General features: G+C 38.3%; 20 protein-coding genes and 2 long non-coding RNA genes across 40 annotated transcripts; 12 read left to right on the forward strand and 10 right to left on the reverse strand.

Moving 5' to 3' along the window:
* Positions 1–613: 613 nt before the first annotated feature.
* On the forward strand, positions 614–15,017 carry myzap (myocardial zonula adherens protein). Of its 2 annotated transcripts, none has more exons than XM_028014831.1 (14): positions 614–1,054; positions 1,930–1,998; positions 9,200–9,292; positions 10,931–11,095; positions 11,195–11,287; positions 11,370–11,483; positions 11,574–11,726; positions 12,037–12,162; positions 12,364–12,492; positions 12,563–12,657; positions 12,780–12,885; positions 13,738–13,821; positions 14,094–14,155; positions 14,249–15,017. In XM_028014831.1, exons 1-14 carry the CDS (start codon positions 980–982, stop codon positions 14,805–14,807), a joined length of 1,923 nt encoding a protein of 640 aa, XP_027870632.1. In that variant the 5' UTR covers positions 614–979; the 3' UTR covers positions 14,808–15,017. The 2 variants fall into 2 exon arrangements, with proteins under 2 accessions (XP_027870632.1, XP_027870631.1); XM_028014830.1 differs by having other exon boundaries at positions 615–1,054; positions 14,049–14,155.
* A 4,218-nt stretch (positions 15,018–19,235) lies between these two features.
* polr2m (RNA polymerase II subunit M) lies at positions 19,236–23,522 on the forward strand. Its single transcript, XM_028014832.1, has 4 exons — positions 19,236–19,619; positions 21,542–22,054; positions 22,137–22,359; positions 22,974–23,522. Exons 1-4 carry the CDS (start codon positions 19,510–19,512, stop codon positions 23,115–23,117), a joined length of 990 nt encoding a protein of 329 aa, XP_027870633.1. The 5' UTR covers positions 19,236–19,509; the 3' UTR covers positions 23,118–23,522.
* A 20,821-nt stretch (positions 23,523–44,343) lies between these two features.
* LOC114142692 (uncharacterized) lies at positions 44,344–48,525 on the reverse strand. The gene is made up of 3 exons (XR_003595095.1): positions 48,391–48,525; positions 48,186–48,305; positions 44,344–44,538 (listed from the first exon to the last, which is right to left on the reverse strand). It is a non-coding gene; the product is annotated as an uncharacterized LOC114142692 (long non-coding RNA).
* Positions 48,526–48,869: 344 nt separating this feature from the next.
* On the reverse strand, positions 48,870–58,707 carry LOC114143350 (uncharacterized). Its single transcript, XR_003595232.1, has 2 exons — positions 58,477–58,707; positions 48,870–49,151 (listed from the first exon to the last, which is right to left on the reverse strand). It is a non-coding gene; the product is annotated as an uncharacterized LOC114143350 (long non-coding RNA).
* A 10,121-nt stretch (positions 58,708–68,828) lies between these two features.
* aldh1a2 (aldehyde dehydrogenase 1 family, member A2) lies at positions 68,829–102,344 on the reverse strand. Its single transcript, XM_028014556.1, has 13 exons — positions 102,043–102,344; positions 91,796–91,900; positions 90,704–90,844; positions 90,232–90,361; positions 88,247–88,308; positions 87,484–87,612; positions 84,181–84,294; positions 76,611–76,713; positions 74,295–74,479; positions 74,021–74,185; positions 72,867–73,024; positions 71,962–72,036; positions 68,829–70,046 (listed from the first exon to the last, which is right to left on the reverse strand). Exons 1-13 carry the CDS (start codon positions 102,157–102,159, stop codon positions 69,974–69,976), a joined length of 1,557 nt encoding a protein of 518 aa, XP_027870357.1. The 5' UTR covers positions 102,160–102,344; the 3' UTR covers positions 68,829–69,973.
* A 4,673-nt stretch (positions 102,345–107,017) lies between these two features.
* Positions 107,018–120,756, forward strand: aqp9b (aquaporin 9b). Its single transcript, XM_028015882.1, has 6 exons — positions 107,018–107,212; positions 107,865–107,991; positions 112,301–112,438; positions 112,847–112,965; positions 114,997–115,214; positions 119,503–120,756. Exons 1-6 carry the CDS (start codon positions 107,111–107,113, stop codon positions 119,663–119,665), a joined length of 867 nt encoding a protein of 288 aa, XP_027871683.1. The 5' UTR covers positions 107,018–107,110; the 3' UTR covers positions 119,666–120,756.
* Positions 120,757–123,658: 2,902 nt separating this feature from the next.
* lipca (lipase, hepatic a) lies at positions 123,659–133,589 on the forward strand. The gene is made up of 9 exons (XM_028015880.1): positions 123,659–123,922; positions 126,243–126,421; positions 127,338–127,517; positions 127,586–127,703; positions 129,035–129,268; positions 130,950–131,192; positions 132,370–132,484; positions 132,811–133,029; positions 133,182–133,589. The coding sequence occupies exons 1-9, from the start codon at positions 123,841–123,843 to the stop codon at positions 133,312–133,314; spliced, it is 1,503 nt and encodes a 500-aa protein (XP_027871681.1). The 5' UTR covers positions 123,659–123,840; the 3' UTR covers positions 133,315–133,589.
* Positions 133,590–144,040: 10,451 nt separating this feature from the next.
* On the reverse strand, positions 144,041–171,778 carry adam10a (ADAM metallopeptidase domain 10a). Of its 2 annotated transcripts, XM_028014476.1 has the most exons (16): positions 171,417–171,774; positions 164,922–165,072; positions 158,272–158,390; positions 156,124–156,282; positions 153,000–153,100; positions 152,605–152,763; positions 151,749–151,841; positions 151,428–151,611; positions 148,908–149,071; positions 148,643–148,826; positions 148,409–148,559; positions 148,127–148,310; positions 147,534–147,645; positions 147,063–147,283; positions 146,832–146,958; positions 144,041–146,236 (listed from the first exon to the last, which is right to left on the reverse strand). In XM_028014476.1, exons 1-16 carry the CDS (start codon positions 171,466–171,468, stop codon positions 146,121–146,123), a joined length of 2,277 nt encoding a protein of 758 aa, XP_027870277.1. In that variant the 5' UTR covers positions 171,469–171,774; the 3' UTR covers positions 144,041–146,120. The 2 variants fall into 2 exon arrangements, with proteins under 2 accessions (XP_027870277.1, XP_027870278.1); XM_028014477.1 differs by lacking the exons at positions 144,041–146,236; positions 146,832–146,958 and having other exon boundaries at positions 147,113–147,283; positions 147,530–147,645; positions 171,417–171,778.
* A 1,827-nt stretch (positions 171,779–173,605) lies between these two features.
* mindy2 (MINDY lysine 48 deubiquitinase 2) lies at positions 173,606–191,336 on the forward strand. The gene is made up of 10 exons (XM_028013736.1): positions 173,606–174,730; positions 174,943–175,000; positions 177,159–177,223; positions 181,937–182,095; positions 182,765–182,867; positions 183,916–184,058; positions 185,094–185,267; positions 185,692–185,889; positions 186,273–186,399; positions 186,517–191,336. Exons 1-10 carry the CDS (start codon positions 173,861–173,863, stop codon positions 186,597–186,599), a joined length of 1,980 nt encoding a protein of 659 aa, XP_027869537.1. The 5' UTR covers positions 173,606–173,860; the 3' UTR covers positions 186,600–191,336.
* Positions 191,337–193,272: 1,936 nt separating this feature from the next.
* sltm (SAFB-like, transcription modulator) lies at positions 193,273–205,778 on the reverse strand. The gene is made up of 20 exons (XM_028013735.1): positions 205,614–205,778; positions 204,625–204,712; positions 204,463–204,518; positions 203,428–203,455; positions 201,693–202,254; positions 201,042–201,085; positions 200,856–200,950; positions 200,093–200,242; positions 199,894–200,003; positions 199,661–199,800; positions 199,490–199,587; positions 199,346–199,402; positions 199,105–199,250; positions 198,821–199,001; positions 197,982–198,106; positions 197,236–197,406; positions 196,011–196,292; positions 195,838–195,931; positions 194,463–194,611; positions 193,273–194,374 (listed from the first exon to the last, which is right to left on the reverse strand). Exons 1-20 carry the CDS (start codon positions 205,746–205,748, stop codon positions 194,266–194,268), a joined length of 2,820 nt encoding a protein of 939 aa, XP_027869536.1. The 5' UTR covers positions 205,749–205,778; the 3' UTR covers positions 193,273–194,265.
* A 4,576-nt stretch (positions 205,779–210,354) lies between these two features.
* rnf111 (ring finger protein 111) lies at positions 210,355–244,301 on the forward strand. 3 transcript variants are annotated; one of them, XM_028014513.1, is made up of 15 exons: positions 210,355–210,843; positions 215,500–216,448; positions 221,311–221,443; positions 227,089–227,243; positions 229,117–229,314; positions 230,431–230,795; positions 231,417–231,663; positions 233,571–233,928; positions 234,007–234,132; positions 234,238–234,355; positions 235,370–235,453; positions 240,388–240,483; positions 240,740–240,826; positions 241,238–241,341; positions 242,735–244,301. In XM_028014513.1, the coding sequence occupies exons 2-15, from the start codon at positions 215,572–215,574 to the stop codon at positions 242,850–242,852; spliced, it is 3,066 nt and encodes a 1,021-aa protein (XP_027870314.1). In that variant the 5' UTR covers positions 210,355–210,843; positions 215,500–215,571; the 3' UTR covers positions 242,853–244,301. The 3 variants fall into 3 exon arrangements, with proteins under 3 accessions (XP_027870314.1, XP_027870316.1, XP_027870315.1); XM_028014514.1 differs by lacking the exon at positions 210,355–210,843 and adding an exon at positions 212,706–214,183; XM_028014515.1 differs by lacking the exon at positions 240,740–240,826.
* A 2,732-nt stretch (positions 244,302–247,033) lies between these two features.
* myo1ea (myosin IEa) lies at positions 247,034–299,875 on the reverse strand. 2 transcript variants are annotated; one of them, XM_028014756.1, is made up of 29 exons: positions 299,596–299,875; positions 283,679–283,822; positions 281,809–281,898; positions 280,168–280,262; positions 276,090–276,177; positions 273,965–274,054; positions 272,991–273,122; positions 272,566–272,700; positions 272,318–272,450; positions 266,891–267,087; positions 266,718–266,798; positions 266,355–266,441; positions 266,179–266,262; positions 264,288–264,455; positions 263,601–263,686; positions 261,838–261,919; positions 260,491–260,597; positions 258,802–258,900; positions 258,528–258,672; positions 254,695–254,809; positions 254,427–254,596; positions 254,197–254,342; positions 252,426–252,572; positions 251,630–251,790; positions 251,389–251,475; positions 251,102–251,309; positions 250,438–250,473; positions 248,424–248,593; positions 247,034–248,340 (listed from the first exon to the last, which is right to left on the reverse strand). In XM_028014756.1, the coding sequence occupies exons 1-29, from the start codon at positions 299,596–299,598 to the stop codon at positions 248,264–248,266; spliced, it is 3,363 nt and encodes a 1,120-aa protein (XP_027870557.1). In that variant the 5' UTR covers positions 299,599–299,875; the 3' UTR covers positions 247,034–248,263. The 2 variants fall into 2 exon arrangements, with proteins under 2 accessions (XP_027870557.1, XP_027870558.1); XM_028014757.1 differs by lacking the exon at positions 250,438–250,473 and having other exon boundaries at positions 299,596–299,874.
* Positions 299,876–303,200: 3,325 nt separating this feature from the next.
* Positions 303,201–328,701, forward strand: mtmr10 (myotubularin related protein 10). The gene is made up of 16 exons (XM_028014708.1): positions 303,201–303,795; positions 305,363–305,420; positions 308,744–308,883; positions 309,235–309,307; positions 309,856–309,998; positions 313,099–313,192; positions 313,281–313,428; positions 314,031–314,118; positions 314,283–314,371; positions 314,677–314,807; positions 314,955–315,024; positions 315,290–315,360; positions 315,470–315,642; positions 315,735–315,905; positions 324,139–324,321; positions 325,974–328,701. The coding sequence occupies exons 1-16, from the start codon at positions 303,739–303,741 to the stop codon at positions 326,577–326,579; spliced, it is 2,295 nt and encodes a 764-aa protein (XP_027870509.1). The 5' UTR covers positions 303,201–303,738; the 3' UTR covers positions 326,580–328,701.
* On the reverse strand, positions 317,104–324,132 carry LOC114143015 (titin homolog). Its single transcript, XM_028014707.1, has one exon. The coding sequence runs from the start codon at positions 323,028–323,030 to the stop codon at positions 317,445–317,447; it is 5,586 nt and encodes a 1,861-aa protein (XP_027870508.1). The 5' UTR covers positions 323,031–324,132; the 3' UTR covers positions 317,104–317,444.
* A 4,320-nt stretch (positions 328,702–333,021) lies between the features above and the next one.
* atxn1l (ataxin 1-like) lies at positions 333,022–342,224 on the forward strand. The gene is made up of 3 exons (XM_028015727.1): positions 333,022–333,190; positions 335,344–336,506; positions 337,013–342,224. Exons 2-3 carry the CDS (start codon positions 335,466–335,468, stop codon positions 338,426–338,428), a joined length of 2,457 nt encoding a protein of 818 aa, XP_027871528.1. The 5' UTR covers positions 333,022–333,190; positions 335,344–335,465; the 3' UTR covers positions 338,429–342,224.
* A 1,827-nt stretch (positions 342,225–344,051) lies between these two features.
* znf821 (zinc finger protein 821) lies at positions 344,052–359,495 on the reverse strand. Of its 4 annotated transcripts, none has more exons than XM_028015371.1 (6): positions 359,394–359,495; positions 351,966–352,097; positions 351,720–351,838; positions 350,105–350,203; positions 348,848–349,014; positions 344,052–347,741 (listed from the first exon to the last, which is right to left on the reverse strand). In XM_028015371.1, exons 1-6 carry the CDS (start codon positions 359,395–359,397, stop codon positions 346,769–346,771), a joined length of 1,494 nt encoding a protein of 497 aa, XP_027871172.1. In that variant the 5' UTR covers positions 359,398–359,495; the 3' UTR covers positions 344,052–346,768. The 4 variants fall into 4 exon arrangements, with proteins under 4 accessions (XP_027871172.1, XP_027871171.1, XP_027871169.1 ...); XM_028015370.1 differs by lacking the exon at positions 359,394–359,495 and adding an exon at positions 357,167–359,376 and having other exon boundaries at positions 351,720–351,835; XM_028015368.1 differs by lacking the exon at positions 359,394–359,495 and adding an exon at positions 357,167–359,375.
* A 665-nt stretch (positions 359,496–360,160) lies between these two features.
* Positions 360,161–379,852, forward strand: ap1g1 (adaptor related protein complex 1 subunit gamma 1). Of its 2 annotated transcripts, XM_028014693.1 has the most exons (24): positions 360,161–360,281; positions 365,468–365,671; positions 365,778–365,902; positions 366,164–366,305; positions 366,431–366,527; positions 368,225–368,301; positions 368,688–368,696; positions 370,049–370,144; positions 370,366–370,446; positions 370,537–370,635; positions 370,752–370,807; positions 370,909–371,022; positions 371,112–371,252; positions 371,564–371,618; positions 371,705–371,827; positions 371,952–372,041; positions 372,124–372,248; positions 373,039–373,143; positions 373,647–373,788; positions 374,003–374,129; positions 374,431–374,535; positions 374,699–374,859; positions 375,681–375,779; positions 375,898–379,852. In XM_028014693.1, the coding sequence occupies exons 2-24, from the start codon at positions 365,471–365,473 to the stop codon at positions 375,997–375,999; spliced, it is 2,472 nt and encodes an 823-aa protein (XP_027870494.1). In that variant the 5' UTR covers positions 360,161–360,281; positions 365,468–365,470; the 3' UTR covers positions 376,000–379,852. The 2 variants fall into 2 exon arrangements, with proteins under 2 accessions (XP_027870494.1, XP_027870495.1); XM_028014694.1 differs by lacking the exon at positions 368,688–368,696.
* Positions 379,853–381,928: 2,076 nt separating this feature from the next.
* phlpp2 (PH domain and leucine rich repeat protein phosphatase 2) lies at positions 381,929–425,549 on the forward strand. Its single transcript, XM_028014549.1, has 19 exons — positions 381,929–382,320; positions 385,380–385,660; positions 388,737–388,870; positions 398,876–399,066; positions 400,628–400,753; positions 404,041–404,195; positions 405,901–406,047; positions 407,347–407,577; positions 409,055–409,257; positions 409,407–409,467; positions 414,382–414,477; positions 415,260–415,415; positions 417,055–417,255; positions 417,403–417,565; positions 417,666–417,796; positions 418,103–418,216; positions 419,144–419,338; positions 419,411–419,642; positions 419,728–425,549. The coding sequence occupies exons 1-19, from the start codon at positions 382,105–382,107 to the stop codon at positions 420,997–420,999; spliced, it is 4,305 nt and encodes a 1,434-aa protein (XP_027870350.1). The 5' UTR covers positions 381,929–382,104; the 3' UTR covers positions 421,000–425,549.
* Positions 425,373–430,201, reverse strand: marveld3 (MARVEL domain containing 3). Of its 5 annotated transcripts, XM_028014553.1 has the most exons (5): positions 430,040–430,201; positions 429,809–429,956; positions 428,293–428,550; positions 428,107–428,198; positions 425,373–427,690 (listed from the first exon to the last, which is right to left on the reverse strand). In XM_028014553.1, the coding sequence occupies exons 3-5, from the start codon at positions 428,535–428,537 to the stop codon at positions 427,080–427,082; spliced, it is 948 nt and encodes a 315-aa protein (XP_027870354.1). In that variant the 5' UTR covers positions 428,538–428,550; positions 429,809–429,956; positions 430,040–430,201; the 3' UTR covers positions 425,373–427,079. The 5 variants fall into 5 exon arrangements, with proteins under 5 accessions (XP_027870354.1, XP_027870353.1, XP_027870351.1 ...); XM_028014552.1 differs by having other exon boundaries at positions 429,809–430,201; XM_028014550.1 differs by lacking the exon at positions 430,040–430,201 and having other exon boundaries at positions 429,732–429,821.
* Positions 430,202–431,655: 1,454 nt separating this feature from the next.
* usp10 (ubiquitin specific peptidase 10) lies at positions 431,656–453,973 on the forward strand. 4 transcript variants are annotated; one of them, XM_028014557.1, is made up of 15 exons: positions 431,656–431,905; positions 437,285–437,353; positions 437,515–437,560; positions 437,925–437,984; positions 440,014–441,240; positions 444,560–444,651; positions 444,763–444,872; positions 444,972–445,030; positions 445,123–445,226; positions 445,586–445,685; positions 447,465–447,645; positions 448,309–448,474; positions 449,345–449,489; positions 449,641–449,706; positions 450,992–453,973. In XM_028014557.1, exons 1-15 carry the CDS (start codon positions 431,885–431,887, stop codon positions 451,177–451,179), a joined length of 2,634 nt encoding a protein of 877 aa, XP_027870358.1. In that variant the 5' UTR covers positions 431,656–431,884; the 3' UTR covers positions 451,180–453,973. The 4 variants fall into 4 exon arrangements, with proteins under 4 accessions (XP_027870358.1, XP_027870359.1, XP_027870360.1 ...); XM_028014558.1 differs by having other exon boundaries at positions 440,017–441,240; XM_028014559.1 differs by lacking the exon at positions 437,925–437,984.
* Positions 453,974–458,193: 4,220 nt separating this feature from the next.
* Positions 458,194–474,658, forward strand: crispld2 (cysteine-rich secretory protein LCCL domain containing 2). The gene is made up of 15 exons (XM_028014561.1): positions 458,194–458,753; positions 462,014–462,335; positions 463,271–463,389; positions 465,436–465,568; positions 467,380–467,495; positions 467,737–467,837; positions 468,550–468,732; positions 468,830–468,890; positions 468,987–469,053; positions 469,142–469,272; positions 469,548–469,591; positions 469,713–469,785; positions 470,037–470,112; positions 470,597–470,727; positions 473,054–474,658. Exons 2-15 carry the CDS (start codon positions 462,066–462,068, stop codon positions 473,103–473,105), a joined length of 1,557 nt encoding a protein of 518 aa, XP_027870362.1. The 5' UTR covers positions 458,194–458,753; positions 462,014–462,065; the 3' UTR covers positions 473,106–474,658.
* A 10,267-nt stretch (positions 474,659–484,925) lies between these two features.
* On the reverse strand, positions 484,926–498,749 carry hnf4b (hepatic nuclear factor 4, beta). 3 transcript variants are annotated; one of them, XR_003595014.1, is made up of 10 exons: positions 498,441–498,749; positions 496,288–496,459; positions 495,138–495,232; positions 492,780–492,886; positions 491,353–491,484; positions 491,099–491,186; positions 490,871–491,023; positions 488,820–489,077; positions 488,639–488,716; positions 484,926–488,445 (listed from the first exon to the last, which is right to left on the reverse strand). XR_003595014.1 is itself a non-coding variant. In XM_028013732.1 (10 exons), coding segments are annotated over exons 1-10 (1,101 nt in total). In that variant the 5' UTR covers positions 498,529–498,748; the 3' UTR covers positions 484,926–488,444. The 3 variants fall into 3 exon arrangements, 2 of the variants coding, with proteins under 2 accessions (XP_027869533.1, XP_027869532.1); XM_028013732.1 differs by having other exon boundaries at positions 488,639–488,720; positions 496,288–496,384; positions 498,441–498,748; XM_028013731.1 differs by having other exon boundaries at positions 488,639–488,720; positions 498,441–498,748.
* Between the last annotated feature and the right edge of the window lie 77,967 nt (positions 498,750–576,716).

Raw genomic sequence — 576,716 nt, forward strand, 5'->3', positions numbered from 1 at the left:
AATTCTATGTTCTCACGTAATAAGTCACGTTTCCTAGACTTATGTTAAAAGTTGTGTCCGAATTCAGGGTCTGCATCCGGGTCCTTCGAAGACCGCGAATATCGACGACTGGAAGAGAGAAGCTATGACTTCCGGCAGGTTTATCGATATTCATATCTATGGGCTAAAGTCTTTCCCCTACCTCCCCCAGAATGCTGTGCGGTTCTAAGTTCAGTGAAATTATTGAATATTTTATCTATATTCTACTATCTATTGATGTGGATCACGTGTCTATCGCAGTATATATTGTTGTTGATTTATTGTCCAGCCCTAATGTGAGTAAATTTACATATTTACTTGTATTAGACTGATCTGATTATGTACTTCTGGATCTCTTCGACTCATAAAGTGAGGTAACATTAGATTTGTTGCTGCTATTTAGATGAACACAACTGGAATAAATTGAAAATATGTTGATACTTTTTGTTCTAGTACATGTGCGACTCAGAATAAGTTTTCCAATAATAAGGTTAAAGGCTCCACCGCCACTTCAGCCCCTCCTGCTGGCCACTAGTGTCTGACAAGCGCCGCTCCACCTGCCCCAGCCCCGGGGAGGAGGACCCGCCCTGTGAAAGTCCAGCTCTGGGGGCAGGAGGAGCGCAGCAGAGGGAGGCAGGTGAAATGTGGCCCGACAGGTTCTGATGGGAACACAGACACGCTGCCAGACAGAGGCAGGGGAGGTGACTGACGCGCAGTCACAGCAGCAGACATTAACTAACACAGGGTGGATCTGGCGCAGAGGTAGCGGACCTTTGGACCTCGGGGCCCCGTGGACTCCCAGCAGCAGGCTCGACTGAGTGGAATTTCCCTCCTCTCCGCTGCCTGGAGCCGGGGGCAGATGGTCGGACTGAGAGCCTGAGCGGAACTCAGGAAGGAGAGTGAGAGGAAGGGTGGGAGAGAGGGAGACGAAGACAGGCGAGGACCGGAGAGTAGAGGAGACATGCTTCACTACGGTTCAAGACCAAGGGTTACCACCACCACCACCACAGAGGACTCTGCAACTCCTTCCAGCGAGGTAAGAAAGATGAAACTCTCCCTCTGTTCTTCAGTTTTCTGCGCTTTTCTCCTTCCTCCTGGTTGAGTCTCTCTCAGCTGACATCTGCAGCCCCCTGACTCTCAGGGTTGGTGGGTTATGGTTTGCTGCTGGATGTGCTCAGTTGCACAAGCCTGTAATGGGAGCACAGTGGGCAGGAGGCAGGGGTGTCATGTTTATTTCAACGCCTCTTGGATAAAATAAGCCAGTTTTTAATTTCTACACTGCAAAAACACTAAATCCTACTCTGTGTTTTCGGTCTAATTTGCTGTACAAATAGCTCAGTACACTTGAAATAAGACAAAGCTAGTTTACAAGTAAAGTTTGGCTCTAGTTTTAAGTCAGTAATTCCTTAATATTGATGAACAAGTATTTATTCCACTCGCAGAATGTTTCACTTAAAACATGAGAAAAATATCTTATTATAAGTGAAATAAGTTCATACTTTTTTATCAATATTAAGGCTTAAAACAAGCTCCCATATCTTGCTGAAACATTACTAATAAGTTAGTTTTGTCTTGTTTCAAGTGTACTACATTTGCAGTAAAATACTTGGTGAGACTTTATGTTTTTGCAGTGTAATCTAAATGCTACATGCTGCGGGGTTTTTTTTATCATTGCAAAAATAACAAGGATTAACTGCTAAACTTTTAGCTTGGAAATTAACCATAACAGAGCATTTACTGTGCTGTACGTGGCATAACAGATGTTGCTTTTTCACAATTTCACATCATTTACATAAACTTTGTTTGCCGTTCATCATCTATAAATAAACTGCAGAGATGTCGGTGACTCTGGATTGTTTCAAGCTAACATTTTCTCACTGCAGTGTGTTTCTGAATGTCTTTTCTTTCCAGAGGAGGGTCCTCAGGTTGACTCTGCTTGCAGGAAATGGTGGAAAAAAGGAGGAAAAAACTGCAGACACAGTAAGTCTGAAGCTTCTCACAGTGACATTCCACAATAAGGCGCACCGGTCCTACTCAGGCAGCTCAAGCTTTATTAAATCAAGTTAAGTTAAACCTATAATTCAAGAAAACTAAATTACTGTAACTGGGAAGCCCCTTCAATCTTTCCACATTTTGATTCTTTAGCTCCAAGATGAAGAGTCTGAGATTTATGCCTTTTATCATCAGGTCCAGTTATGCAATCATGACCGAAGGGCGTGTGGATTTAATAATACACAAACATCTGCTTCACATTTGCTTCAAAGATAACGTCAGAGTGTTCTGCCGATCCAGGAGGAAATACTCAGAAACACACACCGGCCGAGCAGAGACACACGGCCACTAAGAAAAGCCCATAAAATTATTAGCTTGCTGAAAGGCAGCAGACATTTTTAAAGGTGACAGTGTGAATTACGGTCGCTGCAGGCTGTGTGGGTGTTTGCTGTAGGTGGCTCTTACACAGGCTTTGTTTGTGTTGTGGATCTGGTCCTAAGTGCGACAGTGAGAGCGTGAGAACGGAGAACTTTCCTCTGCTTGCTTTTTGCCTCTCAAGAGGTTTGCTTTTGCCGTGCAGCAGCCTGACTGCATTACTGTGGCATGCTTTGAGTGAACCTTGGCCAGAGAGCAGAGCGGTCATCTCGCTGCCACACCTCCACACTGATATGTCGGAGTAATCTCTGAACGTGCTTTGGTTTGGGAGGGTGGGACCGTGACGGTTCACACAAAGGAAGGTGTTTATTTCTGTTTGGAGCGATCATTTACAACCCCTTAAGCAATAGAGAATTTTACATTTCTGCAAATAAGCTTATTAATAAATATGTAAAATGTCTCAGTCATGTAAAACTAATGACTTTTACCTATTTTTAAACCAACCAGAACTTGTTTTCAGATGTTTTGCTGGGTTTTGTTGCTCAACATAAACAGGAAATGCAGCAGGGCAGAAGCTGCAGAACTGTTTACGTAAAATATTTACTGTAGAACAATGTGAAAAAAGTTTATTTGTTACCAAATGTCCATAAATAAAAAAAAAAACACTTTAAAGTAACTCTGATAAAGTTAAGCTGTGATACGTTTTTATGGCTCTGGTTCTGGTAGGTGTAAAGTTTTCTTGGCAGCAAAGCCAAATCTAACAGCATGACTGTAGTGAATATTGCACATATTAGATAATTTGTACCTTTAATGCAACCTTTATTGTGCACATAAATATAATTTTTATACATTTATTGAGCTGTGGTCAACTGGTGGCAGTTCTTGCCCCTCCTTTTCCAAGAAAACCATGTTAATATATGCACTATACTGCAAACACATTGAGTCACCAGCTTCACCTCTTTAAGGAAGCCTTTATGCAAGCTTTAATAGTTTGCATGGAAATGTTTGACCATTCTACCAGAAAGCAAAGGTCATTCCTTATTTCTGAGGTCAGACTCTGATGTTGGATCAGAAGGCCTGGATCATAATCTCTGCCCTAAATGATCTTAAAAATTGGGACTCTTTTCAGTTTTATTAAAGTATTATGGACCTTGCTTTGTGCGCTGGTCATGTTACAGAAAGAGTGAAATACAGCTGTTGAAATATTAGGAATTTGTTTAGCTGGAACTGATCCAGAAGGAGAGCTCCACATTATGACTCCATCTGCAGCCAGCTAAACGTAAATGCAGTCAGAAAAGAGTTGCTCTTCTGGCAGCTGCAACATCCAGACTTGTCAGTTTGATCATCAGACAGAAATATGATTTGTTCCTCCAGAGAAGGCTGTCGTCCAGCGGTGACATCATTTACAACACTTAGTGACGTAAGGCTGGAGTGCAGCTGTTCAGCCCTGGAAACCCAATGAAGCTCTGCACACACTCTTCATGATCTAAACCAAGGAACAGCTAAAAACTGGAGGACTGACTCTGTGCTCTGTGGAAGATTTAGTTGCAGCTTAGATGTGTGACCTTATGCAGCTGTAATGCTTACAACACCTGAAGCATCTCGAACAGATTCGAGATGCAGTGCCTGTATAATATTATGGGGTTCATTAGATGAAAGTGAGAATCTCATTATTTTGTTGTTTGTTTTTCTCAAATATTGCCAAATCTAGAAATGTGTTTTAAAGAGTCTCTGTCTAATGAAGGAGCTGAAGTTGAGATGTTCAACTAAAAGCAGTTTAGATTCAAATAAATAGTAAAATATTGTTTTAGATGCCAACTACAGAGTAAAATACAACCTTCAATCATTAGAAAACTCATTCGAGGTACAACTGACAAAAAACCTTTTTCAGTTTTCTAGTTTTCACTTGAGCTGTCCTCCACACACGGGAGTGTAAAAAAAAACTACTACTAGGTAAAAACATTTTGGCTAAACTCCACATGGAGAGTTGTATTTGGGCTGCAGATGTGGTGTTTAGATTCCAGTCAAATCTCAGCCTGGTCGTTTCTGAGAAACGTTTTAAGGTGATCTTTTTTTAGGCACAGAGCTGTTTCTCTAACTACGGTATAAAGAGAAAAAGGTGATAAAATGCATGAATGTATGTTGCTAGCAGGATGTAGCTCAAGTAATAAATCATGTTACATGCCTTTTGGCTTCTTTTTTGTGTCGTAGTGAATCTCTACAGCCTAAATGCTTTACCTCACCTATTTGTCCAACTATCCAAGTAATTGGGATGCGTGGGTATAAATGCACATTTATAGTATTTAAGGTTAATCTTTCTAGAACAAAAAAGCAGAAGTTACAGAGACGTACCTCTGTTTCTTGCTGTGTAGGGAAACACATCAAGAGATGAAGCAGTCACATCCGTGTTTGGGATTTCTCCTGTATTTTAAGTTGTTAGAGTGCAAAATGAGAAGACAGAGATCAGACCGACTCCAGGAAACACAAACTGGAGGGAATCACACCCGCTTGGCACTCGACCTGTAACGGTAATAAATTGTGCTGGATGATCAATTGTGCCAGAAGTTATTGCAATAAATGATCATTTTGTTGTTTTCAGACAATTTCAGAGTAATGTAATAATGCAAGAACACATTCTCAGATAAATAAACTTTGCATTTTAATGAGCATTTAACAATGGAAGTGGGAGACATTTTATATAAAACATATGACCAAAACAACAAATAAGAAGAGGCATAATGTCTCTGTAAACTAAAGTTTCCTTCAAAGGAAGGAGCTAATTTAGACCAAAGCACCAGACTGAAGGTTTTTGTCATTTAATCTTTGGTAAAATGTTGAGCTTGTTTTATTTTATCACACTATAAATTGATTTATTGCGACAGCCCTGTGAAGGAGACTGAGCTGTACCTCGATGCGTTTGCTGCAGCTCTGAAACGCCAACCAGGGTTCGGTCAGCTTGACAAACACCAGCAGGCCTGAGAACCGGGCATCTGTTTTCACCTGCGATCTCTCTGAGGATTTTTCTGAAGGAGTGGGAAGGAACCTGTTGAATGAATAAAATAGTACATTTAAATTAAAAACTAAAAGTCCATGAAAGAACAAGAGTTTTGTGGTCTTGTTGTTGTCTGCCTCTAATAAGAGACTGACAAATGGTAAAGAAAAAGATGCCTGACAGTTTAACAATCCGTTTATGAGGCGCCACTGACACAACAAAGACTTTTAGATTGAAGGGAAAAAATCTGAAAATGTTACAGGGTGCCGTAGTCAAAATGCTCGAAATAATTTCATCACTGGAAGTTGGAACAGTGTTGACTTGTGGAAGTTGCGACATCTGTTTGCACAGTTTTCATATCGTTAAAAAGTGTAAAAAAACAAACAAACTTCCAAACGTCTCCTCATCGCCCCTGGCTAAAACAAGCAAAGTGTTCTGTTGATTGCCGTTTCTTTTTGTTTAGGAGATAAAGATCAGAAGAGTGTTTTGAGCAAAAATCTGCTTCATCATGAGAAGAATGAGGCCATCAGGCCATGAGTTCACAAGATAACTCTTAGGTTTCTGCAGATAGGAATAAAAGCTGAAGGAGTTTCTTTATCTGCACAGGTTTGTGCTCAGGCTTTATCTGAACCTTGAAGGTTCACAGTGCTACAAAGCCTCATACTTTCTCTTTACTATCAATGATCTTTGGCATAATCACCACAGAGTTCAAATCTAGGTCTGTCCGGCTGTGATAAAAGGAAGTTATGAAGTTAATCAAGGAGGAAGGAAATGACCAAAATACTCTGAGAGGGGGAGATGCATGTTTGGACAGAAACACACACTGAAGCAGCTTTACATTGTAAAATTAGAAAGGGTGTGGCCCGCAGCTTGACTCATTGTGGACACAATCCAGAACTGTGACTTTGTGATCTAATGCATCATCATTGTATTTCACAGACTAAAGTAGCTCCACAAAAATGTTGCTAAACCTGCAGAGTTAGGGTTTGGGTTTTGCCTCCTTTACGGCTCACAGTGTCTCCAAACGATTCTGCTCCATCAGCTTCATCTCAGGGTCTTTGTGTTGTGAAGTCAAATGAGACTTTGATGTTTGTGCTGGAAATCAGCAGCTTTCTCCTTCAGAAAGCAGTCATGTGACTCCCAGCTCAGCCAGATTTAGATGTTTAACTATGCGCCGCATGAGTAGTTTACAACGGCGTTGATGTAATTCAGGTCAGCCTTGGCTTCTCCAGGCATGAAAACAAAGGAAACCTGTTCACCACCTGAACTGTATGGATGCAGCTATAAAACCCAGGTAAACATTACCCCACTTTGTGGACAAACACCGTCAAATTCAAAGCTGAATTCAAAGCCATCTTTATGCTACCAGCGCATAAAGATGCAGCTTTTCCTCCCTCATATTTGCTGGAATTCACATCCCCACCAATCAGCGCGCCGTCGCCGTTTCTCAACGCCGCCTCGTCTTCTGTAGATGAAGTGGTGATGAAATGTGAGGCCCTGCGCCGTCCAAGAGACAACACTGGCGTCTTTGTCCTTGCTCCTCTTCATTCTAATCTCTGCGAAACTGTCGCCTCTTTCTCCAGCTACTTTGTAAGTTTTATTAATTCGGCTCGTCTTGAAACAAAAGATTAAAAGTTGTGTAATATGTTGTAGATGTTTTTAGATGGCAGGAGCTTTTCCAAACTTTAATCAGTCATTTTGCTCCCACTTCTGAGCCCGAATTTCTTTAATTCAGAGTTTTCCAAAAGTATTCACATTCCATTCATCCCTTTTCATATCTTGGCACTTTTTAAAATGACAAATAAAACACTGAAGTTTGGTGTCTGTCTGTTCAGTTTGCAATGGATCTTCACGTCTTTTGGTGTCACTAGCAGCTTTACACATCCAGAGAGAAATTTATATCGGTTCTTCAAAACAAAATTGCTAAAGCTCAATCAGACTGGATAGAAAGTGTCTGGACAACAGTGATCTCATTCATTATTGAGTTTCGCTGCAGTTAGTTTCACCATGACACTGAATGTTGTATTTAGATATTTATCTTTAAAATATGAAAAAGCCAGGCATCGTATTCTCTCCACTTTACTGTGAATGAGCAGTGAATGTTGACTGGTCACATCTTAAACCTAAAATGCCTAAAAAATGTATTGCTCATCTGTCTCACTAAAAATGCATCAACTCTTAAATTCAGTCTACTTTAATTAAAGGTAAGGTAATTTTGTTTATACAGCCCATTTTCAACAACAAGGCAGTTCAAAGTGCTTTACATGAATTAGAAGGAAATACAACAAAACAACAAACCAAAGGAAAAGAAAATAAAAAACATGGGGAATTAGTTCCCCATGTTTAAGAATAAGTAGTCTGTAATTTATAAACTAGCAGGGGTTTCTCTGGATTCTTGTTCTGATAAAACTATATGGTACTTTCTGAATTTGTTCTAATTTGTAAACTAACAGGAGTTCCTCCAGGTCTTATTCCGATATGAAAAGTTTAATGATAAATGTTGAGTGAGTAGTTTCTCTAGATTAACTAGTAGGAGTTTCTCTGGCAGTTTCTTCTAGTTCCTGCTCCCGGTTGAGTGAAAACATTTGCTGATAAATGTCAAAATAAAACAAAATAGAAATTAAATACAGGCTTTATTGTGCTAATGTGTAACAAAAGGAAAAACACAGAAGTCAAAGCCTGAAGGGATTAAATTGAGGAAGCAGTGTTTGATCTAAGGACAATAAATGTACTAAATTATTAAAAAAATAAAGTGAATTCAAACATAAACTGATAATAAAATCTTCTCTTTATATATAAAAGCTAAATTAAGGAAAGAGTAATTGTATTTTTGACCAATTTCAGTCACTAAATGTCCCTTTTCTTTGGACATTCAGATTTATTTCCTTAAAACTTTAATCCCAATAGATGGTCAGATCAGTTACTGAAGGGAAGAAATAACTGGTGCAGATTTGCTCACTGGTCAGCAGCCTTACTGGAATCTGGACTGAATTAGACATTACCGTCATTAAGGCATGAAATGAATACGACAGAAAGTATGTTTAACATTTTGAGTGTCTGTGAAAAGAGATGAATGCTGATCCAGGGTTTTGGTGGATAATTGCCCCAGAGTGGTGGTCAGATTATTGGGTTCAGAGGTTTGGCGAACATTGTTCATGAACACAGATGATCTTTTTGTTCCGTCTCTGATCTAATGCTACCCTATCTGCAAACAGAGCTCCAAATATTTGTTCAATTTAAACCGCAGGGACAATAACGGCTCCGCTACAGAAACAAACACATGAAGACGTTATTACAGATCATCAGGACAAATATAACTTGATATTTACATCCTGCACCATTGAGCCCAAGAGTTTATTTGCTTGTGGTCTGGTTGTGAAAACATCTTTCTCAGGCTGTGTTGCATAATGACGGTCTAAAGTGCAATGTTGCCTCTCTGAACTTTCAGATTATGCAGAGAAGACCAAAATGAAGATTACGATCAGTCATGATCGAATAATTGGGATTATTGTGTGTTATTTGCTTACTTTTAAAGTTCAAATTATAAGGATATTATAATATATTATGACATTTCTTGATTTCTTGATGCAATCTGAGCAATAAGCATAACACAGCAAACATAAACAACAGCTAGAGGTGACATTTAATGACAGCATAAACATTTGCTTCCTGTAAAAGAGTCATGACAAAAGTACATTTTGCTCAGAAATTTGTGCATCCTTTGTGTTTTCACAGCACTGTATTTGACCCCAAATTGTTCACAAAGCCTATGAAAAATCACCCATAGAGTCAGTTTTTAATTTAAATGTTTTCTGTCCGCAGGCTGAGGCAGAGAATCCTATCAAGGAAACATGGAAGAAGAAGAACGGGTTGATCCGCAGAGAGCGGCCGGCTGGCATGGAGTCGCCTCAGCAGGTAGACGCAACAAAAGCCACCGTGACTCAAGTTCCTGATGCCCTACAAACACATTTCTCTGCACGACTCTCAGGATGTCGTTAATATCTTCCCACCCATTCTCCGGGAACAATAGACAACAGCAGCAGTTCATTTCTGTTCACATTGGAAGACGGTCGAGATTTCTTTGACCATTCAGCAGCTCTGTTTTTGCTACAGGATGTCAGAAAAGCAACAAATAAAATCATGTTTTAATGTAATATCTAGTCAATCTGTCATTAGAACATGATTTAATTAAAAATGCCCAAAAAAGTTAATTAAATTTGGATATACTTTTCATATTGGTGCTCTTGTCTGTTTTGCTTTTGCTTATTTTGAAATCAGTTCCTCTACATGAAGGAGCAAAGATGTTTGTGTTTATTTAAATGCAGCTTAGTGTCTCTTTTTATTGTGAAGGAATCTAAAATGTGAACTTTGACCAGGGGCTGTCGTCGTTTAAATACCTGAGGTATGGCTTCCTCTTTAGAGGAGATTAAATGTTTATTTGTTGATGAATAGTTGTTTCAGACATTGCATATGGAACAAAATTATTAAAATAGGATTAAATGATAACTATACTGCAAAATAACTTTAAACTTTTGGCCCATTGGATCCTCTGTCAAACAATTCTTAAAACACACAAAATGTCTTTTTAATCTCCTAAAATGATAAGCGCAGGAAGATTTATGTGATTAATCTTTGTCTTTTCCGTGCTATATAAACATCAGAGTTTTTGTCTGGTGGCTTTTTGGCTCCTATTCCTGCCAAAAAAACAAAACAAAACACTGAACCAGAGGTTCTTTCGGAAGAAAACGAGTTCTGATCTTTGCCCCGGGTGTGTGGCCATTTTTAAATCAAACAATAATTTTATTGTTTACAGTTAGTTGTAAACATGCTTTAATGAGCGCCTCATGTATTTAGGACCTTTTATTTTAGCACAAAAACATTTCTGATATTCTTGTTCTTCTGTGCAGTGATGTTGTTGCTCTACGAAATCTGCAAGTGTTGCAGTATGAATGTTTATGAATCTGACTGCACTAAACTCAATAAGAGCAAATAACTTACAGTAGAATATTGCATTTAACTAAAAATTTTTAATTGCTCTCTACTGTGAATCTTTTTTTAGTGCATTTTGGACTTCACTCTGTTTAAAGGACTAGGAGTCCCAAAACAATTTCTCTTTCAAACAACCTATACAATATTCATTGAAACATGATCTGACTCACAGTTTGGTAATTTATCTGCACCAATCACTATTGTTATTTAGTTATGTCGACGTTCCTGTGCCATGCTGTGCCTGTGCGTCTGTTTTCATTGGCTGATTGAGGGACAATAGGCAGAAACGGCAGAAGCTCATGTTCTGGGTTGCAGAAACCTGACACCGTCTGTGCACTCTGCTCTGCACCCCTTTTAGCTGCTTGTTACCAGCCTCCTGCTTCTCACCAGCAGCAGTGCTGCAAACGCCTAATCAAGCTCACACATATGCGCATCCAAATGCAGACACATAAACCTGAAAGTGTGCATGTCCACACATTAAACCCTGAGTTCAAAGACTGTAGAAGTCAGCCTGAGTGGAGGTTGGGGGCAGAAACCTGACCGGTGTGATCCTGTCTCCCTCAGCACCTCAGAGACACAACCAATGGGGCGCCGGCGAGCTCGCCGCAGCATCATGGGCCCAAGGTGTACGGCGTAGTGCAGAGGACGAGCACGGACAGACGGCAGGAGCTGATGGCACGTGAATGGACCGTCGACCACCTTCATGATGAGATGAGGTACATCCGGGAGGTGAGTGGACAGAAGCAGAGCGGCCTCCACTTCATAAGGTTGAGGAAGTTTAGGTTTCTGTGCTGATAACATCTGTATGTTCTTGGTTTCTGCAAACAGGTGAGGGACTCTCTGGAAAAAGTGAGAGAACGGATGTACGGGCAGTTTGGAGGAATGCAGCAATCCATGGAGAAGCTTTCACGAGAAATCAGGGTAGAGGATCGTAAAAGAAACATGTTATTAAACTGATTCATCAAACTCTTGAACAATAATAAAAAAGCCTGCGTCTCTCCAGGCTGCCAATGCACACCGGAAAACGTTGGAGTCTGAGGTGAAGGTTCGTACCGCAGCCATGGAGAACTTTGATCAGATGAACAGCTCCCTTATATCTGCAAACATCAGCCTGCAGGTAACAAATGAGGGTCATGTGAGGATTTTTATTTATTTGACAGCTGCATGCTGCTACAGAAACCATATGTGTTTTTTTTTCCCTTCACAGAAATCCCTCTTGGAGAACTGTCAGAACAGAGTGGACGTGAAAGACGAGGTGAAGAGTTTGCGAAGCACCTATGAGAAAACTCAAGAAAAGCTCAGGGACAAGGAGCGGGAGCTCGCCGCAGCGCAGGCAGAGAACCAAACGCTCAGACTTCAGGTGATCCTGCAAATCCACGCATGTCCAAAGACCTTCAAACATCTGCTGCAGCTGATGTGCGAAGCTGGCACCCCGATGAGAGGGTGCATGCCAGCTGCCAAACACACAGATGCTTCACATGTGGAGTTTCTCTGCATGAGTTTACAGAAAATCAAACTCACCATCAAAATAACTCCCCAAACCTCAGCTAGCAGTATTTTTCTGCACAGCAGAGCTGAGATTTGAGCCACACCTGCTTCTCCCAGTGCAGTTTCAATATGTTCCCGTCTGCTGAGAGCGGTCTTAATGTGTTGTGCTTTGGGTTGTCCAGGTGGAGTCTTCACAGGAGGCAAACACCCGCGTTGTGCAGGATCTCACCGCAAAGCTCCAGAGAGAGTACGAGGAAAAACTGCAGAGCGAACAACAGAAACACAGAGAAGAGATAGAAAACCTACAGGTTTGCATTCTTTGCTGCTTATGCTCACCAAAGTCTGTTTTCAGAGATAACCGGGGAAAAAAACCTTTACCACCAGGACAGAAGTACAGCGTGACGTTTACTCCAGACACTTCAAATGCTTTGATTTTTATCACATTTTGCTGATGATCAAACAGAATCAATCACATGAGCAGAGCATCAGCAGGGTTTCTGCTCACACAGGCCCAGCTGGATGAATACATCAGGCGGCTGGAGGAAGCAGAGATGAACCTCAGGACTGCAGAGGCGAAGATTGCTGAGCGAGACCAGCGGATCGTTGAAGTAGAGCGTCTCCTGAGCTGCATGGGGATGGTGAGACGCGGTTTTGGTTTTGGTTTCTATTTGAAATCTTTTTTGACATAAAACCTAAAATATTTCACAGGAGAAAAGTCAACTCCAGCAGAAGCTGCAGGAGTGCGAACAGCGTATCCGTTTGTTAGAGCTGACGGACCAAACAGACGCAGCCGCAGCCAAAAAGTACAAATTAAATTCCTCCTCTTCGTCAGTCTCAACCTTTTCAACATTATTCTGATTTTTCTCCAAACAACAAACTTTCTAACTTGGAAAAGATCATCACAAATCCTTAATGTTTGTTTTAGGTCAAAGCAGCTGCAGGAAGAAGCCGTGGATCTGCGTGAGCGAATCAAGCACTTGAACGACATGGTGTTCTGCCAGCAGAGGAAAGTCAAGGGAATGATCGAGGAAGTGAGGAAGACCTCTTGTCACTTTCATTACATTCCAGCAGCATAAAAAGGCATTCTGATCCTCTTTCTGCTGACATGGCATAGCAAACAAAAACACTCACCTGACACTTTATTAGGTACACCTGTTCAGTTTCACTCTGCCGATCTGTGCCAAAATGTTTGATGTAGTATTAAATCCAGAAGAATCCAACCCTGATCTAATCTGCAGCAGGTGAGCTTTTGTGCATCAGAAAATCTGCACCTTAATTCAACCTCCGATGAAGGAAATAGAAAGTATTTTCTACTTTTAAGGTTATTAGTTGCCTTCTAGAGCACTGGAAATGTGCTTAAATGCCAGAGCTTTGAAATAAATTCAGGAGCAGCATCTCATTATAATGAGGGTGAAAAACTGTCTTGTTTTAACGAGAAAAGTTTTATATTTCATTCTAACAACAGATAAAATATGCTCCTCTGACAGATTACGACTTTTTTTTAAAGGCATAAATTGCTACGATTCTCCTTCTTCTCACCTATAACTTCTAAAAATCCCAGGAGGTGTTGCTATTTTACTGTTATGACCTTTCTTACTCAAAAGAGGAGATATTTTGGTTTTAATGAGACATAAATCTCTTAAAATCTTGTTAAAATAAGAAAGATTTCTTGTTTCATCAAGAAATAAAACAAACATTTCTGGATAAGTGAGATTAAAGACGTCCAAACATTGTCACGAGGTCAGCTATAGCTATAGGTCAGAGGTTAAAGCTATCAGGAGTTTATGCCAAATTTAAATCATCTTCTAAGAAGGAGATTTTCTTTGAAATTTAGAAACCCCTGCCAAGCATTTGGAAGTGTCTAACAGTGCTGTTTTGTGCAGGTTGAATCTCTGCGAGCTCAGGTTGCTCAGAAGGACATGTTCATTTCAGAGCTTCTTGACAGAATCGCAATAGTGGAGTGTGAGGTAAGACTGTGAGGAATAAAATGTGTGTTTAAATTAAGGTGGGGCTTCCTTCTGCATGGCTACAGATGATTTGTTGACCTGATGAGCGCAGGATATCCCGGTCTTTCAGCGATGTGTGTGTGTGTTCCCACTTCTCCCGTCAAATCGCCTTTTTTCCATGTAAAGTGACTTCCGTCCTTTGCATGATGCTGACCTGATGGTGCTGTTTCCTGTTTCCCTTTTCCTAGAATAATGAATTAGAAGACAAGCTGAAGTATTTTATGTCCACACAGAATAGGCCTCAAGAGATTTTGGAAAGACGAGACGTAGGAGTAGGCTGCGATCTGCTCCCCAGGTAGGAGTCGGCGACTGGATTGGCGACTAGATTGTGTTTGGTGCTTTGTTTCAAACTGGTTTCTAATTCTCACGTTACTTCATGTAACTACAGACATGAAGTGCAGAAGCACGATGTTGAATCTGTCCATCTTCATTCCACCCCACCTACATCACCTACATCACCTACATCACCTGTCCAACCTTCATCACCAGTTAACGCTACATCACCCACTCAACCTCTGTCACCGTCAGAACCTTCATCGCCCACACCTTGGGCTCCATCTTCTTCACGGCCTTCGTACCTATCATCCTTCCAGTACCCATCGTTCAGACTAACAACGCCCATCCAGCCACGGACATACAGTTCGACTAACCCTCCACCCAGCAGGCTGGAGACCAGTTTGTTAAAGTACTCTCCTGGTCAGTACAGCCAATACCTGCAGTCCAGCAACCCGGCGATGAACGGTGTGTCCTCTGAGTCCGACCCCGTTGTGAGTCCGGTCCCGTCCGGAAGAGACGAGGTGGACGCAGAACCGGAAACAGACACTACTACACAAACCAAACCACAGGTGGCCACGTCTTCCACCTCGTCTTCTCGGCCGAGATCAAGGCTACAGGTTTCCTCACCCTTCATGAAACTGATTGGACACAACCTGAAGGACAAGCACTGATTGATTTAAAGGGTTCAAAATTTAGGAAATTCTAAATAAACATTACATTTATTTTGTTCTTTTTTTTTATTGTTTGATTTTTATTTTTTCTGGTTTATCAGATCTTGTGGACACTTTCAGGAGAAAATATGCAACTTTCTGAGTCGAGTCATTTACAGTTAAACCCAAAGTTGTTCATATCCCTCAGTGTAGGGCTGGACGATTGTAGCTGAAAAACTTAAGCGTTTTATATTTTTGTTTTAAATATCTAAAATATTGCCAAATTGGTTGCAGGACCTTTCTTGTTTTATTTTCAGTTTTCATTCCATGTTCGTTTGTTAAATAGGCTCGTTTCCGGTGAGAGTTGGACTCCGCCAGGGCTGCCCTTTGTCACCGATTCTGTTCATCACTTTCATGGACAGAATTTCTAGGCGCAGCCAAGGTGTTGAGGGGATCCGATTTGGTGGCCTTAGGATCTCATCTCTGCTTTTCGCAGACGATGTGGTCCTTTTGGCTTCATCAGGTCATGATCTGCAGCTCTCGCTGGATCGGTTCGCAGCCGAGTGTGAAGCGGCCGGGATGGGGATCAGTGCCTCCAAATCCGAGGCCATGGTCTTGAGCCGGAAAAGGGTAGAGTGCCTTCTCCGGGTCAGGGGGGGTGTCCTGCCCCAAGTGGAGGAGTTTAAGTATCTCGGGATCTTGTTCACGAATGGGGGAAGAAGGGAGCGGGAGATAGACAGGCGGACTGGCGCAGCGTCTGCTGTCAAGCGGGCGCTGTACCGGTCCGTCGTGGTGAAGAGAGAGCTGAGCCAAAAAGCGAAGCTCTCGATTTACCGGTCGATCTACGTTCCCACCCTCATCTATGGTCATGAGCTTTGGGTCATGACCGAAAGAACGAGATCGCGGATACAAGCGGCCGAAATGGGTTTTCTCCGTAGGGTGGCTGGGCTCTCCCTTAGAGATAGGGTGAGAAGCCCAGTCATCCGGGAGGGACTCAGAGTAGAGCCGCTGCTCCTTCACATCGAGAGGAGCCAGTTGAGGTGGCTTGGGCATCTGGTCAGGATGCCTCCTGGACGCCTCCCTGGTGAGGTGTTCCGGGCACGTCCCACCGGGAGGAGGCCCCGGGGAAGACCCAGGACACGCTGGAGGGACTATGTCTCTCGGCTGGCCTGGGAACGCCTCGGGATTCCCCCGGAGGAGCTGGAAGAAGTGGCTGGGGAGAGGGAAGTCTGGGCCTCCCTTCTGAAGCTGCTACCCCCGCGACCCGACCTCGGATAAGCGGAAGAAGATGGATGGATGGATGGATGGATCATTCCATGTTGTTGTTGTTTTTAATTTTTATTTTTCAGCAGCTGTGAGTGGTGAAACCTTGAACTGCTGCTGCTTAAGTTACTCAACAGGTCGTTGCTAGGTGACCAAAGAAGGAATGAGTTGCTAGGTAACCAAAGAGTGGCTAAAACCTTCCTCTAAATGCATCTCCCAGAATGCTGTGCGGCACTGGCTCTGAATTCAGTGAATATTCAATTTATCGAATATTGAATATTCTGTCAGATGTATTATCTATTGATATTGAGAATGTGGGCCGTGATATATATTGCTTTTGATTTAATATCCAGCTCTACCTCAGTGGCAGATTTATATATGAAGTGACCTTTAATTGTACCATCATGTTTCTTCCGACAATAAGTAATGTTTTGCAGTGGCCCAGTCAAAGTCTCAGCTATAACCTGAGTGTGGGACTTGAGTCTGGGAGGCCTTGCAACCTTAAAAACACAAACATAAATTGTCAAACTACCAGTGAAAACATGCCCAAACCTGCTCAGTAATTATAAAAAGCTTGTCATAAAAAGTGTTTCTATTAATTATTGGAAATGGTGTTGATCATTTTCAGAGTGCCGTTTTTCAAATAAATGTAAATAGAAACTTTTATTTTCAACTTAATACTCTTCTTAAAGTGTTTTCCAACTGGAAACAAACTTCTGGTTTAAATTAAATTAACTTTAAATCTAAATCCGTCTGGAGTATGGACACCTGTGGGCTTAACTGTAATTCATTTGGATTTAAAATGAAATTGTACTGCTTATCGTTCTCATTTACAGTGGATAAAGCTTTTACAAACCGATTTGCACAGGTAAACATGAAGTTTATGAAACACATTAATGAATCTTTGTTACCCCCTGGTGAACTTTTGTCACTTTTTCTGTTTTTTAATCACAATGGTGAAAGTTAAAATCATAATACATCTTATTGTCTCTGCCAGGCACGATGGAAAAGAGTGTTATTGGTGATGTATGAAGTCAGCAGCTTTTGTAATAATACATGTAGCTCTTAGTGGGATGTAATAAACTGAATTAATTTTTTAATGTGTTTTTATATGTAGCCCATTTTCCACGCTTATTGAGCTAAAAAATATCTGTCCTGGTTAGGGATTGATATGGTTAGTGGTTGTATTTCTAAATGTTTTTTATTTGTATATATTAAATGATATTTTTTGCTATTGTTCATGCCCTGTAAATAATATTTATTAACTAGCATTGTACCTTTGTGTACATATCCTACTGTCTCATATTGGTGGTGGGAATAAATATCTGTATTGACAACAGGGTTATCGGACATTTTGAGTACTAAGACTTTGCAGTTGTGCTTTTGTTAATAATAAAGTAACTGCCATTACTGAGCCACAAGCATTGCTTTCCACCTTCTGTGCCATAACAGACTGATTGTGACTGAGAGTACTTTTATAGATGATTTTAAAAAAGACACAAAGATTGTGTCGAAAATACATAAATGCTCATGCTAAATATGGACAGAAAAAAACATTTTGGAAGTGATTTAAATGATAATTTACACAAACCAACTAAATGCATGGTTCTTACAGGAAAGATGTGTATGTAAATAAATTCTTAATAACCTTAATAATACATTCAAACTTCAAGATTTCATCAAAAACAATCCAAATAAATTTGAATCAAAATCTGGTTGACTGGATGGGGTAGCATCAAAGTTTTAAACTACCCGGTCGAATTTATAATTTCATTAATAAGCATATTGATACTGAATTTTGTAAATACGTAATAGAAATAAAGTCTGCTGGTTTTTGTTTTTGTATAACTTTGCAGCGGTGTGAGAAAGTAAGAAAAAACAGACCCTCATTTCAACAGATTTTGACCTTTGACACTGGCTGTGAGGGACACAGCTGTAACTTCTCGGTTAAAGTGTGGGCCATTGTCTGCTGAGCTAAATGAGAAATGGTTCGGTTCAGTGGTAGGAAAACATCCGGACAGGAAATGCAGCTGTGGAAAATCTGAAGCCGCGAAGCTGGAAAAGTTCAGACTGGTTTCACTGGTGGTCAGCCAACAAGAAATATCTAAACACCAACATCCCACTGAACATGTGAGATACTTTACAACCTGCAATAGGAGTACATTTGATCACATATCAACAAACCTTAATGTTCTATCAGAACTTTGTGTGATAGACAAACACAAGGTAGTGCACAACAGTGAAGAAAAGTGGCTGTTTTCATAATATCCTCTGATCTACTGTATTCATTGTAGCTCAGGCTTTATGTTTATTTTCATTTTCCTGCTAGAGGTACAACCTTCACCACAGACCCCTTTAAAATTTTAACAGATTTTCTTCCAAGATTGTCCTGTTTTTTTGCTCCAGTGTCGTCTTCCCATTAACTCAACAAAAACATCCTCACAGCATTGTTTCTCCACCACCATGTTTCACTGAGTGATTTGCTTGACTGGTTTTAGTTTGAATGTAGGACAGAAAGTTCAGTTTTGGTGTCACCTAATCAGAGCATTCTCTACCTTTACTAAGTATCATTTTTGGATGAGCGACAATAGTTGCTCTGTGAGATGTTTAAGTACATGACACATTTTTATGATTGAATCCTGTTGACCTTTTAATTATGTTTTTTGGCATTTCCTCAGTCTTAATGACAGTCTTCTGGACATCTGTCCAGTCACCAGTCTTCCCAATGATTGTGCATCCCACGACATCTGTATGCCACAATCACAAATAAATAAATAAATAAATAAATAAATGGCTTGAAATATTTCACTGACTGTAATAAATTGATATAATGTATGAGTTCCACTTTTGGAAATAAGAGACAAGAAATATTCAACCATCATAATATTTGGAATAAAGAAAAACATCTAACTTTTATAGAGGAAAAAATTAGACCAGTTCAAAGAGGGTTTTTTTTCTCCAAAATGTACGTATAATAAAGAAAAGAAAGTAGACAATTTGAAACAATGGAGCACATCATTTGTAATAGAATAAGATGAAATACTTGTATATCAGTGTCTGAAAAAAACCCGCTAATATTGCATAAAATCATTCATAAAATCTCAATTGTGGTGCTGCTAACCAAATTTGGCCGGACGAGGGCAGCAAATACGCTTCTTTTGCTTCCATGGAAACGACGTACTTACGAATGTCAAACGGTGGGGGCGATAGAGCGCAGTTTGTGACATTTCACTTCCTCAAACGAAGAAGAAAACGGACTCTACTTTCAAATACTGTTGTGTCATGTGTGGTTTGGAGTGAGACCTCCTTCTCAGGCAGTTTTTATGGCTTTTTAATGATTAAGAATCTGCATTCTAGTAGCTGTGGGTTCTTTTTTTTTTAGATTTAGTACATGTTGATGTTAACCTTTCAACCGGAGCTGCCTCTGTTAGCGAATGGCTGTCAGTAGCTAAGAGCAGCGATGTCCTCACCGTGGACAGAGCGGCAGGGACAGGTTGGAGACCTGAGGGGCCACAGCTTAGAGGAGCTCCAGGAGCTGCTGCTCCGGCAAGAAAAGATCCTATCTAATAAGTGAGTACAGTAAAACACAATGAAGCTGCGATTATATTCGCTTTCTCTCTCCAATTGTAGCTTTTGTGTTTACTCTCAGACTAGCTAAATATGGATTACTGAACTCATACAAGTGTGTTTTCTTTAGATATCAGAGGGATACATGACTGTTAATAATGCCTTTGTAGCACGTTTTTGTTGAGCTCCACTTGGAAAAAGTAATTATATTATGTTCAGGGTTCCGTCTCAGTTTGGTAAAGTAATGTATACTTTCCAGCTGTGGAAAATAATGTGTTTATGTATTCATCCATCACATAATCAATTTATCTGTTTTTTTTTTTTACAGGTTCTATATTTAAAGTTTATTCACTGTACACACAAAATGACATGTTTGTATTTATATCTCATAAAAGATTACAAGGATTGACAACTCTGGAAATTAGAGCCTTTAAAGACATTGAATTTTGGCATAAAACGTGTAAGAAAAAGGCTTCATATGTAGTTGGCTGTATGTGTTGAAGCTGTATGCAGGCCTGAATCAATGGGATCAAGCTGAAGTGAGGCAGGGCAACCATATCAACTGGCTGATGCAGCATATGTTCTTAAAAGTGTGATTAGGTCTGCAGGTTACTAATAGATCAGACTCAGGAGGAAGGCCTTAGACCTGTCAATCATGCATTCTCCTCCAACGTAACATTGTTTTCCCAATACAACTGTTTATCTGCTGTGATTAGTGGCCTTGCTAATTAGCTTAGGCAGTCATGACAGGCTCTGTTGTTGGTGTGAGTGGTATACACAAGAATGATTGACAGCGCTAAGTCCCCCCTCTTGACTCTGATTGGTTGTTTCTGACTGAGCTGTGTATGTTGTGTATTTGCACTGGGAGAAGGCAGAGGAGCTCGATATTATTTTTCCACAGATTATTTGTCTTTTACCATACTGTCACGACAGTTTTAACGAATATATAATAAAACTTTTTTTTTAAAGGCACATACTTCAGGTTTAACTTCTTTTCTATTTGTTTTATGTTGTGTACATGCAACTTTTTATAAGTAGAGGGCACTATCGTACCGCTGTTGGTCTGCTGGGGAGGTTGTAGTTTGTGGCTCTGGGCATGCGCAGTTCAGAATAAACGAGCTCTGGCTCGTCACGGTAATAGTTGTCACCTCTGTGGTTCACAAGTACAATAAAAGGCAAATCTTACAAACTAAAAATGATTTACAATGTAATGTAAATATATTGAAATTATTTTTGTAGTATTCCAAGCGACTTGTGATATGTGTAATTCGGACCGTTATTTTGTAGTTAGCATTTGTCTGTATTCGGTAGATTGCATTTTTCCGTCGTGTATTGTGATTATAGATGCATTTAACTGACATATTCAGTCACAGCTGTTACGCCTGTATTTAAATATTGTTACACTGTTGACATGTTAGTATATTTTGTGGTAATTATTAGTCATGAATGTGTTTATTGCCGCAACTTCCGCGTCGTTAGTAACTGCCGTAGCGTTCGTAAATGACGTTCGTAACTGCCGTAACGTTCGTAAATGACGTTCGTAACTGCCGTAACGTTCGTAAATGACGTTCGTAACTGCCGTTCATATTCACCGCTATTATTGAACATAATGCTTTTCTCTGGTTATTTTAATTTCAAATCAGTTTTCTTTTTGTAAATAACTTTTTTTATATTGTTAATTCATTTATCTTCTGTTAAAAAAAAAGTGGATTTTTTTTTTCTTTATTTTTTTGTGCAGGATTCATTTTCTTTCATTGCAAGTACTCAAGACATTGTTGATTGTATATTTGTGTATGATTTGTATTTTGTGTTGAAAATGCAGGCAAAACAGAAATTGCTGCATAGTGGCATCTGTAACATATGTTATCAATGTACATATATTGTTTGATTAAGATAAAGCATAACAGATTTTTCTTGTTATGCAGGCGGTTCTTGCAGACTCTTTCTGACAAAGGGAAGAAAATCCGAGACTTTGCAGAGAAAGTGCGTCTTGCCATTGAACAGTGCAGTGAGGAGGAGAGGAGCCAGAGCTTGATGTCTGCAGCCAGAGCAGAGTTACAGTCCAAGTATCACCAAGCTTTCTCTTACCAGCACCGTGCTGCACCCTTGACATCAGCAGCTTCACCCCTGAATGAAGAGAATGAGGGTGCTGCAGGCGATGGTATACAGGACACATCTTTGGACAAGCATCAGGACCAGCGTGTCTCCACAGCAGAGACAGCTGCAGTGAACACCAAAGAAAGTGAACTTGTGGTTGCCTTGGACAGAGTTACTCTGTCTGAAGCGAGAGCTGATGAATTTAATGAACAATTAAACAGCAAGGCAAAAGATAACTACTTTCTTGTTAAGCAGCCAGCTAAAAAGCCTCACTATATGACTGTCCTAGAAAAAACCGAGAGGTCTGCAGCTCCCAAGAGGCAAAAATTCAAACCAAATCAGTAAGAGCACATCGTTTCATGAGTATCATTCTCTTGTTTCAATGTTCTCTCACTTTTTAATGAGTACCATCTTCTCCTCCAGACTTCCCCACAGAAATGACGGCTCTCCATCAGGGTCTTTGTCTCCTGGGCGTTCCTCTGCAACTGTGTCGCTGCTCTCCGCTCTGGACAGGAAGGAGCGCGACAGGAAACACCTGGATGACATCACTGCAGCCAGACTCCCTCCTCTTCATCACAGTCCAGCACAGCTTCTATCTTTAGAAGAGTCGGCCGTTCTCGTCAGAGAACAGACAAAGAAACAGCAGGTTGGTGCAGCCTATATTATGTCTTTCTCTCAATAACTACAACTCCACAACTTTATCTGTTTGTTGTCTGCTGTGTTTTCTGGTTTTATGATGCTATTTCTTCACTTGTTCTCTGACAAACCTCTCAGATATTTGAAGAAGAGTCCAGAGTTGTATTATTTTCATAAATGTGACAACTTCCAAAGGCAATTGGTTGTACTCAGTTTTATTTGGGAGCATCAAAGTAAAAAGGCTGAATAAAGGTTCATGCCATACTTTTCAGATTTATATTTGTAAAAAAACAACAGCCATGTTGTTGTTTTTCATACTCAAGGGGTCTGAATACTTTTGCAAAGCACTGTAGTGGCTAATTCACATTTTTTGCCGTTTATAATAATTGAGTCGACTTTAGTTCTTTTCCATCACCACTAGAGGGCAGCATCCAGTTGCTGGTTGTCACAGCCAGACTCATGAGCCAAACTCCTGTGCTGCTGCTGCTGCTGCTCCTTCTGGCTCCAAGTGGAGCTCTTTACCATTCATACTTAAAGGTTTTAACACCACTAGCTTTACTGCTGGTTCTCTGTTTACCAACCTTTTCATGTCAGCTGTCTTTCTGTCTTTTGGTTTATTTTCAGGAGCTGCAGGCCAAACTGGCCGCCCAGAAACTGTCTGAAGGACTGAAGATCTCTATGGGGAGCTACACTCCTGACGGTGGCCCCCTGGCCGCCTACAGAGAGGTTCACGATGAAGGATCCCACCTCTCATCTGAGGAGGACTGATTTTGGATGGACAGCTTGGGAAAACGGTGTAACCTTGGCCTCTGACAGAAAGAGGCTTTGGACCTCATGGTTCAGGGTTTTCCATTTCAAGACCAGAGAGAAAACCAGTCCTTCCTCACTGTGAATAGCTTTTAACCGTCAAACACTGAAGGAAACTGATTGTCACTAAATTTATGTTTGGACCAGTTGTTGCAAAGTCTTGCCAGTATAAAAGTACATTGAGGTGACGATGAGTCTTAAAATTATCAGTAATATTATAACATTCTGAGTCTGGTGTGGTTTATGTGAAGCTTCAGCAGCAGACACTATGCAACAATTAATTCACACCTTTACATGTTTTTGTCAGACCTGAGGGCTACAAGATGTCAAACGAAACTTAATAAAAGCTTCATTTTGAGCTTCTCACTGGCTTTGTCTTTACTGATCTACAAGTACAAGACATGAATGAGACATGTTTTGCTGCGTTTTTGTTCTTTTCTTTATTTTCTGTCTTTATGACAACACATTTGCTCCGTTGTGGGGTTCTTAAAGTCATGGCCAGGTAGACTTGTTTAATCCTGTTAATTAACATTTGTGTTCGGGCTTTACAGACATTTGTAGAACAGTTACAATTGCAGTTTTTGTCTATCAGTATATTTTAAAAAAGTATTACAGAAAAAGTAAATTTTTACATTACGTAAAATTTGAAAGTCAAACCTTCAAAGGGATTTAAAATAAGCTGTTGTTGACAGATCTTGCTTCCGTGTGAGCAAAGTGCTCTTGGGCACCCCCTGCTGGACTGGGGGTCTATACACTACCTTAGCTTGCTAAGCTTGCTATACTTTGGTCAGTTCTCAAACGTGATAAATCATATTTATACCAGTAAATATAACATATATTTTCAGTTACATACCATTCAATTCAGGTGTAAATGTAATTAATCAAATTCATTCAGTTAGTAAAATGTTATTTATTAGGAAGCCCAGCTGGTTGTGTACAGTTGGTGACTTTTAAAAGTGGGAAAATACACTTTGATGTAAATATCGCTTAGATTTATTTTACTTCACCTTCTACTACTTGTATATTAAACCTGAGAAAACTGGCAATGTAAAAATGATTTTCTGGCCTATTTCTTTTATAATTGAATGCATGGTATGACCTGCAGAAAGTCCCATCTAAAGAAAATACAGACCCCATAAACCATAGAGATGTGATTAACTACCACACTTGAGTTATGTGGAATATTTCCTAGATGTAGATAAGGAAACGTCAAGGAAAATATATTTCAAAAAATCCTTCTCATTTATCACCTTCAGTCTGTAATTCCAGCATTTCTATAAATAAACAGCATTGAGATGGAAATCTAAGTGGTCAAATAATAGAAGAATAGTTTTTTTATTTGGATAAATTAAAAATATCAAATATATTTTAGCTTTTTTAGGAGTGAGGAGGAGGGGGAGGACGGTGGCTACCAGTCAGCTCGCAGTAAAGCTGTGGTCAGCTGCAGGAACTTATATTTTTGAAGCGCTGTGAGATGTTATCAGACAGGAATCCATCACACGCTTGATAAGATTAATGTGGGGTAGTGAGTTATTAAGGCTTGATGGCTCAGACATCTGGACTGCATTTGGATCATGTTTTTGCTGGGAATGGCAGGCGATGACGGGACGGCAGCAGCCTAATGGAATATGGCAAACCCCATTTCTCAGCTGCTAATATATGGTAGATAAGAAATGCCAGCATCTTTCCAATCTGCCTTTCCTTTCCCGTCATCTGTCTCGCAGCTCTGCTAACTTTCCATATTTAAAGGGCCTGAAATGGGGGAGTAATAAGGAGGAAATAAGGCACTGAGGCACCTTTTGAGGGGAAGTGAGGGTGGGTTTCTGCAGGTCACAGTTTGGTGACAGATGCCCCTTGATAACCTTTAGTAATTGTGGCTGAAGTAAGAGAGGAAGATGTTTTGAAGAGAGAAAGGAAACATGGAATGGCTGGGTATTTAGAAACTGTATCTGATGGGCCCACGGTGACGTTAGATAACTAATACATGATCACGCTCTGCAGAGGATCCTCTCTGCGCTGGGATTAATTACACGATACCTTGCTTACATACACTTGCAGACTGTTCTCAATTATGGCGCATATTTCTGCTGCAGCCCTTCTCTGCGCTCTCTGGCATGGCACTTGTTTCTAAATATCTGTAGAGGTTGTGAGGTGGAACTTAGCAGAAAGCCTTTTTTTCTAGGTTGTTTATACTTCAGATCCCAGACCCCTTGACTCAGATTAATAAGCTCCTCATGAAGTCGTCTGCAAGTGATTTGCTCCAACTCAGGGTCCGAAATCACACGTCCTGCGGGAGTAGAAATAATTTGCTGTTTGGGAGGGGAAACTGGAATGTGATTTCAAAACTTCGTCTTCAAAGAGCCGTCTGCTCAGCCTTAAATTAGATATACAGTATGATGTATAGACTGGCGTTTAATGTGAGTTAGTCCCTCAGCACAATGATTTGATTATGTCTGCCAGGTTGCAAAGTCTGAGCTCATTCTTTTTCCATTCTCTGATGTCTGTGTAATTTTTTCAGGGCATATAAGGAGATTAAATAATGCAGCACACGGCAGCTTTCTGCAGAGATGATTACAGCCAATCTCCACCAAACCCAGCGTCTGCACACCCAGGTTAAATCATCAGACTTTTGTGAGTTGAAACATTTGATGACAATAATAATAAATATGGTTTGGATTTACAGGGATGCTGACAAATAACTTCCCTATTTATCTTCAGCTTTTTAGCAGACACATGACAATTTTAGTCTAAACTGATTTGCATTTGGAGCTTTTTATTATTTTATTCCAGATCATGATGCTGCCACCACCATGCTTCACTGTGAATGTGATGTTATTTTGGTTTAACAATGTAAAGTTTTATTGACTATTACATTGTTTTACCTAAGGGTGCACCAATGTATCGGCCAGCCAATGGTTTCCTTAATTTTAGGAGATCAGTGATCATGTCTGCATGTTTGCAGTTATCAATAGTCACCCCACTTTTGCTAACTCAGTGACTTTCTTGCTATATTTAGCAATTATTCAGACAAAAATATTGGTGCCTGCCATAATTGGCATTGGCAGGTTTGGCTTTTTCAAGATTGGTGAACAGAAATCGGCCAGAAAACTGCAATTGGTGCATCTGGGACGTGCACTGAAAACTAGCTAAAGCCATAAATGTTACAGTGTTCAGTGTTGGTTTACACTTTGTTCCTATACAAATAGATAATAAATAAAAAAGAAGGTGGTGCTGTCTTTGTGTCAGACTTAGCTTTGTGTTTTCACATATAGAAAACAAGTTGTATTAATCAGAAATGTCTGAACTTCTTTTAGTGTGAGTCTGACTTTTAGCCTGGAGAAACGTCCATCTTTAGTCATGTAAATGTTGTTTTACATTTTCTATAATGATGGATGACAGGGTACATATGCAGTGATGTTTTTGTGCTCTTGTCCCGATGATGCCTTTTGGTACAATCAAATCATTTTAATTCTTGTAACTTCTCTTCCAGCCATGTCTTTCACTAAAGGTTAAGATGAACCAGAGCAGCTGTGTGCTTCAGCAAAGTCTTTGTTTTTTATCGGTTTCCTGGAACATATTTTTGTTTGGTTTTCAGATTATTAATACCAAAAATTTAAAATTTTTAAAAAGAAAATTACTTTTTTACATGTCAAATATTAATTATGGCTGTGTGTAGACATTTTATAAACTATGAAACCAGCTAAGTTAGAGATTTGTTTACTTGGACGTGTATGTTCCTCAATAAAAGCAAAACAAAGCAAAAAAGAACTGAAGGAAACTTGTTTGCTCCAACATTACAGTGCTGAATATGTCTACGGGAAACAAAAAATAAAGAGCTTGTCGGTTTTAACTCATGCAAAATGAAAAAAAGAAAAAAACAATTAATATGCAAATGAGATGAGCTGCAAATGAGAAACAAACATCTGTGACTTTGCGCTGGTAGGTGTCTGTGTTCTCCTGACAGGCCGACGAGGAAAGCAAATACTTTCCTGACAGGACGGAGGTGCCGGGCGCTCCAGTTATCTCACCGTGAAACGAGTGTGTGTGAGTGTGAGGGTGTGTGTGTGTGTGTGTGTGTGACGGTGAGCCAGCTCATAGTTCATGTCATGTTTGTTGGCTGCCTCAGGAAGCATGATATGTGGCTGCAACACTCACAAGGGTCCTGCAGCTGTCTCATAGAGAATGTGGACGGGAAAATAATGCCTGACTGCAGGGTTGATCTGTTAAGAAGAAGATGGTGTTTGGAAGTGAGTGCTGGTTTTTAAAAATAGTCAGAGGGATGATTTATTGCAATCTTATATTCTCAAGATGTTCTTAGCATCCATAAGAAGGCTAGACTGTTCAATGAGAATCTACTCAGAGCTTTTTCTGTGAATATTTTTGTTAAATGTGGCTCACAGACGCTGAAATCAAGCTGGAATCTGATAATAATGTTAAAAGATACCATCACAAATGCAACGTCTGTGATTAATGTTTTGTTTTTTACTAAGTACTTTGAACAACATATAAGAATATGACTGGTGGTTTTTATCTAAGCAACTTTAAATGTGTTTTTAAAATCTAAAGGTATTTAAAAAAAAGTCTAAGAAAAGGCATTTTAGTTAAGAAGAACTTTAATCTACTGTACCATAAACCAGGAGTAAAGATAATGTTATAAAGCTCTAATATTTCTTCATTAATCTTTTTTCACAAACATAATCATTGATTTTAGGTTTAGTCCTCCTAGGAAAGCAATATTTCAGCAGCTGTTTGGGATTTATGCATCTGTCTGGATGATCTTTCTTATCATGTAGAAACTAACATCAGTTTTCCAAAAAGACAGCAGAAATGTGGATCCATCTGATTACAGAACATCAATGTGCAATCTGTCAAAAACAAAAAACTAAAATACCTTTTGCTTTAGTTCTGCTTTATAAATATGGAGAAGTTGAAGCAGGTTACTGACATTATAAAAAGACCAAAACATTACAAATGTTGGAGATGACAAGTGTTACAATGGACAAGGATTTCCTCTGTGGAGAAAAATGAAGCAAGTCAAAATAATCAAGCAATATTTTCACCTGTGTTTCTTATTTTATTCACATTTAAACTTTTGTCTCTGGTCCTTTTGAGCTTGTGGTGATTTCTAACCAGTTACTTTTACCTGTTAGTGCTTTCAAATGTCAGGTTTTTGGTTGTAGGTCTGGGATTAGTTGCACCTTTCACATTATATTTTTATCATTTCAAATGCTATTTTAACAGTAGAGCCAGTTTTCTGCAATTAATAATGCAACAAATGCTCTAAATCCTTCTGTTAATCTTCATCCTCTTATCATAATTTGGATTTAATAAGTGTAATCAATAACAAATTATTATTTTAGTTAGACGTTTGTGTTTCAGATAAACACATCTGCTTCTAATAGAGTGATGAAATACAGATGTTATTTTACTATACATACGCTGCTAGTTTTTTTTTTTTTTATAATGTTGGACTGTTTTTTTCCCCATTAGGGTATTTCTTTGCCAAATAATTAGCAGGTTTAATGTAAAAGTAGTTAAACAACCCACAGTATTTCTGTAGGACTCGAATGTCACAACACATGCCTTATGTTTCTTTTTTCTTGGAATAATGTTTACAGTGGAGAAGCCATAAAACTCACCACAAATGGAAAAGGCATGGTGTGGCTGTAATGAGTTATCCATGTTGCTGCTCTGCAGGCGCAGTACTCTCAAGTCACCACAGGATGGCAGTGGTGGATCTTCTGTCTGCTTTGGTTTGTCACGTTTACGCCATGATTTGCTTTTAAAAAACCACCAGTTCTGAGAATTAACTAAGTAGTTACACATTTGATCAAAGTCGTCTAGCTTTGAGGAGCAAATGTGAGGCCAGAACCTTTTGGGTATTCTGAATGATCAACATCTGTTTGAGCCAAATTCACCTCTTGATTCCAGGTAATGAGCCTCAGAGATGGGGATCCTTCTCCAGGACGGGCTCCAGCCTTTCCATCCGTCACAGAGCAGATAAGAGCTCACAGTCTGAACTCGTGTCTCTCACCATGACGGGAGATCGTACAAATATGATCCGGACACATGTGTGCTTGACAGCCCTCCCACACTCTCTGCTTGGCCAGCTTTGCATAACAATCCTGAGGCCCTAGGAAGAAAGGATGGAGAAAGTGAGGAGGAGGAGGAGGAGGGGTGAAATGGGTTGAGGCCCGTGATGCGGAGCGTGGGCCAAGAAGCTGCCAGGATCCCAGCCGCTCCATGTCTGCCCTGGCACAGCATTAAGCAGGCTGTTTTGGGGCCTGTCAAAAGCTCATCATGGCAAGGAAGCCGTCTCTGTGGGGGGGAAGCGGGGGGCCAGGACCCGGTAGGGGGCAGAAACCAGAGAGCCGGCCTGGCAGCCTGGTCTTACGGACCAGGATCACTCTTATTCTTGTACTCTCATTAATGTTACAACAACAATGAACTCACATCCAACTTCTTTAAAATGTTTTTTACACTCCTCTTTCGGTTTATATGCTCTCTTTGTCTTGAATTTTGTGGTCTGAAGTGACGGGGTGTTTTTAATGCTCTGGAAGCATCTCCTCTATAAAATTCAACAAAACACCAAGCCTGTTGCATAACAAATTCTGCTAGATGATAAATTATAGTATTGTTGTTTTGAGACAATTTTCGAGTAATACATTGGTCATGGCATAATAATGCAAGAACACATTCTCATAGATCAATAAACTTTAAATTTTATTTAACATTTAACGCTGGAGGTGGAAGACATTTTAAATATCCAAAATAAATAAACAAAACAACAAATAAAATGAATCATGAAGTCTTTGGGCAGATTTCTGTTGTCCAGTTTGTGGTAGAAAAAGAGGAAAACGACAAATCAAGGAAATGAAAATTCCTGAATTTGTTTTCATTTATCGTGCCATTAATTGATCTGTTGATTATTGCGACAGGCCTACACAACAGCTCACAATGCTTTTCTACATGCTTTTATGTTTTAATATTGTCCAACATGAGCCAGCTCAAAGTGTAAGAAAACGTTGAGAGCGCTCAGATTTACAGAGAACAGGTATGCGAATGCACCACTTGCAAACATCCTAAGGAAAATGTTTCACACTATAAATGTCTGTCGATCAATAAGTAAGGTCATTTTTTTCTTAATATGCACCTAAAAGTTGTCTGTTGTCCAGAATTGGATTATTTTTATTTCAATCTGCCCAGACAAAGTTGTCAAAAACTCAAAAATGTGATGTTTTTTTCAGTCAGTGAACCCAACGGGCTGCGGTAATGACACTCAAACTGACCTGTGTTGGCATTTAAACAGAAAAATGACACACCAGGACAAGTTGAAACATGTAGGCTGCAAGAGAGTGAGAGAGAGCAAGACTTTCAGCGTAAACTTTCAAAGTAAAGCAAACGTTCCCTGTTTTATGCTTTTGAGGTTTTAGTCTCTGGATTTGGACAAGTTTCACTTCACTTTACGTCACTTATTGGATTTAAGCAGCATGCCAGTGTATTTGCGCTCAGCTAGACTTGGTGTTATCCAGGGAGTATCACAATTAAAGTTAATGCAACCTTGCTTGGGAGTGTCCCAATTACAAAACACTACAAGTTTGCTATTAATTCAGTATTTTGCTTTTGCTTTCCTGAAAATACACTGGCCAAATCCTGCTCATGCTTCAGTCTGCATACTAAAAATCTGCTCTAGTAACACTTTATTTCCCATACCAGCGTTTCACATCTGTGGAGTGTCAGTGCTGTGCAGATCTTTGAGAAGGAACTTACTATTTGTTTTGCAAAATTATGATCATAAAGCCTGCATTGGGCGTTTCAAATTGGCCCCGGGTCTAATGTGCTACAACAACAGTAAAACTACGCAATAAAAACACAACAATTTGAAATCCTCCTCTGTCCAACAATTATGCGGGCTATATGGAGCGGCTGGCTCGTTCCTGAGCTGTAATGTTGTGACCATTCCAAGCCCCGAGGCCAGGTGTTTTTGATTGCAATATAGCATGTTGGAGTGCACACTCTGCAGAACAGCTCTGGATTTCTGATAAACCAGATGAGACTGAGTGGGAGTGGGAGGCCCTTATTTATTCATTAATGTTCTGTTTTCTCAGAGAGAGAGCCTGACAGAGAGGCAGGCAGCTACACCCTCTTTTCAGATGACATCCTTTGCTGAGTAATTACATTCCAGCTGATATACAACATTTCAGTGAGCAAAGTGTTTTTGGGGTAAACACCTACGGACACAGACAGATTTTATAGTTTAAAGAGGCAACGAGTGAGCATAGAAGAAAAAGAGACAACAATTACTTCACTTTTATTCCATCAAACCTTTCTTGTTGTGGATGTTCTGCAGCTGTTTCTGAGACATTCAGGATCTTGAAAGGAAACTTTCATAACACAAAAATACAAAACATATTGACATTTGTGAATATATTCAGCTCTGGAAAGAAATGAAGAGACCACTGCACTGAACTCCATTGAAAACCTTGTTGTTATTCCACCAAATACTGATTTCTGAAAACACCAGTGTTGTTGTTTCAACATGAATATGAACTTGTTTTCTCTGCATTATTTGAGGTCTGAAAGCACTCCATCTTTTTCGTTTTTCCTACATGTAGGATGTAGCAACTAAATCCTACATTTTTGCTTGGAATTTCGGAGACATGTTGTCAGTAGTTCATAGAATAAAAGAACAATGTTCATTTTACTCAAACATATCTACAAAAAGTAAAATAAGAGAAACTGGTCATTTAAAGTGACCTCTTAATTTTTTCTAGAGCTGTATGTAAAATTCAGTTATGAAAATGTCAGTCTTAGCTGCTGTAAAGATGACTTTAGTTACATCTGAATAAGCTAAAAAGGTCATAACCCCCGTTTTTTATTTTGAAAACAAGTCACCGAATGCGTCAGGGGAAATACGTAATTTTGCTGGAGCCTTTAACCAATCGTTATTGTCTTGTAGGTCTGAGTTACTCCCAGTTTTCCATTAGTAAATGTGACTGGCAGTTGAATTTCCCAGTTCAGAGTAAAACTTGAATGCAGCATAAGCGACATCTTTGATGTTGGCCATTTGCAGTTGAAAACAAGAGAAGAAGGAACGCATTAAAGCAGGATGATGTTAGGATGCTGTTACACATGGGAGTAAAACAACTTAACATACTGACAGGCAGGAGTGGCCTTTAAACAAAACAAAAAACAAAATGCACTTTCCACATATCTGGTCACATTGCTGTCAAATAACAAAACTCAGAACATCTACACCCAGCTTAAGTTTCCCTTAGCCATAACAAGAGTAATGTATTTCCAGGATCTGACAGTGGAGTCTAATTCCTGCAGTGTGTGTACTGTCATCTCCGTAGTCCCTAAACTAAACTCATAAAAGCTGTCTTCCTGTTCTTTCTTAGCTGTCAGCACAGAGCAGAACAACATGACAAAGATGGTCATGACCAATGAAGAATTTATTAAACTCTGACAAGCATTTACAAGCTGCATCTGGTCCTGATTCTCCTGTGTATACATCTCTGTGTCAGCCCCTGCAGGTGCCACTGCGCTGGTTAACAGGCCAGTTCTGGATGCACTGCAGACAGGATAAAGAGAGCGCGCTCACGTCGGCCTCCTGCATGTTTTCTGCAGATAATAGTAAGATGATAATGGCTGTGCAACTGCGGCATCTACCATAATTCCTTTCAAAGCTTATTATTAATGAGAACAAAGTATTCCAGGGGAAATACAGTGCCTATAAAAGTACTAATCCACTTGGATGTTTTACCCTTTTATTACTTTTGCAAATCAATCGTGATCAAAAGAAATTTCAAATAAAAGAAAAAACCTCTCTTTAATGTTGAAGTAAATACTGATTTCTGCAAAAATAATGACAACTAATATATGTCTCAATCAGATATTTTCCTAAACTCACGTTTAGGAAGTCACAATCGTTTCAAGGATTTAATAGCAATAGATTTAATAAAGAAGTGTGTTTTAGTGTATCTAATATTTATGACACAAAGTGCCTCCCTCAATGAAGTGATAGTCGTATATAAGAGTCCATGACTGGTGTGTTTATTCAGCTGAATCTGTAAGCGCTCTCTTCATTAATCTCCCGACAGATGCATTGATGCACCGCAGCCTTTCACCTGTGCACATGGTAAAAGTGATGTATTTAACGTCTGACATATGCTGGGAAAAAGCAGTGAACATGACGTGACTCAGCTGCGTAATTCTCTTTGTTGTTTTGAAATAACCACTACAAAGCCGGGACTCTTTTTGATGTGGTGTTCTTATTATTTTGCTTCTCTGTAACTTACAGAAACGTCTGCAGTGTAATTTCTCTTAAGCGGGTTTTTTTAAGGACCTCATGGGAGGTAAAAAACAAAATAACTTTTTTTAGAGGGAAAGATGCAGTGTTGTGTGTTAAACTGTCCTCCTGCTGATTATATCCAGGTTTGATTCCATCTATGATTTGGAGGAGTACAAACTTATAGAAAACTGATGAGCAAGCTTATAAATTAAAGCACAAATTTCAAGTATTTCTTTGGATTAATCTAGAATAAGAAACAGTAATTACTTTAATAATCCATAATATGTACAGATGTTTATTTTTATTACTATTTAACGTAGGAACTGCTCATTTCAAAATGAGCTTGCCATAACTTTTAGCTCAGGAATGTCAAACTCCTTTTGGGCCTATCAAAAATCCGAATGTTCTTAAAGGGCCGGTTGTGTCAGAATGTTTTAATAAAACCCATTTAACTGTTAAAATATCAATTAATAGCAGTCCTTCAAGGATTTTGTGATTGTTTTTATGGGTTTGGAATCAAAATCCTATATTTTGGATGCTAATTTTGTGCTAATGTATGATGGTAAAAGTGACTTTTTATTACTTGCCGTATCGATCACGGACTATAACTTGACATCAAGTAAGGCTGAGGCAGCAGTCAATTAAAATTTAATTTGTGGTAACACGTTACTTGACAGGGTGTGCATAATATGGATATTGTCATAAATCTGTCATAAATATGACATAACATCTGTTATAAACATGGAGTCTTTATGAATTCTATGACATGTCATTTGGTAAATAATGACATTTTTAATGCAAAGTTGCTCTAAAAGTTGCATTGAAAGTACATTAAAAGTGCCAACTTTGCATTAAAGTTTCATTATTTATCAAATGACACTTTATGACAACAGTCATAAACATTCATGTTCATGACAGGTGTTATGTCAGTCTTATGCACAGCCTGTCAAATAAAGTGTTACCAAATTTGCAGTAAAATCTGAAATAATGTGGGGATTTGTTGTCTTTGTGTGAATTTTGAGGATCTGTGAAAAACTGGAGGGACTTATTGATTTGGAGTCCAGAGGGCCACATAAAAAGCTACGTCGGGCCAGATTTGGCCCCCGGGCCTTGAGTTTGACACGTCTGCTTTAAATGCAGACAAAGAAGCTTCTTTTTCCCACTTGTGGACTCTGCAGGATGTGATGGCTTTCATGACCTCAACGTTTTATGTTCAACAAAGGTTTTGTCAGAAATCCTGCCAAACTACGTATTACACTATTTGTTAAAGTTCTCTCATGTGAATTATCTTATTTTGGTTCATTTCAAAGTTCAGGAACCTTTGAAGTAATTTATGATTACTCCAACCCCTGAAAATGATTTTGGCTTTTTGTTCAATGGAATAACTAAACGCTTGAGATGTTGTGTCATGGAAAAATTTTTTTTTATTTTTGATATTTTTGGCCTAAAGAATTTGGTTTGAAGTAAATCAGAGCTGTCCAAACTTTCTGGAGCCACAACTGTGAAGTTAAAAGTAGCTGTGGGTCACAAAAGTTTAATCTCTTTTGTTATTAAAAATAGAGAAACAATTCTTTTGTAAAAAACAAATTAAATATGCAATATTGTAATGAAATGTACTAGCCTGATAAATAATTTTAGATTTATTCTAGGCTACAAATAACATACTAGACTCTTTCTAAATGTTTTTTTGGTCTATTTTAATAGATTTTACTTTAAAGTAAAAGTTACTTGATGTTTTTATTATCTGTCAGTAGTTTAAATGAAAGGACAAAATGTGGCTGCTAAAAAGAAATAGTTTCTAACTTTTGCTTGTGTTTTCTTTTTTAATATTGTTTTAATTATTTCTTTTCCTTTTGTTCAGAGAAAATTTAATTTTAGTTTGTTTTAAGCGTTTCACCATCAACAGTCTGGCAAAATAAATTTGTGATACTTTTGAATCATGGACAAGGGCCGCACAGAATCATTCGAAGGGCCGCAAAAGGCCCCCAGGCTGCACTTTGGAGACCCCTGGAGTTAATGATAGAATATAGTGGCACCCGAACATTTTTCTTTGGTGCCGCTTTGTGACAGAGCCTGTAGTGGATTCTGATATAAAATGTACGGGTGGTGTGAAAGGGGTGGAACAAACCAATCAACAATTAAACTTATTTTTTGTTGAATAAAACGATCATTTAATCATTTAAATGATTAAACTTATTACTTGTTTCCTGAACAAGTTTTCTGGTGCTTTTATTCATGTGCAGGCTATGGAAAGTTGGCACCTGAGATAAAGGCGTGTTTGTTGTCCTACAGGAAGTAAGGCACAAGTTATTCTGTGAATTGTATAGCGTGACTGAGCAATACCTCTAGTTATGCTCAACTAGCAAATTTGAAGGAATTGTTTATCCACGAACTGGGAACATTTCTGTGGATGTTTGTATTATGCAAACAACCATGAAAGGAAGATAATAGTTGTGGGAGTAATGGCAGAAGGAAGGTGTTACCCAGGGTGGCGTCCATGCAGGAACCACCACTATAAAAAAGACTGTACGTCATCAGAAGTCCACCTACGTTTTGTGTGACCCTGTCCGTATGAGATGGCACCTCACTACTACCGAAGACTCTGCTTTGTGTTTTGAGTGTTGTTGTTGGAATGAAGTTTGAGGCAGGAGGAGTCAAAACACACGGAGGTTAAAGTCGTGGTTTAGACCGTTACGTTAATTCGGCTCACTTAACAGCGGCTTCACCTTCTGAACCACAAAGCAACACTGCGTGTTAACATAACCCCCATTAATTTTTCCAAATACAGTCCAGATTAAAAAAAAGAAAAACTACACAAAACTAAATACTCAGTCATTAAACCTAATATTAGGCTATAGTAAGGTCAGTGTTGCTAACCTTACGAACCACAAGCAAACACTGACCGTTACACCGCCGGGCTCGCCGTAGCAGAAGCCAAAATACGGTGTTCATTAAAGGACATACTGCCAGATCCCAAAGAACAATGTTGGTGGCTTCTGCAGACACAGTTAAGACACTACCCTACATTTGACTGGAGTACAGGTAAGAGATTCTGATAGAAACTCTTTGTTTTGTTTTCTGTCCACACCTTGGACACAACCCAGCTCTGAAAGTGAGAAACCACCAAATCAGAGTATGAACTATTGTCCTGTTTTGGCAGTTCTGGTGCTGGAAACGGTCAGATGAATGAGCTCTGAGACTGTTTTTCACTTCACCTTCCTCTGTTTTTAATTTACCCTCACAGTATTGGCACTCAGCAAGGCCTCTTTATTTAAACTGGGAGACCCTTTTGATGAATGATTTGATTTTTGGTCAGTTTATTTTATATGTTTTATGTTCGGTTTTCGAGTTATAAAAGTTTAATTTTACCCATTTAGTTTTTGTGTTCATTTGTTTGTGCATTTTTTGTAACTTAATTAATCTAATTCAAGGACAATTAGTTTGGTGTTCATCCTAAGTTAGTCTTGATCTTTAGAAGAATACATAAATGACTCTCAAAGAATGTAAAACAAATCCTCCTTCAAACTGATTTTTGACAGATCAGAAGACTAATTTATTTATGAACATTAAGATAATTTAATGCAACTTAGTGGCCAACAAGGGGTTTTGTGCCTATAGGGATGCATTTAATTTTTCCCACAAATATTTGAAAAATCTAGCTTATCATGTTTTAACATTTGGTAAAAACACAGAAGAGCTTAAATGTGCCAATTACCAGAAACTGTTCATTTAAAATAATTTCTTAAGAGATTTTTTTTGAAGCTGAAACAGCTGTTTTTGTTTTCTGTTTAGGAAAGAGTTTCAGTCAAAAGGGCTAAAAATGAAGATGTCAGCATTTTTGGTAATTTTCAATCACAGTTTATGAGGGCCAAAAATATCCACACAAAACCTTTCTAAATATCTTTTCACTGATTAGATTAATGTAGTTATTGTTGTGTTGTTAATACCTGAGTGTAATTCATAACATAATTATGTCCAGAAGGTTTGCTTTAAATTAAATTAAACCTCAGACTTACCTTGTTTAATTGCTGTGGGGCTCTGGTTACCGTTTGGCCAAGCAGGATTTGCGCTCACCATCAGTCTGCCATACCTCATATAACATCTCACAGTGGGTTTGGACTCGGGCTGCAAGGTAATTGTAATTTTAACTATGTTATCTAAGTGGGATGAAAGCAGGCCAGGCCGTCTGAACTCTCATTTTACGTTAGACCTGCATTTTAAGTGAGGCTGGTACGTGCTTGGAACAGCTCTAGACTATAAACAAGAGATCCAGCAATCTGCAGTTTCATTTCGACAGCACACCAGAGTGTCTGAAGCAATTATATTTCTTTCCTTCCTTGGTGGAAATTTAAAATAGGAGCACACCTTTGTGGTTATTAAATAAGAGAGTGATATTGTTTACTATGGAAAAGATTTCCGAGCTGTCAGATTGTTCCTCAGTTATCTTTTTGACATATAAATGGGAAATATTACAGTCGGTAATTTTATCCATTGTCCTGATGCCACATGGAAACATTCATCATTCTCTTATTATTCAGAAAATGTTTCTCACAGCATTTCGAGCAGCCAGAACATTAATGCTGGCTGTTTTTCATGTGGTCGCTCCTCTGCCAGGCCCAGGCCTCCACTATTGTGCATATTTGGCTCCCTGTCGTGGCTTACTGGGCCACCGAAGTGGGACAGAGCCATCATTAAAGTTATTAGTTACACCTGACAGGTGAAACCTACTGCTGTGGGAAACATCTCTATCAGAAGATGTCTTTTAATAACTAAATGAAAAATCTAGAAAGAGATCTGCTCATCCTTATTTAAGAGACATAATATTGAAAAAACTAATAGGTGCTTCAAATAAAACTAATTTTATTGATAGGTCACTACAGAGTTGAGTAGCAACTAGTTACAGTTATATATACGATAGTAACGTTTTTGAAAAAATTAACTCTTAGGATTTTAGAAAACATGTTTTAATCAAAAATTCTCCAGACACAGACACATATCTTTTTTGTTAAAGTTTCACAGGTTTTTTTTATTGAATAAAACTAATTTGGAAACATTTTCTTTTGTCTTTGTTATAATTATTATTTTCATCCTTAAAATACCTAAATTTCCACTAGCTTTATATTTTGGTCCATCTGATGATGTAATTTTTACAGATTAAATGACTGATAATTTGGTCAGTTGCTCATTTCTTGAGACAAAAATCCATAAAACAAAGTTTTTATGAGACAGATTGGACACATAGCCTCAGTAATACATCCCTGCATTCAGAAAACTCTAATCTGAACCTAAAGTTTCCTCGTCAGCGATGGAGTTTTCTGTCTGAGGCCTCTGATCTCGTTGTGATACCTGTGCAAAAAAACTATGAAGGTTTGTTGGCAAACTGCAGAAAATGTACAGATCAAAGTAATGACATCATGTTTTGAATTGTACTGAAGTCAAATTAAAACCAAATGATTGGTGGATGCAATTTTCCCATTTTCCATTTGGAGCGTTAACCTACCGAAGAATTGGACACAGTGTGGAGCACTTAAGAATAATTTGTTGGGCGGATTACAAACGCCGATCCATCATCAATCATCATGCAACATAGACAAACATATTTATTAGAATTTTCTAACCATGTAATCCATGTTGGCGAACAGTTTGACTGAATCCAAGAAAAAAAAAAATTCAACCCAGGTGAAACGTAAAGATAGGGAAAGTGTATTTTATTTAAATAAATAAATAAATTGCTACAGAGAGAAGAGTGACTAAATATTCATCCATTCATAAATACAGCTTCTAATTTTCTTTTTGTATCAATGAAATACTGTTGTATATAAGGAAAGTGGATTTAAGTGTTACCTATAATTTTTCATTGAACAAGTTAGCTATACAAAACACGTTCATTATCTTTTTTGAACAAAATCTTTCAGTTTGGCCTATTTTAGGGCCACTTGTCACTTTAAATCTAAATAAGATTCTGTTGCTCACGCCCTCCAACTAAACATTCGCACATGACAATGGGTGCAATTATACTACCATACATCTTTGAAAAGCATTAGTAGAGCCTCCTGCAGGAAGTGGTTTCTGAATAATAAGTCAACCACAAAACACTTGTCTTTTCCAGAAGCTTCTGCTTGAGTTGCTAGGTAACAGGGCTGGGTTTTGCTGGGGTTGCTAGGTAACGGGGCAGTGCCTGCTGATTTGTTACATTCCGGAGGTTTTTGAAACGGCTAATTTTTCATAAAAATATTATTGCCAGAAGTTGTCTCTGTGTTTTTTTTAAAGCACTTGTACTGTTTTTAGAAGCCAAAGCTAGACCTAAATGAAAGTACAAAAAACATGCGAAATGTAAATTTTGCACAATACGTCGCCTTTAAAGTAAATTAATGGCTATGAAACCTTTGACAAACTGAAACTATGTGCATAATTTTAGAAAAGTTATGGCAAAACTCCCCGTACTTTTGTTTCAGCCCTCCAGAGGACGACCTTTGGTCCGGCCCGGCACTGGTACTACAAGGCCTTCACACTAAACACAAAACAAATACTGTAGCCATAAAGGACCTGGCAAAAGGAGAGCAGCAGCTGCGGCTGCGTCTGTGGCCCAAAGTCCTTTGAGAGTATTCTTTAATCCTGACACCTGCAAGCCATTTTATCATGATTTACAGTGGGGGGGGGATGCTGGCTGGGGGCAGACAGGACCGACCAGAGGAACTGTTTTCACAACAATCGATGAAAAACACAGCACTGCTCCGGCCAGGGATTTGTAGTTTGTTGTGCAGAACGATAACATGCTGAACTTAATTTGAGGAGGAAAGCTTTGATAGAAAGTCATGCTCTGATTTACAGAGAGAGCAGAAGAGGGAATGAATGAATGAATGAATGTTTTTGTGTCTCTGCGTGAAACCAGCTGAAGATAAATTGGCCGGAGGTTTTGGGACAGGATAGGGAGTTCACTTAAATGATCATTAGCGGGATCTCTGAAGGCCAGTTTAAAGTCGCTCAGCTGCTCGGCCATCGCGCCTTGATGCTGCGCTGTTGTTCACATCCATTCACCACCTCGTGCATCATTACTTTTGTGTGTGGGTGTGTGTGTGTGTGTGTGTGTGTGTGAGTTCACCACATGCTGGATTACTTTGGGCTTGGACATACTGAATCTGTTTGTCTGTGTCATCAAGCAGCTGTAATTGTCTGTGACAAACGGTCCTCATTTGTGGTGCAGCTGAATCTGAGTTGGTGAGGTTTTTTTTTTTAAGCGCATCTTGCTTGGATCAGAAACAAAGGTTACAATGCAAATTATAGAGATGACAGGAAGGGTCACAATAAAAAAAAAAAAAAAAAAGATAAATTCAAAATGAATGATTCATTTATTCTGAATGAATCCTTTTTTTTTTTTACCCTCAGTTGTGTTTCTTTTAGACGCTGAAGCCAGGAATGAGCTGAATTTGCTGACGTGTTTTTCTTATCAGATTTCTCAGACTCCACTGCTCCAAAAACGCACTTATTCAGCTCCAAAAATAACACATTCAATTTAGCTAAGAAATTAAATTGTTGTCTGCTGCAATTAGCAAGACCTTCTGAGAAGTATAACTTTTCATTTCAGTGAGCAGAATGAGCAAAATGTTGGATTAAAAACTGTCAGCAACAGATTTTTTTAAAACCTGAAGTGTCTGGAAACTGAGCATAAGGAAAAATCACACTTTAAAACCTGGTTTACATTGTCCTTTTAATTTTTGCAAGAGAAACCAGACTGCAGTGGTGTCTCTTTAAATTTAAACTTCCTGCCTATTCTGGGAAACTGTTCTGTTTCTTGGCATTTGAAAGCTGGACTCTACCTCTGTCTCCTCTTCTGTGGCGAAAGCACATGGCTTAGGATTTATCCAGTATATGGTAAATTATAAAGGTGCTGTAGTGCAACTGAAAAATACAGTGTAAAGAAAATTTATGCTATAAAAGGGGACCATGTCCAACAGCCTGAAGTTATAATACTTCTGGTAAAGATGTGCAAATACTCTTAAAATTAATGAATCCTTCATTTTAGTCGTATAACATCACTGAATAGGAGTCAAACCCCTCTTTTATTCTTAGTTTGAATAAATTTTCGGTGAGTTTAACAAAAATAATAACTGCTGGTCTAATACTTCTAAGAGTTTCTATTAATTTAATGTATTTTAAGTGATGTGTAAGAAGATTTAATTTGGCGTTCCTTTAGTAATGACTTCACAAACAAGACAATTTCTAGTCTTTCTTCAAAATACAAAAATCTTATTTTACGTATAACAGAAATGTCCTGATTTTTAAAAATCAGGGAATAACTACACGATAACAACTACTCACCTAAACCCGTCTATCTTGATATGCAAAGCAACAGTAAAAAAGTTTAAAACTAGTTTAACTTTGAGAAAAAATGTTAATGAAAAAATAATCTCCATCAACTCCGTTAGCAGTCAGTGTTGCAACAAATCTGAAGGGGCCTCTGACTGAAGACAGTTGCTGTCATGGTAACGCCTCAATTTCTGGGCAGCAGAGGCCACAATAACATGTAACAGTAACTGAATGATACCGTCAGTTGTTTGGGAAACACTGCTAATCCACTCCATTTGTTTTTGCTACTCCTCTTTAAATCTCTGAACGGTTATAAAGTTGAGTGGAGAGACATTAGAGTTTGGGATTTGATCCTTGACCACCATGATCGATGGAAAAGACTGTTTGAACTCCCTCCTTCTCTCTGGTCCATGAGGCCTCCATCTCAACTCCTCTGGGATTCGGGGTCAGAGGTCAGCTATTATTTGATCTTTTTAGATGCTGATCAGCTGCTCTCAGTTGTAAAAACAATACCTTGTTGCCACGGTTCTGCATCACAACAACTGTCAAAAAATAAAAAATCAGAGCAAAAATCCTTCCAGCTGCACAGCTTTCAAAACCAGAGGGAATAATTATCCAAAAGTTAATACCTTAAATAAATAAAATACAAACAAAAGTTCACAAAGAGAACAAATCACAACCGATCTTTTTCACAAAACCATTTTCCCAATTAGAATTGAGTTTTTCCCAACCATGTTTTCCTTTTTTTCCCCCCCAATATGTAACATTTCTTAAATATCCTTAAGTTTTATTGAAGATTTTAAAAAATATATAACTGGCTTCCCAATTCAACCTTAAATGCTCAAGTAGAGCTGTCCTATCATTCATCATACTTTCCATTAAAGCAGTCAGATTTTTGTAATGTTTAACTGGAAATTGTTGTTCACTGGTTGCAAATCTTTATTGAAAGCACATTGAGAAACTTCACTAAGGTACAGAAAAAAACTCTTTAGGTGAGTTGCTCTAAATGATAAATCTACACTTTATTAAAATGATACAATACTTCAAAAGTCGATATGATGTATGTAATCAAATATTGTGTATTTTAGCGCAATTAAATGCATTTTGACACTTTTTATATTTGCTGGAAAAATAAATTCAGAGTTCAGATATGGGAGGAAATCTGAGTTGCCATTTAGTTGCATAATGAAACTTTTCTCTTTAAGCAAAGTGGTGCAGTAAGTTATGTTGGGAGGAAAATGACACCAATATTCTCCAGATCTGGACTTTTCAGCTCATCATAATATCAGTGTTATCTATGTGTGTTGCTCAAGCTGTGACCTTTTCTGTTTCCTCCTCTGACCTTTTGAACAAGATGAGTCAAACACACACATATCTTCTTGACCTTTGTTTATACAGGTTGCCTTATTGAGATCCAAGATCTTATTTGCATGAGAGACCTGTAAATTTCTTGTAAAAGTATTCACACGCTTGGATGTTTTATAAGAGTCACATACTGCAACTTTAAAGAGGATTCATATTTATATTAATTTGTCAGCATTTTGTATTAGTTAGTTTGTAGTTTTTCTTATAAAACAAAGCTAAATTTTATTCATCGTGATTGATTTATAAAGCAACAAGAAGGGTAAAACATCCAAGTCTGCTGAGTACTTCTCATTGTATAACAGCGCCATCGCCACACATATGAAGGTTGCGCCAAATGCGTTTATGATTGCAGTATTCCTCTGACTGCTGATAGTTTGTGTTGTTGTGTGGGCAGCCGTCCCCACAGGCCGAGCGTACCTCAGCTGCGGTAATGAGAGAACAGCTTTTCATCACAACGCTGCAGCTCAGATGCAGAGCCAAACAATCAACATGCTCTGCAGATCATTTATTTCCACCACTTTCCATTATTTCATGTAGTGTTGCGTAAATCACGGAGGCGGACTGGCTGAGCCACCCAACGCACTTCCCTAACGCAAAACATGCTGAGGACATCGGATACCTACCATGTGACCTCCAGATCTTTATCTCTCAGATTCCACATGAGCAGGTTATTTAATATCCATCAACTAAGTCCTAAATCAAGCTGAGACATCTATAAAGAGCAGAACATACGTTGGATCCCGGCAAAAACTTCGGTTTTTTGAGGCAATCAATGATCATAAATCTGTTGTAACATATTCTATTTATTCTTGGATAGAAGTTTTATGGCTTCACTGTAAACTTTTAGATGATTCATAGTTATTCTGAGGCTCTGGATCCCAGTAAAGTCAGGATTAATAACAATTGCCTAAGCAACTGGTTGCTGTTTTTGGCATTTAGCAACAAGTCATTTGAAATTTTTATTGCCACATAACTTTTCTGTTTCTCTTGTTTTGTTTAAAAGCAAAATTGGGGGATTTATCTCGGCAGTACATGATTGTCTTCATCATCTCGTTTATTCAAAGCTCTGCTAAAGCAAAAGAGAGGAACAATAATGGTTGAATTTGTTCAAAATGCACAAGGAAAGTGTAATCTATAGCATTTATTTATAGCATTGCAGTGAGAACAGAGAGGCATAATAAAACACCTTGCAGCATCATAAAACAGACACTCAGCTTCTATTCAAACACTTTTTTGTCTGCCTTTTCTCTCCTCTGAGCTCCATTCCCAGAGATGACACTGTCATATTTTGAAACATCTCTTTCTTTCCCTCTCGGCTGGCATCGGTACGCTTTCCTCCGTTTCCCTGTTTCTGTTTTGTTTAGGACCACACAGAGGGATGACATGTTGGAGGCAGATCCAGGCTGGGTGGCCCGGCTGCAGGAAAAATGTGGGTGACAGGATCAGCCTTCAGCAGACTATGGCAGTAATGCGTGCAGACAGTGTAAAACCAGTCCTTTGGAGACCTGGAGAAAGAGCAACGCTTGCAATTCTGAATAAATGCAGTTTGAAAACAGAAGGAGGGGGTTCTGTTTGGGTCTCTGGACTCTCCTGCACTACTAATGTCTTTAAACATGCTTGGCAATAAAAACAACTCTGAAGTATCAAATGGGAATTTCCCACCTGCTGTGAAAGGAATGTCGCTTATGGAGAAGAATTGGAAATTAAAATTTTACTTCAGTGGAAATATTATACAAAAAATGCCTTTGGTGAAGTATTCAGCCACCAGAATCAGATTTTGCATCATTTCTGTGTTTCAGGCAGATTAGACAGCATGAATCCAGTGAGAAAATGGTAATTTGTTCAGTCATTAGAGATTTGAGACTTGACTTGTTCTTGTTTCAAAATAATATTCAAAATGTCATTTGAATATCTCTGTAAACATGTACTACCAGCAAAGCATGTAAAACATTTCCAGTTGACAGAGAAGTAAAGCTGTGTAAAAATTAATTTTTGCCGTTTACCCCAAAATCTGACAGGAAATGCTTAGATTCTAGTGCAATCACCTCCTTCTCTGTAAATAACCATCCAATGCAAAGGTGATAACAGGTTTTTAACGGTTCGTTTCAGAGCATAAACAAAAATTACCAGACATTTTTTAGACCGGATGTTTCTAAGTTATTAGAAGTTGACGTTGAAATTGTCTCCTCTGATTAGCCGTTAGCTTCAGCGATCTAATCCGGATTTATTCAAAAGGAAGAAGATGAGAATTATCTGCTTCTGGCAAATTATTAACAGGTTTTAACCCGTTTACAGCACAACGTTTGAATTATCCCTTTAATATTGAAGAAGCGTTAAATAAGAATAAGATTTCTTTGACTCCTCCCGTATTAATTTAAAGTCCATATCAATAACACACAGATCGACTCTGTTTTGGGACTTGCTGTTTAGCTCGTTAAAAGCAATGAGCTGCTACTAATCTGTTGCAGCCCTTGAAACAGTTCAAGCTGAAGTTTCCCCTTTTTAAACACTCTGGCTTTGCAGAAACCAGAGACGGCTCTTTTCCTGATAATCAGCTTGTTGCATTTAGCAAGTACTTAACAAAACAAATGGCCGACTGTGTGTTTTTGTGAGTGTGTGTGTCTCAGGGAGGAAGAGGGAACTCCACTGATGCTGGATTTTGTCAAGCCTGAAGAGCAGAGAAAATAGAGCAGAAGTGTCATCACAAACAAGCCCCTGGATCCTGGCGGCCCCCACATTCTTCCTCTGGATGAAGAATGGTGCGACTCACAGTTGTTTATTTTGTTTTCTATCTTGTCTTAGCAACCTCGTTTTAATGAGAGGGAGTAATTCCACATTGAGGTCTGCTCTCTATTCGCTCCCTGCTTACTTCTTCAGAGACAACTCTTTATTTTGTTGTATCGCCACAGCTGCATAAACGTGGCAAGCTGGGAATCTTACACAATGAACTGATACAGAAACTCATTACATTAGTTCAGTTTGCTAGTCGGTCTAAAGGTCTGTTGAACAGACGCAATTAAACAAAAACAAGAGAAACAGAAAAGTTGTGTGGCAATAAAAATTTCAAATGACTTGACTGCAGAGATAGAGGGAGTTATGAATATATCCAGAGTAAACAAATCAATACGTTTACCTGACGCAGAGTGCTGGGAAAATAGTTTTGGTTTTTTTTCCATTTTTTTCTCCGAAGAGTTTTTGTGGCGCTAGTGGCTCGTATTTTTTGCAACAGTAGGCAGACAGGAAAGAGGGCGAAGACATGAGGCAAAGGTCGTCGGGACCGGGAGTCGAACCTGCGACGTCCGCGTCGAGGACCAAGGCCTCCAAACGTGGGGCGTGCTAACCCCCTGCCACCACAGCACGCCCCGGGAAAATAGTTTTTAATCGGTTTTTGATTTTTTTTTTCATACTTAAATGTTTCAGATTATCAAACGACTTAGAGTTAATGCAACCTGTGGGACCTGTTTGACAACACGAAGTGGGTTAAGCCAGGTATCTGAAACAGCAACACATCATTTTTCGCTCAGTGTATTATAAGCCTGGCGGGCCACCAGGCTTTACTTGTGCCCTCACCAGGCTTAGCATTGTTAATTTATTAGTTGTTGGTTTTTTTAATGACTGCCTTTTTTTAAGACTTAATAGTTTGCCTTTAGGTATTAATCTTCTAGTCCAAAAATGCATAACTATCAAATGATATTTAAAAATTTCCTGTCAACTTTAAACCTTTTTTAACTCAAAAACACGGTGGGTGGCTGCATGACTGCTGTAGCGCCCTGAGCACCAGGCTTAGCAAGTTTTCTGGGGGAAACTCTGTAGCTGTTATGTTAAATTTTTGTTCCTCCAGTTTGACCTGTACTGCTTCTAAAAGCACCACCCAGCTCTTTTTTGGCAATAACTTAATGTTTTTTGGTGTCTTGAAAATGAGCCGTTTCAAAAACCTCCTGATTGTTAAGTCACATTCCTTGGGCATTGCACCGTTACCTAGCAACCCCAGCCAAGCCCAGACCCGTTACCTAGCAACCCTTGTGGAACTCTAGGACATTTGCTTAGCTAGTTTTTAATGCTGTATGCACTGTACAATGTCTCCTGGAAAAGACAAGTGTTTTGTTGCTGAATTACCTTCCAGAAACCACCTGCTGCAGGAGGCTCTACTAATGCTTTTCAAACATGTACGGTTGTATAACTGCGCATCTGTTTGCAGCCATTTTTATGTGCGAGTGTAAACATTGAGTTGGGGGCGTGGCCAGCAGCAGCTTTTTGGGATTTAAAGTGAAGAGATGCCCTACAACAAAATAGGCAGAACTGATTATCTAAGAATGATTTTGTACAAAACAATTTAATGAACATGTTTTGTTTAGCCAATAGATCTATCCTCGCCTGTTCAAGGAAGCATAGTAAGTGCATAATTAATTTTCTTAAGGGGATTTAGTTGTTTGTTCAAGAGACAGGATACTGAAATCAACAGGTAATTTGTAGTTATTTGGTAGTTACTTAAAAAAGGAAAGTAAAGAAGGTAAGAATTTGCTTATCCTGCTCTCTGTCAAACATGTAATGTTGACATTGTTGCTTTCTTTTCCATTCTTTCTTTCCTTCTTTGTTTGTTTGAATAAATTCTTACTAAATGCAACTTAATTTTCTTTGAGTAAAGAGCCAGGTTGGTTTAATTGCTTTTTTCTCTCTTAATAGACAGAATTATTATTTAAAATGTGACTATCTGACACATTTAAGTGGCAAAAAAAGCATAAACTGAAGCAAATACTTTTTAAAGTCACAGCGAATTATGAGCATTAAAGAGTATAAAAATATTACACCAGAAAGACCAACAAACCAAAGAGTAAGTAGATTTAATAAATCTGCATAATTAATGGTGGCTAACAGATTGAATGTTTCAAACAGCACCGAGGGAGACGTTTCAGATAATGCTCTGAGCAGGAACCAGAGAGGTGTGACAAACTACAGCCTGTTACACATTACCGTGATTGTGGTTTTGTGTGTCAAAGTGGAATAAAGCATGTTAACTTGCTCCATAGAGAGGGGAGGAGATGTAAAGAAACTTTCAAACAAACCTGCTGTCAGAGGACAGATAAAGACACAATCAGCAGTTTGTGTGCGCGTTCCCAAGCACCAGCGGGCCGTCAGGTGGTCCTCGGTCCTCTCCAGTCACCAGCCCACCAACCTCCACGGCGCTATTGTGCAGAAAAGACGCTGCATGACTGATGCAACAAAGGAGGAGACATTGATCTTCTGAGACAAGCTCTACTCTCTGCATACTGCGCTAAAGGAAATGAGCTGATCCTCCTCAGTGGTCTGCAGCTAAGCCTTGCTTTTGAACATCGTAGCTCTTAATCTACAGCATCAGGATGACCAACGACTCAGGATTTTGTGTTGCAGCCCTTGTTGGGTCTGGGAAGAAAGAAAAAAAACTCCCAGAAACTTTCAACTAAAATTAATTCAGGAAACAGGAATAGAAATCTCAGAGGCTAGATTATATGTTTTGGTAAAATAATTTAATTCCCACACACATATAATGTTTCTCAGAGCAAACTCCCACAGAGCATGCAGCACTGGCAGGTGCTGCATTTCTAGTGTACCCTTGAGCAGGGCACTTCAAATCACTTATCACGGCTTAATTCAATTGCTCCAATAAAACTATCCAGCTGCATAAACACATTACCGGACGTGTGAAATCAAAAACACAGAGCATCTTTAAAGCTCTCTGGATAGCGCTGTCCACTACAGGGGACAATAAATCATTTTACACAGTAATTTAATGATTTAAGAGCTCAGTATTTGTCACACTGTCATGTGGCACCAAGCCGGGATGAGGTGTCAGGCTCCCATGAGTCCATTAAAGTCCACTTTCCCAAATGGCAGAACGTGAGACCCCATTTGGGGCGGCTGGTAGAAGCCGTGACAGCATGAATCTGTGGAGAAGGCTTTGGGTTTTACACCTGTGTGTGACGCAGGGGAGGTTCGGCAGTGAGTGGGAGAATCAGCCAGCTGTGCTCTCTTGTGGTGACTCTGGGGATAGCCTGGAAAATGGCAGAAAGGATTTAACCAGCTATTATTGATCTTTTTACTGCAGTTGAACATTAGCTGCTGACGGTCTTGTAGAAATGAAAGACATGAAAATATTTGATGATATGATAATATAAATTTCCTAAATCGTTTTGTTCCTCAACGCTCTGTAAAAGTATAAATATGGTTCTTATTCCCCGTTTGTTCATGTGTGAACTAGTCAACTAAATATCCACTGCTGCTAAACTAAATATGTATTTCTAAGATATAAAATGGAAAAAAAAATTGATCCTGATTCACCGGGAAATTCAGGAAAAATAGTATGTACAACTCTGAATAGCCCAGCAAAGCTTGTCCGAATAAAAATTAATAATTAGGTAGACTGACATTTTTTTTATATTTTGGAGAAAACGATGCCCTTTTTTTCCCCATGTAGAGATTTCTGAAATGACAAACTGACTGTATTTGGAGCATTAAAATCAGAAATCGAAACAAAGTCTTTAAATATGCACTAAGCAATCTGTGTTGAGTGCAGCATTGTTTTGCTGGATGTTAGCCAGTTGAAATATATGTGATTTTGAGCTGCAGATCATCCAATTTAACCCAAAGTTTAATCCCCCCCCCCCCCCAAAAAAAAACACTGAAATAGCCCTTTACTAATGCAGCTAATGATAAGATGTGAAGCAGCTCCAGGGATTATTTCTCCAGGGATTACATCAGTATGCTAATTAAGTTTCACGACTTTACAGCCACAGAAATGTGGTGAATTATGTTTTCAGACGGTCGGATGTAACCAAAACCAGGGCTCCTCTCGTTTTCACTCTCCTGCAGAGATTTTTAAAATATCCATTCTAGCTACAGATTTCCACACAGTTTACAGTGGCAGTGGTTTTAAAACCAAAACCTCTATAAAACAATCAGAGAAGTATTGATCCGATTGCACACTTTTCTTTGCCAAAAATAGAAGAAAAACAAAAACAATATCAGCAGAAGGAGAGCCTCTCTTGTCGGAAATGCAGTTTTTAATCTAAATCTCCGATTTGCTTTAGTTTTCTGGGTGTAAAAGTTATGTAACGTTTTAGTGAATCAGGACCTAAACTTTCTATTTTAGTATTGAATCAATGTGCTTTCCTTTCCCTGCTTTTTAATTGTTTTTCCAAACAGACGTTTCTTAATGTTAGGTCTGTTTGGTGTATTTTTAGAGGCAATGCTGTAATGGAAACTTTAGAAAGGAGACAGAGTGTGACCTGAGGGTGTCCAAACTTTTTGTCACGTATTCAAAATTGTCGAGTCAAAAAGTGCATGCAGGCCAAGAAAGTAAAATAAAAAATCTGGCAAATAAAGTAGTTTTGATTTTCTTTTGAAGAAATCTGATGTTATTCACTGTAGAACCAAAACTTAAAAATCATTTTGCACGTTTGCTATATTAACAGAAAGAAATTTAGTTTTCAATTTCTTTTGGGCCTGACTGAACACTTTTATTCTCAGGTATAAGAAACAGGATTTAGGTAACTTTTTATTCTAATCGCTTGTTGTATTCAGATGAGTTTAAAGGGGCAGCATTACGTTAAATTGACTTCTTTGAGCTTTATATCATGTGATGTTATTTCCTCATCAGGAACATATCTGGAGAGTTACTTTGATTCTTTCATGCATATTTAGCTAATGTTTTAGTCTCCCACGGCAACCATTCAGTTGTACAAAACGCCTGGATGGACCTAGCTCCGCCTTCGAGGCGCAGCTCCTCCTCTGAGCTGCAGTTTCCAAGCGCCAGAGTTTCAGCCTCACATAGCAGCTCTCCCTGAATCAGATCCTCCAGACTAGCCAGCAGCAATTAGCAAACACCTGGTGGAGCTGCACATCTGCTGAGCTTCTTCTCAGTGGAACGCTGGTGAAATCGTTGTTAAAGGGTTAATAGAAGAGCAACGCTGCGATTATTTCCTGAAGGCAAAGTTTCAGAAAGAGCAGGAGTTGTACAAGAGGAGTTTATTAAAGAGACAAAGGCCCAATTTTAAGATGTTAAATAAGGAAGTAAAATTTCTTTTAGGTCATATTTGATATCATTTTCACAGGTGAAGTTAACATAACTTCTCAATTGTGCTACAAAATGACACAATGTGGCTGGAAAACACATAACACTGCCCCCTTAATGATCAGTTTTGAGTGTGGAAACTTCAACTCTTGAAAAACTCCCAACTTGTCTGGATTTCCAGATTTTTCGAGGGGTGGTCATATCTGTAGGATTGGGGAGAGGCTAGTTTCTTTGGTAGATGTGGGTTCCTTCTTGTATCAGTGCTAGCAGATATAAATGCTCTCTACAGGGCCGTCTCTCATGGGGGGTCAGCGGCCTCTCGGTGCGGGCCTGCACATCGTCCTCTCCATCACTCGGAGCGGGCCAACATGTACAGTGTACACGTCTCCCAGGACGTCTTCAGCATTTGCTTCATCAGGACTGATTACTGGAGACATTCCTCTCCCATGCAGCCATAAATTCACCTGATGTGAAGCAGACCTGCATCCTCCACTTCCACTGAGGCGTGGAGAATTAGGGGAGAAGCTTCACCGTCAAATTCAGCAACACACTTTGCTGAAACGGCTGAATAAAACTTTGGAATCAGCAATCAGTGATAACCACCCTGAAATTACATCATAAACGCAACAAAAACCCTCCAAACGCTTTCTGAGTCCAAAGTTACTCAGAACGTGTTTGGATGATTTTCTTTTTACACAAAATGTAAAGTTGCTGTAGTTTTAATTAAAGAGAATTTATTTCATCTCAAGGGGGGAAAAAATCTTTATTTATGACCCCATCATTGACATAAGAATAGGTTCAAGCTTCTCTCCATCTGTTTGCAATTCCAGTGTAATGCTATCATCACCTGTTTCCACGGTCCCAGTCACATCTGGCTTACATTACAACAGAAAAAAAATTACATAAGGTGCATTTTTCTCTCTCTCTCTCTCTTTCTCTTCTTTCCTTAACTTTAGTATTTGGCTCGAATTTCAGAAATAGACAAATTAAGCCCAAGTTATGAGACGTGAAAAACAAAACAGCAATTGGCTTTTCAATTTTAGATGCTTTAGTAGTTTTAAACAAAAGAGTTTAAAGGCTTTGTAAGGTTTGCTGGAGAATTAAACCAGTTTAAACCAATAAAAGAAAGTCCAGCTCTCAAATCTGGCAAAGAAATCTTCCAGTTTGGTTGTTAGAGAATCCATTGAGGTCACAATTAAGTAAGTTTTATACATTCGAACGCCTTTTGAAGGCAAGGCACCACTGCTAATAGTGACTCAGCCAATGTATTTAGGATCTATGATGGCAGAGTAATCTGCATTGTGGATAGGTAAAAGTGCTCCAATTTAAATCTAACTCAGTATACGGTACCGTTTAAAAACTTTAGTGGTTTTAGTCACTCGATTAAAAGAAAACTTTTATTTTACAAATGAAAAAGCTTTTATGATTACAATAATAATTTCCATTGCATTTCTTTAATTTTACTTACTTGTTCTCACATTAAGTTAACTAGTACAACACTGGCTGTGTGGATTTTATTTCAGCTTCTTGTGATTCAAAGTTCAGTGAAAAAGTTTTTGGCGCCTTTCTTCTGTTTACACTTCTGTTTTCTTGTTTTTCTGTGTTTTTCTCAAATGCTTCAGATTATTAAACCTTTTTAAAATTCCAACAAAGAAACAAAGATGATAATGCTGTGCACATCTTTTGGAAAGCTGAGTTTCATTTCCATCCCAGGACTGTCGGGCTAACCAAAATTACTCCAGGTGTTTATCAACAATTCATCCAGAACAATCTCTAACGCTTTGCAAGACTCATTAAGGTCGGAGTTCTTGATTCAACAATAAAAAAGAGAGACAGGGTAAAAATGGCAACAATGGGAAAATTGCAAGGCCAAAAAATTAGTAAAATAAGAAAATAGTGAGGCTTCTTGGATATCGTGCATCCTGTTACATCCAGTTTAAAACTCGCACAAGCATTTAGAGCAACAGAATGTCATACTGACGTTGACACCAAGGTTATTATAGTTAACTAAAACTAACTAACTAACCAAACTTAACTGAAATAAATAAAAACTGCAATTAATGCGGAAAACCTACAACTGACTTGAAGTATATTGTGGGTTTATGAAACTAAAAACTAAACAATATTTAACTAATAAAAACTAGCAAACACTCTAAAAACTAATTAAAGCTAACTGAATTCAACAAACGAAATAAAACCAAAAAACTATTATAACCCTGGTTCACACGCACTTCCTCCTAGTTATGGAGGTAGTGTGATGATCTGGGTCGGCTTTGCTGCTTTAGCAAATGGGCGACTTGCTGTAATTGATGCTCTGCCAGAAAACTCTGAAGAAGAACTTCTCACCATCGGTTCTTTGAGCTTAAACACAATCTGCAGAATAATAACTAGCCAAACATCTGAATGGCTCATAAGTACCGTATTTTTCGGACTATAAGACGCGCCGGATTATAAGGCGCATAAAGCGAAACAAAATACGGTAGTCGGATCGGTCAGACTTTATTCAATAACAATAACTGTCAATATTACACAAAAAAGTACACTACACTCACTTTTTCAATCATTCATCTACGAATCCATCAAATTCCTCGTCTTCGGTGTCGGAATTTAACAGTTGGGCGATAGCGGCATCAAGCAAGCCCGGATCCCTCTCATCATCATCCGATTCAGTCTCATTGCTGTTGCTTGGCTGTTCATTGATGATTCTGGCAATCGTGAAAGCTCAGACGAGACCGATACCTTAGCCCAGGCATCAACGATCCATTGGCAGATAGTGGCGTAACTAGCCCGGCGTTGCCCATTTGTCTTGGTAAATGTGTGCTCACCTTCTGTCATCCATTGCTCCCATGCGGCTCGCAATTTAGCCTTGAACGCCCTGTTGACACCAACATCTAGCGGTTGGAGCTCTTTGGTTAATTCTCCAGGAATGATGGCAAGCTCCGAATTGGTTTTCTTCACTTGGTTTTTGACAGTTTCAGTGAGATGAGCGAACATGGAGTCGTAGATCAATAAGGCCGGAGACGTGTGGAAAAAGCCATCCGGTGTCCTGACGTAAACTTCTCTCAGCCAGTAGCTCATTTTCTCCTCGTCCATCCAGCCAGGGTTGACCTTGACGATGATCCCAACAGGAAACGTTTCTTTTGGCAAAGTCTTCCTCTTAAAAATGACCATGGGTGGTAGTTTCTGGCCATTAGCCTGGCAACCGAGAGCTACAGTGAAGGATGATTTCTCATTCCCTGTGGTGTGTATAGATACAGTAGACGTCCCTGTTTTTTCTACGGTATGGTTCATGGGGATGTCAAAGGTGAGAGGGACCTCGTCCATGTTTGTGATGTGGTCTAGCTGGATCTTCTTTCCGATGATCTTGTCCTTGCAGTAAGTGCAGAAGATGGCCATCTTTTCTTCGTAATCCTTTGGCAGTTGCTGCGAAGTGGTAGTTCTTGTCAGCCTTTTCATAAAACGGAAGCACCAAGAAGGACCTCTTTGAAAGTCGTTGATCTCCATATCACATGCCATCGCTGTTGCCTTAAGTCGAATGGAGACTGTAGAGACGCTTCTACCTGCTGTTCACTGTTCAGTAATCCACTGCTCAATTTTGTCCTCTAATTGTGGCCATCTTGCCTTGTTCCCTCAGAAACTCTTCATCTTCTTTACTTGACGCAGGTCATCTTCCTGTTTCCTCCACTTCCGTATCATTGATTCATTAAGGTTAAATTGTTTCGCAGCTGCTCTATTCCCATGTTGTACTGCGTAGCTGATGGCCTTGAGTTTGAAATCCGCATCATAAGCATGTCTCTTAACAGGTGCCATTTTGGGGTCCTTAATTACCGGATGTTGAAGCACCGTACGTATCAGGAAAAGTGGTTCGCCACCCCAAAACAAGTCTGTCTAGACAGCATAGAAAGCTGACTCCACAAGGTTTCTGACCAGCAGCAATTATGCTTCGACAATCAAGGGGAGTGGCTTCGTCGCTTACCAAAGTCGTAATAAAACACACTGTTCATACATACGGCGCACCGGAATATAAGGCGCATTGCCGATTTTTTTTCAAATATAGGGATTTTATGTGCGCCTTATAGTTCAAAAAATTACGGTAAGCTTTCAACGTGGCTTAAGCAAGCTTTTCCTGCTAATAGGAGTGTGCTTTTTTCTCGCTGGGCTATGCTGCTGTGGGTCATTTTTTTCCTGAATAAACTGAATCATTCGTTGAAAGCCGTATTTTGTTTTCACTCTGCCTATCTGAATGCAAAATTACATTTTAGTTCACAATCTAAAATGCAAGTGTGACATAAAAGCAAAAAAACCTTTCTGCAGCACTGTGAGTTTTATGACCTTGAAACATTTGCGGAGTATTTAAGTCCTGAGCTGCAACGTTATACACACTTTTGATGGATGTTGTGCAGGTTTCATGTCGGTGGTTTAGAAGGAAATAACATTTGTGGTTACAACTCAAAGCATAGTATACTATTAGAAAACTCTTGCCCCAGGAATTATATTTCCCCACCTCATAACAGTCTGGAATTTGTGTATCCGCTCCGTCTCTCCCATGGACACCAGCTGTGCAGCTGGTGCGCGCTGGAAACTGCAGTTAGCCTGTAGCCATGTGGGATTTTTAACTCGGCTCTCCCATGTGCGTTTAAGGAAGCAGTAATGTCATGCAATCGGGGCCTGTGTTATCATTGTGCAGATCCTGGAGAGTGATGTCAGAGGAAAAGGGAAACTAGCAAACTCCCAAACCAAGGGAGCAAAGGTTTGAAGCTGGCTGGCAGAGACCCAGATCAGCTTAAAGACTTTCCTTATTCTTTCCTTCCATCCAAACGGCTCGACAGGATGTTGCTTCCCTTGGCATATGTGATTATGAGCAGTGATGTCTTTAATAAATGAAAGGTGTTTGCATTGATAAAACTCGCTTTTGTAAATGGGATCAACGTAAAAAAAAAAAGGCTCAGCGGGAAAAACGAGTACATCCGCTACATCAATGTGAGCTTTTAATCCTCGGTAATGAATGATTAACACCGCCTAATCAATTAAAGAGAGATCATTAAGTGTCCTTCAATAGATCCTGTTTTATGGCTCCAGTGGAGCGAGGGATCAAAGCTGACTCTTTAATGCACCTGAAAGAATTAAACACAGTGAAATTAGTTAAATGTCACTGCAGAAAACTCTGGTAATTTATCACAGAAAGCCTGCGACAAAGACTTTTAGCCTCTCGCATTGTTAAGACAGTGATTCATCCATAGAAGAGCTTTCATAACACCTGCTGTATTAGTTGTGTTACACGCAGTGGAAAAAAGTATTCATATCCTTTGAACTTTGTCCGATTTCATACCAATAACAATATGTGAATATTAGGAAGTGGAAGGAAATTGTACAATTTTAAAACGATTATATAATTTTGAATAAATTAAATTATTTCTTTAGAAGTAGAAATCTGAAAAGTGCGGTTTCTATGATACATCAGAAAAATAGTATGGCACATCTACAAACTGGCATTTTGCTCAGGCAGGAACATTTATCAAAAAAATCAACTAAAAGGCCATGCTACCTTTAGATGAGTTTCAAAACGAAAGCTATTATTAACCGTCAGAAAGCCAATTGAATTGTTGTTGCAGTGAATTACTGGGATGCAGCAAACATGTGAAATAGGCACTCAACTCAGATGAAACCTAAATTAAACTCTTTAGCTTATGTTACATTAAAATAACACTGCACTTCATCCTGAACACATTATTCCAGTGGTGAAAGCAAATCATGTGCAGATGTTTATCTTCAACAAGGAGAAGGAAGACAGTACGAGTTAATGGGCAGACAGATGGAGACTTCAGACTGGTAAGAGATTCACCTTCAAGGACAATGACCATAAACATAGAGCTAGAGTTAACAGAATGGTTAATAAACATATTCATGAGCTACAATGGACCAGTCAAAGTCCAGATCTGATCTGAGCTTTTGCGAATCCTTCCCAGCAAAAGGCATTTTTACATTATATTGAGTTAGCTGGGCTAAATACAAATATGCAGTACACTTTTCACACTTCTATTTGACAAAAACGTCTTTTCCACATGTGATGTCACACGTCTGCAAACTTTGTTACTGAAAGCCAACTTGGCAGGCAGTTGCTATGACAACAATATACAAGCAACAAGCTTATAAGGAGTTACTAACTCTCCCCTCTTTCCTAACTTATAAACAATAAGTACATTACACCCATTACTAGATTACACTTTTTGAGTACGCTATAGTAAGATAAATACCAGTGACATTTACTGTAGCACTTACTGCAGAACTAGCAAAATTAGCTTAGGTAATGTGGTTTTTATCTACAAACTAAGATACGGACATGTAGCCTACAAGTATGTGAGTGCATGTACTTACTCAGCCAGTCACCAGGGGCCTCATGCATAAAAGAGTGCGCAGTTTTCACACTAAAACTTTGCGTACGAAAAATTTAGAAAGTGCGGCGCTCAAAAACAATCAGATGCATAAAGTCGTGGCCGCGCCGCTCCTTTCCTTTTATAAATCCTAATTTGCGGGAAATAGAGAACAGCTGCTGGTCCGCCCTGTGGCCTCTATAAATACATATGTAAATTAGTATAAATACCCGGAAGTCTGCCACCACGTGAAGCAGTAACCATGGCAACGTCCTTGTTCGAAGCAGTATAAGTATTTATAATAATAATATTTATATATTTTTATTTAAAAGGTGCGTTGAGAACACATAATGTCACCTCACAAAAATAAAAATACATTTTAAATAAAAAAAAAATCCAAATTAAAAGAATAATAAAAAAAAAAAAGTGCAAATGCCTGAAGAGTAGCGCGTTTAGCCGGGATCTAAAGACAGACAGCGAGTCCTTTGAGTGGGCAATGTGGACGTTTACTCTAAATACTACAATGTTTTATGTCCATAAGGCGCATTCACAAAGCGGGCGACTCGACTGAAGGATGACTGCAGCTGGACCGGTACCGGTACCGCACGGCTCCAGGATGATCAGTCTGGATTAATCTAAATGCTCATAAACCATCATCAACATTTCCCAGCAGATCAATATGATCAATCGCTCCCTCTGAATCCTTCCATTGGCGATGTTCTCCATCAGAGCCAAACCGCTCCACAGTTACGCGGCTCACCTTTGCGCACTTTTTCCACAAATTTTCACGCCAGCGAAAAAGTGCGTATATTTACGCAAACTCTGACGCAAAGTACATTTTTATACATGCCGACTTGTGCTTAAAATATGGCGCCGCACATTTTTTTGGTGCGCACGCACGCTTTATGCATGAGACCCCAGAACATTTTTATTCACCTGAAGGATTCGTATGTCCTTTAGAAAAAAGCCGCTGACACTCTGACTGTACGCGTCCGTGGATTTGAGGCCGTGAAGTTCCTCCGTGGTGTTTCACTAGGGAGGTAACTATGTTGTAGATCTGAGGCAATTTGACCACGTCGTCTTATATCTTCCTTCTCCGTCTCATGCGGGTCGATCCCGACAGCGGCGAGTTTGTTCACATATCTTTTTCTCGCACATTCTTTTTGTTGCCATGGGTCCGTTGTGTATTGCGCATGCGCTTGCCAACTAATATTGCGCGGATTACTTCCGGTTCTGACTGGTGGGACATAAGATTGCAATAAAATACACCACTGCTTGTTTTGCTTTGTTTGAAAATGTGAAACGGTTTAAGGCATGCGTGCTTTTGCAGGGCACTTTTTAATCTCTGTTGCAAAATAATGAAAAAGTTAAGCTATCATTTGTGCCTGGTGAACAGTTTATCATTTGACAACAGAAACAAACTCTTCTGTAAATTTATTAAATAAAAAGATACTTCTTCACTCTCTTAGCGAGCAGCACATACTAGAACCCATTTGTTTGCTGAACTTCGTATCTATGGGAAATAAAAACGGGACTGAATGTGTGTCCTTGGAGGTAATTTATGACAGTTAAAAGTTTTTCCTCTTTAGTAGAGGAGAAGCAGCTGTGTTGCATTGGCTGCGTGTTTTTGCTCTTACAACCAGGACTGGACTGTTGACAGAACCAGGTGTAGGCTGGCTGTGTTTCTACAACACAAGGTTCTTTTTTTATTACAGGCAACTCTGCTTTCGAAACGCAATATCAGCTGGAGAAAGCAGTAATACTTCCTTTCACAGGTGACTTATGTTACGTTGTTTTAGTGTGGATTTAGAACATGTTTTGGGAGTCCATTCCCAAAAAGGCTTTTTGTTTCTGTAATTAATGTTATGACAAAGTGCAGGAATTGCAGATCTTTTCTGTGGCTCTGCAGAGCCTCATAACATGATTTAGTGTAAAGCTATGATTATTCTCAGCTTGTACTTGGTTTGATTTTAGTTGGACCCAAGAGCAGGCAGAATCAGAGGCAGAGGGATGAAGTGAAGAGTTTCAGTGATGAAAATGAAGACTTACAAAACAAGAAGAGGACAATGACCCGAACATAGCTTTGAACAATCCAAACCAGCCAGCTTAAGTACTAAGGCAGAGGTGGAAAATGACAATCCGGTGAGCTGGTAAAGGGATCTGGGGCAGAAGAAGAACAGGAAAACTGAGGGAGGGAGACTAATTAACGCAGAGGGAAATTAACTCAAAAGATTCAAAAGGATCTACAAACTAAAAGGGGAGATCCCAGAAATAAAATAAATTCATAGAAGAAAGAAGAGAAAAAACTGAACAGAAAAGATTTAACTAATATAGCAGCACTGTAATGGCAATAATAAGCAGAGAGGAATGAGCTGAACCTAACTGGTAGTGACTCAGCAGGTTAGGAGTTCGTCCTGTAACCAGAGAGTTGCCAGTTCAAACACCTGGTCTGCTGGTGTTGGTCAGAGGTGCTGATTGTATGGCAGCCTTGATTCTATCCGGGCAGCTGTGGCTATTATGTAGCTTGCCAGCATCAGTGTGTGAATGGGTGAATGACTGAGTGTGCACAGCGCTTTGGAGTCCTCTGGACTAGACAAAGCGCTCTGCAAGTACAGGCCATTTCCCATTTACAAAAGGAAACCAAAACACAAACACTCGTGGATCATGGCAGCTTGTTCTTGTGCTGCTCTGTCTCCTCAGGCAACAGGGAAGTAAGACACGTTTTTCAAAGGATCATTTTCCCCATTGGACAACTAAAAACCAGACATAAATAAAATCACTCAAGACAAACTATTTTTCTTTAAAGATCACTTAAATTTCCAAATAGTTTCTGTCTGTCCTTTATTATAGCCTCTCACAGAGCATTGTGGTACAAGCAGAAAAAAATCCAGTATGTTGCAACATTCAAGTAGAGTGGAGAGAGTTCAGTGTTTGTTTACTTTACTATATTTAAATAGTTGAAAATGAAAGATTTATTTCTGTTCAGCTCACAATTTTGACATGGCTATAAATATATCTTTCTGTGTATGTTTCCCCAACAACAAAGCTCACAAGACAAGTGTTTATTAAATGTAGGCTGAAGTTGTTTTTTTGTTGTTTTTAATGAAGAACTATTTGTTTAGAACAGCAAATAATCCCGGAAAAACAGCAGGACTTTTACTGAAACACTCCCAGTTTAAGAAATGTAAGACACAGCTTTAAAAGACAGATCTGTTTTGACTTTCAGTTTTACGTGTGCGAGCGTGTGGATAAGTATTAATATTTGTTTAGTTAAGAGCACATTAACTCTGGTTACTGTGGGAGCTTTTTGCAAAAGAAATGTGGCATAAGGAGCAACCTATGATTTAATTTCATGCAAAAACTCTTAGTTTTAAAGATAAAATATCAAGCTTTTGCTAAGGTGATGTTATTTTACCTTATATTGCTAAAATCTGTATGTGTTTGCATGATTGTCTGTCCTGTGTGCCTCTATGTTTCCCTCTGATGGACTGGTGACCAGTCCAGGGTGTTTCTTTTACCAAATAGTCCCTGGAGACAGGCACCAGTTCCCTGCAAGGATAAACGGGTATAAAACATTTAAAGATAAATGATGTTCTAGTTTGTTTAGTTGCATGTGTAGAAAATTTTTTTTGAAACCTATAACTCACTGGACTGATGGAAAATATGTGAATATTTTTCATATTTGACCGTTTTTTAAAAAATGGTGATGGAAAAATCTGAAGGCTGTCTTTCATTTTGACAGATTGCAGTTCCAACGCCTGACCACTTTTTAACTTTATGCACAGAGTACATAAAAAATTACCATCTGAATATCATTTCTGACCTGCACACTGAACTCAATGCGTCTTGCTGTCCATGAGCTGACAGCACGTTGAAGAGTTATGGAGGTTTTGAAGCCCTCCTGGTGCAGCTGAGCCACTGCTGCAGGATTTCCTCCTGCTGAAGTGGGATCAGGAAATCCTCTACTTCAGAGTCTTGCCATCTTCTGATGACTTCCATCGTAGGAATGTTCCCTGATTTCAAAACTTTGACTGAAGCGGTGCTTGTAATTCCGGGCAGCGTGGCAGCAGAGCACGGATTCAAACGGCATCACAACCTCAATGGTACGTTCACACCACGCGCCTTACGCGCGTCAAAAAACGCGTCCAACGCTTCACGTTTTGACGCCTGTGGACTTTGAATGCAGACGCTTGACATTTTGCTCTACACTTAGGATTTTGCGCGTCTGGTTTACGTTCAAAGTCTAAGTGGAGGCGCGTAGAGGGCGCGTCAGACACGCCGACTATAGCCGTTGTTTTCCGTTGGACGCTCTTGACGTGTCAAATGCTCGAAACGCTCCAAACGGTTCAAATCTCAACGCGTCAGACGCCTGAAACGCGCCGCAACGGCCCTCGACGCACGTCAACATAGACTTTGAATGTAAACCAGACACGCCTGACGCCCAACACGCGTTTGGTGTGAACGAACCACACCAACAAACCAACGAACCATCAGATATTTGATTATCCAATTCATGTAGATATGGACCAGGAAGAAGTTGTGTGATTACACATTGAGGTGAATCATTCATAATTTCAGTGTAGTCATTTGGATTAATTGGTTATATGTAGATTTGAGACGCAATGAACAGCTTTTGTAACTGTGAAAAAAAAATTGCATATATTCATCTGCTTGATATGTGATGGAACAGTGTGAATTTTCAGTCCGTTAATTAAACCAAATGAAAATTTAATGAAGCGAAATATGTCATTGGTATAATTTCAAAAATGATGGGTAAAAATATATTATGACTAGTTTTTAGTTTTTTTTACCACTTCCTTCAAATGACAGACGATGAAAAGCCTAGCAGAAGAAAACATTGAGATAATGTATCACAATCATAATGTGTTAATTTTACGTTCGAAAATTAGATTAGCTGGAGGTTTTACTACTTCAACATCTTTTCCAAATTGTTTAAGAAGGTTCAACATATAAAATGTATTTACCTTAATACCTAAAAGCATTTTTCAAAATCAATCAAACCTCCACAGCTAAAAAGAAACTTCCACCAAGTCAGTCAGGCAGGTGTCCTTTCTTCGCACATTTAAATATCATCAAGCCTGACTATAGACACATCAAGCTGATATTTTATAATGACATTCATAGCTGCAGTGTCCCTGCCTCATTTAGGTCCTGACAGCACAAATGAATAAATTCAATAGTTCCAGATAAAATTTGGCACACCATGGATAACCCATAGATCATCGAGCAATTCTTTTCTTTAAAAAGTTATTTCTCACAGGTTGAATCAGAGAAATCTGTGCAGCGAAATGTAACCTCTGAAGCTAATGAGCAGACTGAGGGATTAGCATACGAATGGCTCCCATAGCTCATCCTTCTGAGCATAGGGTAATGGCAGGTGAATGATACTTATCAAGCTTCATAAGTGCTCCTTCCAATAAATACATAGTCCAGGTCATTTGTACTGGGATTCAAGAGTTGATGGATATAGGATTACCACTTAACCTTGGAGTAATTCCAAGACGTTGCTTAAATCATCTAATACACTATCTATCCCATAACAGCTTGACCGGTCTTTAAGGATATCACTTCATAAGGCAAAATATGTTTTATGAGATAGATTTAACAAAAGGTGTTAGTGACTTATGAATCATATAGATGCAGTCATGACACAGCACCAACAAGCTTGTGTTTTTAAGAGATTGTTCCTGAATCTGACTTTGATAGATTCCCTGCATGATTGCTTTTATTTTTATTCTTCCCTCATACTATGCTTTGTTGACATGAAGGCATTCCACAATGAAAATCTTGCATCACTGCAGTGAGCATAATATTTACTCCTGAGAAGTCTCTGAAACAGGTCTGATCTTCATCAGGTTTAGACCTCACTTCTATCCAAGATCATGTGATCCTCGCTGAAGCCTGGCTCTCGTTTTGAATCAAACACTTGACCCTGACCTTGTCTGCCACCATTAAATCTGAAGATATTCACTCCCCACATTTCTCAGGAGGGAGAAAGTTAGTGGTTTTTATGTAAATGTTTGCAGCACATTCTTACTTTAACTTCCCACTGAAATTAGATTCCCTGTTTCTATCTTAAAAATGTTTTATGCTGCCTGACATTTCTCTCAAACTGCAGGTGAAGGTCAAGCAAACAGCTCCTCATAAGCAGCTTCAAAAAATCTAAAAGTTCTGCTTTAAAGGAAAGACCACTCCTGATTACAGGATAAACTATTCATAATCATTTCAGCCACCCATCCTTTTCCTATACCGTTTTATAGAATCCTCTGCTATGCTATGCTACACTATTTTATGCTAAGCTAAGCTATACGATGCTATGCTATTATATTCTATGCTATACTATATTATTCAGTGATATGTTACTTTATGTTATGCAAAGCTATTCAATTCTATGGTATGCTATACTATACCATACTGTGCTATACTGCACCATGCTATGCTATACTATGCTATGCTATGCTATACCATGCTATGCTATACTATACTATGCTGTAATACAGTATATAATTACTCATAATAATATATGTAATATATACAGCATTATATTGTACTATATGATACTATACTATACCATGCTATGCTATACCATGCTATGCTATACTATACTATGCTATGCTATACTATACCATGCTATGCTATACTATACTATGCTACAGTATATTATGCTGCAGTGTGCTGCACTGTACCATGTTATACTATTCTGCAGTGGTCAGACAAATTCTGGGTTTTATGTCTGCTTATTTGCAAAGCCAAAAACTGCAACTCATTAAATTTGCAAGCGACTTTAGAAATAAAAAAGAAAAGCCCACAAGCCCAAAGCTGCTTATAATAATCGGACTTGGCGAGCGAAACTCAAAATACTTCCTGTTTTTCCAGCAACAAAATGCGTATCTCCCTCTTCCCTCCATTGTTTATGTTTCTGTCGCTGCTGATACTGTCGCATAAAAACGGCGATCACTTGACAAGACACGTAGAGGAAATAAAATTAAATTACAAAAGAAAATAGTAACCAAAGTGATTTCGATAAGTAACTGTAGTCTGACTACTTGAATAGCTACGCGTTATGCATTACTCCTTACTGAAAAAAGTGATCCGACGTCAGTAGCGCCACTGACATCACTGGAAATATCCCATAGCTGATTTTACAGAGAACATTTCAGAATAGAAAAACCTACATCCTTAAATACAAACTCAACATTTCCCTTGTTTTGTCAAAAATAAAAAGTAAATTTTCACACACAGTAAGAGAGTTTTGAGGCCAAAGTCAGATTCTGCACCACCAGATCTGATGTGCTTTTATCTGTAGATATAAAAACAATACTTATGTTGACAAAAAATATCTTTATTCTCTTAATCCACTGAATTGATGATTAGCAGCTTGTAGGAATCAGGAAAAAGGTGGAGCGATGACTCTTACTTTCCCTACAGATCTTTGTTGGGAAACGTGAGATTTATTGTAGGATACAGATGACTTCATGTTTCTCAGAAGGGTGCCATGCTGTTAGATCTCCAAACTGCTGCTGTTTTACAGCATTTCAACTAATCGCCTCCTCTTCTCTGGACAAATAAATCTTCACATTTGTGCTTTCAGTCTTCACAGCAACTTATTGTCATTTTTATTTGTCAGCTATTTGGCTGCCTTGTTCTCAGTTTCTTTTATGCTTTTAAGCATATTTCCTAACTTGGAAATGAATAACCTTTGTGATCTATAAGCCTGCACACACTTTGAATTTACCTCAACCAACCTGTGTGTTTTTGGAGCAGCTCAATGAAGACTTAACCTAATTAAAATGAGTAATACATTTCCTCTGGTTACCCCACAACGGTCCTTTTGATAGCTTTCCGTTCAACCTTTTTTTCCGCTGTTAAAACGTGCTCTTCATGCCTTTGCACAGAAAGCACATAAACACACTTCCAAGACAAAGATTAGGGTAGCAGCTATTTTCGGTAATGTTTAGCAGACATTGCCATCTTCATTTTTACGGAGACATTAACTCAAAATAGCATCACTGCGAGGAGGAGTGTCTGACTCTCACTACCCTGGAATGAGAAGCATGTACAGAAACGGTTGCACAACGTCTCAGTGAGAAGAGTCAGATCCAATCACACACTGAGCATCGCTACTATGCTGCTGAGCTGTTGAATTACCCCTGTCTGTGATTATGAGGATTCTTTCTTCATAAGAATCGTAGAGTGAGAAACGAAGAGCTCCTTTTTAACAAATACTGGACAGACCCTGGCAGACGTTCCTGGGTGTTTGGTGAGTCATGTGAGAAAATATCCTGAGAGAGCTGATGAAAGGGAAACCAGCACGGCCTTTCTGGAATATTAACTAAATCCATAAAGTTTTGGAAGGATAAGTGTGCATCTGGACAAAGGGTGAATGTCCCCGACAGTGTGTGGTCTTTTTAACAAGCTCATGTCCCTGACTCTGGGGTTAGGCCTACTCACTCTAAAAAGTAGAGCTTTTCAAAGGGTTCTTCTTACTAAAAGTAAATGAAATCTGATATATTTTTATCTGAATAAAAGCTCCAACATTTAATATCATTTAGTCTCCCACACAATACTTAAGAAAATGACGTTTGCCATTGATTGTTCGTTGATGGAGCAATCAATAGATGTTGAAAAATAAAATAAAAAGCAAAATTTGCATGGCCATGAGACACTAAATTAATTCAGGTAAGGTAGGGTAATTTTATTTATATAGCACATTTTCAACATCAAGGCAATTCAAAGTGAATTAGAGGAAATACAATCAAAATAAGAGAAAGAAAAACAAGAAGTACTCCACAATTTATAAACTAATAGTTTCTCTGCATAAACTAATCGAAAAGTAAGTAGTCTGTAATTTATAAACTAGTAGGGGTTTCTCTGGATTCTTGTTCTGATGAAACTAAATGTTGGTTCTCCATGTTTGGTTTTATATTTTCTAAGTTTTTTCTATTCAATGTTTATAAATCCATCAGTTTTATATTGAATCAGAATTCAAGATTGAATTAGTTTTAGAACCAATGCTTAATTAACACCTCAAACAAGATTTTAGTAAAAATAAATGAGCTAATCACTAATCAAAAATTAATTAAACAGCTTAATATAAACCCCCAATAAATAAAAACCTGACACAAACGATCGTCCTATCTAAACTTTCATTTGCTTCCAACCTGTGACTGAGCTACTGTTGGTATTCCCTGTTGTGTTAATAAAGTGATCCAATAAGTAGGCCACTTTTTCATTTTCACTTCCCAAGGCTGCAGATACCAGCTGAGAGAGGAACTGTGGGAAAAAGCAAACAAATAATTCAACAAGTTATTTGACAAAGGAAAGTTTCCGTGCACCGTCAAGTCTGCTGCAGCATAAAATCAACTTTTTTTTTATTGGGTTAAAGTGACGTGTAGTTTTGGCCAAACGTAAATCCCATGTAAATAAACACCGAAGTGGAAGAGCTCAAAAAATGTCTAAATGAAAAATTAGGTAATTTTCTAAAGAAGAGGATAAGGCCCACTGAAAAATAAAACATTTTGACTTTAAATATCTTATTATTTTATTTATTTATCTGTTATGTTTTTTAATTAAGATTTAAAAGGACAAATAATATCACCAACTTTTCCCCATCTTCTCTGCACGTTTTAAAGCAGGAAAAACTTTTATTTTATGTTACACTGTGCAATCACTTTCACTTCCTCAGTTTCTCTTAAGAAACCATGAAATGAGGCCAACTCAGCTGGACATTAATTTGGCAACTTGTCGCCTTTAAGGTTACATGTAGCGCCCTTTCCCGTTTTAAAGGTCATGACTGACACAAGACTGGATGACGCCGGTCAACGACGACGACTGTGGATGTGTAAAATCTGCTGTAGGTTCGGTAAAAGTTCAACTTTTCTGCATGACCTTAATGTTCTTCCTCTTTTTGACTTTTAATCAGAAATCTTTGCAACGGCGTCAGAAATGCAGCCACACTGAAACTGAATGTTCTCCTATTTTGACACCATAAGTGAGATAACGTAAAACTACCTTTAAATGTTATTTATCGGTGTGTTATTGATAATTCATTGGATATTATCACTGAAGAAATTCTTACATATCTTTTTATCTCATTGTTAACAAACAGATTTGGAAAACTTGCAAATCATACATTTTATTACTGTATTTCTTTTTAACTTAGCCTTTATTTTTAGAAAAGGTTTCAAGCAGCACACAGTTTCTAACTCTGAATTTGAAAATGTAGAAATTTTCTTGTAGTTTAGAATATTAAAAAATAGCATATTTAGCATACAAGTGAGTTGTATGAGTTGCATACAACTAAATGGTGATTATTATTTGCATGATGTAGCATATATTGTATGGTTATTGTGTTAAACTGTGGAAAATTGACACTTTGCTTCAGCATGCCCTACACTGTTGTGCCATTTATTTTATTGGTGTAGCGTATTGCACAAAAATATACCAACAAACCAAACTCTCGCAGAAAGGTCAGAGGTGAGTCTATAGAGGGGTGGAGCAGCATGAGTCGTGGCTGCTGCACGCTGAAAGCTGTGGTTGCTTTGCATACTTCTTCCAAGGATGGAAATCTTTAATGTTCATTTCAAAGCAGTGAATTTAACAAATCAATCTCAGCCTGATAGTTTGAAATTATGTTTTGCATTTTAGTTTTACATGTAGGAAGAGGCAAAGTTGTAATGCAAGGCAGATAAAATGCAATAAGAACTGTAAAATAGGGCTTCAATTACTATTTTGATTTATTGTTGCAATGCCCTCCAGTACTAACTAATGGAGTCGATATTTGCACAATATTTAACTCGTGTTCTTGTCATTCCAGACTCCAATTCCCTTAATGAGCTGAAAGTCTTGTAAATATGTAGCCAGGCCTAAAAATACTCACATACCTCTACACGACTATCAGATGAAGGGAGATAAAAATTAGAGATGATTTTGAAAAAAATGTCAAAACCACTGGAGGAGAGACATGCATAAACTTACCAGCAGTTTTCATTTATTGAGAAGGATTTAAATAATTTCTGACATGTTAAAAAGGTAATTTAAAATATTATTCCTCTTGTTAAGTTTCTTCACATTTGCTGGGAGATATCTGTGTTATTTCCAACCACAAACCTCTTGATGGACTAAAAATAAACCCTGAAGTTAATCTGACAGCTGTTATGTAAATCTCTGCAGTTAGGAGAACAAAAATAGTTTGATAGTGTGTAATATTCTCATTGAAGTGCAAAGATATATGCCTTTAATTAATTTCTAAATTACTTCACTAGTAATCTGATTACTACATGCTTTTATTGATTTATTCCAGTTAGCTCATCACTTAGCAATGAGGGAAATTGATATTTCACATACGGCCAGGTTGGATTGGACATCATTTATTCCCATAATATATAAGTTATTATACTTTTATTATATTTAAAATGTTTTTTGATGAACTGGAACATTTAAGTGTGAGAAAAACAGAACACAGAAGAAATTTGTCGGGGTTTAAGTAATTGTTTACAGCACTTTAGTTTGTTAAAGGTTCATCAGGCAGATTAGTTTAATGATAAAGAAATTGTTGATAAGATTAAAGACAGCATGACCTCCTGAGATACAAAGCTCTAAAAAAACTAACTTTTTACAGCAAAAGAAAAATGATTTACTGCAAAAGAACATAACTACAGTCATTTTATAATTTTATAGCATACGATTGTATAAACATAAACATACATAGACATCAATGATAGTTACAAAAGTTTAAAATACACCTACTCTGCTTTTTTTTCCTTTCTTTTTTTAAAACAAGTGAGTGTAAAATGCTTTTTAAGAGTTTAACAACTTTACGTCAGTCAAAGGTTTACATACAGTGTTAGGTCATATGAGCTAATATATAAACAAAGACAATTAGGAGTCAATTTAAATTCTGAATCAACATTTCATCCGTTCATGTGTGAGGCTGACGGAAACATCAGTGGTCTCGAACGAGCCGGAGCGCGCCGGTAAATCCTAACCAAGACGAGGAAGAATGAGGTTTTGACAATCATGCCGCACAGCAGAAAGAAAACTCCCAACACGCAACAAGTAGCTAGTAAAGGGCTTATTGCAAGTGCAGCGACCGAGTCTCTGAGCATCCAGCATGTGGAGAGGGACGGGGGGCAGCGGGGAGCGACGGTGTTGGACGGCGCAGTCAGAGCAGCCGCCCTAATCATCTCTGAGTGCTTTAGTGTCGTTAGTGGAGGAGGAGGTAAACAGTGCGGGGGTGGGGTCAGTGGTTGCCAGTGGAGACCTGGAGATAGATGGGGGGGCCGCCAGGTCGGGTTAATGTGGGTGGAGAGGCTGAGTTTAACCATGGAGAGAGCTAGTTTGGACGGCCGGCGTGGTCTGCTGCTGTGGACAGTGTGAGGATGACGATGGAGAGGAAGACGCGTGTCCACCTTTAAGAGTTTTTGGAGGCCATCTTTATTGTGATGGTCTTCTGCTCTGTGTACTCCCTCAGGCCACTTTCTCCCCTGCAACAGGAAGCAGCTCTGATCACTTAAATAGATAATACACACTGAAACCAGATGTCCACACAAATAACCTTTTATTATCTCGCTCTGGCATTACGTGGCATTACGTATTCTACTGTTTATGGTTAGTTAGGATAACCAAAATTATTTCTGGTTGCTAAATTCCAGGACTATATATATATATATATATATATTTTACAATATTTTTCTGTCTTTAAACTCAGAAGTTTGCATACATGTCCTGTTTGTTAGCACTGCCTTCACTGCACAAACACAATCTTACCAAGTATTTTGTCTAGTTTCTAGTACAAATATCATAATACTCTTGAAATAAGACAAAACTAACTCCAGAGTAACTTATCAGCAAGACATAGGAGCTTGTTTTAAGTAAATAATTCCTTGAGATTAATGGCAAATTATTTCACATGTGGGTGCTGTGGTGGTGAAGGGGTTAAGCACAACCCACATAAGGAGGCCTTAGTCGCAGGTTCGATTCCTGACCTGGTGACCTTTGCTGCATGTCTTCTCCCTCTCTCATCACCTACTTTCATGTGATGACACTTTCAAATAAAGGCCACTAGAGACAAAAACCTTTAAAAAAAATTATTTCATGTGTAACATGGGGAAATTGTCTTGCTATAAGTAAACATATCTGCCAATGGAACCTGTTCTTTTCATCAATAAAAATGAATTATTTACTTAAAACAAGCTTCTATGTCTTGTTGAAAAGACACTTGTAAGTTAGTTTTGTCTTATTTCAAGTGTAATAAGATATTTCACTAGAAACTAGACAAAAATACAGTAATATTTTCTGTTTTTGCCATGTTTGAACTGTACGACACAATAATTTGCTGGAATAATTTGCCCATTCCTCCTGGTAAAAATGCCGTAACTGAGTCAGATTTGAAAGCCCTTCTTGTTCACATGTTCATTTTTATCTCTGCCCAAAACATTTCCACGGTTTTAAGTCAGTTTGTAACAGATTTGGTGCTATTGTTGGGAGCTTTTCCATTTGGGAGACCTGTTCATGCCCAGACTTTGGTTTCCTGTCTCATACTTTGAAAATCAGCTTTAATGTATTTACATGCCCCTTTCCTCATAATGAAACCTGTTTTGTAAAGTGCACCAGTTCCTCCTGCAGAAAAAAAACTACAACAAAATGCTTCCTGTGTTTGAGGTGATGTCTTAAAATTCATCCACATTCTTCCTCTGATGAACTCAAACATTGTGAATTAACCCTGAACAAGCTTAAACTGCAAAAACACAAAATCTTACCAAGTCTTTTTGTTCTAGTTTTCAGTGCAAATATCTTAATACACTTGAAATAAGACAAAACTAACTTACAAGTAACTTCTCAGCAAGATATATGATGTTGTTTTAAATCAGCAATTTATTAACATTGATGAAAAATACCAGTTCAACTGGCAGATTATTTAACTTTAATAAGACATTCATTTTTAAGAGATCATTTACTTAAACCAAACTCATATAACTTAGTTTTGTCTTATTTCAAGTGTACTAAGATATTTGCACTAAAAACTAGAACAAAAATACTTGGTAAGAGTTTGTGTTTTTGCAGTGATGTCTTTATCTTTCCCCAAATGTACACTAACTTTATGTAAACATATTTTAAGAAAAGGATTTTTTTTAAAAAAACTGTAAAGATCTATTTTGGTAATTTTAAGAGAGGAAACTTTAAGTCAATTTTAATATTCGACTGTGAGAAATAACAGGTTGTGCAGCTATTAAAAACTGGACGTCGGAAGAGACGCATAAAGAAAGAAACATTTCAATATCCTTTTAAAAAAGATTTATTTGAGGTTAATAAATGTTGTTTTGAAACATGAAGTCATTGTTAGTGATATTGCGGTTACGTTGTGTATATGTAGAGGGCATAAAACCAAACCGTACTCACAATTCACGTCCATTGCCAGACATTTTGTATCCTCCGAACGGACACTGTGTGCTCAGAGCATTGAAGCAGTTTATCCTGGGAAATACACAAAGCATGGATCAGTCTGATGCATTTGACTCCTGTGGTTTGCTTCAAAGTTGAGGACAATTGTAAGCTGCATTAAGGAGGACAGATCTAGAATATACCACCGTCATCACTGCAGGTTGTTTTTACAATCTGCTGAACCCCGTCAAATAATTCTGACTCGCTGCGTGAGTGAGTTTAACTACAGCTGGCTGGGAAAAAACTGCTAAAAGGAAATGGGATGGAGACAACTGTGGTCAGTTTAAATGAAGAAAAGCTGAGTTTGTGGGAAAATAAAGGTAAAAATGCATAGAAATAAAAGCTCAAGAGGTGTTTTCTTTAAAAAGATGTTCTTGTGAGTTTTGTTTTGGGAAGATTTTGACAAATTATGCCTTGTTTGTGTGATGGTGGATGGTGGTGAGTGAGTAATTGTGACACGTGAAAACTGAAGGACAAAGCTGTAATATAAACGTTTGTTTAGCTACCAGACCGCTGTGGTACAGGCAGCGAAATGTTTCTGGCAGATGCTGCGTGTTAGCTCCACTCCTGCTCTTACTCATAACCATCTGAAGGTAATTACAAATGAAACCAAACAACTCAGAGAACTCAACAAGTGGTTGTGTTATTCCTGCACACACACCAGATTACACCGAATCCTGTTCTCACAAATTTCATCTCACATTTCTGGGAGTTGTGTGGGGGGAAAAACACAAGAGAAGCTGGTTGCAGAGTGTGTAATAATAGTTGAGATAGTGTGGTGTCAGCTTACAGGCTCTGGACGGCTGAAATGTTTAATATTTCCCACATGAAAAATGAAGCTTGTTACAGGAAACTGAACTCACCACACCGTGCCGGCCTGCAAGGCTGTGGTTACGGTCATGGCTTTGTTGATGTCGCTGGTGAAAACGGCAGCAACCAGACCGTAGTCCGAGTTGTTGGCTCTTTCGATCACTTCTTCAATCGTTTTGAACTTCATAATCTGCTGGACTGGCCCAAAAATCTGCAGAAATAATAAATCAGAATTCAGAATAGACATTTAGCGAACAAACGTATATTATTTCGTTGTGTGTTTCTGCTTTGTATGGACTGTGTCTTATTCACAGATCATTTTTCTTTATTTTCATGTTCCTAACTTTTGTTTCTGCATTTTATTGTCTATCCTGTTAGATTTCATAGATACTGACTAACTTTTTAATTGCTGAAGGACATTCAGGATGAGGAATTAGCAGATTATTGGTGGTGTAGTATGAAGAGGTTTTAAAAATTATGATTTGAAAACAGTTTGTCTTATCATTCCTGCGACTTAAGTTTTATTTCAAGTTTCACAAACAACTTGAAATAAAGTTGCACCTGGTTCTGGTTCTGGTTTGCTCTGCCTCCCTAGAACCAGAACCAAACATGGAGAAGCAGCATTCAGCTTCTATGCACCACAAATCTGGAACAAACTTCCATAAAACTGCTCTTAACACCTAGTTCCTTTAAATCTAGACTAAAAACCCACATGTTTCCTTTGAAACATAATAAACACAAATTGATGTTTGATGTGTTTTGATTATTTTAATGGAGGCACATGACAAAATGTCACTGGTTTTCATAACTGTTGACTGTGTGACAAGTTTATGAAGCATTTGTGTTTTTGTGACGTAAAGCACTTAGAAATGCCTTGTTGCTGAAATGTGCTATACAAATAAACTTGATTGATTTATTGATTAATTTAATCATGTGTTAGAAAAATTGTGTGAATGATTCTGTATGGACTGTATTCTTCAAATGTACTTATTTGAAATGAAAGAAACTTAAAGCCATGGTGCAGCTTTCATCACTATTAGCTGTGAATATGAAATAATAATAGAATATCAAAAATGAATAATCTTTTTTGGACAAGTAATGAAAAAACTGATTGTATAGTTTGAATTTTTGTGCTTCTTTTTAGGTAGAAATAATGTTTCATCAGTTTCACTGAAAAATGTTGAATTACTACGTAGGTTTCCTGTACCTCTTCTCTGGCGATGCGCATGTCGTCCGTCACGTTTGAGAACACGGTGGGCTCGATGAAGAACCCTTTCAGGCCCAGAGCTTTGCCTCCACACTCCAGCTTGGCTCCTTCACTGACGCCGCTCTGGATAAACTCCAGCACACGGTTCTGATGCTCCCGACTGATCTGTGGAGGTAAAGGACAGGCATGGATTAGGACACGAAGAACAGAATAATTTAGATTACTTATTTTTTTAAAAAAAGGAAGGTGGAAATTAAAAGCGAAATCGTCTCACCTGTGGACCCTGCTCAGTCGTGGGGTCGAAGGGGCTGCCGACTGTCCTCCTCCTGGCTCGTTCCACGCTCCTTTGGACAAACTCGTCATGAATGGAGTCCTCCACAAATATGCGGGAACCCGCTGTGCAGCACTGGCCCGCATTGAAGAACACGCCCTGGTGGGCTTGTTCAACCGCAACATCCACTGTGAACAAAAAGAGCTTTTAGCTAATCAGTACAGAGATTAAAGTACTTATTCTGTAGAAGAAAACCTTTGATTACCTTCAGTATGAAACGTTTTTCTATGATTCAAGGCTCAGTGTTGGCATGAAATGATGTGAGAAAGACATCTTTGGTGAAGCCAATCTGACACCAGCAGGATGGATCCCGCTCTCCCCAGAAAGGGTTAATGGACCCCGGTGATTTATGAAGCACCCGACTGAGTCAGGGTCCATTCTCCTGATTTACAGGCCCCAACCAGCCCCTCTTACGCCTGTTGAAAGCATTTGAAAACACTGTGTGCCCCCAGTTTGGTCGGGCACCTTAAGGTTATACGAAACTCATCCAACCAGAACTTTTCAAAGCACAAAAAGGCTTTAAAGCTTTGAGGTATAGTCTTTTAATTAAATAAAATTCAGACATAGGCAGATCTGCTTCTTAGATAAATAGAAAACAAATCGATGTTCGCTCCCTGTCATGGAGTTTTGTGGAAGATGAGGTTTCATTTATACACGTTCCTTTTCATTTCAAGTGAGAATAATCACATCATATGAGGAAATGTTGCACACATTTGGCTAAGGGCGTTGGAAACAATTTCATTATTAACTTTAAAATAGTCAGTGTAACTCGATGATTCCCAAGTTGTGCATTGTTGTTTTGAAGACAGTGTAAACTCTCACCTGGTTCGTTCACCTTTTAGGAAGCAATACCTTTTAGACAAGAAAAGGTATAAAAGGTAACCAAAGTTTGGTTACTAATGTTTCCAAACTTTGTATCTTTATTTCTTTAAAAATCTAAATAGTTTGAATGAGACTTATCTACATGTAACATATATTTCAAGTATCATCAGGGTTTAGAAATATTTTATACCACTAAATCGCCCAAAGGCACTGACCCATTCTTCCACAACAAAATATACATTATACATTTTTACCTAGTTGGTAAAAATGTACAAAAGTTTTTAGAATTAATACATTTTAGTAAAAAGAGGAAGAAATTATTGTTTTCAGCTACCATTAGTACTGCTGTCTTTAAAGCTTTGCACTATTGTAACAGGGTTTTATTTTAACAATATTATCAATTTAAAGTTTGTCAAAATTTATTTGAATTCATTTTGTTTAGTCAACAAGTTGTTTCTCCAGACATTTATTGGTGTTTTAAGTTCTATTCTTGGCAGTTGGTGGTTACCATAGTAACCGGTAACTGACAGCTCCTCCCCCTTTTTTCTGTTGCCGTCGGTAACCGTGGTATGCATCAGAATGAGCTGTGTTTTCTTTACAAGTTTTAAATTTTAAAATATATGTTGGACAAATTTGATATTGTACAAATTTCACAGATGAAATCTGAGTAAATTTGTTATGTTTTGTGTTTGTTTCTAAATGTTATCATTGTTAATGTTGCCCATTTTAGCTACAAATGTTAACTTCTGCTAACTTCTCATTGGGATATATTGTTTATGGTTTATTCTGGGTTATTAATTATATTTTACTTATTGTATAGAGGCAGAAGCTGCTGGATTGATGTTAACCACCAACTTGATTTTCTCTTTTCTTGGAATAAATACAGTGAACCTGAATGTGTCTGTTGTGAAGTCGACCTACTGCACCTGAGATGAATATAGAAGGGTTACACTATTAATGCCCTTTCTAAAACTACACAAACTTCAGCAACAACATTTTACACATTTAAAGCATTCAGTGATTTTCTTGTCACAGTTCTGATTGTTTTAAACTTTACATTTTTGCTTTATCTTACTTGAATGGCATGTTTTTTCTATTTTTCCCATTTTGAGGAGTGGCTTAGAGAGAAAAATAGCCCCTTGTCTCATTATATTTGAGGAAAAAGTGGATTTTCCAAAACCCAATAAGAGTGAAGCTCACTTATACGTGTGAACAGATCTATTTAATCCAGAAGATGGAGTCAAACTGAGGTCAATAGGTCAAGAGGGGTGCATCTATGTGACAAACATGACCACTCTTAATACCACTGGGTGGCGCTGTGAGAATAACACAATATGCATGTGTTCACCAATTCGTATGTGTATCCAAAGTTTTATAAGTTTTCAGACTTATTGCATAAACTCCTGGTGGAATATCTCTGATTACTTTGTAACTCACAATCTGCATCTGCAAAAATGATGTTGGGATTCTTCCCTCCCAGCTCCAGCGTTATTCTCTTCAGGTTACTCTTCCCCGCCGCCTCTTGGATCAGCTTGCCAACCTGGCGGAGAGAACAGATCCAGGGTTTACTAAGAGAGATAGGCCTGCAGCCAGATCGGTAAATCAACCCGAGCCATTAAATATCTTAAAGAAGCTGCTTAGCTCCAAACAAGGAATGCAGCAGTCGGCCAGCTGCATGAAACATGAGTTCTGCAAACACACAGAATGAATATCTATTACGGGTTTTTTGGAGAGAGCGGCAGGAAAACAAAATGATGTTTCAGCCTGGAACACCATCTGATATGTAGCGAGGGGCAGGAAGAGGCAACCACAAGGTGTGTGGGTGGTGTCCTGTGATCCAGCCAACTGTGGGACGTTTTGTTTGCAGTGAAACGGGTCCGGTGTTCTGATATGAAAAAACCCAGTGGGGATTTGCCTGTGGCTTTTCTCTTATCTTCCTATTATCCCCATTTCCTCTCTGGCCCTCAGCGTCGCAGATGATATCACAAAACCAAAACTGGAGAACAATAAATAAAGCATTCAAGATCCACATTCCTTGTGAATACTTGAGGGAAAACCCTCTTTGGTCAGGAAAATCTACCGTGTAATTCATTTTAAAAAAGCATGTTTTAGTTTTACAAGCACAAATCACCTGATTTTACAGTCTCACCGATTTCTGATCCACGCTGTGTGTTTTCACATACTTTAACTTGAGTTTTGTTGATTTATTGTTGAAGATATAAGTTAGACGTTTGTAATTTATTCATCCAAGGCTTAGCATGGAGCAACTAAAGCAGAGTTTAAAGGGTTCACATATTGGAAATGTTAAATAAAAACTCAAAAAAAATTTAACTGAGGCAGATTTTAATCCCTTTGGGATTTTCATAAAAAAATATCTATATTTTTGCAAAGAGCTGTATTTCAACTATTTGGAAAGTTTGTAAATCACCGTTTTAGATGAGTGGACTGATCATTTCCCGTTGTGATGGACTGAGAGCGGACAGATAAGAAGCCTGTGAAATCCCCCCGCAGCTCCCTCACAATCCTACACCCTGAGCAAGTATTCGTCTTTCCTGTTACTCACACAGCCTGTTTTATTTTCCAAGGGAACTGACAAGATCAAGTGGAAAATTACCCTCCAAGTGTCCAACCTAAAATACCCCGCCTCCAGCATGGAAAAGGCTCATCTTCTCTCAGTATCTTGCTGCCTGAACTGATGAAGATAAGAGCGGAGTCGACGCCTGCCTCTTGAGCTGAATAAAAACAACGCAACACTCCGCTTGGCTCTAGAGTTTATGATCTAATTTGTCCGTCTTTGATCAGAAACTCGAAGTGGCTGACTCAGTGGATGTTCGCGTGTGCTTTTACCAGCGTAAAGGAAAACATGATGGGAATTCAGAGTAACACAGTGGTGTGAGTCAGTGAGATTTTTCCCCCTAAAATCCACCTGTAGCTGTTCAGACTCTTAGGGATGCTTATATCTTTCACTATTGCTGGTGACTCACTGTCTGGGCATCAGATGTCTGACAGCAGCGGCTCATTCACTCTAATTAACTCCAGATAATGCAGAATAAATAACAGGGAAACGAGTAAAAATAAACCAGAGACATAATCAGGATTTATGTTTCTGTGCTAAAAATCTGAAAGGAATATTTTACTCATATTTCTGTATTGATGATTTCATTTTGGTTAGTTTTGATAATTTGTGAAAATAACACGACTCAACCAAAACTAAAGACAACTGAAAAACTGCTTTGTAACCGAGCATTAGGTCGTTTTTGTTTTGTATTTTAGATAAAACAGATCAATAAAAATGACAGCAGTAAAAGATTATCCAGAACTTAAATAAAAATGACAACAGCAAAACAACAAAATCATAATGTATGTTTATAAATCTGCTTCATTGCCCTTTGAAGGTGATTAACTGTCTCAGATATGCAGTCTGGGACAAAGTACTCAACTCTAGTACTTGAGTAAAAGTATTGATACTCATGGTCAAATGTTGATCAGTCGCAAGTAAAAGTTGTTTGACCAAAAGTTTACTCACGTTAAAGTACTTTAGTACTTATTTTTGAAAAGACTTAAAGTATTCAAAAGTAAAAATTTAATTTTCCAATATCAGTACATTGCTGTACTGTTTTCTGAGTGCTTTTACCGACCCGAGTAACTTATTCAAACCACCTGATCGCAATGTTTTCATGAGGTAATTCCAATCACACGTCTGAGTGTCGACTGTGCAAACTAAGGCAGGTTAAAGTGTTTGTATTTAATGATTAAAGATGGCTACTCAAAAATCAATGATGGTTTAGACAAAACAAGGACTAGCTAAGCAGCAATTGCTTTGAAAAGAAACAAAGGGAAAATTACTCTTTCAAAACATAAAAGATTAATTGAATAAAGCTTTATTTACTCTGTCATTAGTGAAAAAAAAAACTTTATCAAATGTGTTTTGGTGACACATTAGAATCTAAGGTGTCAAACTCGAGGCCTGAGGGCCAAATCCAGCCTGCTGTAGCTTTTTATGTGGCCCTCTAGACTCTAAAGGGGCATATAAATAAAACCGTCAAGATAACAGTATGCTTACATATTATTTTATCAATCAATTATCAAGCAGTTTTTTAAATCTATTTACTGCATCAATTTGTCCTTCCAGTTTCTTGTGAATTATTGTGGAAATTCACGCAAAATTAAAAATTGCTTAACTTTTTCACACTACTACATAATTGTGAGTTTATTGCAGATTTTTGCAAAAATGGTAAAAAAATATTGGATCTCAGTGACGGCTAAGTATTTCTTACTTCTACTAAACAGCCTCCTCAGCCTTACTTAATGTTGAGTTATGATCCGAAATGATGCAGCAAGTCATAAAAAGTCACATTTACTATCATACATAAGCGCAAATATTTCTAAATTAGTACCACAAACACTTCTATATTACAACAACAACAAAAAAAAATCACAAAATCCTGAAAAGATGTTCAATATTATTTAATTTCAATTATCTATTTAATATTTAACAGTTTAACGGGTTTTATCAATACATTCTGGCACAACCGGCCCAAAGGGAAAATGGGTTTGACGCTCCTGCCTTAGCCGTTAACCACATTGTGGAGTCATTGCCCCAAAACTGTTGCAAAAACAACTCAAATGTCACAGCAATGATCCAATCATTGGGTTACTTAAATTAAATCTACACTCTGCACAAGTTGTGTCTGCACTGATGAAGATTCACTGACCTTTGCAGGCCACGTAATTGAAGTGGCTCCAACTGATACATGACCTACTTTCTGATCGTTTGGCTAATACGACGTTAATTCAGAGACTCGGAACAACAACGCTAAACTTTCAACATTGTGTTGTCACGATAAAATTAAGATATCAGTCCTAATGCAGTAGGAACCTTCATCCCATTATGAAAACACACAAAACGGGCATCAAAACCAACAAATACTTCAAGGACACAACAGGACTTTGTGTTCCAGAACATTTTATTCTGCTTAGACCAAAGTGACACTTGTTTTCAATGTGTCAACATACATGACAAGATAGAAATAATGTTCACAATGGGAACAGATATCTTTGGGCTCCATTGAAGGAGTCATCAGATGAGTTATTAGATTATCCAAAGAAACCAAAGCAGGAAAAAATGGATGTGTCTCAATTTAATCAGTTAATGAATAGCAAAGAACTCTGTATTTATGAAATTAGATCCCGGTCAGTTTGCCACACGTATCCTCATTTTAGACTTACACATTACTTTGTCATTTCCTGCCACTATTTTTCAGAAATTATGGGAAAATGTTGTAATAAAAGATCCTCAAATCTCACTTGTAACTTCAAAATATTGACTGGAAACAGCACAGGCCATTTTATGGTTCTGTAACGCATGACAGATGCTTAAAAATTACATAATCATATGGACGAAAATATAAAGTTAAGTGGAAATTTTGGTATTTTAGGTATGAAAATGACAATAATTCATATAAGTAACAAAAAATAACAAAATCAGGCAATTTCTTTCTTATTTTCCAAAATCAGTTTCTTTCAATAAGAACAAACTTTAACAAAAACTACATGTGTGTGTAATTGAGTAAATGTAACTAGTTACTACCAAACTCAGCCGCCCGCCCAGCCAGAGCAAACACACTGGTGGTGGAATCGCTCTGCTGAAAACGCTGGACCGTAAAACAGCTAACCGACCCGCAGCAACCCGCGCCGCATCGCTCAGTGGAAATGAGGCACAAGCGACTTCCTGCTGGCACGAATTATTTATCGGAAACCTATAATCACATTTCCTTATGTTAGCCTGAGGATAATATAAAAAAAAAAAAAAAAAAGAAACGGACAAGCTGCTTTAAGACATGAGGCGATTGAGCTTTTTCTGTTTTCACCCCAAATTTTGGAATATGTTGCTGTTCAATATTAGACTGGCATCTTCACTTCCTGTTTTAAAAGGCACATTTTTTCTATGGTGTTTGGCCCAATATGAGTTGGTAAGTTTATTTTATTGTCTTTGTTTGACATTAAGTGTATTTTAAAACGTGAATGTTTTTTAAAATGGTTCAAGTCTTGACTTTTATTCTTTGATTTGCACTTTTGCTTTTAAATGTGCTTTGTAAATAACTTAGATTTTGATTTGTTGATGAACAGTTGAAACTTTCTTTGTTCCTCGTCCACAAATGGGAAATTAACTTATAGAATCGAACAAAAATAAAATGCAAGTTAAGAATTAAAAGAAATTGAAGTTCTGGTGACATTTTTTCTCATCCTCTTTTCATTATAAAGTAAAACGTCAATGAACATGGTTAACTCCCAAACATTTTCAATCAAAAATAACTCTTTTATGGTCATATTTGTGTAAGGAAATCTGTGAATTGTGGTCCTTCAAACCTGATTTTCTTCTTGCTTTTAGTTTAGGAGCTACAAGAAAATCTTGACAGGATGCAATAATTCAAATTCAGAAATACGTTATTGATCCCACAGGGAGATTAAATGTTGTTTTAACTCATTAATTCAAAGTCTTTAAAGAGTTAATGCAAACAAAATGACCTTCAGCGTGGATGCTGTTTGAGTCAGTAACTTAAATGAAACTTTAACTGCAGTGAGGTTTTCAACATTTATTTGCCTCTGGTCGGCTGAATTTCAATTTCACTGTCTATGTGGCTCCAGACAGTGAAGTATTATGTCTGAGCCTGCGGGAGCTTATCAGATGCTGCTTACAGCAACAACATAAATGAGTCACAGGAAGCTTTGTTCACTTTCCAGAGAGACTTGTTAAAAACATCTTGTTATATATTCTGCTTTTGCTTTGCTGCGAATGGTTGGAACAGAGGAGGTAAATGACAGATGTTTATAAATGATCTGCAGAGAGGTTATTTGGTGTCTCTCTGCTGTCTGCCGCAGGAATGCGTTCAGACCACAACACTCAACACCTAAAATGGTATGCGTCCTTTTGCTTTGTTTTAGCCGCTTCCCGGATCTGCAAGGCAAGCTGAGCTTTATGTGCTTTAGATCCAGCTAGATAAAGAAAAAAGATGTTAACATGAAAGAGACTGGAGAACAGAAACATGTTTGTATTCTTATGAAAATGCAATAACAGATATTCACATACTATATAAAGAAAGACATATAGATCACTTTTCCCTCACTAAATCAGACGCAACGTTTCCTGTTATGGGTGTAAAGTTATTTATATTTATGAAATGCCAGAGCAGTGAGCAGCAGAGCTTTTAAATATCTTTTTTACTATCTTCTTCAAGTTCAGAAGTTGACTTGGAGTAATTCACAACATTGACACCTATGAATGAATTTTACTGCAACCACCTCAACACTTCCTTGTGTGACATGAGAGGATCTAAAGGAAATTGCAAAGATATCAGAAAGACATTTTGTCCGAGTCACATTCATAGCCAAATAATTAGATACATGCATAAACAAAAATGAAAATCCCCAATAATCATAGGGTTCAGAAAAGATACAAGTTCTCTGTCCCAGAGTTGTTTTGGTTTAAATCTGCATATCGATCAAATAACAAATGCAAAGAAATTTTTGAAGATGCTGGCTGAAGTTTTTGTCAGAGAGAGTCATCGAGAAATAAGAAGTGAAATGGACTGGAAGATCGACCCACTACCTCAAAAACAATAGAAGAATCTTGATTGAGGTTTGCAAATGTACTCGTTGACAAAGAAATATATCTCTGAAGAGTTTTCTGGTGAAGCAAAAATTGAAGGAAAGACAATAATTGTTGTCATTACATTTGAAGAAGACAGAAGGAAGCTCCCAATCCTGGGAATACTGCTCCAAATGTAAAGTAGGGAGTGGCAGCATCATGTTGTGTTGTTAATTTACTATCAGAGCTACTGGTGCACTTCACAAAATATATGCAGTTATTAGGGAACAAATATTCAGAACTACTGAATCAAAACCTTCAGTAGTTGTACAAATGGTTTTCCAAATGGACCAGAATCATATCGCCAAATAAAAAGTCAATATTGTAATCAGGGTTTCCCTCAGAGTGTCATAAGCCTGGCGGGCCACCAGGCTTTACTTGAGTTCCCACCAGGCTAAGCATCATTTGTTTATGTATTAGTTTTTTTTCTCTGCATCAGTAACAGTGTTAAAGGGTCTTTCAGGTGAAATGGTTGGAATCACATGGTCATTATGTGATCACATAGAGAGGTGCCGATTTTACTGACCATCTTTACCGGTCAAATAAAGCGGCACTTAAATTAGGATGAAACAACTGTAGTGCAAAAAATTTGTATTTATTTATGTTTGTCTTTTTGTTTTATTTTAAGGTTGATGTTCCTGTATTGTTAATAATGACTTACAACAGCACATATTTACTGAGTCATATTCTCAAATTTCCTGTCAACTTTAAACATTTATAACTCAAAAACACAGAAGGTTGCCGGATGATGGCCCTACTCCAACTACCACTGGGTAAAGCAAGTTATCCGGGGGAAACTCTGTTGGAGTAAACATTACAAAGCCTCTGTCTTAGTCCCACAGAAACTTTTTCGGCCGAGCAGAAAAGGTGTGTATGATCAAGGTGGCCTGCACACCTGACTCAGCAATAGCAGCGGTCAGAAGGAAATGTGTCTGAATTTCTGACTTCCAAGAAAGTTTTAAAAATGTTCAAAAAGTTCTCTCTCTTATTCACTCTGATTATTCTTGTATTTAGAAAAAAAATTTAAATACTATCTTTCTTCCTAACTATCCAAAAATGGAAAACGTTTAGTCTGACAGCAGGAAAAACAACGTAAGGTGACTTTTTATACAGCGTATGTAAATATATCTGGTTTTAACTATACGTGCATGTGTGATAGATAAAATCAAAGCCTTGTCACGGGGATTAATGACAGGCCATACAACTTATGTAAGCCCCCATTTGTTTGTTATTAAGACTATGCACACAACATCCCCTAATTACCCAGCTTGCTCCTTATGCTCTGCACATGTTGGTCACTGTGTCACTTGTTCTCCGTGACAAAAGCAAGCAGCAGCTGCAGATCTGACAAACACGTACCTCGGTTGATCCCGTGAAAGCCACTTTGTCTATGCCCATGTGCGAAGCAATCGCAGCTCCTGCTGTTGGACCATATCCTGGCAAAATATTGATGACTCCCGGTGGAAACCCGGCCTGTCAAAACAATATGACAGGAAACAAGCATTAGCGGAGATGACAGCAGAGCCAAGCAAAACTGCAGGCGGTGTGGGGGGAATCCAGGCCCGGCCCAACCTGCCTGTAACTAGAAAACAGGGGGAGCATCACAGAGAAGAGGGCCACAGACAGATAGTCTCCAGAAAGCGGCGCAGCCATGGAGGACACACTGGAAACAAGAGCGGATGTGGACACTTACATTTGCACATAACTGAGTGGAACTGGATCGTAATGTGAGCCTGCATTGTTCCTGTGCTGTTTAACTTACACACGTGTTTATTTCTATTCTGTCCAGACGGCTCAGAAGATTGAATCTGAAAAGCAGGAAAATATCTGCACAGCTGCACTCTGCAACGCACTGCAGCCCGTTTACCACACACTACTGGTTTAAAATGAAAAACACATTTGTTAGTGTTCCTAATCATTCTTTCTGTTGACTCAACTCTCTTTGCAGAACTGAGAGTATTACAATGAGATAACACTTTAGATCTTTTATTTGGTATGTCAGCGCTTTCGTGTGAACTGTCAGCATTTATATTACGCCAGACTTCTGGTTAAATCTGCGAAATAACAAGCAGGTTTCCAAATTAATTTCCTTTTAAGCTAAGTAATCATCTCTCTTTGCAATTAAAGCGAGGTGATTATTTACACCTCGATATTTTTATTTTGCTTCCAAACTTTCTAATCTTCTGTTAAAATACTATAAATATGTAGTTCTCCAGACCTTTTGGAAGCTTTGGGTGTTTTTCTTTGGACATTGTCTCTTCGTTTACTTTGTTTTCTGTTCCATTTCTGAATAATGGTCAGATAAATGTTTGCCAAGTCAGTTAACTCTGAACTATCATTCAGGCATATAAAGACTCCTCAAGTTGATAGATAAACAATTGTTGTGCCTAAAAATACAACAACTTAGCAAAGATTTTGTATTAAATTGGACTTTTTATTTTTGCAACCTGATTATGATATGCCAACTATAGATAAAACCATTCATACCTTAGTTTGCTGCAAATTCAGTAGAAGATGAACTAAAGGAGGATAATCTTTGCAGTATTTGTTCAGTTCATCTACTGTTTAAAGTTTTAAGTCTAATCTCCACTTTCTAACTAACTTTTAAACTCTGTAGAGAATATTGTTATTGTCAGAATGACCAACAGGAAGTAAAAAGACGAACCAGCTAAAATCTGATCAAACGTTTTGACACAGCCTTAAGAGAGCGTCAACAGCTTTAAGTAAACTTGAATCAAACGACTACAAGAAAGTTATAGGAGGTAAATACTAAATAAATTTGGAATGGATCAATACTTTTTCACAGTACTTATATGAGAAAATAACAATTTCTTCTGTTCTTGAAAATGTTCATTTGAGCATACAGCCAGTTGTTGTTCAAAAACTCCAATACAGAACAACTTTAGCTGAGTTTTTGAGTCTCCACAGTCTGTAAGTCTAAATTAGAAATTTACAGAGAGGTATTTCACCGTGTTTAACGTTTGAAATTTATAAAACTAGTGACTCTAAGCAAATATGTTTCAAGAGCCTTAGTAATGGAGCTATTGCAATTTACCCTCATAGTATTCGTTACAGTCTTCAATAACTGTTCCTTGATCACATTTTTCTTCCTTCCACTAAACTTTGTATTAAAATCCTTGAATTCCCAGACAACTCTGCACCAGTACAGCACACTTGAATACACCAATATCTTCACAGACATGTAAAAATAACAAATTTGTACAGTCAGTGCAATTAGGAGTACAACAGCTAATGTCAAAACAGACAGTAAAGAAAAAGAAACTGACAAAGATCAACTATGTAAAAATAAACTACAACAAACCTTCTTTCAAATGGTTCAGAAAGTGCAATTAGGAACAATGAATATAATGTAAAATAAATAAAAAAGCATGAATTAGACCGAGTAGATCTGCCCTTGTGGATTGGGCACGTCATAATAATACCCAATATATAATTTTTTTCCAATAATGGGACAGCCATAGTAGTGAGTATACAGCAGTTAAACAAGCTTAAGCCAAATCTGCTAGAGTTCGCCTCGTTGCTATAACAGGGCTGGTCTGGCTGGGGTTGCTAGGTTACGGGGCACTGCCCGTAGAATGTGACTTAGGTCCCGTTTACATGACAACGATCCAACGAAAATGGAATTTTTGTTTCGTTTCTGTTAACACTTTACATGAATTCTAATTACAATATTTGTTTACACGGTACACATCGAAAAGGTGTAATGCCCTCGCCAAGCCACTAGTTGGTGCTAGGTTCTTTGAAACGAAGTGCGCAAGTGTTTAAAAAAAAAAAAAGCTCTACTTAAAGGCACGTCGATTCGCGTTCCCCGATCAGGTACCATTCCCCCAGATACTGGGGGAAAACACGTACTACTGTATGTCTGATTAGGGTGCAGTTGGAAAAAAAGTGGGATAACTTCGCTGAAACACGTTGTTTGAGCTTTCACGGTGTCCGTAGTTCTCTAGATAAGAGCGCTGAACAAGCGCGTGCTTGTTATGATCGCCGTACAAGCACGCGAGCGGTGCGGAGCGGTGAATGGACGCTGGGGGAACGGGGAACCGTACCTAATGGGGGAACCGTACCTGATGGGGGAACCGTACCTGATGGGGGGAACCGTACCTGATGGGGGAACACGAACTGTGGTAACACCAGCATTGTCAGTAGTTTTTTCTTCTGTGGATTGTGGGAAGCAGCTATGTTTTGCGTCATACTATTAGCATGAGCTAGGGATTCCCTGACAGAAAAGATCAATTTATTCTGTTTACAGGACACCAGACACCGGTACGTTTTAGAACCTTTGTACTCTGGAACCGGTTCTCAAACTGTGCCGTTGTCAGAGGAAACATTCGGTGGTTTCATGTAAATGTACACTACAAACACAACAAAACTCTTCCATTTTCACCAGAAATTGTTGTCGTGTAAACAGGGCCTTAACAAACAGCAGCTTTTAGGAAACAGCTTGTTTTCCTGACACCAAAAAACATTAACGTATTTTGTATAGTGCCCTCCCCCCCTCAAAAAAAAAAAACAGCTGGATGTTTTTTTGGGGGTTTTTTTTAAGCACTTGGAATGTCTTCAGTAAGAGTTGAGACCAAAATGGACAAACAAAAATAAGCAAAATGTGAGTTTTACACATAATAGAAGCCCTGTCAGATTTACCTCCTTGGTGAGAGCCGCTATGTAGAGGCAGGTGAGCGGCGTCTGCTCGGCTGGTTTTAGGACGACGGTGTTTCCACAGGCGACCGCCGGGGCCAGCTTCCACGCCGTCATCATCAGTGGGAAGTTCCACTGCGTGCGCGCACACAAGTGGGGAAAATCATGCAACTGACACAGTGGGTGGTCACAAGTCAAGCTCAATAACTCATCGCTCTTAAGTCACTTACTCTCATTTTCATTCTGTCTAAACATAGTCAAGTGAGAAAATGTTCTAGGCACTGGTACAGTGTTTTCTCTTCCCACAGCATTCTGAGAAAGTTGGGAAATTGCAACACATGTGCGACGGAGCCGTATCGCTGTACGACACGCAGGCCTGTGTTATTTCTGCCTTACAGAGGAGCCCATGGGGTTGGGGGGCAGAACCGCAGGCTTTCTGCTCTCTTGCACAATGAGCAGTGTCTCTTTCTCCTTCATCTTTGCCTCCTTTCTCATCACTCTCTCTCCCAACACGTGAAATCCCTTCCCTTCTCACTTCTCATTTATCATTACTCAACCTCACTGGCACAGTCATCGTGAGGGGAGCAGGGGGCTCACTGAGTGGGTTTAACCCAAATAAACAATGACTGTCAGGGAATTACTGGAAAATCAGAACGTAATCCAATAAACCATCCAGTTTCTCTTTCATACCGAGCCAGCTCTTTCTTATCTGCCTTTTTTTCTTTTTGTTCTTGTTGTGTATGTCACTTGAAGAAAGGCTTGTACTCACGGGGATAATTTGTCCACAAACTCCTATGGGTTCATATCTGGTGAATGTCAGATACTCTCCATCTGGGAAGGAAAACACGTGCAGACATTTTCAGGGAAATCTGCGTTTCTAATTCCAAATGTTGAAAAGTAACTCAAACTCATGTTAAACATTCACCACCCAACACCACCGCTGTTGTCGACTCAACATGCTAATTTGTAAATGAATCCACACTGAGCATTCCTGCTTCCTTTACCCTGGTGAGAGATTACGTTTCGAGCCCTCTGTGTGTGTGTGTGTGTGTGTGTGTTTTAGGTCATACAGATGGGTGTTATGCTGGAAAGGTTCTCTCATTCCTCTTGCATTAGTTGAGTTAAAGGAGGTTGTTACGGAGGGTGTGCCATGCTTGTTCACGCTCCACAAAAACAATTCATGTTGAGAAATGTGTGTATGAATTTATTACCACAGCGGTCAGCTGATTATTGCCTAATGTTGCATTTGGACAGAGTGATCAGAGGACGATAACAAGCCAAATGCTCTCTTTTCTTTCTGTGGGAAACAGTAGAAGCTTGTAAACAGCGGAGAAACTTCCCATATGCTTATCGTTTCATTTTACTCTGGACCGTTTAAAGCTGCTTGCTGAGATTTTCAGCAGAAACTCGAGTGTCTGCAAGGCTCATGTGAAACTATGACGCCGACAATCGACTTGGATTTCAATTTGGAACGAGCAATGTAAACGATACCAAACTGTGTAGCCAAAGGTGCTCTACATAATGACACTCCCTATTCATGTCACGCTGCCTGTGATACAAATTTAATACCGCAAGCCCGGCTTAACAAGCCAGACAAACAGAGGGGGCTGTTGATGGTGGGTGTACTGCACCATATCCTGACAGGTGAACAAACACGGCTCCTTACATCATGCAGGTTACAGGAATATCCCCGCTTATTTAAGGTGAAAGCCCACAAGAGGAGCGAAGCTCGGAGCGCAGCCCTGGGAAAACGCGCAGTGCGGCCGGTCTGGCAGCGCTGAATAACAGGAGCTTTGAGAGGAACAATGCGGTGGTATCAACAGGTTTCTCATGTCCTCACTCTCATTCTTTTCTCTCCTTCCTGTTGAAATCGACAGCCGACCTCTTCAAACAGCAAATTTTAACTGTGTCAGGGGGACGAAACCGGTGGCTGCAACCTTAGAACGGTGAATGGAAAACAAGGGTTTGGATTATGCACCAATTTGTTGTCTTTCTTTACCAAGCATGAGAACACCAGTTGTTGCACAATCTAAGTAAAAGCTGCAATTTTATAGTGAACAAGCTACAGAGATTTAAAAACGTCAGAGGTTAAGTGGCAAATTCAATGTTTCATTTTGCTATATTTTTATTAGTTTGTATAAATTTGATAAACTATCTGCTCAAACTTCACATATAAACTCAGTCGCATCCATCCATGGCTGTCATCCAGATATCTTACTATATTTAAAGAGTGATTCATGTGAATTAGCAATTTAAAGTTTGTTTAAAACAATAACACAAAAAATAAATTTTTTTAATTATGAAAGAAATTGTGACTAATGTCAGATTTTTATGCTTTTGTGTTTTCTTTTATGTTTGTTTACCAATGAAACTCGCACATTAGATTAATGCTGTATGCAGTTTCTCAAGGTCATGATATTATTTTTTTTAAATAAAACACATAAAGGAACTTTACAGAAGAGCAATAGGGTCACTGAAAAAAAACAACTACTTTTTTCTCAAAAGATTAAAATCAAATTCTGAAAAAATGTCAATTTTTTTCCAGTGGACCTAAATATCTTTTGCAGAACTTTGAAAAACACACAAAAATTCAAATTAAGCAATTACCGTTTGCTTTTTCATAATTAATTACCAGAAATAAGCTTCAGTTTTAGTCGCACTCCCAATAAAACTACAACATTCATCTGAAAAGTCCTACTTTTCACCAGACTGATTTCATTAAAACTGCTGCAGTGACTCAGAGGAAGCTCTCACCCATCGGGATGGAGGTCCCATGGATCTTGTCTGCGTATCCAGCGAAGTATCTAAGAGTCTTTATCGTTGCCTGGAGATCCACAAACAGGGTGGGCAGGAAAGGCTTCCCACTGTTCAGCGACTCAATAGTCTGAGGGGAGAGGAAGTGGGGGACATTTTGGGAAAAATGTGATATAACCTTGTGATCTTCACATAATTCTGAACCAGTTCATCCTTTACACTCACCCGCAGGTGAAAAGTGACACCAAGATAACATTAAACTACAAATACAGCCCCTCAGTTCTCTTTAAGGCAAGGCAAATATTTGTATTTGCGAAAGGAGACCGAGGCAGATTTGCAGGAGGAAATAAAACGCACCGGATAAGTTAGGGGATAAAAACTGGAAGAAACAAACTGATGGATTAAATAAACTCTTGGACCAGATCACGGATTAGTTTATACAGATTAAAAAGTTTAATTTTCATTCACTTACTGCTAAATAGACGCTGTCTCGCTCCACCAGGTCGGCCAGTTTGGCCAGCAGGCGTCCGCGCTCAGACGCATCCATCTTTCTCCAAACCGAGCCCAAAGAGAAGGCGAGGCGAGCAGCCTGCACCGCCTTATCAACATCCGCCTGCAAAACACGATAATTATATCAAGTAGATATTAAACGTTTGACTCTATTGTTATTTTCAGACTTTATCTGCTGCCTGACAATAGTTTGATCTTTGGGTAAAAATCTCACTTGAACATATAAGAGATAAGAACATAATCTCCGTTTTGACTGTCATGAAAAATATCAAAGTACATCTACTCATCCTATTAATAATTCAGGTATTTATGCTACTTTTATATTAGGAATTAAAGCTCTGTCTGTGGATTTATACATTTATATTCCTTGTGAGTTTCTCCTCAGACCAAACAAGATTAGCAAATATTTCTATTTCCAGCATGACAGAACAGTGACAAAGGTCAGTTTAGAGATTATTTCCCTCAAATTCATAAGTTCACACACACAGTGACCTTTTTAAGTCTTTTTGGGAAGTCCAGATGATGATGTCACGGCTTTGTCAGATCTTGATTTACTTCTACTTTTACAACGTGGGAAAATTAGAAAAATGTCAATGTTGTGAACTTGAAAAAGAAATGGATGTCTTTCATTATTCTGGCATTTAACAAGTAAAAGGTTGACAGGAAAAGTTTAATCTTATCTAGTGTGGAAAACAAGGCAGTGTGTATGTAAATATCTCAAAACAATGAATCCTAGTAAAAAAGATTCTTGGTCTTTATGGTAGGAAATCCTCATCGCCGTTGCTCCAACATTTAGCTCTGATCAAATTAACTGATTATAAATATTTCCTATTTACTTGAACATACTGGGGATATCATTTATATACTAACTTTATTTCAAAATACTATAAATATTGCACTCATACCAATGTCCAATCATTTTAAACTGTTTAATTTCCAGCATTATGGAGGTTGTACTTGCAGTAAGTCTAATTCTATGAGTAGATTTGTAATTTTGAGAGCTTTTATAGCCATAATGTCAGGCTGTTTCCTCCAGTCCTCATTCTGGACTCACCTTGTCCGCCTCCTGGACCTCACAGATCTGCTCTCCGGTCGCCGGGTTGTACACGGCGAAGGCCTTCCCACTAACGGAGTCATGCCACTCGTTATTGATGAAAATCTGCAGGGAAAATACATTTTCACTCTTCAGCCACACTTAAAGCTGAGCCACTTCGGCTTTCTGATACAACGCAGCAGCGAGTGGAAAGAATGATTGCTGCTGCTGATGTTGCATATTTGTGTTGCTGCTTTAAGTAAGCTGGTTGCTGCAGCAGAGCCTGTGAAAGAGTAACGGCTCTCAGGCTGCGGGCCCAGCATGTCCAGCCTCTCATGTAAGCGATATGGGAGAATCTCTGGAAATCTGGACAGAGATTCCTGTGTGTCCAGCATTGCTCTCTGGGGAGTGCTCCACCATGCAGACAAAGGGGGTGGGTGAGTGTGAGACGGTGTGTGCAGGTGGGGCCGGAGGGTGAGTGGAGGAGGGGGGGGGATAAATCCCTATCAGACACCCAAGACCCCCAAGCACAGAAACACACGTTTCACAACATCGCCGCTCATTTACGAGATCATAAAACACGCGCTGCGCTTGGTTTCTGTGAAGCGTTAAAGCAAGTCTTCCGTTAAACAACCGGCCGGGATTCCAAACACGGCATCTTTAACGTCTATAAAGACCAAAAGAAAAATTAATGTTTAGACAACGGCGCAAAGTGAGAACTGTGTCTGCAAAGAGGAGTTTTGGGGCTCCAGATGAAAAGCGCAACAAAACGTGAGGTGTGTCTATTGAACGAGACATGTTTAGATTCATTAGGAGGAACGCTCACGGTCTGTTTTTAATGGCTGTCAGTCCTTCTGATAGATGGAGTGCAAGGAGAACATCTGCTGGCACAAATCCCTCTGTGTATACATGTGCTCTTACCATCCTTCTCCGACGCTCTGAGAGCAAACCTGAGAGGCAGGGTTCAAGTATCCCACCGGCCGGAGCCCTCCTAAACTCTCCAACATGTTTACCCCAATAAACGCCGCCTGTCAAGGACTTTTTAATTGGCTGCAAACCTCTTTTTCTGTTTACGCTCAGGCTGCTTTGACACCCAGCTTACTGACTGATAGTGCAGACTCAGTTATGGATGAACTCCAGAGGAGATACAGCTCTGGAAAATATTAAGGGACCCCTTAAAATGATCAGTTTCTCTGATTTTACTCTATATAGGTTTATGTTTGAGTAAAATTAACATTGTTCTTTTCTTCTATGAACTACTGACAACATGTCTCTGAAATTACAAGCAGAAAATGAGAAGTGGTCAAAAGATGCAGAGCTTTCAGACCTCAAGAAAACAAGTGCATAATCATTTAGAAACAATAATACTAATGTTTTAACTCAGGATGTGTTCAGCGATCAATATTTGGTGGATAAACCAGGAGTTTTTCCAATGTGGTTCAGTGAAGTGGTCTTTCTCTTAGTTTCCAGAGCTGTATTTAAGATGTACCATCCTCCAGACAATGAAACACACACATACACTGCAAAAACACAAAATGTCACCAAGTATTTCTGGTCTAACATCTAGTGCAGATATCTTAGTACACTTGGAATAAGGCAACACCAACTAACAAGTAACTTTTCAGCAGATATAGGAGCTTGTTTTAAGTCAATTACTGCTTAATATTGATAAAAAGAAGGAATAGTTCAATTGGCAGATTATTTAATTTGTAACAAGACATTTTTCCCATGTTGTAAGTTAATTATTTACCTAAAATAAGCTCCTGTGTCTCACTGAGAAACTCCTTCTAGGTTAGTTTTGTCTTATCTCAAGTCTACTGACATATTTACTCTGGAAACCAAAATGAAGATTTTATGTTTTGCAGTGAAGTTTCTTCTCTATTTTCTAGCACGTTTTCTTCTACGCCACCTTTAATCTGCTGCTCATTAAGAGCACTTCATAAAATTGTCAGTAACTATAAGGCAAAGAGGGCCCTATGCAAAAAAACAAAAAGTCCTGCAGAGCGCTGAATTAGTTTTTAAATTTATAGGGGCCACTGAAGTGGGGCGCCCTAAATCAGAGGAGCCCCCCTGACAGCCTCAACAGCCTGGGCAAGAATGCGGACCATGGGTAGCTTTATCCGTGGCGTAACCCCTCTGGTTGGATGCCACTAAAGGAGAAGGGATAAAGCACAAAAAAACGCCATGGAGCAGGCCCCACCTAAATCACGGCGAGAAAAGGACGACTGTCAGATGCCGCTTGGCTCGGCTGTCTTGCTGGGCTCAGGCTGGTGCGAGACTTTTGTCCCCGTTCCATTGAGAAGCATGATTAAGATGACAGGCCCGGGTTGTAAATCAACTCTCAAGGTTTCTTAAAATTACTTTTTAGGATCATTTCGGACAAGAGGGCAAAGAACGCAAGGATAAAAAAAAAAAAAACAGAGCAAGGGCGCACATTTTCAAATGACTAATGGTGTTTTCTTTTCCCCTCTCCCTGCGGGGTCTTTGCTATCGCTTCACATAATGGGTCTGTGTTTATGAAAGTTTGAGCTGCCATCCAGAAAGTGCAGTAAAACGTCTCCTTTTATTACTAGAAACTACATTTGTTTGTTCTTTCTTAACAACCCTTTGAATTGTTAACTTTTGCGACGTTGCGATATAAAGAGGCTTTCCAAAACTAATCATACTCTCAGTAGGAGAACTGCTCCACATTTTGAAATGTTGCAACCACAAACAACAACGCAGTTTATTAGCATTCATCAGATAGTCTGACATGAAGTTGAACATAATTTTGTACTGGCAGGAAACGGTTATTTAAAGTCTTCACAAATAAAATCTGAAACCGTTGAGTGCAATTGTATTTCCCCCACTAAATCAGTGAAAATTTGAGTCTACAACAATTAGAGACTGAGATTCTCATCTGTTTTTTCTTTGTAAAATGAAACAAAGTTAAATTAAGAGCAGCTGTAAGTTTACAGTCGTCCGGCAGGATGATGAAGTTTTTCCAGGATTGCACTGGATTTAGCCATCTTCCTTCCCATCACTTTCCTTTTCCCTGCCAATAAAAGCTTTCACCACAGCATGACACTTCCATCGCCATGTTTTACCATGAAGGCTGATTTGTGAGTTACTTTTCCGAGTCCGACCCTTTTGCACGTCGGAAAAGTAACCTGCTGGCAGCGGCTCAAGCTAGAGTCATTAAGGTTCTTTTTCAGATCCCTTTCCATAAAGACCAAATTTGTCCAAAACATTATTAATAAATCTCGCATCAATAGTTTTCACGACAGAGCTATGGATCCATGCAGCTCCTCCAGAGTCACCATTACAGTATTAGCAGAACAGCTACATTTACACTAGCGGTGCAAATATTTCAGTATGTAATGATTTGATTCTGATTTTTAGGGATACAGTTTGATTCTGAGACTATTTTTAAGTCAGAAACTAATTTTTTTTATTAAAACGGTCTAGAGTTTCTGCTTAATTTATGTGGCTAACAAGAGGAAAAGACCGTAAATATTTAAAATGTTTATTTAAAACTACTCAATAAGGTGCAATCAAACTCCAAAAGCTTAAATATGTAAAAAAAAAAAAAAAAAATGTGTTTGTGCATACAGTTCTTGAATTACCAGTATTAGGTTAGCTTTAGCTGCCTGGCCTTTTTAAAATATAAACAAACAAATGGTGGCCGAGTGGACGCGTAACGCAACATGCAGATCTGTGAGCATTTTGAAATGATTCAAAATTAAAAATGCAGTTCTTAATAGGATCAATTTTCTAGTTTAGGTTACAATTAAATTGCACAAGTGGACTCTATTTAACTAGAACGAAGGAAACTGGTTCCAAACTGTGTTTTATTTTATGTTCAATCAACGTAAAGCAAGCTGGATGCATTTTGTTTTGGAAATTTTTCTAAATGTTGCATCTTTTTCCCTTCCCAATCACAGTTATGAACTACTTTGTGTTGGTCCAGCACACAAAATCCAAACGCACTGAAGCCATAAAACTGAAGTACTCATCCTACTGGTCAATAATAATCCAGGAAAAGTAGAAGTAAAAATAACTTGTGTTATCACACAAGTTAAACTACTAGAGTGTGTACTTTCAAAAATACTTAAGTATTGAAAGTTTTTTTTAATGTAGTCAAGAATAATTTCTACTAAACTGGACAGATTACAGATCATCAGTAATAAGGACACCTTATTTTCACGCATTATTAATTTACGTCACTATTTATAAGCTAACACAAGTGGGACAAAAATCATTCTTCTTCTCTCATCTGGTTTAAAGCTCCATATTGCCACCTACAGTATAGGGGTGTAATTTTACTGCGTGTCGGTGGAACAAAACTACACAAACAGAGCCAAGTAAGAAAAGTCAATAGAGAAATGTAGCGTAGTGAAAGTATTAACTTTTCGCAACAAATGCCACTCAAGTAAAACTCAGATTCTCAAGAACTGTGCGTATAAGTACAATAAATTTACTTCGTTACTGCCCACCTCTGCACGAAGGTGTTGATACTTTTGCAAGGCAGTGTGTGATGGACGCCTGAGCAAAGCATACAGGCCAAGAATGTCTGCACAGGTCACAGGGCAGCTGCAAATATTTAGCAGCGCTCGTGCTTTTCACTGAAAGCTGTCAGTCCCATCATCTTAACCTGAAGACAGGACACGTTTTACAATTATTACACACTTTCAATCAGCAACAAATTGCTTCCTTCGTCATTTCAGACAATGGCTTTACCTTAAAGAAACGTTTTTCATGACCATTAATTTTTTTAAGTGCCCTGTTATAGGAAGTAGGAGAAGCCAAAATACTTTCCGCTGCCAACAAAACATGTGTTTGGCTCTCTGCTTCCTCTCACGGCTCAGATGCTGGCAGGCCAGAGGAATGTTTGAAGCCCCTCGTCTTTTCTCTCTGAAGCAGGGAGGGTGGTGGCCGGATTAAGGACGTGTGTGTGTTTATGCGCGACACCACGAGCTCCCGCAGCCCAGACGTGTCCTACGGGCTCCGAAAACGGCTCGTCTGAGCAGGAAGTTTCATATCCTCCCCTATCGCAGGACCTCTGCTTCCTCTCTGCGTCTGGATGGGTTTCAGGAGTCTTTATAATTACTACTGTTACAAGTGAGGAGAGCATGTGAAAGGGGAGAGCAGCCGGTGGGTTTTCTTTTCTTTTCCTGTTCCTGCTTCTCTTCACATGTTTGACACCATGGAGCCGTCATGTTTTTCACGCACACTCCCAGAGACAATGCCACCCCGCACTCCTGCGTTTCTGAGGGGGCGACCCCACTGCCGCTCACTGGCAAGCGTCTTTTTCTTGTCATCGTGTGTGTGTGTGTGTGTGTGTGTGTGTGTCTGTCGACTCCAAAATGGACTCAAGCAGCGTTTTTAAAATCAACTCTGCTTAGTAAGTTTGATTTATTTCGTAAGCGTCATTTTTTTAAGCGCCTAATAATAATACTGAATTTATTTCTGAACATTTTGGAGGGTAATCAGTTCAATCTGCTTTGAATTGAGCAAATGTGTTGCTAAATTAATATATGAATATCTAAAAATATTAATAAAAACTATGAAAAAAACCACTAAATTTTTTAAGACAAACCATCTCTTATTTTTGGTTGGTGAAGATAACTAAAATTATTGTTCATTCCTAAATGCAACCAAAAAAACAACTACATTGTCTAACAGACTTTTTTTGTACTTTCTATACCCTTTATGGTGTAAATTTAAAATCTCCACCTGGATAGTTTTGCTTATTTTAATTGTACACAGTTCTTTAAATGTTTTGTGAGTAAAAATATATTTGCCCGTATATCCATAACAACTGGAACATTCAATATCTAGCAAGTTATTTTAGCAATTTACCGTCTATTAATCAAGAGTTTCATCAGATTAATTTTACTCCCTGCTTCGGTCGCGGTGAAATTACCGTAATAACCCGATATTGGCTGGAAAGCGCAACGTTCTTCTTTTGTCCTTAAGATACTTTATAATTAATTTGGCCGTATGCTTTGGGTCATCGTCAATATTTTCCCCAATCTTTAACTTCCTAACTGATCTCTTCAGTATTTCAACATAACTTTCTTTCTACAGGATGTCACATATTTTGTGAAATGCACCAAAACGCCCCCAAAAGAGGATGCTGCCATTCCTGTTCTTCAGAGTTGTGATGATGTTCTTAGGCTTGAAATCTTACCGCCGTTTCCTCTAAATGTGACGACAAGAACATGTTTGATCCATCAGATTATAGGCCACGTTTTGTTGATTTGTCCCAGGATTCATTTGAAATCTGTAATCTGGGTTTTGACCTTCCTCTTGGAGTGATGACCTCTCCCTCGACCTTTCCGGCCTCGTTTTGCTGTGGATCATAAGCGTCTCTTGGCTTCATCCGGCTTCTTTACACTGAAATATCTTCATCACACAGAGTCCGTCCAGTAACGAATCAGGTTTTTCGAAATCCACAAATCTCTTGTTGATTTTTTGGATCATTTCCTTAGATTTTTTTCCATCATGTCACAGTGTGGCTAAAATCCATCCTCACGCGTTTCTCCAATTAACTCAGATGTTGTTAATTATTCTTTTTAAGTAACATTTTTTATAGCAGGTTTAAAACACATGGTAAACTTCTAAAATTAAAGAAAGTAATAAAAACTTTCTGTGATATTTTGCAAATAGAAACAACTTTGATGCTCCAAACTTGCGCTAAAGTTTAGCTTAACTTTAGGGCAAGTTTCCCTACAAGTTTAAGCTAAAGGAAGTTTATTTTATTTTAAATACAAACGATTGATATCCTGCTTTCAGATGTATTTTACACGTTGTTTGTAAAAGCTGTTTAGTCTGTGAATGCACCTGAAATCGCTCAGTTTGGCTGTGATATCTGAATGACAGTGAAAGCGTCACATATTAAAAAACCGGGCTGTTAAAAAATGTTTTTAAAGCTCAGTAAGACAAAATCTGAATCCTCCTGTGAAGGGTTAATGAAGGAGAGAAATACGGCAGATTCATTTCCATGCATCAGCAATGAAAACTGACCTCCTTGCTCTGATTACTGAGGCTTTGACGTGTTTCCTGTGTACTTTACAGTTCTTCAAAAGTCAAGTCAAGGGAGTGTTAAAAGAAAATTTTTGCATAGTTTCACTCTTGGGATCAGTAGACAGAGAGGAAGTAATTTATAAAGAAACGTCCTGCTCTTTCACAGACAAACACAGAGGAAGGTTTTGGGGGGTTTTCTGTGCGCACACTAAAGGAAAAGTTTAGTGCAACAGATTTATGAAGCCAAGTGTTTTCTATAATGACACAGCGAGGATTTACACGTTGAACAAAGAACGAAGAGGAAGTTAAAGGGGTAACCTCGCCGTCACTCGTCTCCCTTCAGCTGTGATTAAGAGACGAGGGGACGCGATGCTGACGTCTGAGCCCGGACCGTAATTTACAGTTGCTGCACAAGTGGGCATTTCACACCGAAGGACACATTGATGGCGCTGCACACTTAGCCTGTCAGGGCCAAAGAGATGTGCGCCGCGGAGCCTGGCGGCCATGTGATGTTGTGTAAGCGGAGGGAAGGGAGAAGGGAGAGAGGAGGCTCTCGCTGTGCTCGTCGTGATAAATCATCGTATCCCCCAACTTTGGGCTGCGTTTGATCTCGATCGCGGTAAGATGGAGGTTTTGAAGTGAAAAACTCCAGGACTGCAGGTCAGGCCGTGGCGAGGCGGGGCCGCTAACCCACACAGTGAGGCAGGGTCATAATTTACACCCCGGTGGACAGCAGCAGCGCATCGGGGAGCCCCCGAGCCTCCATCTGTACTATCTCAATCAGTGACAGATTGATGGAGCCTCCTCTTCATGCAAACCAAAGAGGACGTCGCTGCATTGGATGCTTTACAAACACACAAGCCCTCAGCAGGCGGACTCAGAGCAGGTTCCTATGGTGAAAAGTGCACTTATGCCACCATGAGCAAAGCAACAAAGAAAATTTATCACTTTTGATTGGATTAGGAGATCTGTAACTCACACACTGAACAAGGCTAATGAGCTCTAGCAGCTTTTAAGTTCTCCAGATTTGTGGCACAGGTCATTATCCAATTACAGCCTCAATAAAACCAACGAGGACATTTAAAAAACAAAGCAACAACAACAACAAAAAGTCAAAATAAAGCTGTTATGAAACTGTTTTTTAAAGTTTTCAGATTTTACCACGTACTGGATTTATTTATCACGGGCTGAAAAACGTAAAAAGAAAACAACAACAACAACAACAAAGCAGGAAAGGCCCCAGCTTTTACTCCCCCTTTCTGTTAAATTCGTCCCACCGAGTGTCTGGTTTAACAACTCATTATCACTAACCTGTGTGAAAAATCACAAAGACCAGAGGTATCACCTGCTGAAGGGAGAATAACCTCAACAATCTCACTTTTCCTCCCTTCTGCTACAAGTGGAAAAGCACAAAACATCAGTAAATATTAACCATCACTCTCTTATTCTTCCTATTTAAACTATTTCTGCCAAGTAAAGGTGAGAGTAAGGGACTAATTCAAGTGAAATGTAAGTAAAATTACTTATGCATGTTGGATTATCCCAGATTTGCACACAAAAGGAGACGTCCAATGCAATTACACAATGTGAGATTGAAAGGTGAGCAGTTCATGACTCGGTGAAGGGACCGGGGGCAACAACCTTTTTTTAATCACAAGCTTCTCTCTTCTACAGGAGATCTGTCAGGGCAGAATAATCTATCAGCCATATCTCAATTTACAGGCACGTCTGAATGTAATGTTAAGTTATGGAAAATTGAATGTTCACATCTCTAAACGGTCAGTTTCGAGGAAATCTTTCCAGCGCAGGGTGGAGTTCAGGAACCGGGTGTGAGGAGAGCCCACATCAGGGGTGCCCATAAATCAGAGCCCTTCTGCCCCCTGGTCCGCCGGGCCAACAGGGACTGGATGATCCAAATTCCTGGGGGTTAATTCACCAAGTCGCTCCCTGAATTTCCTCCAGTGCTCCATCGTTTCCACCTCTTCAGCGCCGTGAGGGGGAAAGGAAAGCACGCGGCTCGACCTGCAACGTGCACCATCCTCCCCTACATGCAGCCGCGTGGCCTTTGCTCTCAAAACACTGGCGACGTGTTAACACAAAGCAGTTCCTCCCACATTATCGTCAGTCTGTCCCTCCATAGACGCCCTTTTGTCTTGCAATCATAAAAACACTTGTTCTGCAGGAGGAGCGCTCAAGAGGCCAGAAACTGGAGCAGGCTGCTCACAACCTGACCAGACCTCCATCTACACATTCCTGCTGGGATCCGTCCAAAACGCCTCGCTTTTCTATGAAGTGCCACAATTTATATCAGAAATCACATTTTACTAGATCCACTTCTCGTTTTCTCAGTTTGTTTCTGCATCTCCCAATAAAATAAAATAAAAATAAAGACATATTTTCAGCAAAGCAGCCCAGCTGCAACAAGACACAGATTTCACCTCCAAACTATTCACCCTCTGAACAAACTCCAGGTCAGTAAAGACTAAATCTCTCACCGAAGTCGTAACATTGAGCTACTACTTGGATTTGAGCTTTAGGTGTTTTGCCATTATAAACTCGACTAAAAGCAAATACTGCAAGTCGTTGGTATGTGCTTGAATTTATCTCAATTCCACTGAGGCCTAATTTCACTGTGAGCTATTATAATGTAAATTGAGGGACTAGAAAAAAAAAAATCATAAAAGCTTCATGATGAGAATTAAATGAGAAACAGAGAGGCTTTTTGTTCCAATTTTTGCTGTTTTCTATAAAATTTTAATAGCCCCATAAAAATGCAGTTTATAAATTGGTTTCCCGCAGCGAAGTGAAATAATGTAATAACGTCTGCAGTCCAGGTGAAATAAAAAATGAAACAACATGACAGGAAGAGCATGACTGGTTGTAAATTTTTAGCAGCGTCTAAAACTCAGCGCACGCTTTTTTTTTTTTTTAATTATTGCCTCATCAAATACTTTCAATTTAATTTGGCCTCTTTAAGCAAATCAATTACGAGACTTTATCATAATCTTAGGGGCGCAAGTAAAATGTGTTTTTCTTAAATGTGTAATTTATTGAGAGCGTGTGCGAGCGAAATTAGAAATATTAAGTGCGCCTCCCGTCGTAGGGAGGATGTCTCCTCTCATTTGGGACTTTAGATAATAATTAATAAATAACAAAGCTGTGACGTTCTGTCCGTGAAACTCCGCGCAAACTCTGGAGAAAGTCCAGACCTCGGAGCTGAGAGCGCAGCCGAAAGTGTCCGCGGGAGGACGGGAACAGACCTTGGTGTGCTTGATCTCCGGGTTGGGCACCGGGGAGGGCATCAGCTGGAGGGATGCCATGAGAGCAGCCGGGTCGCTCTTCACCTCTCCGGGCATCTCGATCTTACTCGAAGTCATCACGGCTGGTCGCTCCGCTCGTCTTCCTGCTTCCCTGCTCACTGCGCCTTCCTCCGGTTTTTCCTCCTTCCAGCTGGTTTCTGATTAGAGCTCTGGGTTCCTTCCTGGGTTTATAGCCAGGTGTCGGCTGCGGTTCGTTTTCATTGGGCGACGGGAGAAGGGGGAAAGGGCCGTCCTTTTGAAAATTAAATCCGAGCATTTACATAAATGACCTCAAGCCATGCGCGCTGAGGAGGAGGAACACACGCACCCCACCCACCTCGCACTCACTGTCCTCAGTCGCTTTCACTCCGCAACAGTTGGAGCCTTTACATACTTATTCATAGTTTTACATACACAAATATCACGCTCACGGAGCCTGCGGCGAGTTATCACTGAGGCCTGGAACTGATTATCTCATAAGTGCGCAGAGCGCTGATAATAACTCCGCATGTTAAGGTTGCGGCTGTTTTAAGTTGCAGAGGGGAAAACAAGAAAATAGGTCCCAGATCTGAGCCGTAATATATATATATGAAGTTTTCTGGTTTCTATGTGTTAAGATTTGGTTTAGTTTAGCAGTAAAAGTCGCTCCAATAAGGTCGTCAGTAACAATTTCCTGCATAGGTGACATGAAAGTGTCACCCTGCCTTTCGGCTCGCTCTCACCCTGTGGGCTGATTTGCCTAACACAACCTCCCCACCGCCGGCGCTGTCATGTAAATCGCGGGCTGCAGGGATTGCTGCAGCTCGCCGGGGTGCTGTGGGCACAGATTTGTCCTGCAGGTGATAATTCCTCCCAGAGTCTCCTTTCAAAAGCGCCCAATAAACATCCGCACATCGCTGCACTTGTGTTTCGCCCCTTGCAGATTAAAATAGATGTCCATATAAGATGAAGTTAATCCAAGTAAATAAAAGAGCAGAGTTACTAGAACCAACCCCGTGTGTTGAGCTGCAATTGCCTCCTAATGTAGTAACTGATTTAGTTGCTGGCAGCAACTGGTTTCAAACCATTTGAGAACTGGTAGTGAGTGTTTTAGTTTGTCCCACTCTGCTTTGCAGAATGAATTTAATCCGGACACATCACCAGAGAGTTCACACTCTACAGAGTCTCTATTAGATGTGAGTCCAGACTTTGACCGCTTTTTCTGTTTAGAGGCTTTTAGAGGCTGGCTTGTTGGTGAGCTTTAACTCTCACACTGATGGTTGGACGTTCTGCTGGATTTTATGGTAGAAAACAAACAGAACTTGTGGTTTCATCAATTAAATCAAGTCTCCTAAGCAGCGAGCCATCACCAAGAACCCTACTTTTGACTGTTCACCATGTCTGAATGTCGACTGTAGTGGGACCAAAATGTTCACCTTTGTCTCGCAAACCTGCAGAATGTTTTCCAAAATCATCATCAAAATGTTTTGAGCCATTGCGTTCTTTCAAGTCCAAACGGGTTTTCGGTTTGTGAATCTGAGGAAACCGAGGCCTTCGGCACTTTCAGACGTTGGTCTGTCTTTTTCGTAAGAGCAAATTTGTTCGACTGGTTCATCACGGTTTCCTGTCTTCTGCTGCATTATGGGAGATCCAAAGCGTCAGAAATGGCTTCAACCTCTTCAGACTTTCTGCATTGGGATGAAGCTGTTACTTTAGGAGATGTTTTAGGGTAATTTATGTGGCCAGTTAGGTTCAGTTTCAGTGATTCGGTAGAGATCACGCAGCTGAACTCGGCCTTCTAAACGATGTGACTGTTCACAGTTAATTTCTGATGTCATGGAGGAAGTTGCTTTTTCAGCGGCTTGCCTTCAGGAATGAGCTCAACATTTTTTTATTCTGGTTGTCTCTGACTGACTTTAAAGTTTTAGGTAAAGTTCAAATGCGTGTCTCCTTTCCAAAGAAATGCATTTGTAGCTCGGTGAAGGCGCTCAACAGAAGAAGAAGAAGAAGAAGAAGAAGAAGAAGAAGAAGTTGTTTCAGGATTAACAGAGACCTTACTTGTGTTTGAAATGCACATCATCAGACAAAAATGAGGGGGGAGAAAAATGACTTTTTCTGTTTTATCAAAGTCTCAACATGCAGGTTTGCCAGCTCAGCTTCTTGACAGGACAAAGAAGAGGTTTGGAGACAGATGTAGCTCCATCATTTGCAAACCCCGGAGTGGGTGCTTTTCCTCCATCAGCACATCAGTGCTTTTTCACAGCCTGGGCGACACTCTCCAAAGTGTCTGTTTCACATCAAAGAGGACATGCCTGCAGCCGTGACGTTGATTAATGGATTCAAAAACATCCCGTCCTCCGCCTGTCGCCTCACCTTTTCTTTTTTCACACAGCCCAGCAAACTGAAGATAAGACATACCGGAGCAGAAGCTGCGAGCAGCGCTTCAAACGCATTCATAGAGCGCCCTCTGTTGGAAGAAACGAGTTCTCCATGTGTTGATGCCTGTAAAACGCTGCAGGCGCTGAGGTGGCGACGAGCGCAAAAAAAAAATGAATAAAAAAGAAACGTGGAGAAATGACAAATGGGATGAGAGGGGGGATTTGTGTTGGCTTCCAGCTGCATGAGGAAAGAAACGATAAATAAATTGTGACAGGTTAAAATGAGGTTGACTTGGATAAGCTCGAATGGCTCTGAAGGATTGGTAAATGATGCGTGGCTGATTATTTCAAAACCGTAAAACTCGCAGAAATAATGTCCAATTATTTATTTTCCAAGCGTTGAAATGTTTGCGCGAGTGTTTGTTCACGTGACGAGAAAAGTCAAAAGCGTGAACCGTGTCGCTCACACTGCTGGGTATTTTATAGGTTAAACACTTTTAGTTGCCCTTAATTTATTTTCTCGTAAACATTTTTCCAGTATGTGTTTATTTTGTTTGTTTTCAATTCTTCTTCTAAAAAAAAATTATAATCGGAACATGTCACATTCCTGGTTTTTAATATAAAATTATAATGAAAAAATAAAAACTATTTATTTTTAATTTTATAATTATGACGCAGTTTATCTTTACCCAAACAACAGTGCATACTCCACAGATTTTTTTTTTTTAACAAAACGGTTTTTGTTAAAACATTATGGAGATAAAAGTGTGTTTGTTCACACTGTAAACAATGTTTGTTGTTTTAAGTGTAAATCACTGTTTTTAAAACAGGACTTTACTACAGACAATATGCAGAATGTGACTGTATGGTTTGTGTTTTTACTGTGAAATAAATATTATTATTAATAATTAGCAGTATTGCCTTGTATAATCCGTTTACATGATGTTATTGTAGATTTGTATTGCATGCTGGGAAAATTCAAAAATCTGAAGCTTAGTTAGTTCTAATAAAAATAGTTTAGAGTTGCTGACTCTTGATTACTGTAAAATGTTAATTTTTACATGATTTAAAACTACTTATTTGCTAACATAAACCACTTAAAGCTGTTTTAACCAAACATCTGTAATTTGTTTTTACAGTAAAAATGTTTTATAGTGTTAGTTGTGATAATTTAATAACATTTTTTCCAGTAAAATAAAATAAATTAGAAGAGATGCTTGATTATTGTTGTCACTAAAGTTAAAGTGAGTTATTTTTAGGGCTGTTATATACAAATATTTTAGTAATTGTGTCATCTATCAATTATTCTTATGATTAATCAAGTAATCGGATAAAAATCTTTATAAAATAAAATATTGGTAAATCTGACATAACACCGGTGTTGCTATCGGTTACTAGCATCAGTCCACTTTTAAAATATTTGAGCATCTCTAACAGTTATTTTTTTGTAGTTTAGAAAACTAACCTGTAACAATAATAGCTCACTTTCTAAGTTAACCTGAAGAAAAGTTATACAAAGATCTGAAATTATATTCAATTTAATAATAAAGAGGGAGGCTCATAAATACGCTTATGAAAATGTCTTCAGCTTTTAGTTTATGTAATCATATTCAGTGAGTTTAACAGATGAATTCTCACCTTGCCCCGTACCTGTCGAGCTTTGGGTTTGAGGATACGGGAATGTCGTCTGGACTGGGGGATGGGGGAGGTGAGGGGCAGGAGAACGAACGTAAGAACGGGGGAGGGGGAGCAATACTGGATATTTACGGCACCTTCATTCGTCACACTCAGAAACTCATCTAGCCATGTGCCGCCACGATGATTTCCGCCACCCGTTTGTTGAGACTGGGATGATATGAAATGTATTGTGCGGTTCGTCCGTAAAGCTACACTTACACTGTAAGCATCAGCTACTCAGCCGCCTGCCGTCTTCAGTCTATCCGCTCACATGTATGAATACTCCTGCGGCGCTCTCACTCGCTCTGAACCAGCAGCTCCCGGAGGAGAAAAGCTGCCGTACTCCAGGCATCGCGCCAGTCATTTTAAGGATGCTTATTGGTCCTCCGAAAACGATGAAAACTAGGGTATTATCACCAACTTGAAAATTGGACGTTATGATGGTAACACTTTGTTTTCGTCAACAACTCAGGCGGACGTAAGAGCTCCGCGCAACGCAAATAATGTCCCGACAGAAACACGTTGGCTAAATAATTAACTCAAGGAGGAATTTTAATAATCGAGGTACTCGAATCATTCGAGGAACCGTTTCAGCCCTAGTTATTTTAGCAATAACCTATTTACAGTTTAATAAATATTCCTATTTGCCTCTAAAAGCAAAAACAAATCTGACAAATTAAGTTGAGATTTTGTTTCCTTTTTCTTATTTATTGTAAAACTAATATTTCTTGAGTAGAGGAACTTGAATGTGTCTTGTTTGGGTCTGAATTGCGCTGATCCAGATATTATTATTGTAATAATAATTATATCTTTTAAAGTGGACCTCTTGTGGTTGTCCCAGGAAACAGAAGCAGGGAGCTTAGCGCGTCCGGCAGTGGGAGGCGACAGCCTGCGCTCTCAGCTCCGCACTGCCTCCATCAGAGCTGTTGGCTGTTTGTTGTGATCGGAGGAAGGCATCAAATAGTCCCAGAAAACAACATTGACAGTAATAAAGCATGGAAGAAGAGAGCAGGAGGAAGATGAAGGAGAAATTTGGCCTGAGGCGGGACATGTCCAAGGAGTTCCTGGCGGAGTTTCTGGGGATTTTTGTCCTGATCGTGAGTATTATTCCTCCCTCCCTCTGCACCTGTCATCCTGCTTAAACCTCCGCTTTAAAGCTGCTAATAAGAGTCTCTGCGGACTGACCGCTGTCCCTCAAATGCCTCTGCTAGCAGATAATTGGAGGCTCTCTGAGGAGAAGATGGAACTAATGTGATTTTTTATGGCTTTCTCCTCACACATAATGTGTTTCTTAAAGCTACAAGGTTGTAAAAAGTAGATAATGATTGAAGTTTATCAAATAATATGCAGAGCAGCACTGTGTTATCTTCCAGTAGAGTTCCAGCCTCCACCTGAAACCCTCTGAGCTGCAGCTGTCACCTCAAAGAGAAGAAAAAAGTCTGCTTTAATGTCTGGGACGGCCCATCAGAGGGTTGATGCATCTTCCACAACAACCCTCTTTATTTGTGGATGACTGCTTTCGCCTCAACCCCCCCCCCCCCAACCCTCTAAATTACTTGTGCATTTTACCTAATAAGTGAGGGATTAATTATTGTTTTGAGCTCCAGCTTGGACAAATTGTCTGTGGCAGTCAGAGGCTGTTTGTGGACAAGAGGGCTAGTGTAAATGGTGATCTTAATTGGAATGATTAGAAACAATGAGGCTTTTCTAGCTGCGCTCTTTGTGTTTTTGTTCTTGTCTGTGTCCCAGCTCTTTGGATGCGGTTCAGTGGCCCAGACGGTGCTGAGTAAAGGGGCTCTGGGAGAGCCGCTCACCATCCACGTCGGTTTCACCCTGGGAGTCATGATGGCCGTCTACATGGCGGGGGGAGTGTCAGGTAAGAGACGCTCACACGTTGGATTCAGACCGGTTTTCTCCAGGTCGACTTTGATTCCTGATTGGCAGGTCAAATATAGAAAAAAAATATTACAATTCTTCCATTTTCTCAACCAAAACTGTGCACTTTCCCCAGTTAAATCGATAAATTGATGTCACTTTGTGTCGTACACCTGGAGAAAAAGCTGCGCTCACTTAAACCGTTTCTGATTTGCTTACTCATATTATTTTAACAATATATGTAGATTTTTTTTTCTTGTATTATTTCTCTTTTTCTTGTCATCAAGTTATTTTATTATTGTTTTTGTGCAGTTTTAAACTGGTTTTTAAAGTGGTATATAAATAAATTTGACTCTGACATGTAAAAGTTTGTTGATGTTTTTTTAAACGTTTCCTCCAAAAAGCTGAATGATTTCCAAGCCAAATATTCTTTCAATATGATTAGGAAATAATTAATCAGACTGTTAGTTTCTGCAGTGATGCAAGTGATAAATCCTTTAGTTTATAATGACAAAAACAGGCAAAATAATGTAATATGATAATTGGAAAAAAAAAGTACTCTAGTAAAAAAAAACAACAACAACCAATTAGCGGATATTTAAGATAGTCTAGGTTTTGTTTGTGATATTTAAAAAATTACTTTACTCGTTTTTACATTTGTTAATTCATGCAGTAATTTGCGATTTAAGACCCAAAGAAGCACATATCCAGGTATAAATATCAGGCAGGATCAAATGTAATGGTGCAGTTCAAATTAATTATGTCCCTTTTTGATCCTGCAAACATTTCAGTTTTTGAGTTTTTACTTTCTGGCAGTGAGAAGGAACGCTTTAATGTTTTGACTTTAAAAAATGTTTAATTATCCTCAAAGTACCTTTGCTGCAAACTTACGTGAACACTACAAAAAGTAATTTCAGAGGTTATTAAATGTTAGAAATTGAAATTATTACACATTTAATCAAGCATATTAGTTTGTAAATCCCAAATTTAATTTTGATTATAATCTAATTTCAGTATATTTAACCTTTACCAAGTCCATAAATCTTTTGCTTTTTTGAAACAAAGCAGATTATCAAAATGATGACCAATAATTTGTTTGAATTGAGGTGTTTAGTTGCGCAAATACATTTATTCAATTAATTGTAATTTGACTAATTTGGTTTTTACACTCACATAATTTCAATTCAGAAATGTGGATTAATTCTGCAGCAGCAAAAAGCATCTTCATCCTGAGACAGACAACGGTGGTGAGAAAAATATTTATTCTTTATTCAGACGGGTTACTGGCTGTCTCTAGCAAAGCAAAAAAAAAAATTTAAAAATCACTTTAATCTATTTGTTATTAATGGCTGTGTAGAGATAACTGTATAATTATTTGTACTCCTGTCAGCTTTACATGTAATGTTGCTGCCATTAGACCAAGAAGTTTATTTCTGTCACTGAGATAAAAATGTCTCTCAAAAGTGATAAAACATAAAAAGAAATTGTGTGTGTATTTACATTTATACACATATAAAAAGAAATTCAATGTCATAAATTGATTCTAAGCTTCTCAAATATCAACTAAGAGGAGTTGCAACACTCCAACCATGCTTGTTTTTGCTGAGCAGCATCTCTGCAGGTCTCCACTGTTATTTTAGCAACTTGTCTTTGGTGATGAAGCTGAAGTCTTTCAGACCGGAAGGCCTCTGTGCCATCATCCTAATCTTTCACTCAGGATTCTGTCTGAGTTGCTTCAAAATGTTGTTGCTTCTTCCAGTCGGAAAAATAAAAAACCTTTTTACCTAAATCTCTCAGGTTTGTCAGCAGTCATATTTTCTCAACTAAAGCTGAATATTCTGCAACAGAATATACAGCTTTAGCAGCAAAAACATGTGGCGTATTTTTAAATTAGTTGGAGTATTTCCAGTATGTTGGCTCTTATTTGTTTTTGTAGTAAACTTTTAATACTTTTTTTTTGTTTGAGACGTTGCATGTTTGGACAATTTTTCTGTCTGGTTTGGGAAGCTGTGAAGCTGAGTGGTCTGAGGATGCGTAACCATAGCAACAAGGTGGTTTCTTTTTACAACTTGGAGCATCTTATTAGCATCGCAAAAGATCCAATAATATCTAAACTACAACGTATATATATATATATAAATATATAGTTTCAATATTAAACAATATTATGAATCTATTCAGACTTTAATACACTTATAAAATATATTATGATTATTACTATCATAGTCAGCCTATAGCCACATAAAAATGTTTCTTTTTCTAGGTATATGTTTCAGTAAAATTAACATTGTTCTTTTACTCTATGAACTACTGACAACGTGTCTCTGGAATTCAAAGCAAAACTTTAGTATTTATTTTCAGAAAAAGAGTTCAGAAATCAACATTTGGTGGAATAACCAGGAGGTTTTCAATGGGGTTCAGTGCAGTGGACTCTTAGTTTTTTCAGAGCTGTGCAGCAAACCCATATATGTCAGTCCTGTGGTATAAAAATCATTAGCCAGCATGGCTAACGCTGGTCAATGCACACCTGGTTAGTCTGTGCAACAGCATCAGAATAATAATGACTATTATGTCTTTTTTGTGAGGTAAAATCAAGGTAATAAAAAAAAATCTACTTGAACAAGTAGAAAATAAAATTTTCCTCCACTTTCAGGACGGTTCTGTATTTTACAGAATCATTTATGACTTTTACGGTTGGTGTATGTTTCTCTCTTTGGAGTAAACCTTCAGATTAACAGAAGATTAAGCCATGAATCGACGCTAGAGACGAATGTTGTGATTTTTCAACAATCGGCTCCCTATTAAGAGCAGCTTGGAGACTTCAGAAGAATAGCAGAAAAGCCAGAGGACAGAGAGGTTAATATATGGAAAGCTTTTGCTGCATGACTGGGCCATTTGGTCCGCAGCTTGGTGGGAAGCTTCTGTCCAACGACATCTCTGAAGATGATCGTAGGTATTGGACTAATGAGCTTTACAGGGGCATGGGTCTGTGGAGATGAGGGGGGTCAGGTGTGACAAGCCCGGCTCTCTGGGCTTCCCTGGCAGAGCGGCCCCATAGGAGAAGAAAACTCAATTGGTATCACTTTGTAGTCTGCAAATTTTAGCTGACAGTGTATGGTAAGTGTGACACATCATGGTCACTCTAATGACCTGCAGTCTACGTGTGCCTTAAGCAGATTCAGGCAGATTATGTCAGAAGCAATTCGGGCAGGCCGGGCCGGCTGCTTGTCGTGGCCGGTGTTTGTGAACAGGATGGGGAGATTAACAATGAGCGCATGGCTGATACCCCCCAGTGGTGTTACCCCAGAGAGGTCAAAGCCAAGATCCCAGAGTGTTAAATAAATGACCCCACACTTGGTAACAATTGGCTGGAATGTGCTCAACACTTCGCTTCAGGACAAAATATGGGAAAACAGATCTGAGGGAGCACAAACCCAGAAGAGTGAGCCGGAAAGTGTTGGCTGAATGGAAGAGGTTTGGTGATCACTGCATGAATCTGCAGGCCACTGAGGTTTGATCTGCAAAACGTCTTGAATTTCAATTGTGCAAAACCTAAGAGAAAGTCAAAATGGAAGAGCTGGTGGGGGAAAAAACGATGTCCTGCATGCAAGAATAAAAGCAGATTTTATAAAAAAATAGCTACATTTACTCAGTTACATTGAAAAATGTAACTTTTAGGAATATATTTTTTGCGCTGTTCTGTTTACTTTTACTAGGACTCTCCACCCACTGAGCGTAATTTCACTGGATGATGAAGAAGCATATTTTAACCAGAAAGACACACACACACACACCTGCAGTTTCATATTGATTTTTTTCCCCTTTTTTTGTTATTTATATGAATTACTTTCAATTTGACCTTTAAAATTTCCATTTATTTTATATTTTGTTCCGTCTAATGTTATTTTTACATATTAAATAATTTGTTTTCACAAGTTACTCAGTTCTTGAGTAGCTTTTTTACTCAAAAATCTAAATAATTTTTTAGATTTCTAGTTTTTACTTCTACTTAGTAATAATATGTATAAGTAGTGCTACTCTTACTTGGTAACTCCGATTATAAGTGCATCAAATTGGGAAATATGTTTTCTTAAAGTTAAAGGCAGTAAAAGTAGAAAAAATCTCAAACGTTTTGATGTCAGTATTACTTTAGCTTTTAAATACAACAAAAAAGTCTGTAGAAAAATCACTTAAAATGAGCAAATATGGTTTTTTTGTGACTTTTTGTTGTATAAAAATATAAGTAGTTTTAAAAACCTTTTAATTTTTCGCTGTCACTCTAAGATGTTGACGTTTCTTGATTTCTCCAGGAGCCCATGTGAACCCGGCTGTGTCTTTGGCCATGGTGATTCTGGGGAAGCTGCCTCTGAAGAAGTTCCCCGTCTACGTGGTGGCGCAGTTCCTCGGAGCATTCGCCGGTTCCTGTGCCGTCTTTGGGTTGTATTACGGTGAGCTTAAATGTAGAAAGTGTGGCAAAACAAAGAGCAGAGAAATGTCCAGGGTTTCCCCCAGTGTATTACAAGCCTGGCGGGCCACCAGGCTTTACTTCTGCCCTCACCAGACTAAACATTGCTTATTTATTGAGGTCTTTTTAAAATGTTTGCATTTTTTAAGACTTTATGGTTGGTGTTCAGGTATTAATATTCCAATCTTTTAACAACACATAATTATCAAGTCATATTTTCAAATTTCCTGTGAACTTTAAGCATTTTTTAACTCAGGAACACGACAGGCTGCTGGATGAACGACTGTCCCAGCATTCAACCGCCAGGCGTAGCAAGTTTTCTGGGGAAACTTTTAAGCCTTTTTTTTTTTTTTTTTTTTATACATCTGGTGGTTAATTTTTCTCTCCTCAGATGCTTTGATGGACTACACCGGTGGAGATCTTGCAGTTACTGGTGAAAATGCAACAGCCAACATATTTGCATCTTATCCTGCAAAACATCTGTCAGTGCTAAACGGGTTTGTTGACCAGGTGAAGTTCAAAATTTATATTTCTGATCGTGACCGTCTCAGATATATATATCTTAAAGAAATTTATGATAATGTTTTTTTGAATTACACAGGTTTGAAGTGAATATTTAGGTTTTACCTCAAACTTATCATGGTGTTATGTCTGTGGGATAATTTATAAAAACTGGATAAGCTGACAAACTCGAGTTAAGTTAATCTGCTATTTTAAAGAAAAGTGTTCTAGATTTGATTAAAAATATGTTTGACTGGCTTTTAGATACCAAAAGATCCAATTAAACAATAAAAATATTAGAAATAACTAAGACAAAACAGGTTTTTTTTTAGAAAATAGTCAATTCAAGTTAAAGTGCCCTTTCCATTCTGTAATATTTCTGGTAAAATTGAGTACAAACGCTAAAAACAAATTTATTTTTTTGTTTTGACATATTCACACAGTGAGATACTTTTGACTTTTGTTTGTTTTTAAAAAATAAAATAAAATACTGATGCCACACTTGTTGGTCATTTTAACTCCTGCAGGTGTTTCCAGCTCTTCGGGTTAAAAATAATTTATTTTAATATTTTATTTCAAAACTGAACCTACCCATTATGGACAGGTTTCAAGTCCTGCTGGAAAGTTAAAATATTTAGAAGCTATTAGAAATACTCTCATATTTTTTGGTAGATGACTTTGGATGGTAATTAGTGAGGAGAAAAAATGTCCAAAAGTTAAATATGTAGTTAAAGGGATTTTTTTCAGTGTAAAGACAATATTACTATGGTAAATATATATTTACCTGAAGGCTTTTTACACATCTTTATCAGGTTGGACGCAGATTTAATGTGTACAAATGTTTTTGAGATGTTTTGTGCAGGTGACATTATATTTAAATTATTTCAAAACCTGCAGCAGAAGACCAGATCATTTAAAAGTTAAAACCCTGGATTTGGCACAGACCTGAGAAAGATTTTAGTGTCTCCAATCAAAATACAGAACTGTAACAGTTTAGTTGTTTGAATTAAGGTTCCTTTAGGTGAGACGCAAAAATAATTTCCTTTGTACTCATGTTATAAATGTTTGAATTATTTTGCTAATTAATCTTTCACATGTTTTCTGGAGTTGGAGCTTCTGAAATTTGGTGTGATGTGACGAGAAAAAATCCAGAAAATCTTCATTTATATTGATAAAAGAAAAATTAAACGTGAAGATTTAGCTTTTAACAGATTTTATATTTAACAATATACAATTGATGCAGATAGTGTAACAAATACATAAATATATTGTAAAATATATTTTTAGCTTTATATCATGTTACAAGGTTACTCCCTCATCAAAACATACCTGGAGTTTTGATTTGATTCTTTCATGCATGTTTGAGAAATCCTTTAATCTCCATGGCAACCATTCAGCTGTGCGAAACGCCTGGGTGGACCAAGAACCGCCTCTTCCACTCAGATCCTTCAGACTAGCCAGCAGCAATTAGCAAACACTTGGTGGAACTGTGCATCTGCTCATTAAATGAGATGCTTCTCAGAGTAACGCTGGTAAAAATGTCGTTAAAGGGTTAATAGAGGAGTCATGACTTCTTGAAGGCGAAGTGTCAGAGAGTTTTTAAAGAGACAGAGACCTAATTTCAAGACATCAAATCAGGAACTCAAATTTCTTTTAAGTCAATTTTGATTCTATAACATCTTAAAGTAACATAGTTACTTGACTGTGCCATAAAATGACACTACGTGGCAGGAAAATCCATGATTGTGCCCCTTGAAGCCGTCTCACGCACCGTGAAACAGGAATAGAGACCCCCTAATAGGCTTAGAGAAACACAGATCAGAGGTCATTGCAGCAGATGAGAGGACTCAAAAACTTCCTCTCAAGAAGCAAATTCAGCAGCTAAAGCAAACCCAAGGGCAAGGATGGGGGAGCATCCTGCTCCAAAGCCTGCGCCAGAGCCCCGGTCGATCAAAAGACCCAAAACAAATTCATTGTCCTTTCCTTTCCTGATATTCAGAACAATGTTTTAATAATTATTCGATGCTTCTGCTTCGAAAGGTTATTGCCACTGGAGCGCTGGTCCTGTGCATCCTGGCCATCACTGACAGGAAGAACATCGGCGCCCCAAAAGGCATGGAGCCGCTCTGCATCGGCCTGACCATCATGGCCATCGGCGTCTCCATGGGTCTGAACTGCGGCTATCCCATAAACCCGGCTCGAGATCTCGGCCCGAGGCTCTTCACCGCTGTGGCTGGCTGGGGGATGGAGGTGTTCAGGTAATTTAGGTCTTTATTAGTGAGAAAAAGCTTCAAAACTAATAGAAACTGGTGAAAATCTGGTCTCTGGCCTTCTCTATGGAGAGCTTCCAGCACTGTTTCTGTTCCTGTCCAATCTGAATTAATATTTTAAACACTATACATGTTTAAAAGGAACAGTTTCTCCCACATATAAATATGAAATATTTAAAAGTTTATTTCAAAAATAGAACCACTGTATGTTCCTTAGACTCGAATGTCAAAGCTGCACGCAACATCTTATGTCTTCAACTTAAATATTAATAAGCCAAAGTTCAAAAAATGAAAAATAAATACAGCTCGCTAATGTAATTTTGTTACAGCCGAATTTTAGAGATACTGCATGGTTCCAGGACTGGGACGAGGTTTTATACATGAGGTGCACAAAGAAGCAATGGTTTCTGTTTTAGATGCTTCTCAACAGTCACAGGCATGAAAAGCAAGTTTAAAATGGAGAAGATGTCTAAAAACTAACTTTACAATGCAGTGGATTCAAAATATTTAATCAAATTTAAATAATTATTATAAATATTACAGTAATAATAATTTCTTGAAATGAACAAACTGATCAGTTCATTACAGCAGACATCGGGTACAAGAAAAATGTCCAAGCTGTGACCACAAATTTAAAAGAAAATCCGTGCAGAGATCCTAAGTTTGTTTCTGAAATACTAAAATATTGCTTTTTAAGGTTCTGTGATGTTTTTCCAGCTTTAAAAACGCCGCTGAGTTGTTGGTTTTTTTTGTTTTAGTTTCCCTGAACACATTCTCAGTCTGGGCACAATGATTTAGGTTTTAATTCAAAGCCAAATTGGTGTGATCGACACATTCCTGCGGCCGCCTCGTCGGGCTCGGTGTTCGGATGGTTGGTAAATACGTCTGTGCCTTTGCCCTCGGCGGCCGTCATCCTTGACCCCGCTCTGGACCAATCTGTTTAACCCCTGCCCCTGAAAGCGTCTGTGCATGTCGCTGCTTAAAGGCATTGAGACTGACTGCTATGGTTGTCAAACGAAGAACAAAACGCTGCTGGGGTAAAAATGTCTAGAAAGTCCAGACCGGTGCAGTAATAAGGCTGCTCAGTTAATCTCAGGGTGTGTGAAAGCAACTTTTTTTAAAAAAAAATCTAGTTTGAAAATGATACTGAAATCTAAATACAATATGGGAGATGTTGCTCCAGATGTGGATCCTTCAGCTATAAATGGATTTACAGATGTAAAATGTTTGAATTTCATGCATTTAAAGCATCCTGCCGAGTTTGTTACAGTTAAATAAAACTAACAAAATAACAAAACTGAAAATGAGAAACATTTTTGTTAACTGAAAAGAATAAAACCAGAAAATAAAACTAATGCTAAAATACTAAAATTATAGATATAACATTCTTTGTTTTAATGTTTATGAATCTACTTATTAGCCTTTTGAACTGATGTGAAATTGGTTTATTTTTTGCCCCACAAAAGCAGTTTATGTCATCATTACGTTACTTCACGCTCCCCCTGGTGGCGCTGTACGATGGCAGCAAAAGTTTGGAGAAAACGTTTTGTTCAACAATAATTTCATACGTTTTTTGAAAATTGTATCTTCTGTTATGCAACCGATGCATACGTAATCACAATACTTTGAAATTTTGTCCACAGTCTTGAATTCTGCACCTGAAAATTAACCAAATTTAGAAAACAAAAAATACTCTAATTTCTACTATATCTAATAAAACCCAAGCTGAAACTAAACAATATTTAACTAATAAAAACTAGAAACAAAAACTCTCCATGAAATAAAACTGAAATATAATGAAAATATTACATCCCTGTCTCCTACCATGATAATTTCAGTACATTTGTTTTTCTTTGCTCAGTTGTGACCCAGAGAGAGTCCATCTCCTGAGCTGATCAGCAGATATAAGTCTCTAATCCAGACGTCTGCCACCTCCAGCTTCCTGACGGAGAGACTCAGTCTAATTCAGACGACTGTTTACGTCTGTCCATCTATCCTTTTACCTCCATGGACCTTACCACAGGGGCCACTTTTCATTGGCTGATGCCCATTTTACGTAGTAGAGCGGCTACAACGTGCTTGGCCATCTCACAAACAAACACACGCTTCCCATTAGCTAAGTACAGCATAATGGCAGTACTGATACACCTTGAAGCCTGTCTGCTACACAGTCTTACGTTAGCTAAACAGATCAATATGCAATGTGTCTGTATCTGACATACACTAAAGGTTTTATTTTAGCAGAAAAGGCTTTGGACTAAACTGTTACTGGTGTTAGCCACTCTAGCACCAAGTACAGTGTATCAGGCCTAGACACACTCAAACATTTGCCAACAAACCACAGGAATCACCCACTGATTTCAAAAGTAACCTACAAAACGATGAATGCCCGACTTATCCAGCCTTGCAAGAACAATAGGCATCAGTGATCTTGTCCGCAGCTATATTGATGTAGAGGGTGTGTGGATCTGTCTTTTTCCTCATCGAGCGAAAGCATTTTGCTGTGACGTGCACACCTTGCTCGAACACCTTGATCTCATCCAAAAAAGATGACCTGAACTTCTTAGTTCCTCAGTCCATTGTAGTAGCTGATATATTGTGAAAATTCGGTAGTAATGATGCACTAATCGAGTCAGAAATACACTGCAGAGAATCAGTCGAAGTGGAAGACGCCATGTTGACATAGAAACAACGCGCCAAGAGGCTTTGTTTGTGAGACTTGAAGCCACGTGGGATTTTCTAGGTCAGCTGTGGGCGGAGTTTGGTAAGGTCCATTAACGGCCCACACCATGACACTGACCTGCCATACTCTGTAATCTCAGTAAACCAGTTCAAAGGGACTCAGAATAAGAGCGAGGACACAACAACAAGCAGAGGACTGTTCTGTAATCCACAATAAATGGGTGGTTACACCAGACTGAATAAACAATGTGTGTTTTTGTTTTTTTTATGTGGATTTTTATTTTATATAGTATTGGATGAATTACCACAATTTTCGGCCTATAAGCCGCTACTTTAACCCCCACGCTTTGAATCATGCAGCTCATAGCCCGGTGCTGCTTTTCTGTGGATTTTTCTTCAACCACCAGGGGGCTCTGTAGCAGGAAGTGAATCATTGGAAGTCAAAATTGGAAATCAAAGAAGAAAGTGCTGAGTTTCAAGCACATGCTGGCAGCAGGCACGACTGAGAAATGTTTTCAAACTCATACCCCCTCATCATGGAAACCACACGAAGAAGTTTTTAAGTTGAAGGCTATCGATCTTTCAGTACAGATTGATAGCCGCTGCACGTACGAATCCATGGCTCGGCGTTATAGACGCAGGGCTGCGTCCTTTAATAGCAGATGTATTCAGGACACAGTCCTCTGCTGCGTCCTTGTGGAAAACCGAGAGCGGCGGAGAGACCAGCGGTTTATAGCCTGGTGGGGCTTATATTTGTACGTCTCCAGTTTTCTTTCTTTCTTTTCTTAACTTTGTGGGTGAGGCTTATAGTGAGGTGCGCTCTACAGTCCGGAAAATACGGTAGAAGAAAATGACTGATCTATTAAGAAACTGATCAGAATCTCAGCGTATCCTGATAAACCCAACTTGCTCCGTAAATCTGCGTAGTGGTATCAACCTTCCAGACCGCTCAGGTCTTCTGGTTCTGCATCCCCAAAACCAGAACCAGTGTAAAGATAAAATTAATGAACATTTAAAATAAGGAAAACAACAAGAATTGACGTAAAACAACAAGACATAAATAAATAAAGCAAAAGCCGAGGAATAAAAATTTATTTTAAGGAGTTTTTCCAAACAACCAGAGTTATAATTGGAAGGTTTACAACAACACATATTCATGAGCTACAAGGGCCCAGTCAAAGTCCACAGCCAAATACAATACAAATACTGGAGCAAAACTATAGATGTTAATGGCTATTCTCCATACAATCTCACTGAGATTTAATTATTTTAGAGAGAAGAGAAATCAAAAATATCCCTAACTAGATGTGAAACAGCAAAGTATTATTGTTGGAGAACTTAAGTACTTTAACACCAAACCATTTATACGTTTCCTTGTTTTATTCACAATTCATTTATACGTTTCCTTGTTTTATTCACAAGTTTGACTGTCAAAGTGTTTAGTTTAATAGACTTTTATGATTTGACAAAATTCTGCCAGAGACAAAAGTAAAACTCTTTTAGCATAGAATAAAGTTTACAGAACGGTGAGCATCAGGAAGTTAAATAGTTTGCTGGATTTAGCCGTAGCTTAATGATGGTGTCCTGTGTGCAGAGCTGGAGGCTGCTGGTGGTGGATCCCTGTGGCCGGGCCCATGGTGGGCGGAGCGGTCGGAGCCGGGATTTACTTTCTCTTCATCGACTTGCACCAACCTGAGCCGCAGAAACAGGACGACAACAATGTTCAGGACAAATACGAAATCATTGCCATGACTTAAAGGGAGTCAAAGGAAACAAACTGAGCATCAATTTCTTAATAAAAGCAGGAAAGAAATATCCAAAATATCTTTCACTAGTTGGAGTCATGACTCTCATTAATGACAAAATGATGCACATTCCAGGTGTTTTTTTTAAAGTAATTGGCTAAAATATATTTTCCTGCTGAACATTTTGTATTCGGATAAACAATAGCCATGCAATATAAACACAAAATGTAGTAGTGAAATGTGAACATTTACTGTGAAAATTTAGCTTTTTACACTTTTTCATGAACTTTCTTGTGGGGAAGAAGAGTGACTTTCTTCTTTTTTACTTCTGCATGCTTGTAAAAATGTGCTTTGGTTTGAAGTATTAGAGCTTTTATACAATCTACAGACAATCCAGCCTTAAATAATTTGCGTAGTATTACTTAATGTTTAACATAGTGTCATTGTATTGCTTTACAGATCCAGGGCACATTTCTATTTCAGGCCATCATTGCATGCATCTTACCTGATTGGGAAGAGGATGTGGATTTAGGGTCTGATTTACTGAAGTCAGCAGGTTTAAAATCACTGATTGAACAACGACAAGAGCAGGAACACCGTTTGAAAGAGTAAAAACAGGAAATAAATTTGTGCTTCTTGATGAAAATGTGATATAAAGACTGCTACAACAAACCTGGGCATGAATTTGTTATACCAGAAAGCACTTAGTGTGATTTTACAGCAGCCCAGAGGTTGGCTAATGCACAACAGCATTTAATTTTAAGAGTTTGTTCTGACTTCAGATCACGACTTGGATGTTCTTTCTTAAAGCACATTAAATATTTCCATATTTGGTCTGTTTATTGTAAAGAAATTTAAAGTTTGGGGTCTTTAAAGAAGTTGAGTATATTCCTTTTTAATTACCTCAGTGAAACATTGTTTTTAATTCACCATATCTTTGCTTGAACTTTGTTTTAGATAACTGATTTGGACCAAGTTTCATTGTCTTGTAAACAGGAGAAAACAGGAAGTAAAGTTTGTTGTGAACAAAAATATGTGGCATGTTAATAGAAGTAAGTTTTGTAGTCGATCTGTGCAGAATAAAGTTATTTTTTTCACTTAAATGGTTTTATTTTTCTTCATTTATATGAAAATAAAATGTAAAAAGTAAGAGGTCAAAACAGTTGGGATTTTTTTTTTACAAAATAAATCAGCTCTGACTTTTAAATCCACATTTAAAAAATTGTAAACACTTTCAAATTCGTTCCCAACAAATGGTTTAAACTTTACACACACTTTCATACCTGTCAGGAGTTTCTTCAGCATGCAACCATTTTTCTTTGGGCACCAAGTCTACAAGTAAAATGTGTCACATAATCATCTGTTTGCACAAGTAGAAACCAACATAGAGGATTGAATAGCTACAAAAGCGTGGAAAAATGGACATAACTTTTATAACATCCTACAGGCAGTTTTAATGCTGCGTTAACTTTTTATGTTTAGATCAAGTTACAAACGTTAACATTTGGGCACTTCCATTAGAAATAGTTTTAAATAAATAAATTCAGTCTGTTTTTTATTCCTACCCAAGCCTTCGTCTCCCAAAAGCAGATGTTGTTTCCTAGCACTTTCTTTCTGGCTGTGGTTTAAATAAAAGATAGAAAGAGGGAAAACTTATGTAACTTCCCGGAGAATGGACGAAGATGGTTTGTGGTTCAGAGGCTTTCCTTTCATGAACCTGCAGGGAGCGTCAGATGTGTATTTTTCCACATTCATGTTAGCATCTCTCATTCTAAACCAAATTTGTGATTTAAGCTTTGTGTTTCAGCTGCGTACACGTTGGAGTTTAACACTTTCTAACGCCGTTACACCCACAGAAAATAGTTAGAAAAGACAGTAAGGTCATCTGGGTCACGCAAAATGAGCATTTAAGAGCATCATTTATCCTAAAGTCTCAAAGACAGGAGGCTTGTGTAAGATGAAATATGTCTGGACTTTGACTGGTCCACACATGAACATGCTTTGAACCTGTATCTGCATTGATCTGAATTGCAGCTCTTGCTGTACATTTAGGGTCATTGTCCTGCTGGAGGATGATCCCAGTCTAAAGTCTTTTTCTGCCTCCAGCATGTTTTCCACTGGGACTGAAATATATTAAGCTCAATCAGTTTTAAGCTCCTCCGTCTCCTACAAAAAAGGTTTTTAAAAAACGCAGCATGACAACATGGCCACCATGTTGAATGTTGTGTTCAGGTTGATGTGCGTGTTTAGGTTTGGACCACATGTGGCATCTAACAAAAAACTGCATAAAATGCCTTTTTTGACATGACGATGTTTTTAAAAGACCAAATAAATCGATGATTTATAAACTCCTTTGTTCTTGTTTGCTAAGGCTGTAAGTTTAAACGACCACATCCTGGTTTGCATCACTTTCAAATGATGAACTCAGCAGAGCCTTCCTGAGATGCTAAAAGTTGGAAACATTCTTTTCTAACTTGGCGCTTCGTTAAAACCTCTCCAGGACTTTTCCCCACAGACAGGTGTGTTTTTCCTAACAAAAAAAAAAAAAAACACACCTGTCTGTGTTTTTTGTGGTCTTCACTGCAAAAAATACAACGTATTACCAAGTAATTTTGGTGTAAATTTTAGTGTAAATATCTTAAGACTTGAAATAAGACAAAACTAACTTACAGGTAACTTTTAGAAAACTATAGGTGCGTGGTTTTAAGTTAAAAATGAAATGGTAATTGTTACATTGGCAGATTATTTCGCTTAAAGTGGAATTTTCCCACAATGTTGCGTCACGTTTACTAAAATGTACCTGGCTCAGGCTGAAGGGGATCATAAGATTGAGAGTAACCAGGCAATGAAGCAACATTGTTGCTCCAAGCAGGACTTTGGTTTGTTGTTCCCATTTGTTGTCATTTCCAATGTTGGGCCTTAAAAAAAAGCACCTGTTTATTCTCAACATGCAGCTTCAGTGCAGTGATTGTGAGAACCACAAGGGCGTGTTTTGTACAACAGTCCAGCAGAAACAGCAGTTCAAACGATCAATTACGTTTAAAAACATATCAGAAATTAAAGAGGCGTCCAGCTGTCTTGCTGTGTTTTCAGAGCAGTGAATTAACGACCTTTTCCCTGGACTGGTTTCAGGTATCAGCCTGACTGAGGTCAATGCTGTGAGCAGGTTCAGTACACAGACAGGGTTAATGATCACACTGCGGTCAGACAGACCCCAACATCTCAGTAGCTTTCAACCCAAAAACGCCTCTTTACTTTTCTCTCAAGTGAGGATAAGAAATTAGGAAGAAGTTTTATGTTAATCCTTTATAAATTACATAAAACATTTAACGAATTGTCACCAGGTTACAAAAAAATATTCTCTGTAAGTTGTCTATGTATTTTTTTCAACTGAATTATTTAGGTTAACATCCATTTTTCTCAACCCGGTCAGGTTTTTATTCTAATTTGATTTAGAGAAATCCGATCTTCTGACTAAATCGATTACATTTTTGTGACATCGTCAGTTCATTTCTCATCCAAAAACGACTCGTCACTCATTGATCCCAGATTCTCAGGAAACCGACCCAGATGTGAGACCAAGTCATGCATTTTGATACTGCTGTTTCTGCTGGACTGTTGTACAAAACACGCCCATGTGGTTCTCACAATCACTGCACCGAAGCTGCATGTTGAGGATAAACAGGTGCTTTTTTTTAAGGCCCAACATTGGAAATAACAAATGGGAACAACAAACCAAAGTCCTGCTTGGAGCAACAATGTTGCTTCATTGCCTGGTTACTCTCAATCTTATGATCCCCTTCAGCCTGAGCCAGGTACATTTTAGTAAACGTGACGCAACATTGTGGGAAAATTCCACTTTAAGGACTCTTATTTTAATGACTGGTGTAATGCTTGATGGATGAGTGTGTTGAGGGTTTCGTCTGCAGCAGGTTTCAGCCATGTTCTCTTTCTGCCCATACCTTCAGTCTTTCACAACGTGTTGAAAGTACACGGCGACACCTCAACCAATCAGGTCAGCACTGAAACCACCTGATGTCTGAACCAGGACTTCACCTTTCTGTCCGTTCAGAGCGGTACGATGATCTCACCTCAGATTTCTGGACAGCTATGATGCTTCTCTGACACAGCTTCAAAACCCTTCAGGTCTAAACGCCCGGTTCTGAGGAAATATCAACCGTGAAGTCATGTCTGCGCTCAGACTCTTGTGCTGTTTGCTGATAGCATGTTGCCTCAGTGAGGGGAAGAGAACTAAAGGAAGCAGAGAAAGTAAGTATCAATTGACTGAAAAATGTGACATAAAAGACATTTTTGTTGCTTTATCTTAAATGGAAAATTCATAAAGACAGAACTGATATTGTGAGTAGTTCTAGTTTATATTTGCACTGGTCCACAAAGTCCTTAAATACATCTTGTACTTTATTATATAAATGACATAAAATTTAAACTAACTCAACCAGATATACAGAGTTTTATTTCAGCACAACACAAGAAATTAAATGACCACTTAAAACGATCAGTTTCTCTGATTTTACCCTTTATTGATATATGTTTGAGTAAAATGAACATTGTTCTTTTATTCTATGAACTACTGACAGCATGTCTCTGAAAATCAAAGCAAAACTTTAGTATTTATTTGCAGAAAAAGAGAAATGGTCAAAATAAGAGATGCAGTGATACCAGACCTCAAATAATGCTAAGAAAACATTATTTTCATTTAGAAATAACAATACTAATGTTTTAACTCAGAAATCAATGTTTGGTGGAATAACCAGAAGGTTTTCAATGGGGTTTAGTCCAGCGGACTCTTCATTTTTTCCAGATTTTTATATTTTAAACAAATTTCCAAGTCGCTTGGTGCAAAAGTGCTCAGATTTTACTTGTTCTATTGAAAATGTTGCCACTTTTACCCATTTTTTGATTCCTAATTTTGATTTAAACCATCTTTGAAATGTTTTTTGTTCATCTGTACAGTCTGTAAACTTCTAATATCAAACAAACAAACTGGAAAAAATGTTTTTTGAACCACCTTAAAATTTTCAACCAAATCAGAATGATAGCTTGAGCAAAACTGGTAAATTAAAGTAATTTTTCAAAGACGGCTCAAAGAAATATTTGTTCAGTGCAGTTCAAACCAATAAGAATAATTAATCAAATCAGGACGGCGCTTTATCTATCATTATAATCTTCACATGTGGTTACGGTTGTTGTTTGTAGCTCCTGGCAAGCAAACGGATCCATCTGTTTAAGCTTATGTATATTTGAAAACTTTATATACACGGCATGTTTATTTATGCCAAAATGTGGCAACAAAAGTCAGCAAATCATGTCTTTAAAAATCTGAATTCGTTTTAGTTTTATATGTGGACATGGATAATCCAGTGTTGCAGTGAAGAGACCAAAGAAAGAAAAAGCAAATCAAAGAGAGTCCATATCTGCTCAGAAGGTTTAATAGTTAACTTCAGATTGAGCAGCAAAAAGGAACTTGATCTTTGATGTGAATATCAAAAGAGTGAAAACCAACAAATGTCGTGAGAGATATTTTGGTCAGAATCTGCAGGATTTCGTTCCTATTCCAAGAGAAACTCTTTTTTTATGCTTAGAAAACAATGACGAGTTGATGGGGGAAATGTTTTGCCTAAATTAACCAAAAGAGAGATTAATCTTGCTGAGGCATCTGTGCATGTCTGCCAACAAATCTGTGTAACTTGACAATCAAAACAAAATGTCGAAAGCAAGCGATTAATCAAAAAATCTCACTTTACTGTTTTATGTGTTTAAGTTCCTGTGGAGATCTGGGGAAATATTTACAGAGGTTTGTCACAAACACTTCATTCATTGCCAAAAAAAAAAAAAAAGAGCTGCTGGGATGAAACATTGGCTCATTTTGTGAACAACAAACAAACTTTTTTTTAAAAAATTCAAAGAACCTGTTTATTGAACTCAAGACTGTTTGCGTATTTTTTGTGAGTGTTTTTAATAAAAATTATTTCTGGAATGGAGAGAGGCGTTTTAATGCCATTAACATTAAATTAAAGCTGCACGGTATTTGGACAACCAAGGGCTTTTCTATGTCCTTTTGTTGAGTAAAATCATCAAAACAGTTGAAACGCATGATTGAAATAATGTCCAAATGTTTACATTATATCCATAAGGTACACAGTTTTATCTGGGTTTAAATTACAGGTTATATCACTGCTGTTTAGTTAAATGCTTGTGAGATTTACATTATTTTGTGCGTGCATTAGTTTATATCTCAAATAGACATTATTGAACTCTCTTTAGCGTAGAATAGACATGGATAATTTTAATAATTTAAACCAGATTTGATGTTATTTATATTGAAATATTTGGTGTATAACAAATTAGTGAAGACATTTTCTGATTGTTAAAGTCCAGCTATGAAATCATTTGTTTTGTAAATCAAGTTACTAGTTGGATATACTTTCAAGCGTTGCACATAAATTAAAACTAAAGTGAATTTTAGTGAAATGCAATGTTCACCTCCTAAACCTACATAGTAAACATCCTGATTTCACTGCAACTAAGACAAAAGCATAACGAGCAGCGCCTCTGTTTGCGCTCTGAGGTGCGACGCACCCAGAGGACGTCGTCAGGCTGAAGGAGCCCCATGTCAGCGGTTCCGTGTTCAGGCTGTTTTTGGGAGGTGAGGACACCTGCATGCTGGACCCTCTGCAGCTGCACACTCTCACCTCCTGTGGTTTCAACAGCAGTAATCCCCTCATCATCATCACTCACGGGTGGTCGGTAAGGTCATCTCCTGCTTTCTGCGCACTTCACTGAACACAAAAACTCAGAACCAAGAGAAGAAACGTGTTCAAAAAGGATTACACGCAACGACTACTGCCGTTTGCACATTCAAAAATGTGTTTCAACATTTTTGCTTTGCTACACTGCAAAAACAAAAGATCTTGCCAAGTATTTTTGGTCTTGTTTATAGTGAAAATATCTTAGTACACCTGAAATGCGATAAAATTAATTCATAACTTTTCAGCAAAATATAAAAGCTTATTTTAAGTATCTAATTCCTTAATATTGAGGAAAAAACACATTCCCTCTTATAACATGGGAAAATGTGTTGTCATAAGTGAAATAATTATTTTTTTTCCCATCCATATTAAGGAATTATTGACTTAAAACAAGTTCCTATATCTTGCTAGTTACTTTTAAGTTAGTTTTGTCGGTAACACTATTTGAAGGGGGACATGTTGTGAACATGAATGAGTATTTATGCTTATATCTGTCATCATGAAGTATCATTTAGTAAATAATGACACTTTTAATGCGAAGTTGACCTTTAATTTACTTTTAATGCCAGTTTTAATTGAAAGTGTCATTATTTGATGAATAATGCAAAGTTGACGCTTTAAATGAACTTTCAATGCAACTTTTAGAGCACCTTTGCATTAAAGGTGTCGTTATTTACTGAATGACATGTCATGACAACAGTCGTAAACAATTATTTAGCGTCATTCATGTCGTTGAGTGATGTTATGTCACGTTTATGACAGTCGCATGTCATCAGAAAAAGTGTTACCGTTTTGTCTCATTTCAAGATATTTCCTCTAGAAATTAGACCAAAATTACTTGGTAAGATTTTTGGTTTTTGCACTGTAGGAAAATGAGATTCCAACTTTATGATTTCTTGTTTTTCTCGTTCAAGGTGGACGGTATGTTGGAGAGCTGGGTGGTCCGGATGGCCACAATCCTGAAGAGGAACCTTGTGGATGTTAATGTGGTGATGACTGACTGGCTGCGTCTGGCCCATCAACATTACCCCTTGGCTGTGCAGAGCACTCGCACCGTGGGCAAAGATATAGCTCATCTGCTGCAGTCACTCCAGGTCAGATTCACTAACCAACGTGCAAAAATGTGGAAAAGATGTATTTAAATGTAATAACTCCCAAACAGAGAGAGTACCGGTACCCAGTGAGAAAAGTTCATCTGATCGGATACAGCCTGGGAGCTCACATATCCGGATTCGCTGGAAGCTTCCTGCGGGGTGCCGAGAAGATTGGGAGGATTACTGGTGAGTTTATTTTCTCTTACTGCCTCTCTTCTGACAGATCCAGAAAGGAGAAAGAAAAAGATTGGTGCACAAAACGCAGTAATAACAAAGATAAAATATTGCATACAAATCTGAAATTATGGATCTGGGGAGAGAAAACATCTGGCTGAGGACAGAAGCCGTTTCAGATTTTAGAAATGTGACTCTCCACCAGTTCAGCATTATGTTCAGCATTAGCATTGAAAAAATGATGCCATTTCTAAACACTGTAAGAAAACATACACCATGGTATGAAACTTCTGATTTAATGTTGAACTAAGCAGCCTCTATGTTTAAGACATTTTAAAATACATTTGATAATTTCCAAAGCTCAAAAATTTTAATTTATAACTTTAAATAACTATGGTTGTGTGCCATCATTTTTGTAACCCGTCTTAATCTGAGCCACTGACTGTCTTGAAGGACAGATTTTAAATCAAGAAGAGCTTAAAGGTGAAATATTTCAGCAATCTGGACAGGGTGTGTAATTCTGTAAAACAGACTGAGCAAATCTAAATATAACAATATCTACTAGTAAGGATAAAATGTAAAATACAACATTAAAAACAAACCAAAGTCCAGCAAAACCACAAAAATAAAATAAAAAGTCTTTTGTCATAATATGCACAATTAAGAAAAAATAAATAAATTAAAGAAAATCCATTTTAAAAAATGCATTTGCTATAAAAAGTCAATTAAATGGCTTCTAATTTTTTCATTTAATGTAATTCCAAGCAGTCTGAAAAACAAACAAACCATTTAATCTTTACGTTTACTTTCTAGGGGCAGGTAGGTTTTGTGGATCATTGATACAGGAAGAAAGGAAAATCTCTTAACTCTCAAAAACTGACAATGGAAGAAACTTTGAGGAACATTTATCCAATATTTTTATTTGTTAGAATTGATTGTGCAAATTAAGGTTGAGAGTTTGTTGTGATCCAAAGTGTTACTTTGTTCTAAATGCAGCAGAATAGCTGCATCCTATACAAACACACTGAAATGATTCAGTTTTGATAAAACAGAAAAAAAAAATACTTAAAAACAATATACAGAGCGCCATTCACAAGCTCAATTTCTGAATGAAATCAGGATTTACTGGCACATCTGTAAAGTATCTATTAATAATGACACAAGCAGCCACTTAATCACATTTAAAATTTCTAAACAACTTTAAAAACTTTTCTTTTTTATCAATGTGTTTGTGCTATTTTGGGTTTTTGCATATTTGTAAACTAATGCTCATTATTCTCATTTCTTTTTGCATTCTTTTGGAGAAGTGTCGTTCCTGTTTAAAACATTTCCTGTCCCCGCAGGCCTCGATCCGGCAGGGCCGCTGTTTGAGGGCATGTCTCCCACAGAGAGGCTTTCTCCTGATGATGCGGAGTTCGTCGACGCCATCCACACTTTCACACACGAACGTTTGGGCCTCAGCGTGGGCATCAAGCAAGCTGTGGCGCATTACGACTTCTACCCCAACGGAGGAGACTTCCAGCCCGGATGCAACTTTCATAACATTTATGAACACATAAGCGACTACGGGATCCTTGGTAGGACGAGTAGCACTGAAAACAATTTTAAAATACTGACTTTTAGCTTCTTATTCTCTCAGAAACAAGAGTAGCATAAGTCTCGATGGTTCACTATTTGGATGGAACATTTTATTTCTTTCAAAACCATATTTTTGCTGGAATAAACGTAAAACTGGATTACAGTATTTAGAGAGTCTTGTGAAAGTATTCACACCACTCTCCCTTTTCAGCTCTCATTGTGTTACAATATACTTCCAAGTAATGCTTAAAGGTGAAGTGAACAAAAGGTGCAGGGTTTGCAAAGAATAAAATAAACTGAGAATAGTGGCATGTACCGCTCTGGAAAACATTAATAGTCCACTGCACTGAACCCCTTTTAAAACTTCCTAGTTATTCCACCAAATGTTGATTTCTGAACTCTCCCCGAGTTAAAACATTGGTATTGTTGTTCCTAAATGAATATGAACTTGTTTTCTTTGCATTATTTGAGGTCTGAAAAGCACTGCAGCTTTTTTGTTATTTCGACCATTTCTCATTTTATGCAAATAAAAACGACACTTTTGCTTGGAATTTCAGAGACAAGTTGTCAGTAGTTCATAGAATAAAAGAACAATGTTTATTTAAATCAAACATATAACTATAGAGTAAAATCAGAGAAACAGAACATTTTAAGTGGTCTCTTAATTTTTTCTAGAGCTGCATATATTCAGCACCCCTTACTCTGATCCATCACAGGTCACCTTATTACTGTTTTTAGAGGTTTATTATACATCATTATTTAAAAAACAGCATCATGGAAAAAACAGGAAACACACCAGGGAGGTCAGACTAAAGTTGCCGGAGACGTTTAATGCATAATTAGATTAAATCATCGAGTTCTCTGTCAAGCCGCCATCTGAAAATAGAACGTATGAAGCGACTACGAGCCTACCAAACCAAGCTGTGAACCATAAAACATGCTGGGCAAGAAGATTATTAACCTGAGATGCAACAAGATCTCCGTGGTAAATCTGGAGGAGCTGCAGAGATCATTTTTTGACAGTTCAAATAAAAGTCCCACACCCAAATCTGCTCTTTATGGAGGTATGAGAGGACAAAGGTCACTGATTTTCTTCACGTTTCAGACTTTTAGATGGAAAAAAGAAATGAAAGAAATACTGAAACCCAATAATCGATTTACATCCACTTCCAAATTACACACTACTTTGACCCCCATGTGTCATTTTCAAACCACTGCATGTGGCACAGTGTGTTCAGCTGCTCCAAAATATTTCTGGTTAGTTGCTCTCTGTGCTCTACCATAACATTTTAATTCCTTAATTGCTCTTTCCAAATCAAAACATTGGTGGTTTGGAAGCCACATCTTGGGCAGCAGTTCATCTTTTTGCTTGCCGACGGTTTGATTTTGATGCATTTAATTCCCTCCGGTCCCACAGATGCTGTTCTGGAAACTGTGGTGCCCTTCAATTGAAAACACATCTGCGTAATCTGACAGCGATAGCCACATTAAAGCGACTGTCATCCTTAGGAGCTAATCGGCAACATGTGCCGCTTTGTCCGTGAGCTGCCCCCAGGCGGCAATCAACAATCAGCGCAGAGCTGAGATAAATACAGCGAGAAGATGTGACAGAAAGATGCCACTATTGTATGATCCGACCCTCACAGTAATGTGTGCTGTTTTGTCCTGCTTTCCTCACAGGCTTTGAACAGACGGTGAAGTGCGCTCATGAGCGCTCCGTCCATCTGTTCATGGACTCGCTGCTGAATGAAGACAAGCAGAGCATGGCCTACAGGTGCAGCGACAACAGCGCTTTCGTCAGGGGCATCTGCTTGGACTGCCGGAAAAACCGCTGCAACACCCTGGGCTACAACATCAAGAAGGTCCGAACAGCGAGGAGCAAGAAGCTCTACCTGAAAACAAGATCCCGGATGCCTTACAAACGTGAGAATGAACTCTGAGAATAATGAGAATTTATACATATCATTATTATTTGTCTGTAATTATTGAGGTAAACAAAAATATTGTTCTTTTGAGGCCATTTTCAGGTGATAATGGCATAAAAATGCAAGTTCACCATTTTAAAGACTAATAAGATTTAAACTTGTAAAGAACACTTCACATCAGGATTTTAATAAAACCCAACAACCAAAAACAATAAATAAAAACAGATAAAGTCACTGTAAGCAAAACAGCTGGTCCAATTTTTTTTTAATCACAATTAAAATGATCAAGTTCACCTTAATTCATCATACAGTTAATTGATTGCTGATTGAAACAGGCTTACTTAACACTTTTTTCATATTACGCCATGTTACAACCTCAACCTTCAGTGTTTTTAAGTGAGACTTTATGTGACAGATCAACTCAAAATAGTGCATGATTATGAAGCTGAATGAAAACAGTTCATGCACTGCAAAAACAAAATCTTACCAAGTATTCTGGGTCCGGTTATAGTGCAAATATCTCAGTTCACTTGAAATAAGGGAAAACTAACTTACATGCAACTTCTCAGCAACACAGAAAAACTCGTTTTAAGAAAATAATTCCTTAATGTCGATGAAAAAGTACTAGTTCCACTGGCAGATTATTTCACTTATAACATGGGAAAAATATCTTGCTACAAGTTAAATAATCTGCCAACGGAACCAGTACTTTTACATAAATATTACAGAATTATTGACTTAAACCCAGCTCATATTTCTTGCTGAGAAGTTATATGCAAGTTAATTTTGTCTCATTTCAAGTGTACTGGGTTATTTGCACTAGAAACTGGACCAAAAATACTTGGTAAGATTTTTTGTTTTTGCAGTGTGATTTTCTGCAATTACGTTTAAAAAATTCTGAAAAGTGTGGCGTGCATATATACTTAGTTCCCTTTAATCGTATACTGCCAAACAAAAAAAATAAATTCGGTGCAATCAAAAGCCTTCAAGTTCAGCTGTGTGTAATTTAATCTTTAACATAAAGATCAAATTAATATAAATGCAGCTGGTCTAGTGGGAGCTTTCAAATGTGGAAAAAGTAAGATGTGTGAATACTTTTTCAAGGCATGGTGGTGTCTGTGTGTTTTCCACGAATCAAAAGCTGTTTGGTTAGTTTCTCGCTCTTTTTTCTGCAGTCTATCATTACCAGTTCAGGATCCAGTTTGTTAATCAGACGGAGGAAATCAAGCCGACCCTCATCATCTCCCTCCAAGGAACTGAGAATGAGAGCGGAGAGTTGTTCATCACAATGTGAGTACTGCAGCAGATCTGGTGCAGCGCGCATCTGTGCTTTCAGAGAGAAAAACCAACTTAACAACAGCAGCTGACAAACAAACTGCTGCATGACAGAAAACATGAATACGAATTGAATAAATTACTACAGCAGGACATGATTCATTCACAGTTATGCTGTGTTTATGCTATGTGCATCAAAGAGCTTTAAACAAACCACTGCCTGCAGAAAAAAACTCAACTGATTTCCTGCTGTGGGCCTTCGCGTCAGCAAGCCGTCACTCTCCAACAACAACATGAGGATTAAACGATAGCCTTGTTTTTATTTACTCCCCTCGATGCAGAGATGAAGGCATTCGTGAAAACACAACTCTTTCCTTCCTGATTACGCTGGACAAAGACTTGGGGGAGCTGATGATGCTGAAGCTGAGTTGGGAAGTGTCTGATATGTGGAAGAACGTGTGGACTCGCATGCAGAGCATCTTTCTGTGGGGCGGCCAGGAGAGCAAACCTCAGATGATGTTGGGAAAAATCAGCGTCAAAGCAGGAGAGACACAGGACAGGTACAGCGCACCGTACTGAAATTTCAAATCGTAGTTCCACATCTGACAGTGGAAAGCATCTGGGCTTTTGATGCCATCTAGTGGACACTTCATCGGTATTTAAGCTTTTATCTTACAGTGTAACCACATTGTAATGTTTTGGTTTTTTTCAGGACATCATTTTGTTCCATGAATAATGATGGACAACAAATCGAAGTTGCTCAAGATAAAGTGTTTGTGCGCTGCAAAGAGGATGAACCGGCGCGCCACAGGAGAAAGCACAGCAGACTGGTTCAAATTAATTAATCCGCTCAACAGACTAAATGATACCTAATGGTCTCTTCATGATGAAGCTTTGCATAGTAAGAAATCAGCAAAAAATAAATAATTGAGGGGGAAAATTAACTGAGAAGTTTGTCTGGAAGTTAAAAACAAGCAACCTGTTGACACTGTGTTTACAATGAAGTGTGATGAATGATGGGTTGATTAATAAACTACATCTTTTTCAGTTGACAACATAAGTTAGGATAAGTCTGTAGGTTTTATAAACCATGTTCATTACATTGTTTGCACAAAATCATTCCCAAACACTGGAGATTTCACCAGCTCAGTTCTGCTTATTTTGAGCTCCTTTCAGTGTGAGCTGTTTTAGAGAATCTTGTTATTTTAAACATCAACATCTACACTCGCACATAAAAATGGCAGAATCAGTAGAAACATAGCCTCCTGACCAAAAATGCAGAAGTGGTTTCTGGTCAACAACTAAACATTTGTCATTTCCAGCAGCCATTGTATAGCGCATACAGCGGTAAGACCAGCTGACCAAACCTGCTGGTCTTCAAATAATAATAACTATTGACAGACAAGATATCAGAGCAACAATGAGCATCTCCATTAATTAACAGCCGTTACAGCACTGGATTCTCTTTGACCTGCTTCAAAATAAATACCAACAACCTGGCACAAACAAATTATGAAACCTTAGCTCACTTCAAGGAAGCAAACACTTGTAGCAGCACTATTCTCTAAGTGCTGCTAGTTTACTGAAACTAACAAATATTTGATTTATTTCAAACAGGTCTTTAAAAACAAGCAATATGTAGGACAAAATAAAATCATGCATACATAACCAAGAACAAAAATAATTAGCTTACCACTCCTTTTCTGTTTAAAAATGAGTGGTAAGAACACTTAATTAATCCTATCCTTTATCTCAATTTAATTACTTACAATGCCCTAATTATAAAATATTTGTAATTAAAACCATGTTATAATGTTCATGTTCGATGTACTGTGCTAAATAGTCAAATAAACTGCATCACATAAACAAAATGACTACAAACTCATAAGACAAGAAAATCTACGGATACATAATAATGACAATTTAAATAACAATCTGACATAAAGCCATAGAATAATTACCAACTCCTTGCCAATGTACACAGATACATTCTTAATTTGTGTTTTAATTATGACACTCTGGGATAAACGGCCAATTTTTACTGAAATAAATAGCAAAATACCTGCAGCATTCCTTAAGGAAGATTGCTAAGAAAGTTTCAAGTCAAAATGGAGAACAATCAGGAAGCGTCACCTGGAAAAGCTTTCAGGGTTTCCTCCAGAAAACCTGCTGAGCCCAGTGGAAGAGCTGCTGGGCTCGTCCATCAGCGGTCTGCTGCGTGTTTGAGTTAAAAAATGTCAAGTTACAGAAAGTCTGAGGTGCAGGATCAGGCATCAAAACTCAGAAACAACAGCGTGTGAAGCCAACGGGAAACTGAAGGGACAGCACAATTGGTTCACAACTCCTCAGTCAGTTCAATGTTTCAAATATAAACCTTTACTTTAATCTGTATTTACCGTCACTGGTGGAAAAATTCCCCATTTAAAATAACAGTCCATAGCCTGGTGGCCCGCCAGGCTGATAAGACACTGGGAGAAACTCTGACTTCTGTCTATAGCTCTGGTTGTAAGCGGGAACCCTGTCTATATTTCTATGTCTAAATAGGAACATTCTGTTTATATTTCTAAGTGATCTCTGGGCTGCTCTTGGTCCTATCCCTCACCTAGGACCAGTTTGTCCTGGCAGACCCGACCCAAATAGAGCCATGAAGCCTCCGATGGCTCCTAGGATCACTGGGACACTCAAACCCCTCCACCACGATAAGGTGGCAGCCCACGGAGGGGAAAAAACAAAGACAGAAACAGTTCCATTCTCTGACCTGAACTGATCTGGAGAGAGGCCAGAAGGTGGCGCTCTGGTGTTTCTAACTAAACAACCAGCTTAGTTAGAAACAAAATATTTTCTAACTAAAAAGTATAGTTAGAAACTAAGCTTCTTGTTTGCTCAGTTATTTTTCTCTCCACAGAAGCTACACCTGGTCTGGCGTTCATTAGCTGTGGTTGGTTCCTGGAAAAGGTCATTGGCTGACATGATGCTGCCATCACCTAACCGTTCTCCCTCTCCTTTTCATTTCCATGAACATGGAAAGTTCTCCTGATCAGTTGACCTGTTGTGTCTCTGCTCTGTCTTCTCTCAGCTCCAGTCGGTCATGGCAGATGGCTGCTGGTACTGAGCCCGGTTCTGGTTCTGCTGGAGGTTTCTTCCTGGTAGAGGGGAGTTCTTCTTCTCCTCTGTCGCTACATGCATGTTCTGTATGAGGGACTGCTGTAAAGTGAACAACTCGACACAAGCGATATGCTGTCACCATGCTGGTCAGATGGAGTGAATGCTGTAAGTAATGACTCTACAATCTGCTGGGCTTTATTTGGTACAACTTTTTAAATTACTTTATAACTAAATTAGCCTATGAATTGATAACTTGGATCAATAGTAATCTGACTAAATTGAAATGACTTTTCATAAAATGCATTGATAACATTGTTGTGAATTAGCATTATAATTATAAGCTTTTAACCTTTTGCTATCTACTTTTATTATTTTGAATGTTTTGGTATCTACTTTTATTATTTTGAATGTTTTGGCATCTACTTTTATTATTTTGAATGTTTTGGTATCTAATTTTATGGTTTTGAATATTTTGGTATCTATTTTGGGGGTTTTGAACTTTCTTGATTTGTTTATTGGGGTTTTTGTTTGTTTTTTTATATTGTTTTTTGGTGGGGATCATTTGTTAGTTCGAAAGTTCAATTTTATATATTGCCAATTCACAACAAATGTCATCTCAATGCACTTTGAAGTAACTGTAGTTCAATCACATATACTCCAATTTCTAGGACAATAAGCTCAGTTGATTATTAAAGTAGTTTAAAAAGTTGTACCACAACAGGTCAACTGATCAGGAGAACTTTCCATGTTCGTGGAAATGAAAAGGAGAGGGAGAACGGTTAGGTGATGGCAACATCATGTCAGCCAATGACCTTTTCCAGGAACCAACCACAGCTAATCAACGCCAGACCAGGTGTAGCTTCTGTGGAGAGAAAAATGACTGAGAAAACAAAAGCAGTTGAAATAAATAATGCAGCAGAAATAGACAATGACAAACGGCAGCATAAATACAGACAGATCACAATAAACGCCACAACCATGGTAACGCTAAAATGATGCAAGAACACATCCTCAAAAATCAATATACATTAAATTCTAACATTTAACACAGAAGTTGGAAGATATTTTACATATCTAAAATAAATAAACAAAACAAAATTAATAATGAAATCTCTAAACAAAATTGTCCATAAAAAAAAGAAAGAAACAATGGCTGGATGAGGCCAAAGTACCAAACTGAAGACTTATCCAGTTTTTGGTAGGAAGAAAAAAATAAACAGATAAACTGAAGTCGTTTTGATAAATGTTTTAAGTTCAGCCATTTTCCTCTGTCGGCCGATGGGGAGCGATGAAGGGCGAAATCCGAGACAAAAAAGATGATCCAGGAGGATTCCTGAAGGACAACAAGACAGAAAGACAACAAGACAGAAAGACAACAAGACCTGTGCAGGTTTAAGGTTAATCCCTTTAACTCTGAAATTGTCACTTTTCAAAAACTCGAGACTTCTTAAATTACCTTCTTAGTAACCTTTATAATGGATTCCATACACATATTTGACTGAAGAATAAAGTTTGGTTGGTTAGTTTTTACACCTTTACCCGTTGGTAGGGTTCATCTTCACACAAACCCGACCGAAAGGCAACTAACCCCTTACCCGTTGGTAGGGTTCGTCTTCACACAAACCCGACCGAAAGGCAACTAAGCCGTTCCCCGTCGGGAGGGTTCGTCATCACACAAACCCGACCGAAGGGCAACTAACCCCTTACCCGTCGGTAGGGTTCGTCTTCACACAAACCCGACCGAAAGGCAACTAACCCCTTACCCGTCGGGAGGGTTCGTCTTCACACAAGCCCGACTGAAGGACAACTAACCCCTTACCCATCGGTAGGGTTCGTTATCACACAAACCCGACCGAAGGGCAACTAACCCGTTCCCCGTCGGGAGGGTTCGTTATCACACAAACCCGACCGAAGGGCAACTAACCCCTTACCCATCGGTAGGGTTCGTTATCACACAAACCCGACCGAAGGGCAACTAAGCCGTTCCCCGTCGGGAGGGTTCGTTATCACACAAACCCGACCGAAGGGCAACTAAGCCGTTTCCTGTCGGGAGGGCTCGTTATCACACAAACCCGACCGAAGGGCAACTAACCCCTTACCCGTCGGTAGGGTTCGTCTTCACACAAACCTGACCGAAAGGCAACTAAGCCGTTCCCCGTCGGTAGGGTTCATCTTCACACAAACCTGACCGAAAGGCAACTAAGCCGTTCCCCGTCGGTAGGGTTCATCTTCACACAAACCCGACCGAAAGGCAACTAAGCCGTTCCCCGTCGGGAGGGTTCGTTTTCATACAAACCCGACCGAAGGGTAATCCTAACCCTTTGGAACTGCGTGTGAAAACAAACACCGAACACACAACCTTTTATTACCCTCGGTAACAAAAGATTACCAAGGATATCCACTGTTGGTTAACCAAAAAGATCTTTGTAACCAAGATCAGAACTCCTACATTTCAAATGACCTACCGTGTTTTTCTTGCATGGAGTATTGTGCATGGAATGGATGGACCCCTTCGTTGTACTCGTTAGTTACTAAATTTCTTGAACTCATCTGATGACTTCATAGCCTTGAGGAGTGGCTACCGGAAGTACCAAACCACATTTCCTGGCCTTGTATTCACAATCCGAGGCCATCTGGTGTCTTCGGAGTAATCGTTCCATCTCAACAAAAAGTGTTGATCGGCTTCCATATCATGTCCATATACCATAGCTTCCTGGTCCATATACCATAGCTTCCCGGTCCATATCATGTCCATATACCATAGCTTCCCGGTCTATATACCACAGCTTCCAAAAGTCTAATTTTGGAATACTTTCCAAAATGAGACCAACACTGCACCAATTATACCATGTGGTTTTAAGGCCTTAAATTCTCTATGAGCTCAAAACTACCATCCACCGCCATAGACATTGGGGATGCATGTGGTTACCAAAAAAAAAGAAAAAAGCCGCAGCTATCCAACATTGATTAAAAGTTATGCAAGTTGAAGCAGAGACTCATACTGAAGATGTATGCTGTGACAGTGGATAGGAAAAACTTCCCTTTAAGAGGAAGACTTTCCAAAAAGACTTCCCTTTAACAGGAAGACTTTGCCAAAAAAAGTTAACAATGCACCAAGTAAGTAAGTTTAAGCAATGCCTCCTACTGAGGAGCCACATAAGACTTCCCAAAATAAGGTTTATATGGCACCTTATTTAAATTGGTTAGAGGTTAAGCAATGAGTCATACTGAGGACCCCATCTGGTGACAGTGGAGAGGAAAAACGTCCCTTTAACAGGAAGATTTTCAAAAAGAAATAATTCCCTCTAACAGGAAGATTTTCCAAAAATAAAACCTTCCCTTTAACAGGAAGACTTCCAGCAAAATGAACACTACACCAATTACATAAATTCATTATAAATAAGCTTAAGCATAAGCAATGCCTCCTACTGAGGATCTAAGTGGTAAGAATGGAAAAACTGCCCTTTAACAGGAAGATTTTCAAAAAGAAATGCTTCCCTTTAACAGGAAGACTTTCCAAAATAAGGTTGATAATACACCAATTATTTAAATTGGTTAATTATTTAAATTGTTAAAAGTTAAGACTTCCCTTTAACAGGAAGACTTTTCAAAATGAGGCTAACACAGCACCAATTATTTTAATTGGTTAACAGTTAAGTAAGCTAAATCAATGCCTCATATTTAAGATGCATGTAGTGACAGTGGAGAGGATAAACTTCCCTTTAACAGGAAGAACCCTCCAGCAGAACCAGAAGTTGGCTCTGTATGAAAGGTATGAAAGGCCATCTGTCACTACCCCCGGGGGATTTGAAAGGACAGAATAAAGAGAGAGACAGAAAAAGAAAAAGAGCTGCTCCAGGAGTACAGAATAAAGAGAGAAACAGAAGAAAAAGAGCTGCTCCAGGAGTACAGAATAAAGAGAGAGACAGAAAAAGAAAAAGAGCTGCTCCAGGAGTACAGAATAAAGAGAGAGACAGAAAAAGAAAAAGAGCTGCTCCAGGAGTACAGAATAAAGAGAGAAACAGAAGAAAAAGAGCTGCTCCAGGAGTATTTCTATAGGAGAAAAGAGTGTTAGTTATAGTAGAAGCTACTTTGGTGGCTTCATCTATGAGAAAAAAAAAGCTATTTGCAACAAAAGGTCCTCCAGTTGCTTAGTCTAGGAGAAAAAATGGGTTAAAACAAACTTAAACACTGAAGGACAGGTCCCAGTCGATCCTCTCCAGATGGTAAACATGGAGCTCAGCTGAAAACCTGTAAATAAGAGATGGTGGATTACAGTGTGAACATTACCTCTGGGACCTCCGGCCTGCAGCTCCAGGAGATCTCTCCGTTGTCCATCCTCGTCCAGACGAAATGAAGTCAAATGTTTCGGCGCAAAAACTAATCGGTTTTCGCATTTGAATTGAACGTAAATTAAATTTGTTTGAGTTTTTGAATTATTAAAGTATGGAACTAAATATTAAATAGGTACAAAAAAATATAAAATTATGCATGTTAAAATATAAAGACCTCACCTTCACCCAAAAACATATTTGATATTCATTGGAAAGATAAATATTATCCTGGAGCTATACTAATGTCAATATAGACACATTATATTAGTACTAATAAGTAGGTATGTTGTCAAGGTTTATTATAGTGATATATACAAAGCCTAAGCTGAATCACTTCTTACAGTCTCTAAACTGTATTTGCCAAGTTCTTGGCAGCCTTCTTTCTTTCACATCACAACTGACTTTAAGCCAGGAACTTCAGATTGTAGACATCAGATTCTAGTTGCACCTAAACCTAAAAAGGTCACAAGACCACAACAACTGCTTCAAACACTAAAAATCCAAAGACGGAAGGATTTACAGCAGCAGAATCCTTCTCAGCTCATTGACTCTCAGCAGAGAATCAAACCAAACCAGCACACCATGAGGCCTAGCGTTGGCCTTCAACATTAGCAGCGTAGCAAAACCCGCAACAGCTCCTACCCTGAGATGTCTTCTGGACCCGCCATTGGAACAGTTCTTTGACTTAACCAACCTTTGATGGGTCGGGCGGATCCGCCAGGCACCTTGTAGGGAATCCTCAGCTTGACGGAAGCGATCCTCAGCTTGATTGAAGGGAATCCTCAGCTTGATTGAAGGGAATCCTCAGCTTGATTGTAGTATATCCAGAATCGATCAACTGCTAGCTCCAGACGCCATTATATCACCTCAGATGTTTCAGGGACGCCAGCAACCAAACTGCCGCTGAGAGGCCATGGTCGGGTCTCTCCTTGTGTGCTGCTCTGTTTAGACACAAAAAATGCCCTCACTAACGTCATCGATGGAAAAAGACAAAAAACTGGGAAAAATAACTTACCGAATAACCAACGCAGCGATTTCAAACGTGGCTCTCCCGCGGCCTACTTGGCATCACTGCGGCCTGCTCGTAGGTCAAGTACAAGGCCCCAAACTAGGCCTCGATAAACACTGACACGATTTCAATCGCATCCACAAAAGTTTCAGTCATAAGTCTGGGCGTCCGCTCGGATTCCGCTTCTTGGGAGATCAGAAAATATCATTTTTAATCCAGGTCGTCCCAAAATTCATGAATATCAGACCGTTAGTTCCGTGTCTCGTGCAGCCAGGTGCTAGCCGCATCTTTTTAAAAAAAACGCTCCACCTAGAAGCTGCGTCATATTTCTATCCAGCATGGCGCATGCGCGTCACGCTCATTAATAACAAAATGGCGCCATTAGCCACTGTGGTTAGATTTGGCATTTTCCAGTCCAAACACAGGGTAAAAGTAAAACTAAACCTGTAAAACCTGCCCAACTGCAAAGAAACAGTGCAGATCTAAACCTCTAATAAAATTCATGTTAATAGCACTATAGGTTTTATTCATAAGCTATTCCTAATATATTTTTACAAATAATTTAGGGAAACAGCTAAATTTTATATTTATTTTGTATTGAGTAGGACTAAAGAATTTTTTAAAAGAACAAACTAATACAGTTTTTAGAAAAAATTTGATTAACAATAAGAATAAAAAATTAAAATAATATATATATATATATATATATATATATATATATATATATATATATATATATGTTCATAGCTTTTAACCCTAAAACTACATGAGGGATAAATGTGTTTTTATATTTTCAGAGCTTAACACCAAACTGCTGCTCCAGTATGTCCCGACTCTTATGGAGAGTGAAGAGTGTCAAATTACAATAAATAACCTATGTAATAATTATTTAAGTGTGCTATTAATTTATCAAAACTCTTCATTCTCCATAGATCTGTATTTTTTATCTGTCTTTAAATAAGTTTATTCATAAATTGCTTCTTTAAAAATGTACAATAAAGTTTTGTAAAATAATTTTTTTTTATCTTTGATTTTTTATTTTGCAAATATAAGTAAACAGATCTTAATTAAATGTTCAGCTTGGATTTAATTTAAATGTAAATCTTGAACTTCTTGTTGTTTTGATGTTCCTGAACTAAATAAACTTTATTTACTGGTCAGAATCCAGAGCTGCGCAGTGCAGATTATTACCAACTTCAACTGTGATCCCTACAGAAACAGAGATGCTTGGCCTTCAGCGAAACCACCAGCCAGATCCACTTTTCTGTTGAAAATCCATCTAGTTACAACCATATTTATTATCTTTCAAGCCCCTTACTTAACTACGAACCATTTACTTTAAAAAAAGTTGTAAAATTGCAAATTGAAAGCAGAATTTTCCACCACTTTTCAATTTTCTCTAATGTGTTTTAAAAAAAATAATAATTCAACTTAAAATAGCAGTAAAGCTGAACTGATAATGTGCAGTTGTTGCATAAAACAACATAATGATCAAATTGTGTATTAAGACAACAGATCAGTGTGGCTACACCCCCTAAGATCTTTCTGTCATCTGTTATCCTGAATTATGTCACAGCATCATGGCAGCACAGTGCTTCCTGTACATGGAGGGGAAGAAATCATAGCAGTCTCTCAGTCCATTGAACAATACAAAATATAAGTAAGCAAAGAGCTTATTTATTATATTTTTATACAATCATAAGCCACAAATAGTGTTAAAATGTACATTTTCTGTGTGTAACTAATGTCACATATTTTCTACATTATACTAAAACAATAACTATGATTGGGTTTAATTCTCTTTCAAGTCTTTAGTGTAAGACAGTTCAGGACGCCACCTTGAGGATTTAAATAATCCTCTCACTCCTTTCAGAGATTTATTGCTGCTGTGTTTTTCAGAGAAGAAGACATTTAAAACCCATTAATTTAGAGCAGTAAACTGTCATGTAACAGAAGCATGTTTTCTGATTGCTGGTTCAATACAAACACAAGTTTCAGACTAAATGGAAAGATTTCTGAATTAAAAGCTCCCGTTTCATCAATTTTCCGCAGGTAAATCTGTAAATGCATCCACCAAAAGCCAAATAAACTCATATCATATTTAAACATTCAAAATGCACATTTCACTTTACGCTGACCCAAAAGAAGAGCTGTTAAATATAGTTATTTCCGACTGTGAGCCGATCTCATTTATTTTGCAACATTTTTCTAATATATTAAGGAGCAAAAAAAAAAAAATCTTATGAGCCGTTTTGGAGACGAAAGAGCCGACTCTTTTTAGTGATCCGAAGCAAACGAGCAGGCAAAAGAGCACAGATGGTTAGAACACCGGTGCAGTGTCCGGTGATTTTGACTCAATAATTGGGATATTTATGAAACGGCTGCTTTTCCAGACACAAAGTTATAAGTTACAAACTTATAACTTAAAAAAATGTAAAGCATTTGGACTTTTTCCAGAAAGAGCCGAGATCCAAATGGAGCAAAAATGTTCAAAAATGAATTTTGAATAATACGTCCCCTTTAAGCTTCCTAGCATCAGTCTACTGTGCTTTACCCACCCCTAACAAGTTTTAAAAGGTTAAGGATCACTTTCCTGTTAGAACACCCAGTTTGGTCCAGGTTTCAAGCAAGTTGATGTAAATGTATTAAGTTGAAGAATGTATAAGTTTTTTTCCTCTTCTCAGTATGACTAGCAGTAAAGTAGACCCTCGCCATGATGCCACCACCACCGTGCTTGAAAACTTTAACAATGTTCTTAAGTGTAAAAGTCTCATCTCAACTTCCCCGAACATATTTTCCAATGCAGACTTTGACTGGATCATTAACTTTCTGAGCAAGTTCAGCAGCCAGTTTGAGACTCAAAGGTCCAACAGTAAATACAGATTTCAGGTGGAGAAAAAATTAACGAGCTATAAAAGCTTCACAGGTGACAGATTACTGAAACAGAAGAATGAAATGGCTCTTACTTAATCACCTTGTGATTTCTTGGTAACTTGAGTCAGCAGCTCCCTCTAGTGGCCAACAGTCATTGTTGAACTGTGACACATTGAATACTTCTCTAATATAAAAAACGTGTATACAATTTAATCACACTTTTTTTTCTTTCAAACACATCAAAAAGCATTTTGATTAGTTTTAGTTTATTACTTTATTTCAAGTAGTTGTAAAGAAATTAGGTTTTTGCACATTTCTTGCAACTTTGTAAAATGTTCAAAGTAAGCCAGACGGGATACGGAACAAGAAGAACTGCACTGAAACGTGGTATAAAAAGACAAGAGGCATTAAAATCAGACCACAGCTCTGAATCTTTACCTTTGTTGGATTCGGTTGCTTTTCACATCACAAGGAATAAACACATTTCCCAGAGACATCAACTCACTGAGGATCACCCATATCATACTGCTTTAACATAGGGAAAAAAAAAAGAATACACCCATAAAAGTTAGAATATAATAATAAAAAAAAACACCATCAGCACCAAAAGCTAGGCAGTAAGTTAAAAAAAAAAAAGTTTTTTGTCGACTTGTAAGCTTTTTTTTTCCAACGTCTGTATGAAAACCTTTCATGTGTTCTGATTTGGGAGGAAACATAGAAGGCATTTCTCTGTGATGAGGCCAGCTTGTTCACTGATGAACTCTGATTCTCTGCATAGGCTGATCAGTGAGAACCTGGCTCTTTGCATACGAGAAACAACTTTGGGTTGCAGCAGTTCTCCGGACAGCAACGCTCTTTACGTTTCAGCCCCACCTCAAACCAAAGATTCAGCCATTTTCAGTGGCCTCGCTCATCTCTTTAAAGGCGATATGAAGTACATCCTGAATGAGGACCACTGAAGTTCAACTTGGGATTTAAAATGACGTTACAAGAGAATCTGAAACTCAAAAGGAGTTAAAGATTTGGCTAAAAAAAAAAAAAAAAGCATATGTATACCACGTTCTCAAATATTTTCAAACCTTTGAATTTCAGCAGTTCATGTTTAGCAGTCATGCAACTTTAGTCATGCTGCTTAACGTAGGCACATTTTCAAGCAGTTACACAAACCAAGACGGTGCAAAGAGGACAATAAAGCTTTTCAGATGAAAACCGCAGAGTAAAGCAGAAAAAAACAAAAGGAGATTAGCAGAAGACATACTGATTGTTCGCTCTCACATAACAGCAGCGCCAAAGCGATTAAGATTCACAATCTACCCCCTATCAGACTCAGTTCGTCCATATGTACAAAGTCATCTGAACTGCAATATATTTCACTAAAAGAAAGAAAAATTCTCATTTACATTCAAACCAAAGAGCTGAACCGACTGGTTTCAGGTGGTTTTATTTGGCCTTTTTCTTTAACAGCTGACTAACTTACTAGAGATGAATGATGGATTTACTATGATTTAGTAAAACCGTGGAACAATCTGTTGAATAAAAAACAAGTTTCTCAAACTATTTCAGTTCTGTGTACAAAAGCAAGTGCAAAACAGGCTCCAAAGTCTAACCCTCAGATTATAGGCGACTCCATGTTTTCATGCAACTTTTTCTAAAATTTGCATGCAACCATCTTTACACTTGAGCGCTATTAGTAATCCTGAGAAAGTGAATTAGAACAGTAGACAACTTAGATCCCCTAAGAAATATTTTTTCTCGGAAATAAGGGGAAAAAACTCTACACCAAACAATTAAGATGCTTGCATTAGAAATCAAATGTATTTGGTTTGAAAGAAAGAAATCCTCCAGCAATGATGTCAATACGATTATTTTAAACCGGCAGGTAAAACTCATGTACCGACATTCAGCTGCCATCATGCTGAGGATGGAAAAGATGCAGGACAGACACAATTGCAGACCGGCGAGAAAAAAAACATACAAAAAAAAATCAAGGCCACACTAACAAAATCATATTCTCATAACCATCTGTTCTCATAAAAGATGAGAAAAAAATCTTTCAAAGAAACAAAGCAAGATAATTAAGACCATGTGGAAAAACAACGGCAAACTTCCCCATGTCCCTCCTTGAAAGATTAGTTTCCTATAAAAGCTTTGTGAACCATTATTAAACTGGCTCTCAGAGTGGAGGAGGGGGAAGACGGCAGCCCCCACAATAAAACATCTTCGGTTCAAAGTTCTTGGAAATTTTATTTTTTGTGGTGAAGGTAACTCTTTGGAGTAAAGTGCTCCTGTTGTAGGCACTAAGAACAAAGGCAAAGAGCAGAGCGTCGTCTCAGCACCTCAGCGGTTGCATCAGAACCTGATCTCCGGACCCTTGCTGGTAAAGCTGACTTCGAGGTGGCCGTTGCCGTTGCTGTTGTCGTTGACCTCTGTTTATTCTTAGTGTATCTGCAAGATTCATGTCAGAGAGACTCAATATAAATGACTCAGTAAAACGAGGATTTACAGGTAGTAATGTCATAAAACAAACAAGTAGTACAAGTATTTTAGCACAAACGTAACTTATTTGGGTATTTTTTACTCATCAGAAGCCATAAACATCACAAAAGTATATCTTTTTGGCACTCTTAGCAAACATTTGTAAAAAGCCTTAAGATAAATTCTTCCTTCGCTGCAGCAGAAACATCCCACACTGAAAATGTAAGAAAAATTCATCACTTGTTTAATTAGTGAGGGGGAAAATAAATCACAGCCTTTATAATCATTGCCAACATTAATACTTTTCCTTTGTAAGTTGATGAGTTTCTAGAAACTTTAAATTAGTAAGCCACAATTTTCTGTCTCCCTCTGTGAAATTTCTCAGTTTTTGCATGAACTGCACCCAGAGCTGCACCAAAACGCAGGAAATCATCTGAACTCATCCTATTCTTCCGACGTCCATCATGGCGCCTCGAATGATTAAGTGACGTAGTTGCAAAGGGTCAATGCGTCATTTATGTTGCTGATTAAACACTGTTCAAGGATACCGCCCAACATTTTGTACCTGTGAGGTGTTTATGTTCAGGAAGTTTGGGGTTGTTGCTGGGTGTGTGAACACTGCAGATCTTGATGAAACCCGCCATCAGCATAATGAGAGCAATTCCCATCAATAGCACAGCCCACCAGTGAGCCTGAACAGCAGGAAATATAAAACATGTCAAAGGGTCGATGTTTTCTTTATTGGAAATTTGTCTGCATTTCTTATATACTAGACAGGTCTGCTGCAGACACTCACCACAATCCAATCTGCGATGTTCTCATACAGCTCTGGGTTTAAAAACGCTTTCTTCAGCCTGGCCAGCGGCCCGTCGGCGTCCACCAGTCGGCACTTCTTGAAGACGTCACAGTATCCTTTAAAGTCGTTGCAGGGTGAGCCGGGCTGCAGCGTTTTCACTTCCTTATTAAAGAATTTAGCCCATCTATCTGAACCGGTGCTGCTGCAGGTGCTGGCATCGTCTGGGTGAAATAAAGTCAAAGTAAAACCTCACAACATGTTCAAATGAGAAAGAAAACTACACCAACAACGAAACTGGTTTATTAAAGTGATTTGAGCTATTCTAATTAGTGTCTCTCATTAATTAGAATAGCACTGAGTAGTGCTATTCTAATTAATTTTCAAGTTGTGATACAACAAATACGTCCGACTGAGTATTACTACTGAAATTGTACATGTTAGATGTAATCTAGAGGCAGCAGATCTACTCACTTTTTTCCTGGCAGCAAACATGGCAGAGCTCAGCTGCTTGGTTCTTGTCGTCTTTGCTGGCGCAGGTGCACACTTCCAGATCGTACTTCATACAAATAGAACCAGAGCAGATCTAATACACAAAAAGGTAAGAAAAATAAAAATAATGAATCAACAGAATACAAAGAGTATTGCTCCTATTTTTACTTGTAGTCATGTAGTTCCTTTTGGAAGCACCTTTATTCATCTTAACATATGCGTGTCAGGTCACTGTCGGTGTTTATGTGCATTTAAAGGTTAGAGATGAAGAATGATTTGGTCAGAAAGTTGAAAAATTAACATGTGCTTCTGCATTTGCTGCTTGAAATGGGTTTTCCTTAGTTTTACTTTTGCCAAAAGAGTTAAAAATATGAGCAATTAAGCAGTTTAAATGTAAAATAAGTGTAAAAAAATGCAATGTAGTAATATCACTGATTGACATGTTCTAGTTTCAAACTCATTTTAGAAGTGTCTGTACTTCAAATACGTTGTCAGTAGAATAAACATTGTCAGTTTTTTTACATCAAGTACTACTTATACTACACAGAGAAGTACATTAGAAATTAATTGTGTACCCCATTGATGCAAACTTGTGTTTCCTCATGGCAGGTGGTTTTGTTTTCCTTTGGCTCTGAGGTTGGACACACTGCAGTGCGTCCATTGCAAAAGCCTGTTTTAGCACATTCAGATTCCGTTCTGCAACTCTCACTGGAACCCTTAAACACACATTTGGTTGTACAACACGGGCCTTGGCTTGGACTGGGGGAGAAAAACATTACACACATGCAATCAGAAGTGGAAAAAGTTAGGCCATGACAACGTTGTTTGTTTGATATTGTACTCTAAGAAAAACATACCTGCAGATTTTGTCAGGTTTAAGTTTGCACTTTTTCCCCACCTCTTCGTCGGCATTATAGCAGCACTCGTCCTTACAGTCATTGCGGTAGCCGCAGTCGCACTGCTCTCCCTCTTCCACCAGTCCATTACCACAGATAGGCTGACCAGACTCTGAGCAGAGATACATGATTAAAACAAAATCTACCTCAAACACACAAAAAGATTTTCAACATGGTTAAACATAGAAAGCTTACCAACAAAGCAGGAATCTTTCTTCTTCAACAGAACTGCACTTATATTCCGAATACTGCAGATGGAGAACCTGTTATTGTTTAGTTTGTCCCCAGATGTGGCTCTGGCATACATGATGAAGTTTCCCGACTCCTTCTTAATCTTCTCCTTGGATTCTCCAGGGGTGCACTCATTCCCAGAGTCATGCTGTAAAACAGTAAGCACTTAAATTACCTGCAGGACGCATAGAGGAGCTTTGAGTGAGCCGTAGTGTTTCGACTAGCTTACGGGAGAGCCAAAGTTGTGTCCAACTTCATGTGCGAAGGTGATGTGTGACACTTTAGGCGGGACATGTGAAGCATAGTTCTGCACAGTGATGATACCGGTGTTGAGAGATTTCATCTTCCCATCAGAGTAGTGCTTGCTTTTTTCACAAATGCCTCCAGAGCTTCCTGTTGAGTGGCAATAAAAAACAAAAAACAAAAACAATACAGGGCTGTAAGATAACATTAATGTGAGCAATGTTCCAGAAGAATTTGATTAAATGTCTTTTTATCAGCTTAGTAACATAAAAAAAACAGCTAATAGTTTGTTGATAAAGTCCCAAATGACTAAATCTGACAGGACTATGTAAAAGAAAAAGCAACCGCACCCAGTGAAGACTGAAACTGTGCAAACATATGGTTTGCACAGATAATTGCTGGGTCTATCTAAACAAAACTACCATTTTGCAGAAGTGCCTGCAAAAAATCTCAGAGATGAGATGACTCCCCTTCTGCCAGTCGCTCTGTCTGAGTTTCTTTTCTGCTCTTATGATCAGAAACTCCTGAACGCGGGTTTCACTCTACAGAGCAGAAAATGGCAGATAAGCCTTTGAACTATCATTAGCTTTCTCTGTGAATGGCTGCAATTATAAAGGAGAGAGTATTTGGGAGAAGATTAGAGAACTTTGAGGTGAATCTTGACTATGAAACTTCTTAAAATTAAACTCTTCCTGCATTATCTATGACATGAAGGACGTGTGTGTGCCAAAGGTTAAAACAAACTGTATAGACACCTAGAAATATACAAGCAATGTGTAAGATTGTGATTGCCTAACCTGTTAGGGAACTATAATTATGTGCATTTTCATGCCTCTTAAGGTATTTTATTCAATAACTGTTTAACATTTTTAATTAGATGCTTATGGATCAGATGTAGAATAAGAGAAAAAGATTTAAAAATTCCTTTCAGAGAACAAGAAACTGCTCTTACATAAAAATACCGCTGAGTGAAAATTGTTATTCCCTCCTCATCATAAACTGTAATTGTACTGCATGTAGTAGCCAACGTTTATGGTTTATATGTGCTTTGACATGAAAAGCAACACTTTTTTTCTTTCCCTCTGATGTTCCAAATATAATTCTGCTTTGGCATTTGAGGTAAAGTTTATTAAAAAGACAGCAGAATCTACTGAACAGATCTGAACTTTGCCTGTGGGTTTTCATGTTCTTTGATCGCTGTGCATGCAGAGCCTGTTTTTAGTTGGAAAGAGAAGAAAAATAGATGCTACCTGGAGTATTTCAATAATCCAGAGCATTTACTGTAACAGCCTCTTAAGCAGCTGTTTAAAACAGTGCTATAAATGTTCCTCTTTTATATTTAAGATCGGTCTCAGTTTTATAAATACTTCAAATATCAAAGAGGCTCTTCCAATTTTGCTATAACATGTGCTATGGCTCGGACACTTATTCAGAAATTATTTGATTTCAGGGCTGGAATTGATGGCTTTATTACCATTAATATTAATCCATTGACTAATGTTTCTCCAAATATCAAAAATTACTTTTTTAGTTTCTTTTTATTTATTATGCAACAAAAATAGATAAGGAAAGACTGAAAAGGCAAAGCTGGCAACTTAAATATGACCAAAAAATTTATAAAATGTAAAAAAATATATATTTTATACTATATATTTAGAAACAAAAAAAGCTTGAGTAATCAAAATGTGACATGCAAAGAGATGAAACAGAAAAGGCACATTTTAGAAATGACAATTGGTTTCCTTTAAATCCTTTATTCATAAATATTTATATATTATTTAAATAAAGACCAATATAAAAATAATTCATATAACTAGAATAATTAGGACAGGAGTAAATCAAGTACACAACATTTTTCCTAATCAATTTCTTTAAATATAAAATTTCAGAAAGTGTAACTTTATTGAATAATGAGTAGCGATACTTCATAAGGAAATTACTCAAGTAAAAGTAAAGAATACAGCAAAGTAAAAATACTCCTAAATGTACATTCCTTCAAAAAAGTTAATAAAGTGAATGTAACTGGGTAAATGTAACTAGATACTACACAAATTTACCCAAAATAACACAACTAATCTGTCAGTGAGGTAAATGCTACATCCACCATGATCGTTCTGAAAAAGATAATTTCAAATTATGGTGGATTACTACGGCTAAACCACACAAACGCACAGGGCCGTGTGAAGAAAAGAAGTTATTTTTGTGGAAAAGTATGAGGAAAAAATAAATAAATAAAAATTATTTGTCGGCCACAAATATTGATGTTGACGGATAATTATTTGACATACATCGTCAGATATCGTGACTGGTCAGAGCAGAAAGAACCTTAAGCATCTTAGGCATCCACATGTTCTGTGAAAAGCCACAGTACGCAGGATGAAACTGTTTCTAACCAAAGTGGAGCAGATAAACATGTAAAAGCAGCACATAACACTTATGAAGAGAAAAATGTTTATAAAGTTCACTGGAGAAAAAACAAGAAACAGCTTCTGGCTGTGATACGGACCTGAAGGAGCGCCGACCCAAGCCAACCCGAGCACGCCATCATCAAAGTCCCTGTCGGTGAAGAGGTAGGCCAGGCAGTAGTCGTCGTGGTTCTGCTCAGAGTTCAGCTCCAGAAATTTTTCCACGCCAATATTAGAAAAGCGAAATGGATTAGTGGTTTCCTTGGTATCGGCTGTGGTATTGATCTAGACGAGGTCAACAATTAGAAATTGAAAATTCAGAAGAGAAAGCTTCATTGTACTACAGGCTCCTGAAATACTATCTGCTTCATCTGTTCTCAGTTCAGTTTATTTTAAACCAACTCTACCAAAGTTCAACTCACCCTGATCCTTTTAACCATGAAGTTGATGTTTCGGATGCCCAAGAAGTCTGTGTCCTGGTAAATGGAGTCAATAGCCTTCACATGGCTGGAGATCTATAGAAAATGTAATTAATTAGATAAGCAGTAAAAGCACAAACAGAAGCTAATAAAATGCCTTTAATTAATCCATATTACATCATTCCACTGCAAAGGGGAAGACCAGGTTTTTATTTGCATAACATGAACCTGAAACAGTGGAATAGTGAAGTGGAAATTCAGGAGAGGGGAAGGGGGATTTTGAGAAATAAAATACCGTTTGCATGTTGACAGAAAAACCCAAATCTCTGAGTTTACTCAGCTTAAAGCTACCAGTTAGTACTATAACTCACCAGATTTTCCAACTAGGCTTTTAAAAGATTTTTATGTTCTTGTAGGTCAAGAACACGCTATATTTTGTACAAGACTTTTAATCCACTTCCTAATATTTTTTGGGATGTGTTGTGATGTGTGACTCCTCAGTTCATCCAGTTTCTCACAGCACCAGTATACTTGCAGACGCCAGAAGTTCTGCAATGTTTTTGTTGCAAGTCCATGTGGGGCTAATGTTAGCTCTCGACTCATTAGCCCCTCATCCATGGCGTCTATGAGGACCAAATGTGGCACTGGGTCACTTCGAGCCATGCTGATACCGACACCAATCTGTTTCTGTGACTGGAATGAATTGAATTTATTTCTGTATATAAATTGGATCTGTTTGTCTTGAAAGGTTTTTTTGGAATTGAGAGTCACTGCTATATAAATAAAATCAACAGAATTCAACTGATTTATAATAACATGCTTTTACAAACATGATGTTACTGTTTCTGTGTGCGGCTACCTGGGCAATGACGGCCTCCCTGGAGCCGTAGTAAGCATGGAAGAAGTGGTCAGTCTGGATGTAGAGCTGGCAGGTGTTTTTGTCCTTCCCAGCTGCCCTCTTTTTCCTCAGAATAACTGGACCATAAGCGTCATCGTCTTCTGTCACCCTGCTTACATCCTGTGAAAAACACAAAACAAACATATCAGGTCAGTTCTGATTGTTTTATTCTGTTAAATAACACAATCCATGTCTAGAGAGAGAGAGAGAAAAAAAAAATCAAAGATAAGGAACAGTTTCTGCTCTGAAACGCAAAAGAAACTCCAAAGAAAAAACAAATTAAACAAAGTTCACTCGTCCACCATCCTTGCCCAGATGTGCTTTTAGGCCGGGTTTGTTGTGATGTTGGCACTTACATTGCTCGGCTCTTCGACTGCAGACGCCTGGTACTTCTTCATCCTTTCAAACACAGAGTGGTCAGCACAGCCTCCCTCTGAGCCGTACTTATGAGGATAATCTGGCAGACAGAGTGGAGATACGGGAATGACTTTGAAATGCTTAAGGAACATGATGTATCCGTTTTGATACGAGAGCTGATTAGTGGAAGAATGGAGCAGCTGGATTTAATAAAAGCTTTAGTGTAAGTGACATGATGCATCATGATATTAGAGTCAAAGTTTCACAACAGCATTGGCACCAAAATGTTAATGAAAAATGTACAAAATGACACTAATGCTTGTATTTAAAAGGGAAAAGCAAAACATTTTGCTATTGCTGCTAAAAAGTAACAACTGACCTTTAAAGTGTTATTAAAAAGTATCTTATTCATTGTTTTTTAATCTTTAAAAATGCACTAAAGCAGAAAGATGTGCTGGTATTTCTGATGTGCTTAAGATTTATTGTATCTTTCTGTCTGACTGGAACTCAGCTGAAGCTTTTCTTGTTCATATGTAGGAGGTTGCACATGTAAAGTAAGTTTGGATGACACTTATTGTGATCTAAATAAACTAAATGAGCTACCCTGAGTACCTAGAAGTTGATATTAGGCTGCTGGCCTGCAGTCAGCTAACCGTTTTTATCTGTTCACTCTGAAGTCAACTCATCTTGGTTCTCCTTCAGTTTCCAATCCATGACTGTTTGTGTTTCTCGGAGCAAAAATAATGTGCAAGCAGCTGATTTTGTCGAAAAACGTAGCAGCTGATTGACAGTGAGCAGCAACAGGTGCCAAAAGGAATACGTTGGCCTCAAGTTCATGTTTTATAAAACTGGAGAAAACTCTGGTTGCTATGATGGAAAATATTTGTGGTTTTGAAAATGTGACCTTGTTAAGGCCTCAGAATATGATGCATTATTTGAACAAATAAACTTACCAATTAACTAATTTTTCTAACTCTAATATCAGCGAAAAGCAGAGCAAAGAAAGGCAGATATCATCACTAATACATCTCAAACAAGATTTTCTTCTCTGTTCATTTATGTACATATACAGTACAAAAGCTGAATAAAGAAAAAATGTAAAGGAAATCATTTCCATTGCAGTTGCACTACTTAGAAAGCTACCACCAATTATAATTACATTTTCCAGTAAATCTTACATAAAGTGCTATATGCTATTTAATCAGGGTATAAGTAACTGAACATGAATAAAATCACAAAGCCTCACATAAAGGTTATTTTAAAAGCAAGATGGCTGTAAAGCAGCAGTGAGATGTGAAACTATGCTGACCTTTACATCAAAATGAAAACATTCCCCTCCATTATTCTCTAGCAGCTGACTAAACCGGTGAAACTGACACACACTGCAGGAACAGATTCAAGCTCTGACAATGTGTTTTTTTGGTGTTTTGTCGGAAAAAGATGTCTTTGTTCTTATGAAAGAGGTCTTGTACAACTGCTGATCAAAAGGCCTTTGACTTGTGGGCAGAAGTACAAAGAAAAACATTAAATGATGGATTTTCTATATTTCTCACATCAAATGTCCTTTCACTATCTACAAGTTTACAGTAAATGTACTGGGAGCATTGTGAAGTGAAGTTCAAAATGTCCGGTTTGTACAAAATTTGAAGAATTACAGTCTGAAGGCAGAAATTGTTTATAATGTGAAATTTCTTTTCCAAACTAATCCAGACAAACAGCAAAATCCAATTTGCTATTTATCAAATTGGAATTTGACAAATTAGTCAAATTCCAATTTGACAATTTGTCAAATTTGACACAAATTGCTTTAGCATAGCAATACTTCATAGTACTAGTGACACACGCAAACATTTAAGGAACATTTCATCAGGATTTAAAACCACATTTGGTTCTAGAAGAATAAAAAACATACAGTTAAAATTAGCTCATACCTCAACAAAGTACATCTAAAAATCTAGAATATTGAAATCGATAATGATTATGGTTTGCGTCTAAATTCAGTGTTTCAGAAAATAAAATCAGCATCTCCACATGATATAAAATGTCATGGTAAACGTCTGTTAGTGGAAAAACAGTGGACCAACACCAGTAGATGACTTGGCACCTAAAACCATTACTGACTGTCATACATTCACTCTGGAATTCAAGCAACATGGATTCTGTGCCTCTCAACTCTTCCTCCAGACGTTGAAACCACTGATTTCCAAATGAAATGAGCAATTTGTTTAGAAAAGAGGATTTTGAACCACTGATCAGCAGTCCAGTCTGGTTTAGGAGGAGCTTGACATGAGGAATGCAACGTTTGTCAGTGCAACGTGGCTCTTGATGTTCTGATTTCAACTTCAATCCAGTCATATTGAAGCTCCTCCAAATATTTGAATGAATTTTTCCTGACAATCCTCTCAAGGTCGTGGTTCTCCCTGCTGCTGCTGTGTGGTAGGAAGCTTTTCCTACCACACAACTTTCTGCGAATATGCTTGGACACCACTATATGAACGCCCAGCTTCTTAAGCAATTAGCTGATTATCAAAAGTTTCCAGTATTTCCACTTTTTAACCATATTTAAATCTGAGACAGAATTATAATATCTGTACACCATAATCATCAGAACTACTAAGAATTAAAGGCGTGACATATGTCACTCTATGTGTTATGAACCTATATTATGAGTTTCACTTTCTGAAATTATAAAGACTAAAAAGAAGTTGGACTTTATCCATAATATTCAAATTTTTTGAGATGTACCTGTATACATTGAATATTTGGTAACACTTTAACTGTGTCATTCGGTAATTAATGACAGTTCTAATGGAGTTTTAAAGCAAATTTTAATAGAACTTTGATTTAAAAGGGTCATTATTGACCAAATAATGAAAAGTTGACACTTTTAATTAACTTTTAATGCAACATTTAGTCCAACTGTGCATTAAAAGTGTCATTATTTACCGAATGACACTTTGTGACAACATGTCGTAACCATTCATGAAGACTCCTTTGAGTTCATAACATGTGTTGCGCCATGTTTTTGATAGTGTCATGCCAGTCTTATGCACACCCCTTCAAATAAAGTGTTAGCAAATATTTTTACTTCATTCCGTAACATTGGTTTTAATCAGTACTTACGAATATCATCTTCATGATAGATGACGGAGTGGAACGGCACATTGCTGTGCTCCAGATACCTCTCTGAGGGTTCAACATAAAACGTTCCTTGGTGGGTTTTAATAAATCCTTCAAATCGTCCGTCAACCACCGAGCCGTGAGTCAGAGTCCCCTGTTCACCTGCCAAACAAAGGAAAGAGCAGCAAAAAAATCTAGATCACGTCCTGCTAAACAGATAATCTCAGTTATAAGATGCCCCCAGACGACGTTCCCAGGCACAAAAACATAATGGCATAAACTTCCCATTTCACCTTTTGTTTAAGACAATAAAAGCCCCTTTCCTGATGTTTATGTGAACTTACGAGGAGACATGCAGCAGGAAGAAGAGGAAAGGAAATTAAAATATGTCGGGGGATGGGGTGGAAGAAAACTGGATTTACAATACTCACTGGGTGTATTTATATATATTTATCTGGTAAAATACAACTCAGATGACGCAGACTAATCTGTAGTATGAAAATATAATAAATGAGGCAGAGACCTTGACTTTTGTAGCATCACACAACCTTTTTATCTCCAAAGGGAATTGCTTTCCTCTTGATTTAAAATGCCCTCATAGATTTTACTATGAAGTTAAAATTGTGTCTTAGTATAGAGAAAACAAAGCATTACATTTGTTTCTCAAAATAGTGTTTTACTGACTTTCCACATTGGGTTGTAGGTTTTGTTTTTATAAAACCACATGAAGCTACTCTTGGTTCCTTAAAAACGTACGGTCACGAGGGTTCCTCAGTTTATTCTCTTTTATTTCCAATAATTCTTAATAAACATCAAATTCAATGCTGAATGCTCAAATGTCAAAATGTTAAAAGTATGCAACTGCTCTTATTTTACGAAGTTATTTAATCTCTTTAAGTCAGGGTTCCTAATTTTCATGAATAAATTCCTGACTTCTAAGACTTTTATTTCCTTTATGCTGATTTTAAAACGCACAAAACAGAAAGTAAGGAAGTAAAAACACAACTAAAGAAAGGAAGGACACAATGACAGTCAGGAGGAAATGCACAGTGAATGAAAGAAAAAAGGAGAAAGAAAATGAAGGAGCATAAGGTATGATCGAACTAAATACGTGTGAAAGGAAATGAAAACGGTCACAAGAAAGCAGAGAAGGATACAAGGAAAGGATGGAAGGAATACAAAAGACAAGAAGAAGAGAAGGACAGAAGGAGAAAAGCAAGAGTACAAATATTAAAGAGCCGAATGAAGAGGAGTGGGAATGAAGAATATGTAGACATGTTGTTTAGCAGAACGTTTTTGCTAAAAGAGATACTATTGTGAAGACGCATTTATACTCACTTATTCTGATTGGATAGCAACAGGGATTACCCACGTTGCTCAAAAGCCTGGTTTTAATTGCTTGATCAACCCTGGCTGGCAGAGTCCAGGCTGAACGCTCTGAACGTCATGAAAAAAGTTTTGTTCAAACAAATCCACACTCTGGTGGTGTTGGGTTGGATAATGGTTGGTTTTCTTTTTTTTTTTTTTATCGCCCCTCAAGGGGTCTTTTTTGTGGGCTCTAGTGTCCCTTTTTCAAAGTATTCTGACAGGAAAGAGGGAAGACATGCGGTAAAAGTCGTCGGGTCCGGGAATCGAACCCGCGACAGCCACGTCGAGGCCACGTTGCCTCTGAATGTGGGTCGCGCTAATCCCTCCACCACCACGGCACATGGTTGGTTTTCTATCGCCACATCAAGATGTTTATTTCAGGGTAAAGAATTGCAAGATGCAATGTTGATATTTTTCACTCATCTCAAAAGTAAATCTCAAAGTAAAAGATTTCCAGGAATCCAAACCAGACCCAGAAAAAACCCGGCCAGGTTGAACCCAACTTGCTCATTTCCTTTTTGCCCTCAGTGAGTTCTCTAACAGCATCGGGCACCCGAAACCATTTTTTAACTGTTTTTTTCCTCCATTGTTTTTGTTGGGTGAAAAAGGAACAAAAAAAAGGGAAATGTTTTAAAAATAATTATACTGATAGGTTAAGAGCCCTATTTGATTTTGACAATCAGTAAGACTTGTGGAGTTATTTACAATAAATCATTTAAAAGAGACAGACAGACAATGAAGAAACTGTAAACAGGAAATGATGTGAGGAAAGCGCGGCCTTACCGAAGATTTCTCCACTATAAATATGTGATGTGTCGATGGGTTCCTCTTGTCCTGACACCTCAATGACGAGATCTGGAGAAAAGAGCTTTGTATCTCTCTTTAGCCGCAAGTTAAAATGTCTAAAGAGAGAAAAAAAAGGAAAATTAGCTTCAGCAATAAACAATAAGCATCCAAACTTATCTCACAAAATAAAGTCTGTGCTGAAAAACACAGATTCACAACGAAAACCTCAGGGCTGCAGATCAAACAACCACAATGAAAGCTTTGTCACTTTGTTCTGCAGGCTGTTGCCTAAAGATTTTCTCTATAACAGTGATGTCGAAAGAATAGAATAAAAAAAGAAACTCATCGCTGATATAATCCCATATGAGCCACTAGCTTACCAGAAACTTGCAGCGATGTTTGAAACACTTCAAACGATGAGAAATATCCATGCTTAACATAATTCTTATGCAATCACACGACTGTGAAGGTTCTTCCACATGACTCAACTCTGAATCACCACTGCTTCTTACTCACTCGGACCCTGTGAGTTCAGCCATTTTGGCTTCATCATGTTGGTAAAATGGGGGTACTTTAATATCTTAGCTGTATTTCTCCCCCATTATATTTGTTTGTTCAGATGTATAATATAACTTAGTCGTGCTTCGATGCAGTTGGCAGTGCTGCAGGATAAATAATGAGTTCTCTGTGAGAAATAGCAATGAGTTCTGACAGGTCTTACAGAGAGCAGCTCTGACATTACAACATGCTATTCATTTTTTCTCATTCTTTTTTTTTTAATTACAAAGCCACATATTTGCTTGGAATGTCGTCTCACCTGATTTCTACTCAGCATCAGACACTGATAAATTCCATATTAGTAAAAATCAAGTTTCTAAATACTAAAAAAAATCTGTTCACAGTTAAAAACTAGCGACCAAGCCCGATATCTGGGTGTAGTGATGGACTCTGACCTAAACATTCAGAGCCACATAAAGACAGTTACAAAGTCGGCCTTCTATCACCTGAAGAACATTTCTAGCATTAGAGCACTAATGAATCAGTGAGATCTAGAGAAACTTATCCATGCGTTTATCTCCAGTCGCATTGATTACTGCAACAGTGTCTTCACAGATCAATCAAACAGCAGCTGATACAGAATGCTGCTGCTCGCATCCTGGCTAAAACCAGGAAGATAGATCACATCACCTCAAAATCCCTACACTGGCTCCCTGTAGTTCAGAGAATAGACTTTATCAGTTTATAAATCACTGAACGGTTTAGCACCACAAAAGATTAAATATCTGCTGTTGTATCAACCGCTCAGGTTTTCTGGTTTTGCTCTGCATCCCCAGAAACAGAACCAAAAATGGGTAAGCAGCATTCAGTTTCTATGCACCACAAATCTGGAACAAACTTCCAGAAAACTGCAAAACTGCTGAAACGCTGAGTGCCTTTAAATCTAGACTAAAAACCCTCCTGGTTCAAGTTGCCTTTGAAGCATAATCGATTAAGAATTTAACGATGGCGCCTGACTAAATGTAATGTTTCAATTGGTGATTCTATGTTGCATGACTTTGTGTTTTTTGTGTTTTTATGATGTAAAGCACTTCGAAATGCCTTGTTACTTAAATGTGTTGTACAAATAAAATTTGTTTGATTGATTGAAAAGAAATTTTTCAAAAATGTGAACAGGAATGTAATTGAAAGTCTAGCAGCGTTACAAAGTGAACAGCGTTTTGAGGGTCAGACAGAGAGCAGGATTTCCCTCTGCAGGATGAACCTTTGACCTGTTCAAGCATTCACATTTGAGGACATTTGCTGTAAACTGTAAAAAGATGCAGTTTACAGCATCTTTCAGGCAGGTTTGGTTTTATTTTTTATATACAGAAACCAAAAACATCAACAAAAAAAGGTCAACATAGCCACCCAACTAGATTAATGTAACTGGTAATGGTACAAATGAGGTCAAAGACTAAATCAAATGCATTTTTTCTTTAATCACAGCATGTCCAGTCTGTGCATGTAAAGGCTCTAATACAGAAGCACAGGTGAAGCTGTTTGCTCTCCAAGCGGGACACTGGTGTTATTTGTGGGAATGGGTGTGGCTACCACTGATATAGACAAAGAACAAACAGGCAAACAGGAAACAGCCAACTGTATCAAAGGTGACGTCTGTCACTGACACCATGAATGAAAGCACATCCAAATGATCCACAACAGCAGCCCAAATAGCTGGTCTTTCAACTAACTGGTAACCAGTAAGATTATAGAAAACACTCAAGTTTACAACGATTAAAAAAACTACTACCAAGGATTTTTTCCATGTTGGTGTACAGTGGACTTGTACAATGCATCTTTATTTTTTCCACTTTATGTTATGTTACAGCCTTTTTCCAATTTGTATTCAATTACTCTCTTTGCTCAAAATTCTAATTATTATACATCAGCATGTATATTTTAAGGCTCTTTGAATGAAATAGGCAATACATTTGAGCATTCAATTCAATTCAGAGAAATAATTACATTTCGAAATCTGAACAAAATTACAACTCTTGCTATAGCATAGACATAGTACATAATATTACTAAAGGTAATAGTTTTTATAATTTGACTTCAACTGGTTCTTTTACCTGTGATGATTTAGAAAATGCTTGGTGATTTTTTACACACTATTCTCTTTATCTGGACACAAATATTAATGTGAGTGGGAATCACAAATAATGCTTTTCAAACGTTATAAAGATTCAAAGGCCTCTGCTCTGGTTAAGCACAAAGTGAGGACTATTTATCTTTTTATCTCAACTCTTTTTCGTGACTTCTTTAAGGACCTAATGTGGTTTTGAATAACTTCAGATATCTTAGATAATTGATAAAGGATTTTATAAATGTCACTTGTAGCATCTGTGGTATATTACTTCAGCTACAAATAGTCTAGTGAGAAAGTACAACCTCTCAACAGAACAAATAGTCTATATTAAAACTCCATTAATACAACACAGCTAAAAGACCTGAATAGTAATAATAATATTCTAATCCCTGAGGAAGGCAGATGTAAAGATAGTCATACTGGTACATCCCAACACATTACAATACCACCAGGAAATCTATATATTTCAGTAATTCACTTCAAAACGTGAAAGTAATTTAGATTACACACATGAACGCAGTATTTTTGTGCTTCACTGGCGATTTAAACCCCCAAAGAGCAGGAGTCCAACTCCAGTCCTGGAGATCCAGTGTTCTGCAACTTTTAGATACATTTCTTGTTGAGCATTACTGAATCTAAAAGCTGAAATGTTTACTCAGCAATGACTTATTTTGGGGGGTTTTTAAAACAGAAACAAATCTAGAAGTTGCAGGAAATCGGTTGTCATGAACTAGTTTGACACCTGTGTCATAGAGATGATAAGGCAGTAAATAAGACAATCAGACATCCAACCCAACGATGAGCTGAAAGCTGCTATTAAAGCAAGCAGGGCTTCCTTAACCCTCAGTAAAGTCACAGGGCTGACTGCCTCCATTGCGCGATGCATCGATGTAGTGAATAATGCAAAAGGAGCTGAATAGCTAAACTGAATGGCATACATCTTAATAAAAATTCATCTTTTTATATTGGTCTTATGTAAAGCTATACATCTGAAAAGAAATCAATGTTTAACAATATATAAAATAAAATAACTTCAATATTTTAGTTTTGATATGATGCACCTGGTTTCTGGAATGAAAAAATTGATTTGGATATCAATGAGAGATATGACTGGGCAATAAATCAATAACAATATATATATAGCGAAAGACGTGATCAATATCACTGAATTCCCACCAGAAACGCACAACATTCTGGGGGACGTAGGCAGAGGAAAGGCTTTAGCTCTTCAACCTCTCAAGGTTGATGGCATCAACTAACTCACTCTCTCACTCTTTGGTTACCTAGCAACTCACTTGCTCTTTGGTTACCTAGCAACAACCTGATGACTAACTTACGCAGCAGCAGTTTCAGGTTTTACCACAGTGCCTCGAAGCTGCGCTGTGGTAAAACTTCTTGTGGTAAAATGCTTCTTTGGGGGGCGTGCTGTGGTGGCGCAGGGGCTTAGCACGCCCCACGTTTGGAGGCCTTAGTCCTCGACGCGGACGTCGCGGGTTCGACTCCCGGTCCCGACGACCTTTGCCGCATGTCTTCCCCCCTCTCCTCACCCTCCTTCCTGTCTGCCTACTGTGGAAAAAATACGAGCCACTAGCGCCGCAAAAACTCTTTGGAGAAAAAAAAAAATGCTTCTTTGGTTACCGAGCAACCAAATAGGCAAGAGCACTGTCAGGTTTCACCACAGCGCCACAAAACTGCTTAAAGTGAAGGAAGAAAATGATCACCATATATATTGGCTGATATGAAACTCTGGTATCGTGTTACTTTTTAAAAAAATATATTCTAGTCTGGATGAGAGAAAATCAAACCCTATGAAGACTGTTTTAAACTTAGATGTTTACATAGATGTGTGAAAATATTGAGTTGTGTGTCCATACTGTCGCTCTATACAGAGCACCGAGACCTCAGCAGAAAAAGATTACATTTCAACAGATATTCCACAGAAAACAGGTTTCTAAAACATAATTGGAACTTGCATTCTTGCACAATGTGGCTTTGGAATGTTCACCTTGATTTTCTTTGCATTTTAAAACTCAAAATGAATGAACGTATGGAGGAACTTTTGTCAAAGGCCGGCTATGACTAAGGTGTTCAAGAATGTGAAGAACCTGTAACCGTCAATTATAACACTGTGGGCCAAAGGGAAATCCAGTTTGCATAAGCCTCATAACTGTAAGAACTGGTTTAAAGTTTGCTTGACACTTGTTTTTAATACACATTCTGATTTCTGTAGCTTAACAAATCAGGCAAAAATCTAAAAATAAGAGATTCACAGTCTCACGATCACCATGCAGCACTGAAAGGTGAAGGAGAGACAACCAAAATAAAAGCTAGACCTCTATCTAAGACATCCTCTTTGCTGATAAAGATGAATACATAATCAACACGGAAATACTAAAAGAAATGTTGCAAAATCAATAACAATAAAAGCAGATCACATTTCTCCATAGACAACACAAGCAAAATGTTAAGACATTCTGCTTTACATGTCCCTAAAAGCAGCTTATGATTCTGTGTACAACTAAATTATTCAAATGAAATCTACAAAATGTGCATACATGTGTTTTCATTTGGACTGTGGATGCCATTACAAAACAGTAAGCCTTTAACAAACAACCATCCAAGAGCAAAGCGACATTGAATAACCCAGCAGTTCAGATTTTGCATGAAGCACTGTAAACCTTTTTTCCTTCTGGTAGACTTGACACTCATTAACGTGGCTCATCTGTCTAATTTTCCAAGCTTCTGCATCAAGGGTACAGTTGCTGCTGTTCACTCCAGGTAAGTCACAGATGCGTGATATTATAAAAACATGCAACATGCAATATTATTGTGAATATTTCTTTTCCACCATCAAAATCTCCCCCATCACTCTGTATTAGTGTCAATGTCTTGGTCACTAAAATCTATAGCTAAATCTAGGAGAGCAGATTCTGAATGGCAAATGGTAATTTCCTTCTAAATACTGCATTCAAGTAGTTTTTCTGCTTCTGCAATATTGAGCAAACTGCTTAGGGCTGAAAGGATTAATCAGATTAATTGATTATTGAAATAATCATCAACTAATGTAATAATTGATTAATTGTTAACTGAATTACACAGCCTCAAAAAGAGGCTATTTACTGAAAAAACATGTTACTCAGAACTATAACTAAAACCGAACAAAAACTACAGACATATCAAATTTAAGATGAAAAAAACTTATCTTAAAAGATTTAAAAGACAAAACAAACTTATCTTAAAAAAAGGTTCTATTATGAACTCCTCAAGTGACATACTTTGTAAAAATAAAAGCCTTTTAAGCACATTTTGCTATCCAATAATCAATTTCTTAATCCAGTGATGAACTCTATGCTGCATTGATGCCAAGTCAAGCAGAAATAGCTGAGCTGTTATTGTATTTTAGGAAATAAAATGCTTATTTAAAATGAATTAATTATTTCTATATTGCATTTTTCAAGGTATTCCAAAAGTCTATAGAAAAAAATCCCTAAGTGGTTAAATGAAAAATCTGCAGAATGTGGCCAATTTTTTTATCCATCAATAGAAAAGTTGATTACTAAAATAATCGTTAGCTGCAGCCCTAAAATTGAAAATGCAATGCCAACGGTGATCTAATATATTGAGAAGCTCAAGTACAGACTAATCACTGGGATTTCCCATAACTCCACTCGGAAAAAAAAGAAAAGAAAAAAAGCTTTGTGGGTTTCTCCTTTGCTTGTTAAATTCCTACTTCCAAAGAGAAACCACGTGCAACAAAAATGGGAAGTGTTCCAACTTAGCTGTCTACATTATTGTGCAAAGAGCAAGATATTAAATGACATAATAACATCTGCATTTTTGAAACTTTAAACTGCATTGGTACATGTTGGGCAATCTTTTCTGTTCCAGAAAGGAGTGACATAAAGCAGATAAAGGATCCAAATTTCCGCTGCAGATTAGTAAGATTTCAGCAAGGAAGGGTGTGGGGGAGGGTGGGGGGTGGATGTGTGTGTGTGTGTGTGTTTTGAATTGAACTGACCTCCCATGAGCCTTGAAGTCCAAGTGAACCGTCTTGTCTTGCGGATGAAGTGCCCTTTTGGCTCTCTGATGACTGCTGTGCAGAGCTTCTGTGTCATATGACAAACCCTCATAATGGCGAATATATTTGTTCAACGGCTTTTCAAACTGGCCTGAAAGACAATTCAATGACACAATGAGGCAAACTTTGTTTAAAAAAAGTCAGATGCAACATAATTTCTCTGATTTCTGGGACAAAACAAAACATTTGAATGAGCAGTCATCGAACGAGTCACGCTAGAAAATGTTAGGAATGTCTCCAAAACTGAGCAGGGTAAATCTGTCACTCCCAGCACAAGTGTAAAAGGCTTATTCATTTTAACGCCTCAAACCCACAGAGTTCTTCCAACCATCTTTCATTCTAACTGCTTCCTTTGTTCTTTTATCAAAAAACACTGAGTCCTCAGTTTAACACAAGGGGAGCAGAGCACATGATGCACATCAGGTGACTGGGGGTCTGTTTCCACAGAATAGCCTGTCTCAATGCCAGTGAATGAAATTGCTGAAGGCTGCTGTAGTAGTAAGAAGCTCCATTAAAAGGAAACACTGGATGCCATTTAAATACTAGTTTCTGTTTATGTTGTCACGGCAGTTTTCAAAATAATGGCATTTACAGTTGACAATTTATTATTAAGCAGAGAACTTAAGTCATTGTTTTAGCTCCATTAACCTTCATGAAAGTATTAAAGTGCAAAACACAAATGGTGGAATAAATAGATGACAATTAATGTTGTTATTCTCAATAAAACCAATTTATTGACAACACTAGAGGAACCAAAGAAACATAACAGAATATATAAATGCACCGATCAGGCTTGAAATACCAATTTCTGGTTTGCTTCAGCAGAAAATGACAAAATAACATTTTCCCCATTTATGAATGAAATTGTTCCTTTTGGTTTTAATGACTTCACAACAAAGTGCATAAATGAACCAATGTTTGCTGGTATTTACCTGGGTGGGGAGGATCATTTGTTGTTTAATGTTTTAGTCAATTTCACTCCTTTTCTTTTTTGTAGCTACATGAAAAACTCATTAAATGCTGCTGTTAAAAAAACAACAAAATGGTACAAGACTGAGTGAGTCAAACTCAATCAGTTAACGGTTGTAACTATAAGGAAATATGATTTATTTCTGTCATGCTCACACAGAATTCTGATACAAACGGAAAAACACTATGCAGGTGTGTTTATCTGAAATATTTGAGGTTATAGTGCCTTACTTTTATAGTGGTAAAGCACTATAATAGTAAGAAAATGAAGGTCAGAGACATTTGGTCTGAAACACCAAATGTTTTTATTTTTCCACCCCACTGTTTTGCTCTGTAAAGTGGGAGTCACAACTCCCCAAACAGGGAGGAAGAGGCTGTACCAGCAACTTGTTCATGACTGCACATGAAGCAACTTGTTCATGACTGCACATAGGAAACAGCAACAATCTGCTGCTCTCATCTATTTCTAAAATCACAATAATGTAAACAAACTAAGACAGGCAAAAACCAGGCTTAGGGATGCCTGGACGGGCTTAGAGTGAAGGTGGCGGGTGTTTTTCTAATCAAGGAATGTAGATTTAGTACTAAAATAAATATCGCTATCCCAGTTTGCAAGATCTCCTCCCTCAGGAGGATGTGGAAACTTTATTGATGTTTAATATTGACACTGAGTAGCCATTACATGGGTAATTCTGGGTCTAACACAGCAATTATTTTTTAAATTTTTTTTTAAAAGGAAAAAAAGGGATTTTGTCCACACTCGGTAAATAAAACTTGCCTATAGCCATAAAACCCAAATCATTCTCTTAAAAGGATAATTTATAAAGCATAATAAATGACTACTGTGTAAATGTATTTGTTTTATGGTTATATTAAAGAAACACTGCTTTATTTCTACTTTGAGGTTTAGGAACAAAGACAAAAAAAAATTAACTATTACAGCAAAGCAAATCCAAATGACTTTTATGCAGTTTTCAACCTTAAGCTCCTAAAATATAGAGCTGCTGCTAAGATTGTGCAGCCTGTATAATTACACTTATTTTAGATGTTTTATTCTATTTTTTTAATCCGTCTAATTTTTTTTACAATAATCTTTAAAGATTCTTATTTTAAAATCATGTGCTACTAGTGAAACAACAAGATTTAATAAGAAAGAAATGCACTGAATGAAAAATTCTATTTTTATGTTAAGTGAAAAAAAGAATGTAGTTTGCAGCAGTTTCTTAAAATTCTCAAAATGGTCATGAAAGCTCATCAACGATTAGTTAAAATTAACCTCTTATCTCATTTAGTTTGCTTATAATCAGATGTTTAGTTGACTTCAAAGATGTGCATGGCACAACCGCATGAGATTTGCATCTACACAAATACATTCCACACCTGAGTTACTTGAAGTCTCGGTGGGTGATCAAGCACAAACCCGGTCAAAATAATAACAATTCTGTTTTTTTGTTCTGGAACAGCCCAGTCTCACTCCTAACTTTTTACACAAGGATTAATGGTTAGTAATTAATACTAAAGGAGAAGTAATTCAAACATTTTTTTACAGTTTCACTGCTGCTGCACATCTTCAGGATTGCAGAGCAAAGTGTTTCGAGTGCCTTTGCAAAGAGCAGCTGTTGACAGAAAGGAAACTGTTTTGCTGACAAGAAGCGAGGAAGTGGTAACAGCATGGATTCAACTCTTCTGGGCTTTGCAAGCGAGTTGATAGTTTGACAACAAAACCAAAACTGGCAACTCCACGGTCTGCACTTAACTATGGATATAGCTGTGCATCCCACAGTGAAGAACAAACAAACCTGAGATTTTGTTGTAACCTGGAAAAACCAAATCCTTAAATAAATACTCTTAAGGATCAACAACAATGAAATTAAGAAAACAAATCTTAAACTGACTCAGGCTCTTTTTACCTAAGTGACATCAACAAAATTATGCCAGACAAATAACCAAACATGACTTAACAAAGCACTGTTGGGCTGGAGTACAGGAACTTCATGCCATCACAATATGGTTTGTGAAAGCAGCAGTGTGGTGAAGCTGTTGGACTCAGCCTGCTATTGTTTTGAAAGTGTCTGGTCCAAGTTGTTTGCTCCGATTTTATGCTAACATTGACACAAACTGACACAGTTGTTGCAGATGATTTAGTTCACCTCCTTCTGCTGCTATTCTTTAGACATGAGAAAGTCCTGCTAAGAAATTTGAAAAGGATCTTGTAGAAATTATTAGAGTTGACCCTCGCCTACTCGCAACTTAGTATTTGTGAATTTTTCTGCAAAACATAACTCCAAAGTATTTGTGATTTATCCTTAGAGACCATTTTAAACAAATAAAAACATCTGTATTCCCTTTTTCGCACTTATTGTCTTTGTTTTATTTGTATAATATATGGCTGACTTCTGGTTTTTGATTTGATGCTTTTATTTTGATAAGATAACTTTCCCTGAATATATTATAGAACGGCAGTTTAATGACAGAAAGTAAAGGAAGAAAGGTTGCAACAACATTAAGTGTATCTTATTATATTTGATAGAGGCACAAGGTATGTTTATTTTGTAAAAAATGATATTTCTAATATTGATTGGTTGAAATTGTGAATTTGTTTTATTGTACTGTATACAAACACTAGGTATAGCTTTTGAATTAGAGTTGACATTTTTAGTTGTGAACATTATTGTTAGTTCAAACGTTATGGTTGTAAGAGCATGGTTTTGTCCCTTACACTGTCTTTTTCTTGTGTGTTTGTACATACAGCTCCTCCTTCAGTGAAACTCAGGGTTTATTTCTAATAAACCTCACTGTTCTTCAGTAAAGCCTAAATCCTTCATTGGGCCTGGGGGGGGGGTGTCTGCTACACATATGTTCAGTCATCACATAATTAATTATAATTTCCTTTTTTGGCATTTGCTATAAATTCTCAACAAAACTTAAAGCAGCTTTAATCCAGATTGTACATGAACCCCCTCCTCTCTGACATCAGCAGCAGTAATTGTGTGTGGGCCTTTAACGCAGCCATGTTGGGCTCCAGCCATCTTGGATTTCATAAAGCGCTTCCAGAGTGATATTAAGGTGTCTTTTTGCCTTTTCAATGTATTTTGTGAAAGGACAGATGGTAGATGTGGCAGAAGTGAGCCAGCCTCTATTCTGCTGCTGACTCAACAGTGGAGGACATCACAGCTTCATCAGCTGACTCGTATAAGGGCAAGCAGGCTTTTTGGTGGAGGGAGCGATGTAGAGATGACATATGGTTTGTGCAACCACCCACTCACAAGTTGCACAATCAGGTTCTTTTGTGATAGAGGCTATTGGCTGGCTCTATCTACAGTAGACTACTGTGTGAGAAAAAAACATGCCAGATAGGGCTTCCTTTTACTCCCTAAAGACGGTAGATTACTAAAGATCCCCTCCTCCCAAAAAACAAAGTGCTTAAGTGTTATTTAAAGCTGTTGAATGTACTATAGTCAGAGGAGAGACAAGTCATCTATCTGCTATGCTTTCCCTGTAATTTTGACTTAATTAGCTACCTGTCTGTGCCTGTATGTTAATGGGCAGACTTCTTCCTGAAGATCATATTACTTTTCTTCATCCATTTCAAATCACATTGAACTGAATGTGAATATCTAATTTAATCAAACATTTTTCATGGTGTATAAACAATCATCTCATTTTGAATGTGAACAAAACAAAAGATTGTAGATTTCCAGAGAAACAGGGTTAGATCATTATCCATTATCTGTTGTCATACAACAATGTCTTCAGTCAGAGGCTTCTTCACAACCACTGTAACACAGACATCTACAGGACTCCCTGTAGCCGTCTACCATTACTTCTTGAAGAACCTTGAATAATATGAGTTGCAACAAAGAATTTTTTTTAAATTTAACTGAAACAGGGACAAATTTCTAAATAAGCTAAACATAGTTGTATTACATTTTAACTAAAAAAGTGTAATATAAATATGTTTTTCTTTGGAACTGCACTATGAAATGAACTTAGATCTATTTTTATGTTTTCAGTTCCGTCTCATACTTTTGTAAATAAATTTAAACAATGCCACATTCACCCAAATGCGCTCACAAATGCGCAATAAGTGGGCAACTTGGGGGTAAATGCCATGCCTAGGGGCACATCGACATGTGACACGATAAAGCTGGAATCAAACCCACAACGTTCAGATTAAAAGACAATTACACCTCCCAATAAGCTACAGTCACCGATAAGCAAATACATAAACAATAAAGGTCTTATTTTATTTATTTATGCAGGAGTTTGCCATATATATTCAACATTAAATATATTCTTTAATTATTAAATTAATCAAAGAGAGTTGCATTATTTGTGAGTGGCAGCCCAAAATGACACCAGTTTTAGATACCCATGAAGTAACTATGTCTATAACAGAGGCACACCGACCAATAGGCCAGACTTGGGAATCAGACAAAGTTTCATTAATCAGCTCTGACGAGTGATCAACAGACCAAATGCTGAAATATCTGACACTTTTCTAACTAACAAACTAACTAACAGTGACAAAATGTCCTGGATATTTTAGATGTTTCCCTGATTTAACACACCGTTGCGCAAAAGCCAGTTAATCAACCATAAATTGAAACATGTAAAGCATCCCAGGCAGTGTGCCTTGAGGAGCTGGGTTGGCAAACACTGACAGATGCAATTAGAAGCACTTTTATTCCTGTGAGCCTCTAAAGACATGTGCTTTGATCAATAAGTAGGAAAATCTTGTAAATCCTTCACTTTCAGCCAGTTCTAATACTGCCTTGATCAAGAGGCGTGAAGCACATTTTTCTCCTTTCTGCATCAGAAAAAAAACTGGTACTGGCAGGTCTGACTTCACAGAAAACTTTAGGTTCGGTTTATTTTGAAGACTTTCAACACTTGGATTTTTTTTTAGATCTTAAAACAATGGATGTCCCACTGGATTTATTTTAAATTGTGGCTTTCAAAAACACAACACAATGCTTACAAGTGAAACAGTGAAACTTTAATTAACTTGATAACTGAATTAGCTGCATGATCTGGGCTGAAACTACAAAATAGCTGACATTTACCTTTGAACAGCTTTGTCTTTTGTAGATGTAACTATGAGTTGAGCTAAGTTTAGAGAACCTTTTTGCAATATTTCCAGCACTAGTGAATGTTTCCTCCTCCTGTCTGTGTAGACTTGGCTAACTGTCCGCCCTAAGAGCTCCTGCCCGTAGACACAACATGAGTTTTCCCACTCAAGAACTGTCAAAAAGCTTCTATTTACCTCGACCGTGTCGGGTTTAATTATTCAACCTGACACCAGCGCTAATTTTGTCACGCTTGGGACCGACTCGTGTTCAGGCACAACTCTTAACATGAACATTAGCCACCTAGCTAGCAAGTTAGAAAGCCAGAGTGCAACTGTTAGATCCGATTAGCGCCACCACTGAACACTTTCCCGGTGCGAGTGAATGGAAAACTTACCTCTAATATCTCGCAGGTAGCAAAAAATGATAAATAATTTGAAAAATATCATATCCGACAGACGTTTAGTACTAGTGAACTAAGCTAAAATACACATAAAAACCCGTGAAGCGCCTCTCGTTTCGTTTCGTTGTGTTGGTTGGAGCTGGTCGTCGCCCTCTTCCTAGTTCGCTGCCATAACAAACACCGGCGGCTCGGATCCGAAGTCACAAGCAGACAGGCTCCCCTCCCTTCCGGTGTGTACTGCCAAGAGAGCGTAGACACACCCATTCAGTTACCAAAGCACAACACGAAATCACCTCTAAACAACTATTCACTTTACAGTAGGATAGTAAAACTCTGTCTCAATCCTCTGCAACGACTCTAACACCCGACGATATTGTTCATGGCAAGTTTTTTGCCTCTATTTACATTTGCTTTCTTATGAAAAAAAAGACTTCCGGGTTCACTTACTGGGCCTTTCAATGTACAGTACTCTTTTGAGGGGAAGGAAATGAAATCTGGACAATGTTTTATGTGAAATATGGTTAAAATGAAGAACAAATATTACTAATTAGTCGTATCCCGTATTATATAGAGATTAAAGTGGACATTAAGATTTTATTTGCTGTGTTTATTATTTATTTAATAAAAAATTTAAATAATGCAAAAAGTAGACAGTACAGTGCATTGAAAAGCATTCATATTTCTTTAACTCTCCTACATTTTGTCACATTATATTGCAATATATTTTTTGAGCTGCAAGGGTACAATTTACAGGATTTTCACATTTTTCATAAATAATTACTAAGACTTTCGAAAACTTCACAGTATATTAACTTTCTCTGCTGTAAGGCTCCTCAATAAAAAGCTTACAATTTATTTTGTGTCAGATGACAGAATAATCAAAGTTTGTTTTGTTTTTACTTGTTCCTTTTTGTCTTGATACTTATATTTTTATTTATTTATGTGCACAGTTGTGTGTGTGATGCAGTTTTTATTGACTGCACCTCATATGAGAGGTACTCTTAATTTCATTTCACTAAACATTGACAATAAAATATTCATTCATTAGAAGTGTGGCATGCAACTGTATTCAACATATAAATTCTCCCATTATAACTGTTAGCAGTTATATAACGGGAGATTATTAAAAAAATAATTATATTACATAAAATAATTACATTATAAAAAATTTTATTATTTACCTAAAATTAAAGCATAAACATTTATTTATTATTATTATTATTATTTTTCATTTAAAATAATAGTATCCTTGTTTGGCTTTAGTAGGTTTATTTTAAAGGAAATCAAACCCAACTAAAATGTTCCCAAACCTTTCTATAACTCTAATTGTCACATTTTTAAAGAGAATTAAAGTATGAAATTTACATAAAGGAGCAAGTCTATAAGTCTAGATATATAACATTAAAATGTTTTATTTCTTGATTAAATTGTGCCTGTTTTTTATTTGAATAATAAGATCATTTGTATCACTTTGTCTACTGTTGAATAAACAATTACACTGTCAAGTCTTTTCTGTATTTTTGTACACTTGATGATCCAGGAGGTCAATTTAAGTCTTTACAACCTCACAATCTCAGTTAGGCCCCTTACAGTCTTCAAAATAGCATTCAACAAAATGTCAACAAAATGATATGTCTGTCAAAAGTAAGAAAAATCCCTCAGAGAGAATCTTCTGTTTCACAGAGTCTTTGCTACCCCCTACTGGTTATAAGAGGATACTGGAAGTTAATTTAGCTGCCAGGCTGTACAGCTCTCTGGACCTTTGTTCGCTTGGTGGTCTGTTCATTTTTCGAGCTGTAGACATCAAAGCGAAATATGAATTCAACTGAACCGCCGAGCCAAAAAATATCTGGCTCCTGAATTGTAAGGCTGAGTTCAAGTTCAGAATAATGCACGTTTAATGGTTAATAGGGTTAAGTATATGGGTTAGGCCACAAGTAGATGTCAAAGCAACATCCCAGTAATACTGTGCATGAGTGTGCATGTCCTATACATTCAGGGAAGCTCTTTTCATTCAGTCTACGCTTGAGTTGCTTGCCACTATTTTTGCTTCACATGCAACCAGTGAACTTGAACAGCACACGAAGCTCCTGTAATGTCGCGTTAGAGTGGAGTCACAAAATGGGTACATCATATTCTTCAGCATGCAGCCAACAGCTTTAATGGGCCGACACGTGGCTAATGAGACCTCATACTTTAACATCATATTTCTGTTTGAAAATAACACATCGAAACGTAACACATTTGTTTAGAGTTTACACGAACTAACAGTAGCGAGTTTGCAGAATACGAGCGGAACTGAACGCATCACCCAGCCGTTGGTTTTCTACTCTGATGACGTCACTTGAAGAGTTGTCATGGCGTCGTCGAGGCTGAAGCTACCGTTGCAGTGTTGCTAAAAAAATATATATATATCTGTCGACTGCCTTTAAACCGAAATGGAGAAAAATGCAAACCTGCATCGAGACACTGAGGTGACCTCTGTGTGCGGCTCTATTGCGGGCGAAATGGGCGACGCCACGGTCGCGGGCGACGTGAAAGGAGCAGTCGACAAATTAAAGAATAGTGAAGCGCCTCTCAGTACTTTGGATAACGCTCCTTGTGATACCAGCGCCTCAAATGCTAGTTCTCCGAGCTGCGATGGATGTGTTCAGAGCGCAGTGCCGGAGGTTATCGAGGATCCGGAGGAGAACGCCAAGGCGAGCCCGTCGCTGTTGAGGTGCGAGGATCAGGTCAGTAACGGGATGGACCAGGACTCGGAGCAGGCAGCAGAAGACAGCCAGGGAGGTGCCTCAAAGTTAGTAAACAACAAAGCCGGCAGCCTGTCCTCATCTCCCGCTGGAGACAGCATACATGTAAAGGCTGAGCTTCCAGCCTGCGGAGAAAGTGAGCAGACAAAACTTGCCAAACCGACTGCTCTGTGTCCGGACAGCGCAAACGCAGCGGACCGCAAATCTGGACAGTCCGGCGATCACACCTTATCGGAAGGACTGCCGAGTGGGAGTGACCCCGACCCGAGCCTCGGTGGAGAGTCTCGGAGCATAGATTCACTCGAGTCGTTCTCCAACCTCAACTCGTGTCCAAGCTCAGAGGGGCTGGATGACAGGGGACTGGCCTTGGCCTTGCAGAGCGAGTACGCTTCCGACGGGACAAAGACCTCCTGCGCTAAGGACCGAGCCGCTGGCCAGTCCATCTACCACATTAAGTGGATCAAATGGAGGGAGGAAAACACGCCGATCATCACTCAAAACGAGAATGGACCCTGTCCATTACTGGCAATCATGAATGTCCTTCTGCTTGCTTGGAAGGTAAACGCTCAGATTTGTTCTGTCAAGCACTCCACACATCGACACCAGATCACGTTTTATTACAACATGTCAATACAGGATGTATGCATTCAGCACGTGTGTATTTGGTGCAATTTCGCCCAGCAAAACGTATTTGGGTTAGTCTTTTAGGCGAGTTTTTTATCTAAGGTGTAGGAAATCATGGACAGCTGGTGTACATTCTTCTCTTTCAGGTTAAAATACCACCTATGATGGAAATTATAACTGCTGAGCAACTGATGGAGTATCTTGGTAAGTGTTTGCAGCTATGTTACTCAAGATCAACACATTTGTTGCTCCAAAGAAGAAGAAAAAAATGCCTCGTTGAATCTTTTATGTAGAGATGCGCCAGTCTACCCCCCCCCAGAGGTCAGAGTTGGCCAGTTTTCTCTTGATCATCTCTGATCAGTGATTGGCAGGTCAAGTAGTGTGAAATCAGAAACCGGGCCATCCTCAGCTCCTTAACGAGATGAAGCACAATTTTAAATGGGAAGATCTGTACATAACTTGTCAACTATGTAGCGCAAACAGTAGAGATGTACCAAAATTAGTGTGAGGATCAGCCACTTGATTGGCAGGTCAAATACTGAGAATTCAGATTGTACTGAATTTTTTGTATGTTTTATTTGTATTCATTTTAAGAGGAAACAAAAATTGCAATCAGTCGAACTTAGAATTGGCATTGCAGACCACTTAGAAATCGTAAATCGCTTACCTGCCCAGAAAAGTCTGATTGGTGCATCTCTACTTTTTAATCCAGGTAACGGCACTGAAACTGGGCTTATTCTGTTTGCCCTGTGCAAAATGTCTTTGAAGAACATTTTGTACAATTAGCTCACTGTAGTTTTTTGGGGGCCAAAGTGTAGTCTGCACAATCACATACTTGTATTCACAGTTGTCCATGAACTCCCTGCCAGTAGGTTTCAACATCCTGGTGAACATTCTCGTGTTTCATGCTCACACTAGTCGGCGGTTATTTTAAAGGCACAAGTTGGTCATCTGACTCAACTATGTATGTATTTATTGACGTATCCTCACTGTCCATCCAGAGGAACAACTTTATTCCCTGCAGGGAATATTAAGGAGTCGCACAGTTCAATATTCCAGAGTCAACAGAGGAAGCGACCACAGCGGGGGAATCCCCCCATGAACGTCTTCTGCTGCTGTAAGGGAAATAGGAGCTATGTCTTCTGCCTGGCTGTGTCCTGCCCCTCTTTACTAAAACAGTTTTCGGTGTCCAGGAGTCGTGTCTAAACAGCTGCATTTCTGCCAGTGTTTTCTTCCAGCTCTGTCAGGGATTTACACAACTCACCTGTGTTAGGAGTACAATATAATTTAATAAATGAAGCGTTTTTAATAATTCAGCAGCATATTTTTCCCTGACTTGTTTGTGTCCTTCAGCTAACATGACTCATCTCTATGAATCTCCCTGGAGAAAACTGGTGTGATTGTGGAGAGCTGTCCGTGGTTTTAATTTCTCCCCCAAATGTCAGGATTTGTTTTTGCAACAGGGCGGAACAGTTTGTTTTGTATTTGCATTTATTTACTTCACACAAAGACTTTAGTAGCTTTCAGAAACTTCTGGACTACCTCTATCCTCTCCTGTCATCCCAGAGACTCACCAGAAAGGGAGATAATTCTCCCCTAATAAAATCTGTATCTTTGATGACGGCTTGAAGTAAGACGAGTCCGTGGGTCTGTTCAAACATCTTGTGAAATAAAAGCTCCTGTTGCTTAACACAGCTAGAGTTCATTAGCTTTACTGATGCACCAGATTTATTTCTGTTTAGTTGGTGATGTGCAAGTTTGACTCTGTTGAAGTAAGTAGCCTCTCTTTCCGTATTGGTTGCTACTCTCAGGGTACTCTTCTCCTTCCAGGTGCCGAGTGAAATTCCAATGTTAGCGATTCTTTCCACGCATGGATGTTTTCGCCCATGTGGATTTGATGACTGGAGGTTGATGGTATTCATCTGAGTAATTCTCTGGAAAAGCATGAGTTGACAGTGCAGCGTGATGCTTTTGCCAACTCCTAATTAAATTAATGACTCTCAGTGAGATGTCATGAAGCATGCTCACACCAGACTTTTGAAAGGAGCTGGCTTTTTGTGCAATACTAGAAATGAAGCAATGTGAAAGGATATTCTCTAAGATGACTGTGTGCTACTGTTAGCTAGGTGATCTCGTGGAAATTACCAATGTAAAAGCCATCCTGACACAAAGCTTAACTGATATAGCTCTATAGGGAACCGAAAGGCATTTGAGCCTGCATACTTTCTTGGGAAACAGCTGTGTAATGCGACATACGCATGATAAACAATCCGAAGCATCAAAAAAATTCTGCTTCTAAACAAATGATTTTCTTGAGTGTCAGTCAAGAGTGAATCAGCATCTGTTGACATTTCTTTTGCAGGCGACTACATCCTGGAAACCAAACCTAAGGAGATATCAGAGGTTCAGCGGCTGAACTATGAACAAGTAAGATCTGCCTTATAACTGCAGTTTGTGCAGAGACACACAGGTGAAGCGTTTCCTGAATGGATCAAGTTCAATTTTGATCCATTCAGATTTTTTTTTCTAAAAATTATAATACAAAAAAGAAAAAAACATACTGTGAGTTCTTTAATAGAGGTAGTAGTTATAAATCTAACACAACAAAAACGAATTACAACATTTTGCCCATTTTATGCTTCGAAGCATAAACCCTAACTGTCATCTGATTTATATTTAAGTCTTCTAAGTACATAATGTTTTTTGTTGCATTTATTGACTAAAAATAGTGGAGATTATTAGTTTTGATGCATTTATTGAATAGGGAAAAGTAATTTAGTATTTGACTAAAAAAGCTGTTTTTAAGGCTGATGTTGGTGCATCTCCAGCTGTTTTGTTTTTGTCTAGTGTCACTGATGCACTCAGAATATACCAGCTATTTTCATGTTCTACATAAATATTTCCCTATGCGTACAAAGTGATTGATCCGATGTAGCTGTATGGTCAAAAGAATGCGGGTCTGCACATTTGCATGGAGCGAACCTGGGTCAGCGGCCGCTCAGTAACAGGGAATTAAGCAGGGAGCTGATTGGAAGCCGTGTGAAGCTGCAGCGGAGTGTCTTCCTGCTCCTCTGCAGGTTACATAAGACGACTCTTGCAAGTCTCTGGGAACAACAGGGGTTAGTAGTGTCAGATTGCGTTGTTTCACATAGTGGTGGATGCTTGGAGACGCATGGCTGGGTTCAGCTACCAGCTATTACTGAGAGTGTGTGTGTGTGTGCTTGTGTGTGTGGCTTACCATGAAAGGCACTTAGAGATGGAGCTCCAGCCTCTCGCTTCCTCCCATCTCCGCGGTGGCCTGCCTACGGTGTGGGAGGGGCCCCGCCTTTTCCCCCTCTTGCGTGGCAGCGTTGGAGCACATCTGTGAATGATTTCAAGCCCGTCAGTTACAGACGACTAAAAGTAATGTGCAGTTTCCTCGTGGAAGCTCGGGGTTTCTAAATTTAAGCCGAGGTGGAACGGAATTTCTTAAATAAATCGGCGGTGGCCCTCAGCATGCGGAGCTATAGTGAGGGAGGGGCCTGACTTCGGGCTGCCTTGTTATTATGGTTGTCTAATGACGGGTCGGTGAGCTGTTTTACATGTGGGTGTCGTCATGTCCGTTCGCCATCTGTCAGTGGTGTGGTTAGTTCACACAGAGCATTCGGACAGCGCTGCGGCCAGACCTCAGGGAAACGGGAATGTTGGTCAAACAAATTGGATTATCTTCCTAACATGTCGGGCGGGAATATTTTGTGACTTTCTAATGAGCTGTAAAACACAAGTTTTCACTCTTCTGTGGAAAAGCAAACACTGTAGCAGAAGTAGTTCTATTTATAACTTCAGCTTGAAAAAAAATCTCATCTGTCACGTGACTGCATTTGGATTAAAATAGCAGTTGCCTGGTTGCTCTTTAGCTTTTGTTAAATATTTACCGAGGAGAGCAGAGGAAGTGAGCGTGTAGTTTAGTTCGGCTTTTGTCTCACTGGACCCAGCTCAACAAGGTGATTCATCCATGATGACTGTTCAGTCACTGGAAGAAACAGGCTAACGTATTTAGGAAAAAGTGTTTTTCTTGTATTCCCAGTGTTTAATCGCTCCTTGCAATGTGGAGTTTTGCACACAACTGTTAAATGATCCTGCTTTTTATTTCAAAATACACGATATCCCACCATTTGTGTCAAAGTGAGTTCACGGATGGGGGCGGGGGTTATGCTAATACACAACGAGAATCATGGAAGGGAAAACTTTAAAGATTCACTAAAAAGAATAAAAGCAGCATCGTTCATCAAATCCATATGAAGGAACAGTTCTCTGTGTGGAGGGAAACGGTTTGATCTGTTGTTGGAGTCGGGTTCATGGTGTGCACGAGCAGTTTTACATAAACTATTACAATAAACTTGACTATAAAAATTCAGAATATACTGGAAATGGTCCAGCTGCATGGAAATTTAGTTATATCAACTTCAAATGCATGGAATTAGATTGACGTATTGATGTGTGAAAAATGCTAAATGTAGTAACAACACACTCACAGCAGTAACTAAGTCAAAATTTTAAAAAAATCTATACATTTTGCATTTAAGATAAAAAAAACCTTCTTTGTCTGTAAAAATGTTTTACTAGAAACGCCTCAAAAAGCCTAGATTTTGCTTCATCTGGTTTAAATTATGTAAAAAAATCAACATATATCAGCCCTACACTATAGCTACGGTTAGGCATAGTGAAAGAAAGGGCCGAGCTTTTCACATGTTGATGTCAGAAGTATTGTTTAGCTGAAGATGCATCCTTTGCTACAAATGATCAAGCGTCCATTACAGGAATGCTATTTTGCCGCATTTTAAGCAATAAAATGACATTTTCTTATTTTAAAAATTAATAAATTATGTGGTTATTTAAATTTAATGAAAAATCTACAGCATATGCCAATTTGTTTTATCTGAATAATTGATCAAATAATCTGTGACAAAAAAAAAATCATTAGTTACAGCCATCATGTATTCCACAAAACAGTGAAAGTTTCTAATGTTTGACGGTGAGAAGTTGACTCTCACAACGCTGTAAACACGCCGATCATCACTCAAAACGAGAATGGACCCTGTCCATTACTGGCAATCATGAATGTCCTGCTTGCTTGGAAGGTAAACACTCAGATTTGTTCTGTCAAGCACTCCACACTTCGGCACCAGATGACGTTTTATTACAACATATCAATACAGGATGTATGCATTCAAGACGTTGGTGCAATTTCGCCCAGCAAAACGTATTTGGGTTAGTCTTTTAAGCCAGTTTTTGATCTAATGTTCTTTTCAGCTGATAATGAGATGCTATCCCATTACAGTATTGATCAGTATTGATCAAAAGTGGTCCAAGGAAGGAAATAGTGGACCGGTAACAGGGTAATGGTCAGAGCTAATTCTGCTAGTCTAATTGATACATACGGGAAGCAACGTTGGGCTCAGGTTGCTGAAGTAGTTAATGCTGGTTCTGTCACAAAGCTGTGAGAATACACAGTTCATCTCAAGCTTGTTGAATATGGGGGACAAACCCTCCGAGCACTGAGGGTGGATGACAGCTTTGGCCTTTTGCTTGGAAGCTAATTCTCCCTGACACAAAGCAAAAACAGTTCAGGAATAGTCTGAGGAGCACAACGAGTTTGACATGTTGACTTGACCTCCAAATTCCCCGTGCATCAATCCAATCGAGCATCTGGGGAATGTGCCGGATAAACAAGTCCGACCCATCGCTGCTCCACCTCACATCTCTCATGATTTAAAGGATCTGCTGCTGACATCTTGGACCCAGATATAACTGCACACATTCAGGGGGGTTCGTTCAGTTCATGTCGCGACTACAGCTGTTTTTGCTGCAAAACAGGGAGACTAAGAGGCATGTGGTCATAACTGTGTGCTCTTTTATAAGTGATGATTTAATGTGAGAACTGATGCTCAGTTTACACGGGATTGTTTTAACTAGGACAATTATGATCAAAAAAGCAGGTATTGTAGAAAATGTCACTGGAAACTTACCGTAGTTGCTTCTCCTTCATTTTAGGATAAAAGTTAAGAAACATGATGGGGAGTAGGGCCTTGACTTTCCAACAGGAGAAGAACCTGAGAAAGCTTTAGGTGCTAATATAACAGTGATGAAGTGCGTCCATGTTGAGCTGGGATGATTCAGAACTAATCAGCTGATATCTTAAAACTAGAAAATAGAAAAAAAATCCGGAATATAAGCTCTATATACTGTATATCAAGATGGGATCTCTGTCTGGAGAATTAAAGATTGAAATTCACAGCAGGGTTATTTCAAACCGCCTGATGCTTCTGAGCTAAATATGAAATATTAGTTAATGAGCCTGTGTTTCAGAAAATATCTGTTTGAAACATCATTTAAATAAGCTCACAATCATATAAGACTCATTAAACTCAATCACATTTTAGTTGGACAAAAAGTTAAGTAACACTTCTATTACTAATTTATGATGATTTTGTAAGAAGCTTCAAAAACTTAGTATTTCTCAATTTTTATTGTACAAAACTATATAATGACTAATCTGTTTCATCCATCTTAAAAGCCAGACATACTTTCTGCATACTTGAGGCGTAGGGGTCATTCCTCTTCGGTGTGTCTTCTCTAAAGTTGAACCAGTGGACACTGCGGTGTCAGGGCTCAGCTGCAGGCCCGGTCTCCACCTCGGGGTTCAGCAGAGCGTTGGACCCAGCTGGGACACTTTGCTCTGGGCGTGAAAACAACAATGAGTTGGTTTCTGTGGGTTCTCAGGTGTGATGCTTTTATGTTTGCAGATCACTGATATCTGCTAAAATTTGGTATTCTAAATAAATAAGAAATAAGGGATTCAAGTTAAATTCAAGTTAAATGTAAAGTGTTTGGATTTAGCCACTAATTAAAAAGGATATATTTTCCTCAAATATGTTTTAATGTGCTTGGTAGCAAGAGCAAATATTGAGAAAAGACTAAAAAAAAAAACTTAACTGAAAAATCCTTCCTTACTTCCTCCTTTACAAGTTGTACTTTTTAATTTCTGCAAATTATTTAGATTTCAAAGACTTTTATGTGTAAATTTCACTTTGTCTAGTTAATATACCTGCTTTTGGAAATCTTTATTAATTTCTGTTCTTTTTTCTTTGTCTTTTTCAGAACATGAGTGACGCCATGGCAGTGCTGCACAAGCTGCAGACGGGTCTGGACGTAAACGTGAAGTTCACAGGCGTGCGAGTGTTTGAGTACACCCCAGAATGCATTGTGTTCGACCTTCTCGACATCCCTCTTTACCACGGCTGGCTTGTTGACCCCCAGGTACGGCCGAACGTTTTGCTCCTGAACTCCAACCCAAGGACCTCTGGGTATTCTTCAAGATCTAGTGCACTGATAATGAGTTAATGTTGAATTGCTCACGACAATAAAAAATGAAGAGGGAAAAGAAAATGTTAACACGGAGCACCAGATCTTTAAAAAGTGAACACTGAAGCAAATCATTAGCAATTAATAATAGAGTGTCATCATGGAGGATTTGTAGAAATGCATTGCCTGAAGTCATGTTCTTAAGAGATAACTCACAGGCTGCACATTATCCACATTTTTCTTGACTTCAAGCTAAATCTGCCATTGAAATACAAAGTTAAAGGTTAAACATACTCCAAAAGAATCTAGTTCAAACCAGATGCTAATCTGAATTCATGTACTTTTCTTCCCTAACAAGTTACCTTATATCCTAACAATTCTCTATTAAAACACCAGTGGGTTTTAACATCACCTACAGCGTCTATAGCTAGATAAAATAAAAGCCGTCAGGAGTAAATAAGTAAAGTTTGAAGTTCTCAGAGAGTAAAAACATTTAAGCGTTTGTTTAATCTTTCTTTCCTAAATCTTCCATAAAGCAGCTTTTTAATGCCTGTTGGTTGGCGTCCTTGTTTTTGCTGAAGGTCTTTTTTCACGTTTTTAAAATTTTTTTATCTCTGTTTGCAGATGCACGACATTGTGAAGGCAGTGGGCAACTGCAGCTACAACCAGCTGGTGGAGAAGATAATATCCTGCAAACAGTCAGACAACAGCGAGCTGGCAGGGGAAGGTGAACGCTTGCTTCCTGGCCACTTTCTGACTCTCTATTGCTTGGCTTTACTCCACGCAGAAACACTCTGCATAGAAGTATAGGCCTAATGTAATAGATCCAAGGCATTTATTCTAATATTTCTTTTGCTCTTTGTTTTCTTTACCAATATCAGAACTTTTCTACCAGATACGTATTTGCTCATTCAGCTCAAGTAGCTCCCAGCAGGACTGAAAGAAAACATTTTGATGCTTAGTCAACGATGTACTGATAAAAGATGCTTCCTCTTTGCTGTTGTTGTTCCACATTTCTGACCCTTCCTTTGATGACTAATGTAGCACTGAAGGTACCCATCACTTAACCTTCAACAAATCCCTTTGAATGGGATTATAGCAACTCGTAGCGAATGTTTCTTTGCTGACTGGGTTCCACACAAGTAAAAGATTTGGTTGTAGCAAACAGGCTGTGGGGTTTTTTTTTTCATGGCCATTTGCAGGTCATTTCTGTAGAGGGTTCCTATTCAGTTTGGAAACTTGAATCTTAAAGTATTTTGAAATACAGTCCACATCAGTGGTGTCCAAAGTCGGTCCAGCATCCCGCAGGTTTTAGTTCTCTCCCTGGTTTAACACCTGGATCAAATGATGGCTCATTAGAAGGCCTAAGAAGAACACTGACATGTTGGGGAGGCTGTTACTACCGGCACGGAGAGAACTAAAACAGGCAGGATGGTCTAGATAAATATAGAAAAGGAAAATAGAGTATGGAAAAGTATTGTATTTGTTCATTTCTGTGTTCATATTTGTTGCCTCTATATATTGTTTAAATAAATGTCTTTGTGTTCTGTAAATTTGCACTGCTGTCACTATGAAGTGTTTATTAATAACTAAGGATTGCTTAATTGGGCTGTGTGTGTAGAGTAGTCTGCTATATCATTTCAAATGATCAAAACAAAAATATCTTAACATATTACAGATTTCTTGTGATTTTTAAGACTGTCTGTGTCTCGTAAAACAAGCAGGTCCATGTTTGTGTTTCAGCCATGTGTGTTTTCCTCCGTGTTTTGTCACAGGCATCGTGGCAGAGCAGTTTCTGAGCAGTACGGCCACTCAGCTGACGTACCACGGCTTATGTGAGCTCACCTCCACTGTGCAGGAGGGAGAGCTCTGTGTCTTTTTCAGGAACAACCACTTCAGCACCATGATCAAATACAAGGTAAACCAGTGCTAACAACTTATTTGGATACAGTCTGTGGTAACAATTTGGCATTTGGGTTGGGATTAGTGGACTGCTAAACTTACACAACATAATAGGTCAAAGTGTGTGTTTTCTTTCCCTTTAAGCAGCAATGCTTAGGACCTCTATGGTTTGTATTGTATTTTCCACATGTTTCAAATCAAGATATATTTTAATATTAGACTAAAGTAACCAGAATAAATTAATTACAGTAAGTTAGTAGGAAAACGTGGGTGGCACAACCAGTTTAGGGGCAGTTACTTAGTTTGGATACATTACTACCCTTAATAAATTAGCTTAGCATTTATAAACAACATTTTGCTTTTACTCAAGTTAGCATTGTCTGACAATAAATTTTCTTCATGCTCTGAAACTTTTTCACAGTACTGTAGGTCAGACTTATGATGGTTTGTTCAGGTTGGTTCAATTGTGTTGTGCCTTTTCCCGGTTTGTCATGTGGATATTTGTAAACGTTAATTTTTCAGCTCACCTCATCACTTTGTCAGTGTAATAAAAATTTATCCATCTGCACTGATAATTAAAGCCTTATTTAGGAGGCTTCTGTTGGATGTGTTGTGTAAGTTAGCAAGTTTTCCTCCTTCTTATTTTTCTTTCTTCCACTGAAGTTGTCTAGTATTTTATCAGTAGTACTATAAATTGTGAAAGTAATGCATGTCATGCTCTGATGTGCAGCTGGGATCCAGAGAGTGACTAATATTTAGACCAATTTCCAGAAACATGTGTCCCATCTGTAACAATTCCCAGCTAGCTTGACACATCTGCAGTTGGAACAGACCTTTCCTGTTATCTACAGGAGGGAAGTGGGTCTGCAGTTGTTTCCAGCGCAAGCAAAGCACTGTGTGTGTTACGATAACAGTCACACAAAGCTTCAGGACCGCTTTGTGCTCTTCTAATCACTTTTTGGAAACTGTATGTGTCTGTACAGTCAGTAAAAAAGTAAATTTTTAGATATTTAGAGTATTTCTCACTGCTTTGACTCCAATTTCTTCCCAGGGTCAGCTGTACCTTCTGGTTACAGACCAGGGTTTCCTGACGGAGGAGAAGGTCGTCTGGGAGAGTCTGCACAACGTCGATGGAGACGGAAACTTCTGCGATTCAGAGTTCAGGTTGCGGCCTCCGTCCGATCCAGAGACAGTGTACCGTGGACAGCAGGATCAGATAGACCAGGTCTGATCGGTTCTAGCCCAACTTGTAAAAACCTAACCAGGAGTTTGTCAAAGATTTACAAGTACAACAGAGTAAAAACTTGAATTCTGAATCAGTAGCAAACCAACAGTATTCAGAGACAGAAATAAACAAAGACTGTGAAATGAAGGATCATTACACAAACATAAGTAACATGTAGGATCTGCAGTTCTACTATCATGTAGGACCCATAACTACTGGCTATTCAATGCATTTCCTAATAAATACATACAATAAATAAGTCACGGAAAATAAAAATATGAAATATTTGTTCATTATTGCCCTATTACTTTCCAAAAGAAACAATGGGATCAAAAATCTTTTGTGACACAGATGTGACACAGATGTGACACATTACACATTGTATTTGTAGAAAACATAAAGTAAGTTTTTGTTTGTTTTTTAGGACTATCTGATGGCGCTCTCCCTGCAGCAGGAGCAGCAAAGCCAGGACCTGCAGTGGGAGCAGCTCCCCGAAGGCATCAGTGACTTGGAGCTGGCCAAAAAGCTTCAAGAGGAGGAGGACCGACGAGCGTCGCAATACTACCAGGAGCAAGAGCAGGAGCAAGCAGCGGCTGCAGCGGCTGCACAGGCTCAAGCACAGGTAGAGATGGCAGGAGGTGGAGACTCCAGGGAGACGGAAAAGGGAGGGAGGAACTGATGGAGCTTCAGCGAATGTGGGATTTAATTATCTTACTGTTGGGTTTTTGAGTCTAGCTCCATGTTTGTATCAAAGATTTTGATTTTGGATTATAAGCAGTGAGTTGTCAGTGTGAACAGATGTGTAACGTATGAATTAGATGCTTGTAGTTTCATAATTTAAAATGTGTTGAGAATTAAAAAACACATTTTAGATTATCTATAGTGTGCTTTTGGATTATTCTCCTAATCTATAACCTAAGTTTTCTTGAGCTTAAAAGTCTTTTTCATTAAGTTAAATTAAATCTGCTTCTAAAGCTGTAAACCTGCGCTCTCCTGTCTGCGCAGGAGCCGGTTGAAGGAAGTGAGGTGGACAGAGGAGGAGCCCCAGCAAGCTCAGCTGCAGCAGCAGCATCTGGGGCCGGGGCCTCACCTGCAAGCGGGGCCACATCCAGCCCGGGAAAACAGCCATCAGGTGGGGAGCGCAAAGCCAAGAAGGAATCGAAAGAAAAAGACAAGTGTGTTATTTTGTAACACACAGCATGTGGGGGTGCGTATGTGTGCTGTGTGCGTTTTCTTATATGTGTGAAAGAGACACCACCGGTCTCCCTGCGAACTGGACAGATGGCGTGCGGCCGCCGCAGGACGACGACGACAACGGAGAGACGTTACTGACAGAGGACTGGCTGTTCCCAAAAACCACTGGTGCCTGTTTTCTTCAATCCTCAGTGGAGCCTGAGCGTCGGAGGAAGGGACACTACAGCTACAGCAACTGGTCTTACATAGAGCCGGCCAAACTTTGTTACAAGTCACTCGCTGCACTGCAGATACGTGCCGTGGGTTGAAATTTACCTGGGGCGGTGTGTTTTATAGAAAAGGATAAAAATCCACACTTGTTTTCTGTTGTTTTTTTCAAACGCAACTTATTTCATTTTGTTTTTCACTCGTGCAGCTTATAAGCTTTTTGTAGGCAGCAATATTTACAAAACATAGTTTGAAAGATTTGCTTTTTTTATTATTAAGTCAGCTGTTAATGCCAAGATACAAGTTTTGTTTATCAGTTACACAGGTAGCTTTTCGGGAGTATTTTTTGTTTTGAAAGCCGAAAAGGGATTTCATTTTCATCTTGCCTGTTGGAAATCAGCTTACACTACTTGTGTCCCTTCTGAAACACTACACACTAAGGGTTAATGATGCCAGATTGTTGCCAGACACTGTAGCTTTGTAATAAGACTTTATGACCACTGCTCGCTCTGTTCAGATTTGCCTTACCAGAGTATGGCATCGTTGTTTTCTGCTCTGTCCGAATGTGAACGAGTGCTTGATTAGGTGGAGTACTTTGCGTGATGCGACAGTGTGTGGCGTGCGTTCACTAAGCACCATGGTTCTGACAAGTTTCAGTTTGGATTTACTCCGTTTTGTTGTAGGTAAGCTACAAATTTGTTGTGATTCTGTTAGGCACGACCGTTTTTTGCAGATTAGATTTTAGTTTTTAGTTTGAGTGCAAAAGGCTCTTCTCATTTTTCTGTCAGGATGTCAGCATTTCTGATGAGATGCTGGGCCTTTCCTGATAATGCTGACCGATAACGAAATGATCCTGCTGTTTCCTCCGGGCCCCATTAATCAGTCAGTACAAAGAATCTAATTACTTACAGTAATTATGCTTTTTTTAAAATAAAAAAGTATCACATAATCTTTTTTCTACAAGTACAAAACTGTGACCCTTGCAGAAAAGTTTCTATCATCAGAGCAACAAACAATCTCAAAGGATTAATGATTATAGATCATTTTTTATATCAGTAATGTAATTCAAAACTTAAACTCATGTATTATCTAGGTTTATTACACAAATGTGACATATTATAAGATTTTATTTTTTGTTAAATTTGATCATTTTGGCTTCCATCCAGTGAAAACCCGATCCTCAGTTTCTCAATAACTGATCATTTCACGTAGGAACAATAAACATATGTTCTTATTACAGAGACATTTTTATATAGACTTATATTTCTTGCTTTAGTTCTGGTGCTGCTCTGCAACCAGGCTGTGAAAAAGAATCAGCAAAATAGAGTAACCGAAATGCTGTATTTTTCTAAATTATTACAATTAATGTTGTAATTTGTGGACATTAGTGAAACAAACCCACATTTAAATCCAGATGTGTGACTGGATCAGGCAGACGTTTAAGCTCAGACTGCAGTGCTGACAGCCGGCTCGGTTTCATGCTGAAGCTGTGCAAATTCATCCAGCTGGCTTTGTGTCAAATTTCCTCTTCTTTGCATAACTTTGCTCTGCAGCATTTCTGAGGACTGAATATGTGTAATATTTGTAGAGTTTAGGCCTAAGTGTTGGAATTCACAAACAGAGCAGCCATGGAGGAACGGGGTGCGCAATTCTTGACGCTGAAATTCTTTGCTATCGCGTTTCAGTTTCTAAGCATTTCTCTGCAACACTGAGCATGCAACCACGTGATGTACATATTTAACCTGTTGCATTCTTATGACGGGGTTTAGCTGGTTGTTTGTGCCATTATTGTACCGTGGGACTGCCTCCAGAGACATTTTTCTATCTATACATTCCAGCTGGATGCCTTGACACGAGCGCTCAGTCGTCACAGAGGGTCTTTGCAGTACTTGTGAAACGGTCTCTGTTACTTTCTTGATTGAAAACAAATTCTCTATTAGGACAAGAGGATTAGACGGAGGCAGCAGGCGACCCGACTGTGTGGGGTAACCTTTGTTTTGTTTTTTTTATGAGCTCTGTGTGGTGGCACGCGGTTGGCTGTGTTTCTGAGACAATCCATACATATTTTCCACAACAGAACTACTCTCAGGCCCTTTTTTATGAAGGGACATATCCTCACGTGTCTTTTCTAGCGCGTATGCTTTTTAACGGCACAGTTCCTCGGCCTGCAGTCGCTTTCTCAGTCACGGCTTTTTAGTACTTGTATACGTATAAACGCAGAACGTTTGACACTTTAAAGAATTTTAAAGAACATGTCACTCTTAAGTTTTGATCCACACCCTAAAACCAATGAACTGGCTGCCCAAATAAAGACAGGGTTAAATAACATTAGGTGTGCGCACCTTTCATACAAGTTTCTTTTTTTTTTTGTGCAAACGTAATTGTTTTGAGGTTATTTTTTTTTACTTCGTGTGTGTTGGCCAATTAGCTGAACATGTTATTAAACATTCCAGTAGGTTTAGAGCAATGAAACAAGACTAAGGGAAATCTGGATTGTTTTATGTTGGTTTGAATGTGTGAAGTGACATGCCACCGCTTATTACTAACATACTTCCTTGCTTTAGCTTGATATTCCTGGTCACTATTACCTGAATCTGATGTTTCAAGTGTTTGCTTCATCCTGGGTTCTTATGATGAAATAATCAGAGGGATATTGTGTGTTCTGTGTCTCATAGTGGGTTCTTGTATGCTTTGTAAAAGTGATGGTGGGGTAAATGCTGTAAAGTTAGTATTTTGACAAGGTGATCGTGGAACATATGTATAGATTTTTTTGCGATTGGTTTTGCACTGTTACATTAATATGCACTAACACGAAAAGAAACATACCTCATTTTCTATTGAACATTAATTGTGCAAGAGTGCTATTGTTTTTTTTTTGTGGGGTACCTTTAAAGAACAAAATAAGATGTAAAAGAAAAACAACAAGGCCAGTTTATTTCTAATGTTGCTTACAGCTGGTCTTAAGCCAGCTGCGTAACTATTAATTGTAAAAGTCTGAAAAGGGCTCTTTTGGCTCAGACGAGAAGGTTTGTCAGAAAGGTAGCACCAGTTCAACACAACTTGCTGCAATTTAATACACTACTCAGGTTAGTGGTACATCTGTCTTAAGGCTACCAATGTACACGATTGAGTAGCAACACAACGCTTATAGATAATGAGTTTTGTATCATAAGGAAGTAGAGAAAAGATGTTGAAGGTAAAAATCTAGAGCTTGATTCTATTAGCGAGAAAAAAAAATAGTTAAAGGGCAAGTGTCATCACATTTGCAAATAAAAAAGTGAGCACTGAAGAGTAGGCATGATGTTATGTTTAGGCCAAACTTGGGCATAACTCAAAGTTCTCCCCAAAAAGTAATGACAGCAAAGTTTAAGCTTATAACGTCAAGTTTTATCTTGTGAGGAGTCAGTAGAAATGTTGTCTGAGAGCAGTGGATTGAAGACCTAACCAGCTGGCATACTATGGAGGGATTTAAAAGCACTCTGTCAGAAGCTCAACCTGCCTGTAATAAACAGCAGCAAATTACCACCTGTGATAAGGCCTGTAGTTGGAAACACTAAAATTCTGCCCACATTCAGATGTTGTACTTTCTGCTCCAATTCTGACCAACATTGCTTATCTCTAGAATAGCCTACTTTAACTTAATAAGTGCAGTGATTGTCCAAGTTCCTCTTTGCTCCACACACAGGCTGTGTGACTCGTTAAGTTGTTAAACGTTATTCTGAATCTTTAACTCTGTCTGCATTACGTTTTCCTATGGAAACATGTTGTTTGGCCCTAAAAATTCACTTCAAGCTAATGCTAACCTTTAGATGGAAAGAAAGTTATAATACTAATATACAGACAGGCTGTAGTTACACTTAAACACTTCTTGATTTCGTGTAATAAGAAACTAATTAGCATAACTACAGCTAATTATAGTGGCTAAATCTACATGTGGAGAACACAAAAAAGCTGAATTGATCAACTTTATGCTCACAAACAACAGCTTGAAACACATCAGCTGTCTGGCTGTAGAGGCTATTATGACTCTAAAATATGATGATATTTGCCCTTTAAAAAGTCGGTAGGTGTACTTCTAATTTAGGTAGTAATGTTTCAAGCCTGGTCCATAATTACACTACATAATGTTCTCATAGAAGAGTGATATGCTTAAACTAAAATGCAGAACGGGAAAGGTTTGCTTTTTAACGACTGAGTGTTACTGTAGCAGAGGAAGCTGTTCATTCATTTGGTATGAGACGCATCCAGAGGGCTGCAACAATCTAATAGAGATTCTTTCTTTCTTTTCTTTGATGCAATATCAGACTCCCAGATTTAACTTTGTGAAGCATGTGTAAGTGGGGGAATGAAATCTTAGGCACAAGGATATTTTATTATTTACCACCGTTAACTCCGCTGTCTATTCTGTTATGTTTGAGTGTCACATAAACAAGCAAAACGACTTTGTTTGAAAATAGGGGAGGTTACTCATTGTTGTCAATTTCATTGATCATTATTTACTTAAATGACCAAATAATGTATGTAGCCTTTCACATTACAGTCACATATTGTATATGGTGATGTGTGTGTATATATATAAATATAAATATATATAACAAAATGCCTTATAGACGAGGGACATTCAACCTGATTAGAAGTTACCTGGATAATAAAAAAAAATTAAGATCATCAAGTGGTTTGAGGTCTTTATGTCCAAGAAGACCTTAATTTATTTATTGTTCCTTTGAAAACGTGAAGCATAATCTCTCATCTTTTCTCACAGGATGATGGAACCAAACCAAGACAAATGACAGCTGCACTATTTTCTAGTAGATCTCCATATTACAGTTTGCAACATGACAGATCTGCTAGCCGGTAACTGAACCTAAATGTCCTTGGATTGTTTCCAAGAACAGACTTTTCATCTGACGACGGTGTAAATGTCAGACTGCTCAGATGACTGCAAATGTCAGAAGAATTTACATGAGGCACCATGGGCTCCGTCTCTGATATATGTTCTCAAAGTTGCGTCGTAACGTCAACTTCAGAGTTCACTTGAAACCTGGACAAGTTTATATATTATAGAACGTAAGGTGCTTTTTAGCCATTTTCTAAAAATCCTGTAAATTTACTATACATTTACTTTAGGAAATTAGACTATTAAATGTTAGTTACAAAACAAGAAACTCCAAAGAAAAAATAATAATGCACACTGACAAATTTCAAGAGCTTATTTCTTTTGATAAAACACCAAAATTAATTTTCTAAAAATGATGTTAATTTGCTTCCAATTCAATTCAATTAAAAAAAACACGTTATTGATCCCAAAGTGAAATTAAATCATTTATAAAAGAATTGAGTTTTGTTAAAAGGTCTCACTGTGTTAAAGATATGAAACACACAAATGTTCTCGCTGTCATGGGGAGACTTGAGTTCGTCCACAGAGGTTAACCCACATAAGCTAAATGAGCTAGCAGTTTAGAGTCCAGTCGTTTTACTGGAGGATTTAGTGAAAGAATAATGTATGGTATAAAAAAGGAGCAACCTTGAGAGAATTGTGAAAGATTATTTAATGGTTTGGGAGAAATTTACAAGATGTGAATTGTGACTAGAACCAAATTACATCAGAGATTTTGTATCGGCTAAAGGGAAAAATTATGACGCTGTTGTCCAATAAGTGAACTTTGGTTTATGATCCTCTTTAGGTTGTGTTTGCTACTTGAGTATGTTTTTCTATCACACTTTTTCCTTCCACTTACCTTCCCATTAACATGCTTGGATTAAACACTCTGATCATGACTTTTATGGAGGGTCACAATGACTGCTCGATTAAAAATCTTATTTTCTTGAGTAAAATGTAATTTGAAAAGTGAATTTAAGTTTTTCCATTTATTGAGCCACAATCATCTCAATCTACATTTATAGTTTAAATCTTCAAATATTTCACTGAGTTTTACTTTCTGAACTGATTTACAGAAGAGATGCACCTAAATTTACCAGACTTTCAGTAAAGCAATTAAAGTAATTATTACAGTGAGAACATAATTACTGTCACCGGTGACAGAGTTGAAAAGCAGTTTGTAGTCCTGGTTTGTTGCCTAGACACATATATATATATATATATATATATATATATATATAAACAGGATTCAGTGATGGCAAATATATTATGGTTTTAACCAAACCAAGATGAATAAAATCTAACCTCAAGTGTACAAAAACTGTCATTACACAAAGTTAAAATCTTACAACTTTCTGTGCAAAAGGGGCATCCTTGCTGCTTCAATAACAACATTGGTGCTGCTAATTAATTTAAAACCTTCTCACTTAGTTTTGTCCAGTTTCTACTCTAGAGCATTAGAACATTATCGCCTGGTGGCAGAAAACCAGACAAGACAGTTGCATAATTTCCATCTGAGCAAATTCAACCTAAAGTAAAAGGTTGTGAAGAGCTAAAGACAACTGAATAATTGGTTTTATTTTATTAATAACTATGTGCAATTGGTTGTTTTATGTAAATAATTTCAAAAGCAGATTATTTTCATGTCATTATGTAAAGTTCAGGAACTAAAAGGTGCATTTACTCTTTTTTTTATAACCCTGATTACATACACAGAGCAGCACATTAACGGGTAAAAAGCCACTTCACTTATTTTGTTTTCTAATCAAGGTTTAATAACCAATAACATCCGGTGTGTGGTTAAGGTTACAAACATGACATCCAAAGTGGCGACTGGTGCAACTGAAAGGATAAAGCTTTGAAATGACAAAAGCAGTGAAATAACAGGAATCCCTCCACATGATGGCCTAGTCAAAGCAGTGCCCTCTTCACTTTAGTAGCAGCCTAGAGCTTTTTCAAGCTTCAGACTGATTTTTTATTGTGCCAAACCTTCCAGATTCAAACCTTCAATAGAGGAACTGTTCCGTTTACAGACAAGGTAAAAAATTTTAAAAAATTAAAAAAAACTCCATGAAGATGAAAACTGATACTCAAATTATATTTGTAAAATGTCCACAGTTGAATTATGAACAGAAACAGATTTCCTCTCGCCGTTTCTTAGCAACACCTGAACATGATTCAGTCCTCACTGAATCCAGTCCATCACAGATTTAACTTTACACAGCCTTATCCTGTTCAAGCAGATTAGTACATCTTTACAATAATTTGACACCTTCATTAAAGTACAACTTCCAAACAAAATAAAAAAAGTATAAATAAAAAAAAAAGAAAAAAAAAGAGGACCGTCATCCATTTCAATGAAACATCCAGATCCAGCAGTTATTTTGAGTTCTATAATACACTGAAATAAAACATTTCACAGGAAACAGAGCAACACTACGCTAATGAAAATATACAAACACTTGAGAGAAGTTCTATGTCATAACTGGAAAACTTGTTACAAAGACGCTGGGCTGTGCAGCAACTTCAGAAATATTAAAACGTGCACAGGGGTGTTTTGTGGTACCAGCAGAACTGAGGTCAACACTGTCCGTACAGATTAAAACAAGGGACTAAACCTCAAGGCTGCTAATGTTCCACCCAAAACAGTTACTTTAAAAATAAAGTGTTCAGGAAAATCTTCAAATATCCAACTCTTTAAAGCGTCTCTACTCGGTGTTAGAACGGCCGCGATGCTCCTTTGAAAGCCTTGAATCCGCCCACGGTGCCGCTGGAAATGGAGTTGTTGGTGATCTGTACGATCCGGCCCAGTCCTGACGAAGAGTGGCTGCAAAACGGACAACATATCCGTCACGACTGTGACAAAGACGTTTCTTTAGGACTTCGATCATCAGCACTGCGTCTAATCTGTTTACCTGGAGGAAGCCATCATGCCGCCGCGACCGTCTCCCATCCTGCGGTTGTCAGAAAACACCTGAGAGCCTGAGCCGCCGTGCCACTCCTTCCTCAGTCCTTGATCCCGACTGTGACGCTCCACCACAACCTGGCGCCCCGAGCTGAACGGCTGCAACCACAGACGAGTCAGGAGTCACTCAGTGTGCGACAGCAGGAGCAAAATCCAAAGACTTTTCACAATGCAAATTTAATCTTTTTATTTTAAGTCAGCTGAATTAATCATGATAGAGAATTTAGTCAATTCAAAGGGCATAATGAAAAATGCACATTTGGTATGTGGTGATTTTTCCACAACCAGGAAGCATTTATTAGAGTCGCAACAAGACTGGGCTTAAGATCTGTCACAATAACTAATTTTGCTGGATGATAAATTGTCCCAAAGATTATTGCGATAAACAAGGATGTTAATGTTTTGAGACCATTTTTAAGAAGTAGCATAATGCAAGTTCACCCTCTTAAAAACAAATTTTGATTTCTAATAAACATTTAAACACTGGATCTGGAAGACATTTTAAATATTAAAAATAAATAAGACAGAACTAAATAAAAATAATTATGAAGTCTCTGTAAACAAAATTGGGTTTAGTTGAGATCAAAGCACCAGACTGAAGAAACAGAGAAAAATGATAATTATGCAAAAAGAAATCAAACTTGTTTTAATTTGTCATGCGATTAATCTATTGCGACAGGCCCATCTAGACTAGATTTCAGTTCAACTACTTAAATAAAACAGTCTAAGAAATGTGTTTAATTTTCTTTATTGTTTAAACCAGATTTAGGTTGGAAGTACTTTTTTTAACATGTTTGTTTTAAAAAAATATTTGAGAGGCCTAGTCAAAGTCCTGGCTTTAATCTGATAGTGAATCAGATGAAGGAGCTAAAGATTAGGGTGATGGCAAGCAGCTCCTCCAACCTCAAGCTCATAAAAATACCAGTGGAAATATGACAAAGCTGCTAAGCAGTTACAAAGAGCAATCTAACAAGCGATTAATCTTTCCCAGACACAAACTTCTTAGCTAAATGAAAATTGAAAGATTCAAAATCTGTAACTGTTTGCTTCCACTTCCACAGACATACAGAATTTAAATTATGTGTTCATATTGAATAGGATAAGCTCATATTTAGTCCAACTAACTTTAAATTAAATTCACAGTGTTCAAATTTTAAATTTCCTTCAGTCTCATCTACATCAACATGAATCATTTCTATTTTTTAGGTTTTATTGTACTGTTTATACAGATACAGGCTCACTTCATTAACCAAAGAATATGTTTCTATTAAAATATTTAGTGTTTTAATAATAAAAAAAGAACTGAACTGTCTTTAGAAACTCACCTGCTCATTCATCCCCATGGGTTGACCTCTGTTATTAAAGCCGCTTCTCCCAGCGTCTCTGCCAGGACGATCGTCACGCATACGCATCGGCCCTCTGCACGAAGCACAGGTTTTATGAGGCGCAGCTTCCAAAAGCTGCTGAATGAACTGCAGCTTCATTAACAGCTTCTCACCTCATGTCCCCCTTGCTGGAATTCATTCCTCCCTCATTCTTCCATCCTGCGGCGCCGTCCCTCGGCGGGCGGTTGTGCGACATGGCAGGGATCGGAGGTCTTGCTCCCAGGGGCGGCGGGCGCCGCTCGTCCCTGTCCCTCCGGTCTGTGTCCCCACGTGGGGGAGGCTCGGGTCTGTGGACGGCGTCGTAGTTCTTGGGGTATCTATCGAAGCCAGAACCCTCTCTGTGAGGAGCTGGCCGACTCTTCTTTGCCTCTGGTTCGCCCTCGAATCTATTACGTCTTGGAAAAGAAATGGCAATATTGGATTCATCAGAAACTAACAAGCAAAAAACAAAGCAGGAAGAGGCGCCAATTTACCCTTTGGTTGGAGAGCAACATTAAAAGTGACGTAATGTGCTTCCTTGAATTGGTAAAAATTCGACGATGGGTTTTCACAAAACATGTTTGTTGCACCTTTTGCACAGAATAATTCTTGGACAAAGAGAATCTAGTCTGCTCAATTTGCCAATTTGGAGCCTCTTTTCACTTTAAATCCAAATAAGCTTCTGCTGGCCACGCCCCCATTTCAGCGTTTGAACTTGGATATGAATATGGCTGCAAACAAATCTTTGAAAAGCAGAAGTGGAGCCTCCTGCACAAGTACAGCAAGTGGTTTCTGGATGTTATGTCAACAACAAAACACTTGTCTTTTCCAGCAGCCATTGTACAGCAGTAAAACCAGCAGTAAGACCAAACCTGCTGGAAGTCCTGAGGTTGCTAGGTAACGGTGCAGTGCTGTCAAATGTAGCACTTTGGGATTTTTTTTTTAGGGTCCAAACTAATTCCATTAACTACAATAAGTCAAATAACGGAGTGCTTCTGTTGAACTTTAAACATTACATTTAGCAGAAACTTTTACTGACATATACTTAAAGAGCTGATGAGGAGGGATCATCAGGAATAGATACAAGAATATGATCAGCTTGATATACACTTCTTAGCCAGAAAAGCCTTTAGTTTAACCATTCAAAAATAGTAAATGTTAATATTTAGTGTTTCAGGTCATTTAGTCCACGTACAGTTACTTTTGCATGTTGACTGGAGATTTTGTTTGAAGGAATATGAACTTTCAACAGCACATGCACAGATTTGCTCATTATGGAAACAATTCCTCAGACCCATAACCATATGGGACTGAGAACAAAGTTACAGTTCTACTCCAAAAACTACTGGAGTCACATACCTGTCAAACGTGTTGGGCTGCTGGCCAGCGTCTGGAAAACGGCCCCTCTCCCGAGGATTTGTGTTGGGGAAGCGGTTCTGCTGCCGGTTGTAATTGGAGCCCTGGTTCAGACGGACCTCCGACTCGGGATGCATTTTTTTGTTGCCATTCCAGTAGGGATCGTCCCGCCGACTGAAACAGGAAGCACAGATCAATCCTACATGACAGATATGTGAACTCAAGGAATGATAAGAGTTAAATCCATGAAGAAATTATGAATGATCTGGAAAAGTACTAGTAGCTACTTACAGGATTACAAAATATTAAAAATAAAATCTCATGAATAGCATGACACTTTATACAGTTTATAAATTTAGTAATCACGCAGTATAGCAGTCCTCTAATATGGCGATTATATAGGTTAATGTCACAATAACTACATAAAAAAGGTGCGACAAATTTATAAAGGAATGAAAGGAATTTATTAATGCAAAGCGTTTTGCAAGCCTTTTAATGAGGCTGAAATATAAACACTGGAAGTTATTCTTTTAATGTCTGTTCAGGTTTTCTAATGTGTTTACAATAACCTTTTTTTTGTTAATGGACAATTCTGCTCAGTTGTAATCCAACTTTGATTAGCAACATCTCGCCTTTCCTGGTTTTCATACCATCAGAGATCTGACTTGGATTTTCTCAAATCTCATGCATAAAACTCAGTTCAAAACTCCAAACAAATTAAAAACGAGGGTGAACAAAACGATAAATACCCGTGTTCCACCTCACGTCCTCTCTTCAGATTATTTCTCTTCTCTTGCTCAAAGCGGAGCTGCTCCTGCTGCCGCCGAAGCTCCTCTCGTTCACGCGCCATGCGCTCGGCTTCTTTACGGCGCTCCTTTAAAATAAAAAATTAATTTGTTTGGATTTGACTCAAATGCCAACATGAACACTGTCTTCTGTTTTGAACTAATGCAAGTTCAAAAATGCCACTTCTTGATCCTGATAGTTTGTTCATTGCAATAATGGCACCGACAGCTTGATGGAAGATGAGCACTCAGCTGTGTCCAGAAAAATTTGTATTAAAGCATTATTTACCTTCATTCTCTTATGTTAGTCGTGTATTTAGCAAAGTGAGCTTCCTCTACATTTGTATCCTGTGTGCTTAAAACTGTGCAAGTTCCATCAACTTCCATCTAGGAAGGAAAGAATGATTTTTATGGTTTGTTCAAAAGTTTCTCAGTGTTTAGGAATGTTTTTCTTTAAGAGGAAGCTAAAAAGTTGTTCGACATAAAATTTTAAAATGTTGAATCCCCTGCATGAATATCTGCTCATTTCTAATGTGTCAGGTTTTTGAGTGAACTACAGAGGAAGATATGAGGCACTGCACGCAGTTCAACAGCAGTAAATACGTTGAAAAGAAAAAGAGCCAAAGTGAAATGGTGTGTCCAATACGTTTCAGCATCAGCTAAATCTCAACCACTCAGTGTGAAACCCCATTGTTCCTTCAATCTATTGTTAAACCCGCTGCACAGTGTTTTCCTGTACCCAGTTTGAGCCATGAAGCTCAAACTGGGTACAAACTGGGCGAATTGGTTCACGCTCCTTTTACCTGCTCGATGCGAATCCTCTCCCTCTCAAGCCTTTCCCTCTCCAGCCGCTCGCGTTCCAGTTTCTGTCTCTCCATTTCCAGTCTCTGGCGCTCCCGGAGCAGAATCTCCCGTTCTTCTCGCTCACGCATCAGACGGACTCGCTCGCGTTCCCGCCGTTCTTGCTCTGCAATTTCACGCCGCCTGCACAGTAGGAAAAGTACATTTTAATCTCAGTATTCAAGTTTTTTTTTATTAAAGATATTTTATTTGTTATAAATGCGAGTCATTCAATGCTTGAAGATACCTGCGCAGCTCTGCAGCTCTGTGGAAGCGCTCCATTTGCTCACGCATCCGCTGCTCTTTCTGCTCCTTGAACTTGTCAAAAGGCAGAATGACCATTTCTCCCCCTTTGTTGTGAAAGGATTGCCGCTTCTCCCTCAGCAATTGTACCTGAGAAAAGAATTATTTAAATGTAAAGATTCAACCTTGGGAAAAAGAAGCTTGTTAAATGTAATTTTTAGTGTTTAGGAAGAGTAAGTTTTAACCTCTTCAGGGGGAATCAGCCACTTGGGACGCCTGTCAAAGTTGGGGTTCATAAATGGCTGAAAAAAAAACAGCAAAACCATTTTCACTTAATGTCCTCTTTATAAAGATAATACAAAACATTAAAAACCAAAATCAAACCTTACTTTGTTAAAATATCTTCCAGTTCTAAAAGGTCTTTTTTCAAAGCCACCGTCTCCTTTAGGTTCATCTTCATCTGTCGACTTCCCAGGGCTCTTGGTTTCTGGAAGAAAACGAGTAATTAGCCAAAGCAGAGACTTGATGATAAACTAAAATCCTCTCTACTGAAAACTTACGGCCACGCTTTCTGTCGTCTCTCTTTGAAGACTCTTGATCGGAGCTCGATGAGCCACTTTTTGAATCCTGTTTCTTGGATGAATCCTTGTCTGACAGCTTATCAGATTTCTTTTCTTCTTTTTTGTAAGTTAGCTGTGCTCTAAATGGTCATTGAAATTGAAAAAAGGATCAATTAAATGTTAATGCAGGAGTAAAAATCATTAAAAAAGATAATCTCAAACTGATCACTCACTTGTTTGCCAGTTTAGTTCCAGTGAAAGTGTTCTTGTTGGATTTGCTGGATCCTGCTTTGTCCTCCACTTCTTTCTTTGAGGGCTCCTTTTTGAATGGATCATTTTTAGCCTTTTAAAGATAAAGAAAAAAGTTGAAAGTATGGATAAGATTTAACAAGGAAGCATTTGAGGAGTTTAAATGTTTCCTGCCTCGCCTACCCTTTCAACATAAATCTGCTGTCCATGGAGCTCTGTGCAGTCAAGATGGGAGATGCAGCGCGTCACTTCGGCACCGGAAGACATCGTCACCAAGCCGTAACATTTTGAACCAGGACTGCGAGCGTTTGTAACGACCTTAGCACTCAGAACCTGTTGAAAACATTTTTTAGGAGCCTTTAGAGAACATTTCCGCATTTCTTTCTTAAAGCGTTTTACTCTGGTCAACTGGGTTGTTTAAAATCTGCTGGCATTTCAAACAGTCCCAGAATACCACACCGGGGACTAAAGTGATTAATCGGTTATTGAAATAATCGTCTAATTTGGTAATCTGTTAATAGTTAACTGGAGTATGCCTACTCAAAAAAATGCCATTTGTTGAAAAAACAAACAAAAAAATAATAAGAATTGAGCAAAAATTGAACGGAATAAATGTACATTTTGCACTTAAGATAAAGAAACCTCTATCTTAAAGTACGTTTTACTTAAAACACCTTAAGTGGCAAGTTTTAGCTTCACCTGGTTCAAATTCACTAAAGGAATGTTGTGGTATTGCATTTTAGGCAATAAAATGATTCTTATTTTAAAAAGTAATACAAATATTCATTTATTTGCATATTTTAATATTTTTCTAACCTTGTATAAAAGGTTTAAGTGGTTAAATGTAAAATCTGCACAATGTGCCCATTTTTTAAATACAATTAATCATCAAAATAAATCAAATAATTGATTACTAAAATAATTGTTAGTTGCAGCCTCATCTTACCTTCCCATATTTGCCAAACAGGTTCTTTAAATCAGCTGCTTTGGTGTTTGAAGAAAGGCCGCTCACCCACACGTTACGAGAGGAGCTGCTCACACCTGTAGATAGAGATTTTTTAAAACACATTTGTTAGTATTAATTGCAAGACTAATGCCAAAAAGTTGGATGTTGAATATTTAAGTGCCGTACCCTTTTCATCCTTTGCTGCTTTTCCATCTCTGTCTCTTGAAGAGCTAGAACATGAATGTTACAAAACCAAACAGGAAATGAGTGAAGGCAAATAAAGCCATGACAAGGGGAAAAAAAACATCCATCTAGTGGATTAAACAGCATCTTTTCAACGGTTGAAGAAAGGGAAAAAAAAAAAATCCTTTAGGCAAGACGTGGATCTGAGCCATTGTCTGAAAAGCTTCATGGTTTTTCCAGTGGCGTGATGGGTCAGGTGGTTAGCCAATTTTTAATCCCTGGGTCAATGAAATCTTCAGTGGTCTGGTCAACGTCAGCAAATCATTGGACCAAAAAAAAAAAGTTTTTTAAATCATCATGGAGGCTAATGCCGTTTTTACACTGCCTTGTGTAAAAACTGCAAAAGATTTTTAAAACTTCTCAAAAGGTCAAAGTAACAAAATAAGAGTTGTTTTCTTGTCTCCGGGTTAATTAGATATACGTTAACCAACTTCAGAGAAATAACGCAAAGCAGCAAACTGCAGGGTAAGGTACATCAGTGAATACTTCCCTTATGGCAAAAAATAAAAATCATCTGGAGGCTACCCACAATGCTGCGCTCTTAGTGAGGTGGACTTGGTAGAAGAATCAAAGAACTGACATAGAAAGACAAACCTCTTTGCTTGACCTGAGGCCCCTGTGGCAGACGGGCCTTTCTTCCCAGAATCCTTTTCTTTATCTTCGGTTTCAGCCTTCATCATGGCGTCTTTCTTCGTGGGCTCGTCATCGTCTTTCGTACCATCTTCCTCCATGTCTTCATCCTTCATGTCATCATCTTGGCCCGTCTCGGCACAAGTCTCAGTGCCCTTCTCTGCATCTGGAAGTTTCACATGTTTACCTGTTTCCAGGAGGTCGTCGCCATCAACATCCAGGGTGATGGCGTCTTCGTTTTGGATTGAGACGGATAGGTGATCGTCCTCCGCTTCTCTAGAGGAGCTCAAGGTTTCAGCATCCCTCTCGGCTTCTTCTGTCTCTGCCTCGGCCTCTGGTTCCGGTTCTGGGTCTGCATCTGCATCCTCATCCACCTCTGCATCTGCATCTACCTCTGGGTCGGGCTCTGAGTCAGCGTCAGCCGCCATGGTTTCAGACTCGGGCTCAGGCTCAGAGTGAGCGAGGCTGTCCTCACACGGTGGAGGCTTTGAATTTTCGCGACTACCATCATCGGTATCAGTTATATCTGAGGGATTTAACAAGGATAAACATGGCAAACAGACATCTTAACATTGACATGTCGCATGTTACTTGACCTACAAAAGTAGAATATAAAGCACATTCAGCGTTAATGGTCATCGAGGGCGCGGATACCACAGGAAGACAACACACACAATCTTCACTGAAAACATGGGATAAGTTGAGGCTCGTTTCTTGGCACAACTTCAACTGCAGTCATCTTTCGCAGTGGAGGTGTAGCTGTTCACCAGGTGAAAACAATTATATCAAGTCCATATATGGAGTTAGGACATCTCTTATTTTTTCCTCCAATAGAGTTCAGTCTGTAAAAGCTCATGGAGGGTTTAAGTGCTCTTCCAATATTTCTTCAGTTGTGAAGGAAAGTGTCCCATCAACAAAAATGCTTTATTATCAAGGGAAGCTTGCAGCAAGGTGTCCAGTCACCAGTCCACAAAAAGCCTGTCCTTTTAGTGGAGCAGTCCATAAATTCCAGTCTCAGTTAAAAATGAATGTGGTCCGGGGTCTCTTCCTGTACGCAGCAAAGTGGGACGTCTGTCCGCTGGATAGAAAACGTCCTCCATGCGGTGCTGCCTTTAGACACAAGGCCTTGGCATCATTATAAGGGGTTTCAATGAACGCAGCAGTCCTCGACTTTAACTGATCCAAGCTCATTCATTCAATTCCAGTTTCCCCTGTAAAATGGTGCCTCACTCCAGTGGACAAAACGCAGATTCATTCACATGTTTTACCAGTACATTTATTACAGGTCTATCCAATCATGTCAGTCACTGCTAGAAGCGTTGTGATCTTGAAATGGCTTGCTTTCTCATCTGATGGGACATAAAAATGTCCTCACGAAATGTCGATCTTCATAAAACGTTGGGACTCCAGAGACAACTGAACTTTTTATCGCAGCAGCAAATAATCAACTGGATGCATAAAGATTAAAGCGACCCAGACCTGAGGATACACTGCATCTCCAAAAAGGTAAGGAGACCATACAATTGGTTCTTCAAAGTTATCTAAAATAGCCCATCACTACTCTATAGAGCGCAGCACTAGCAAACACATTTAACACTATCTGATGAAACTTAGCAAGAGGTTTTATCATCACAGTTTGCAGCTAAAAAAAAGAAAAGAAATTAAATTAACATGAAAAGTTAATTGGCAGCATACATACCCTTTTCTGATTCATACTCTTCAACTTCCTAAAAAAAAAAAAAACAAGAATTGTAAGAGTTGAGACCATTTTCCCCCCACATATAAACATCATCTCTATTCTATTATGGTATTTCTGTCACATCAGCATTAAGAAAAAAATCTGAAAAAAGCTTGCTATTTGTTATAGTCATCTGAATAAAAAAGGTTCTGAAGAAATACCATCAATTTTCAGCACACATTATCTCTGCAGTTTATTTGGCATCATGTCAGCTGGGACAGTCAAGATTACAAATGGGCTGCTGTATTTACACGCTTCATTTTTTCTCTCTCAGCCAGCAGAGTGATTGCAGGAAAGAAGGGGAGCGAATCAAACTGAATTTGGGGAGTCAGGGAGTTTTCTCTTCGGCCTACACAAAGGCAGGAATACAGCGCAGTACACCACAGCCACGTCAAACAAAATGTTTTTGCAAAGTATGGGTGCTGTTCATTTTGACCTTTCATTTCATAATTTAGCAGTTCTGGTCTAACGGACCTGGCTGTTACAAAATGTTTAGCACCACCGATGCATCCTTTCCTGTCTGCCTTGGGGACATTTTGTATGAACTTTAAAAGCTGATGATTAAATTGCAATCATCTCTAATCTTTCTCAGCTGGCGGGTCACGGTGTTCTTGTCCAGGTCTAAAACAAATGTCAAGGGAACAAAAACAAAAAAAGAAAAAACACAACAAAAAACATAGAAATAAATGGAGTCTTATCTATTCAGTCTCCTTGCAGAAAGGAGCTGATATTGTCCTGCAATCCAACTTCAACTCATTGTTTTACATGTGTTAATTAGGAGTGGTGAAACGCAGGTACCACACAGGCTGTATCAGATATTACTTCCCTTTTTAAACAAAGGGGTGCCCAAGTTACGTCGCCAAGCAACAGAGAGTCAGCTGGTGGCACCATTATGTGACTACAAGCTGAAACTGAGGACGTAAGTCATTGCCTTTTACAATGGTTATTGATTGCCCTTATTATATCATCATTGTGATTAATTCATGCTACACTCACCTTGGAAGACACGTCTTCTTCCACGGTATTTTCCAAATCAGAATCTGATTTCTTCCCTGAAACATCAAGTACATATACGTACTATGGAGTCAATATATGAAACTTAATAAGCACCATTCACACTCTCTTGAAACAATAAAATAATGAGTTGACCAGCATTACCTCTGGATTTTCCACTTAATCTCGACAATGAATCAGTCGACTCAGGAGTCGGAATGTACTCTGGGTCGCCGCCTTCATCTTCAATAGCCTTAAAAAGATATTTTTACAGATTTAAAAAAAATCCATCCATCAACTTACTTCTTACAAATGCGAGATTATTAAAAACACAATCCAAAATCTTGGTATATTTTACACCCAAGAGGGTGGGCACAAATGTGAGAAATTAACCACAAATCCATACACTGCTCATCTATACCATCGTCTGTGCAAAAGGCAGAGTAAACACTGGATCTGTTACTAGTCCTTCACAAGGCAACAAAGACTAACTAGCCAAAAAAAAGACACTGGATGGCAATTTAGAGAAACCAGTTAAACTATTAAGAATCTATATATTTATTTTTGACTCTAGATCTAGGAGAAAGTCGGAGTATCCGAAGTGACTCCACAAATGCAGGGAGAGGGCATGCAAACTCCATCCCGAAGGACTTCAGGTCGGGATTTGGATCCAGAACACGCGAGGCTGTATTTCAGCAGCTGAGGCTAATCATGTGTAATTTGCAGCACCCGTTCATTCCCCTTTCATTTCAAATAAAATATGCAGAGGGTTTTTTTGGGGGAGGGGTTTCAAAGTACGATTAGTATTTTTCTCAAACGTAGATTTTCCGTTTGGCACCAATTTAGGGCTAGTTTTCAATTTCCACTTTTAGGGTTACAACAACTCAAGGCGATAGCCGTTGACGATTGAACCGAACATATTTACTATTTACCTATTAATTTACCAAACAAGACTGCGCATACGTTCACATATGGGAAATACAAGAACCGAGACCCAAAGTTTAAACCGTATGAGTGGCCATTTATCGATCTGGACAAAAAAAGAGCGGCTGGAAAGACCGTCACAACATTAGCTAGGATTAGCACTAGCCTCTCTGCATCGCACACAGAACTCATTCAACCGTCCTGCTAAAACAACGAATTCGTTCACTTACTTGCTTAAGCCTTGAAAGCAAAACACTTTTTACGCCAAACGTGTCCAATCCCCTTCTTTTGAGCTCGGATTTAAGATCGACAACCCTTAATTCGGATATTTTCTTTGAATCCGTTGAAATGGCACCCGACGCCATTTTACCTCCAGATTAGCGAGACGGTTTCTTCCTCGTGGTCTTTGATCAAATGCCACAGCGCCGCCTACTGTCAGTGCACCGACTGAGCTACTGTAATATATTCGAGAAAAATGACTTTTCTTCATAAGAACAAAGTAACACTGCTTTACTGTATTGTTTGGCAGTTTAACATACAAATAAGCAGTTATTCAGGACTTTAAAAACACAAACGCATGAGAACACAATTAAATGATCATTAGATCACCAACACAAACAGTGGGAGGAAATACTGTATATTCATATATTATAAAGCTGCTCAGCAAACCCATGACTTTTTTGTTTGACTTTAGTGCTAAAAGTGCTTGAAATATAAAGCGAGACCTTAAAAAGTAGATTAAATCACACTGGGATTTATGTGTATTAAACTCCACATAAACAGGCTCCAGATAAGATGTGAACAGCGAATATTGGCGCTTTGTGGTGAACATACTGTATGTACATCATTGTGCTAGGATTATAATCAACCCTCACATTACATGTACTAGACATATATTTATTTCTGGATATCTTCTATTTTAAAAAGCTATTTCATGAATATAATTTGTAAAGATGACTTTAACTAATTAAGCATTCCCTTTTTTCTCAGGTATATTTTCTGGATAACAATGTAACTCCTTCAGACTTCCACACTCTTTGAATGTACGGACGCTTAACACTTAACCTCATAGTGAGACAGTATTGTTTATCTTAAGCTGTAGCACCTGAGTCTTTATTTTTTACATTTTACCTGAGTATTGTTGTGTAATAAAGGATGAAATGTAGAGTTACTTTATTCATCTAACAGTAAAACCTTCTCATTATTACATTTTATCATGTTTTTTGTCAATAGTGGAACCCAAAATGAAAAGCAGAAGTCAATATATTGTATATATATATTAATATATTGTTAAAAATATATTGTTAAAAATTGTACAGCAAAGATACATTCACAAAACATATACTTTAAAATGGGATAGACATATTACAATGATAAAACTTAAATCCATGATGTGATTCTTTAGTGTGAATCAGTTTAGCAATTAAAAATCTAATTATTTAAATGCAAACATTAGTGTTACAATGTCTACATGTTAAAGGGGGAGCTGTTATTTACGTGTTATTTACATCTCGATGCACCCAATAAGTTTTAGTTAGCACAATGTTAGTATGTATAATTCCAGTAATTGAAAAGGATGGCTAGATATGGTGAAGTACAAATGAGGTTTTATTTTATTTTTTTGTTATTATGATTTTACCTAACAGTAGCAGATTTCAAGGAAACTTATTGCATTCGCTTCATTCAAATGTATTTTAATAAAATATAATAATAATAAACTAATATGTTTATAGAAAAAACACTGTTTGCTCTGATGTGAACAGACATCAAAAGACTGGACCCTGAAAATGACATTATTTATATTTCCACGGTGGATGTTAAAGAACATTACATTTACTTAACTGAAAAACAACTCTTGAAAAAATATAGACCGTAACGGATTCTGTGTTGGCATCAGTCATATTCTCTGTTGTGCTTCGTTGAAGCAGGAGATTATCAACAGCTCAGAGGAAACAACAAGATAAGCTGATCAGGAAGGCCAGCTCTGTCCACTTGACCCAGTGCCAGTGGTGGGGAAACAGGAGAACTGCAGCCAGACTGACATTTCTGCTGGACAATGTTTCTCCCCCATACATGACATTGTAACAGCCCTGGAGAGCTCCTTTAGTGAAGCTTATACAAGCGGATGCATCCAAAATGCACAGAGGTCTGTTATAAGGAGCACTGCTCCAACCCTAATAAACAAGTTAAAACAGATCCTATTAATTTTGTTTTTTAAATTTATTTGAAGAAGCACATTTAGTGGGCAAAGATGTACACATTTGCTGTGCTCCTGTACACATTATGCAACATCAATCTATGTACTCTAGGAGGCAATGTACACCATGTAATTTACCTACAGGGTTCAGGATATATCTTTCCTTTTACTGCAAAAATTTTGTGTTTTCAAATGTGTGGAGCTTAGTTTGTTTAATTTTCCTTTTCACTTTGATAGTTTCTCTATTGGTGGACAAAATTTAGTCCCAATTTAGGCATCATGAATCCTAAAGGATTCTCTCAAGGTATTTGGCTTAGATATCAGCATCTGTTACAGTGGAAAGCTGTGAATTTGCCCTTTTTAGATCACATTTTAAATGTTACTAGAGTTTTGTAAAGAACCATTATCATTTGTGGTATTTTTTTTTGTTATATATTAACAATGAGATATTAGTAATAACTACTATCCCAATGCATAATTTTAAATTACTAATGTGGCTCTTTTTGCAGGTCGTTCTTCTACGGAAGAGGATTAGGGCCACTGAAAAAAAAAAAATTATGGCCCAGAAAAAAAAAAAATCTCTGAATTCTACGGAAGAGGATTAGGGCCACTGAAAAAAAAAAAATTATGGCCCAGAAAAAAAAAAAATCTCTGAATTCTACGGAAGAGGATTAGGGCCACTGAAAAAAAAAAAATTATGGCCCAGAAAAAAAAAAAATCTCTGAATTCTACGGAAGAGGATTAGGGCCACTGAAAAAAAAAAATTATGGCCCAGAAAAAAAAAAAATCTCTGAATTTTCATGTAAAAAAAAAAAAAAGAAAAATTTCAGTGTCCCGAAAAAAAAAAAAAAAATTTCAGTGTCCCGAAAAAAAAAAAAAAAAAAAATTTCAGTGTCCCAAAAAAAAAAAAAAAAAAAAATTTCAGTGTCCCAAAAAAAAAAAAAAAAAATTTCAGTGTCCCAAAAAAAAAAAAAAAAAAAAATTCAGGGGGCTCCGTAACTTTCAGTGCGCATAAAGATAATTTAAAAAGTGTTGCTGTTTATCTCGATCATGCCATTTGATAGTTTTTGCAATGTCTGATAGGTGCCCTCTAAACAGGACTTCCTGCACTGCATTTAATTAAAGACATATTGTGTGCAAGCAAACATAACATTTTCGACATCATTCTGCTAGAACATGAAAGTTTATTGCTGTCATAATTTTATTGTAGAGTTCTGATTTGACCTGACATTAGTCTTCAAGCTGTTACTGTGCTGATAAAAGTAAAACATACAGTTTTGTTGACATGTTTTCATTTCCCAATCCATAGTTTGTTTTGCTTTCACACTGTCATTTGAAGAAACAACGCTGATGCAAAGTTAATTATTGTTCTATGATAATCAGTTATGTACCAAATATCAATCCTTTTAAATGGGTATGCATTATGATTAATGAAAAATATAATTTTTTTTCAAACACAATGCTGTTCTGTTAAACTAAAGATATTGACAATGTATGGTTGAGATGTGAACAAAATGGCAGTACAGCAAGAATTACGTCATAAATTGAACACATGAAAACCAGTTCTTTGTGAAATACAAATGAACTTCATTGTTTTGTTTACCAAGAGTTTGCATAGTAGAGTTGATACCAGATATTTATGAGCAGTTGATTAATGTAAAAAAATATATATAATAAAAAAATAAATAATAATAAAAAAAGTCATGTGCAATTTTTTTCTCACCGTCTGACGTTATAAGACAAAACTTTTCCTACTTTTTAAGGTTTTATTTGCTCTTCCTTTGAGAATGATCAGACAGGAAAGCCAGTAATGAAGCTACACAGCACAGGTCATCAGTCCGGGGCTTGAACCTGTGATGTCCACATTCAGGACTGAGGCCTCCATACATGGGTTGTGCTTTTCCACCGCACCACCCCAACGTTTCTTGTTCTAAGTTAGTTAGAATTAGCAAAATTGTATTTTCTAAATTCCAAAAAACATGAGAACATTTTTAGAGCGCTTTTTTGACTTCCTTCAAATGCAACAGTTTATATATTTTTAGTAATTATCAGGGATAACTGTCTTTTAATGCATTTAGACTATAGCTTTTAGACCTGCTCAAATGGAAAATGAGCTTAATCAACATATTGAAAACCATACCAGGAAAGTATTGGGTAAAGTAACATTTTATTAGCAAAAAGTCAGAATTGTGGTTTCTGAATTTTTTCTTTTTTTTTTCTTTTTTCTGGGACACAGAATTTTTTTTTTTTTTTTTTTTTCGGGACACTGAAATTTTTTTTTTTTTTTTCGGGACACTGAAATTTTTCTTTTTTTTTTTTTTACATGAAAATTCAGAGATTTTTTTTTTTTCTGGGCCATAATTTTTTTTTTTCAGTGGCCCTAATCCTCTTCCGTATCTTCCGTATTCTTCAGTTTACATAGCTCATTTCAGAATAATAAAAAATTTAACTGTTAATTTATATGAAAATGATTTGCGCAAATGTCCTCTTTTTGAGTCCCATCTTTGTACACTAGAGGGCGCACCAGTATTTGGAATGGAGATGGACGAGTCCATAACAGAGTAGCAGCTTAATATTCAGGATTCTGCATTAATCAGCAGTAAAACGCATATGACTGTCCTTTCTTAGGTTTTCATGTGCTTTCTCTTAGTACAAATGGCACAAAAAGTGATGCTTTATCAAGAAATGATTTCTGGAAGGGAGCTTGTAGTCTGGGTTCGCAAAGTGGATGCTGAATCTGGCGCCTCCTTGTGGCATTCCGGAGAATCACCGCGTTGTAGCCGTAGCCAGCCAACAAACGACCTGCTGGGTAAACAACAGTAGATGCCTCGGAAGGCAGGAATGGGAACTTCGTACAGGGCAAATAGTGAGACTTTTCTGTCTTGTTAAACGGGATCAAAAATATATAGCTCCTCTCCAGCCTTCTGAAGGTCGGTTGGATGCCGCGGCGAACCAAAATGGCTGAATATATTCGAGTATTTAAGAAGTAAAGTGGAGCTAGCCTTAGCTTAGCTCGCCGCTACGGAGGGCCCGCTGCCGTCGATTTTGTCTCTCTGCTCTGCTCGGGACTGTTGTCAGTTTCACAATCCCTGCTACAACCTCCCTCCGGTCGCGATCTCATCGTAGGCCCGTCCGGTTGCAGCTCGGGTTATCATCCAGATAAGTGTCCATTTTAAACGCTCGACTCCTATTTTCTTTAGGATTTAACCTCTCATGTCACGAAAAGGACAGTGACACATTTTAAAATCAGGACTTAGACCCAGGTACGTGTTGTCTTTGTTGTCTTCTGTCTGGAGTATTTTGCCAAGCTACATAGCTAGCTGTCTACTATGATTTCTGATCTTTATAGACACGTTTTTGTCATTGATAATGTTCAGATTGTAAGGTTTAAGTGTTAACTCGGCCCTGGCTTCTGTCACTTTAACAGCCTTAATGGGACACACACAAGCGGGTTGTAGATGGGTTTATTTTATTCTAATTAAAAAGCGTTGTAGAAACTGTCCTCAGTTTGTAACTCGGTGTTGTCAACTCAGTTTATTTCACCTAGCTGTGTTTCTGCTGGTCTAATCTCAGACAGAAAGAACAGAGGACAGCAGATATAGTAGATCTCAGCAAACCAGGCTCAGTTGAATAATTGAACTGGATTACTGTTACAGTTCCTGTAAGTACATGGGGTTTTTTTTTGGTTTTTTTTTTACAGGCAGCATGTACTTTTTTATTTTGTAATGACACACCAATCTCCTGGCTTAGTTTACTGGTTATTAGAAATCTGTTTCAACCCTCTGCCTGAATGCGCTGGGATCTTTATTTCCTCCTAGGGGCCCTGTCATTGCGCAGCTTTTTGTGTGGCATCTGAGGACCCCCGTTTCCCCTGGCCACCGTATAATATAGGAAAGAAACATATCTGGATGTGCTTTTGACTACTTTATTTGGACTTTTGATAAATTGTTGCTCAGATCAGCTCCTGCACAACAAAAATCCTGCATCCCTATTTCTCAGGAGTCACATCTTCAGGTCAAGTGACAGCCTGCATGCTGTTATGAAATAAGCTGCAAAAGAGGAAAGCAGTGGCATTGCCTTGTGTGCATTTTCCCCTCCCCATGACTGCAAATCACACTCACACTGCAAAATACTTCAACATCATGCACAAATGTACATACTTAGTCAGATGGCCTGCACCAAATCTGATCTGACATTTTGTGTTTCTCTAGAAAGCTGCAAAGACATGGAGAGTCTAGATTAGACTGATTGTGAACTCCTGAAGGAAAAACAAATGTCTGGTCATTCATGCTACAGTTTATTACTAACATACTCAACAAGAAGGCTTTGTAATATGTCTGATGCAAATTAAATTCCTGTCATATGTTGAGAGACTCATTACAGCTAATATTCCCCCCCCCCATTGCTTTGAATTTGTCCACAACACAAAGGTGTGCCAGGAACTCGGAAAGCACTGGTTTTGTTTCCTTATACGTTACATCACTTGAACTTCCAGGTGGCTACATAGTCGTTGGTACACGATGTACCTAAATCGGGTTTTGACATGGTGGCAGCGTCGTTTTATATTCAGATTACATTGTGTAAAGCCGTGTGGTCTCTTACCACAGGCGTAGCGCACCGCTACAAGTTTAGAGGCACGTCACAATGAAGTTATGTGACTGTTTGCTGAAAACCACAGTGCGTTCACTCAGCGTATGGAACACCCTTAGTAGATAACAACAGCAGGGGGATGCATGAAATGCCCTTTTATGGAATATTTTGTTGTTTTATCAAAGAGTTTTTTATCAGATTCGCCTCTTTTACTGTAGAAGTCCATACAGGCCCTAAACTGCTTAACCACAGTTTCACATGCCTTGCAGCATAATTGTTGACAAAGAAACACCCACAATTTGTCTCACATGCATAATATTAATGTATGTGACATTTTATTTCAGATCGTGTGGAGTGATTACACCAATTTCCTTAAAAAAAAAACAAAACCCTTATTGAGTTGTCAAGTGCTGACAAAGTCACTTTTGCAACTTCTTGCCAGTTTGGAAGAAAATGAATCCAGATTCGTCCTGACTGCCTCTTTGTGCTCATGGAATGAGATTGGAGCAGATTATCGCATATTTTACTGATGTTTAGCTATTTTATTAAAAAAGATCTTAACTTCAAAATTACAGTATGGGGAGATCCTGATTTCCCTCTAAGAGCCATACAGTGCATCCGGAAAGTATTCACAGCGCTTCACTTTTTCCACATTTTGTTATGTTACAGCCTTGTTCCAAATTGTATTAAATGGATCTCTTTTCTGAAGATTGTATGCACAGATTCCCCTTCACGACACTAGGGAAACTTTTTTTTAGACTTTTGTAAGTTTATTAAAAAATAAAAGACAAAGAAATCACTTTGACATGAATATTCAATGCTTTTGCTTAAAACTTTGTTGATCAATTACAGCCTTTTTGAATAGGACGCCACCAGCTCAGCTCACCTAGCTTTACGCAGTTCCTCCCGTGCTGCTTTGATTCTTAGTGAAGCTCCACCAGGTGACTGGGGTATATTTGTGCAGCCATTTTCAGATCACTCCAGAGATGTCCAGTTGAATTCAAGTCTGGACTCTGGCTGGGCCACTCCAGGACATTCACAGGTCCTGGAGCTGAGGTCCTGAAGCCGCTCCTTAGAGGTCTTTGCCATGTGTTTTGCATCGTTGTCCTGTTGGCAAATGAACAGTCTCATCAGTCGGAGGTCATTAGTGCTCTGGAGTGATTTTTCCTCCACAATGTATTCATCTCCCCTCTAGCTTGACTTCTTGCTGCTATAAAACATCCTCATTGCTCCATGATGCCACCACTATGTTTCACTGTAAGGATGATGAGCCTTGCCCGTCGCACCAAAGTTTTCAATCTTTGTCTCATTAAATCATCAGATAATTTTGTTTCTCATGGTCAGAGAATCCTTCAGGGGCCTTTTGAAACTCCAGATGTGCCTTTTCCTAAGAAGTGGCTTTCATCTGGCTGCTTTAACATGCAGGCCTGATTGGCGGATTGCTGCAGAGATGTTTGAGCTTCTAAGAGGCTCGCCTCTCCCTTCCTCTGGGGCTCGAACCATCAGGTTCTTGGTCAACTTTATAACGAAGGCCCTTCCCCCCTGATCTCTCAGTTTAGATGGCTGGTCATCTCTAAGAAAAGTCCTGCTGGTTCCAAACTTCTTCCATTTATGAATGATGGACCTTCAGAGCAGCAGATTTATTTTTCTGTATCCTTCCCCAGATCTATACCTCAATCCTGCCTCAGAGGTCTGCAGACAATTACTTTGAGACCAAGCACAGGTGTTTGTCTTTCCAAATCAAGTCCAATCAACTGAATTCACCACAAGTGGACTCCATTTAAGCTGCAGAAACATCTCAGATTTGAGCTTCATTGCAAAGGCTGTTAAATACCTACTTAAATGTTATTTCTAGGTTTCTGTTTTAATTAATTTGCAGATATCTTTAAAATGTTTTTCACATTGCCATAAGGGGGTATTTGTGTGTAGATTTTGGGGAAAGAGATTAATGCAATTTGGAAAGAGGCTGCAACATGACAAAATGTGGAAAAAGTGAAACTTTCCGGATGCACTGTAAGTAACACAACACCCAAATACATTGTGTACCCCATTATGTCTCATGAAAAATCTAAAAACAAAATCTGTCATGACAAAGACTTTAAGTACGTATTGTGACCATTTCTAAACAGAATGTATTTTTTTCTTTCCGCCTCCAACCTATGAATAAATAGACTACAGAAAAACAAACATTTTATTTAAGTCAATTAAGCTTGTCAAGAAGGGAATCATCTGTTCATATGTGGAGCAGTCAGTGCATTCCTTTAACAGCAGGGATATTTTGAAGGTTTCCTCTGACCTCCCTTTTTTGTTTACTTTCTTTCTAGATTTACATTTCAGGACGTAAAGTGAACCTTAATAAAGCCTAAGATAACCCAGACTCATCACATTAACATGAACACGTGAGAATGACTTTTGTCAGTGATTCCCAAATTGCCTAAAATCAACAATGGAGCAGTCAGATCAGCACTGACTCATCCGTTACCTCTGACTGAGCCTGCGGTATTTGTTTTCTCTCTTTAATCAGCAGCATTGAGTCACACTGTTTTAGTTTGGACTCAGACAGAAGCACTTTTTAAATGAACTTATTGCTTTATATTTGACAATGAAAAGTACTGTTATGACTGCTTGGGTTTTGGGGCAGTCGCATTTGATTCATTCAAAAAGATGTAAGAAATTCTTGATTTTTTTTAAAATCTTTTTTTTAAACACATCAATGCAAATGACTGATTTTTTTTCAGTTTACATTGAATTGTTTTTTTCTGATACACTAAATATTTCATTATCTGCGAGACATAATCATTAAAATAAACTTTTAATAAAAATAAACCTTTGTAGTTGAACTACTGAAATAAGTCGACTTTTTATTAATTACCTCATCGTTTCCATCATTACAATCCTGACCTTCCTCTTTACAAGACTGTCATTGATAAACAGAGCGTCTTCAGTCAGAGGCTTCTTCAAATTTGCTGCTATACAGACTGCTACATGAGATCCTTCCTGACCACTACCATCACCATCTACCATACCTCTTTGAAGACTCTTGAATTAATATGAGTTACAGCTATATTCAATTTCTCTTTGGGATCAATAGAGTATTTTTGAATTAAATTACTTGAATGTATCAGAATGAACGATGTGTTAGAGATTATCAGTTGTACAAGTATGCTGCTTTTTTAAAATGTATTTATGTGATTGACAAAAGTATTACATCAAGAGAATCTAATTCCTGCATCACAATGTTTAGCTAATTTGCAACACCAATTCCTTGAAGGATCTTTAACAGGGAATGCTTTTGTTGTTGCATTTTTAACTTTATGTCTCTGTTGTAGGTTTTGTGAAATGCTGCGGACAAAAGCCTTGGATTTAATGTGAGTGTGCCTGGAGACGGCGCTGCTGCCACCATGAAGAGTGAAGTGCCATCTGAGGCCTCTAGCAGACAGGAGCATCTGAAGGAGCCACTGGTGAACCCAGAGTCCATGGACGGGGCTAAGAACTTCCCCAACAACATGGAGGTTCTTGGAAAGGCGGCCAGCGACTTCGAGGCCCTTTGTGAATCCAGGCACCGGCCCATGAGGGACACGGGGACGCACAGAGACTCAGAAAGGAGCCTGGCAGGGCGGAGAAAAAGAAAAGGGCAGCAGGCGGGGCCGTCGGACTGTTCGCTGAAGGAGGACCACATCAGTGAGAACTCGCTGGCTCCTCAGCGGGCCAGAGTAGAACTTTTACCGCATCCCAGTGAGGATGAACAGAACAATGAGTCGTCCTTTAGTGACTGTGCCTCTTCCCCGTCATCCAGCCTCCGGTTTGGAGACTCGGACACCCTTAGTTCAGATGATGAGGGGGAAGCCGGAGCGACAGGGGGCCAACAAAAGGCCCCTGCCCTAACACCTGGGGGAGGCGCCGCGGTTGGCCTGCGCCCCAGTCTGGGCCGAACTCGGGGTAGTCGCTCTCACAAGTGGGTCCGACCCGAGCCCGAGCCGGTGCTGTTGAAGCGGCCGTGCCTGAGCAGCCGGCGGCCACCGCATCGGAAACGCTTTGTGAAGATGGCTCCCGGCGGAGGCCAGCGGACTCAAAAGCAGAAGGAGCGGCTGCTGCTGCAGAGGAAGAAACGGGAAGTGATCGCACGGAGGAAATACGCTCTGCTCCATAGCACTAGCAGCTCCAGCAAAGAGCTTAGCAGCGACTCGTCCTCGGCGTCATCAACCGAAGCAGAAGACGAGCTGTATGTGGATGTGAGCAGCACCAGCAGCCAGCCAAACAGTGCTACTGTAGCCACAGGTAAGGGCAAACCTTTCACTCACACTAGCTCGGTTTGGTCCGTTTTAAACAAACTCTAGTACATTTTTTCAGAAAGTCTGGTTTGATTTGGGAGGTGTGAATGCAGAACTGGACTCTGGCGCGGCTCAAATGCATATGTGGATGCAATCAGACCAGAGACCACTAAAAAAGCAGAAAACGAACTATAGCGTAGGGCATTCTGGGTAAATACAACCAAAACAAATGCAAGAGTCTAGCAGGAGAAATGACTCGTGGTCTTTTACCAAAGTCAAGAGAAATCCTACAATCCCTAAAATCTTCCTCTGCTCCATTTTTGTTTGCATTTTGTGACAAAGCAAGTTGCACTCATGTCTTCAGAGATTTTCATCTTGCTTCCTTCAGTGGTTCTTGGTGCAGCGCCACCACAGGTGAAATGGGGCCTCACAGGTTTTTCAAAGGGTTTGGATCATTTGACACAATGCAGTGTCAAATGATCACTAAAGCTAACAGCACTAGCTAAAAATTTAACAGATGTTGCAATTTTTATCTTCGATCTAACTGAGTCTATCGGTCTGTCAGGTGTGAAAACACACGAACAGATATGTCAAACACTCTGTGTTTTACAGCTACAGTAGATTCATGTTTGCTTAAAGGCATTGCTGGACAACATGAAAGGCCGCATAATGTGATTATTTGTCAATAGGAAGCAACACATCAGGCTACAAAGGTTAATATGCACCCATTGGAAGATATTATATGTAATGAACTGAAGTAGTTAAAGTATATCCTGTATGACAAATGACTGATTAGATGTGTTTTTAAAGCAGAATATTATAGATTGGTGCCTGATTAATCTGTTATGCAACAAGTGCCTTAAAAACATAAAAACATTTTATACTATAATGCAACATAACGGTGCTTTTATTTGTTCAAGTGTCTTCAAAAAGTGCGTTCGTCACATTTGTTACAGCTTTATTTTCTAAATCTTTCAGAAATTGTGACCTCAGATTCTCGCATCAGTTATCAGCTTTCAGTTGAAGCACAAATAATGCAATACTGTAAAAACTATGCAGTGAAAAGCTGAAGAGAAAACGGGCTGAGACAAGGTCATGCAGCTTACAACGATCAATGCGCTGCTGTTTTTATTCGGCTCAGTCGGCTCATACTGAGGGTCTTTGTGTCCGCACCGTGGAAGCAGGATTTTCAGCTCTTTCACAAATGTAGTAAGTGTAGAATAATTGATTGTGGTGGAAGAAACTGAGTGACTTAGCTGAGCTGACGTGGTGCAAGTGTTTTCTGCGTTTAGTGTTTTATTGTACCTGTGGCCATGGCTGCAGCTGCTCCTAGTGATTAGTGAAAACTCTTACATCATCCAGTCCAAATAGATGCATCTGACATGGGACTCTTAATTAACGGATATGATCAAAACTTGGTTTTAAAAAGGCAGATTTGATTCTATCCTAGTTTGGTGGGATAAATACATTTTATCGATGAATAAAATGTTTGGTTTTTGAAGATTTAATGTTTTTTTGCACCAATGCACTCCTTGGGTTTCCATAGTTAGGAGTGATGTCAACGCACCCAGAGCGGCCATAAAAGTTTTGAAAGGCGCATGTTACGGTTTTCTGTTTATTGGGACTTTGAATTCCCAATAAACAGAAAACCGTTTATTGGGTTTTGGTCAAAGGGTCAAAATTTGACCAGCTCAACTATCAATTATCAGTAGCAGGACTTTGAAGTGATTGTGCAAATGGCTGAATGTATTTCGAAGAATAGCACAAAGACTGGGGTTCTCACGTCAGATCTTGGTAACTCTAGAAGCTTTTTTCTGATGGTTTTCAGAGGTTTTCCTGGTAAAATTGCATTTTTATTCTGCTAATATCATGACAATGCTCTTGTAATTCAATAAATATTCTTGCAGCCTAGCTGTAATATGCCTTCGTACAATTTACAGAAGAGATTATTGAAATAAATGACACTTTTTGAAAACATGTAATATCCTTTGAAAATTTTTTTTTAGAAAAGAAAGCAAGAAAAACATTTTTTAAAATAAGAGCTGATATGAAAAATGTGAGATTTTATTTTTAAGCCATATTGCCGAGCCCTAGTATTTTGTAAAATGCAACTTAGCAAAAATGTAATATTCAATGTTTATTTTTTATTTTTTCATAAGTCTGATAAAAGCTGCAGCTTCTGTTGCCATATGTTAATGGAAACTGCTTCCCTCTGTTACAGTAACAGCTTTATGCAGATCGTGAGCTCAAACAACAACGCTCTGGTGTTTTTCTGAGCAACAGAGGATAATAAGCCCCACCTTTACTTTGGCATACTGTATCTCCTGTGTTGCCATTTAGCCTCGGTAATATTCCTGCTGCCGTGGCCCACGGGAAGAATGGAAAGTTAGCTGTTCTCCCTCCGTGGCGGGAGGCAGGTGGGAGAAAAGCGAAGACGCTGCCGAGCAGCAGCCTTTCGCATAGAAACAGAAGGTCTCTGAGGGAAAGCGAAGCATTTGTTTACAGCAGGAGGCACGTGATGAAACCTTCCCTGTGAATGTCCAGCGTTGGAGTGGGTGTGCCAGATATTCAGGGAAAAGCTCAGGCTTACCTGTAAGACAAGTCTGATGTAAGTTATTGAAATCAATTGGAGTTAAGCACCTCAGATAACTCACTATTCTATTATAAACCAAGCAATGGCCCAAAAGTGAACAAAACCTTGCTTTTCAATGTCTTTTTTAACCTTTTTATTTATTAAGCAGGGTTTATAAGCCTGGTGGGCCACCAGGCTTTACTTGAACCCCCACCAGGCTAAGCATGGCTTGTTTATTTATTCAAATAAAATAGTTTAAAGCACAATGGCAATATAGTCGGTATCTTTTTTTTTCCCACTGGAACTCCCTAAGCACAGCCTGTCTTTACTGGTCTACACGCTAACAACTTCAGCAAATAAGGTGACAAATCACGGATAAAGAATCAAAAAAATGTGGACACTTTAATTAGGATGAAACAACTGAAATGCAAAAAAATTATATTTACTTTAATTGTATTTTTTCATGTTTGCTTTTCTTTTTAGGTATTGTTTATAATGTCTTCCAATAACTAGTCATATTTTCAAACTTTCTGCCAATTTTTTAAATCAAAACCATTTCGGACCGCGGGCGGACTGCCCTAGCACCGCTACCTCCGGGCTTAGCAAGTTTTCTGGGGGAAACCCTGTTAAGAATAGTAGCTGTCAGTGTCATTTGCTCAGCCAGAGTGAGGAGTTCACTTTCAGGCAGCAAGTCCTGCAGAGGGTGCCTAGCAGCAGCTCTCATGAGAGAGTTGGGACTAAAATCACAAAGGGGAAACATGGATTTCATGAGCAAGTCAAGGAGATGTGCACTGAATCAGACCTTACAGCATGAAGTAGAAGTAGCTTTATTTTTATTTTACAAAGTAATGTTCTTCAGTGCACGTCTCATTGACTTACTCATAATGTTCCCCCTCTGTGGCCTTTATTCTGACTTTTGTTCCTTTGTCTTAGATGGAGCAAGAGCAGCACTTGCAGTCCTTCCATGCATGCTGTTTCCTCAGATTTTTACAAACATGTCTCACTGTGAGCTCTTTCAGAATGTAGGATGACAGTGATAAAGTGGGCAGCGGCAAAGTGCTTAAGATTTACACAAAAAGCTCAGTCTTGTTACAGGAGTTTGACTCACACACCCAGCGAATGAGTCAGTAGCTCTCACTTACACTGAGATATCGTGACAATAATTAGAAACAGGCCTGCGACTGTGAGAACTCAGATCTGTAACTGGTGTGACCACACTGTCACGCTTTCTGAAAATAAGAAAATATGTTATTTGATTTATGAACTCCAAAAACTGCAAAAGTATGACAAAACGTGTTCCATGTTTATAACCTTCTCACTTATTATTTATAGAAATTGGTCTGTAAAAGTACTTATTCAACTTTTTAAGGTTTTCTATTTATGTAAAACTAAATAAACATTTTGGATGCAAACATTACTGCAAGATTTCTTTTTCTTTTTCATTGTTTTTAGAGTTAGATTGCACGAAACAAAGACCCCTGTTGATGTGCCCATGCCTCAGGTTTTGAAGTGAACCAAAATAAATGTTGAAGTTTCCTGGGGCAAGAGACTGAACCACACTATCAACCCAGATATTTCTCTGTAACCAAAACGAAAGCTGAATATACAGAGTGCAAATGCTCTGTTTAAAAAAAAAACAAAACAAGAAGTGAAGCTAGTGGCCAAAAAACTGATCAGGCAAATACTGAATTAGTTTTGAGGGGCATCACAACCAGCAAGCAGTTATAATGACTTTTTTGCCCAACTAGTCGGAGGGAAGCTGCCTAGTTGCTCCCGCCCCAATGTGGTCAATGTGGTCGCTTTTACAAGGTGTTGAAGGTGTAGGAAAATGTATATAATATCGGTAAATATTGGTTATTAGCCATAACAGCAGTAGTATTAATATCAGATATCAACATTTTTACATATTGGTACATCTTTAATAACTATCTAATTCATTCAATAAAGAAAATAAATGCTAGTTTTTTTTTTTTTGTCTATGTCAAGCAGCACTAACCTGAGGTTTGTTACATTTCCAGTTATTCTCTGTAGGTTTATGTGAAAACGATGTCTCATGTTTCCTGATGACGTGCCTCGCTCTAGCGAAACTATTGCTACCCCAGATCACAACCCTTCCGCCTCGGGTTTACTCCCAGTGATTCAACGTTACTCTCAGCTCTGCTGGTTTTTAAGAAATGATTTCTCTACGCCTTCAAGTGCTCACCAATCATAGTTACAAAATCAAGATGTCATTATGACCAGATGACGACCCATTTGCATCGTTTGTAGGATGCGTTAATGTCCGCTGGTGTGTTCAGGTGCTCTGGATGAGGATGTGGTGGTGATAGAGGCGTCTCCAGCTCCAGCGAATGCTGTTCCTGCCAGCGAGGAGATCAACGTCACCTCGACGGACAGCGAAGTGGAGATTGTCACCGTTGGAGACGGATTTAGGTAGGTGCTGAAGGGTCAGACGTTTCTGTTTGGTCGTCCTAAAGCACATGTGTCAAATTCGAGGTCCAGGGGCCAAATCTGGCCCGCCAAACCTTTTTATGTGGCCCTCCTGACTCCTGAGAGCCAACATTAAAAAGAGCTTCAAAAATCACTTTAGTGCTTAAAAATGATTTTATCAAAGCAGTTTTATCTGTATCTGCCGAATCACATCAATGTGAGAGAAGGTTCAATATTATTTAATTTTAATAAGTACTCATCGAATGCAGAGTCAATGCCAATCAACATATTGTTAGTGGATATTATTATCAATACATTCTGCCACAACTGGCCTTTTGAAGACATTCTTGAGCTTGTTATTGTCCAAAATGAAAACGAGGTTTGAAAAATGAGGTTGACACCCCTGTCCTAAAGCATCAGTAAGCAATTGAATTGTATTAAATATGATTTTTGTCACAATGTTATGAAATGGAAACCTGAGCAGTTATTACAGCTTGGTGGTTGTACTTGGCTTCAAACCCTGCAGCCCCACTTCCTCCAGCTTTACTTGATTATATTACCTTTTAATTAAACATAACAAGGAATCTGAACTCCATCCAGTTTAACAAATGAATTTATTGCTTTATTTGCTTTGGCTAGTTTAGCTCTTGAAGCTTTGCAGATGCACCGTAGCTTTGGAGCTTTAGTGAACATATTTCCCTCTTGCTAATTCCAGTCAGAATAATTTAGCCTGAATCGCTGTCTGGTGTATTTATGAGGTTATTGTTCATCAATAAATGAACAATGACCTTATAACTTCTAGTTTTAGAGGAGTTCTTCTTCTTTATAGGCATGAGGAACCTGTTTTAACTATTGTTTTAAGTCTGAGAATAGAGTATAGAAAAACATTTCTTTCCAGGCTCATTTTCCAAAATACAAACTTCCAGTTATTTCCAATAAGCAACACTTCTAAAACAACACCTTATCTGTCTGCTTTGCACATCATATGATGTATTTAATTTAATTACTCATAATAAGCATTCATTTTTCTTGGCGAAATGCTTTCCCTGCCCTCCATCTTTGTATACAGCTGTGGATTGTGCCTCTCACAGCCAAATATTTACACAGTAAATCATAGGTGAAGAACGTAGAAATGAAATGTAAATTATTAATGAAAAATAAGAAAACCTTAGTCTGAAAAATTATGGGTTTTGGTTTTTTTTACATATAAATGTTGTCGGAATCTTGTTTTGGATCAAGAAGCTCAAATAGGTAATAAAACTAAGCAAATAAAAATCCTTTATGATGGTTTGGTTCAGGCTGAAATGGTTTGAGTTGTCTAAACGTATTGAAATCCACTTAACTGAGTTATTTCCATGATCTATCCAAACGTTGCTCTTTATAAATCATTCTTTTATTGAATAATTTAGAGGCTCCTTTTCTTTTCCTAGCTTCAGTTGTGTCCTTTTGGGAAGGTAAAGATTGCACACTGAGCCTCTGAATATTATTTTGTTTTTGCGATGTGTGATAAAAAACCAGGATCCTCTCACTACTTTTTCTGTTTCTATTGTGTTTGTTTGAGTCTGTGTGATTATTTTCTGGTATACACCATTTTTTAAAATGCCATTCTGAAGTTTTATGAACTTGAAAGAAGTTCTGCAGCTTGGCATTTGTGTCTATTAGTTTGCAGAAGTGCCAATTTGAACAAGATGAGGAGGCTAAGTTGAAGGAAAGTCTTATGAGGAAGCTTTATTTTTGAACAACTAGATTGTCAATATTTACCATTTGGGTTATAATTTGTGTTGAAACACAGGATAAAATATTAAAGAAATGAATTTATCAAGAATGAATCTTGATTGTTAACTTCATTAACATGTTAAAGTGAACAGCTGCTGATGTAACTGTTGCAACACGCCACAAATCCATCCCACTGAACCCAGGACTTTCTTGCTGCAAGGCAACGATGCACCACTATGCAGCCCATCTTTTACTGATCATATACAGCAAACAGAACGTCATTATCCTGAAACATGTCAAATTGTTCTTCTCTTCATTTCCCCCAGCATGTTGAGAGTCATATTTTCCCCCCGTTCATGTGTAAATTTCTGTTTCAGTACTTCTTTTAATCTGTGATCCTGCACAAACGTTTTCCTCTGTGGTCACATCTGTCACACGTTTTTTTTGTCCCCTCACTTCTTTAACCACATCCCTGTTTCCATTTTAGCACCAAGTCACTAAGAATATATGTTTTCGGTTCCTTAAAGTTGCTACCCAGAGCTTGGACGGTCATGATTTGCCTTCTTTCCTGTCACTTTTCAGATCTCCTCTCTCACTAGATAACGTAGCGATGTGTTGAAGTGGGGGATGGGCACTAGTGGAGCAGGAGGGTGGAGAATCAAAGGCCGACAGAATGAGCAATGAAATCTCTGTTCATGCTGACATCGACCCTGTTTGCTAACATGCATTCATCTGCAGTTTTTGTCACTTGTGTCTGTGTTAATTTTGTACTACAGTGTTTTATTCTATGCTGGGATTTCATATCTATATATTAAACAGTAAACTGTTAGAGTTGTGTGACATTTAAAAGCAGCTTTTTGGCATTATCAAGAAGAGAATGAAACCTTTTGTTTTTAATAACTAACATCTATTCTTCCCAGGAGTGCTCTCTAGGAGTAATAATTTGAATTATGAATCAGTATTTGTTTATTCATGTAACTACTCTGTAAACTAGTGCAATAGAAGAAGCTTTATTAAGTTGGCTGCATTTTACTTGTAGTTTCCACGGATAATAAATAACAGCAGACATGTTCACTGGTCTCTGCTCAATACAAACTTTGTTTCCAGAAAGTGCAAGAAATCTTTGGTAAAAGAAATCATGATAAGAAAGTCTGCTGTAAAGCTGAGTGCCATAAATTGTTTACCACTCCTCACTCTGCTATTCCTGCCCTCCCTCCCTGTTGAACTCCCAAACTCCCAACCTTAGCTGTCACCAGCATCAGCCCCAGCAGTTTACTCCACATTGCCGCAGTACACGCAGCCCGCCGCTCTCCTCCTGTCCCCGGGGTCCGTGCCTCGTGTCGCTCTGCCTTGGCACCACCTCAGCCCTGCCAAGCCCCCTCCATTCCCATAGTGATCATATTTATAACGTTGTGTTTTCCTCTCTGCTGGCACCCCTCGTCCCCAGAGGTTTCCAGTGGTAAACAGATATTTACAAAATAATCCCAGTTCTGCTTAATTAGCGGCCCTTCCCTAGTGTGAAGCCTTGGCCCCGTGGGGTCAACCCAAAGAGTACAAGGAAGTCCAATTAGACTCCCCACTCATCTCCTCAATCTCTCTCTACATCCCAGCCTCACTGCCGGGTTGTTGGGAGTCTGTTTATTATGTCTGAATTTGCACCCTGGTTATACGTTGGTCATAAGTTATAAGTTGCTTTTGAAAGTGTAAAAGGTAATTGAGCTTCCTCTTTGATTGTGTATGTAAAAGGAAATGGATAGCATGAGCAAATGGGAATTCCCCGTATTGCAAACGGCGCGAATAAAAGCATTTCCTGCCTCATGGGTGCAGAATGTAATGAAAGCAAACGTTTAGATTTATGTGAAAAACCATATTATTTAAGTAATTTATATCATTACAAAGTAAATTTACATTACTGTAAGCTAATACAAAAAAAATTACTGTCTGAAATTAATATTTTATATTTTATCTCAGTACACACAGTTCTCATATTTAGTAGCCAGGTCATTTCAAGTTTTTAAAAACAAATTTTATTTTGGATTTGAACTGAAAATAAACTTAATAATCAGCTGCAATCTTCTTGAAATTGGAATTACGAGTTTGCTTTGTACATAAAAAGCGACAATATTTGCAGTAAAGTCAGGCTTTTACTAACTTCTGAATTTCATTGAGGTCTGACTAGTGGACTCCAGTTTTAATCAGCCCCAGTTTTGCTTTTCATGAACAGAAGAACAGCATAAACTTTGTTTTAACTCATAATAAAAAAGAAAGTAATAAGCATAGAACATTAAAGGATACAACGTACAAGAAAATTAAATGAAAACTTAAAAAAACATCTGTCACTAACCTTTATCTGATTTTTACCAAACACAAACATGTATCGTGTTTTTTGTCTTTGCAGGTTGAAGAATGTGGGAATTATTTTAGTTTTGATGCATTTAATAAACTGAGTAAAAAAAAATATGTAAATGAGTCGATGACCTGCAGATCACTGGTCAAAGTTCACCTGGGAACACAAAACTGTCCAATTTTAACATATTTGAATTTGCTGGGGGAAAAAATGTAAAACGGTGACGCACAGTTAGAAGAAGAAGCAAAATTGTGTTATTTTACCACAGATCAGATCTTTGTTCCTTTTAACAACAAACCAAAGCTGAGCAGACCAGCAGCACCAACTAAAGCAAAACCTCTCCTTGGTTTGATCCACTGCTTATAAACTAAAATAATGAAACAAAAATTACGTGAAGATTTCTATTAGCTTTGCTAGCAACGTGGGAGTGAAATAATTTATTATGCATATTAAAGAAATAAACTGCTAAAATAAAATATTAAACATCAAAATTAAGAGTCAAACTGCTCAATCTCCCATCTGTCTGTAAACTGAACAAACAAGAAAAACTATGATTTTAATTCAGATTTCTCATTTGATTAAATCATTCTGTTAAGGTTTTCTCTTCAAGATTAAACTCTTTCTCCATCGCTGCTGGATATTTTTCAAAAGCGCTTCACTGGCAGCACTAAAGTCCCCTACCTCAACATCTCCATGGCAGCCTGCTGCATGGCACGCCCACACAGCTTCCTGTCTCTCGGGGTCATTCCTCCTCCCTCTGTTCACCTGTCTCTTACCGCACCATGGAGGGAGCTGTGGCTGCTCCCTTGTTTCTCACCCCCGTCTCAGAGGCCGCAGAGAAGAGCAACAGGAGCCTTTGAGAGAGAAAATTAAAAGAAAAAGGAGAACGGGGCGAGAGGAAGAGGAGGCGCAGCGGCTGACATTTGATGGGCATGCAGGAAAATTAAAGGTGTCTGGGGAATAAAGTAGAGGATTTGATGCAAGTTGAGTTCTTGTGGTTGAGCTATTTATATTAATGTCTTCGATCAATATCAATATTTATTTGATTTTGTCATTTAACCTTTGGATATGATGATTCAAAGGAGTATTCTTTATAAAATCAAGAAGACTATGGACAACACTGACCATCCTCTTCATTAGCCTGTCTTTGGAAAATAGTGTCTTCAGTCAGAGGCTTCTTTAGATTCACTGTAATATAGACTGCTACAAAAGATTTTTCCAGCCATCACCATCTACAATAACTCTTTGAGGAATCTGAGTTAATGAGTTACAACAACATTTAATCTCCCTTTGGGAGCAATAAAGTATTTTTGAATTAAATATTTGGGCATTTTTTATGCCAACTTGTGCTCCGTCTTGTACACTTGGTCTTTACACTTTTCAGAATAACCACTATTGAATTGCTTCACTTTGCATATTTTCAACTCTTCTATTTTATCGCTGTGTCAGTCAGCTGTCACCAAACTTGAATGTTCTGTTTCAGAAAACCTCAGCATCACTGAGCTTTGAAAATATAACTTCTAGTTCTATACCTTAGTTTTGTCTTGGAGGTCATTTTTCTTTCTTTATGTCTGCTTGCATTAAGGTCACGCTCAGTCGGGGGTCTTAGTAGGATTTGGGGCAGTAGTTGTGCCCAGAATCGCCTCCAGGAGCCGCGTGGACGTCACCGGCTCTCAACAGTCATCCAGCCGCTGCGCCAGAACCCCGGGGAGGTGGTGGATCTCACTGTCGACGAGGATGGTAAGACATCCAACTTCCAGCTCAATGTCTGAACTGAATAAAATGAACAGAGCTAGATTTTTTAAAAATTGATTTAATGTGAAAACCACAAACCTCAATGTATTGTATTTGGCTTTTAACTTGTAGTATTGCCTAACTGTGAAATAGAATTAAAACAATGAGTTGTTTATACTTTTTTTATACCAAAAAAAAAAATCTAAAAGTACCCCACAAAGTCACCGAATTTGTACAAAACAGTACGTCCATTTTTAAAGGTTACACATTTTGAATTTTACAATTCACATTTTGCACTTTTTTATGTTTCTGTATTTGGTCACAACTTCTAAAAACAACCCAAGCTCCTAAAAAACAACAACTCCTAGTTGTTTTCTGGCAATAAGTTAATTTTTTTGTGTCTCGAAAACAAGTAGTTTCAAAAACTTCCCAAATATTAAGATAGAGTCAGTGGGCACTGTGCTGTTCCCTAGCAACCTTAGCAAAGGCCAGTCCATCACCTAGCAACCAAGCGGAACGCCAGCATGGTTGGTCAGCTGGTTTTACTGCTGCACGCAATGTACAAAGGCTGCTGGAAGAGACAAATGTCCTCTGTTTGCAGACATTTTTATGTGCGAGTGTAAACGTTGAGTTTAGGGACGTGGCCAACAGCAGCTTATTTTGATTTGAAGTGACAAAAGTCCTTAAAACCAGCTCATCCTGGAAGGAGCTCAAAATAGGCAGAACTGACCAGACTAAAATCTCCTTATTTAAGAATGATTTTGTGCAAAACATTTTATGGACATATTTTTTGATAAATAAGTCTTTGAAAAACTTATCCTAACAAATTCAAGGAAGCATAAAAGGTTACCCTTAAAGTATAGAAAACTATTGATCAAGAAAGTGCTCATTTAAAGATGCATACAAAATGCAGAATGTATGATGCTTTGACTCATTTATGTCTCTAATGAAATTTTCTTTGGTTACAAACTGTTCAAAACATCCAACTATCTGTTTTTCCTTATTCCTATGGGTTTTATCCTTGAAGTCAAAGCTTTCCTGATGTTATAGCTTTAATTTTACTCACTCAATTTAAAATAGCTTTGAGGAAAATGTGAACTAATGTAGTAGATGTGATAACAAAAACTTGAATTAAAAGACAGAAAAAAAGAGTTTATTAATTGAAGAAGTAAATTGCTATTATGCATCAGTGAGCACCAACTTGTACATAAGCCAGTAGCCAGTATAGCCTTACCAGTTCTTTAAAAGCACAATTCTCAGCCTGGGACTGAATTCAATCAAAACACTTCGGCAGCAAAGCAATATAACTAAAGTGGACTGCACTGTGTGTGCTTCTCTGTAAACGCTCCTCAGTTGTAGAAACAAACCTTATTATCCTCTCAGTATTTGCAGCCTATCTGCTTTTCATATTCACAAATTAATTTTTCCCTGCCTCCTCTGAGAAATGCAAACACTGGGAGGCCTTTCGCTTTGGTCTGCATCACTGCCCTGTGTGGATCACCAACGCTAAAGTTTTAAAGTGGTCCACTTTATTCCTTTAAATAAAGGAATAAAAAAAGAAACTTATTTCTTTTTTTTGTTTTCTTGAACATAAACTTGACAAGCCTTTGTCATAATTAAAGAAAAAGCAAACATAAATAAGCATTGTACTAATTGTGAGACATTCATTCAGCTTGCTTGTCGTTTTTTTGTCTTAATTTACGGCTGTTTCTCTTCACTAATGGTTTATAAAAATTATTGACTTAGGGAAAAAAGCTACATTAGCTGTAAACAAACTGTCTTTTTTATTTGATCAGACTCTGGAATCACTGTGCATTAATTATTGTCATTAATATCTTCTCTAACTATTTCAATTTTTAATTATTTTTTTCCTCTGCAGATCTCTCAGTCATACCAACAACCTCCGGCAGCATTCACACTCAGACAGTAAGGTCGTCCTCTTCATCGTCATCCTCCCATCACGCCTCTGCCTCTGAGCTCAATGATGCCCCGGGCCCTTCCACCAGTTGCGCAGGTTCAATGCCTGAAAGTGTGCACACACAGAGAGCCAGTGGTTCTGCTCGCACAGCTGCAGAAGGTACGGTGACATGAGGACAGTGAAACCAACTATTGTTGACAGATCAGCCGTGATGTTCTGTCAGTCGGGTTTATGTTTACAGAATGGCCACATATCCTTAAAAAGTCCTTAAATTAATTTTTAAAAAAAAGGTAAGTTGGCCTTAAAGGTGCATTCTTTTTTTCTTGTACGACTTTTCTGTCAGGCAGATGTTTGAATCGCATTTGAGACGTTTCTTCATTTTATTCTGTGACTGAATGCTGTTGTAACTCGCTGCTAATGTACCCTTGCTAACTAGTAAAAGGTACAGTATATTAGCAGCTATATATGGAGTGAAAACGGAGGAAGGAGAAAAACTAGGTAGCTAGCTACAATTGGAAGGAGAAAAACTAGGTATGTTGCTGGGCTAAAAACTAGCTTGCTAGCTAGTTTTTAGCTAGCGAGCTAGCGAGCTCCTACCAGCTAAAAACTAGCTTGCAAGCTAGTTTTTAGCTGGTAGGAGAAATGGAAGGAGAAAAACTAGCTGGTAGCTAGCTAAACCTAACTAGCTAAGTAGCTAGCTAAACATGGAAGGAAGAGAAGAGAAAAGCTAGCTAGGTAGTTTTTAACTAGCTAGCTCGCTAGCTAGTTTTTAGCTGGTAGGAGAAATGGAAGGAGAAAAACTAGCTGGTAGCTAGCTAAACCTAACTAGCTAAGTAGCTAGCTAAACATGGAAGGAAGAGAAAAGCTAGCTAGGTAGCTAGCTTAAGAAAAACAAGTTAGCCTCCTGTACTAGTAGCCACCCTGTGCTGGAGTTAGCGAGCTAGCTAGCAAGCAGGCTTTTTTGTACCTCTGTTGGATTAAGTAGTGCAAATTTATGACCAGGTGGCTGGACGGCATTGGTCTTTGCTATCGGATCACGTCTCTTGCCGACACATACAATGAAATCTATGCAAAAAAAGCTTAGCACTACAAGGGATCAGACTGTTTCTTTTGTACATTTCTGATGTGATACAGATCTTAAATTTCAGTAATAATGGTCTTAAAAAGGCTGAAAAAAGTCTAAAATTTGAGTTGGAGGAACCTGATAAAACCCTTGTTTTTTATCTAATCTGCGTTGAAATAATCTATCTTGTGATTTATTTTTTTCCTGTTCAGATGACAACAGACCAGGCTTGTCTGGTACAGGAGGAGAAAACTCAGGCACAGCCATGCCCAGACTCCCCTCCTGCTGTCAGCAGCACTCTCCGTGCAGCGGCCCCTCTCCTGGTCACATGTCCCTCAGCCACTCCCATTCTAGCTGCTTGCAAGCGTCCTCCTCTCAGCAGACCACCGGCTCTCAGCACAGCCACAGCAACACTCACCACTTTGTCCACCATATCCATCACCCTGCACCACAGCCCCCGGGAACCTTACCCTTTCAAGAGCCAAGCTGTCCTGTGGAACGCCCCAGTGCTCTGCCTGCCCCCTGTGCTGGAGTTAGCAACAGCAGCAGCAGCAATGCATCCCACTACCATGACCAGGTATAAAGGAGCTGAAGCTGCAAAAATACTAAACCTTATCTTGTATTTTTAGGCTAGTTTCTACTGCAAATATCTTAGTGCATTCAAAATAAGACAAAGGTAACTTTTCAGCACAATGTAGGAGCTTGTAAATAATTCCTTTACACTGATGAAAATGTACTATTTATAAGTGAAATAATCTGCCAATGTATTGACCCAATACATTGGGGAAAATGTCTTTTTTCACTGACAGATTATTTGCTGAAAAGTTGCTTGTAGGGTAGTTTTGACTTATTTCAAGCATACTAAGGCGTTTACACTAGAAACTAGACCAAAAATACTTGGGGAGATTTTGTGTTTTCTGCAGTGTGTTACCATCAAATGCACACATTTCAGCAACAAGGCAGTTCAAAGTGCTTTATTTGTTATATATTTTTTTTATTATTATAGCTGTATAAACTTAAAAGTGCTTCTTCATATTTCTACTATGTATAAACAACAAATCAGATCTGCAGGATGTCTGAAATTCTACATATATTTTCTTTTATATTAGTAAGAAAAACTACAACTTGTTTAGCAGATTGAAATAGACTGATGCCATTCAGTTCTTGCATCCTCAGTGTTTCTGTTTCCCTCCCACAGCAAACCCTGCCAGTGGACCTGAGCAACAGCAGCGTTCGAGGCGGTGGCACCGGGGGTGGTAGTTTCCATGGCAGCACGTCAGCCTTTGACCCTTGCTGCCCGGGCTCCTCCTCACGGGCCCCTGCTTATGTTTCACATGCCACCCCAGGGCCCAGTCAGCCAGCTGTGGTGGACTCATTCAGCTCCTCCATGGTGGCTCAGCCACAAACACAACCTCAGCCCTGCAGACATTACATGCACCCATCTTGTGAGTACAAGAAACCGGCAGCAAGAGTTGCTGATTCCCATAATAATTCAACATAGAGAATAAAGCTGTGTGACGAGGAAGAGTTGTTGACTGTGGGTGACACTGCACTGAAAATTTTAAATACCACTAGCTATTAAAATGCATTATTAACAGTACTTAAACACTAACTATAATCTCTTCAAAAAGGCTAGCATAAAACAATTTTTTGCTCTTCAGTTGTTTCGTCTTTTGGTCCAAAGTGACCAAAATATTTTGATAATTTATCTGTGACTTGTAATTTTATTTGCTGAAGTTGTTAGCGGGTAGACTGGTAGAGACAGGCAGTGGTTATGAAGTTCTGGTTTATAAAAATACCACATAACAAAAACAGTGACACTTTATTTGAAGGGGTGTGCATAAGGCTGACATGACACTGTCACAAACATGACATAACACCTGTTTGTCATTGTTGCGTACAGCAGTAAAACCAAACATTCACGAAGTAGTCTTTGTGAATGTTTGACTGTTATCAAGTGTCATTCTGTATATTATGACACTTATAATGCAAAGTTGACATTTATAATGGACTTTTAATGCAAGTTTTAATGCATCGTTGTGTTAAAGTGTCATTATTTGCCGTATAATGCAAAGTTGACACTTTTAATGCAAGTTTTAATACAACTTTACATTAAAAGTGTCATTATTTATTGAATGCCAGTCTTATGCACACCCATTCAAATAAAGTGTTACCAAATGAATAAACAATGCTCAGCCTGGTGGGGGGACAAGTAAAGCCTAGTGGCCTGCCAGGCTTAAAATACACTGGGGGAAACCGAGTGATAACAATAACTGCTACAATACAGAGTCAAAATAAAGAGAAGTAACAAAACGTTCTGAAGGTAAAGGTAATTTTATTTATATAGCACATTTTCAGCAAAAAGGCAATACAAAGTGCTTTACAGGAATTAAAAGGAAATACAAACAAAATAACAAACCAAAGGAACGAGCAAAAGAAGAAAAAGCTAATAATGTTGATCCAAAATAAATAAACTAGATACTCCTTTTCAGAGTTGGTAGATAAGTATAAGTAAGTATCCTCAGGTCTAATTCCTTTTCTGGTTTGAATAGAATAGGAGTCTAAAAAGTAGTTGCTAAGGTAGTTTTTCTGGGCTCGAAGTTCTAATCCTTGTTCTGGGTTGCTAAATAAGAGTAAGTAATACAAACTAGAATTGATCCGTGCTCCTGTTATTATAAATCAGAGGCAACTCTAAAGAGATGGATTTTTTGTTTGATTTAAAGGAACTCAGTACTTCATAATATTTCTGGAGGTTTGTTATAGATTATAGGAGCATAAAAACTCAATGTTTGGTTCTGGTTACCGCAAAATAATTTCCATTCTTTTTGTGAGATTCAAACCAGTTGAGAAATTGACCTGAAAGTCCTACCCGACTCTCCATTTGTTTCACTAATATGTCATGGATAACCGTGTAAAAATCCGGCATGGAAGTCCAACAGAACCAGCACTGTGGTTCTTCCACAGTCTGCGTTTATGTGGATGTCATTCTGTCCATCAGTCCATCCTTTCGTTTATAGATGTGTCCATCTCTCCATGTCCCTGCAGCTTTTGGTTTTTGCAGATCCTAAACTTGAAGTCTGCAAAGTTTATTCATACTTTTAAATATTTTTTAAAAAGACTGGAAATAAGTAAAACATTTTTTGTTTTGTTTTTGGTTTGGAAATATAATTCAAGTTATATGAACAACTTTTTGTGATCTCTTGAAAAAGAGGCAATTGGAAACGCCTCATTTGTAATTTCATATTTTAAATGTTGCAAAAGCCTAATTTCTAAGCACAGTCTCTGTATTTTACTGTTAGTTTGGTATGAATAGATTTACTGACTCTTTCCCTGTTTTGTTCCCTGTTTCCAGATGGCTCTCTAACGCGAACCCTGCATCATCAGCCCTCCTCCGCCTGCCCTCACTCCCACGGGAACCCCCAACTCACACCGCAGCCTCCTCCACAAGGCGAATTCCTCATTCCTCACTCCTTTCATACGCCACTGCCATCCCACCCTGCAGGTCACTCGGTTCCTCCTGCGCCTCCACCTCCCCTCTCCGCCCACCACCTCCCCACTTCAACCGTGCCACTGGCCCAGCACCTTCCACCGGACCACCAGACGCTGCAGCACCACATGCCACCTCTGGGGCCTTCGGTGCAGAGGATGCATCAGCACGAGATGCTGCAGAGGATGGAGGTCCAGAGGCGGAGGATGATGCAGCACCCCACGTGAGTATTGGCGCCACGGATTCGTAAAAGTTGCAGACATTTATTGGTGAAACGCGTGTATTTTATTTTTCTTTCCAGGCGGGCGCATGAGCGGCCACCTCCGCACCCCCACAGGATGCACCCCAACTACGGCCATGGACACCACATCCATGTGCCACAGACCATGTCTTCCCATCCTCGCCAGCCTGAGCAGAGAACGACATGGTGGGTTCATGATTTCGTCTTTTAATCGATGATGTTTGTGTTTCTGAAATGTCTGGATTTCTACCTGCAGCATTGATGTAATAATGACTCTGTCCTGTTGAACAGGGAGCTTGGCATCGAGGCTGGTGTGCCAGTGGCTTCATACACTTCAGGGCACCTGCACTCTCACCTGCCCCACTACCATACTCCCCCGAGACTGCATCACTTCCCCATCTCCTTAATGGTAGAAGAGACCTTTGCAACTATTAACAGAAGATAACAAACACATTTCATACAAAGTCTGTGTTGGATTAGTTCCGACGAGCCTTATTTCTAGCATTAGTTACCTCAGAAACAGTTTGTCAGACCTCATGAATTATGCATTTGCAATTAATTCGAGCTCATAAAGCATTTTAAGTCTGCGCTCAACAAAACCAAACCAGGGCCCTTGACCTCCATGTAAAACATGTTTAGTTTGCAGTTTTGCTTTATAATTTCATATATACACATCTGTTGCCTTCGTTGTTAAACGGTAGGCCGGTCACAATAAGAAATTTTGCTGGACGATAAATTGTCCCAGAAATTATTGTGATAAACGATAATATTGTTTTGAGACCATTTTCAAGTAATGGTAATGACATCATAATGCAGTAACACATTCTCAAAAATCAACAAACATTAAATTCCAATAAATATTTAACTTTGGAAGTGTAAGACATTTTAAATATACAAAATAAATAGAACAGAAACAACAAATATAATTAATTATGAATTCTCTGTAAACAAAGGTTAAGTTGAGACTAAAGCACCAGTTTTTGGTAGACAGAGATAAGTTGTTGGTCTGTAATGTTTGTTCTGTGTTCACTAATAGGTTAATTTAAAAAAAAGTGAAAAAGGAGAAAATTATAAATAATGTAAATGGAAATTATTGATTTTGTTTTAATTTATCATGCAAGAAATTAATTTTGTATTACTGAAATACGTTCAGAAAACATTTTAGTTAATTTTTAAAATGACATGCATTTGTCTAATACCTAGTTTAGGTATTACACAAACTAAGTGTAATACTTAATGTATTAAATTAATGTAAAATTTAAGTTAATGTATAAATAAAATTTTCAACATCAGATATTTGGAAATGTTTGTTAAAAAGTTCAACGTCTCTTTTTAAGCTACATGCAATATTTTTGCTCCACTTTAAGTGCTTTTCAGGGACTTGTTATAATGTTTTATATATGCCTGTCTTTGTTTCCTGCAGCACACTACTGGCATTTCTGAAGTGACCTACCCGCACATTAGGTACATCTCATCGAGAATGACTGGCTTTGGAAGAACCTACGAGGTGAGAACTGCACCTGTCTGCTGCTAAATCAGCTTTTCCTAAAGCTGAAGATAAAGAATCCAACTCTGCTACAAGCACACACACACACACACACACACACACACACACACACACACACCCCTGCATTCAGTCCCATCAACTCTAATTTTAGCTAGTTTTATCCAGTCACTAAATACAAGCAAATTGGATGCTCAGTGCTTGGTAGCTTGCTGTGTGATCTGAGTCCTGTTTTTTCATGTACTTGTGAAACTTTGTCACCAGAAGTGAGGTTTAGACTTTCCATTTTGTGATGCAGACTCAGTTTGGTGTCACAAACTCGAAAGACTGATTCCAGGGTGACAAAACAGTTGATGGTGGCGCTGGGTGTGTCCGTTTTTACCATTCTTTTAAAACGTGACTCAGCTACAGATGATGATGAAGATGATGATGATGAGGAGGCCAATGAGGCGAGTTTATCAGCTTTTTCAGTCTCTGACGAGAAATTGGGTCACAACTGTGTGTCTAAACTTTTGGTCTGTACTGTATAATACGAGAACATTATTTATTAATATTAGGAGCATAGGTCATGTCCCACCATGTGTGAAAATGACAAAGGAAAAAAAAAGACAATCATTTGGAGTTAACATTTGAAACGCTTTGTGGCGCAGTTGGTAGCACTGTTGCCCTGCAGCAAGAAGGTCCTGGGTTCGATTCCTGGCCTGGGGTCTTTCTGCATGGAGTTTGCATGTTCTCCCTGTGCATGCGTGGGTTCTCTCCAGGTACTCCGGCTTCCTCCCACAGTCCAAAAACATGACTGTCAGGTCAATTGGTTTCTCTAAATTCTCCCTAGGTGTGAGTGTGTGTGTGAATGGTTGTTTGTCCTGTATGTCTCTGTGTTGCCCTGCGACAGACTGGTGACCTGTCCAGGGTGAACCCCGCCTCTCGCCCGGAACGTAGCTGGAGATAGGCACCGGCAACCCTCCCGACCCCATTAGGGACAAAGGGTGAACAGAAAATGGATGGATGGATTTGAAACATTTGTTTTTAGCATCTTTAATTAGCATTTTGTCCTACTAAAATAATTGTCTTCGATCCTAGACGATGCAGATCCTTAACTTTGAGATTTCACAATCCATGACAGACGGCGATTGAAACCATAAATTTATAAAAAAAGAGGAACTATTTTTTTTTTTTCTTGCTATTCTTCCTCCCTGTTATCTCACACCAGTGTTGTATAAAGTACTGAAATCTCACAGTCAAGTAAAAGTATAAGTACCTCTCCAAAATATGACTTTGGTAAAAGTCGAAGTCACTGACTGAAATGTTACTTGAGTAAAAGTCTTAAAGTATCTGAAACTTCTTGTACTTAAGTATGGAAATTACTGTAAAAATGGATGTACTCAAGTAATGTAATGAAAAGTACAAGTAAAAAGTAAAACAAAGCAAATGCAGTTTGAATGACATTTTTTATATTTTGGTAAACGTGTCAAATACACTTAAAATAATGTACACAACCAAGTGCAGGCAAAATTAAACCTGCTAATAGATATACCTGCAGGCATCATTTAGTTAAGAAAATTAGGTGCTTTACCTATAGCACAAGGTTAACTTAACCTGCTTTACAACTGAACCAGCTTCTTAGTAAACCCTCCAGGACAGAAAATACAAAGTTTTTGTAAGCCTTAAGTTTTCCCTTCAAGTAAGGTCAGTGCTGAAAATGAGAAAAATAAATAGTACAGAAAATGCAGCCAACATGAAGAAAAAGAGCTGTTACGATTACTCTACTTCACAAATCAGTGAATCAGTCAATGCTACAGTCAGTAGGTGGTGCACACAACTGGTCATTATGCAAAAGAAAAAAAGAATTGGGAGGGAAATGCAGCTTATTGGCATCTGTAAACCTGGTTTTGAACTTGCATGCCTTTCCTATATTCGTTAAATTTAGTCTAAATTGCTATCGCTATGGCTTCTGTCCCCCCTTGAACAGAGGAGTCTAGGTAGCCTGCTACAGTCAACATTAGGCCTAAGCTAAATACACCACGTATGGAACTGAAACAATGCCAAACAAAGTTCATTTATGGTCAACGTTTCACAATACAGTAGTGTCTAGTGACCAAGCTATAGTTACTGAAACAGGAGGATTATAACCATTTCATAAGAAGTTACCTCGATGTGTTTCTTCAAGTTGGACGGGGAGTTTTTGTAAGATAGAATTTCCATGTGACTGCTACTGATTGCGAGACTTGCTTTGTGTTTAATGGGAGAAGCGAAACAGGTGTATCCTAATTAAAAGTAAAGAAATCAAGAAATGGCAAAAAATGTGGAATGAAGATAAGAAAGGAAGAAGATTATATGAAGTACAAAAGTCAGTTCAAATTCGAAGCATTAATGAAAGAAACAGAAGAGAAGAAATAATAATTAGTAGATTAAGAGTAGGTCATACCTACTTAAATGACATGCTTTATAAAATAGGGCGGAAAAATAATGATAAATGTGAGAGATGTGGAGAGAAAGAAAATGTAGAACACGTATTGATGAACTGTAAGTCAAATGAACTCGAAAGGGAAGAATTAAAGAGAATAGTTAGAAATATGGGGCATGAATGGAATCTTAAAGGTATATTAGGAAATGAAGGAAACATAACAGATATTCACAAAGTAAGGAAAGCATTGTTTATTTATCTTAAGAATATAAAATTAAAAAATAGAATTTAATAGATATGAAGTAATGCTTCTACACACTCATGTACAGTAGGTGGCGGTATGCACCTTAAAGTTGCTTGTGATCCGCCATAATAGAAAAGAAGAAGAAGAAGGTGTATCCTATTGGAGGTGATGAACAAGCCCAGGCAAGTAGGCTACGGACTTTGTTCGGTAGCCTGCTTGCTACTTGCTAATCAGTAGGTGGGGTCAAAACACTTGCGTTTCTCTCTCTCGCTTTTTTGTAACGAGTAACTAAACCACACATTGAAAATGTATCGGAGTAAAAGTACGCAATTAAGTTCGGAAATATAGTGAAGTAAAAGTGAAAGTCATCAAAAATCTTCATACTCCAGGAAAGTATGAAGTACTCCAAAATATACTTAAGTAAAGTAGTGAAGTATTTTTACTTCGTTACTATACAACACTGTCTCACACCCACAATAAACCGCAGCTGTGCCTCAACATGGGAAGGAAAATTGTTTCCTTTGAATGGCTTCTTATATCTTCCTCTATGCGACTCAATTTTGTAACACTTCACCGAAACTTTAAATGGCAAAAGTGTTTACAGTGTTATTGTCAGGGTGACGCCTAGTTATCATTAGAGGGAAGAAAATGTAGATTTTTCAACAAGCAGCAAACTTGGTGGAGCCAATTGAGGTGAAGGTCAGATCACCAGCGTTATTTTATTTTTTTTAATTTTTTGGTGTCTTTACCTTATTGTACTTTTCTTGTACTTATTGTTAAAAAAAATCACTCCATATCTTAGAAAATATTTACTATTTTATTAAATAGTAAATCTCTTATTTAAAAGATTTAATAAGAGATCAAGATTGAAAAGGAAAAACATTGAATAAAGAATGTATAATTGATATACAAACTTAATCTTGGCCCATTCTAATATATTTTAAGTGAGATGTGACATTAAAAGCTTCATAAGCAGTTTTATCTCTGCATGTTGCAGAATCAAATAATGATGGGACACAAAAGACCTGTCATTAAAAAAAACATTAAAAACCTAAACGAGTCGGGCAAATTGCAAATCTAATGCAAATGACTCCAAAACCTGTATTTTTGTTCAGTTTTTTAAAAAGAAATGTACACAGTCAGTTAGTGTGCGTGTTTTTTTCTCTTATGCTATAAAATTACTTGAACTGGTGAGCTAAAGCTGTCATTTCTGAGGCTAGCTTTTCTGCTGTGTCTAAACTTTATAGTCTTTATTTAACATTTATAGAATATCTCAGAATATTTCATTGCTGTTCAGGCTTTTTAGGTATCAGCTTACATCTTTGCAGTAAGTAGCCAAAGGGTTTAAATATCTGTAAAACGACTCGACGTAATATTAAGCTGCAGGAGTCAAATTTATGTACAGAGCACATTTAAAAGGTGATGCACAGTTAATTAATCAACAAGATGCAAACATTTTTTTTATTTATTTAGTTGTTTTTGAATATGTAGTAATTTGTACGGAGAAGGTAAAATAAAATTACACATACTTACATGTACATGCATTCAGCTCTCAAGTTTTTACATATATTCAAGGGGTGAATAAGTATATTCTAACCATATAATTACTTTATTCTGCTTCCAGTGTTATGATAAAAGTCTTTTGCAACTTGTGACTCATGTAGCTCTCTGAGAATATTATTCACATATTTATCATTTATATTTTCACATATAGCAGCTGTACATTTAATTCTGAACAATGATAGCATGACAAAATTTAAGAAAAGCAATGTAAAATGAGAAACTTTAGTTCTTTCAATGTGATCACCATTATATTCACCTGCTTTTCATACATAGATTGCAAACCAATCAATCATCCAGTCTTATTGTGTTGAGCATTTTTTATACACAGCACATCTAAAGCATTTAGATCAGATAAAACAAGAAAAAGTAACAGAAAGCAACAACAAATAAAAGGCAATACATATGGGAATTTAAACAGAAATTTTGGATTTAGTTTGAAAATTTACACAAAGTACAATTATTGTGAGAAAACACATATTGTAAAAAAATATTTAAAATCAACTTGAACTTACTCTAAAGCAAAAACCCTGAGTACAATGAACCTAGGCTGAGGTTTAAATCTAAAAAATGTAATTTTTTATTTTAAAATTTTTAAAGTTGAATCTTTTAAAAGCTACCGAGAAGACACTTTGTCATTATTTGTGCTACCTGGCTGAGCAAACACGGCCATTCAGGCTCTCAGTGATGTTGTTGAAGGAGAAGCTGAGAACCGTTTGTCTCCATCAGGACCTGCTGCATTTAGAGGAACGACTTGGGACTGTGAATCGAGGAGCCTCTCAGGGAACCATAGAGAGGTGCACCTACCCACACAAGTACAAGAAGGTAAAACCTGCTCAGAGTGTTTCATTCTGTCTCACAATTTCTCAACATGTTGGACATACCGTGTGCATGTCTGCTGCAGTGCGTTCTGGGACAGAGTGCGCAGTGGTCTTTTGTGCTCTGATGTTTTAGAAAACACTGTAGTGTCTTTTACCAGAGATTGCAGCCGTGAAGATAATGTTTGGGGCGGGGGGAAGATTCCTTAGAGGTTTTCAAATGTACCTAAACAAGCAATCTAACACCCTGCCACCCAATACAGAAGGTGTTGGAGAGAGACATTGACCAACAGTTAACCCCTGAAGCTTGGGCATCTATTGGGAAAAATATGCACGCAACCCCAGAATCGGTGAGAATCAAAACGAACAAATCAATTTGGAAACATGTCTCTGCTCACATGTACGTTAGATTTTATTGTTATCCTTGGGGGCTGGGAAATTCGGCTGATACCTTTTTTTTTTTTTTTTAATTATTTTTTTAAATTACTATTATTATTATTATTTGGATTACTTTGATTTGTTTAGCATTGAGACTAGAGATAGAAAGTTTTCTTTTCTGTTTCAGGACCAAATGACCATTCTCTCTGTTCCCAAATTTCAAGTTTGTTTTGTTGAAACAAGAAAAAAACAAAAGTTACTGTTATGGGGCTTAAGCCATTTGTTTTTGATGTCATGCTAGGAGTTTAGTTGAGCAGTTTGAGTGATTTTATTGAGAGAATTTGCTTTTAAAATTCATGTCTCCAAATGTTTCTCCCCGGCAGAGAAAGCTGCACGGCAAGCAAGACGAAGATGAGGGGGCTGATGAAGACACGGAGGAGAAGTGCACCATCTGCCTGTCGATACTGGAGGAGGGGGAGGATGTCAGGTAAAGCTCTCCCCTCTCCCGGGAGTTTGTCTTGCCTTTTTCTCACAGCTTTAAATGTGTTCAATTATCCGTTCAGAGGGGCGTGTCTGTGAGCCCGCAAACACAGGTGGGGAGACAGGTGCAGCCGTTCCAGTTTCCTGCCGTCCAGCGGGATTTTCATTTTTCTCTAAAAACTACCCAAAGGAGTTCTGGTAATCAGCAGAAAAGTCCCAGAGTGCCTTAAAATTACCGGCCTCATGGAGCTGCTTTTTGGCACAGGCTCAGGTTTTCCCGGAGGAGGCGCTGCCCCCTGTTGGCAGAAAGGCTGATGTGTCTAAATTTGAGGTTGTGTACGGTTTACCTTTTGTTTTTCCTAGTTTATTCCCGATTCCTGCTGCTCAGACAGAATCTTAATTACACCAGGTGCGAATTACACCAGGGTGCTTGAAATTCTTTAAAATATTTGAATGTCAATTTGGTTTTTTCAATGCTTGGAAAATGCTTCATACCTTTATAAAGTCTGTGGAAGTGCTTGCTACTAAACCTGCACAGTCTTGTAGTAAAGTACAATGTAAATTTGGAAAACATTATTTACAGTTGGGTCCAGATATTTTCATACACTTAATAGAAAGACACATTTATTTTCTGTCTGTCTGAAGTTAAATCAGACTAAACTTTTCTTGTTTTAGGTCACTTAGAATCACAAATGAGAATGTTTTTTATTTTATTTTTGAATATTTATTATTCCTAATATCTCAGGGATTCATTGATTTGAGTAATTACAATAAAGTTTGGCTTTTATTTTAAAGAAATTGGCAGACTTTTAAAATTTTAATTAGTGTTTTACTCTCGGACCAGTCAGGTGTGTGTGAGTGACATTTCAAAACATCAAATTTTTGCTGTGGAATGTAGAATAATATCACAAGATGCAGAATATTAATAACAGTATTAAATTATATAATATAATAGTGAATTTAAACTGTCTTCTTCTGTTTATTTGTATTGTTTTTATATCCAAAGCTTGGTGCTGAAAGTTTGAAAACTTAAATTGAATAGTGTACGAACCCTGTTACATGCCGCTGCTTTGTAAAGTGTAATTTGTTTGCAAAACCAACCTATAAGTACATTTAAATTTCTTCGCTTTATGATATTTGAACCGTTTTAAACACTGTTGTTTTCTAGACACCTGGATACCAGCAGCATAAGCTGTTCGGTTGCATCTGAATGGTTTCGTCTCAGGGTTGTTCTTATATTGAGAATTTCATTTTGCAAAATTGATTGAGTCATTTGATCTGATGAAATGATCTCCTTTCTCGCCATATTAGAGAAAGTTTGCTTTCTGCAGTGACTGTTCCAGGAGATGTGGTCAGATCTCGAAGCTCTAAAAGTGATCTCCGTGTGTTTTCCCCTGCAGGCGCCTGCCGTGCATGCACCTCTTCCACCAGCTGTGTGTGGATCAGTGGCTCCTCACCAATAAGAAGTGCCCCATCTGCAGAGTGGACATTGAGGCGCAGCTGTCTGCCGAGAGTTGATGCTGTTTTCCCAACAACACTTTTGTTTGTTCGGAGTTTATTTTCAGATCATATTAACTTTCTCTTCAGTACTGCAGTCAACCAAAGATGGCACGAATTACCTGCGCAGCTCTACTACGAGGAAAAATAAAAAATAAAACAAAAAAGCATCGAGCCTAGAGTGCCAGCTCTCACATAGTAAAACAACAACTAGATTTCTCCATTACGGATTTAAGATTTTATTGTATTTATGAAGCTTTTATGTAGCTTTTGATTGTTTCCTCAAGTGTCATTTTCGTTTTGTTTCTCTGCATGTTTCCTTGCAATGCATTTCTTTGCACATATAACGTGGGCTTAACACAGCCCGCCGAGTTGCAGGTGAGGGGAACTGCTCTAGTAAAGATGCATTTCTGTAAACCTAATGCCTTGCTTTACTAGAATAGAATGTCAACCTTCAGTTTAAACAAAACACAAAAAAAAAAACATTGCAGGATTCATTTTACCAGTCATTGTATTGATTAGTTTATGTTTAGCAGATGTGGATTGTTAGTGAAAGATGTTCTTTTTTTTGTTTTTGTTTTTTCTTCCAAGTAAATCAAGACATTCCTAACTAAGGAAATATGTTAACAAATCAGCTGCTGTATTAGTGCACACCCAGTATTTCTAGAGTGGAAATCAGCTCCATGGTTCACCTCACTCCCAGAATATGCACATGCTTTGCTACGACTACACCACCCTCCTGCACCTTCATTGGGCGACAGCACCCTCATCACCATCCCCATGTATTTTAGGGAGCAAAAAAAAAAGAATGTCACACCCCCTCTCTTGACTGTTGTGTCCAAACTGAGCGATTGTCGGGAACTGCTGTGAATCTTTTCTCATTTTTTATTCCGTCGGGGTTCTTCCCGCAGACAGACGTGCGAAGCCTAACTAAGGGTTTTTGTGAGATGATCTCAGGCCTGTGAGTGTTGAAGAGTTTTGAAAACTGGTGATCATGCTGTTAAATTGATACTGGCAGTGGCGTTGACTTTTTAATCTCCTGTGGGCGTGTGGGTGTGTGTGTGTGTTCAGAGGGGAAAAACACAGCTCAAGTTGAGATTTACTGTTTGTTCTCACACTTCTAACTGATTTCGCCACCATCCCTTTCTGTCTCTCTCTGTAGTTGAGCAGCAGCGTCCATCTTGGATGCTGTGGAAAGAAAAGAAAAACACTAATACTGTTGACTAACTCACTCGCATAGACTTGCACAAGAGAGAAAACGGTAGATTAGTAGTGAATATGATGCTGAGGCCATGTGATGATCATGAGGGGTGAAAAAAAGGAAAAAATATATTTGAGCTGAGTGTTGAAATGCAGTACTTAAAGCAGGTATCCATGCATTCATTGACTTAAAGGCACCAGGATCATATTATGTGGGATTTATATTAGTTTTGAAAAATAATATTAATAAACTTGGATAACTCTTGTTGAGTCCTTTGATTGATGTTTATTTGAATGAATGTTTTGATGGAGGTGTTTTTTAATTGATGAATTTGAGGGACAGAAAACAATCTTTGTTTCTCTTCTCTCTCCCCAGATCATGAGTGTAATGCTTTCCATTTTAATGCATCTTAATATTTATTAAAATACATATATATTAATATGTGTTATTTTTGAAAAAAACACTGTAGCTGAAACGCACAAAGCAAATCATACAAAATAAAAATCTCAAAACTAGATTATCATTCAAATGTGTTTGAGCATTTAAATCAAAAACAAATTGTGATATTTTTCAGAGGTTTTAATATCGCATATGAAGGATTCTGTATATTTAGATACAGAAATATTCTATTTTGCCCATAATATGGCTGTCGCAATCATTAAGAGAACTTAACTCGGAAGTGGGAACTCGCAGTTGGGTATGACGTCAGAGCTGTGTTCCGGTTAAGTTGGGATTCCAATATGGCGACGACCATAAACATTGCGTATGAACATAATTTAAAGCTTTACTTTCCGTCAGTAAACACCATTTTTTAATTTGTTCAGGTCAAAGCTGCGGGCGCTACGTATTATGGCAAGCCGTTTTAACATGAATTCGGTTTTGCCGCCCTTACATTCCAGATATCTTAAATTGTCTTATGACTAGACGTTTTAGCGATTTAAGATATCTCTAATTACATTCTGACTGGTCGAAATGACGTCAGATTTACCATTGACTTGTATGGAGACGTCAATTCAAGATATCTACAATGAATTATTGACTATCTGAAATACACATTTCAGATATCTACAATTAAATTATGACTAGTCATAAAGTAAATTCAAGATATCTCAATTTTAGTTTTGACTAGTCATAATTCTAATTAAAGATATCTTAAATGACAACATAATTCAAGATATCTTAAATGTATATTTGGATAGGAGAAAGTAGGCTTGCCATAGATATCTTAAATTACCATTCCGGATAGTCAGAATGTAGTTTGGTCTAGTCAAAATGCAATTTTAGATATCTGGAATGTAATTGCGGATAGTCAGACGAAACCGAATTTATGTTAAAACGGCTTGCCATATATGTATAGTATTTACTTAACATCCTGCCACAGCTTACTGTTGATCCGAGAAGCGGCTATATTGAAGCGCGACGTACTGGGGGTAATGGTGACAAACCCCAATCCAATCACTGAGTGCATATCCGGTATGGTTCATGCACAGATTTTTCTACTGGTTGAAATTCCTGCTTTAAAACTTTTGGACAAAAAAAACGTCATGTAATATTCTAGTTTTCTTAAAGGTGCATTTTGGTCTTTCATTAGCTGAAAACCATATCTACCGACATTTGGAAACGCCTGAAAATATCACGGTGTGATATGGATCTTTATACGAGTTCACTTCTTCAATTTTAATTCCTGGATTAAATGATATTCAAATTTATTGAACTCTGTAAACTAGATGAATAACTGAAGGAAATAATTTTTCATTTAGCTTAACAAATTCTGATTAATCTTTCTTCAAAATCGCTGAATTTTCGCATTTTCCCATTCAAATGCTCGGAAGCGCAGCGGGTGAGGCAGCAGCAAACAGCCTCACCTGGGATTGATCCAAGTACACCTCCACTGGCTGCCATTCTGAGAGCATGTTCCTCCTGTCTGTACGTTGCCAATAAAATGACTAAAAAACATTTAATGTAAGAACTGATTTTCCATAATTTGTACCTATATATATATACATATATAGGTACATTTGGTGTTGTAGGGTTTTTAGGGCCTGACATTTTTTATTTCTTTTACATCCTGCACCTAACAATTTTACAAATGCAATGAAAGTCTCCAGAAAGCCTTCACATCTAGTCACAAAACACACTTTAAAAATTACAAGGACTGTTGGCTCCTTGAAAATAAAACACAAAGTAATTAGGGTTATTTACAGCTTTGTGCTGCTGCACTGCATACATAGAAATAAAAATGAGAATTGTGTCTTTTTAATAATTCCTTAAAGTTTTTTCCAGGCAAAGTGAGGAAACTTGTTGCATATCAGAGTAAAACAAAATTTTAATAGAAAAAAAAGGCCATTACACCTGCAGAAACATGAAGCTTACCTTAAATTTAAAAGGGGGTTGGCGAGTAAAGATGTACGTTCATCTAGAAAGAGGGTTTTGGACCAGTGAGTAAAAGTAACTAGGTAACTGGTTACTTTTCTAGTTAGCTAGGAAAGTAACTAGGTAACTTTTCTCTTTAGTCCTTGTAAGATGTGTCTGACGTTTTGTCTGGTTCAGGAGTGTTTTACAGGAGTCCAAGAGTTGCAGCCAATATCCTGCTTCACTAAACACTCTACCACGTTTCACTTAACTTGAAACAGCACCATGTTTCTTCTTTAAAAAATTACCTTCTGTGTATTTACCTCGTTGTAAAGGTTGTCAATGACCAAGTGGCTATTATTTCAACAGAAATAAATAATTGTCCGAGTTTAACTATTGAATTTATCCCAAACTGCATTCTTTTTAATGATCAGCAGGGGGCGTTAAATGTCTGAAAAACCCGACTAAAGCGTCACTTATTGAAACTCCTGGCTTTGCTTGATATACTGTATATAAATGTTAATCTGGAGGAGTTACGAAAGAAATCTGATAAAAATCAGTAAAGCATTTTTTCATGCAGTATTACAAAGTTTAATTAAAATACTCATCTACTAGTGTGGATTGCACAAAGGATCTGTTCACCAATCTCATGACCAAACTATGTTTATTGATGCAGTTTTATGAAAAAGTCCCAGCAGGTTTCACTGACTACAGCATAATGTGGTCGTAGGATTGAAATAAAACTAAGGAATGCGTGTTAGGACTGCGGCAGCAGCGCAAAAGATGTGCAGAAACATTAACCAGAAGCAGCTACAAAAACAGCTTAACAAAACATAAACCCATACACTAAGTAGCAGAACTGGAAATAAAAACAACAGCTCTGTGTTTTTCAAAACGGGGAAAAAAGGAGAAACTAAACATACAGTCTTTGCGTAAAAACACAAAGAAATCCTTTTAAATTCTGCCCACCAACAGGTACGCTCCTGCATTAGAACACATATACAGAAATGAGATCCAGAAAATGCCTGTTTGTCTTAATTTCATGTAAACAAATGATTTTCTTCAGTAACTAGGTAACTTCATTGCTTTTGCTCGTCACAATCCGTCCCTCGCTGACAAAGCTTTGTGGCCGTGACGTGAACGTGAGACGCCATCTGTGTCCAAGGTAGTACCTGTCCCAATAAAGTGCTAATACACCACAGACCTCACGCTCAGGCTACGTACTGGTGTCATTAGAGAACAAAAGCAGAATAAAAAGTGAGGGAGGTTTACCAGCTAATACTCCACCTCACTGCAATGCCCTCAGAATCAGAAAAAAAAGAAAAAAAAACGAGTCTGCTTTGGTCATTCAATTTTTAAAAATCCTCATTCAGCATTTTGATTCTTTACATGCCTGTTAAATGTCTGCATCACAATAAATATTCCTGCTAAAACTGAAATCACTTCAGTTTCCTTCAACCTTCATCTAGAAGCAACATAGTGGAAATAAAAGTAAAAAATAAATCACAGCCTGGTCCCAGAGATTTAGCCGATTTCATTTGAATGCTTCAAAACACTCTATAAAGATATAACACGGTAAGTAAAGGGAATACAGAGATCCATAAATACAATAAATAGTTTGTTCAGTACTCAGAGGGGACAGACCCCAGCGGTCTTTGTGTCTTTGGAGAAAAGCCTCATCTTTGGCCCAACAGGACGTTTGGTCTGGTGGCGTAACTGAGCGTTACGTTCGGTGACTGTAAGGCAGTAGTGGAAGAAGAGTCTCACAGTGTTTCCTCTCCCCGACTGCAGGCTCTGCGCCCCCCTCAGAGGCCGGGGATGGCGGGGCAGAGGGGGGGGAGCAACAGGCGCATTGCGCCGCCCTGACAACCAGCAGCTACTAGATCTTGGTGACGTAGTTGTTGGGGAAAAGTCCCTGCTTCCCGCGAAGTCGTCCCGTCCACCATCCGGAAGCGTCTGCTCAAACAGAGTCAGGCACGAATGAATGAAAGAGGAAACGACGGCGTCATTTTTTATTCATTATTCTTAGAGACACTCACCCTCTTTGATGATATCGATGACGTCGTCGGTGTTGAAGCTGAGCTCGTCCGTGTCCTGAGCGTCGTACGCGTACAGGGCCTTGCACTGGGGCACCTGGGGTTTGGGTTTGGGCACCGGCTTCGGCCGTCCTCCACCTGGTGGAGGTCTGTGGGCTGAAGGTCGGTGGGCCCTGATTTAAAACAAAACAAAAAAAGAGAAAACCAGCTCTTGAGTCAGGGTGAGTTGCCTGCTGGAGGACACTGAATGAAATATTTAAAGCCCCTGCGCTGCAGTGACTCAGGATAGCACATATTTATTCAATGTGTCAAACTACAGCAGCATGCAAACATCTGGGCACCCCTGTTCTTAATGTCTCAGAAAGACATGCATTTATTAAACATTTCATTCCAGGAGAGTTCACCTCTTATTTCTAAGCTTTATTGTTTCACAATAACAGAAATGGGAACAGGAATAAAGCAAAACCTTTTTTTAAAATTTAGTCTCTGTTCCCTTTTGAAGCTGTAGGACTGTGCAAGACATAACAAAACCTTCATATCTGTATTGTGAGGTATTTTAGGATCATTAGTGTTAAGATATTTTATGAGAAATTATAAAGTTCTGTACAATTATTTCTCCAAGTACACTTTTGTTTCCTGTGGCTCAGTTTTGAATAGGATGAAAAGGTTTATTCTGATTTTTGTTTCGCCAAGTTTATATCTGTGCAGATGTAATTCCACATTAAAACCACAGCAAACCTTTTTTCCTTTTCTAGTTTCTGATAAAAACGTCAAACGGGGGATTTTGCTTTACCTGCTGCACCAAATTCACCTGAGACCAAAAGTAGCCAAGCAAATTTTTGGATCTTCATGATAAAGTAAGCAGAGCTTGTTTATTATTTTATTTTACATTATGAATGAAAACAACTTTCTGTTAATTTATAGCTTTATATGCAGAAAAGTAAAATGCTTTGGAGTGAGCTAAAGGCTGCTAATTCTAAAAAAATGTTTTTAAATATGACCATTTATAAAACATTTATAAAGCTACAAAGTTTCCATTAGTTGGGCTTTCATGATGATGACTATGACAACAGGCATTGGAAAAAAATGAATAATAAAGTTTAGTACCCCAACACTGGTTGTATTTTGGGGTAATAAAAATAAAAATATGCCTTAACTGTGTTAAAAAAATCTGATTTTATCAACTTTTAACTTGTTGACCATATTCTCAGCAACATAAATAAACCAGGGGTGCCCAGACCTTTGCAGGGAATTGTCTAAATTCAATTCAAAATGGAATCTATATGGTAAAAGGAAAGTAGATCCCTTAAAATTCTACGGTTTTAACATTTTTAGCAAAAATACTCAGGGGTTTTGTGATGTGCCACTTTTTTTTAATTTTTTTTTTTACAAATCCTCTTTTCGTTTTTGTTAAGCTAAAATTATTCATTTTAGCTTAACATTATGTCGTTCTGTGGCTGTTTAAGTTCAATATATTAATAATAATATATTGAATACAAAGCCATAGAATTAACAAAGGGGTCCGTTATATATATATATTATTATATATATTGTATTTATAGAATTGTAATTTTTTTGCTGGTACTGATTATGCCACAAGATGGAGTCCTAGCACAGGACGTCGCTTTGCCTGCACAGTGAGAACTAAACTAAACCAGTTTCACTGCAGAAAACAAAAAGGAAGCACAGACCCTGAGACATTAACTTTTCTCTCAACACCAACCCAAACCTGATACAGACGACGTTGAATAAACGAGAGACAAATAACCCAGAAAACATCTCAGTAAAACACTACGTGGTGATCATGTTGGTTATGCATACTGCAGTATGCATGTGTGAGACGTAATAGGGACAATTAAACATCCAACATATGAAGGGGAATCCCATCGAATCCTACTGGACATCAGCAGCGGAGGTCTAACTAAAATTGTGAGGTAGCATCAGCGTGTTGTGCTGCTGAAAGCTTTTTCTCCCGACCTGAACCACCACCAGAACCACTGCAAACACTCCAACTCACATTCCTCCGTTTGAAGTTGGCCGTCCGCCTCCAGAGCTACAAAAGAACGAATCAGCCAAATTATGTCAGATTAGAGAAACAGCAGCAGAGGTAGCATTACAGTGTCAGGGCATGGCGCTCTTCTCAGCTCTCAGAGCGATACCATCTAATTCTGGCGTTCCCCGAAACCTTTAAGCTGCATTCAAGAAACAAACTCATAACCGGCAACTACTGGTCACACATTAAACAAGCTTCAAAGGCCGATACAAACAGCATCAACAACAAATATGTCTATAGTTTCAGGCTTTTTTGTAAACATGTAAGGAATGAAGGTATTTTTCTAATTTTAACATTTGTTTATTTTAATTTCCTGAAAGGAAACCTAGACTCCACTGTGCAGAGTTGTTCATTTTTGACTTCTGATTTATGAATTACTGATCTAATTTGCTGCATGTCTTGTAATGCAAAACTTTAACTCAATAATAAAAAGATAATAATAAAATAATAAAAAGACCTAACTATCTGTTTGGTTAAAGGCCATTACTGGCAAAAAGTATTAGTATACTGGACACAAAATAACAAATATGTTAAACTGTCGTACTATAGAATCGATCTCCAACCTATTTATAAATCTACAAAATACCCCATCCCGCTCTGACGCTGCAGCTTTGTGCTGAGCTCTCACCCTGCAGCGCCCTGGTCCGGGACCCTCAGGCAGTCCAGGTCCGGCTGCTGCCGGCTGCCGCCGTCGCGCTGCCTGGGCTGGTTGATGTTGCTGGGCAGAAACGGGCGTGTGGAGTTGGTGGAGGGCGGATGCCTCTGGCTGTGATGCTGCGAGTTCCTCTGGTTGGCGATGTAGTTGGTGTTCTTCAGGCTGCCGTTCTGATGGCCGGCTGCCGGGAGGAAACGCAGGAAATGATTTTATAGATGATGTGAAGAAGAGAGAAGCTGCGGAGAAGCTGACCGGTATACCTGGGGGTCCTGGTGCTGCTCTTGAAGGCACGTGGTGGTTTCTGGACATGTTAGAGCGACTCTGGCTGAAGCTCTTCCTGGTTGGACCTGGCATTCATTAGCAAAAACACAAACGTAATGCAACATATTGACGCTACCGCAACCTGCAAAGATTTGACCCTTTCAATTTAAGCAACGGTCCACATCACAGGCGGTTCTTTGTGCGAGTATGTCGTGGTTCTGCTTCACAGCCGGTACTCACGCGTGTTCTTGGGAAGGCCCGGTCCGATGCTGACCTGCAGGGATTTGCTTGAGGACTTCAACACGGCCACATCCCCCTGACCCTGAACAAACACCACCTGCCTGGAGCCGCCGCCGCCGCTCATGAAGCCCCAGTTCTCCTTCTTTAGCTTCATCTCCAGTCTGAAAATTTAACGCAATGTGTTCTTTTATATCTCTTTAATTAGTTTCTTTCTCAGAATAGTGGTAGTATTATAAAAAATTCACATTTTGCATGTTTTTACACTTCCATTTGAGTCTCAACTGTCTCTAAAAATAGCCCAAGTGCCTAAAAAAAACCACCCTAACCATTTGTTGGCAATAAGTTAATGTCTGGAAAACTGCACCGTTACCTAGCAACCTCGTTAAAGCTTGGTTTTACCGCTGTAAGTGCTGTACAATAGCTGATGGAAATGACAAGTGTTTTGTCGTTGACTTGCAATTCAGAAACCACTTGCTGCATTATTGCTGGTGGGGCAGGAGGCTCTACTTCTGCTTCTCAAAGATGCATAGTTGTATAATTGCACATGTGTTTGCAGACATTTTCACTTGCTAGTGTAAACATTGAGTTGAATTTAAAGAGACAAGAGGCTCTAAAACAGCTCATCCTGAAAGTCGTCCTCAGACTAAAACCTCTATCTAAGAATGATCAAATGTGACAAGCATGTTTTGTATAGACCCCAGCTAACCTGTTCATAAAGCAGAATAGTTCACCTTTACAAGCAGCAGAGGTAAATCTGAAGGTTTAGCTGTTTACGTTTCTGGATGCATGGACTTACGTGTTGTTGAACTTGAGCGGCAGCTTCCTCCGAGTTTTCTCCTCGAACCGTCGGGACAGCAAGCTGATGAACTCCGTCTTGAAAATGCACTCCAGCAGGCTGTCGTACTCTTGCTCATGCAGGATGATGAAGTCATCCTGCAGGGTGCTGAAACAATGGCGAGCTTTGAGCAAAGTGACCGAGTCAAAACCCATCTTGGAAAGAGTATCATCACTCCCTCTATTGTCTTGTTTTGTGAGGCTGTGGAGTCAGTTTTCACTTTTACATTCAGGACCTCACGGCAGTTGCGGCCGTGTGGCCCAGCAGCACAAGGAGAGTCTGTTCCTCACGTATGAGGAGGAGATTTTTACACCTCGCTGAACCACCTGGTCTGTGTTACCTCACAGAGTCAAAAGCCACAAACTCAAATCAACAGCTCTGCCTCTGAGCCGCGTCTCACAGCGTTTCTATCGACAATGCAGAGACTACAACTCTTCCAGTTTGCTCACAGATTTGATAAAATCCAGATAATTTAAGCATTTCTGACTGTGAAGCATTTTAGTTTTGTTTTCAGTCACATCTTCACCCAGGTACGTCAAATCTTCTCCATATGTTTCCAGTGATCTTTACGTGACTTTTACAGGAACAAAGAAACTTTTTCTTAACTGGAGATCTAGAATTGGACTTTGAAAAAGATCCTTGAATTTTGCACTGTAGAGTTTACAGACTTTAAGTCGTCCCTCAGTCACCCTTCTCATTTTAGACAAGTTCTGGTTTCTTAAATTTATTCATATTTAATTTATTCTCTACTCGGCTTGACTCCACCATACTTAAGCTCTCTTTTACAAAGATCTGTTAATACCCATTCTTTACGCTCAAATAACATTTTTCTTTTGCAAGTTCCACGTGTTCGAACTGAAAAAGGGAAGCAAGCGTTCAGTGTTTTGGCTCCTTCAGCCTGGAATCAGCTCCAGTCTGAACTCAAGATATCAGAACTGATTTCAATGGACTTATTTTGAGCGGTTCTTAAAAACAGGCAACAAGATTCTATTAAACAGTGTCACTGTTTTTAAATTGTTTTATATTGTTTTACACTTGTGCATATGTATTAATTAGTTTTATCTTGTAACCAGGTTGCTGTGTATTGCAGACTTCTGCCCAGGTCCCTCTTGAAAATGAGATCCAGATCTCAATGGGGTTTACCAGGTTAAATAAAGGAAATTGAATTGAATTGAATTGAATTTTTAAAGCACAAATTCACAACAAATTCATCAAGACACTAAAAAACTAGTCAACATGTTGGCTATTGATGTGTGGAATCCAATAAAGACAGTCAGATCAGGTATGTAAGATGTTTCATGCAGTACCATCATCTGTCAACTTTTTGAATAAAGTTTTGGTAAAAGACTGAAAATCCATGATTTTTAGGGGAGGATTGTTTTTAAAGAAGAGTGAATCATTTGTTATTCCAAGAAACCTTCACAGTTTTAATGGTTGACCGCCATGTTATAGATTAACAAACCTTCACAAACCTCAAACCTTTCACCTCCAGTTTAATATTGTGAGGTGGATCAATGTATTTTACTGGGATTTTCTAAGACACGAAAGTGTTGCATAGTTAGAAAATGGTTCTCTGGATCTCTCATTAAAACCCAGTTCAACCAGGTGGATTTTAATTAGAGTCTCAAAACGGTGCTGACTTTTGTTCATCCGTTACATAAAATCCTCCAATTAATCTACAGAAATTTGTGCTTTGGAAAAGCTTTCAGGGAGACTTAAAAGTGTTTTCTACCTGAGAGACAATGCCAGGATTTTCTCCAAGTCGATCTTCCTCTTCAACACCTCGGTCACCTGACCTTTCTCCGGCCCCTGCTTCACCTTCTCTCTTCCAATCAGATACACACTTTTAGGGGTCAAAATCAAGTCTCTCTTAATTCCCTACAAACAAAAAAACAAACAAAACAAAAACAGTTGGAGCATTGTTTTAGTAGCTAGAAAGAATCCAGAGAGAGGAAAACAAACCTTGAACCGTCGGTCGTATTTTGTGACTTTGTCAGCGAAGTCGATCTTTTCTCTTTTGGCCAGAAACTGCCGCAGCTCCGGTCTGTCGTCCATCCCCAGGTAGTCTCCGATGAAGTTTCGGTTCAGGCTATGCCGCCGCCTGTCTTTCCGGTTCAACAGCAGATCAGAAGCTGGAAAAAATAAAATAATAAATAATCAGAAAGCCGTGTGGGAGCTGAAGACTTGAGCAACCAATCGATGGGACGCAGAAACAGGCCCCTCTGCTCACCTTCCTCCCTCATCTGGACGTATTTCTTGCGGGCCATGTATTTCCTCCAGGCCTTCTGGATGGCGCGAGCGTAGCCGTCAAACTTGCGCTCTCTTGTCTCTTCCAGGAGGAAGAGCTATGAGGAAAAATAAGGAGGGAGAATAACACACCAGACATGCCTAAATACACAGACTGAACCTCAGGTGTAGCTGAAAACCAGCCTGACTTCAGTGATAACGGTGATTTGATTGTTTCCGAGTGAGAATAAAAACTTTTAACTACTGGATAGAGAGGCTGCAATCATCTTAGATTATTGTTTTCCTGTTGTTAACGTAATTTAAGTCAGTAAAATCTGAGTAGCTTTTTCAGAAAAAAAAACATGATCAACATCATTTGAGTTGGATTTGATTTTCTCCTTTTCTGCTCCAAGTTTAAATATTTTTTCTCTAAATGATAAAGTCGCTAAACTTCCTTACTTCTACTAGATGAAATGTCCAGATAAAAATGTTAGTAATTAAATTGAGAAAGTGAAAATCATGTTATGTAGATTAGTTCCTCACAGAGATACATTTCAAAAGTTTATTGCTAATAATTTTAATGATTATGTCTCACCTCTAATTTTCTCAGAAAATGTGAATATTACATGAAGCCAAATTTAAGAAAATGTTTTCTAAGCCACCTAAAAATTACAGTCCCATCATGTTTTTTCTCCCATCAAACTTTCCATTGATGTGAGAATCTCACCGTTGAATGGACTACCACACTTTTTTCTTCCACTAAACCTTTCACTAATATTGAGCACTCAAATTTCTTTGTTAAAAAACTTTTTTACATTTTTTTTAAATAAAAAAATGTAACTTTCAGAGAAACTAAATTTTGAGTTTTGATTAGGTGGATTTATATTTATCAAATTGAGATGGTTAAGTCTGTGTAATGAGACTGTATAATTTAAAGTTTTGCTTTTTGAACTGCGTTTCTGGAAAAAAAACACACAATGAATTTATTAAATTGCAGCTGTGTAGACAACAATTAAGATTAAAATGTTTAATCTGATTTAATTTCTAGTATTTATATTTTTATAACAGGTCATTGAGTTTGGGAAACGATTGAATCTTGTCTATATACTGTTTTAAAGATGAACGTGTGCATGAACGGACACAACGTGCAATTTACAGTAAAACAAAGTGCGACTGTGTGGACAGCCAGCATTCACTTCGTTCCCATCAGGTTTCAGATCCATTTACTCAGAGAGATTAATACGCTTATCGGTTCGCTCTGAGACCACCGGGCTTCTTGCCCCGTTTATGTCATTTCCTGCTGCACCTCTTAACACGCAATCACCCTCTCTGCCCTCTCCATGTGCCAGACTAAACATCCTGTCCGGCGTTGCAACAGCCCTGGCATCAGCACGGCCCGACCGCAGGCCGCAGCGAGGCCGGAGCACAATACTGCACATCAAACTGAAACCACAGAGAAACAACAGTCAGCAGAAAAACGCCCTGAGTCACAGCCTGTGACGCTGTGTGATCACTGAAGCTTCAGCGGCTGAATGGGTCAATCCAGGTACAAACAGCGGGATGCTACAGACGGGCAAGACGTCGATATTGAAAACAAGGACTCGGTTTGGCACAGAAACTCCTACAACACCTGGTGTCTCACAACTTTCTCTTTCATGACATCTTGGCTCATACAGCTAATTAACAAGGGTCAGCGTCTTATCTCACAGCGGCTTGTTTTCACAAGCCTGTCAGCTCATTTCAGCCATCTGCCCTGTGTGATATTTACCTTTCATTAGCCAGAGGGTCAGGGGGGCTGCAGTACATGAGTAAAGGCATTCAGGGTTAACTACCAGGCCTGAACAAAACTAAGATGTCTGTCTGAGTGAGTTTCTAAAAATACATCTGTGGGTGTGTGCGTGTGAACGCTCGCTGCTGCTTGATGTGTGTAGCTGTTAATAAGCAGGCTGTACACACACACACACACACGTTGCTTTCACAAAAGTCAAAGTAGTTACAGCAGGAAAGGACAAGCCTCAATCAACTCTCCCCCCCAACTCCAAAAAAACAGACAGTCTGAGCTTGTGTTTTTAGTTTCAGAGTCGTGTTGACTCACCGCTGACGTGTAACGAGAGGTCAGGTTCAATCTCCTCCCCTATGACAAGGACTCGAGCGTGATTTGGGACTCTGTTGCCTTTTATGGTGTTTAGAGTAAAAATATTGGGTTTAGTTTTTTCCCCTGCTGACAAGAAGGCAAGAAGGCCGACACACTGCAAGAACAGAAAATCTTACTGGTTTAGTTTCTGGTGTAAATGGACAAAATTATCTTACATATACTTTTATTAAGATAAAGGAACTTGTTTTAAGTAAATAATTAGTCATAAGTGAAATAATCTGCCAGTGGAACTATTACTTTTTCATAACTATTAAGAAATTATTTACTTACAACGAGCTCCTATATCTGTTAGTTTTATCTTATTTCAAGTGTACTAAAGTATTTTCACTAGAAACTAGATCAAAAATACTTGGTAAGATTTTGTGTCTGTCTTTTCAACCTTCAACGTATTTTATTTGGATTATATGTGGTTGAGCAAAACCTAGTAGCGCAAAATTCTAAAAATGAAGCACTGCTTAAGATTTTCTACAATTAAAAGTGTTATTTGCATTGTGCCCCTCTCCTCTGAAGCCCTCCAAAAGGTCCAGTAGAACCAGTTGAGAAATCAGAAATTTAGTAAGTAAAGCCATGTTCAATTTAATGTTGTTATAAATCCGGTTGTTCTGTGAAGAACTGAGTGTTTTGTTGGAGAATATCAGTGGATAAACAGCAGAGAAAGGAGACAGGTTGGGGATAAAGTCCTGGAGAAGTTGAAAGCAGAGTTTTGTTGTAAAAAAGTATCTCAAACTCGTTGGAAAAGGAGCTTTGGTCAACCAGAGTTCAACTTTCTTGTCTGGCCCTAAAGAATTACAATAGCAGCATCATTTTGTCGGGATTTCTTTGAGTGACTTTTCTAAACCCAATTAAGACTCTCTGGCCTGACTGAATAATTAATGTTGAGAATTAATCCAGTCTGATTGAGCTTGAGCTAATTGGCAAAGCTGGCAGAGACATAACTCAAAATACTAAATGATATAAATCAGGGATGAAAAAATTAATTTTCATTTCGGCCGTATCAAAAATATGAATGTTCTTAAAGGGCCGGTTGTGCCAGGATATATTACTAAAACTAATTAAATAGTTGAAGTATCAATAATTAGCTGTTCCTCCAGGATTTTGTGATTGTTTTAGTGTTTTTTTTGCAATCAAAATCAGAGATTTTGTGCTGCCATTTTAGAAATGTTTATAAGGAATTTTTACAATACTTGCACTAATGTGTGATGTTAAATGTGACTTTTTAATACGGACTATAACATGGCATCAAGTTAAAGTAAGACTGAGGCAGCAGTTAATTAAGCTCAATGTTTTTGACCAATTTTGTGAAAATTTGAAATGTGGAGACTTATTGGTTTTGTGTGAAATTTGCAGATTTGTGAAAAACTGGAGGGACTCATTGATGTAAGTTGGAGTCTAGAGGGCCAAATAAAAAGCTACGACGGACCAGATTTGGCCCCCAGGCCTTGAGTTTGACACCTGTGATATAAATCCTAAAGGAAGAAAAGCAAAGTTTTGGGTGCAAGCTAAAATCAAATGCACACCTCAATTTTATTTTTGTTTTTTTGCATTTATTTAAAAATAATAGTTAAAACCATTCGTGTTGTATTTTCTTTCTGATTCAGAGATGTAAACTAAAAATAAAGTTTCCTTTCATGACAAAATTCAAACATGTTCAAGAACAAAGACGTGACGGATATAAAACTCACAGACTCCGGGGCTTTAATGAAGACCTTGGTTTTTCCGAGCTGGAACTGATCTTGATCCATGTTGACGGAGCGCAGGAGATGAAGGACGCCTTGTTTCTCGTCTCCTCGCCACGTCGGCCATGACTCTTTGGTCAGGATGGCGTACCTGAAGATCACAACGTACCGCCACGTCTATCAGCACCAGACATGTGACTGAATCAAACCAGAAATTAAGTGCAAAAGCAAAAATTAAAGCCGTTATTAATGAAAGTCTGATGAGTTCGCGGTGTTACACCTGTTGAGGAACTTCCGGAAGACTCTGCGGTAGGCGTAGCCAGCGCGCCTCACCCTGATGTTTTCCTTCAGACCCAGATACTCCACCTGATGCTTCACTCTGGAGACACAACAACATCATCGTCGTCATCAAGTGAACTCGTGTGCTTCCTTTTGTCACATCCTCAATCATCCTCCCTTCATGTTTTACCGTCTTACAGTCATCAGCCACCACATTATTTCAAACGTCTTTCCGAGGCTCATGAAGCTCTCCATCCCCCCCCCCCCGGGGGAAAGCGGTGATTGCGGGTCATTCTATGCAAAACAGCAGGTCTTACATTTTTTTTCCTCTAAAAACAAAGAGCTTAAGCACCATTTGGTTCTGTACAGTCAGGCTTCCTGTGAAAAATGGCGATTCCGGTGCTAATTAATGAGCCACATTGCGCCGTGCTCCCAACAGGAAGGTCATCATGAGCCCTGAACAATGCAGCATCACCCTGTGTGGGAACAAGAAGTCCCCAAAGCCTGCGTGGGGGGAAGGAAAGGAACGGGAAGCTCATGAACAAAAGCACAAAGAAGAAGAAGAAGAAGAAGGGGTTTCTTCAAATAAACACCAAAAAAAAACAACAGAAAGAGGTTCAGGAGGAAAGGTTTCAGTACAAAGTAGTTTGTTTGTTTTTAACTAAAATTCAGAAGCGGATTCAAAGCATTAATGCTTTAATATGACATCACATTTCCGTCCTTTATCATCAACAGGCGTGTTGTGGAAGAGTGGAGCCAACTCAGAGGACTTTGAACTGAACAATGTTTTTTTTTTTTTTTTACACAATGAACCAGAAGTTAGCTCAAATAGACACAGTTTAACCAGGAGAGAACAAAAGAGGCAGCTTGCATTATCCCGTAACAAACTTCTGGCTCATAACTAGTTACATTTACTTGAGTTTTTTGGAGGGGGAGATACTTTTATTATAATTTTTACTACGCTGTACTTTTTACTTTCATTTGAGTTATTTTATCATGAAGTATTGATGCTCTTACTTGAGTAAAATTTATGTGAGTAACTTCACTGATTGAAGAACAAGTTTGTTTTAACCAAACATTCACCAGACACATCGATACACCTGCTGTTTTTGTTAAAGTTTCATACGTTTTACGTCAAAATAAATGATCTGGAAACTTTACCCTGGTTTTCCTATTTTTTAATTAAGTTATTTATATATATTAATTTTCATTTTGGTTCTTAAAAACACCAAAGTATCCAGGCAATTTTATTTTTTGGTCCGTCTGATGATGCAATTTTCAAATACTAAATGATTGATTTTACTCAACAGCCTTTTTGCCGAATACTTTTTTACTCTTATTTGATTCATTTCCTTAAAAATGGCTACTTTTTAATTTTACATGAGTAAAAATATGCTGAAGTAGAGCTACTCTTACTGGAGTATAATTTTTGGATACTCTACTCATCTGTGGTCATTACGCAGAAAAAAGTCACAACATTTTCCCTCCAAGATGAAAGCTTGAAGACCAATCTTCACTTTTGTAAATTGTTCAAATTGTGGCTGCATGGCTTCTCTGGGAATCAATCACAATCAAGCCTGTCTTGCTAACACTATGAGAGTTATTCTGGATATTTTAGATATTATTTTGTTGAATAAACGTGCTGGTTTCTGTCTCTGCTCTGAGAGAAGACGGTTCTGCCACGACTCACCGTGATTCTTCCCAGTCTTTTGACTTCTTGGTCTCATTTGGTTTGATGCAGCGAATGTAGTGTGGCGTGCATTTCATTAGTGTGCTAACCAGGTCATTGGCTTGTTTCTAGAGAGAGGAATCAGAACAAACATAAAAAAACAGGAGGCCAAAGATGTTAAAATGATTAAAACCTTCAACAGTAATGCAAACTATTTGCTCAGGAACACAAACTTCAACACAAAGCTCTTTCCCACATCAGCCCTGATTATGAGACGATACTAGGCCTGTCACCATAACAAATTTTGCTAAGCGATTAATTGTCTCAAAAATCTTTGCGATAAACGATAATAGCGCTTACAGACCTTTTTACACCAATTTAATGGAAATGACGTAATAATGCATGCGATTTTCAAAAGAGCACTTAACACTGGTACTGATAAACAAAACAAACAAAACAACCAAAAACAGTAAGAAAATATATTCTCAGTCTCCATTAACAAAAACCGCACTTGAAAAAAAACTAAACAACATAAAGCCAAAGTGGAAATAAATACTGCATTCAACCAAAAGAGGGCAGATTATGAAGTCTGTATATTATGTTGCCCTTCAGTAATAATTAGATTTAAATAGAGAAGATGGGCACATCGACTACCTGATGCAATAGTTCACACTACATGATTTTTGGCCCAATTTTCCCCTTATGACAATCTTAGAAAGTTGGTCGTTCTAAGATTGTCGCTTACGATTTCATAACCGATCATCCTGTAGTGTGTGGTGTGTTATGGTAGATTGTCGTTGCGCTCCGATCTAAATCAGGGGTTTTCCCTGATTTAGAAATCAGAGAGACTGGGATCGTTAACGTGACGTAAATAGGTTCTAATGATTTTCATTCAGTCAGGACTTTACGCTGACACTAGCCACATGCATTGCAGGTAGACTGTAGTAAAGCATTGATTAATGCCTGGTTTTAAAATTAGTTCACTGAACTTGTAGCCATTATTTGTGCCCATTGTTGGACACCACACGGCAGGATCGAACCCGATCGAACCGTTATATCTAGGATTTCTGTCGGCTAATGTGTGATCTGTCAGGTTTTAAAAATGGACCGACAATCAGCCGATAGCTCTAAGATCGTGTCGTGTGCGCTGGGCTTTACACTAAGGAAACGAGGAAGGGAGGGTCAGTGGAGAGCACCGGAGCTGAGCCTTTTTTCATTCAGTGTCATTAACAGAAAGGGAAAAAGGCCTGAAGAGACGATAATACCAATAATTAAAATGAGGTCGATAGTTTTAATTTATCGTGTGATTAATTGATTTATTGTTTGCGACCGGCCTACACGATACACACATATCTTTGAAGCAGATACCTTTATTTTGCTGCCTGCTGTAGTCGGCCGGCCTTTCTTCTCAGCATTGAGGTTTTCAGGGAACAGAGCCCTGATGAAGGAACTAAGCAGAGACAAATGAGATGAAGTTTATTTTGAGATCAACAGAAACAAAGAACTGTAACAGCGGCCCAGTTTCTAGGCTGTCAGCATGAAAACTGCAGTTAATGATTAAAGAACCAAGGTTATTTTCCAGACTAAGGTCGCTCATCTGAATTCCTGAAACATTTGGGAAGGTTTGAGTTGGGGGAGGCTGGGAAAACATGGTGTGGGTGTGTGTGTGTGTGTGTGTGTGTATAGAAAAATATCTGCAGGGACATCTCTTTGCAGGAAAATACTGTTGCTCAGCTAGAAAAAAAAAAAAGAAGATTTCCAAAAGTCTCGCACTGCATTTATTTAAACTAATCCAAAACTTTAATTTTCTTCTAAAGAAGTTTTGCCTTTATTGGTTTGGATGTGAACTTTGACAAAACACAAAATTATTCTTCATCTTTATCCACATAGAAAAAAACAAAAAACATTTTCATTCAAACCCAAAGTAATCCCAAAGCATGATGCTGCCAACACTGTGTTACGCTGTTTGAAGGCCAAGCATGTCTTTTTAAATTACACCCAGAACTTATTGTTTAACTTCATCAGACCAAAACATACTATATTAAAAAGGTTGTAGGAGATTTTAACCAGGCATTAATGTGTGTCCTGCAACCTTACACAGTAACTACGAGTACAGAAAGTTGCTATTACTAGTCTTTGTTCAGTGTTGTCACCACTTGGCAACTTTTACGACCAGCTACCATCTTATCTTTTGAGAAACTTAATTTTAATTTGATAAATAATGGTCCTCCAGACTAATATATTTGTTAATCTGTTGATCCTTTTACTTCTCTGCAAATGATGATTTTACCATAAAGGAAGTAAATATAAAAAAGAGAGAAAAGTCAGGAAAAATCGAACTTTACCTCAGGTTAATCTGTCCTCTTTCCATCTGCTTTCCATCTCTTGTTTCCACCATATTTTTTATTACACATTGAAAATGTGAAAATAAAACCAACTCATACAAAATACGCGGGGAATATGATGGCGAAGGATGTTAAGGGGAAAAAAAAAAAAATCAGTTCATGCTGAAATCTCAGAAAGGCTGAGAAAAAAACATGACTTCATCTTTACATTTATTTAATTTATACTTGCTTTCCATCTCTAACATTCAAATCTGTGTGAATAAATACAGATATCACTGATCTGCTGCTCAAAACAAATGGAGGCTCTCGTATATTTGTGTGCACACATGTGGGTCTTTATGTTTTGCTAATTGCTATTTAATTTGTTCATTTTTCACCACCTGTCTCTGGGGGAATTGAATTTAACCTCCTCCTTCATGGCTCAGTGAATGTGCACACAACGAAGCCTTGTTGGGGGTTACACAGACAATACAGTTGTGTGGCACAGATGGCCACACAACTGTAACACAGGGAGACCAGACTCCACAACACACACCCCAAAAAGAAAGAAGCTTGAAACTGCGAGGCCCCAAAAGCCACATCATGAGACAAAAGCCAGACGATATTCAGAGGGCAGGACGCCAGGCGGCCCTGCACACTTCTGCAGCATCCTGTCAGAGTCCAGATGGATCAAAACCTCTGCAGATGTCAGTCTGATGTGGTTAATTAAAGCCAAATGGATGTGAACAGAAGATTCCTCCACTACTGCAGCCATAAAGTCCTGCGCATGTGTTGGTGCATGCTTACATGTCGCTGCTCTGCATCAGCTCAATGAGGTCAGTGAACAGGACATCTCTGTTCCTCTCGCAGAACCCGTCTGCGTCGTAGGACACCTGGAGAGAGGACACAGAGGAACATCTCAGGTTTATGGAAGACGTATGATAATCATGAGTTGTGAGAATTTCATACTGAGAAGGAGAGGAATGTTTTGAGCTCAGTCGTGGGAGCCTAAAGTCTTTTTTTTTTTTTTTTTGCAAGGCTCATTAAGCCTGCGGCATGTGTGCCAAGCTGAGAGCCGTCACACATCTGGAGAATGACCCAAACTGGACCATATGCATTACCTCAGACTGGATGATTTTGCTTTATGTTTAAATACAATTACAAGTGCAATGAGAAAGAAAAACAAAACACAAAAAGAGAGACAAGTGAGGTCTGGACTGGAGCTGGTTTCAAAGTGGAAACCTTAAAACAGCACCAGGATGGTGACGCATACTGATAGATTGAAACACCAGCTGCATAACTGGTGTTTATGACAGATCATACAAGGAGAGGCCCTCTCACCAAAACCATGAAAAACACACTTTAATAAGCTTCTATTTCCAGAACCAAACCATCAGCTGCCAGAATCAGATGAATGGCAAAACAAAGACAGGTGTACGCCGACTTCGGGGAAGCTGGTGCCAGTTTTTGCTAAACGTTTCCCCGCGCACCGACCTTGCCGGCGTAGTGATGGATAATGAAGCCCTGGTTCCAGCTGTTGAAGTGCTCGTGTGTGTTGATCTGCATCCGGAGCTTCTGCAGCATGGTCTGGTCGGCTCCCTCGCCCACAGCGTGCATTGTGGCGCACACGTCGTCCAGGATGCACATGATACCCGGCGGACTCTGAGATCACAGAGAAAACTTGTTATTTATGACGTCTTTCTGCAAAACGTCTCAATATTTTATGTGTTTTTGGCATAATTTTGTGTCTAAAATCTTACAAAAGCTAAATGAGCTTTAAAATCTGTGTCTATTAAGACATAAATCAGATTTAAAGAGCAGATCGTTTTCAATAAAACACTGCTCTGTTTCATCTGAAGCCTCCATTGTTTCTCAGCTGCCTGTCAGACTCAAAGCGCATGTTAGCTTGTCGCTGGATTAGGCGGAGAGCTGAACTGTCAGGCACCGATACAAATCCTCTGCCCCTCTCAGACGCAGCCTTTCTGTAAAGCTCTTGTTGTGGATTTGGTTGATTAAGCCTCTCAATATAAATAATCAATCAAATTAAGAGGCATGTCGGCACATTTAGGAGTCTGAAGCCGGGGCTCGAGGCAAACTGGGGGAAAAAATGAAGGAAGTTTTCTCAGCTCAGTAGCCGGAAACACAAAATGAATAACTTTTCTGATTTCTAATTTTATTTGACAAATGTTTAATAGAGACTTGCTCAAACCACCAGTCAATGTCTGTGCATGATACGTAAATAAAACCAGAAACAAGGTGTCAAAAAATAAAACTTTCTACCATTTCGTTCCATTTTTCTAATATGAAATCAAACTAAACCTTTTCTATTTTAGCATTACAAAAATGATTTCCATTTGCTATTTTTTTAGATTATATTTTTAATAACATCTTCAAATTTACACTATGATTACTATGGCTGTGCACATTTCTTTATAAGTTTCTGTTAGGCTAATTCAGAACATTTGAGTTAAGTGGAAACTTAAATGGAAACGCACAGCTTCCTTCTGTGCAATCATGGAAAAATTCAATAAAATCCGACACAAAGCCAGTAAACGAACCGTGGATCTTATTGGTTACCATTTCCAGATGCCCGAAGGTGCAACATTCATCAGTTCAAACAATTATTTGCAAGTATAAACAGCATGGGGATGTGCAGAGTGTTCATGAAGGAGCTACGTTCTGTGTCGATATGTGAATCAACCCCAGAACAAAAAAGGTGAAGCAAGTGAGAAAATAGGTGGTGAATCAACATGGGCTGAAAGGCCACTCAGCAAGGAAGAAGCCATTACTCAAAATACAAATGATGAAAAAACACAAAAAAACAGATTACAGTTTGTAAATGCCCTGCAGAACCAAAGATCTTTTTCTTTTACATGTGGTCTGATAAATCAAAAACAAAATGTTTGGGAGTAATTATTCCTGTTACGTCCCAAAGCCCAGATCTGAATCAGACAGGAAAACCACGCAGAGATGAAAAAATGTGTGAGAAAGATGAGATAAAAACTTGATTTAGTTAAAACAGTTCTGTCAGGAGGAATGGGACACATTTACAGCAAAAATGTATTCTACCAAATACCAAGAGAAAGTATGTAAACTTCTGACTGTGATATAAAAATAAATAATAATAATAACAAGAAAATGTCACTTCTTAATCGGATATTTATATTTGTGACTTTTGCAAACCTACATACCAGACCAATCACCAGTTCAGATCTATCTTTGTTCAGAAAAGCAAATTAATCAAATTATTACTTTTAACCCTGGGAAAAAAGTATAAATGTTTGTTTATACAAATAGTATTTGTATAAATTATGCAGATTGTGTGTAAAAATATAAACATATGCATTGTGCCCTCTTGGTGTAAATATTCTAGTGTTTGATTTACTTTGCTCTCAATGAGATCGCAGACAATCTTGTTGTTGAAGTAATCTATGGGAGTCCATTTGATGCCCTCCTGCACATACTCCTCCTACAATGTATTTAAAAAAGGACATTTAGACAATAAAAAAAAAAGAAAATACAAAAACATGCACAACAACGGCGAGTACGTGGAAGTTTCACCTGCTCCGCCTTCAGAGTCAGCTCAATAAAAATCTGCTGCAGCTTCTCATTCACAAAGTTGATGCAAAACTGTTCAAATCCATTTTTCTGAAATAGAGACGACAGTTTTTACAATTCATACAATTAGGAAGAGGTTCATGCATGTTTACAAGAAAAAAACAATCCCAAGTTCAGGTTCTCTTAGCAACAGAGTCAGACCAACTTGTAATCAGATTAGAAAAGAAGCCGTCTCAATCATGAGATGGGCTCTAATCCGCGTGCTTTATAGATTAGTTTGATCCTTTCTTTTAAATCTGTTTAAATGCTGAAGCACTTAATCTAAATCAGGCCGTATTCACGTGTCAACACCTAATAAACACTCACCTGGAAGATTTCAAAGCCATAAATGTCCAGCACTCCTATATTTAACTCCTGATGATCCTTCACCATGGCTCTGTTGATGGACTGAAATCAAAGGAACTCGTCTTAGCTAAATTTATGCACATGGCGAGCTGCCAGAGTGAAACATTATAACCTCAACAAGCGTTCACGGATACCTCAACCAGGTAGTCAAAGACGCGCGAATGCAGGGCTTTGGAGAGAGCGTCCCGGGTGTAACAGGCCTGCTCCACGTTCAGCGTCACGTCGATGGACTCCTTTGTGTTGCCCCACTTGCTGTCCATCTTTCTGCTCGTCAGCTTCTCCTTTAGCCGGTCCTGGTCGATACCGAGCAGAAATGCGGGAAATGCTAAAACTGAAAAAGAAAAAGAAAAAAAAAGGCAAGAAGGCATTAAAGGGGATTCTATAATTCTCTAATGCATAAAAACAAATGTGTAAAATAACTAAACTAGTTGACAGTTTGAGTATTTCTGGAACTTTCTGGATTATGCTGTTAAATGAACACATGCACATTTCTGACAACTTTAAGGGTTTTAAGCGTACGGAGCCTTCTAAAGGTCATGGGGAAACATTGTTCTTTTGCGTTCCCTCTTAATACGTTTCGTCGTTTAATGCGATATTTGCTGGTCTATTTTACATAGAGTCATAAATGTGAATTTCAAATTTCAAATATATGCACATTAAAAGAGCCTCAGTGAAAAAGTGTTTAAATATTTTTAACTCTGGTGCAAAAACTGTTTGTAAATCGATTTAGTCACTGCATGTGTATGTCTGTTTGTGAAATGTTAAGATGGAACTGCACAAAAAAGTCAGATGACTTTATTACCCCGTGAAAGTAACTGAGAAATAGTCCAAATAGTTTGGATGTATATTTTCTTTCTTTCCTTCTTGAGGAAAGTTTTTGTTTATATCTTAGAAAGGATGTAAAGTCCATGTTTGGCCTGTTTTGCTTTTCCATTTTGCACATAGGTTTGTGCAAAAATAGCATTTCTATCCTAAAGAAAAAGATATAAATCTTCAGATATCTCACAAACAAGATGTTAACATACATGAAAAAAACTTACAAAAACCTTGTATTATAGCAGAAAGTACGGCGGCCACCATAAAAAAGATTTTTAGTATTCAATTATGCAGCGTGAACTGATCAGTACATTATTGCAAGGGAACGCAAAAGAAAAGAATAAATCCTCCATGGGGCTCCCTATAAGCAAAATATCATTCAATATGTTGGAAAATTTGATTTAATGATGAACACGTACCAATTCCCACACGTGAACTGAAAAAGCAAAGAGGCATTTCTATGAATGGCAACATGCAAATCGACCTGCAGGACGGCACTCGTTCGATAAGCTGCCTCTTCTTCGTTTTGCATGTTAGTAAAACGCTGAAAACTGGGTTCTCCAACAGGTTTCGCTTTGCACTTCATTTATTACTTTCAATACAATAACATTTTTGGAACTACAAGAAACTTTCCTCATAATCCTAACGTGCAAAAATCTTGTTGCTATAGAAACCAGTGTCTCAGACGGCTAAACCGAGGTCTCCCCTGCAGAGAATTGGGAGAACAATGGTTTTAGCCAAACACTTGAAAGAAAAGCGTTGCACACCACAGGCTACTCGCCACGACCCAGTGTTGATGTTGTCCCTAGACAACCCCTCCCTGCCTTATTACAGTGACTCACTTCCCCTAGAAGGAAATAACTCTCAGGCCTGCGTCTGGGAATGCTTCAGACCGCTGTAGTGGCTCCTGTACGGGAGATTAGGGTACGACTGACCATACGCCCGCTTCAATCAAATGAAAAATACCACCCATGTGTTTAGAGTTGACTGTGCAGGATGACCTAAATTCTTTTTTCACACATTGACCAACGTTCAGTGACAATGCTCCAACAGGCTTCCGGCAGCAGATTTGTTAGTCAAAGCATCAGAGAGTAAAAAGAGCAACAGATGGGATGTTGTCGGATCAGGGGTCCATTTTTCCACCAATCACACTCGATGCTTCCTTTCATAAAAAAAAAAAAAAAAATATTAAAATGATTTGGTCAGGTTTTCAAAATTTTACAGAAATAAATACAAAGGCAGTGATGTTTGTATGATGTTTGGAAAACATGCAACACTGTTGTCCAAGCTGACGATATGATGACTTGCAATAACAAGAAACAACTTTAGCATGCAGAGTTCCTGCTTTCAGATTATTAAAAGCATTGACCCAACATCTAACCTGATGATGGGAAAAAATTAAATGCATCATTTCCATTAGTAGTAAACATTGTTGATAAACATTGTTTGCAGAGCATAATGACATCCTAATGCCCTCTTAAAACATTTTCTGCAGCTTTAAGCAGCAGGAAAACAAACATCCCAGAATATATTGCTGGCTCACAGATCATGAACTGTGAAATTAGCTAATGTTTCTTCCCAGCAGCTCTTTACAATTTCAGTGTTGCCTACACTGATGGTCTACACCGTCCATACTTTGTAGGGGCCAAATCAAAACTTAAAAATGATAATAATGGGGTGAAAAAGGTTCAAAAGACTGTGCTAAAAGGCAGTTTTTAAAAAAGCTAGTTTTCGCATGGTTAATTTGATTTGTACTTGGAAGATAAATTTCAAACTTCCAGGTTTAAAATTTCATATTTTTACCCATCAAAGTTTGAATTATGTCTCAGGTCCCCCAGGTTTAACTTGCATTATGGCCGCCGCTAGTTAAAAACATGGTTAGACTTATGGGAATAATCTGTTTATTTGCACTTGTCATTATTTTATATCTCATCAGACTTAAAGCTCCATCTGTGATTTCATGTTGAAATTTAAGTTAATTTGTGTAGCAAGGCAGGTCAAAGTGCTTTTCAGCATAAAAACATGATGTAAAGCTTTTTTTAAGGTCTAAAATGAAGACAGAAACATTGCTTGTTACTAATTACACACATTTTTTGCTTCCAACTTTTGATTTCTGGGAAGAATTAAACACAGGATCAGCCTTATTTAAATCAAAACAGCCAAAAGAAAAGAAAAAAGTCACTGCTTAAATGTATTTTTATTGTGCAAGTGAAATTGTGACTTTCATAAAATGTGTTCCCACCAAATAAACATTTCCTGTAGTCTCTGCCTGTCGTCACTAAACTCACTGTGGCTGAGAACAAATCTCAGGATTCTTTCAGCGATTCACAACTAAATACATCTGTGCCATTTGACCCACTTGTCTGTTTGTGTCACTTTCAATGAGTCAAAAAAGCAGAACCATTAAAGCCAATGGAAATGTTGAGTAGCTATTTTGACACCAGTCCAGAAGAAACAGCAAGACTCTTTCACCAAGAACATTTCATACTTGGAGATTTGAAATTCAGTATTTAGCAGTAAAACGTAAACTACCAAGTAAAAAATTAGTAAATTACATTTACTGGTTAATTGGATTTACTTCCTGATGTCAGAGTTTGATGGGTTTTTTTTAGTAATTCAGATTCGGATGCATTTTAAACCCTGAAATTAAAGATGTACAGAAGAGAAACTGTGGGAACCTGATGCTTCTGGTGAAGAGTAAGAAGTTACGTGACTCTTCCTGCTCTCCGTCACAAACAAGCTGATTAAAATAAGAAAGAAGCTGATGACTCGTCCTGGATTTACAAATTAATACACTGAAATAGCTGGTGTGTATTGGTGGGAGGTGCCTGCTGGCTGTTTAAAGCTGAGTGGACTTTTCCTAAATAGGCAAATCTCAGTTAGTTGGGATTTTAGAGGAAACGCTTTAATGTGCTACAGCAAATAGCCTGCAAGCTGTTTTTTCCTTTGGGAGAAAAAGCAGCCTGTCTCAGACAGCTCTTAAGCTGAATATGCAGAAATTTAGGAAACCAGTAGATCACAAATCAAAGGTGTGAAATAGACATATTGAGTCTGCTGCGAATAACTCGACTTTAGTCTCAATACGTCACAGCAGATCTATGAAGCGTTGTGTGTAAATGTCTCTTTGTTAGTATTAATGAGAAACTCTGTTCCTTTCTTTTTAAACTGGCTTGATTTATGTTCAAACACAGACAAAGCAAGCAAGCAGTGCAAAGTTGAGAATATTGAGACCTGCTGATACCCAGGAGTGAGTCGTATGCATCACTTACTCTGGTTGTTTCTCGTTGCAACATCATAGGACATGTAAACAAAGTGCACTGCAAAAACTAAATCTTACAGTGCATTTCTGTCTAGTTTCTAGTGCAAATATCTTTGCACACTTCAATAAGACAAGTGTAACTTACAAGTATCTATTCAGCAAGATATAAGAACTTATTTTAAGCCAATAATTCCTTAATATTAATTTTAAAAAAGTGCTGGTTGCACTGGCAGATTTTTTTCACACTTTTAACATTTCATGCATTATAAGTGAAAAAAAATCTGCCAATGAAACTAATAATTTAAAAAAAATTAAGGAATTATTAACTTAAAACAAATATCTTGCTGAAATGTTACTTGCATGTTAATACAGACTAAGACATTTTCAATAGAAATTGGACCACAAATACTTGGTAAGATTTTGTAGTGTGAACATGAACATAATTACCGGTCCACGTAGACTCAGTGACGTTTTTTGCAGGATCAAATTAAAAAACTATTGCGAGAATTGATTGCTACACAATAAAATGGCCATGTAACACCTGCATGTACCTCCAGGTACGAGTATTTTTCTAACATTTTAGGGAAACAGTGGAAGAGGAATCATTACAGTCCGCCTGTAGGGAGATAGTTTAGAAGGAGCTGCAAGATAATTTAGTTTTTGTAACAAGTATTACATCAGTTATTTAAATCCTAGAGATTTAAGGTTCTTATTTATTTCCATCTACAGATGAAGAGTCTTAGTTGTTGTTCTGTTTCTTTTTGTATTTTCAAACTTTCACATTTTAAACCCTCTTTAGGCAGGGTGCAAAGATAAGCATGTTCACATCTTTGAGGTTCCAATTATTGATTATATAATACAATCAGACCTTTACACCGATACTGTCTGTACAGAAAGTCTAAAACTTTTGGGTTTCTAAATGCAACCATACGGTGAGGCTGAGAAGAGCAGGAAAGAGCAGAAATTATGAAGTGCCACTATTACGTCTGCACAGAACAGACTGCGGCTTTGTTCTCTGGTCCTGTCCAAGACATTATAGAGATTTGGTCATGAAAGATGGAGAAAGGAAGAAAATAATAAAATAAAGCAGCAGCAGGCGAGAAGAAACGGGATAGTCGAGACTGTTTTTTTCCAACATCGGTTTTGCCTTTGACAAAAGTCCAGTTGTGCAAAAATAACTTTATTTTCTGGTAGTCCACCATAAGACAGAGTTACTTCAGACTTCTGGCAGCAGGCCTCCATTAACACAGTAAAACTTTAGGGTGCGTATGTGTGCGAGAGAATGTGGTATGGGAGAAATATCCTCCAAAGTCAGCCAGAGACAGACAGCTCAGGTCCCAACCAGCCATCACCCCTCCGACAACATCAGAACCACAGATTTGTTTCTGAGTCTGCAAACTCTCCTGCATCACTTGGTACCAAACTGAACCGTCTCAGCAGCAGCAGCTGAAGAAGAGCTGAAATGTAAAATAATAACTCTACTTACACTCCTCGCTCTCCACGGCAGCGTAGTTGCCTGATTCTCTGAAGGTGATGTTCCCCACATGAAGGACTCCGGCCACAATCTGAAGCACCATGGACCGGTCCTCTGCAGAGATGCCAATCACGTCCATGGCTTGCTGCACAAACAGGCGGGAAGAGAAACATTCTGCATTATCAGGACTGCAATGTGTGCTCCGACGTCTTCTGCAGTAGTTTCACATGTGCGAATGGAGAACAAAGAGAAAATCGTACCATCGTTTCCTGAAATTCGCTCCTATCGTTGATGTCGTCCACTTTGTAGGAACCGGACTGATTGAGGTAGGAGTAGTAATCCAGGCTTGTGATTCCCAGGCTTTTCTTCTGTTCTCCACTCGCTCCTTCAATAAGCTGTGGAGCAGAAGTTCATAATTCATAAGACGTGTAAATATTTCTTCATGCTAAATAACCTGCTGTGGACAAAAGCTTTGTGATGAGAAGAAAACATACAGTTTTAAAAATTATAGATTCTTCAAAATATTGCCATAAAAATTCAGGTTTTTTCCCTGCACTCTCTGAGGTCAAAATAGTAGAGAGATAAAATGTTTAGACAGTTTAGTTTTTTTTTTTAACAGGGCCGGGCCTCAGGTTATGCACAAAAAACAAAACTAATAAAACATTAATGTTTTTCCCACATTCACCTGATAGAAAATATGGAAACTCCTTTCTCCAGGATTCCTCATGACGACACGTGACTTCTCCAGCAGGAAGTTGGAAATTTTTCCGCCATCTGGTTCGCCGCCGGAACTGAACTGAATCTCAAAGTATTTCCCCTGTTGGATCAAAGGATTTTTTTTAGTACTGTAGCTGGATAAAATGAAGCTGAAAATACAGATGTATGGTCTAAGTTTCAGGCACCTGGCCATTTAAATGGCTTCTAGTGTGTGTGTGTGTGTGTGTGTGTATATGTATATACGGAATACACACACACACATCGATCGTATATATAAATCTGACCCTACTTGTTTTCCCGGCTTTGGACTCCAGACAAGCCTGTAATGTATCAGTTTCAGTCAAGCTGAGAGCAGAGGCCTAAAGCTGAACACAGGATCTATTTGTTCAGTGTTTTCAAATGTTGTGATCTCAGACCATCAGTGCCAACTTCTTCTTCAAAACCAATTTAAAATATCTTTAGGGAATCTAGCCTGCGTGGGAATTTAACCAGGAAACTTTGGTGAAATGTTGTGGAAAGTAAACTTTTGCCAGTTTTTGCTGGCTTTAAATGTTTATCTCAGCTGAAAAGCAGAGAGGCCCACATGTTTCTGTGTCCTAAAAAACATTTTCCTGTCAACCAGGGAACACATGAGGTTCATGCAAAAAAAAACTAGAGAATATAATCCATTAGTAAACATTTTATAAAAGAAAAAATAGTCCAATCTAGAGGTGTGCCACAAAAATCCTCCTACTGTAACGTAGCTGTAAGGTATGTGGTTTCTTGTGAGTCATATAATAGAGGATTTATTATCATTTATATGAAGAAGTCCAAGAAAAACATGGAAAAAACGATGTCTGGAAGGTTTTAAAACCACTTTTTGTATCACAAATCTGTTTTTTGAAGTGTTTTGAATTTTTAAGCCACTCCAATTCACAAACAACTGAGCGACGAAGGCCTTACAAATCTGCTGGAGTTGTTGTTTCTCAGAGTCTTGGCGTTTCCGAAGGCCTCCAGCAGCGGGTTGGACTGCAGGATGATGTCTTTGACATGCTGCGAGGAGACAAACGCTTCGTTACGCACAGGCAGGTAAGAGACGGCGCAACATTTCACACCCTTGCCCACAGCCTGGTGCAGGGTTTGGAAATTTCCACTCAGACACCGGTGCAGGCGACTGCATGGACGCACACACAGCCACATGCAAGTCCACAGACAGTACACACACTGACGGTCTGGAGGACATTATCCTTTCTGCGAGCCATGTGCGCGTCAGAAACACATGAGTTTCCAATCTTTACAGCAGACAGTGAGGTTCCCTCTTCTGTTATTGCTCACAGAAGCTGAATGGAATCTTTTTCTTTTGCCTAAACTCAGTTTTTCACTGAAAAAAAAAGGTCAAACAGTTCAACTGTGGTAGAAAACGCTGAATAAAGTATTCGGTTTGCTAACATTTATGAAATAATCTTTGTACATAGTGCTGCGCAGCAAACGTACTCGTCTTTTTGCAACACTTCAGCATATTTTATTGGGATTTTATACGGGAGGCCATCACAAAGTAGTGAGTCACTGCAAAGTAAAAGAAACATTTCCAGTGGTTTTCAGAGTTTCCTTCGTAAGGAATTTAAGTAAGTGTAATGGTATTCAGGCCCCTTTACTCGAACACCAAAATTCCCTTTCCAAATACCTTTGATTAGTAAATAAAGTCAACTTGTGAGTAATTCAGATAAACAACATCATTGAGACCAAGAAACACAGCAAACATGTCAGGAAAAAAGCTGCAGAGAAGTTTAAACTGGAATTAAGTGATAAATTAATATCTCAAGCTTAAAATATTGAGCAGAGTCCTGTTGAATCTGCGTTGAGGAAATGTAAAAAATAAGGAAAGCTTACTAAGAAATGCCACATTAATCAGGCGAGCAGCCAAGAGCCACATGGTGGTGGCAGCCTCATGCTGTGGGAAGAGAGACTACAACTGGTTCAAAGTAAAGGGAAGACGGATGAAGCTACACAGAAGGAAATTTTAAAGAAAACCTTCGTATTTAAATCTGTGGCTGCAGTTAAAGGTGGTTCTACAAAGTACTGACTCGGGTGCCATGAATACAAATGCAGGCCATATTTCTCTAAATTTATTTGTAGAAATTTTTCAAAACCATCCATTTATCCATGTACTTCCACTGTGCTGTTCTGAACTCCTCTGTCTGTCATCTAAGAAACTGACGTCTTGTGGTTGTAACTTGACAACGTGAAAAATCTCAAGGGTCATGAACAGTTCTACAAGTTGCAAAAGAATGTGTTCTCTAAAGCTGTCATACTGAACAAGAAACAAAAAAAAAAAGAATACTTGAGGTTTAACATTTCATTAAATAAAACGTTTCAAGTGAGCAATGTTTAGTGAGCAGCATTTATTCTGTAACGTAGTCTTCTGACAACCACATCTCCATCATTTCTGATTCTGCCTCGGTGGAAGCAGCTCTGTGCAGATTAAATATATATTTTTTAAAAAACAATCTTGGTTTGGGAGGAGGTGCAGTTCCTGATCAAACTTTAGATTTTTATCAAGATTAGGAACTGGACATCTGCCGGACTGGAGGGTTTGGGGCGACGCCAGATGGCTGAAGGGGGGCTGGGAGGGAAAGAGGCTGCTGCTGATGGAGTGGAAAAGGACGAACCTGATGGGGAAGAAGTAAAAAAACTACAAGATTCTCTGATTTTACACAAACGGCTTCGACTATTTCTTACTGCGCGAGAAGAGTAGACATAGGTCGAGGGCTTTCAAGTATTATGAAAATGTTGTACAGATGAGATAAACTTTGCAAAGTTAAAGCTGTTTTGTGCAAACAAATGTACTAAAACTTCTTAGCAGAGATATGATTTTAACAAACAATAATAATGCTGCATTCCCTGGATATGCCTCATCCAGAGCTGTTGTACGTTTTAATTAATTAGCAAAGAATGTTTTCTTTTGGACAGTAATGGTTTATTTTGCATTGAGGTTTCTCATACGCTCCCTCAGACATCAACCGTCTGTGTAATAAAGCACCAGAAAATATTCTCATGTCCTGAGAGAGGACAATCAGATCTTCTTTACCTGAACTCTGGGTCCGCCTCCTGACACTTTGGAGATGTAGCCCATGATATATTTGGCTGCCACAGTCTTCCCTGCTCCGCTCTCTCCACTGAAAAGCAAAAAAAAAAAAAAAATTTAAATACATGTTTCATGAGCCTCTGGGATTAATTTAAAGGCATCTAATATTTTAAGAACCAACACAGGTGAATTGTTTCCGATATTTTAACAATTTGCTTGAAAGTTTGTGGAGCTTCCTTGTTATTCTCACCCATCACCAACTCATACATGTCAAAAGTTAATCACTGCTGTAAACAACTTCAGAACATTTTGAGTTACTGTTAAATGTTGCATCAGATCTATAAAGTTGGCTTTCAAGTCTTATGACTGTGCTTCAGATAAAATCCCTCTAAACTACAAGCAAATGTCGGTATAAATGCCAGAGGTCTGGTTTTGTTTTGTTGTTTTTAAATCTCTGTTGTTCTAGAACCTGCTTCATATGATTGCCAGGAGCAACAACATCACTGTGTGCAATTCAGATCTCATGAAAAACACTTGTTTGCTCTGTTGGTTTTAACTTGTGGCGTAAAACTAAAACAAAACAATAACAATACCTGGACTTGCTTCAAGGTTTACTTAAAAATAAACACATTTGTTTGGGCAGGTAAGAGGACTGCTGAGATTTAAAATCTTTACAAAAGTCCCTTCTGGTGTTTATTTGTGTATTTAAGGATCTACTGCAGTAGTGGAGACTATTCTTCCCAGGATCCACCCAAAGCATTACAATAAAAACATCCTTTACAAACATTACAAAAAAAGACATAAATTAAACACAAAATTCAAATTAATATCTAGATTTTGTTCTAAAAAAAACCCTCTGCAAAAATAAAACTTTATTGAAACGCAACTCATCAACTCGGTATGGAAAACATTTTCCGGTTCTTGCTATTCCTGGAAGCTGAGTATGTTTACCCTCAATGCAAATCTGCTGTGTGCTGTCTGTAAGGCTCAGAGGACTTTACATGTTTCTGAGCTGCAAAGCAGGGAAATGTAGACACAAAGTCATACTAATGATTGTAGATCAGAGGAAGTTGGACACCACGGCGTAAGCACACACTGATGCACACACTGGACTTAATGAATAAAAAGGTTCTGATTACATCTGATTGTGAAACTAAACAGAGTTCCCTCATCATAAAGCCACTTATCTGAATACTAAAAAGGCATTCAGCTCTGAAAACATAATAATGTGAGGAGAATTAAATGTATTAACTCAAATGCAGAAAAAATATCATTCACATCTGGGCATGTTTTTTTTTAAAAACGTTCCTCGTTGCCTTTAACTGTACCGGACTTCTAGTTTCTGCGATCCACGCGGTTTGGCAGTAAATGACGGCGAAGTCTGTTTTTTTTCTGCATGTGCCTTGAAGCAGAGTCAGGTTAGAGAAGCTGCTGTGAGAAACACAGCTGCAGACTGTTAAGAGGCTGCCAGAGGAAGTCATGGAAGCGACTCTATTACACAGCAGTCTCTATAAGGTTGCGCCCTTCCCCCTATATAACTCTGTGTGCTTAGCAAATAATAATCATTGTACGGATTTCTGCAGCGAGGTCTGAAGTCAGGCAACAAGAAGAGACTTTATTTCAAACTCAGTGCTTAACTTTTATTCCAAGAAACCCTCTGATCTGCATCTGAGAGTATTGTTTTTCCTCCTGGAAGTTAATCTTTGAGGAGCTATTTTAGGCTCCAGTTGGAGTCCTGTTCCCTCTCATTTTTGCTCTCAAATCCTAAAAGCTTAGCTAACAGAAACTTATTAACCACACCAGGGCACATGCTGCACAAGACAACACAAAGAAGGAACCTTTAGGTATTCAGTTTCACAGATTCTTACAAATGTAAAGAATGCAAAGGTTGCAAACTTTGCTATAGACGTGATCTGTAGACTTTTTTTTTTTAAATTTGGAACACATCATAGATTTTTAAGACATATATATAAAAAAAACTTGAGATGACATGAAAGGCTTACACTGAGCGGATTATAAAAGGCTAAGATTATGATTCTAATAGAGAGTTAACAATGACAGACTTTAGATACCGTTGCTTTAGCTATTGGCTACAGATCTCTTTGACTGCCAGTAAAAAATGTAATGATAGAATTGGCATTTCAAAGATGTTGATGCATTCAGGTCCAGTGTACAGCAGCATATACTGTAAAGTGCAAAAATAGCCTTGTTGCCACTGCAGTGGTGTTAATTCCAGCGGCCAACCTCATCTCCTTTTGCTTGTGTTTTACATATTCTGCATCATAAAGTCCAGCGTTTGCTGACACACCTTGGAAACCGGCAGGAAAATGGCCCCTGAAGTGTCTCATTATAGCTACAATACGACTGCCCAAGTATGGTATTTAAAAATAACGCTCTATGTTACCCGCATACGTGGGTATGGTTCTTCTGCTGCCCTCTGTTTCTTGGAGAGGAAGTTGAAAAGGAAGCATACGCCAATAAAACAAAAGACTTAATGCACACAGCAAGGACTATGAGAACATTAGCAGCTTGTTAGCGAAGTCACTCAGCTGATTCAAAAAGGTCACTGACGTCAGACTCCAAATTGGCCTCCTAAACAGACGCAGCTGCGATTGCTCGCTTCTCATGTAGGCAACAGCTTAAAGTCAAATATGTCACTAACTTGTAGTCTAAAGCTTTGTAATTTCAACCCCCAAACAGAGAAATGTATTCCTTAAAACCAAAATCAATGCTTAGTGTACTACATGTAATTAAGGCGTTTCGTTTTCAGACGATTACATCATCAGACCAGAAAAAAATGGTAATAAAACACACCAGATAAAATCGGAAATCAGTGCAGTAATAACAAATTAACAAGCCTAAAATACACACTCACAACTATGCTGTCATTTACAAATTAACCCAACTATATAATCTATGATATAAGAAAGAAAAATGACAATTAAAAGCCATTTATTGGTTTAAGGAGCTGCTGAGCCTCCTCTGCAGATGTGAAACAGCAGGATTTACAATAAAAATCAAGTTTTAGTGAAACTTCAGTACAACCCGTTAGAGCTCGATTTAATCTGAAGCTCAATGGAGGAGGCCAAGCTGCAGTAATTCATTCAATACGGATTGTAAAAAGAAACCACAACCCTTTTAAATTACAGGGTCTCTATGTCCATGTTCTGCACACAAACACCTCAGATTTGACCTGAAACCTACAATAACTGGGTTTCTCCAGGACTCTTCAATATGTAATTGATAGAGAATAGATTTAGATCAGAGGAAGCAGTGAGTCAGAGCTGTGCAGCTCATCATCAGTGCAATCATTTTCTCAGCTAATGTGAGAAAGAGCCACAGCAGCCTTCAGCTGACCACCGTGGTTCACTGCAGCCATTGTTTACCGATACCAGTTCATCATAAAACCACCTCCAGCTTTTGTTTACTGATTTAGTCGATCATGAAATGTCCCTCTGTGGCTTTATGATGGAAACGGATCCAGCAACTGCTGGCCGTCCAAACAACAGGCTAAAATGCTGAAGCGGAGCTCATTCATAATGAGGTAAGCAATAAGGGAACCACACTGCTCAGATAGCGAGCAAACAGGATATATCTGGAAACCTGACTGCACACATTTCTGCCTCCAGCTTTGTGGTTTAAAAATGTTCACCAGCAAACTTTACAAAAGGCGCAGGTGTTGCTCTGCCAAAACAAGGAAGCTCTTCAAAAATACACCCCAACAGCTGCTGTGTTCCCAGCACACATCCTGACTTAACTCAGACCAGATCGAGCCTCACTTTCATCATTTCCCTCTTCTGGACACGATCAGATCTTTCATTATTTTAGGGTTCGACTGAAACTGAAACCATTCTGATGGAAAAATACCTCATTCTCAGTCAGTCATCTGTGCTAAAAGAACCTGTTTGGCCTGTTCAGCTGTTACTCTCACATATTGTCAATACCTAAGCATCTTTATGTCACTACGTAATCTCTGCAGAGAACTACTTTTGTTTCACCCTCACAGATGATGAATATTTTGCAAAAAATTGAGGGAAAGAGGAGAGGAGGTGATATTTGAAGTGACTGTAAAAGGTCTCACCTGATGATGACGCACTGGTTTTCACGGTCGATCATCATATTTCTGTACATGTTGTCTGCCAGAGCGTAGATGTGAGGAGGGTTCTCATACTGAGCCTGCAGAGAAACAGCTTGGTCAAAACTAGAGGGTCAGCGTGAAACCAAAAAGAAAGAAAACAGTGGTTTCTGAGTGGTAAGTAAACAACAAAACATTCGTCTTTCGTAAAGCGCATCCAGCAGACCAGCTGACCAAGCGTTCTGGAGTTGCGCTCGGGTTGCTAGGTGAGGGGCTGGGCTCGGTTGCTAGGTAACGGCACACTGCCCGTAGATTGTGACGTAACATTCGGGAGGCTTTTGAAATGGCTCGCCAAAAAACATTGACTTATTGCCAAAAAAAATGGCTGGTTATTTTTTAAGTGCTTGTGCTGTTTTTAGAAACCCAAACAGAAGAATAAAAACATGCAAAATGTGAATTATGAATAAAGCGTTTTCACCTAGAGCAACACATACAAACTGTGACTTAAACTGTATGCATACTTAGAGTTTAGTATGCTGTCTAATTTATTCTGAAACATTTCTAAACTAAGGTCAGCGTCTTCTATCAAGGTTACCAGTGAAGCCGTTGTTCCTCGAACACTACACCTGTATCACCAGGGTTTTATCTTTATTTTTCACATTTTGCAAATAAAATTCTGAAAGGCGGAATGTGGAAAAATCTTTATAATGACAAAAACAGCCCAGAGATCCAAGCCCACTCAGGTGGGAGAATTTTGTAGATATGACGGCTATTGGTCGTCTGTCCACTTCACATATTTGTTGCTTTTACGGACAAGTGGCAAAATAAAGCAATTATTGAATGAAAACCAATATAAAGTTGGCCAAAAGTGTCCTGGTCAATGTGGACCAAAAATAAAACTTTTTGGCCTATATGCAACTGCAAAACATTATGTGAAAAAGCAAGATGGTTGGAGTCGATGGGAAGATGGATGAAGATAAATAAAAGGGGAAAATCCCTGAAAGAAAACCAGTCTAGATCTATAGTACTTTATCTGTGACATTTACAGACTTGTATGTTTTATTCCTTGTGAACTGGCGATGCAAATTTGATCAGTTGTAATCTATATAAACGTCAATACTGGAAAGAGTTTATTCAGTGACAGCACATCCCAGTACAGTAAGGGACTGGCTTGCGTGGAGAAATAGTACACCCCTCCTAACATGTGGGTTGTTATAATCTCCGCCCCGGTTCTCAAAGTTCAGCAAACAGATCTAAGCTTCCTATTGTGCCCTGTAAGCTGCGCCAAAAAAGTGAAGCATTGGTTGTGAACAATCTCTAAGAAAGTAAAGTGTTCTTTGGCATGAGTGACCCTGAGCGTTCCCACAGTCTGTCAGAGATTTTACTGGATTTCAGTCTGCTCCTGGCTTAAGGAGGCAGGCCCACTCTCGGCAGGCCGGCCAAGAGAGGAGGCAGACTCGAACAGGCTGTTCTAAGAAGGTGCTGCCAAGCACACTCAACGGTTGACTCCAGTTCCTGACAGAAACATCTGCGCCAAGCTGCTGGAAAGTTTGCACATCAGCGGGCTTTGTCTTTCAGGCGGCGCTCATCTCAAATTCACCCAGACAAAATGTTTTGTGTGTAGAGTCATAGTTTGGATGTACTCACAGCTCCCTGATACATCTCGATTTCCCTCTCTCCAAAATACGGCATCTGCTTGAAGGGGTTGACGGAAATGAGCACAGGGCCGATGTACGTCTGGGGAGATTACGCGTTAAAGATCACAGAAACCAGCAATTAGGAAATGACATCAAATTACAACCAGCCGTAAAGAGAGTGCAACAGAACTGCGGCAGCGAGTTTGCTGATCATGCCTGGACCTAAATAAGGGCTTACAAATCCCAGAGAATGGACCTTCCATGTAATACTGAGGTTTTATGCTCCTAACACAGAAGGCCGCTCATGGCAAATAAAGCTGCTATTATGGGTGGCTCACAGTGACCCGGGACCTTAGCAGAGAGACCTCCCAGTTACAGCTATTTATTGACCTAAATCAAAGGTCTGACTCACAGCTGAAGAGCCTAAAACAGGCAGCATTTACTAAACTTCACAATCCGAAGCCGTGCCAGAGAGGCGACGAGGTCCATGCACTGAGCTGCTCTGAGAACATTCAAAGAGGTTATTCATTCATTCATTCAGTCATTCATTCATCTCGCTGCACGTCATGAGCAGCTTACGTCTGCAGCAACAGCTGCATGTTAGAAACCTAAATGTTGCATTTGTGCAGGATAGCCAGACATGGCAGTGATTGAGTATCGCCACGGCAATGCCGTTTGCACAATCATCTATTCTTATGCATTTTAATAACATTTCTGCTGTTACTGCACATGTGTTTTTGTGATATATACTGTATAATATTTTACATAATTTGTATATATTTTTAAATATTCAATACAAATGCACATTATGTAACTTTTCCAAGAGTGAGCCGATTCAGTTGCACATTCCTCAGATTGTGAGTCCAATATACCCATTTCTAATAACTGCACAATATTTTTGTTATAGTCTGTACAGTATATTATTACTTTCTTGTATTCATATATTGATATTTTTATATTTATATTTCTGGTTTGGCTTGTGTGGCGTTTCTTTTTTGTTCTACATTACTGGTTTTTTGGAGGCGGGTTTTGTGGTTTTTTACTTTCTGTCTTGACAGCTTAAATTTCCCACTTATGGGTCTAATAAAAGATTATCTTATCTTAAACTTGTCTTTATGGGGTTTCCCCATGTGTATTATAAGCCTGGCGGGCCACCAGGCTGTACTTGCAACCCCTCCAGGCTAAGCGTTGTTTATTTATTTGGTTCTTTTTATTTTTGCCTTTATAGTTGCTGTTTGGATTTTGTTCATGTTTTCCAATAACACATTTACAATTACCTAGTAATATTTTCAAATTTCCTGTCAACTATAAACATTTAACTCAAAAACACGATAGATTGCTGGATGACTGTCCCAGCGCCCCTACCACCAGGCTTAGTAGGTTTTCTGGAGGAAACCCAGTTTTATATGCTGATTTTAACACTTTCAGAACGTTTTGTGTGAACTTTTATATCTGTTGTTGTTGTTACACCTGAATTCCCCCCTTTGCAGCAACATAAAAGCTGTTTCTACTCTATTCCATCCAAAATCTAGTACAGAAAGATTCCCTGAACAGAGGTTTCTCCATTATGCAATACGCTGTCACTCACAACTTTTTTTTTTTTTTTTGCATCCCCCTGTGAGACAAACTACAGCACGTCTGACTCACAGATGGAACAGCGGTCAGATATCTGGTTGAGATCTGTTACAAAGAGGCCCTTTCCCACCTTCTCGCTGCAGGACCTCTGGGGGAATTTGTCACCTTCCCACACTGACGTCAAGGATTGCTCATTGCTAATATGTCACAGTGAACGGGCATTCAGCTATTCTGGGAGAAGTGGGAATGAGACGGCTTGGACATTTCTCACAGGATTATGAACAGAAAGTGCGAGCGAAGGATACAAAGATGTAGTCATCCATGTATCTCTTCTTGAGGTTGTCCACGATGCCGTCCTCGCTGATCTTGCTGAGCAGGACCATGTCATCCACGCCGCTGTGTTTGACATTGTGGCTCTGCCAGTGGTACCGGTAGTGGCCCCGGCTCCCCTGAAACAAAAAACACACAATGCACAATTGTTAGTTCGCTCGGAGAAACACAATGGCGTGAACGAATCTAGAGTCTGACATCAGGGTGGGCCAGATGCGCTGCTACAATACACCAGCCCACTCATAACCTGAGGTTGTGTGGGTTTCGTCTTCCTGTTGAACTAATGAGATGAACCTCAAGCCTGAAAGTTAAAGTGTGGAAATCTTTTGATTTGCACTTTGAAATAATGCAAGTTCAGATTCCCACTAGTGCTGCGTTTTATTTATCCAAGTGTTAAAAATGCAGAGATTTGACTTTCAACCACATCTCAGCCCTCCTTCCCCCTGCGCCCTTGTTTTTCTTTTAGCAGAGTTTGTCTCGGGAGATCTGAGGTCATTCATCATGTGCTGTGAGTCAGAGCCGCTTGGCTACTGTAGACGGGGGTCACGGTGTGCTGCAAGGAGCAAGTCTCTTTCTCCAGCATGGAGAACGACTCAGAGTCCGCAGAGAGAACGTGAGGCAAGTTAACTTTAAAACTCCCCCATCTTCAGTGGGGAAATGTGAACGGAAGGAAGACAAATAGACAATATCCTGCAGGAAAGAGAAACTTTGTGCATTCACTCTGAAAAAGTAGCATACAAGAATCAGCTTAGACAATTTCCATGCTTTCCATTTATAAGTAAATATCTCAAACAGTTTAGAGAAAGGTCAGAAAGGCTAAATTAAGTGCTCCAAAAATTACAGGTTATGACAAAAATCCCAAGTCATTTCCTGAAATCGTTTTACTAAATCTCTAAAATGTGTTCTGGTTTTTAGAGTTTGATTTAGGAGGTGAAATATATTCTAACCCATTTTAATGGGTCTAATCAATTTTTAATTGTGGTTAAATTGTGATTAAAATGCAAAGAACAGGATGTACTGTTAAGGTTTAATATAATTTTAATTTTAACGACCAGGTTATTACTCAGAAGACAGCAAAATGATGTGAAATGAGCATCAACTTGGCAAAAAAAACATATCTGGTTTATTTAAATTTGACTATAAATGCCATGTTAAAAATGAAATACTATTCTCAATAATCTGTGGGAAACTGCTTTGGTATTATAGCAAACAAACATTTTTTATTTCATTGCCATCACCCTAATCTTCAACTCCCTGCATAGATTTTCTGTTAGATTCAACCCAAACTATAAGGTTTTAATATTTCTTCCAGTCAAAAGAAACATGCAAGTTAAATTAAAATATTAAACTAAATCTGCCTGGCGTATGAATAATTTAATTCAACAACATTAACTGTAAATACTTTGCATTGACTGTTTAGTAATTTTACAATTATTCACTGTTAAGCACGTAGTTTCTATAGAGATGCACCATCAATCCACCAGAGATCAGAATTAGCTAATTTTATTTTGTTTGCCTCCAATTGTTAAATTATCCATTAAGTTAATCAAAATAAATACCTGCCAAGATTTTCTGTCTGTAAATGCATCATTCAGGAAAATATACTTTTATCCACAAGTTGAGTTTAATAAACGTCAGATTAAGATTAGGTACATATAATAAATGGGAATAATTATGTAATTCCTTTATTTTTCTCTTGGGTTAAGAATATCCTCTTGATAAGAACACTCAGTAATTTTAATTTTAATTTTTAAATTAAATTTTATTTCATTTTAATTAATTTTTTTTTTTTACATTTTAAGATACTTAGATAAAAAAAATAAAACAAATCAGAAATAAAAACTGAAGCCAGTAGGCCAGAAACCACCAGCGCCTCTATGAGTCTCCTTATAAATGCATTTCTAGTTTTCAAGGTTTTTTTTCAAAGACAGAAATAAATGTAAGCCTCATTACCAAGACCAGGCGCCGATTTAACGAGCAACATAAACTACTCTGGAGGTAAAGCATTTAGCATCAAATAGCACGTTAATCTCAAAAGTCTAGAAAATGTTTATGTTCTGACTTTTTTCTTAATTAAACTTAATCAAGCCTTTAATCTCGCAGTATTTTACTACCCTTTTGGTTTCATGTAACCACTTTATAAGGGAATAAACGCATCACAGCACAACTTTAAATATCTGTGATTTTTCATTAAGGTGTGCTACATAAAACAAAGCAAAAACAAAAGCATGAAGTTTAATATGTGAAATTTTGCATTTGTTCACATGAAGTCATGTGATATTTTCAAACTTAAGCAGAAACAGCTAAAACTTACAGTTTTAACCACCTGTAAAAACCGTCCATCTGCTTAGTTTGCAGCAACAAGACTTTATATATAACTATGCTAAATCACATTTAAACAAGAAAAACGCACAGGCTTCAAGTCTGGGGTTCTTTCAACAACTAGGTTCGCTGAATCTGGATAAAACGTATCCCACAACCTCTAAAAATAAAGTCTGACTCATAAGATCTCAAAGTTAGTAGTGTACTAACTTCAACTTAGCCTGAAAGATGAATAAAAAATATCCACCAAATCTATTTATTACAAAATAATTATACATTATACCAGGCATGAAGGGTCAGACTTTGAGTATATTTTGTAAAATATTAACATATGTTTATCAGTATCAAAAGAATTTAAGGAATGTTTCTTTGTGCTGAAACATGTGATTTAATATTTACTTTGCATCAGGGATCACATGAAAAAAGTGAATGTTGCTCATGTCTCAATGAAAGATGCAAACGTTGCATTAGATTACAACAGACTAAAAATTAATAAAAACAGCTGCTGCAAAACGACTGAAATATTCAGCATCAAAGAGCAAGAAAACAGCACAAAGGAGGGTAGTAAAAGTCGTTGTGCTTTCAGTAATTAACTTTAAATGAGTCTGGTAGGAGGGCCTGAAGCATTTCATATCCTGAAGGGGATTTTATTTAATTTTTTTTCATTCAAAGTAACCAAATTAGAACCACTTTACAATCAGAGTTATAACAGGGGTGAAGATTGTTAACAGCTTCTAAGACTAATTCAGGGAATGTTTTTCTGTAGGAGCAAAATGTTGCTTGGGGAGTCTTCAAATCACACTGTAACAGTTCTGAAACGGTCAAGTCTAGTCAAGTTTGTTTGCATGTCATGGTTTCTTTAAAGGAAGGGAAACAGCCATGCTAGCACTCTTATCCAAAATAAAGTGAAAAAGAGGAAAATCTAGATTTCTATGTTTAAGTTTAAAAAAAAAGACACATAAGTGAAATTCAACTTTTCTAGAAATAATTTTAAGTCCAGCCTGAAATGCTTGTGACTTTGCGTGTAAAAATCCAGTTTAATGTAATGGCATAAGCATCTCCACCACATTTAAGTCTGAACTTTGACTAGACCAAACACAAAAACTGCTAGCTTAAGCTTAAGCTAAGTGCTGACCAGATATTCTTTTTCAGCATTTTCTGATCATTTGTAGGATTCGTGTTTCAAACGATTACAGCAAGTTGACTGCAAACAGTCCCAGGCCATCATAGTGCCACTACCGTGTTTGACTTTCAGTACAATGTTCTTTTTTTGTGATGATTTTACAACAACCAAAAATTCCAGTTCTGTCTTAAAAATCCATAGAATATTTTCCCAAAAAGTCTTGTGGATCTTAAAGATGTTTTTTATACGACTACCATTTTGGTCTTTTTGGTCAGCAGGGATTTTGGCATTAAAACCCCCTCAACATGCCATTTTTGCTCATTCTCCTCCTTATTGTTGAATAAATGAAATCAACTGAAGCAATTGAGTCTATGTTTTCTCCATTTATAGATAATGGCTCTCATTATCACGGTTCCAAAACCACAGGATAGATTAGAAAGCTTTTCCATAGTGCTAAATGTCAATGACTTTGCTTCTCCTTTGTTTTCAAGGTTTTTGTTGGGGTTTTTTTTTAACTGGGGTGTGATGCGTTTCTCTACATCTGCACAGAAAGGCTATTCAGTCATGTCTGGCAGAAATCAGGCCAAGGTAAGATGAGTGAAAATGAACCAAAAAATGTGTATAATTATAATTATAGGTACTTCATGGCTTAAACGGCAGGTCAAACATATTTAGGAGGAACATTATTTTTTATTGCAATACGTACAGAAAGTGGGAGTGACAGAGTAGCACTTTCAGTCAACCAACAGAGAAGCTGTGTTTTGCTGGTTTTCCAATGCCAGTTTCAATTATATAAGTGCACAATGTCACAAAACAGGCCTGGATGTAAAGGTTGAGGTTCCTCAATGCAGGGAAGTTTAACACAGAGGTTTTGTGAAGAAACGCCAAACACAAAAAGAGAAGAAAAATCCTTAAGAATGATCCAACTCTCAAAATGAAATGACTCTTTAAATGAAATGATATTTTATCAACTGCTCTCTCTCTGTCTTTTAATTTAGTGCTGCTACAACAATCATTTTGCAAAAAGTAGCCTGCAGGTAAACTGAAGCCAGAAAGGTTTTGGTTCAACCACAAAGTAAAAGTATTCAATGTTAATGGTAAATGTCAAATGTTTTAAGGATTACGTCATGTTTGAGCCTCTTCCTGCTCAGTGAAGGAAGAAAATCTCATATTCTCCAGTAAACTGAGGGAGTAGATGCACAGAAAAGGAGGGCCTTACAAAAACATCCGGGAGGCGCTTTAAAAAAGTCAAACTCCTCTGCTGGCTGCTGAGCCAGGGGCCAAGGGTCACTTCCCCAAAGCATTGTCTAGCTCTTATCTTAATGAATATAGTTCTCTGCATTATCATTCAATTTTTACTCCTCAACAAGTTTAAAAGAAATGCATAAAATAACATTTTACAATTCAGAAAGCTTTTCTGACCAATTTCCCAGCATTTAAATAAAAGGTTAGCACTGTAATGTGAGGTTTATGTCTTATTCTGAGCACTCAGTGTCATCAATCAGTCCAGGTTTGTAGAAGAAGAAAGAAATTTCACTAATGGATTAGAGTCCAGGTTACAAAAGTTTAAACAATCGGATTTTTTAAAATCACATTTTGAACTGATTTTAATGCACCACATGTTATTCTACCATGTTATCACCCATAAAACAAAGACAGAGCTATTAATAAATAAATATTTATCATTATTAATATAGAAAATCCAAAGGAGAGACTTTATTGTGGGAGTGAATACAAAAGTCAAACTCAACATGCACATAATTTTCTAAGACTGACATAAAAGATAAAATAAGATAAAAATAAAACAGCATTCCATTAACTCATGCTAGCTGCAAAGCAAGGAGGTGGGAGTGTCATGACATGTCCAGCTCATCATCATAGGGTCCATCTTCAATTCTCTACCACGTATCAGAAGGTGCTTGGAGGAAATTTAAGATCATTATTAAAAATGGAAATTAGAGCTAACGGCCAATGGAACCCTGCAACATGAAAATTTATCAACAGAGCCACTAATATAAATATTAAGTCCTGGGCTGAGTCAAAGCACAGATCCTGATCTTATAAATGTGAGAATTGTGAACGAGCTGAATGTTTACTTGGTTGTTTCACATCCCTCATAGGGACAAACAAGAGGAAAAGTTTGAGTTAAACTTGATGAGGATGTTTGATAACTGCTGTCCGCTGTAGAGAAGATGCCCCGTCACCACACTACCTCAATATTTTCAACAAAAAAGCCTGAAATATGTTAATATCCAACAATGCACAATGAGAGTATATAAACATGCTTCAATCATGCACACAATAATACACAAAAGGCTAAGAAAAAGAAGAAACAACATTCAATATCATACTTTTACAAGATTTTTTTTTGAATAGATTTACCAGCTTAACATTTCATACATTCATTTTTTAGAAGAAGTTATTTAAAATACTGCCTCCACTTTCTCAAATGGTGAGGTATTAGTTTCCTATTTTAGTCACATTTTAAGTGTTTTTGACTCATAACTCCCTTTATCTCCTTCTTAAAACGACACAGTTAGCGCTGGTGGAAGTGGAGCGGAAAAAAAAGTAGTGTACACAAACACACATGAGCACAAACACAAGGGACACGTGTTACAATATGAAGTCAAGGGTAGGCATAACAACACCATCTCCATGCAACCACAGACTCAGAACAGAAAACAAACAGACACAGCAGAGGAATAAAGTGTGACATCACTAGAACATTGTTATGTAAAAACACCAAAATACAGCACACTTGTTATATAAAAAAGAAGAAAGAGAGCATGGTTCCCATACATTATATATGAATGTATTTAAAGTAAAAGCAGAGCTTTTTTTCTAAGCTAAAACAAAGGAATCTCAACACCAGTCGAGATCCATAAGCCCAGGTTTTCCCTTCATGCAAATACCATCACCAAATATGGAGAGTGCTGCGCTCTGCCTCAGCGTACAGGAAATGGCTGGGTTTGATTCAGTATCATAAGCGGCACTTTTCCCCACATTTTTCCTTTTTTTTTTTCTTCCCTTTCCACACCAAGGAAGGACAAGCAGTCCTGCGAAGGCTGGAACAGGCAGCTCTGCTCATCTAAAATCAGTACTTTGCTCTGAAATAAGGACAAGCTGAAGTGATTCTTTGGTGTGAGATGAACTTTGAGAGGAATCACTCAGAACTTGGCTGGAAGCAAGTGACTGACATGTACAGCTCACCACAAGTGGTGGAAGTAAATATAACACTGAGCGTCATTCTTACCACAAACAGCTTGAGGTTCGGCCCTGAACCACGCCTCCTGGTTAGTCATCAGATTAGAGAAGGAATTTCTAATGAAGCAAAGCCCTGAGACTAAATCTTCTAGAAGAACAGAGTCTTCTCACATTCATGAACACATTTTATATCCAACTGCACGAAGAAAATGCGGTTATGAATTGTAGGTGATTCATCCAGCAGAAAAGGATTTACAGAAAACGTGGGATTAAATCTGAAAGCCAAGAAATTTCCAACAACAGCTAGACTAACACTACAGGAAGCAGCATTAAGATGATCGATTCTGACTAGATGAGAGGTTTCTTTCAAAGATAACACTGCAGCTTTGCTGAAAACGTCTTCAATTCATGCTGGGGATCATGCTGTGGTCTGACCACCTACAAATCTCACAAAATTCGGACTGAAGCATATTATTGCAGATGCAGCCAGAGGGTAGAGCATGCACAGTTCAATCACCATGCCAGTGGTTTTGTGTGTTTCAGGTCACTGACTCTAAATGATGTATTCTTTATGCTACAGCCAACCGTTTTCCAAAGTATACTGACTTTTATTGATTTCCTGAGTTCCTATTCGCTTCAGAGACATTTTGAAATCAATGCCAAACTGCCTGAGATAAACACTCCAAGGCAGCTTCAGTTTATGAATTTAAATATGTGCATTAAACTTCATTTCTAGATTGAAACCACACCAAGTTTCATGGTTTCAAAAAAGTAATAAAAAGCAATTTAATGGTTCAACTGTTTAAGAGTGTTGTTTAAAAAAAAACTGTAACTGTAATCCAATATCTACACCCAATTATTTATTTTTATATATTTTCTAGAACTACTAACAATACAGCTAAAAAAAAGAAGAAGAAAGAATCATCAGAATTTTTTACTTTTTTTAATTTCACTTAAAAAGTTTTTAGGCCATATTTCATTTATTGGACGTTTATTGTGCAGGATCCAGTGCAGAAATAATCATCAGGTGCAACCAAAATATCAAAGTAAAATAAACAAAAGTAAATAAATAAAAAAAAACCTTACAAATGCAAGGTAGTTTCAGCCAAAAGTCTCAGACAATGAGTTAACTTGTAAATACAGCTAAAGAGCAGAAAAAAAAAAAATTTTTTGAGAATGACCTGTTGTAGAAGTGCTTAATCTGCAATGCACACTCAATTAGTGAATGAGTTTCTGCTAACTTTTAAAGTCCAGCATTTAAGTGTGTATAACTACAAAAAAATATAGAAAAAAGTCCCAGACTATGAGCTCATTTGCTAATGAAGTAATAGAACAGAAGTAGAACATCTGAAAATGAACTACTGATTAAATTCTGCAGAAATAGTGTTGAATACACCCTCTTAATGGACACGCACCAGGAATATTTTAGTATTCAGGCTATGACTCAAAATTATGAAGAAAGAACAACAACTTGCAACAAAAGTCAGGGAACAGCTCCAACACATATTCAAGCAGAACATGTGGGTTGTTGTGACTAATTTGTCTCCATCTCTAGTTTAATCTGAGCGAATCAGAGTTCGGGGAAGAACCGTTCTCCTAGAGAAACTTCCACCTGCTCCCATTTGCTTGCATTCGCACTTTATCCGAGATCGCTCGGTGTGTGAAATCCTGCCAGATGACGAGAAAACTGCTGACAAAGACGGCTGGCCTTTTTCCAAAGTAAGGAGGAAAGATAAACAGGGATGAGAGACAGAGCAGAAATGGAGCAGGAGAGGCTGCGTGCGAGCCGGGTTGATCCTCTGAACTTTTCAGACACTGGCGGCTGTTTAAATCATGCTAAGGGCCCGGTTGTAACAGTCCGATTCATAAAGTTGAGAAAACGGCTGCTGGAGTCTACTGGAGATTTGACTGTGTTCACAATAAAGCTAATTTTACATTCATACACTGGAGAGTAAACCAATAACAATACAAACTGCAACAGAGGTGATCAATATCAACAGAAAATACATGCAATAATTTCACTGAACTCCAATGCAGAACCGCACAGCATTCTGGGGGATGTAGGCAGAGTAAAGACTTTAATCTCTCAACAGAGAGACACAGTTTACATTAACAAGAACAGACATCAACATTCAAAAAATAAAAATGGACTGCAAAATTAAAGGGCAGGACTGTAAGAGAATGGCACACTGAACATTGCTTAATGATTAAATTAATTAAAAACACAACAAGAAAAACACTAACCTGCAGAAATAAGGTTTTTGGACAAAAGTTTATCTGATGTGTCTTTAAAGAGCAAGATAAGATCAGCAAGTTTATAAAATCCGACTTCTTAAGGTGTTTTTGGGAAGAGATTGTTGAAATTCCAGCTTCACACGAGCATTTAAAGGCAGCATAAATACAAAAGAAAGCGTTGGCTGCACAGGTGAAACAATGAAGGGTGGAGTAGGAAATTGCAAGATGGTAAACAAAAAGCAAAACATTTTCAAGACTAACATAAAACAAAGCCACTTTTTATTCAAATATACAAGAAACAAACAAATAGAAACACAAAACATGGAAAATCTATAAACGTTTAATAGTTGCCATCTCTGGGTATCATTTCTCAACAACTCACAGTTGAACACAGAGAAAGTGTATATTAAATATTCTCCAGAGACAAACAGTTCACACACTGAGACAATAGGAACTGACTGACATTCCTCTTTAAACCACAGTCAATGACCCTGAACTGAGTTACAGCCTAGCAAACAGCAGAGAAGCCACTGAAACAGCCCAGGTCTAAATGAAGCATTGCCAATTAATCCAAAAGGCACAATGAGTTATTCTGACAGCCCCACAGCTCATATGGTGACTGTAGTCATTTGTAAACCAGAATAAACTATTTCACCGACAATGGTATCATACTGTGGTGAATCTCAAATTTCTGCGGTATGAAAGAAATTAAATCTACATTTCAATTCGCTCGATTTTGGAAACATGAGAAGCTACAGGTTAAAATGATGCTAAATGCTGTTCCTTCCAGGCAGGGCTGAACTCAGCAGCATCCCACATAGAAGATAGCCAGAATGATCTAAAGGACAGTCTTTGTGCTTCAACATGTTTCAACACGGCCCACAAACTTTTAATTCCTGGGAGAAAACTTCAAAAATGCGCATTTGCAACATCAAAAACTTAATCAGCCCCTTAAAGGAGCAGCAACGGCAACATGGCTGCCTATAAAAGATAATATAAAAGACAATGCGGTTTAGGGTGGAGCTCAGCTGAAATCCTAGACAAAAAAAAGACACGCCATTCAGTGCAGAGATTACCTTTCAAAGCACAGCAAACGCAGGCAGTGGGGGAGACATCACTGTCAGCTGTGCTGAAGTTATTCCTGTGATTTTAACTAATAAAATACACGTTGGCATGTAGGGTTTAAGCCACAGTAAAATAATACAAAAGCTAACTTCATGAAGAGAACTTTCTCTTTAAGATTTAGTACAACTACCAAACAAACGACTAATGTTTTTTTCTGGCATTTTACAATGGGGATTGAACACAAATGTAATCTTGTATCAGCTCTAAAAGCTGCAATCCTGAAAACAGCCACCGCAACAAAAGTATTCTTTGTTTTTCTTTTATCTACCATCTTCCGACAATTGCACTTGCACAAGCCAAGCACAATATGTATAAAAATTAAAATCATCACATACCAAAAACTTCTACCACAGAGGGAGGTTGTATGGCATTTACTGTGAAAGGTCCTTCAGGTCAGAAGAAATGCTTTAATCCGATTTGAAGGCTATTCCTTAAAGTATCAATCAGTGTTCACTGCTGCAATTCACTGGCTGTAGTGAATGCAAGTCTGACTTTAAATGTGCAAAATGACAAAATTGGACATAGTAAAAATGTAAGACAGTTGGGGGGAAAAAAGCTGTCTGCACAGAAGGAACTAAATAAATACAGATGGGTGGGTATTATCATAAAACAAGCAAAAACAACAGCAACTAATAAAAACATTTTCAGATATTAACTAACTACTGCACAAAATAATTAAAATTCTGTTTCTGAAAACTGCGACTGAGATTAACCCAGAGATTTCAGACTCTTCCTTTTCACCACCATTTATGAACTTTAGCACCACAACCACTAAAGTCCCACATCATGCAGGGGCATTGTGGGAAGTGAGCATTTATTCAGCATACCCAAATATTTTATTAGCATTCACAATTTGCATGCAAGGCACTTGAAATATAAAGTCCTACTAAATACTGCAACCAAACAGTCATTTGTGGTTCCAATAGAGCAAAACTGACTTTGCACAGCATTTAATTCCACTTATCAGGCAGCCCTAAAATGAACATGAAGGCTTGTTTTTACTCTTAAATTTAATCTATTAAACAGAAGGCCTTTGCTATTTTATAAATGTGATCACAGAAGTAAGATGCTTAAGTCAATATTAGCTTGTGAGTGGCACTGTACTCATTAGGTGAAACCTCGACTCGGATTGGTCCTGCTACCTGCACTGACAGCCCACAGATATGGACACTTCAGGATTGATTACCAGCAGAAACCAAAAATGATGAGAGAGTAATTTTCACATCCTATAAAGTGATGAATGTTGCAGCTATTAAGCTGACAATGCAATTATTTATTGCTCTGTAGACGTAAGATTGTAAATTTTACTTGGATGCTTGTTTAACAGAGCGCGACTTCACAGAATACGTTCGCTAAAGTCCAATGTTTCAATATTAATTTAACTTCCTGATAAAGCAGGAATTAAGTTGCAATCTTCTTAACAATAATCTGGTCATTTTTAAGCAGTAAATGCCCCCCTGCATGTCTCACCTGAGAAACTGTGTGAGGAAATGGTGTCCTACTTAAGCAAAAACACAATTAATATGCCAAGAAAATTATTCAGATCTTTCTTGGTCACCTTCTTTGACCGAATGAATAAAATCTTATCAATTAAGATCAAAGATTCGGAGAAATCGTATTATTCAGCAGAACCATTTGATAGATGAAAAGAGGCAACAGTGGAAGCACTAATTTGTGTTTCTTTTTGTTATTCTCATAAACAGCTGACTTTAGAGACAACTATCACAGAGAGACTGAGGATATGTTTATCTCTACAGAAGTATTTTAGAATTAATACAATGACTCAAGTCTGCCAGAAAAGAGTCAAACCAGCTGATTCTGAATGTTTTCCTCTGAATAACGGTAAGTCTGTTCCTAAAACAGCTGACAAACCTTTTTAAAGCTTTGACTCACCTTTTGTTCCTTATGTATCACTGTCAACAGTTTGGAAACTTTTTACTTGTTTTTAGGGAAATCTCAATAAGAATTTCTTAATGCGTCTTTAAATATACAATTTATCTTTTGTTGGATTTAAAAAAAAAATAATCATGAAACAAAAAGAAAAACAAAAGGCTGAATCTTATGCACAAGAGGCTCCCCTGTGGAAAAGATATCATTAAATCAAACTGGTGATAACTCATCATCTGGATAGTTGAGAGTCTAAAAAGTCAGTAATAAGGACGTCACTGCATACCAAGTTCAGAGATATATATATATATTTTTTAAATATAAGTAACAAAATAACAGGCTGTCAAAAGGAGGCTAATTTACTAAAATTAACAAAGAGAAACCTCATATTGTGTAAAACCCAGATTCAGAAAGAATCCCGCTTCTTGTAAAGTTAGTCACAGGAATACGTAAACATTTGTTATGATAAAGGTAAAATTTTAACTTCCTGTGTCTTTAAGAAAGAAGGTTTAACAAAATCAATCAGTAAGACAAACCCATAGAAAGAGACAGCTAAAGCACAAGTAAAGCTTCGACCATGCAAGAGGCCATTCATTAACCAGGAGGGTGAACATTGACTCCTGCGTGGCCTGGGGAAGCTATCGGAGAAGATAACCGGAGCAGAGCAGCAGGAGCCTGACTTTGCTCTCCATCCAGGAAAGTCATACATGCAAATTAGCAGCTACAACAGGACACTGCCTGCTCCACTATCCAAGAACAAGAGGGGGGGAAAGCATGCTGAAGAAGATTATAAAGTCAAAATAAAACTCTACTGATCCAATTATGATGAGTTAAAGAAGAGAGTTCACAACAAAGCTGACTTATTCATCACCTGTTTGTTAAAAACAATTTAAGCAAAAAAAGGGAAGTGGCATATTCTGACATTTAGTGCATCCTAAAGTGACGAAAATTTATTGGGAGACAGATATGAATATTTGTGACACATTATATAAGACTTTTAATATACAACACAGTTACGACATTTTACTCAAACTCCACATGCTGCTTCTTCAGAAAGTGTTTTTAAAAAAAAAAAAAAAAAAAGCTAAAACAAAGAAAAGGCTTCAAAATTGGTGATGGTGGACATCCACCACACACCGGGCGTCTTTACTCGCTTTTGGCCAGATTTACTATAATTAGAGTTAGAGATTTATTTATATTTTATGGCATACTTGAATATCTAAATGTGATGAAGGTGACTTGCTAAAGTTAAAGCTGAGCATTACATTTGGACCAAAGGGTGACTTTCAGTGTGGCATGGCTGTTTGTGCCAAACTGGCTGATCAGTGTTTCAGAAACTGGTCATCTACTGGGATTTACCAACATAATCACTCAGGTTAACACAGAAACGTCTGAAAAAGCAAACATATCTGGTGAACAGCATAACCTGTTGAGGTCAGGGGACGCTGGGCAGACAGGTTCGATAAGACAGAAAGAGATCAGTAGCTGAAACAGCCACATTTCAATCAAAGCAAGCAGAACAACAGAGAAGTAGAAGTTACTCAAGAGTAGGAAACTGAAGCAGCCTAATAAAGGTGGAGAAGAATATACTGGAAAAGTATTGTCTTTGTTTCAGTGGTGGCATTTCCAATAGCAGATCCACAATACTGAGAAGATTAGGAAGGTAACAATTTCTATCTTTAGTATTTAAAAATTGCAAACTGTGTTGCAGAATACTTTAAACGAGGTCAGCAGTTCATATATTTCCATGTTCCAGTTTGCCTCAATACAAAAAAAAGAGAAAAAAGCTTGGAAAATGTAACAAAAATAATAATAATTTTGTTATTTTGTTGTTCTGAGTGCTGCTGTTCTCCCAAACATAGAAGTCCTCATATAGGAAACAGCTAACATCGCTAAAAGCAGCTCTGAAATAAAGTATAAACATACTACAGATACAGCACATTCTGGGACACAATAGCAGAAGTTTCAGTGTCATCACTATGCAGACTACTGAAGGAATAAGCACAGAAACAGTTTTTTATAAAGTGACAACATCCATCACATCGTTATCCTCTTTTTAATAAGCCATGGATGATTAAAAGTAATTTCTGAATCTATATTTGTAGCCAGTCAGCAAATCGCATCATCAATGAGTCATGAGTCAGCACTATTTGAGAGCAACTCCACCCTGATCATCACAAACATCCTGAGAACTGAACTAGCATGAAGAGACATTGCTTTAAAAACTATCAAAAGTGATTTTTAACCGAGGATTTCCACAACGGAAGACAGATCCTTGGCTCAGTCAGAGGAAATTCAACAGAGGGCTGTAAGTCATGGCGTGCAAACGGTGAGTTTAAACAGGTACACAGCCACTTGATAAACAACTTCAACTCTTGACGGCAACTTAGATTTACAAAGCAAAAATATGAGCTCCACTTGTTCCTGATTTACGGTAAGCCCTACGGTGGCATAAGTAAACACTCGTGAGGCCCGTGTGAACAGTAGGTAGCAAAAAGCTGCGGATAAATGAAAGCATGAAAGGCAGGGATCAAAAGAAGAGTGGGAGCGGACTGAGCAGCAGCAACAGGCCTAACGAGTTCCCCAGGTCCACAGGACGGCTGCTCGGCCTCTTTTCAGACACAAAGCTTGAATTCCTGAGCAAATCTCTACAGCAGTGGAAGGTCTGAAGCTTTGAGTTCAAGGGGGAGCCAGATCTCTGTTGGAAAAACTAATGCAGAACATCTGCTGCCGTACCATCTTACAATTCAACATCTGGAAGAGAAGGAAGTAGTGAGCAATGCTGATGTCTGCTGCTCCAGACAGTTATGATGAAAATCAGGCTATTCTTGTTCCTTTTCTGTCTAAGGGAGTCTGAAGCAAACCAAGGCGAGCATTTCCTGAAACAATTTCTATCTATCAATGCAAATTATATATTTTAATCAAATGATTGTAGGGGAATGACTTTAGTTTTCCCAGACTTTGTCATGTAGAAATAATTTAAATTGACAATAGCCACAAATGCAGGAATCTATTCACTTTTTCTTTATGTACGTTAGTTGTAATTCAACTGTAAATGTACATCACGATAATATAGGTCAAGCAGCGATTTGCTTTTCCTTGGGGTAACCTGACCTCCAGGTTCAACTTGTTGCTTAAGATGAGGAAATGAAGCAGGTCTCAGTCCAACTTGTGTTTAAAAAGACAAAAACTGTCCTAACGCTCCCTGAAGATGCTCATATTTACAAATGGAGTTCTCTCCAACCTGTCTTCATGAGTATTACAATTATTATATTGTGCACTTTGTAGCAATTTAAAGCAAACAAATGTTCTCGGGTCAATCCAGGCAAATTGGATCATGAGGGTGATAGCAGTCTGTATCACAGCTAAAGTAAATGTGCTTCTCCGGGTGATAAAGGCTTCTCCGGGTGATAAAGGCTTGTGTAATTATTGCCAAAACACAGTGATGAGCCTCACACAGGCTGCTGAGCCTAGGTGTGTCTGCTGCAGGGGATGGCATTCAGCAACCAGGAAAAACCTGTCTCCGGGTAATGTGCAGACACACAAGTTGTTTCACATACTGTACACTCCACCTGACACATGCTCGCTGGCTGACTAACCGGTTTCCTTAATGCAAGACCTGGTGCACCTGACTGATGCTTTATGTGAATATAAATATTCCTGGGTGAAAATCAGATGATGAGTCCAGGATATAGGCTTCCCAGCTGCATTTAGAGCAGACCCCCTAAGAAAAGTGGGTCTGCTGTTAGGAGTGAGGAGTGTGAAAAGCAGCTAAAAATCTGTTATTGTGAGATAAATTAATTAAAAAAGAAGAAAAACAAAAATAAAAATACATTAACTAATAAACAAACATTTGTAGACATATTTATTTTCTGGACTTAACCTTTTTTTTTTTTTTTTTTTACAAATAATTATGTGTTTGTTTTCCCAGCTCTCCAGAATATAGTTGGTCTATAACTACTAGCTACTTTAAACAAGTGATACCAAAACACTCACCATCCTCTAATTTCACAGCAGCTCCACTCAGTCCTCTGTCGTATTTCCACAATCCAGTATTTGTGCGAAACTCGGTGAAGTTCGCAGTCCTTATTTATTTATTTATTTTTTTTTAAGTCTACAGCTTTAATCTGAAATCAGAGAGGAGGAGGAGGAAGGGAAAAAGTTCAAGTTTTCAGAAGTTATTCCTGTAAAAGCGGGGACTGCATGGATGCGGTTTCCTCAGCTGCGTCCTCCGTCCATGGTGAAGTCCCACACTGACAGCCAGCAGAGGAGCATCGGCTCTGAAACATAACACGGGAAACTGAGCCAGGAGATCCAATCAAAGGGCACGCAGCAAGTAGTATGTTTAAATATTCATCAGTTTCCGCGAGCGACTCCACTGGGCATGCGCGGAACTTCAGCCGGCCGATAGCGTCATTACCAGACCGAAAGTTATTATAGCACGAAATGTGGTGATCTGAGCGAGGATGGGAGAAAGATGCTAGTCTTAAAATACTCGCAAATCAAAGTTGTAATGGTCTAGTTGCAACTTATGCTCAGCAATTTTCTCCAATCCTACATTGATAGCAGATTTTCTTCAGTTTGTTTTGTTTTTTAAAGTAATCCTAGTTACTGATTAGAGAAACTTCATTATTGTGTGAAGCCTGATTGTGGGATCTGTTAAACAGTACCTCTTCAAATGTAAACTATTATAATTGGTTTAATCATTACTTTTGATTATATCTAACTTGAATACAGATATGATTAAAATTTCCATTGTAAATAAGTTTTCAATTTAAATGTAGCCGCTGTAGTGGCTTTAACTGTTGTAAAGAGTAAATGAATGCAGATTACAAATTGTTCCAGTTGTTCAAATACCACTGAAAACCTTCAAAGCTGGAATGAATCTGATCTTCATAGAATAAAACCAGCATAAAGAAGGGAAATAATTTTGCAAGACCTGCCTCATTTATATTATTGCATACATTATGATCTCAAGCTTTTCTTTGTTTTAAATTACGCCACAGTTTTTTTTCCCCATTAGCTGATGTAAATACACATCTGATGTATCGACAGATTTATCAACACTCATGAAATCATTATTTATCCTAAAATTTTCTGAAAATCATTGGGATGTTTTCTTTAAAACGTGGTAAATATCTAAGCCTATTTTCAGAGTGGTTATTTTGTAAATAATATGCAGGGATCAAGCAAAAACACACATTTCATAATGGAATCAATAGACGTCATTGTTGGGTCACAGTTATATGTAAAACAAGTTTTGTTGGTGATTAAGGGATAGATTAAATAAAAGGGTCTTTAAAATCCCTATTATGGCGGCTCATATAACCGTAGGCCTTATCTGCTGATTACATCACAGTAAAAGGTCAAACAAAGCAGGGGAGCAGCACAAAATCGACCTGCAACTGAATAAACAAACCGAACAACAAAACTGATTAAGCAGTTCTTACTTACAGCATTCCACTGCTAATTATATGTCAGCTGCAATGAATATAAGATATATTATCTTGCTTCAGTTGATTTTGTTGTGTTTCTTTAATACCTCGTCTGACACAAAATAAAAAAAATACTAATGATACTTTCATGCAGTTATATTTATTTATTCATCTATTGCCATTTAAAGACAGCAGACTTTTGGGACATATTGCATAAAATATACTATTAATCTCCAGATATCGGCCTTTGTCCAATACTAAAAACCATTTTTTGTGTTTCTGAATAAAATGTCAATCAATCTGAGTTTTTTCAGGCAACTAAAATCCATTTCAAATTTTCTTTGAAATGCCAATATTTTGCTTCAGAAGTGCTTTACTTATTACAACTCGTGTCCAATCAGACTGATTCCTGTCTGGACATGAATGTTGCGTGGTGAGTCTATGGGTGTAACCCCCTCTAATAGGCAACTTCATGTTTGCATTGCCTACACATACGGTAATGTGTAGTTTTAGTGGGTTAGTCTTGTTTTTCAATTGGTTCTTGTTTCTTTGGGTGTACCAACATCTCAGAGGACATTTGTTAATGTGCTGTGGTTAAATAAACATCTGTCTTGTTCTAACTGTCAAATACAATGTGAAAAAGTTTGAAAGGAGTAAAATCGACATGTTTAGTTAGTCATCTGTCAGCAACTAAATGCGGCAAGAACGTCTGTGATGCCTTTCGTCTGCTCTTTTGCCGCCATCTTGTGGACAAATGAGTGTATTACATTAATTTGAAACAAAAAAGAAAATTGATAACTGAAAGGATTTATCAAATTCTATGAAGTTTCTTCTTGTAAAGTAATGAATGAATGAACGAAAGCAAGATATGTCAGAATAGAAACCACTTCTGTATCCATAACCGTGAGTCAATTTACCATAAAACACTCTCCATAATGTCTACAGTAACAAGTTCCTGCTGTTAAAGGCCTGCCATTTTATTCTCTAGTGGGCGTTTTATTGCCTTTAAGTTGCTAAAAATCTGCCTTACTTTAAATGTGATGGTAGGTCAGTTAGGCCTGTTTTCTTTCAACCTAATAACCTGTCCTGTAAATGGTACTTGTTTGGCTTAAAATGCTTTGTTGATGATAGGATGATAAACAAGTACCGATACTCAAATAAGCATGTTCAGAATGCCCTGTCTGAATGCGCAACAGCTGGAAATAATAAAAAATGCTGACTGCTTTTCGCACAGGCTCTTTAAAGCTGCAAAATAATTAATTGGAAAAAATATTTCCAGTCCTAAATCATAGTAATATTTGATTTCAGGTGCAACATTAAATAGGATCAGAATTAGACAAAAATAAAATGAAGCATAGAGCCACTCTGACTTGTGTCACCAATTTAGGATGATAGAGGTAATATTTTTTTGGCACTTTCTTGAGTGATTAGTACCAGTTGAGCACCATTTAAATGCCACAGTCATTTAAGAGTCATAAATCATTTATGACCAGAGTATCACCACATTCTGATGGCTATTTCAAACGGGATCATCCGAGCTACATAGTTGCGTGTGGTTTGAATAACTTCACTATAATGGCTCTCAGTTCCATTTCAGATAAAGTTTCCAACACCTTACTGATTGTATTTTCCCAATGAATTAAATCAGTTCTGAAAGCAAAAGTGAATCCAACCTTTTGCAAGCAGCTACTACTTCACTGCCAAGCTGAATGTGTCATCATAATCCTGCAGTGAGGAAAGGGAGATGACTAAACTTGTGCAAAGCTTATGAAATCACAATTTATCAGGTGCTTGTAAGAGTCTAAAAATGTTATATTAGTTTGTCAGGAAAGGCAACAGATTTAAAATATGATTACTTCTTTTTTTTAGTCTTTTATTTATTTATTGTGGCACACAGAACATCAATGAAAATGCCAAACAGAAGTTAAGACCATGGGAAGACAGACAGGGAAAAAAGATCACAAGCATCCAAGGTAATCCCTCAGAGCCCGATGGGATTTGTAGTCCATGGGTGGTGTACTACATAACTAGTCAAATACTCGCTGTTTTCTCTCGACAGTGACGCGCAGGCTAGTATGTACAGTACATTTGTACTCGTTGACATAAAGTTAGCTCTTAATTCAGGCAGCGTGTGAGCGCCGTCCTCTGCTAACCTGACAGAAAGTTGATATCGGAAAGTCTCGGCGGAGAGCAGCGCTGGAGCCCGGAAGCAGGGCGGGACCTTCTGCTCTTCATAAACATGGCCGTCAAGCCCTTCGCAGCGTCAGGTACTGCGTTGGCTGAATAGTTGGACTTTAAGGAAGTAACTGGCGGGGGTCTTATGCAGTAACAGGTGTAAAGAAAATGTAGGCCATTAAGCGTCGCATTAATCTATTCTAGCGGTCATATATCTGCGTGGAAGCGATACTGACAAACTTCATTTAGTAGTTTGCGCTAGCTTAGCTATAGGAGCTAGCGCCGCCGTCTGAACCGTAACTTCTGTCAACTTTTTCCAGCCAGCCAGAAACTGTCTGCTTATCGACATGGAGGGGTGTCGTCGTTCACCCGGAAAGGCTCGATGAATATTTCACACTCGGACGGCTTGGATTAAGTCAGCGACGGGGCTGAGCGAAACTTTCCTGGATTTATTTGTTTCCATTGCTGGCAGGACCAGAGCACTTGTTCGTTTTCTGCTTGAAGACCAGTAACACTGCGGAAATAAACAATGTTTTCTGGCAAGCCCATGAAAGCAACCTTCAAGTGTTACCTTCCTCCTGCGCAGGTATTTTTTTTTAGTATTTTATCAGAGATTGCGAAAGGGTACATTTTGCATGCATGCATAATATTACTGTCATTTAAGTCAATCTAAAACTACTTCAATCTAAACCTCTCCTGCTGTTTGCAGTTGGTTGCAGTATTGGAAAGTAACTTCTTACTTTCCCTAAAGTAGCTTCCCGTTTTTGTGCTTTGACTTGTACATTTTGAAATGGAAACTTCTTTATTTTGTTCGTGGGCTTGAAAACTTTCTATAGAAGTGAAAAGTCGACATTCAGCAAAGTTGAAGTCACAGTTAGTTGCTAATATGTTTTTTTTTTTTTCAACAAAAAGTTGATGACAGGTTCCCATTCATTTATTTTTTTATTTCATTAAAATAAACCACGCCATCCAAATTCTTGCTGAAAATACAGAATTTCTTCCTCATTCATTAAATTATTCAAAAACAATTATAAATGCATGGACCATTACTTTGGGGGAAGGTTTTGTGCTTAATAAAACTTTATGCTTTGATGGAGAAATGCGGCCATTCCTGGCATTCCTTTATTTTTATGACGATTTCAAAACTCCGCAAGCACATTCTTCTTTGTTTATGTTTATGGTTTTTAGGAGATAATAGCGGATAAGGGCTCAAAGAAAACCAGAAATCAATATCAGTCAAGAAAAGTCCAGGCGGTTCATTTGTATTTTTAAGAGCTTATTGAAGAGTTACTTCTTGTTTTAAATTACTTTTATTTTATTTTTATTTTAGTTAGGCATAGAATATTTTAAAAATATCACTAGAAATAGGTAACTTTTGAGTTATTACCCAGTTGATAGAAACAAATACATCCATATTGTTCCAATACTATTGATGTCAGGTGACAGTCGTAGATCTTCGGTTGCTAAATTAATCTGTTTTATATTAATTTCCTGACCTTTGCGGTTTTGAGAAAAATAAAAAACTTCACTATGTTCGTTTTATATTGTGTGTATTCCAGAAACCCTTGAGTGAATGAAGGCTGTAATTAGTCTTGTTTTGTAAACTGGTGCAATGTTTTTCCTCAGACAGCTTGGTCAAAGGGTTTGTTTACAGACGCCGAGGAGCAGCCCAAACAAAAAGTGTTTGTCTGGGAAAGGACAAGACACGTGTTTCACTTTCTTGATCATTTTTCATACTGTCATATTTTAGAAAGCTAGTAACATCCATAAAGTCTCTGTGTTTAAAAAGCACATTTTAACTCCCTTACTGGATTTTAAACAAATATATAAAAAAAATCTCATCTCTTTATTTTTTTTCCCATTAATTTTGGATATTTAAAATGCTGCTGCATGAACAATGCGAGGGGAAAAAAGAGCATCTGTAGCTGAATGTAATAAATCCATGGTAGTTGTGTGTTATGAGTCTCACTTTAAGTATTGTAAGCTGAACTGAACCCAAGTACATCTAAATTATTTCAACTTTCCGGACCAAGTTCAATTTCATTTTTATGTTTAATACATTTTGACATTAATTGTGATGCTGTGTGACATAGTAAAGAAGTATCAAGCCATCATGTTTCTAACCCTGATGTTCTTCTCTGTATTTTCCACAGAATGACGTGAAGAACAATATTGAACCACCTGTAAAGTTGGAGCCCAAGTTCCTCCCAGGTTAGTTTGTCTTCTATGTTTTGAAGAACTGAACCATATTTCAGCCAATCAGTTTAGATTTTCAACAAGGAAGTGAAGTGTATCAATGTCTTAATTAAAGATGGCCTTTATCTGTGCTGTCTACAACTTCTCTTTGCTTAGGCTCACCAGCAAGCATGACGCATGCTTTTTTTTTTTGGTGTTTTTGATTTAGTGGTAAAAAGTTATAACTTATAATGAATAATCAGGATATTCATTCGTGAGGTCTGATCAGATATGGTTAATCTTAAAAGCCGTTTGTGCTTGGTTTGGGTAACAATTAACTTTTGTCTAAAATACATTTCAAGGTGAAAGCAAGCAACCTTGTAAACACCTTGCAAAACATTTTCCTTGCCAGTAGGTTCCTTCTATGAAAAATCCCACCAGTGATTTTTTATTTTTTTTACATTTTTTTTTTTTTTTTTATCTTCAGCTATATCAATTTTAACATACCCATTTCTGTCTTCACTTATTTGATGTAGCACTCGTATTCCAATGGTATGTGATAAATATCCTCTTTCTCAAACGTACTTCCTTAAACTTGCATCAGCAGCACAAATTATTTTTCTTTTCTCTTAGTTGCCCTCTGAAAAGCAATACTTGTGACAAAAATTGACAGATGAAATCTGATATTATAAACCGATTCATTATTTTGACTCATTTTCTTACTGGCAGCTTTAATCTGCAGGGCCTAATTAGTAGTACAAACCACATAACTTGCTGCAGAGAAGTTTTGAAAGGCATGAGGTGTGGCTACCATGTGCACAACTCAAAAGTAGTTATTCCAGTTTACACAAAAGCTTTTTACTTGAAGTGGCTTAAAAGGATTAGGTGGCCTTTAACTGTAATAAAGTGAGTCACACTATTAAACAGGAGTGTAATGCTGAGCGTAATGATTTCTTCTCTTAAACATACCTAATGTTTTCACTAGATAAATAATCTTCTTTTTCATAAAATATCTGCTGCTTATGAATTGCAGTTAAAACAGATGCACTGTCTTAAGACTCAAAGTTTTTTTAGTGATCGATTTAGTTAATTTTTGGATATGAGGTTGTAGTGCTGGGTTCTTTCTGTGTATGGTTGTTTGTCCTGTTCTCTCTGAGTTGACCTGTAATGATCTCATAACCTGTCTGGTGTGTATTCTGACTCGTTCCCAGTGCAAGATGAAAAACAGATTACAAAGCGATTACATCATTATCTGCGTCCCAAAAAATAGTTTATAAGGATAGTGCATCTGAGTGTTGTCTTTAAAGAAAGCAGTCAAATTTTTTTTTTCAATATTTTGGCATTTATCAAATTAAAATCAACTTAATTTGCCTAACTGATGGGATTTTAACTGGATGTAATTTTGTACTTTACATTTTTGAAATATTCTTTAGTCACATTTTGCATATAACAATGTATTCGGTTGTCAGACCACATTAGTTTGTATTCGCCTGATACTCTGAAGGTGTTTGCACAAAATGGGCTTTGTTTTTGTGTCGCCCGAGTTTGCAGGCAAGCCAACAGGTTTTATTCTCAGCTTCTTCATATTTTTTTTTTTTTTTTTACTGCATGGTTTTGTTTGGCTCCTTTGAAGTGGTGTTAGTGACTCCACCCAGTTCCCCCAAGCCCGAAGTGTTTACTGGTCATGTGATGGACGTAGATCGTGTTGCTCTTTTACGATTTGTGTTATAATAAATGTGAAAAGGCACACGGGGTTTATAGTACAAAGACCCATAACGGCTAAAAGACTGATTCAGCAGGGAAGGGTGGAAACCATCCGGCTCATATGTGGACATATTTTTGATGCTGCATGTGTTATTTGACCTTTGACTTCTGTTTTTGGTATATATGACTCTTTTTTTTTAACCACAATATTCAAGATATATATATAAGATATATCTACGAATAACCCTTTTTTTTCTTGGTTGCATGTTTGCATTTTACTCATGTGAAGAAAATGCATAGTGAAGTTATTGAAGATATTATTTTCCTGCATTCTTAGATTTGAGGCAATGTCACGTTCTAGGGGAGTAAAAGTCTGCTGCACTAGTTGAGCTTGTTTGTGATGAGCTTTTTATACAGAAGTTTGTGAAAACCTGTTGAAAGTTCACACAGTAGTTTTCATAAACTGAAATCAGATAATCCAGGGTGAACTACTTTTATTTGCTTTGTCAGAGTGAAGTCTGTGCTTAATCTAAGAAGCAGATGTGTAACTTGTGTTGGATTTGATTTGACAGAAAACAGAGCAGAGGTGGCAGCATCACAAAGATTGTTAGCTATAACAAGCCAATTGGCTAAAGTCTTGCTTTAATCTATAGTTTTATGTAGATTTTCTTTTGAGGAAATTCATGTCACTACGTCAGTTTTTGCAAAGAACTTAAAGAAATATAATAAAATCAACTTAAAGAAATGCAACTGTTCTTAATTTTCACATAACGTTTCTACTAGATATCTGAAGTGCAATAGGTTCGATAAAAGCAAATTCTCCATTCTAGATACATTTTACCGAAAATTGTTCTGTTTTTAAAACTGCATATCTGAATATTTGTCAGGTCATATATCACTGTTAAAATGAAGCATTTGCTTTTTGGGAGTTTAATGTTTTTACTCCTGGAGATGAATTTCCCTCTTTATTTAGCAAATATCTAGTTTTGAGTTTGGTTAATAATGTAAAATATTTAGGTCATTTTCTGAGGAGTGATCCCTGAGATGATGATGATGTGAAGCGATAGTGTTGTAAGTTGTACATGTAATCTAATATGTTGGCATGGAAATTTAGCATGTATGGATGAAGTTAAAAAGTCACTTTTTGCACCTCGTTTTTTAAGGCTCACCTGTGATAACGCTATACTGAAGAAAGGGCAGGTAGCCTGTCAGGACGCTTTTATAATCCTCCTCAGATTTCCACGTTGGACATCTGCAAGTCAATGTTTGTCATGAGTAACATACCGACTTTTCATGCTTTGCTGAAGAATTTCACGAATAAATTTATGTGCTGCTTGGATTTATCAAACAACTTAATAATGAGAGCTCTGACAACTGCTACACATAGCGATGTTAGTTACTTCTAGCTTTTGTAAAACATTGGAATAATTGTTTGTCTGCTTTGTCATGCCTCCTTTTACTTGATGATTTATTTTATATTTATGGCATGGACTACTTTCTGTCTCGAAACAGATTTTCTTCTTCTTTCTTCGTCTTTGTCGTGTACTTGTTTTTGTTTATTCTTGAACGCTCCATAATTTGCTGGATTAAATCGTAGCTTCAAACTGTATTTAAATTTTGGTGGGTTTTTTTGTCTTTCGTCATGTTTTTCTCAGGAGAAATAATCGTAAATGAGGTGAATTTTGTGAGGAAGTGCATCGTCGGCACCGACAGCAGCCAGAGTGACCTCTGGGGGAGGTTGATATGCACCAACTTTAAGGTTTCTTTTATTCCTCAAGAACCTCCACCTAAGCAGGTATTTGTTCAGACTTTTTTTTTTTGTGGCCATTAAGTTTTGTTTATATATGAAAAGTCTTGCAGCATTTTTAGGAGTGCTGCAGTCGAATGTTGATCTTGACTTACTTTTTATGTCTGATGTATATTTTTAGCCCTTGTAAGCACGGCCTTATTTATACATCAAGCTCATTTAGAAAAGAGGAAGAAATACTTCCTTTTTGGTGATGGCACAAGAAGTGAGAGCTGACTTCATTTCCATGTATGCGACAGATTGTTGGCCTGAGACAAAATGGAGCCTGAACATAATTCAACAACACAGCAAGCGGTATTTAAGTGTGTGCATATTTTAATTGTGCTGTTTTCACTGTAGAAATCCCAGTTGTCCCACCTCCTACTTGGACAGCAAGACATCTCCCTCACCTGCCTTGATCAAGTAGTAACAGGTACAACAGAAAGTACAGATGCATGTTCTCTTTCCTTATTTATTATCTAAAATAACCTTTTAAAAAACCCTCCTCAACTAGAGAGTGAAAAATTGGAGTAAAAGGGTCCATCTTGTTTTTCATTATTGCGTGGGCGTCTTAGTTTACTGGTGTCGGCTGTTGTTTTCCCTGGTCAGCAATCTGATATGATGTCAGGGTGAATGCAGTGTTCAGTTGCACTGCAGCCTGGCTTACGTTTCTGTATGTACGGCATTGATGCAGTTTGCTGACGCTGCAAAGGCAAACGACCAGAAAACGGTTTGTTGAGTTACAGTGAGACAGATTTTCATTTACTCAGCTTGTTTTTCAACCGTTTTACATGAGCACGTGACATCAGATTTAAAAACTGAACAAATTCAAGCATTTGTAACCAGTGACCCTACATTTGTAAGACTCTATACATAAAAACTTTCTGTTTATGCCTTAAAACATCCTGCAAGTCATGCTGATGTTCATACTCTTGATAGTGCTTCGTTCTGTTGAATACTTCTTCTCTCTCTCTCTTTCAGTTAATGATACAAGGGGGAAGAAGAAAGTGTTGGGCTCCAACCAAAAGCTGAAGTTCAACCCAATGGAGCTTATTCTGTACTGCAAAGACTTGCGTGTAATACGATTCTGCTTCGACGAGGCTGGGCCTGAGAGTGCCAAAAAAGTGAGTGAAATTGAGTTTTACTTCAGTCTCTGTGACAAAGTTGCTTCTACAACTAGGTGACTAGATGTATTTGAATCATCTAAACTGGTCTGTGGAGAGGAAATTTTATTAAAATACAAAAAATCTTTTTTGCAATCAGAACATATGGAAGCCAATACAGGTAATATTTGTTCTAACATTTTTAAGTAATATAAATGCCACTCGTGCATTAAAACATAAATACATCATCAGCAGGGTTTGGCTCCTTATTCTCTTCTCTAGAATACAAACTTTCAGGATAAAGATCTTCATCATATGTACAGGAGAAAGGTGTCGCTTTGCTTTCTGTTTTTAAAGATGGTTTAATATTTAACAGGAGGTGCAACCTGAACACCAAAACCACAGGACTGCTTAATAAAACCATGCATTTAAGCAACACTTTTCTTTTGCATTAAAAGATAACAAAAAATTTGATGACAAAAATTCTATACGAAACAGTTAAAACCATATATTTTTATACTCTTCAAAAATACTTTTCTTTTTTCCCTTACAGTCTGACGTCAAATCAGATTAAAGTTTTCCTGGTTTAGGTTAATAGGATTAAAAAAAACATTTGATTTAGTACATTTGTGCACATTTCACATCAAAAAGCATTTTTCTATGCAATACGAACACGTCTTGATAAACGATACGATGGCTTGTAGAACTGAATAATATAATTAAAACATGATTTATGATAATGTTGCTCAATGTTGCAATGATGATATAACATACCTGAAATAACAACAGTTCTACTGTCTTCTTACTTTGACTTAATTTTAAACATAGATTTCAGCTAGTGAGTAGTTTATTCAGCTTCTGAACTAAAGCAAAATGCTCTGTTTTCATTTCAACAGCTTGGTTTTATTTACAAAGTTGCATCTGGCTACATCTACTGTTTTGGAAAGGAAATCCCTTGTAGTTTCTTAATGACTTGACCAAAACATCTTGATTTCCTCTCAAAAAATGTGACAAAATACATCGCAGACATGCAGAGGCTGAATGCATGGACCTTACTGTATATAATTATCTAATATTTATATGTAATTTTAGTATTGCCTAGTCATTTTATGATGAGGGTAAATTTCTTCTTTATTCTGCAACCCCAATGACTAGATGTGTATAAATACATGAACAGATAAGTGTGGAACTTTTAGGCATCTGGATTTTGTACTAAAACATGATTAAGACTGGTAGAAGTCTAAAATTATTTTCATCCGATAGCTCAGAGGACTGCTTTAGTTTGTTTTTTTTCCACTATTGTTTTAATGTAAATTGTGATTTATAATGTTTTAATACATCAGTGGGTCTAAATTTAATTTGGAATCAGCAACGTAAAAAGTTGTTCAATCATCTGAGCGTTTTCAAATTGTTTGGCTTACTAAGACCTCTGGCTTTCTTTCATTATTAAGACAGAAGCAGGCAGAGATCATGAAAACTGACTGAAAAGAGGGCAAGTTAGGCTGAATTAATGTCTAGGATGTGTAGAAAGATGTTTAGTGTGTAAATAATCTGTTAAATACTCAAGTCTTGCTTTTGACTCCTGTTTAAGATTAACAAAAATAAACTAGTCAAAAAATAAGTAGCTTTTCCTTTACCGGCAGTGTATGATGATTATCTTTTTCTCAATCAAGTTTTTGTTCCTCTTGTCTTTTTCGTTATTTCGTTCTGCTGACAAAGATTCTCCTTTCAGCTGATTTCAGCTTTTGAACTCTGCATATGCACAGTCAGTCTCTATCAGTGTAACCATCAGTGTCACTGTGTACTACAACAACGTCACCCAAATCTGTTCTTACAGCTGTGTCACATTCCATGTGAGTGGAAGTGACTGATTTTGCAGGATGTGTGTTCATTAGCTAAACAACAAAGGGACATTGAGAACAATGCTCACTCAGGGTGAAGGAAGTAGAATTTGATCCTGATAGTTGGAGGAACTGGCAGTGCGAGCCAGCCTCATCTCCAACAGAGTGAAGCGCCAAACAGATGTTTGTTTTCTCCACATCAGTTCTCAGTTTTGGGGATGAATTCAGGCTGCTGTGATGCAATACATGCAGCAGTTCCCATCCTAAAAATCTGCAAAATAACTTTTTAAAGAGGAGGAAGAGTTTATTTAAGAAACAAAAATTCAAATGAACTCAAACGTTAAGAAAAAAAACAAACATGTTTTTTCTATGGAGTTGTAGTGAAAGTTTGAGTTGCAGAAAAATTTGGTCATTTGAATTTACTGTATAATGCCTCCAGCTTCTTACTTTGGAGCTTCCTCACAAAACCAGTGGATTATACAGTACATTTCCTTACATTTATTTAAATAGCCACATGTCTGTTGTCATCTGGGAGTAATTTTACCTCAGGTATTGGAGCAGCATATACCTACGCCACGGCTGACAAATTGTGGGGTTACTGCTTTGAACAGAGAGGCACAACTTGCTATTTAAACGTCACTTGTTGCCAAACACGCAGTTGTTAGCGGTAGCTTTACGACAGTATAAAACAGAGAAATGTTTCCTTTAGCGTTGGGCACTAACACAGAATATGTCTGCCCTCTCTTACTGTTTGGGTTTATTGATGGACACCCCGTCTGTGTAATTACAGACGAGACCCAGTTCTTTTTTTTTAACCCTTTGACATAGCTCCTTTTTTTCCCTCCCATAGGAAATTACAAAGCAGGGAGCTGCCTTTTCTCTATAGACACACACACACACACACCTACACACAAACACACACACAGTCTTTCTGTGTCCTCTCGTGTTATTCACAACTTTACTACTGAATAGACGGCTTTGTTAGACTCCGGTAGAACCTCTTTCTATGGCTCTGCTGGAGTCTAACAAAGCTCTGCTCAGGCCTGTGAACCCAAAGCTGTGTCTTACACCCAGACTTTTGCTTTTTTTAGGGTTTATTTATGGCTCTGTTTCTATGAATAAAGCATTTTCCTCCGAGTTCTTTGTAGTTAGAATGAGCCTGGCTTTTGGATCTGAGCTGAAGTCGTCTTTAAAAATAATAATTAAACTGTTCTATAGTGCTACTGCTGTGCAGTGCTGCTTTAAGTCGCTGAAGGTATTTTTAACTTTTCTGAATATAGGTTTGCCTTGCCATTGCCCATTATTCACATCCAGCTGATCTTCACCTGCTGTTTGGCTTTGAATATCAAGGACTAAGATATCACCAATCTAAAGGTAACAATAAAGAAATATTACCTGATAGATTCCTTTTTTAAGTTTGCATTATTTTTACAGAACTAAATGCCTGTTTTTTTATTTTCAGGGGACCTTGTCAATGGCTCCAACCCAAATGGAGGAATACAGACGCCAATGTTTGACCGCCCCTCTGACTGGGATCGAGAGATTAAGAGAACCGGGGCTTCGGAGTGGCGGGTTTGCTCCATCAATGAGAAATATGCCATCTCTGAAAGGTTTTCAGATCATGTTTTATTTGTTATGTAAAAAATATCTAACCCTCTTGCAGATGACTTAAGATGGGCAACTATTTTTTTTAAGGTTCTTTCCACAGATCAATTTAACTTGCATTTCTAGGTTGTTTAGAAAGCGTCACATTGAACTAATTCAGCTGACATTGATCATTTTATTTTATATAAAGTCCAAATTAAACAGCTGAGAGATGTACACACCTCCATTATCTCAGAAAAGAACCAATGTTGAAAATACTAAGCTTTAAACAATAGTTTTGAATCGTTTTTAACTCACTATTTAAAATGCTAGAAGGTTGTTTAGAGGATAAAGAGTGTAAAAGGTTCTTGTTGTGTGGTGGAAAATTATGCCCCTTGTTTTGAATTCCTCATCCTTGGTATAAAACTCATGTGTTGTCTCTGCCTGGCAGAGGTTTTCATCCAGACCTGCTTCATTATTGATTGTCCTATAAGCTCTCTGTATTGTGGACAATATATGAGTAAACCTGATTGAGTGATTTCACCTGACAATGTTTGGTAAAATTGTTTTTTCTACAACATTTGTTTTCTGAAGATGTTTTACTTTAGTTTTCTCTTAACTCCTTCAGTCTTCCAGAGTACATTGTGGTCCCAGTGTCTTTGACAGATCAGGAACTAAAGCAATTATCATCATCGTTTAATGATGGCCGTGTCCCTGTAAGTAAAATCTGATGTCTTTACTGATTATGCGCTCTTTTACAAGCTCAAACTATTAGTAAAGCTTTAATTCTGTTCATTTAATTCAAATTAGTTCCTGCTAATACAAAATTTCATGTAGTTTATAATACGTTTTTTTTTCTTCTTATTTTTCTTCTTTGCAGCTGTGGTGCTGGAATCACAGGAATGGGAGTGCTCTTGTCCGCATGGCGGGTCAAACAGAACCGCTGGCTCAGCGGAAAACTGAACTGAAGTAATACAAATCTATCTGCTTCTTTTACTTGGTTACGGTCAATATTAGAGTTTATGAGCGCTAAAGACATTTTTATAGATACCAGAGTACGTCTTTTATTTCTTGTCTAACCTCCACCATATGCTTATTTGCAAACTTTTGAGACATTTGACTTGATAGTTATTAACTGGAAAATGGCACTCGTCATGTAGAGTGGTTGTGTTTATCTGAGATGTTAAACCACTCTAGGTGCTAAATTGTTGTGCAATTTAGTGTTAGAACCGTATCCTGACAATTTAACTTATTGTCTGTCTTGTTATTTATAGGATCTTCACGGCGATCACTAAAAGCCATCCGCAGCGCCGAGAAGTAACCTTTACAGATCTGGACAGGAATCTTCCCAACATCCAGGAGATCCAGAGTGCCTTCGTTAAAGCCAGACAGACCTGCACTTTAGGTAAACTGTCTACTGACGACATAAGTAGCTTGACATTAGTCTGACGTAACCCATTGATGATGATGATGATGATGATGATAAATCAGAAATAAATATCTGTTCACTGGAAGATTGTGCAGAGTTTGGAGATTTGTTTTCTTTGTGCAGATCCTTTTGAGGAATCAGAGGAAAGATGGCTTTCATCCATTGAAAATTCACGATGGCTGGAGTATGTCAGGTACGCAAACAAGCCAACGTCACTTCAAACTGGGATTTTTATCATTACAAAATTATTCACAGAAAAATAGCTAATGGTAAGAAACAATTAATTCTACCTTTATTACGCTGCATTTGAGCTTTCTTAGTGGTTAAAAGTGAAAGAGAAAAGAATGTGAATTTTATATAAAAGTCTAAAGCTCATATTTCTAGACCATTTATTTAGAAATGTTTTTTTCTTTTGTATTTGTATTTATTTTTGCTGTTTCTGTTTTTCTCGGGGCCAGAATGTTTTTAAAAGTCTCAGCTGAGATGGTCTACAACTTGAATGGGAAGAATGTCTCTGTCGTCCTTCTTGGTAATTCTCATTCATCAGTAATGGATACACAATTTTTGTACATTTTATGCGAGTAATGAGTTGCCTTTGAATATGTTTTAATTATTGTTTTGTTTTTATTCTTGTGCAGAGGAAGAAGACAGAGACCTGAACTGCGTGGTGTCCTCATTGGTGCAGCTCATGTTGGATCCTCACTATCGCAGCCTGAATGGATTTCAGAGTTTGGTGCAGAAGGAGTGGGTGATGGCCGGCCATCGCTTCCTGGACAGATGCAACCATCTGAAGAAGAATGACAATAAGGAGGTACACCTTTCAATTTAAAATGCTGCAGTCATGAACATGTTCAGATATTCTTGGTTCTTCTCACTGTTTTATTTCCCTTCTCTTGGTCACAGTCTCCATTGTTCACCTTGTTCCTGGACTGCGTGTGGCAGCTGACCAATCAGTACCCGGCAGCATTTGAGTTCACAGAGGCCTACCTGACTGTCCTGAGTGACAGCATGTGGATCCCTCTCTTCAGTACTTTCCTCTTCAATTCTTCTAAACAGTGTACTCAGCTCTTACAGGTGAGAAATTTTACATTTACTGAACGTTTGTTGGCCTTCATGGATGCATTCACAGGCATCGGCATGCAACAGTAATGCTGTTTTAATAAGTATTTTAAATGTAAAATATAATGGAAATGAGAATGTATTTGATGTTAAATTACATTCAATCTAAAATGTTATTTCTGTATATGTTTTGAATCCTTTTTCAAAACTAACCAGCCTTAAGACGTGTTCATTTATCCAATGATGCAGTGATACACAAGAAGTTAAATAATGATTAGCTTGTGTCCATCAAAGTAAGCCCACATAATGAAGGTCAGATATTATCTCTGTACCTTAGTTTAATTTAACCTTTTCATGTATAATTTATGATCCTTTGTCAAGATGTTTTTTCAAAAGGGTTTTTGATTTTCTTAAGGCATAAAGAAGGTAGGGAAAAAAAATAGCAAAAAAAATTTTTTTCCAGGTGATGAGATGTAATTTTCTCAAAATACAAAGTTTTTATTTGGAAAGTACTGTATATAGATGTAGATATGTGGACATGTACATATATATCTATATCTATTTACATATAGAGAGAGATCTATATATCTATATAGATATATATCTATACTATATATGTATAAATATATGAGAGATTTATATACAGTACAGACCAAAGCTTTGGACACACCTTCTCATTGAATTCAATGAGAAGGTGTGTCCAAATCTTTGGTCTGAACTGTATGTATAGAGAGACATATCTCTCTACTCTCTATACATAGACATATATTTATCTATACATATAATATACATATATCTACATATCTATCTATCGATCGATTGATAGATATAGACATCTATATACATGTCTACATATCTACATCTATATATCTACATCTCTCTATAAATAGAGAGGGGTAGATTTATAGATATTTAGATTGATATCATTTGTAGATATATATAGATTTATATATATTTATAGACAGAGAGACAGATATATATATATAGAGAGAGAGAGAGAGAGAGAGAGAGAGAGAGAGAGAGAGAGAGAGAGAGAGAGAGAGAGAGAGAGAGAGAGAGAGAGAGAGAGAGAGAGAGAGAGAAATTTAGATATAGATATCTATCTTATCTATCTTTATCTATTTATATAGATAAATTTAGATTTAGATATTTATATCTTGCCCAGAAAGATAAATAGTTTTAAAAAATTTTCCCTATAGGTTTAGACTTCTAATAGGCTCTTTCTGTTGCACGTTGTTTAAATTTTTTTTCCCCAAATCTCCCTTTAATTAATAAATGTGGTTGTCTTATTTTCTGTTTAGAATTAGAAATAAAAATCTTACACTGGATGAACATGAGTACTGATGTTGTTGAACGTGGGGGAAGCCGGAGCACCCGGAGTGAACCCACACCTACACGGGGAGACGTTTCCCACCGTGCAGTCCTGGCTTTTTAATATTAAAATGTCCAATTAACAACAACAGTAGCTCTTTTTCCAATTACCGCCAATCACCCAACCCACACGTGGCCCCACCTCCCTTTTAAATCTAATATACTAGAGACATAAAGTGATGTCTATGCTGGATGAACTTTACATCTGTCTTTGAACTTGCACAGAGATGTTGGAGATAAAGCCTTTTTGAGACGCTTCCACAGTGAAATCTTTTTTCTGGGGCTCTCTTCTTGTTCAGCGATATCGTTCTGTTCAGCTGACTCTTCTGCTGCTTGAGTGTCTAATTCCTGAGATGTTGTTTGGATTACATCTTCTTTTGCTGTAACCTTTATCTGTGGATTGGATGTTCTCTGTTTTTCCATTAGACCACTGTCCCCTTCTGTGGAAACTATGGGAACCTTACCTGATACATCTTCTGAAACTTTGCAAGGATTTGTCTGTATTTGCTCAAAAGCCATCTGGGGGATCTCTGGTATTATTTCAAAATCAATTTTTGGTGTCTTAATGTTTTGGACTGTCTCTGTTGGGTTTATAATGTTTTCCAGTTCAGGTTTCATTGCCATCTTTCTCTTTTTCTTACATTTAGATTTAGCCAATGGCCCTTTCTCATCTGGCTGGTCCAAAATTTGTTGTGTTTCAGGGATCGTTTCGTCTTCAGTCGCCTGCTGCAGTTTGCCAATGACTGTTTCATTCCTATGAATTTCTGTTATGATGGTAGCTGTCTGATCCCCAACTATTTTCTGTATTGAAACTTGTTCTGTGTTTTCTCCAGAAATGCTTTCATTACTGACAGCTTTCAATTCAGAATCAGCTTTCATTGCTAACTTTCTCTTGTTCTTACGTTTTGATTTCTTTGATGACCTTTTCTTCACTTCATTATCCCCATTTTGTTGTGTTTTGGAGATGATTAGCTCTTCTGAGATTTGCTGGGGTCTAGAGATAACTGTTTCAATCATATCAATGTAATTTATGATGGCAGCTGTCTGATCCCCAACAGTTTCTGCTATAGAAACTTCTTCTTGTTCAATGTTTTTTCCAGAAATGTTTTCTTTATTGAGGGTCTCCAGCTCAGAGGCAGCCTTTCTCTTGTTCTTACGTTTAGATTTCTTTATTGGCTTTTTCTCATCATGATGGTCCCCATTTTGTTGGGTCTCAGAGACTGTTGCTTCTTTGATCGCCTGCTCAAGTTTACCAATGACTGTTTCAATCATATGAATCTCATTTTTGATTATAGCTTTCCGATCCCCAACCGTTCCTGGTATAGAAACTTCTAGTTGTTCACTGCTTTCTCCAGATACTTTGTCAGTGTTGAGGGTCTCCGGCTCAGAGGCTGCTTTTATTGCTGCCTTTCTCTTGTTCTTACGGTTAAATTTCTTTGATGGCTTTTTCTCATCTTGCTGGTCAAAGTTTTTTTGTGCTGTGGAGACTGATTCTTCTTCAGTAATCTGCTGTGGTTTACCAGTCACCGTTTCATTTCTATGAATCTCTATTACAATGGTAGCTGTCTGATCCCCAACTATTTCTGGTATCGAAACTTCTTGTTCACTTTTTTCTCCAGAAATGTTTTCATTACTGATAGCTTTCAATTCAGAGGCTGCTCTCATTGCTGACTTTCTCTTGTTCTTATGGTTAGATTTCTTTGATGGCTTTTTCTCTTCTTGCTGGTTCCCATTTTGTTGGGTCTCAGAGACCATTTCTTTTTCAGTGATCTGCTGTACTTTAGAGATCACTGTTTCTTTTGTATGAATCTCGTTTTTAATGGTGCCTGTCTGATCCTCAACTGTTTCTGGTATAGAAACTTCTAGTTGTTCATTGTTTTCTCCAGATACTTTATCATTATTGAGGGTCTCCAGCTCAGAGGCTGCTCTCATTGTTGACTTTCTCTTGTTCTTACGGTTAGATTTCTTTGATGGCTTTTTCTCATCTTGATGGTCCCCATTTTGTTGCATTTTAGAGACCGTCTCTTCTTTGATCGCCTCCTGTGGTTTCCCAATTTCATTTGCGTGAATATCATTTTTGCTGGTAGCTGTCTGATCCCCAATTACTTCTGGTACTGAAATGTCTTGTTTTTCACTGTTTGCTCCAGAAACCTTTTCATTACCGAGGGCCTCCTGTTCAGAGGCAGCTTTCATTGCCGACTCTCTCCTGCTCTTACCTGCAGATCTTTTGAATAGCTTGGTCTGCCGATCCTGATTCCCATTCAGTTGTGTTTCAGAGGCCTGTTTTCTTAGCAATAAAAAGAGCTCAGTTTGTGTTGAAATTGTTTGATAATCTGGTTTGAATTGACATCTGGTTTCCAACACATCCATCTCAGTTTGCGTTGAAATCGTGTGACGGACTGGTTTTAATTGATAGCTGTTTTCTTGTACATCCATCTCCGTTTGTATTGAAGCAGATTGATAACTGACTGTTTTCTGCTTTGGGCTGTCTTGGTAATCTGTCTGGGTTTGAACAGAAACTATTGAATTGTTGCTTTGTTTTCTTTCTGAGAGTCTTTTCCTCATCAGATCTTTCTGCTGTTTAAGTTTAGCATTTAGTTTCTGATTTATATCGAACATCTCCTCAAGCTGTTTCATTAAATATTTCTGTACTTCGATATTTTCCAATTCAGACTCCTTAGATTTGACAAGACACTTGCACTTTGCCTGACTTGTGTTTTCAGAAGAGTGGGGCAAATTCTGAATTTCAGGTAAACACTCTAGTTGAACATTTTCTGCTGTTAGATTATTAAGAACCTCAGTTAAACTCTCTGTTTGGATGTTGTCCTTGGGCTTAACCGTAGATGGATATTTCTCCCCTTTTTGATCGAGTGTCTCCTGCGGATTGAAGATGGATTCCTTTTTGGTGGCTATCTGTGTTGTAGAAATCACTGTCTTCTTGGAATAACTTTCCTTTTTCAAGGAAGCTGCTTCATCATGCTCCGGTGCTGGCATTGAAACATTTTGTTTTTCAATATTCTCAGCAAAAAAACTTACATCTATGCGAGGTTCTGACTTGGGGAGCATCTTCCAAAATGTCTTATTTTCGGTGCTGGGCAAAGCTGCCTGATCATTTTGTTTTTCCGGCAGAGGACCATTATTGATGTCATTGTTTTCAGTAAAAAATGCAAGGTCTATGCAAGCATCTGATTCTGGGAAAGATTTCCATAACAGTGGAGTCTTCTTGATGCGCTTTGTCTTCAATGTTTGTTTTTCCTCTTTTTGATCCACTGTCTCCTGTGATTTGGAGATGGATTTCTTTTCGCCGACCAGCTGTGTTGTAGAAATCACAGGTTCCTCTCCGCAAATCTCCTTCTTTAAGGAATCTTCCTGATCACCTTCTTCTTTAGGCAGAGAAGTGTCCTGCTTTATAACATTTTCAGCACCAGACTTAGAGGGTTGTTCCTTCTCTGGAATCTCCTGCAGTACGGGGATCGATTCCTGTTTGGTATCCAGAGTAACATCTTCCATTCCAGTACTTTCAGCTGAAATCTTTAGATCAGCAGGGGCATGTTTCTCCAACCAGATATGAAATGGTATCATTTTCTTCCGGTTGCGCCTTGTCATTGGTGGCTGTTGCTTAGACTTAGAGGGCTGTTCCTTCTCTGCTATATCTATTGTCTCCTGCACGCCAGCGGTGGACTCTTCTTCACTGACCAGTGAATTGTTCTGCTTTTCAGTATTTCCTGCAGAAATCGCCTGGTCAATGGGGACGTGTTCCTCCGACCAGGTTTTAAATGGTACCTGGCTCTTCTCATTGGACTCACTCTCTGGTGTCGGTCTGTCCTCTTCTTGATCCACTGTCTCCTGTGATTTGGGGATGGATTTCTTTTCGCCGACCAACTGTGTTGTAGAAATCACAGGTTCCTCTTCGCAAATCTCCTTCTTTAAGGAATCTTCCTGATCACCTTCTTCTTTAGGCAGAGAAGTGTCCTGCTTTATAACATTTTCAGCACCCGACCTAGAGGGTTGTTCCTTCTCTGGAATCTCCTTCAGTACGGGGATCGATTCCTGTTTGGTATCCAGTGAAACCTCTTCCATTCCAGTACTTTCAGCTGAAATCTTTAGATCAGCAGAGGCATGTTTCTCCAACCAGATATGAAATGGTATCATTTTCTTCCGGTTGCGCCTTGTCCTTGGTGGCTGTTCCTTAGACTTAGAGGGCTGTTCCTTCTCTGCTATATCTATTGTCTCCTGCACTCCAGCGGTGGACTCTTCTTCACTGACCAGTGAATTGTTCTGCTTTTCAATATTTCCTGCAGAAATCGCCTGGTCAATGGGGACGTGTTCCTCCGACCAGGTTTTAAATGGTACCTGGCTCTTCTCATTGGACTCACTCTCTGGTGTCGGTCTGTCCTCTTCTTGATCCACTGTCTCCTGTGATTTGTAGATGGATTTCTTTTCGCCGACCAGCTGTGTTGTAGAAATCACAGGTTCCTCTTCGCAAATCTCCTTCTTTAAGGAATCTTCCTGATCACCTTCTTCTTTAGGCAGAGAAGTGTCCTGCTTTATAACATTTTCAGCACCAGACCTAGAGGGTTGTTCCTTCTCTGGAATCTCCTGCAGTACGGATTCCTGTTTGGTATCCAGTGAAACCTCTTCCATTCCAGTACTTTCAGCTGGAATCTTTAGATCAGCAGGGGCATGTTTCTCCAACCAGATATGAAATGGTATCATTTTCTTCCTGTTGCGCCTTGTCCTTGGTGGCTGTTCCTTAGACTTAGAGGGCTGTTCCTTCTCTGCTATATCTATTGTCTCCTGCACGCCAGCGGTGGACTCTTCTTCACTGACCAGTGAATCGTTCTGCTTTTCAGTATTTCCTGCAGAAATCGCCTGGTCAATGGGGACGTGTTCCTCCGACCAGGTTTTAAATGGTACCTGGCTCTTCTCATTGGACTCACTCTCTGGTGTCGGTCTGTCCTCTTCTTGATCCACTGTCTCCTGTGATTTGGGGATGGATTTCTTTTCGCCGACCAACTGTGTTGTAGAAATCACAGGTTCCTCTTCGCAAATCTCCTTCTTTAAGGAATCTTCCTGATCACCTTCTTCTTTAGGCAGAGAAGTGTCCTGCTTTATAACATTTTCAGCACCAGACCTAGAGGGTTGTTCCTTCTCTGGAATCTCCTTCAGTACGGGGATCGATTCCTGTTTGGTATCCAGTGAAACCTCTTCCATTCCAGTACTTTCAGCTGAAATCTTTAGATCAGCAGGGGCATGTTTCTCCAACCAGATATGAAATGGTATCATTTTCTTCCTGTTGCGCCTTGTCCTTGGTGGCTGTTCCTTAGACTTAGAGGGCTGTTCCTTCTCTGCTATATCTATTGTCTCCTGCACTCCAGCGGTGGACTCTTCTTCACTGACCAGTGAATTGTTCTGCTTTTCAATATTTCCTGCAGAAATCGCCTGGTCAATGGGGACGTGTTCCTCCGACCAGGTTTTAAATGGTACCTGGCTCTTCTCATTGGACTCACTCTCTGGTGTCGGTCTGTCCCCTTTTTGATCTACTGTCTCCTGTGCTTTGGCGATGGATTCATTTTCGATCACCACTGAAGCGTCCTGCTGTTTGATATTTTCAGCAGAAGTCTTTAGCTCCTCAGGTGCGTACAGCTCCAACCAGACTGCAAATGACACCTTCTTCTTCTTACGCTTGGGTGGCTTGGGTGGCTGTAATTCCCTCTCGACAATGTTGTTGGATGCAACCTCTTCGACTCTAGGCTGGTTGGACTCCATTATAACCTTTGCTTGTTTCAGCTAAAATCACTTCTCTATAAACTCAGTAAAGATTTCACGTTAAACTTGATGTCAATCTCCAAAGAAATGTGCACCAAGCAAAGCTGAAAATCTTACTGCGAACTGCTAAATAAATTCTCAAGAGAAACGTATCAACAACGGCTGCTAAACGGCTGTGATGAAAGTAGATCGATGTGACAAGCTTATATAATCGCTGGTGATGTCAGAATTCTGCCTTTGGAGTTATATTGTGATGTCACAGTTTCCTTTGATATTCAGAGTGGGCTTGTCTGATGGATTTTTTATTAACACGGCGGACTGCAGAAAGAGTCAGAGGGCTTTTAAACTGTCACTGGTTGCCATAGTTACCCCCCATGAACTTGTTGTTTTGACATTGGTTAGCATGTTGTCAGCGTAGCTAGCCTAGGTTACTACAACTGTTTAAAATTGAGTGATAAAATAAGTTATGCTACCAAATTGACATTAGGAAACGGGATACTGTATTTTCCTGCTTTTTTCTTGGTCCAATAGTGACACTTAGTAGTCAACGTATGCTTTTATTTTGAAAAACGGCATATTTTTTATTCGTGTGTTTTGTGACATGCTGCACTTCCTGTTTGGGTCTAGCTGGGGGGGTTTTTCTGAGAGAAACTGTTGTTTTATTTTGAAGAACTTGGAGGCTTGTACCTATTTGCTTAGTTAAATCCAGGTGGCGACTTTGTTTTTGGCCAGGCAGTGTACATCAGTAGTATTGGTCTTTAGGGGTTACTTGATGCCACAATATTTTTTTTTTACCTGCAAGAGTCGTCTACAGTGGAAGGAGGGACTGGATATTCCTGAGTTGCTTTTTTGTCTGTCTGTCATATTGGATTTATCAAAAATTTTCTTTAACTTGCATTGGATGGCCAGTAGTTGATAGTGTATTGTATGATGCTCTAGTGTCCATTTCAGTGATCTGGGTGCATTTATAACATAAAAATCCACAAGAAACACAAGAAAGTGGCTTTTAGATAGCTGTCCACTGCAGTGACCCCTATGCATGTGAGGGTTAATTATTTTAGTTCATATTGTGTACAACACACATGGTAATGCTTTGTTTCCTTTGCAGGACTTTGCGAAGAGCAAAGCCATCCCTCCAGGAGAAAACCATGCAGCGTTCTTCCCTCCTGTGTGGAAGTGGTCACAGCAGTTCTCCACCAAAGATCAAACCCTCTTTAATAACCCCATGTATGTTGGGAAAGGAGCTGCCTGTGTTCAGAACGGTGAGGTGAAAACCTTCCAACGCGCAAAGGTAAGCAGGGGGCTGCTGCTAGTGTAACCTTTGGGTAAACCAATTAAGAGTTGGTGTAAATGCACTGAGATTGACTTTTTGTGAAGCACATTCAGAGAGTAAGCAAAACAAATGGGTAAACAGCCATGTATGCACCCGAGTTTCTTCCATGTTAGGGACAGGCTCACAATTACTTGCACTTGTTAGCAAATCATCTAAATGTGCATGAAGGATCTTTTTATTTCTTCCTCATTTAATTTTTGCAGAGACTCTGAAGAAAACACTTATTCAAGCATGATGAAAGCTCTGTTTATCTTGTTGATCCAAGGCTGAGATTCATAGATTTCTCTGTCTCCAACACATAAAGAGTCAGCGTTATTGAAATGTGACACAAGAGGGTAAAATGTGGAGTTTTGGGAAAGTGAACTGTGTGTGTGTTGACAGCTGTAACGCAGAGCTATTTATTCCCTTTCTTTGCATGTCATGTGATGTCTGTGTGTTCTGTGCTACGCCTTTTTTTGCTTCATTAATTCACTAGTTTTATAATCTGCTGATGTCAACATAGCTTTAGATATTTTAATTTAATCTGATATATATGTGAACTCTTCCTGGTGAGGTAATTGGATTAAGTGAATATGATCCTCCTTGCGCATCAACACAAAGTCCGATAGAAAACTAGTGCTGCAAATTAATCAAGCAACCTGTTTGAGCTGCTCCACAAGCTTTCACATCGTTAAGATATTCTGTAATAACCGAACCCCGCCCTGAAGCCAAGGCCTTTCCAGTTGTCTTTTGGTTATGCTCCGATGAATCTAAGCTGTTAAAATGGCTCAGAAGCAGCGAAAACAGAACAACAGAGTCAGTCCTGATGTTCTGGATGAACTTTACAGTTTCTAAGATGTAAAAATTATCCACTTTATCTACAGATTATTTTACTTTTCTTTTGCATCGTCCATGTTTTTTTTTGTTGTTGTAATTTTCCTTCAAGAAATTTAGATTTTGAATTTTTCATAGGTATAATTTTTGGTTTTGTCTAAATTGTGTGCACTTTGAGTTTTTCTGTGTTCTGTGCAATACCGTGACTTTAAAACTTATTCAATCATTCTTTTCTATTTATTTAGCCCAATCAGCTAAAAAAAAGTGACATTATATTTGATTCAGTTTATCATGACGTTAAGTCTGTCGCAATAAGTAATAACCAATTAATTACATGATTAAAATGAGCTTGATAATATTTATTCTTAAGGACAATTTTGCTTTTGGAGATGTCCTAATAATTTTATTTAGTTTTGTTTGCAAGTGGCTTTTTGTTTTTGTGCTGGTAAATGCAAAAACAAAAGGAAGAAAATAAAAAGGTGGCAAGTGGTTTGCAATAAATACCATTTCCAGTGTTAAGTTTCTTACACAAATTTGCTCAGCTGGAGCACCATTATCAGTAATTCTTGAAAATGGTCTCAAAACCACAATATTATCATTTGTCTTAATTACTGGGACAATTTATTGTCTAGCTAAATTAATTACTGCGACAGTCCTACATGAAGGACCTTAAATTAAAGTTAGAGCAAGTCTTCTATTGTGTGACATTAGAACTTTTTTTGACTAAGAAATTTTAAATAATCTTGGGATCTTCTACCGTTTGACCTAAATCTATTCCCATGTTCTTTCTCCAACAGAAAGCTTTCAGTTCTACTATGCGAATATCAAGCACATCACAGCGTAACGGCGTAAAGAGCGAGGAGGAGACGCTGCCGCGGCGGGGCTCTCTGGGGCTGAAGGCCGAATTCTCCCCTGTGAAAGACGAAAGCCCATCAGAGCGATTCTTCAGGGACTGGTTTTCTCGCCCTGCAGACCAGCAGGGAGTCCTGATCCCCTACGTCCTGCCCTCACACGTGGTTCTCTGGAAGTTGTTCTTCCTTCGCTGGGTTCCTGAAGCCTGCATCCCACACGGAGGCCCCGCCACCGTCTACCACAAGGTTTCCCAACTGGTTGATGAAATTGAGACGCTGCAGAACAAGCTCAGGCAGTACAAAGGTCCCAGTCCACACAGCACCCCCGTCCCAAGCCCAGGCGGACCCCCTTCTGCCCAACGGAGGATGTATTTCAAGGCCAGTTCTCCAGATGACCCCCCAACTTCACCCAACGTCCTTAACTCATCTTTTCCTTTCAACCCTGTGGGAAACCTGTGCCGGCGAGGCGTTCCAGGGACTCCGATTAGCAAATTTCTGAATGGAGCGAAGACCTGGCTCTCTACAGAGACTCTCGCTAACGACACTTTCTAACGGATTTTTGTAACAACGGATCACATTACTTTCCATGACCTTTTACTAAACTGTCCATACGTGTGCTGCTGACGAGTTAAAAATAACCCTTGACTGTTTCTAAATTTACAGACCTACAGTTACTAGAATTTGCACCATTGATGCTGCTTTAAAGCTGAGGTTATTTGTTTGGGGATTAAGTCATTGACTCTTAGAGGAATAAATTAGGATCCTTTTGGATGCATCCTTCTTATTAGCCAGTACTTTTTCTGCAAAGTGGAAAAAAACAAGCATTTGTATAATATGCATAGGTTTTTCTTGAGCCTTTTAGTCCAGCAAAAATAAATTTACTTTCTCATATCCTTCTATACCATAACTCTGACTAAACTTTTGAGATTTTATTTCATAATATACCTTTACCACAGAATTTAAAGTTCCTCCTCCAGGCCTTCCATATTATTTGCTGTGGATTTTTAAGGCTTAAACATCTTAAAGTAGATTTGTAACTGTGCTTTTCTTAATAGGAAAACAGATGTGTGAAGTGAGGGAATACTCATTTTTAATGCAGCAGCAGTGATGCAATTCTATGGTCATAGATTCTAATGTTCCTGCCTGTTTTACTTTATTAAAGGCATAGAAAATCTGTCACAGTTGACAAGAAATCAGCCCAGTGGTTAAAACAGAAACTATTTAAATGTAATTGGATCTTGAAGCGATTTGCTGTAATGATTTTTAATAGATCTTTTGCAACCAATGGTATGGGATCAGGGCCTGACTTTGAACATGTTCAGACGTTGTTTGTGTACGTTGTGGGAACAAAAATTTGTGGTAGATATTTCCTCTTCTGCTTTGCAGGGGGGTTTACTAAGCTGTTTTGTTTTTCTCTTTAGATGCCTTCTGGTAAAGGCACTGAGAGGAAACCCGGTGAGGGCAGCTGAACGAGTGAACAAATGATAGAAAAGGGACCAATTTTTTGAGTCAGATCAGTTTCCGGTTTAATGAACTGGGTAAAGTCGCAGAGCCATTGACTATGGCATTTTCAAGGCGTCTCATTGACATGATCTGAGCTAACATGTCTTAATAAAAATGCAAAGTTCCTCCAGAATTTGACATTCCCAGCACACGAAATTCATTGTGCAACTACAGCAAAAGTCTAAAAGAATTAAATGCTTGTTTAGTTCAACAGAAAATATATTCCTGAACATGCTTTGATCATTATCTGTAAAACAATTGAAAACCAGAAACGAAAGTCCGTTCTATTCTCACAAATGATAAAACTCACATTCTGTGATTTCCTTCTTGCTTTAGACTGTATACTCTTAGCATTATTTCTCTTTATTAGCTGTGGATCAACAACACTTTGGAGACTCGCCTGTAGACATAGTTTAGTCTTTATAATGAGAAACCAGCACTGTCTAAAATGTCAAAGGAAATGGTATTTATTGCAAACCACTTGCCACCTTTTTATTTTCTTCCAAAAGTGCATTAATACTGCATAACTAGATTAACTGATGACATACAGCAATCTCTTCATTCTTCAGCAATAACTAGTTCAGGTGTTTCCTATAATGTTTTATATAAGTGCAAACCTGCTCTCCCAAATGCAATTATTGCACTTTTTCCTCCCCCAGAATATAGAATGGAGTATTATAAGGCAACTGTTGAATATAATTTTGGCAAATATTATAAATACTGTATATTTGAAATGTTTGTGTTCATTCTGATTAATGGTACTAAATAACTCTTTATTCTTGATTTAGTCTTTATATTTCAAGGAGATGTATTTATATGCAGTTTTTCCACTAATTTACATTGTTGCACTCTGCTGTAATCGTATGATGAAGCAACACATTGTTTCAGACCGATGATCAGCAGATGAATTTATTCACTTATGCAAATGTTCTCAAAGAGGGACACGGTTACTTCTGCACACCCTTTGTGCCTTTTATGAGGAAGACTGACTGTTCTTTGTAACTATATTCTTACTCTGTTGAGCTAATTTTGTTTCTAATACTTGTGACTTTGCAGAGCTGTAAATGTACTAGAGTTCAGGGGGTTTGCACTGAAGCTGTTTTTGCTAACGAAACATGTAGCTCAATTATGTATACCAGCAGCAAATAATTATACTAGTTTTCAAATGGAATGGTGGTCTTGTTTTTATTTTATTGAGCTCTTATAAAATCAAATACAATTTTATTTGTACAGAACATTTCAGCAACAAGGCATTTAAAAGTGCTTTCTATCATAAAAGCACAAATAGAAAGTCAAATACACACAGGGAACATTTGAAACATTACATTTAGTCAAGTGCCACTGTTTGATTCTTCATTGATTGTTTCAATTATATTAAATAAGAGGGGTCCTAGGATTGAACCTTGGGGTACCCCACATGTTACTTCTCTCTGCTGCATTATAACTAAACTTATCAGATTTAGTCGGTAAAAATATCCTGGCCTATATCGTATCAGGGAAAAACACAAGTATATGTCAGATACAAATATCACTAATCAAACTTTATGTAGTAGTTAGGTTTGCAAAGAAATTAAAGCAGCAGCTGACTTGCCATAAATTTAGATTTGTGCTTGCTTCAGTTTAAATAGACCCAATTGAAATCCAGAAGCAATTTGGTTTATGTTATCTAACAAAGTTCTCAAAATACCAAAGAAAAACTACCTAGCTGTTTTTCAGATAAAGGAGAATCCTATGACTATATTTTTATAATAATCCTAAGGACAAACTGAAAGAATTACCAAATGGGTCAAATATAAAACTCAAACTAAAAAAACTGACAAAACTGTTTTCTTAGTTTATAATGTTGCCGTTTTCCAGCAGCCATGCTAGCAAACTGATTTCACGGAGTACTGTGTTACTGGATTTGCCCATTAGCTGTAAAATACAGTCTGAATAAAAGAAAACCGGAGTTTTTTGGTAACGGAGAACTGGAGTATTGGTGCAGGATGTTAGAATTGAGTTACTGTGGGCTGCACACGGCTACCTCACAACAACATTATCCTAAATCCAGTGTATTTTTCTCCCACCGTTTCGCCAGCTGTCTGCTGGACATGCCATCAGAACCTCAGTGATGCCGTATTTGCTACAAATTAATGAATTATTTTTCAGTTTAGAACTGTTGTGTTCTAAACACAACAGTTTTTATTTTCTAGCTGGATTTACCCAAAACCTCAAGAGCAGTGACAGTAAGGAGCTAATGATTCATCTGCTCCTTCTGTCACGTTACTCAGGATTCAGACTTTGCCTTGGTGCCGTTTCTTACAGCTAAACATCACAATGCTAAAAGAGCATGTGCTTGCTGACATCTTTACTTTTCTTGTCTGGTAGTTAAACTATTCCTGTCAATGTTCTGCAAATAATCTACCCTAACACTCTGCTGCAGCTCCAAAGCTATTCAGATGTTTTATTACTTCTATATTTCTATGTAATTATTAGCTGTTAAATCCAAGCTGGTTTAATAACAAGAAAACTTCAATGTTTTGTAGAATTATTGCTTAAATTAACACAAGTGGGGAATGTAATCTGAAGAGAAACTAAAACGGTTCCCACAAACCATCTATTTCATAGAATCAGTTTTTTTGTTTGTTTTGGTTTTTAGATTTTTCTGTTAATTCATAATTAATGAATTTTCTCAATTCATTAAAGGACACAATGCAGAAGATTTGTCAGTTCAAGACTACTTTTCGATGACAACTTGAACATTATTTCCTATTGTTTAAAAAATTTATAAAAGAATGTGAATGGTAAAGTTTTGCTTTGCATCCAAACTGGAGATGCATCTAAACCCAGTCCAAGAACAAAAAGTACAGTTTATTAGCCGGAAGTAAAAGAATCAGAGGCAAAATAAAATAAACAAAATAAATTGTAAAATTCTGCATTTTTACTGTTTGTGTCTATCTACCTGACTGAACCTAAATTACCATAAAAATTGGACAAAAATATAATTTTTGATTTAGCGTACGATACATTAAAGTCATTATTTAAGTATAAATCAAAATAAATAAAAACAATCTTTTTTTTAATGCAATTTGGATATTTATCTTTTAGACACAAATCTGGGATCACTTTTTCAATATAGCATTTTGTTTTTGCTTTCTTCAAATTTCTAAAATGATCAAATCAAATGTCAAACAGGGCATGATTCTTACAGGAAATCATTTCAGGACACTACCCTCCAGCTCCCCCTGCTGTGTGTCAGTTAAGTAGCTTCATGCAATCAAAGTGTGAAAAACTCTACTGGACTCTCACACAGAGTCAAAAATGAACTATTTAAGCAATTTTGACTGAACTAAGAGTCTACACAGACTTGTTCTGCATTCACCCTTCCACTTGAAAGTAGAGGTCAATTGCTTTTTCCTTCACCATCCATGCTGTTGGCTTTACTTTTCATTGTGTGTTTAATATTTCTTCCAAATTTATTCTTGATCTGCTGAGTCTGAAGCATTATACAATAACGTTGCAGCTCATTTGGTTAGGAGGAGTCTGCATGTCCTTAGTATTCATAGATGTTTGTGTGGCGTTTTTTTTATATCAGTGGGTTTGTGCAGCTGATTTATGTCTATGTACAGAACCAGGCATGTACGCTTCATGAAGACGTGTAAAAAAAAGAAAGAAAAGGTAAATTCACTTTCTATTGCTCTAGAATATACTCACATAAGGTTTTTCTGGTTCTAAAAATGACATAAGTAGAGATGCACTACAAAAATGGAAACATAAGACAAATTGTTTCCTTAATTAAACTCAAAATGTGAAACTCAAATGCACTGTTCTGCAGATTCCTATCACACAAAATGATGTATTTCTAGTAGGGGACGGAGAGGTGGGGAGTTCCAGTTAGTTTGGATGATTATGACCTACAGGTAATGAAAATCCCAAATGTAGTTTCTTAGAAAATGTTAATATAAGGCTGTTAAAAACAGAAATATGTTATGGCCATAGTAGGATCTGTATTTTCAAGGAAAAGACTGCTGACTTGACAGGAGCAGAAACACAGAGTTCTGTGTCCAAGCATACTGAATGAAAATTGAGTGGAAGGAAAAAATGTAGCAGAAGTTGCGCAAAGGGGATAACAGCAGCTTTAAGAGGATTTTGAAGCAAAGCCCATTAAAGAGTCAGAACTTTAAAAGCCACCACACACAGAGAGATCCAGGACATGTATAATAAATGTGTAATAATCGTTGCTTTCCTTGTGTTAATCCTGAGCCAAAGACAAAATCTAAGGAGAAAAAAGACTGGACTCTGACTTGGGGGCACAAAGTACTCTTTTCAAGAGAAATTAAATTTAAAAAGTTGAAATGCTATGTTTAACCACCATGGTATCACTGAGCTTCATGTCCAACACAACATTGAGCTGCAAGACGCTATAAAAGCAATACAGGTTTTTACTAACCCTTCAGCAAAGCTACAGGCTGATACCTTCCATGCTATGCTGCATTGATGCAATAATTCAGGAAAAGAAGCTCCCAGTCAAGCGTAGTCTGGGCATACTTTTCAGTGGACTTTTTAAAACCAGTCTAATTAAAGTTTTAGGAACTGAATCTGGTGTTTTCTTTATCTGTAAGCCATAATCATCAAACCAAATCGCTATCCATATAATCTATGAGTTTTCACTTTCAGAGATGAATTACTGAAATAAATTATATTTTTGGGAATTCTATAAATATATGTATAGTAGAGGATTCGCTTAATAAGAACAATCAAACAGCTGCAGCTGATCCAGAATGCTGCTGCTCACGTTCTCACTAAAACCAGGAAGATAGAGCACATAACACCAGTTTTAAAGTCCCTCCACTGGCTCCCTGTAGCTCAAAGAATAGACTTTAAAATACTGTTGTTAGTTTATAAATCACTGAACGGCTTAGCACCACAATACATTAAAGATCTGCTTTTATTGTATCAACCTTCCAGACCCCTCAGGTCTTCTGGTTCTGGTCTGCTCTGCATCCCCAGAACCAGAACCAAACGAGGAGAAGCAGCTTTCAGCATCTATGCACCACAAATTTGGAACAAACTTCCAGAAAACTGTAAAACAGCTGAAACACTGACTTCTTTTAAATCTCAACTGAAAACCCACCTGTTTAGAATTGTATTTGAAATGTAATCAATTACAAATGTATTGATGGAACTTGACTTAATGATTGATTCTATATTGCATTGTGATTCTGTGTTTGTAATGATGTAAAGCACTTTGAAATGTCTTGCTGCTGAAATGTGCTATACAAATAAAATTTGATTGATTGATTGATTGATGTAATATATAACTATTTAACCAACTCGCCCCAACAGCAATCCCTCCCTGCTGTTTATTTGATCTATTTATTCAAGTGGCGATAGAAAGAGAGACTTCATTTTACACCTGCACAGTAGACAGTTACTGCCTCGTCCTCACGCATATTTGGACTACAAATGCTTCTACTTAAATAGACATTACACACCACTTGCTTGGAAAAACAGGAAATTGAATCAAGCAGTGACATCATTCGCGAGCGCCTCTGCTGGCCTTTGAGATGGGCTTCACTCGTTAGCCTTGATTTTTTTTTTCTTCTTCCAATCATTCCCCCCTCGCATATCCACTTTTATTTTTATTACAAAGAAACGCCCGTCCGCGATGACATTAGAAGGTGAGTGTGCAGAATGAGACACATTTGTGGTGAATGTTGCGCTTGTTGCCATCTTAGCTGTGAGTCAGACTCTTGTAGCTATGCTAGCCATGTAGCTAACTAGCCTCCTCCTCGATGTTGCCAGATAATAAATAGTTGTATTAATAGAATGGACCGATATTAGAAAATGTACGCATTAGAAACACGTTGAATGTTTGTTGTTGGAGGAATAATTGTCACGGTGCCAGCTCTAAATATTTAAAGAGGAAACTATATATATATATATCCAGGTAGCTAGCTAACTTTAGCCAAGTGAGCAGCCAGGAGTCTAACGATTAAAACTGACTTTGATATAAAAGTTAAAACAAACACAAAACTTTGACGTTAGTATTGATTCCTGTCTTCTTTGTGTTTTTCATTTTAGATGTGAAGTTTCGATTTTCTGTTAAGAAAAATCAAGAATGTGGATATAGATAAATAAAAAAAAGCTACTAAATTAATAACTGGTTCTAACCGCAGGTCAACATGCCTGTTTTAGACGCTTCGCTCTGTTTAAATGTGATTTTACGTTTATTGAAGCTGACATGTTGCAGAGCGATTCAATGACCACAGATCCCCCCTGACAGGAGGCAATACTGGAAATTATTCATGTTATAAATAGCTCAGAGTCTCTGGTGTATTTCTGAAGATGCGTTCATTTGTTTGAGTTTTTATAATTTAAGCAAATTTAGTTGTTTTTAAGTTCTTTGGTAGGTGTACGTGTTTGACTTGGATGCCTCTATAGTTGTAATGCTTTTTTAATATGCAGGTTTTCTGCAGCCTCACAGAAAGTCTAAATTGTAGGCCTTTATAAAGTTTTGAATGTGACCAAATTTTACCCCGCAGGTCTTCAGTTACATTTACATGCTTTTGTTAAGGGATCATCAGATTTGGCCATGCGATGGACTGGCGAGCTGAATTTTCACCAAGTTTTAGCTTTAAAACCATGGAATTCAATAGAAAAGTCAAACCTGTCATCAGTACCCATTATGAAATTTACTCTGTACTGTGTGGTTAAATGGTTTTTAAAAACATCTAGAAGTACAATCATATAAGTAGTTATGTCCTCCTTAATTTATGTAGATTCTAAAATTAAATCCCAATGATCTTAAAACGTCCAAAATTTAATTTAATGAAGATTACAGAAATCTGAAAATGGTTGTCCTTATCATCAGGTCAGTGAGTTTTCTTGTATTTATTTCAGTCCTTGTTTCTTTTCTTGCTTTGAGTCTCATACTGACCCCAAAACCTTTACATAATTATTTAGGCATTTTTTTGGCTTTAGGAAATTTGCAATTCTTTTTATGTTATAAATTAAGCCACAAAGACCCATGTAGGCCTGTCATAATAAAGTTTGCTGGACGATAAATTGCTCCAGAAGTTATTGCGATAAACAATAAATATTGGTTTGAGACCATTTCCAAGCAATATAATGGTAAAATGACACAAATTCACATTTCTCAAAGATCAATAGACTTTAAGTTCTAATGAACATTTGACACTGGAACTGGAAGACGTTTTAAATATCAAAAATGAATGAACAAAACAACAGAAAACGATAAATAAAATGAATTTTAAAGTCTTTGTGAACAAAATTGTCCTTCACAAAAGGGCTAGTTGAGACAAAAGCACCAGACTGAAGACTTTTGTCATCCAGTTTTTGGTAGAAAGAGAAAAATTATAATTTATGCAAATAGAAATTATTGAGTTTGTTTGAATGTGTCATGCTATTAGTTGATTTATGCTTAATGGCGGCGATAAAGAGCAAGGAGTCAGGGAGGTCCTGCACGACTCTGCCTACACTTCCAGAAATGCACATTATTGCTTATTATGTTGTGACAGGCCTCGACCTGTGAGTTTTTTGATGCTCAGAGCAGCAAGTTTTGAGAAATTGGATGGATGGGATTTATAAGTTATTTAATCTGCACCAGCCAAGCTATTGATTGCATGCATTATTTTTATTTACAAACTTTTTCAGAGAAGTGCAGTTATACTTTTTTAGACACAACTTATAGAACGATATGTCTACTGTTAACCCCATCCCCCCCCAAAAAACAGTTCTCTTTTTCTCCTTTTAGGTTGAGTTAGAACTTAGGCTTACACATCCTGAGTGTGTGTGTTGTGTGTCTTCCTAGGTGAACTGGCAGACAGGGTCAGCCAGGTGATTTCAGAACTGGTTGCGGTGCGGGCTGGCTGGCTTGCAGGTTTCAGTTCCTGTGCTGTGCAGTAAAGCAACTTGGTTGGTCAAAGGATTGCAATGAAACCAGCTCAGGAGCGCAACCAGGAGAGCCTGCCTCCTAAGAAGAGGGACCTCCCTCTCAGCAACAGCGGTGGCGGCGTCGGTGTCGGAGGGGCGGGTGGGGTCGGAGCTACGGGAGGCGCCGGCAGTGCTGCTGGAGGAGGTAACGGAGAAGCTGAAGTTGTTTCCATCCACAACTGTGCAGCCGGCAGTGAGACTCAGGGAGGGAACCCATCAGGAGAGTGGCCACGAATTCATCCAGAGCATCACTATGGGGTGGACAATTCAGAGAGCATCTCAGCAGGGCCTGTTGATCAGTACAGTATGATTTACAAAGTGGCTGTTCCTTCTGTTACCTACTCGCCCACTAGCCTGCACCCAGTGCTAAGCCACATCTCGCCCACATACACTGTACACTCTCCTCTCCTGCAGCATCCAGGCCTTCCCTATCCTCCCCTGGGTTACGCTCACATCCCTCATCCGTCTCTCCAGTTTGTTAGTTCCCCGTACGCTGCAGTTCCTTACGCCGTCCCGTCCGGCTTCGTCCCTGGATCGCTGATTTCTCCGTCAGGCGCCATCTCTCAGCCTCATGCCATGTCCCACCTGGTTCCCTATCCATCCGTCATACAGGACGGAGTCGTTTCCCCGCCTCCCCAGGCCCAGGCTCATACATTTACCAAAGTTGCAGCGCCAGGTGGCGTCCCGCTGATGATTCCTTCAGAGCAAGCTGCCCAGCAGCACATCGGTACTATCGGAGTCATACCTGCCCCAGAGATCAGCTCCAGGGGGATGCCAGTCTTCTACCACCCCCAGAGCAGCCGGGGGTCATCCGCCCCTGGCGACCTCCACAACGAAGCAGAGCTTAATGGCGGCGATAAAGAGCAAGGAGTCAGGGAGGTCCTGCACGAGTCTGCCTACACTTCCAGAAATGCACATCTGCAGCAGGTAGTGTCCATCTCCGCGGCGCAAGAGCACAGCCAAGAAAGGGCCCTGCAGAACCGACGCCTGGAAGGCCGGAGCTCTCCTGGTCAGCGCAGCACTCCGGACAGCGATCTGGAGGTAAGACATGCTCACGGCTCAATAATGGAGCCTAAAAATTAGAACCGGCACGAAATTTCAACCATGTTGTTGAATTTATGAGATGATATTGATTGGAATTAATGCACATTTTTCTAACTACTCGGTTTCTTTTCTATCTTCACCATAGCAGGCTATACTGAAAATGTATTAAATTTGTTTAAAAAAAATTAAGTTGGCCATAATTATGTCATGCACAGGTTGTAAAATTAGTCGTCATAGGACTTTTATTTTGTTGTTTTGTTTTTTTAGTTAATTTGTATAGTTTTGATTGCAAAACTATACAAATTTAAATAGTTAATTAAAATAGTTTGAAAACTTAAATTGAAAATGCTTGAAAAGGGCTTGAATTCTACTGAGGGAAAAAGAGTACGAAGCCTGTAAAAAGTTTTGTGAATTTATTTCAAAAGGCAACTTTTAAACATTTAAATGTTTGTTGCAATGAAACTCAAAATGTCCCCACATTGATTCCTCGGTTTGCCTCCCAGGTGCAGCAGGTCGTTGGCCGCCTGACTACCTCGAGTCAAGGTGTTGGCGGGGTGCGGAAGGAGGTCTCGTTTGCCCCCTTGAGTCTCTCTCAGGGGGTCCAAAGAACCAGAGACGTCCACGGGGAGAGCCCGGCTGTTTCCAGCAGGGCTGTGCATTCGGCGCAACCGCTGAGTTACGTTGAACACAAAGTCGGCGGTCTCCAGCAACAGCCGGGTCACGCCGTCATGCTGACCAACGGGCAGCCGGTGCTCGTTCCTCTCGACTATCACCTGCAGCATCAGTCCCAGCCGCAGCAACACTACCCAGGACAGGCGGGCGATGCCGCAAAGGCCTCCCTTAACCCAAGCTTTAAAACCTCTGAGTCTCCAGGCAGAGCCGGCCTCCCTGAGCAGGTGGAGCCGACCACAGCTAAGCAGCAGCATCATCATCAGCAGCTGCCTTCTCTACAGCCATCAGTCCACTCCGCAGCAGAGCTAACTCAGGCCTCAGGTGTCCCGGCGGCGGCGGCGGCGCCTGGCAGTAACCCGTCACATTTCATGAAGGGGGCGATTATCCAGCTGGCCACCGGGGAGCTGAAGCGTGTGGAGGATCTGCAAACTCAGGATTTTGTGCGAAGCGCAGAGGTCAGCGGAGGGCTCAAGATCGACTCCAGCATGGTGATGGACATCCGGTCCAGCCAGCAGAGACCGGGTCTGGTGTCTCTGCATTTCACGGTGGGGGAGCAGCAGAGCAAGGTGACCATCGACGTCCCGCCAGAGCACCCATTCTTCGTGTTCGGCCAGGGTTGGTCGTCGTGCAGCCCCGAGCGCACGGCCCAGCTGTACGGCCTGGCCTGCCACCTCCTGCAAGTGGGGGACATGTGCGTGTCCATCACGCTGCAGCAGCAGCAGCTGCAGCTGCAGAAGCAGCCGCAGCATCACAACTCGCAGCAGAACGTGTCAAGAACTTTAGGCAAAAGCAACGCGGCATCGGGACCCGGTCACCAGCTCATGGGGCCTCCCGCGCCCCAACAGCTGCGGCCGCAGGCTCATTTCAGGATGGATCGCGTCCACAGAGAACGGCAGCGGGACGGCGAGGGCGGCGTGCTGGAAAAGGACGAAGCACATTTAGCGGTTGTTGGACACACTGAATCCCCCGTCCGGCGAGGTCGGACCTCCACGGAGCATCCCAGGAGTCAGAGCAGCTACCACTTGCACACAGAGGGCTCTGCTTTCGCCGGGACCGGCATGCCCGCCATGCAGGCCGCGCTCAGCGCTTCTCAGAGGCGCTGGTCGTCGCCCGGCCTCCAAAGATACAGCATGAAGGGAGACGAGGGGCCACGCCCTCAGATAATCGCCTCTGGCCACACGAGGCCTTCTTTCATCCCGCAGGAGCTGAAACTGTCCATCGAGGGGCGCTCTAACGCAGGGAAGTAGCATCACATTTGGTAGCAACCGTAGGAGAGACTGCCAGGAGCGAGAACGAGTCTGACAAGGAGAGAAAGAGGAAAAAAACAGTGTGAATGTAGCCTCAGAATGTTTGAGATTTTGCACACCTAAAAGTATACAAAGACACATGATTTTGTTGATCTTCTTGAGAAGGTTTGCTTCAATGTTACTCAGCCACGAAAAACAGAAACCTTTGGTTTCCCAGCCTGCTGAGGTCTGACAGGAAAATGAAAAGCTAAGTAGAACGTATGTAGCTTATAAACGCCTGCCATAGTCCTTACACACTGCTTTTCTCTTCCTCGCTCCCTCCTTCGTCTCCACCTCCTTGTACCCACACCTGGACATTTTCCCAAAAAACACTTTGGCTTTACCTTCTGACTAAAACTCTCTCGATGGGAAACGCAACAATGTGTGCAGCCTCAAAGCACAGCTACTAACTCTGATGTTAAAAATCACAGCCAGCGATCTTTAGATGTCAACACTCCTAAATTTTTTTATTTCTTTATATGTATATTTATAAAGCATTTACCCCCCAAAAAAGTGGAGCTACTGACATCAGCCGGGCCTGTGATGTCGTCAGTTAAAACCTCTGCTGTCAGCAGGAAATCTCTCTTTCTCTCTCTCTCAAAGTCATTAATTTTCAGTAAGTCAGTCTCCAAAGATAGATGCAAGATTCTGTTTCAGGCCAAAAATTGGTGCCTGTCGCATGTCTTACAATCGAGTAGTTCACCAATCAATTTCCTGTTCCTTCATTTAGCGCCACAGTGCCACTGCGGCACGAACTGAAATGATGCCTTTTTCTCTCTGAAACGACAAAGTTTTGCATTCCAGTGTGATTGTGTCATTTAGAGTACATTTCTTTTTCCACATAGGGAGTAATTGCTGCTCCGTTCTCTCTGCTTCTCTCTGTACCTCTCGGCTTTCTCGACCAGGTTGGTGAACTTTGGTGCATTTTAATGTAATTTACTGCAGGAGGCGCTGGCTGCTTCTCACCAAAGCCGTCTGGGGGAATGTTTGAGAGAAACATCCATCTGTTGCAATCTTGCAATTTGCCCTGAAAGGAGAATATGTGAGTGTGAGTGAGGCAGTGTTGAAGCTCCAGTGTGTCTTTCCTCAGTTCCTTTAAAGAAAGCAATAGTTTTTTTTTGTGTTTTTTTTTTTTTAAGCCTTTGGCTGTCCCGGGAATTTCATTTTCTGGTCCGCTACAAGAAGTGATGCATTAATTTAGTCTTCATTTTCTGCACATTCTTCTATTAATTCAGACAACATTTAGCCTAAATTATTGACTCATTAATTTTCCAAAATGCAACTTCAGGAGGCTCTAGATTAACAGATTGCTTGTGTTTTAATTTAAAGTATTCAGTCATTTTCTAATGTCTTCTGTCGCCCATTGTGTTCATTCAGTCCATCCTAAGTAGGGATCTCAGCGTAACCGTGCTTTCTTCATGTTTTTATCTCGTTGATTGAAGGGAATTTGTTTGAAGTGTTGTTGGAGTTTTGTGGCAAGCGGGAAAAAAACCAACAACCAACTGACTTGTATTTTTCTTTTTTTTAAAAACTGTTTACAAATTAGCCGAGATGAATGCTGCAGCTTCTTCCTTCTGACGTATTTCTATCTTGAAAAATTGAAAGTGCAATTAGATCATCCATAAATCACCCAGAGGTTTCTAATCAGACGACATTCCTCATGCAGACATTCCCATCAGAAAAGCGACACATTAACAGTTTGTGGTCTTTTTTATGAAACTTGAATATAATGCGATTATTCACTTTAAAGCATTTTCATTTTTGCCCGAAAGCTTTAGGTAATTTTCTCTTGCACACACAGAGCTACTGCTTTTACTGGTCCATATTGGCTGTATGGCTTTTCCTTCTTGACCTTAAACAATTTAAAGAAGTAGTTGCAGTAAAGCATAAACATAGTATGAGGTTCAAGAATGGACAATTCGAACCTTTTTGGTATTAAAAAAAATCTATTTTTTTTGGATGATACTGAAGTGTATCATCCAAATTTCTGAGTGAATTTTTATGCGGAAGGCATTTCTGTACTGCCATGATGGACGAGGGCAAAGAGGGTTTAGCTTTTCCTACCATCCAGCATGGTGTTCGTCAAAACGTAAGCAATACTCATTCATCATGAGTCGATAACTTTATGTGGTCTTGGTGTTTTCTATGCAGTAATCTCAGTACAACGTCCAGGATTGTCTTCAGTGTAGTTGTCTGCAGCAGCAGCTGATTGTTGGATGCAGTCGTTTGAAACGTTTCTTTCGCTGATGTCTGGGTTTGGTATTTTTGACTGACCTACTTTATAGGAATTAAAAGCAGTGTTTTTGGTTTACCTCTGTTGTTTTTATTTAAAAAATTTTTTGTATCCAGCAGTTGTCAGCTTTCTGAATGCCGAGTGAAACCGTTTTCATCTTCCTTCTTTGATGCCACGCATTTTGAAGCCAAATCACTCGAGATGCGCCACTTGGACCGTTTGTCCAATGTTGTTTTGGGTGAGGTCACAGTTTAGTGGGGTTTGTTGTCTGGTGTAAGCTGTGCCAGTTATGGTTTAAACCCCCAAGCAAGGCCATCCTGTGCCGATGCTTTCCTCTTTGTTTTCATCCTTCGCTTTGAGTGGCATGTGCTGTTTTTAAAAATTAATCCTCCATCACGTTGTTGTATGAAATTGCACTAAATGTCGTCCTTCAGTGTTCTCAAATGAAATCTGTTGGTAAACTGAAGACTTTCCAATTGTAAAGCACACAAAATCATGGAGAAATCGCAGGTTTTGTGTTTCTGTAGATAGGTGTATTTTTTTTCCCCTGTGTAGATAGCTTTGATCGAAGATGATGGCGATGAGGATGATGCTTGTTTATAATGCCTTAAATTCAGCTTTGTACAATGTGTCCAAGCGAACAACGGACTCTGTGTTCTCCGTTCAGGTTGTACGAGAGCATATCAGAAAGGTCAGGCTTGACGAGCAGAAACTTGCGCACGTCGATGTCGATGAGAGTGAGTTTTGTGGAACTCGTTGCCTCCCGTTTTTTATTATTGTTTTTTTTTTTTTTTTATACCTATCTCTGACTTTTTAATCTGTAGATTTTCAGTATGTGGAAGAGAAAGCGAAAGAAGCTTTCCTCAGCACTTTTTTACAAGATGAGTTCAAGAGCGTCAGCCGTGGAGAAGTCCTTCCACTTAACACATGCATAGACAGATGCACAGAGCAGATGTTTTTTTCATTATTATCGTTATTGCACAAGATCAGTAGGTTTTTAATGGCCAGAATCATCGGGCTGTGAAAGGTCCGGCGCTGCGTCCCAAAGTTTCTGGACAGCAGAGTGGAAAAGTACGAACTACGTCCATCTTTTATTAAACTGCTAACATGAACTTAGTAAGATTGTGGTGTTGCTGATGTCAAATCAAATCAGGAGAATGCAAATGGTTAAAAGTTTTAAAGAAGTCTGTATTTTCAGATTTGACATGATTTTTATTTGTATTTTTTTTTCCCTCTGCACAAGGTGACATTGCTTTTTGTGATGTGAAACTTAAAAACTGAACAGCATCTTCTTTTCTATTTTCTTTTAAAATGCCTAAATCTGCAAAATATATGCAATTATGTAAATGTAACATTCAATCCTCAAGTATAATCCAGGTTGTATGAACTTTGTATAGTGAGTTTTAATATTGTATGGCCGTACCAATATGTATTGATCTCGTATCAGAAGCCTTAGAGTTGTTGACCCAAAGTGCTCCCTTAGGAAAAAAAACCCACACCTACCTGACTTTAAGAAAGCATTAATATCTCTATTTTGTTGCATTTTTATTTGTACCCTTTTTTTTTGGAATAAAATAGATTTGTACTGTATATTTGTACCTCTGTGAACTTCTTAGGGCGTTTTTTCCTTCTTCTTTTTTTTTGTTTTACTTGTTTTGCTGTTTTAATTTGACGTACTTTAAGGACACAAAGATATTGTATTTTTATTGTTACAGCTAACATGGAGACGTTGCATTTATCATGTTTAAGTAAACACAATATAATATATATAAATATATATACAAATATAAATAAAATTGATAAACCCAAATTGTTTGCCGTGTGTTTGTGACTATTTAACATGTTACTATTTAAATATCTTTGCCTGACAGCCACTCCCAACAGCAAGTATGGTTCCTCGGTGTATGAAATTTGTGAAGACTTAATTAGTTTTCTGGAGTTAAAACAAATTAAATCTTGAACAAAATGGTTAAAAGCATTAGCTGGCAAGTATTTTTACATTTTCATGCAAACTAGTGAAGACATGTGTGTACTTCTACTAAAATGTGTTTTTTAATGTTTTAAATTAGTGTGTATAGATTGCAGCTCGCGGGACGTTTGGGGCCCTCGAGATGTTTTTCCGCAGCTTGCAACTGATTCAAGACTGTTATGGCTGCTACAGAAATGACACTTAAACTTTTTTAGTGTAAGATTTTCGATGTCGAAATCATCAAAATTAAAAAATGCTGTATTACACAAGACCACAAACAACCAGCAACTACTAGTACATCTAAAACAATTAGAAATATTGCATGACAGTGCAATATTTCTTGCACTCTTGGTTATGAAATGATTATTTTATAGAAATTAATTTGAGTAAAATATTTCAAACTTGTTTTTTTGTTTGCAGTTTGAATTATTGTGGCTTATAAAGAAAACCAAAACATTTAGCGTCTCAAAAACTTGTCTTGAATTTTGGGTTTTCTTCACCTGTAAGCCACAATCATTAATACTGCAAAAGAAAGAAAAAGAAATGAAGCTTGAAATATTTTACTTTATGTAATGAATCTCTCACTTCCTGAACTTACTGTGAAGAAATATTGCACTTTCACACAATATAAAATTTTTTGAGCTGCACTTTTATGACTCAAAATAAGACAGGAAAATACAGCAATTATTTCCTCTGCTGATCAAACTAAAATGTTTTTCTTTTACACGAGTTAAAAAAAAGTAAAGCCTCCAGTAATATTGTAACGTTGTATGCCTTTAATTTAGATTTTTTTTTTCTGAGTTGTCTTTCACTTCTGTGCAGAACTTCACATAGGGTCAGTGACGTCCATGCAGAGTCTTGTAACCAAACAGAAGCGGTTTGGAGGTTTTGGCCAGTTGAAACATTTTAAACTCTGGATCACACGAGAAAAAAGGACTGTAGAAAATTAGGAAAAACTTGCATCTTGAACACCTGTTTGTTATGCGGGTCGGATATTTGCCTTGATCTCACATATCAAGGCAAATATGCGAGATCCTTTTCACATTACTGGTCCTTTTATCTACAAAAGTGACTATTTTGTTCATTAAAATAGTGTTTTCACTGGTGAGCAGCTAAAAAATTGCTTCCTCCACCCACGCACACTTTCAATATGACAAATTGGGCTTCCTTGGCGAAAAGCTAAATGAAGCATTAAATACGAGTGTAATGGTTTAGAAACTATACTATCTAAAATAATAAATCAGAACACATTTTTTAATTTTTTTTCCCAATTCAGATTAACTGATAATTTGTTCATTATGTAATGTAACAACTCGATGACCTACTGATGTGATACTGAGTATGAGTGACTGCCTAAAGAGCAACAGAAGGTAAACACTTGCTTTATATTAAACTTGATGTTTATTTCCACATTCTTTACCAGGTTTCGTTATGGTCTGTACATCTTTTGAGTCAGTAACAGAGGACGGTGTCCCTGAAGGGCCATCCAGTCAGAATACATTGATATGACAACCAGGCATGTTGTTGCAGTTTAGCTCATTCATTTGGCCTTTTTCAGAGATACAGATTTTGTAAACATGGACATTGAGAGAAAAATCCTGATAGCATTAATATCAAAAGGCCAACATTTTAAACTTTAAAAAAATTTTTTTACTGTTTAAAAAAAATAAATAAATAAAAAGCAGGCATAAACTAACAGAACACAGGCTCATACTGAACAACTCTAGTACTAGTGCAGTTTCAGGGACATGCAGTGTTAACCTAAACCAAAGTGAGCGAACTGCTCCAAAGGACAAAGTGACACCCCAGAGTCCGCAGTCGTCCTGCTGCTGGTTCACAGCAGACTGACGGCGTCACCTCTGAAAATACCCAGTATTCATAGGCTGAGACAAAACCTGAAGCCTTCGCTTTCAGCAGAGAACGTCACTACGGGATGGCAGTGAGATCTTGTTGCTTTAATGTGCTGAACTTTGAAAAATAAAACCGATGTAACATATTCTCCCCCAAACGTGATGCGATCGGTTTATGAATTAATCTTGAGGTTCTGGGCTCTGGGCCCTCTCACTGAGTCGAACTGCCTGAGAAAGCAGAGCTTCTGATTCTGAATTTCGATGAAACATTTTGAAGTTGCGTTCTGCATAGTTTCTTTGAGAAGTGAAATCGTTTTCCTTCACAAACAATAAATCTGTTGCATAGAAGTTTGATGCACGCCTAGGAAAGCCAAAAGTCCCGACCCAGATCCGCGTCTCATGCTTTCTTTAGGCAGGACGGCGCTCTTCTAGGAGTGACTCAAACAGAAACACTACTTGGAGAGACTGAAACTGCTTGTTTGACGATGAAAAGTTTTGCATCTAGAGAAATCAAGAGGAGTGGAAGTAACAGTACAGCTGTAAACAACGCGGGGATGATGCAAACTTGGCCTCTAACGTAAATATGAAAGAGATTATACCAGCAAAATACGGCAAACACTTTTACAAGAAAACAAAAGTATCATGTTGCATAAATATGTGCTGGAATGAGGATCAGTAATATAAAAACACATCCTGGAAATAAACAAGCCTCAGTGCTAACAAAGGGGTGGACTGCATCATGCAGGTATATCTCAATAAGGTAGATTGTTATTGAGCAATTCATTTATGTCAGGAATTTAAGAATGAGTTATATCAAGCATTTAGTTTAATTAATTTGGATAACTAAGACACAAACGATTAAGTAGCCAATAACTGTATTCTAGCACAATAATGGAAAATTGAGTGGAAGGAAAAAATGTGGGGGAAAAAAAGCAGTAATTATAGCCACAACCTTGAGAGGATTTAGAAATACTTTTAAAAGTTTGAGGGAGATAATGGATTGTCAGCAGTTCTAGTGCCACCTCACCGAAAACTTGAAATATATCACTCTGTTATGAATCCAACTCTTGAATTAGATAATTGAAATAAATTAATATTCAAACGACATCCTATTTTTTTTATTTAGATATACCTGTAAATGATTCTCACCTCTTAACATGACTTTTTTTTTTTCTCCAGACGTGTGGATGTAAAAAAAAAATATATAAAAATTTAAGTGGTAATAACATAAGATACTGCAGACTCACGGAGAATGTGAATGCTACAGGAATTGCACAAAGCAGGTTAAAATGAAGCATGACTTTCTATACAACACTAACATGTTTACCAATTAGCATAAAACACAAATGCTTCTTCGTAGACAGAATTCAAGTAATGCGACAAAATCAGAGGTCAACAGGTAACATGTTGGGTTTTCTTTTTCCATGTAATGAGACCAAAATATATAAGAGGTAAATAATGTAGTGTACAGTACAATAACAGCAGCAGAGACTGAGTTTTTAAAAAACAATAAATTATACACAGTGTTTATAAAAAATAAAAAATAAAAAAAAAAAGACGACATGAATGAAGATAATTACGACAGGAATGCTTTTCAACACGGGGCACGCTCAATAGGGACAATCATTCACAAGTGAATGCATGTGTCCTATTAAAGTGCCATAGAGAGGAATATCAAAACTTAAAAGTGTGGGGAAACGACCTGCGTCTTCTGTAGTATTGTATAGTGTGTGTGTAGCTTTGGAAGCTTGGAGCTGGTAAGCCACAGGACAGAGAGCGACCGTCCACGGCGCCGGATGAGGTAGTAGTTTGGACATGAATGTTCCACGGTAGCAGCTAGGAAACAGAGAGAGGCGCAGCTACCGGAGTCTGAGTTACTGGGCTGGGAGGACCAGGGAGAGAGGGTCTGCAGCGACAGGGTCCACGCTCCCCTCACTGAGGATCCATGTGCAAATGATTTGTTTTGTTTTGTTTTGTTTGTCAGTTGAAGCAAGAATAACTGCTCCCACCAGAATGTACTATTACCTCTGAGAGTCCACTGAAACACGGATAAATCTCTTTACAGCATGCTCTTAGAATAAGAAACATTCTCAACCCTGTTTCCAAGGTTTAATAGACTGTAATAAATTAGAAATCGAAGAAGTTTGCATGAATACAAAGGAATAGTATAGCAAGAGTAGGACAGGAATGGTTCGCTGTGGTAATGGGAACCTGACGGCTGGGGGGAGTTTTTATAGGATCCCCAGGGATCATGGCAGCTTCATGAAGAGACCATTATCTATGGAAGGAACCGGCATGGGACAGGGGAACTGAAAGAGACTCATGTCCGCTGTGAGAGCGGCCATCGCGGCGGGATCGTGCTCGATCTGTGTCCTGAGGGCGGGGTCAATCTTCTCCAGCCGCCGCTTGATCCGCTTGGCCTCCCTCTCGCGGATCAGCCGGGCCTGCCTCTTCTCCGGAGTCTCGTTGGCCCTCTTTAGCCGCATGGCCTCCCGGTCTCTCTGCAGCCGCCGCGCCCTCTGCTCCTCCGTCTCCTGCATCCTCTGCATGCGCTTGGCCTCGCGGTCTCGCAGCCGCCTCAGCTCCTTCTCCTCGTCCGTCTCGCAGGCGCGCTTGTTCTTCTTCGCGGTGCGTTCGCGCTCCAAACGCTGCAGGCGAGCCTCCAGGGGCTCGTTCTTGCGACGCAGGGCCCACTTCCGCATCGGAGACTGCGCCTCCACCAGCTGCTGGTAGGCCACGCAGCTGTTGCACACCAGCAGGACTCCGGCGGGGTAGACGGGCATCGGGCTCATGATGTCGGGAATGGGAGGAAGGGCTGAGGAGGAGGAGTTGAGGGCGTCAGGGATGGACGCGAGCGACGGACCTTCAGACAGGAGCCCGTCGGGCAGCGAAGGAAAGGCGGGTCCTTGTTCGGACCCCGAGCAAGGTCCACAACCTGGGCTTAACGCGTGGCACGGCCGGGGTCCTTGACACTGGTTTGGGATGTGGCTGGAGGCCTGGCAGGAGCGATGGGCCTGACAGAGGGTGGATGTCGGATCGGGAGCCTGGCAGGGAGGCGGGCCCTGACAGGAACTGGGACTGGGACCCGCTCCGTGGCAGGAGTGCGTGCTGGAGCCCGGGCTGCTCATGGGGCTGCTGGAGAGGGAGTGGGACATGGAGCAGGATTCCCGTCCACCAGTGATGTCAATCCTGCTTGTGTCGAGGACATCTTTTAGCTTTTCCCTGTAATAAGACAGAAGGTTAGCCGAAACAAGGCCTCGACTTTCGATCTCTGAGATGATTCTTCGGGCTACGTTCACACACAGCAAGTCTTGATGACTTCAAGGAATTATTTTGGCTCTTGTGGCCTTTTTTCCACAGTAGCTTGACAGGAAGTTGGATTATGAGAGAGCCATGCCCAATCTACAACTTTTTGCTGAGGTCTGATTTGTTTTGCTTTGTCGTTCATAGCTGACCAGCCTTATCCATGTGCTTTAAACGTTTGTCTTCAACCATTTCTCAAAGGTTTCTTCACTGACTCGCATGTTAAACTACTGCACTGAAACTGTTGATTTAATTTCTACTGCATATTGCTCTGTTTTCATTATGCTTTGTGATATTTTTATGGTAAAACGTCTCTTTAGATTGTAAAGGCTGCAGATCCCTGACATACACAGTTCTTTTTAAGAAGGTAGATTTTCATAATGATTAACAATGAAACTGCAGAGTTACTGCGTTGACATGCTTTATAAATGACAGACTATCTGAAGAGAGTAGAACTGATTTTACAGAAAAGTCTGGTAGTTTTAAATTGCTCATATATTTTGTAACTTTTCTGTGTTGAGTTTTATAATTTATCCCTCCCTCTCTTTCCGCTGTGTCTTCTGACCTTGAAAGAGCTGTTTAAATGGAAAAAAGAAAAAGAAAACGAGCTAATGGCAGTTGCTAAGCAACGTGCAAGTTTATTTCCTATGGATCTGTCATTGCAGGACTAAATGTATTCATCCCTCATGTTATACAGTCTGGTTCATCTCTCACTGGGAAACCACTTCTTTATTTATTCCGATGTGCTCAGCTGGAGACACATCACCTAAACGTCATTCAGCTTTAGGAAACTTTTTGGTCTGCCATGTTTTAGTTCTTCCCCACATCCTTGCCTGGTAAGAATTTGACCATCAATGGGAAGAGTAAAAATGCTGCTTTGGCATACAGCTTATATATGTGTTATTTTCTTAAAAAGTGTGCTATTCTAGTAATAAAATCCCATCGCATTCAACACAACAGACATCAAGTTCCTTGCAAACTTGTGCATAGAAGAGCCGAGCAGCAGCAGCAGATCTGGGGTGAACCTGTTAAAGTTGTTGGTGTCTGTGAAGCGTGCGCCACAGACGGCGCAGTTGGAGAGGCGGTCCTCAGAGTGGATGAGAAGATGCCGTCCAAGCGAGCCAGGAGAACTCAGGGCTCGCCCACACACTGGGCACACGTAGCTCTTGGTGTTGCTCATCATGCTTGTATGCTGGGAAAGATAGCGGAGAAAGATAAACATATAAACTTACCGTGATAAACTGTAAAAGGCAGTTGTTGTTGTTTTTTTTATCTATTATAAATTTAGAAGGAGAAAAGATGGATAGAATGTATCATCGTGATTGGATTAAAGAAAGTCAGTTATGAAAGGAAGTAGTTTTTAAAACCATGTTTAACTCCACACTTAATGTTATAAACCTGTAACAGATTGTTCTGTCATATTTACTTAGAGTGAAAGTGCTAAATCCTTATGAAGATTTCCAGATTTTGTTGACCAGCTGATTCTGAGCAACTGTGATTTAAATTGAGTCTGACATATAAAATCAAGGAAAAGATCATAGATGTTAATCCATTAAATCATGTGTTTTTAACGTTTATCAGATTTTTCTTAATGGAAGAAGTCTGAGTTTTCGTATCATTTTTTCGTGTTTCTCTTGCAAAGCTCCTCGCTGTTTGTATTCATCAAACTTATGTGCATCATTTTCTTCCTGGAGGTTTAATGTTGAAAACTAAATATAAATACCTTTGGAAATTAAAATGAAAGAAGCACATTGAAGTTGCTGCAATTGGTTGACGTGTTTATGCACTGACATGGTAGAAATTAATAGATGTGAACCATTTAATAGTTCTTTCAGCAAGATGGGATTGATGTCTGGCAGAGCCATCTGTGTTTCTGTTATAACAACAACATAAAATATTATTACTATTCAACTACTATGTGTTTACTTTAATGTAGATATAACTGTGCTCACATATAGCAGTATTTTGACATTTGTCACTTCAAATGAAAACTTAATTAGTGTAAGATAAACAACTGTATTACAGGAGAATTGTACTCACCAAAAAAAAAAAAAGCTACAGTTTTAGAATTTGCTCTGCATTTTTCTCAGCATGACATTGACCTGAATTTACTGGATTTATTACCTCTAACAAGCTGTTTTTGTTAAAACAGGCTCTAAAATGTTGGACGGCGCAGCTGCTAATTGACTAGTACGCACTAATTGAGACAAAAAATGCAAGATGCTGCAACAGTTTCCAAAGTCGTCCGTGTTTTTATAGTTGGAAAAAAATGCAGTCCTCACCTGGTAGACATGTGAAATGAGTCTCTCAGGGCTGCTGAAATCCAGCGTGCACAGAGGACAGACAAAGTTGTTGCCGTGGTCAGCCCCCTCGTCACTCTCCTGAGGAAAATAAAAGCACATTTTTAGAGTAGATTTATTCACGCGTATGGTGTGGGTGGGCAGTAAAAGTAAATCCACATTAAAAAACCGTATGTGCTTCGGGTGTGCAATGAAGCTCACCCTTTAGTGATTTAAGTGAAGGCATTGTTTGTATCAAGCTTAACGTCAGCCTGCGTGGAAGCTATTTCTAACTGTAAGTGTAGGATGATGTGTTGAGTGTGTGACTGTGCAAAAGTCAGTGAGTCATTATTGGTCACATGACGCTGTCACAGATGTTACTCATGCACAAGTTGAAATGTAGAGCACTTGGAAACAGAAGGTACCGCCACAAAACATATTGGTAGATAGCAGAGCTTTCACACCTAGAACTGCTCAAAGACTTAAAAAAAGAAAATGTCTGCCAACAAATTAGCTCATTTGATCCATGTAATTCTGATGCATTTTACAGGCATGTAGTGACATTTTATAGCAGAATCAAGTAATTACACTACCTTCATTTAAAAATATGAGATTAAAATTCAGCTAATACTTTGTGTAAGAAAACCACAACAAAGTGTAAGGTGTTGGGTCTCCACTTGTTCAACAAACATTCGTTCTGAAAGCACACACTGCCTGGTGATTGATCATCTGTAGGGTCTAAGAGTGAGCTTTTTACAAACAATTGCACAATGGGAAATAAAGAATGAACATATGGAAAAGCGCCTCATGTCCACAGTTAAGTACAGTGGAGGATCTGTAATGCTGTGGGTTTGTTTCCTGTCCAGAAGCCGTGGAAATCATTTTAGAGTGCATTTAAATCAAAATCCAGTGGGCTCTTTCATAAAGATAGTGATCCAACATCTACAGCCTAATTAACACAGAAATAGGTTATCAAATACAAATTTAACCTTCTTCCGTAACCTTCTGACCTCTACACCCGAATCCAAGAGTTGTGCAACGCATGTAATGATATGTTACTTGATGTTTTGCTGGCTAATTCATTCCTGGAGTCATGAGTTCATTAGAAGAGAAACTGATAGAAGATGCAGGACTTTGGATAACCAAGAAGACAGATTCCTATTTGCAGATTGTGCAAACAGTTGAAGATCCAACTGTCTGTAGGTTTTTTTTTAAATCACGTGAGTTTATGTTATAGGAGTAAAGAAAAAGGATTCAATCAAAGAGCTTTCATGAATCTTTTCTAGTGTGCAAATACATCTGTTCATATCTGTATATATTTATAAAAAAAACTCTTGTCAAGTGCATATAATAATACATAAAAGAAAAGCTTCACCTGTCAGGTTTAAGACTTTCACAGATTCTTAAACTACATCGTGTGGCTTCAAACCAAATAGCTCAAAATGAAGGTGGTGTTGTAGACGGAGATGCTGGGCAGATTTCATCATTCTCTGAGCTCTGTGAGGTTTGGTTTGAAAGCTCCCCCCGCCCTCTGACATGTGGCAAAACCCAAAATGAGGAATAATCTGTAACAAAACGGTCACAACAAAAGAGGCCAGCTAACATGCAGCCGACTCACCACTTTGACACCCGCCCCTTGAAGGCGGCACTGCGCTCGGTTGGCAGTCATGTGGTCGTCAGCAGACGCGTTGGAGGACGAGTCTTCGCCGTGGTTGTCGGGGTCGCTATCGCTGTCTTCTATGGAGGCAAACACAGCCCTATCAATACAGACAGACAACAGAGCACAGAGCAGGGCTTATTCTCACTCACACCCCTCAGTCCGAGGACGTTCCCACAGAGTCCGCCTGGCCCCTCCGGCCCGTACCTGTGAGGCTATCCTGTCCTTGGACTTCTTGCGAGTTGTTGTTGCAGTATTCGCCATCCTCGGTGAATTCATCCCTGCCGTCCATGTTAATGGTGTGCTGGAGTCCAGATAAGCCCAAAGTGTGGAATGGCCCTGGGAAATTAGAACAGCAGAAATTTGGTGAGGCCCAAGTATGCAAATTGTGATGCTCAGATTTTCTAGTAACTATTCTCTTGTAGATTTCTGCTATTTCAGACATGATGAAAGCTGAACTTAAATGAAAAGCTATCAGCGATCTCAATCGTTCTCTTTATTGTGCAGGTGAGACCAAGACATGCAGCAGAAAACAGACACCATTTTCTAATTTGCAGGTTTAAATTTGTATTGCTTAAATTTTTAAACAAAGTCTCTCGATCACAGTTCAGTATTTTGAAGGTAATTTTTAGTGAGCTCACCAAAAACCATACAATCAGAGACCAGGTGTATGTACACACTGACGTCACTGCAATGATTATAATGACATATCCTCCACAGACTTTTACAACCAAAACAACTCATAAAACCCACATTTATAGAGCTTCTATCAGTAGACAGTAAAAGCCTGTTTTCTATCTTCAAACTGTTGGAAACAGGAGTATTTTGCTTTTCCAAAACACAAAAAAGCAACCCACACAATAAAGAATGAACCTTTACCATAAAATATATGGGCTCCTAAGCATACCTAGGATTATAATGCTGTCTTTGAGTTATTGTTACAAGATGAAAACCTACGAATGAACTTGTGCATGGAGAATTTTAAAATTAAAACAAGAGAGTTAAATGGTTACTAATCATTAAAAGCCTCGTTGAGGTTCTAGGCTCAACGCAGATTTTTTAAATGCTATCTGTCCTCATGAAGGATATCCTATTAAGCTAGATAAGAATATAAACAATCTATGCAGAGACAGAGATGATAAGCAAAACTTTCACCTAATTTAGTAAAATGTTTCAGAATAACATAATTTGTGTTTAAAAGTTTGGCTTCAGAACATTTCCCTATTGGAGTAAGTAACAACTATTTCTATCTAACAAAAGGTTGACTTTAATAAAACATTACACAGCAATAAAAAAAAGATGTTAAACTCTTTTTTAATTGATTCAAGATGTAGAGAAATTTCTTATTAGTTTAAAAGTATAAACACTACATAAAGTCGGCGAGGTGAGGCCACTCATATTTATGCATCAACGTTAAGTTCATTAACATCCCAACCCCCACTGTTCTTACACACCAATGCATACTGGCTGCTCATACAGCAATGCTGCAGTCCCTCAGGAGCAGCAGCCTCTCTTCCTGCTTTCTGCCGAGCTACAAACTGTGTTTCTCCACGTCTCTCTCCACACCACCCACACGCCGAACAGCCTGGCTCGCCCTCTGTCTTCCCTGCTTAAATGTAGCGAGTACTTCCATATCCATACCATCGCCTCCGAGGGGGGGTGGAAGCAGCTCTGCAATGGCAGCCCATATGTCTCTGCTCTGTGGATGTACTTTTAGTTGCGAGGTTTGGTAAAACTCCTCCACTTTTTCTATTTTTACACTTGACCCCGCAAAAGCTGAATTTGACTCCGAGCTTTTGCCTCATTAGAGGTGTTGGCGAGAGTTCCTCCTGTACTCTGAAATAAGACGGGATTTTACTTTGGAGTGCAGTAACTTGGGTCAGAGATGGGAGAGATAGGCTCTGACTTTGGCTACCTGACACTGACAGTACCACGCCCCTCATCACAGTCCGTTACCAGCACTTTCCCTCTCAGTCTGTCCAAACGTGAAGCTGAATCTTCAGGTTATTTTTCTATCGTCTGGCTTCTTTTACTTGGCGTGCGGATGCAGTTTGGGCCTGAGCTTTCATTAGGAGTGGCACAGTGGGTCCGGGTATTGAACTACTACAGCGAGCTGGCTTCTCGGCACATGGCCATTGATTGATGTGTGAGAAATACCCATCCCCCCTTCCACCCCATTGCCAGAGCTCTGTCTGTACATCTGTCTCTCCTTGCTCCCTCCCTCCCCCAGTCTCTGTGCCACTGTGATGTTATCTCCGAGTCTGTGTGTCTGTAGGCAGGAGGTGACGCAGTGTCTGACTGAATCCAGACAAAGAGGCAAACTCATCAGTCAACAGACACACAGAAGAGAGAGAGAAAGGGGAGTGGGTGGTGGCGGCGGCAGTGGTGGGGGGTCAGGGTGGTGGAGGGCTAGCGTGCTAAACAAAACAGACAAAAGACAGAATGCCAAAACTCTACTCAAACACCAAGCAATGGGGGTCTTTTTGTTTTTTTATTCAAAAGCCCCTCCTTCAGCTTTCCAGCCGCCGTCCCCTCGAAAACCCACACATGAAGTCACACAAGCCAATGTCTGAATGTGCAGGAAGTGCTGGGGCCCTGTCTTCCATCCACACACAGACAGGAGGGGAACAAGGATGCTGGGCCAGACATCTGATCAGTTCTCATCTGCTGACCCAATATCACACAAAAGATGAAGTGATAAAACCCTTCTAACGAAGAGGACCACTGTCTGGCTACTTAGGCGCCTGAAGTTAAGGTGAAATGTCGCTCATTAACATAAGAAAAACCAAGCATATACAAAGAATTAAGTATTAATAATTAAAGGTTAAAGATTGCATTCCCATACAGACTGCAGAAGTTTTTTTTGCACCTATTGGAGGGAAGTTTTCTTGTTTGTATTCAGCATTTGTTTTCTTGCACAAAATTTTACATTTTACTACATTGTGGTTGCATATTTCAGGATTTTACAACCTGTCACTTTGTATTTTCACCTTATTGTTGTTTCTAATGTTTTTATCCATGACTACTCTACTGTTTCTACACTGAAATGTTCCTACTAAAAAGTGGTAATATAAGGCTAATCTTATCTAGTGAAAAACAAGTTCAAATACTTCACAGAACTTTAGAATATTAAAAAAATGATCAGAGTTGAAACAGTGCATCATGTTAAGCATTAAACAACAACAATATCTTCATATTTAACAGTAGAACAAACTAAAAGACTTAATTCAGTTAATTTCACTGCAGTTTTTCTGGAATGTAATGTTCATCAAGACATTTGCATGCAACATACTCTTAAATCATACCGTGGAACTCCCTTTGTGTGTGTGGGCAAGCATATACATAAAAATGTGTGTGTGTGTGTGTGTGTGTGTGTCTGGCTGCCTGTCTCCTTGCTGTCTAGTCTGTCAGTCAGTCTGACTGCGTTAACCTCTCAGCTCTGGGCAGCTCTCTGCAGGCCATTTAGACTTCACAGGAAAAGACAGGTGAAGCAGCCAAACCACAGGAGGGCTGAAGTACAAAACTCACCGCATCTGACGTCTGTCGATGACAATGGAGATTGTAGTTAAATGTATTCAAACAGAACATAGAAAGTTCCCTCTTCAACGTCAACTTGTTTTTGGTCATCCTTTTCGGTTTCTAGCTCTGATTTTGGTGTTCAGTAACAATATATGGACTATTGAGCTTTTCAGGGATTACTTTAGGTGCAAAAGTAAGATGCATTTCTACAGTTTAACCAAACTATATTTAGAAAGGTGAGCTGCGCAGGTCCTGACTTCAGTAGATTACACAGGGCAATCTTCTTCTTTGGTGGGAGCAACTTCTTTAAGATATCTGCAGACAGACCAACCAGGAGATCCTGGCTGGAGGACAGAAGTAATGGATATACAAGGACATCAACTGGATGTCAACACAAACCAACTTCCACCAATTATTGATAGCTTACTCATTAATTGACATTTTCTTTTTAAAAATCCATTACCACGCTTTAAAGTTTAAAACAGACCCAAAAGCTACTCCAAGTCATATTTCTGTACAGACTGTAGCTTCTGTCTAATTTTTACTCCTAAATTAAAAAGGGAAAATATAAAGATTATTATTTATGTGGAACAGATTAGTAAAAACACTGCTACAAAGTTTCACGATGGATATTTTGACAAACATAAGTACTCTTGACTCTCTTCTCTTAAATATCACAAAATCACCAGCAATCTTCCCAAGATTTAAGATCTTGATCAGCAGGATTTTTATTAGGTGTGGACGTCCCTACAAGAGGTTGAATATATTACTGGCAAGCAGTTATGATGCATGTTCCTGAAATCTTATAGCCTATAAAATATTGCACTGAAGCAGTCGTTTGAAATTGCTATATTGACACAAACACTGCGATGAGGACTGTGATTGTATATATCATGGCAGCTTCAGCATCTAACAGAGATTGTTTGCAAAGAGAGTGACATTTTGTAGAAATGTAATAAGCACAAACAGCTGAGGCTTTGCTTGGCATGCTGTGTGATTTGTGTTGCTTTCCAGTAATTTTATATTAATGTGAATGGTTTAGATGAAAACAAAAACTGCATACACACTGGCAGGGTAAAAGCTCAAACAGCGGTTCCATATATTCGCATTTTACTAATGCATCGGCTTTTAAAAGCAGTGCTTCTGTCAAAGTATAAAACAATCCTGCTACACTAACAAAATAATAATAAAAAAAATAACTGAAGGGGAAGCCACCTGTGGGAAAGCTTGCTGAAGTTTCCTGTATATTATGGCTCTGATTCCTCCTAGGTATTAAACTCAGCAGTTATTTCCTTATGACTAACAAAAACAGTTGCACATGTTAGACATGGAAAAGAAATGAAATAGTTTTGGTTACCTGGTGTGTTTTTAATCAATAAACAGAAATAATGATAAAAATGATGAGAAGAGATCTGAGGATATCAAAGTGTAATTACTATCATTCCTTATGTACGTATGTGCATTTAAGTTATGCTACTCAGAAAGAAAACATATCATACTTTAATCGAGGAACTGAAATACTTTCCACGTATGTTTTTGCATATTACGCATTTAATTTTGACTATTGAGTTTTCAAGTTCAATTTGGCACATTAGATTCCATATATGACATTAGTCTTGATAATGTTGTCTTTAGAACATTGCGAAGTAAAGTAGAGTAGAAAGTACATCCAATAATTAGGATGCCAACACAAACATTTATGAGCTGTGCCATATTTAAATGCAAGCAAACTGTAAAAAGACTTTTTTTAATGAACTGACTGCGATCATACAGTATAAACAAAGGCAAGTGAAACACTTCACGCAAGAATTATAGTTTTGTCAGAGAGGATCAGACTATGTGAAAAAGAAACTCTTAACACAGTAAAATGTAAAACCTGCGATACCTACAGTCAACTTTGAAGGGGTTGGTTTGTTTTCGTCTGGACATAGTATCACCCTCTCGACGGAGGGGGGTTAAAGGTCTAAAGGTTCCCCCTGCAGTCCAGGTGAAGTCCGAACCGAGCCGATGGACCCAATTACCGGACAAACTCTCTCCAAATCATCCGCTCCATCGGAAGAAACGTAAGCGCTACCGGAGGTGGAAACAAGGAGAAATCCAATTGTGTGTCACATTCTTCCGGATTTAGTTTGAAAAATGTCCCCTTCCAGGCGCTGAGAGGGGTTTAAAATGATGTCCAAGCCCGACGACAGACGGACAGACGGACGGCGAGCCGAGCCGACCCGAGCCACTCCGACCCAGAGCCGCTGGGAGCTCGCAGGAGCGAAGCGCGAGCTCAGCTGATCCCGTATGTAAAATATCTGAAAGCGCGCCGAACTGCATCATGGGACGTGTAGTCAGGACGGGCAAAGCGCGTTAAAACTGAGGATATGATTACGTATAAGACAGGAAGACAAACGGAGGTGTAGAGAAACATTAAGGCAATATTTTCAAACCCTTTTCAAATTACTCATATTAAATATTCAACATAAAAAAACAACCCTATATTGTTTTCGTGACTTTTTATTTTTGCGTTTTTATGATGCAAAGCACTTTGAACTGCCTCGTTGCTGAAATGTGATATACAAGTATTGACTGAATTACTGTAGACAGTAAATTACAAATAAAATCAATATTATGTAGTTATACAAGCATTATTATCCACATTGCACTTATTGATTCCAATAAATATTATTGTTTTCTTTAAATACAATTTTTAAAATTGTCAAGATGTAATGATGGCATAATTTTCTTGAATCATGTTTAATAAGTAAACATGACCAAAGATGACATTGTCACTTGTTGACGAAATAACACACGGACAGTAACACTAGGCAGACATCAGATGCATTCTGTCAAAGACTTGAATAACTAAAAATAAATAACTAATTCAATAACTAACATTTGAATAAGATAACATATTTTCTGTGCTATAAAATAAATAAAAATGTTATAATTTCCCAATCTTAATACATAAATTAATTTATAATTCAACTTATAAGTTAAGGAGGTCATTTGATATGCAGAAAACATGTTAGCGCTCCCTAGAGGGCAAAATATGCAATTTACACAGCGAATCATTTCATATCTTGCAATCAAAAACTGTTTACATCGACTCTTTTTACAATGCAGCTTCTTTTTATTCTCTTTAATTTTTTTAACCATTACTAGTATTTTTCAGCATTAATTTCACCTTCATTTAAACCCCATCATCTTAATGGATTATTTGTAAACACTCAGAGAGACTGGCCCCCCTAACTAATGCCTGACTCCATTCGCATTATAAACCACCAGAAAGGTTGTGAGTCAACAATTATATTGTTATAGTAATAAGTGGTTATTACTATGGTTCCAAAACATTTCAAATGTAAGTTTTGGTCTTACAGAGCAAAGTTTTCTGGATTTCTTAGAGGGAGAGCTTTTAGGTTGGCATGTTAAACGCTGAAAATGTGTCCTGTAAATGTGGACACGTGAAAACTCAAATGCAAAACCTTAATTGATCATCCATTAATTGAAGAACTGACTGTTTTAAATAAAGAACGACCGTCATTTGCAAAAGGGTACTAAGATTTCACAAAAAAAGAGCTTGCAACATTATTCTGTTTAAAAACACTGATTGTATCTTTACATCTGATCTGCAATTGTTAAAATACGGAATAAACGTTCACAGTCCATAAAGCAAGAAGGACGATTTCCTGGATAGCTCAGTAACAACACTGGGTGGTGCTACATACCAATGTCATAGCAGCGCATGTAGTCGTCATCACTGAATGCCACGAGTAAACTGACCGCAGCACGACACTGACACGGTTAAAAATGTGCTCATCCGCAAGGTTAGGCGAAAATATGCCATCTCAACAAAATAAGCTCACCACACCGTGAAATGCGTGAATTTCCTTACAAGCAATAGCTGAAACGTCTCCACTCATAGTTTATAGTGACGTCAATTCCAAACCAAAAGCAGATCGACGACAGCTAGCTGGCTAACAAGCCGAATGTTAGCCCTTTATATCAATGCAACAACGATGGAACCTGTCAAGCTCACAGAGCACAAAGTAAATAAGAAAAATATTCTGGGATTAAGAACCCAGACGCATTTATCATGGCAATAAATAAAAAAAAAAACGGAACTATTACCCATGGCGTCCAGTGAACACTGGCATATCAGGTGAGAGTCTCGCTCAGAGGCAGATTGTGATGGGCTCCTCTGGTCCAAGCTAACGTTACTGTAGGCTTTAGCTTGGGACGAGCGTTCAATGTGGCAAGCCGTTATAGCACTTAAAATAGAATAGTAAATGTCTTTATTTACTTACATTTTTTTTAAAAAAAGCTTAAAAATATAAGCATCTATCTATCTATCTATCTATCTATCTATCTATCTATCTATCTATCTATCTATCTATCTATCTATCTATCATTAATAATTTCTGATTTTTGAGTCAAATTTTGACTGTATTAAGGTTTTCCCAGATGTTCCTGGTGTTATTTTAGATTAAAAACAGTTATTTAATATCTCAAATTTATAGCAATCATCAATTCTTAAAGTCAAGTTAACTTTTTTTTTTTTTTCCTGTAGCACATTTCAGCAACGAGGCAGTTCAAAGTGTTTTACACGATAAACACACAATACAATCAACAAACACAAATGAAGCGACACTTTATTTATAACGAATAATAATGTTTATAATTAAAAGCAGCTCTAGTCAACTTTTTAGCCTTGATCAGTGTTTCAGTATTTTTGCAGTTTTATGGAAGTGGTCACTTTAAACTTTAAATACATACGTTGTTTTAATGGTCATTTATTCAATTCTAAATGGCAACATCGGAACTTTGAAGTACTGCTGCTGATTATATGCCACAACCACCTGCTCTACGCACTTCTTTGGCCAACCTCTGTCAGCGTAATCCTCCGCCTGCAGTAGATGTGCTGAGGCTGGAGTAGCCACCATTTTGCATGTCTAGTGTGTTCCTCCCTCCATTGCTAATAGAGACGATTCCAGTTCTTTTCTGGCATCATTACGGCTCGTAAGTACACTTAGAAAGTACCATATTGTCACAAATATGTGGAAGTGTCTCTACTTGTACTTAAATACGAGTGCTTTTGATTGTACTTGCGATGTCAACTGACAGTTAGGCGCTGCATAGGAAGTCGCAGCCCTCAGTGCACCCGGGTTGCGCCTGTCAGCAGCTAAGTTGCTGGGCTAGGTATGTGCACTGCTGTGGTGTAACTACTGACTAAGTCATACAAGTCGTAACAACTTAAAATGGTAGGATATAGTGATTCTTCTCTCGATAAGTGAGAAAACCCCTTCGTCGTCTTTTAATTTCGACGGTAACTGGTATATTTGACAGAGAAATGTCAGGGAGCTAGCTAACGCTAAGAAGGCCTAAACTGCATCATGTTCAGATCAATCGGTAATTAGAGGGGGGGGCTAAGTGACCCCGGTCCTGTTTTCCATTCGTCTGATGTAATGCTGTCAATATAAACATTAGTTTAAGGAGACTTTTTCAGTCACGGTGACGTTGTGATGTCAAACCGATACCTTGTCCTTTCAAGTTTCCCAATATATCAGGGTTAGCTCGCTGATAGCTACTTCTTCACAGGTGTGCTTTCCTTCGGTAACTTCAGGCATTGTTCCATGTGCTTGGGAAAGACTTTTAATACCTTTTTGACGACATGTAAAATAATTCACCCCTAAGCAAACGTTGCATTTGGGGAAATCCAGGAAGCTATCGGCAGCTTTGCTAATGTGCTGACGACGTGAACGTGGATTTACTAAAGTTTTAAGAGAGGCTCTCCTGGCGTTGACATATCGATGTAATAGAATATTATCATATAGGGTTTTACTTCACACACAGTGGTCTCGTTGGTGTAAATTGTTGCACAAAGTATGTTATTGTTGAGGAAGTCAGCTGGAAGTAGGAAGTGAGCTAACCACGGTGACGTTCAGCAGGTGTACATGGGCTTTTCAGGAGTGCCTCACCTCTAGACGTCCACGTACGTTTACAGTCATTTTTATGTCCTTGTATGCCTAACTTAGCTACTTGTTTGTGTTTTGATTTGGGATTCCGGTTTTACTATTTTGCAGTTACCTTTTTCTAGTTTTCTATTCCCATTTATTCATTTTTGAAAAGACGAAATGTTGCAGCTTAGCGCGTCATTTCTGAAACAGGTGTTGGTAAATCATAGCATAAAGCAATTGTTTTATTCTACGGTTTAACCTACAGTAGAAAATGATGTTGAAATTATGTCATGTTTGTATAAAGAGTCGAGTAAAACAACCAAATTCGTATGCAAAAATAATTAGCTGGTGATTATGCTGTAATTAGGACAACCAGATAAAGAACTTCTGTCAATGGAGTATTGATTGTTTGCATTTCAGATTTAAAAAAAAAACAAAACACAAATTGCAGCCTTAAAGTAGCATTTCATTTTGCCTACTATTCACATTGTCTGTGTTTTAACTCTATAAGCTCCCTACAACTTTAGTATAACATTTTTGTCTGTGATTTAATTGATGAGGTAATGTAGCCTTTAAACGATGCATAGCAGCCTAATTGGATTTAAAGTAGACAACCACGCCTCAATCCAAAAGAAAAAGACACCAGACCCTATGGCAACATGCAAAATAGAGATGTAGTCTCTGTGAGGAGGAGAGGCTGCTTCTTCCTCAGGTTGCTGCTCCGTCCAGCTTTTTCCAGTGCAAATATATTTCAGCATTAACATGTTTTAACATATTGTTTTTAAAAGACCGTTTGATTATGACTTTTGTGAACAATTATGGGATTATGTCCTTTTTCTCTTGACACAAATGACAGAGTTGTGAGTGCTGTAGAAGTCTGTGTGTGTCTGTGTAGAAGTTCACTAACAGTAATCACACTTCTATTGTTATTTGTGTTTTATGTATGAATTTGTTTACTTTGCACATGCTGAGCTGATCACAAGACTTGATCACGTTTTCTTCTTTATCTAAGAAAAATAAATGAGTAAGATGAACCATCTCTTGCAACACATTCCTGTGATGTTTCATTAGCTGCATTTGGTGATTTCATATAAACCATAAAGTGGTGCCTGATCTCTGAGTTTATATTTGATGTGAGTCAGTAAGTCAACTCCTCTGTGGTAAATGGGAGTAGAGTTATTTTTTTAAATTGTTGCTGGTAGTGAGATGCTAAACAATGTCATCTGAACTGTCTCTAGTTCAGATGTACGGAAGACGGATTTGTTTGTAGTATAAATATGCATATTGTAGGGTTTTGCATTTGGACCTTTGGATTGCTTTGTCCCTGATGAATTTGTGTTGGTGTGTTATCTTTCATAACATGACCCAAAATGCTGATTTGGGTTTGTTGTTTTTAAGTTATGATTGAAAGTTTAAGGAAGACGAACCTGTAGGCTTTGGCGTTTCTGTTTGTGATTTTTTTTATTTTAGTGCAAAGTGCTAGAAGTCTTTTATTCTCCCTGATCACCACCTCATACATTTTTTGGAATAAGTAAACACCTTTGTCTTTCATATCCATCTGATGTTGTTTTTCCCCTGAACTCTACTCCCTGTTACATGACAGTTACAGAAAATGGCAGTAATGGGTCATTTTTTCACAAAAAAAGAAGGAAAATAGATGTTGATTGTAGTAAATTATATTATTGCTCTGCAAAAACATGGTACTGTAATTCAATCAGCTCCCAGCAGTAGCTGGATTTACCTTTTGTGTTGATTATAAGCACAGCAAGAGATGCTTTATCATGATTCATTGAGCCCAACACTGAGTCCATTCAGCTCAGGTAATTTAAATGGTGTTAGAACAGACTAGCTCCCTGGCTTTATTAAAGTGTGGCCTTGGCTGCCCATCCTCTCTGTTCCTGTTTGATCAAAGAGAATTCTTTGAATAGCAGCTGCAACACGCCACTTTTTTTCAACAAAGGACCTTCCCTTTCTCCCTCGGTCCGGATCCTTATTTCTCTGTCAGCCGATACCATAACGAAGAGGTTGATACGACCAAATCACAATTTGAGAGAGAATGTTGTAAGGCCGTTTTTTTGTTTGTCTTTTAGTTGCATAGTTAAAAAGTTATCCAAATCTCAATGCTTAAGGAAATTGAAAATATCAACCTCATCTGGATATAACACGGAAATCTTCATTTTAGGCTTTTATTGCTGATTAATTCCTTCTGGACTTTACGCTTCACTGCACAGGGAAGTCAGTTACATTTGAGATTGAGATTGAATGAAATTATTGTGTGCTGTTGAGCGGTACGTTTAAATTACTTTATGCAACTGATGTGATGATGGGTACTTTTTATTTTTAGAGCAGTTATTGTGTTTGCATGACTGATATTATGCAGAGATGGATGTTTTTATTGAAAAGAAACGTCTTTTTTTTAAAAACTAAATTTTAAGTAATTTCTATGATTGTATAAGTACCATAGGATATTGTGATGAAATAAAATAGACAGTGCCAATCCCAAGTGTCACCTGTATGTGCTGTAAAACATCTAAATAACTGTTTGAGATGATTTAGGCTGAAGGGAAAGATGACAAATCAAAAACTGATCATGAATATGTCATAAACTAAACCACCTCACATCTTTAACTGTTTGGTTTTATGATTCGCTCCTCATGTTTCATTGAAAGTGTTGGCAGGCTGTTTTAAAGTCCTTCCTAGTGTTGCATGCTGTTTAATAAACTACTGAAATGATTTTATGTCAGAAGTTCATCTGGTAGTTTATAGTGATTTTCTAAAGGCCCTGTGTTGTTTGTGAAAAAACCTTGTTCCTTTTTAACTAACATCCTCTCCATTTCATGAAACCAAAGGTAAATCATGCGCCTTTCATGTGACTTTTCACCTTCATTATGTGACTGTATTCTTCCTGATAAAAGGCTTTAATGACAAACGAAGACAAAATGCACAAGTTAGAGGGTTGCAGTAATGATCCTTTTAGGTTAATAATACACTACTGAAAATTCTGGTTGGAAATTAAACAACAAAGAAATCTATTTTTAACTTTTTTAAGAACAGCATACAGAAGTTGGTCTCCTTGTTTGACTTTTTTTTCCCCATAAAGATTGTTACCTCTGCTATCCTGCTCTCTGTCTGTGGTTCTGTGATGGACTGTATGCAGGCATGATTAGCATGCTATTGATATTCAAATATAAGGCCCCGCGGTTCCTTCTTTTAAAGTTATGTAGGGGCGCACGGAGCTCTGGACATGCTTTATGTACAAATTGTTTCCAACTCTATCATGAGGTGGCATTTTATGTTTTACTTTTTCCAGTTTAGCTCAAATTCAGCTGCTTTTGCATCAACTACACCAGCTTTGTAACCAGCTGAAGCGTGAAGGAAGCAGAAAAGTTCCTATAAATTAACATTCTGCACAGCTTTCGATGTGACGTGAGTCTTTAGACCTGCTGTAGTGAGTCCACAGGTGTTGGTCTGCTCGTTAATCATATTGACCCGAGCTGCAGTCGTCGTTTTTATATTTTAGTGTTGCAAGGATGTGAAAGCTTCTGGTTTTTGTTTTATTGACATTTTGAAGAGGATTACCACTTATCTCTAGAACTACGCTTCCAGACTTTGAACTGATTAGAAGATTTTGGATAAAGAAAGTACAGATATCTGAGTTTTGTATTGCAAGTGATTTATTTTGGAACAAAGTGATTGTGCAGCTTTCACACTTTTTTTGTGTGTGTGTTTTTTTTGTGGTATTTTATTTTCATAAATTTTAATGTTTGGTATTTAGTGCAAAATTTCTTTTCACGACAAAGCATGTTGCCTTCATAAATATTTTAAGCTTTGTGCTTGTGTGCCCCTAGAAGCTTCTCTGTGGAGGGAATTAAATTTCACTCGTTCTTCTCGCCTGTTTCTGCTCTTAATTCTGCTGAGGAGTTCAGCGTTTTAAAATCAACACACAATTTATGCAAACAAAACTGAACCAAACACAAAATTGTTCTCACTTTGAATGAACTTCAGGCGAAGAAGATTATTTTGTTCCAAAAAATGTATACATTTTTTTACTTTTTACAACTTTGTTTGGTAGTTTTAGTGAGTAATCTTAGTTTATGCAACTCCACTTTTAATATGTATTATATACTAGGTGTTTTCAGTAATTAATGGTTGCTGTTTGTTAATTTGTAGAGGACTGATTGCTGATTTCAGCGTGACGTGGTCTCGTGTCTGTAGGTAACACCCTTTTCAATCTTCTGTGTTTTCCAGAGAATGCCAGCTCCGATCAGACTGCGGGAGCTGATCCGGACCATCCGGACGGCACGGACCCAGGCAGAGGAGCGAGAGATGATCCAGAAAGAGTGTGCTGCTATCCGCTCGTCTTTCAGAGAGGAAGACAACACATACCGTTGCAGAAATGTGGCAAAGTTACTTTATATGCACATGTTGGGCTACCCAGCCCACTTTGGGCAGGTATGTGTGTCTGACTAATAGGATTAAATCTCGTTTGATTTCCAGTGAACATGATGTTTCAGAGATATTAACCTGAGTGTATTGTGACTCTTTGTCTTGTTTCTAGCTGGAGTGTCTGAAGCTGATTGCATCCCAAAAGTTCACTGACAAACGGATAGGTTATTTGGGAGCTATGCTTCTTCTGGACGAGAGACAGGACGTTCATTTACTAATGACAAATTGCATTAAAAAGTAAGTAAAACTCAAACTACACACAGCTGTGTGAAGTGGTGATTTAGATAAAAACTCAGATCTTGAGTTGTTTACTACTGAAACATGAAACAACATCATAAGTTGTTCTCTGTTGCAGAGATTTTGCTTCTTCCTGGCTAAATCATAGTCTTCCTAATGTGCTCTAAAATCATGTGGCTGTCTGTATTACAATATTTAGAATGGTTCCATTTTATTCTGCTGTGTTTCCATGGCTTATGTGACTTATTTCTTCCACACCAGTGATTTGAATCACAGCACACAGTACGTCCAAGGCCTGGCTTTGTGCACTTTAGGCTGCATGGGGTCCTCAGAAATGTGTCGTGACCTGGCGGGGGAGGTAGAGAAGCTGCTTAAAACATCCAACTCATACTTGAGGAAAAAGGTAAGCTTCACTTTGTTTGATTTTTGTGCTTTTATATTTGAAAATTAGAGGTTTGGCGATGAAACGTAAAGGTGAAATAAAATAAGAAACAATGTTCAACCATCTCTTATTTCAATCTTTAACAGGCAGCATTGTGTGCAGTCCATGTCATCAGGAAGGTCCCAGAGCTCATGGAAATGTTTCTTCCAGCCACAAAAAACCTGCTGAGTGAGAAGAACCACGGTAAGTGGAAACTGAACGTCAGGGGCCAGTTGACGGCCACCTGGGAAACAGGGTTGTCCCAAATGCAGAATCCGTCCAGTTTCCTTCGACTCTCAGTGCCACGTTGAGTGCAACTAACTTCTTGTCGCCACCTTTGCAGAGGACATTGGAACTATTGACCTGCCAAACACTTAGGTTTGTGTGCAGCTCATTGTATGGAGCACAGGGCAAATGATAAGATAAATAATACAATGTCTCTGTTGGACAGTTTTCTTTTTGATGAAATGACCATAGAATATGACAATGGAGCATTTAATTATTGCTGCAGTTGTTTACTCCTGGCCCTTTGAAGAGCTGTTTTTAAATGGCCACAGGTTCTCTAATAAAGATTTTGTGGCATTAGTAAGTTGACAGGAGGGGAAGGAGCTGAACTGAAGGTAGCTGCGTTGAAAGATACATCTGTATTGAGCCAAGCGGCGCTGCCCACAGTTTAAGAAGCCATGCCATTTAGCACTGATGTTTACGCAAAGCATTACCTTGTGTTGGTTCTGTTCTGTGGGCTGGACGCAAAGGATTCTGAATTTCTGCTTGAATTCTGAGTCACTGATGTCGTGTTTAGCTAATTATTATTTGGTCTTTTATTTGAAATTCTCCTGGTCCCAAATCAAATTTTTCTAATTAGTATATTGGAACTGTATCTTTGTCTCAAATTGTGATGTTAGTAACTTGTGCAGCAGTAATATTTAAACCATCAGCATCCTGCTGATTAAGCCAAGCAGGGAATCACAAACTTTCTACGTCTGAAATTTGAATTACTCTTGAAACCTGATTAATTGTTTAAACTCTAATATGTACCACATTATTTGTTTACAACTGTCCCTTAAATGAGATGATCATAGAAATGTAATTTAATGGATCAAGTCTGCTCTTATCCGCATAAATTACAGTAACATTGAAAAATATATTTCAGTAACTCAGTTAAAGTGAAACCCCTGTATAGATTTGTTGCATGCTGGGTGAAATTTATTCGCTTGTTTATTGCTGATAGTTTTGATGATTATGCCTTGCAGATAATAAAAATTTTATGCAGTTTCTGAGAAGTTGGAGTATTACATAATACATATAGGTTCCTTGTATTGTACAGTATATTTTCAGCCAGTGGCTCTGCAGAGGAGGTAAGGAACACAAGTTAAAATCACAGGTATTAACTCGTCTGCTCAGTTTCAAGTCGTCTTGAAGGTCCTCCATCCGTTTTCTGCGAGATTTAAGTCAGGAGAGTGATACAGTGGTCATAAAGGCAGGTATTAGTATTTCCGGCAGTGCTGGAGAAGGAAATGCTGCAAGGTTAACATCTCTTGAATATTGGTTAGTGTTTTTTATTCTTTCCGATGTATGTAAATAGTAGCAGAGTGGCGACCTTCTACTGTTTGGTGGCCGTCGTTGACACTTACTGCTGTGGAGGAATTATTTTGCCTTGTAAATTCAGAGATGCTGTGAGTGACCTTGTGAATTACAGCAATATTATGTTGCTCTTTGTGCTGCAGTGTAAAATGACAGAGACAGACTTTCACAGGCGCAGCCAATAAAGCTAGTTAGGACAATGAAAGTGATTATAACTGGTGCCTCACTGCAGTAAATGCATTTTAATCGCAAATGTTAATGAGCAATTTGTAGATTTACATGTAAATGAAAATTACCTGCCCCTTCTGTCCTCTCAGGTGTTCTGCATACATCTGTCGTCCTGCTTACTGAGATGTGTGAAAGAAGTCCTGATACGCTGGCCCACTTCAGAAAGGTACGGACTGAACGCACAAAAAAGTCATGCAACTACTGGCACATTTGTCTGAAACTCATGTCACATTTCATTCTCCTTCAGTTGCACATTTTATTTTTTATTACTTAGATCAGCAGATATGTTAAACCAGATTATAATACGGGTCTTCTCCTAGTTTCAAATAATCTTTAATCTCCTCCCACTGTCTTTCCCCCCTGTTGTTTCTCGACTGCTGCTATTCCTCTCCTATAAGAGTGTTACAAACTAGGCCACCGCGTCTCATGCTCATATTCTGAACATTATCTGAAGCTCTCTGAAAGTGAATGATTTTCCAGTTTCCCCTCCCTAACATCTACTTCATATTTTTTCTGTCATTTGTCTTTGTTACAATTCCTGCATTGTGTTAGAATGAGAAGGTAAGAGTAAATTCTGATCTCATAGCTGGTGCATGCTGTTAATAGTTATCACTCCTCACGGTCACCTCACACGTACCCAGATTTGTGTTCAGTAATGTCATGTCTTGTTTTCAGTTAGAATTTTGGTTTCTTTATATTGTACAGTGGTCATTATTATGTCAGTGTTTTTAAATATTATACAAAACTGTTTTTGATCCATTCGTCAGAAACATTTCCCACTATTTTTAATGTGCAACTCGTTTAATCACAATCTTAAGAGATATTGGCACAATTGGTGGTTTATGGTTGATAGCCACAAGTCGCACTAGAGACAAGACTGAAACATTTTTTATATATAATAATAGTTGCATTAGCCCTGTATGCAGACATATTAATGGAATGTAATTTTATATCTGGCCATATAGTAAAGTGTTCTTGTCGGATATGAGCAACATTTTTATTTACATTCTATAAGCCTCGTCTGGTATTTGCTTACACATTTGAATCTAAAAGGCTTATGTGTTTCTTTCTTTTTGGTTTAATACTACAGTGACCTGAAATATCATTTTATCTGATTTGTTTTTCTGATGCCAAACTGCTCCACTACAAATGTTTTAGTGTAAAAAAAGTGTAAAAAAGCAAACTTTTTCCCCTTCAATAGTCAAATACTTGAGCCCAATATTTGTATTTTTTTTACTGTCTGTGCCTAAATTTGATATTTTGCTCCTTTGACAATTTGTATCCATTCCTTGCCATTTTTCTTCCAACCTACTTCCATTTTGTATCCATGCATTTTCTTATTAAATATTAGCAGATCTTTCTATCTAGTTGGGTATTTGTATTAAATCCTGGAATTAAATAATCATTAAAAGTGAAAATTTCACTTATAATTAAATTAGATGCATTTTATATTATGAAAACTTGCATTTCCCCCCCATTGATTATGGTTCTATGGACAGTATGGATCCGTTTTCTGTTATGCGATCAAACTAAAGTGACTCAGCAAGATATCCTGCTGCTAGATATTAATTTCTATAATCTCGACATTACATCTCCTTCAAGAATACTGAGAATTTAGATAATTATTTTAAATATTTTGGTTTTCTAAGAGGCTACTCACTTTAAAACGACCAGTTCCTTTTAATTTCACACCCCTACAATTTAGATTTTTCCCCAACTGTTTTAATACATTTTCTTCACCATAGTTAACAGAAACACCAACACTGTTTCACTCCCTACATTTGAATATTTGTCACTTTATTATTAATAAGTTAGTTTATAAACATTGTTCAGGTGTAGGTCTGGGATCTGTGCATAATATTGTGATCTCTCCTCTTTTTATTTCTTCTGTTGTTGGTATTTGTTTTTTATAGCTGGTTCCACAGTTGGTGAGAATCCTCAAGAACCTAATAATGTCTGGATATTCTCCTGAACATGATGTGTCGGGCATAAGCGACCCTTTCCTGCAGGTAAGTCTTCATTTTTAAAACCGCAATTTGACTCAACTTTTATGTTGGTATGAACATGTAAATAGAAATGCGTTTTCAGCACTTCTGTATATAATTTATACACAGCAAAGACCGTTTGTTTTAATAGAATAAGCCGCTAAGATCTAAAATGGTTATAACATGTAGTTATCAAGCTCAGAGAAGTGAATTACTGTTATTGCAGGATGTGATTTTTTCCTTAGGTGCGGATATTGAGACTACTGAGAATTTTAGGCAAGAATGATGATGACTCCAGTGAAGCAATGAATGACATTCTCGCACAGGTTAGAATGAAAAGTATTAAATGCATTGATATATTTAGTAATTTTAAAGGCGCGTTGCTTAAGTGTAGCTCACCAATGATGGTTTTGCAGGTTGCAACAAACACAGAGACGAGTAAAAATGTAGGTAATGCAATCCTGTATGAGACTGTACTGACCATAATGGACATCAAGTCTGAAAGTGGACTGAGGGTGAGGGATTTTTTAAAAATTTTTGTTTATTTTTGCTTTAAGGCAAACCTCTAGTATTCCTTTAGTTCTTTCTGATTTTGCTTTTCTAAATACTTGTTGTTTTTTCTTTCTTTCAGGTTTTGGCCATTAACATACTAGGTCGCTTCCTTCTTAACAATGACAAAAATATAAGGTAATTACTTCATTTACCAATCTTGATCTTTTATGAGTGGATTAAATAGAGATGCAATTAAATCCCAGTTATTCTACTTAATTAAAAACTCCTCATTCCAGATATGTGGCATTGACATCTCTACTAAAGACGGTACAAACAGACCACAATGCGGTGCAGAGGCATCGGAGCACCATTGTGGATTGTTTAAAAGATCTGGACGTCTCCATTAAGAGGTCACGCGCACATCTCGTATTTCTTCAACTTCTTTTCCACTTGTCGTCTCATGTACTTGTTTTTGACGAGATGCTCTGTTACGGTGTAGACGTGCGATGGAGCTGAGTTTTGCCCTCGTGAACGGCAACAACATCAGAGGCATGATGAAGGAGCTGCTCTACTTTCTGGACTCCTGTGACCCAGAATTCAAGGCAGACTGTGCATCAGGAGTGTTTCTAGCTGCTGAGAAGTAAGGCCAAACATTCTCCATGCACAGATACTTTAGAATAATTTTAATGTCTCACTCCCTCCTGGGCTTGGTCACTTCAGGCTTTTTTTTGTAAGCATTACAGAATGAAGTCACTATATGTTACTCCCATCTGTGAAGTTTCCACTTTCTAGAAATATGGAATGCTGTATGATGATAAAATGAGTGATCCATCGTCTGACAGATTTTGCTGATACCATTTGTTTTCTGACAGCATTTGTCTTCCTCTGTCCGCAATGTTGGATAACGTTTTCCATTTATTTGACAAATCTTTTCATTCTTTTGTTTCACAGATATGCTCCTTCGAAAAGATGGCACATAGACACCATTATGAGAGTACTCACAACGGTGCGTATGCTACAGAAACTTTCCAATCCCTAAAGTAATGGCCACTAGCAGTCTAGTCTGAGTTTGTCTTTGCGTCACCGTTTTAGGCAGGGAGCTACGTGCGAGACGACTCTGTTCCCAACCTGATCCAGCTCATCACAAACTCTGTGGAGATGCACGCGTATACAGTTCAGAGACTTTACAAAGCACTGCTGGACGACATTTCACAGGTCAGTGAAGCTCTTGTTTGGTCTATGACTAAGCGTAAGCTGTGAATGTAATTGATATTTTACATTTCAAACCATGTCAAGTATCCACAATAAACTTTGTGGCATTTTCTGTCTTGTCTTCCAGCAACCTCTTGTGCAGGTTGCGTCATGGTGCATAGGAGAATATGGAGACCTCCTGGTGTCAGGGCAGTGTGAGGAAGAGGAGCCCATCCAGGTATTTTTGGAGAAATCCTTCCTAGACATGAAGCAGAATATTGATTGCGTGACTACACTGGTGAACGTTGTGGTTTCCTCAGGTGACTGAGGATGAAGTTCTGGACGTATTGGAAGGTCTTCTGGTGTCCAATCTGTCCACGCCCGTGACCCGCGGCTATTCCCTCACTGCCATCATGAAGCTGTCGACTCGTTTCAGCAGCGTGAAGTGTGTGAATGTTTCCCTCCTTTGTTGTTCTGCATTTATTTTCCTGACAGTATCAGTTTTTCTGCAACAGTTTTGATATTTTATTACATTCAGCTTTCATATTGTAAGATTATGCATCATCTAAAAATATTTACTATTAGCCTCGGTGGATGGAGTCAACCATGACTCAGCGTTGCACAGGGACAGGCGGCTTTGTTTCACATGATTTATTTTGTCAAACAGATGTTCGAGATTAGCTGTATAAGTGAAGCCAAATCCACTACAACTTTTAAGGAGCTTTTTTGATCATCTTGATTTTAGATCATTGTAAAAAATAATAATAACGAATAACACATGAACAAAGTTGCGGCCAGATTGCTGTAGGTTACTTAAACAAAAATAATTTTCCAGACTAAAATTGGAGCTTTCTGCTTATTCTTATTTTAGTAACTTGGCTCTGGTAAATATAATAAGGTATGAACATTTCATTCTTGAGAAGATGTTAAATTTTATTTGGAAAAAAAATACAATCTGCTGAAAATGAGTTTGGTTAAGGTTAAAGTCAGAATTCTCTTTTTTTTTTTTTTTTTGGTCCTAATCCTCTTCCATAGTTTATACCACAAATGATTGCATGCCATTTTTTGTGTATCTTGTCCTGTTTTGCTCATATTTGGAGTCATAGTTCATTAATGATTAAGTAGCACTTTAAGCTTTGGCTGTAATTTGGCTTTACTTATCTCTTCATAACAGGTGTCTGCTTTCTTCTACGTGACATTTTAATCATTTTTTAAAATTCTCTTTGTGTTTTTAGCCGAATCAAAAAGGTGGTTTCAATATACGGGAGTAGCATTGATGTGGAGCTTCAGCAGAGAGCTGTGGAGTACAACGCACTTTTCAAGAAATACGACCACATGAGGTGAGGCTTCCTAATGTTTAACAAAATAAAAAAGTAGAACATCCATATTCAAGGTTTCTGAAGACTTAGAGATTTTGATTTATTCATTTCAATTTAAGGCTATAAAATTTTAAATACTTGTATATTTTTTATACTAGGTAGGTATTAAATTATGTTATGTCTGAAATTAGCATCACAAAGCAATCATTCGTTTGCTTTGGGATTTATAGCTTTGGTTAAAAATGAGGAAAATATAATCAAAATATTTTTTATATCATGTGCACTACCTTTTCCGTTATCACTGAAAAGTCAAAATTTTAAAATGTTTGCCTTGAAAATGAGTATTTTAACAATAGTCTCATATACATGTTGTTACTAATAATTATGAAGCTTACGACATACTGCAGGAAAGTGTTGAAATCTGATGTGAAACCATTCCAGCCAGTTGAAAAACACAAATTAAAGAAGACAAAGGTAGCTTGACCTTGTTTATGCTATTAAGCAAGATATATATTCCTTTATAGACCCGCTCTTCTTGAACGTATGCCTATTATGGAGAAGACGGCCTCTAATGGTCCCACAGAAATCGTACAGACAAACGGAGAGACTGAGCCATCTACGGTGGAGGCAAAACATCCACCACCTGTTACCCAACCAACAAACCAAGTGAGAATAATTTCAAAGAATATTTATTGTTAATATGCAAGTTAAACACCTAGATCAATGCTGACAGCCTTTGATTTTATGTTTTTCTTTCTTGACTAAGGTTTTCAACTGAAACTGTTTTAATTCGTCTCTAACGTTTCATAGTGTTATTATTGGTTAATATACTAAATGATTACATGTATTGACGAAGTCTCCATGTTGTCTTTATTCTGAGGCTAATGATTTGTTAGACCTGCTGGGTGGAAATGATGTGGTGCCGGTAATCCAGACTACGATTCCCACAAAGCCTGCCTCAGCTGGAGGAGAGCTGCTTGACCTCCTGGGCGACCTCTCACTAAGTGGTAAGACAGTCACCTTAAAGCGCTTTCTTAATCTGTTCAAAGGAAAATGAACGACTTGGTGTAAATTTTTGTTCATCAGTGCTAACTTATTCTTAAGATTCTTCTGGAGCTAACTTGACCTCACGTTTATTTGTTGATTACCTTTTTTGCTCTGTATAATAAATCTCTCGGATGTAGTGGGCACTTGTTTTTAGAAGTAAAGAGTCAACTTGGACATTGATTAAAAAAAAAAGACTTTTATTATGAAAGAATATTTTCTAAAACATCTAGAAAACCATATTTGATTTTGTTACTTTCTCAGGTGGTCCGGCGCCTGCACCCGCTCCCTCAGTGCCCACTTCCCAGCCACCTTTCCTGCTGGACGGGCTCACTTCACAACCCCTGTTCAATGACATTGCAGCTGCAGGTAGGAGTGTGTTCCTTTTTTAAGCTGTAAATATGCTGTAGTTTTGTTTTTTTTAAAGAAATCTGGTTATTATGAGGCTTTAGTTGGCATTTAGTGGTGAGATTTTATTGCATTGGCAACTCTGATCTTATTGTAAAATAATTTCCATGAATCTCCTGCTTAGGTATTCCTTCCATGACTGCATACAACAAGAATGGTCTAAAAATAGACTTCACATTTGAGAGAGCTAACCCCAACCCAAACATCGCAGTCATCACCATCCACGCCACCAACTCAACAGAGGCTGAAATGACCGACTTTGTTTTTCAGGCTGCAGTACCAAAGGTAATCAAACAACAACAACAGACCGACCTCTCACTCATTTACTGTTTTCTTTTTTTTTTTAAATATTAAATTTTTCTACAAAGATAACAAGCTATTTTATACAGATTTATATTTTAAAATCCCAAATTTGACTGAAAATTAAGATTCATGACAAATTCTAAGTGTTCGGCTGTTACATCTATGACATACAAAATAATGAAAAGTCTTATAAACAGCATAGCAAAACTAAAAAACAAATTTTTTGTGTGTTTAAAAACAATGTCTGAATATTCTGCATGTAAATACGGGTTGGACAAAGCTGACCAATGAGTGGACATGAACATACAGTAGCTTGCATTTGCAAAACTCTGAGACACACACACACACCCCCACACACATCCAGTCAGGAGTGAAGGAAAGCAGTTGTGACTGCAGAGAAGGTTAACAAAAAAGCAAAAAATAAATTAATAAAAATTATGTTTTAACTAAAAGAAATGAATGTTAATGAATTATTAGTGTTGGTATTACAAGTATTGGACTTTTACCTTGGGTCTTATCATATCCCAAACTTTTTTTTTTCTGTTTTTGCAGCATTTTAACAAACTAATATTTATATATATTTTTTAAATGATGAGGAAATTGTTGGGGTTCTGTAGAACATATATTAAATGCTCCTCATTGCTCTAAATTTTGCAGCAATTTTTAAAATGTATCAGTCATTTGACCTCGACATCCATCTATTGGAAACACCTGATTAACTAAACTCGTCATTTTAAGGTGCTGAAGAGAGCATATTTTTCCACGTGCATTATTGTTTCATCTGAAGTTGTTGTTTTCATCAGACATTCCAGCTGCAGCTCCTTTCCCCCAGCAGTAACGTCGTCCCAGCTCTCAACCAGGGAACTGTAACACAGGTCATCAGAGTTCTCAACCCACAGAAGGTGAGTTTCTTTTCAAATATCTCTTTAGCTTTTAGTTTCATAGCAACACATCCATATATACAACTTCCATGATTTTACAAAGATTTCTGTTTTTACAATCAAAACCTTAAAATTTCAGCAACAACTACGAATGAGGATCAAACTAACCTACACCCACAAAGGCTCGGCCGTGCAGGACCTGGCAGAGGTTAATAACTTCCCCCCGCAGTCGTGGCAGTGATGACCGGCTCCTGCTGCCTCCAAAAAGCCCCACCAAGGGAACTATGAAAACCTTTTTTTTTTTTTCTCCCTCCTCCCACACGTTTGCCTCCCACCTTTTCTTCCAATGGACCGCCCTGTGACATCACTGCAGATCGCTGCCCTCGAGTTGCATGGGAAGCAGCAGAGCATCAACCACAGGAGGATAGAGCAGATGTTATGAAGACCCTGTTGGCATTACAAGAGGAATTGGGGGGGAAAAAAACATATCAATCATTGAACTTTCTCTTTTCGCTCTTAATTAATCTCTTAGTATGCTGATGTATTTTTCTCACACCCCTCTGTCACCACACCCAGAAGGATTCATGCGCACCGTCCACTGTGGCACACTTTACCTCTGAAAAAGTGTCGCCCCCTTTGGGCTCTTTCTTTCTTTCTTTTTTTTTTTTTAAAAATCCTAAAATGCAGTTTGAGGCATTTGCTCCCTTGATCGGTAGGATCGGCTTTGCTTTCACAAACCATCATCCCTATGATGGCAGCAGAAAAAACTTTGAAAACTTTTTCTTTCTCCACACTGTCAACAATATAACTTCAGAGTTGTATTCATTCTGAATTACATTAATTTGCTAAATGCATGTGTGCTGGGGTCACAATCACATCTGGACTTTAAGCTCCGAGGGGGGATTTTCTGATTCTGTTTGTAGACCACTTCATCCAACTCTGTTTCTGGGTTCAGAATATTTCCCCTCATCCAACACCTCATCTGTAGGGAATCGACAGCTTGTAGATCTGTACAAAACAGCAAGTTTGATGTACTGCAGTGAATACGTTATCGCTCTGAAACTTACCTGAAAACAAGTTGCGTTTGTGTGAGAGAGAGATCTGCATTTTAAACTTTTCCTGCATCTGTGTCATCAGCCAGGATTGCATTTTGACTTCTATTTCTGATTTGTTTAACCTGATTGAACTTGGTCACCATGCTCACACATGTAAATGAAGCTTGTCATGAATGTAGTAACTTGCACTGAATGCTTTTCTTTCCCCTCTCTTAATTCTTCTTTCCAAGTTTTTTTTTTTCATTTATTTTGTCGGGGATGCTCATCTTATCGGCACTGATTTTGTGAGAGTTTGTTTTGTTTCTGCAGTAATTATGCCTGATATCAAAGTGATGTGCCTTTCTGACTTAGCTGAGTTAAAATAAAATAAAGTGAGCGTCGTCTGTTGCTCTTGATGGATTTCAACTAAAATACCACTAACCTGAGCAACAATTTTAGTCCAGGAATTTGTAAATTATAGTAAAATATTTCAAATTATATCTTGATTTTCTCAGATTTCTAATAAAAACGAGAGTCGGTCATATTTAAATCCTATAATTAAAACAAAGTTAATGGCAGCTAATGTGTGTAAACGTTGACAAGCTGGCGTCGGTTATTTTTCAAATCCTCCCCAAAATCCATCAAGCAACAGAGACTGAATTATTAGTCAGAGCTAACGTAACTTTTTTTTGAAGCCGCCTTCACTCTCGTCAGAAGCATACCGTCATCGGGGATAGGAACCTTAATACCTCACACTGTTTTCTTTCTGTTAACTTTAGTGGCAGGACATCGGCAGCTTTTGTTTAGTCACAAAATGCAACAGAGGAGGAGCGTCTGCATGAAGAAAACTAACAGCAGTCTGTGCATCTCATTACTGAACTCACAGCCTCACTATGATCCGCCGATATAACTCCTCTCACTATGCTTCACTATCTTTTAACTTCTGTGACCAAATCAAAGATATACTATTAGCTTTGGAAATATTTTTGAGCTCATGATATGTGTATATGGAGAAATCTTTTTCTGCTGAACGTTTTTCTTCTGTTTGTTGATGAATGCTATATTGGCTTTTTTTCTGTACATACTGAGGGCTTTTACAAATGTTTGTCTATTGTACTATCTTTCATCCTTTTTTTAGATATCATTTTCTAAACAAAATTCCAACTACTCACAATGTACATTGTCTAAATAGATTTAGTCGGTCTATAATGAGACAAGTATGTATCATCACTCATTCATTGTAAAAGATTTATGATCTGCCTGTACATTGTATATAGTTGTAAAACAAAAACGCTGATCAGATTAAATAAAATCCACATAAAAGATTAGTTGGAAAGCATAATTGTATACATATATGTACAAAAGTAATCTTAAAAGGATGCGATGGAGCTTCATTTGATTTCCCGTTGAGTCCTGATTGGACGTCACGCCCTGGCGTCGTCGGGTTTGGTGTCTCTGGATGGTGGGTTTCTAATGTGGCTTTAACACACACACACACACCCTCTGAATGATGCACTGTACTACTGAGGAGCAGCAACTTGAGTTCTGCTCCCTCGCCCCTCGAACACCTCACGCATCCACGGCCTCTTGTGGAGCGGCTCCCTTGCCGAGACGCATCTTTCATTTGGCCTTACATGCTCTCTTGATCTTCTCTTCAACCTACCTTTTGTTTTTGTGAAGCCCATTTTAGTTTTGGTGTGTTCTCTCTCTCGCTCTCTTGCACCATCCAAAAGCAAGGACACTACTACTGCCATGCCTGCATTTTTTTTCTCCCCCTTTTTTATTTTTTAAAGTTCTCTTTATGGTCAATTGGTTTGCTTTTAACCTGCATGGTTTGACTGTCATTTACAATCCAAAATGATGCTGTAAAGTTCATGTGAAAGCTCAACGTTTTTGTTATGTAAATCAATCAATACAATGTTCTATTTCCTTTAGAGCTTTTTTTTTTTTTTTTAGGTTTTATTTAATCTGCTTCTGTTTAATGGAGGCAAACCAGATGACGCATGTGCTACAAGGTAGTGAACACAAGGGGGAGCTGTGCAAAATGGAAGGCTGGCAGGGTGAGAGGACGTTTCATACACCTATTCCTGAATGTGTTTGTGTGTGTGTGTGTAGTCTTATTCAAACTGTATGTTAATCACGCCTGATTAGTTCTTTCTATGAAGCTGTTAACATTTTACAAATGGAAGTGAGCCCAACATTAAAGCTTTGGACACTATAACTGAGGAGGAAGGAAACGAGCACCTGCCAGTGGTGTGGTCAGATCTGTGTGGGTTTGTGTGAAGAAAATCATCTTTGAGAGAGCCCGACGGTGTGCCATCTGTCTTTTATCTGCATAGGATGCAATTCTTTTGGCTGCAATTTCAACTCTCAGCTTCTAAGCTGCATGTGAAGAACTGTAAATAAGGTCGTTCCTACTCTTGACGTGAAACCTCTTTTGCAAATGCAAGAAAAGTTTAAATGTTCAAATCTGTCACGCTCCCATCGAGGGGCAGCTCAAATGTGCAATTAGAAATCATTCATCATGAGCTTACAACCTGGTTACTGTTTTATTTTTTGTTGTTTTGTTTCACTTTGGGGGCAAAGAAAATGCAAATCCATCAACTGAATCGCTTGTGTGTGTTTTTTTTTTGTGTTCCTTCCTTTGCTGGGATGAAGTCGTTTTGTAAAGGGCTTGAAAGAGCATCTAAATGCACATCATGGTCCTTCTCCATTTGTTTTTAAAAAGAGGGGGAAAAAACTGATTTCACTTTGCTCTGAAAACATGACCTGTGACCCCCTTCCCTCATCCCAACGACCCGCCCAGCCCGAAAACATCTAAAAACGAATCAGATTTTAATTTTGTGTTTTTTGTTGGAGAGGAGGGGAGTGGCGTGAGATTCACTGTTTTCCAGTTCCATGGCTTCAAGGAGTGTGAATGTCAGACTGAAAATATGAAATGATCTTTAAAGATGAGAAGTTGTAAACTATTAAATGGATTATTTTCAATTTATGCTGTGTATTCTTGTCTTTGGGTTGGAGATGATGATCAAGCGAATAAAAAAGTGAAATAAAAATCAAGTTGAAGTATGGAAATTTGTGCCGTGTGTCTGCTCCGCTAAACAAAAGTTGGGTTTTTAACCTCAACCAAAAAAAAAGTTTGTACCATTTGTGGTTTTTCTTTTCCTGAATGAAGTGTATTAATCAGTTGCTTTTGTTTCTACTTAAGTGTTTATTCAACTCAATTTGCTAGAATAGGAAGTTCTACTGAAAACATTTGGATTTTACAAATTTGAATCACTGATTTTTACCTGCACAATGTCATCTGTGCTTATTGTCACCCCTGTTTAAAGGTTGGTGAGCCTTGAAGCAAATGGATTAAATCTTCACCTTTAAATGCAATTTACAGAACAAGATTTAAAAAGTCCCACATTAGGGGGGGGGGAAATATCACTGATTCCCCACTGAGAACCAATCTTCTCTGCTTACCCGATCTACAGTATATCTAGAGTTTGAGATGAACATAGAAAAAGGTTGGTTTTGTTTCAGTCTTGTGTTAATTTGGCTGCCATTTAAGATTACTATCCAGTTTTAAAGCCTGCTTAAAACCCTATTTTTTTCTGGGTGAGGAAGTCAGTAGATCTTAAAAAATGTGCTGTGATTTCAAAGAGTTTCTAGACTTGCAAAAAATACCACAAATGGTGTACACAAACTTCTCAGATACATTGGGTTCAGCCCAAATCCGTTTCTGAACAACACAGTATTGTTAAACATCGAAAGGCGTCTTACCGAGGGGATCACCAACTGCAACAGTGGAGCGGAGAACTCCAGCAGAACCAGACTGAGGACGGGCGGCCATCTGTCTTCACCAAATGGAAGGAGTTTATTTGAGTGAAAATAGCATATGCGGTCATGAGGAAGAGACGTGAGCGGGGAGGGATGTCCTCCAGCAAACCATGACTACAGCAGGAATCTGTCATCTAAGACAGCCAGGCCACAACATAGGATCCATGAACACGTTTGGTTTTTCAGGCAGATGATGAATCGGAACTGAAAGCACATTTAAATTTGAAGTTGTTAGATGGAAAAATCCTAATGAGCAATTGAAATGTTGTATAATTAACAGAAAACTCGTATTGTAGTTAGGATTCCCATATGAATGCACATTTTTCTCTACTATTATCATTGATCTGTAAAATGATGAGTAACTTTTCCTCAAAGGTAGAGTCTGAAATTGGTGGGTTTTTTAAATTGATTTGAAAATCCAGAATAAATCAGTAATTAAGTATTGATCGCTAATGTACTTGTACATTCATTTGTTCCACATTTCCAATCATTTAACAGGATGTGACATATTCTTACGTCTAAATAAAAATGAAATAACTTACTTTTTACCATTTAGTAAACTTCTAAAAGTGTAATCTGAGTAGTTTCTCAATAGTGCTTAAAATATGATATAATGCACCAAAGTCTAATGACTTGCCTTTCAGTCTGAGTTTGGGCAAAGTTTTGGAAAAATAATTACCAAAGACATACCGCTAATGATTTGCAAAGTTAGCTCTGCAAAAATGACCATTCAGCAGGGGGGCTGAGCACAAATGCACTCCATAATTTTCACATTTCTACTCATAAAAAATTGAAAACTGTTCATATTTTTATAAACTTCTCAGTGATTGCACATCACATGAATCATTTTACAAAGCACGGTACAAATCTAAGTTACCTCTTCTCCAGTACAGCATGTTTGTTTCACTTGATTTGCTTTTGTTTGTCGTCAGGTTTTGTGGTTGACATGTTGCTATTTTTACCCTGAGGAATGCGTGCTATGACAACTAAACTACTACAGCAGGACAGCATGAGAACAGGAAGACACGCAAGCATCAGATGAGAAAAAATAACTTAGATGTAACCTGAGTCCAAAAGAAGTTCACTATTGGTTTTATGCATGTGCAATAGAAAGTTGGCATCCTCTGCTTTAAAATAATGTTTTGCATTTAAGTTAATTGTTGCCTAAATACAGTCAGATCTTAAACTGTACCTCCACTTGAACCTTTTTTTTTTTTTGGAGTGGTACAACTCATTATTATTCACTTGAAGCCTCTCCCCTCTGACAGTACCAGTGAGAGTTAAAGGAAAGCCTGAACCCGCCCCTGTAATGTTTATTGATCAGCTCCCCGGCAGGCAGGCAGGCAGGCCTGTGTGACAGCGGTCAGATTAGTCGGGATATGGCGTCGCAGCGCCGACACAGGATGAATTTTCCTCTCTCTGTGGGAATTCAGCCGTGTTCCGGGGGCGCTCCTGCCTTTTGAGGCTGCTACCAGGGGGGGACATACATGGCGATGGAGGAGGAGGAGGATAACAACACAGCGGTCCCTGCGATCAACATCCGAGCCGACATCAAGAAGGGAGGCGATGCCGGAGACAACGGGGCTTGTATTGACAGGCAGCCGGACACGGTGGTCCATCAGGCGGGGCTGAGCCGGACTGCGGGTCGCGGCAGCCGCAGCGGTCCCGGAGCTCACTCTGCAACCGGAATCCGAGTGCTGAAGGCAGGTCATAACGAGAGGGTTTGTGCCCCGGTGATACACTGGGTGAATCCGGCAGCACAGAGCGCTGGTGACGGGGAAAGATTTGCCCCATAGTCCGCTGCAGCGGATCACTGAACAGGGCAAAGTGCATGATTTCAAACGCATCCTTGCAATGTTATGTAACGCCTGTTATTATAAGTGATGGCTGTCATTCAGGGAGAAGCAAAATCCAATTAATACCAACAAACCTCACAAACACACTGGGGTGTTTAAGATGTGTTACAGGAAGGCCTCTTCCCGCCCAGGTTTCTGATAATTTTGAAATGATGTTTCCCATAGATCTACAGGGAATTAGTCCTCCCTGGTGTGTTATTTTTATTAAATGTAGGTACCAGTTTAAATGTTCAGTAAAACAAGCCCAAATGTTAGCTATCTTCAGTGAAAGGGTAATATCTCTTGTCAGATGTGAACAATCAGACATGTCTCTTCAGTTCTAAGGCTATGTAGTAATTGTATCAAATTTAGCTGTGTTTGAAAATAAATTAGAGCTCAAGAAAAATGGACACATTTTGAATTTCTAGTCAGTATCTTCATTTACCTCAAAATAGGGTTGATAATTTAAGATTACTCCTCTCTGCGTTGCTCTTAATTTTTGATTTTCACCTCATAGTTGGCTAGCAAAATAGGAATGAACAAAATTAGACTTTTTTATATTTATATCTATATGTTGAATATATTTCAAACATCAAAGCTGTTCAGAACAATCTTTCATAATATTGTAGTTTACATTCTTATGTTAATCCAAGGCCCACAAAGGGGGGAAACAAACATCTAAACTGCTATTCTTTTCCCATTTGAACAATCAGGATAATGTTTACCAAAATCTCAAACTATGTTCTAACTCATTTAGTGGAGTTTTTTCCCCTGATGAGTAAAGAAAGGCCAAAGAATTGTTGCATTGTATAGAGTTTAGGTTTGACCTGGTTGAGCATTTCAGATTTTGAACTGGAACTAGACTTCAGATTCCTTGAAAAACAGTGAAATGCCCCTTTAGTTGTTCGAACTTTAACCATTAACCATCTGTAGTGCATAGTCACATTTTCCTGCAGTGCTTAGCCTAATGTGTCGTTATGGTGCCCAACCGCTGTTGACTGGGTATCCATTAGTGTTAGAAGATGTGATCAGGGTGCAACTGAAAAGTAATCTTTTTTATTTTTATGTTTTTGGTGCTTTTGTTTCCCGTTGGTGAAAGGGCACTCTGGGCAAGAAGCTATGTTTCCATATATATTTGCCAGCATGGATGACTCATATGGCTTCTTTAAATGGATAAAACAGAGGTTAGTTTCTCAACTAATTACTTGGTCAAGACAAAAGAAGATTGCTATTCTTAAACAGCTGCAATCTCAAAAATATTATAAGAGTTTACTCAAATACTTTTTTTTGAACTTTTAAACTTCTGTCACATTTGAATTTAAAGGTTATTGACAAAATGTGGTTATTTACAATGAAGTTCAAATGGGAAAGTTGTGATTATGGATCACACAGCAACATGAATACCTCCAAATTAACATTTAATGGAGTTATAGATCAGTTCCTGTCCTGGGTTGGAGTCCTGCGTCTTTAAGATGTTTCCTTGTTCTGATTTAAATGGTTGCATTATCTCCTCATCCTGTTATTAGGTTTTGAGTTCTGCTTCTCCCTCATTTATTTGTATCCGGTGTGTTGAATCGGAGAAACTTCACAACTATGTTGGACTCCTTGCTATAGAGCTGGAAATTATTATTCTAATGTGAATGCGACTGTATTAACGGTCGGGACAATTTTGGGGGTGGAGTTGCTTTAATATGGCAAAAATCTGCTTCTGAGGGTTTTTAAAAATCTGAAACTTATCAAAATGAAAGAGAGTTATCAAGTGAAGGTGCGTTATTAAGTACGTTATTGACTAAATTAGCTCAATTTTTGTTCTCACCCCTACAACATCATCAACATGTTTTTCTTTTGTCAATTGGGAAAAATTCATCTTATCCTTGACAAAACATGGATTGTATGTTTGTTGGAAGTTTGTATTAAGAAAAGTCTAGAGTATCTTGTACATACTCAGTGACACAAACATGCCTTATCATAAGAATATGTTAGAAACCATGATAAAGTGATATACTGTCTCTTGTCATATGCAGCTGGAATTATTTTAGTTTAATTATCTGAGCATCACATTGCATAGCATCACAGTACTGGTTCGCAGTTTAGCTTTTTTTAATGAAACATTAGGCTGCAACTCATCTATCTAACACATGATAAGCAAAACACAACAATCAAATATATATATATATATATATATATATATATATATATATATATATATATATATATATATATATATATATATACTGTATATAATGTAATGGAGTTTTTGGTAATTTACTTTCTAACATGTTTTTTTCTTTTTACAAGAAAAAACATGTTAGGGAATTTTTGTTTTAACCAAATAAAACATGAATCTATGAAGTGTTTGTTTAGTTGACGCCCACAGATGAGGTGCTTTTCCACAAATTCATCCTTTCTTCTAAAACAAACCCACTTGAAGTATTTCTGCCTATATTCTCAAGCATAATCTCATTTATTAAAAATGCATGATTCATGTACAGCTAAAAAACTTTAAGTTTTACTGTTTGTGATGGTAGGACAGCATAAGATTTTTATTTTTTGCAGGTTTGCCTCCTGCAAAATTAACGTATCAAACATGTGACTCGGTGACACCAAGATGCCACTCTTGTTACTGTTTGACAGTGATATTGAGGGGGAAAAAAAATTAACTTCAGTTTTCATTATTTCTTTGCTAGAGCAATGACAGATTAATATATGTAAATAAGGCTTTTTGCATACTTTTTAGGTTTTCTTTTTTTTTTCATTTGATGCCTCTTTTATTTCATTCAAAAAGCTGTGAAACTATATTTAAGAAAATGAATCAAACAAATCATCCAGTTGGTGAGCGGCAACTCGTGTTTTTGTCGTTGCTGGATTTTGAACCTCCTCCAAACTCTTTTGCAACATGTTTTGAAGAAACCTCCCTGTTTCCGCAGCGCAACATGAAGAGGAACGGGAGCCGGAGCTGCGTGACAAGGAAAACCAGATTCGGGTCACGAGAGCGGGACTGGCTGAAGGGGGACACCCAACGAGGCTGTGTGTGCCTCTATGGCGGCACCGTGGACCCCCAGCCGCCTGCTTCCGGCCCACAGGCCTCCTCCACCCCTCAGACGGACCTGCAGTTGGTGCTCTGCTCCACCAGCACCACCGTGGAGGAGCTCTGTGCTCAGAGAAACGGACAGGGACTCTACGTTCAGCTGCACGGAGACCTTCTCAGGTAAATGCACTGTACAGTACATAAAGTGCAGAAAGCAGTTGCATGAAGAAGCCAAGCTGATGTTGTAGGGTGGGTCTTTTTCTTGGCAATGTCCTCAAAATCTGAATTAAACAACAGCAATTACTTTGCTGACATCAAGATCGAGCAGCTGCAGTCCTGCTGAGACGTCTTCTGTGGATTTGCTCCAAACAAAATCCTCACGCGCTCTAAAAGAACCAACCACAGTCTGATGTGAAATCATGTATAAGAGAAAGAAAAACAGAAACGCCTCGCATCTTAGCTGCGCAGCAGAACTGGAAGTGAAACGTGAGATGTTATAGCCTGTGAAGGAAGCGCGTCTCCTCCATTAGAGACACAGCAGCTATAAGTGTATTGACTTGCATTAAGATGTAGGCGATGCAGAAGAATTTTTAGCTAAACAGACATTTATCATTTTTATAATTTGAGCAGAATGTCACAGTGAACTAGCCTGAGTGAATGCAAAACATACCGTTTGATCCCAAACTCTCACAGCACCTCACCAATTTTACCCTGAAGGTGCACACACCCCCTTCAGACCCACAGCAGGCTCTCTGAAAAACAGCAAATGACCCTCTGAGTGTCTGGTTCACTGATCCGTGACCAGGAAGGAATTTGTTCTTTTGCTCTTTCTTGGAAAACCCAATGTGGGAATATGATATTGTAGAAAATAAGCTCTCGGCTTTAGCTTAAATCTCAGCGCCTTATCTAGTGTGAGTGTGACGGTTCACTCAGTTTACTCGTGGACTGTCAGTGAAATTGTGCGGTAACAACAAAACTACTTTTATGCAATGTTCTCTACGGTTATTAGCATACCTGCTAAATATGTGTAGAATGGACTTTAATAAAATGAAGCAAATTCACACTTAAAAGTTTAAACGCTCCCCTCCCCACTATTTTCTGTACATTTAGCTTGTAGAGAAAATGAACGATGTTAAAGATTGGGGTGTTTTTTTAGATCACCGGTGCTAAAACTAGTGAGGCTTCAACTGTACTTTGTAAAGCCTCATTTTGATAATAAAGCAGAATTTTCCTAGATTGACTCATACAAAGAGAGAGAGAGATTTATGACCATTTGTCTTTAAAAACCTCACGGTTTAGTGGGTTAGTTAGTCACAGTTTGCAGTTTTGCAATCTACAAGACAATACCAGGAGTGAAACTGGAGGCTAATGGAAAGAGCAGACCAGGAGGGACTAAGAAATGGATGTTGTTATGGCAACTAAAGAATATTTTGCTGAGGAGGCAAAAAATGTTAGTCAAATACGAATGATTTGGATCACTAAAAGAGTATATTGGTCTCTTAAACCTATAAGATATTTGACTTTGAACCCAAAAGTTTTTAAACTACTTGTAGATTATTTTTCTTTGAAAGAGAAGCTTTTCTTCAATGCCTTTGATTTCCTTTAACAGTGTGTGATCATGTGTGTTGTCAGGCAATCTTTGATCCTTTATAATGATATTTTCTGTTGGCAATCCTGCTTTTACACCAAAACCTAATAAAATGATAGGGTGAATTGTGTCGATCTGTGCTTTCCACTTTTGGACCGTCTATCCCTGTTCTGGTGGGTATCCCATTCCAAGAGGGTTACCGAGCCGGTCCAGGGTTCTGTTTTCCCAGCAGCTCACTCCTCCCCAGGGATCCATTAATTGCTTTTTCAGGACAGACTGGGCATGTAATCCCTCCAACACGATGTGGGTATTCCTGGAGTTTCCTCCCAGCTACAGTCATCCTTTGGAAATGTCCTGAAAGAGACTCCCAGACCCAAAAATGGTTTTAAATGGTTTTTCCCTGGAGGAGAATGCAGTTTGATATCAGGGGCCTTATAAATCACTTTACCTTTCAATGTAAATATAAACTTAGTTTGCTCTTGAAGCTCATTTTTCCAGTCAGATATTGGAAAAAACCTTGCAGAGTTATGATTTTATGAGCTCACCACTGATAAGATGAGTAGTTAAAGGCCTGGGGGAAAAAAAATTCAAGGAGTTTGAAAAACTGTAAGGATTCAAAGAAAGTGCTAACATACCTTTCTGTTATGCAGACATAACAGGAACCCTAACCGTCATAAAACAGTGTGCCAAGAGCTGTTCAATTCATCATCTGGAAATGGGAAGCGTATAGCAAAGATATGGCCGTCTACATAACAGGAAGAGAAAAGAGAGCATGAGTCACTGAAGTAGCCAAAAGGCCAATTGAAACTCTGGTATCAGTATCTATAAACATGATGTCTGTCAGGTGTGCACTCTGCAAATCTGGACTTTGAGTATGAATGGAGAGACGTAGAAAGTTCTGTTTGTAGTCTGGAGACACAGCAAATATTTGGAAGTAGGAGCTCTGATCGAATGTCATTTTCCTCGAGTCAAACTCTGTGCGTGGCTCAAATCTAAAAGTGACATCACACTGATGTCCCACGGTGATGGAGATGCTTTTTTTTTTAGCACAAACAGGGAAGCTCGTCAGAGTAGTTAGAGCTAAATACTGTACAGGAACGTTCAGCTGTTTTGCAAAACCATTTTTTCAGACCATGTATATTTTCCTTCCACTTCACCATAATGCCATATTTTGAGTTTGTCTGTCACTATAAGTCTCGACTAGCTGCACTAAAGCTTGTGCTTTGAATGTGACAAAATGTGATAAAGTTCTAGAGATATGAATACTGTGAATCCCTGAAGAATAGCAAGGAATAAATATATTTATACCAAATGGAAAGGAGTCATTCCAAAAAGATGTAACATTTATAAATCATCATGTAATAATGAAAGATAATAAATGAATTCCTACTTTTGAAACCCACTAATTAAACAGTGTTCTTATTTTTTGAGTTTTCTTCAGGGATTTATGATCAACTCTGGTTGTGTTGCTCTTCCAGGTAATTAAACTTTCCACAGGGCAAAGGATTTCTCAGAGCATTTGTTGGTGGCTCCACAGCCCTGAAAGATCATTGCTTCTTACGAGTTTTTATTCAAATCTGTGGTCAGGTCCTCCTCTAGATATATATTTCACTCCAAAGCTGGTTGTCCTTGTTGTCACACCAAACCTGGATGCTATCGATCCTGCAGGAGGCTGGACCCCAGCGAGCGTCCCCTCCAGATGGTTTACGATTACCTGATGTCGATGGGTTACGCAGACCCCGTGCGAGTGCAGCATGAAGCGGCCAACTCTGATCTCAGCTGCATGATCCGTTTCTACAGCGGTGAGTTCTCTGGCAGAAAAACAACTTTTTGTTAATTTCCTACTGCCTGCTTTAAGATGTGGTCTGTTTTTGTTTTTGTAAAACTGGTTTGAAACATGCTAAAAACATTCGGGAGCGGGTTAAACATTCAAAATGTAAATATATGTGTGCCACACTGAAGTGAACTTTTAATACTGTCTTTAATGCTGTAAATATTGAAGCATGAAACAGACAAACACATAGCATGAGGCTTGTTGGCCGACCATCAATCATTCCAATATTAACATTACTGCTTACTTGACCTTTACTTGACTTTACTACCATAAATCAGTCGTAGCACCAATAGATGGTTAATCATTGTTTGCGCTTCTGCAGAGTTTTCTGGCTTATACATACAATTATTGGGCTAATTTGATGCATATTGAATTAATTAAATAAGCTTATTTCCAGCCCTTGAGTACATTTCTAATTTGTTAGTTCTTTATCTGTGTTTTAATTGAAGTAAATTATGAAATTAGACCAAATAATTGAAAATCACCAACTTTTACTGCAGTCGCCAATTAAAACAAAAAGAGAATGCATAGGATTTTTCACAAAATGGTTTAAAAATTCAACATTTTTGTATTTCCATTTGTGTCTCAACTGCTTTTAAAAACAGCCTGTAAGTACTTTAAAAACCACCCGGCTTTTTTTTGACAATAAATTAATGTTCTTTGATTAAGTCACAATCGATGGGAACTGAGGCGTTACTTAACAACCCCAATCAAGGCCAGTCCCCTACCTAGCAACCCGAGCCACGCCCTGGTTATCACCTAGCAACCCAAGCGGAGCACCAGCACTTTTGGTCAGCTGGTTTTACCGCTGTATGCACTGTACAATGGCTGCTGGAAAAGATAAGTGTATTGTTATTGACTTACTATTCAGAAACCACTTGCTGGATTCTTGTTGGCTGTGCAGGAGGCTCTACTTCTGCTTTTGAGTCTGATTCAGGATCATAGATGTATGGTTGTATAACTGCGGATCTGTTTGGAGCCATTTTCAGGTGAGAGTGTAAATGTAACGTTAGCAGCAGCTTATTTGGGTTTAAAGTGACAATAAGCACTAAAACAGCTGGTTCTGAAAGGAACTCAAAATAGGCAGAAATCTCATCATCTAAGAATGATTTTGTGCAAAAACAATGTATTGAATATGTTTTGTTTAGCCCATAGACCAACCCTAAACTGTTCAAGGAAGCATACTAGGCCCTCCTTAGTAAATAGAGAATAAAAGTTTCTATGAAATCAATCCCAAAGATTATTTTTTCAGCATTTTCTCTTGAACTAATTTAGTTCACTGTGCCAGTCCGTCTTTGCACCCACGTGTCCAGCAGCTTCCTGTTCTTTTCCCTCTTGCCAACATGAGAACTAGCCTAATTTGGCTACTATCGAACCACATTGGTCCAAGTTAAGCCAGGGCCCCTTGGAGACTTCCTGTCTTTATTTGTTATCTCATGGGAAAACGCTTCAAGGTCCAGGCATGGGATGCAATTCAGACCCTTAATACCCAGCTGAGGTGGAGAGAAAAACTTCCTTCTGGTGTATGTGAACTGATTAAGAAATACTTCAATAGAGTTTGTAGTTTGATGTATTTATGATTAATAGTAACCTCTCACACACCTCACTCATATTCATAGCTTTACACAGTGTACAGGATTTGTTTCAGAAAATAATAGTTTGAAATTGCATATTTGTGAGTTCTTACCAGCTTTCAAGCTCTGATTGTATCGTCTTTCTTTTGAATAACTTCATTGCATAAGCAGAACCAGCATAAGATGAACAAGTTCTGTTTATCTAGTGATCCAAATAGGTTTCATGTTGTGCTATTTATCGGATTGTAAAATAAAGAACACTTTCGTCAGGAAACAGTCTAATTTGAGATACTAATATATTCCTACTCATTCTGCAATTTAAAGTGTCTAGTTTATTATGCTGTGTTGGATATTTATTTATTCAGGTTTTCCCCTGGGAGTCCATCTGCAGAAGTGAAGCATCAGGTTTATTTAGGATATGCAGTGACACATCCGATTATGAATTTTGTGCAAAGATGTGAGAATAATTTTCTCTGAAATTATGTTTGTACTTGTGCAGATGTGACTTTTCAGCGGAACAAGTTTGGATTTGATGTAAAAGTTTACATCATCTTGCAGATCTCAGCTTGTTTTGTCCATTTAAATTGGGGAACAATTACCTGAAAACATATTTGCTTTGTGGAGGTTAGTTACAGTGTCCTGGAAAAGTATTCACACACCTAGATTTAGTTGACCTTATATCAATTTTTATATGATACAACAACACAAAGTGATGCATAATTAGTGATGTAGCAGAGCCAAACTTAAAATTTTAATAATTATTTTCTGTGAAAATTGGAGGAATCGTTTCTGTGAGCAGTGTTTTATGTTATTTCACACATTCTTTTTTGGATTTATTCCTGTATTTTTGTGGGTTTTTTATTTTATTTTATTTTTTTGCTGGGCTTAGTAAGACTTTGTCAGTTTTAAAGTTCACAGCTAAAAGCTGTAAATCATGTATCACTTCCCTTCTGTCTCAGAATTAGGCTTTTTGTTGGCGTAGCAAACAAAATCTCTGTATAATACATCTTAGTTCGCTGTTGCAATGTGATGAAATGGGAGAATTTCAACGAGTCTGAACACTTTTGTATGGCAACTTAAGAGGAGATGATGTCTGCTCATTGTTCAAACAGTGTTTGAAACAATGAAGTTTTGAAATTTGGATTAGTGGACCATGCATTTGTCTTTCAAGAAATCTGTAAAGCAAAGATCATGTTTGTTAAGATCTTTATCTAAAAATCGATCAGATCATCCTCTTTTCACCAGACAACTTACATCTATCTGCTTTCTGGTCATAATACGCATCGGTGCACACATGTCTTCTATTCTGAGCACATTATTTTTCTGCCTTATTTTCCACAGCTGTTGTGCTTCAAAGTTCAGAGCAACAGGTGACCTGTGGAGTTTCACCATTATATCCTATTTATCCAGAAAGGCCCTCTGACACACACACACCCACACACACACCCTTATGCTGTGGCGCACAGATGAAATTAAAACAAACAAACGCAGGAGTAAACATTTCAGGGCTGTGACTTAATGAGGACACTCCTAGTGAAAACAGCCGGAGTTCCGGTGGTCCTGTTTGTCAGCTCATGCAGCTGTGGATCAGATGAAGCCGGTTGTAGGTTCTGGCACTGGTCCCCCCCGGGCCATATTCCACCTCTGGCTTGGTGATGTCTCAGATCTTTGAGGTCATAGACGGAAAGCGGCTGTGTGGAGATCATAAGGTCTTTTGTCAGGGTTGGATCGGAGGGAAGTGCATCATCAGAAAATAGAGTGAGATCACTTTATGCTTTATTAAACTGAGAGGTGTTGATTTGTTAAGCTTTTTGATGTCCTGCGCAGTGAAAAGTTTATGCTTGTGACTCTCTTTCCAACTGTTGGATCACAGTATCCAAAAATCATGTCCTCAAAGTGACTAATAACTCCCATGTTGCCTCTTCTTCTTCATGGTAATATTTAAAGGAGTAAGTTTTAGTGGCAAAAACATGAGAGGGATTGTAAGAGTTGAGGTAAAAATTAAATTCTGTTCAGATCCGATCTCCCACAGTATTGCCCTGGGCAACAGAGCTGTGGAGAGAACAGGCTCTCTGTGGTTTCCTGCCAGCTCCTCGTAATGTTCTGTCTGTGCGATCAAGTTCGTTTCTCCCAAGGATTTCCTCTTACCCCTTTTAGACCCGGTGTCAGTTTTTCATTTGGTACCAATGCCCAGCTTTCAGGTGGCACGTTTTATTGCTGCTGCTAAGAAGCCCCCATACAAATAGCCTGTTTTCATGTCATCTGTATTCAAATGCAGCAAGCAACTGTTCCTCATGAGATCGGCACGCCAGGAGTTAGATTTTTCCTTTTTTTTACACAGAAAATTTGTCTATTTGTTTATCTTTTAAATATAGGCGTTTGAAACCCGCCAACAAGAGGCATCTGTGCTGTGGGTATAGAATCAGAGTTTGCTGTCGAAAAGAGCTTTCTGTTCTGAGTCAAATCAAACTGTTTCCGCCTCCACCGACCCCCTACTGCATGCTAATGCAATCTTGAGTAAGACAAAAAGGCTCTGGGAAACAGAGAGTATTGTATTCATCTAAGTGCTTGAGAAATGGCTTGAAGTAATCCAATATAGGAATAAAAAATGAGTTTAGAAACTATGGAAGTCCTTCTTACCAAGTACGCAGCCTTAAACAGCTCCATAAAAGAGAAGAAGCCATTCCTATTCTGCCATTTGATTCTAAAGTAGAAAACAAACACACCAGTTTCATATTTTGGGCTCTTATTTGTTTCTTTGTGATCATTGTGAGGGTGTTTAACAGTAGACCTAAAAGGCCTACACAGTCCTGTTAAGATGCCAGGTTTTTGTGATGTAACACATGTAGATAAAAGAAAAGCACTGCAGTATTTCTTCACCTCTGTGACATATAGCCAATTTAACTAAAAACAAAAGTAACCTGCTCCTGGGAAAATGTAAAAGAAAATAAAATAAACTGTTTTTCTAACATTTTCTCATTTGCAGCTTAAACCTAAAGCTGCAAATGAGGAAATGTTGAAATAGGAGAATTTCAACAGGTCTGAACACTTTTGTCTGGCAACTGTAAGAGGATCTAATGGCTGCTTAGTCTTCAAACGGCGTTTGAAACTGTGAAGATTTGAAACTTCACAGTGATCAAGGGGATCTCGTTTTTGAAAGGTATCCTTTTGGAGAAGGCTGCAAAACAATTTCACAACATTATGTGTGCAGTATCTAGAATGTGAAGGTCTTCTCTACCTTAATCTAAGCTGATATTTCTCTAAAACCAGTCTAGTCAAGATGGAGACTGTTCAGGGAAGCTGCCAAAGTAGCTGCAGGAATTTCTGGCTCATATTGTATAGCTGAAAGAGAAAATTATTTTCTTCCAAAGAAAACATTAACACCTTAATAAAATCTCCCCAAATCTGTTTGGAGAATTTATTACTGTCAAATGAAACAAAACTGATCTTTATGGACTCCAACACCATGTACTCAGTGAAACATGATGGTGGATATGTGATGCTACGGATAGTTTTTAGAGATACTTTTTTTTTTTAAATCAAGGTGGATGAGAGACACTATTTTTGAAGAACATACATCCAAATCAGCAAACGTATGGCCATATTTAATATTTTATTTTGTAGGCCAAGCCAGAGTTCAAAAGTAAATCTGACAGAACGTCTGTGAGGTAGCATGAAAAATATATATGTCTATACCAGGGGTCTCAAACTCGCGGCCCGCAGGCCAACTGTGGCCCTAGGGCCGATAGTTTGTGGCCCCTGCCTTAATATGAAAGTTTAATGTTCGTGCGGCCCGCGAGTTTGATATAATTGGCACTTATCAGTGTTGTGAACGAACTTACCAATCACGGTGGAGTATATTGCTCTCGGGGGCGGGACATCGGCCGGGCCTATTTGCATTTTCTATTTGTCATTATTTGCATGCGGTACATGCGCAATTTCTGCGGCCGCTCCCGCTTCACGTGCTTCAGCATCCAGTCTAGACCCGGAAGTTGCTGATCAGTGTAACGTAATTACTGTAACGCTTGGGTTGTGTTTAAGGGAGGAGAGGAGGCAGCAGATTCGTCAGAACGGTCAAAAACTCACAACCACAGTGGTACTGGGAATTCCACAGTGTTGTCCTTTAATAAATACGCTCTTCACCAACCTTACAAAGCCCGGTTGAACGGCTGCTATATTATCAGACATGAAAATTGAGCAGCGTCCAAACAACCCGTAACATTACTGAAAAGTTAGGGAGCTAACATGTCCGTCTAGCACGTTTCTCCCACGCTCTCTACAGAGAAGCCCTGGCGCATACTTCTGACATCATTAGCAATACTAGAGTATCTTAAAGAGACACTACACAATTATGGCTGTTACAGCGCCTGACTACGGCCAAATATGGCAATAGGCAATCAGAAAAGTTCGGCTGAGGAGACCGTGTGTGTGAATGCGGCCCAGCCTCACCCAGACTCTACCTCAGCGGCCTCTGGGTAAATTGAGTTTGAGACCCCTGGTCTATACAGTCTGAGATTTGGACAATATTTTTGCAGGTAGAGTGAACAAATATTGGGGTGCTGATAGACTTCTGCCAAAGAAGACTAAATGCTGAAAATGAATCAACAAAGTATTAGTTTACTGCAACCAGATTTGTTTGCTTTCTAGTTGAGTTGTACAGGATATATGTACATGTCACATTAAAGGTGGATAATTTTTACAAAAATTATTTTTATGGTGACATTTATTTCATCACAACATCCTGACATTTTAACAATTATGCACTTTTTATGTACATTGTATATGTATAACATGAAATGCTTTATGAGTAGTGTATGTCAAAACTATATCTTTAGAAAAGTTTTGTTTTGTGGGGTTTAACGGTCTATCAAAACCATATTTTTAGAAATTCTTTACGTGCTATCACTTTAGTTTTACTGCTTTTATTGTGGCGTAATAAAAGTTTTATTCAACTTTTACAATTTCAAAAATTATTAGTGGCAGGATGTTTTAAAGCAGTAATCCAGTTGTAGCCTACAGTGTTATCAAGATATTTTACCAGTGATGATCAAAGTACCCCTCTCCACTCAAGTTGCAGAGAAAATGCAAGCTCACATTAAAAAAGTATTTTTGTTTTATTTTGCAAAATCCCAGCCATGGAGAGTAATTGTATAGGTAAAAACATTACAGGATTAAAAAAAGCAAACTCAGAGACAGCAGCATTTGTCTCTGCTCTCCAAATCATCCACACTGTTATTTAGCTGATCTTCTAAAAATGCTCAAAAAAATGGTTTATTATCTCATATTGATGCATCCTGCAGTTTGCATATAATGCTATATTTGCATTGCCGGAATCATACAACATCTTGCTTTGTTCCGAAATAGGAATCTATTTAAAACGTAAGTTATGCGACATTATGTCAGTTCATAACGATTTTATGAAAGCACATAAAAAGAATTAGTTTTAGGGATCAATTGCGGATTCAGGTTCTCAAATCTCAGTTTACTTTTTAATTTTCCCTCTCTCATCTCTTACTCTCAGGTCTTTCTTTCCTCACCTCCTTCTCTCTTTGTGCATCTGTTTTCCCGTTTTTTTCTCTCTCTAGTGATCAGAATTCACCCTCTGCGGCCTTGTGTCTAGTCTGCCGTGTCACGTGAAGCGAGATGTCCCAGAAATGTCTCGTGAAGGCCACAGACACATTTGAGTGAAGAGATAAGAAGACGCACATTCGACTGATTGGTTCCTCGCCTCCCGTCCCTGGTTTTTTTTAGCAGCCTCCACTTAAACGACGTTTGACCCCAGTTGATCATTAGCTTAGTGGAAGCAGCGCGGCGTCTTGAGGAAACTGTGTTACACAACATGCTCTGACCGTGTCACCAAACCCCAGTGGAGCTGCTGGGAATGGTCAACACGATTTGTCATCATCTAGATGTAATGGATTTGGCTGGCTCTCTGCAGAGCTGTGAGAGGTTGCAGGAGACAGTATGGAGACTTACCAACTCAGATTGGACTTTGGTTTTGTGAGCAACATGTTTCCCTGGCAACTAATAACCCTGCCGACAGTAAGGGATCGCATGTGTGCTTGCTTTAAAAGTTGGCTCCTGAAGGCTGGGGCTTTTGCGTTGGTGTTGCGTAAATGGGACTCTGGTTTTCACACAGGTAGTTGTAGTGCATAGATGGTTTATTTACTTGCAAAATTATTTATTACCGTAATATTTTCAGATCCAATCACAGTAGGAATGATGGTAAATTAACAGGAAATTATATATGCACTCATTTTTTCCCCCAAATAAAAATGTCAAAAGTGTGCATTGCATTTGTATTGAACATTTTTTAGTTGATACTCTGTAGAACCGCCTTTCAATGCCCCCGTAGTTGCAATCGTGTTTTGTTGAGGAGATGCTGCGTTCAGGGGGATGTGCAGTGTTGCTTTTCCTGCACACATTGCATTTTGCATGTAAAGTGAAAAGACAAAGTTTGGTCTCGTCTGACCACACTGCCTTTTTGCATATACTTGCATATGTTACATGGCTTGTGAGAAACTGCAAACAGGACTTATGGGTTTTCCTTTAGTAATAGATTTCTTCTTTCTACACTCCCAGATGGATTCTGTTTACTAAGTGACTTTTAAAGGGATTTTGTTGTTTTTGCTTTTGTTTAGGAGTAAAAGGGGCTTGATGTTTATGCACCAATTATTATTTTTTGACTTTTTATTTGTTAAAAAAATCAGAAAGACTGTCTGTCATTTTCTTTCCACCCCACATTTATGCACTTCCTTATTGTTTATTTTTTTGTTTTACTTTATGTTCTTTGCACAGAAAGTATGTGCAAAGTTAAAAAATGTAATACCTACAAGAAGAAATTATTCACACCCACAGAAGACTCCACCTGTGGATCCTTCAATTCTCCTCATCACCATTAAATATGATTGGATAATGCCTGCAATAGGTAGTTTGATACATATCAGAAAACATGTGAATATGCAAATATTTCTCTCTGCTGTTTTCTCACTAGTCAAAGCAGACTGTACCTTTTAAGAAAGAAACAGAAAAAAGAAAGTACATTTTCCAGATATTAATGTCACAAGTAACCCCAGGCTATTTGTTTTTAATCTATAGATTCACTATAATATTGTTATTTCAAACAAGGACAAAATCAGATAAGGCTAGTATTGCTAATAATTCAAAGATTTCTTGCTAGTTTCAGGACTGTTCAATAGTGTGATTCATATTTAAGACTAATTTTTTTAAACCAAACTGGACCGTTGGATCCTGTTAGCATTCCTCTGACTAGACTTTATTTTTTACACTTTCCCCATAACAGTTTATTTTTGTTTTGCGTTAAATTGACTACATGTCATGGAGGTGGAGAAGTAATACAATGCATTTCTTTTACAAATGCATTGTATTATCATGTTTACAGTGCACATCTGAACACCAGATTGAAGAGACCCTCTGGTTTAGTTAGTAAGAACACCCCTTTTGCCTGGGTGAAGTTATTTAATATGTTTTTTAATATCTAATAACAAGGAAGCTATAGTTGTTCTCTTTTATTTCACTTCTTTTCAGTAAAATAACATATCGTGTCTCTAATTTTCAAGAAACAACAAAAATTTGCAGCTAAGCAGTTTGTTGTCAAGCTCACTTAACTTGTTCATGATCGGTTGTCGGCTGAGGAATAGCAGCAGGAATATTTCTCTGTGTTTGAATGCCCTTGCAAAGTGAAAGGGACACAGAGAAAACGAATGAGCTGGACAAAATGTGCTAGAGTAAGCAGATTCTCAAGAAGAGCATCTGAGTGGGAGGAAGCATGAGTTGGTTTGAGGGGAATATAAAAACAGAGGACTGGAGTCTGAGGTGGGCTCTTTCTCCTTTGAGCTTAATTGGCTTGTCTCTCAACTGAGTGTTCTTGAAAGCTGGCAGAGACAGCAGCTCTGCAGTTGGACGTTTCCTGCAATGGTGGCCACTGATCTACCCACTGTGCAAGCTGGCAGAAATAAACTGGGCAGAATGACTTTAAATGTGACAAAAGCCAATTCATTTATCCATACATCTAGCACTTGGTGGTAGCAAAACAAATCAACAATTTTTTCATGTTTTTTACTGTGCAAAATCATGTTTCATTGATGTATGATAAGGTAAAGAAGCCGTTTCTATCCTAAGTAGTGGTGTAATATTTCCTGGAACAGTGCGACGTCTAATAAACAGGTGATATCAGACAGATCATGACTGATCCATGACTTTCTATATGACTTCATTTTCTGGAAGCATCTAATCTCTGTAGAGCCTGAACACGTGTCAGTAATTAGCTGTTTCTGTTTTTCTTAAACTGAATTTATTCTAAGAATTAGGGGGACTTGTGTGTTAGATAAATGCCTGTAGGCCCATATTAACCTTTGTGTGGGTTTTTTTCCTTCCAGAGAGGCCAGTGAATGCAGACCAGCAGGAGCGGACCTTGTTGAAGGGTGTGTTCAGCGTCCGAAAAGGCAAGACGCAGTTGCACAAGTGGGCAGAGCGGCAGGTTATTCTGTGCGGCACGTGTTTAGTAGTGGCCTCTGTGAAAGACAGTCTGGCAGGGAAGATGCATATTCTGCCCCTGGTGGGCGGAAAGGTGAGAGTTCATGGGTTTTATGATCTGAATTTGCATTGACATCTTACTCTCCACAGGATAGAGGCTACAACCAAATCTACACTTACATGTTTGGACCAAGTAAAAACATTAACATGCAGTTGTAAGCTTAATCAAATGCTTTGATATGAAAAATACAGACTTATCTCAGTCCAACGATTGTAAACAGAAAGAACAGGAGCTTCTTAAAGAGATAGGGACCCAATTTCAAGGCATCAAATGACATCAGACCTCCTTTGAGTCATGTTAGACATTATTTTTAGAACAAAAAATGGTAACATAGCTAAATGATTGGGCTTTATAATGACACTATGTGCCTTGAAAAAACACAATACACATGATCTGAAGATCATGTGTTAATAAAAACAGGATTGGCTGCTAACTTATGCAGTGCTCCAACTCACATTAGAAAAAAAACCTCTTGATTATTTGACCATGCATCTCTGTCACCGCATTTTCAAGATCCACAAAACTACATAGACTGGATACCGAAGCCACATGACTGGTTCAGCAACTCCAGAAGGGTAAAGGTCAGGTCCACTGTTCCATGGCCAGAACAGAAGCTACATGATTCCTCTTGGATCCTTTTCAACAACCTGAAATCAACTTTCCCAAGGAAGTTGAGAAATATGATCCCACATAGCTTGAAAACCTTTTTCATTTCATTTTCTTAAAAATTGGAACCATCATGACAGTCTGCCACTCCACAGGTGTTGTCAAACATGACGGCACCAAACATGTTGAGAGTTTTCAGCATCTTAAATACTCCTGACCCCAATTTCTCCAGTTCTGCCTCTTCCATGGAGGAGGAAGATGCTGATTTGATTCAGAAGATCATCAAATCTCTCCTTCTACTTCCTGACAGTTTCCTGCAGTGTGGGTCTGCAGTTTCCCCTCCAATATTTATATATCAGCTTTTTATTATTATAGACGAACATTGAGCCTTTGCCTTGGTGTAAATGACGTTTCTCTTCACTGATCATTTGATTTGCCATCTGGTTGCACAAACAGGCTTCATTGATCTAATTGAATTTTACTCATGATAGATGTAGATAAACAAATGGTCTAACTTATGACATGCCAAGAGTTTAATTTTTTTTTTTATGGTGATTTGCTCTCACATTATCCCTCAGCAGATTGTGTGTAACCAAAGACAAGTTGGATCATTAAACTTCTGCTGTATAACTTCAGTCAGCATTGACTTGAAACCATCAGAATCTATAAAACTGAACACAAATCTTAGTGTCTCAGGAAAGTAGGCAGTGGAAATGGCTTAAAATCAGTCAGACTGGCAGCTTGATTGGTTGTTTTAACTGTTCATTGTGTGTGAAGCACTATAATAAGCAATATTAAAGAGCTACTCAATATTTTCTGTGATCCAGCTAATATTGGTAATGTCTGAACTCAGCCTCTCTGTTCTGTAAGAACTGTAATCATATGTAAAGTTTGAGATTTTTAACATAAACCTGATCATAATCTTGCTAACTTAATGGAAATAAAGTGTCTTAATGTGTGACTTTCTCTCTATTTTCACTGTGTCGAGGTTGAGGAGGTGAAGCGGAGGCAGCACTGTCTGATGTTCAGCTCCGCCGGATCGCAGGCACAAACTTACTTTGTCAATTTTGACACGCTCGCCGACTACCAGCGATGGCACCGGCAGGCATCAAAAGTAAGCAAGGAACACAGAGCTTGTGGCGGTATGTGCATGCGTAGCACAATATTCCTGAAATTGTTTTCTTTCAGCAGCGGATGTTTGTTTCCTGCTGGGTTTGTGCATTCATCAGAAATATGATGTAGCCCCGTTCTGGTTGAGGTGGCTCCTAGACATCTCACTGACTTCACAAATGAGATGTTTATTAATTCAGGCCCACGTGTCTACTTAGATTGTACTTACCTCAGTTTGTGGACACATCTGTTTTTGTTTTCGTCCAACGTCTCAGCAGGAGAGCATTTTATCTTGTGAGTCACTGTGGATTAGCAAATGCTACTTTAGCATCAATATATTTCTGTATTTGGATCTTGCTCTGTTTTTCAGAGAATGATGTCAGCTGCTTGCAGCTGTTTCTCTTCTTGAAGTTCTGCTCTGCTCGGTTTGCTTTGCGCATAATATAATAATTACTGGGTGATGTTGTTACAGCTCCTTTCTGGAGCTGAATGATGCGAGAATCTGAGCTGAGCCAGAGCCAGGAAGCAGTTTGCAAAAGAAGGAGATCAGGGATAGGAAGTCATAAAAAATACGCAATTAGATACAGATTCAAATCCACAACTTCTCTCTGACTCCTGTGGTATGGAGTATTTGCTTAGAAAAGGCCTTTTAGTGCACTGTAGTTAGGCAGACATGTAGACCAAAGGGTTTTTGTAGCTACAGATCATGACTGATGAAGCTTTGTGGACAGTATTTATGCAACACTGCATACATCGTCTAAACTATTAAGTCAGTGTATATGTGCATGAGAGAGAGAGAAAATCAGTGTGTGCATTTGTATCTTCACAATGATCTCCCAGGAGGATCACTGAGAATGCAAGGATGAGTAAAAAGCAGGTAACAAAGTATTGAAAATGTAGAATTTGACATATAGGTTTAATTTCCAGCTGGCTTGTTACTTTTTCACTCTTCCTTAAGCCGTATACAGCTCTGAAAAAATTTAAGAGACACCTTAAAATGATCAGTTTCTCTGATTTTACTCTCTGTAGGTAAATGTTTGAGTAAAATGAACATTGTTCTTTTATTCTATGAACTACTAACAACATGTCTCTGAAATCCCAAGCAACAATTTAGTATTTATTTGCAGAAAATGAGAAATGGTCAAAATAACAAAAAGATGCAGTACTTTCAGACCTCAAATAAGACAAAGAAAACAAGTTTATATTCACTCATTAACAACAATACTAATGTTTTAACTCAGGAAGAGTTCAGACGTCACAATTTGGTGGGATAAGCAGGACGTTTTCAGTGAGGCTTAGCGCAGTGGACTCTTAATTTTTTTCCAGAGCTGTATGTATAAGATACTCCAAGAAATACATTTGTTTTTTGTTGTGTTTTTTAATACATATATTATAATATTTTTTTATTCTGGGCATCATGTATCAGGTTCCTTTTCATCAACTATTTTAAATTCATTTTGAATTCATGCTTTTAAATCTGTAAACTAAAGTTATAGGTAACTTCTTATTGTTTTTCCTTCTATAAGGAAATTATATAAGTACTGTATTTATTTACTTTTTAATTTCCAACCTGGCTTTACAATGGCAATGTAGCTTAGCCTTTGCAAAGACAGCCTTCTCATTCACAGGCATTACAGAAAGTAACAAACTACTGGAAAGTCTTAAATTTTCCTCCGACCTGAAGGACTTTTCTTGTAATGTCAGGAAATGGCTGATTGAAAATCAACAGTGTCTGCATTGACTGCATGAATTTGTACAGTGATTGTATATTGGGTATATGGAGACTTTCAACGTGTGGTTTATGATATTAGACTATTTTATTAAAGATGGAAACTAGATTAAGATAAATCTGGTTCAAAGCATATTTTATTAATATCTTGTGCATATTGTCCCTGTTTTAAAAAAAGTAATAAAAAACTAAGAAAAATGCTAGAAAATAAAAGAAACAAAACAAGATCAGAGACGATGCCTTTCAGAAAACCAGGGGTGTTAAAACAGGGGAGGTGATGTAAGTGACAGGGACCAGGGGAATCTGATGTGGGGAGTCTGAACTGAGGCGCTGAGTGGAAATGATTTGTGGAAATGAATAAGCAAAGAAAGTACAACAAACAACTGAGCAGGATGAAGACGCTAAAATGATCACCAAAATCTACTACACAAAATAAACCCACTACGGCGCAGAACCCTAAAACCAAAGAGAAATAATAATCAAAGTCTTTAGCGCCATGACAGTCAATATTTCACACAAGGCAAAATATCACGAGTCACTTATCTTTCACCCTTTCTATTGTGATTTATCATGCCTTGATGTAAAAATGACATTCACGAGGTAGCACTAGCTGTGTAACAGATTATTCAGTGACTAACATTTATCATGTTGTCTTTGCTCCAGATTAAGGACGTCCTTCTCTTAGCCTGGGAAACAGATCATGCGTGAGAGCTTTAGTTTTATTTGTGTAGACCGAATGCATTTGCTTCTCTCTTGTTCAAACAAAACTCGGACCAATCACACATATGATGATTATCCTGCTTTAATTCTCTTTTATTTCCCTAACTCAGGGTTTCTGCAACAAGAGCAACATCCGGCTCTTTGATCTCTTTATAAAGACTCCTAAAAGAATTTGCTTATTTACAATGGAAACAGGATTTTTATGTAAAGACCCTAAAAAGGCTAAGGGTCTGTAGGGGTCTTGAATTTGACATTTTAATTAAATTTAGTTTATTTTTGAAGTGAGAAATATTCTGTTGCTTTATATCATCATTGCAATGTTTTCAAAAAAAATTTTTTTTTTTTTCAAAAGTAAAAAATAAGCAGTCATACTTACTGTATCCACAAAACTTGATGAGCTTTCCAACCATCAAGGGTTTTTGTGGCTCTAGAAAAATATTATTTGAGTCTAGATTTAGTTTCTGCAAAAAGACTTTACGTTACAATTGAACATATGAAAAGTGAACTACAAAATAAAGTTGGTTTGACTGATTTGCATCCACTTAAGAGAGCCAGTAGAAATCAAAAAGGCCCAAAGAAGTTTTAGACTAATTATCACTTTAGCAAGTAACAAAAATATCAAGTATTTTTCTGCAATTTTACAGTTTCTTCAGATGCTATGTGGAGAAGAATAAAGTGTAAAGAACCCTGTAATTTGACCTTTGTCTAATACAGTAGCAGAGCATTAGTATATGTTGCTGGAACATGACAAGACACGTCAGACATTAGCTTAAGTATTTCACTTATTCCCAGCTCTCTTGTTGCGTGTGTGTGGGTGTGTGTGTGTGCGTGTGTGTGAGCAGGTGGTTTCTCAGACGGTGAGTGTGGTGGACCTGTCCTGCTATAGCCTGGAGACGGTGCCTGAATATCTGTTTTACTGTCAAGATCTCACCCACCTCAACCTGCGGCACAACTTCATGAGGCTGCAGGGACCTGGGAGCCTGCTTAACCTCCCCAGGTACCTGGAGATTCACACATTTTCTCAGGATTAGACATTAACACCTGTCAGCTGGGGAATCTAGCATAGTTGCTGCAATGAATGAAAAAGAAAGAAAATAAGTTACTTGTCATAGCTACGCTAGATAGGTTGATTGGTTGAAGAATGTACTGTATCTAAGCTCTCTACTTTTACTTTTTAAGTTTGAGTTTGAAAAATTAACAGTGAGATTCTCATCGACCTTTAAAATCTGATATGGCTGCCTTGCATATAACTTAGCAATAGCCAAGCAAAAAGCAGTTTATTTGCCTGTTGGATGATTATTTTCTCATGGTCTGTATTGTACAATCTCATTTAGTAAGATGTTGCTACAAAATACAGAGAAATACATTTTTATCAGCTTGTGCTGCTGACAGGAGCCTGGTTGCTACAATTTGCAAATGGTTGTCACACTTGGAACCTGAAAATGGTTAAATTGGAGTTTGAAGCCATTCCCACATCTATATTCCCACTTTAGAAGTAAATAGAGATCACATGTTCCAGGTAGTCCTCTCCTTTAGTTTATTTGGGAATTTCTTTAACACTGTTCTGCTGCACTGATGAAGCAATCATCATCACGAACAACTGACCTTTTTGGCTTTTGCTGCTCGGTTGCTTCACATCACAGTTAAGAAATTTTATTGACCTTGAAAATGATTGTTTCAACAACTGAAGGCAGCCCAAAGATCGCTGACTTCCACCACAATTTGGAAACCCAGTTTTAACACACCATTAACCAGCAATTATTATAATCATCATCATAAAAAAAAACAGTTTACTTGGTTAAAATTATAGAAGCAGCTTTAATTTGTTCCATCACAAAAATAATCTTTAATTTTACTGTGTGTAAAATGACAAGTTGTTTCACTACGTCATTTATTTCTTACACACTCAGCTCATATAGCATTACTATTTTTATATTTCTTATCATTTGTATGTGAACCAATATAGAGCGTAAAACTACCTCTGGTCTACAACAGAAATGTGAAAATATTTTTATCTGCGTGCCGTCCATTACCAAGGACAGGAATTTAGCTGCTGTTCATTTCCGCTCTTCAGTGATGTCTCATTAGAGCTGCTGTAGTTAATGACTATTATCCATTTTAGATCCTCGTATGCCTGCAGCATCACTCGGCAGCCCTTTGTTTGTAGATATTGCCATTGACAAGAATTTGATGAGATACTTGCTGAGAACACTTGAACATTTAGATTTTACTGTAAAAAAATTCCTTTCCCATTAAACATGCAAACGTCTGACCTTAAAGTGCTCTTGATGCTTACATGATCAGTTCTTTAGCTGGTTCTAAAGTAACTTAAAACCACTGTCATGTGTACAGAGCCTCTGTTTATTGTTCATCACAACAAGATTTTACAGTATCTGAGCTGAGTTATTTTTGATTAATTTCCTGTTATAACAACTTTTTAAAAGCTTTTTAGACAATCTTAGTCGCATAGTTTAATGCTAAAGCTCAGATAGAGGCACAGATCTCTCACAAAGCATCAGTGGAGACTCATAAAATAAATCATAAGTTTCACTGTCAAGCTTTTGGACCACATTTGTCATTTGTTCTTTCTGCCAGTAAATATGTATGATATTTTTGCAAAAGAGCTCATAGTACAGATAGAAAATGAATCAATAACAAAGATGTTCTAAAGGCTAAGCAAGCATTTGTCCCTTTCTCTTTAGGTTTTCCCAGCTGAAGAGTCTGAACATATCTCACAACCGTCTGGGTGTGTTCCCTGAGTGTGTCGGTGAGATCCTCTCTCTGACCGAGCTGAACCTCTCCTGCAACAATCTGCACACCGTCCCTGTTCAGATTGGCAACCTGCAGAGGTCAGAGACACATCTGCAGCACATATGACATAGACAGAGATTATATACAAAACATAGCTTATGATTTGCATGGTTAGTCGTAGCACAAAAATACTGTACAGCAAGTAGGATAAGCTATTTTATCCGGTTTTAATAGCAACAGGCTGCACAGCCTGAGAGAAAACACAAATGTTTTTTATAAAAAAAGATACAATCATAAGCAACTTTTCCAGTGCAGGAGACAGAAACCAGAGTATTTTTCTGGAGCTACTCTTTAGCCCCCACCACTCCACCTTCAGGGAACAGTTCAAAATCAAACATTTTCTGGGGTAGAAATTTTACCCCAGAAACTGTCCTGATAAAGAAGAAGGCTTTTTTGTTGTACCTTGTAACAAAGGTGGAGTTTTGTAAAAAATAAAGTTCTTTCTTGTTGGTTTCGTATTCTCAATAATTTGAAACGGTTATGATTATTAGATATTTTTTTGCGCTTTACCTGTGGCATGCATTGATGCTCCTGCCCAGGCACTTCTCTAGATTTATTTATATATATATATATATATATATATATAGTGTATGAGAAGAATATTTTCACAGTTACCAGGTAGTCACATTGAATAGTGTACTTCTGTTCAATTACAATAATAAAAAAGTTACCTAACCTCAAAGGAAATATTGATTAAACTAATAAAATGTAGTGAGGAAACTCATCAAATATTTTTTTTGGAATTTAACCAGTAATGACTTACAGGGTTTATGTTCTGGCATCCAAATTACAATCACAACTCTGTATTTTCCTGCATTAGCATATGTTAAATATTAAAGTTACACAAAAGCTGATTTCTATGAGTGCCTTTGCTAATGTGGGACAAGCTTTCATTTTTCAAAATCTGTAAATGTTATAACTTTCTTCTGGCTTTGGAATGATTTAAATCTTGTTTCAAAGTGTAATCGCTGTTCCGTAATCAAGAGTTATGGCTCTTGAACACTGATTTATTATCAACGCTCTGTCTCTTCTGCTCCACTCCTCTGCTTTTAAACCGATTTAACATAAAACTGTGTTCCGGTAAAATAGTCTAAAGTTTGTTATTATGGGTTATATCCTTTTGGAACTGCTTGTAAAGTATAACCACCCTGACAGGAGGATATTTTTAGAATGGTTCTTATTGCCAAAAATGTACATAAATAAACTAAGCTGAATTGAATGACACATTTGGTTAAATTATGGACTACTATATCTGCTCAGCACTGGAAGTTGCTCAGTAACCATTTACCCCAAAGGCTAATAAACAAACAATTCTTTTTCCCCCCCCCATTCCTTAGCCTGCAGACTCTATGTTTGGATGGGAACCACCTGAGCTCACTACCTGAAGAGCTTGGTGATCTGTCTCAGCTCAACAGCTTGGGTCTCTCCTTCAACAACTTCTCTCACGTCCCGACGGTCCTGGAGAAACTGTGTGCAGTGGACAAGCTGGCCATGGCCGGGAACAGAGTGGAGATCTTGGAGCTGTCCACTCTGGCTCGAATGATCCACCTGAGGAACATCGATCTGCGGTAGGTTGCTTTCTGTAGCTCTCTACCCTCCTCTTTTCTCTGTCAACAGAGGGAATCACTGTGTTTTCTTCAGATAGTTGTAGCTTTTGCTTCTTCTTAACTTCCTTTTCAAATTGTGGATAGAAAAAGGAACATTCTGTCACAAACTGCAGCCTGAACTTCAGCTGCTCCAGTGTTCCTCACAACTCCTCCAAGCCTCTTTTTTAACTAATATTTATTTATAGATGCCAGATGTGCTGTGAACAAATGCCTTTTACTGCATTGCCCTATTTCACGCCTACATTCACACCTGGGAGCTGCCAACCACAGTCATGGTTTTTTTTTTTTCTTTTTCATTGCTGCTATTCAGCATCCTGCTGTTCTGCACATAAACAGTAGGACACTAAGCACTTTGCTCACCAGGACCTCTCAGGCAGGTAATAAAGGATATGAAAGCTGTTCTCAATGAATATCCTGCAGCTCTGGGGATTAAACCAGCAACCTGTACTCAAGCGCCAGCCCCTAACCTTGGGACTTGAGGCGTGGCTCGACCCCAGCAGGCTGCATTTATAAGGACAAAGGTGCATCTGTGATGGATTAGTTGGCTTGCAGCTCTTATAAAAGAGAAATTATTGTTTATGAGTAGGACTTACGTGATCTACCTGGAGCAGGGGTGTCAAACTCCTTTTCATTTTGGGCCGTAACAAAAATCTGAATGTTCTTAAAGGGCCAGTTGTGCCAGAATGTATTGATAAAACCCATTAAACTGTTAAAATATCAAAGAAATAGCTCTTTGTGTCAGTATTCAACAAGCATTTCTTAAAATTAAATAATATTGAACATCTTTTCACACTGGTCAGTCCATCCAGGATTTATTTTTTTTGCCATCAAAATCACACATTTTGTGGCACTAATTTAGAAATTTCTGTAAGGAATTTTTATGATATTTTCACAAATGTATGATGCTAAATGTATCTTTTTATTACTCGCCATATCGATCACAGACTATAGGTTAACATCAACTAAGGATGAGGCAGAAGTCACTTAAATGTTTTTGGCCAATTTTAAGGAAAATTTGCAGTAAAAATCTGAAGAAAAAAAAAAAGTGAGGATCTGTTGATTTTGTATGAATTTTGCAGATTTGTGAAAAACTGGAGGGACTAGTTGATGTAATTTGGAGTCTAAAAGGCCACATTAAAAGTTACAGTGAGCCATATTTGGCCCCCGAGCCTTGAGTTTGACACATGTGACCTAGAGCCTTGATCACAATGCATCACCTGGCAGTCATGTACCCTAAAACTCTCCTACCTGTTTATCTAGACTGATAAAGTCACAACATTGTGACCACCAAAATAGCTTTGCAGAAGTCACAGTGTTGTGGTTCATTTGCTGCTGTTATTCAGCTCCTTTTTGCAAAGTTGTGTTATTTTACAAATAATTGCAGACATGTTTAAGCTTCCTATTGCTTTCATCATCCAGTTTGCTCTATTGTTTGCAGGTTGAATGGACTCAGGTGTGTTAAATGTGAGACTCCAGATCCAGTGAGCCACGTAACCCAGCTGGACTTGCGCGATAATTGCTTGGACTCGCTTGACCTGAGCTCCGTCTGCAACCTGGAGACTCTGCACTGCCAGCGGAACCAGCTGGGGACACTCACACTCAGCGGTTTCTCACTGCGCATGCTTCATGCCGGCAGCAACCGTGAGTGAAACGGAGCGTCAACTTGCTGCTATTATTACTCCCCTGTGTGACTCTTTGCTGTGATGATGCATTCAATTTACCAACCCACAAGAGACAGAAACGATGCAGATGTTTCACTGATGATGATCGGTGCCTTTGTCTTCCTGCAGGCCTCACAACAGTCAACATCTATCCTGTCCCGAACCACCTCACACACATGGACCTTTCACAGTGAGTTCTGCACAGGAATAAGAGGTGGATGGGGAGTCACAGAGATTTTCTTATATTCCATAAAAATAAATGAGTTTCTTGTGCTTTTAGTTAATGTTGAATACCACAGCATGTGTGGGTAAAATTATGTTGATGACAATATTCACTGAATATTTTGAATTTATAGTTTCACTCCAAAAAATCTGACTTTTGAAATATTACTCAGGCTTCTTTACAGATGCACTAGTATTTGCTTTTAGTACTTTTTTTAAATTGACTAATTAAGTTTCACATGCTTTTTCTACGTTCATAGACGTTAATGTCTTATTTGTTTGTGTTTTGAAATCTGGATGTACTAGAACAAGATCAGACATAAAAATAACTGATACCGACACAATGTTTCATCATGATTGGATGTTAGCAGTTCATAGGGTTTGTCTTTAACAGCCTTTAATATGAAACTAGGTAACTGTTGCTCATTTTTTAAATTTCACAATAATTTATTCTGCTAAATACATGTAGCCCATTGGCATGAACAGCATATTATACTTACAGTACATAGCAACATTACAAGCATAATAAATGGTTATGCCTCTTTGGAATAACCACTGTGTGTTTTTTTCAAGCAGGTTAATATTTTCAACGTTTTTGCACAGCTCAAAACTGATACATAAAGCAAATATCATAAATATGCACCCCAAATTATCCATATTCTTATGCTTGATTATAAGATATTGTTTCTCTGACTAGAAAAAGATTTGAAGGGTGTCTTGTAAACTTTTATTTATGGAAAACATTTCTGTTCCAGTTATTATAGAGCCCTACATGCTTATAATGTGCAAAGTAAATGGGATTCACAAAGAAAAAAGTATTAAAAATAAAAGTGACATGTATGAAAGCCCATTTTTGCCTCTTGAAAGAAAAAGAGAAGCAAGACCTCATTCTTATGAGACATAAAATTATATATTTTATTTACTGAGTGTGTGGAAGGATTAAATGTGTAAAGGTCACAATGTTCACTTAGTGTATCGTCATTCTGACTTTCTTTACCTTCATTTCTTATGCCAGTGTAATGTACAGTACTCCTTTTGTGTTTTCAACATGCACTGTAAATATCTGGTTTCTACAAATAAACTTAACTTGCCATAACACAAAACCACCAACTTTACAGCTCATAATTATGAAAAGTGAAAATTAGAACTTTGAAACTCATTATTATTGCCCCTCCATGGGCTGCCACCTTATCGTGGTGGAGGGGTTTGAGTGCCCCAATGATCCTAGGAGCTATGCTGTCTGGGGCTTCATGCCCCTGGTAGGGTCACCCAAGGCAGACAGGTCCTAGGTGAGGGACCAGACAAAGTGCAGCCCGAAGACCCCAATGATGAAGGAAAACCTTGGACTTGGTGTTCCCTCGCCCGGACGCGGGTCACCGGGGCCCCACTCTGGAGCCAGGCCTGGAGGGGGGGCACGATGGCGAGCGTCTGGTGGCCGGGCTTTTACCCATGGAGCCCGGCCGGGCTCAGCCCGAAGAGGAAACATGGGCCCCCCCTCCCATGGGCCCACCACCCGTGGGAGGGGCCAAAGGGGTCGGGTGCACTGTGTGATGGGTGGCGGCCAAGGGAGGGGACCCTGGCGGTCCGATCCTCGGTTGCAGAAACTGGCTCTTGGGACGTGGAATGTCACCTCTCTGGTGGGGAAGGAGCCGGAGCTAGTGCGTGAGGTCGAGAGGTTCCGGCTAGAAATAGTCGGTCTCACCTCGACGCATGGCTCTGGTTCTGGAACCAGTCTCCTTGAGAGGGGCTGGACATACTTCCACTCTGGAGTTGCCCAGGGCGAGAGACGTCGGGCAGGAGTGGGCATACTTGTTGCTCCCCATCTCGGCGCCTGTACGTTGGGGTTTACCCCGGTGAACGAGAGGGTAGCATCCCTCTCGTTCTCCCTTGTTCTGCTGGGGGACTTCAACGCTCACGTGGGCAGCGACAGTGAGACCTGGAGGGGCGTGGTTGGGAGGAACGGCCCACCCGACCTGAACTCGAGCGGTGTTCTGTTGCTGGACTTCTGTGCTCGCCATGGATTGTCCATAACGAACACCATGTTCAAGCATAAGGGTGTCCATATGTGCACTTGGCACCAGGACACCCTAGGCCGCAGTTCGATGATCGACTTTGTCATCGTTTCATCGGATCTGCGGCCGTATGTCTTGGACACTCGGGTGAAGAGAGGTGCGGAGCTGTCCACTGACCACTACCTGGTGGTGAGTTGGCTCCGGTGGTGGGGGCGAAAGCCGGTCAGACCTGGCAGGCCCAAACGTGTTGTGAGGGTCTGCTGGGAACGTCTGGCGGAATCCCCTGTGAGACGGAGCTTTAACTCCCATCTCCGGCAAAACTTCGAACACGTCCCGGGGGAGGTGGGGGACATGGAGTCTGAGTGGACCATGTTCCGTGCCTCCATTGTCGAGGCGGCCGATCAGAGCTGTGGCCGCAAGGTTGTCGGTGCCTGTCGCGGCGGCAACCCTCGAACCCGTTGGTGGACACCTTCGGTGAGGGATGCCGTCAGGCTGAAGAAGGAGTCCTATCGAGCCTTTTTGGCCTGTGGGACTCCGGAAGCAGCTGATGGGTACCGGTGGGCGAAGCGGCATGCGGCTCGGGCGGTTGCTGAGGCAAAAACACGGGCGTGGGAGGAGTTTGGAGAGGCCATGGAGAAAGACTTCCGCACGGCTTCGAGGCGATTCTGGTCCACCATCCGGCGTCTCAGGGGGGGGAAGCGGTGCAGCACCAACACTGTTTATAGTGGGGATGGTGTGCTGCTGACCTCTACTCGGGACGTTGTGGGCCGGTGGGCAGAGTACTTCGAAGACCTCCTCAATCCCACCAACATGCCTTCCACTGAGGAAGCGGAGCCTGGGGACTCTGGGTTGGGCTCTCCAATCTCTGGGGGCGAGGTCGCCGAGGTGGTTAAAAAGCTCCTCGGTGGCAAGGCCCTGGGGGTGGATGAGATCCGCCCGGAGTTCCTTAAGGCTCTGGATGTTGTAGGGTTGTGTTGGTTGACGCGACTCTGCAATATCGCATGGACATCGGGGGCAGTTCCCCTGGATTGGCAGACTGGGGTGGTGGTCCCCCTGTTCAAAAAGGGGGACCGGAGGGTGTGCTCCAATTATAGAGGGGTCACACTCTTAAGCCTCCCTGGCAAGGTCTATTCAGGGGTCCTGGAGAGGAGGGTCCGTCAGATAGTCGAACCTTGGATTCAGGAAGAGCAGTGTGGTTTTCGTCCTGGTCGTGGAACACTGGACCAGCTCTACACCCTCAGCAGGGTCCTGGAGGGTGCATGGGAGTTCGCCCAACCAGTCTACATGTGTTTTGTGGACTTGGAGAAGGCGTTCGACCGTGTCCCTCGGGGAGCCCTGTGGGGGGTTCTCCGGGAGTATGGGGTACCGGGCCCTTTGATACGGGCTGTCAGGTCCCTGTATGACCGGTGTCAGAGTCTGGTCCGCATTGCCGGCAGTAAGTCGGGCTCGTTTCCGGTGAGAGTTGGACTCCGCCAGGGCTGCCCTTTGTCACCGATTCTGTTCATCACTTTCATGGACAGAATTTCTAGGCGCAGCCAAGGTGTTGAGGGGATCCGATTTGGTGGCCTTAGGATCTCATCTCTGCTTTTCGCAGACGATGTGGTCCTTTTGGCTTCATCAGATCGTGATCTGCAGCTCTTGCTGGATCGGTTCGCAGCCGAGTGTGAAGCGGCCGGGATGGGGATCAGTGCCTCCAAATCCGAGGCCATGGTCTTGAGCCGGAAAAGGGTAGAGTGCCTTCTCCGGGTCAGGGGGGGTGTCCTGCCCCAAGTGGAGGAGTTTAAGTATCTCGGGATCTTGTTCACGAATGGGGGAAGAAGGGAGCGGGGGATCGACAGGCGGATTGGCGCAGCGTCTGCTGTCAAGCGGGCGCTGTACCGGTCCGTCGTGGTGAAGAGAGAGCTGAGCCAAAAAGCGAGGCTCTCGATTTACCGGTCAATCTACGTTCCCACCCTCATCTATGGTCATGAGCTTTGGGTCATGACCGAAAGAACGAGATCGCGGATACAAGCGGCCGAAATGGGTTTTCTCCGTAGGGTGGCTGGGCTCTCCCTTAGAGATAGGGTGAGAAGCTCAGTCATCCGGGAGGGACTCAGAGTAGAGCCGCTGCTCCTTCACATCGAGAGGAGCCAGTTGAGGTGGCTTGGGCATCTGGTCAGGATGCCTCCTGGACGCCTCCCTGGTGAGGTGTTCCGGGCACGTCCCACCGGGAGGAGGCCCCGGGGAAGACCCAGGACACGCTGGAGGGACTATGTCTCTCGGCTGGCCTGGGAACGCCTCGGGATTCCCCCGGAGGAGCTGGAAGAAGTGGCTGGGGAGAGGGAAGTCTGGGCCTCCCTTCTGAAGCTGCTACCCCCGCGACCCGACCTCGGATAAGCGGAAGAAGATGGATGGATGGATGGATGGAAACTCATTATTGTGACATACCCCGCTTCATTTGTTTTCTTTTAAGTGATAGAAATGCGCTTCCAATTTATTTCCAACTTAAGTATGAAATTAAGACAACTAAAACAAAAACAATTTAATCTGTTGCTTCACTTTCAGCTTTGACTTTAATTTTATTAATTGAGCTAAAAATTATTTATTGTTATTACATTGCTTTGCAAGATGTTGAATTCCTTATATATGTTTTTTCCACCTTATAAATTCGGGGGGAAATTGAGATGAAATGTTTTTCTTCCGTTAAAAGATTATTGCAGTATCAGAAACACAGAAATGCTGAATAATTGCCAGATAGTTGAGGTTAAAGTTGTATTGGAAAAAGGGACAGATAATCAGATAATCCCAAAACAATACAGGTGGAATAAATCAAAACATCAGCTTTGCTCAGTCTGAGTGTTTGTCTTTCTGTTTTATGTGTGTTGAGACAGGAACCTGTTGGAATACATTCCAGCCTGGGTTTGTGACTGTCGAAAAATTGAGATGCTGGACCTTCAGCACAACCTGTTGTTTGAACTTCCTTCCAGGTTTGAACTTTTTTTTTCTTCAACTCAGGAATAATTAACTTTTACTGCTCAAATCATTTCACAATTTTACTCATTTAGTTTTTGTATGTAATTCGACACACAACTGGAATTCATATGTACGTCAGGTGTTATGTTGCATATATTCCTGTTTTTGTCCCCTTGTATATTTAACTTGGATAAATATAGTGTGTTAATGTGTAACACAGTATCTTGCAAAAGTATTCATGCCCTGAGACTTTGTTCACATTTACTTCATGTTACATTCACAGACATCTGCATATGTGAAAGACCAGCATAAAATAGTGCATAATAGTAAAGTGAATGAAGAGGGATCTGTTAGTTTTTTTCATCATATGAAATTCTCAAACATGTGGCATTTTATCTTATTTTAATCTGATAACTCTTTGCAAAATAAAACCCAGTGCCACGAATGCCTTCAATAGTCACCTAATTAATAAAGTACACCTCTGTGTTGTTGAACATCAGTATAAATGCAGATGTTGTGTGAAAGCCTCAAATTTTTGTCAGGGAACATTAGAGAAGAAACAGCATTATGAAGACACAGCAGACAGGTCATAAATTAAGATGTGACAAAGCGTTAGAAATTTTGCAGGGCACCGTATTTGCTTCAAAATTCTTTATGGAGCACCACAATTGCAATTGTTGACCTTTCTATCTTAGAAAAAGCAGAATCCTGACTGACATGCCTTGGAGAATAAACATTTGGTGTCTGCAGCTGGATATGTATTTGTGCTGATTTCTCTCTGTAATGTCTCCAATAGGTTGCTGAACAGCTTAAGTTTGAGGAAGCTGCTAACTGGGAACAATCGTTTGCAGAGAGTGCCTGACCTACTTGACCATATTCCTCTGGAAGCCCTTGACCTGCAGCATAACAAGCTGAGCGAACTTCCAGAGAGTCTCTTTTACAAGGCCTTAAAGTTAGTCTTCTGACATTTTAAAGAGGGTGTTTGCCCTATTTATATGATGGCATTATGATCCTTCATCCACAGGTTCCTCTGCTTTACAACTTCTTACTGGCAGTCTGACCCCTGCGATGTTTCTGTGAACGGTTACTGTAACGCAGCACCATATAGATTTGTTGGAGCAAACGTGGTCAAGATCAATGCAGCATTCCCAACCATAACTGGAGCATCTTTTGCTTCCTTATTTCCGATGTGGTAAACCACTTAACACCCATTAGCTGTTGAGTTGCCCTGATGCACTTTGCTGTCTCTAACGCGAAGATGTTATGGCAGTGACTTCTGAAAAGAAATTGATCTCTTGACATGTCGAGAACTGCGAAACATGCAGTGAACTACAGCTGCATTCAGGACTGATAGCAGCATAAAATGCAACAGAAAGTGAAAGGATTATCGCAGTTTGTTTTACCTGCTTTCCTTTGTGTAGTAAAAAGCCACACAGACTGCGAGATCCTAACAGGCTTTCAGTGTTTATGAGCTACTCCTCAGCAAAGACTGTTTAAAAACATGACAAGATTCACATTTTACTGCATCAAATTTTATTACTGCTCAGTGTGTGATAGACACCAGTAATGACTTAATTACGCCTGTTACGTAAGATCTACTGCAGTTCAAATTACTGCCACCCTTCGCTATGCAGCTTAATGAATATTCAAATCAGTCCTCCACTTGCTAGGATGTTTACCTCTGTGATTAACTATATCTTCTGCAGCACATTTAGGGAAATAAAAAGGAAATGATCAAACCTGGCAGCCGTTTACACATCTGTCACTGTCCGTTCTGGGACTAGTTTGGCGTTTCTTTCTAAACTGTTCTTTTATTTTGCTGGATTTTGTACTTAGTACAAGAAACCTTGGTCATAACTTTTATTAGTAGTTAAATGATTTAATATACTGTAACGAAAAAAAATATTAAAGCATATACTACATAATATAAATCCAAAGATAAGTCCTAATTTTTTCAGAACCATAGCAGATTTTGACAGTTAGTAGTTAGTTAGTTCCTGTTATGAAATTAGAGAAAGAAAAGCATAAATCAAAAGACAGTAAAACAACAAAAAAAGAATATAAATTATTCAAAACTCTATAAGGTTTTATGCAAAGTTTATTTTAAACATTGGTATGTCAAACAATTATGAATACCTAATAGCAGATTTTTGCTATTATAGTATTCACATCTCTCAATTGCTGATCAGTTTTTTTTGTATATTTCCACTTGGTAATCTTTGGTAATGAGCACTGAGTCTTTCAGGTTAGATGGCCTCCTGACCATCGCCCTAATGTTTAGCTCCATCCACAGATTCTGTATCAGATTCAAGTTTTGACTCTTGCTGAGTCACTCCAAAATATTAATATCGCTTCCAGTCAGAAGAAAGATGGTGCGAAAACACAAACGCTGTAAATTTTTGTGAGTCAATTAAATAAATACACACACATACCAAAGTATTAAATTGCTCTTTTCTTGTAGCATCTGAATAAATGATGTTATGTTTGCAGTGAAATATCAGTGGAAGGTGGAAGAAGTAGCAGACCAGACCCAGATTAGGTTAACTCCTAACTTTGTTCTGTTTTTCTTACTTTGTTTTTTGTCTTCCTAGCCTGAAATACTTAAACGTGTCAGCCAACTCCTTGGAAAGTATTCCCCCCAGCAGCCAATCAGAAGAGAGCCTCAGCACTCTCCAGGAGCTCTACCTGACCGGGAACAGTCTGAACGAGAACTGCGGCGCTCTGTTGGTCGGACACCAGAACCTGCGGATCCTTCACATCGCCTACAACCAGCTGCTCTCCTTCCCAGCCAGGTGTGTTTCCCATCTATCACAGCTAACTGAGCTCACAAACGGCTGTCATTTTTGTTACTAGTACTTAAAGTCTTAAGGAAATAAATTTACCATTAATTGTGATTAACCAATGGTTTATATTTGAATGTGTATCTCTCCTGTTTAAAGTAAGCTGAGTAAACTGGAACTGCTGGAGGAGCTAAATTTAAGTGGGAACAAGCTAAAGACGATCCCCTCCACGGTGTCCAGCTGTAAGCGGCTGCACACTCTCATAGCACACTCGAATCAAATAACCGTCTTCCCAGAAATCCTCAACCTGCCTGAGATCAAGGTCAGACCTGTTTCCTCTGTTGTTTTTACCATTTCAAATTTCATCTAGTTGTCCTCAGCGTGCTTAAGCTTATATGTGCTTTGAATGTTTTTACACGCAGCTTGTAGATCTAAGCTGCAATGAGCTGACTGAGATTCAACTACCCGACTCCCTGCCTGCCACACTGCAAGAGCTGGACTTGACGGGCAACAGCAGCCTGACGCTGGAACACAAAACCCTCAATCTGTTCAGGTGAGTCACAGCATCCAGAGCCGCCGACAGCCTTTTCCCCATTTCAAAAGCCTGAAATTAAACATTTTGGATTCTGCAGCACTGAGGCGCAAAAACATAAAACCAAAATGAATAATGGTTCTGGAAAATGAAAAATGAGGAAGGGACATTTCTCAGAAAACACACATTTGAACAAATAAACAAAAAAGCAACACTAAGAAATAAAACGAAATACAACAGCATTTTACCAAACAAGATTTTTTATGCATTCATTACACACCTTGTTCTGCGGTGTTTCCTGTTATTTTCTCCTTTTTCCCCCTGCAGCCACATTACCACGCTGAAATTAGACCAGAAATCTGCCCCAACACCCGGAGACTCCCTGGGGTCCTCGACTCTCTGGAAGCACGGTTACTCTGAGATGAGAGGCCAAAGAAATAAGTGCGTTCTTCTTTTGCTTTTCCAAGATTTGTTTTATTTACAGAGAAGGATAGGTAATTACTTTTTGTAGACTTAATTTATCATAACAGAAAATAAATTAATTATACCACTAAATCTGCTTTAGGGAAGGATGCAAGTTCAGATGCAAATATTGTTGCTCCTCATTAAGTTTGTATATGTCAAGCTTTCTTATTTTTCCCTTGTGAAATACCAAAATATCAGTCGCTTCCTGATTTGGTGCATTGGATATAACATACGACACCGAACAAAATTTATAAAATAAGTTCTAATTTTCTTTTTATCAAGGAGTCACTTCTTTTTTTGTAATTTTTATCTTTATTGATTCTCAAGGAAGCAAATTTTACAAAACATATGGTCTCAATAACACAATGGCAACTTCAGTACTTGAGAAAAGGAAGACAAGTATAGAGCAGTGCATTATGATAAAACAATTCTACAACTCCCCTGTTTTCTAATCCTTTAGGGTTGTTTTGCTCTATATTTCCCACACTTTCTGAATGCCTTTTGTATATTTTCTTTCTTTTTGTCCAGTTTAAGCCTTTTAGGATCCCAGTTTGCTTTGGACAGGCTAACAGATGATGTTAGACTGGAGTCTCCAAGGATTATAATGTTTGCAGATGATATTGTGATCGGCAGTGAGAGTAGGATGCAGTTAGAGAAAAAAGCTAGAAAAGTGGAGGTACGATAGTGAAATCTAGTTGAAGCAAGAAAGAATACATGAGTATAAATGAGAGGGGCTCAAGTGGAATGGTGACATTACAAGTAGTAGAAACTGTCCAAAGCAAAGGAGAGTGTGGGAAAGAGGTGAAGTAGTGTGTGTGCAAGGAGAGTTACTGCCAAATGTCTGAAAGTTACGGGGTCACCGTATCACTCTTTTGATAAGATGAATCTGGTTGTGTGGAACAGGTTGTGTGTTTCCGTGCTTGCCGTGGACCGTTTTGGAGACGGTGGCGAAGGTTGTTACGGAATCTTTGATGGCGACCGCAACGAGGAGGTGCCACGCCTCCTACAGTGCACCATGGGAGATGTGCTTTGTGAAGAACTCCAGCACTCCTGTGTTGACACAGTGTACATGTGCAACACATTTCTCACCTCACACAGGTAAGACACTCTGTTTATTCTGTTTGCTGTTTATCAGAACACTTTATTTCTAGTTTCTTTCCTGTTGAACAGAAAACTTGGCATGGCCGGACAGAAACTCGGTGCGTCAGCCTTGTTGTGCTACATTCACCGTGAGACGTCGGAGCCTGGGAGCTGCTTTAGCCTTACTGTGGCTAACGTTGGTACATGCCAAGCCATTTTGTGCCGTGATGGACGGCCTGTACAGCTCTCAAAGGTTTTCAGCTTGGAGAACTCCACAGAGGAGATGGAGAGGGTTAAAGTCAATAAAGCCATTATAACAGAGGTAATACTCACTCTAAAGGTGATAGATGTAGATTCTATACGTAAAGATGTGATGCAATGTTTCTTTGGCACTATCTCTTTTCTAGGATAACAAAGTGAGTGGAGTGACATGCTGCTCTCGCTTGTTGGGCTGTTCATATCTGTCTCCCTGGGTGCTTCCAAAGCCCTGGGTGCGCACTGAGCTGCTCTGTGCCAAGGATGAGTTCCTGATCCTGGGGAATCGGGCCCTTTTCGAGCAAGTGTCCTATCAGGAGGCTGTGCACACCGTGCAGGCCGTGCGGGATCCACATGCAGCTGCCAAGAAACTGTGCTCCCTTGCCCAGAGCTATGGCTGCAAGGACAACATCGGAGCCGTGGTGGTGTCACTGCAGGTCGGTGAGGACAGCTGCACTTGTGAGCCACCAGTGTTGAACGATGAACTGCGGGGTCCAACCCCGGCCCCTATGTCTGTGTCCGTGACTCCATGCCCCAGTGATTCAGGAAACATCTCGTCTAGCAGTGGTATTGGTACCGAGTTCAGCAGTGAGGCATCAGCCTCGGAGGTGGGCAGTGAGGCAGGGTCCACCGCTTCGGATGAGCACCCATCCTCTGGCCTTGCGTCTCGCCCAGAGAGGCGCTGCAGCCTCCACCCTGCTCCTTCACTCTGCGGGATCATGGTACCAGGTCCAGCTCCAACAAGAACTCTCCCCGGTGTTTTCCAGCGCCAGCCCTCCAGTGCTACTTTCTCAAGCAACCAGTCTGACAACGGCTTGGACAGCGATGATGAAGCTCCACTTGAGGGTGTCATCTCTAATGGTAGCAAGTTAGAGGTGGAGGTAGACATTCACTGCTGTGCTTTCCAGCTCCGGCCAGGGGCCCCTGAGAGCCCGAAGGAGCTGAATCTTGAAAATCGCAACGGTAAAATGCGCAGACAGAACAGTGTGGTGGTTTCTGCTACAAACGGTTGTCTGCTGGCTGTATGTGGTAGAGAGAATGGAGACCTCAAGAAGTCACCTTCCACATCCAGCCTGTTCGGTAAGAAACTGTCCAATGGTTCTGTGGTGGCCCCGGAAGACAGTCATAATATCATTGAGGTTGCCCTGGAGGCGCCTAAGAAAAAATCTGGCTACTTTACCGCCCCAGCTCAGCAGGACCCAGAGGACCAGCTAATTGTGCCTCCTGGTCTTGAGCAGGAGGTGAGAGAGCAGCTGAAAAGCCAGAGCCTTCTTGTCTCGGGCATCTCCACACCTCCAACACCCACTTGTGTAAAAGATCCACTGTGGGATCAACCACACCCTCCTGCATTTGCCTCCACCTTAGTTCCAGGGCCGGGCCTCGCTACTGTCCTGCAGCAGGAAGTCTACGATACCGCCCTCTAGGACACTGAGACAGCCATTTGGCTTCAGTTTGGATTTTGCCATTCTTGAGATGTAGGACTATCTCCTACAGCTGGTTTAGTTGGAAGAAGTTGCCATTTGAAAAAATTTTGAGAAGACAAGAAAAGCCTTTAGAACTCTGTTAAAAACTGATACTGTGCCATTAAAGAGAGATAAGCAGAATATGCTCTGAGTATCCGCCACAATAGGGCTGAACAAGGTTTCCACGTGTCCAATATGTCAACAGCATTTCCCTTTACTTGGAAAGTTAAGCAATCTGATGGATGCAGAAAAGATTGTGGTCGGTCTCCCCACCAGGAACCCAAAGGTGACTCAGGTCCTGCAGAGATTGATTTGTGCGGAAGCTTGAAAAAGTGCCTAATACGGACGACACATCAGAGAGCTCAACGCATCCAGGTTAAGAGTTTGTTTTAGCTATAGTCAGACAGGACACGGTCTTTACAAACACTCAATGTCCCTGGACACCTTTCTACGGCTATTGAAGCTTGGCCCATTGTTGTCTTTATTTAGCTAAGAAAACTATGTTGAAAACTTGAGTTTTTATCCCATAATCCCATCAGAATTCAGCCTAAATGAAGTCAAGCTTTGCTCAAAACCCCAAACAACTTTCAACTACATTCAAATATTTTTAAGTGGACGTCTTTTCACCATTAACTTTTGAGTTCATGATGTTTCAACAGAAAATGATGCTGTAGTTTCCACGTCTCTTCAGTGAAAATGTTCTAGTGGGATAACGCTAGCAGATACGACTCTCCTCTCTTAGTGGCCTACACAAAGAGAACTAGGGTTGATCTCGTTACCCAAATGGTACGTTTAAAAGGATATTAGTATTGTATTTTGTTTGATTTTTAAAGAGAGAAATCTCATTCCTGACCCAAAGGTCACATGTCAACTTTAAAAAAAAAAGAACTGAAAGGACTTAAGATGTCATCAACATGTAAAGACAAGAATAACTGCCTTTATGTTGTTGAAATTATTAATTTGGGTTTTATTTTATAGAATCTTACAAACTGGATCAATCATTGTAGAAAACACTCTCTACAACCACAGAGGGATAAGCTTTGAGTGCACTGCAGACCTCTTATGAGCCGTTTGACATTGAAGATATTCAGCTTTAGTGGGCTGAAGTGGTAGTAACAGTAGAAAAATCAGTGAAGATGAATCCCCATAAAAGCCTCATTTCAGAGAAGAAGAATAAATATTTTGAGTTTAGGCATTTTGAACACATTCTGATTAATTAATTTGAACAAATCAGCCTGATAACAGTCAGTGCAAGTATAAAATGATGTTTTATCTATCTTCTTCTTTAAAATCTCTTTTTATGTGTAGACAGATTATTGATTAACATTTGAGGCTGCTGATAGTAGTTATATTATACAGCGATGCTATGAACAAACTTGTCATCTACTTGTCATTTTCTCACATTTACTCCATGCAATATTTTTCTGCTTGTTCTGTCAAATGTTGGACTTAGAAGCTGCTTTGCCAAACTGTGGTGAGAGGAAATAGGATTTGTCAGGGCAAACTGACTGTTTGACTGGCAAGAAATCAGTCATAGCTGAATGGGAAACTTATAACTCAGTCACTTGACTTTGCCTGAACAACACGGAAATTAATTAGAACAAATATCTTTGGTAAACAAAATTTGAACAGTGTTCAAACTATTACAAAGCATTCGTTCCAAGCTTTCCGAAAATTTTGAAGATTAAATCTTAGAAATAGAAGCTTGTCGTGATATCATTTGAAGGTATTTTTTTTTCTATATACATTTATGTGCTGTACTGTTTTTTAAATCATTGGTTAATGCTTTTTTAGATGTCAGCAAACACAATAAAAAAAATATGAGCGTAAACAAATGCGGTATTTGACACCAGAAAGACTTTCTTATTAAGTAAGTCACTCAGAATATATAATAATTTCTTCCCCTCTTCAAAGCTTTAGCATCATGTTATATGATAATATAGTGTACACAGAGCCCTCAGCAATTATTGGCACCCACTGTCTCTAGTGGTAAATGGTAAATGGCCCTTTATCGATTCCAGAGGACCCTAAGTACTGACTTCACACTACGTTCAGTAGTAGCCTAACTTCAAAATATTATTACTTAAGAAGTAAAAGATTACAAGTTAAAACTAGTATCTCTGTGATCTACCTGGAAAGAAAAGCTACGTATAGATTTAATAAGTCTCAGTTAGGTATAAGAATTGCCGGGTTTCCCAGTAAGTGTTGCCCTGGCAGTCTTGCATAAAACAATTATTTCTTACGGTATTTGACTCCACAGGATAGATGCACTAAGCTAGAGTTTGGATTTCTCTTGTTTCTGTTTGATATTGGAATAAAATATTTTTATTTATGATGATATTTACCTTCAGTGCCAGTAAATCCTGAGGTTGCTGTACCCAGGGGTATAAACTATAATTGTATTTATGATATCTAAATTATTTGGGGAAACTCAGTATCGTACTGCCCTAGAAACCTCACTTTATCCAGCTCCGAATGCCTCCAACTTGTTCAGCTGAACTTCTGTGGTAAGATGTAGTCCAATGTTTGCTGTTGTCGGTAATTATTATGTTAGTTTTACAATTTTCCTTCTTCTTTGACCCTAATTTCAGTAGTTTTGGAATTTCACATGTGATTTTAGCTGGAACTATAACGTTTTTGCCTTAAAGCTCCTCTAAGTAGTCTTTAAAAGGAGAAGTCCTTTGAGTTGTCCATCTATATTCTGTTTTTCTAAGAATCGTCTTTAGAGGCCAGCACATACTATAAAAAATCTGACAAATTTGTTTCTTTTACATATGTAAGAAAAAAATTTCTTGCCAGATGCTATTTCAAGGACAAACTATAAGAACATCTGTCCTGGGGTGAATATTTTTTTCTGTTTTTGCAGAGCATGTGAAGGCCTCAGTTTCTGGCTTGCCAAGTTGTTGTACCCTCAACTAAAGTAACTCTGCTATAAGCACTTTGTACAAAAAAAGAATTAAATCTGCTGTCACGTGTGTTTCACTTAATGTTTAGCAGTTTAACAACAGGTTCCTCAGTCACACACAACATTTCTTGTAAAGGACACCACTGACAGTAAAGCGGAAGGTAGCTAAAAGTAATATCACTAAACGAAGGGTGAAGATTGAACATATTCTGTTGCTATTCATGGCTAAGACTTGATCAAAAATATTGTGCTTATTTGTTTTTTCTATATCAAAATCTCCCTACAAATAATACAAAATAAAGTATAGCTTCAAATTGTATCATGCACATTATCAAAGCCGTTGGATTATTTTTCTAAAGTTATAAAAGTACAGATTTTACCTACAAAGCACTTTGCTAAAGCTAATAATTAATTCTTGTCACTTTATCGACCTGTGTCTGAGATGCCAAACACGTGGGACTCTGTGGTTCTGATGTCCACAATCCGCTCAATGCGTCTGGCGTCTGGCCCGAAGTCAGCGAGACATTCGCGGACACTGCAGACATTCTGAGACAGATTATGATTGTGCGAGTCAACAGAGGAGAGCTTGAACTTTCCCAGAGGTTTCACGAAATGGTGTGATCTTTTGAGTTCTCTTGTAAAATATGCAACATGTCAAGTGTAAATATAAATGTGATGAGAATGTCACTTTACCACCCGAAGCTACATAAATCCTGTCACTTAAAATGTCTTAATATTGAGTGCTGTGTGTATGTATGATGTAGTCGGGGTTGTGTTTATATGTTTCACTGAGCATTTTTTGTGAGTCTGCCCAGTCCATTTGACCCGCTGTCTTTGTGCTTTGTTGCCAGTCCAAAATGAATATGACATTTCTCTGTAGTATTCTCCAAACTAACTAAATCCATTTTTGACATCATTTGACCCTCTTAAACTGTTGCTGTCTCCTGTATGATGCCATATCATCCTCAGCTATATTTTTTCCAGCTTCAAGTATGTCTTATTTTTGATGAGGCAGTCATTGTGCACTGAAATCTGCCTGGAACTGGATGCACAGAAACAGGAAGAAAAAGGTGTGAAGAATGTGCTTTGGTTCAAAAGAAAACACTTAGCACAATACTCCTTAAACATTTTAAGAAGAGGGAATTCACTTTAAAGCAGACTACATTGTTTTTCTCGTGATTCATTTATTAACTTTGGAGTAGTACTTCCTCTTTGCACATCTACACAAGCTTGCAGAAGTATCTGTGTTTCTGTGTAGTGTGAAGTGCATGCATGCCTGTGTGACCAATGGTTTGACTGTAACTCTGTGTGAACTGTGAACGAAACCGATCAGAGGCGCTCCAACTGACCAAAGTAGCCACTGTCTAATGTCATGTTTCCTTTCTGCAGATTTTTTTTTTTTTTAATTCTTGATGTTTTTTTTCTCTCAATGCCAAGAAGCTTGATGTTTATTTTTGTACTTCATTGTATCATGCAAATTTCTATCACCCTCTTGCTACAGAATTGAAAACTATAGGGATTCCTCAGAAAACTGTCACTCATTAGGGCACCATTGAGGGTACTAACTGTAACTGTATTTTGTACTTTAAGCATGTGCTAAATACAAGTCAACTGAGAAACATGTATATATAAAATATGGTTTATTTGTATAAAATGAAGCATATCCAATATATTTTTTCTAGCATGCTGATTGCTGCTAAAATTTATGTTGAGTAATAAATAATAACATTGTTTAGGAATGGATCTAACAAAGAGCACTTTTGCTGTTTTTCAGAGACTTATGCTCATATGAACCTTCTGTGAAATAAAAGATAATCTTTTTTTTTTTTAATTCAGATGCTGCTATTATTATTTTCAGTTTTTAATTATTTTTTTTCCACAATTAACTTTAAGCCAAGTAGCAATAAAACTTTTTACTGTGAATGGTTTTGTCCAGCTTCATTTTAATGACCATGTTTATGATCATTTTTAGTTGCTCGGTAAACATGGGTCAGTCAAAAATGTCTATTTGAAGACAAATATCAAATGTCTAAAACATAAGGAATAAAAGAGCAGGATGGTTTGTATATGTGTATTCTTGTGCTTATATATTTACTTAAGTAATTTATAATTGATATAATTGAGTTTATCACCAAAACACAGCATTTTAGACAAAAACATTTATTTTTGCTGTACAAACAGTGGTTTAGCGGTTTAACCTCACACATCTAATGTATCTGTTAGCTTAAGTTAAAGGCTTTTGCCTCATGCAATTATTAATTTAGATTTCTGCATGTTTTTATTGCTTAGGTTCATTGCTGAATAAAGTAAATGCCACCTACTGGACAAGCTTAGAAATGCACCCTGTAGTCTGGCAAAGATTTAAAGACTCACTATTATAAATGTGCATCAAATCAACAACGCTACACATAAAAACTTCTTGTGTAAATATTTTCAAACCACCAGAGTAGCTCTTGCATTGTTAGATTTCAAGATAAGGTTAAAACGGTTGTTTTATGTCAAAAGAGAAGCAAGACTAAAAGTTATAAAAAAGTATTTGATCAGTTTAGGGTTAGGGTTAACTCTAACCCTGACACACGCACACAAACACAAACCAACATTAAGCTCCAAATCTCAAAGGATATACATGATTGATCACTGCATTAGTTGTATTTTTGTCAAATGCTCCTTTGTCAGTTGAGTCTATTTTACCCCCTTACACTTAGTTTTGGTTCTGTCATTTAACCTAGTCTCATACAAGAAATAAAGCGATCACAAGATGAGTTTTGAATTTATTTCACCAGCTCCTCCTCTGCCTAACACATCCCATATTAAGAACAGCTTATGATTTTTTTTTTTTTTACAAGAGGTTAAATGTTCTATCATACATCTCACAAGTGGAAAGAAAAGTTGTTTTCCAATTACCTCTTTTTACATGCCAAAATTATGAAATTGTATGTACGGTACTCTCATCTGGCTGTTTATTATGACATTTACAAAAAAAAAAGGTCAGTACAAAAGTAGAAATAAGAAAAGAGCATCAAGAATTAAAAAAGGATTCCAGCTTACATAAAGAAATTTAATACAGAAAAAGACTTAATGGAAATCCCTTCCAATCTGTTAAACGTTTTCTCTAATGTGAGTAAGAAAAGCATGTTTAAAAATAATTGTCCTCATTTGTTCTTTCATTCTTCTGCTCTCGCATTAATTTGAAGGCTCTGACTGCCAGCACCCCACCAAAGATGAAAACAAAAATCCCTGCCACTCCAAACAATCCTCCTGCGATATCTGCACCATTAAAGATGCAGTCAAAGCCCTTGTGTCCTTTGCTCTTGTACATCTGTTCCCTCTCCTGACAGATGGGGTTTTGGTAGGTTTCCTGTATTTTAATAAAGTAGAAAACCAACCCAGCGATGTAACCTAAGCCAATCAGAAAATTCACAACAGCTTCCACAAGCAGCGCAATGGGCCAGCGGTAGGAGACCCTGAAGACTCCCAGGGCAAACATGACACCGGCATATACCATCAAAATCCCACCGCAGGCCATTGAAAAGACATATGGAGGCTGCTTGAGCTGGTGGAAGAGGCGGTCCAGCTCCTTGACTCTGTCTGCATCAGCTCCAGTGAAGGCGCTGGCACCTCCAAAGTAATAAGCGTAAATTCCTCCGAGGCTGGCCAGGTCGCGGTAACCCCCGTTGTTGCTGTACGGCACTGCGGCGCAGATTATGATAAGAAGATTCACAGAGATCTCCATGAGCTGGCAGATACCTGAGAGACATGCAACAGAGAGCAGCGAGATCATAGTTTTAACACCGACCTCAGTGTGGCTTCTAAAATTAATACATTTTCAGCAAAAATGCCAAATTTCCAGATCTTTTCTCTGATGAAAGAGTTTTGTTTCACTGGAAAATTTTACTTTGTCTTAGAGAACTCCAAAATTCAATGAAAATCAAATCAGGTTTGATGCAGTTTAGGAATCTGCATTTAAGAACATTCAGTTCAAATATTAAATGTAAATAAACTGAAAAGTAAAATAGTTAAACATCACAATAATGGAGGGCAAAACCCCATGGATAAAATGTCACATCTTTCATTACATTCTGTTGCTACACGGTAATATACAGAAATATTGAACTGTACTAAGCTTGAGCTTCACAGAAGAACCTCAAAGAGAATATACTTACCTCTAGAGGTTAGGATGTACCTTAAATTGTACAGGGCTTCTCTGTGCTGTTGTTGATAAACCTCATGGTTATACACTGATGTTTCTCTGGGCCTTCAAAGACAACACCATTTTATTTAGAGATGTAACATGACCTTCATTGCAATGTAAAACAAAAAAATATCAAGCTTTCATCAAGTTTTCTTACAGTGTTGAGGGCCTTTCATGAGCAATGTATGGAGCTGACCCCTTATGAAAAGGAGGACTTGTCACTTCTCTCTTTCTGTTCTCTTTGGTTCTTCTGTCACTGCTGAATCGCTCCTCTACACCTCCTGGGTTTTGGCTGTGTCTCTGGTTATCATATAGAGAGTGCTGTCCCCTGTGTGAGTAAGCCCTGCTCTTGGACTCTGCAGACACATCACTCCTCCGATGGTGTCTTCCCCTGTCTGGCATCTCCCTTTACCTGCTGAAGAAGATTATGGACATGAATCCTATTACAGACTCCAATAAACAGAGTGGATGGTTGGCTTGTGCACAAAGAAGAAGCTTACAAGACACAACAAGCAGCAAAGCAGTAAGGTGGAATATCTACAGTTAAAATCCTGCGACAGACTGGTGACCTGTCCAGGGTGTATACCGCCTCTCGCCCGAAATGTCTCGCTGGAGATAGGCACCAGCACCCCTCCTGACCCCACAAGGGTCAAGGGTGTAAAGAAAATGGATGGATGGATGGATCTACAGTAAAACCAAATGTATAAAAACTTTTAATATTTTTTCTCACTATTTCACAATAAGTCTAAATGTTTTCTGGTTCAAGTCAGGTAGGATTACCAAATAAGATTTATTTGCCTAATGCCAGCATAATGAAAAGAGATGTCCCTGGATTTTGTGAAACAAATTTGGTAGCACTGACTTTAAACTTTATAATTTGGCTATATCCTTATATGACCTTAAAGTTTGGTGGATTGTTTACCTCTTCTTACTTACAGAACTAAAGAAACTGAGTCAGTGTTGTAGGCCACATAGTTCTTTTCAGGTCTACACAGACAAGGTTTCATGATAGACATCCTAAAACACTGATTTTGTTGACCTTAATCCACTTTGTAATGAATTTGCTGATATGTTGGCCATTGGTAATTGTGATGTAACTTTAACTACTTCTCTGATATCCAGAGATGTTGCTTTAATGTAATTTTTCTGAAATGTAAAAATTTGACCTGCAGCAAAATAGCCCCACAGGATAATGTGGCCACCTCTGTACGTCACAAGTGAGATGGCATTGTCAGGCTTGGAACTCCTCCAAACGTGGTCATTATAGTGAAACGCCAAAATTTTACTTTAATCAAACCACAAAACATGTCTCCAGGTTCAATGCATTTCTCTTTGAGTCTATGTTTAAAATGCAATCTGGCTTTTTATGTTGCTTAGAGTATTGGTATCTTTCTCTATGTCTAATCGGGAAGAAAATCATACTGGACGACTTCAATCAATATGAGGTTAGCAAATGGTGATGCTGTTATTACAGCTCGTAATGCGCAGGAACAATCCGGTCAGATTAATTAGCTTTTCGTTCTAAAACTGACAATGGTTGTAGTTTTATCCAGAACCTAAAACATAGTTTGTGTTTCCCCTAAGTCCCGTTCTTACCTCCGCTTGTTTTCGTTTAGAGCAAAGCAGCGCAATCCACCTGTAACAACTTCCTGTTGGAGATCTTCTTCACTCACCTGTTCTGCGTCCACACCCACTTGATGTGAGACGTCTTTGTGTTAGGTGTGTAACTTCATCTCCACAGACTGAATCGTGGGTAGGACTCAGTCAGGGCCAGTGCCTCCACACGTGAAGCATGAATGCATTCATTTGTTGATCAAGACACTATAACCAAAAACAGTTTATTTTTCCCCATCAGGTTGAATTTGACTAAATAAGGAAATTAGGGCAGAAATTAGTTAAATTACTTTTATTTTCACTGTATCGTCTAGACTTTGTTTGAAAACCACAAGAAAACTTCTGTACACACTGGGAATGGTGATTAAAACTAACTTATTGTTGGTTGAATTAACTTCAAAAGTCCAAAGATTTGCGATTGACGCCACAACCCGGACACAGAGCACGAGGTCAAGCGTCATGCTAGTGAGTGTAATCACGTTACTCAAAGCACTTCCGCATAGGAAAAGATCCCTTTCAATATAAATGTCACTATGATGTCATTTACCATCTTATTCAAGATTCAAGACCAATTCTTAACAGATTTGTTTGCATATATTTGCATGACTCAGCACCATAATAACAGAAAAACTTGAGTTCTGTGTCTAACTGTGGTGTCCTAAAACGGATAATGTGTTTTACAAAAATAGTTTGAGAGACCATCTTAATAATGATTTGTGGTCAATTCGAAGAGATTTTCTTAGTCTACCACACTGTCCTGGTGTCCCCTAATTTTTTCTCAGACACCAAAAGTGACTTGATACATTTGGAATAACACATAGATCTTAAATAGAAAATTATATATTTGTATTTAACTTTTGTTTTTTTCCAAATCAATTGGGATTCCCATTCTCCACCATAATGAGAAGTTTGTTAACAGTTTATAATATGGACAGTTGACCAGGGTAGAAATCAGATGGTTGAGACTTTTTTGTGTGTGTGATTTTTAGAATAGATTAACTATTTTATTACTGATCTTATAGTCAATTTAACTAAACTGTTTGGGTCCTAGTAAAGACTATTTATTATGTCTATGGTTTTGGTCACTCTGAAATTAAAAACGTTTGCAGGTAATTTTGGCTAATATTGCAGTCTGGGTTTGAGCAACAGCAGTGGCATCCTAGGAGTTATTTATTTTAGTGGTTGGATGTTGAAATACAACATTCATGTTGTAGACCTATATCGTTGGGGTGTGTTTTACTTTTTTGATTTTTGAGGAGTTTACTTATCTGAAACCATTTAAAAACTATTATGTGACAAATACCTAAATCAGACTTCAGCTCCACTCCTTTCTTTTGTTTTGGTGAATTTCAGTGACTGTGTTAAATATCCATGTGCTGTCTCAGATAGTTACTTTAACACTTAAGGTACTGCTTTGTCTATGGATGAAGACATTTATTGTAAATAGCTTTGAAGGGATAATTATAAAGATATTTTTTTATGTGAAAAAGAACTAAAAACCTATAAGTTTGAATCTAACTATCAGTCTACACAGTTTGTGAAAGAGTAAAAGACACCTGTTTGGACAGGGTATCCAAACCGGCTCGGTCCAAGGGTCCTACATCTTTCTAAATCCAGGCCTGATCATGGGTGAATGTAAAATGCTGACTTGTCAACCTCAGGAGAACATTTTTGCTTGTATTTGGTGAATTCAGTGAGTACACAAAAGTAAGATCAGCTCTTATTTTGTTTTCAAAACGTCTTTGTTGTGTTCTAAATCTAATTACACCAACCTGTGCGTTTTCTCCCAACTTTATGCTACCCCTAACACTAGTCGCCAGTTATGTTGTCAGTGACAAAACACTAAGGCTTTTATTTTGAAAGTTGGGGTGAACCATCACCGGAAGTATTTTGGCGTTACTCTCAGGCTCACGCTGCCACTACAACCGACGGAAATGGCGGTGACGGCCAGGCGAGCAGCGTGAAGTGCTGATGCATTTACATGGATCGAAAAACCCCGACCGCCAGTATATTGTTGGACAACTGACAATGACTTCGAAGTAGAGCACCGTTTGTAGTTGTCATTACAAACCCATAAAACCTCCCCGGGGAAGTTTTCATCTCGTCGGCGGAGGAGTGAAAATCTCACCGGGAGCATGGCTTCTTCCAGCACTCAGGTAGCTAAGCTAGTTAGCTCACTTTAGCCAGTGCAACAACAACAACTCCAGATGGATTTAGCGTTTATCGTTATATAGAGGCTTACAAATGTATTTCGTTTGTATTAGATTCGGAACAAATGCTTTAAGAGAGGATATTAATTTTTAGTTAGTTTGGTGTTATCATTTAAAACATTAAAGTAGTCGTGTCATTGAAATTGTTAGTACAGAAAAGTGCTTGCTAATGCCCCCCCCAAGCCCCCTCCAGCCTCATTGAAACACAAGCAGCATGGCAACGCTGGCTAACAGGCCCCATGTTCCTCCATTCAAATGAGCCAGCGGTGGTCTTGGCTGCTGCTTTGAAAGATATGACATCCGTTTTTAACCGAATGGAACACAAACGCATGTAATCTCAACACAGAGTCATTTTATTGTTAAATCGTCTAAGTGTCAGCAGTTATTTATTAGGAGAAAAGTGACCGAAAATTGCTGCGTGTTTGCATGGCCCACCTGCTCAGTAGTGACACGGGCCTTGTTCTGTTTTATTTTTCTAAATATTCACACTTAATAAATTTTATATATAATTTTTTTTTTGCTTCAGTTAAACAATCTTTTCGCATATTATGTTGCATGCCAGTGGTTGCTGTTTCTTTATTGTAAGCGTGATGAAACATTTTCGATCAGATTTAGCTGTTAGCTAGCTAACATGTTTGCACAGGTGGTGTGCTGTCAGCTCCTTAGCTAAGTGCTGTGCGGCAGCGTGGGCTTCGCCTTCTCTGCTTTTTATCCTAGAAGGAAATATACTGAAACTAGATCAAACCTGTACGCATCTGTATGTGTTGCAAAGTAAACACTCTGCAAGTGATCTGTCTTAGATAGTGACTTGGCAAGTTCGGAGATATTACTGTGGAAGCTAGCCGTCAGGTGAGAAGGCCCATTTTGAGGAATGCAGCCAGTTACTTGCAGAGTCTGAAGTTTGTGTTCCTATTGAATGTTTTGTTATTCTGACAGCGATGTAAATTAAAAAGCTGAGTTTTTCTGTTGCATTTTCAACAATTGAGTAGCGTATAAACTGAACAGCATTATGGAGAGACGAAAGAAAAAACTTAATCGAAGACTGAATTTGTGCATGCTTACACTTCTTTTCCTGCCCCCAAAACTAAGGCTTTCTATTGGATTACTGTTTAGTGAAGTGAAAGTTAAACATAAACTCTCCTTTCTGCTTTTGGGTAGTTGCTCCGTAAAATTATTTGCCAATCTTGCACTCTCTGATACACACATAATGCAAATTATTGCCTCATAGGAATGACATGGATTGCCTAACAGAACTGTTTAAATGATTAATGCCAGACAGCAAATATTAGCCATATCATTCCCTCTAATTAATTGGCAACTGCAAGTCTATAGTTTCATTGCTCTATTCAATTATTTGTATACATAAATTAAGAGAAATATTTATGACTAAATGATTTGAAAACATCACACATTTCTTTGTGAACAAATAAAAACAGTTAAAAGGTTACCTAAAATGAGATGCTGGAGGTTTGATGGTTTTAGATTTGGAAGGGATTGTTGAGGATGTTATGTTTTTTTGTGTTCTGTGACAAAAAAGGTAAACACATTCGTTTACAAGCAACCACACAAGAGGCAGAAGAAGATCTACTGCACCAGCAGCAAACACGCTTTTGGGATGAAACTTAGCAAACAGGTCATGCTGGAAAGTCTGAACAATACATTTTAACTCCAGTTGATTAAAGCAGTTTTAGTTAAGCTTACTACAGTTTATCTTTATGGATTGACTTGCAAACAAGAGCTAGACAAAGGTTAAATTTTTAAATTATTTGTGACAGTCATTTATGACTTGCTTTACAAGTTATGTTGAATAATGTTTAGTTAAATTAGTTTTTGTTTTCTTTCTAAAATTGTCTCTAGTGGAAAAAGCCTAACATCTCATTACCTTTAAAGCTTATTGGTTTAGCTTTAGCTTGTAGACAGCTCAGCATTTACTCTCTCTGCAGCTACGACATGTTGTGGTTTTGTGCTTCCTTACTGTAAAAACTCTGGATTCCAATTAGGTGACACATACCTGTGGCTTATTTACAAGCTTGAATTAGTTTGTTTTTCTTTTAGATATTTTTTCCTTGATGATAACTCAGTATGTTACCCAAAGCTAATCACATTATGTGCAACACAAAATGAGCTTCAGTTAATCATCTTTAACTCTTAGTCCTCAGATTTTTTTCAGACTGTCAAGTTTTAAAGATCAGTTATGTATTTGTATGTTGTCTGAAAGGTAACCATTAGCATTGTCTTAACAGATCAAAGTATTCACATTTTACCCTATAGGTTTAAAAGATTTGGGGATTTTTTGTGTTTTTAATTTTAAATGAAATTAATCTTCAAATAAATAGTGGGCTTTTTTAATAGGTTCAAGCTTATATAAAACCAAGTTTCTTAGTGTCTAGGTCATTTAGTGTAAAAGGGTATATTTCACTGGTGAGATGAGGCACGATGGTGTGAAAAGCTCAATCTGGTCAGTTCTGTAATAATTGTACTTGACAAACATTATCAGTGGTTGTGGATTAAATATTTGATACATTATTGTTCTGTTGTCACTCAAGTATTGTAGGTATCGGTTGTTGGAGGAAAACATTTCAGTTCTATTGGAAGCAAGCTTGATTCTGTTTTAGTAGTGAAAGAAATTTTTTTTCTACCAAAAATATTTTTGCCATCCTTCTGTTTTTTAATGCCTGAACTTTTTTTAACAGTTTCACCAAGTTTCAATACATAGCAGAACTTAATAAAGGTTTCTGTACGTTACATCCTCCTATAAACCCATCATTATTTGTGCTGCTAAAATTATAGCGATTGATATGTTGTTGTAAGCCGCAGTTTATGGCTCGTTTACAGAAAGAAGCAAAGCAACATTCTTTCTGGTGTGAGCGAATGAGCCGTCCTGAGGCTGTTGGATTACAGCTGGCTGTTTGTCACTTGGACTGCCATTTCAGCAATGTGGGCCCTCGTGTGGGGGGCGGGTTTTCCAAAGAGTTACATATGCTTGAGCTGCACTTTCTTTTCTCTGTGCCTCCCCTTTTCACGTTTCACAGTTTGTTGCCGTGGGAGGATTAAGGGCATGGTTAGTGAGTTCACCTGTTCTTAGTTGCTTTGTTTCCCCATGTCCACTTGGTCATTTGAATTACCAGATTGTGTCGTTTCCTCTTAAAGTTATGGGAATGATCTGTAAAGGAATTAACACAAGTTAAATACATGTGCAATAAATGATTTGATTAAAATGTTCATGTTACAATAATAGAAAATGGTATAGTCAAAGGCTTCTGTTGGATAGGCATTTTATTTTTCCTCTTAATCTGTAGATTCCTAAAGCTTTATGGTTGAACTTTCCAAGCTTTTTTTAAAATATATAATCATATTTTTTTGTGCAATAATCTTAGTGCTTATCTCTCACCTTTAGTGTTTTGGATTCTGTTTGCAGAAAACTGGTTGAGTCTTGTTAATGTATTTTATGCTTAACAAAATTCTAAAATTAGGCCAAATCTATTAAAATGTCAATCATACTCTTATTTTTTGTGTAATTTGAAGTTGCTGGTCAGGGTGACCAAAGTTTTCTCTGGTTGTACACACCAAAAAGTACTGCCCCTCCCCCACATGTTGCTATGTACTTTCAGTCATCTGAAAGTATTTAAATTTAGAAAAACAGTCATGGTTTATAAATTAAGATGATTACCTTCTCTCTTAATTAAGGCCACACTATTTTAAATCTGAAGTTTACAAGCTGTATTTTTTAAGGATGCTGGTTACCCAAATAGTGTCTGATGAATTAACCAGCTAATATAAGCTAATTACGTCATATTTTACTTTAATTATAGAACCCAATTCAGGAACAACATGAAACTGAGTTCATTCAATGAAAATTTCATCTCAGCCTATTCCTAATGACATTGTTACTCAACTAGTAGAGTGGTTGTGTTGCAACATGTCCAGAGGTTAGTTGGTCTAAAGCACCAAATCTTATTTGAATTGCTTGTTTGAACTGTTTTCAAACAGGCACTTAAGTTGAAACATTATCTGCTTAAAGGTGCTTCACATTTCCCAATTTCACACTATTGAGAAATCCCTTGAAAATAGTCAGCAGTAAGTCTGATTACCTACACTATCTTAGCTGTAATGTTATTGGTATTAAATACAGTGATAAAGTTGATATAAACCAGAATAATATGGTCACCTAAGCTTAAAGTATTTTTGTATATTTGTTTATTCGTTGATCCATGCTGTGGTGACTGTGTGTTTGTATGTTACATCTTTGTTTTAATAATTTTTTTGTGAGAATCTTTCTGTAGTCGGTCAAAGTTAGCACATGTTGCTAAGTACCATGCAATTATTCTAGATGGCAAGAAACTAAATTTATTTAACTAGAAATATATGCTTTTATACACTGTATGGCCTAAAATACTGTTAATATTCCTCTAAAGCTGAACATTAAATGCTTAAACGCTATCACTTGATATCAGCTTATTCAACAAGACTTTATCTTGTGTGTCGTTGTGCCTGAAGCATAACTGGGTTAAAGGTGGCTTCAGTATGAGGGTAACCAATCTCCCATGCAACTGCTGAAAACCAAAACATAATTTCTGTTATCCTTATCAATAGTGTCATTGATTACTTTCAATAATACTATTATCATTGAAAGTAATCAATGACATTTTCAAGGTTTGTAAAGTAATTGGACTCGAATCTTGTGCATTTCTGAGAAAAGCACAAGTTCTTCATTTACAAGCAAGCAGCCCTGCTGTTATCTTTACTGACTGCTGATTCATCTTGCAATTATTGACAGTGTGTTGCTGTTGTAAAGTATTTGGTGAATTATCCTTTGTTATATTCAGTAGAACACATTTCGCATCTGAAGAGATTTGTCTGAAAATTTTTCTGCAAAAAGTCAATGATTTGACCAAGAGTCCCATCTTTCGCCTGTGTAAGAGACGAGTTTGTTCTTATGGTGGCTCATCTGGAGTCCGTTTGATCTGGGTTCATGGTTTATGTATAAGACTGTGACTCATCATTTTATGATTTGATTTTACCTTTCCGGAAGAAACGACTACAGGTTTTGCTGAATGATGACAGACTATGTAACAATCTAATTACCTGATATTAAGCAGTAACAATTCAAGTGATTCCTAGTAACTAGGGCTGAAATTATCAGATGGTTTGCAAATTATTAGCACTTTTTCTTGAACTGATATTTTAAACATCCCTCCTGTCCTGTTTTAAGAATTTAAAAAACTTTTTTTTTTTTAATTATTAGTCAATTTTGATTTTTGTTACAAATATGTTTAGATAACGGGATACAAATCTTAACTAATTCTATTGATTTGTCTTTCACAGTATATTTTTGGGGAGTTCAGCCCTGATGAGATCAATCAGTTTTTTGTGACTCCTCGATTTTATGTTGAGGTAAGAACAAATAACTTGTTTTAATTTAATGTTTAAATTGTGCACAATTTGAAAATGAAAACCATTTAATTCAATTGCAATAATATTTCAATTGAATTAAACTGTTATGTACAAAATATTCTTGACTTTTAATTCACTTTTTTTTTTTTTACTTTTTACAGCTTCCTCCATTCAATGACAAAGTTCAGTGTGTTAGTCAGTCTTCAGGTATGTACTTTTCATGTAATACTTGATGTTTATATATATTTTTCTTGGAAGTTGCAGGATCTAAATATTTACTCCGTAGTCACAAGTTTTTCTTCTTTTAGCTTCAAATGTATGTTTTAAATTGTTTAAGATTGAACCTCAGGTTTCATTATTTATTTCTTGATTTTGTACGTCCAATACTCATAGTCTGGAGTAGATTGTCAATAGTTGGAAATAATAATCATTCAATAATTTTCATCATAAACAGTTTATTTCTAGACATTTTGGACCACCAAATTAAACATGTTACAGCAGCCACCTTTATTTCAGCGCTGACCATTTGCACATAACATTTGCCTTATCTTGATTTGTATTGATTATTTAGGAAGTTACTGCACTCCTGCTGTGCCATTTATTATGGAGTCTATGGGACTGCAGGTTTGCGGTGAGTTAAAAGGGCTCACACCCTGTGGCTTGACTGGTTGTTGTACGTTGTCTGTAAGAACTAAAGGTCCACGTTTCAAAAACTGGTGGCTTTCTAAACTGTGCATCTTTATTCTTTCTCTTGCCTGTTGGTAAACTCTGTAGAGCTTTGCATGCTCAAGATACCTAAAGTATCTTCTGTTGCATTTAATGCATTTTTGCACCACCGCAGGGCTCCAGATTAACTGAAATAAAATTGAACTTTGATTTAACAATCAAAGCTTATTTACTAAGGGCATAGTGATGGTTTCTGGCGATGCTAACATTCGTCTCTAAAGGAATACCTGAATTGTTGCAGTTTTACAACTGAATGCAGTTTACTCTAATGAAGAATGATTCAACACTAACTGAATATCCTCTAATCCTTACAGAGAAGGGATCTGCTCTTTAATGCCCTCTTAACTCTTGCAAAATATTAATTTATATTTAGTGACCTACAAGCTGATGAGTCACTTGAATGAGTTTCTGATTTGCTTTTACTAATTTTTCCTGTTTATATTCACCCTTGCACCTCTTGCTGCACAATGATTCTTATTTGCAGGAAAGTTGTTTGTGCATTATGTACAGTTACTTAAAAACGTTTTTACATTGCTGCTTGAGTTTGTGTTTTGAAACATGCTGTTTAGAAGTATTTAAAGACTCAATGTACATTTTAAATGAGCTTTTATTTTTTAATATTTTTTTTCTTTCTGCAGCCAACAAGTTAGATATTGATAGGATTACTCCAGCATAATTTCACTGCGTTTAAACTAAGCAAACAATAAGGTCATTAAGTACCCACAATAACTTTTGTACGCAATTTTACAAGGGTTGCCACTAATTGTGGAGGGCACTGCATCTATGGAACATATAAGGGATCCACACATAGATTAACATGTTATCCCCAAATAGTCTGTAAATTTCCTATTAACCTTAAAGTTGTTGCGATATGTAACATTTTATAATTACTTCAGAAATTGTATATCTTATATTTTTCACTTCCTGAGGTTGACATTTTCTTCTTTTTATTTACCTTTCCAATGCATGCTGAACCTTGGATGTTAGTAGGTTATTGAGGACTAGTCTATAAACAAAACACAAGAATAGATAGAAATATCCATTTATTGTCCCACAGTGGTGAAATACCTGTAAACTCTAATGAGGGAGACCCTCGAAACGTCTGGATTTAGCCAAGCTGGTTTAAAGGTTTCATGTGTCGATATACAAGACATATCTGTTGAAACAAAATGTTTGGCTTGTGTTCTACCATTTATTATGGTAGCTGCAGCCAACATCATTAGCATTAGCTAATGCAAAATAAAAATAAACTGGAAAACAATGGATAGATGTTTCAAGTGACAGTGAAACATTTTAGTAGCAAGTCATTGTAGCACACCATTCTAATATATTTGAGATAGGGCTGGACAATATGGCTGAAAAACCTATCACGATATAAGTATTTTATATCAGTCTATCAATAATTATTGATTTTTTTTGTTTTTAATATCTAAAATATTAAAAACAAAATATTTTAATAAACAAATAGGCACTTCTCCTGTGCATGTCGTGGCAGGACTTCTCCTGTTTTATCCACAGTTTTCACTCCATGCGGCTGTTTTATTTTTAAGCAGTTATGAGGCACGGTGGCAAAAATTTTTAATTGCTGCTGTGTAAGTTACTCAACAAGTTGTTGCTAGGTAACCAAAGAGTGAGTGAGTTTGTTGATTCCACCAACCTGGATTACCTGGGCGTGAGAGGTTGAGCAGCTAAAGACTTTCCTCTGCCTACATATTGAATATTCTATCAGATGTATTATTGATTGCTATTGATCACGTGTCTATTGCTATATATATATTGTTATTGATTTATTGTCCAGCCTTAATTTGAGTTAGGGGCTGTTGAAGAAATATATATATATATTTATTTATTTATTTTAAATAGCAATATGGAAAGTATCTTTTTGACAAACTAATAATGGTGATTTGTATTCTTAATTGATATGTTTCCTGCAGCAGAAGACTATCAGCACATTGAGTTTGGGGTTGATGAGGTGATGGATTCCAAGCCGGTTAGAGCAAGCGATGCTTTGTACAGGGTGTCGAGCAACCTCAACCCACAGGCCCCTGAGTTCATCCTGGGCTGCCAGGCGGCTCCAAAGGCTCAGCAGGCGGCCCCTCCGGTGGCTGACGTCCCTGACGGAAGCCATTTCAACTCGCTGGACGGGCCGGACTCTGAGGCGTCAGCCCTGGACAATCACCAGTCCTGCCAGGACATGGACGGACTCCCCGGCAGCCTGGGACAGCGAGAGAGAAAGAAAAAGAAAAAGCGGCCGCCTGGGTACTACAACTACCTGGACCCATCAGTTGGTGAAAGCGCTAGCAGCAGTGTTGCAGCTGATGGTGCTCCGGTAACGGCACTGGTGAATGGACACGCACTTGGAGGCTCACACCACAGTTCTGAGGATGTGGACAGTAAGGCATTGTCAGCAGATGAACTTGGCACCCATGGACCTGCTTCCAATGCAACATCAACAGCATCTGTGTTTGCCCCCACATCCACTGCCAATCAGAGGACTTGTGATAGCCCTGAGGACTCTTCTTTAGACTTAACAGGTGGAGCTGCCTCTTTATCCGACGGTAACAATGCAACTTCCTCCTCTTCATCCTCCTCTCAAAGCAGAGAGATGACAGAGGGATCAAGGACTGCAGATCAGCAGCTGGATCATTTGGCTCCACAGAGCCCTGAACTGTCAGACACCCCACACAGCCCCCACTCCAAATCTCCTCTTCCTCCCTCAGCTCTTGCAACCACCCCCTCCGCCTTGACTTCCACTACGACTACTGAACTAGAGGGAGCTCGGGCAGCAGACACCGGAGTGGCCAATGGGCTAGAAGAGCCCAGTACTCCTGTCAGTTCAGATGGACACAAAGAAGACTGTGACAGTGGGGAGCAGGGCCAGCCTCTCAGCCCAGACTCTGTGACCCAGCCTTTAGTAACAGAGCAGGCAAGCTCTCCTGCAGTTGCTGCTGCGCCCACTGCCAATCTTCCCAAATCCTGGGCTAGCCTGTTCCACAACTCAAAGCCTCTGCCTGGCAGCCCTCAGGCCTTTGTAGAGGTGAAAAATATTGTGGAAGCTGCTTCCCCCTCTCCTGCAATGCCAGAGCAACCTGAGAAGGTTGGGGAGATTAAAGAAGGTCCTGTCCATGTATCGGAAGATCCAATGGCCCCAAAACTTGCAGGTATTTTGTGTAAGGAAAAAAAGAGAGAAAAAACCCCCAGTACTCGTATTGTTCCATATTCTTTATCTTAATATTCTGCATATTTGTTACAGTCCAGTTCTTTCTTACCGTCTTTGAATTGATGTAAAATCTGACTATAGATGAGGATAGTAACTGGTTTCTCTCTGAATATGAGGTGAAATTACTATGCCACAACTAAAGAAATGAACACTAGATGGCAGCACTGCCAGCTACATGTTTTTTAGATAAGTCATGAGTTATATTTGTAACCCAGTTTAGTCATTAGAAGTAGGTCAGGAGTGCCTTCTGGGCCTCACCCGGTGAGCATAGGAGAGCTTCCACACTGCGTTGGTAAGGGTCTATAAATTCTCGGTGGTCTGGTAGCGTTTTGTCCTATTATCTCAAACACTTTTAAAAAAAAATTGTTTGTCTCTGTGGCTTTTATTGTAGCACTAAACTATATATTAGTTTCAGGTTCTTTAGATGCAACTGGATGTAATTAATGGGTAATTAAGAATAATTTCTGAAACAATATCAATATTTCTTTATGGCCAGTAGCTGATATTTACTAGTATTTATATTATGTATATTTTTCTACCTTTTTAACACTTTAAAATACAACCACAATGCTGAAATTGCTTATTTGTTTCAGTTAAGCTCTCCATAATCATGCATGGCTTTACTATCGGTCACATACAGGGCAACTCCCTCCTGAAACACTAACAGCAGCAAGGTGGACATAAAAAAATGGATTTACATCGGGCCATATCAATAAAGATTTGTTAAAGAATAACTTAACATTGGTCAATACAGAAGTTGGTGCCAGTATTTTGTGCATCTGTTGTAGCAAAGTAATCTGGTAATCAAAATATTGGTATTTTGCCAGCTGTATTGATCCAAATAGGAATGTTTGCTTTGCAGACAACAATTCAGTGCACTTAATAGAAACACATTTAATGACACCGTTCTGCCATTATTACACTATGATTTTAAAATAGAAATAAATTAACTTTGAACATGAATACACTTTTATTTATAAAAGTACTTAAGTGAAACTTAACTTTGGGCCTTACACGGCCAGCTGAATCTTCATTTAAAGAATGCTGGGCATTTGGATTGAGATATAGTGACTCAATGATGACTGTCTACAAATTACAAGTGTTGCAAGTTGCATGTGAATTGGTATCGGTTCTTTTTTAATTGTAGCGTTTATAAAATAGCAAATATTCGATAAAAAGATTGTTCTTATTAGAACTGAAGTGTAAACTCTGTACAAAAATGTCCAACTCTACCAATCTAAAAAAAAAAAAAATCCATACCGCTTTTAATGCCATGGACTTTTTTATTTAAGATTTTCTCTGACAGTCACTTATAAGCAATTGCAGTATGAAAATATCTACATTGCCTTAATTAAATCCATGCTAATACTGTTATCCGGAGAAATTCCCTCTAGCAGTGTAGACAAAGATCTGGTCAGTGCACATATACTTGCTACACTTCTGTTAAATGTCTCTATTGTTGAAGAACAACCAGAGTCTGGATGTTGGGTTGCAATAGGGTCTGATTAATTGCTGGAGCGACATAACTACAACAGAGGTTTTGAGTGTCAAGCAGCTCCTACTTATAGTAACAATATGTTTAGCATGGAAATGTTTTATAAGTGGATGTATTGCTTCACATCTTTTTATTTATGCAGAGTGGGATTATCTTTGCTTCGCAGTCATCAGTCTACAGCAAAGCGTTTTAAAACACTGGAGACATGTGTTACATGAGGTGGATCACGAGTTCATGTTGTTGTTTTTTTAGGGTTAAATTTTTGCAGGCATGTTGTTACCGCTAATGGGATTATAGGCAGCTGGAACCCCTTGCATAAAGTTCGTTTTAGTCTGTTCGTTTTTATTACTTTGTCTTTTTTTGTTGTTTTTTTTTTTATTGTGGGGGGAGGCAAATCTGGTTGTAATTCACCACCATGTAGCCACCACAGACCAGCTGTTTGTAGACTCAATCCAGCTGGTTTAAATGTTACATAAATCCACAATTTAGACTACAACTTCAGGACGATTCAGCAGAGATTAGAAGATATGTCTTACTCTGCTGTAGGATATAGTTAGATTCACTTTGCCAGTGTGTAGCGCTTAAGTAATAACAGATTAATTGTGGATATGCACAATATATTAGCACTGGTATCAGTCAGATTTAACATATTTGTATTTGTCCCATAAGAACAACACTGGCGAAATTATTAACTGATGTTTTATTTCCATCTTGTTGCTCCGTGCGTTTTGGGAGGAGGAAGGAGCTGACGATGCAGCATGGGATTGTGGGGTGTCTTAATTGAAGCAGAGAAGCAGTCGACTTTGTGGTTTCTTGAATTCTGTCAAAATGGGGTGGAAATGCATGTAATGTCAGGAAATGTTTATCAGGTACAACAACATTACTAGATGGTGAGATCTGCCCAAACTTTCATATCAGGGTATCCCTAATTAATGAAGCTACTTCTATGGGTCAGTTTAAAATAGTTAATCAAACCCAAAATGTTTCTAATACTGTGCAGCCCTAAAGTAAATACTTATAAATCACATTATCAAAGTCTTGCAATCTAGAACGTATGAAATTTTAACAATCCAGAGGGAGCCACAAATGTTAAACTAAGTTTTGAAAAGACAGCTTTCTCTTTTTGATAATTATTTTACTACAGGAAATTTTATGTAATTTCAAAAGATATAACTAATAAAACCTATGACAAGAAAAATAGATTTTAAAAAAACCTAACTGGTACTTTGTCATTCTGTTTTAGAAGTTCAATGCAATTCCTTTGAAAAACTTTGAAAACTACTAAAATAGGCATTTAATGTATCTATTTTGAAAAACACAAATTATTTTTAGCCAAAATTTTTAAAGAGCCACTGGTTGCAGACCCTGATTTAGAAAATAGTTATAGTTTTTTCCTTCTTATATACACTGTCCTGTGTGTTTACCACTAATTTCACCTAAACCATTGCTGATTTTAGTTTGTGCATTTGTTGTAAAATCCATCCACGTTACCATGGAGGCTGTATTTTCTTTTCAATGACAGTCCTCCTTCCTAGGCGTGGTACAGAAAATTCTTGCTCTTATTCAGATGGTCTCTCCTGTTGCTGTCGCCAGAGACGGGAATAAGAACGGAAACATTTGTTTACAAATGAAAATATTATCCCATTATTCTAATGTAATTCTAACTTTACCTCATGATCTGATAACATGAAGTTGGATGTTTTAGGTTGGTTGTAGTTTTATGAAACTGCTTGTTGAAGAATATTGTCTCTGTTTGAATCCCCAGAAATTATTGAGAATGTGAAGTTGATACATAAACCAGTGTCTTTGCAGCCGAGGGGGCTGATCAACAAGGGGAACTGGTGCTATATCAATGCCGTATCCTTTCTCTACTTTGTTTTTTTTTAATGTCTATAGTTTTCTTTTAGCAGCATTGTTTTCTGTTTCTTGCTCTTCAGTCTGTTTATCTCCCTGACTCTGAGCTCTCAGACCCTTCAGGCCCTGATCGCCTGCCCGCCCATGTATCACCTGATGAAGTCCATTCCTCTGCACAATGAAGCACAGAGAACATGCACCTCCACACCCATGATAGACAACTTGTAAGACAAGTCTTCTGCAAATTGAGTTTTCTGTGGTTTGTAAATGTAATCTTGTTTGAAGTCTCATTATTTTTTTTATTATTTTAACGTCTCTGACAGTGTTAGGTTGGTGAATGAGTTCAACAACATGCCTGTGCCATCAAAAACCAAACAGCAAAGTAAGATTTTAACCAGTGCAAATGTAATGGTTGGGTATCATTTTGCATTAAGTATTGCTGATGTTTTCTTCCTTTATTCGGTGTATTTACAGCTGTTGGTGATAAGGTTGTAAAAGATATTCGGCCTGGTGTACCTTTTGAGCCAACCTACATCTACAAACTCCTCACTCTCATCAAGTCAAGCCTCTCTGAGAAGGTGAGATGAGTTGGATTTGGCTCTGCTGCTTATTCACTGCGAAGCAATTTGTCAAAGTTTGATTCTAATGATTACATTTTGTCTGAAACAGGCAGTACTTGTGGTTTTCTGTTGCAGAGACACAGTTTTTTGTAATCGGATAACTCTTGAATATAGAGTTTTCATTACACAAGCTGACTCAAAATTCTCATCTTTTGATGTTTAACGGCTTGTCCTATGTCCACCTCTTATCCGTTTACCTCAACAAATTAGTGTGCGCACATTGTGGTTTTCATTATTTGAAATTTGTCGGCAGGTATTTTCAGTGTTTTTTCTTTTTAATTGATGATTGAGTCCTTCATTTCCTTTTTATTTTAAAGGGCCGACAAGAGGACGCAGAGGAGTATCTTGGGTTTACCCTCAATGGACTTCACGAGGAGATGCTGGCATTGAAAAAGCTAATCTTGCCTCAGGAAGAGCGTAAGCAACTGTTGGAACCTAACTTTTGACGTTAGATCACAAGCTTGCAGAAATTAAACAGTTTTGGTTTATTGACCTCATTCTTGAAACATCATTGCCAGTTTGAGTGTCCAGCTGAAAGCTGTATAACTTTTAGTATTCTGCATGGGGTGCATAAAATGTTACTGATCTGTTAGTTTTATGGTCTATTTAAAAAGAACAAAACAGGATTCAGATAAATTATTTGTTTGCAACTTAATTGTGTTCTAGCTACAAAATATTAAATGTAAAACATGTCTGAGTTTTTTTTTTTTAGCAAAGAAAGGTTGCAAAGTTTCAGAAACTACGCACTTGATTTTCTTGCATTGTCTTGAAAAGTTAGTTAACGAATATAATTAATTTTCACGTTTTTCTAGTCCCAATTAATACGGGGCAGGATAGAAAAATACTTGAATAGAATTTAATGTATATTTTATTATTTGGAAATATTCTAATTTTATGGAAAATTACAAGTTGTTTAAGATTTTTAGCTTTGTTTTGCCATGTTATGTTTTATGTTTATGATTTTGGGTTTTGAGTTACTGACGGAACATACGTAAAAGTCCACACTAATTTAAAAATCTAAAAAATGATTTATATCTTTTTGGTGTAAACATTTTTAAAGGTTTCTGGAAGTATTGCAAATTTTAAAATGGTACCAATAAAAGTTTATCCAAATACCTCCACCTTCCAAAATAGAAAAAAGTCAAATGGTTTCTTAAACCAGTCAATAACCAACTGGAAAATTACGTAATTTATCCAGTTCCCCCCTTTTTTCTTGAAAGTGAGAGATTTTCTTCCAGCCAAAGTTTCTGTACTTCAGCTTCATTATGCTTTTCCAACATGGAGGTTAGAAAGATACTATGCAGATACAGCTGCCGTCTGGCACAGCATGCTTTATAAGTGCTTGGTTATTAGCAGTTATTAGCATTTTTACTCTGTTTATTCATTGATAATTTAGTTTCAGTGAAGTTCCAGTTATTCATCTGTGAACAATGTTTCTTGAAAAGGCTCTCCTACTTCAGCACTTTGCTTCGAACATGTTGCATGTTCCAGCTTGTCTCTGCGTACCTCTTCTGTATCTGAGCACATGCAGAGGAGGTCACATTGTAAAACTGGTCTCTCACTTTGTCATTTAAATTCTAAACAATGCTTGGACTGTAAAAGAAAACCCATATTCATGAGATCAATCAAACAGTTCTGCAGGCTATAATTACTAAGGATTGGTTTTCCTAACAGGGTGTCACAGATTGCTAGTCTGGCATAATCATAAATTATAAACAAATGAAAGTTATATAGGGGCTTATGTCATGGATTTGAATATGGATCATTTTAAAAATACTTCATGAGGACCCAAAGTTTATGCCTGGGGTCAGATCAGGACATCCTTTTATTAGCTGTATTTATCTGAAAGAAAACTGAAATGAAAGAAGGAAGTAAGAATAAGAAAAAAGTGAGCTAGAGTTCTCTCCTGGAGCGTCCAAGTAAGGTTTATGGTTTTGCTACTCTTAGAGACCCATTAAACTTCTTAGAAATTTTTATTCTAGTTTTTGAGTTTTTTTTCTCTCCACAGATGATGTTAAACTAGTAAGTTAACGCTGGGTTGGACATTATAAAGACTTCAGGGCAACTTGTTTTCTTTTGCTGTTAACATTTAATCAGGTGCCTGGTTTGTAATATTTAGAATTCCCCTGTGGGAATTAATAAAGCATCTCTTATTCATGTTTTTTTTTTTTTTTTTTTTGCATTCTTTTCTTCCAGAACCCCCCACACCCAATGGCCCGGAGTCACAGCCAGGTGGTGAGGATGATGGAGCCGAAAAGGAGGAAGAAGGGAGTGAGGACGAGTGGGAACAAGTGGGTCCCAGAAACAAGACTTCAGTCACACGTCAAGCTGACTTCGTCCGCACACCCATCACTGATATTTTTGGTGGACACATCAGGTACATGAACAAGTTAAGAAGCTTTTCTAATGACTCAAACTCTGTGGCCTGGATCTGTAGCGTTCATGTTGGTTTTCACCTACACTCAGGGTGGTGTTACAAATTGCTTTGGCATTGCCAGCCTTTACTTTAAATCCTCCGTAGTTCTTTGTGGCGAGAAGTCTCGACAGCAAGACGTTAAGCTGCCCTCCACAAAACAAAAGTCTTAACCTTTGGACAAATTGGAAAGCGAAACTATCACTTTTGGCCACCCAAATGATATGTTCTGTATAGTTCTGGTCTAACACATTTTTTGTACACTGTTTTACTACGTCTGAAAAGATTATTTTCTCAGAAATGGTTGTGTGGCCAAAGAGAGACAGAACTCAGGAGGGTTTTTATCAGACGTACTTTGCACACCAACGCAGCTTGGCTGTAATCCACAGATACTTTAATGCATCAGTGGGAGTAAGTGGTTTGTCTTGAGTTGCTACAACACTTATTATTAAACTACTATCCACAAAATGTTTAAGCTACCATTAAAAAATTATGTTTTACCTTATAAATATCAGTATTACAGTAAGAGTTTGTAGTTTTAAAGAATATCCTGCTCTTAAAATTTTCTACAACTAAACTTTGTAGTTATTTGGATGTAATGTGTGTCTTTTGGCATTTTCTTTACAGATCCGTGGTGTATCAGCAAAACTCTAAAGAGTCGGCCACTCTCCAGCCTTTCTTCACCCTGCAGCTTGACATCCAGTCTGAGAAGATCCGCACAGTTCAGGAAGCTCTTGAAACGTTGGTGGCCCGGGAGTCGGTCCAAGGCTACACCTCCAAAACCAAGCAAGAGGTAGATCCACAATACTGGGGTTTATAAAACACTCGAACATTATGTATGATTGCAGTTCTACTTCAGTGACATTGAATTTCACAGTATTAGGTTTCACAGATAAAGGGCACAAAAACATGTGCTGCTGTAGTTTTGGAAAGTTGTCTTTTTTCTAACAGTAATTTGTTGGAGGAAAAAATGTATAGGTTATCAAAAATGTAAATAAAAAATGTATTTCCAAAGCTTCAGTATTGAGCTCAAGCTTTTGATAATAGTTCTAATAAATCAAGAAGGAACACAAACTTCTTTCCTACTTCTGAGATTCTATGAAATGCATTTATACATTAAATTTGCTTCTGTAAGGTGACTTTTCATCTGTGTATTTGTACTTAATGAGGCACTTTGGAAAGTTGCCAAGCCCTAGAAGAAAGTGGAATACTTTTTGTCACATCTTTAGTGTCCTGGTCTTTTACCTATTTTCTAGTTGCTTTAAGCCTTTATGGACGTTACAAGTACTGCTAAAAATGCAAACCCTAAAAAACATTACTGCTTAATTAACTGATGGAGTGAACATCTGCATCACATCTGTTCACTGCACCACAGGCATCTTTATTGGTGTTTAAAGTTGTAAGCACCAAATGATAAACTTTTTGGTCATTCTGGACTTAAAAAACTTTGATCCACAACTTGTCTGTATTGGTACTTAAAAAAACACAGCATTGAGTGATTTATGACTCCCTCCTCTTATTCTGTACCTGAATCGTTTCTCTAAAAAAATTCATCTTATTCTCTTAAGCTAGGTTTCCTAGAGTACCTTTAAAACTCTAGGATATGGTTTTTGTGTTGTACATCACGTGACTTCTTCATCTCTTTCTTTGTGTTTGTTGTCAGATTGAAGTCAGTCGGAGGGTAACTTTGGAAGAGCTGCCACCTGTGCTTGTGCTCCACCTCAAGCGATTTGTCTTTGAAAAGACTGGAGGCTGCCAGAAACTAACAAAGAACATTGATTACCCTGTTGACCTGGAAATAAGCAAAGGTATGAATGGACCCACACTCTGCAAAGCTTCTGCTGACTTTAATTTTTCAACTTGAGCCACAAGGATAATACGTATTTAATTGAGGTTTATGCAATTGTTTAAGCACCTTGGTCTAATCAGTAAATATGTCTATATTAACTTTGCTTTCAGATCTCTTATCCTCTGGAGTGCGGAGCAAAGTTTTGAAAGGCCAAAGAACTTACAGGCTCTTTGCAGGTTTGTTGGTTTTATTGTTTAGATCATATTTTTCTATAAGTCACTGCTGGAAGCAATATTTACTTCCACTCTATATTAACAATGTTTAAGTGTTTTCAGCTCCCATATAATTGTTGTTTGGATTCCTTCAAACAACAAATCCTGATTAGCTCATCACTAAGAGATACTGTTATCTCTGGATCAGTGTGAACAATATTAAAATCACAGGGGACCTTCTGGACTTCAATATTTTCTGGCCACTATAGTCCATTTGTTATGAATTCACTTTGCATGTGAACAAGTCTAACTTCAGAAATATAATGAGAAAGGTCAAGCGCGATGTTAAAGGAGCAGTATTCCGTAAAATCTGCTTTTTTGAGCCATGCATCATGTTATAACGGTATTCTCTCATCAAAAGCATACTTGAAGTGTTTACCTTCATTATGCACGTCTGAGAAATCCTTCAATCTCCCGTGGCAATCATTGGAGTTTGTAAAACTCCTGGATGGACGTAGCACCACCACGGGGGACGTAGCACCACCATGGGACAAAGCTCCTCCATAGAGCTACAGTTCCTGAGCCGAGGTTCTGCCACACAAAGACCCCTCCCTGCCACTTCCCCACAGAACTCCTTCAGACTAGCAGCAGCAAAAGCAAAACACTTACTGGACCTGCGAATCTGCTGTGCTCATTATATGAGCTATTTGTCAGTCCAATAATCCGACAAATATTTATAATAGAGAAATGTTGATAGGATTACGTCTTCAGCACATAATCCCATCAAGAAGCAGAAACTTCTTAAAGAGACAGAGGCCTAATTTCAAGGCGTATAATTGTGAAGTCAAATTTCTTGACTTCATGTTTTATTTATACAGCATTTTTATAACAACTGAAGGTGATGCAATTTATAGATTGTGCTACAAAATTATACTAGATAGCTGGAAAACACATACTACCCCTTTAAATGAAATTTAGTGGAAATTGAGGATTAGATATTGAAATTGATAAAAAGAAATTGTGTTTTGAATTGCGCAGCCCTTATAAATATATCAAGTCCTTTTTATTTCTATGAACACTAAAATTTGTTATCAATAGTTGATTAAACTGAAGAGGTTTAAAAATTTGCAAGTTTGATCATATCGAATCTTTGTACGACTTACAATTACATCATTTAGTAATGCAAAGTATTTGGAAGCTATAGTTAATTGATGTATTTGGGCCACATCTGCTAACAACATATTATCCTGTTTAAAAAAAAAACACCTGAACTAACCAACTAAAACTTGGATCCTGATGTTTCCCACAGTTGTTTACCACCATGGAAACAGTGCGACAGGCGGCCATTACACCACTGATGTCTTCCACATTGGTCTTAACGGCTGGCTGCGCATCGACGACCAGGCGGTGAAGGTCATCAACCAGTACCAGGTGTTGAAACAGACGGCCGAGCGCACCGCCTACCTGCTGTACTACCGCCGCGTCGACCTGCTGTAGACACCCCTCCACACAGCCATACACAGACACACACACACACACGCCACAAACATGCTCAAAATGCACTTGCTGACAATAAAGTGCTTCTGCATACAACACAAAAACACACCAAACTAATGAACAGGAACACTGCCCGACTTGTTCTCTTGCAAGATTTTCCTCCTCTTCCCTCCTGTCCCCGCTTTCCAGAGAACCAGCTTTTCCAACGCCTTTTTCCTTGTCACCTTTTTTTTTTTTTTTTTTTTTTTTTAATTTTCAGAAGAAGAGAAGCAAGCTGCATTCACAAAGATTTCCCTGTGACTGCTCTCTCTTTTCTGTTCACCACTGCTGTTTTTTTTGTCATCTTTTGTTTCACTTTTAAAGCAACAAGGAAGGACTGTTGAACAGACAGACAGACAGGTGGAGGTTAGGGGTGCAGGTTGGTATCTGAGACTCTCCTTGGACTGAGCCCACAACTTGGCTCTGATGACGAACAGTGAACTCACACAGGAGGAACTATCACTCAATACGCTGCGAGTGGACTGCAGGAGAAATTCTTTTCAAATCTTTTCTTGTTTTTCTTTCTTTTTTTTTTTTTTTAAGAAAATTACCTAAAATATCAGTGTTTGCCTTTTAGCAAAGAACTGTCGGCCTAATGGTTTTGCAGCAGCTTCAAAGCTTGCTGTTTGCCCTCGTGCTTTGAAAAGGCCCAGCACCAGCAGTATCACCAGTCTCATTCCCCCAACAACCAGATTGTGTTCTTCTTCAGCCACCACCTCTTCCTCCTCTTCCATGTTCTCACTTTCATGATGCTTTTAAACCTAGGTACAACTTGAGCCATAAAAAGCAGAAAGAAATTTAAAAGAAAAAAAAAAAAAGAGAGGTGGTGCTATGGATGGAAACAGCTTCCTTGTTTTTGAACGATCCTTGTTATGGGATTTGGGTTTAGATTTAGAATATTGTTGAAAAGAATTTATTAATGCGCTTTAGAATTTAATAACAAATATGCTTCTGTGCACAGAGAATAAACTGATGAATACAATATGACAGGCAAATGCATATTTTACAAATATTTAGACTGAGATGTATTAAAAAGAGCAAATTTAAAAAGGAAAAACGGATCTGGTTGACAGAAAACGGTTCAGGTTTTCAAGGACTGTTGCCAGTTTTTAAACGCAGTTCCTGTTCTGGACAAGAAGCAAAATGATCAAGACAGATTCCACTGCAAAACCTGCCCTGTTGACTTTTTTAAAAAATTCCTTATGGGTTCTTTTTATTTGCTTGTCAGAGGTATCCACTTGTGTGCTTGGTTTATACGTGTAGTTTTGAGCCACGCAAAAGCTACTTCCCCCTCAACTGTGCTGTAAGTGGGGGCTCAGTGGCGTTTTTCCCTCTCCATGTACAACTCTTAACATTACATCTCTGAGAGAAAAAGAAATCCGAGCTTTTTCGGGGGTTTGTATTCTCCAGAGAATCAGTGAGTCGCTTTGGGAAATTTAGGACTACATCAGTGCTAGGTTTTGACTACAGACCTTGGACATGTGCACAAATGGAGATTGTTTGTTTGTTTTTTTTTTGTTTAAATATTTTTTGGCTCCGACTCATTTAACTGTGATTTCTTTTTATTTTTTGATTTTATTTTTGGCTTTACTAAAATGTTTGTTTTTTTTCTTTCATTTTTGTCATTAATTAGATGTTGTACTGCTCTTGCTCCCTTTAGAGAAAAAAATGGCTTGCATTGGAATTGGTGTTTTCAGAGAAATTAAAGTCTAAAGCACAAGAAATAAAAAATAATAGTTCTTTGCTTGATATTTATTTCCTTTTTTGTCTATTTTTTATTATTTTCACTCCAAACCCATTTCATTCCAGCCACAAGTGTCATCTTCACAGACAAACACATCAAATATTGTTTCATGATTCTGGAATCCAAATGTTTCTTCTGTCTCATCTGGACTTAGTTTTGGACATCCATCAGTCTGCTTATGAAAGGTATATGGGTCAGACTGTTTTGATGTTTTTCAGAACCTTTGTTGCAGGGTAGCATACATTTTCTGTCTTGCGGAGATGTGTGTGTTTGAAAGGAGTTACCATGCCCTTTCATTTAAAGATTACACACTTTAGATTGACTAAATTTTAATATTTCCAAAAACTGTTTATTGGATTTTATTTCTGCTCTGCTCAATGTTGCGTTGTAGGTTATGAAGGCAAATATTTCCAGGTAAACCAAAGGACAACATTATACTGCCCCTACTGCCTTTCATCAACTTTATTCTCTGACTTCCTTTCTTTTGCCTTGTCTATTCGAGGTTCTGTGTAGTCTAATTGCACACAGGAAGTGGCATGCTCTGTAAACGGTCGAGCCATCTTTCACATAGTTCAGTTGTGCTGCTGGCTTTTATTTGTGCTGAAAATCGACACTGTTTTGCGTATTAACCCCCCTTTTTATTAAAAGAATGTGTCTCCGTGGGGACTTGACTTGGACACCTTGATTTTTTTGTTGTACACTTGTATCTTGGTGTCTTGTTGGCTGGTTAAGAAATGTGCTGGAGAAAAGCGTCTATTCTTTTTTTCTTTTAAATGTCTGCTCTGAACACTTTAGTCTGCTGGGAACTGTTGGAATCTTCATCCAGAAACAAACGCTGTTTATTAATTTGAAGCCTTCAGCATTCTATTTTGTTTATTGTTCAATAAAGGATTGTGCAAAAAGCAGTAAGCTAATCAAGTGTAGTCTGAAGAGTACCTGGCTTTCTTACGACAGAAACCCTTCTGCAGCTTCTAGACCTTGGACTGGCACAATAAACCAAAATGTTCTAGATTCTTGGTCTACCGCACATCTTTAATTACCTTCCTCCTGTATGTCTGTGTGTAATTGTCCTTTGTTATACCTTCTCCTCCTGAAGTTGATCTGGCTGCCTCTCGGCCCGCAGTATTTGTTGAGGTTGTGGCTGAGCTCGGCTCGCTTTGCCGTAATGGGAAGCAGACCCATGACTGAAAAAATTGCAAAGTAAGGCATTTCTGTGCTACTATATTCCATAGTGGTATTACTTCCTTATTATAGGTATCCCCTCCATTTAGTTCTAGCTTCTGTCTAAAACTTTAACCAATTATAGCATTTTTAACTTAAGACAAACACTCTTTCTTTTATGAGCCTACAGGCTTGGGAAGAAAATTGCATGTTGGACTCCTACCTACCTATGTTAATGTCCAAGCCTTGTTGGATGTAACGACTGTTCTTTCCTTCAGACCCATTTCATACTCATTTATTTTTTCCCTTATAAATGAAACATCCACTGGGATTTTAAACAAATGCATCACTTCTGATGGCATAGTTGGATTGTTCCAGTTATGAGAAAATATTAACATACAGGTGTAGTCCAGTACGTTTGATTAGAAACCTTTTTGATAAACCATTATATAGATATCTAAACCAGTGTTTCCCAACCTGGTACTCAAAAGTACACAGTCTTGAACGCATTAGACGTTTCCCTGCTTTAATATGCCTGATTCAGCTGATTGCAGTTCAGCAAACTGTGTGTAATTGTCTGTTAATCAGCCATCAATTGAAATCAGCAGGGTTGAAGCAAAGAAACACCTAAAACTAGCAGGGCAGTGTGCGTCCAGGACCAGGGTTAGGGAACACTGATCTAAACTCAAATGTGGTTGTGTTGAACATTTTCTAATGAACAGCTCATTAACAGGCCTTTGCCAAACTTGATGGCACACTGAAGAGGTAATTCAATCATTTGATTCAGAGGTGTTGGAGCACAGATGTATCTCAGACCTGCAGGATGGTAAATCTACAGGACTAGATCTCTGGCTTAGGGGTCATCAGCTTATAGAGTTACTAATGAAGTCCAACATGCTTTTTCCACCACTTGGTGAATTTATTTTTCTTTTTTTTGGTTTTGTTTTTATCTGAAAGAGGACTTCGGACCACTGTTTCTCCTCTTCTGCTTAAGATACTGTACTTGTGCCATCTCTGGTTCAGAAGTGTCTCAACATGATTAAAGCAGTAGTTATAGTTCATCTGCTAGAACAACTGCAGTCCATGTGTTTAGTGAACCTGGTCAAAACTATCGAATGGCTTTGGTTTACAGTCCATAATCATACTGGTGTATAAAACTACCAGAAATATCTTCTTTGTAATGAAGATTCATGTCTGGTTATTGGACAGTGGCTAACAGTTTAGGAAGCAGAAATATGATTTTATTCCATTTTTAGCTGCAATTTCAGTTATTTTTACTGAAGTTGTGTACATGTGCCATGTAAGACTGACCTATTTTAGTTTTTCAGTCACACTGGTCAAACATTTTCCCATCCTCGATGAATTTGTTTTATTTAATTTAGACTTCTCCTTATATTGTAAGCTTTTTATATTCACTTTTGTTTTATTATACACTATGTTTATCTCTATATCCTGTAGTTAAAATATTTTAAATGTAGTTCTCTTTGAGGTTTACTGATCTAAATGTGGTTTTCCACTGAAAGTTAAGTGCAAACATTTGCACATTAGGATTTTGCGTTCAGGGCCGTTTTGAAGAGCTGGTCTACGTCTAAAACAAAGGAAGCTGGAATCAAACCCCAAATGGCCCTTTATCACAAAACCACTCATTTCACTGATCCAATCTCTTTCCAAAGTTTTTAAACATTTGATTGTTACAAGCCTGCATGGCAGTACTGCCTTTAAACGGTTGTAATGGAAAGCTTTGTGGTGGAGGTTGATCTATAAAACAGCATTCTGGATTCCAGCTTTCTATGAAATGCTAAATAAACAAGACAAAGCTTCAGTTGCGTAACCCTTCTAGTGTCTTCAGGGCAAAGTTGTGAGTTTCCATTTGGCCTGGATTGAATTATTTATCGGGTCTGATGGAGCTGAGAAATGAATAACTGCTCTGAGAAAAAGCACCATAAAATAAAGTTTTTAAACAAAATTTTCAACAGCTGTCAAAACCTGCTATAACTCAGGACTCTCATTTGCAAATTGAGGGTTTTTAGAGATAAACAACTAAATAGGGCTGGTTGTTAAAATATATTAACCAAATATCTAAACTGTTAACATGTTACTGAAGTAATTTTCCTTGGACTTCTTACTTCCTCTGCATGGTCTGGTTATTTTCAATCGCGTCCTCTGTCAGTTACAGGTATGCACGACGTTTTTCTGTCACCAGGCCCTTTCGCAAGTGTTAAGCCCATCCAGCTCATATGTGTTTGGTTACTTCAGAGCATATTTTGGTTGGTGTTCAGCCAGGCTGCTTTAAAGACCAAATGTGGTTTGTTCTAACAAAAACTGGCTTTCAAAAGATGGCTTCACAAAAGAGGACAAAACATTTTCCATATTTTCTCAATTCTGTTTAAGACGGCAAATAAATATTCAAAGGAAAGCTTATAAAATAGTACACATGGTCTCATTTAAAATGCTTTAGAACATCCATTTTCAGGGGTGACGGGGATGCTGGTACTCATTTACAGCAGCCATTGGGCAAGAGGCTGGGTACTCCTTGTCTGGTCACCAGTCCATCACAAGACAACGCACATAGACAGAGAGAGTTAAGGACAAATTGGATAGATCTAGCAGCCAAGCTTTTGGATTGTGCTAAAAATCACACATGCACAGGAAGAACAGGAAAACACCATGAAGTAGGAATACAACCCAGGACCTTCTTGCTGCAAGGCAGCAGTGCTACCAACTGCACATCTGTGCAGCCTGAGCCATGTTTAACTATATTTCCTGAAATTAACCATCTAGTTGTGGTTACTTACCCAACAAATTATGTCACCACTGCCTGCTACCGTCTCCAAATGACGTTTAAAAGAGCTGATGCGGTGTGTGCGCCACAATTTGGCAGAGTCTGTATTGAAAGAAAAGGTTAGGCTTCAGTTTGCTGGCAATCACCAGGACTGGGCATGCTACTATAAAAGTCTGAGATGTTTTAAAAGGAAAGCAAACAGATGGTAGAGGAAAAATGTGAACTGTTCGGGTCACACATGCAGGGAGTGATATGAAACTGGGTCATCTCCTCCCTTTTTTATTCTGCCCAACTCTCCTTCTCTGTATCTTTGATCCACGTAAAGATCTTTTTTATTTTCTTGCTAAGATTGCTTTTCCTTCATGTATCCTTCCAATGAGTTTAACACTAGTGTAATACAGTCAATTAAATCAGCTGCAGATAGGACTTCCCCCCAATATTACAAACATTTATGAAAGCGCCTGAAAATAATTCAAAAGCAACATAACAATTTACTCCCTGTTTTTAGTTTTTTACGTAAAAACCAAACTATAGAAGTTTATTATTCTTTGGCCATTTGATTCTCTTGCGCAGCAAATTATACACAGGAGTGGTAGAAAAAAATATAGCAAAAAAAAGAAAAAGGTGCGTAAGCAGCAGGCATATGGAGAAAATCCATTCATAAGTTCAGGACATGGATTCAAGTAGGTGCTTTACCACACAAAAATGTATCCCGGACATGGGCTACAGCCACTGCATCTCTTGTGTTTAATGGTAATGGCATCACTGCTTTATTTGACATGAATCCCTCAGAGAATCTATTGCGTATTGTCAAGGATGATGGGAGACCAGAGCCAACAAAGCAGAAGAACTGAAGCAACCTGGAGTACTTTAACACAACCACATGCTGACTGCCGCCATGCCGTACATACGCTGCACAGTATGTGCTCATACTTTTCAATATTTCTGTAGGTCATATAGGTCTATAGGTCAATATTTCTGTATTAAAAATCCTTTTAATTTTCAACTGTAATCAAATTTTCTTATACACTCAATGTTATGATCATCTGTAAGCTAAAGCTGGACAGCAATAGATTATTGAAATACTGTACGCAAGTCTGACTGTAGTAAATCCATAGGTTTGACTTAAAATTAAACTGAAATTAATAACTTATATATATATATATATGTGTGTGTGTGTGTGTGTGTCTGTGTGTGTCTGTGAAATTGAGCGCCTTATATAGCTAGAGACAGAGAAAAAAATGACTGTCTCCTCTGCGCACTCCCCAGCCTCCCCCTTGTTCTTTGGCACACAGCGGGTTTTGCATTCGCTGGTGTCTGGCGAGAAAAAGTAAAGAATCAGAAGCTGTGAGTAAGCATGCTATCTAACAAATCAGCAGCGGACAGTTACATTCAACATCACATCTTAAGAGGTCTATTGGCTTGTGTTTTTAAGCGAGGTTCTTAAGAATGTGTATTTTTTGCAACAACTCGTCATCCAGTTATGGCCAATATAAATGCCCGCTGCTTATTTGTTAGATGGCATGCTTGCGCACAGCTTCTGATTCTTTTCTTTTTCTCGCCCGTCATCAGCGAATGCGAAACCCGCTGTGTGGCAAGAACAAGGGGGAGGCTGGGGAGTGCGCAGAGGAGACACGGTCATTTTTTTTTCTCTCTGCTCATCAGGGGTCTCCGTCTCTAGCTATATAAGGCGCTTAGTTTCACAGAGGTAACACAGTTTCCTACGAGCCTCAGGAAAATCGCCAAATAGCAACAGCAGCCACAGCAGCCCGCTCCTGTAATAAGGAAACAATCCAGCTCTCCAGCGCAGACTGACCTATATCTTCCAGCAGCTGCAGAGAGACAGAGGTGAGACATTAACCACATTATGCTTTTAATGTATGGTCACGTTTGACGTCGTGACTGTATTGCTGTTGAATGAGAGATGTGCTTAAATTTGGAAACGCCAACTTTTATATTTTTGGCGCGTATGCAAATGGAGCTGTTAGACACTGATAGTCACTTTCTGCTGCCACCAGGTGGAAATTGTATGGAGAAATTCAGTTATATGTTCCTGTAGGATGTTGGAAAAGGCCATGGAGTTGCTGCTGGTTTTAACCTGTAAAAGAAGTAATTTTTCAAAAAGATGAATACACTTTTGTTTTAAGGAAAAACATTAAATAGAACTGATTTTCACGTTTAAAAATTATATTAAATGAGAGAAAATGCAAAAATAAACATGCGTTTGTATTAAATTTCCTTGTTGGATCAGCTGTTCTTAAGGCAGACTTCCTCCTTGGATCAGCCCAGAAGTGGTTCCCATAACAGAGATGAAAAGTGCACATTTCTCTTCTGAGTCCTCTGCTCTGTCTGTCACTGTGGTATAAAATTCATGAAAGCCATGAGAAGGGCCCAGACAGAGAAGCTGGTAGGGCTTCAGTGGGAAGAAGACATGGCACAGGCTGAGGAGAAGGGTGTGGTGCCTGGGCTGCCCGTTGGCTCAGTCTCAGTGCCCCGAGCTGGCACGGCGTGTTGACACAGAGCCGGCGCCAGACCTCAAGCTGCCTTTTCAGCCAGAGAGAAAAGGGTGAAGGGATTCAAGGATAAGAGCAACCAGTGCAAGCTGGAACTTAGTTTATTTATTTATTTTTGTTCTCTGGTCACTGCCTGACTGCCTCCCCTCTCTACGAAACTTTGTGATGTTTGCTTTTAGTCTTTGGACGTCCTCCTGTGTGGCTGCAGCCTGGCGGGAGAATTTCATATGCAGAATCAGCTCCACGCAAGTGTTCTGCCCAAACACGGTTCACTCAGGTTAAAACTTGTGAACCTAATCTCAGGTTGTTCTCCTCAGAATCAGAGTACTTCTCTGTACACGCTGATGCCACAAATCCGTCCTGTCATCACCATTTTTTTTTTTACTTTATCAACAATCCATCCATCCATCCATTTTCTGTGCACCCTTGTCCCTAATGGGGTCGGGAGGGTTGCTGGTGCCTATCTCCAGCTACGTTCCAGGCGGGAGGCGGGGTACACCCTGGACAGGTCGCCAGTCTGTCGCAGGGCAACTTTATCAACAACAGAAAGTCATATTACTCTGCATTAAGTGCAACTGTTGAAGGTTTTCAAACTCAAGAGATAAGCTGTTTGTAAACATCGAATTTTGGAGAAATATTACATCTGATCATGGTACATCTCACTACAGTTTACACATTAATACAGACAGTCATTCATGCATGGAACTACCATGTTTAAAACAGAGCATGCGTCCATTTTGATGAAAGAATCAAGCTATATTTAAAGCATCATCAGTTCATCAAACAAAATTTTTCACTCTGATCTTCTCTAGATGGACTAAACTTAATGCAGGCACTTTATTAAGATTACAATATCATATAAAATTCATTTTACTAGCTGACTCTGTCAGGGGTTCTAACCATGCAGACAGACAGAGATTTGAAGAGCAACAGCAAAAGCAAATGAGGTGCATTAGCAGTGCTCGACAACAATTGATGGGTGTCATCCAATTGGCGTCAACATGTTACTGAGGAATATTGTCTCTGCTGCTTGGATATTGAGCTGTTAGATTGTCATGACAGTCATACAGCAACAGTCTTCAGTCAGAAGCCTCTTTAGATTTGCTGCAAGACTGGCTGTTACTGGAAATCCTTCCCACAACAACTCCATCCACAATGACTCTTTAGAGATACTCATATGATTTATGACAATATTTAGTTACCCTTTGGATAAATAAAGCATTTTTCAATTGAATTGACTCCAATATATGAGCCTCATATTGTATATTGATTCATTTCACACAAAGTGATATGTTCTAAGAGTTTTTGTCAGGTCATTTTAATAATTGTGGCTCACATGTTTTCAAAATCCCAGATTTTGTTTGTCCACAAAATTTGAGTGTTGCATAGGAAGAGGCCAAGCCACAGTTGCTCATTATCAAATAAGCTGGCAAAGAATATTGATAGAAAATTGAGTGGAAGAAAAAAATTTGGTAAAGACATTGGTGGATGATCTCCAGAGATAGCTGCAGCCTTCAGATGATCGTAAAGCAAATTCCATCAGACGGGACGGTTGCTCACTAACTCACTAAATCAGCTTTCAGATTGCAGTTAATTTTACATTTCATTTGAAAATCAACTCTGGAGGAAGAATGGAGAGGCACAGAATCAAGAGGGTTGCTTGAGGTGTAGAGAGTAAAGTTCCCCAATCAGAGATGACTTGGGAGGCTATTGCACCTGCTGGAGATGTTCACTGTATTTTATCAAGTCCAAATGCATTATGGATGTTTGTCAGCAAATATTAGAGCTTCACATTCTCTCTTATAACAGAGATGCTGGTTACATTTACCAGCAGCACTTAGGAAAAGCACAAATATCTGCTTTAATGATGGTCATATTATCATTGCACTTGATTTGCCATCAACCCTCTGACCTAAATCCCACAAAGAATCCATGGCTTGTCTGAAATGTATGTCTGGAGTCTCTGATCTTCTTCTTGACTAAATTCCCAAAGCCTGTTATCATTAAATGAATCTGAGCGTCCATATCAGATATCAGAGCCACAAACTGATCACCTAAATGCCACATTGATGCAGCAATCTATGCAAAAAGAGCATCGCTCAAGTGTTTAGTGCTTACAGTATGTGGCCGTTCTTTTCAGTAGGCTAACATTTCTGTATTAAAAATCATTTTTATTAGTTTTCTGAACTATCACAATCTTGTGTGAAACTCAATTGTATGTTTTTATTAGCTGCAAGCCATAATAAGACCAAAGATAAATGTTTGAAATAGATTCTATGTGTTTAAATAACTAAGTGGAAAAATAAAAAAGTTTTTTCTGCCTGGTAGGAGAACAGGAGGGAGTACAAAAAGTCCATTATTTCCTAAATGCACTCTTTTTCACTTTAGCTAAGCACCACTGAGGAAACTATAGAGAAAGAGTAAACACTGGCTTCATCCACCTTCCATGAGAAGGTGATGAGAACATCACTTTCTCTCCATGAGAGAGAAGGTGATGTTAGAAAAGATTTAGTTTTCACAGTTTCTTGGTAACAGAGTTTATGACATGTCTGAACAAATGTTGTAACACGTACCACTTATCTGTCAACTCTCCAGGTTATTTGGGCTCCTGAGGAGGTTTATTACCCCAGACAGTTTGCATATCAGAATGACCCATTCTGCTTCGCCTTGCCTCCTCTTCCTCTCCCTCCTGATGCGATGCGTCACTGACTCGTCTTCGCTCTTCCTGCCGGATTCCAAGGAACTGCGGCACCTGCTGAGCCGCTACGAGCAAGAAGCGGACCATAACGGCGTTGGCTCCACAGCTGGCAACAGGACAAGACGAGCCATCCTCTGGTCGGACCGGGAGGAGATCCTTCAGCTGCACAACAAGCTGAGGGGCAGCGTTTATCCCACCGCCTCAAACATGGAGTACATGGTGAGATCTGACACATAAACGCCAATTAAACAGAAAAAAAAAGATCAAAAGTTTAATCTCCTGGAAATTGAAGCGTCAGCAGAAACAAACACCATAACAGGGCTTGTAATTAGGGGTTTAAAAGGCTTTAAATTGTCCAGAAAGGTGGAGTTGGTGTAAAACCAATCTTTTCTCTCTGCTGGAAACATGGAGTCATAAAGGTTGACCCACTGCCAGCCTGCTGTGCCAGTCTTTTACAGGGAGCGCTTTAATGCTGACTCCGTTCTACCTGAAAACAGCTCGGCTGTGAAGAACACTGGAGGGCGAGGGAGAGAGGAAGAGGCCAATGGTGAAATTTAGGGACTCGTGGAACATTTCTGGGTAAAGCAGGAGAGGGATTATTGTTGCGACATACAGAGGATTACTCAGAAGTCGGTGGAGTTTGAGGTTGGGAGAAGCAGCAGCAGCAGCCTGTGTGTCTTGGGACTGTGGTTATGGTGTGGAGGCAAGTGTCTGTAGACCCACTCTGCTCTCTCGTATTCCAGGGAACAAGTAGTGTGTGTTTGCATTGGTAAAGGGGTGCTTGGGGGTTATAGTGGTGTCAGTGTATGCATGCTGTAGTGACCACCAAAAGCCTGGAAATTTACTGAGGGGATGTCCTTTGAGGGCCCAGGCAGCTGGGAGCCCTCGCTGCTTTTTGCTGTTGAAGTCAGGTGTTGTCTATTTTTCTCTCCTCCCTTTGACTAATTCAGCTGTGACTGCTGTGAATCTACTGGGACTGAAGTCAAACATCTTTACAGGTTGACATTTAAACTGTATTCAGTTCAGTCATCTCTCAAGGAGGTGCATTGGTAAAGGTCTTGAACAGATTTAAGCTAATAGCTTGCAAAATCAGAACATATTATGGAAAATATGTCCATCTGTGAAACGAATTGCATTGTGTCTCATGCATGCAGGTTTGGGACGATGAGCTGGAGAGGTCAGCCACTCACTGGGCTGAGGAGTGTCAGTGGGACCATGGACCTCAAGACCTCCTCATGTCGATTGGACAAAACCTGGCAGTACACTGGGGGAGGTGAGATTCAAACCTGCCATCTGGATGAATGTCATATTAATTTTGGGTTATTGATAATTTTTAAAACTGCAGGCTATGCAAGTCCTGTCACCTAATTCTGATTTAGTTGACTAAACTCTTTTTGGTTTTCCATTTGTTGTATAATCATTCCATCCTGGTAAAAGTTTATATAAAACATTAAACTGCCTGAATTAATGTGGTCTTCTTGGTCACAATGCATACATTTAGTCCTCTGACTGCAGCTATATCTAATAATAGTAATACTAAATGACATATGAGTAATTTTACTCAGAAACTTGCAGTTATGATAACATTGTAAAGAAGAGATCCAAAGCAAATCAAGATTTATGGATTGTTTAAGGATAAAATGGTCTTTGTGGAGTTTATGTTGTATAGAAGTTGTTTTTACAATGTCTCAAAAGGTTTTAATATTAAGAAATAACAGCTGATTTAGTATGTTATTGATTATTGGGTAATTCCCTGATGTTGAATTCCTTACTAAGACAAAGAAAGTTGTGTGAACAGTCGTCATTGCTGTTTAAGCATGGCATCACGTTTCATATTATTTCTGATTTAATCTGTATCTTAGTTCATTTTAGTTCAAGTGATTAGTCAAAAGAACATTTAACTGGGTCAGTGATGGAAATGTAGTTTGGCTGGCCAACAATTCTTGAGTCTTTGTCCAGACATAAATATTTTAGTAAACGTAACCTTGGTAAGGACGGTACAGATTTAAAAATGAAAACTTTTATGACCTGATGGTGGAAAAAGTGAAAATTAAAATGTAATTTTTAAAAATTATCCATGAATTTTCTCAGTAATCACAGGCAAAGCCTTTATTTTTCCTGCAAAGTAACCAAAACAATCAGTAAATACATCAGCGTTTCTACAAGTTTCCACTGGCGTTATGACTGCTACCATTTTGTGATGGTGAGCAGGTATCGAGGCTGGAAGGTTTTCTTTAGTTCTCGTCACTAACTGATTTGATTCAGGTCTAAAATTTGGCCAGAACCTCCTAAAAACTGCAAACATTCAGAATGGTGAAGAGGAAAATGACAAACAATACAATATCCAAGGTCTATGGGCGTATGCAAAGATAATAGTGCAGTCCTTTGAGTTGGTAAACCAAAAATATTACAGCCCCATATTAACATGTTTATCTACAGAACACTTTAAATATCCTCCAGGTGAGCAAAAGGAAATATTAAGCCACTTTGCACATATCTATCAGGGGGAAGCGGTGGCCATGGACACCAGTCCTGGATCTCTCTGGGTTATCTACCTTGCTGATATCAGGAACTGGCATTTTTCATGTGGACCTGTGTGAGGACCAAATTAATATGCCCAACCGAGTTAAACATCTACAAAAATCCTCTCTTGGTTACCTTTGGGCTCTCTAGCATGGTAGTGATCTGAAACATATCGCTAAAGTGGTCTTGAAATATTGGACAGTGAACAATAACAACATTTATGACTGGCCCAGGCTGAGTTCAGACCTGAAATCCATCCAAGATCTGTGGAAGACCAAAGCAATGGCAAGGAAGTGTGCCTTTGAATGGCCTGACACAGTTGGCCTCTGTGTAACAACACATGGATATCACAGCAGGTGCCCTTCCAGGAATCTGTTCTGAATCTCTCAAGTCCATTTCCCCCTTTTTTTTTCTTTCATTGCCAACAAACCCTGATGTAGAGTCATTTTTTCTCTCCTCCCCGCCTCCATCAGCACTTTTCAAGAGTTGTTTATAAAAAGTTAATTGATTAGTTAGGCCATGGTGCCATGTTTAAGTTTACTTCTCATTGATTTTTTCCCCCCCAACTTGATTCAATTTCCAGTCTGCAGTTTTTTGCGCCAGGTCAAATTCGGACTCATCTTTTGAGGAGTAACGGGAGGTAGGGAGGAGAGATTTATGCAGTGTTTCTCAAGTCTGAGCCAAAGCACCTGGCAGCTCTCTCAGATATTTCCCTTTTGCCACAGGAAGCTGAACCGGCTGTGACTAAGCCTACTGTTTCTCTGAATGTGTGTGTGTGTGTGCATTGGCCCTACAGATACCGCTCACCTGCCTTCCATGTCCAGGCGTGGTACGACGAAGTAAAGGACTACACTTTCCCTTACCCTCAAGAGTGCAACCCGTGGTGCCCTGACCGCTGCTCAGGGCCAATGTGCACCCACTACACCCAGGTAGGAGAATGGCAGACCACTTTAGATGAGTAATTTGTCTCTTTAACAAATAACGTATTGCCTTGACGGGCTGGAATGGGCTGGCTTCCCGGCTGAGGGTGTGATGTACTAATTACTAACAGTCTGTGACCTTCCTGGTGATTTACAGGAAAACAACACTAAAACTGGGATGGATCTATTCGTCAGTAGTTTCTTCAGTTGTGGTTATTCTAGAAAAAAGAACAAAATTAATAGGACCTAGAGCACTACCGACGTGTTTAACCCTTTATAACAGGAGTTGTTTGAAATTATTTTAAATGCTCTGTGGATCCTGTGGATGAAGATTTTTGACTGAACTTTAGACGGGTCCAGTATGAATATTATCCCTGGTGGCCCTTCCTTCTTAACCTGAGAATATGCCAACTACTTTTAGCTATGCTCTTTTTTTTTTTTTGGAAAACAAACTCCACAGGTTTAAAAACTTGAATGGTATTTTAAAGAATCTTTGTCTATATAGAATTACTTAGTCCTCAATTTACCAGTCTATATATTGTGGTATTCACTCTTGTTTCAGTCTAGAATAATGTTTTCCATGAATCACTGACTGTGTTTAAAAAACCTTTCAGTATATCTATTTAGGTTCTCCAGGCGTTTTAGGTTTTAAACTGCATATTATCAAAAGTCTTAAAACTTTGCAGCAGTTCTCAACTTTAGCACCATCAGCAAGGTGCAGTGGGACAGATGGCACCTCAAAGAGGGTGCACCTGCTCCCTAACGAGTATAAGCAATAAAAATAAGCAATAACAACTTGTTTGGGGCAGAAACTAAATAATGCCATGCCCTGTCACACTGGTGCCGTGAGCGAAGACTCATATTGTCAGTGTTGTCCTGTGAACATAACAATTTGATAGGAAATATCTTAATATCTAAGTATAACTGCATGCTTATTTGGACTAGCATTTCCTGATTAAAACTGAACAAAATGTGAGACCCTAAAGAAAAAAAAGATGTCTAAATGAGCAAATTAAAAACTGAATTAGGATCCATAGACAGAAGAGCTGGCCTACAGTCAGCCTCAAAGCTAGTTGGTTTGACTTTACGGAAACAGTCTCAGTCTCTCTTCTTTGCTTTCACCCTGAAACTTGATCACTTTCATCTGGCAGTCATTTCCAAACCCAGCAGACATCCTGCACTGCCTGACCTGGGCTCCTTTGAAGATGCTGCTGACAGAAGCAGGAGGAGCTGAGCCATCACCTGACTGTCTGTCTGCTGTTGGTTGACGTATCTGCCGTCCAGCCTGTCGCACTCCAGTGCTACCTTTCGATTGCATTGTGCTGCTTTAGAGACACATGTCCGTCTGTGCTAACTCACTGCTTCCAGCGGCCCCTAAGCATACAAGAAGAAAAAAAAAAGACCAACATTCCTGAGGAGGGGGAGCACGTGTTTGAGAGGGAGGTGTTGGGAGAAGTTTTAGAATATGCAGCTTTTTATTTCCCTCCAATGGGACATGATTTATCCGTAACACCTCTACAGCTGCTCTTTTCATATATCTTTTGAAATGGAAACTTCAGCAGTCCATTTTAAAACCGTATTTGAGATATTAAAAATATACATTTGTTTCCTTTTTCACAGCCTAATGAAAACATCACACCAGACTAAGGCAGAATCAGAGGTCCTAGCAGGTCCCTGTGGCCTCGTTAATTAAAACAGTCAATTTAAGTGTTTCCTCTTGAATTAATGAGTGTGAGAAATGTCAGTGTAGAAATATAGTCTTTTTATTCAGAGAATGCCAGTGCTAACTTTGGCCGTGTATTTATTTTCCCTCATTTCAGCTGGTCTGGGCAACCACGAACCGAGTGGGCTGTGCTGTTCATGTGTGTCCAAGGATGAACGTGTGGGGAGAAATATGGGAGAACGCTGTTTACCTTGTTTGCAACTATTCCCCAAAGTAAGATCAGTATTCCTCCATGGTCCGCTGTTCGTCAACAACCTCTAAACTTGTTTGCATTGCCCTGTACACGGTTAGCAAATGTTAAACATGTTATGTTTTGGCATTGGTGTGGATTAAAAAGTATCTAAATTTAGGAGTAAAATTACTAGAGTAATTGTCTTTGTTGGGGTTCTGGGAGTTTCCTGGAGTAATGACAAAGCCACCATACTTTGATAATTAATTATCTGGTTCTGTGCAGGGGAAACTGGATCGGAGAGGCCCCATATCAACATGGTCGTCCTTGTTCTCAGTGTCCTCCAAGTTTTGGAGGAGGATGTAGAAATAATCTGTGCTACAAAGGTGAGACATTTCTCTACAATTTTGGAAAACGACTTTTAAAAATGGTCTCATGAGCTACTTTCAATCAATCAGTCAAATTTTATTTGTATAGCACATTTCAGCAGCAAGGCATTTCAAAGTGCTTTACATCATATCAAACACAGAAACACAATGCAACATAGAATCAACAATCAAAACACGACATTAAGTCAGGTTCCATCAATAAATTTGTAATTAATTACGTTTCAATTACAAACTTTGTTGGTGTTCTGCCAAGTAAACTCGTAGGATTTGAGAAGGGCAAGAGTTGAACACTTGACCATCCTAGACCTAAATGAAAGTGACATTTTTTGTAAGACTTCAAAATAAATGTCTATAGGTGCTATACCAACATCAGTCTAATTTGACCAGATGATTAAATCTGTTAGAGACAAGCCCAAAATGTTTTCCGTTTGTAATGTCCAATATTTCCTGTTGTTCTAAAAGGCACTGACTTGAAGTAAAAACCTATTTGTGCATAAATTTGAAGATCTTTGTTCATAAAATAGTTTCTAAAACCATGTATCATTTTCCTTCCACTTCACAACTCTGTACTAAATTGTATTTGATAGATACAGATAGATATAGCAGTAAGAAAAACATTAAGCAATTAAAACCCAAACTAGGAAAACTCTTAAATTTAATTACCAGCATATTTCCTCAACCTAACGTCAACATATTTGAACACTGCCAGACTCTCAGCGCTCGGAGACGGAGGACATGAACGAGGTAGAAAAGCCTCAGGTACCACTGTCGCCTCGGACCACCTCCAAACCGACCCCCAGACCTCCCAGAAAACCTGCAACCAAACCCTCCTCTCCCAAAACCGCCACCCCAAGGACATCCTCCCCAAAGTCTCCCAACAATCCATATCTCGGTAGACACGGGAATTATTAACATAATAATGTATATTAATAACCATTAACCATTTTGTTTTTGGTACTTAATTTCAATGTGTTGTCTCATTATTGCAGCTCACAACATTAAGTGTGAGACTAAACTGCGGGATAAGTGTAAAGGAGCAACCTGCAACAGGTCAGGATATTATGAGAATTTTTAGTCGATAATTACTTATTTATTTGCTTATCGCACACTTCCTCTCTGATGTGAGCCTGTGTTCTTCTTCTGCAGACACAATTGTCCAGCAAATTGTCTAAATACAAAAGGGAAGGTTTGGGGGACCGTTTCTTATGATGTGGTGAGTCTCTCAAAACTGGAAACGTCTTGCATTTCTAAACAATTTCTAACATTAAGGCATTCTTAAAGTCCGCTTCCCACTGTTACAGCAATCAAGTATTTGCCAAGCTGCTATCCATTCTGGGGTCATCGACAACAATGGAGGGCTGGTTGACATAACAAGGACAGACAAGTTGCCTTTCTTTGTCAGATCCACAAAAAATGGAGTTGAGTCTCTCAGGTAGACACACCTGCTCTCTCCAATTTCTTTTTTAAATTAAAATTGGGCTGTGAGTAAAACTATAAATACAGCTCTGGGACATATGTAATTGAAAGAAACAAAATAAGATGCACCGAATCGACATTAACCATTGATGAACTTGAGAGAAGCACTCAAATAACTACTAGGAAAACAATTTATTGTACAGAATTGTCCTGCTAATTAATTTTTTTTTCATTGTTTTTGTACTTCATCAATTGAAAGTGTTTTAATGCATCTCTCTTTTTGTTATGCAGCAAATATAAACCTGGCAACTCTTTCACGGTGGCCAAAGTGGAAGGTGAGTAAATCAATATTTTTTTATGAAAGAATTGTGTATAATCAGAACAATTGATCAAGCATGGTGCATATTATAGAGTATACTGTATTATAATTGTTCATCTTTTCTCTCTGGTTGACAGAATATAATGCCGATTGCTACACCACAGTGAGGGAAATCTGCCCATATAGACAACCATTCTCACACTGTCCCAGGTGCCTCCATTCGCTGGCTTTAGCTGTTTTACTGAATACATTTTTAAAAAATCTCTAATACCCCCTAACAGATACTTTGAAAACCTATTTTGTTGCAGATATTTACAAATTATAAAACTAAGTTATAAGATTGATGAGAAGTTTTCTTTATGTTACTGAATGTGTAATGTGATCGTAAATCCTTATGTGGCCACTTATTTCTCTGAAATGCAACATAATCCATAACTTTTATGTACTTCTGGGATTCTCAGAATCATCTGTCCAGCCAGCTGTAAGACTCAGCCATCCTATTGGTCGCCTGTAGTTGGAAACAACATCTATGCAGATGTGAGTATTAATAAATATTTACAAAGTGGTCATAAGTCCAGCTGAAAGATCTCCAGAACTCTGCTAGTTTTTTTTTTGTGTGTGTGTTTTTTTTTTACTGTGGGCTGTTTGTACATTCAGGGTCCTTCTGAAACTTAGTAAGAGTTCCAGGTCAAAACTAAAGCTTCCTTTCAACAAAGGGTTAAAGTATGTTTTGCAAAGCGTATGTTTTGCAAAGCAGGACACTCAGATATGTTTCTGCAGTGGTAAGGAGGCTAAATGTTGGTTGGAATATAAACTTGGAATATAAAACCTCTGGTTAGAATCATTGCATGAGTGTAGAGTGTGATCTGTGTTTAGATTGGAATTGAATGATTATACTCTCCTGATAAGAACTTATTGCTTGTTACGCTAATACCAGAGTTCTGCACACTCCTTGTGTGGGTATGAGCATCTTTTTTTTTAAGAGTGTAAAGGTTTTTCATTTTCTTTCTGTTCTTCACAGAGCTCTAGCATTTGCAAATCGGCCATCCATTCAGGGGTAATCAAAGGAGACGGAGGTTTTGTTGATGTTCTGCCACTGGAAAGAAGAAAGAGTTACGCTGGCGTCCTAAAAAATGGCATCCAGTCTGAAAGGTGACCTCACTGTTTTGGTGTTTACTAGACTAACTGTAGTTATATTTCCCCATTGAGGCTCATCATTCATTTATAAAAGATACAAAGGTAAAAAATGTTGCATCATGTTTGAATAGTTGCAATTTACATCAGACAGTTTGAATTTTTAAAAACACAACAGCTAAAACATGCATACTGAGAACTGATGAGCCCTCCTTGGCTGTGAAAACATTCAGAGAATTTTTAAACTAAAGTTAATTTATTAAAAATAACTCCCGTGTTCTCATTAAAATCCCAAATCCCTACTTCTGAATCCCTCTTCTACTTCTGATAGAAAACTTTTGTCTGTCAATCCATTTTTTCATACTTACTCAGTTCTTGAAGGGTTACCGTCTGGTTTGTTCCAGTCTCCACAGGATGAAAGGTTACCAGTCCGTCACAGAGCAACACAATAATTCAATCACACACTCACACTAATGAGTGATCAGGAATGTCAGTTTTTCTAACATGAATGTCTTTGAACTGTGGCAGGAAGCTGACATACCCAGAGAGAACATCCAAACTAAACACTGGAACGGTCCTGACTGGGTTTTGAACCCAGGACTTCTTTGCTGCAAAGCAAAACTGCAAATGCTTCACTATGCAACTCCTTCTAAAAAATAAATATAGCCACTTTCCTAGAAATTTTTTTCCAAAAATGATTTTGGAAAAAAGAAATCACTTCTTTTTGCTGAAAGAAGTGACCTGTGCTTTAGGACGGTGACAATATTTTGCATGATATCTACAGAATTGTTAATTTTCAAGCAAAGGTATCGCCCCACTTTGGACATGTTAGTATTTTTCCTCATAAATGAGATTGAACACTTTGAAATTGTATTAGTAGATGAATAAACAATTTCAGGGTCTAGTTCAATGTTAAGCAAGATTTGCTGATATGAAATTAAATTTCATTCGCTTAGGTTTTCCGTTTGGTTATTGAAACCGACAAGTACATTTGACAAGACAAAGCAGACTATGTCAGAGGAAGTTGGGTGATTGATGTCTGCTGTAATAGCCCATGTAGTGGGTTCTCTGCTTGCACGCTATGCTTCACAAATCACTTTCATGTCTTTGGTTAGCTCCAGTGGACTAAGTCAGGTAAGAAAGTTCTCGTGGTCAGCTCTGCTGGCATATGGGGGATGCAAGAGTGATGGTGTGGTTTGGTGTGTGGGTAGGCCACACACTGCCTCTTTGCTTACTTTACCCATAGATTTAAACCGACTGAGCAAAGTGCTGAATTGGTAATAACAATCCAAGTCTGACTGTTTGAAACCCGATGCAGAGCTGTGAAGGCCGCACTCGGGGCATTGGGACAGGAGGTCAGTAAGTGCCTGAGGAGGAGTTAATGCCATGCGCCAACATCATGGCAGCGTGGGCAGTTTAGATTGCTCTGTGCTGCTGTGAATGTAATTACAGCCTATCCAATTACTTCAGAATGGAGATGCTGTCAGCCAATCTGCCAGCTTCTCTACACGAACAATTATTTGTTACAGGACTCCAGTAGTTCTAGCTTGTCGTGGTTATTGATCATGGCACAGCTTCAAGGTCTTTCTGCTAATGAACTAATTAATATCAATGAGTTGAGCACATGTGGGAACAAAAAACCCCCTCATATTTAGAAATACTGGGGCAGTGAGTTATTCTTTAAACAGCAGGTTTCATGGTGGTTTCAACCCAAAATATCAACTCTTGATTTATTCTTTGATGGATTTCACTGTTGAGATAATTTGAACCATGAGGGAAAAATCCACTTCACCTCTGATTGTTGTAATCATACCTGAAGTTAGATTAAAATACAATATATGCATTAATAATGGCTTCAACTCACTGAGGCAACAACATTCATCAGAACCACATACCATACAGTCAGAGCTTCAATGGAAAGGTTGAGATCAAGTCAGTCTCATGTATTAAAAAGACCCAAACTCAACACCTGTAGCTGATTTATCAATCTGCGGTGAGACTGAAAATTAATATTCACGACTTCTCTCCATCTAATTTGACTGAACTTGGGGTAATTTTGTAAAAGAATTTGGCAAAATTTCCAGTCTCTAACTATGCAAAGCTGTTAAAAAAAGAAATCTTGAGAAACTACTCCACTTGCAGACAAAAGATGTTTCTACAAAGTAAGGAAGCATGTAGACTGAAGGCAAACACATACCACAGATTTTTATTGGTAAAGAAAATGTATCTCATCTAATCTCTGTGAAATACAAATTTGTGGGTATAAAGGCATGAATACTTTTGCTAGCTAAATAATGTTTGCATCTCTAACAGTAAAGATAACACATTTTTTGTATATTTTCAGCCAAAGCAACACAGACGGAGGCTCCTTTAGACTCTTTGCCGTGAAGGTGTGACCCTTTTGAAGTCTGAGGACCAACAGAGTTTGCTCAGCAAGTGCCCACAGGTTGGATACCATGACCCTTGTGCAGTGGAGTCCGAAAATATATACATTTCCTTTGTCCCACCATTTATCACTGTAATCTCCAGTAGAAATGCTTCTTTATCATCTGGGCATATTGTATTTTGATGGTCCTTATTTTTACATAATCTGTGAATACAGAAGATTTTATTATGAATTGAACAGCTGGTGCTGAAATATTGTAGGTACACAGAAATAATTATGTTTACAATAATGTTCATGTTAAATATATATGTTGGTTTTCATACACAAGAATGTATACTGATCACACTGTATTTAATCCTGTCCAGAATACATGGTGATTTTTTTGTTTTGTTTTTGACAGTTATTACAATATATTAATTTGTTTATGCTTTATTAGTAATTTCTTTTAGTGGCTAATTGGGTTATAATTTTCTACTGTTGAACATTTAGACTACAAGCTGCCAAACATTTTAGTTTCTGACCTACAAATAACAGAGACAGAGATTTTTGACCCACAAGATTTTCTTTTTATGTTTTTTTCAAGTTAGATTAAATATTTTATTAAAATTTTTAAGGCCCAAGCTGTACCCCTTTACCCGGGATAGGGTCTCAAACCACAATCTTAAAACTCTTGCTGTCGAGTCACGTCCAAGTGTAAATTAAATTTAAAAGTTGAGACTGTGTGTGGGAACTGGTCACAGGGAAGGAGAGCTTCTGAAGAATAAAGTAGTGGGAATGTATTAAATACCAGATACATTTTTTATAAGATGAGCTCCAATATCTCTGTCTTGTTTAGTGCTTGCTTATTTCTCTGGTTATTTCCTGATGCCCTTTTGTATATATGAAAATGTTTCGTTGTCCCTGCCCCCACTTATGACAATTGAATGTGTTGCATGGTTCAGGTACAGAGATGTTTGTATTTTAATGGTGTGAGTATGTGTAACAGTTTGCGACATTGAACTGCAGTTTGTGCGTTTTGGAACAACTAGCGCTATGCAGCACAATTAGAGAAGATACCTACTATGCTGATTTGTTTTATTCTAGAAAAGAACATGCTTCTTTGTTCAAATTACCGATAAAGCAAATAAATTTGGTTTTGTAGGCCTTTTGCTTCCAGTTACGGCCCTAAAGCACAGTAGACATGTTAAAGCACTTTTAAGCTTTGTTGTGCCTCCTGTTTTTTATTATTACTAAAGATGAAAAGCATTTGTATTTATAGTCAAAGTGATAATCTGGAAAAACTGCAGCCATGTATGCTATGTCTTTCTATCTCTTTATTCTACCTCAGTCCTATTGCTTTGCTCAGCAGTTTTTTTGGGAGGGAGATTTTGTTTTAATGAAAGTTTTGTAAAATACGGCAACTGTAAATAATATGATCTCTGTTTTTAAATTTCATTCTCTAAAACGATGATTAAAACATGTATATTTGTTTGTTTTCTGTGCTGTTTTTTAACAGATGTGGTGGTGTATGTCCTATACGTTTTTTGCACAATATGAAAATAAAGTATGTTTTACAAATGCAAATGGATCGGTGTGTTTTTATGTTTTTATTAAAGATGTTTTAAGATACATTTTTAAAACTGAAATTGATTTATTGATTATTTATTATTATTATTGATTTATTTCCTCCAGGTTTCCAGGACTAAATGGGAATCAATGTTTCCGATATTTTTTCTCATGTTGTGACTGAAAACCTTTATAAAAATAAAGCGTTTGAGCTGAAACAGTTGCCATATACAGTATGTGTAGTTTTCACTTGCATGGCGCTCTAGAACACAAGCTTTCATCAGCCAAAGAGTGGCGCATTTCATTCATAAGTGTATTAAATGTACTTTGTCCGGAGTATTTCGAGAAATTTCTGTTTAACATAAAATCTGAATGAAATTGAGATGAAGGCCACCCAGGATCTGATTGTTGTGTTTGGAGCGGTATCACTGACCACATTCGTGTCATGGTTCTGCTTCTTGTGGGCACACACAGATCCAAGAGGACGGGATCAACAAGCTATAGCGATCACTTTTCAGAAACCACATACAGTACAAAATCTGCCAGGAGATGTTTCAGTCAGCGTCTGTTTAAACGGAGTGGAGGCAGAAAGAATCATCTTTATTTTCAATATCATATGCCAATGTACAGTTTCTATTCATCAGTGAACTATAGAGTACAGTATATGAGCCATATATTGTACATGCTGTTGCTTCATTTACAGCTCATTGAGAAAGAGTCGACTTAGACTCTAGTAACCCCTCTTACTCCAAGGCTTTTGACAGAGGCAGATGTTCAGGTTCAGTTAAGCCCTGGTTGGACAGGATCCGTGACATGTTGCTGATAAACAGCTGTGGAATGACTGTTTTACTCCCATTGTCAAAGAAAATACAGATTTGTATTCCCATGTAAATCCCCAAACAGCTTTGATGAAAAAAATTGAAAATTTTTCCAGTATTAGGTTCCTTCTGTCTCAAAATGTGCTTTTCATTACAGAGTGTTATAGTCGAGGCAAAAGCTGCGAAATATTGGACTTTTGTTTACGTAATCTTTTGTTTACATATTTGAATATTGTCTTGTCTTAGCTTATACTGTTTCAACTGTATTAAATGGAGTTTTTCAGTGTCTTTTGAATTGTTTCTGAATACACACATTGTCAAACAAGGCTTGTGTCCATATTTGGAAAGTTGCTGAACAACACAACAAATGCCACTTAAAACTTTAAAAGATTTAGTCATTATTCTTGACCTTATGAATCAGCATGCATTCATGTATGAAACACCCAGACACCACATGAAATTAAGTAAGCTGGTCTGGTCATTGAAGTTTCCAATAAATTAATTTAATCATCAAATCTGATCTTTTAGCTGTGTCTACCTACTTTGAAAAAGCTCCTACTCGACTCTTGTGACTAAAAAAATTTGTAATGGCAAGACTGATGAAATCCCTGTTTGTTCATAATGCAGGAATAATACTTTGACACTGGAATGTTTTGTTCAAAGTATATACTTTTTACTACCACTGAAATTAAGGAACATTTTTCTGAAATAATTCAGGATTAGTTGATGAGCTGCACAGTAGAGAAATTGTTGATAGCGTTGACTTGCACTAAGAAGGGGTTAAGCATGGAAAGACCCCTTCGTACAGTTTTTGGTTCTGGAATGACCTAGAGTGGAAAATCACCCAACATTGAATAAACGGACCATGTATACCAGCCACTCCCTTATGACTGCAGAATGGGTTTCAAGCCAGAATAGTAGCTTTCATGATTGGATTTCTTCATCCTTCAGCGGGACCTATTGCGGTTCACTGGGAGACTGTGAGATCTGAACCACAGTGAAGTTTTCTGATTTTTCAGCTAAGGCGGTTCTGAGCTGAGGAATTGACCCATTCAAATGTCAAATTTGAAAAATTTTTCTCTTCTCCCAAACTTTATTTCTCAAATTAGCATAAGATATCAGACCTCAAGACAAGGTCAAAAGCTTTTAATAATTTAGACTTTAATGAACACAGGAAATATTTTGATTAACCATTTGCTATTTATTTTGATAGAAACATATCGTTGACTTTTAATCTTGACTGACACTATAAAGCCAATTTTAGTTTAAATGGAAATGATATTGTTTTGAGTTTGCAGAAAACATTTATTTCAACCTGAATAGTCTTTGCTAAGATCTTGTGTTGATCTTGGGAGATCTTCCACAGAATTTAGGACTTGAAAATGTTGTGGCGGATCCATTTTTGAAAATACTGATTCATACTCTCTAAATCTTGTAGGACAGTCTGAGATCGACAAATCCTGTTTTTGTCAACTACTGTGTAATTATTCTGCAGACAAACATTTCACAGAGGTACAACAGATAATAAGAATAATCTGTTACCTACTAAAACCTTTCCAAACAGAAACCAATGTTTGTTAAGCTAAATCCAGACTTAGATGCCAAAATTCTTCCATGTTTTTATGTTTTTGTTTTTGAATCACAGTTTAAATATGGCTGATTAGTTGGAAATAATTCCTCTACAGCAATTTATGATTGTATTAGGTTTAATGGGTCTGAGACCATTAAAAAGATGACTAATGGTCTTCAGGCATATTGATGCTGTTTAGTACAAATTAAAATCCCACGCAAAGAAGACAAAGAAAAAATGAGGATTTATGGTCATTTATTCTTGCTGTGTTTTACAATAACTTCATTTTTCAACACAAACAGTTTTTCTGTGGCTGAAATGGATTTGCATGAAGACTAAATAAATCAAGCCTAAATTCTCCTCTGCTGAGCTTTGATGTAGAGTTTTCCATTGTTATTGTGGAAGAGCCATGTGGTGTTTGTGTGCAGTTTGCAAACGAGATCTACAGCCAAGATCTGGGTCACTTGTAAGACATAAGGAGCAAACAATAAGAAAGTGATGAAAATTAAAAAAGTAAATAAATAAAAATAGAAGAGCATATTCAGGAAAGACAGGTAAGGCAGTCCAAGTGGAGGAATTTCGGATTTTTAAAATAAAATTGATCATAGTCTAGGACAAACAGAGCAAAAATGTTGTTGATATTAACACAACAGAGTTTTGAGCTGCTCGTTAATCAAATAATTGCTTTAAAAATAGATTGAATAAAATGCATAGATTAAAAAAAAAAGAAACAAACTTTTCACAATGTTGTTTTTCTGATGAAAACATTTACAGTGCTGTTCACATTTATTTTCATAGTAAGGATTGTTTCTTGACCAAGTTTTGCCATCCGATTTCATCCAGGTAAAGCCTGTGGCACAAAACCAAAGGGTTATGGGATCAACAAAGCCAGCCATCCCAAGATGGAAAAGGAAAGTGAGTGTATCTCATGAAGCAGTTGATTATTGTGTTTTTTTATCATCTCTGGCTCCCTTGAACAAAATATCCATGCCAAAACGTTGTTGACACAGCAGTCTTCCCTTCTATTGGAACATCTTTTATGTCCAGTTGAAAAAGGTACGGGCGAAACTCCATTTTCTGCTCTAACATAACCACAAAAAATTACTCCAAGATCAACCAGTCTATGGTAGAAAATTATGCTACTTTTACAAGTGTTATGACTGATGAATGTATTGTTCCCATTAAGCACAAAATGAGAAATCTTCCTTTGGCATCTAAAAATCTCTGCAAAGCCATTGAACAGATAATCAAATGAGACAGTCATGCTCTGAATAAGCCAAAACATTCACGTTTTTATGACAATCCCCCAAGAAAGAAATACATCCCTATTGATGTTTTAATGTTTTAATTTTGATTGATAATCTGCATATTGTCGTCAGTCTTAGATCCCCCAGGCCCAGAGTATGTCACGGGCTGGATTCCTCCTTGGGAATTAGTTTTATTCCTGGCTCATGACAAAGAAACCAAACAGGGAAAGCACAAGAGTCTTCTTCAGGGAAATGATGAGTAATCTTTGTTGATGGAGTGTAGTCAGCCAAGTGGCACACAGAAACGCTTTCTGAGACTGGAAATATAAACGTGTCATATAGCGGTTGAAGGTATGGTCCCACAAAAAGTTTTTCTTTCTTTCTTGAGATGCACTATGCTTCTTGGAAAAGCCATTTTAAGATCCACATGTTGAATACTTGCAGATTTATTTGATCAAAACCTTATACCATGGTGTAAAACAGTCCTCTTAGTTTAGAAGACATTCTCTTTTCCATGTTCAAATATATTTAAACTTGTGCTAATGTGAAAAAAGTAATGAAAGGCTGCAAGTTCTATGATCTATTGTGATTTTCAGCATTGATCCTCACAGAAGGTCACAATAATTTAGCACATTACTAACACACAACCAAGTATTTGAAGGATAAGTGCCAGTTTTGAGTATAAAGTTGGCAATTTGGAAAAAGAACTGTTAATTATATGAACATTAGGGTTGCACTAAAACAATTTGATTGTGAAATTAATCATAAATTTAGCTTTGATACTCGTTACATTGCTCTTGTTCTTCCTTCTTTCCCTTCATCCTATCAATCACTCTTCACTGCTCACAACATATTTTAAACCTTTTCTATGCTTAAAATACATCAATGTTGATTTGGCCGCCAGATATTGGAGGTATTACTCTCTAGTAACATATGTGGCACGGTGTATAATGTAAATCAACATCATCTTGAAATACAATTATGAGGAGATCAAACTGTCTACTTTAAACTGTAATAAGATTACTGTGGATTGACTGTTTTTTATTGACCACACAGAAATGCTCAACCATGGGTAGCGATTCTCCAGTCTCTACTTTTTTTTTTTTTTACACAATATACAACCAGCTAAACTTTTCCACTGAAAGCTTTGGGATTCCTTAGAGTCAGAAATAGCTCTCTTTCTCAAAGCTGCCTCATTAGCCTAGTATTTGTCTGGTGGTAAGTTCATAAAATGCTGCACTGATACATAAACCGGCTGTCAGAAACAAAGTGTAAAGATGGAGAACCTCGTTATAGATGCTGTAACAAAGGCCTCACTCATAGCCCAGTTTGGGAATCTGTCATCACACGGTGAAGATGACACAAAATCACACGCCAGTAATGGATGGCTGCTTCTTTTGTGCCTTTTCTGTCCTCCATGATGAACAGATGAGTCCAATAAGTAGCACAAGAGTTTGTCGGCACTTTGTTCCAAGTGGAACAGCAAGAGAAGCGGAAAGTTCAGAAGAAGTAAACAGAGCCCGAGTGCCAGTGGTACTGTCTGTTTGAAAAGCTCTACCCTCAGATGGCTTGTGTAAGAGCTAAACCAGTACTACAGAAACTCTGGAGCCACTGGAGAACATTTGATGTATTAAGGTTACAAGACAAATGTGTACTTCCTTTTCACAACAACTGTACAGTAAAACAAAAACACCCAACACTAGTTAATGTAGAAGTATGATTTATTACTGCAGAGGTTTCCTTTGCAAAACTTCATTGGACGTTCTGCAAAGGATGTCAATTCTTACTACTTGCATTTTTGACAAAGCTGTGCATAAATAGGGAATAGTAGGTTTTCTAACTCATTTCCATTTCTTGTGTTGGAATTTTCCTCTGAAGAATACTTGATGAAGAAAAAACAGTAACATTAAAATAGGTTTTAGATGGATTTCTAACAGCAATCCCAAAACCGTGATGGACACTGTCAAGGAAAAAAAAGAAAATAGCATCATTCGCTCTTAATATTTTTACATTATGATTAAGTAATTCTGATCGACCTGCTTTGACTTTTGTGCATTTTGCCATCTTCTGCCAGATGTTTGTGAGCTCTAGTGACAGTGAATGCATATTTGCAATACAACTCCAGTGTAGTAAACAGATGGGGAAAAAAGAAATACAAAAGCTTACTACTAACTTCTTCTCCTCTTTTTGAGGGTGGAAAGTAAACATTAAGGAGCTCAAGAATTTCTGTTTTCAATGACTATGGAATACTCTCTTCAGATTAACTTGACAATTCTTGTTTCTGAGAAAAAGAGATTCTCCACCCATAGCTACTAACCTCAACTTTGTGTGGCAGCCATTTATTATAAAGAACTCAAAACAGTATGCAGTGCAGATGTGAAGCATCAGTCTGACTTGATGAAAGAGAATTAAAACAGCGTTTACCTTTTGGTAAAAGTTTTAGATTTACAGTATATTTCCTGAGAAAAAGTGATGCATTTAGTACTTGGTGTATTTATTTCTCTACTGCTGAAAGGTTTTGACTAGGTGACTAAGAAGGAGTGCATACTTTGGAAATATTTCTACTTGACTCATGTCATGTCTGCGATTATATGAAAACATTTAACTCTCCTTTTAGTCTTCAATCGTTGAGTGATGGTGTAATTTCTCTTCAGTTTTTGAACACATAACTTACCATTTTCTTTTAGAGTTTCCTTGTTTAACATAGTTCATTAAGGGGCTGTAACTGCAGGCAAGTGCCATTATTTTTCTTCTCTTCGTGACAGATAAGTCATTAACAAGTGTTAACGATTAATTGTTAACACTTGTTAACAATTAATCGTCTCTGTTCTTTTGTAATCTTTAAATGATTCTCTAATTATGTCACGGTTTATTATTGTTAGAGTCTATGGTTAAAATGGTGTTGCCGCCTGAGTTGTAAGATTGCAAGATTCGCGGTTTCTGCACAACTGGGCAATTTTGATTTAGATTTTGCAGGTTTTGGGCGTGGTTGAATTGGATTTAGAGTTCCTCTTCGTCTTCTCTTTCTTTTATGGGGTTTGGCAAACAACTTTTAGGTGCATTACCGCCACCTTCCAGATTAGAGTATGGATCAGATGCTTTTCAATTTTGAGTTAACCTTTTGGAACCATTTTCAACCAATCAATGCCCCCTGATCTGTATATCCACTGATTGGCTATTGTCACCTGCAGGGCGTTGACAACGAAGAACTTGTGGACGCCGGAATTTTGCTAGTTTTAGTAGCAACTTAGTGAAAGTGCTGTAATAGACCTAGACTTAAAATGCTGAAGTGGGCAAAAATATGAGACTGCTTTCGGAATTTAGCACTTGGTGCTATCAAACTGCGCAACCTTTCTGCAACTAATGCGCCAATTGAAAGAGCTTCTTTCGTAGTTACTCTGTTCAAAGATGGCCCCAGAAACCGCGTTGACCTGCCGCTCCTTTCAAGTTCGATCGATATGCGTTCAGGATCAACACGGAATAGATGGACTTCAGCAACTTTCCGTCCTCCTTGACAGTTTATTGGAGAAATTTGACTCAACCATGCACTGATCTCTGATCATAAGGGGGTGTTTTAGATCAGGAGAAGACTAAGGTTGTGCATTCCAGCCTACAGTCTACTCTGCATCAAGGTAAGCACCAAAATTCAAACGTTGTAGTTATGTAGAAGTAGCTCTTCATGTGTGTGTGTGTGCTCACTGATTGTGAAAAATAGAGTATGTGGTTGTTATGGAGCCTATCTGAAAATATGTTTGGGGAGGCTGGGTGACGTATCACCTTTACTGGCTCTGATCTTCCTGTGGTTGCTGTTTTTTTTTTAAAGGTGGTGTTAAATTTCTTGGAAATATAGTCATGTTGTGCTTCATGCTCCATATAGCACTATTGAACGGCTTTTTGCGTGTTGTGGCGGGTTTTAAATTATTTCTGGGATGGAAATGATGATCTGGCATTACTACTTGCTATATTCAGTTATTATTGCTATTAAAGTTTTATATTTTGGATTCATTTTCTCATGGTTGTTTCGGGTTTGTTTGGAAGCTCAGTTTGTGTTAATTAATCTTCCTTGCTAAGTTTTCATTCTGCCACAAGTCTTCCACATCTCCTCTGATTACTTCATCTGGTTCATTTGTCATTTTCCACCCCTGTCTCAGTATTTAAGCTCTTGGTTGTCATTGTTTCTTGCTGGATTCTTCCATTACACTGCCTTTGCTCTCCATGACCTACTTGTCCTGTGATTTTCCTGAACCTCAAAGTTCTCCATATTGTTCATTATCAAAGAACTCTTTATTTTTGTATGCCACTGTTGGTTTCTGCATTTTGGTCCCTCACTAACTACTTCATGGCCGACCATTTCTATTCCTGTGTTGCCAATTGGAATTCCTAATACCCCAAGACTGCCTTTCCCATGCTTTTAATGTCATCTGCTCTCATGCTGGCACTGACTCCTCCTGCCAAGACAAATGTCAGACTGAGCATCATAGCCCAAGTTCAAGCTGGTGATGGTGAATTTGTTGTAGAAGAGTCTGGAAACTCCCTCTGAGCTTCTTCTCACACAGTGGGACTGAATGGGGTCTGGGAAAGGTTTACTTCCCAGATAAGTTGAGTGTTGGTGCCTTCTTCCCTATAAATGTTTTGGTATGTTTTGCAAAGAAAAGACACATACTTTTAGCTAGATTTATTTCCTCATTAAACAGTCTATTCATTTGAACACAAGACTATACTTTGTCAGTCATTGTTAAACACCTAATATTTCTATTTTTGGCTCTTCCAGGCATTGTTTTTATGTAGACAAATTACATCTAGACAGCTGTGATAAATGTATATTTGCTTTTTGTATGTAATTGTGCAAAAATGTTTTCACTCTATAGGAATGTTTCTCTTTGTGTATCTGGACTTTATTTAACATGGCCTGTTTCTTGTCAAGACGGTCCATTAATTTGTTATCATAGCATAAAACCCAAACCAGAAATATAGTTTACCGACAATAATAGTAAAGAGTTAAAGGATAGTTGTGTTTGTAATAAAACCTATATTTAAAGCTACGTTTAGTCTCCCCTCAAAAAGGGGAATGGCAAAACCAAACTAAAAACAAAAAAACCTGTCTCTCCACAAACCATAATTCATATTTTGGGAGTGGTGGCTGCAGCTTGACGTCTTAGCAAACTGTCTCAGTGACTCAGTGTGGTGTTTTCCTGTTGTAGGGAGTAACGGGAGATAAAACTGCTGACCAACAGACTATCCTAACAGGCCTGCTGATGCAATACATCTTCAAGTTGACCTGAAAATGCTACTTTAGTTGGGATGCTTTCCTGGAACCAGTGAGCTGTGTTGAGTGAGAGACAAGTCTCTAGGTGCTGTCAGTGTGAGGGTGTTGTGCAGTTTTTCTCAATGGAAAGTTGTGGTATTTTCAGATATTGGTGAGATTTCTCTTTCTTGGAAATAGTTGCTCTACTGCTAAAACACCATTCCTAAATATTTTCTCATTGGCAAAGAATATAATATATAGTTTATCGAATAAGCTGCAATAAATATGAAAAAGTCATGCATTTTAAGTCTGAAGCACATTATTTATCAGTGTCTGTCTGTTTCTGACAGTCTTTCTGTTGCTCCCAGCTGTGGTATCTTCCAGGAAAAAGAGCGAGAGTTGCTTTGCGATGACAGCTATGGTGCTTTTGTAGGTCTTTCTGTTCTGATGTGCCCTGACGCAGTCCAATCTGTCACCTGCTTTCAGTTTCTTGCGTAACACAGCAATATAACTGTAACAAGTTCAGCTTGACAGTCAACTATTTAACATGTTCCCGCACTTCTTGAAAACTTATGTTTGTTTTTTTTTTTGCAAATGGAGGATTAGAGAAATGTCTAATCCTCGAAAGCAAATATTTGAATATTAAGCATAACAGACGTCCACTAAAGACATATGTCATGGATTTGTTGAAGGAGACGCATGGCTGTTTTACAAGTTGATACAAAAGTAAACCTCTTGACGACAAACTTTTAAAATGTATTATTTATTTACTCCCTAGACTTTCTTATGGATACAGTTTGACATACAGTTCGTTTTCTACTGACACAGTTTTGTCATCAGTCGTGAAACTGATGCTTGGAGAAATTATTTAAAGTCCAAACATGAGAGATGGGTGATTGACAGATTCAAGAGGCTTTTATAAACATAGAAGAACTGAATGTGCTGGAGAACCCAGACAGACAATAGAAAAAAAGATCAAAGCACCAAAGAAACTTTTTAAAACAGCCAAAATAACATCACTAGAGACTAAACTGAAAGACAAAGTGTATAGACGGAAAAAGAGAGAGAGGGAGCGACAAGGTTATGTATACACTGTCCGGATGACAAGACGCAGGTGGAAACAATGAATACTATTGCAAGAACTGAAAAGCACAGGTACTAAAATAGGAGAAAAGAAACACTCCTAAAATAAAAGAGGGATTGAAGTGAACAATACTAAGCACAAAAAGAACCAAACAGAACAAACTGAACACCCAGCAACAAAATGATTTGAACACGTGCATTTCAGTCAGACGATGTGATATGGAAGACTCATGTTGACAACAAAAGCTCTGAGGTTCTCCCTGTAGCTTTGAGGTTCTCATGGAAAAATGTATAATTGACAAAGATTCAAGTTTGTGGAAAGTTTTTTTTTTTCTTTTTTTTTCTCTCCACGCTGGAGACTAAGTGTCTAATCAGTTTATATACAAGACAGATGCTGACCTGAGTGCAGTTTTACCATCTGCAATGCAGCCTCTTGTAGATCCTACAATCTAATGTTGATGTGTAGACAATGTTTGATGTGCTAAATATATTGAAGGGACAATATATTTTAATTACAGCTGAGTGTTATGGAAAAACCTGTGCTCTCTGTGAGACACATGTTCAGATAGAAGGTCAGACACATGTTTTTGTCTTTTTTTTTTTTGGACAATGTTTGTTAAAGGCAAGAGTGTTTTGTTCTTCCAAGCCTGGGGTTTCTTTTCATTTTCTTGGTAGATGTCCAAAACTCACTGGTAGTCATCTAACATTGGCATCTATACGTGTTGAAACAGGGCTGGCCATCAAAAGTACGCTGTGCATGTTTGCTTACGGACAATATTATCAGAGGAAAGCCAGAGGTTCAACTAAAGTTGCTCTGTGTCTTTAGCTTGCATCAGGCAGAAGTTTTAAGTGAGAACAAAAATGATTCAATCCTGTAAAAATTCTGCTCAGCTGTGAGACAAACTGAGATACTGATACTCCTTTCCTCTCCACGGGAACAGGCATCTTCCATGTGAGTGGTTGGGGAAAAAACAAAACCAGTTTGACTTTATGCCTGTTTTCCCATGGAACCCATTCTGTAACAGGAAATTTACCATTAGTAAACTGAGAAATCGTTTGTCTTGATCTATGGATAATTATGAGAATGCAAAATGCATTCTCATAACTGTACATTTTGGAAGATATCTTGCATTGCAAAATTAATAATTCTTGTGAATTATTTGGCATTTGTTATGCATCTTTGTGTTTTTCATTTTGCTTGTCTGCAATGGTAAAACTCAAACAGTGGTTGGGTTGCAGTTTTGTCCCAGTGGAATGCCTTTGCGTTTGTGTACACAGGTGCTGTCCGTCCTTTCACTCTTTGCTGACACTTGTCACACAACTGCAAAGCTTTCTAATGCGCATATGTAATTATGTTGCTCTAAAACACTACAACTACTCATTATATTGTTTGGATTTTGACCCAAATTCTGCATTGTGGGACACTTGAAAGGCTACAGAAGAGAAAATCAACACACACATCTCTGCCTTGTCTCAGCAAACACAGCTGTTTCATCAGGCCCATATCACTCCTCTCTGTCTGGACTCTCTTGGTCAAACAAACCCAGCAGGTCAGTGCAGTGGTGAGTTTATGTTAAACTCTGCAATCCAAGCACTGATTTGGAGCTCAAAGATTGCTCTGGTTGGCTGTGAACTCTGATGTTGATGTATTTTAATCAAAATTCCCTGCCTGTGAAAATGTCAGCCAAAGCTTACAAGTGTGTAAATTGTGGCTGCAATCATTCTTCACTGTAGCCAACTGGAAAATACAATAATGTAATTATTTCACAGAGATGAGTTTACAACTGGCATAAATCTTAACTAATTGAGTGAAGTTTCTCTGCCATATCTGCCAGTTTAACAGCTGTAAACGTCTGTGTTTATACAATTGTAATCTTAAATGTTTTTAAAATATTAAAGAAAATATTCTAAAATTGACCACCAGGTGGTGCTGTAGCCTAAATATGACTTGTTTACTTCAATAGCTTGAAAAGAAGGTCATGCTGACAAAAACCTTTGCGAGGCAAACCAGCACAGACAGAACACAAACTATTCACACAATTTTTGTTGGGGTGGGGTAACGTTGAGGGGCCTAGCTGACCTTGGTTGACCTAAAGATGAACTTGCATTAATCTTTTAAATGCCAGCAGGACAAACAGCTGTTAGCAAAACATCTGGTGGAACTCCAAGTCTGCTGAGCTCATCATGCAAACTACTTCTTAGTACAGCGATTCTAAGAATGGTGATAAACAGTACTATAAAAAGCATTGTTGTGATTGTGTGCTGAAGGTGGAGTGTCTTAAAGAGTTTCTTAAAGAGACAGAGGCCCAAATTCAAGGCGTCAAATTCTTTTTATGTTATGCTTGATATATGCACTTTTGTAACAACTGAAAGTGACACATTTACTTGAGTGTGCTGTAAAATGGCTCGATGTACCATTTTATAGCACAGTGGACTCCTTTTAAAATATTAATCATCAATAAATAGGGGTTATTCTGCAGCAATGCAACCAACATTGTATTCTGTCAAGGTGAAAAAATTATTTTTTCACCTTGACAGAGTACAACACAATACAACCAGCTAAAGTTTTTTAGCTGAAAATTTAAGCTTCAGCTGAAAGTGAAGCTTAAATTTTAAGCAGTCAACCTTTACCCAAAGTTATATCATGACTTTTTGAAAAACTAAAGCTGGGGCCTTCTGAGCTTCTCATCAGAATGAGGATCTCAGTTATATGAGGGTAGCTTGCAAGAGAGTCACTGCTCCTCTGCGCTGAGAGGAGTTGACTGAGGCTGTCGGGCATCAGGATCTCATGGGTTTCTTCCTTTGGAGGTTGTCCAGGCACATTACCCCACTGGGACGAGATGTAGAACTTGCTGGAGGGACAAAATATTTATCCACTGTGGCCTTGGAGCAGCTTCAGGTTGATCTAGAATGAGCTGGAAAGGCCTGGGGTAGAAGTGCGTCCTGTTTTCTCTCTTGAAAGTGTTACCACTGTGAAACAATGTTGAACAAGTGGAAGACAATGGATGTATAAATAGATGGATTTTATTCAGGGTTTAGTTCTGTGATGCCCATTATTTCCATTACTTTTTAGTGCCATTAATTTCACTCATGGGTACTAGGCTGGGCTTATTCTTAATATTTGACCACAGAACATTAGACTATTTTGCTAGCATTTAGTCCGAAGACTCAGATTTTGGTAAAAACATAAATTCTCAATTTCTCTCTATTAAAAGAGAATTCTCTTTTAATATAGAGAAGTTATGTTGTCTGTTTTGTGTGTATAAAGAGGCAGTTAAGGGAAATTAAAAGTAAGCTATTTATTTCCTAGTGTTCATTTATAAAATCAATCTTTTGAAAATGTCAAATAACAGCATTTTAGTGCCCTCTGCTGGACAACACAGTTCACTTCAGTTCAGTGACTCCAATATCAGAAATACTCTTTTCCTCTTTTTTTTTTCCTTGATGATATTCTAAATATGATCAGTTCAGTTGTTTGATTCCTGCCCGTATTTGAAACTTCACTTTTCAAATTTATTTAAAAAAAGCAATATATATATATATATATATATATATATTTTAAAACATTAGTTAAATAAATGCTAGCTGGAGTAAGCAACTTGTTTATTTCTAGATGTTTTTGTTTCATTATTGAGTTTGTGGTTGAGTCTCTATATGCCTGTTTGTGTTACTCTGAAGGCCTTGTAGGACTCCACTCGTCCTTCAGTTGAATTGTTGCTTCCTCAACAGGTGTTTACTTGTAGCGGACATAGACCTTTGGTACAACGTGGGCACATTGGCAGCCTCTCCATGGCTGGACACCTCAGTGCCAGTCTGTGTGGGCAGCAGGACGACGGTAAGACCTGACAGAAAAATCATCAGTCATTGCTTTTAGTGTGGAGTTCAGTGTTAAGTAACCACAAATGTTAGAAAATACAGAGGAAGGCATATTTGTTACATTGATATTTAAACAGTGAATTTTACTAGACTTTTGTTCAAAATAAATTTATCAGCTGATGAAATATTGTTTCCATTTAATTGCTAAGAGATACTTACTAGTTGAAGCCCGGGAGCTCAGAGGTGAAGGTGGCAGGAGAAGGTCGGAGGTCATTCTGACGCTCACAGTTCAGGATACTGCCTAAAAGTCATAGGAAACAAATCCAACTATAAATGAAGACCACCATTCATTTAAGAAATTTTAATATTGATTTTATAATTATAGTGCAGCGTTTCCTACCGGCACCCTGCCCTTGATTTGTTGCTGTTCCCTCTCCAAGCAGCATCTCCTGCAGCAGGCTGTCCAATCTGGCTTCACCCAGCAGCTTTGCCAAATGGAGCGTTTCCACCATCTGCCAGGAAACACTCTGCAGAGCAGGAAGAATCAGCAGAAGTTCTCCTAACCTTCCTCTCTGATCACACGTCGCTTCCTCTAGTAGAACGTGGGCCTGGAGACGCAAATATCGGATCACCTGAGAGTTCTCCAGGCCTGGACAGTCTGAAAATACAAGGATAGTTAAACTTAGGTGTAATGAGAGATTAAAGAAAAAAGGTTTTTCATAAAACTACTTTAAAAGTTGAACTTGCTAAGGTTCACACAAACATGTAATTAGAGAATTCAACTTTGAAAGCTTTTTCTACAGGTCTCCTTAAAATGTCAGACCAGTCAAAATAACATCTTGATCCAGTTGGTTCCATTAAATCTCCAAATGTAAATATTATCTTATCATCTTAGTGCCTTTGCTGATTGAGAATATCAGAAAGTTTTGAATTAATCCATAATTGTCTTGATTAATTCAAAACAGATCAAGTTTTGAATTAATCCGTAATTGTCTAAAATTGTCAAATCTTTGACAATTTAATTTTTGTCAAATCTTGAGTGTAAGCTTTTATTCAATAGAATGATTTAAAGTGATAACAGATCCAGTTTGAACTGTCGTAAGATGCTTACATTTAAGACCAACCAAGAAACAAGCAATCTCTTAAAAGATAATGAAACAATCTTAAAGGAGCAGTAATTTGATGCAGTGGTTTTTATTAGCATTTTATTAAAATGTCATGCCCAGTTTTTAATACCTTCTCAATATACGAACATACGAACGTTGGAATTTCAGCAATCACTCTTGTTACATTTGCTGACCATCTTTTGCATGTTTCCACTGGTATTTTGATGAATTAGTTTTGTTGATAATCTCCAAGTTTTCGAAGCTTCACACTGAGTTTGAACTCCCTCTATAGATTCTCTAGCAGATTTTAGTCAGGACTCTGGTAGGGTCCAACCAAAATGATAATGTTACGATTCAGAAGAAACCTATCGGTGAAATTAAACCTAAAATCTAAACAATTAAATCTAAGCCTAAATCTGCCAGACCTATGACTGGTTCAGTTGGTTCAGAGACTTTGAATTTATTTTCTTTGCTCTGATATAAAACTCTTTTACTCAGACTTTCCAGAGAGCGATATAGATTGTAATTTAAGCAATATTATTACTGTTTCATTATGTGGTCATTAAAACCTTCCCTTTTGGTATCAATTTATGGAGTAAAATTAATGTTATCCATGTTAGATGTTTGTGTATTTCATTGACTGTTAACAAGTGGTAGATAGATCTCATCGTAATGAACAATGCATTTATTATTAATGAGTCACTATTTCCTGCTAAATTTTCTAATTATCTCAAAAGTGTTTATAGTAGTGTTGCACATGAATAAATCCAAATCCTGAGGAATACACAAAAGTGTCCTTTACTTTGATATAAATGGCAAAGATTGTTCAATAGAAAGATCAAAACTATCTCCAGTGTCAAATCAGTGGAATATATTTTATATTTGTAAGCAATTTCAAAGGATTTTCCAAAAGCTTATCAGTAATTCCACCCATACAGTTTAGCGTTATCCTGCTGTGAGGTTTATGAATCAAGGTATGATATGTTTAAATCATTGTCACAGACTAACTTTGTAGAACAAAGAGAAATCATTGTGGCAATTCGTTTGTCGTTCTTTGGGTCTTCACTCTACCTCTGATCTGAGGTCCTTCTACTCCAAGGACCTCAGATCAGCATGTCATTAATCTCAGCAGGCAGCCAAATCTGCCTGAAAGTCAAGAACTTCAACATATCCAAATGTTTTACTCCTAAAATCCAGTTTAGCCACACCACTCAGAAGGATATCTGGGGGAAAACGACAAGAATATAAATAGACCTCAACTGAAAATGACTTCTGTTCTTGTGATGCCACAGAAGGTTTTGGTAGATAAATTATAACACACAGATTTAGAGAGGTATGGGCTGACCTGGGGCAAAGAAAACTATGGATCTGAGGCAAGCAAACTCTTTGTCTGTAATGTCCAGTTCCCTGAGAGGCTTGACGAGCTCCTCCTGGATTCTGATAGCCACTCTGGACACTTCCAACTCAGCTCCTCTCAGGGGGATCACAAAGTCGTTGCCTGATTAAGAAACAAAACATACGTGATCGGAACAATTTCTGCAGAAATAGATGATGTTCAAACAGTTTATTTTACCTAAAAGAATGACGTCATTATAGGGTAGCGATCGTCTTGCTGCCCCCAGAATCAGATGTTCAGCAGAATGGGTTCGTAGAAGAGTTACCTACAAATGGACATAGATGTAGGTTTCATATTTTAAATGGAAGCTGCTGCAATTTGGTTATTCACTGAGCCTGTAAGCTAAGCCATTGTTTATTGATTCTGCTTCATATATATGTAGAGCACCTTTTAGTATCAAAGCACTTTGAATAAATGAAAGCTCTTCTCACCCTGTCATCTATGTGAAGGCTGCAAAACTCTGGGATATGTTTGGCCCATTCCACCAGCAGGAGGAGCTGTTGCTTCATTGATTCAAACACGTCTCCCACACAGGCTGTTTTCTTGGTGCTGATATCATGACTCTGAGGTGAGAACAGAACAAGAAGCTAAGAACAAAAAGCAACCCTGAATAATGTAACAGTGGTCAAGGGGTCTAACACTTATGCAGGTAAATCAGTTTTCTTTAAATATAATTTTATTTTGATCTTTTCAAAACTGGGTTTTAAACAGCAGCATCAAAATCTGCTTTCTTGCTTAAGTAGAAAATAAAAACAGACTCCTTTAAACTTTTTTCTCATTAAAAATACGGCAAAATCCATGTAGTTTTTCAATTGAACACATTGTACAATACAATCTTATAAATTGCCAACTAATGCCTAATGAATTGTTCTTATTAAATTAAATCAATTTAAATTTAATTAAGGTTTGCTTGATTCAGTGCCATTTATTTCTATTCATTCCCTATTTGGATTGAGTTGTACATTGATTTAATTGGTTTGAGTAGGAGAACTGTGAAGGCAGGAGATTTAAGGATATAAAAATGGTCAAATCCAGGCTTTACCTTTGTGACTAGCTACCATTTGTAAGTGCTTCAATTCCAAGGGTAAATATGGATTTAGAATAACCTACATTACAAGTTATCTAATTAAAATGAGCTTTTATTGAGTTGATAGAAGTATTTCAGTAATTTATTTTTTGTTCCGTCAGCGGGCAACAAAGCCTGCTGTAGAATCAGTAGAAACTGATCTAAGTTGGAAAAAGTTTGACCTTGAGCTGACTGGTGTTTCTCTTAGCATGTCATGCTACATTGTCATCTTCCTACAGTAACCCAGAACAGAGAGACAGAAAACAAAGTCTTTCACAATTTACTCGGCAACCATACCACAAGCTCCTTTCACACATACTGTACATCAGTAATGATAATAAAAGAAAGTCTTCGCTTTATATATAGATTTTTGTTAAAAATGTTGCATTCCTCAAATGATGTTTGGTATGTAAGAAAACTGCTTGTCTTCTTCAAAATCAACTCTAAGGGCTTCTAGTTGTTTCTTTTTCTATGCATTCCTTTTGAATGTTAAAAACGCATATCTGGTTGTTATTATGTACTTGAAGGCAAAAGACCTCAATGCCAGACTTCTTGGTACATCAAATGGGCCATGATTAGAAGAGGTCCCTGTGCAATTTTGTCCTTTAGTTCAATTAGGAGTAACTAAATCCAACCCGAGGAGAGTCTGTCTAAAATGTAATCCAAGATTTTTTCATCGCTGACCTTCACCTAAGTTATTCTCAGAAACAGAAAGGGATCATTTAGCAGTCACGAAAAAGGGAAGTATCAGTATTCATCACAGATAATCTGAGATCCTAAGCAGTGTGTTACCTGTTGCACGCTGTTCTCCGCCTGCAGCAACACGTTGATGGACAGAGTTCCTACTGGTTGTCCCTTGACTCTGTGGGGGTTGATGCAGTCTCTCTCATTCTGAACAGCTGGATATCAAAACAAGGAGAGTTTCTTAAGAAAAGTTCATTAGTTCCTTCATATATAGCCTCTCTCTTCTACACCCTTCAACACCCTGTTAAAGAAGCGTCCTTATTGAACTTTGTCTATCCTCAGGTTACACTAAGATGCTGTTGATTCTGGGTAACAACATAAACCACAAAAGGAAAGTTCTTTCTTTTATAAAACTGCTCATTTTTGAAGTACTGATTTCTTTTTTTTCTTCTAGCAGTTCATATCTATACTGTTGTGGATTTTTACAGCCTGTCAGGTATGTATGAGACAGCTGTCTATCTTGTCATTATTTTGAACAAAACAGGTATTACTACTGTGCATGAACTCAGCCAGCTGCATGGCTTGCAGCAAAAAAGGTCATGGGTTCAAATCTGTACTGGGAGTCAAGTTTGCATGTTCTCCCAATGCAGTACTCTGGCCTCACCCCAGTTCAGAAATATGCATGTTGGGTTAACTTCTCTATATTAGGATGAGTGACTGTGTGTGTGCATTGTTGTTTGTAGTGTATGTTATTATTTTTGCTCTGTGATGGACTGGCAGCATGTCCAACATGTCCTCTACCTCTCACCCAATAACCGCTAAAGATGAACACCAACCCTGCCATTGTAAGCCAGTATAAACAATGATGAATAGACAATAGCTATTCACTTTCAGAAAATTGATAGAAATTTGTAACTGCAATATCACTCAGTTGGTTTAATTAGCCATTTTCATGTACTAATAATGAACAAAGAAGACTGGAATAATGTTGAGAGAAAGGCAAAACATCTGATTTGTACAGCCTACATCATTTACTCATTGTCCTCTCTGTGTGTGCAGACAGTTAATCATACGAGACTAAAATGTACACTAATATACAAATATAAAAATACATAAAGTCTGAATCAAAACCCAAAATCAACAGTGGGTTGTGACTGTAAAACCTAGATGCTCTTTGCATCTTTATGTAGTTCATTCAAAGCGGTGAATCTCTCCTGCTTTGAGTTTGTCAGATACAATCATTGAGACACATTCACTGGACTCAAGTGATTTCTAGACTCTTGGGATCAATTGACTGGACCTTTGTTGAATTAGATCAGTCACTTTAAAGGTGGTGAATATACATGCAATTACTTAGTTTTTGTTTTGTTATCATTTTGTAGAATTAGATTTCACTTTGACACTGTTTTTTGTCATGTCAAAGGTCAATTTTGTTGATGACAATTGATTTGTAAAAAAAACAAAAAATAGTAAACACCTAAAGGGGTGAATACTTTTTATAGAAACTGTAAGATATCAAACAGTTATAAATATCCTTCACATAGTAGCGGATAGTGTTTGAATCAAGTTCTGATGTGTAATTGTCTTAAACATGTCGCCTTCAATAGCTAATTACATAAGCTTCTGACAATGAAATTAGAGCATCATCTGCTGCTGTTGAAGCAATATCATATTTCCTGATTAATTTTATGTACAGCTCATTATAAACAGCACTCTGGATGGCCTCAGACTGATTTCAGTAAGTCTACAAAGTCAAACACACAACGACGTCCCACAGTAATCATTCATCAGAGGCTTAGAAAACACATTAATCAAGCTACATGTGAAAGTAAATGAGCTGTTGGCCACCTTTGAGCTTTACTGACATTTTCTATTTAATTCTAAAGGATTTTTTGTGGGTCAGCAGTTAAGTCCAGATTTTGAGCAAACGGTTACAACATGCTCAAAGGTGAAGTATGAAACTCCACCACGGTGGAGACTTGTGCATTGCTTTACCGCAGCTGTGCTTCAAGCTCAACTCAGAAGTAATGCTGGAGCATGTTATGGAAATCAGGCAAATTAGTACAGATTTAAATTTTTGCCTCTGGCCTTCACTTCAAAGTGTTGGGAAAACATTATTCCAGGAAAATGCAAACCAAATATTAGTCCATGCTAAGGAATTTTAATTATTCATGTGTGGACAATAGACCTTTTCTCTCTGCATATGTGTCAGTGAACGATGAGGCTAATGATATGCAATGCACACAAAAATGTGCACTTGCAAAAATGAACAAAAACATGTTAAAGATCAAAATGTTTTCCTTTTGTTCATTTGAAACAAATCTTAATTGATTTAAACACACACATTTAAACAAGGGAATTATAATAGGAAACAATTATGCAAGCTTTTGTGGTTTAATTAAAATATGCTGTCTGAATACTGAAGGTAACTTGTCTATTTAAAAAAAAAAAAAAAGAGGTTCTGACCTTCCTTTCTCATTCCAGCCTTGAAACATTTCCGCAGTCTGCAGTAACGACACTGGTTCCTTTTGTCTTTGTCCACAACACATTGCCGGTTGAACCTGGAAATGTACATCATGTTGAAGCATGTGAACATATTTAGAGTTGTTACAAGTGACGACAACATCATTCGGACTTGTACTGTAATTACAATTCAGTGAATTTATATAGAGCAGATTAATTTTACAAGACACTTTATAATTTAATCAAGGAACTGATGGTGGCATCAATTTGTTACAAAAAGTTTGATTTAAGGAAATCAGACAGTTTTCATTGAGCTGTTAATTTCCAATGCTTTCAACTACAGACAGAAATGTTAATTATTTTACTGGACATAAATATTGTGACAAGGGAAAGAGAAAAACTCCAGTTTAGCAGGAAGAAACATCCAGCAGAACCTGGCTCGGTGTGAGCACCCTTCAACTTTATGACCAGCTGACTTTGTGCTGTACTATAAGTAGGATCACAAAGGAAAACGGTAACTGTTTCTAAATGATGGCCATATTGGTTACATTGAAAAGATCTGGATTTATATAAAAGGGTTAACATTTAACTAAATTATATAAAATGCCTTGAGATGAAATCTATTTTTATATTTTTGAGCCATGCAAATAAACCCTTTTTTTCGTCTGTGTGTATGTACACGTGTACGTATGTCTGAGCCATCCCTGAATAGGGATGGCTCAAACATTGTGTCTCCCATTTCTCAAAGTCTTATATAAAAACAGCTTTGGTCATGGAGAGTATGAGTTTATTTGGTTTTATGGGTTTATAGTTTCAATTATTTGCAATTTCTCTAGGGTTCATATATGCGCCTGTTCTTTCAGGGCTACTTATGTAATCAGCTCCATTAAAAATATAGAGACCGCTTGGATGTTGTACAATGACACTTTAGTTTTTACTTTTAAAGTCTCCAACATTGACTCCAGTGACATCAGCTTTGACACTTTATTAAACTTAACTAGTTTCCTCCTGGAGCCACTAAAGCCTTTGTGAAACTTTTACAGCGTAAGAAGTGGGGCTCCCCGGCACCTCTAATCAGAGTTTAACATGGTTTCATATTGGATATTCTGGGTTTTCTGTGCCAAAGCAAACATTTTGGTATGATGAAACTTACCTGCAGTTGTATGTTTGGTTGCTGCGAATGCTTCTCCTGAAGAATCCCTTGCAGCCATCACAGCTAGACGCACCGTAGTGTTTACCCGTGGCTCTGTCTGCACATATGAAGCAATGACTCCCACCACCATAGGTCTGGGAAGCTGACAACATGGACACTGACTCTGGTGCAGCTGCAGATTATAAAATAGCAGAGAAAAACAATCCCAGGCTAATGATTGAGCTACTTATAGTAAACATGCCTAAGGGAGAAAAACAAAAACTTAACAACTTTGCTCCAGAGGCATTTCTGTCACAACCTCCTGAGAACATCAGCTGTGTTAAAACCAAACAGACTCCAGGATGGAGATTATATCTCTTGATCCCTCTCATCAATTAGGGCACATTAATTCTAATCTCCCCTCTGTGGAAACCAACACCTGTATGCAGGGGTATGACTTCAGCACACCAGAATCATCTGGCCGTTGTTTTATCGTCCAGTTTGGTTGAGTGTGATGATATTAAAAGCAGGGTTATACAGTTTGAAGACTTATCACTGCTTTGAGTGTGAATGCCAAGGGCCCTCTGAGGAGCTCTGCCAGTTATTACTCAGGAGGAGAAGGAAACTCCCCATTTAATTAAAACAGCTAGAGGTCAATGTGAAGCAAAGTCCAGCACTCTCCTTTGGCTAATTTTACTACGGGCAGGCAGACCTCCCTTCCATGTTGCTCTAAAGCGCACGCTGCCAGTGTTTGACTGCTGCTGTGGAGACTGTACAGACCCCAGGCAATAATGTCTGCAAATTGCACACTTCGTTTAAGCTGATGAGGCAGCTGGGGATTACGATTTAACAAGGAAAAGGCTTTCTGTGGTCAAAGATCAGTTAGATTGAATTAAGAGATTAGAATACGTTCGCCTCGCAGTTATATGGATTTGAAGAGCAGCCTGGTGATAAAAGCGCTCCACTTAAGACAGAAGAGAAAGAGCCTGAATCAGCTCCGCAGAGGCTTAATTGGAAGAAGGATTTTCAGATCATTGAAGATTTATGAAATGTAAACTAATATTGACTTGAAATTACGTGTTGATGCGTAATGTATTTTGCCTTGCAAAACATTCTTGGACCTGAAACTTTCTGCCACGTCTCAACCACAAACTTAGTTATTATTATTTTATGTGATGGACAAACAAATTAGGTCATAATTGTAGTGGGGGAAAATTTTATTTATTTATTTTTTCACAACTAAAAAGTGTAGTGAGCATATGAAATTAGCCACTCAACTAAATGCCTTCTTACATCACCTAATTAGTAAATAAAATCCACATTTGTGTACAATTTTATAAGACCATTCTCTGTGAAAACTCCACAAAGACCAAAGAAACACAACAAACAGGCCATGTCAGAGGAAATGAAATGGGCATGCTCATGCATACAGAATGCAGTAGTGAAGAAAACAACACGTCACACTGAACACACCATCCGCACCGTGAAACATGGTGTTGGCAGCATCCACTCGTGGAAATACTTTTCAACAGCAGGACAGAGAAACGGCTTTGAGATGCTACGGCGATAAACGTGGCAATATTTGAAGGGTACCTGTTAAATGTTTGATAATTGCTTTAAACATACATCCAAAGCTACAGTGCGATAGACTGAATCATACTCGTGTGTTAAAATAACCCAAAGACCAGACACAAATTCAAAGGAGAATATCTGAAAAGATTTGAAAATTAACTTCTTGGTCATCTATTTTGCAAAGGTGTATTGGCAAAATGTGCATTTTCTAGTTGTGCAAAGCTGGCACTGTCCTTCCTTCAGACAGTTTCATCTGCAAATTTTTTTTTGAACAATGTATTCTTTTCACCTCAATTTTGTAATCATAAATTACATTGCACTGTTCTCTAATACAAATTTCTAACAAAAGGCATTGTTTGTGGCTGTAATGTGAGGAAATAAAAAAAAAAGTTGTTAGAATATTTTGTCACCAACTGATTTGTAAGAAGACTGCATATTTTGAGCAAGAGCACAAACTAGATTTTACCTGAGTCGAAATGTTCTAGGCTCAATTGTCTATTGCAGCAAAGAAGATTGATAGTAAACATGGTTATGTGTAGAAACTCCACCTGAGAAAACAGAAAGCTTACACGTTTGTTTAGATAAAAACAGAATGATCATACCTGTTGCATTTCCAGGTAGTGGAATCAGCAGGGAACTGTTAAAGTCTTCAGTGGCTGCTGCAAGAATGATTGTCCCAGGAAGCTTCATGGTTCAGATGGTTTGATGGGTTTCAAGGCTGATTTGCAAAACTCGACCAGTGTCGGTGAGGTTATTCACTCAGTTCAGTGCCTCTTTCTCACTGGTCTTAATCATCAGTTCAGGCTCTTTCCTTTATTTTTTAAATCTTCTCAGGGAGTGTCTAGTGCTATAGTGCAACTCCAAATGTTCTTTTGGTGAGTTGAGAAGCTTCCTCTGCGATGTCCCACTTTCCTTGACCTTAGTGCTGAAATTTGGTCCACTGTTTGTTTACTTTTTTCACGAGTTACACAAATAAAGGGGAAAGTTCGAAGACAGATAAGAGTTTCCATGAGGACAACGAACAGATAAACATATGTGACAAAGACCCGTCGGTGGTATGAGGCAACTCGATGATTCTTGGTCTTTTTTTGTTGTTTTTTTATTGTAGGATTTTAAAACGTCAATAAAGTCAAAAAAGCACCCAATGGTTGCCTGCTGGGATGTTTTCTTTTATTGAATTTTAGCTGAAAATCTTACTGGGATTCTCTTAGCTTGAGTAATCAATATCACACTCAGGAGTTTTTTACACAAGCAAACAAATACAGCGTTAGACTGTTGAGAAGAGCGTTTCTGATGTCTGATTAACCTTTTTGTTTTATCTCTGAGGAATGACAAAAATGCCTCTTTGCAGGGGGTGCATGTGACATTTGTTTAAAGTGGATAGCTTTCTCTTTTTCTTCCACTGATAAAGGTATTTTAGCTCCATGATAGTGAAAAGCTTTTGTTAATCTTGACTCATAAGCATATCTTTGCTAGAATTGATCAACACAAGTCTCTGGCTGCTGTGATTCAAGTAACTCGTCTTTTTTCCTGAAATTTGAGATGCATGATTGCAACTACAAAAATACTTTAGATTACAGGCTAAGACAGATGTATATAATGCAGTTGTAGTTATGTTTGCTGCTGTGATGGAAGGTATCTTTATGGCATTTAAAAATTGGCTATATAAAAAAAAATAATTTTAATTGCATGAATACACTTGAATAATTTTCCTGCAGCTTCAGCAAGGAATTAACAAATTTTAACATAAATTTAAAAATGAAAAGCTCCGCATAACCCCAAATACAGCATCAATAAAAATATTATCTATTTAACGAAAAGCAAATAAAAACAAGAAAGTTTAACAGACTGATCTCTTTTTTTTAAATCCCCCCAAGCCCCCACACACAAATTATAACAAATTATACGTCACTCCACATATGAGCTTCCCAAGTGATGAAATCCATCATACTTTAGTATAATAGGATTTCCTGGGTGAGTGGTACTCTTTCCTTCAATGTCATGCTAGGCCGCAGGTCAGACCTCCCCTGGCAGTGGCTCAGGCAGTCGAGCTTTATTTAGGTGATTGATAGATCGTAAAAACCACCAAGTCATAAGAGTGCTGCAAAATGGGAGCCTCTGGTCTGTGAGGTTCTATCAACGAAGAAATAAAGTGACCCATGAATACTGATTGTCTAGCTTTTAGCATCCAAAACACACCAGACTAAAGATGTGCGTTATATTGTGATATCTGCAGTCTGAGTTTAAAACACAGATATTTTCAGCTCCTGCAGATTGAATGTCTGGGTTATTTTAACTCAGTTCAATACTCGTCACTTAAAACAAAAAGTGCTCTGTTTCATCCAGTTTCTAATTCTCTTAAATTAATTTCCCTAAAAGCAAGAAATAAGTCTAACTTTATCCGCTAGGGGGAGACAGAGTACACTCTATGCATCCAAATTCGTCTCTGTTTTACAACTATATTTTTGATTTGATCCGAAGAATTTAGGGTTTATTATCTTTAAACACAGCTAAGGTAAAATTATTTATACCCATGGTTGATTGAGATTTGACTCCTTTTGATTTGATCAACATGTTTCTCCAGACAGGAAGGGGTGTTTTAAGTCTGCCCAAGTTTCCCCGTCTTCTACATATTGACAGTAACTTGAAGCTTCTCTGAGCGATTGTAAAACAATTTATCATCAATAATCATCATGTTCATCCTTTTCAAAAGAAAGTAAAACAGAGAAAAAATAAATTAGTTTATTTCCAAAGAAGTTATACATTTAAAGAAGCAGATTACATATATAAATGATGCACAAACTTAACCAAAATAAAATAATCATCTCCTAAGAAATGGCAGATAAAAGTTGACAGATTAAAATTGACTAACATGTATAGAAACCAAAAGTCATTAGAAGAAGAACTTTATAGTAAAATTAGACAAAAATTCTCATCAGCTTTTATAAAAATCTACTGGGTCTATTGAGCTGATAAATGAAGAAGCAGGAAAATCCCTGAATTTTATTCCAGCTTCCCAATGATTTTATATAAAAGAAAACTAACACAAACCTTTTAGAAAAGACATTTCAAGATTGTGACCTCTGTTCTTTTGGAAAGCATATTTACCATCACTAATGTTGATTCCTTACCATAAGATCCACAATTTGGTCAATTATGCAAACAAACAGGCTATATAATGTCAAAGTTCTTGGGGCAACCTGTCCAAGGACATTAAAACTGTATGGGTGTTTACGACTTTGTCAGTATAATGTACATCCTTTTCATGTTAATGTCAACAAATCCAAAATGAATTCAAAAGCACTCAAAAGTGTTTTCCTTCATAAGCACTTATTACATTGTTATATATTTATCTAATTTAACTTGGAAACAAAAATTTGAAAGTTCTTATGCCTTTTCCAGATTGACCCACGCAGACCGTAAATGGCCGACATAAATTTTGTCTTTGTTACTCTGTGACTTGGATTTTACATTGATGCTAAGAGTTCAAGGCTCTCAGCCAAAAAGATAGAACATCAAAGTTGGGCAGAAGACGGGAACAAAACATGCATTAATGAGGAAACAGAACAGGGTAACATTATGAAAATGTTGCAATAGATGGCAAATTGATGTAAGAAAGGATCCAAAATGCATAAGGCATCATTGATTTTTTGCAAAGAGCCAAAATACCCAATTACCCACACTAGCACACACAAGTCCTTGGACCGTAAGAGGAAACTAGTAAGGAAAAAAAAAAAGAAGCCCACATGTTAACTTTACGCAAATAAAGTTTTGGCTAAAACTGAAACAATGACTCTTAGCTGTAAGGTGACCAACACACCCACAAATTCAAGATAAACAACTGATTAAGGGAAAAGACAGATTGGAGGAAGGTGATTAATTAACAAAAAAGAAAACTGAACTAGACACAAAGACACTTCAAACCAATAGGAAAAGAATAAACTCTGATCTAATGGAAATGATACCAAATTATCTTCCCATCTGTAAAAAGATGGACTTAAATTATTTTGTAAACAGGCCTATAATCCTTTGTAATCTCTGAGGACATTACTATTGCTTTTTTTCTTTCTGGCATTGTGCTAACGCTACATGCTACAGAAAAGGAAAATTCCCTAACTGCTTTAAAATTACCCAGGCTCATTTGATGATGATAAAAACTTAGTTTAATTAGCAGCACCAAGTTGCTGCTTTCCTTTTTGAAACATGTTAACATCAAGGGAGTATTACTTTTAACATCAGACTGAAAAAATGTGAGAATCTGGAAAAGCCCAAATCTTTTGAAGCATAAATGAACAAGAACCTGATAGGCTTTTCTTTACCTTTACATTAACTATGTGCGCCAACATCCCCCAAAATGTCATATTTTTCTTTCTGGTCATTCTGAATGATTAGGATTACTTACAAAAGATATAGTTCATGCATTTGTTTTTCATTTTAAACATCTGCAATTCTAGTTGCATAAAGTTTTACTTGAACACATTAAACTGTCTCTAGCTGGAGATATATGTGGAGCTTGCGTGCAAAATGTAAGATGCTGTATATCAAATGTCTGCTGAGGTGATTCTTGGGAACTATAAGCTACATTTTGGACTTTTTAGTCAAGTTGGACGACACATTAACTGAATGCATACTCGATCATTAAAATATTAAACAGTTTTTTAGTCTGTATAGCAATATTTCAGATAAATGTCTGGAATTTTGATCCGGTCAGTTAGACCGGATCAGAAGTTGTGGTTGGTCAGTATCGACTGTTATGGCACTAATAAAATGACCAACAATTGCAATATAGGGACAACAGTGAAATGGTAATAAAGACAGAAATTTAGTGGGTTAGAGTCCCAAATCCATCCTAGTGCCCGACAATGCCCAGGCTCATGTCATAAATGTATGCAGGTAGTTCCTTGAGAATGAAAGCATTGATACCATTGACCGACTCTCTCCATTCTTACCTCTGGAACATTTTGTTTCCATCTAATGCCATCAGACACCTCAGACTGTCCTGAAGCTCAGTGTTGTCCTGTGTAGGACAAATGAGGAAATCCCTCAGGACACAATCTCTTGACTCATTAGGAGCATAATACTTCAGGATTGTTGAACATACAAGGCCCACTACTAAATACTATTTTTAAGTTGCTGTGATTACTTTTTGGTTAAAAGTACTTGCCTACTGCATACATTTTCACTTCGGTTTGTGGTTTGCAAAGTGGAGTAGTTTACTTCACCAACTTCAAAAATCTTGTTTCCTTTCAGCATCCCCTCTGCCAATGTTGCCACTACATATTTTTATTAAACCTGCAGTCTATTCACTTATGGTGACCAAAAGGGAGGAAGGAAGTTCACCATTTCCCTGTCCTCTTTAATTGTGATAAGGTAGACACATAATTCATTAATGTTTTAATTGAATGTAGTGATGAGGGGAGACATGAGTGTGTAATTAATTTTAATTAATTGTAATTATTACTAACTGTAATTAATCAATGCGTTTTGCTGAAACACCTTTTTCTGCAGATTTGGGAGTATTTTTCATATTAATTAAACATCTTACATTGCCTAATCACCAATGACCAGTTTCAAGTGGGTCTTCAGTGACCACTTAAAACTTTCCTCAAACTAAATAGTTCCTCATGCTCATACAATCTTGGGCAGTCTCTTATAATGCAATACAAAGAGTAAGATAATTGCTCCTCGATTCAGTCGTACATCTAAGTAAGGACCTCTATGAAATGAATTAGGGTTCCGACTGTTTTTGTTCACTTATTTCCCAAAACGTTCCTGTTTTTTGCCAAATGGAGGAGATTGCTGCCATTAGGATCCACCTTTAACAGCTAAGGAATGTGAATATTTTGTAAATATTTGCAATAGTTCTGGACTTAGCTGTTTTATGGTTCCAGTTACGCCAGTGCTTAGCATTTGGGCAGTGGTAACAGTAGACCAGTCAGTTAAATCACATGCACTTTGGTGTCCGTGCTCCAATCTCATCCCACTGTGGTCATAATGCTCATGGTGAACACATCTCTACCCCCTTTGAACATTTCTTCCGCATGTAAGGAATTAAGGAGAGGGTCTCTGACCTTAGAGCCCCAGGGACATGCTGAAGTGGTAGAGGGGTTGGAAAACATGAAGCAGAAGCTGGAAAGAGCAGCAGGTAAATCACATGTGAAGTAGCAGCACATCTTGAGTTGACTACTTGAACTAGCTCACAGACGTCACCTCCTTTGATTATATTTAAAGCACATTTTCATTTTATGCCACGCTGCTCTTTGTAACTACTCTTCATCAAATCAGTAGTTGTTTTTACCTTGTTGGAAAAAGTAGAAGTCGGAGTTAAAGCAATAGATTATCTTGAATTCAAGTCCATCCTTCTGTATGCTGCTTTGCTTTATCAATCAATCAAGTTTATTTGTATAGTACATTTCAGCAACAAGGCAGTTCAAAGTGCTTTACATCATAAAAACATCATATAGTTACCCATTGGGAAGCCTGTAACAAACATTACATTTTGTCAAATGGCATCATCAAATTCATCAATACATATCAAATGTGTTGGTCGATGATCCAGTGATTATGGGTCGAAAGAATCAATTTTACAAACTGTCATAACCGTAAGGGGACTATAAGTGGTTGATGTTTCTTTGTATGGAGTTTCTGCACCATGGTTTTCTTGATTTTCACTGCTGAGATCCTCTTAAATCACCAGTAGGGTTCGATTTACAAGGATGGGGGCCCAAGGAGTAAAACCAATTTTGGTGCCCACACAAGTTTCTTTTGAAGATATAAAGTTATATTGATTTATAGTTGGATACACAGCTTCCAGTTTTCTTTCATCACTCGTACAATAAATAAATAAAACAGGATGAAATTCAATATATTACCAAACTGACCTATTTGTGGAAATACATTCCTTACCCTTGTAAAACGTGTCCTTTCCACATGTACAACACGCATCTACAAGTCATTTTAAATTTGAAACATTTTAATTTTAATCAGTTTCAATTGTTGGCAAATGTATTACTAATGCTCACGCTCTATAAACAAATCTAGACTGAAGTAGAGCTTTAGGTTTTTGGAGGCCCTGATAATTTATTGCCCCTAACTATGCATATCCCTTTGGCTGACTCTATTAATTAGGTAAGTTAAGATGTAGGTTGAGTTAACTGCTGGAATAAACGACTTTTTACTCCTTGTGAAAATATGAATGTGGAAAAATGCTTTAGGTTTTAGTTTACGACCTTATTGTTGTTTCTGACTTTAAATGCTCAGTTACGACTGTTGGATGAATAAACCGTGGAGAAATCTAGATAATTTTTTCCTGCTTGATGCATTCTTAATGTGTGGATCCGTGCACAGCTGCCAACAAAAGGAAAACAGAGCACTGTGAAGAATGATTTAAAAAACCTTCTTTTTCCATGCTCTTTTGTGAGCCAGTCTTATAATTAAATCCACTTGTTCCCAAACCTGTGCTTAATGTTTCCCATTAGTCACATTTGAGGGATTACAGACTGCACCAATGAAAGTCAAAGATTAAATGGAAAATGCACATGTGTGAACAGCGGGGCTTGTTTTACAGCTATCACAGCTTTTTAGCAATTCCCAAAAAGTTAACTTGCACTGACAAGGTTCCCAAAGTCCACTTATAAATTAAAAAGACATTCTTCTGAAAAGGAAGAAAATCTGGAAAGAGTTTATTGGTTAGTTTCTTCTTGGAAGTTGTGAGATTTCTCAGAAAATAGCAGATATCTATTTTAAACATATACCCCACCCCAAAACCAGTGGTGATTAGAGTCATACGTGGTTCTGTATTATTATTATTATTATTATTTTTTTTTCATACTAATGAAAAATGCCATGAATTTCTCCAGGCTCAAACGACAGGTAAACAAATGTATATTTTTTATAGGGCTTCATCTTGATCATGTCAGCTGTGGATATCCACCTTGCACTGTGATTTCCTCATCTGGGTAGGAAACTAATTTCATGTGGTAAACAAATACTAATAACCTTGGTTTATTGTCCTTCACTGTGTGTCATGAATCTATATAGAGATCTACTTGAGGTTAGCTTTCCTGTCTATCACATGTCAATGTTTCTTCTTAGTAGATTTGACATTTTTTTTTAGGAAAACAGGCCGCTGTTACCCGATTGAGGCGGGCGGTTCGTGGAGAACGGCCATTTTGGGCAAGCTAGTGGTTCTTGTCACCAGAAATTGCAACAATATTTTTTGGGAGAACAGCTAGAATCTCACAAACATATTAGACAAATCCAAACTCTTATGAAAAAACTGTCATATGCGAATATGTGTGATATTCACCCTATGTCTCATCAATCTTTATAATGGTGTTTGTCTCAATCTAAGGTTGTCTTTACGCCAAAAAAAAAATCAAAACCAAAGATTTCCAAATTCTCCAGACATATTTAACAGTACTCGTTTAGCCAGTAATTGTCTACTTCCACATTTTATAATCCAGTAATTTAGATTGTATTTGTATTTTGACCAATACAGCTCACCATCATAAAATCCGACATTAATTCTACTCTGTATTGTAGGCTGCTTAAGGAAAATGTGAGACCGTCTGGAAAAGAAATTGAGCCGTAACAGAACTGGATCCTGCAACTTGACAATGATCCAAAACATACCAGTAAATTCACCAAGGACTGGCTGAGAACTGAGAAATAGAATATCATAGGGATGAGTCAAAGCCTAGATCTTAATCTCAATGAGATGCTTCAGGGTGGCTTGAAACCAGCTGTACATGTAAGAAACCTCCAGAGCTGATAGTGAGGAGAGGAGAAAAAACTTATTCCAGAACGATGTCAGAGACTCGTAGATGGATACATGAAGCGTCTGACTGAAGTTATTCCAGTCAAAAAATGTAACGTATCTATTAGGGGGCATGGGATCCTAACATTTCCAGGTAAATTCATTTCTTCTTCAGAAATAGAAAAAAATATATATTAGCTTTTCTTTTGAAGGAATTAAACATCCTTTTCTTGACTAGAGATAAAGATGGAAGCAGAGCAACATTTATCTATGAAACTGCTGTGAGTTTCTTAGAGACACTACATAATACAAAAAAAACTGCATGCATGAAATCATGGCGCTTCCATTCCAGATCCATCCTTACAGCCGTTTTTTGTGCCCCAAGAGGAAGAGGAAAATGAAGAAAGACAAAATTTCAAAACAAGTTTAAACCTGTCAAGTTTCTGGCTTTATAGAAGAAGCTGAACTTTAAATGTTAGAAACAGAACGCACATCTTGTTTCCATTAACTTTAAAAAGATCAAACTACATGAGACAAATGGGGTTCTGTGCTGATGAGATCTCCACACAGTTAACAACAGAGCCAAGTGACTTGTTCTTAACCGTGTCAAGACGGCGCCACACACAATATTGAGGTTATTATTACATGGACTTATCCAGCACATGTATACATGTATATATTCACATAATATGAAAATATTGTAGGTGTTTATCAGTCCCTCAGAAGACCAAAAATTCCTAAACTTAACTGAAGAGGGGAAAACAAATGGGGAGGTGAAACCGAGATTTGGAACCAGTTATAATCACTGAGGAGAGCCAATCGGGTCTTACCACATCTTAGAGTCATGGAGAAAAATGGGATTTGCTTATTGGTTTCATTTAGATTTTTAGTTTTTCTTCCTTATTTAAGTTTCCCCTTTGGCTCATTTTGGAAGCTCAGTTTGATTGAGTTACTCAAACAAACTGACTCATATTTTATACCCCAGTATATTGATTTTGTATAATTTATCCAAGTTGTTCTTTGGACTTTAACCTGTTGCTAGCTGTCATTTGTTGCTCAGTCACACATGGGTAACTTTCGCAGAACCAGCTTGCATTTTTTCCCATGTGGTCTTCACCTCCATCTTTCCTGACTTTAGAACTCAAACAATGGTTCTGTTTGCTAAAGGACACTTTACCACATTTTGGAAAAGAAAAGTCCTAGAGATTTTCTGCAAACCTCCGAGGAAACTTGATTCATGCACAGTTTTACATAAATACAGCCTAGTTTAATGCAGCATCAGATAAGAAGACATCTGACGCAACTATGTCTTGAAAGTTTGATTAGTTCTTCCTGACCCAGTCGGCCAATTCTAAGGTTAGGTCTAAGTGTGAACTCTGTTCCTGTGCAGAAGATGTCTCAACTGATTGAGCGTCGCCAATCAAAAGTTGACGACGCTCAATAAAAGGGGTTTCTGTTATTTTACGAACACATCATATTTGAATGACAGAGACTTCTCAAAGTTATCAAAATGTCAACAAGCTAAACATTTTGATATAATGGGAATAAAATACCATGATACAGCCATTTTTAAATATTGGTAATTTTCTCAAGCTTTTAATCGTCTTAACTAATGAAAAACCGAACACCATTATTGAAACTCATAAATAATCATGGATTCCTTCAAAACATTTTGATCCCCTAAATTAGCATTTATAAAAGTAGATAAAAAAGTTCCAGTCTCTCCTTTTTAAAGGAATTTTTACAGTTGCTATCTGGCTGTCAGACAAACAGCTTTTTCATATTAGCTTAGCAAGATCATTAGAAGTGCTAAAATATCCTTTCAAATGACTCATTTGATTCATTTAAGAATATCTGAGAGAAAATCACTTGCCTTGATGATTTATTCTTTGCATAACTGCATACTGTTCGACGATCAGGTTTCTTCTAGGGCCCATGTGTTGTATGGGCCCTGCATGTTTCTTTGTACTTTGAGTGTAATTGAAGGAGATGGGACATGCTACGAAGAAAATCTAAGAAACAGACCATTTTTGATACGCTACAGTAAACTGCAACAACAACTTTGGGGATTCTTGAAAAGTCATTACCTCCTGACACAATCAGGCTTCAGTTTTGGACTCAGCGGTGCAGGCTTTTTCCTGAAAAATGATGCCGAATCTCAAGTACAGTCAGAGTCAAAATATGACTTATAATAATGTGTGCCACAGATTAAATGGTCTGGTGACTCTGAGTGTCTTTACAATAATAATTACAGAAAATTAGGTCCAGTTTTATGAGATGGTGGATTTTTACATTTTCAGTCTAAAACATCTGAGGCACTCACCTATTTGATTTAGTTCTGAAGAAATGCTTTATTAAGAACATATTCAAAAGTTTTAGGCTGTCAACAGAACATGTGCCTGACAACTAACGTTTAAGGTTATTCTTTCTTTATACTGATCTAAACTGCAAGATCAGTTTAGATCTTGCAGTTTGTGGAAACAGAGAAAAGCCTTTATTGTGGTGCTGCAGAGGTCCTGACAGCTCATCTCTTAAAAGGTATTTAAGGTTAAGATGAGTGTTAGCCTTTTTTGTGGAACAGAAATATTTTGGAAAGAGTTTCTGATGTATAAAAAATAAATTACCAAGTTGACTGAATGTTGAGGATTCACAAGAAAAACTTTTCAACCAAAGCGGGGTTGAAGTAGCATTTGTATGTTTAATTTCTCTGCTAATTGAAGGATTATTTGATGGATTAGGCAAAAATAATTAATAGCTGCAGCCCTAAAAATATGCTTCTCATACTTTTGACATCCCAGGGCACCAGGTGCTGGCATAAGAGTTGTTTTGACTAGACCAATGGTTCTTGGAGGACATTTTAAAGAGGACTGTACAAAAACTGTTAAAGTATATTAAGTGAAAAATCTGTTGAAGGCAGGCCTTGCTGCAGTACTGTGTCGTCTCTTATGCCAGATTTATGTAGGATCTATTTATGTATAAACCAGAGTGTAGAGTACATAAAGATATTATCTTGAATGACAGTACTCTGTACAGAGTCAGTAACATTTCTCTTTTACTTCTGCAAAGATAAAACATACATTTCAGTTCTGATGGCCCAATATTTGACCCTCATTCCTTTTTTATTAGTTAAAGGTCATATTTTTTTCCCACTGACCTGAACACCATGAAGCTACCAATTAGGTTGGGCGTTTCTATTGCAGTAGGTGTAAATGCTATGATTGTGAGCTTGAGGCCTTGGTTGTGATGATTGCAGGAATGAAAGCAGTGACTCTTGGAGGAGAGAATGTGGTGCTTTTACTCTGCTCAGCCAAATGTGAAATAAATAAAAAGAAAGGAAAAATGGCTGCTCCCCTGTCTTTACTTGTGGTCCCTTGCTCTTTGTTAAAACCATATCTCAGCTGCTCCATTGCCCCCAGCAACATTAAATCCCATTAAATTCACCTTCATTAAAGCAGTCCTCTCGATTCTTTGCCGCAGCCCTAGTGCGGGCCTCTCAAGGACAGAGTAATAATGAGGGTGGACTGGATTTAACCTTGAAGAGTACAGGTTTTCATTTCCAAATCAATAACTTATGCTTCAAAACTGCCATTAGATCCAGGGTATAATTTTCCAGCTTTAATTGTGTGGATTAGGTTTCTCCAGCAGCGAGAATGTATTTCTCTTTAAGCTGCAGTGTGGAGATTAAATTTATTATTATATATTTTCTCCTTAAATAAAAATTGACAGCTTGCACATTTTGTGCACAAATTTATGTGCATGTGTACAGTGTGGTGAACAGATGGGAAAACTTAAGGAGATTGTATTTCAAAGAGTTTGTCCAAATAGAAGTTATAAGGCGGTTGGTGCAATTTTCTGCAGAGAAACCAAGGAGAGGACAGTATGCTGCTTGGACTTTTTCCCTTCATCTCCATCCAGTATTGCAAACTGTGTCATCATTCACTATGAGAATGCAGAAGTATAAGAAATCTCCTGTACAGCAATGTAAGACAACTTTTGGCAGTCACCTGCTGTCAGAAAAAGCAGAAGGAGTTGCATATAAAATTAACTCTTGGTTGATAGGCATGATGGGAGTGGGTGAAAAAACTGCTTGACCTTCAGGGAAATGGTTTAATCTCCTGTCTTTTTGAATGTTTTAGTGGGACACTCTCTCTTCAGTGGGCTTTGCTGTCATTGTCACATGATTGTATTGAAAGCATTAACTTGTCCTGCGGCGATAATTTCTGCCCGACATTTTAATAATGGGAAATATCAGGTCTTTTCCCTAAATTGGGGAGGGCTGAAGGTATGGTGATCACCAGAGCTTATTTTTTTAATCAACTTCTCTTTTAAATGAAGCTTTATTAAATTACAAACTCACGCAGCAGGAGTACAACACAGGCAGAGTCTAAAAAAAAAAAAAAAAAGAGCTTCGTGGTATAATTAAATAAAATTAATAATAAAAATGCCATCTTCTAGCACGGAGCGAGGAGAATGGGAAGGAGACAAAACCCACAAGCTATTTCATGCTTCGCTTTTCTTCCATTCTTTCTCATTAGTGTTTCAGGAAATTTACCATGTAAAATTATGAAAAGAAGAAAGGGATGCATTGTCTGCAAGATATTGATTCAGGGTAAACGGAGACACATTTTCATTCATTTTTTTCCCCCCCAGCTACATTCAGTCATTGTGTTCTGTGGACTGAATGGGCTCATTGTTGCTGCTGTGGCAAAGAAAACAGAAATGATTATATTTGGTTGAGCTTTGGTTAGTCGTAAGTACTGAGAACATAAACTAAATTCACAGACAAGACAGTCTGCAGTCATAACTTCAAGAAGACAGATTTCAGTCTATTTTAATATGCAAGTTTTTTTTAAAATATACTTAAAGATTTGATCTCAGGTAAAACTTTTCAGAGTATTACAGAATACTACACAAATAAAACTATAACAAAAATATCTGGAATTATATGTTGATATCAAAAATCATACCAGTAATACAATTAAGCTATCCTGGTAAAAACCAGCCCCTTGTTCTACGCTATTTCGTCTGGATCCTCGGCTGTAGAGAAATGATTGTTTGCTGGAGGCATCAAGGTGAAGTTTTAAATTTTACCCAATCGCTAACATTTGGTCATGACATATGTAATATGCCAGTTTGATGCTCTGAAACTTACCGGAAACTGCAAGCATCCATCATCCACTGTGAACAGAGAAGTGCTGATCCGATCGAGGTTGCTGTTAATGTTAATTAAATATGTGGAAGTGTGAACAACACGGACTGAGTGGCTTTATTCACTTCTTCCGCTCTTGTTTAAACTACATGCAAACTACAATTCTAAAATGGCGCAGAAAGCTGACGTCATTATTCACAGGCTACAATTAAGCCACAAGTCTGCCACTTCCACACCTTTCTGTTTCTTTCATATTATGTTAATTCTCTTTCTCTTTACTGGAAAATGCTTTTTTTCCTCTCCTTATAAATAAGTCAGCAACACGTGATTCAGACACAATAGTCTAAAATAGGTGTTTATCTTTTAGTCACAAACAAACAAACTATATCAGTGGACTAGAAATGTATGTATACTGTTATTCTACAAGCTATATATGTGTCAGTAGGTGTTAAAATTGTAATTTTAAAGAAAATTCAAGGGTAAATATTTGTCCTCCATGGCAAAAAAGTGTATGGGTGTATTTACTTCTTATGATGACAGCTTTGGTATCATGCTTTCTGATTAGGTAGATTTACTGCCTTGGTGTTTTAGTGACCACAGTAAATGCTTTTAGTTTTTCTCTTGAGCTTTGTGCTCATTATTTTTGTCACATGTGGTTGTCATGATACTCTAATCTCAGAATAGTTTCTGCATTTTGTGGGTGATTGCTGTAGTTTATAGCACTCTTGTTTCAGCCAGAGACAGTCCTTCTATTTGCACACAATTGTCACTGTAATTTGTCTATAAGGAGTTGTTGGAGATTGTAAGAGACTCCAACATGCAGGGAGTACTTCCACAGGGCCTTTCTCATCCCAAAGCATTCACAGGCCTGCCACTCCTTTCACCACCAGCCCTCCCAGCTGCAATCTTACCAGCAAGGCTTTTACTTCCTCTGAGTCTAAACTGCAACTCTAAGTACTGCAGGCTGGGTTGATGATATTGTGGTCATTTTCTGGACTCAAGAAAACTTTATCATTAAATGTAAAAACAAAAAAAAAGTAACCAAAAATGTCTGTTTTAGGTCAAAATTAATGGTCTGAAGTCCAGATTAAGAAAAAAAAAAAGCTTTAACCTTGCTGAAATTTTTATATTTTTACTCTATGCTATCCCTTTTTCTTATTCCTCCTTCTCATAGCACAATATTTCAGCTACATGCACATATCAAATTATGCAAATAAGGTGATGAAACACCTGGATCTTGTGTGTTCAGCTTTAATCTCTCCTCTGCCTTTTTGAGTCCTGCTCTTGACTACCTATTTCATTTAGCTTTTTTTTTTTTACGTATTCAAATAAAAAAGTCTCTAACAGGTCTTTTTAGTAAATGTTTTCTATGGAAAGTGACTTTGCTAAAGTGAATTCTCTTCAGGGGAATGCACTGCTAGGCCCGAAGTACAATAATTAACAATCTAATTTATTTTAGTAGATGCAGGTTTTACTCCTGTTTTTAATCCTGCTCTGCTCTGCATATTGATGTTAGACTGTAAAACCAACTTTTGGTTTTAATCTGATGTATAGTATGAAGACCCAAATATCCTTTTAATAAAAAATTCTAAAACATTGCAACCAGAAACCAGTGGATATATTCTGAAAAAGTTAAAGCGCATTTATGCACTCTATGCTACTAGCTCATCCAACCCTCTGTAGCATGACATCTAATGCCTGTCCCAAAATCTTTGGATGGACTTCAAAGCCTTAAATATAGTAAATCTTATTACAGCACCTAATATTGTACTTATAAGTCACCACAGAGCATGTAAGCTGGAGTAATTCAGTTATCCCAAACCTCTCCCAGCAAATGCTCTGAAGTTTTACTCTTGCACTCTCTCTGTTATGAAATTTCACTTTTATGTCTGCCTGTCAAACTTTTTAATGCTCTGATTTCTAACCCACTGGCAGTGTTTTATAATTAGATTATACTTGTGGAATAACCAGAGTCCAGAATGCCAATTTGTGTCCCAGACGGTGTAAAATTTGTTGTTACGTTGCCGCCAAAACGTGTAGGTGAGAGTAGACAAAGTCCTGAGGCAAAGAGCAGATGACTCCTGCTTGAATATTTCTTTTCCTTCTCTTCCTCCCATCTCGGTTCCTTCAATGCTAGCAGATATCAAAGACATCTGAGGAAAGATAAACAACTGTTTCTGCAGACCAACAATTGCAGTGAAATGTAGATATTTTTACATAAGGAACAGTAATGACAGAAAAAGAATGGTAGCTGTGATAAGGGTATATTTTATCAAGTTTATTTGGAATTTAAAACATGCAATTAAAGTACTATGAATAGATTTCTGTTGCATGTTTCAAATGCTTGTTTTAACACTCCATGTTCAGGTTTATATAAATACATAATTGAGAGAGAAAATACTTACCTTGGGTTTGAAGAATGTAGTGGACCAAAGCAGTGAGCAGCTGCAGGTAATTGGAGCTGGCTTGGGATTCAAAGTAAACATGGACGGTTTCCACAATCAACAACATTTACAAATGTAGGCGAAGGAAGCTACTGAATTTGTGAAGAATGTGCAGTGGGAATGGTAAACACAGAACCATTAAGCCAGCAGATGTTGAAAATCAAATACATGTGGCATGTGGCTAACAGGACTGGGGCCTTATTCTTCTGATGGGGGAATGTCGAGTTCTTCGGGGCTCAAAGACAGCTGTTCTCAGTTAAACCTTACAGGTTAACATTCACCCAGGCCCTGCCAAAAGGAAAAAAAAAAAGGCTTTCTTCAGGGGAAACTCACTTCAGTTTTGCATATCTGTGCTTGCTACTGATGTTTGTGAAATGAAGTCTTGTATTTAAAACCTGATCAAAGCCTTGCAGAAATTAGTTGTAATTATTGGCTTTAACTATGAGAATTAAAGTTACAAGAATAGTTTTAATTTTTTTATTTTATTTTATTATGTATCTAGAGTTTAGGAGAATCTTTCCATCTTATTGCATCAACTTCTGGGTGCTATAAAGTCGGCCAAAAATGTTCCTGTTGGATATGTGGGGAGAGATAGCTGTGATAAATCATTGAAAAGTAAAACAGGTGCAGATACCGACACATGGAAAGAAAATAACGTGTAAAGAAACTGCCCTCCAAAACCCAGCCGCAGTCAGAATTCTCCCTTTCTGAACGTCTTTATTTTGAGAAGTTAATCTTGTCCATCTGACGAGAGCAGAAACTTAAAACATTGACACATTTCATGAAGGTTAAAGTAAATGCTATTCTGTAAATGCAGTTGCTTCATTTTCTGAGGTATGCTAATTTTTTTTTATTGAAAAAAACCCAAATCAACCTCGACCCAAAAAACCCTGCTGGTATGACCGGACAGAGTTACTTCCTCTATGATGTCACCATCCCTTTCTTAATTAAAATCTGACCAGCTGGGGATGAAATTCCAATTCATTATGCAGAGTCTGAGTGTTCAAATAAATAATATTATTATAAAAGTGTTAGACTACTTCCTGCTGAAGGCACTATGAGCATGCCGTATGCCAGAGTAAGGTAGTCATCACCCAAAACACCATGTAGCTTTAAAAAAAATATTTGAGAGCAAAGTGAAAAAACTCATGAATACAAAAACCAAGCTCTGAAACAAATACAAAAGAAAGAAAGAAATCCCATAGAGATATTTCCCACCTGAGTTGAAGTTAGAATATGTTTAATTGGTCTCTGTGAAAGATTGCTATGCTAAATATTAACACACAGAGCCAAAGTGTTTTCCCCCTGGTCTCTTTGTAATGTCATGGTTTAAAACAGCTGGCTGAAGCTTAGACCCTCGCACTTTCAAAATTATGATTTCATACATGCAAATGATCTCATTTTGAAATATTTTATAATTTGACATTTATTTTGTTTATCATGTACAGAAAAAATATGTACGTAATGAAAAAAATACTTTAACATGTGGCATAGTTCACTTTTTTTTCTGATAATTCCTAAAAAAAAAAGTTTCTTTCAGCTTTACAACATGCTCTTATTTTGAAACAAATGAAAACTAGTTTTGGTCGTGTGTGTTGTTGCTAGAGTAAGATCCTGTGTTTTGAAGACAAAAAAGTGTGAAGAAGAAAGAAGTCATAATTCTGTTATCTCATTCAAAAATAATAGGTCCATTTAACACATCTGCCTTGATTTTATTGGTGACCTTCTGGTCCTCGATTTACAATGTTTGATAAAGACCCATGCACATCGTAAGGTTAATCCCATTACCTTATCTCTGTTCTTGGTGATTTAGCCTCTGGGTGGTTACAGTCTTCCTGTAGTCAGTGCGTCACTGTAGATCAAAATAAAAATATTTCTGAGGAAATGGTGGGAAAAAACCCCTTTATGCCAGAGTGTATATCAAAATGGGAAAATGAAAGCTTTCCTATTAATTCAGCTTATATTGTAGATTATAGTTCCACAGACCTGTGTAGATATGCCGGATAAGATAGCTCATATTCGCCGCAACCGCTTCCCATTGGTTTCAGTGATTGGGAAATATACATTATGTATTTTATATTAAATCATTTTTAAAGTTAGCAGTAGCAGGGATGGTCGAATGGTCAAATCCCCATTTAAAGAAACGAGGTGTTTTATCGCCAGCGGGTTATTGGACAGAGTTGAAGCCCTCCTTATCCCCACAGGTGGGCTAAGATCATTAGTTTTAGTTTTTGATGTGTTTGGCCTTTTGATGTTCCTATGTTCTCTTTAGGCATCCTGGCCTGAAGGATATTTAATATCACTCCTACAAATTTCCAGTTAGGAATAATTTGAACTGAGCATCTGTTGAAGAAACAGCCATTTAAATACATTGGTCATGGTTAAAGAGGCATAAAATGAAGTTAGATTAGACAGAGCACCTTTTTCTGAAGGCTTGGTTTAGTTGAGTATGGGTCAACCAGGGGCAGAAGAGCCTAGCAAAAATGCTACTGCTTTAAATGTTATATATTCATACACACTATGTTAAACAACTGGAAGACTTGGACTTTAACATGAACATAGAATCATGTAAGGCTGTAAGTAGAAGTCCAAGAAAACATGTTTCTCAATCTTGAGTCTTCTGTTAATGTATTGGTATTGCTTGTAGAATAGAAAATATGCAGCAAACTGTGTAAATAAATAAATAAAAAAATCTAAATGGATACAGAAAAAATAACAGGAACACAACAGCAGGGATGAAATTGAGAATATTGTTCAGCAGTGACATTTCCGAGTTTGTTTTATCACCGCACCCAGTGTATTACCCTGTGAGGAAACTTCTCCATTTCCAGAACCTGGCACATTTTCGCTCTCGTGAATTACTAACTATGACTCAGTCTATGTAAATATGACATTACAATTTTGATATTCATGTGCAAGTCAAATAAGAACAAAACAAAGAAAAATTTCCAGCTTCTCCATAGGATTTTACATGTAATTGTTGTGTAGGTCAGTTCCACACACAACAAGCGAGGACCACAACGACCCATCTGTCTTGTAATCTACATTTCTCGACTTTAGTAATTATTTAAAATTTTCAAATCACTTCAGGACTTTTTCGTTCCTAACTTGGTTGTCCTTATTCTATCATGCTACAGTGCCAGTGCAATTAACCCTAAGAAAGTTCATTAAAAATTAGGTAAATCCCAATTATAAATAGTCTAAAAATAGTCGTCATCATGTTAAATGGATCACCTAAGGTCTGAATGAATATCTGATTTGATTATCTAGTGCCACTATGACATATTGTGTCACTATGGATATATCTGCAGTGTTTTTTTCAAATGCATGAAGATTTTTGTTTTTCTCATTTGTTCCGCTCACTGTGAGTAGTAGGAACATTTTGTCTAAGAGACTCAAGAAGAAACTGTAATGAATGCTGAAAAAGTCAGGTCTTTATAAAATTATGTCCACTTATGAACAAACATATTGACCTGGAATTGCAACTCGCAGGTATCCTAAATTATTAGTAATTAGTTTGCTGTGGGTTTAAACATTAACCATGAGTAGCCACAGGTATGAAAGTTTTAGTATCCATAAGAGGAGTAAGTTTGTTTAAAACTATTAGTCAAATATACACTACCTGAGGAATTATTTTTCTAATGATTAGGTAAAGTTCTTAGGTGTAGTTTTTGGTAAAATGTATGAATGAGAATTTTTACACTAAATACAAGTTTGAAAATTGACAATTTGACTCAAAAAGAACTTGTAAATCAGTCTGATTAGAGTAGAAGTATAAGGAGGACTCTTCCTCTATAAATACATGCATGTTGCTGAAGTCTTACTTCACCCCTCAGCTTCCTTTGAAACAAAAATAATTTGGGTTCATGGACTGTGCTTCTACTACACACTATCTAGTTCAACTTGATGTTAAATAACTCGATAACAGGGAGTAGTTAATCTGTGTGATGTTGCGGCTTTATCCTCTACTTTGGTTTTCCTGGTGCTGGGAGGAGACAGTGGAATAGGTGGATGTCCTGTAAGCGAAGAACTGCTGTGGAATAGGCTGTCAGACTCTATTAGCCTAAGCAATCTCTATCTTAGGGGGAATGTAGCTTGTGGTTTAAAAGCAATTTCCATTACCTGGTTTCATTTTATTAACTTCCGTACCATTACCAGACAGCGTCCCTTTGACAGTTGTTCCTCCTTTCTGTCTCGTCCTTCTAAGAAATCCATGTGGGAACTGATTGTGAAACTTTCCCTGTCCTGTTCTCTTAAATTTACAAAGCACTGTGTCTCAGCCATCTCTACCCAATTGTGCCAAAAGTGTATAGTGTGTACTACAGATATTAGAGCTGTTGAAATAACCTTCTTGACATCAAAAGGGATGCAAGTGTCCTTCAAAAATGGCTCATCTGTATGGGTATTTTTGAACAGCTGTAAAGGGAAATTTGCAGTAGCATGGCTGAGGTTCTCTCATAGATCAAGCATTTTTTCCCCCTTCACTGTAAAAAGAGCGGCTGACTTTTGAATCAAGTGCACAGCGCTAGGCTGGGATAGTCCTGCTGGACTGAGAAAAGTCAGCAATATCTATTTACTTCATGACTTCTGCTGCTGATAAAATCTGCTATCCATGAATAAGACAGGCTTTTCCTTCAAGTGGAGAATACTAGCATAAAACTTGTGAGGCACCCCTCGTCTTTACTACCATTTGGGAGCGGAGTGAAATGGAAGAGGAGGTGAAAGGCCATGTTTCTGCCACAGCATTTAATTAGAAAGACTGGATACTTTGTGCTCTGTTCAGCTGCTTCAGGCATTTTTTAATTGCCCCATTCCTAATTTCTTCCAGCAGCTCCATCTGTACAGTTCATTAGTATTCATTCTACACGTGCATTTGGGAAAGTTGATTGCAAGGATATTTTATTTAACTATTTTTTAAAAATAATTTCTTCCCTGACTTCTTGCATAGATTGAAAAGCATTTATAATAGTTCTGTTTGAAAGTCTTTTTTCCTGACGTTGAATGTGAACACTCTTTTGTGGAATGACATTAATGGTTTAAAGTGAGAAACAGTTCTCAAGTTATTAAAAAAATCTTGGAATACATGTTTTAGAGTAAACAAGATGCATTTTTTTTATATGGAAGGTTGATAAAAGAACATCAACAAAAAGACCTAGATGTAAAGAGAATAATAATTGTAATGCTGTTCATCGCAGAAATAAGGAAAGCTTTAAAAGATTTTCTCTCAGATTTTCTCTGCTTAGTTTTAGAAATATATAGGTAATTGGTTACCTATGGTTAAAATTTGAGTGGTGGGAAGTACCATGACAGAAATAAAAGTGAAATCATAGAATATTTGTTGTAAGAAACAAATTGTCCTTAATTTTAGATGTTTAAAGTAAATTACTTTTGGGCAATTTAGGATTTATTTAGCACTTACTGAAATCTGTGAGGGGGTTTGGTCTGATAACTTTATATAACAAGTCGTCAATTGTTAAAATCTTATTTTAAGAATGTGGTGACTAGAACGCCAGCACATCTGAGATTTCTTTAACTCAGTAAAAATGGCACTATTAATACAAAGTGGTTATTAGCAGAATAGCACTGTCCATTTCCCATTTAAACAGCAATTATGTGGAAAATCAGATTAATAGAAGTTTTTCAGAAGGTTGAAAAAAGAAATGGAGGACTAATTATGCACCCTGAACACACATCTCACCAGCAACACAAACTGCATACAGCACCACCCCCTGCCCTGCACTATAATATTGGGTTTATCTAGCTACTGGGAATGGTTAAATCCTTCATGGAGGAAGCACTCTGTTGGTAGGATTACTTCAGTATCCACCCACCGTTTTTCTTCTTATTATCACTTTTCTTTCTCCAGCAGGCGAGCTTAAGGCCAGTGTTTTAATGTTCGGCTCAATCCAATCCCCAGCATTTACACAGGATATAGTATTTATTTTAGCTAATCACGCAAGTATTATGCCGGGCTTAATATTCTTAGTGCTTGGTAACAGGATTAGGTGTCCAGTGGTTGAAAGCCAGGCCACAAATATACTTTTTAGATGTACTTTGTTAAAAAGTTTGCCTTTTTTAAACACTGAAAAAGTCATATTTGCTAGTCACATATGAAACTCTACTTTACTAATCTGACCATGAAATTGGAAAACCTTTTTGCCCATTATTGCATTAATCATTCTACTCAATCCAGAGTGTGTCAGAGAAGACACATGAGTAATATAAAGTAAAATAAAAATCTATGTTGTTGGTAATCCTTATTTTTTTTCATGCCCAACATTTTTGATTTCCCAAATCCTTTTTTTCCCTTGAATGATTCACATGACACTCGACTCTTCACATGCTGTTTTAAAGGTTCATTTTGAACTTACAACCAAGGCTGACACCTGAGGAACCCTGGCTTTGATTGATTGCCGGGACCATTGATCTAATTTTGAAACCTTTGAATTTCTTCTCCGCATCCTTCCTTTTTTCCAGCAAGGTTTGGAGTAAAACTAATTTCCTTGTGCTTTATGTGGAGCTTAACTCTCTATGGTGGGGGAAACTGCAGTGAATAAATAAATAAAAAAGCCCAGGAAGCAGGGCTTTCACAGTGACACAGGGATTTTTATAGACTGGATCGATTAAATTTGTCTTATTTGGAACAATGGGACATTGCAACTCAGTAAGAGGTAATGTGGTTGAAAATGCCCCATGCTGTGCAGCCATTAGGTGAAAGAATGTTACCATGAGACTTTTTGCATGCAGGGATTTACGGAGGCATAAGACTGGTCTGAGCTAATTAGAATCAAGAGCAGCCTATATAGCGGAAATGTGGGTGGGCATCCTGGGTTATCAAGACCTGCTGCGAGAGTGAGGGGGAAAGAAAAGACTCCAGGGCATGATGGAAACCGCCGGTGCTTCAGAACAGAGAGGAAAGCTGGTGTCCTTTGCTTTTAGCAGTTTAATAACATCCTTGGCCATCAAGGGTTTTCTTTCAGTTTGCTGGGCTATTATGTGAAAGTAGAACAATTTAAGAATCGGTGTACTGTGCTGTGGCAAAACATAACATGCAGTCTCATTTAGCAGTGAAATGTGTAAAACCCAACAGGTCATCAGCAGCACAGTGTCAGGGCTGATTAACAAATACTGAGAAATTAACAAGCATTTGATTTTGGACTGCTTTTAAAACTATCCCAGTTTGATCTTTTGCATGTTGGTGCATCACTTTATTAGATTTCCTTATTTTATCTTAAACTGGTTTAATTTTAACCATATTTTGCTGCAACTGCAAGCCTGTTGGCGTGTGTCTCTGTCAGCTTTGACTAACTAGATACTCAAAATAATAAAAAAAACCTTACTTGTTCTTCCTTAAAAATAACACAAGATCAGTCAGACTGGATGAAGCGTGTCTGTGACCATCAATCTTAAGTGGTCTAGACTTTGACTAGACCATCAGATCACGTACATATCCTTTGATATAAATGGTTATGTAGCTCTGGCTGTATGTTTTAGGGTTGTTGCTCTGCTAGAAGGTGAACTTTTCCCCCCAGCTGTCAAACGTTTTGCATAATTACCAGAGTTTCTTTGCCCTCTATTTAGTTTCATCCATTTTTCCATCTGTTATAACAATTTTCCATTCCTTCCATTCACATCGGTGCCCTGAGCAAAAGTTTTTTGTGGTGGTCCCCACCCCGTAAGCATGAAGCCATTACCACCATTGTGCTCGGTGGGTATATTATAATTCCACCACACATAGCATTTTGTGTGTAGACCAGAAAGTTGAACATACCCCTCTATCTGAGCAGAGCATCTTCTTTCAGCTGTTTCCTCTCCCCTACCTGGTTTTTGGTAAAACACAAAGACTTTTTTTTTTTTTTTGCCATTTTTAAACATTATGTTTCTTTCATAGAGGTCATATTTGTGGAAGTGATTTTCTTCCACGCCCCCAATTAGTTATAATAGTTATAAACTAATAAGAAATAAAAAGCAGATGCAACAATATGCAGTTTCATTGGCACAAACTGATTATGATGAGCATTATGACCCTACAGGATGACTTAAGTGTTTGTAATTTGTCTCTGTGGACTTATTTACTTGAGGATAGAATAAAAGACGTATATGCTGCATTTAAAACTTCTCCCACATTAATTCTTATTTTTATTCTTATTAAACAAATTATCAAAAGGTTTCTTAAGTATTTTGCTTATCTGAGGCATTGATGGGTAAATGAATTGAACTGCATTTTGGGACAAATTTAGACTTTTTTGTACTGTAGATACAACCCAGCAATACATTTTTGTCCTCTGTGGAGGACATAGGTTTTTTTGTTCATAACTCTGAAACCATACATGCCACTGTGTTAAATCCTGTTGGTCCTTAGAGAGGACATCCTGGGCCTCAAAATGTGTTCATATTTGCCACAAGAGAGTCCCGATGTCCTCTCCAAAGGACATACTGTAATAAATAAATAACATGTTTTGAAACTCTTTCAATTGTAGTGATGTTTTTTCACTCCAAAGAGTCATGTAGTGAAAAAAAAAAAAAATTCAAAAACTTTTTTTTTTCTGGGTCTCAGGAGGCTATTGCTTAAATACAAAAATAACCAAATTTGTTTCTGAAGCAATGTCATGCTCCCCCGAGTTATAAATTTTTTTCAAATTGGATTATAACCCTAATTTTTTGCAAAATTTTTTAAAAGCGTTCCCTTTTTTTTCCTGCCCTACAAAAAGGACAAAACAGTTTTTCCTTTGTGCTCTTGTGTGTATGGGGTGTACATGCGTGTGCTCGTAAGAAGCACTTCCCTCTAAGTGTATTCAGATGTGTTAGGTACTATGTCAGGGAAGGATAGAAACACAAAGTGCCTCAGGACATTATAACAAACTCCCTTGTGCCACCAGCCCCCCCGACACAATTACCCACTCATGTCTAATTGGCATTTGAAGTTTCTCTGCTTGATCGACCATGGCCACATCAGCATGAAGTGGCAGCGCAGTGCTTGCCAAACTGCGACTTAACTGGTATCACGCTTTGTTACTCTCGTAGCTACTTACATAATTTGTTGATGTAAATTCACTCTGCCTAATTAGCATCGTCAGCCTCTCATTTAATCTGAGCAGACGTGGGATGCAGTCAGTCTCCAGCGCTGCTGTCCGTTCTGCTGATTTTGCTAAGCGGTGGTGTACAGGCCTGTCGGTGTGCTTTGTGGACCTTTCTTTGCAACTTGGCAGAACAAATTCATTTCTCAGTAAAGTTTAAGCATGAAGAGTGGGAGGAGTGGGCACACTTTTGAGAAGAGTGGTCATTTTAAAAAGGTTTTGGTTGTGTGTTTAAGAGCTTGTAATATGAAAATAACTTAATGAATAATGGAAAAACCAAGATGGATTTGTCAAATTTGAGTTGAAGATATAATGGAAACCAAAAGATGGTCTTTATTAAGGAGCCCTTTTTTCATAGTTATTGGCATGACATAAGTCATGTGGTCACAGACTGCTACATCTTTAGCTCATCAATTATATATAAATGTAAAAGATTTTATTAATGTAAAGGAATGACCCAAAGTTGTTGGTTGGTTGTGATTCTCATTTTAATTATATTTAATACAAAGTCAGAGTTGCAAGAACATAAAACAATCTACAGTCGCTGTTATTGCATTTTTGTTATTGATGCTCTACGTTTAGGTTTTATTACAACTCTGTGATGCTTGAATGAGATGCTCCATGTCGGCAGAGCTGGTCTGATGTGGACTGAGCCTCCCACTGCTTCAGTCAGTCAGGATATTAGATCAGACTGGTGGTTTGTGATGGTGGCAGGGTCAGTGAGCATCTCATTCGCATATCCCCCCCACCCCTCTGCTCCCTTTGATGCTCACCCATTTGCCTCTCCGCTGCACTGCGGGGTAATCAGGACAGCGACACTTTATGAGAGAGGAAACGACAAAAGGATTTACACACAAAGCCTGTCAGTGGAAGAAACCTTTCTTGCTTTCAGAGTTTGAACTTGCATGCCTAAGCATTTAAGTTCAAAGGAATGAAGTACAGTCAAATAGCCTAATTGTTTGCATTCATTTACATCTTAACATGTCAGATGCATGTGCGGATATTATTTAGATTTAAAGTTTGATATATTTGCTGCTGTATGCAAAGTAGAAAACTAATCATTCTAAATGCCTGTTAAAGTTTTCAGATTTCTAATTACTTTCAAATAGTGATGATGAGATTTGCTTTTTTTATTCATGTTGTTTTACTAACATGAATAATTTACAGGAATTTTACTGTATTGACTGACCTACATTGCCTGTACTCAATCAGCTTACAGTAAAAAAAACAACAACAACTAAAGAATACTTGTAGAAAGTTAATTCAAGCACTCCAGCATGATCAACTTTATTCTAACATAGAGGAAAATACTGTATATATATCTTAATGCTACAAGCTGAGAAATATTAGAAATGTGTAACATAAATAAGCCATAAAAATAAATGTAATAACTTTTAGAGCAGATATGTACATCTTAAAGGCATACTTTGTTGACATGTAATCTGTATATTCAATGGCCAATTAACTATTGCTGTGTATGGTAGCTGTATGGTAGCTACTTACAGTTTATCAGGTAGGAAAATCCAAAGTTTAAGAGAGCTTTTTAATTTTTTTCTTTATATTCTTCCAGTATATACAACCTCTGATGTCTGCAAGTTGTATTAAATCAATACAACCTGCTGCAACGTTTTTCAATTGAGCTGCAACTGATGGTTTTACTCTGTTTGACACAAGTTAATGGAGGGGTTTGTGAACGCAGTCAGTCTGATTTTATATCAATATTTTTTTCCCGTCGACCCACAACATTGGTGACCTTAGTTTAAAGTAACTTTTTAAATCCAAAAGTTATTCTGTACAACTCCAAACATTTTGTTTAATTTCCTACTAATGTTCAACAGTTGTGTAGCTAAAGGCCAGCTAAACCTTCACATGTTGGAATGAATTTGTTTGGAAAGCTGAAACTTGACTTCATTCATACCTTGTGGATAACGAGTGAACGTTTTAGTGACTATTCTTTGAGAGAACATGCTGATGCTTTGATGTGTATACCAGAGTAACAACGATGGTCAGAACCGGAGCAGAAATCAAAATTTTCTGAAAGCTACCAGAATTTTATTGTATCATTTACAGTTTTTGTCACAAGCGGACTGGGCTCACTTTAAACCTATTGATAGGGTGCCAGTTTGTCAGGTCTTCAACCTATTCTATTTCTATATCTTCTAATTTCTTCCTCTTAGCTGAGCTGCAGACTTTACTGTCACTATTTTTGTACAGGTGAACATTGATGTCCAAACTTCAGCATTGTCACTCTTCAACAACCTTCAGCCATGTTATCAGTGGCCTTCTGCTTGCTTCTTTTGTGTATATTTGCACATTTCTCAAGTGCTGTTGTGCAAATAAATATAAATATCACTAGCTACAACCCTGAACACAATAAAAAAGGAAATAATATTAAATATATTTTTATTAAAGAAGATATTGAAGCACCAACATGTTTACTGCTAACCCAAAAGTTCCCGTTCTTAAACTTTAAATTTATGTTTTTATGCCTAACTATAAATAAGATATTTTGTTTTGCTCATCATTATTATCTCAATATTGAAATTCAACTTTTATTCAAAAACAAAACTTTGACAAGCTTTTCATTTTTGCAAAAATAAGGAAATCCCATTTAACATATCCGTGGTTGTATTTATCAATCCCTTTACCAATTTTTACTGGCTGAACCTTAAATTCTTTTAAAGTTACAACCACTGCATATCAAGGAGACTTGTTGACTTATCCATAAAGTTAGATTTCTAGTAATGCGCCCTAATACTTTATATTTCATAGGGAGGGCATATTTAACAGGTCTTTTTGAAGATCTCCGCTAGGCTTCCGCACAGACTTTGGTCAGTAATAAAGAAAAATTTCCCTCAGGGTAAGGCTCATAGGTGCTGTTTATTTTGACCAATGGAACCAGAGCCTGGAAACCAGAGGAGCAGCACTGTTGGAATTGAAGCAGGTGGGTTCTGGGCTTCAAAGACCTAAAGATAATCTTGTGGAAAAAAATCTAAAGCTGGGCTCAGAAATGTGCTGAACATCTACGAGCTTTTGCTCGCAAAGACACAAGGCTCATCATGTGGTTTGAGCCGGTCCAGGAATGCTTTGATGCTGCTGATCTCCGAACTTTTGTTAGTTTATTTGACTGAGTTTTAATGTATAATATGTATTCCAAATGCCAGCTTCTCTTTAAAGAACTTAAAGGAAATCCAGAAGAAATAACCTTGGAGTTGAGAGCTTGTGCAAAAGCATCAGTTGATTCAAAGGCTCAGTTGCAAAGTCATCTATAACACAAAGGGAGAAGTGCTTGGCCAATAGGTGGATAAACTGCAGCCAAAGATGGCACTACGTAAGCACAGAAGATCCTTTTTTTATCAGGCTTATTTTACTTAGTTTTTAATTTTCTGAGCAGAATGATAATGTAGATATATCGACTGGCTTGCTGAGTTACTTCTAAAAATGATTTCATTTTATGCAGAACCTTGGTATTGGTTGTTTTTCTCAAGGCATCTAATATAACTTATGACTTTACAATATTAAGTATTCAATCACAAAGGGATGTGTGCAGTTTTTTTTGTCATAAAAGTGTCCTTATTGTGCCTTTAAATATGTTGCTTTAAAGGCAATGTACCAATATGTTGAACATTTATTTAGATGATTTGTTTTTAAAGTAACATGAATATAACAGAATCATTTGCATCATAAGTACTGCTTCAAACTTTTTTCTTTCTTTCTTTTTTTTAACCTATTTTTCCATCCATCCTCACTTATTTCCTTTACACATCTCTGGAGTTGCCTGAGTTTATAGGTTGATGATGCGGATAAATTATTGTATCATCTCTGTTATGTGAATTAAACTGGCAGGTTTTCAGTTTTATTAGGTGCATAATAAACTTGAGACAAATATTTCAAAGCTGCATGTAAAATCAATGTTTTTCATGTTCTGCATGCACAGTATTTGAACACTTACTTTTCTGACTTCACATGGATAACATAGTTATAACACAGCATCTGTGATTATACAGACAGAATGAAAAAAACAGAAACAGGAAATGAAAGGACCTAAATGAAGACTTTTGCTGCATAGGCTTCTTGTGACAAACAGTAAACCATTCACAGTGTGAATTATTTGCTCAACTCAATTAAAGTATGTACATTTGTTTGGTGTTTAAAGCTAGGCATCATCCAGGGTCTTCAAACATAAAATTGGCACAAATTTAAAAATATATATCATTTTATTTTAAAAGCGATGCCTTTGAAGAGAGTAATTGTGTTTTTCCTGCCTGCAGAGGGTGATATTGGCCTGGAGATCAACTCGTGTGTTTTTAAGTAGCTGAGCAGCATGCACTGATTCCCCCAGATATCTGCCTACAAGAGTATTGTATGCAAAAATTTCATTATAGGATGACAGCCTGTCCATTTGGGCAACTCTGTGCTGTTTTACAGCTGAGCCACCCTTTTCTTGCACACGGAGCATCGCACAAGCATCCGGTGGATATCATGAGTCTGTCTTTGTTCATCTAACTGTATTGTTCATGATGCAGCGTCTATAAGGGCTGCGGAGGCAAATGAACTGAGAGGTAGTTTTGTAATTTACCAGAACATTAAACAGAGATTTAAAAAGTTAGGAGTATTTAACAAATCCCATTTGGTAGAAAATGGTGCAGGTGAGAAGCTGCTCAGCAGACTGTTGGATGAAAACAGTCCATAAATATGAGAAATAGTTGAGGTTGAAGAATAGGTTACGGAGGTGGGAGATGAGATAGCGACGGTTCAGATGGGGCCCCCCCTCCTGGTGCCGGCCGTCAGAAGGAACGAAGTAGCCATTTTGTGGCGAGTGCGGTGGTGCGGCAGAGATGAGATGGTTAACACCCTCCTGCAGTATAGCTACCTTCCTCTCTCTCCCTCTCTAATTTTCTCCCTCTTTCTTTTCCTTGCTCTTCGCTCAGTCGACTATGAAGACACTTCATCTTCCCTGACAGCATGACCACTGCTGCACGTTCTGATGCGTTCAGCATACCTTCATTGCATCATAAATAAATCAGAGAAATGACTTTTTCTCTTTTTTTTCCCTCTCATATCTTCCTTTTATTTTTTCCCCCTTACAATGCCTGTTATCTTGAGGGGTCTCTGGGAAATAGAAAAAAAAAAGTGTGTTGGTCCATTTCCTGCTCTCCTTTCCTCTTTCGCTGCTCTTGCTAAATGTGTGGGATCATCACCCTCCAATCCCCTTTTACATTATCTCAAAGGAACAAAATTATTTTTCCTCTATAATGATATTCGATTCTTGCCATGACATTATCTGCATTAATTTTAATTTAAATGTCATGGATGTGAGGGGTTTTCCAAATTAATGTGTGCAGAGGAGGATGCAAATACAAAGTTGCATAATGGAAACAATGTGATGTCCTTTCTTCTCTTTTTAAAAGGTTTGGGGAATGCATTGTATTTAGGTGTACCAACAACTCAGGTGATTTGTTATCATATTAGGACCACATAAAAATAAAATAAAACACACAAACCAGCAAACACATCTGCACATCACTGCGGGTCTAGAGCACATGAACTGGAAAGGTTGATGGAAAATTAAGGTGGGGGGGGATTGTCAAGCATCCTTCCTCCCAGCCCCCCCCACAACCCTTCCTGTAATCTCCACTCCTCCACGGGTAGTCTCAAACCTTGTGTTCGTCCACCACCAACCAATTACCTGGCAACCCTGCCCTTATCCCCAGCACAGGCATGATGCTGCTGCATGATGGGGTTTTTGTATACTGAATTCCATCTCCTGGTGAGATAAAGGGTGTAGGAACAGGGCTCTGCCGCTGTGCTAGATAAGTGTTTCTCACAAACCGTTCCTCACTGCTTCTTCTGACACTGATTGTGGAGAAAAGAGACATAGGGGATAGGGAGGAGGGCGATGAGGGAGGGTTGCAAGATGAGACCAAATTTTTAGAGGTTTTTTTTTTTTGGTTGTTCTCTTATTTAATTTGTCGCAAAATAAGCTCAGATGTAAAGCTGTGGCTCCATATTAGATGTCTTTCATTTTTAATGCTTGTAAATGGCTGTCACTATTGATGGCAGTATTCAAATATCAAGAGAGAACTCTTTTCTTACCAAACACCAGATGTTACTTTGGGGATCAATACTTTATCTTCATTTTGCACTACAGCTCAATCTGCAGAGGTGACAGTTATGGGATGAGCATCTCTATGGAGTATCAGGTTCTATTCTGCTCCATCCCTTCCTCTCAGGCTTATTTGTAATCTGTCCTGAGTTGTGTCCCTTGGCACCAAAGGCCTCACCTACCTGGGTCCATATATCTGTCTTCTGTTTGACCGTCTGCAGGGAACCCTCACCGGTTGTTCTCGTGATGGACTTCCGTTCATACGTCAAACCCGCCAGTCGTTTGACAGTTCAGGACAGAAGTATTGAAAATAATGCACGTATCAGAGGTTAAAAATAGAGGGCCACAGATAAGTGCTTGGAAAGTTGAGGCAGAGAGCTTTTTTGTATGACCCGCCCAACCCCTGTCCTCCCGCTGTTTTTCAGAGGGTTAATGGAAGCTGCCTTGAGCGCAGGAGAAAAGATGTTTCCAGTTAGCTCGAATGAGTGATATTCAACTGCTCGGACACTAATATGCTTCAATTGAATTTCTCCCTTTGTCAGAGGGAAGTCTGTCCCGGCACAGACCCTCCCTCACAGCTGTGCCCTTGCCTCTCTGCTGGCTCAAGCATCACTGAGCCAAGCTCCTCAAAGGTCAAGTGTGAGGGGTCAAGTTTAACCTGAAACCAGACGGAGAGGGGGAGCGGGGAAGGTCCGAGGTCACTACTGTGCTGCGTGCTGCTCCGTGCCACCCTGTGCATTTCTGTTCCTGAAAGATTTCCTTCAACATGGAGAGTTGTAGCAGTATCCTTTTGTGAAGCACATTTTGTTTAAGATGATTTAGCAATGCTAAATATTTCTGACCTGATCTTGCTGCATTCTCTGTAATTTTTTTTCTGCAAAAATAAGTTATGAAAATCTAATCAGGCTGGTTGACTGAGAAGTATTTGATGTTATGAGGGCACTGCAGTCTTTTTAAACCGTGTGTAAAAAGCATTTTTATCTGGATACATATCAGAGCTTCTGAGCGGGGCGGTGTACAAGGCTGTCTTATTGCTTTCACATGCTTTGAGCTTAACAGAGTTTGTGTTGCCCTTCTGTTTTAGTTTTGCAAATTGCCTGTGGATCTTGAATCTGTTCCTGTACATAAACATCTGCATCTCCCACTTGATTTCTCTCAGTCACACACACTCCCAGTGTGAGTCGGGCCACACCTGGAACAGATAAAGGGTCTTTCATGTTTGCAGGGCTATCCTGAGGTCACAGAGAGCTGGTGTTGAGAGCAAGTTTTACTATGAGTGAATGTAGCTGGCGCACAAATGAAAAGAAACCATATACATCCAGGTGTTGTAGAAGTAAGGAACTCATATTAGTTGCAATTTCTTCCTCAATTCCTTCTTCCACCCCTATAGAGATCTACCCCTGGCATCATACCATATCTATCTATTGCAGAGTTGGCTCTTCAGGAGAAAGATAAATGGAAGTCTGCATGGTGCCTTTTGAATTATCAACAGTAAATTATATAAGGAACAGTGTACATTATTGTATTGTTGGAATTTATTGGAGATGTTGTGATCCTTGTTGAACCCTCCACTGACTATTAAAGTTTATGATGTACCTCTATCTGCAAGAGTTTCGTCTGGCTTTAATTTAATTGGGAAGACTTCTTCTCTACGAAGTAGCTTTCCAAAAAAAAGTCAAGTGGTATCCAAAATAAATAAGACTTCTCAACATACTCATAATCTATAAATATTTCCACATTTTACCACCTTACCATGACAAACTACAATGTACATATTAAAGGGTGTTTTTGGACAAACGCATTTTGATGTCACTGGATTTCATTTAGGGGTATCGGACTGGAGGGGACTGAATGCAAATGCATCGCTACTATTTTACATGCTGAGAAGTTGGCTTAGCTTTTTTTCAAACCAATGATGTTGTTATTTGAAACTAGTATTTTGTACATGACTAGGTCTAAGGGTACAAATACTTTTTCACAGCACTGTATATCGTTGTTCTCTGATGCGGTCTCTACTAGTCACCTCCCAGCAAACCGTAGGGGTAAAATGTCAAATAACAGTGCTTGGAGCATTTTCTTATAGACCTTTTTTTTTCTTTGAATGTCACAGCAGTGGACATAAACACTGTGCTGAGCTTCTATTTATGTGGTTGTGTGAGTTCATGCTTTAATGTGAGTTATTGAAATAAACAAATAGGACCCTCCATGCCTCTTCTCTCACAGTCCTCTGTGGAAGAATGGCACCTGTACTCTTGTAAAGTTTGTGTTTTAGGTGTAATTCCCTGTAAAACTCTATAATTTACTGCCCTTTGGGAGCACTCGTGCTCTCAGGGTGTGAAAATCAATAAGATGGTGGAGAGGGATTGGGCACAGACAATGGCAGCCGTTAGGGTAATTCTGTAATGGCAGGGGATGAGGTTCAACCTATGTAATGCTTTATCCGAAGCAGATAAATGTTTTACAACACCACCGTTTAACCCATCCTGCCCACTGCACCCTGCCCCCAACTCGGAGGTTCTACCCAGGGACCGCCCCGACAGCTAAAGTGCATACCATGATGATGGTAATGGCATTTCATTGAATGTATTTACGTGGGCACGGTTCATCCACTTTTCACCCTGAGTGTGCATTCAAAGTCTTTATAGTGCAAAACCTCATAAAGCTGGGCTGTATGCTAAAATGCCTCAGGCTGTCTTCAACCCCCCCCTAGTTGTTTCAGTGGGGAGTCGTGTGGAAAACACGCATTGAATCTTACAAGATAGTGCATGTATAATATAGAATGGGTCATGGAAACCAAAGGATGATATAATCCTAATTTGTTGCACCCTTAGATATGCAGAGTCCATTGTTTTCCTCATAATGAGACTGATAAGTGTCTCCAGCAGAGGTAATTGTTGTTTATAGTAACGATGAACACAATGTAGAACTGCTTCTTGCATTTTTCTTTAAATACAGTTAGGGAGAAAGCATTTGAGGAACTGTGTGTGATAGTTAGGAAACGGCTGATGAGGGAGATCCCAAGCTGAACTGCATCTCAGTCTGTGTGAAGCGTCTTCACTTTGACAGGGATACGCAATCCTCTCTGCGAGAGTGGCACTGAGAGAGCTCATTGTGCCTGCTGGGATTGGCATCTTCAGCAATCACTTGTTTCTGATCTATTAGATAGCCAAGGAAATTAATTTTGATCCAAAATGCATGGTCGGAAATTAGATGGTGAAATTGTGTGAAAGAATCAGTGATTGTCGTAACCCCCTCTCTTCTCCGCCATCCCTCCGGAGGTACTGATAAGTGCTGATCTCAGTGACACCATTAATGAAAAACTTATTCAGATTCGGGAAAGGAAAAAAAAAACTGTCATTGGCAATGTTGTAATTAACTTTCCTTTTTCTCCAGCCCCTTGAAGTTATTTGAACCGCCCATTAATAGTCTCCTAAAAGCTGGACACTAACACTCAGGTCGTGGTTAGAAACGGACCTTTGGAAGTGCTGCCCTCCATTTCGCTTCCTGTTCACATATCCAGTATGAGAAGAAAAAAGGATAAGCGTTGCTGGATTTAATATTTGCGGTGCAAGAATATATAATTCATGCTGTCATGTTGCAGTTCAGCCTCAGTTTGGATGATACAGTATACTAGTACATTATGTTGTTTTGGACTGTATAAGAGTCGTTGTACTTGCTTTTCTATATTTAGTTTTTTGCTTACCGTTTATTATAATTGGCTAATTATTAGTGTGAAACTGGCTGTGCCAAATGCCACTTCTCACTTTTTAATTTGGCCAGGCACAATAAACAACGTTCACAGTAAAGCAAATAAAAAATGAGAACATTTGGTTTTTAGTCCTATAATTGATCCAATGTGCCTCAGTGGAACTGAACTGGACTTCTACTTATTGAAGATCCATCAATGCCAAATGCACCTCAGGTCTACATGAAGATTTTGCTCCATCACTACATTTCAGTACAATTATTGAATGCTGTATGGACTTTTTCTTATTTCACTTAAAACTTTAACAGCCAAGTTTCAGCGTGAAGGCCAAATTGGTGTGAGACTGCTTTCAAAAATTTAAGAAGCAGTCCTAAAGATTGCTTTGAGCTTTTAATAGTTGTACTAACTTCTTCTTGCAGTCTTGCAGAGAGATTGAGGTACTGGGTATTTAGTTGGTTGCAATCTGTCTCTACATCCTGCCCATATCTTGCAGTAATTCAGTGTAGAGTCATGTAAAACAGATACTTTTTATTGTTCAAAGACACTAAACACAGGAACAAACTCATATACTATTAACCACGTTCTCTAAGTATAAAAACCCTTGTTACACTTTTGAATTGGGGGTTGCTTAACTGTGATGTGGCATTGCATGACTTTAAATTCACCTATTGCATACTTGATGTAGTTCACTGCAATTCCCAAGTCTGACCCATCATGGTCTTTCCCCAAAATTTTCCACCATTAATGTCCCTTTGTTATTTTCTTAAAATGCTTGAATGCTAATTGACTGAGTATTTTTAAGGATTTCTTAAATTAATAAGTCCTGTTTTAATTTCATTGAAAGAACTGAAAAAAAGACAGTTATTTTGATTTCTCCTGCATGTACCCACATTTCTGTGTACCTCGGTTTGCAGGTAACCCTTCCTGCCTCTGTCCGATTTGTCTGTCGACTCCTGAAGGTTATATCACGTCTGGAGATCTAATCAGGGCGGGTCTTCTGGCTGAATATGCTTTGGCCCTCACCCTCAAACTCTGTGCTTTTTATTCTTTGGCCTGCTGTTACATATTCAAGTCTTTGTCCTGTCTCCGCCACTCATCATGCTGTGATAAATGAACATGACCTTAGAAAATAGGAAGGTGGGAGAACAATATAAAACACTTTTTATGAATTTATTGGTCCGACGTAGGACGAAGTTCAGTAGAAACCAAAGTTGCCCATTTAAAAAATATTTTTATCTGAGCTTTTAAAAATGTGGGTGACATTTTTATTGACAAATATGAACAAAACATTTATAAGATGTTCTTCCTTGTGCTGCTTAAGGTGACCAAAGTCTGATACGCATACTCATTTTCGTAGAATCCTGGTGACGGCAAAGGTCATAGCATCTTATTAATACATATGTTTACTCATCCCAGAAAGTTGATTATGCAACTTCCTGGTGTTCTTGAAATGTGTGTATAGTTATTCTGGAAAAAGACTCTCCTCTGGAAAAAAAATACTTCATCTCACAACCAACATTATTATCATACTCGGATCTCTCAGGATTACCCAAAGGAACCATTTAGGCATTTAGATTTCAGAACTGAATGACAAAGTTGATCTGTTAGAGTGATGATTGCTCCTTTGCAAGCATCTGTGGGATGAAGACTTTTTCAAACTGTAGCCTCAGTAAATACCCATTAAAGTTGATCACAACTAAATTTCATCATTTATGCTTATCAGATCACTTCATGCTCCCACTCTACTTTCCTACTGCATATTATCCATATGCAGTTTTGTTGAATTATAGTGGGGAAATTCAGGGTTACCAGTATTAGCTAAAGGTAAATGGAAACATGTATATTCACATTAAGGTAAAAAGAAATATATGATAAAAATAAAAACAAACAGAAAAGTAAGAATAATACAGTAAGACCATACATCAGCTCTTCTCTGAAAGTCATAGGCTACAAATGTTTCATTTTCAAGTAGCTGTATTTCTGTTTAAGTGAATAATTTGCTTAGAAGATAGAATATATTTGAGCTTCAGAATAAAGCTTTCTCTACACCTCTTCTCTTGTACCAGTAAGTCTGCAGTACCCATGTCTGGCCAGTAGATGGTGGGCCTAATTCAGGTTTCCCTGGGTTCCGGTCACGGAGCGTTGCTTGCTCACCCGTGACTTGTGAAAGTGCTTTGGGGTAGGCCTCCCCAACCTATCATTCTGCACCCCCTCCCTGAGCCATAACCTCCTCGTCCCCAACATGCACCCCCACTCCCTACACCCCTCTGAGCACCCCTTCCATCTTTGCCATCTCCCCCATCCTTCCCCCTTCCCTCTCCATCCAGGGGGCAGAGTCACCGAGGTGGCAGTTCTAACAAGCTGCCGGGGACCACACTGCTCAAATGAGCCAAATCAAAGAGAAAAGGGGGAGCGGGATAGGTAGCGCCATGAGCCCCCTGCAGAGAACAACCACTCTGATGAATATGAAATGAATTTGTATTGCTCTACATGATAAGCCCAGGGATAAGACTGTGCTCTGCCAACATCTGCACCTTAACATCCTGCAGACATTAACAGATTGCCACAAAATTATCAACAAAATAGTATTGTGCTAACTGACAATTTTGAGATTATTTGTTTGTGTGCTCACATTTTCCCCCCCTTTTTTGAGGTTATGGCTGCTGAGAGTCGCCTGGTGCTTTTTTGACCATTTGTATAAGGACTCCAGAAGGATGGATGATGCACACAGTGCAACAACACAAATATTTGTTAGATTCATTGACTGCTGGGGATGGCATTAATAAGAGAGCAATCCTGTATTATTTTCTGTTTATCTGTCAAATTTCGATCCTGTGTTCCCCTCCTGCCTTCCGTCTTCATTCCCTCTGCACCTCCATGATGCCTCTTAATCTTTTGTGGTGAAGTTGCTTCTCTTCAACATTACTTGTATTTGTCTCAGTTTATCTTCCTAGATTTGGTGTTTGTTATAAAACTGCATCACATCTGCCCAGATAATGATTGAATGAATAAATAAATAACCAAAACAACAACAAACCACTGTCATGGACAAAGTAACACCAAATCGTGTCTTCCCCCATCCTTCAGCTTTAGTTCATCATTTCCAGAACCCACATTTAAACATGTGTGAGTGACCACCACTTCATACACACACACACATACACACCCCACGCATGTGTGTGGACAAACTCTCATGTGGCAGCTGCACACTTCATTTAACACATACAGATGCAGCTGCTTTATGGTTTTCTTCAAGCCAGAAAACAAGGAAGTGCACAGAAATCGTAAAACCCGGTGTTATCATTTCTGTTCACAAATGCTCTTGGCATGGAAGAGGAGCCATTGAAATTGCCCATCCAAGAGAAGGGAATAGAATACGTTATGTGTAATAACGTGCATCAGTTTTTTTTATCCCTGCTTTGTCTGAGTGTGTGCAGTGTGAACCCAGGTTTTACAATGATTTTACAATATATAAAAATGTAATGCATACAGAAAACACATTATCAGAAATGTTTCTTTCTTTTCTTTCCTTTTGGTTCCTTTAAGCACTATGTGAACTCAAAGAATTGCACAACCAAAGTGTCTTACCTGCAGTATAACTATTATTTCTAACAAGATATTCTTTTGAATGAGAAAGTCCTTGTTTTCTAAAAGTAATGCAACATACTTGTGTGTTCTTCTCTTATAAAGCAGTAGAACTGATAATTCTGCTTACATATGAATATTTTAGTACTCTATTAAGTTTTTATTTATGTGGCATCAAAACTTTTAAAATTTTATTCTCCTTATTGATTTTTTTGTTATTCTTTATTAATTGTTTTTGTGAACCTGATATTTATTTATGCTTATTGTAAAAGTAATATTTAGTATTCAAATATTTTTTTTAAAAATTACCTAAAACGTTTTTGAGGATAAATCAGGAGGTGTGATATAGGTTTGATGGATATATTTTATTTCCTTGCCTGCCAGTCCAGTTTTAGATATGGCCCTTATGGCTCACTGCCCAGGGTGCTTTTGTGTCAGGGAGCAGCTAGAGAACGGGTAAAAAAAAAAAAGGAAAACTGTTATTTACAACCCGAACAAGTTTTCTGTAGTTTACTGTTATCTTGATTCAACCTGAAGTGTGTGTCCCCATGTCTTGTTCATAATGTGAGCAGTGTAAAAAAAATATTGATATATTAATACTGGTGTCTAATATTCCTTTTGGTCCAAAATAAAAAAGGTTGTTTTAGTAAACTGTGTTTGAGCTGCGTAAATTCATAATCTAAGAGATGGTGAAACCTGATCAATAGTAGATAGTTGAGAAACCTTTATTCTGTTTGCGAAATTACAAAGAAGTTAGTCTTTCTGGAGTGGTTTTTTAATGAGATAGAAGATGTATATGTACTGAGTGTGTTTTTAGAGACTGGAATTTGTGAAACCAATTTGTAAAAAAAAAAAGAAGAAAAAAAGGGTGCATAAAAAAAAGATTATTTTTGGATTAAAAATATTGTTAGGGTCTTGTCTCCTGTATTTAATTTTCATTCAACCCAAATGTGTGTATTGTACAGTGGACACAGAAACAGCACTCTGTTATTCCTGCCTGGTCAGTGCATATGCATTAGCCCTCATGTGAGAATTGATGATGTTGTTTGATGATTTTCTTCTTTCCTCTAATGTCCTGTTTGAGTACAATCATGTTCAGTATAATGCACCTCGTCATGCTTTAAAAAAAAACCTTTACCGGGAAGGAGCAACATGTGTTGACATATTCAATCTTAAATTCCCAGATATTATTTAGAAAAGCAGAGCAAAAGTGGCACATTGTTGGCTCTCTAATTCTAGTTTGTAAGTCATTTCCTCTGCGCTTTTGTGAGCATTGTCTCTGGACTAGATGCTGGAGGTGTTTTTTTTTTTTCTTCTATCTTTTTTTTTGCTTTTGGTTTTCCTGAGTGGACACAATAAAAGCAATTTCTCTATAAAGCCACTCAAATGTGGAGTGATCGGACAAAAGGGATTGGAGAAAATCTGGGCCACAGCAAAATCCAGCGTGCCCCTCCGCTAACCTCCGCTCAAGCGCAAGCAGCAGCCATTTCCTCCCTCTGTCCCTGGAGCCCCTCGCCACTTGCTGAAGAACCAATTCAGGGCTGCTGCGGCACAGGTGTCGTGACGTCTGCCGGTTTTACCCGCATTTACAATGTGGTGAAAAAGCATTTTGTCACAGCATGTCGGTAACATTTATATTTTGTGGGCATAACACTCTTATTACTGTTAATTGAATTTAAATGTGCAGAAGCCGTTGTTAAAATAAAGTCCACAACCGGTAAAAATTTTCACAGGATAAAAAGCAAAAATATAATATATGACTTGAACAAAATGTACTACATTTTTTCTTTTTTTTGTTTAGAAAACTTGAGACAAATTTGATATAGTTTTAAGCTAAATATTTACATGTTTCTGAGCAAAGCGCGAGTGCGGCACAAAATATCTAAACTTGGTTAATTTGTGCTATCTTACTTAAAAAGGGATTCCTCACCTCTGTCTTAGCATTTACTGCTTTATTCACACACTTTCCCCCTTGGCTGAGAGCAAGGCTGTATTTTATGTACAGATGCATCTGGTAGGAATCAGCCGGCAAAGCTGAGGGAGCTAAAAGTGAAAGGAACTGTTGTGCTTTAGCACAGGTCGAACTGCAGAAGTGACTGCCCGAACACACTAAATCCCTGGCGTGGCAAAGAAATCAAGCATGGAGTTAACACTGTGTACCACCAAAGAGGAAAAAACACGGCCACCAAAATAAAACCAAACAGCAGAAACCCCCCCAAAACAGATAAAGCTTTGAGATATTCTGGCTTTATTTACATAGAGTCCAGAATCCCTCTCACAAACCCACACTTTCCTGCATATCCCCCTTAAATAAATACAATGTATGATTGAGTTTCTGGTTAAAATTATTTTTATAAATTACATAAATAATAAAAAAATGTTTGTATGTTATAACTGAAATTGATATCATGCATTAGAAAAGGCAAAAATAATTAATGTTAAAATAAAAATTAGGAAAAAAAAATTTACAATTAAAGAAAGAAAAAATAGAAAAATTAAACAGAAAAAGAAAACGATGGTGCATTTATTCATTTTCTTTTTGGATCCTACAAATCTGAATCCCTTTTCTCCTTTGGAAGAAATAGAAAAATCTTTTTTTTTTCCCCAGAAAATTTTTTTTTTTTCTTCCTTTTCTCCCTTTGCCATACAATTTTCCTCTACCGCTCTGATGGCCATGAATCTTGTCACTCATATTTTTCATCAACTCATGTCCATGGAGCGTGCTGCAGCTCCTGAAGATGGCCGCTGAAGCGAATGCAGTGGTCAGAATACGGGAGTCATAAAGCAAACAGGGGGAAAAAACACAAATACACCCAAATAATAATAGTAATAAATAACACTGTTTCCACAAGATCAAGCTGGAGACCTGTTCTAGCACACAAATATACCAATGGCAACAGAGGTTTGAAATAAAACATGACAGTAATATGTTGTCACGTCTGTGAATAACACGAGCGTCTGTGTGAAGTGATTTGACTGAGCAGACAGAAACTGGAACAGTTGACAAAAACACTCATTCGTACGGACTTTAGCTTCTCCTATCAAAATATTTGTAAGCCGTGCAGGAATTTGGTAAGAGGAAAATCATGTTTTCTTGTGAATGCTGGTAAAAGACGGCAGAAAACAAGGGAGCGGCGCGTGTACGCTGGTTTCCTCCAGGTTGGATTCTCAGATGGCAGGAGCCATATCACCGGCTCTCCTCTTTGCATCTGGGCTCTGCTGCCTGTCAGCTCAGCTGCTGTTGGGTTCATATGGGTTCACATGTTTCTTTTGGTGCAATTCTTTCTGCCTTCCAGATTCTTTGTTCTTTCAACCTGAAACTGACATTGTTTTCCCTACTTATGTTCAAGGCTAGAATGATTGGCTGTGACAAAAGGGCTCTTTCCCTCCATCTTCAGAAAAGAGTGATGGCCTCTCAGACAGCTGTCATTTACTATTAGTCTTACACTCTCCCCTTTATCTAATACGATTTCGTATTGTTTTTAACTCCTGCAGAAATGTGTTTTTCATAAATAATGCAAAGCACATTTTGCACAATCTCTTATCTACCCGTTAATGCGTCTGCAAGTGGCATAATCACTTGTTCTTTAGGCGTTAATTGTGATTTAATTGCCCTAATTACTTCATTATCTCATGCATGGTTAAGATAATTAGCCTAGTGTTAAATACTGTGACTTTTTTCCTGTTAGACAGGATGAATTCCCCTTGATTATTTAATGAGATTAATTACTCTCACAGATACACCAGGTATATCAGAGGAAATTCCCACCTGTAATTTAATTTTCACTTCATTAATGAAAATTATGTGCGAATAAAGACATACATGTGTTTTTTTTTTTTTATCAGTTAATTAATTACAGATAATCTCTCACACAGTCTAAATGTGAAATTTGGATAATTCATATATGGAAAAAGGGTAAATTTATTCTCTTATATAAATGAGGTATTTCTGTGTTTTGGATAAAATGTTTTTTATATATATTTATAAATATATAAATGTATTTTTATAAGCTTCACACATTTTTCAGATATCTTTGCCCAAACTGGATCTAAATTGTAATTGCTTGATAAGCATGAGGCTGAGTTTGAAAAGTGACCTGATATCTGTCTGCCTGATGAGTTTGGAATTGATATTAGGCCTGTTTCACAGAAACTGTAGCTTGAATAAAGTCAGCATGGGTTGAATAAGACTGAATCAATCAGCATGGTTAGCCTTTAGTGGAATTTAGCAGTTGAAAGAAAAAAAAACAACAGCCTAAGCTGAATATTGGATGCAGCTGCAAAATCTGACGGAGAATCAGGGTAGCAGCTTTGTCTGCCTGTATTTTTCTGTGTCTCTCTCCACCCTCCGTGTCTTTCTGTCTGTGTTTCGGCACTCAGTGGGTAGACTCAGTTTTACTGTCACTACCTGTGAAATTGCATTCCATGAAGATGGATGCTTTCTCTTATATTCATGACACCCAGGGAAGCACAGTCACCTCTAGAGCTGTTTAATATGGATGCTGTTACGACGGACACGTATACTCACGTTTGCATATGCGAACACGATGCATGCATGCACATCCACAGCAATGCATAGGCAGGAAGTTTCTTCTGCAAACCAGCATGCTCACAAACATAGCTAGTTTTTGCCCCACATACGATGTATGGCTGGTGTTTTCTTCGCCTCCTGATGATGAAGAGTGGTAGTGACAGTGCTGCTCTCAGTAGGGTTGATGCATTACAACAGAGTGTTGCCATGTTGCGTAAAGTCTGTGTCTGCTCATGGAAAACATGGCGGTTTCTTATCTAGCATGGGGCACTCTACTCTTCTAAAGGATTATCTCTGGGGTTTTATGTGAACATTTAGTCTCTGATGGTTGATTACACATTGTAATGAAAGAATAGTTTTGCTTTTTGGCTTGGATGTGTAAAGAGCAGCACAGACATGGCGTTAAAGCCACCTGCAACCAGCTTATCTTACGTAAGGGTTGACCAGTGCAGAGGAAGCTGCACAGGTTTGCTTGAAAACTATATTTTACACCTTTATAGTTTTGGTAATGTTGCAACCTGAAAAGTCGAGGGTCGTTTACATCGGCATGTTGTGCACCAGCTATGTTAGCTGGGAAGTCGTTTTTTATGTTCTACTCAGTGTACTTCAAGAAAAAGTGGTTATGTGAGCAATAAATAATATCAATCAACAGGCAGTCAATTAAAGTAATCATGCTTTGATTACTGTTCCTGTTCTGTCATATTTCAAAAGAGTGAAGGGACCCTGGAGCTGATTCGCTGCCTGCGTGCCATGCGGTTGACTATTTTTGTATTTATTTGCACTAAAAGAAAGGACAGAGTGTTGGTGGTGCAGATGAATGGGTGGTCTGTAGGTCAAGAGAGCAGGAGACTCATGGTTAAGGGGTTTGTGGGCTACAGCCACAGAAGTGTGCAGATTAATAAAACAACACTAAGCACAGTCCAGGCCTCTTAGGGGCACCAGCAGGCCGTCTCTTCCCTCCCTTTTTATACTAACCCTCCCCTCACTCTTCAACTACTACCCTAATATAACCAAGACATGCATCCCCAGGAGTCCTTGAGAGTGGGGCTGGAGGTGTGGAGGTGGTGATGGGGGAGCATCATTATTTTTCTTTTGGGCTTTGTTTTCCCTCTCACTGTTATTCTATAGTACATGTCCCACACCCTGCTCCCGTATGCTCGAGGCCAGTCGGGCCGTCCATGTGTGCAAGTTTGCTCTTCACCCCGGACCCTCCAGTGTTCTCTCTTGATGCCCTGATACAACACGACAGTCAGCCGCTGCTCTTCGCCGAAGTAGATACAGAAATACTCGCGCATGTGGGCTCTTTCAGGAATATCTCCACAGAGAGACTGCCTGAACAGTTACAACGCTGCAGCATTTCATTCTTTCTCTGCCCCCTTTGGAAGAGCTGTTGTTGTAGAACTAAACTTAGGCGATATGCAATAGCTGCGGGTTGTGTGGAGTTTCTACACCTTGTTCTTTGGTGTGGGGGAGGAGAGGAATCACAGAGTTTGTAGGAATAGGGTTCTGCTCAGGGGTTCAGAGGAGAGGTTTTTGTGTAATCCTATGCTAAATTCAGCATCAGATCTTTAGGGGAGCTGTGTAAAACCAGTATGTTTTTCTTGTCTTTGCTTTTCCGGCGCACCTAAAAAATGATGATAGCACATGGCTTTTCAGCTATCTCGCCCTCAAGGCAAAATGTATAAGGCTGCTAGGCGGCGTTAACTCTTCCTCTTCCTAGAGACAGCTAACCCCCTCAAAGGATGCTGATGTCTGGAGAGGGAATGCCTATGAGCGGAAATTTGGTCCGGGGAGGGGTTATGATGGGTTTGGGTAGGGTGAATGAAAGAGAACAAGGAGGGAGGGAATGTGTTTGATTCTAAAAGGAAAAAAGCCGAATTTTGTCCGCCTGTTCTTTGTACAACGTTTAGCTTTGACCCTCCTTCTCTGCTCCCTCCCACCATAACCCCCCCCACCCCTGCCCAACTCTTGCACACTAACGGACAGACGAGGTCCAGAAAATCTGCGGGATACCACACCAGCAAGCCTTTTTGGTGTCCTCTCCACTGAGATGCAAGCATCGTGATACATATCTTCACAGTATAGTGTGTGTATATGTCCACACTGTTGCAACAGGCAGACACTAAGGGAGGAGAGAGGGAAATACAGAGAGAGAGAAAGGGAGAGTGACAGGAAGGGAGTGAGGGAAGAAGAGAGGTGGAGGGAGAATCAGACTGAAAAAGGAAAAGGGAGGGGGAGAGCTTTATATGTTGGTTTCATGTTTATGATACAGGAAAAAAATATAAAAAATTTGATTTTGCTTTTCTTGGGTAAAGTTAGGGATAGATTCAGAATGTTTCCTATATTTCTGGCGAAGTTGTCCACATAGCTGCAGCCAGAGCTTCTGACCAGACCTCTACTTGTGCTGAGCAGACTGGAGGCGACCCTGGGTAAGTTATGGGCTTCTTTCTTTCTCTCCCTCTCTACGCTGCTGATTATGATGCTGCTGATTGATTGGTTAGAGGCTGTGGATTATCACGGGCCGCTCGTCACCAGGTACCTGATGATGAGAGGAGAGAGAGACGAGAGGGGGAGGGGGAGGAGGGGGATTTAGAGGGAAGGACGGAAGGAGGGGTGGAAATTAGATGAGCATGGCCAGCGCCCGCATCAGCCAGATCTCACTAACTCCCCTTCTGATTTCTGTTTACTCTGGCATTGCACATTTGTATACAGAGAGTGCAGAAATTGATTTTGTGCATTTGTGTGTGTTTGCGTATCATCTGGATGTGAGTGTGTGCTCCCAACCAGCACACGTTGCGAGCCCTCTTGCTTTTCCCTTAGTCAAACCGGCGTGTGCTGATGAGGCCGTGGGGAGGGGTTTGCTGATAAAGGGAAAGCCAGAGGGGCCTTTTTGGTAAATATGCAGATGAGGGGCATGTATAAATGGGAGTGGGCTCGACACAGGCGCGTGCCACACGCTTTACTGTTTATGTGTTCTCCATAGGGAGCCTGAACCTCAACAGATGCTGCCGTTTGGTGTGATCTTGCCACTGCTTTGTTTAGTGCATTCACTGACAAAGATAGAGACAGCAAAGAGCAGAGTCAGAGTAGGAAAGATTGAGGAAATACTGAAAAAAAAAATGTTAGAGCATGAAAGAGATCGGGGTGGGGGAGAGGGGGTAATGGTAGAGTAGCTTAAGGGCATATTTTCACCCCAATGACAAGATGTGATGATTGCTGCTTTGCCCCATCCCTCCTCCCCCCACTTTACCTCCTGAGACGTTTTTCTAATCCATTTGCATGTCAAAGCAGTGGAGGCCACTGCACAGATTAGTATGAGATGACATAATGATGTAATGAATTAAATACTCCTGTTTAAGCTCTGCGCTTAGCTGTAGTACCAGGCAAGGACAGCGGACTACTGGGGGCAAGAAAGCAGCGCCTTGTAAGAATGCTGATTGAAGTAACATTTTTACTTAATTTGATTACTGCTGCTTCTGTGTTTGCAGTGACCTTAATCTGGTTTACATGTTTTCGCTGAACGCGTGCTCCTTGAATGTCACCGCCTCTGCTAAAGTGTACAGCTGTTCATCTTTTCAACGTATGTCCTTAAATAAAAAATTTTGCATACTCAAATGTAAAATTTTGTGCGTAACAAATTGTTTCCCATGAAGTTTTGTCATCTTCTGGCTGTGATTATGATCACTTGTTTCAGTCTTACTACATTAAAGAGGTGGAACTCATTTTATTTACGTTTTTTCTGTTTGTAGTTTTCAAACTTATTCGAATAGTAGTAATAATAGTTTTTCCTCAAAACGTTTTAAGATAAATTTTTATGATCAGTCTTTAATTTTGGCTTTTATCTCTGGAAGGTGCAATATAAAAAAAATATTTTTTCAAAGTGAATTAAAAAATCTATCCATCCCACCAGTATGTTTGGAGATGTGACCTCATTGTCATTACTTTCTCTTTGAAGGCTATTGATTTAAAGTTTGTCTTTTTCTAGCTACATAAATGTGATGTATCTTTATCTCTTAATTTTATTTTTACTTTTTTTGACATTCACTTTAATTTCTGGAATTGAAATCGATATGCTTAGCAGCTACAAAGATGTATGAGTGATACCACTGAGTGATGTATGAATGAGGCAGTTTTTTCTTTCAGTCCAAGAATATTTAAAACCTAATGCTTGAGTTAAGGGATCGCAATGTATCAAAACTATATTGAGATGGCATTATCAGGGTGTGCAATATTAATATTGCCATGGATTGTGAGGAATGCGGTAATTACTCACTGATAAATGTCTCATAAGTAGACACTTAGCATGCCAATAATATATTCAGCCTGTAAGATGGAGTTTCACTGTGATATTAAAAATACAGTGTCCAAGACAATAACATCACAGTAAGACCTGGAAACACAGTTCAAAACAAATATCGGCATCGCATGACTCTTTTCACATTGTCTAACTCTAACTTGGGTCAGTGTGGAGAAACATTTCAGTCCGACAGAGGTGAGAATTTATCACTTTTGACACCATAAACAGACCCCACTCACACATTAAATGAAATAAATTTATTTAAATACATTAAGATGCTTCTTTCCAGTATTACTAATTTAGAATATATACTAATGTTTCTTTAAAATGTTTTTTTCCCTACATGAATTTTCCCATGACACTAGCAGTCGTGCTACGATTCCAACATGATAATGAATTTCTAAGCTTGTTTAAAAAAAAAAAAAAAGTGATTTTAAAATAACATTTAATTGTATGATATATTTTTGCGCAAACAATGGTTTCATTTGGACACTTTAAGACATTGTATCATCTACTGCTGATCTTGGGTCAACAATAAGCATTGTTCAAATATACTTTGATACTTTATGCATAGATACACTCCCCTGCGTGGCCCCGGAGCCATGTCCAGGCGGGCGTGGCTGCGTGGAGTCAGCTGGCTGGTGCAGAGGGTAATGAGTATGCACTGTGACAGCTGGGATAAAGTGTATGGATGTGTTTGGTGGGAGTAATCAGCTGCCGACCACGGGGTGCACCGGGATGATGTGAGGCTTTATGACTGCAGAGTTTACACCAATACACACACGCACGCCCACATGCACACGCATACATGAAGGTCCGTTGGGACTGTATGCTTCGTCTCACCCTGGTACTGCTGGACATATCCCAGTTTCTCCTTTTTGGTTTTGGTAGAACGAGCACTCTTTGTTTTTTCCTCCCTATTAATCATTATTATTTTGCATGGCAAACATTGAACAAATTTCTCAAACAGCAAAAAAAAAAATTAATAAAGTTCTGTTTTAATCTGAATTATGATGTGGTGAAAATATGCAAAGCTATGTTTTGTGAATGAAGACGGACTATCTGAAAGTTAACAGCAGAAAAATATTGAATTTGCATTTGGAAACAAATGATTTTCCAATATTTCAGAAGAGTACAAATAACATGCCATTGTGCATGTTTTTTTATTTTTTGTTGGTGCTGTGGTGTAATTGTATTACTGAACAGATTTGCTTAGTTACAAACCACATCTCAATACAGTTGTTTGGAGCATGTGTTTTCAGTGATTTGCAAAAAACTGGTATAAACTGGACCCTCATGATAAGTGACACTGAACACCTAATAAATATGTAAAGGAAAAATAAATATTGATGACCACATGCATAAGAATGTGCTGGCTATGATTTAACTGTTATTATTTTCATGGCATTCAAACCAATCTCTTTTAAAGTTTGGCTTGCTTCGATTTTGCCTTTTTAAAATAAATTCCTGTCTGCACTTTTGAATGTGTCTGTAAAACATCGATTGCACAAGTAAAAGTTAGCACCCTTTGACCTGAACTCCTCGCCCCGTCTACTGGCTGGGGTTTTACCCCATTCTTCTAGGTTTTCCATCGTCAATGAGCAGAATAGGTGGGAAAGCGGATTATTGGTATTGATCTACCCAGGAGGATCATTAGGCATCACTATCAATTCCCAGCTCCAAGCGCACAGCACCGGCCCGCACAGACATTGCCAATTTGTCCCTATTAGAGGTCCCGTTTTCTGTGTAAAGGCTGTAAGGGGCTGCTCTGGCCACGCCATGGAGCAGCCGTCCAGGCCCTGCTTTGGCCCTGACCACTTGTTGTGATTGATATCCAGAGCTGCAACATCTCCAACTGAATGTATTGCTTGCCCCCCCACCCCCCACCCAGGAAACAAAGAAACAGAAAATTTTTTATTTTTTTTTTTAGACACATTCCACTTCCTGCCAGTGGCTTCCTCTACATGCCCATATTATTTACTGAAGGGTAATTGGCACTGTAATAGAATACTTCAGCGAAGCTTATCCAGCCTGGCCCACTTATCTGTGTAAGCTGGCTGTTCTGGAGACTAAAGCTGCTAGATCTGTTGTCGCCGACTTTAACCCTGTGCTGGATTCAGGTGTGCAAGCTGTGCTGCCGCTGCATATCGTGTTGGGTGGCAGGTAGCACAAGTCACTTTGAACAAATACACGAAATCCATCAGTCATACAAATAATAACGAGAAAAATAATTATGTAATTACGTGTAATTCACAACTATTTTCACACATTTTGTGTTCCTTTTTATTTTCTCAGTTTGATATATTTATGAACCCAGCATGAACTGCTTATACTGTATGTATGAATTTGAATCCAAAGGCAGTTGCACAATTCTCTGTATACTGTAAATGGAGCTGCATTGAACAACATTGAGAAACACACACCCGTAGTCGTACCTGTTGTAGTGCAGTTGAACCAGAGAAATCCACATATACATATTTCATTATAGACTCAGACGGCACAGTTAGTCACTGGTTCATACACTGCAGAAAAGAAGAAAAGAACTTAAAAAATGTAGTGATTTTTCACCCGAATATCAATGCTCTGTTGCTAAGAGAAAAATTACTCAAATGAGGAAAACAGCAGATCACTCCTTACTGCGTTTATTATAAACAAGCATCAATGTCTTTTTCTCCTGTGCTTGTGATCAGATGTATCTTTAAGCGCTGTGTTTTGCGACACCCTTTAAAAAAATCATTTTGTCGGCTCTGTGATGACTGCAGATTTCTTGTGGACTCCACTGGGCAAGCACAGATGACACAATTTACCTCACAAATCCAGCTTGCAGGGTTTAGTGGACAGGAGATTGGATTGGGATATTCTCCTGATGACATTTCCTCCCTGGTTGCATACAAACATAATCACAAATTTGGCTGCGAAAATGGATCTTAACCTTTGACCTGACAATCTGGTAAACGTGCTGGTCAAATTGTGTTTTTTTTTTATTTTTATTTTTGTTGCGGGATCTATTAAAAATAAAATCTGTTATTTCCAAACAAAAGCTCCAGACAGTAACATGTCTTTATTGGATTGTGTCCTGATTACTGAAAGGCTTTCATTTTAGACTCAGTCTGTTATTTCCTTCTTACAACTGGTGCAAAATGCTGGCACTCAATTTTGTTTTGCTATATCTAAACTTTAATATTAGCATCCTTTATCTGCCAGCAGCAGTGTTACATTTCTATAAGTCTTCTTACGGAGTTGCCCCATTTTATCTGTCCAGGCTTCTATACACACTTGCATGATTATGTTCCTTCAGGTGAGGAGACTTGATGCTTTTGAAGTCTCAAAACACACGATGCAAACTCAGAGGTGAAACAAAGTTTTGGCTTTCTTCCCCTTTTAGTCTCTGACCTATTATGTTTTTCTAGTTCAGGTTTAATGTGTGGCACTTTAATAAGTGTTTTTGTTGTCTTTTAAAATGTGTTACACATAAATTGGTATGGTAAAATTTGCAATGGTTTGGTAACTTGTGACATTTTCTTTAGGAAGACAGAGGAGGAAGATTGGTTCAAATTGGGAGAATTTTTATTTTTTCTGTTTGCAGTCTTATCGGTATGTTAAATTCACATATTAAGTTTGTTATTTTGCTTACCCCACACTTACAGTTCTCCACACAATAAGCTAGACAAAGCTTTCCTTTGACCAAGTGGGTCGGTAGCCAGCAGGTGATTTTCTTCCTCATGCCCTTTAGCTCCTTCCTGACTACTCTATCTGCAGCCTAATAAAACCACAGTTATGCAGAAAGATGAGCAATGACTGCGCCCCTGCTCCAGACAAATATAGTGTGGATATGTTTCAGATAGTACACTTAGGAAAATCAAAGCCAAATCTTTGACTTTGTAAACAGTATCATGCTTAGTGGGAACAGTATCAGTTCACACTGTGGTCTATTAAGGGGTGAGCTGTGTGTGAAGGACATCCTGCAGACCTTTTAAGTGCTCTAATAAATCATCTTCAACACATTCAAAATTCATCAGCGCTAGCACTTTGCCCTCTGTCTTTCCGAAACTGCTCCGTGTATCCAGACAGCCAAAACCACATGAACACACTTAGTAGAAGCTGTGCTCCAGGGGAACAACACATTGGACTTCAACCTGAGGTTTTTGCATATGGAAATCAAAGCCTCACTCGTAATGAGCCGGCTATTCCCCAGTCATATCCCGGCTTTCACACATCCTCATTCACACGCAGTTCATAGGATACTGTTAGGCTCTGCTGGGTTCGGTCAGCGACCACACAAATGACATATGGAGCCAGCTTTGAGTTAGCCAGTCCATTCAGTCACTCACACTCAATCAACATAAAAGCCAAGGAAATACTTGTAAGGCTACATCATTAAGAAGTAAGAAGAGCTGGTTATAGAGAAAACATAAACTGGATAAGTAATAAAAGATGGAAGGTGACATTAAAATTGGGGATCTAATTGTTGTTTTTTATGCTCTAAGCAGCAATATTACGGAGCTGCCAAGAGAGGGCAGTGTGGCCTGCCCATCAGCGTGGCTGGCAGCTGCAAATTCAAGGTTGGAGGATTGTGATCACCTGACACAAGCAGACAGGCGCGCACACACACTTGGGCTTCATATGCCCCGTCTTCTGCCTGGTTGCTATAAACATAAATGATGTACAGACATCCATAGGTCTTCTCTTTCTTTATGGTGGTGTGTTGAATCTTTCTGATCTTCACTGCGACTCGCATGCCTGCTTTATAGATTATAATCATTTTAATCTCGGTTCATTTTAAATCGGCATTATCCTGGGTATGAAATATCAAATGCTCAGCTGTCGTTGAAAAGCTAAATCATTTATTTACAGCATTTGATAAATAACGACATCTCTTGGAATATCATTAGAAGAAAAAGAGCAGCTGCATTTGTAAATTTAACAGACTATATTTGTGTGCCGGTTGTATATTCTTTATGTTTTTATGAGACAATGGAGGCAGACTGTCTGGGAGTAATCACATTAAAACAAGAATCATTCATGATGCTTAAAAATGTATAATGAAAAATAAATAGATCACACTGAGTAGGTGGGAGGGATTTTCCTGACAGGGTCACTCGTTGGTAGATCTCACTGATACAAAGTCCACATCCTCTTGATATGTTTTTCCTTGTATGTTTTGTTACCCATAGATATGCCTGAGTGAGAGAGGGAGAGAAAGAGAGAGAGAGTTTTCCTGGGTGAAGGGAGAGGGTGAGTGTGTGAGCAAAGGAGAAAAACCTTAGAAAAAGGAAAAAGAGATGGATGAGGGCAGTTCGGGGGCCCTGGGTGTTTTAATTATCCACTGCTCTGTCGTTGGGTCAGAGCTCGCTATCTCTTCCTGGCTTTATCCCTGTCTCATGATTTGAGCAGTACCTTTATCCCTAAGCCTTCAGCTCCTCTGGCCAAACAAAGAAAAAAGGGAGGGCAGAGAAAGGGTATTAAATCAGTAACCATGCCACATTTACCATTAATATCCCCCGATCTCCTCTTTTTTATGTAGCGCAGAGCTGAGTAACCTCAATAAAATGACCCTACCGAGGCCTGGTGGTGTATGAATATAGCTGTTGGGATGGAAGACCCTTTTGCACTAGAGGGAAGAGCCGGTCTAGTTCTGCTGAAAAAGCTGAAGCTAAGTGCTGGCATCCTTCTAAACAAGCAGGGTGAAGGAGCAAATTTTATTTTATCCTCTTACTTCCATCGTTCTTTCTCTTTTTTTTCTATTTTTGTTGTGGGGAAAGATCGTTGAAATGCCAAGCATTCCAGGAACAGTGTCTGATAACACTATTGGCTGAGGAATGGCTACTGTGGATGGACACTGTGGTCACATGACATAGTTGTCGAATTTCCCTGAAGCATTTAGAGATCTCTGCCAAGCACTGGAGTCGATTTTTCTGTCAATAACTTTTTTTTCTGGTTTATTTTCATTGAGAAGACTTTTCACCATAAGTGCTAAGATGTTAAATAGAAAAAACTGAGTTTCCACTTCAACAGAAAATGTTTTTTTTTTATACTTACATCCCCTTTGTGCATGTATTTTATTGCTGATCAAATTTACCCTTTAAAATAAGAGAAGTAAAGAAAATATTAAGCATTCACAAAATTTGCACTTATATATGTATATATATATAATATAATTTATGCCATTTTTGATGATGAGTTTTTAATAATTACACCAATCTTTACTGTTGTTCCTGAAGTCTGGGAGGCTGAAAATATTACCAACATGTTATTTTCAAAATGGACAAGTTGTTGTTGCATATACAATGTATATCTAAAAAAAATAAATAAATCTGCAAAGCAAATGTTTTTTATTGGGGTGTGCATAAAAGCTTGACAGTTTATAGTGTATATCAGCTTCTCTGTGCAACTCTGTAATTTCTGGACTCTGCTGCATCTCCATGACAACCTGGTTTTGATGTGGGTTCTCTTTCTGACATTTCCCCGTTTGGGGAGGCTCGTGAATTGCATTGCCTCTCCTTCAGTCAGCATGTCACATTAAAAAAAATGTGTTTGGGGTATGTGTGTGAGTGGGTAGGGTGGGGATCCATGGGGGTGGGGTTGGGGGGGGGGGCAGTATGAGGAATCTAATGGGCGTCTGGTCTGATTGTCCTCAGCCGTGGCAGAAGAGACAAAGCAGATGAATTGTGCAATGGATTCGAAGAGATTGGAGACAAGTGCATGTCAGCGGCTCCTCCATCTCTCCTCCTTTTCCTCCCCCCATCTTCCTGGATCCCTCCCTCTCCATCGCTTCTCTTTTTTTTTTTTTTGTCTGACATTCAGAAAAAAGCAGGCATGACAGCATTGCTCCGCTTGAGCAAAACATTGAAAACAAAATGCAATCCTCACCCATTTTGTTTTTGTATTAGGTATTCAGTCAGACAGCCAGTGTGTCGGACTCGTATTAATTGTAAAGCACTGCATGGGAAATTTTTTGCTATGTTAATCACTGAGCAAACATCAAGGACGTTTTTGATTCATGCTACCTCGAGTGCGAGAAATAAAGGACAGCATTTTTAGGAAACGTATTTAGAAGATAAAGGCATTTATCTAATCATCCTTAAAGAGTCACAGTGGGCTGAAATCTGATAGACTTTTTCCCTTGAATGTCTTTGTCTCATTCTTACATTTTGAAACTTTTTTTTTTTTTATGACGTGTGATCCCATTTCAATCTCTGTGTTACAAAAATGACTACACAGTGTCTGACTAGAATAAACTCTTTTCACAAGACTCTAAACTCCAGGAAGCTCTTATAGCACAGCAATTCAACCTTTGTATGATCATTCTCACTATCTTTGTCATAAAAGGTTTTGGCCGGTATCACAGCTCCAGCTGAATGTTTTGTGTTAGCTGCATAGTGTGAAGATCTCCTACAGTAAGTTTGTTGATGTATTTCAGACAGCTACTGTAGCTTTGAAGTATCAAAGATGAATCACTCAGGGATCACTTTTCTTCTACAACACATGTTTTGTGGTCGGGTTAGCTGCGCTTTATCTTTTCAAGATGTTAAAGTATAAAGTAAATTCAACCAGAATCTCTAGAAAAGAGTGTTGAGGCTTAAATTTAATTGGTTTGGTCCTAAAACTCCTCAACGCATGAATAGACATGCAGACGTTTCTGTGAAGTGACCACAATGGCAGCACTGGTCTGCCAGCTTTTATTTTGTGTTGACTGTATTTATTATTCATCTTTACATCACTCTGTGTTTTAATATGAATAATGGAGGAGGTATCAGAGGAGGAATAGGGATGTGAAAGAGGGGTGGCACACAGCATGTGTCCTTGGCTCCTCTCCACTTCTGCGATACTCAGAGGGGAGCAGGTGGAAAAAGGAGCAAGAAGAAGAGGGGATGCAAGGTTTTGAGTTTACCTGAAGGGCTCAGATTCTGAGGTCTTGCTCTTCTGTGTCTCCTACCTCACTCTGCCTACTTACCTGCTTGTCTCTCTTGTTTGGTTTAATAACAGTGTATAAATCAAAAGTCTCCTGTCACACAGCTTTCATTAAATTCAAATGGCGAACGTTGCTCTTTGGATCTTTGTTTTTAATAAAACCAGATGATCAAATGTGGGTTGAAATGTGGGTAATTATTTTATGACTCTTAAAGCTTGTTGCCATTGTTTCTTTTTTGTATGCATATTTAACATTTTGGAGAATAAGACCACACATACGGATATGCTGAACTCGACTGTAAAACATTTCTGCAAGGGCATTTCTTTCTTTGTATGCACACACTGGAACACACAATACATGTTATTTTCTTGTAATAAGCCCAGGAAATTCAAGAGCTTTGTGTTTTCCATTTCTTTTTGCACTGCACCATAACTGTTTTTTTTTTTCAAAGTGAAGAATATTCATCCTTGAAAGTATTTCAAGTTCACAGAACAGTGAAAAACAGAAGTACTTCTGTTAAAAAAAACCACACACACACACCCACACAAAAACCTCCATTTTATTTGTCAAAGAAAAAAAAAATGTCATTAACATTTCAAAGTGTTTAGGGTTTTAAAATTATATACAGGGTAACAAAGGTCAAAGTTACAGTCCCATGAAGGTCAGTTCTTAGAGCTTATGAAGATAACTCCCTAGTGGCATTTCTTGATATGGGTGATATGCCTCACAACTTCTTGACAAAAAATTCTAATATATATATTTTAGATTTTTACTTATCTAAAAAGATAAGTAAAAATCCTTTTACTTATTATTTTCTTTTGATTAAAGAATTATTTAATCAAATTCTTTGATTAAAGAATTTGGTTCTTTAATCATAACCAAATTCCTACAACGTATTTTTTAATCCAATCAATGGGGTTTGAGCTGCTCTACATTGAGTGAAAAATACAGAAGTTAGTATCTGATTTATGGCATCGGATTTTACACTAAAGCAAAACTTTATTCTACAAATGTTAAAGGAATCTACACTGCAATTATTCCTCAAATCAGAATCTAAGTTACTCAGTGATCAAAACCTGAAAAAGGATTATTCTACAGTGGATACAATTTTTAATGCATACTTTATTTGGAAAAAAACAAACAAACAAAAAACACCACACAAAACAAAATTTTCGATTGCTTTGAGGCACGGGATCCAGAACCAGCTAAAAGCATGAAAAACATCTTAGTTAAACTTTAACCAAATTATGCTACACCAATTGTACCGCAAAAATTGGTTAAAAAATAATAAATTAAAGCATCAATATCCATTATTTACCTCACTAAGACTCCTCACCTCAATCTAGGATGAAGCCGTGTCCAGGTTGTTTTTATGTGTGGACCATTTTGCTTAGGGATGACTTGGAATACAGTTTCAGAGTTAGAGACTTTCCCCGGGTACCAAAAAGGACCAATGGCTTTGTCAGCAGCCGTTGGGGATTTTTCCAAGCAGTTAAAAGAAATATGAAAAATTATGCAAAAGTTTTACAAATCTGCATGTCATGAATTCAAACTGTGTGCAACTTTGTTTTTTTAGTGTATTAACAAGACTTCCACAACTTAAATAATATAAGCATCTGTTTCTTAACTTACACTTGTCGATTTAGTGTGAAATGGGACAATTGTGTTAAGGCTCCTACTCTCGCATATCACACAAAAATGTATAAATAATAATGTAAATCAAGAACCACACAGGGAAAACAGCAGCACTTTTGTCCAGTGGCAGGTGGATTAGGGCTTTTTGTTGCTGATCAAAATGAATAAAACTGTATCATGCAGCTTGCAAGCAGAAGAGGGCACTATGTGTCGGCATTGTGCATTCTCTTATGTTTCTTCTCTCTCATCTTTTTTTCCTTTGCTTCGCTTCTCTCTGTCTTCGCAACAATTTGCCATATATGCTGTATTTCAAAGCCACATGCTGCAAGAATTTATGTCAGCTCTGGAGGAAAGTACATGAGATCATATGCAGTAAAACATGGGTTAAAAGTGAAGATGATTAATAGCAGATTATACTCTTATTTGATGTAGTGATATCTGTGCATAGCCTCTCTGGGTAGTTAAATGTCCACATGTTCAAATGTCATATAATAAATCTTTTATATAATATTGTTCGGTAATGAGTATCTTATTTTAAACTAAATTTGCTCTCAATTTAATGATGAGCAGGTCCTCAGAGTATTTCATGAAAGCTTTTTAGCCTCACAATTCCTTCATCATCCACATTTTGTGATGCTGTCCTTCACCAATGTCATTGGTGTAGTTTTGAAAGAAATGTTTAGAACGTAAAATATTTGCTGATAAATGTTAGATTTGTTAAAAGTGGTATTTTGCTTCTCAGCCACTGATATAGAAATTCCATTTATTTTTTTATTGAACAGTAACAACAGGAGATCAGCATAAAAACACTCAGCTGAATTTAAAGCGACTTTCCACATCAACACACTTTTTTTTTCTTTTTCTGTTTGTTGTCAATCCTTTGTTTGAGTGGAGAAAGAGCGGCCCTTTGAATATTTGTCCCACACAAAAGCCAGATAATCATGGCGCCGATACCTGAGTGCTGTGTCCTCTACAGGCAGGTCAGAGTAGCTCCCATCACCCCCTAGTGCGTCTGCCTCCTGCCTCTCTTCTTCCTGCCTCCTTTCCTGTTGCCATCGTGGCCTGCCATGTTAGCGCGGGCCCCCGCTGCTTGGCCCTCTCCTTCAATAAATCTTCATATGTGCTGGAAGGGGAAGGTGGAGGGTACAGACAACAGTAACCACCGGTACTCTCCATCAAAGGGTTATCTGGCTTTCACAGGCGCACTGACAGACTGCTCTCTGACATGAAGCTGAGACCAAGTGCTATGTCCCTGAAAGAAGGAGGTCATTTATATAAACGCAGCACAAAACATCGAAATAAGCCAAATTAAAATGTTTGTGTAATTAAGTCCTTTAAAGATGCACTTTTTTTTGGCATTATCATTACTAAAATCTTAAATGTGTAAGAGCTTGTTTTAACTTAGGCTGACGAAAACCGTTCTACTCGTGAAGTAGATATTTAAATTTCTACGTTGAGTTGCAGTGGTCTATTTTTCAGTGTTGTGTTATTGTGTCAGCAGGAAGTGCTGTTATGAATTACCAGCCTCAAATTTTGCAACTTAAAAAGTGGGAATGAGAGTAAACCTTTTGTTTATGTCACCCATCATCTTGAAATATTTACCATTCTGCGCCTCTCAGCTCCTTGTCTTCCTCCAGTGTGATAAAAGGTTGCCGGCTCCCAGTCTTAACCCCTTCCTGCTTTATCCCGTCTCTGGATCCAACATCACACAAACCTCATCTTCCTGCTCAAATCTGCTACCTCCAATCCCCCCCGTTTTCCGTCTTTCCCTCTGGAGGAAGTAGTTTATTCAGAGTGGTTCCTTTGGGAATTATGTGAGCATTTGACCAGGTGTCTGTGTCACTTTTCAATATTTTATTCCAGAGCATGTTTGTGTGTTTAGTTTGTGTATTTGATTTGTTAGGTGTTTGACTACTCAGTTCGGAAAGAAGCAATGCACTTCTGTGCTTATGCTCTTTGTACTGTATTGCCTGTGCGGTGTGAGGGGAAGGTGTGTGCAGTGTTTCTTTCTTTTTCTTAGTTTTAAGAGCAAAGGAAATGAAATTCAATGCTATATGAATTATGGAGTATGTATCGTTACCTACTGTGTGTTGTTCAGAGTGTGTCGGTGAATAGAATTCACGTATGAAAGGTGCAGAAATAAAAACAGAAAAACTGCAGAGTGTTGTAGACACAGTGCCGGGTACTGTATGAATTGCCTGCGGTTGCCTTGCAGGAGTGATACCTCTGAAATCCGACATTTTTCTCCATTCACTTTCAACAAAAACATGTCCCCCAGCTAAGGTGCACCTTCACTGTTTTACCACCACTTTTTCAAGAGAAAACAAAACTGTGCGGAATGGCAGCCTGATTCTGGGTTTTGTAAAGATGTTTTGTGAAGTTTTCAAAGCTAAATTGGCATTGTGCTGGAGTAACCTTCCATATATCACTTGTTTTCACTGTCAGAAGCAAACTGATGACACCAAAAATTACTGCACATAACCGCCGTGGAAGCCCTTTGTTGAGTGAAATGATTGTTTCACCAAGTAAAGCATCTGCATGTTTTTCTAGAAATCTCATGTCAAAAGAGGAAGATTTCAATGGCATTTTCTGTTGCAGAAACTACTTGAGATGTAATTTTGACAGAGGAATTAGTTTTGTTACTGTCATGAAATGCACCTACTAATAGGCTTGTCTGCATCCACTAGACAGTTTAGTGTGTGTTTGATCTTTATATATTTTTAATCCTGCCTGACACCTTTCTACCTTTGTAAATAGAAGCAAGTGCTCATGTGAACGCTTTAAACAGAATCAAAGCCTTAAATATCAACATTTAGATTTATTGTCATTAAAAATAAGACAGGTTTTAGTGTTTCTAGTTATTTTTCGTCTCTCCTTTATATTCTTCATATCGTAGTGACTCCCTTTTGTTTTTAAATCCCATTCATTTTTTTCTGTTGGATGGTGGGAGATGGTGGCCTCTTTGTGGGGGTTATATCAGGAAAGGTGATCATAAATTTTAAGAGCTGCAGGGAGACAAAGGGGCTAAAATGGAGAGGTTTGGCTGAATGAGGGGACCTGGCCATGTCATGTACCTCAGTCATTTTTCTTGTGCGCTTAGAACTCAGTCAGGGGTTTAATTGGAATCCAGACTTCAAAGAAACGCTTGGTCCATCCAGCAAGCCCCCCACCTCTCCATTCTCCATCCCAGCTCCACCCCTGCTCCTAGCTCCCCTGGCTGGATGGATCCGCTCACATTCACAACACATACACACAGAGCATGACCACTACAATATCAGACAGAGCATCACCATGCACGACCTCGACTGAAATTGACTTTGCTCATATTTACACAGGACGTTTGGGTGTGGGGCCCTGATTTGTGTGGCCTTTGTTTGTGCGTCCAAATAGATACTCCCAACATGGCAAAAGTGTGTTCATTTTTTGATAACCTTTATGAAATGTAAGAAAAGCAAAAATAAAAAAAAATATTTTATGTGTTGCATTTTCTGAATAGTGTGGTAGAATTTAACAAGTGACAGCCTTTAAAAAAAATCATTATAGGCTTTTTGTCAACAATTGTGATAACAGATCTTGATTTTTTTTTTTTAGCTATTTTAAAATAAGTATTAAATAAAATTGTAGCTTTGATGTAGGTTTACCAGCTATAGTATGAGACAATTTAAGTTTTTACTTCTGTTACTTTTTATGACTGTGACTCGCATCTAATGAGAATTCAGTACTAAATAAGACCAATGAAAAATAGTTTTAATACAATTTTGTTTCAAACCATCTATAATAGACAGTGACTGACACTCACCACAAACGTAAGCCACATTTCGTCATTGCTGTAGAAGGTGCTTGTACACACAGATATGCATACAGCATTTTATTGGAAGATCAAGTGGAAAGACAAAAGTGTGGTAGAAAAATATACACAAACAACAAAGATAAATGCTTTATTGAGATCATTGTGAAGCAAAGCCCATTTAAGAGTTTGAGGAGATCAGCAAAGCATGGATTGTTGCTAGAGTAAGTTTCTCAAGGTCCACTGGCGTACTGTTTATAAGAGAGAGAGTACAAGTCCTGTATTTCTTAAATGATTTGGAAATGGAGGTCCCAGAGTCAGAAGGAAGTCTGGAGAGGCAGATATTCCGACATGTCTGAAGACCAATCTGAATTTTTCTCAATCAGTGATAATTTGGAGAGCTGCTGGAGTTGGCCTACAGTGATTTATTAAGTCCAGAGTCATAGCAGCTCTATGCCAGGAAATTGTCCAACACTTCTTGTTTCCCTTTGTTGAAAAACGTAAGGGACTTTTTTTTTCATTTTCCAGTAGGCCTGGGCACCTGTTCTGTCTGCTAGACATACAAGACCTGGTTTAATGAACATGAGCTGCAAATTCTCCTAAACCACGTGGACAATCTATATAATATTGTCAAGTGGAAGATGAGAGACGCCAAATTCAAGATTGCAAATGAGCTAATTATTGGCTTCCTAAACACCTCAGCAGAGTCACCATCTGATCGTCCCCATGTCGCATAGTCATTCATGCAAAATGAGCCCTGACCAACTGTTGAAGTTATTTACTGTAATGTATGGACATATATTTCAAACGGTCAGATTTCTGTGTTACAGATCTTTTATATTGGTCTTACATAATGTGTTTTGAATTAGAATTTTGGGTTTGCATTAACTATAACCTGTGATCATAAAAAAAATAACGAATTCATGAAAGGTGTCTGTAAATAAGTTATCTACATAAGTTGAGTTTCATGTTTTGAATTGAATTAACTGAATCAGTTTACACTTTAATTTTATTCTAATTTATTAAGAAGCACTTGTCTAATTAGTTGAGAGCTGCAGCCTAGCTGTTGTCCAGATAATCACTGAAATGAAGTTTGAACAGTCTGAACTTTTATTAGCTTTAGCAGTCCTAGGTCTGCTCCTCTTGGAACAGCTCTAAGTTTTTAATGTGAAAATACACAATGAAAACACTTAAACAGTGAGATATTTCATCTTTCAGTGTGATGTATGGGAAGAAGACTCACAATGTGAGCAATCTCAGCTTTGCATTAGGCTGCATTTCTCAGCTCTCGAACTGCTTGAGTCGACTGTCAACGGAACTCTTGGGTTTCTGTTATTACAAGGTTCATTCTGCAGAATTCAGAATAAAACCACGATCGAGGTTTATTCCTCCGGTAATATAATGCAGTAACTTGTATTATGGATCCTGAGCACAATACAGTGAGGCAGCGGACTTGTCTTCCCAGTGCCACCCTCCCGAGCAGCTGGTGAAAAGAAAAACTGTTTGTCACAGTCCTTTGTCTTAAGGTCCCCATGACTAAACAGAATTTCCTTCCTGAAACTCCTCCTCTTCCTGCCGCTGGAAGCAGAGAGGGTTAAGTCAGTGCTTTGTTTCATCAAGAAGTTATCCCAGCCTCCAGTAGTTTTAGTCCTTTATGGCTGGAGGGACAGCACTGCAGTATCTGAAGTGAATGGGAACCAGATAAAATCTTTGTCAGAGTAAATATCATGAAAAATGCCAACGCTAGAAAACAAAATGTATGAGAAATACACTGATAGATGAGTGTAAATTGTGCAGCAGTTGTGTAAACCGTACACAGATTGTGCTATTTCTTTTATTGTGAGTTGTAAAATACTTTTCATATGTGGACATAGTTTATACTAATTGTGATATTCTGTTTATATTTAACTTGTGGATATTATGTATTTCTGGCAGTAGAAATACATAATATCCAGCTAGAAATCATGGGTGTGGAGATGCTCCTGATGGTTTCTGCAGTGAGAGAAGCTTGAGAAGTTGTACTTGTAATTACCGCTATATAAAAAAGCATAACGTATGCATGAATAAGCACTTTATGTTATTAGTATAAACATAAAACAGTGCTATTTAAGAAGATTAGGAAATAAATAATTCAGGCTTAATTGTTGATTGTTATTCGGACTTTTTATTGGGAAGAGTTTTCTTATTGTAGTCCTTAAAATATTAATGTTATAGAAAGTCATTCATATTTTTCTTGCTGTATAATAATCTCCAAAAATGTTGAGTAATCTGACAAGCGCCACAATTTCTACTCTTTTGTTCTTTCAGATTTTCTGAAATGTGTGTATATATAAATATAAATATATATATATATATATATATATATGAAAGTGAAGGAAAGTTAACTTAATCACAAGGCAAACCTATAGAAAATGGGCAGAAAAAGAAATGAATATTAGAGACTATAATTAACAGTGGAGCAGCAGGAGCTGATGGGCTGAAATACATGGCTGTGTAATTAAGGTTTCAGACTGGTCTTTTTGAGTTTCAGCAGGCCTTGCTTGCAACAGTGCTGAAGATACAGGCTGTAAGATAATATGTTTCCAAGCTGTAAGTATTAGAAGGAAAAGACGACCTATTTTCAGACCTCTAACAAATCACTTTTTCCATTACACCTGGTAAAGGTGTTAATGACTCCTTGTCTATTTGATTCCTCCATTTGAATTATGAAACAGCCGTGTCATCTAAAACACAGCAAGATGAGAATTTAAGTCACAATTTTTTTTACCAAAATGCGTCTTGAATTTTAAGATACCTTGATTTTTGTTTTATTTTACAGAAAGACAAGTTCAGATGGAAAAAGTGGTTATAAAGGGATTCGCCAATGAGGTAATTTAAAAACAAATTGACTTAAAGAGGTCACTTATAATGTCAAAACTTCAAAAGGTGACGCAGAATTTTAATCTCAAATCTCTTGTCATTGCACGTGTGCAGTGAGATTAAAGAGAATATTGAATATTTGTGTATTCAATATGTGAATATTGGGAAGGAAAACAATAAATTCTAGTGCTAATTCTAATTATTTTTAAACTTATTGTCTTGCCACTAAATAGCTTTTTCATTTTTGTTTATTGAGACAATTTGACAACTGCTGTTAGTCTTTTTCCTCTGAATTTTCTGTTTACACATCAACCCATGAATACAAAAGATTCAGCTTGACCTGCCGCGTCAGTCGGCCCAGTCAACACGGTAAATGTAAGTCGGTAGATCAGCTTAATGCAGAGGAGCATGTAAACAGTTGGTGGTTGCAACGGCGATGACTGATTGTTGTTGAAAAGAAAACAAAGATGTATTTTTAACCATCCTGCTTTTCTTTCCAAAATTAATAAATAAATAAATAAAACGTATGGTAAGCGTGGGCAGTGAATGACTAATAGACCTGCTCATACAGAAGAGTTAGTAATGGAGGTGTTAATGACCATGTTCCTTAAAGGTTACCTCTGAGTGCTGTTTTCTTTCTGCCTCACATCAACACCTTTATGCTCCCGCCAACGTGTTCCCTTTGTTTCCTATTATCGGCTGCATTTCCAGCACAACCTTGAGTGTAACTGCAGCATCCAGCAGATCAAGGGATGACAGAATCAGATGAGAATAAATACAGTAATGAGGAAAAATGGTGCTGTGGGAGAAAAAAAGTGCTAAATCATATAGATCTCAGCTCTACACAGCTTGATTTAGTGGGACTTAGGTGACTTTAACTTCCTTGGCATGATGTACTTCTTGCAAGAGTCTTTACTAGGTGAAGCCAACCCCATAGTGAATGTTCTCTGCAGCCACACCATATAGAAATCATCAAATGATTGGAAATTCAGGGACTGCTGCTCACAGCGGAGCCCCAAAATTGCAGGACACAATGGAGCTATATGTGAATATTGGGAAGGAAAAATGGGGGGCAAGGATTTTTTTGAGAGGCAGATGGAGGTCAGGGGTGCTGTGGGGTGCAAAGAGAGGTGGTAGTTCTGAAGGGGCCCAGCTTTTATGGTAATTGCAACTCAGCATCCCTTTATCAGTTGACTCAGTGGTGGGTCTAATTTTGCAGCAGAGGTTGTTGTGTGTTGTACTCTGACAGGCCCGACTATTGTCATATCCAGTGGGGGTACAGGGCTCTGCCACACATTTAAGCTTGGTCTTTATTGAGTTCTGGAGGCAGGTGAAGGTTGGGTTAAATGGATGTACTTGCCGAGAAAATGGTGAACATTTGAATAAACTGATGTCCTTGACTTAGAACAGGTCTGGTGGATGTCGTAGTTGTCATTGGACTTCATTTTGTGTTTGTTTTTTGTTTTTTTTTTGCATGTCAAGTTGTCACTTATGTTGTTAATTGAAAACGTTCGTATTATAATGCAACAGACTGATACAGTAAGTACTGTCACAGCATAGAAATAATCCAGCAGCCAGGATATTAAGCCAGTCTACTGGATGAGAATAGAAATCACAAGTGGCTGGCTGCATGGCTACATTCAAAGACTTTTTTAGTCTTGTCATAACTGTCTGTAAAATAAGCAGGACTCTGCAAATTTGTAACACTGTCCTCTAATATCAGCTTTTTGTCTTTAATCTTTACCTAGAACCACAGTAAAAACATAATCTCCTTCTAAATAATCATGTGTACTGTAGAACTATCAAGCTTTATGTCTGTTTAGGTTTTTTAGCTCTGCGTACACCGGTAAAAGTAGAACAGAAAAAAATGGGACCGCTTTTAAAACAGCCTTGGTCGTTAATGTTTTAACTCAATTGGACTTTCAATGTCATTACAATGCTTGAGACTCAATTAGCGTAGAAATTTGATTTTAAAAGAATAGGAGTCTGTTAAAATCTATTTCATAAATAAATATTAGCAAGTAGTTTATGTTACAAATGTTTGGCTATTGTGGTCCAGGTCAACGTTTTGACTTTCATACTTATATGTCACAGTTTATCCAATAATTTCCTTGACAATTTCAAGTTTCTCAGATCCCCAGTTAGAGGAGATTTTTCAAGCATTAGATTCAAAATGTTTTATTAAATTTATGCCTTAGGTCTGAATGAGTTAAATGCAAATTCTCCAGTTTTGTGTGTTATTTGCTGGTAATAAGTAGCGATGTTTGCACACCATCTCACCTTCTGATATTACAGACGTTTTATTGGGATACTTGATGGAAAATCTCCCACATAGGCTCTGGGATAATGCTGCAGAAATTAGCATTCTCATGCGCCTTCCTTCTGGAATATTTCATGTGTGTGAAATGGCTTAGCCAAGCAAAAAGGATGAAACAATGTTGGTGTTCTGGGTGCAGACTCAGAGTTAGGTTAGAGGTGCATCTACTGTACCTACATGATCTATTGATAACAGACCTTAGCCTAAACTTACAGAGAGAGTAGACAGAACACAGCCACACTTCTCCGCCTGCAAACATACAGTGAGAAAAAGAAAAAAAGCTACACCAAACAGCCTTAGCTGCCTCTTGGCTGTGGTGGAAACAAGGCTCCACTGCTTTATCACTGTGGGGAAAACGTACACAAAGCATATATATGTATATTTATAGGCCCCTAAGCCTTGTGTTTGGGCTGAGCCCACATAGATGCTTTTTTTTTCTTTTTTAAATAAATGTCAGACAGAATATCCCACAGCACAAAATCTTACAATCATAAATCTGTCTTGATCACACCTATGATGATATTTAAACACTGACTGTACTGCCTATGCCAGAGACGCAGTGGAATTATATTTGTTTGGCCTTTTGCTAGTTTGGTTTTAAGGGTGCAGCGCTCCAGCCAGTGCAGAAAATTACATGGCATATATTTTTAAATGACTGCTGTAAATGCAAACAAAATTATTAGAAGAACTTTAATAGCAGATTTGAAACTTTACAACACACATTCATCACAGTCTGTGAAACTGTCATGTAAAGTTATCAATTGGTTTGTAAACTGGGACACAATTTATATACATGGTGGTCATCCAGGACCTGAGTTTATGTCTGGATTGACCCAGTGCTTTACCCCCTTGCAGCCATGCAGTCCATTGTGACTGCATGGTCGCAATGGACACACACAGGCTATTATTTAATAGCCTATATGTAGGCTATTAAAGATAACTAAATGTTTTATTTTAGACTGTTTTCTTTATTCCTTCTATTTCTAATTACTTGTAGACATCAAGAGCACACAGATTTGTTAAAGAAAAAAGTGTTTGAAATTATCTGCTGTTTGAATCTAATGTTTTAGTTTTGGATGAGAATGCCTGACCTGTCATTAAAAGAAATGTAGAAATTTTGTTCAGTGATCCTTAAATTAATCTATTCTGACATTTTAAACAGCAAGTTGTGGTCTTGTTTAAAAAAGGAAATTAGTATTCACCTGAATAAATTTTCCTTTGGAAATGTAGCAAAAAAAATTAATTAAAACAAGGCTTAACATCTAATAGACACATTTTGAAAGAAATAGGACTTTTTTTTAATCCCTTTTTGTGCACAATCATTCAACTTTTTCCATCATGTATTTATTCAATGTGTATTCCCATTTTAATATGACCATAGCATTTCACTAAAATACTAAAATAAAATAGATCAACTTTTAAAATCGTATGTTGGCTTGCCAATGTACACTTGTGTGGACGTCTTAGATACTTTTGTAATGACGGCATGTTCTCAAGTCTGTCGAGGCATCCTTTGTGTTCCCTGCTGAAACCACAGGCTGAGCTCCCTCTGCTGCTCCTGTGGTTCTGTGTGGTAACAACCTGCAGGATTCGGGCCGCAGCCGAGGGGATTAGACCTACCAGTGGTGAGAAGCAGAACGGAGGCTTGTATTCTTAACGTAGGAGTGATCCTCTCCGCTGGTGGCTGTTGTGGGTGGGCTTTCTGAGACGGTACTACACACTTTAGCAGTACCATCGTAGCTATAGACCTCATAAGGAAACGTCTCTTGTTTTCTAAGAACTGTGGCTTTCATTTATTGTTAAGATACCACAAAAATGCCCCTAAAGTCTGCAATATACTTACCGCAAAGGATGGTGTGCAAATGAACTCAACCTTTTCATGTCTTTGTGTTTTGCTTAATATCAGCATTTCTTAGCATTTTCCTCAAAATAGTTGCAAACTTGAAATGAAACAATTAAAATCTAAAATCCCAAACATTTCTACAGCAGAAAAGCAACGTGCCAACAATCCTGCAGCAAAGCCCTGAGTTCAATAAAAGCCTTTAATTGGTCTTCTAAACATTACACTGTAATTGACTGTGGTGAGCCTGGAGAAATCTGTAAACACTCTGTATGTGGTGTTTTTCTCAACCCTCTCTTTTGACGTTCTTCTCCTTACATCTCCTCAGAAGGGTAGAAACATGGATTGATTTTAAAGACTTGAAGTTAAAGAATTGACTTTTTTTTTTTTTACTTTCACTTAAAGGAAAAATGTCTGTCGTTCTTATTTAAATGAATGAAATATTGTGGTGGGAAAAAGCAACTCTTTATTTTTATTTCATTTTATTTTATTTTATTTTATTTAACTCATAACTGCTATATATTGGGATTTCATGAGAAAAGGCCAACACAAAGTGTCTTTTTATCTGATACCTTAAAATAAAATGTATTTCATTGCATTGCTTTCAGAAGACATCCGGTAGTCTGCCTGTTGACCTCAAGACAAACCCAGATTTTATGTGAAGGTCTCAGTGACTTGTTAGAAAAGCTGCACAATTTTTTGAATCATCTCTGTGTAGCACTGCAATCACAATGGACTGCATGGCTGCAATATTTTGTTGGGAATTATGTTTCATGCATTGCAGTTTTTCATATCCATATGCTTGACTAGCTGTATGGACTCTAATATGGACATTGTGTAATTGTAAGAAACAAGAGACCAGAAAGTGTGGGCTTATTGCAGTAGTATCATAATTAAATGTTTCTTATATTTTTCATACACACTCACTATTGCATAACTGTCCTCTAAACTGACAGCTAAAGAGAATATCAATCCAAGAAGCAACCAAGACCCCCATAGTAACTTTGGGTGACATTCACAGTTTAGACAGGGGAATCTGTTGACAAGACAACTTTTAGTTTTGCACGTCACAAATCTGGCAAAGACAATGTTAGAAGAAGCCACTGCAATATTTACAATATTAGGGACAAATCATTGTATGTAGAGAAAGGCACTTGGGCCTGATGACACCAAAAATTGTAATTTTTGGCCTACACCATTTGTGATGAAAAAACTAACATAGCACATCACTATGAATATGTGTTCTCTACTTTACAAGGAACTCTAATAAACTTTATCATGCTGTGGGGAGGGAGAAGATAGCTGGTTGAAATTGATAGAAATATGCATAATGCTAAATAGAGGATTATTCTGGAAGACAGAGGTTCATTTTCAAAGATGACAGCAACTGTAAACATACTAGAATGACCCAGTCAAATTCACGATCCAAATCCAACTGAGAAACTGCAGCACAACCTAAAAATAGAGTTTTAGGTTAGATTGAAAACCAAAAAAAACTTACACTTTTACTTTCACTATAGCTTTTACTTAAAACTTTGCAGATCCATATTTTGCAGCTTTTACAGCCTTAAATCTCTTTTGAATATCATGCCAACAGCTTACTACACTTATATTTATGCAGTTTCATCCACTCTTTGCAGTTCTTCTCAAGCCCCATCAGGCTGGATTGGAGATGTATGTGAAGCCATTTTCAGATGTCTCCAGAGATGTCCGGTTGAATTCAAGACTCTGGCTTGGCCACTCCAGGACATTCACAGTTTCTGAAGCTGCCCGTTTGAGGTCTTTGCCATGTGTTGTGGGTCAGTGTCCTGCTGACATATGAAGGTCTCACCAGCCTGCTGACAATTACAAATAGTCAGCAAATGGTTTTGTGTGTAGAATTTTGAGGAAAGAAATCAATTTAATAGAATTTTAATTTAATAGAACATAAAATCTGGAAAAAGTGAAGTGCAGTGAATACTTTTCAGATGCACTGTACATTTCCAAAGGCACTGTACACGTGGTTCCATATGTCACAGACTTCTTGTTAATACCAGACTCCATTTGTACAGTTATGAGGGTTAATTCTTGTAGACCTTGTCATGAAGAATTCAACTCATTTGAAGGGTAATATAAAGGAAGTGGGGGAAAAAAATCCTATGCAGAAGGTGAAACCGGTCTTGGTTCGGGTCAATCAGTTTTCGTCTGGTCCCCATCCCCCTGACTCTTTCACTGACTTCATCTATTTTTCCCTCTGGAGCACTGGAGAGAGTCACAGTAGAGTTGAAGTTGGAGTTCAGAGTGGAGGACACAGAGAACAGGTGACACTTCTACTTTTAATGAGAAAACTTGGGATACTTATGCCTGTTTTTACCTGTTTCTTCAGAATTAATAGAGCCTGATTCAATGCTAGAAATGAGAGGACAGTCAGAAAGTAAAAGCCCCTATTACTGAGAAAATTAACTTGAAATCTCGGTCTATATATGCACATCCCAATGATAATGTAATGTATGTACATATGCATAAAGGCCCGGATTCTAATTCATTTGTAAATAAACTGCAAATTTTAAGGCAATCACTTTTTCTTGCCGTACTTTTGTGTCATGTTTGTGCACCAATAAATCTGGCGCAAAGCTACATCCGCAAACGGCAGCAATGAATGACAAGTCGCTTCTCTTGGCTCACTGGTGGTTAAAGATGCTGGAAAAGGACTTGGCCAATTTGAAGTTATTCAAACTTAAAATCATTTCAATGCAAAAACAGAAAGGACAGACACCCCCAATGCTAATGCCACCATCCACATTTCAAAGTATTTTTAAAATGTGGATGGTGGACGGCTTTTTATGTGAAAATATTGCTTATTTGTTCAATATGGTCTTTGATTAAAATGCGATTAAATGAGATTAATTAATTACAGGTCCTTTGAGACCTTTTTGGCCAGGAAATGTTTACAGTATGAAGGAGTCACAGATGAGGATGAGCTTTGTAACGGAACAAATGAAGCAATGAGCAGTTTCTCATCCTGACATTGGATGGATGGTGTATAGAGATATCTTAGTTGAGTTAAAGCTGGTTGTCTAAATCACTGATCTTCACTGTAGAACAAGTAGCACACATGGTGAGGTGGAATCTGAACGACTTTTGATGTTAGCTGTATGCTACTGTCTTTGGCAAGACGTAATACTCCATGCATCTTTACCAGTGTATGAGAAGTGATAGCCCTGACATTTTCATGAAAAAATTGCCCTAATATGGAATGCATGAAATTGCCAAGCTGAAACATTGCCAGGTTTTTTTTTTATTATTGCTCTTGAGGGTTTTCCTTTGACGCAGGTGAAGTGGTGTCCTGTTCTGTTATTACACCCAGAGAGCTGATGCCTAATGTAGATATGCTCTGATAGAAGAGGTTTATCACAACATGCCGCAGCCACGCCGATGGATGCACACTCCCAGTGGGTAGAGGTGCTTATTATGCATCCCATACAGAGGCACGGTGTTTGCTCATAAAAGCCCAGTCTGGATAACGATGCTTGAACACTCGCTCTTATCTGATTTCATCTAAAGACTAATGATGAGTTTGCCTTCAAACTTCATTTCCTCTTAGCGTCACGGTGCTGCCGGGTTTTGCCCGATGATTAAGCGTTATAAAACTACTGACGAAGTATTTGAGCTACAATGACAAAATGAGGTGTAACTAGTCCAGGTTTTTCATGATGGAAAGAATTCTTTAAAGTATTCTGCTGAGCTTAATTTGAAGTGATTTTGTCTATTTTCCATTCTTTGTTCTTGTTCCTCCACTTTCTGTGTTTTTGTAAACCAATAGGCGACAGCTCGAGTCTGTGGTTTACCTTTGTATCCTTAATGTCACACTGCCTTTAGATTACTGCTGTCTAGTTAGAGGTTGATTTACCCTGTTATAAAAGGCTATAAAGTTTAGAAAATGGACAAATATTCTTCCTATAGCACTAAAGGGCTTTTTTTAAACTTATGTACTTCTCTCTAAGTGAAGTTCAAAATAAATAAAATAATAATTAAAAAAATTGTATATTTAAACAGAAATAAATAAGACCGCTGTCTGTTTTATTTTTCCTGATTGTGATAATTCATGTCTTCCATGTTGGAAAGAAGTTAAATAGAAACATGACCGACTATATTATATTAATTAAAAAAATCTTATCCTGTAATAGATTTGTATGGAGTTGAATTTTCCCTAAACCCTCAAGACACTTAAGTCAACTATTTTGTATAACAAGTTGAGATATTCTGAAACATACCAATAATTAACTGATCATAAAATTATTCTGTATAAAACATTTTTAATTTAATTTAATTTCCCTTTGGGATTAATAAAGTATTTTTGAATTTAATTAGAATTTTTTTCATATAAAAATGAAATAGTTGTTTGCATATGTATATAAATGGACAATTCTGTTCCGAATTGTGAGTTTTCTGTCTGCATAACTGTAAATTATATTGCATGTCAACTTGATGAATGCTTTTACCCCCTATTATGTGTTCTCCTTTAAAAACACGCAAGGATTCCTGTTTCGGTAAATCATACTTTTTTATTCAGCAAGCTGAAGAAAATTAAAATGGCAAATATTCATATACATTTAAGACTTTTGTCAATATGTTGTAATATATCTGCAATGTGTCTTGACAGAAGATATAAACCAAACAGCTACACATGGCAAAGGTGTCGTGTATAAACTGAATACCAGAACAAAGGTGAGACCCCAAGCAATAAAACTGTTGATTACACTCTTTCCTTTAATTATGGACTAAGCATTTTATTTTTTGCTGCAGTTTCAAGCCACCCTTTCACAAACACTGATCTTACAATTCAATAAATAATTAAAAACAAAGTCAATTCTATTGTACCATATCACAACAACTGCCCTTTTATGGCATTCCATTATCATATTTATGCCTAAAGCCCTAATTTAGGGTGTCAGTGTTTTTTCACAAGAACTATTTGAAGGCTAATTTCAAGACACTGACCTTTACCAGGTTGAACATATCAAACAATCAAGCAAAAACAAATACTTTGCAAATTCGTGAACATATTCAGATGCCACACACATATCTCTTTGTTTTATTTTAGAAACACACATGCACACCCTGACACACAAACAAAACATAACCAAAAAAAGGCAGAGTGTTTGTTTGTTTTGCTCTGGCAGTAAACTGCATCTGGTCAGCAAAGGCTTGCAGAGACTTCACTGAGACGATATGATGCCCCATCCCCCCTTTTGTGCTCTGTCCTTCTTTCAGTCACATTTGAATTTAATATTCCATGAAATAAAGCAGCCCATCAGGCTATTGTGATCACATCAGGTTATTAGAAGAAGTAAAATTATTCTTTCTTACTCGCCTCTCCCCCTCCTTGTCACTTTGGGAACCTTATTTCTTCTCTCTATCATGAGTATATTTGAAGGCGAAATGTGCCACAGTTTTTTCTTTCCTTTAAAATTCTTTATTCTGCCTCTCTGAGGGTTCTGATAAATGTAAGATTCCATCCTGAATGGCAGAGAGAGTTCCTTTTAAGAGTAAGAATTGATTTTCACTTTTCATAGGATGTTTATTTTTATATGCATTTTGTTAATTTTTATTTGTTATATTTCTGTTTTTTGTTTTGTTTTCCCCAATGTTTATTTTGGAGGCCTAGCTTGTACACACACATAGATACACATGCCCACATGAGTGCAGCCTGTCAGGGGTTCCACATGTCATGTAATTGTATGTATCACCTGCAGCATTCCATCATTGTAAAAGCATTCTCCTGCAGCTCCGTGGCCTGCTGATTTGGTGCGACGGTGCAATGCCATACATGTGACACCTCCACACTGCTTCCATCGGGCTCTTTATTACTCCCATCTTACCTCCATCAAGACCTGGTCTGCTGCCATTATGTCACCTGAGAAGAGAGGGAGGGAAGGGAGAAAGAAGGAGAACAGTCACACTCAAAGCAACATATTCCTGATGGACTGTCTTCTGGACAGGCTAGAGACAAAAAGTACTTCTGCTCTCAAAGTAGCATTTCCCCTTTATTGTGTGACACCTTTTTATTTTAAATAAATATCTTTCTCGTATTTCTTAACTTGGAATTTTCTAGTTTTAAAATACACGCACTAAAAAACAAACGTGTGGTGAAAGCTATTTGATATTTTAGGAGTTAGCTGGCTTATGTTTGATATTGTTGATAATGTACGGTTTTTAAGAATTCAGAGCAACAGCAGCAAATGATCAGATTTTAAATAAAAGTTTTGAGCATTTCAAGTTTTAATCAGTTTTATTTATCTTTCCCAAATCTGTCGTATTGAATTTATGAAACCATTTAAAACCATTTACAACTAATAAAAAATTTAAAAAACATTTAATCAATAACTTCATGTTTGTTGTCAGCAAAGTTTAGCATAATAAACAATAGGCTGAACGTGTGCACTGAAGTAAACAGTTTTTGTTTTGCTTTTTTAATATTTTGTGTTTCAGTGAGTGCAAAACTGAAAAACATATGGACTTAAAAATGACTGAGAACAGATATAAATTTAACTACATTTTAAGAAGATTTTAAAATATAAAATAGAACTAACATAATATCTAATTTGTACTTCAATTAAAATACAAAGAAAGTGTAGAAAAACTCAGGAATGTCAAAGTAATAAAAAAGATATACAGGTTTACAAACATCTGGAATATTCATCAGTTAGGAAAAATATTGCTGAAATTTATAAATCATTCATTTTCAGTCGAAATATTTTGATTGTCTTTATAATTACTTTTCTGTTAGTACTTCTGTGATTCCATTTATTTGCATCAAAAAAATGTGATGAGACATTTAAGTGTTTTGTAGTTTTCTTTACATGTCACAGCAGCATCATTTTACTGCTTTTATTCTCTTAGACACTGAACAACTGAAAATGTACTGTGGATTTGAAAAGGTTTAATGTGTAATATGTATAATAATTATATCACACATCATATGTGATGGCAGTAATGAATCTGATGATGCAGATGATTTAGATTTGTTTCAAACACAAGGACAAGAAAGCTGAATTACTTTGTGTTTTTCAGTTTATAAAGATGTCTAAATATTTGCAAAACTATGAGATTTATATCCCACTCATCAGTGCAACTATTAAAAGTTAAATCCATGTTATAACATTTTTGCCATTTCACTTTCTATGAATGTATTTTAGCATAGAGCAATTTTAAAACATATTTAAGTTATAACTCAAAATTATTAGATATTTTGTTGCACTAAGGTCCTATGATTTTGGCTTACTTGTGTATGTCATTGCTTCAAACAATACAGAATTTATGAATGTAATGCATCAAAGTAACAGTATGTTTTCTGTGCAGGTTAAATAATTAGTTAAACATTTTTTAGTTAATTTTCTACTTTAACAAAATACACAAACGTGCAGTTTTTGTATTCTACCGCTGCTTTTTGCAGAGTTTCCATTTTCAGTTTTACAGTTTTAATGTAATCTTGCAACTTGAGTGTTTATATGGGGGTGGAGGCGGGGGGTAACGGAGAAAAGGGAGAGAAGGGGTAAGATGGTGCATGCTGATTTATAGCAAGGCCAGAGAGCAAAGCCCTGAAGCAGCAAATGCTGTGGTTCAAATAGAGATTGCTGGCGGCCTTTGGTGTGATCGGTGACCCAAGGTGAGGCACTTAGTGATTTATCTCCTACATATCTCCTCATCTCTCTTGCTCTCTGGTGGTCTAGGGTGTAGGCTAAAACATGTAGCACCTCACTTGGCTTTGGCCCTGGCTTTGGCTCTGACTGACTCAGAAGCGGAGCCTAGCTTAGCCTGGCAAGTACAGCCTCTCATGTTAGGGTTAGCCACATATTATGTCATGGGTCAAAGATGGAGGACAAGAGTTGCATGATCTCTGAAAACTTTAAAAGTGATTGTATAAAGTTCTTTTGTTGTAATTTGATTGGTTTAGCTGTTAAAGTTTTTACATTTACAAATATTTAGTCTTTGATAGCCATTATCCTATTTCAGTAAATGCCATAATATCTGCTGTTTCATGTAAGCAAAACGTTTCATGCACGCCTTTATACGCCATGAGTAGCCCTGAGTATCACAGTTGTCTAAACATGCCGCTGCTTAATAAGGAAATATCTTTGCAGTTGAGTGGTCTTAAAGTGTAAAAACTGCAGAATCAATTTGTACACTCTTTCCCTTCTTTGTTAAAAGTGCATATATCCTAATGCACAATGTACAATGTGAGAGAATAGTTAGCTATATGTGGGGAGAGTTTTAGTAGTCTGTATCTATCCCAGACCAAAGGAGCCGCACTAAACATAAACCATTTGCCTGCTTGGGACGGAGTTTGACACATGGCCTGGGTCAGTGGGGCTTCTTGCATCAATTGTGTTGTGGGTGAGCTCTTCCTTTTACTATGACAGCAGAGTTTGTAAAAAAAAAAAAACTTTTCTTTAAATTTTCCTTAATTCCTTAATATTGGTTGGGAATTTCTAAAGCTAGAGCTCAGACACCCAGCTAAAAGAGAAAAGGCCACCAAGTAACTTATGTCTTATTATACATGTGGGTTCTGTGTGACTGACAGTAAACACAGCCTGATCTTCCTTTTCTGAGGTTCCTACCTAACTGATGGGGGTGCCAACTCTCTATTCACTGCACATGCACAAAAATTAAATAAGACTTGTTCAGACCCTGAAGGACAGATAAATAAGTCAATTTTTATGCCGCCCTGAGAAACTGCCCATATCAAAACCACCATTTCCTGGGATCCTGTAGGAGTGTATTAAGATTGATTTTCCAAGAAAACATTCCTGCCAGCTTTGACTGGTAGATCTTCCCTCTGCTTGGATCCTATCTTCATGACAGAGCGGCTCCTATACAGTAAAAGAGGCCCATCTCCAGCAGCCACATATAAACCAGAGAAAACAACAATCACTGACTCTCCTTGGCTATGAGATTGGAGTAGTTGCAGTGGCTTACAGCCAGGGTCGCACATGGTGCTCAGGACAGGAGGGCACTCACAGGCAGCCGAAGGTGATAATGAGCCTCTGTGCTGAGTGTCAGTCACCGGTATGTTCTCTCTTTGTGATGTGTGAGGGTATATAGGTGTGCAGTGATAGTTTTGCTGTCGTAATTGGAGAAGCCAAGTGTGGAGGTGCAAATGACAGCATTGCTCCCTGGTAGGTGATCGGGTGACGTCCATCCATCCATCCATCCATCCATTTTCTGTTCACCCTTGTCCCTAATGGGGTCGGGAGGGTTGCTGGTGCCCATCTCCAGCTACGTTCCGGGCGAGAGGCGGGGTACACCCTGGACAGGTCGCCAGTCTGTCGCAGATCGGGTGACGTCTGTGCTCATATGTTGTGAGTTGGAGGATGTTATTCTGTCCAGCTTAATTATGCCAAGTCTACTGAATTATTGCAGCAGATACTTAAAAACATGCAGTATATTCAGACAGTATTACAAATATTACTATCCTCAGTTAGCCACTGTTCAATTATGTGCTATGTTTGTTACCTTTATGAACACAAGTCTGAGGTTTTGTGTCTTCAGCACCATATATTAGATTAGTCATAAAAAATGTCTTGAGCTCTTACTGCTTCATGTACTGACAGTTAATGAGAGATGGACAGTCTGCTGCACAATAAAGCCACTCACCAACACCGGTGGAGGAACCTGAGTAATAAAGAGAGGAAGGGTGTTGAGGACAATTTGATCTCTTACAAGAAGTGTATTACCTCTTCAGCTGCCGTGTCCGTGTGGCGTCCATTTTAGCTGTCGCAGGGTAGATGGGCCAGTTAATGCACCGGCACATGTTGGAGCAGAGAAAAGGTGCCGTGCAGAGATTCAAGCACTTCTCGCTAATTTCACACGTATTTCACAGAAGTTCAGATGAACATTTCTGTGTTGTGCCGCCGTTTCAGGAGATTAAGAGAAAAGAGACTTTATCTCTCTGCGAAAGAGTTTCTCTTAACTCGCACTCTTGGTTAAATGACCAAGGGGTCATGCTCAGTGTTATTTACACAGGTTAGTTAACGTGTTCATATTTATAATCTATGCATTTTCAAACAATAAACTTGATTTCCCAATGTTTCTCATCTCCTTAGAATTTAACTACCGTCACTTTATTCATAAATTTGCATGAGACATATTTAAAATACAGTGCTAGAATAAACAACTTAATATATAAACAACTTAACAACTAAAATATTACTGAGAACACTACAAACTTATAATGTGGAAATCAAATGCAGTAGATTGCGCAAGATACATGATTTAATAATGTGAAATTTTTGTGATGGTTTTCATTGTATTTTTATCCTATTGAATATTTTTCTGTCCACTAGCCACATCAATACAAATGTTTTTTATCAAAGGCAAATGCTGTATCTGCAGGCATTTCAAAGTCACTCATTTGTTGTTTTACTCAAAAGAAACCAAAATCTTCAAAGACAACAAACTCAAATACATTGTGTAAAAATGGTACATGGAGCGAACTCATGAAATTGTTATAGATGTATTGAAAACTGAGAACTTTTAATAAAACAAGTCACATTTGCCCATCCACACACTCGCATTGGAAAGCAACTTTGGGTTCAGTGTCTTTCTCAATGATTTTTCGACATACAGTGTGGTAGGAGTGCTGGAGTTGAACCCACATACTTCCTACTGCCAGAGGTCATGGGTCATGGGTGGTCTTCCTACTGGAGGCAACAACCACACCATGATGATGGGATCCATGTTTTACTTTGTGTTGTGGCAAAACCAGATGGATGAGTCATGTTTTAATTTGTTTTTCTGTTTAGAAATATTTTATATTACAAAATACAAAAGCAACGTACATAAAAACACAAATGCACACAAATACTAATTTATGAGAATATTTCTGTCACACTA

This window comes from Xiphophorus couchianus, chromosome 4 (genome assembly GCF_001444195.1).
Source record: "Xiphophorus couchianus chromosome 4, X_couchianus-1.0, whole genome shotgun sequence".
NCBI classification, from domain to species: Eukaryota; Metazoa; Chordata; class Actinopteri; order Cyprinodontiformes; family Poeciliidae; genus Xiphophorus; species Xiphophorus couchianus.

What these genes read in the sequence shown, in the direction of transcription:
- crispld2 (XM_028014561.1), top strand. Translation starts at nt 462,066, where the DNA reads ATGACCCATTCTGCTTCGCCTTGCCTCCTCTTCCTCTCCCTCCTGATG. An exon ending in GTTTGCAACTATTCCCCAAA is followed by an intron (nt 467,496 to 467,736) that starts GTAAGATCAGTA and finishes GGTTCTGTGCAG; the next exon opens with GGGAAACTGGATCGGAGAGG. An exon ending in AAATAATCTGTGCTACAAAG is followed by an intron (nt 467,838 to 468,549) that starts GTGAGACATTTC and finishes GAACACTGCCAG; the next exon opens with ACTCTCAGCGCTCGGAGACG.
- myo1ea (XM_028014756.1), bottom strand. An exon ending in CAGCAGGCAGCAAAATAAAG is followed by an intron (nt 260,598 to 261,837) that starts GTATCTGCTTCA and finishes TCCTCTCTCTAG; the next exon opens with AAACAAGCCAATGACCTGGT. An exon ending in GGGCCTTCCCAAGAACACGC is followed by an intron (nt 251,476 to 251,629) that starts GTGAGTACCGGC and finishes AATGAATGCCAG; the next exon opens with GTCCAACCAGGAAGAGCTTC.
- mindy2 (XM_028013736.1), top strand. Translation starts at nt 173,861, where the DNA reads ATGGAGAAAAATGCAAACCTGCATCGAGACACTGAGGTGACCTCTGTG. An exon ending in GCTGGCTTGTTGACCCCCAG is followed by an intron (nt 182,096 to 182,764) that starts GTACGGCCGAAC and finishes CTCTGTTTGCAG; the next exon opens with ATGCACGACATTGTGAAGGC. An exon ending in GCACCATGATCAAATACAAG is followed by an intron (nt 184,059 to 185,093) that starts GTAAACCAGTGC and finishes ATTTCTTCCCAG; the next exon opens with GGTCAGCTGTACCTTCTGGT.
- znf821 (XM_028015368.1), bottom strand. Translation starts at nt 357,206, where the DNA reads ATGTCCAGACGAAAACAAACCAACCCCTTCAAAGTTGACT. An exon ending in AAGGGGCGGGTGTCAAAGTG is followed by an intron (nt 350,204 to 351,719) that starts GTGAGTCGGCTG and finishes TATTTTCCTCAG; the next exon opens with GAGAGTGACGAGGGGGCTGA. An exon ending in GACACCAACAACTTTAACAG is followed by an intron (nt 347,742 to 348,847) that starts GTTCACCCCAGA and finishes GTCTTATTACAG; the next exon opens with GGAAAAGCTAAAAGATGTCC.
- rnf111 (XM_028014513.1), top strand. Translation starts at nt 215,572, where the DNA reads ATGAAGAGTGAAGTGCCATCTGAGGCCTCTAGCAGACAGGAGCATCTG. An exon ending in AGGATGATGCAGCACCCCAC is followed by an intron (nt 233,929 to 234,006) that starts GTGAGTATTGGC and finishes TTTTCTTTCCAG; the next exon opens with GCGGGCGCATGAGCGGCCAC. An exon ending in GCTTTGGAAGAACCTACGAG is followed by an intron (nt 235,454 to 240,387) that starts GTGAGAACTGCA and finishes TGTCTCCATCAG; the next exon opens with GACCTGCTGCATTTAGAGGA.
- aldh1a2 (XM_028014556.1), bottom strand. Translation starts at nt 102,159, where the DNA reads ATGACTTCGAGTAAGATCGAGATGCCCGGAGAGGTGAAGAGCGACCCG. An exon ending in AGGTCCAGGAGGCGGACAAG is followed by an intron (nt 90,845 to 91,795) that starts GTGAGTCCAGAA and finishes CGTGTTTTGCAG; the next exon opens with GCGGATGTTGATAAGGCGGT. An exon ending in GAGACAGCGTCTATTTAGCA is followed by an intron (nt 90,362 to 90,703) that starts GTAAGTGAATGA and finishes CTCTCCCCTCAG; the next exon opens with ACTATTGAGTCGCTGAACAG.
- ap1g1 (XM_028014693.1), top strand. Translation starts at nt 365,471, where the DNA reads ATGCCAGCTCCGATCAGACTGCGGGAGCTGATCCGGACCATCCGGACG. An exon ending in CTGGACGTCTCCATTAAGAG is followed by an intron (nt 371,023 to 371,111) that starts GTCACGCGCACA and finishes GTTACGGTGTAG; the next exon opens with ACGTGCGATGGAGCTGAGTT. An exon ending in GGGCGACCTCTCACTAAGTG is followed by an intron (nt 374,130 to 374,430) that starts GTAAGACAGTCA and finishes TTACTTTCTCAG; the next exon opens with GTGGTCCGGCGCCTGCACCC.
- sltm (XM_028013735.1), bottom strand. Translation starts at nt 205,748, where the DNA reads ATGGCGTCGGGTGCCATTTCAACGGATTCAAAGAAAATATCCGAATTA. An exon ending in TGCTTTCAAGGCTTAAGCAA is followed by an intron (nt 204,713 to 205,613) that starts GTAAGTGAACGA and finishes TATCTTTTTAAG; the next exon opens with GCTATTGAAGATGAAGGCGG. An exon ending in AGAGCTGCAGAGCTGCGCAG is followed by an intron (nt 199,002 to 199,104) that starts GTATCTTCAAGC and finishes CCTACTGTGCAG; the next exon opens with GCGGCGTGAAATTGCAGAGC.
- aqp9b (XM_028015882.1), top strand. Translation starts at nt 107,111, where the DNA reads ATGGAAGAAGAGAGCAGGAGGAAGATGAAGGAGAAATTTGGCCTGAGG. An exon ending in TGGGGATTTTTGTCCTGATC is followed by an intron (nt 107,213 to 107,864) that starts GTGAGTATTATT and finishes TCTGTGTCCCAG; the next exon opens with CTCTTTGGATGCGGTTCAGT. An exon ending in TGGGGGATGGAGGTGTTCAG is followed by an intron (nt 115,215 to 119,502) that starts GTAATTTAGGTC and finishes TCCTGTGTGCAG; the next exon opens with AGCTGGAGGCTGCTGGTGGT.
- marveld3 (XM_028014553.1), bottom strand. Translation starts at nt 428,537, where the DNA reads ATGCCAGACAGGGGAAGACACCATCGGAGGAGTGATGTGTCTGCAGAG. An exon ending in CATGAAAGGCCCTCAACACT is followed by an intron (nt 428,199 to 428,292) that starts GTAAGAAAACTT and finishes TTGTCTTTGAAG; the next exon opens with GCCCAGAGAAACATCAGTGT. An exon ending in GTACATCCTAACCTCTAGAG is followed by an intron (nt 427,691 to 428,106) that starts GTAAGTATATTC and finishes CATGTCTCTCAG; the next exon opens with GTATCTGCCAGCTCATGGAG.
- myzap (XM_028014830.1), top strand. Translation starts at nt 980, where the DNA reads ATGCTTCACTACGGTTCAAGACCAAGGGTTACCACCACCACCACCACA. An exon ending in AGATGAGGTACATCCGGGAG is followed by an intron (nt 11,096 to 11,194) that starts GTGAGTGGACAG and finishes TTCTGCAAACAG; the next exon opens with GTGAGGGACTCTCTGGAAAA. An exon ending in CTGCAAACATCAGCCTGCAG is followed by an intron (nt 11,484 to 11,573) that starts GTAACAAATGAG and finishes TTCCCTTCACAG; the next exon opens with AAATCCCTCTTGGAGAACTG.
- mtmr10 (XM_028014708.1), top strand. Translation starts at nt 303,739, where the DNA reads ATGTTTTCTGGCAAGCCCATGAAAGCAACCTTCAAGTGTTACCTTCCT. An exon ending in AGAAGAATGACAATAAGGAG is followed by an intron (nt 315,643 to 315,734) that starts GTACACCTTTCA and finishes TCTTGGTCACAG; the next exon opens with TCTCCATTGTTCACCTTGTT. An exon ending in AAACCTTCCAACGCGCAAAG is followed by an intron (nt 324,322 to 325,973) that starts GTAAGCAGGGGG and finishes TTTCTCCAACAG; the next exon opens with AAAGCTTTCAGTTCTACTAT.
- usp10 (XM_028014557.1), top strand. Translation starts at nt 431,885, where the DNA reads ATGGCTTCTTCCAGCACTCAG. An exon ending in CCTCCAAAACCAAGCAAGAG is followed by an intron (nt 448,475 to 449,344) that starts GTAGATCCACAA and finishes GTTTGTTGTCAG; the next exon opens with ATTGAAGTCAGTCGGAGGGT. An exon ending in AACTTACAGGCTCTTTGCAG is followed by an intron (nt 449,707 to 450,991) that starts GTTTGTTGGTTT and finishes TGTTTCCCACAG; the next exon opens with TTGTTTACCACCATGGAAAC.
- phlpp2 (XM_028014549.1), top strand. Translation starts at nt 382,105, where the DNA reads ATGGCGATGGAGGAGGAGGAGGATAACAACACAGCGGTCCCTGCGATC. An exon ending in GCTTCATGCCGGCAGCAACC is followed by an intron (nt 409,258 to 409,406) that starts GTGAGTGAAACG and finishes GTCTTCCTGCAG; the next exon opens with GCCTCACAACAGTCAACATC. An exon ending in TCAACCTGCCTGAGATCAAG is followed by an intron (nt 417,566 to 417,665) that starts GTCAGACCTGTT and finishes TTTTACACGCAG; the next exon opens with CTTGTAGATCTAAGCTGCAA.
- polr2m (XM_028014832.1), top strand. Translation starts at nt 19,510, where the DNA reads ATGTCCTCACCGTGGACAGAGCGGCAGGGACAGGTTGGAGACCTGAGG. An exon ending in GAAAAGATCCTATCTAATAA is followed by an intron (nt 19,620 to 21,541) that starts GTGAGTACAGTA and finishes CTTGTTATGCAG; the next exon opens with GCGGTTCTTGCAGACTCTTT. An exon ending in AACAGACAAAGAAACAGCAG is followed by an intron (nt 22,360 to 22,973) that starts GTTGGTGCAGCC and finishes GTTTATTTTCAG; the next exon opens with GAGCTGCAGGCCAAACTGGC.
- LOC114143015 (XM_028014707.1), bottom strand. Translation starts at nt 323,030, where the DNA reads ATGGAGTCCAACCAGCCTAGAGTCGAAGAGGTTGCATCCAACAACATT.
- adam10a (XM_028014476.1), bottom strand. Translation starts at nt 171,468, where the DNA reads ATGATATTTTTCAAATTATTTATCATTTTTTGCTACCTGCGAGATATT. An exon ending in CTACCTGCGAGATATTAGAG is followed by an intron (nt 165,073 to 171,416) that starts GTAAGTTTTCCA and finishes ATTGTCTTTCAG; the next exon opens with GCCAGTTTGAAAAGCCGTTG. An exon ending in GAAAGATTCCTGCTTTGTTG is followed by an intron (nt 148,560 to 148,642) that starts GTAAGCTTTCTA and finishes ATCTCTGCTCAG; the next exon opens with AGTCTGGTCAGCCTATCTGT.
- lipca (XM_028015880.1), top strand. Translation starts at nt 123,841, where the DNA reads ATGTCTGCGCTCAGACTCTTGTGCTGTTTGCTGATAGCATGTTGCCTC. An exon ending in AAGCGACTACGGGATCCTTG is followed by an intron (nt 129,269 to 130,949) that starts GTAGGACGAGTA and finishes CTTTCCTCACAG; the next exon opens with GCTTTGAACAGACGGTGAAG. An exon ending in ATCCCGGATGCCTTACAAAC is followed by an intron (nt 131,193 to 132,369) that starts GTGAGAATGAAC and finishes TTTTTTCTGCAG; the next exon opens with TCTATCATTACCAGTTCAGG.
- hnf4b (XM_028013731.1), bottom strand. Translation starts at nt 498,528, where the DNA reads ATGAAGCTTCCTGGGACAATCATTCTTGCAGCAGCCACTGAAGACTTT. An exon ending in AACCAAACATACAACTGCAG is followed by an intron (nt 495,233 to 496,287) that starts GTAAGTTTCATC and finishes GTACATTTCCAG; the next exon opens with GTTCAACCGGCAATGTGTTG. An exon ending in CATAGTTTTCTTTGCCCCAG is followed by an intron (nt 489,078 to 490,870) that starts GTCAGCCCATAC and finishes TTGTATTTTCAG; the next exon opens with ACTGTCCAGGCCTGGAGAAC.
- atxn1l (XM_028015727.1), top strand. Translation starts at nt 335,466, where the DNA reads ATGAAACCAGCTCAGGAGCGCAACCAGGAGAGCCTGCCTCCTAAGAAG. An exon ending in CTCCGGACAGCGATCTGGAG is followed by an intron (nt 336,507 to 337,012) that starts GTAAGACATGCT and finishes TTTGCCTCCCAG; the next exon opens with GTGCAGCAGGTCGTTGGCCG.